This window comes from Botrytis cinerea, chromosome 5, assembly GCF_000143535.2.
Source record: "Botrytis cinerea B05.10 chromosome 5, complete sequence".
Taxonomy (NCBI): domain Eukaryota; kingdom Fungi; phylum Ascomycota; class Leotiomycetes; order Helotiales; family Sclerotiniaceae; genus Botrytis; species Botrytis cinerea.
The window spans coordinates 1,042,279-1,529,865 of record NC_037314.1 but is presented as its reverse complement, the minus strand read 5'-3'; the positions used below and the strand labels follow the sequence as shown (position 1 = coordinate 1,529,865).

The following is a 487,587-nucleotide window of genomic DNA, read 5'->3' as shown; positions in this document are numbered from 1 at the left end:
ACAACCCATCAATCTCGAGAAATAAAGTTCTAAAACGACATATGGCTGGCTAGCTGTGCGGTTCACCAACAAACGGACGACGTTGTGACATTCTATCTTATCTTTTTCTCTCTTCCATGCTCTACCGAGCCGTCCGACTCTCTCTCGTCCGAGGTCAATGTGTTCCAAGAAACTACCAGCACCTATCAAATATCAGATATCACATTTTGCATTTCTTCTTTTCCCTTCTAGCTTTCACCCTGCATTGCACACATGCAACCCCTCCCCCCCTTTTCTTCTACACAGCACAGGAAATCTTCTCTCCCGCTACAACTTCAAAGTCAACGATGTAACCCGTCTAGACTCTAGTATCCTCCTACCCCAATTATCATTCTTACATATGCGACACCTCACGACTAAATAGTATGATACGCATATCAAAGGATCTGTGCATACGTTAAGCGCAGTTTAGTTTCGAACTCTAATCGGCGACCACGGATCAACCCGCAGCTTGTACCTTTCTTACCTGGAATTGGTGCTTCATTGGTCAAGTTTTGCATTCAAATCTCATGTCTCGGGTGGCGACATAGTGGAGCCAATTAGATGAATTCATTAATTACAAAACGCTGTTTGGGATCAGAAAATACATCAATGAGTAACATTTTCTCAGGCACCAAAAAATGTTCAATTTGAAATTTGATTCTCACGGCGCTATCTCCCAAATGGCGGGATTCATATGTGGCGCTATTCCCAGTTACCTGATCACTGATTCTCCGTTGTCTTTGATGGCAATCTATTCCAGACGTGTTTATAAAAGTGAGAACGACAAGGTTCCACTGTCCGCTGTGGAAAGTGTAACTCTTGTATAGTCTGAAATCCCTTTCCAAGTTCGCGTAGCCCATCGTGGTCCCTGAACTTGCTGGCTGCCCAGGAATGTCTGTTGGATTGCTGAACTGTGCATAGGCCTGCTTGTAGCAGAGCTGGCGACGGGTGTGGTAACTGACAAGGCTTTTCCGTCTGATTCCATACCGATATTCGAAAATGAATTTTGATGCCGCTTGAGGAAAATATGTGTAATGGTGTTTGCATAATTGCCTGAAGCTGATTGAGGCTATGATGTATGTTGTATAGAGCTTTGCAAGTAACATGAGCTGTAAACAGGCGTCTTATGAGGGCCCCATCCACCACCATTCCTTCCATTTCCAAGTATTGTGTTTCCCAACCCAGAAGTTGCTCTCGATGTATAATCATAAATGGAAGATAGACTTATGCTTGTTTCTCCCCAAACAAATCATTCCAGAATTCCTTGAAACCATATAGAGGCCTCTTAGAATCATAAACTTTAACTTTATCCGATCCGAATCGTTCCATGATACCACCAGGGCGATGACCAATCTTTTCAACTAATTCCTTGGCTGGCCTAGTGGCTCTTTCTTTGATAGCGGCAGCTAATTGGGGTGCCACGTCTGCATAACATGACTTCAATTCACGTTCTAATGAAAAGTAGGGCTTCTTTGCAAGATCTGGTGCCATGAGATTGTAAGATCTCGTTTTACTATTCAGATCGGTGATGGCCAACTTGAGATATGATTGTTCGGATTCCTCCCAGGACGGTATTCGAAATGGCGGGGGAAGTGCTGTGGGTGTTTGTTCAGAATCTGGCTGTCTGTTTGTCTCAGGAGGGGTAATTTTGCCAATGCCAATTTCATCTTCTTTCGTTTCCGCTAGAATTTGAATGACTGGATCTCCAGTAGACGAAGATGGAACTTCTTGTACGATTTTCACCATGACTGGATCGTCTGTAGCATTTGTAGGAACCGATATTTGCTCCACAGCTCGCTTCTTGGGGTTATGGACAGCTTCGGATTGTGCGTATATCTCTGCAGTTCTCATTTGCTCCTGCAAGGTACCACCTTGACTTGCAATTGTTCTTGCAGCATGTCGCTTCCAGTCATTCCGCAATCTGGTCCTGAAAATATTTGCAGTTTTGACGAGTTCTTGTTGTTTCTCTATCCATGGTGGCACAATATCTTGTCGCTGTATCATCTTGTTCATGATGTATTCGGTTGTATCAATAAATGGATTGTCGGCTCTCGCATCTCTCTCTATTGCCTTTCCTCTGGGGATATTCTGTGAATAACAAATTAGTACCATGCCGTCTCGGAGTGATTGCAAAGCTTAGACTTACCTTGAACTGACCGCGAGCAATAGCATCTTCAATTCTCTCGTTGGCCAAAGCAGCCAAACCTCTGATTGAATTCGGCATGGCTCTCGCACCAGGCGAAAATCTTTCTTTAAGCTCCTTTCTGAACTCTTCCCTCTCTCGCTCGCTCATTTGGCTATCCTTAGAAATGGCATAGATTGAGGTTTTATCCCTCGCGTTTGCTAATCTTTCGCCAGGTCTCTGTTTAGGCTGTTTCTTCAACCTCAAATCCACAATTGGCGATGGGATCTTTCCCGGTCCTCGTAAAGCAGGATTCAGAGGTTTCCTAGCATCATCCAGCATTCGCAGAACCGTATCCTCAGCCGCTTCTTGCCCGGTCCATGCTTGCCCTGTGGCAATATCCCGAGACCCACGACCAATATTGGATGCAAAGCTTGCTTCCGTAAAGGCAGAGGCATTCTCCGATTTGAATTTTGAAGCCTCTAATCTTTCAAGTAACCTTGCCTTCAATTCTTCGGAGAAGCCCGCCTCTTCCACAGCTTTTCGTCCAGCTCGACCACCTTCTAACAGAGCATCTTCGGTAGCTTCTAACAGACGCCTTGACATCGCTCCTAGCTCCTTCTCTGCTTCCTTCTTTTCCGGATCATTCTTAGAGGGTTGCTTCAATATCTGAGCTTCGATTGAAGCTTGATCCTCAAGGTCTTTTGTTACTTTGCTAGTATCTTCCCCATGAAGTGGCGATTGTGAGAATTGTCGAGAGGCATTCTTATGCAAGTTTGACGCTGCATTTTGTTGCTTTGTAGCTCGCAGACAGCGGGCACATTTGAATGGAGATTGTGATACTAACCGGTGCATATAGAGAAGTATAAGAAGAAACTGTATGAAGGTAGATTCATGGTGGCATGCGATGTTTGTAATATCAACGCTATAAGCACCCTGTAAATTTTAGTCTGACGGCGATAAGATAAGAAATCCGAGCTCAAGTCGAGCTCCCGGTGACCCTTGAAATCCTCGATGAACTTTCATCCCTATGTTTTCCCCAGAACTACCCATCTTCTTTATCAATCAGATTTTCATTTCTGATTAAATCATTTCCCTAGCTCCTAAATTCTTCTCAAAAGCGCCATTCTGAGAAATTACATCCATGAAACCTTCAGTCCGTTCATTTGCCTCAACAACTAGTATCGATTGATCCCGCATCCTATATTTTTACTCATAGACAACTAGCATCTCGTATTACTAGCAGAACTAGACGTGCCGTTGACTTGTTAATATTTCTTTCCCAAAACTCTCACTCGATTTGGTAAACGTAATCAATCATCCATACAAATAACTATCTATACACGCCTCTCATCCTCCGTGCTTCATTTCCTATTCATCAAATGTCCCTATCCTAAGCTCTCTTAGTTCACGTCATCATCTGATCTCATCATCTCACCCAAATCAATTATAGCAAAAGAGAAACTCGCTGCGTAATGCCACCTCCGTAACCCGTACTGATCGTAATCTCGCATAATATCGTACAAATATCTCATCCACTCATGCATTCATCAGACATCCGCCATCCATGCACCGCAGCCGTCCATTCAATCAATCCAATTCATATGGAGTCTACTCTTTCTTACTTCCTTCCTGCATTTCGGCGTGCTGAACATGCACCAACTCTCCATCATCCACTTCCTCAGCCTTTAACCTCGTATCTTCCTTTGAACCTTTACTCGCACTTCCGCTTCCAGCTTCACTCTCGATTCCCCCTTCACCCTCTTCCTCTACCATTCCCACATGCACAACCTCATCGTCTTCAGCCCCGACCCCACCAATACCGGCCCTACCATCATATTCATCCTCATCCTCTAAACTCGTTCTCCTCTTCGCTTCCCTTGTTATACTAACCCCCACCCCATCATCATTGTCAAAGTTATCCTCAAACCCACTTCTCCCAAAGCCACCTTCATCATCATCACTGCTTCCCTCCTCATCGTCTTCGCCCTCTACCTGAAAGGGGTTTATTCCCTTCGACTCCCTTTCCTCGCCTTCAACTTTCTCCCCGTTCACCAATTTCTGCTTGCTATGCAGCGCCAATCTAGCAGCCAATTGTCTTCTAGCGCGGCTTGGTGGAATATTGAGCGGAGGTGGCGGTGGCGGTGGTGCCGAAGGAGGTGAGAGATCCGAGGTAGATGTTGTAGTCGAAGGTGTGGTAATATAGCGAGAAAACTAGACGTAATCACATTAGCAAATATTTTGGTACGATACAATCATCTGACAAATAAGACATATTCCAAAGGGGGAAAGCTAAGCGGCGGATAAAAGCAATTGGGTAAATAGCAGATAAATGGCGGGTCCAGATGAGAGTAGATAATTAGCCTACCCACTAGGGAGCAACATTAAAAAAGATTTGCGGACACTAATCAATAATTACAACACCAGATCGACATCACAGCTGTCACCACCACCAACCATATCAGAAACGGGGGTAAAGGATTATATCTCAAAAAATTGAATCTCTTTCTCTTGATTTAAGGAAAGAGTAAACTCCAACAATACTCCTCATTTCATACCAACATTAATGCCTTCTAAATTTCTGAAGCCAGAAACAACAAGCCCCAAAGATCTAAAAACGCCACTTGTAATGTTGTTTGGGAATAAAGTGCCAGAAAAGTCGTACTGTACAGGAAGAAAGGGAGGCAACATGTGTTTTTTACTGATTAAGAACTACCCTGATCAAAACCCTCGTCCTTCTCTTGAGGAAACAGAGGTGATTCACGATCGAGTTGCTCCAAATATTCATAATCAACGTCCAGGTCGTCAAATTTATCAAGATTGGGGGCTGATGGAGGAACAGAATGACCCACTTCTGCCGATGTACCACCACTATTCTTTCCTTCCTCGTCATTATCTTCATCCATTTCGTCGTCTTCTTCATCACTGGAACTTCCAAAGCCGCTCAGTAATGTACCCCCAGTGATGAAGTTGTTGCCAGTCCCATTGTTGTTAGCGAGTTCAACGCTGTCGAGACCTGTTGACCCATTAAGGCCTGCGTCGGCGAGAGCAGACGATGCGTTTCCGAAATTGTTGGCTGCGTTCACCGCATTCATGACTGCTTGTCGTGGACCAACTGCCATATCTGGTCTAACGCCCCCGAGAATTGCATTATCCCGTTCCCGAGTTTCTGCCAGAGTGACCTCCACATACGGGATCCAATCACCGTTCATGACTCTCTCCAACACAGAGTCAGATAGGAGCTCGGGAGGATGTCGCTCTGTAAATTTCACAACCTCCTCGGCGATGAGTGTAAGATGGCCCATGTAACCAAGTCGCATCTTGTTCTTTTCTTGTGCCTCGTCGCTCTTCTTTTGCCCATCAACGATTCTCATTGTGATGTCTCCAGTCTCGAAGAGGTCGATCGCAAGTGATCGATTGTATCCACGATCCATAGGTCCATTAAATACTTGTTGTACAACGTCATATACGACATTATGTAAGAAGTTATTCCAAGGAAATCGAAAGAAGAAATCCTACATTGATTAATTCATGTACTCAAATATGATGCCTGGTGAAAACTTACTAAGATAGTTGGCACAACTTTATGTTCAACAAATTGCATCTTGAGATAATCTCCAACTACAGGAGCACCTGTAGTTTCCAAAGTTTGATCTTGAGAGGGTTCCCCCGTGTTGCCCATCAGTACGGAGTTGTTGCCTTCACCAGCATCGCGCATAGTAGTATCGATGTTGTCAAGACTCATGTTACCATCGCCAGGAACGGCGGCTGATGTATCGCCAGTCTCTTCCGTTGATCCTGCTTTCTTGGAGAACAAAGGTGCAGGGGTATCTTCTGGAAGTGGAATGACTTCTGCAGCATGAGGAACTTCTTCTGTGGGTACTGAAGATTCGGTAGGTGGTTCCATCGGTACACTCTGGCTTTCGGGAGAGCCCTCTGAGGACTCAGGGGTATGTTTGTGGGAACCATCAGAAGAGTCTTCGGTATCATCGAGGACAGTAGCATCGATAGATGGAGGAGGGGAGGTCATAGTCGTATCCTCGTCAGTAAATCCTAAAGAGCCAACTTGTTGAGAAAGTTCCTTGGTTGGAGAAAGAGGAAGGACAGCCATCTCTGGTTCATGTAACGTATTCTCATCGGACAGCGGTTGTAGTCTTGGCGAGCTCAAAGGTTCATCAACAAATTCCTCGTCATCCTTGTCAAGGAAAGAAACAGGCGGTTGGGTAGAAGTAAGTAAAGTCTCTTCGTGTTCATGTTTCTCATCAAAATCGTCCTTGGCATCATCACCAAGTTCTGTTGCATGCGTAACTTCTTCAAATCCATCATCATCGGAAGCATTTTGAACCTCCAGTTTCCTAGAACCATCTGGAGAACCTAGTCGTGTTTGTGTTGAAGATTTCATTGTGAGGTCGTCTTCGGACATTAGGGCAGTTGACGATGGATTCAGTTTACCCTCGGCCTTTAATCGTTCTCTCTCTATATCCCGCGTCTTGACAAACTCTTCACTGCCGACTTCGTTCAACAAGCCCATGTTGCTGCAGTGCAAAAGTTCGGCCATGAGCTCGCAAGTCTTAAATCTGTCAAATCCAAGGGGCTCAATTTTACCACCAAAGGCAGCACTCAGCTCCTTTCTTTGTATTGTTACAGGACCATCTCCTCCTCCAACGGTATGATTGGGACTGAGGATAAGTTCCATAAAATCAGGGACGTGTTTGGCAAACATTCGCAAAAGGGTTCCGAGATATATAGGATCGCGGCTGGATGGTACTGCATTTGCCTCAGCTCCAACCTCTGGATCATAATCCGAATTGTTCTTCCGAATGACTTCAATAACAATGCCGACTCCAACAGTCAACGGATTTCCACCCTTAAGCATGTCGGAGATCAACTTTTCAATGCATGCCTGAGAAACAAGTTGGCGAGTGAGCTCATTTGGTCCTATGCACGACTGCTCGTTTTGTGACGCATTTGCTGAGATAGTGATAATTGCCTTGAGAAAATCACCCGCTGAAGTTTGTGTGGCCCAGCTGTGTTCGGAGGATAGAAAAGAGAGAAGGATTGGCATCAAGTCTTGCGAATGTAGCCACTGTTTCGAGCGTTAGCAGATAAAAAATAAAATGGGAAAGGCGAGGAACATACATCAACAATTCCTGCACCTCCTTCCGCTTTCTCCAAACTAATTATTTTTAAAAGGAGATCCATAATCATAGGAGAATCCACATGCTGAAGCATACTCTTAACTGTGCCTTCTATCGACTTTAGCAATTCAAGCATTTCCTCAGTCTTTTTATCTAACAGAGCCTCATTGACTTTCGTAAAATAACTGGCTTGTAAAGGATCCAAAGGCGCAGGAAGCTTCAAGAACTCCCAAAACTTGCGCAACAGAGGTTGGTTCTCCATCAAAGCCTCACAGATTGACCAGTTGTCCGAGGATAAGACTTCGGCCGCAACGTAAGCATAGCGAGTTCGTTTCTTCTCTTTTTCTTCGTCGGCATCTTCAAAGGACTGGCGAGAAAGTGAAAATGATCGAGTTTTGCCCTTTGAGTTTGGTGAACTTGAGTTTTCTGTCGATTCTGCCCCGGCGTCTTCTGATGCGATAGTCTCCGGTTTAGGAGCCACAACATATTCCAGGAGCCTTGCTAAGATTTTATCTTCCCGTAAGTATTCAATCAACTTGGAGTTGTGTTGTTTTAGTTCTTGTATGAGATCGCTCTCATCCAACAACTGCTCTAGGGTAACATCTTCTTTGTCGAGCAGGGTATCGATGGTAGAAATGTTGGCATATCCGCCGAATCGCCAGAACATGATGAATTATGTAAGAGGACTCGTCCGCCACCCAGGAAATGGTGGTAGAAAGAGATATGGGTATTGTTTTTATGTTCGTATCTTGAGATTAATCATGCGTATCAATCGCTGAAGAGCCGCAGGTATGATGTACTTCTCCCCACAAGGAAAAAAAGGTGGTTGTATGGGAATGGTTCCCGCCTGCAGATATGCACTTTTTATCTGTGATATCGTGTCGAATTGTGTTTCGTTCAGAATCAAAGATCGTAAATATGACTATAAATAAAGATGTGAGGTCAGTGACAATGTTTGAGAAGTGGATAATCATGTACAATCCGCAAATTGAGGAATAGAGGAGAGGATTGTGTGGCTAGTCGGTGAATGGTGCCTTAATTTGGGCGCGCGACTCTCTCAGCCCTGCGCTTCCGCAAGCCATTCATTTCATTGTAGTTGTGAATAATGTAAATAACGGTAAAACGGGATTTACCTACGGAATATATTTCCTGCGTTTCAATATCAATTGTGCTTTATGTGCACAGTGGATTCCGAATTGAGACTCTCCTCAACTACGCTCCTCCTCCCATTTGACTAAGCAAAGAGGCCAGAAGAGCAGGATCAATGTTGCTATGCGTTGCGGAAGGGATCTGTCTGTGTATGGTAAGGGAGATTGTCAAGACGTTGTGGGCTGGGCTGGATTGATATCTCCAATTTTGACTAGATGGCCGAAAGAGAGATCTAGACGGATACACGCAGCCAACCAACGGACCGGCAATTTTCCAAATAAAAAGGGTATCTCAAGAATAAGAAACAGGAAAGGTAATTGTTTTAGAAGTACAGATGGGGAATTTGCTGATCGAGTGCTCTCTGCCTCTGATTGTTAGAAAAATCGGAAAATCTTGGTCTGTCCGAGAGGGCACAGAGGCAAGGCAGGTCGATGGTGGGGTTCAAAGTTGTTTGGGTCTCTTTGTGGTCTTGTCTTTTTCTTACTTGATCAATTTTCCACATCGGGGCGCAAAAGTTCGTTGCAGTTTGGGAAGATAGGGAAGTTGAGTGGGTACAAGTTGATGTGATTGCTTTTTCTGCCTTGCTCGAGCCTTTGGAAATTAGCATCAGGGACCTTTCTGCTATGGTCACCAAGAAGTCCGACTCATTTCACGAGAGACAAGAGAGGGAGAACCAATCGTGAGAGCGCTGGGCAGGTGGTGGGTGGTGGGTGGTGTGGTAGGTCGTTGATTCACGCCCCTCATTCGTGTGCGTATGATCTATGGGTGAATATCAGACGTGTGTGGAGTGTGTGCATAGATATGTATATGAGAGTGTGTAGATGTGTGTATGGATATGAGCACGACGAACATGTGGATGGGTGTGTGTCTAGGCGTGCGTATCGACACAGCGAGCGATGGTTTCACAATTCATATGCCTCTTCGTACTTGGGATCAATGTATCAACGGCTCATCCTATCATCCTCCTTCCTTGCACTATTCACCCCAAGCAGCCAACTGACAACGTGTCTTGCATATATCTGATCATGACAGAAAGATGGAAAAGATGGAAGAGACATGAATGATGAGATTGAATCCCAGCCAGACGCCACGTGATGACCCGATAAAGATACATCAGTGACCAATTAGCCGAGAGCAAACCCCGGCAAGATTTGATGCCGTGCCCATGACGAATACCCAGCATGTTTCCAAACCATCAATCAATCATCACACTGCAGCAGCCTGGACCTTCAAGACCAAACTGCCTAATCAATCATAATTCATAATCGGGAAATCCAATTCCTGCACAACATTCATAGCAAAACACAATTTTTTCAAACTTCATCACAATCTGTTCATACATACATACACACACACATACATACAAACCATCACGATGAATAGATTATTCGGCGCCAAGTCCTCCGCCCCCAAACCAACCCTCAGTTCTGCGATTTCCAATGTAAACAATATTTACCCCCCCTCCTCCCTCCACACCCCAGCCAACTAACCCCCTCTCCTCTAGGTCGACGAACGCATATCCTCGCTCGACGTCAAGCTCGCCTCCATCAACGCCGAACTAACCTCCTACCAAACCAAGCTCTCCAAGATGCGCGACGGGCCGGGCAAAACCGCCATCAAGCAGAAAGCGCTCAAAGTTCTACAGCGACGCAAAATGTACGAAGGCCAGCGCGACCAACTGCAGCAGCAATCTTACAACATGGAAAGCGCAGCCATGATGCAAGATAATCTGCAAAACGTCATGACGACCGTGTCGACGCTCAAGTCGACGAATGCGGCGCTGAAGAAACAGTATGGGAAGATTGATATTGATAAGATTGAGAGGATGCAGGATGAGATGGCCGATTTGATGGAGGTGGGGAATGAGATTCAGGAGAGTATTAGTAGGAGTTATGATTTGCCGGAGGAGGTGGATGAGGCGGAGTTGGATGCGGAGTTGGAGGCGCTGGGCGAGGAGGCGGAGTTGGAGGGGTTGGGGGGCATGGCGGAGGGGACGCCGAGTTTTATGGTGGATGAGGTGCCGAGTTTTATTGATGAGCCGCCACAAAAGGTGGGTGAGGTCAAGGAAGCTGCTACTTGAGGATTGGTGAATATCTGATTTGAGGAAGGAGAACACATGGATATTATTTGAAGGTTGCTTTCGCAGCTTCAGTATATCATGATGATATTGTGACGATTGTAGAGAATTATTGGTGTTATCGGCAGTGGAATTCTCCATATTTATTCTAGCGGCGTTTACAAGGAAGGTTCGAGGAGTACACCATGGGTTCTTGAGCGAGTATGGGGGGTATTATTCGATATAAGACACAAACTATTCAATCAAAACTTGACTTGTCACACATGCATCCCCGCTGATATACCCAAGTACGCCCGATTAATGCAACAAAAGCCTTCCAACTGGTATCTCCAACGCCAATTTTCAAATGCATGCACGCAATCCCAAAAACTCCTCATGATGATGCACCACTAATAAAATCCACACTCATCGTCTTCCCACCCCTCCATTCTCTCCCCAGAACGACTTCTATAGGCCACGCCGTCCATTCCTCCCATCCAGGCCCCAACACATTCAAAGTAGTCTGCAACAGATTCTTCCCCTTCCCACTCATCCACGATACATGTGATACACGATGTACACACACACAGTAGTACGCCACGAGTAACAACGCTTCTTTCACTTTCCTACCCAGCATCGCTTCCACCTCATCGGATATCGAAGAAAACCAACTCATCACCGCGCTTAAAGGTGAGGGTGCATTGGGGGCTCTCAGGAGTCCATATACCCGTTTCAACATATTGAGTGCGTGATCTAAATGTTGTCGCTGTTCGAGCGGGAGATCGCATGAGGAAGTACTGGACCATGCATTTGATAGCGAAGAGACGTGGACATCGTCAGCTGGGTCGAGTGGTGGGATGTAATCTTGTTGGAAATCTATCCAAGGGTCCAATACTACTTTAAATGGACCACGAGACAGACTTTCCCAAGTATTTTTGAGTATAAAATTAGAACCTCGGTAAAGCTTGACCCATTGAGAGTGAGGGAATGCACTTCCACTTTCGGCACATTCGGGTCCAAAGAACAGATGATTGGGCAGATTGGAATCCTGAGATGTCCAGGCAAATGTAAACATCATGGTTGTGAATGCGAAATGTGCTTGAAAGTTTTCAGCCGTGAGATTGGAAACCGTATCTTGGAATAGTTGGAGAGCGGTAGTTAGGTGAGCAGTCGATGCTTCGTGATAGTAAGCAGCTTTGAGGGGTCGGGCATGTGATAGTTGCAAGGCGGCCAAAGCAAGAATCTCATGCATAAGAAAAGGAAACTGGAAAGCTAGTTCTACAACAGTTGTCCGATAGAGTTCTTGACCACTAGCAAAATCGATGAAGTCCGAAACGCCGTACACGGTGTAATAATGAAGAAGCTCCATATCAAGGGTAGAAAAGGAATAACTAGATGCAGACAGAGATGGAGTAGGCGAAACAGCTGGTCTAGGGCTCAATTCAACTTTTGAAGGTAAGATATCAGACGCTGGCGATTTTGACTTTGAGCCTTGTCGCATCATCGTACTGCACTGAATCTCGTGACTATGAAGACTCTTCATGGGATGTGTACGCAAATAGGAGCATTCTGACCCCGAACCGTAACTTTGACATTTCTGGCATGATGGTTTCTTCTCGTCACACTTTTTTTATATGTTTGTCAGCTAAATCCTATTTTATCTTATTTTAATTTGGGGAAAATTGGAGAAAAAACAATGTAATGAGTAATGTGGGTGCAACGCCGAGAACCCCATTGAGAAGATTGTGTCGACCAGAGAGCTTTTCATGACCGAGACTAGGATGTTCTATTGGTGCAGCAATCATGGACGCAGACTTGCAATATATGGAGGTGAAATGCCACCCAACGAAGGCAATAAGAGAATACGCACCTTGACCTTTCTTGACTTGCATTGAAGACATCCGGTTCTACTCTTGTGATGTGGTCTTCGTGGACGGATCACATCCATCATGCCCAACTCTTTCGGATCTGGGGACCAAACACCAAAATGCAAGAACCTGAAGAGAAATATAACGTTGGAAAGAGAAAAAAGCAATGCAGTGAGCGCAAAGCCTCTTACCAATACCAAATGTGGGATACTATTTAAAGCGTCGTATTGGTAGGGAGGCAAAGTACGAGAAAGGCCAGAGAGATAAAAATATTGGGATTTGGACTTGGGATCCAGAAATGGGCAAGTAGGTAATGAATGGATGGATGATCGAACGAACGAAGACAACACGAGCCACCCCAAACCCTTGTCAATTTGATCTGGTGCTACCGAGGTGAATAGCAAGAGATATGCGATTGGTCATTCAGCCGGGCAAAGGCAGTACGAGGCTGAATATATAATTGGATCGCTCATCTGGCTGTGGGTGGTGTATGTGTGTGCTATGTGTGTGCTATGTGTGTGCTATGTGTGTGCTATGTGCTATGTGCTATGTGGGAACGGCGAAGTGTAAGGGTATGTATGATTGTATTTTAAGAAATCGGAGATTATCGAGATTATATCATCATATTTAATCGGGTCCCCCATATTACCAAGTACCTCCCTCCCTTCGCCAACATGGGTCTCTGCTCGAGTAATGAATGTCGCATGTCGTACTGAAACCTCTCGGATCGATTCTGGATTTGGCGCTTGTCGGTTGGAATAGCGAGCGTAATGGTAATTAGACTACACCAGAGCCAGCCTTTGACTCGACGACATCTCGGCATGGCCCGGTTTTGCTAGGAGAAGAGTGTTCCTCTCCATTCTCCATTCTCCATTCTCCATTCTCGACGTCGCGACTTCTCGCCTTCTCGCCCCCTCTGCTGCTGGCCGCACGACGATAATTACGAGTATACGATATCGATATCGCGATCCCAGGGTTTCTGGTGGCTGTTTCGGGCTGTGTCATCCCTACCTACCCATTAGTACGATGTGCGATGTGCGATGTGCGTATCGCACGCCTCGTACTTCGCACCGCAGCCAGACGGAGAATACTGTTGCTGCAAAAGCCCGGTAGCTATGCAGAGGTTATATATAGGAATTAGCCTATTAGGTCGCCATAAGTTCGGTCATGAATTGCACGAATGACAACTCTGGACAGCATCAAAACGTGAACTCGGGGTTTGGATCTTGTTCTATTTGACTTTTCTTTGCTGCACCCCCATCGTACCTGTGTGGATATCAGCCTCAATTAGTGGCAAAGTGACGTGTGAAAACGAGCGCGTGACCTTACCGTGTTATTATACGATATAGGGATCGATCGCCTTCAGGAATCCGGAAACCATGCGTGTGGCGGTCTCGTGAACTTGTAACTCTGGTGGAGTCAACAAGAGTCGCGCAGCATTCTTCAAGTCTTCAATGTTTAAGCACCGCCTTTTTCTTCACACTGGTTACTGCTACCATCGACAGACAATCGTTCATTCTCTCTACGAAGTACTTCGCATAACAAATCTTCCATCGTAAAGCTTGCCCATAGTTTTGTCAGACATCCTCTCACTGACACACTCGTGATGCACACGATTCGATGTTTTTATGGTCGGACGGAGGGATCACTATGAGGACGACTTAGGCACCCTGATACTCCCGTCTACACTTTTCCCCAACAGAACACTCAATTTGTTTGGCTTTTGTCAATAGCACGTTTGATTCTTTCCTCTTCTGGCCATATGCCCTTTGTGTTCTCATCAATACATGTGTTTTTGCACCTCGCGGTTGGACAGCCGAACAACATGTCTAGCAGTTGTTTTCCAAATATTATTGTTTCACGCAAATTTCATTTTCAGTCGCAAATGTTGGACAGTAGGAGCCTCGATAGGTCCGTCATTAAGCAAGCGCTTCGGATATTCCTTGAGATTGGAAATCCAAGGTTTCAGTTCATTTCGCCCCGGCGATTTCAAATGGCTGTACTAATGGTGAATCTCGTAACCAAGCAGTAGGGCCTTCTTCAATCGTATGGAAGATGCATGTCGATATCTAAGAGCATCCACAGGATTAAATTCGACTTACTTTCGTTTATTTCTTTCCGTGCTTCCATTCTACAAAACGCACAACTCGGAGTATATTCTGGGAGCGTGCCAGGCCTGGATAATGGATCCACCTGTAAGTAATCACGCGTCGAGGTTTTACGGGTGTATACACTCTACAAGCATACGCCGATGAGAATTTCTCCAATGGTCTTTATTTGCACATAGCATCGTGGCTACATGTATGGAATTATCGAATTATGCAATCTTACATCAGTCTCAAAAATGAATACATGACTTTTCTCTCATCCTCATTTAATAGTATAACGCAGGGAAGCGGTCAATTGAGAATCAAGTGTTCGCAGGCGATTGTGATTCTTGCGTATTCATTCTACACAAATTAACCCATTTGCAGGAAAATATCATTTAATGATCGATTTTGCATTCATTTGAATGAAGGATCCCGCACGTTGTAAGTATGCGTATGTTGGCGCCAATCAAACTAAGCGCACAACAAACATTCAATCGAGGAATGAAGCGACCTGAGATACGTCCAGCGCTTAGCTGTAGGACGACTAACACTTCGACTTTCGCCACAAATTTGATGTCTTTTGTAGATCGCTTGTTCATAAGTACATATTTTGGCCATGCCTGGTCGAAGGACGATGGCTGAGACGGTCTGAAATGGCCTTTATTGTGTATGTATAGACTCAATTGGAGTTCAAGATCAAGGCTGACCTTCGCAGGGTAAGGCTTCAAACAGCTGATCTGTTGGTAGATGAAGGCATATATCTGCATCATTCCTTGACCAAACCAATCTCTTCAAAAGTAATGTTGAAGCTGGTTTCAAGGGAAAACTCGACTTTGTACTATTCTCCCCAACTTTTCTTTTCTCTGCTTTGCTCATTTGTGTTATATACTTTGAGTTACTGAGTCTAAAAGAAAATCCAAAAAACACACAACAATCCACGCATCCCTCCCATCTTATCTCAAGATGCACGCCCCAGCCAACCTCCTCCGCTACCTTCCTCTCCTCGCCCTTCTCCACCCTCCCGTCTCTGCCCTCACACCCCCATCTTCCCAAGTTCCGCTCACGTCCCCCGAAAAATGTCTCTCTTACTCCGCTACCTTCCTAACACCCTACACCTCCGGCGCCCTCGAACCGCATGCTTCAGCAAAACTCCCTGGTTTCTGCGAAGGAATCGTTGAGCCCGTCGCCCTCCACCCAAATATTGTTGATGATTGGGGATACGTTTACGATTTTAGTTCCGGGTGTGGATGTGACGGGGCAGGAGGCGACGGGAGTGAAAGATTTTGGGTATATTTCCCCGCTGAGATCAACAGTATTGAGAAAGACAAACAAAAACACACATTCGAGTCCCCTGGCCGCGCAGACGAGGAACTCAAGAAGAAGAATCGAAAGAAGAAGTGCCATGGTAAAAAGGAGAAGACGGAGGAAGAAATGGAAATCGAAATCATGGAACCGTGGATTCTGCACGCGGAGGGATGTGAGGATAATAGAGGAGATGCGGAGATTAATGGAGGACTAGGAACGTGCGAGAATGGGATTCTGAGAACATGGCAGATGGGTGTCAGTAGAGAAGATTGGAGAGAGATGAGAAGTGATGGGGGAATGGTTTGGATTGTTGAGGGGTGGGATAAGTGTGAAGAGCTGGAGGGGCGATTGGGACATGCAGAAGAGAGTGAGGAAGAGGAGGAGTTTGAGGTTGAGGTTGAGGTTGAGTTGGAAATCGAAAAGGAAATCGAGTATGAGCTTGAATTCGAAATTGAGATTGTAGAGGAGAGAGTGGATGAGGAGAACCCCGAGTATGAGCTTGAATTCGAAATTGAACTCGTGGATACAGCGACAAAAGAAGACGTTGAAGAGGAGCAACAGGAGAAAGTAGAAATACTAGATTTCGAACTTAAGAAATAAGATATTACGGAGAGGGGGGGGGCGAAGGATAATAACGATCTTATCCTGAAAGTACAAATACAATCAATGTTCAATCACAGATGCGTCGAGTACTCACTACTATTCCTATGCGTTAGTCTATAACAAACTGCAATTCCAAATCCAAAAAAAAAAAAAAAAAAAAACCAAAGTAAAGCCATCGAGTAACCCCTCGAGGCTCGAACATACCCAAGAAATTCTCCCCCATTTCTATACATACATACATACATACATACATACATACATACATGTACTCGAGTATATACAAACCACACCTAGCTCTACCTCACCCATTCCCATTCCCGTTCCTCCCATTCCCCAAACCCAAAATTACATAACAATACATGACATAATCCCCCCCTCCCCTCCCCCCAATCACCCATCCCAATCACCCAACCAACCCACCCACCCAACCATTCGGAATCGGAAATCCGTCAAATTTCCATTTTCCGCTTGGGAGACAAAGAGAAAAATAAAATGATCCAAACATCTCCACTCAGATGCATCTCGGTGTGGTGAGGCGCGATGCGTGATGTGAATTGGCTTACCAAGATCCCGATATTTCCTTCTATCTCCGACTTGGGTGTATTGATTCATAAATGCTTGCTGTGCCCATCTTTCTTGTAGTATTCTCAAATGTGATTAGTATTTTTCTTATTTATCATTCTCTTTGTTCATGCTTCTTTTCTCGCATTTGTGCGTGCTGTACGTTCATGAATGATTTCTTGAAGACAAATTATCTGGAATTATTCAACTCTGTTTCACATCGACAGTCACAAAAGATATAAAAATTTCATCAAGTAGTTGGTGGTCATATCATTAGCATTTCCCATCTTTCCCTCCATCCCATCCATTCATTCATTTCACTCCAATACTCCAAATACAGGTTTTGTCCTCATCTATCCACGTACGATATGTATGTATGCAATGTATGAACATTCTCATCTCCATACCACTCCCGCCACAATCGTCGCCTCATATCATCTATGCACAGCAAGAGAAATCAAAATTCGAGCAAAGATTTCCATCGCTCTGCCTCCCCCGAACTTTAGACACGACCGATGATTAAAAAAGAGAAAGGGGTGTTTCCACGCCATGGACCACATAACGTATGCACATCATTTAGCTATGTCATATGCAATATGTCGTAACGGAAAAACGAAACCATGAAAATATGTTGGTGCTTTATGCTTATTTCACCCTGCGCTAGGAAAGAAATAAGAAAATAAGAGAAAAGATGCTCCGCGAACGCCCAGAAACGATGATGCGATTGAAGGACCGACATCGAAGATAGTGTATGTACAAGGCGACGTATTCTAAGATTGGGTGATCAATCGAATTGGAAAGGGCAAGAGATCTGCGAGTCTCATGCTGCGAGGTATGTGTGTATAGTGGGTCGAGGATGCAGTAGCAGAGGATGTGCTGTACGCCGACATGGACGGATATCATAACTAGATATAATTAGCATCAAACATGTCATTGATTGACATCGATTGACGTCGATTCAGCAGAGACAAACATACCTTGTACACTAATCCATTGGTCAAGTCATTCCAATTAGCTGGGAATGGCAGTATTTGTGCTCTGCGAATTCTTCCAAACTCCTCCTCCAACAGCTCTCGAGATACCGACTCCAAGACCGACGGCAAGAGCAATGACGACCAAAGCAATCAAGACCTTAAGCCAGATTCTCGTCTTTCGATCGAAACCAGCCATGCAACCGCAGACACCTGCACTTAGTCTGTGTTTCTTCATGGCCTTCTTCTTCCTCTTCATTTGTTGTTGACCAGGCCATACCGTACATTCCTGCGTCGCACCCGTCTTCGCCTTCGCCAACAATGTTCCGCTCTTCGTTGTTTGTTGTGGTGTGAGACAAGCTTCGACGTCGGTATCATACATCGTAATATTCTGCTTCGACGAGGATTTCTGTGCTTCGAGCGAATATCGCGTAGGGGCTGGGTTGTAGAACGGAGAGAATGGAGATGTTTCTTGGGACAGACTGCTTTTCTCGTAGCGAGTGTGAGTTGGACTTAAAGAATGGGTAGAATCGACATCTTGGATTGTGCTAAGAGCAGATTGATTGGATTGTGTACGGGATGGGGTAGGTCGATTGATGGTAAGAACGTTTGTGTCGACCAGAGTCGATTTCTCATCGACAGGAGATGACATGATGAGTTTGACTTGGTGTCTTTCTTTTAAAATTAAGAAGGATCTTTGGCTCGAGATATATGGTTTATCGATGCTCGAACAGAGGAACGATTGTTAAAGGTGCTTTGAAGGTTACTTTGGATAGCAGGTAGGTTCGTAGAAGCTCTATAACTCGTGGTGCTAGCGCACTCTTTTCGAAACGAGGTAAGAACGACCGACTTTCTATTTTTGAAGGATCTTCGAATGGTTGTTTGGGAGAAGCTTTTATTCTCTAACACAAGGCCAATAAATGAATTGAAAGCTCTTATCGTATGGAGTCTGTGACAATTGACTCAATTAAATTCCTTTTGCAAAGGTTGGTTGTCAAACGTGATTCAGTTGGATGGATGAATGGGTGGATGATTTGAAGGAATGATTGGAGTTTTAGGCTTATGATTCCTCTCGGGTGTTGCTCAGAACCTAATCGTACAGTAGTGACTTGGGTGCATCCGAGTGCGAGAGGACGATAGCGAGTAAACAATTAAGGATCGAACGGATACTTTGTCTTTTGTGTACAACGAAAATAACTACTTTGATAATGATTGAGTTGGTTGTAATTTAAGAATATCCACGCAGAGGAGAAAGATAGAGAGGAGACGGGTCGAGCAGATATGAAAAAGGAGGGGAGACCAGGAGGGAGAGGGATTAGATATGAATGAAGAGGTATTTTTTGTGGTTCACTGGGTGGTTGCGCGATAGATACTGACAACCTAGTACCGTCTGTAGCTAGTTAGTATCTCCTCCGTATACGTATTGTCTAATCGACTAGGGACAGTTGGGGAAAAGAAAGGAAAAGATATTAAGTCCAAGTACGGGACGTACCAGTAGGTAGGTAGGCTAATGTACGGAGTAGCTAGCAAGCAAGCAAGCAAGCGAGCGAGCAAGCCAGCCAGCAGGATGTATCATGAATATGAGCAGGAATTTCTCCTCGCAACCTGGTCTGGTCTGATCTGGTCTGGTCTGGTTTGGTCTGACCTTGGCTCAACCATTAGTATCCATAACTAGTACCACAGTGCCACTCTATCTCATTCCTCCACTTCAAAAGTTCAAACAAACTTCACATTCCATCTACCCAGTCGCCCAGTCTACCCGCCTGTCTACCAGTTACAAGGAATCTAACCGTCAACTTCCAAGTTGCCACTCCTCAGACCTTCATGCCGGCATTACTCGTCGTCCACTAATAATTCAATCCAAATCTCTGTAGCTAGTATTTAGCACTCCCGTCAATACTCAGTCACCATGTCCATTCATTCGTTCGTTCTCAAGTCTATTGAAACACCAAACTTTCCTCTGCTTTTCACTATTCAAAGTAATTTCGCTCTAGAGAAGCTGATCCCTTCCTGTTCCTAGATTCTGGCTACTAGGATATGGAAAACTAATCTCTTCTCAGCAGGATAGTTGCACCAGGACCCGCCAAAAACCACCTTTTTACCCCTAATAAATCCTGGTACAGCGCGGAACACTAACCTCGTTCTAGACAAGCTTGGATAGAAATCAGATACGCTCGTTGCGTTTTGAAAATCGACATGCGAAGAGCCTTTGATTCCGATATAGTGCTTGAGATTTGATCTTCTTCAATCATTATATAAAACTATTGGGTTTACTGCGGGAGAATAGGATCACGGCCCGGGAGTATTGCTATGATGATGGCAATGGTAATGATGGCAATGCTGTCAATATCTCATATCCACTTGTCCTACTACTTGTATGTACGAGGTAAGTAGTGCGTACGACTACAACTAGTTTCCTGAACGTTTTGTTTTCTGCAGTGTAGACAAATGACAACAGGATGGTTTTCTCGTGGAGGAGGGATTTTCCCGTGTGTACCTATGCGTAGGTATGTGTTATGCACACTTCGTACCCCAAAAAGAGTCGTATGCGCTTGTTAAGGTTGTTTGGTACGCCTCAGCGTTACACACCTGGTGCGTATAATAAGCAAGCTTCCGGTATCGATATTGAATTTGGTATCACTTCCGATGCAGCACCAGAGATGAGATAGAGAATTGGACAGGATGAATGCATCAGAGCCACATGCAACATTCTCCGAGCCTTTCTATTTATTCGTTTGTTCGTTCACCACCATACACTTCATGAAATCGGTTCGCGCGAGTGTGTATTGCATAAAGGGCTTATCGCTTCACCACAAGATCTAATGGCATGTCTAATGGCATGTCTAACACCTGATTCACTTCTATCTTCTTATCTCCCTCCATCTGGGGGCTTGACGCGTGCTGTACGTATCGCATCGCATCGTATTGTACCGCGGTGGCTATACAAGATCTGTTGGTATCAAAACCATGAATACGGCAATACGATGGTCTCGTGGGTGGACTCAAGCTTCTTTGCCCACAATACTCGAATAGAAAATAATGGGTATCTATCTGCAATGCCCCAAAGCACAGACTCAAACAAAACCATATCATATTATCATCATATCCCACGCGCGAGTAGACAGAGAGATAATATGGACCCGAGTTGATAGAAAAGAGATACCTGTATGGGCGTCGACAACAGCGACGAAATATCGTACGTCCCAAATTTCCCTTCTCGAATCCTTCCAATACCACTCTCTACAAACTGCATCCCTCACACATGTCACATATCCCATCTTCCGAAAATCGACAAAGCACCGATACGCATGCTCCAACCTAACCAATTAACCTTCCACGCCTCAAGCCAACATCAACTTGATGGCAAAAGCTCAACAATAACCCAATAGCAAATACTCATCCATCAAATCTCCACCATCCTATCTCACCCGTTTAGCTCCTAGGAATGACATTGTCCAATCACATTATAAGCACCATCTACCAAGCAATCTCCTCGCTTCTTCACCCACTCTCTTTACTTTCTACAATCTAATCCGCGGGGTCATCATTTTCAGAAGAGGTGCTGTGCGTAAAAATCCATTCCATGCATGATGCATGAAAGAAAGTTATTAGCTTTTCCAATTCTTCTCATTTCCTCCCGTCCGCTACCTCTCGCACACGAGTTGACGAGCAAACCCAAGCTCACTGACGAACCGAAACGAATTCAGAAAAAAATCTCGAGCTGATGTGTGAAATTGCCGATATTAACGCGATGATTTCGTATGCGTGATGCTAGGTACCTGTTGCACTCCTCCCCATCACAACAAATGTGCTGTCCAATTCGTCAAGCTATTAGACTCGAAAAAAAAAAAAATTCATCTAATTGATCAACAAACTCTTCATCTAGACTTCATCTACCGTGAATCCCCTCATCGAAAATTTAGTGACGGCACTTGCCACGAGGTAGTGTAGCTATACTCAACTATTTCTCGATCCATACCTCGCAGCCTCCAAAAGAAAACTAAGATAGGGACGAACGGACCGTCTAGAAAAGGCCGTGAAGCCACCATTGTTCTAGACATAAGACGCTTGGCATTCCGCGTCCAAAGCTCCCCCATTAATCAAGCGTCATTAAGCCTTTTCCCCAGCAACTAAAATGTTTCTCGGAATCGAGCTTGATTTTTAGACTTGTCGATTCGGTTGGTCAGGAGATTTTCTTTGATCTTTTTCTTTCGATTTGATGTAATTTTGGTTTCTGGATGCGATCTCGAGATTTGATTTGATTTATTGTGCTGCAGTAGTGCTGTTGCTACCCTGTATGTGTGGCGGAAAATTCCCAGTGGACATCTACGGTGCGTTCTGGAAATGGGATTAGGTCATGTGCATGGACGTGAGGATCTTTTGCTTTCTCGAGGGACGGGCGAAAGGAAGTCAGGTGGATCGATCGAGTCAGAGTGCTTTTCCAGCTAGTTGCAGGAAAAGGAAGTGATCGAAAAGATGGGGGCACAGTAGCGTGGGGGAGATAAGTTGGTGGCGGTATTATGCTTTTCTCTACTTTTTATGCTTTACGTTTGTTCTCTGCTAAGGGTATCACGTTTCCTGCTGTCTGATATACACAATCTTGTAGTTCGTGAATTCTCGATTTGATGATGACGATACAGATAGCCAAAAGCTTGCCTACACTGTCAGTCTATGGACCGTAGTACTCGGATGGGTAGACATTGTTAAAGTGAAATAGAATGCTCTACTATTCTTTTCATCATTGTTTCGTGCTTTCACTGCCATCCAGCAATGGATCTGATGATGCAATGGAGGCTTACTATCTCAACTCAACAGATCAACGGCCGAGTGTGTAAAGACACAAGTATCCTGGAATTCATGACTCTTGCTACACCTCTTGCCGAACGTTTGCACATTGCAACTAATGCATCTACTCACAAATATACTCAATAGCCATTGTTTCTTGGTAGTAATTCACGAACTCAACTAGCATTCTATGCTCAAATGGCTTTTGATCCTTGACTATTCTTTTGGTCTTGACATCTCGACCATCTACAACACAACGCTCACAAATATTACAAGCTTCTCACATTCATTATCTCCTTTCGATATCTTTCTTCCGCCCATCATAGCCCCTTACGAACTCGCCAATCCCTTCTCCCCTAACCAATCCAGCCAGACTCCATATGCTCCCGTCGCATTATAATGTAGATTAATACCGTGCCCAGTATTGGGCTGTATATATGCCTCGAAATCATCCTCATCAACATTCGGGAAATTGTCTTTCACCATCGCCGCCAAAGAATCCGCAGCCCCTCCAGTAGCCAAACAATCCGATCCACAATAAGGTAAATCCGCATCCCCATCTATGACCATAACCGGCCCCGCAAAATTGTTAGACATAGACAAGGAACCCAGTGTAAGAACTTCTCCTTGTGTAACAGTTTGCTTTGTGCTTTCGGCATATGTGAGGATCGATGGATCGTAATAGTTTGGCTTGAAGAATAGGTATTTGTTTGCAGCCGCGTCAGATGAAACCATATAGCCTGCGGGCACCGCTTCGGGCGATCGCACCGAGATATCTGCAGCCCCGATGTAGGAAGTCAGGTTCAAAAATCGAGACGGTTGGTTCTCCTGCGCTTGTTGGAAGTTTCCTCCAGCGGCAAATAAGGGTACGAAGGAACTGTTCATCGTGAATCCGGTTAATACGATTCCGTCGGTGATGTTGGGATACAGATTTGCTAGAGCGTATGTCTGGGCGCTTCCGAATGAATGTCCAATGTGCACGATTCGGGTGTAAGATGTGTTCATCGCGGAAGGAAATGTACCGTTGCGAAGCATGGCTGTGATGGCGGCGGTGGCGGCTACTTCGATGTAGGATTGGATTTCATTGAGCGGTTCGCCGTGCGAGGAATTACCGGTTCCGAGACGATCGAAGGATAGGGTGTGGTAGGAGTAGTTGGTGGTGGCCATGTCGATGTACGAGTAGTTGAAGTTGTTGTAGGGGAGGTCCCAATATGTTTTGTCGAAGCCGATGCCGTGGGTTAGGACCTATATGGAGAGTTAGTTCTGGAACTCCATACGTTCAAATCTGATATACACAAAATACATCAGACGAAACCCAAGGAAAAGAAGATATACCTGTATCGTCGGATTGCTCGAATTATCCACATCGGGTTTACAATACATGGTGCTGATATTATAGGTACCAGTCGTCGTCTGGTATCCCGACAAAGCTATGTCGGTGAAGTTTCTTCCCTGCTGCGTTACATTGAGGAAGAAATCGGGAGTAGTGAGATTGGTCGTTGGAACCTCGATGTCGAACACTGCTTGGCGGGCAGATATTGTAACGGGCACGGTGGCATTGATGCATATTTTCGCCGTGGTTGTCGCCGCGAGAAGCGACAGAATCCCAATGAGAGGGGCGTGAGCTTTCATTCTGTGATATTTTTCGAACGCGAGGGTATGTGCGGTTTATGGGAGTCAACGTACGGAAGAAGGAAAGAAAGAAAGAAAGAAAGAAAAAAAGAAAAAGGAGGATAGGACGAGGTGATGTACAGAGCTGGAACATAAGGATAGATATATACTACCTAATGAGATACTCATATCATACAAACTTTTGTTATAAGCAAAGCTTCCCCTCAAGCGTCTTCTCTTCCATACATCACTATTACAAATACCATTCATTCAGTATACGGGATTCCACTTCCTGATTTTACCTTTCCCATCCCTTTTCCACGCAGTTTGTAGAAACCCCCGCCTTTGGGATCGACGATGTGATAGGTATGAATATTTCACAAAGCGCGAGCAAAATCAAATCATAGCTCTCTGTACCCCGACTCTGCGTCGTTTGCCCGACACCTCTCTCCTCGTATCAAATCACCAGTTAGATATTTATTAGACTTTCGACTTTAGATTTTACAGTTTTGAAAGCATCGAGAAAGTTAGCGTTAAACTCAACTCAGTCCCATTGACTTGCGATATCAAATCAACCCGAGAACCCGTCCTTTCTTTGTCCGGTTTCCCATCTGTTCAATACTCGAATCATGGCGCGGGTAAACAGAGATAGCCAGTGTCGAATCACTAGATGCCCATCTAACCACTTATAGAACAACCTCACTTTACTTTTTCATCGTCTACCTACCAATCTACCTATGCGTCCATCCATCCATCCATCGTCCCAATCAACCAATCGATCAATCAATCAATCAATCAATCACCAAACCCAAGTACCGATACCGCAGGTATTTGGAATCAAACCAAGATACCCGTGGATCTTCAAGATCTGCCACCCGGGGCACTATGCCATTTCCCAACCGTCGTTCATCCGAGCACTAGATCGTTCGGTACTCGAGAGTTCGCGAGCTGTGATACGTCATTGTAGTGTGGAACTTATTCATTGCGATGAGGTATTTATCATCTTTGTGAGATTGATTTTTCGTACACAATTTGTGCTTTGAAGATGAGGGGTGGATGATGGATCAACATAGTTGTGGGATCTTGAAAAGATGCACGAGATTGTTAGTTGGTTTTGATCGCGGTGTGGTGGGTTAATCTGCAGAGGGGTTGGCTGTAGATATTGGATTGTTCGAGGTGTTTGGGATGGTATAAGGAGTATCTAGATTTTATATTGAAGAGGTCGATTGGTAGGGGGTTATTGTTTTGAGTATCCTTTCTCGTACGCTTCTTGTGTTGTTTGGGATATGCTGGAAGGTCAATAACTGAGCTTAGATACATGTGCTCTTACAGCAGTTCCAACTCGATAACAATAATCATCGGAACAAGGTTCTTGGATGGAAGCCAATCTGGAATCTATGTCACATATATTCTGTAAAAGTTTGCGCTGACACCTGCTACTCCATACGATCGTTCATCGAGAAGTGAAAACAAAGATATGTCTCGCTATAGTAGAACTTCTTAAAAAATTTTTACAGCCAATCCCACACCAAAGGCAAACACTTCTAGCCTTCCTTAAATGGAAAAATATCCTATCACCGTTGCTATGCAGAAGTCTCGCAGCCGTCGAGTGACATTTAATAATATCCAGCCGTCAGATCTCCAGTTTCTCCAACTCCATGGACCCTTGTCTACCCGAGATTCTTGAAGGACTTGCTGTTGGAGTCAATGGCTCCAGATCTTCGACTTTGGTCAACAAGTAGCAGGACGCATACATATTGACACTATTGATTGAGTTAGCACGTTATCAACAAATCCAGCAACACGAATGGTGAGACACTGACCGATCAATACACGCGCCTCCAATCCTCGCACCTACTCTCTTGCCCACGAACCCCAATCTTTCAAACGTGGAAATATACCATGGCGTCAGTGCTGCACTTCTCAATAATACTCTTCCTCCCATCTTAAGTGCTCGGTTCAGCTTTTTAATCTGCTTTTCCGCAGCTTCAGCTCCCGGATCAAACCAATCCATACTATCCATAACTACCGCAATAGTGAGTGTACCCGGCGTGATTCTTTGAATAACTTCGTCAATTTCATCCGTATGGATTCTCAACCCGTCAAACGCATCATGGCGAGATAACTTTTGATGCGATTTTGGACGCAGATAGTCAGGGTGACATCTCTGAGTATACGAACCTTGAAGACAAACCAAATAATATGGATTATCCTCCCCTATCAACGAGTTCTCAATCACCGGATCTAGAGTCTGAATCATGTATTCCCACACCGCACTTCCCTTACTCTTCTTCAAATCAATCTCCGAATGTTCCAGCGGCGAAGAATTTCGCGCTACGGATTCAGAGGCGATGTAATCCGCTTCCAGCATATGGAGCTGATTCTTGGGAACCCCAAGGGCTTTCCAGAGAAAGGTTTCTTGAGATACGACGAGGTAGGAAAAAATTCGGCTCATTATTATCGGGCGGATTTTTGTTTGCCAGACTTCTCGCTGTTCGTTAAGGGTCTTGGAGGCGAGTAGATTTTTGATTTCGCTGCTGAAACCAAGGGTTTGAGATAGGAGACGGATAATGCGGATGGCATGGCGAGAGCCACCAGTTTCATAGAGGCCGCGAGAGCTGGTGGTAAAAACATGGGCATGAGTTAGCCAATATTGGAAAGCCCGGGAAGACATATGGGGCGAAAGACGTGTAAGAAGAAGTTCTCGGAAATGGGGATGTTTCCCAAGACCGAACAGTTTCCAGAAATCGGAGTAAGGGAGGGTGGCGAAGGAAGCGACTTTCAATTCGAGAAGGTGGTTTTGATTGGGGTTTAAATCAATAGCGTGGATACGACGAGGCGATTTCAGGGCGTAAGAGAGGATATTGTCACCTGCGCTTGTTATTGCTAGGATAACATCGTCGCGAGTGATGTTGAGGAGACGTTCGTCCACCCGGGTATCTTCCCAGGTGAAGGCGTAGATATATTCTTGTCCAAATTGGGTGTGTTTCTTAAGCTGATCATCGTAGTGGATTCGCCAGTGATGATTTTGGTAGAAAAAAGAAGGGAGTGGCAGATTTGCTGAGAGGTTGACAATGGCTGCTTCGAACGCTTTGGATCGAATCTCTGGCAGAGTTGATCCATCCACAGTGCGGGATAGCGTTTTCGTATGGTTGATGGGAGACAAGTATGGAGATTCCGTTACAGCGGCGTCGAGACGTTCAACCATTTCATGCGGGTAATTTGGAGCTGCGATTGTGGACGCAGGTTTCTTCTGACATCCAAGCCACATGTAGTATGGAATAAAGCCTAGTAAGCTATTTCTTGAGTCCGCGCTGAGAACGGTTCCAAATCGATACTCGAGGTAATCTCTACGACCAGCCTCTAGATTCACACGATCGACATCGAACCATGCTCGCCAGAAAAGTCTCCCTAGCCAGTTCACATGTCGATTTATCACGCCGCCAGTATAGTTTCTGCAGCTGAGATCCACGATAGATTGTACATAGAAATCTACAACACCGATTGTTCCTGAGGGAGCGAGTAGGTTGGCCAGAGAGTCGATGACAGAATAAAAGTCAGGCTATAAATTGTTAGCAACTCGAATATTCTTATCTCGACGTAAGTCTCGAACACTCACAATCATAGATAAACTGTAAGATAAAGTAATGAGATCCGCTCCACCAACAGCATCCGGATTCGAGAAATAATTCGAAGTAGGCGACCGCGACAGATTGACAGCTCCAATATCAATATCTTCATGGTCTTCTAGACGAAATGTGCGAGCGTCCTGACATACAACCTTGATATTTTTCCAGCCAAGCCGGCTGAATCTCTTTCGTGCAACTTCACATAGACTGGGAGAAAAATCAACAAGATAGACGCTGGAGAAGAACTCTGGGACTGAGACGTATTCAGACATCGCCTCGATATTCCATCCAGTGCCACCACCAATCTACTCTCGATCATTAGCAATTTGGATACTTCACCAGGGCTTAATCGTGAAAAAGGACCATCTCAGAGATGTTCTAAGCCAGGAAAAAGACTTACATCAACCCAAATGCGCTTCGTATCATGAGTACGTTCCCTACTCGCCTTATTGACCAATTGTGCCGCCACTAATGCTAGCATATCTTTTCTCCCCCTCAACAACCTCTCCCTTGTCGCATCATAGACTCCCGCCTGTGCTTTATAGAAACTTTCCAGTGCATCTTGCTGGCCATTTTCGGTACCATCTCCATTATGCGGTTTGAGAAACGACGCATAGAAAAATCGCAAGAAGGATTTGAAAGCACTAGGATTTTCTTCATCTTGCGCCGAGTTCTTAGGGTAAAGAGAAGCATTTCTTGCAAAGAAAATGAGAGCAATGAAGAAGAATAAAACCACAACTGTGGTGAAGATCTGAGTTTGAGGCTCTCTTAGAATGTCAAGGGTAAGAGAAGCCATGGTAGTCTCTCATTACTTTGGACAAAGAGATCTTGCACGTAGTGATAGTAAGGATCAGTAATGATAGCAAGAGCGTAAAAAGAAAGATGAGGGGTAAGAGTATGTAAAATATCTAGCATAATCGATTTTCCATAACTATCAGTACCCCTCATTACCCGATGAAGCAAAAATGGTGCTTCATTTAACCCAAGTTGCCCAAGAAGCCAATCAACCTATCGAGCCACCACATGGGCGACTATCAAACTGAAGCTCCTGCATAGCAATGTGCATTGAATGTTCCACCATGTTAGTACAAAGATAACCTGGGGGTCCCACATCTCATAGGCCACATCTTTCAGTGAAAGGGGTAATGATTCCGGGGATTTTCGCACTTGAACGGCTTCCACTATGATCCATGATCATCTGGTCCTTTAGTGAAAACCTTAGAGAATTGAATTGGATCCCCTACCCCTAAGCTTGAAAGATTGATTGGAGGTAGTCCGTACCAAGTAAACATGTGCATAAAAGCAAAGCATTAAAAGGGTCGTTGGAAGCTTTGGTACTTGTTCCCACATTGACCAATCATAAATCATAAAATTCGCACGCGAAAGTTGATTGGCTATCCATCTTAAGCGATGGAGATGGAAAAGTGCCCAGATATCTGAATATACAGTATTGGTTTCGAAAACCTGCACAAATCAACGTAATGATCAAGAGCTCACTTACTCATGTGGTATGAACACACTTCATAATTGCTTACGACATTCAATCACAAGTCTGCTTTGCATAGATTGGTCGCAGATAAGAAAGCGTTGGCCGTAGCCAGCTGCATTAATACGAATTCATTTTAAGACTAGGCTATAGCTTCACATCTAATGCTGGTCATACAACATACCATTCATAGAGGTATGCGATCTTTGGCCACCAAAACTCCCGAGATAGATATTCCCAACACTTTTCCGAAATAACAACAATCACAAGTACTGAGCTTTACTCTTCATCGTCAAAGCCAGCCTCAGAGTCTTCTTCTTCATCCACCTCAGAATCATCATCACTACCTCCCATTTCCTTTTCCTGCTCTCGTTCCAGCTTTCTCTTTCTATCTTCTTCCCTTCTGCCCTCTTCCAACATCTTTGCCTTTTCCTCTCTCTGCTTTCTTTGTCCAACAACAAATGCTCCCAGTGGAGTCTTTTCCCATTCGAATCCTTTCAAGAAGCCATCTACTCCAGCTCGATCATTAGGTGCGAACTCAACCTTAGCTCTCTTTCCCTCAATCCATTTCGAGTTTGCTTCCAATTTTTGAATGAGGAGTACAAACATGGAGGTAACTTTGCTGTTCTTATTTCCAGAGCTCTTGTTCGAAGCATCTTTAAGCCATCGCTTCAACATTACAACAACCGGCAATGTTAGTTCTGGAAGTGCAATGCTTGTGGACCAGAGGACAAAGAACTCGGCAAGTAATTCAGCCACCTGCTCACCAATACCATCTTGGTAAACTCGTGTACGAAGATAGGACTTTTGTGCCTTGAAATTGGATGTGAAGTCGAAGAATTTAGATGTGCTCGGCTTTGGAGGTTTCTTCATTTCTGCGGAGTTAAGGACCTCGAGTAATACAGATGCTAAAGGAATGTATGTTCCAGTGGCTCGCGAGAGTCGAAGTAACGAACGGATCAAGTGGAATCTGAGTGGGAAATAAGTGGAAGTTGGAATTAGACGCATAGCTCCAAGGGTGACTTGAACAGTTGGGTATATGAGTGGTCGAAGTTGAGATTCTTTTCCTGTTTCAGCCTCCTTCAGGGAATTGCAATGCTCAGCTAGAACAGTCGACCAGAAATCAAGAGAATGAACGTATTGCCAATTGTAGACTTGCTTGTATGATTCCTTCTGGTTGTTTGTGATACTGCTTCGCAAATGAATCGCTAGTTGACGAATAAATGTAAAACCGGTTGTATATCCAACACCTTGATCAATTCCCCACAATTCAGCGGCAGAGTTCTTCATAAGATTAATTCCTTGAATAGTATGAATGGTGGTATTTCGGCTTCCCTTGAGCAGACCTTGGTATACTGTTTTCATGACAGCTTCCCGTAATCCAGCATCACCAATTATTGCCAGACGTCGAATGACCAAGAAAGCGGTGATTCGGGTTGCTTCTGTGCTTGAGGCATCGGACCAAATGTCTACCACGGTCTTAACAACATTCTTGAGAACCTTTTTGAAAGATAAGAGGTATGGAAGAAGAGGTATGACCGAGGAAAGTGTAAGTTTGAGGGTAGAGGCATCGGACAGCGAAGCGAGGAGATGTTGAACGGAAGTAATGTGAGATCGCAAGAGAGGTGACAGAGTCTTGAACTTTTTCGAATCTGTTGATACTCGGACTTTTCCAGCAGCACTCTCCTTAACCGGAAGATGATGATTGAGAACTTCGGGAACTTGCTTCAAGGCAGCAAGCAAGAGCTCGTGATAGACTTCAGGATTCGTTATCGAGTATTTGTACTCCTTTCCATCGTCTTCATTGACATGTGCAGCTGCTCTGAAAGCTAGAACGACTTGTCGCATGGCCCGTAGAGACTTTTGCTCAGACATTGCTTTGTTCCACTTTGTGACCATTGCTTTAGTGACTTCAGAGGCATCTTCCTCTTCGGCTTCTTCTTGCTCCTCCTCCTCCTCCTCCTCTACCTCTACGACCTCCTCTTTCTTTGCCTTTTTCGACTTCTTTTGTTTCTTCTTTTTTGGTTGTTCATCTTCTTCGCCACTTAACTCGTCAACTTCGGCAAAGTCTGCATCGTCCTCGAAATCCAAAGCTTCTGGGTCGTTCTCTTTGAGATATTTATAAAATTCCGGATCCTTCTCAGCGAGCGCATCCATGGCACTCTTGCTCATACCAGTCATTCCTTCGTCATCGTTATCATCACCATCTTCACTATCGCTCATTACTGGCGCCTCTCCAATTGAATCATCGGATGATTCTTCCTCTTCTTCTTCCTCTTCCTCAGGCTCAGTTCTCTTCCTCTTTCCTAACTTTTCTGCTCCCTTCTTTGCTTTTGATTTTTTCTCAAGCTTTGCTGGAACCTCGAAACCACCTTGGAAGAAATCATCGACGCTCATCTTTCCGAATGCATCCTCTTTCGCAGATGGTTTAGGCTTTGAACCTTCCTCCCCGTCCTCTTTTCCTCCCAAGAATTCGGCATCCTTAGCATTTCGAGCCGTTCGCTTTGCTTTCATTTGTTGTCTTTGCTTGTACTTTGCGCCATCTTTGCGCTTTTCCAATGTATCCTTAAGATGGTTCTTCTCGAATTTACGAGTGGATTTTTTGGTACTTTTCGCCATGGTTGAATTGGAGTTTTTGATAACAAAATTGCAAAATAATTTCTAAGATTTTTTTGAGATGGAAATCTTTACAGCGATAAGCTAGTACCGATATAGCATATCAAAAGCGGTGAGAACCTCGCAACTTTTACCAGGAATCTCCAATAAACTAAGAAATCAATCACAACCACGGTGATTGCATCGCAGCAAAGCAGTTATCGACGGTACCTTGGACTCTTTAACACATTAGCCTCCTGATAGAATGCACCGTTGATCATAATATCTTGACGGGAGTTCACATATAAAGCTTGTCTTGTGCATTGATTCGGGGACATCACAGCTATAAAATGTCACTCGTTGCACAGCAGACGCGATTGCGACAGCCTAAGCTTCCCCCCACCAACAACCCGCGATAGACCCTCCAAGCTCATCGAAGACATATCAATCGAACCCCATAAACAATATGTATCAAAACAGACAGCCGGCGTATGCGCCCACTCCTCATAGCTATATACCGAATACAGCATTGTCTGCAACCATAAATTTGGATGAGGTAAATATCTATATCTGTTTGAGAATACCCCAGCTTATTCCAAAGTTCAGGAAGTGAAGCTCGCCGAATCTAGAGCAGAACGCGATCTCCAAGACTCACTTGCAGAAGTATTCAGTATCATAATCACTTTAGATCAACTCGAAAGAGCCTATCTTAAGGATGCGATCCCAGAATCGGACTACACCGAGACTTGCGACCGACTATTGAAACAATACAAAGCTATATTAGCAGACGAAAGTGTAGCTAGGGAGTTTGTGGATTTAGAGACCTTCAAAAATGAATGGGATGTGTGTATATTCCGGAACTTCAATTTTCAATACGTGATAACTGAGTATGACTGTTTACAGATAGATGTCCCAAGAGCCACGGAGAGACTTCGAATTGGATTGCCTAGCACGGTTACTGCCCCCTCACATAATGCCTCTACTTCAAACAGCACCAGTACCAACGGAACGTTAATTCTCGAAGCGACACAAGATTTCATAACATTTTTGGATGCACTAAAGTTGGGATTATTGGCGAAGGATCAACTACATCCGCTACTGTCAGATGTCATACAAAGTGTAAATAAGGTTACGGACAGAGATTTTGAGGGCAGGGGGAAGATTGTTCAGTGGCTCATTGCTCTGAATCAAATGAGGGCAACGGAGGAGGTCAGTGAAGATAAGGCACGAGAATTGGAACTGGACATGAATTCGGCATATCAAGGGTTCAAGGCGACCTTAGCTTAGAAGTCTGCCCGGTTGTCATTGGAGTCATCGGTGTAAATGCTAACTACGAAGCGACATCTATTTTGTGTATAGGGGCTCAACCGGTCGGGGGGCTCCGGGTTCCTCTCATGATATAATTCACACAAGTTAACTCGGTTTAATCTTAGATTTTGGAGATTGCAACATCGAGCTGTGCTCATTTCCAACCCATTCGGTGGATCGTGTTGATAATTGATAATCTTGAATTGTCGAAGTTGTTTATGAATATCATTTGGTTCCCCTTGAAATGTTATACCAGAAATGTCCAGAAACTAGGGTACACAAATTCATCTTCGAAGATGCGCCTGACTTGCTCAAGAACAAACTTTTCTACCTTACCCACATTCTTGAGTACTTGCTTGCCATTCTCCCTTTGACCAATTTCGCTCTCGACCTTGATCTCGTGCAGGAGAGCTCCCATTTTCATGCCAGCCGAAGCATCTGCATCTTTCTCATCTGCACCAATAGCAGCGTATGCATCTTCAGGCGACAGGAAACAGAAATGAGCTCTCTTGCGAATGTAAGCCAGAACAGCAACCCCGTCAAACGATAGCCCTGTGATATTCAATTTCACTGGAATGCCCACGAAGCTTGGCATAGGGTAGTCAAGTAAGATATCGACCGTGAGTGAAAGTCGTATATTTCCAGAGTATCGGACTCGAAATACTGTCTGAAGATCTTCCACCTTGGGCTCTCGAAATCTCCGTGGTGGTGAAGTTGACTCTTCGCTTTCGCCAGCGTGCTCCTCTGGTATCGTTGCTTCGGGGACGCCATCTCGAGTTGCCGGTCTGGTCGTTGAAGATGAAGCAGCGAGAGTGGATACACTGGCCTTCTCGCGTAGCGATTGCTGGTTTAGATCCGCAATTTGCGGAGGAGTCATGGACCTTTCACTCGCCGTGTGAGATAAAGGCGTATGAGATTGATTACGGAGCGCGGATAGATGTAGAGATGGGCTAGGTCGGTCCGGCCATCCTTGAGGTAGATGTGCACCGGCAACGGCGGCTAGTGGGGTTTGAGTACCAGATAATCCACTGGCTAATTGAGAATGAAAATAACTCAAATTTGATGTTCCACCTGGAATACCAGGTGTACTAACACCTAAAAAGGGACTTCCGGTGTCACCAGAAGCTTGCATTGATCGCAGTCCAGGATATCGTGTATCAATATATGCAGGAGGGGTCGATACGTGTGATGAACCATTTGCTGTTCTCTCTACTCGGTCCAGCCTCCTTCTTTCTCGCAAAGTCTTTGCGACTTCATTCTCCTCATCAGTTTGAGAATTCTCAGAGTTCTCTTCGTCTTCGTCATCCTCTACATAGTCGTCATCGATATCCTCGTAGAAATCAGGCAAGGGATCGCAAATGTCTTTCAGTTCAACCTCTGGAGCAATTGAACCAAATTCAAATGTGTGTACTTTGACACCCTTGATGAAGCGGGGCAAAGTCACGGTCTGGAACTTAGCATGTACAAAGTCTCGGATCCTTTCTGCAAGGGCAATTCCATCAGGTCCAGTAGTCAACGTCTCCCAGTTGAGGTCGATAGACATTTGGCAATGAACTTTCTTCTTCTTCCAATGTGATCAAACAAACAAACAATCAATAATCTTGATTATAGTGATGACGCAACTGAACTTGTGTTGTTGTCGGCTTCAGATGACAGACATTCCTTATGTCGATTGGACGGAGAGAAGAGGGAAAAAGAGAAGAACTATTGTCACCGTCGATTTGTTGAAGAGTTACCACTTGACATTGTTGTTCATGCCCTACAAATGTTTTGTGTTTTGTAGACGAGAATGACAATTATTAGTCGGAGCAGGCAATTGACATCACGATGGGGAAGCTGTTAAAGCAGCAGCATTTGATTGCTATAGCGGCACTCCCCTTCATGGCTCCTTGCCAATGCTTACTAAAGCAATCCTTAGCCAGATTGAACTCCGGGACTCCCGCTTTCTTCTTTCGATCTCACAATTATGCTTTGTTCCTTTTCACTTCTTCCATCCGCGGATAATTTTATTATTCGACTACTCCATAAATATCAATATACGAGCTGATGGAAAGAGACCAAGGGAATCCTGGTCTTGATCTACACCACTTGAATTTTTAATAAAAGATAGCTCCATCATTTGTTTTGTTTCCTGGTTCTTGGTTACAATAATTCACATACTATGTATGTATGCATCAATTCATGGTGGAAATTCCAAATCCTTTCGGACACAAAACCTGAAATGAGAATATCTAGTATCTGAACCACTCCGGGTCGTCTGCCGCAGCTCTTCGCACCAGCAGCTCCCAGCATCCAACTTGTAATGTTATATGGATGACGTTGTCTGAAACACAAGACAACAAACTATCACATAAGAGTTTCAGAAATGACATCTGTCTAAGGATATTTGGCTTGGTGCCAGTTTCCACCAGAACGCATGGAGTAATATACCTGCATTAGTTTGTATGCAGTTATCTTCAGCTTCTCTGTCGTGTGATTTATTTGGCGCGCCAGTCTGCGTCTAATTAGCCGGCGCCTCTTTTCCCCTTGTAAAACTCTTTGACGGCATAAGCGGGCATACCTTGAGCTCACATTTAGCAAGGATGACCTTACCCTGCACAATCCATCACATTACAACATTACATGTAAAAATTTCATCTAGTGCCCGTCGTACCCCTAGGCCTTGAAGGCCAGGCAACGAGGAGGCCCTCTGCTGATTCCGAATTGTCGACCCATCACGCTTTATCTATTGAGGAGGTCATTTCCAGATGCCACGATGTTGCATATAGGACGATGGGCACTTTCCTGAATTTGTATGTAACACCTCGTTTTCTCATCACATTGTGTTGATTAAGTTTTATTCCTCGTAAGTACGTGCCGCTTCGCTGCTCCCGAGGGTACCACAGATCCACAACTTGGCTGATAGCTGAGTTCTGGCCATCGTCTCTACCGGCCTGAGTGGTGCAGAATCTTTACTCGAAAGAATTCTCCTTTGCCAATCCACCTTATTTTAGGCGGTAGACGCGCGATGACATACTCATTTACTCTGTGAAAGGAAGGACACGATCAAGAACTGCCAATATTTCGAAGTCCGTTGATAGCGGCATCGCAGATGTGGTTGCTCTCCGCATTGTCAGCACTGAAAAGGGAAATATCCGGTCCAAAAGAAAACTAGGGTTAGGCCTCCACTGGCATTTGCCTGATTTCTGACCAGCCATATCACATGATTGAATATAGCTGCATGTAAAATGCAAGGATTTGCATCCCTGGACCTAGAATCTCAACCGCGCTTCTTCCCCTTTTTTATCGATCGGTGATAGCCCATGTCATATTCGTTGCCCGTTGCTTGCGGGACATTAGCCGCAATACGACTGATAAGACTATCAGTCGGTGGAAGACGGCGGGTGTCGCGCTCTCTCAGGGGGCCTGTGGTTACACAAGAAAGCCGCACGGCAAATTGTTCAACCTCACTCAAGTTGGACTCCACAGCGGTCCATAATCTTTTTGTGATTGGCAGAATTTCGGAAAGAAAAGAGAGTTGAACATGAGTACGTACTTTGATGAAGAGATAGCGGACCATTGAATCGTTCAAAACTGCATTCGCTGATATATATTTGGTAAAATTGGCCTCACTCGTTCGTGCGCTCTTCACATGTTGCTACATTCAATATGATTCAATGAAAGACGATTGTAATTAAGAAAAAAAAGTGTCGACTAAAAATCTACCACAGCAGAACGAAAACCCCCCAAAAGTAACAACACAATGAGATATTGTCCCATGAACTCCCAAGTATGCTTGTATGATTACAGCAGCGATTCATGACCAATCTTTGTCCCTTAGATATCTGACCCTGTTCTAAATTCGCCTCTAGCTCCAAACCCCTTCATCTGCACGGATGCCCACAAAATATCCTGCTCCACTCGACTAGTCCCGTCGGAGACGATTGGAGAATTCCGAGGTGCCGCCTTTGAATATGGTTTAAAGGTTCGAGGAGGCATATTCTCTGGTCTTAAATCAGTGGATGACTAAGCAGGAATGTTGGAGTCGCACTTACTTACGAGGGACAGCCACTTGTGCATGGTTCTCCAGCATTGGATGTCTCAATTTTTGGTCCACTTGGGCAACTTCCACTCGCTTTGCAAGCAGCACATTTGACTATCTTGGTGTCGAAGTGTCTGTTGCAGCTTTTGTAGACAACGTAATGAGTGCACATTTTGGCGGTGGTTGTTCGGGGAAGTATCGTGAGCTTGGAATTGAGATTTTGAATTGACCTATTAAGACACATCAGAATTAGCATTGGAAATCAGTGGCAAGGATAAGTGCTAGAAACTCTTCATCCTAAGGGAAAAAAAAGTGAAGCTCAAGTAAAGTCTGGTACTTACTTGGGCAATGGCGAATGTGCGTGAAGCGATGTACTTGCTGAGGAACTTTTTATATGAGGAAAGCTGGCAGATAAATATATTGTAGATAGTAGACTATTTGTGTGGTGGTGAATTCAGAAGTGATGATGGAGCTGTTGAACCTCTAAAATCATGGGCGACGGCAGCTTGCTTTATACACCGTCGTACCATTCCGAGTGAACGGTACTGCCTGTCATTCAATTTGGAAAATGTTGTTTGCTTTGCCATCCATCGCAGGATGTCAACACGAAGTCAGTCTGAGAGGGGGGGAAGATGCCTGCCGACGAGCTGGTGTGCCTTCTTGTTGGTAGTTCTTTCCGTAAGGGGTTTGATGTAGTTGGAATTGGCAGATCGAGCTGTAGCCATAGAGGTATCATACCAGGCTTTCCGTGAATACCAACAAGAAAATAGCCGTCATCCGCCGCGCAAACGGTTGGCTAGAGGATTGAGGAACACAGCGAGAGTAGTTGTAGGGCGGGCAGGTATCAATTCCATCGCTGACATGGTATCGGTAGGGCGCCATAGCTAAAAGCGCAAGCTCACATGGCCAATCCTAGATTGCAGGTACGGCGAAAGGAGGATCGATGCAGTTGCGGACAAGTCAAGCGTTCTGATTATTGAAAATTACAAAATGGATGATCCACCCGAGGCAGCAAGGACCTGCAAGGTTTGCAAAAGTTACAAGGACCAAATAATGGGACTTGCAACTAAATGACCCTTAACCATCTTCAGTAGCAAATGTAGATCTAGAGACCAGATTGATTAGAGGCTAGAAGCTAGAGTAGAGACTAGAGACCAAGGGCAAAAGGAATATAATTGCTGTACCTATTTCGAGCCAAGTACGGTACATTACAGTGATTACACAATACACAAGCTTGAGTTGAGTTAACCGGTTTTAGATCATGGCTGAACGAACCTGCGCGTGGGAACAGATAACTGGAAGATAGAATCTATCTAGTGAGCTAAATCTAATAAATCGTGCCATGATGCTTTTGCATAATATTGTTATAATCTAGTGAATAAAATGAGATAAGTTGGGGGTTTTACGAAATTGGGGGTCTGGAGTTGACAGATCAATTCATCATAGAGGTTATAGGCAATCACACCAGTCAGTGCTCGCTCTATTGTATTGGGCTTAGGTGCTGTCGTTTAACGGGGATTTAACGTTTTCCCCCTTCATTTTCGACTAAAATCCACCAGTTTTGTTTTCTCGTAGACACTTTGTTAGTTTCATTCTTAGTATGGAGGATAGCTAGCACTTAATAAAATTGACATTTATCATCCTGATTAAATTGTTTCGAGTATGGCCACACCACATAACACCAGGCCAAACTATAGACCAGGTCAATTCACAAACTACAGCCAGATGGATTATCCGCCAAAAGAGGAAAAAAGGACCAAAGCCACCGTCAGAGTGCCATCTCCTGCATGGGGTCGCAACAGTGGCCGAATCAAAGGTCGAGAATTCGAAAGTTCTCTTAGTCTTTGTGCAACTATGCTCCAATTAAACGGCTTAGATCCGATTAGAGACTGCGGCTCACAACATACACTACGATGCTAATGGCAGGCTTAGGCTTTTCACTACCTTAGTACCTCACGTAGCACCTATAGATCTCTCGGTTTTAGACGCTTTGAACCCTTAGATGATTCATATTCTACGGGGGTGCCATGTGGATGTGTCAGCGGACATTGTGAAAAGAGGCTTCTCTACCTTTGAGATCGTGTCAACCCAACTTTTGTTCCAAAATAGACATATATCACACCCTAAGAGCATTAAGTTATTGAGTTTCCATTCATTCAGAGCAAGGCACAGCAAAGCTTTCGTTCGCTACTCAAGTACGTAAGGCTTCTCGAAGCTTTTTCTCGCTTTTTTGCGACAACGGGAACCGACGAAAGGATCATCTTGCTGTAGGGCTGGGTTGACTAATTGCATCAGACGTATTCAACCAACAAAGCTAAATAGAGTGCTAGGTGACAAGTCCAACCTTTAAACCTAGAGAAAACTCAATTGCGGGAGCGCCTCGGACCTTGTTTTCTCTTACGGTCCACCTTCAACCGTCGGCCCTGTTTGCTGACGGATTTGGGGGACTCGGCAGATTCTAAAAAAAAATTCAGAATCTACAACCAATCCAACAATTCAAACAATTTTTATATATATGGTAATCTTAACCGGTACCCTATTTTTCTCTCATACATCTTTTACAATTTAACATTCTACCCAACAGCCGCAATTATGCATATTTTCTATTCCTTTTTAGCTTGCATCGCTAGGGTCAGTCCAACGTTCACCAACGTTGAGTTGCCGCGATCTTGGTTACAATTGGCCCCTCGAGGACTGATCACCAACATATTCATCAGCTCGCCGTTCGTACCCATTCAATTAGTACAACTCTGCCCTACGGCTGAATCATTTCACATCGGCAGGTGGCCGGACTTTTACATGCGTGATTGATTGAATTCTACGATTGTTGGCAGAAACGCCACTATGTCATGCACTTTCGCGGCAACGTCTTCACTCTCTCCTTTTCCATCTCTCATCTAAGATGTTATCCCTGAATAGGATCACAATACGGCACTCTTAGCTGTCGAAGGAGGGTTCTGCGACTGGATTAGGCAATCTTCTGGACGGCCTGTTCCGGGGGCACCAGGCACAGATCGCCAGTAGGACTCGGGTTTTCTTCAGTCAAAAGATGATGAATGGATGAAAAATGATGGTTTAAAGTACCAATTATTTTCTTCATTGATGTTGCAAGAAGTTCACCGCATCTGAGAAGGATCTCGGCTCCCTCAAAGGTGGCTATTGTGTAACGAATGTATGTAGGTACGGGCCATCAAATTACGGGCCAAGATTCGGTCAATGCAAGACTACCTACCTACAGGAACAGGAACAGGAACAGGAATGTATATCCAATATTCTGAAGCAGGTCATATTGCAGTCTTCAGTCGGTACCGGCCCGCACATCGGCCTCCCGACCTGCACTAAGGTATTTCTTGACTCCACAATGGGGGATGTAAAGGATTCCAACGGCTTCAAACTTAATATGCGTGGTTCATCACAGCACTTTAGCCTCCCGCAATACTCTGTCAAGTCACAAGGGGCCACAAGACCATTCGTTCTGCAGGGTTCCGACGTCATGTTATTTTGACGACGGGTACCCACAGTCGTGTCCGCTGTCAGATACGGGAGATGATTGACTAATTCTGCGAAGGGAGACATACAGGATCTTGACTCGATTGAGCCTTTCGAGTTCCAATTTTTGAAATTCCCCTTGGCTTGCTACCTCCAGGCTGCCTGGCTGAAATTACATTAGCTATAGGGTGATGGTCTGATCAACCAGTGTCGACCTTCGATAAGCAATGTGATAGACACCGGATAATTTCAAAATTCTAGGAACTCATGTGTGACGTCCGTTTGTTAGCGGCACAGCGAATTGGAGGCGATTAATAGACGCCGGTGGAATGATTATTGATGTATCGTCTGAGGAAAACAAGGCTAATGAGTGTGAAATTGAAGAAGGAGAATGACTGTTCAATATCCTTGTACTTTTCTCGTAAGCAAGACCGCGTCAAGTGATGGTAGCACAAGAAGTTGAGCAAGGGGGTTCTTTCAATATGAAGCAACTTCTTAGAAACGGGCACCGGGGGAGGCTTTCTTCCATATTGCAATGTGCCTAACTAATTACTAACTATCCTAGACGGAGACACTCGAGACATTCAGAACGGTTCCGGATCCGAAGGGAGGAGAATTTGAAATGTGAAATGCTAATACTGGTCAATTGATACTAGACACTAGACACTAGACACCAGATACTAGAAAAAACACTACTTCGTAGACACTAGAGGAGTAGACACCTTACTTCAACTAGGTTCCCTTGTCTAACGTACCCTAGACTAAATACTATTCGATTTAAAACGTCCCACTTACCTCCGAACTCCGAAAAACAACCACAGGAGAGTAGACAACGCACCTACCACTACGACTTACTACTACACATCATGAAATGAAAGTCTTGTGAATACCGGATAGGCAAAGAGAAAGACAAGAGAATGTGCAATCGCCTTTCTTGCATGGTTCGGTGACATTATCAGGAACACGCACAGGAGCATAGATCGACAAAATCTCTTTAAACACCACTTGCATTCACATTCTTCTCTGGTTTGCCCCATAGGAACCTTGATCCTTTCCGGACCTGATGAGAGTTCGGAATCGGATCGTGTATTCATTGGGAAAGAAAGTAAAAATGATTTCACTCCTGTCCAATAATCTTTCTGAAATCCACCAATGATGATGCTTTCAGAATGAGATATGCTCATAGCTACATGTCGCGTAACACGAGTGCATGCATCCGAAGACAACCGGGTCACCATAACTTTCGTTTATGCTATGCCCTGCAATAACGGAGATAACATAAACTTGAAGAAAGATATCATAGCGGAGCTTCGCCGTCTAGAACATTCATAATCAATCACAATCACATTCTGGGCGTGGTGCATAGTAAGACGGATCATAGTCATCGTCAAGAGGCCGGAGGGAATGCAGGGGAATTCTAGCTATCAAACATTACTCTACTCGCACTTTTCCGAGATTCGGTTTGCCCAAAAAAATGGACACTACGGCTCATGGACAAGACGTCGTATTGAAGCATGCATGCATGCCTTCTGACTGTATAGCAAAACCGCAATGCATTTTAGCTCTCTCAGCCGTTTCATCATTAATAGAAGGTAATCCGCTCTTGCATAAGTGAGTCTTGCAACACATCGAATCAGCACACCATCACAATTCTCGAGGCCCAAATCGAGGCCCGTCTGCCTTGGTATATGGTCAGCTTGATATCACGTGACTAAATATATTCCAATTCCATGGTTCAATGACTCTTAGTGCTCGTTCATCTTCATGGACTATGTGCCGACGTCTCGTAATTGAGGCTGAGCCCATGGTAGAGAATAGGAGGGCCCTGTTGGTTTTTGTTGGTGGTGCGGTGTTTTCGCCAGAAAAAGGAGAGAAGATCTTCTCGCATTCTGGATGAAGTCCGGCAACAAGTCGAACTGAGATATTTGGTTTAGGCAAATTTCTACTTACATCTTTCCCTTTCCTGCATTTTACGAGAGTTCCAATTTGTATTTTTCAATCGGCACACTCATTCACAGTTGGTTTTCGTGTTGGCAGTTTGGGAGTCATACCTTACTTTCCCATGAACAATTGTGCATTGTTTTTGAAGATAGGAGAATACTCGCCTCGTTCATGTCACAGCCTCAGCGTTTAGCCATCTATGGCATTGTACGAGCGGCGTGTGACATTGGCATGTTCTCGAAGACTACTGAGCGCTTCGCTCGCCATTCATACCTCTCAATTGTTCCCAAGGCTTGTGGCAAGTCTTTTGCCCCTCTTTATTTCACTCATCAACCAAGTTCATTTCTTTCTTTCACATTATGTCAATTGGTTGATATAGGGACGATGCACATACATTGTTCAGTGGCTTGACGTGCTAGAAGGAAACCAGCGGTTTATATCCTCTTCCACCCGCTCATTTTGGTTATTATCCGCCATCCCCCGAGATATCAGGAGAGAATATCCTGACAATGTACCCAATGAAGTTCATGTCCGCTTTGCACCTCAAGATGAATGTCTGAGTTTGTATTTCTTTGCATATTGAGGGTTGCGAATCTACAAGCGCAAATGGTTTAACCTCGGCATTATCTTAAGCTCGGATACCCCTGACGCTACTTCCTTACTTTGTGTGGAGTCCCCTCTTCCGATCTTTATTCTTGACGGCGGGGTCAATCCAATCAGTAGAATGTTAATAAGCCTTGAATCGCAGACTGAACGAGGGAGCTTGGAAGAACCTGTTTGTTTTCGTGACTTCACAACATACATTTCCTCATTAGGAAATTGGCTGTGTCGTCGTCGTAGCTATGCTCTCAATATATATCTTCATTATCTGCATGAATAATGACGTTTTCAATCTGCTTCAAAAAGACATAACTAGTTTGATTCGCAATCATACTTCTTACTTTGGATTACGCAATTACCACATTATTCATCGTCTGGCCAATCCTTCTTCCACGTGCGTTAATCCTGCATGATTCGGCGTTGAAATCTTTCAAGTCGTTCCAACCGCGGTTGAAGGCTCAGTAGTTTGTGGAAATCACACCATAAAAGAAAGGTGTCATTGTGTCATTCTTTTCCAGAACATTTTCTCTTCTTACTCTCAACCCGAAATCTCTTTAATTCCCCCTAAAAAGTTCATCCCATCTCATCCACACCAAACCCAGAAATCCTGTCCACCTCCTTCCTTAGACCTCTTCTGCGACCCCATCTCGCTCGTACAGCATCCTTCCCGTCACACGTTCCAAGCAACTTCTCCCGCAATCCTTCCCCCAAAATCACCTCAATAATTCTCCGGGACACAGCAAAGGAGAATAGCATACCTAGCTAAGCATTCAGGAGCATTCTCGTATTCAATTTATTTAAGCTCTTTCAATCACATTACCAAATCCGCACCCAGAAAATGACCTCCCAAATCCCAACAAATGCAGGAGCTTCCATGCATGCTTCCGAAATCCAGGCTCTCGCCACGAGCGGGCAGGAAAACTTTGTTCCCGCCGCTGAAGAGGCGAGTCAGAATTCGCATTCGTTTCTGTATCTGGCTCCGAAGACTTCGGCTGGTTATCCCGTGGCTCAGTTGGCCAAAATACCTGCTGCTTTGACGCCGCGCCAGCTGGGAGATCAGACGCGCAGTAGAGTTGGGGGTAAGGAGCTCGGTGAGAAAGGAGCTAGTGATGAGGATGGTCGTGCCAAGAATTTGGGCGATATTGAGCAGGAAGTGGGAAAGGCGTCTAGGAGTGAGAGCATGAGTAGTGAGGCAAGCAATAGCACGATTTCTACTGTGGATTTGCCAAAGGGGATGAGTTCAAGGCGATTTTTGAGGTTGGGGCCGGTTCATTTTGGCGAGGCAGGTTCGGGTGATTGGAGTGAAGAGGTGGTGGAGTAGATGGCGTTCTGTGGCTATGGATGATGTGAATGGGGTCATGATTTGCGGTTACTGCGGCAATTTTGGTCACACGCTTGATGTGGTATCATTGCGGATGTGCAGATGAGCTTAAAATATTGGGATATGGAGTATGAGATATGTTGAATTTGGTCGGCGAGTTCGGGTTTGAGAATACATGGGTTGATAATTGAGGGGGGGGGGGGTGATTAACCATGCGGCAGGCGGGATGGAAATTCGCACGCACTAAGGACTTCTTGTAAAGTATTGTTCTCGTCTCAAAGGAGTATTGGTCATGAGTCATGAATCACGAAATCTTTCTTGCATTTCACACTTTCAGTTTTCTCGCTTTCTTTCCTATTTCGCTAGCTATCTACTTAGCTTGTTTCATCATTCTTGGGAGAGAAGATCAGGATCGCAAGGTAGTAACGACCACTTGGGAATCTTCGGTATCAATTCAAAGTCCGATGCATTTGATAATCTTTGGGCCTCGACCTAAGAATCCTAAACCTAAGTTCTGCCAAGTTTGGGGAATCCCATTGCACGAAAATAGAATGTGATCAAGACGCAGATAACTTCATCACGTGAACATTACCGTTTTTGTGTTTCGTCGCGTCAGCATTCAACTATTCTTGCTTACGAGGTAGACGAGGTAGATGAGGTATCTTACCAACGTTTTGTTTTTCTGAGCTCACATCAGCGTCGCATCACTACCACAGGCCCATAGCCGGTAGATCAATCTTACCTCACGTCACACACTCCATGTGTTGGTCTCTTCGTACCTTTCCAGCCATTCACGGATCGGAATTCTTTCTTCAACAATTTCGTGTCATATACATGTCGTCGTACTTCTCCATCCATTCAGAATTGCGCCTCTGTTTTTCTACAATAGATTGTTTCTCACATAAGATGAAATTGATATATAACATCACATCAGATTATCGTGAAACTAAACTACCGATGGGGTATTTATGGGGGATTAGGGGGGGGGGGGGGGCGATACTATTATACGAGAGAGCTCAGAGGAGCAGCCCTTTATTCAATATCATTTATTTGTATATTTGTTCTTCAATTCTTTTGGCATACTATATCGGGAAGATAACGGTCAATTAAATCCAGTGGATGAGAGGATTGGCTTGGGGGCCATTAGATATCTCAATGTGATGAGATGACAAGGTTGCTAGATCGCAATGACGAGTAAGTTGCAATGATCAAGATTTATGATCTAGGTGAAACATTGTCGATATGCCATACTAGAATATCCCATCTGGAAAGACTAGATGGATGCGATGCCCATCCATTTCTTCTCACCGCATCGTCATGAGTTATGGGTATGACGAAAATTATGGTTAGGGTTGCGAGAGTGAGGTGGAATGGAATAACACGTGGAGAACATTGCATTAAGGGTGTACATTATGTCGGTTTGGTTCAATCTGGATTTAATGGAAGCTCTATGATATGGGTGCAATGACAAATGGAGCAAAAGGGGGAGAGGGGGAAAGCTGATAGATTTGGGAAGATGGCAGTTTATTAAACATGAAAAAAATAGCGACTTATCATTCCGGCATTGTCATATTGTTGTATCTGTTCATTTGCCGTTTTCAAAGTTGAAGAATGTGCTCATCGAATACCTCTTCATTCATCTCCAACATCAAGCAATCGAGTATCGTATCACCAACTCACCATCTCCAGCCCTTACTTATCAGCACATACACAAAATTCCTTGTACACACAGTAGCATATCCACATTCCCTCCTCGCTTTCCAAACTCTCCCGCAAATAAAATGTCCTTCTAATACAAACGACCCTCCACTTCCTACCTCTTTATTTTCCTTAACAAATTTTCCAACCACATATCCAGTAACACGAAGCACAGCAGTAGCCTCGCTACATATACGTACCACTGCATCCGCACCGCATTAGCTCACATATCGGATACCGATGTGCATGCATATTGCATATGCAAATGTCTCTTTCCGAGGAAAGTGGAGTGACGGACGGATGCCATGTGCGGGAGGGAAGTAGGTTGGTTTAATGATAAGGTGCATACGTAGCCTTGCTCTTTGATATTGGGTTTGCGGATGTGTAGCTGGAGACTGTGAGTGAATGGGGGAGGCGAATATGTGGGCTATTGATGATCGAAATGTAATGAGAATCAAAAATGTGATGGTAATTTGAAGGAAAGAGTAACAATGTGATCTTGTGTTACGGACCCTGGATATATTTTTGGAATACTAAGTTGATAGCTTGCGATACATTATGCCGAATTCAAAGAATTCAGGGATACAAACATACCTGACAGTTCGTGAGTTACTCAACTAGATTTGAGAATCTGCCACGTCTTTTTGTCGTCTTTCATCCGAATTGGAAGATATATGTACACCAGGTGAGTATATGCATCTTATAGAATCAAAAGCCTCAAGAACTCCATATATAATGTGCTATTGCAGTATCTCTATCACGTGCTCTATTTTTGAAGTATCTTCTTCCAGGGAGCTTCACGAGGATTCATGCCATCTGCAATTTCAACAGCTCATCTGGCCTCCAAAAATATGAAATATGCACACAAAGGAGCAAAAATCTGGATATGCTTAACAGCTTGTCAGCTAAAACGTATTGTAATAAATCTCGCATCTAGATATCAATTTTCAAGACCAAATAGTTCTAGAAAACAAAGCAGTACACAGAATTCTCTCGAACTCACCACCCCTCAACTGCTTTCAATCTACCCAGACGGTAACCGGACTACCAGTAGCTACCCAAAGATAATCAACTCATGGAGATGAGAAGGACATCAAATTTTTCATAACTATATTGTAGAAATGTACCCGGAAGAGGAAATTGCTCAGATCTCGCCCTTTCCCTAGACGGCATAGATGAAAACACATTCATTTGAAATATCTCCGAGACACAATATTCTTGCCGAAATTGAAGCATCTACGAAACAATAAAGCGCAAATATTGTGTCAAATAGCCCAGGATATACTCCGAGAAACGAGAGTTTTCGAACTCTCGAATTTGTTTAAGTGTTGAAAGTTTTTGAGACACCAAAAAATTCTTCGGCGTCTTAATTTTGAGTACAACTTCCAGTCACCATAGATGCTCTTTGCCATTGTTGTGAGTGAGGGTTGGAACTAACTTGCCGCTCACAAAAAAACTCGTTGATTCAAGAGCTCTGGTATTCAGAGAATGTTCGAATGCCAAAGGCCTAGACACTGAACCTAAAGATTATTAATATTATACTAATTTATCAACAACTCCAAGCTCGAACTCTCCAGAGCCAATCACAATGAAAATTCCATGCCATCATGTTTTTTACGTCTGTATCGCACGCCTGTTTCCGTAATCATATACATGCGGATTCAATTTTGAATATTATAGTCTTGATCCAGTTTGTCGTCTCGTCTCATCTCTAGAACTCTCGTCGTTATCCCAACCAGTTTCATCGCGATAATGCATCGACGGATCCTCTACTCTTGACGGTGGAACATCCCTATACTGGCCATCGGCTGCTAACTCCTGGTTTCTCAACATGATTGCTCGGTCTTTCTTCTTCCTCAACCCCATTCTCTGTCTCTTTGAGCCAGTTCCGTATCCCTTGCGCCGACCCATCACACTACTCATCCCAATACTGCGACGTTTACGATTGCAATACCACGTTCCACCAACGACTAGAACAATAAATGCGAGGATAGTTGGAAGGGCGATATAGAGAGAAGCGCCATGTGGAGCTTTGCTTGGTGGTTGGCGATATGGTTCAGGCGCAGGAGAAGTAGTCACCATGAGTGTTGGTCCTTGTACGGAGATGACATCCGTTTTTTGGGTGGGTGTGAAAAACAAAGTTACGTTGTTGAACTTCATGTTCTTTAACCAGCTCTTATCTATCGTCCAAGCAATGAAACCAAGATTATTACTTGTGGGTGCTGATTGAAAAGCCTGTACCCCTCCGCCTGAAGCATTCACATAGTTTGCTTGTATAAAAACCGAATTGTTCGAACCAGCAAAGTACTGGGTATCCCAAGTAACTGTCTCATGTCAAAAATCACCCAATGCAATGAGATAGAAATACTAACCATAATATGTCTCGTCCACATATACACTAGACCCATTATCTGGCTTACAAAACGGTGCAAACTTTCCTTTGAGGTTGTGGCAGATCTCAAAGGCTCCACCACCTGTCGATGTAGGTACCGCTTCACTAGATTTAGATGTCGTTAACGTTTCAAAGATAGAGGAAGTGCCGGTAGCAGTCAACCGCGCCGGAGCAGCATCACTTGTAGTCACTTTACCACTGATCGTCGTAAGGATGGGAGTAACTGTTGACGCATGTCCACTGGCATCGACGGTGACCCAAGGATTCAATTCTTCATCTGTAATCGAGGCAGGAGTTTCTAATGCTGGAGGTGTTTCGATCGTGCCAGCGGTATCCATTGTAGTTGGAGTAGGGGAGCTAGTTGAGGAGTAATCGCTGGAGTTGACTGCATCAGATTCTGTGAGAGGATAAGTCAATATGGAAATGCTTTCTAAATAGAAGCCAGCAAATTTTTGACTTACCTGATCTACGAGCTGGGGAGGCTTCTATGATTCCATATAGAAACCCCATTGCAATTGCGAGAAGTGACACTCGCATTGTGCCCTTTCCTATGTAGGTGTTATTCAATCACGACTACACCTTCACTAAATTTGATATTAAACCGGCTGAATTGATCCTAAAGGTTTCGGAATAACGAGCAGTCAAGGGATCGATGAAGGAAGAATCTCTTATGGAAACATTGTTGTTGATAATTGTCAACGAGCAGATTGAAATGGATAGCTGAGGGAAGGGATTCAAAGCACGGACGAGATCAAGCTTGTCTGTGCACATTTACGTTCCTGACTAATTGACACGGGCTTTCGTATTGAAGATATCTCATTGGTTATCTTTCGAATTTTATACTCTCGGGTGTAACCGAAGTCTGGGGATAGTGCCAATGACATCAAATGATCGCTGGCGCCATTTGTTCTCCACTCCATTAGCAACCATGCCGTCAGTCTCCCTTCTTCTTTAGGACTATATAAGTGTATAAGCGGCAATCAAGTACTGAATTTTAATATGATTGTTTCGGGGGCCAAACTCGCGGGTAATGCTCATCCAAAACCAATGTCCTCAGCTAGGTGCTCTCCAAGCATTTTAAAACAGGTTATGATGACCCATCACATTATACCTATTAGACATCAATAAATAAAAGCCTCTTCAACAATCTGTCTGTGCTCTGTGAGATTTCGATCACTTTGTTCCATAATATTTGAATCGAAAGTTACTCCTGTATTTCTATGCTCCAAAATCAAAACTTCTATACAGCTCTTTGAACCCAAACTTCGGTCCTGAGAAAGTTTCGGATAGACGCCAAAATAAGCCCACAATTAAAATGATCATGAGAGACCTCCTATACAGTTCTAGCCCCAATTTTTAATCAAATGAAATCTATTTTCAAAGTCGTTTCTTTGTTCAACACTTTTTAGTAAGGTAGATAGTCTTCGCTAGGGTAGTTCGTTTCAAGCACCCAGAATCATTGTAGCAAGCTAATACAATGCCCCCACTCAAATTTCTGGGAGAACGTAATGGTTTTTGCATATATACTCAGTGCTTATACAGCCTTTGCGGCTATTAGACGTCTCGTGAAAGAGGGATTCTCAATTTATCTTAGTACACTGTTGAGTGAACACCATTGGTAATAAAGTGATGACGATAAAATAAAGAATTCGAAATCCAACAACACATTTACACAGTGAAATTTAAATCTAGATAAGTATCTAGACTCTCTCAAAATTGGCCGAGGATCAGTTCCAGTCCCTTAAGATACCTTATCAGTACTGCGGAAATGCATTGTATCTATGCTTGAGACTAGAGGTTTTATCAAACATGATTCTTCTATTTATATACATAGATTGGTCTAATTGGTATCGTATCAGATGCCTTGTTGTCTTTTGAGTGGCTGTAATCAAGTGAACCTTCGGCTATTTCAGGGGCCATCTCGACAAGAACAACAAAGAACTTGCCTTGAACTCTTAATTTTTATCGCACAATAATACGCTCTAGTATAGAAACATGGGCCAAATAATTTGAACTCATCCCATATAGGAGTGGCTTTTGCTCTTTCTCACGAAATTGCGGAATGTATTCGTCATAGCGTTTGCGAGTCAGCTTCTTTATGAATGGAAGATAATAATAAGATTCTCTAGATAATATGTTGGGAAATGCATATAATGTAGTCTGGGGGAGACGTTTCAATTACCGATAGGACCAGTGATCTCTGCAACCTGTACTGAGGACCTGTGATGTTTTTTCAAGAAATTGTAGCTTCTTTTTCTTGACCAATCGAGCAGCAATTCACTTCCAGTTCTATTTCGTATATGCTTGATACAGTGTGTGTCGTTTTAATTACTGTTCAGCTGATGATTCAATACTCCCACCTTCTCATGAGACGCACGAAACAATCTCTTTTGGGATGCTATACAAATACATTGTTACTGTTTACATGATCCAAATTGCTATTTTCTGAGTTCCCGCCGACCTTCTTGGTCATGGTTAGGCAAAATCTGCAGGAAATTATTGATTGGAGGGGAGTGAGTCTTTTTGAATGAATTACATGTGTATGTGAATACTTCGCAGCGCTTCTTTGAGCCTCTATGATTCCATTGCTAGGGTTGATTTTTGGAATCAAGATGAAGGAAAATAATGGGGTTCAATTACACGGCAAAGATAGTTTAGAATAGCATTACACATGTGGTTTTTTAATCTTAGAGCACTAAAAATATGCACATTGTATTGCTAATAAATGTCAAAGATCATCTTATCAGTTACACCAGTTAACAGATTGCTGTATCCTTCGCCTAATCTCCTTGACTATGTAGGACCTAGCGAATTATCAAAATTTTAGGGTTCGTTCGGATCGATCTTTTATTTGATTGATAAAATCTCTAATAATAATAAAATGGTAAGGGATTTGAAATATTAATATTTGAATGAAGCTAATATATTTGAAATAATATTGGGATGTGTGAGGTTGAATTGAAAATAAAAAAGATAATGCTTTTTTTCAAATATATTAGTTCAATTAGATTTCAAAAGTTGTTGTTGGTTATTGTATGAGAAAGGTTAAGAAAATCTGTTGCATTTGTTATTTTAAGATTATTAGATTTAATATTTTATTAGATTTAATATTGTGTTCGGTAAATGCATTTATTTGAGCTAGTATATATTGGGTTTAATATTGTGTTTGGTAAATACTATATTAGATCTAATATGTCTAATATATTGGTTTAATGTCAATTTTTTTTTTGATCCGAACGGGCCCTTAGAGCATAATAAATCAAGTAATCAAAATTTGAATTCACTTTAACTTTAGTTAGCCCATCCTTAAAGCCTTCTTGTGATCTTCTTCATCTCTCTTCTTTTCTCCACAAACTTTCCACACAACCACCACGTACCACAACAATGGCTACAGAACAGCCCCGTCTCGATGCCGATTCCAATATCACCAATGATGCATTCAATTCTTCCTCTTCCAATTTTGGCGAACCTGAAATTCCTGATCGTATTAAATGCATCGTAAGTGTTTATTCTGCCTACATGATGGATTATAGACTGAGTTTTGATTGAATTGAACTGATTTTTGATTTCCAGGTTCCAATATCTGTCCGCCCTTCTCTCATCGATCCTAAGAACACAGGTCTTTTTGTTGATAAAGCTGTATCCGCTGGAGATATTTTGCTTAAAGTTGAAAAGCCATTATTCGCTATTGTAGGTGGTTCCATGTTTCTCGTCCATTCTTTTTTTGTTTATCACCGTCTATTGGCACATTTATCCTTCGATATTAGACGGATTGTTGTGACTAGTGACAAAACAAACATCTGTCATACTTACAGACTCCAAAATCCAAACTCAGACCCCTGCCTGTCGAACCCAACACTTGATTTTGAATACAGACCAGTTTCTCTGTTCATTCTTACAACATGCTGGCAATTTTGATCCAATGCCAATCTGTCAACGGTAGCATGATTAGAGTTCATTTACAATGTGATTACAGACTAGGTTGAAAGCTTCCAAACCACATGTTCTTTCAGTTTGTGTATTCCCAATTGTCTTGACTGTGGGGTTGAACAGCTTTAAAAATTGTTCCTTCTCCCCAACTGGACTTTAAGTTTATGTTACCGATCCATTGCAAAATTCTCAAAAAAAAAAAAAAAAAAAAAAAAACCATTTCCCTCTTTAGCTCTAGGTAGCCATGTGTTGACATTAAAAGGGATGCACTAGTGACTTTTAGTTTCTCTACGAAAGGAGCTCTTGCAGTTTCTAGCATTTCAAAAGATTTAATTGAGGGCTTTTTTGGTTCATTCGCTCAACAATTTATGAGTTTGAACACATTCCTGATACTTCAATTAACTCAAGGCACTTCATTCATCCTAGATGCCAACCTAGTTGCTTCAAAAATATACTAAAGTTTCGATACTTATAGGTAGAAGAAACCCCGATGCGAGAGACAACCTGCGACAACTGCTTTGCATACCAGGGCATGGAGGAACTATTAGGAACTGTCAGTACTGCAAAGAAAGATATCGAGACAGCTATCCCATTTAATAAGTGTGGAAGCTGTAGGGTATTCTACTACTGCAACAAGGTAAGATTTATACTTATCGTAGTTTTACTTTGTTGAATCTAGTTTGAAAAGCTAATACAAATTAGAAATGCCGAGAGGAAGCATGGGAGCACCATCATAAGTATGAATGTCTTATTTTGGTAAATTTTTTGGCCACAGTAAACTTAGCAAAGCACTTCATTGAGCGTACGGATTTCCGTTTTGCTCTCCGTTTCCTATGCATGGCCAGGGCAGGTCGTCTTACAAAAGAATTAATGAGGGATTTTTACCTAGCGCCAATAGGAAATTTAAGAGATTTTGTGCCTTCTATGGAGGCTTCCTATAGAAGGTTAAGTCTCAATATGAAACTCCTCGCAATGTCGCCCGTACACGAAGATGAAGTCTTACAAATTTTATGCTTTGTAGGTTAAAAATTTCGAATGTTTTGCACGGTATTAAAAGACTAATCGCTATGACAGGCAGTTCATCAATCTATTGAAATGTTTCAACCATTCATATGCCAATTCAATAGGCGGGACACAAGTTACGAGAACACAAGTAGTCTAAGGAGCATTGTTCGTGGTAGTAAGTAAACCTCATTTAACTATACTTCGTCTATTATTTCCAAAACAAATGTATAATAACAAGAATATTTCTAGAATAATTCGAGCCGTTCACCACAATCATGAGAAACGATTGCAATGCCAACACTCACGAGTATTTTGACGGAACAACATACATTCTACAAGCCAATTGTGGAATCCCTGCCAACACTGAGATTACCCGCCGCTTCAGTTACTCAAATGACTATAAAAGCCGCCGCCTTCAATTTATGGAAACAGATAAGCTTGATTGTAAGTGTAACTTATGTATTCGAGGAAATCTAGGACCGATAGGTGATCTTCGAGAGCGCATGCTTTCAGTTCACATTTACAATCACAAGCCTAGAGCCAACAAAGAGCAGCTGACCAAACAACTAACGATCGATAACAAAGTTGTTACTGATCTGAGCTATAATGGATTCGGCTACGATTGCCCTGGTCTAAGATCAGTATATATGAGTATATTCAGCGATCAATTTGATCTAGACTCCCGCACTAAAACTCTGGATTACAAAGAGTCCTTGAGACTTCTTCTCACTGTCTACTACTTCATTGATCAAGTTGCATGCCCGGCACCATCACCGGAAGAGCGCATCAAAGTTCTGTATTTCCTCATAGTTATCGCCTCAAGTACAAAAGACTCCCGATTCAAGGTTAGCAATATCGTCCTCACAATGCGCAAATTTATCTATCATTGGCGTTTGCAGCTCGCTCACTACTCCGAACAATTGGGTGGCCCCAATACCAAAATTGCTATATTTCATCGAAGTGCTTTTAAGAAAGATTTAGAGGCTGGGTATATACCTGTTTCTAAAGACAAAGATGCTCTCGTGAAGGATTTGAATGGTTGGTTCAAATTGCTTGATCTTGATGAGATAACATCCGAGCAGATTTTTCGTACCCAAAGGAGCTACAGAATATACAGGGAAATCATATCGTGACTGGCATGGTCTTGACTTGTGTTGAAATGGCAGGAATTATGAACTCTTCCAAATAGGTCTAGGGAGGGATCGCGGACGAGAAATCGTGAGCTCCACTCACAATGGATGCAAATAGTATGAGAGAACACGAGGAATTGATATCGATTTACTTTGAGCATTCAATATTGGGAGAAACAGATTGCAACATCACGTTGAAAGTGGAGGCAAAACCCACGAGAGAAATAAACACAACGTAGTTAAGTGAATCACAAAACTTTCCTCTGACCCACAAGTTCCATTGCTACGTAGCCCTCGGTATAAACCTACACAATCGGGTTCAAGTATAACTATTGGGCTTCCCAGCAGCTTGGAACTCGGACTTGACCGGTCTGAAAGCTTGGGAACTTTGAATCGGAATCTTATAATTCTGCAACCATATCATGGCTCGAGTCATTCAAATCAAAATCTCCAGCCAGTTGGTACGCTAGTAGTAGGGCTTACAGACCCCGCAGAAAGTCCACTTGTTGAGTTGTCGGTGCATTTATCGGTACCCTGAAGATGAATTCTAGCGAATCAAATTACATGTCAAGATAATTGCGGTAGAAGCTTCTTGGGCCTTGGAAACCAAAAGTCTTGTCAGATCCGTCATAACCACAGTGAAGAACTGCAGAAAGTATACACGCGGAATTACGCTCTTGGTTGGTCTTACTTATCTGCGAGATTGAAGGGTTTTACGTAGATTTCAACCACTCGTGGCAATGAATTAATTTGAAAGCTTATCCTTCAATAAAGTAGTTTACTTACCACGTTTAAAGAGTGACATATTAAGCTGGCCGAGACGGAAATCTACTGAGAGGCGCAGTACATTACTTGGGACCAAGGAGAAGCACTCGGTAGTATTCACACAGTTGCGATAAGTAGTCGTCATGATAGCAAATTGGCTGGCTATATATATCGGTCTCGCACCCTATGAGCAAAATCGTCCCCGCAGATGTCTGTTCACAGCCCAACTTCAATTTTCAAACCCGCTTGAAAACTCGAAACGAACGTTGTCAGAACAACTTGCTAAGGTACCCGACTTAACAATCGTCTTAACGATTTAAAAATGGCTACAAGCGAAACCCAGAACAAGAGCACTTATGCCGTTGATATGGTCAAACTGTTTTCCCAGCACGCTGATGGCAAAACCTGTATGCACTTCACATTTTTCCTAATCTCGTCTGTGTCTAATTCTACTCTAAACACCCCATACAGTTCTCATTACTGGACCCAGTGAAGAAGGGATTGGAGCAGAGATTGCCCTCTCCATTGCCTCATCGTCAAACCCTTCAATGATAATTCTCGCTGGGCGCCAAAAAACAAAAGTCCTCTCCGTCATGTTTCTCATTCGACGCATGAACCCCAACATCAATGTCGTCTGGATCCCATTAAACTTACTTGACAATGAATCTATCCGCACAGCAGCAGAAAATATCAAGAAATTGAAGCCAGAGAAAATACACGTTGTCATCAATAATGCTGGGGTTATGGGCGTGCAAAATTATACGACCTCCAAGCAGGGTGTTGAGGGCCAATTTGCTGCAAACTACTTGGGTCACTTTTTATTAACCAACTTGCTGATAGATCGGATTGTGGCAGCGAGAGAAGAAGGGGCAGTAATCGTTAATGTGGGGTGCTTGGAGTACGAGTTGGGTGAGGTGAACCTTGATGATATTAATTTTGAGGCATGTCGACGTATTTCTTTTCCCATTGCGAAAACCTTCGGTTAACGGACCTCGGTCATAGGAAGGAAAAGCTTACAATGCTTGGAAAGCATTGGGACAATCGAAGACCGCAATGCTTCTCTGGAACATCGCTCTAGGAAAAAGACTGGCCGATAAAGGTGTCTCGACGTTCGTCGTGCATCCGGGAAGTGAGTCGCTACTATGGGCTATACAGGAAAGCTATATTAACAACATTGAAGCTACCTTGGAAACCAAATATCTCGAAAACTCTGGTGTTGATCAAGAGAAACTTGCAGAGGCGTACAAGTTTGCCACAGAGAGAGAGGAGGGCAAGTAGCTTTACCAATATCTGTTCCAGCAACTGATGTGAGAGAATAGGTAGACCTTTCCAGCCTCAGAATATGGTAACGAGACAAGAAGCAGCTGGTGCAGTCATCCGTGCCGCACTGGATCCTGCATTCAAAGGTACATTCCACTCTTCAACCATCGACGCACTCGCTGATTAGAAGCTCTAGCATTATCTCCGGCATTCATTGTTGACGAGAAAGTGAATTCAGAGACTAGGAGCTACGCAACTAGCGAACAAGATGCTGACACACTATGGAAATTGAGCGAACAACTTGTCGGGGAAACATTCAATGTCTAGAAAACAGTACAATTGCGAAAAGAAATTGAAAGGGTCAGACGAACACAGTTCCAATTCACTAGCAACCGAGAGAAGGCAGCCAGTAAGAAGCATGCGGAGCTTTTCAATGTTTATCGATTTTTCAACAAAAGATGAGGATGGTTCTAACTGCAGCACTAAATCATTATACTTCCAACACTAATTTCACACCACTGACTCCTCCCTTCAACTCATCTAATACTTTATTTGAAGAATCCAATCCCCCATCCACTACTTTGATACTTGGGCTTGGTACAAACTCGCCCGTTTGTAGTTTCTCCTTTAGCCAGGTCCAATAGAGCCATTGTGACCATTCATCCCTTTCAACATCATCTGTTGGCGCAGAAACAAATTTGATGTTCATTCCCTCCACATCTGGGGGTTGGGGTCTCAATGGTATTGCAGATGCCAAATTGGCAATGTTATCACCCTTCGTAGCTTTCAGGATGTCCAAAATGGGTTGCAGTGCACCAGCAGCATCATATGCCAAATCAATTGTGATCTCATCTTCTTTTGCAGACTTCAAAATGTTCTCTACAACAGCGCTGTCTTTGTAATCAAACACTTTCGAGGCACCGAGTTTCTTGACATACTCATGATTATGTGGGCTAGCAGTTGCATATACCACATAGCCCATGTTCGCGGCTTGTTGTACACCCGCCCCTCCAACACTGCTGCTCCCTCCCCACACCAAAGCTCCTTTCTTATCTGAAGGTGTAAATTTAGTATCGCGCGCCAAACCAACGGAATACCAAGCAGCCATCGCAGTTTGCACAGCCATCGGAAGAATTGCTCCCTCGTTGAAGCTTATTCTGTCAGGCAATGGGCATACACTTGAAGCTGGCACAAGAACTTTCTTCTGAAATGCTCCATGATCCGGATCACCTTTTGTGAAGAATGCGGGTGCAAAAGCGGTTACTCGTGTTCCTACTTTCGGTGCAGCAGCGGGCACAGATTGACCGGCAGCAACAACAATGCCAGAAACATCTGATCCGGGAATAGCGGGATAGGAAGTAACAAATAACCCATGGTCGCGCATGTAATAGTCGATTGGGTTACACGCAATTGAGTGGACTTCTATGAGGAGTTCTTTGGGACCGGGAGTCGGGGTGGGCCTGTGAACTAATTCAAAAGGACCACCCTTTTCAGGTATAATAGCAGCAAGATGCTGTGAGGCCGTTGTTGAAGACATTATGATATAAGAGATATTCAAACGGTGTTTCTGAAATATATCTGATCGAGGATGATGAGACTGTAACTGTGTAGCGATGAGAAGGCCATACCTTCACCCTTATACCTACCTCACTTCCGAAGTTCGGAGTTATTGTATTTTGAAACCCGAAGAAACTCATAAATTCAGGGAAACGGAGATTTTACCATGCTCGACGCCAGCTAACATTCGTTGATCTTTGCGTTGTATCGTCCCGTTGACGATGTTTAAAATTCAGGCTAATCGCTTTTCGTACTCATTTACGTCTTCAAGGCTAAAGCTAACCTCATATCGTATTCCATAGAGTGGGTCATCTGTCATGGTGGGTAGGGTGATTTGATTGGGTGGAACTATACAATCCTAAATAGTCATGATTCAATCCTCTTATCTCCTAACACCGGTCAAACGACGTTGGAAGTCTAGATCTTCTGCTCACCTCCAACTGGATTTACCTAGGTAGTTTCACTATGTCACCGGGGACGAAAAATGATTGACGCAAAAAGCCTGCGCATCTGTGATTTTGGGGACATCATGGCGCTTGCATATTACTCGCAAAACTAGTCTCTGTGATTTCTGTTATAATTTTCATTTCAATTTTCCAGTACCTTCGCAATACAGCTTACATTCAATACCTGTGATATCGAAATCACTGTTTAGCTATTTTCTATAATCAAAATTCTACCTACCAGTACCAAGAGTGAGTTTTTAAGTATTGAATGGAGTATGGCGGAAAATCCAAAGCTTGCTGGCATAGATAGCTCAGAATATCCTCATCTCGAACCAGATTCACTCCGCACTGCGATTACAATAAAGTGCAAGAAGCCACCGCATTCTCTGCCCGAACATAAAACCAAAACGCCATTTGGAACTCGAGGACCCACTTTCTCATTCCACTATCAAAAAACAACCCAAAAATGATAATACTCAAAAGGGCAAAAACTTCAACACTACCAAACATCACAGACAACGGCAGGCATATTTGAGTGCTTTGAAAAACTTAGCATGATCCTTACAGGATCGCAGTTGTAGAAAGCAAAAGAGTTCACGCGCCTGGTGCACAGGCGCGCTACATCTCTGTTGACCTATTTCGTGGTTTCCCTGACTCCGAAGGGAGTCGAATGCTCCCTACAAAGATACCGCGCGCACCTCGAGTTGTCGTGTCTAACCGTTAAGCTAGATTGTCGCTTTGTCAATACCACCATTTGACGAGGGGTGATGCGAAATTTGCAGATATGTTTGTTAGGCGGATGAGGTAGATTGTGCAGCTAGTACAATTGTGACAAAGCCCATGAAACCGAAAAGTGACCATCGATTAATCAGAAATAAAATGTGAAGATATGACACCTTGTGTATGCTGTCCTATCTATTCTATATGTATTCCATCATCCTTCTAGCTGTTCTCGTTCTATAAAAACAGATATTTTGAACGTAAAAAAAGGCTGGGCAAATAGACTGGGAAAATGACGACCAAACTCTATATCTAATCAGGCGCATAACTCCGTACAAATCTCGGAAAACAGTGGTCTATCCATAACAATAGGGTTGGTACACTTGTAATGCAACAGGTTCAACTCCTCAATCGCATACCCTTCTTTCTCATCACAAACACTGAGATTATCCATAGCAACGACTTTTCGCGCCACCAAACCTAACATATCTTCGATCAAATGACCAAAGGCAAAGACTTCCATCTTTTCGATTGCCTCTGAATGTTCGTAACCCTTTTGGTATATTGTCGCGGCGCCAAAGTCTCCAAGAAGAGCATGACCGGAGTCATCGATCAAAATATTATGCGCGTACAAATCTCCATGAGTGATTCCTCTTTCATGGAGATGCTTACTCGCGGATGCGATAGAGATCAGAATCGCGCGACATTTCTCGATCGAGAAGAAAGTTTCCGGATGAAAAGCATCGCGTGTACAACTATCAAGAGTTGGCGGAAGTCCCAAGTTTGTATAGTGAGGAGGGATGAGCTCGAGTACCAATCCTCTTTTTTCAGGATGGCCATGAATCTTGCCGATTGGATCAATGAGATTCGGGTGACGACCTGCGGTAATGCATGCATTCATTTCGTCTGCTGGTACGCCATCACTGGTCACCTCGCCTTTGAATAACTTAACAGCGACATTCTTTTCGGCTGTAGACGATTTCCACACACCCTTTGAAATTATACCCGAAGCTCCTTCTCCCAAAAGGTGGTCGATCTTCAAGTCTGTCCAAGAGATATCATCTAATGTTGGATTGTCTTCATTTGACGGAGTGCAGGGGTTTCCAGAGAACGAAAGAAATGACAATTCGGGAAGACTGAACAACCAAGGGGGTAAACGAGCGATCTTGTTGGCCGACAGTCTTAGTAGGCCCAACTTCCGACAATGAGACATTTCGTCAGGGAGAGATGTCAAAACATTCCCCGCAAGCATGCATTTTTGCAGTCTATGACAGCTTCCAATACTGTGAGGGAGAGATTCAATCTTGTTATTGGTAAGGATCAACCACCGTAACTTGCGTGGAAAGACTCCTTCGGAGATCGTAGTCATTCCATTGTTTTTGAAGGCAATCATTTCTAGAGAACGACACTGAGCCAATCCTTTGGGGAATGTGGTAAAATTGCAGTCGGAAAAGAAAGCAACCTTGAGCTTATGGAGTCGGTGAATCTCTTTGGGGAGTGTTGAGAGAGGGTTATTAGATAGATCAAGAATCTCGAGCGTATCGTAGAGGTCCAGAATCTCTCGAGGGAACTCCGTGAGACCACATGATAACTTCAACCGTCTTGTCCCTTTGTATTTCCCTGCTCTAAGATCATCGAGAGATTGCATCATGGGCCTTGATGGATGCACAGTAATTGTACGTGAAAGAATATAGTGCTGTGTGCTGTGTTGAGGATGAGGGTTCGTGGAAAGACAGCAGGTTGGAAATCTTCCCGGTTATACTTTGGAATCACGGAAAATACATACTATTTTGTCTAATAATACAACAAAAGCCCAAATAACACGAAGAAAGGGGGTGAGATGAATCTGATGAAAAGCAAATGCTGACACCAAGTATTTCGGATTATGTTGTTCCAGCTCCGAGTCACATGTAAGAGGCATAGCATCACCACCAGCAATTATAACAAGAACAAGAACAAGGACGCGAAATCAGCCAGAGTCTATTGAGTTAGAATTCATTCTAACAAGCCATTAATAACGTCGTGTCAAGAGCTTAGAAACGTTCTATCTTCACTGAGGGCCTATCGCTTCTACCTTCCGTATTCCAAAGCTTTCATCGCTTAAAGTTGCCTAGTCTGAAACTGCAACTTTCACGAATTCGAGCGCATTTATTTACAAGATCGACGACGCGACAACTTCTCCGCCTGCTTGTTATTTTGGTTCCTATCATCTGAAACTCGATTGCCTTAACCTTCTGTTGTCAATATCCTCTTATCGCCATGGCATCACAAACAATGAATTCGTCAATGCAACCCACTGACGTTTATGGAGGAGGTAAATACTTTTTTGCCAGCCACCTCACAGGTCCATGAGCATGCCACTAACAAAATCAATTAGATGAAGTATCAGCCATTGTCATTGACCCGGGATACTCAAGTATACGCGCCGGATTTGCAGGAGAAGATACCCCCAAATCATTCATCAACTCACATTATGGTGTTCGTGATGGAGAATCATTTTATGGCGACAATGCGATTCACAACCCCAGCGCGAACCTCGAAATCCGCAATCCAATGAACAAGGATGGAATTGTTGAAGACTGGGATACTGCGGAACAGTTATGGAAGTATGCTATTACTTCACGACTTACGAGCTTCAAGCAGGCGGATCCTAGAACCAACGGACTAAATGATCGACCAGAGGAGATGGAGGTTGATATGGATGTGGATGCGCAAGAGAAACCTTTGGAAGAACACCCTCTGTTAATGACAGAAACCGCATGGAATACAGCTAAATCTCGAGAGAAGGCTATTGAAGTAGCTATGGAATCTTGGGGAAGCCCCGCCTTTTGGCTCGCACGAAACAGTGTCCTCGCAGCATTTGGAGGCGGCAAGGCAACAGCGTTGGTGGTCGATGTCGGAGCATCAAATGCATCAGTTATCGCCGTACACGATGGACTTGTACTCAAAAAATCAGTGCAGAGGTCCCCTCTCGCTGGCAACTGGGTATCCTCCCAAATCCGCGCCATGTTCAACACCGTAGAACCCAAAGTCGAGCTCACTCCGCATTTTATGATCTCATCCAAAACTCCCGTTGACGCAGGTGCTCCAGCACAGGCCACATACCGCAATTTCAAAATTCCGCCCACGCCTAGTTTCCGCGCTTTAGAAGAAGAGCGTGTCTTAACAGAATTCAAAGAATCGGTTGTGCAAGTCTGGAGCGGGCCAAATCGTCTGAATGCTCCTACCGGACCCGGAACTTTAACCACGAACGTGGATTATGCGAAACAACAACCGGGTCGGGTATTCGAGATGCCAGATGGTTCAAATCAGATGTGGGGTGTAGAGCGATTTAATGTTACAGAAGGCATGTGGGACGAAAAGGTTGCGATACCTGTAGACAACGAGTCTGCTCCCACAAAAGCCCAAACTCTCCCCGAGATGATCAAAGCTTCTATTGCAGCGGTTGATATGGATTTACGGTCGCATTTGTTGCAGAACATTATCGTCACAGGTGGGAGTACGCTACTTAACGGATTCACAGATCGTTTGAATAACGAATTATCGCTTCTATACCCGGGTGCTAGAATCAAGTTGCAAGCTGCAGGTCTTACACAAGAGAGAAGATTTGGTTCGTGGATTGGAGGTAGTATCTTGGGAAGTTTGGGAACCTTCCATCAAATGTGGATTTCAAGGAAGGAATACGAGGAATTTGGTGCCAGTATTGTGGAGAAAAGATGCAAATAAACATACTTTCTATTCCCACGGTTGTTGCAGAAAGCCAAAAGTTATTCTTTAAATCTATGGTGGTATGGAATGAAAGTGGAAGGTGGGAATTGGACTGGCGTTGGGGGAGTTTCAAGTGCGCGCTGAGATTAAGATATAATACCTTCGATTCTAGAATATGTGCACAATGAAGTTCATGACAAAGCTTAAATCTTTTCTTTCTAAGACTTCGCTTACCAATGTAGCTTTACCATCCTCGCCATCTTACCCAAACATCAATAATCTCATCTTCTTTTCCCTCTCGACTCTCGTCTACAATCAGATACCATCCATACCCTGCCCCAGCGATACATGCATGATTAGGCCAGACGCGTACTTTTTGGCCAATAGAGAGTTCCGAGTCGTTTTTGCCCGGGTTGCTTAGTATTCCGTGTTCTTGCGAGATTCGAGAAATTTGCCACTACGGTTATTTTAGTTGTCTGTCATTCAAATGTTCAGTGAAAAGGGGATACGTACACCAGAATAACCTTCAGGGCCCGTGTTTGGCAAAGCAAAAGAAGTGCGGTTCCATGGTGAAAGAATGCCCCAACCCGGGTATGCCTTACAAGGCTCACGACCAAGAGCGAGGGAGCCGGCCGTGATAAGGGCTTCGGGGGAATCGGACTTGCCTCTAGGGGGGTAAAGCGAAGCGACTTCTGCGAGGATTGTGATGGCTACGGAAGACCACTTTGTGTATGTCAGCTCATGATAAGGACGGTTTCGTGAGAGAAATGGCCTTACACTAAGTAATTCTTCTGGCAATGCATGGGTAGCTAATTGTTGCATGTCAAGCGTTGGATACACTCCAGCATGGATTTCAATCTCACTTCCTCGATCACGAATAGCTCTCGTGGTAGCCTTCAGAGCAGAGATCTCTTTCAGTTCCTCGGATGAAGTAGATGATAGGAGAAGATTACGAATAGCATTAGAAGTTGGAGTAGCCCCTACAGAAAGTACGAGAGGTAATTTAGTAGCAGCTACCGAATGAACCTCTTCGGATGTAACCAGGAGGGCTTCAAATTCTTGGCGAAGATAGTCAAGAGCTGCAGTTTGGGAGTTTGAGGAATAGGAGTGTCCAGCATGAGAATATAGTCCGTGAAGAATGCATACATCGCGCTTGGCGAGGGATGTGACAGAGGAGATTAGTTGAGAGCAGGTTTCTGTACCGGGAATGACACCAGCTCGGTGGGTCCCCATGTCAATTTTAATAAAAACGAGAGGCGGTATGCTTGTTTTCGTATGGATGGCAGCGACAGAGCGAAGTTGCGATGGGTGGTCGATCATGAGAGATAGGCCATTGGGTCCAAGAGCTGTAGAGACTTTCGATAATCGGTCGACTACGCCTGAAGTAAGAGGGAAGCTATATAGGACCTAGGACTTGTAAATATAATATCTGATTGTAGATAGAAGAATGAACAGCCCACATTGACAGCTCTTCCCCCACTCTTGTACTCGAGGAGTAGAGGGACGATATTCTCAGCCTCCACGACTGTTGAAACGACGATATTGGCTGGCCCAGGTCCGTCTCCGATTTGCAATCTTGTCAATTCTGTTGTCTTTCATATTAGTCAGTATGAATACTGAATATGCATCATAACAGTTCCAATTCATGCATTGCTTCGCAATCGAAACAATGGGTAGACATGTCAACCAGACAGCGCTCTCATGGCAAGCTCAGTACTACTGATACGAGATAATCCAAGGTGGACAAGAAGGTGAGGGTCTATCAGAGGAAGAACTCCCGAAAGAACGTATACCTTGTGGGTTTTGATATGGGCTCTCCACCCGCAGTCTAGAGAGTTCACAGCCTCAAGCATACCAGTACAGTTCTTCCTCAATATCGAAAGATCAAGTACAACTGCAGGACAAGATACATCATGCAGTGATTTGCCCACATATTCCTTCACAAGGTCTTCTTTTGACGCAGAGGAGGTGAGAGATGTAGAATCCATGATTGGACAGAACAGAACAGGATAGGAATGGACGCTGTGAATACAAGATATGGCGAGTCCTACGATGGCTTGTCACAATGCCTTTTAAACAGTTATGATTCAGACATTTCTTCGAATGTTACTTGGCTGGTAGTGGGGCATTCATTTGGGTGGATAGAGAGGAGGTTCGAGTTGTGATGGGATCTGATGGCTTGCATCATGCATAACGATAAAGCATGTGTTCTGTTGATTTTATGGGTAGGCAGGTATCTATTTATTGACTAATACTATTGTCCATCCTTTCTTCTGTTCATACAATTTCTCATGATGCAATGGGAATCTTCGAGCGTCGTGAAGTGTTGCACAGTATGGTATATGGTATCGATACATGTCCAACTTTCATTGCTTCATCCATAGATCTATCCCTGCCTGTCCACGCCGTGGTACCTATCTGGTGAGCCTTGTTTCCCCGCAGAGTGAATCTGATTCCGTAATTGGCTGCTTATTCAGAGCTACTGTACTATAGATAACATTACACGCCAACTGTGCAATTCTGAGATATCGTTCGAAATCCATTCCATCTCAACCACTGTAATTACTTTGGCTAGCTTCGACTACTTTTTCACGACAACCTCTCCCATAGAACCCTAACGCAATTCCACAAACTCAGGGAGTATCCTTTTCGACAACAGTTCCTTTTGCGCAAACGATACTTGTATGATCACGACCATTCCAGCACAACATCACTCTTGGGAGTGATCAGCCAAATCGCAAAGATGGCCGAATCCGAATCCGAACCCAAGGAATTTACCCAGTTTACTGAGATAGATTGGAAGCGCCAGGACGAACAAGATGCGAAGGCTTTGGAGAGTGTGTTGAGAGCGAGTGGTGAGAATGGCGAGATTAATTTTGGCGATGAACCTTTGGACCTGGGCGAGAAGGCAGATGATGCGCAGGATTTCGAGGACATTAGCGATGACGATTTACCAGAGGAGGAAGAAGCTTCTCTACCAAGCGCTGTCGACTTGCCCGCCTTGACCGACGACGCTGGCACGAACCATGATACCGACGATCTATTCGGAGAAGGAAGAGATTCTTCGCCATTCGGGTTTGATGAACATATTGAGATACAAGATGGAGAATCACAAGCTGCAGAAACTACAGTTGAGGAATTACCTGATGCGCCTGCTGAAGAAGAAGATTTATTGGAACTTAATTTTCCAGGTTACAATCAAGCTAGGTTGAACAACCAAGATCTATCGATTCCGGCTCCTGCAGAATCCGAGTCAGATTTGGCCAAGCAGTTATTTCCAAGTCTTGAACCTGGTGTTATATTGAACTTTAATGAACTTTTACCTCCAAAGCTCGCACATTTTGTCCCCAAAGTACCGCTCAAGCAACCTAAACCTTTAAATCCCACAAAAGTCAGCCTGGATCTCGCTCCCGACCAAGAAAAATCTTTCCGCAGCAATATAGGAACAGCGACGGGCGATAAGCGCAAACGCGCGGCCGAGGCCGAGGCTAAAGGGCTTGTTGCTATCATTGAAGAATCTGCTGATGAGGCAGAGAATGAGGAAACTTTCGATTTCGAGGAACCAGCGGAGGATGAGAAACTTGGCGGGGTGACTTGGGCTGATCTTCAGATGATTTGTGATGACTGGGATTCTAAAATCAATGCGATACCTATGGAGGCTGAATGTGCTCAAGATACTCAAGAAACTCAAGAAACTCAACAGACTCAAGATGAATGGATGATATTCGCATATTCAGGAAAGAAGCCACCAAAGACAAAGACAGAAGAGAAGAACTATTTTAATACTCCTCAATTTGCTGTCCCGTCTTTCGATAATTTGCAGAAGGCCGCTGCGATATCCGCCAAGCGCCCTTTCTTAGATCTTAACGATTCAAACCTCCTTATAGAAGAACTCAAATTCACCTCAGTGACTAACAAACGTCAACGCCTGGGTGGAAACTTCAGAGGAGGAAACAACATCATCTCTACGAAATTAAGGGAGCGCTTCAATATTTCAAACGACGAAGCTTACGATGCTCTCAAGGAAAATCATCAAAGTAAGGTCAGAGCAGCTATTGGAAATCTTACCGTTGAGCATAGTCTCCCTGCATTACGTCTTCAATGGCCATATTACAAGGTCAAACTATACACAAAGGAGGCTAGAGCCTTACATCGACCGACTCTCAGATTCAATAAATGGCTCAATCAGCCCGTCACTTTTGACAAACCAGGCATGCGAAAGAAGAAGGAAGCTAGAACGATGTCTATCGCAGAAGTCTTCAAAGAATCAAAGGACCTCACACTGGGTGACTTCTACTCCACTGCTACTTTGATTGAATATTCTGAGGAACAGCCTATAGTTCTTTCAAACTTCGGCATGGGTAACAAAATCATCAACTATTACCGACGTAAGGATGCGGAAGACCAGGATAGACCCTCTCCAGAGGATAAGATTGGCGACACTACTATTCTCCTGCCAGAAGATAAGTCTCCGTTTGCAAATTTCGGTTTCGTAGATCCGGGCGAAACCGTTCGAGCTCTGCACAATGAAATGTATCGCGCCCCAATATTCAAGCACCAACCTCAAAATACCGACTTTCTCTGTGTGCGCAGTACTACCGGAGTGCATGGTACGACATGGCACCTCCGCAACATAGATAATCTATTCGTTGCAGGCCAACAATTTCCGTCCATCAAAGTACCAACCCCACACTCGAGGACTGTTACAAATGCTACCAAGAATCGAGTCAAGATGATTGCATTCAGAAAAATCAGACGCAGTAACACCAAGTCCCTGAGAATAGCCGAGCTTACTGCTCACATTCCCGATACGAATGACATGCAGAACCGAGCAAAATTGAAGGAAATTCTGGTCTACGATAAGAATGAAAAAGTGTGGCGTCCTGAGGAAGGTACTATCATTCCCGACGAAGCTGCGTTGAGATCCTTAGTCAAACCAGAGGATTGCTGCATGATTGATGCGATGCACGTTGGATGTAGAAACCTCGCAGATGCTGGTCTTTCAGAATTGACTGAAAAAGAGGAAGGCGATGAAGCATTCGTCGACCGACCTATTGATTTCAAGCTTACCCCTTGGAACACAAGCAAAGCTTTCTTGGACGCAACTTCAGGAAAGGCAATGCTTGAACTTCATGGTGACGGTGATCCGTCTGGGTGTGGACTTGCAATCAGTATGATACAGACTTCCATGAAGGGAGGCTACATTGGCGCCGTTCAGGGTCCAAATGCGACATCCGCAGCTGCAATAGCTGCAGAGAGAAAGGCAAACGGCGGTCATACCTACAATGTCAAGAAGCAGGAAGAGCTTTACAACAATGCTATTCGTGATATTTGGGAGAAGCAAAAGGCGACCTTGTCAGATACTAACGAGCACATCTCAAACGAGTTGGAAGAAGTCGACGAAGACGAACGATTTCGCGCAGCACCGACTCCACACTCCATGGCCACTCCTGCAGCGGCCGATGATAATTACAGCCAAGTCAGTAGAGTTAGTAATACGGACAATCCCTCAGGAAAATTCATGCGTATTACTCGCAAGGTCAAAGTGGGAAATTATGGACAAACCGAAGAGCGGGTCGAAACAGTCAGAGATATGCGCGTTTGGAAGGAATATATCAAGCGCAAAAAGGTCTTGGAAGCTGCCAATTCAGAGTAATGCTCACTAGCCTTCCTTATTTCTTTTGCGTTTCCTCTTGAAGACGACCGCTAACAGTGTGTTTTCAGTGTTTATGCCATCACTCCTTCGGGTGATGCAGATCTTGACAGAGCTACACAAATGCAGTATGTACTCCCTTGCCCCGTTGAAAATTCCATCAGTACCAATAGGTCACAACTAACATTTTATGCACAGAGTACAAAAGGAACTCGACCGTCTCGAGCGCAACAAGGATCGTCGCCACGCCCGCGAAAAGCAGAAGACCAAACAATCCATGGCCAGCCAACAGCTTCTTAACCCTGGTTCTCCTGGCCCATCCGGAACACCAGTTTCCAGCATTGAAAAGCCAACTGGTACTACGAGGAAGTGTGCAAACTGTGGTCAGACGGGTCACATCAAGACGAACAAAAAGTACTGCCCCCAATGCGAATTAATCAGTCCCTTTCTCTTCCCAAACTAGGTTCTATCACATGCTGCAGTTAGGAAGTGCTCACACTGAGGCCGCTGTGTTTTCTTGCTCAAGGAGCCGATTAAGACGAACCATTTTCTGCTATATCAGTGGAAGTATCCAAGGAACCATTTCATCTCCTTTTTCTTTTTTGCTCAATTTTGTGACCCTTTCACCAAAACATCACCATTTGCTGACATGGATTTTTTCCTAACCCTCAGACTCTGTCCTCTTTTGAATGGTACTATGAAACCCGAAGACGGTGCACCCAATCATGGTGGATTTGGTGCTATTCAGGCACCACCGGCTTTTGGTTAACTTCTGGGATAAAACTGCATTGGTGGACAGAAGATCATGTTCTCCACGCCTCCGCTTTCTATCTACGCATCGTACGACTCTGGGCCAACCATAAACGAAAAATATTCATGGGGAGCATCGCGCAAAGCTTTCTTATTTGGCACATATGCATTTCTTCACTTTTGATTCCCTTTGGTGATTGTTTATTACCAGGGGATGGGGTTGATTCGATAAATTTGAGAAAGCTCAAGAAATTATTTCAATGAATTGAAACAAGGACATTAACGATTACAGATCAAATGAAGAATTAGCTTCTGCTTCATCATCTCATTCGAAAGCCTCAAGCGGAAAAAGTGGCGGAAGAACCGACAGAAAGACCTAGCCTTGTCGCTAAATCTGGGGTAATTCTGCGATCTGATGGCGAGGAAAGAAAATGCGATGCAAACAGTCTCTCGTTGTTGGTATTTTTGGTGCGATATTAGTCTTAAGACGGCTCGTACCATTACCGTTGCCACTGCCACTCAATTAGCAAAACTTACTCCATTGGAAAGAGACATCCAAGTTTACCTGATAGGACTATTGGAACAATCAGGCGAATCGAGGCAGGGTGACTAACTGTACAAAGCTATATGGCATGCGAGCCAAAATACGATATGTATTAGAGGCAGAGGGGTGGTTTATATCTATTTCTTTCTTTCTTTTCCCAACTGTTTTTCTCTCTGGTAACCGTAGGGGGAACATTGGTTGGGTTCTTCTAACATGTTAGTCCATGATTATTCTCGCGACTAGGTAATGATCGGCGTTTATTCAGGTTATGGTAGGGAGTATGGAGTTTTCAAAATGGTGGTTAGATGGATCGGATCTGCATAGCGTGGCACAACATGGGAGGTAACTTTTGACAAAGACTTGTTCTATACGATTAATGGGAAGGGAGGGACAAAAACTTTATGCTTTTCTCATTGCGTCTCTCAAGACTTGCCCTACGCACGTTGATTCTGCGAATGACACTGTGCCGGTGTGCTAGTCGTGGTCTACACGGCACGAGGGTATAATGGCATATTATGCAGGGAAAAGCTACACATTTTAAAACAGGCAGACAGTTATGCTACCTCTTTTTAAATAGATGCCACCAGAATTCAAAATTTTGATGACGACTTTACAATGCAATTTCCACGTGCGATTGAATGCATTCTTCAACTATGCAATGCTGTAATTTGTATAATGTCATACATGGCGTAAATTTCCGGACGGAATAGAACCGTTGTATTCACATGTAGTTAGACAAGAAAATCAGGCGGTACAATGACTTTTTTGTACATATTTTTGGGGGAAGGGGGCTTTTACTCGACGTTTGCGCTACTTACGGGAGTTTGTGATGGAGTAGAGTAGCTAGCAGGAATGCGGGAGGGGGGGGGGAAGGTTTACTATTTGGATTTGGGGATTCTGAAAACGTGGATAGATCGCAATAAACAAAGGTAGGTAGATACCTAGGTAGTGTCTCGTGGGTGATATAAGATGAGATTTTATAGTTTATTATTGTGTTTATATATTGTTTGTGTATGTAGGTGTGTATGTATATACGTTTGTTTGAATTTTGAACCTCGAGGATTTCACAACACGAGCGGAAAATCAGGAGAGATAGGAGAAGAGGGGATTTTGTATCTGTATTTGTTAGTTGTGGAGAAGACCCAGGTACAGGTACGGGTACGGGTACAGGTACAAGTACAAGTACACATGTGTATATATATACGCGTGCAATTTTCACCCGCGAGGGATGGCAAAAGTTTACGGTCGTGAGATGAGATGGGCAAATGGAAAGACGGGTAGGGTAGGGTAGGCTAGGGTAGATAGATAGATGGATGGATGGATGGATGGATCGGAATTCTACCTCCACTAATAGATCGACAATTCCTTCCTATATTCAATATTCAACATTGCATTAGGATTCTCGAGAGATAATCATTGTGCATGTCAGTCAGGAAGTCATCGACAAATAAACGGACAAATATAGGAGCGACAGGTGAGTAGATAGATAGATATCGACCGAGCACCTACCTTCCTAACATAACTATAGCTAGCTATAACCAAAAACAAAAACAAAAACAAAGATACGCTTGCCGTACTACGGGCGAAAAAAAACAGCTAGCGAGCGAATCGCTCTTCTCGTCACGAGATTGAGAATAGCTGTGTTGAGCCTTGCATTGTGTTGCAGTCAATCTGCGGAGCCGAATTAAACGTGATGTATTCAAATATTGTAGATATGTTCACAGGACGTGTTTGCAGAATTCAGAGGCCTTGAATTGTTCCTGGGCGTTTTTCTTGGGGGGGGGGGGGGTCAACTTTGCATTTGTGAGATGTTTGGAAAGTGTGGAGGAGGGAAATTCGATTGGGTGCGTAGGGGGGGGGTGTTGCTGTGCCGTGGAGAGGGGGTAGATATATGGTATATAGTGGAAGGGAAAGGAAGTGAATGGAAAGGGAAAGCTCGTTTGAGTCTTGATTGGGTAGAAGGGTAAAAATTGGGGTCGAGGGTGTGGTCGAAAGGAAGCTTGGCTGCGGGTCAGAACACATGATTGTTAGGAATATGATGTCGAAGGAACGGTTTTTGTTCCCGGATACTGTGCAAGAAAGAATTTGATGCTAAATGATAGGCTTAGAGAAGAGAAGGATTGATCTGCATAGAAAGCAAATGGAGGCAATCTGAAAACACAATAAGCCTTTAGAGAAATGATATGATGGGGACTGCAGTGAGATGAACGGGTCTGGCGGCAACAAAAGCAGATCCTGAATAAGGTTAAATGACACCCACCAAAAAGAATTTAATTTACATGTTAGTAGAATTACAGAAGCCGGGTGGCGTGGCACGCGGCGTAGAAAAGTTGATTCTGACGACGCCGTACCAACATTGCCCTGAAGCAAAACCAAGGACGAAAGAGCAAACTCAAAATCAATTTCAAGTTCCATCTCAGACGATGGAAGGTAAGAATCTATGGTCTACACTAACACGAATAAACGATCTCGAGAAAATGTCATAAAAAGTGTGGATGATGCTTTGCTTTTGGAGATAAGGGTTATCTCACTGAAAATTTGGACAATGAGGTTGCCACATCTTCTTGTATCATCTGAGGTTTAACTTAAGGCTCCAGTAGTTTGGCAGCAATGAGGCAATCCACAAATGCTACTCCAAATCTTCGCTCGGGCTGATCAGCCTCATAGTCAAGCAACTCAGGAGTAGATTGGGTCCCCAACAACAGTAACGCCCAAAGGACATGACACAAAACGAAGTAGAAGGTGATCGAATGAGAAAGCAGAGAGTTTAAAATTGCGAACAAACATGAAACGAAGGGGGGAAATAGAAATGGTCGGGCCCTTACATAATATTTTAGTTCCCGTTAGAAAGTATGGAAGGGGCCATGAGTTGGTGCCGGACGGGAGAAGGAGCAGTCTGCATGAGAAGCGTATCAAACCGACTTGAGGGGGCGATACCTACCACCTTGTAGTGGGCAACAAAGGAACAATAGTTTCAAAATCGCAACTTGGAATTCTTTTGTCCAAGATTGAAATAAAAGAATCAGAGGGACGTTTATAAAGTAGTATTATTATACTTGATATGGAGTGATTGCGGGATAAAGGTTTCGTGGTACTTGATCGTGTGAGGCTAGACACAACTAAGGGAACGGAAAATAGGAAATATAAAATAATATTCACCGCTGTTGTAGCACTCTCTCCCAATGTTGATGTGATGTAGATACCCTGTCGATGATTGTGCTTTCAGTCAAAGAGAGAGGTACATGGAGCCATTGACACACATCTTCTCAGCCCTGGGCAAGTGAAAGAATAACATGGTAGTCGAAAATAGATTTTCTTATTTGATGGCCAACTGAGCACCTTGATTATGGATGTTTGTTTACGGATGCCTTCACCGTGGCAATGAATTTTGTTGCACGCTGGGAAAAATAAATGAAAAATTCAGATGACATGTCCCCATGGGTGATCTTGATCTAACAAGATAAATGAAGCGGTGACTCGGGGGAAGGGAATGAGATGAAAATAGATCTATAGATGTATAGTGAGAACTCCAGCTATCCACCAAACGGTACTTCTTAAGGTTAGAAGCCTGTGACTTCACACGATCTTTGTAGGTGCCAAGAACGAAGCAAGATAGACGTAGCAAGTCTAATGAACTATCACGGTCTAGACTTTGCGCCGTGCGTATGTATGCACCATGCGGCCATTCGATTGTGATACTGTCGACAGAAAAGTATAAACGATGAGGCAGCTCCACAGATTCAAGGGTCGCCGGACATGTAAGTGATCCGTGTATGTTGGCGCGCGGAAGATCCAGATATGCGCGAGGTGCGGCCCGTTTAGATCTATTTTCTGACCCTCTCTGAGCATCTTGGCTTCGTCGCGTGCAGTCTTCCGGAGTAGGGTGTCGAAATAGAATAGCAGCCAGCATGTTAACTTACATTGTACCGCATGGCTGTGAGATGTCGACGTCTGGTTTGATCGTTGCACTGCCATTATATTGAATGAAAGACATGATGTACTCAGCCATTTCCACGTTGTGAGTCTTACTTTCAATGGGAAGCAAGCAGCCGTCCAGTCAGTTGATGGAATAAGCGCGCATGTTTGTGCGTGGTTGGTGTTGGGGTTGGGGTCGGGGAATCATCGATTGTTTTGTCGTTGGAAGATTTTTTGTTTGGCCTTTTGGACGTGGAGTGGACATGGATTGTGACAAATTTAGAATATCTTGCATTGGCCCTCGCTGACCGGATGGCTTGGTATGTATTTCCCCAATTTGTACAACGAGCCGTCTGCCATGCAGTAGAGTGCATTTGTTCCACTTTGACGACGAACGGGTTTTCAATCTCCCGGTCGCATCTCGCACGCAAGCAAGTGGTGAGATTCATAAAAAATGAAACAAAATAGTGAGCATACATGAAAATCGCCGTGTTAGGAATTACCTGGTATGTATGTGTGTCTGTATGCATGTATGCATGTAAGGTTGCGTTGATGTTCCATGAACTTGGAACATCATATCATGTCTATTATCGACCAGGGAGGGCAAGTTTATATCTTCAACCTCATCGATACGTGATGGATGCAGTGATATCAATGGCCAATCCTATCTTGTCCGTCCAATCCTACATGGATCGTATCTAAGGGTCGCCATTTCATAGCTCCTCCTAAGATGAGTCGCCGTCGTCATCCGGGATTCTCGGCCAAGAAAATGTGAAAATGTATCATGGAAACCTTTCTGGAGAGATTGCACGATCTATTGTATGATCCATGTCCTGATCCGTTTGCTCCATGTAATGTGACATGATGGGATTATTCAAAGTCGTGATTATGTATGTATGTGTTGTGAGGGATCGCCAGTGTATGCATGAACGAACGGGACACTTCTAAACTTTCGAAATTTCAGACTAATTCATTCTTCAATCATTTGATATCAAAATCTGTCTTTTCATTGTTCAATTGCTAATAAATCATTGTCACAATTTCTACGATACACGAATCAACATGTTGAGAGAGACATCCAAGTCTATTTTTACAGTGACCCGTTAGTTTATGCACTCACTGCTGGATCTACAGCACTATCAGATGGGTATGTACCGGCCTCGAGAAAGTTTAATATACGGATCAATGTACGATGTTCCCATAATGTATTCCTCTGTTGGATTGGGCCACTGCGTTCGCCGGCTTCTCGCGACTAGACTTTCCTGTGAAGTTACTTGTCAGGTGGGCACGATCCCATTGCATTCCACCCACCGACTAGTCTGATTGGCATGACATCGATGACAAGATATCTCCATAGTTTAACCATTTGCCAACTCTGACGAGCGCGAGAAGGACGGTATGAGATGGGGATCCTTGCAGAGACGATCTCTAACTGCTAAATGCACATAAGATTTCATCCTCCGGCAAACATCGCTTGGAAGCTCTCTATCAGGCCACTTGAAGTCGTCATTTTAGCGTTAGACAATGATGCCACTGGAGACTGGCCGTGGGGGTTCACGCAGCCCGACAGAGTTTCGATGAGCAAATCAAGGGCAGCTGAATATTTTGAAAGGGTTATAAATCTTTTCCATCAAGATCCCACATTTAAATATTTCCCATGTACGCAAGAGACGGAGAGAGACGGAGGAGGGAGCGGACAAGGGTGATGGGTACAAATCCACAATTTTAGTCGGATGACCGTGACGATTTTCAATTTACAAACAGGATCGTTGAGTGTGCCAAGTCTTGAATGAGGTTCTGATAATCCCAAGTAATCTGAAGCGATGGTGAAGTGAAGATTGAACTGACTAGCTCACGCCTTCAAGATGTCACAAACGTTGCATTCATGCATCCATGTCGGTGACATTAGAAGGATCAAATAGAATGTTATAAACGTGCAACTGACAGGGCAAGCGAGTAGCAAGTAGCAAGTAGCAAGTAGCAAGTAGCAAGTAGCAAGTAGCAAGTAGCAAGTAGCAAGTAGCAAGTAGCAAGCAGTGAGCAGTAAGCAGTGAGCAGCAAGCACCGCACGCTTAAGCTGTAGTACCTGCGTTCCCGAGACGAATACAAGAATAGAAACCGCCCGATTAGGGTTCTCCGCACGAATGTACCTCGATGCACGGGACACGCAAATGCCAGGTGGATGGTTGATATGCCGGGGAATTTCACATATTGGTTATTGTGGATGTCTTTTTCTCTTTGCATTTTGCAATGAAGGGAATAGGTCAAGTAGGAGCCAATTACCAGAAACACAACCAGATCCACAAGGCACATGAAGGCACATCAATATTACTGGGTACTGAATACTTCGTACCGAGTGGTCAATGGAATTGCACCGACCTGATGCAACACCAAGCAGACAGGTGCATGTTCAAGTGATCGACGGAGTAGCTGGCTTCCTCTTATCCTGGCTCCTGACTGGTTGCCTTTGGGTGAGAACAAAGCCAGTAACATTCCCTCAAACCAGGTAATTTGCCCAGATTGTTTATGAGAGTAAATGAGCTGCATTGGGATCTATTTATGGACATTTTTCGTCGAGGTTGTACCGTCCCTCCATCCCTTGGCACCATTTTTACATGGAAAAAGCTGATTGATCTTATGTTTCCAATGTGTCAGCATGTGAATCCTGGATACATCTTCAAGGGTCAAGACATCGTTTAGGGCTTGTTCAACCAGTCGGAATTTAAAGACGAGGCAACGCTGTGCTTGCTCGGCCACTCATGACCAGCGCGGAATTTGGGAAACATCGTATATTACACCTGCTTCTCGGGCGCTTAGGAAGGACTTGAGAGAGGAGAGGAGAGAGATGTGTGGAAGGGCGACCGAGAGCTCCCTGGTAATCTTCCTCCTGCACAGTGCACGATTCATATCGCCAGGGTGAGAGGAGGCTTGAGCTTAGCTTGAAAGGACAGACGACTGCGAGGTTGAGTACCGTGCCTACATAGGTAGGTCGGCATCCTTGCAGGTACGTCGTTGTTGGTATCATCACGGTTGCACATGAAAGCAGAGGATATCTCGGTTCGAAGTTGGAGGAGGCTTGTCGTATCTACAGTCATCAAGTGTGCAGCAGTATAGGTGGACGGATTTGTCTTTGAACATGCTGGGTAAACGGGTAGTATGAGTTGTTCAAGGATCGGATTGGGATTGAATTATACGATTATATTCGCATTCTCGGCTAGAAGATGAATGATGAATTGCCTTTTCTGTTATAGTCTGCTGCTGTCTCTGCATTGTGTGTGATATGTTATAGATGTCGGTATCGATCTGGGTATAGATGGATGGTACCTACTATCTACGGATCTTGCATGAAGGGGATGAAGGAGGGTAGAGAAGGGTAAAGGCGTTGAACGCTTATCGATCGCGAGTGGTGTGTGGTACTTGTTGATACTGATACTGCGTACTCGTGCCATCTGCACATGTAGGCAAACAGTACGTGATAGAGGAAACCGAGCCCCTCGTTGGCAAGGAAGGTATTGAGCATTGACAGCCAAATCTCGACATCCAAGTGTATCAAGGCATCTCATTCGAATCCGTCTACCGTGGGAGGTAATCTCCGCCCGCCCAAACATCGCACACTTTAACTCGTTTGAGTGATGGTTAGTTGTGCTTGAGTACCGTAGTGCATCAGATGTATGGGGATTCATTACGACTTAGGACCAATTGAGAGCGAGCGGGCCAGTGATGAATCAATTCTCACGCCTCTACGAGTAATACTTCCCTAGCGGTGCCTTGCAGAGGAAAAGGACTCGAAAATGACAACGAAGATGTCTTCTATGGACAGGCGCAGCATTATATATGTGGGTAGGTTTTACAGAATGAGATATCAATACAACGCAATCAATATTTTACCTATGTGAACATAGACACCGACATGCTAGGTCGATGTAGCCATATTCGAGGACGTTTTGGGGCTGCACATGTAGACATTAGACATTGGACATTGGACATTGGACATTGGACATTGGACATTGGACATTGGACATTGGACATTGGACATTGGACATTAGACATTAGACATTAGACATTGGACATCAGACATTAGACATCAGACTCCAGACATCAAGCTGCTACTCCGGCGATGGACCAACGCAAAGGGCAAGCAGCAAAGGGCAAGCAGGCATCATGATCAACCACAGCCTGTCAGAGTATCTACACACCACGCCTGCCTTATCTCTCCAGATCCGGATTCTACTCGAGGACACACATAGGACCTACCTATTGGGTCCAAGACGAGAACTATCAAGAACAAGAAGCAAAAGCACAACGCTGCCCAGGAAAGGAAATAATGCTCACCATGGCCTCCAACGCCAGCACCAACCCCCCTGGTCTATCTCTTGTCTACGTATCAAGAGAATACGATGTATGTGGAATAGATGGAACGGATGGATCAACAATATGAATGATGTGCAGGATGTGAATTGTGTGAATTATATTCTTCCCTTCCCTTCCCTTCCCTTTGCAGTCTAGTCAGTAAATCTCAATAATTTCAATAGAATGAAAAGAATCATCCATTCATTCATTGATCCAAAAATTAATAGAAGACAAGGTTAAACCAGAAATTTCCCTTTTCTCTCTCCTTTCACATTTTGGACTCTGGTGCCACCCTTCATATATTTTTTCCCCTTCCCCTTCCCCCTCCCCCTTCCCCCCTTCCATCGATTATATCACGATCCAAAAATATCTATATTTAGTATCCCATCGCGATATACTCTATCAGTCCTATCAGTTGTGCTGCGAACGGAATCTCGAGAAATTTTCAAGAAGAGTAGCCGCACCTCATACTCGGGGATTTGTTTGAAAAGGCTTGCTTCTCCTGTGTCTATATCATTGACCCAGCTCCTCCCCTCTTCAAGAGACATTCCTTTCGCTCGAACACATCCAGCTTGTCCAGCTTTTGCCTTTACACAGCTGTCTTTTCTTCACGGGCTGTATCACTATTTGCGTGCGGGTGTTTCGAGTTTTCGCGCTGCGTCGATTGCCTGGAGCAAAAGCAAAAAAGTTACAGTCAAATCATATCAAATCATATCAAATCACATCGCATCAACTTGTCAACGCATCTCTTTTCACATACACACGTCTTGCCAAAGGGACAAACTCGGTCGCAACCTTATTGACGGCCCCCTTCATCCGCTCGACATCTACTTTTTGGTCACTGTTTTATATAACGACATTCAACCACCGCAATCAAAGTTGCATCCAAACTACCATCCCACGTCAGACATACTGCTCCGCCGCTATTCAAACAATCGATTACTGTACTTATTTGTGCCGCTCGATTTCGCCGCTATTGTATTCAGAATTGTACATTATACTTCGGTTCCTTTGTCCCCTCAATCTTGTTCATTGATGACCACGATTCTACGCGACTTGAACAATCTGCGAGTTTTACCTCGAATAGTTCCTCTCAACTACACGTCTTAAGCTGGACCAATTCACGCAATCGAATTTTATACCACGAGAACGGCGCACCGTTGCCGCAATGGGGAGAAGAAAGATTGAGATCAAGGCTATCAAGGATGATAGGAACCGTTCAGTGTATGTTCTCTTTGTGCGAATATAATCCGCGGCGCAAAATACTAACACTACTCTCCCAGGACCTTTTTGAAGCGCAAAGGAGGCCTGTTCAAGAAGGCGCATGAGCTTTCCGTTCTCTGTAACGTCGATGTCGCGGTTATAATATTTGGTAGCAATAAGAAATTATACGAATATTCTAGTGGTGATATTGGGGAGTTCATGACAAGATATCAATACGTACGTGTTCTATCGCGTCTGGCGCATCAATCACAAACTGACATTAAATCTAGTATGGAGGAGCCAACGAACACAAAGGTCCTGCCGACTATTCGGGCAAAGGAAAGGGGATGGATGATGACGACGATGACGACGATGGATCTCCTCCTTCCCATCACGGATCAGTTGAACCAATGATGCCTCCTCAATTTCAACACCAACCGTATCAACATATCCGCCACCATACTCCATCCGCCTCTCCTCCGATTCCAAATGGTGTCTTTCCGCATCTTCAACAGCAACAACGACAACATACGCCACAACCTGGAATGGGATCTCGTCCATCGTCTAGAAACGCTCCACGAAGGCAAAGCTCCCTGGTACCGCAGCATCCTCATGGCCCTCCTACCAATGGACAATTTGTGTATGCGCCAAATCCATCACCCTACAACCCTCAAATGACACCTGGTCTGCCACCACACGCGCATGGGCTTCCGCAGCACATACAAGGCCCCCCGCAAGGAATTCCCCATCCGCACCAAAGTCCCGGACCACAATACACACACTTTGCACCACAGCAGCACCAGCAGCACCTCTCTCAACACCCTCAACAGCATATGCAACATCATCCACAACATCCCCCGCAGCATCCTCAACAGCACCCCCAGCAACATCCTCAACAGCTACACCCTCAACAGCATCCACAGCATCCACAGCAATTACCTCAACATCCTCATCCACAGCAAGTACAGCAGCTATATGTGGAGGAGCAAAGAAGAACTTCGGTACCGCCACCCTTTCCACCACAAGAACGACCTGCATCCTCCCGCGCAACTACTTCTCCTCCACAACCGCAACAACAGCAAATGCCGCAACCTCCACCGCAATCGCAGCCACCTCAACCGTCACCAGAACAGCAGCAAGCACAATCGCAATCACAAATGCCAGAGCCGGTGAAGCGGTTAGTTGTAAAATCTAGAAGTATTTTTACGCCAATTGATGAAAGCCGATCGATCCTGTCCCAGCACTGGGCAAGTTCAACTTCCAATACTGATACTGTAAAGGAGGAACCCAGTGATCGATCTCAATCCGTAGATGTTACAGTAAGTCGTATAAAGCCACCTTCGCCGCCTCAGAGATCACAAACGCATAACAAAAATCGGAACATATCCATGTCATCCTTACCAGACGGGTTCACACCACCATCTCGTACGAACAGTGCTCAACTAAGTGTTGGTGGTGGTAAACGGCCTATATTGAAAGTGCAGATTCCGGAAGAGGCATCGGATAACGGTGGATCTGCCACCGCGGAAGACCTCTCATCTCCACGATCTGCGAGTGCCGCCAATCCCCAGGCGCGTCGCAATGGTGGTGATCATGGCGGAATGGTACTACCACCACCTTCGCCTTCCGCCTCGGCTCTATTGTCAGCCGGCGCATCGGGGCCACCTAATCCTTTTGCACGACCGCATCCTGTTACACAACCTTCTCAAGGATCCAATGCAAGTGGAAATAACAATAACTCGAATAACAATATAATAGAAAACGTGACACCGGTCTCAGCTCTTCCATCGCGATTCATGAACAACGAATTCCTGCCCAGTCCTTCGTCATTCTTTGGAAACCCCAGTTGGGATTACGGTAGAGGTGGTGACTCGAACACATTACCCAGCCCTCTAAATTTTGCAACTCCTGTTGTGGGCACAGGTCCAAGTTTTCTAAGAGACGATAATGGTGAAAGGGGCGGTAAACGAAAGACCCCCGATCAAGATGAGCATCTAGAAGGTGGAGATCAAAAGAGAGCGAAACATGAAGGATAACATGGGCCCCCTTCAAAGCAAGGGTTTGGAGCATGAATTGCTATGGATATGAACTTCACGAAAATGGGCATTTGGTTGTGGGAAAGCTTAAAAAAAAGATAATGTCTTTCTTCTTGGCGGAACAGAACTCGTCTTGAATTTCTTGAAAAGGGCCTCTTGCATTATATTTTGGGAAAGGCGTTCTTTTTTTTCTGTGATACACTTTTTATGTCCTTTGTTTTATTTTACCTTTTTACTTATTCACACATGAGAAGATTCTATCATTTTCTATTCATGCGTTCTTACCACAACCATTGTTCCATTCAAGAGGCTTTCAAAAATCACTTGCGTATACAACACGAGATTTGATTTCTGACTTTGATCGTGAGATGGCACTGGATTGCAGGTTAGCATTCTGCTCCTTTGTAAATACCCTTGGAATTTGTGGAGGGGGGGGGGGGCATTCTTTGCGTGGTGGACTTTTTCTCTCTTTTTTATTCATCTGTTTTAGTTGGGGGTTGTACTTAGAGAACAAAGGATGATTTGTGAAGAAGTAGCTAAATTTGGGTTTATGTTGTTGGGTGAGAGATGGAGATGTACGAGTTTGTAGTAGAAAAGTAAGATAGTCGAGATTACGGTTTAGGTGGGAAAGATAAATGAGAAGACAATTGATCAAAAACAAAAGAGTGATGAGATGCTCTACTTCTTTCCTTTATTTGTTATTTTTACTATACCTTGATTTTGAGATTCTGGTTGATTCTGATGAGATGTAGTATTCCCACCATTAGACTACGATGGCAAGAATCTTTCATTAGTTGTGCAAAATTGACACATGTCGATATTGATATTGTTCTTCTCCGGCGTCTCAAATACCAACAACCCTCAATTTCATCAAGCGGAGCCTTTCATCCCAGCTATACATGCAAACCCCCCTTATAAACAGGCAACCGAACCCACAACCCTCATTTACAGATTTCACGCCATCAAAAAACTTCACTCATCCACTAAAACAAACGCACCGTCAACCCGGACCCCGCATCGATGATCAACGTTGCGCCCGTGATATACGTCGCCGCCGGACTGCACCGGAATTGAATGCCGTCGGATACCTCGTCGGGCTTCAGTGGCACGACGGCTTGGACCATGTGCTCGAAGTGTGGGTTGAGGACTGCTTCTTGCGTGTTCATGGGGCTGGATACCCAGGTTGGACAGATGGCGTTGATGCGGATGCCGTGGGAGGCGTAGTCGACCGCTGTTTGGGGGGGGAGGAGGGGGTTAGTTTTGTTCACTCATGCGAATTGTCGAGAATTATGAACAATACACATTATGGATGTAGGAAAATGTTACTCGCCGCCGGATTTCGTAATCCCCACAACGGCGTGTTTGGCGGTGGTATAGGATGTTTTCCCGGGGAAGGCGACGACGGAATTCGCGGAGCCGAGACTCACAATGCTGCCGCGGTCGAGGGAGCGCGTGGTGTAGCGGCCTTGGTAGGAGCATGGCGCTTGCGATGGCGCGGTTACAGAGGAGCGTGCCGCGCATGTTGGTGTGGATGATGTGGCCGAATTCGGAGAGGGGGGTGGTGCCGAGGGGAGAGGGTGTGCTAGTGCCGATCTGAAGGGGGTCAATTTAGGAGGGGGGGGGGGATGGAAATGGAAATTTACACCAGCGCTATGCACGTAATAATCTATACGACCGAATTCCTTGACGGCTGTGTCAACCATTTCCTGCACGCTCTTCCCGTCTGTCACATCGACGTGCATGGAGAGGATGCGACAGTTTGGATTGGAGATGTAGGATTTACATTCTAGTGCGGCGGTTTTGGGCTGAGGAGAGAGAGAGAGAGAGGTCTGCAAAGAGGATACCGGAAGCGCCGGATTCGGCGAAGGAGAGACCGCTGTTTTTGCCGATGCCGCCGCCGGCCTGAGGAGGGGGGGTTAACCGGAGGGCGGGGGAATGGTGGTGGAAGGGTAGCTACGCACTCCGGAGATGACGGCATAGCCGCTGGTGGTTTTGGATGTCATGATGATGATGTGGATTGTAATGAGGAGAGGGAAGAGGAATACTTGGGATTGATGGAAAGAGGAGGGAGGGAATACGGAGAATTTACAGAAAGAGGGAATGTATACGAGATTGGAGAACGACGTATTTATACCGTGAGGGGAAAGTTCGCGGTGTTTGTAAATCTACGTGTAGCAACGCGGTGGTGCGGTTGGTAACTTTAGCTTCGGTTTGGTTTGGTTTGGTTTGGTTTGGAGGAAGGTGGAGGGGAGAGGAATAACTTTGGAGATGCACAGGGGGTGGAATGGTGCGAGTTGGGATAGATGGGTGGGCGTATGCAGTTGATAGAATGGGGTGGGATGGGTGAGATGGAGTGGATTTAGAAATGAAAATGGAGTTATTCCAACATGAAGATTTAGAAGGGGGGGGGAGGTTGGAGGGAGCGTGAGTAAGGAATCGAAAGAGCCAAAGTTCTTCCTATCCAAATCTATCTCCCATGGTGATATCACCACATCACATCTCACCACATCTCACCACATCACATCTCACCACATCACATCTCACCTTCAACATCATACACTACGCTACACATCCAGACCACAATACAAATTCCCAATGCATATTCCAGGATTCTCTTCGTGGCTAATCCCGATCTCTCCAGCTTCCTTTCATCCATCCATTGACATACACAACATCCGATAACACACAGCGTAACCTAGCATATCACAAAATTCCACATGCACATAGCATATTACTCCGTATCGAAATAACAAACGATGCAAGTGGTGGCCTGAGCGAGCAGCACATGTATATTGTAGTGGATTTTCGAGTCCTGGAAAACTAGAAGACTAAAATATTACGGTGGAGATTGTGACGGTTGGTTTTGGGATCCAACATTTGTGTGTGTGTGTGTGTATGTCTGTTGGTGTGTGTTGGTGTTAGGATGGATGGGCTGGGGACAGCGCATTTATCTGGGAATTTCGAGTATGCTGACTATACTATACTATGAGGAATGATGGATTGGAGAGAAGGTTAGAGAAAAGGGTCAGATGTTTTTTTCTTCTTCTTTTTTTTTCCGGTTAATTGATTGATTGGAAGATAATAAGTGTGATTGAGATGTGTGAAATTGGGGGCCGCCCGTTTCGTGATAGTTTCCATCTATGCAGGAATAATCTTCTGGGTAATATAAACTGATAGAGTATTAGTCGTCCACGGCTGACGATGGAAATTGGTAGGTAGTGTTGAACATTACACGATTGGAAGGTACAGTTTCAGTTTCCTACCTACCTACCCAGATAGATTGTTATCATTGCTTATTTATTGGGTCGAATCAATACGCAGCACAGTTTAGTTAGCTCGTCCTCGCATCCCCATTCTCTCCAAGAGAAAAACGGCTCTGGGATCTCGACAATACTATGGTCGTAAACTGGTTACTCGGTATGAGCGGGGGACTAGTGTAAGATTGCATCTGAGATATCAATGTGTTACCGGTTAGGGGTATGTAATGCATTGGGAAGGAAACTGTGCAGTTATTCTCTCTTGGTCTGTTGGAACGAATTTGTTGGTATACCATAGACGCGTATCCGTTTGCAGAACTGAATATATACTGAGATGCGGATTCTACTGTATGTTTGATGTCAAGTGGATTTATACAGTGTGTTTATTTTACTGTCTTTGGGGTTCGGCGAATATTGTCAATTTTTCAGTCCAGTATGCTTGGTGATTCCTCACAGCAGTGTTTCTGTATGCTCTTAGCTATGTGCTTTTACAAAAGTTGGATGGCATAGGAGTACGCTTCAGCGGTGGGAGTTTTGCTTCTCACATTCTCTTCCCTCTCTTCGATGGCCTAAGTGAAGCTGCTAAATTCTCTCGACTTTCAAAGAATTTTCAAACTTTCTTGTCTATGAAAGACTTCTGTTCTGCTTCTTCTTTATCTAGGAGAGGAGGAAAAGAGGAAGGAAGATTTATACGCCTGTATTCTTTCCATGCAGGTCTCTTGACAGATGTATCAATAGTGACAATGATATATGAGACTAATGTGTGTGTGGGTGATAGGACTTAGATAGTAATATCCGAGTCCTTTTCATGCACATGGCCTCCTGATAGATATTCGGGGCCGGTCAAGGCACCGTTCTTCAGTCTGTATGATTAGAATTCGGAAATCTGATTCCAAGACAACCATTTTGTGAGCTGTTAGCTTTTTGGTAGATCAGAGACGCTTTCGCAGACATTCGTCCAACTTGGAGATGAGCAAATAGATAGATTTCATTTATTTATAGAGTATCATTCCGGTTTTATCTACACTGCATCGATTACAATGCACGATATTAAGAAGATCCCAGAATTTTAATCCCAATATCGTGGTCGGAGGTACGTTCTTGCCAGTGTGTTTCTGGGTATTGCCTAGCATTACGGTTCCCCCAAGCCTACCATTAAAGAATCGACTGCGGCGCCAGATAGACTTGCTTGGGATATTTCTTCTATCTGGTACTTGCAGTTGTGTGACGATGGTAATTACTTATTCCAGCGCTCAATATTCGTGGGAATCTGGAAGTGAAATAGCTTTATGGATCGTTGAAGGATTCCTTCTCACCGTATTCTGTGTGTCCCAAATCTACTATCTTTTCGTTATAGAGAGATAAAAGCCATACCTACCTTTGGCTCAATTCAAACCCGATGCATTCCACTTCTTACATCCTCAGCTTCTGCAAATTTGTCTATCTGTTGGTGAGACAATCGCTTGTTCCAATCATAGATGTCGCAGATATCAACGATGATAGGTACCCACATACTACATTCCATTGTAATTTTAATCTACAAGAGTAAGTAACGTGCGTATGAATTGATATTGTGGCAGATGGTTGACTCTCATTAGTGTGATTCGCTATTAGAAGCTGGAGTTAGACGACCACCTTTCACTATCCTCAGTGACAGCCAATTTTTTCAATGGGCTTCTTCTATCAATCCTTGACTATTTTGTATAGCTTGGTATCTTTTGATGTGTACTTTTGTAGAACGCCGCACTCCTCGCGACCAGTCTTACAAATACTGACAATTTGTTTGACCCAGTGGCAGAATTTTTGTGATCATTGGTTCTGCTTTCGTCTGTCAGTCCTACGAGTAGCATGAAATACAGGAGTTCATGGCTAAAAACGTCTCTGAGGTTCAGTATCGTTTACCACATCTTTGGTAGAAACTCACGAATACAATATCATGAATATTGAAGTTGGTGCACTTGCTTAGAAAATCTTTGCTGTATCACAAGCTCTTGTGTCCCACAGGAAATTTCAAATGCTGTAAAGGAGACAGACAGTTTCATCCACCAGAAAACTCCCTTCAGCTTTGACTGACTAGACATAGGACAATCCACGGCCATCGACCTATCTCTTGCAATAGATGCAAAAATTTCCGAAAACGAAGAAACCAAGAAAGTTCTAATCTTCTGTCTACTTCAAGAGAATCTATAGTTCGAGGTATGGTTACCGGCACTGATAGCGCTCACTATGAATCACTGGATTCTATAAAAAGAAAGATAGCGGCAGCTATGATGGCTGATAAAATTAATCAAGCCTGCATCGACGTTATTGCTGCCGGAGATTTGATGTTTTTTCTTTCTTTTTCCTTCCTGTAGGTCATAGTAGAGCCCAATTAAACAAATAGAGAAAAAAATTCTTGGTGAGAGAAAATGACTCGTAGATTGGCTACGAGTGAGAATAGCGTGGTCAATAGGATCGTCCATCAAAAGCAATGAAAGTCCAACCAAAGCAAGCTAATTACACTTATTAGCCATTCCAGGATCAAATCACCAAGTGCATTGTCCATGCCACGGTGTAGAGCAACAGTCTTCAGAGGCTTGACAATCACCGCTTGCAACGAGTGAAAACATTCAAATTTAAATGTGCCTAGGCATGTATTGAAGCCAGGTTCGAATGTCGTTAGCCTCCAATGTAATGTTCACGGTGTGGCTCAAGTTCAAGTGTAGCACTCTGACCTTTGATCAATGCATTGCTTGGATTTGAAACAACATGAATACATCTATACTCGATTTATCTTGAAGTATGAATTGAATTCGTCCCCACTCGCACACCAATATTTGAAAGTCCTTCTTGAAGCGTGATGAATTCCGCTGGGTGTAGAACAGAACCCAAAAATAGTGCACCAATACCAATGAAGACCTTGCAGCCCAATGTCTGGATCATGTGACCATAGGGAGGCTGGCTTCAGGAGAAACCTTATAAGGAAGTCAATTGTTCCCAACTCTGGCGTAGCACGGTGTGAACTAGTGCCAAGTCGGATCTCCCCAAATAAGCTTCTTTAGCTTCTTTAGCTGCTCTAGCTCATGTTCATCACATTTGACTAGTCGGGACGAGCCGACTTGCAAGGCTTTAGACTCAGGTACAGGCGGGCGAATTGCCGGTGCACCAAGTCCCGACATGAGTTTAACGCAAAGGCAGAGAAGTTGCAAACTCGAATGCTCAGCTCAGGGAAAAGCATATCGAACGAGAACCAATAGTCGCGATGAAACAATAATGAAATAACGTTAGTTGGTGCAAGAAAGCTCTCGAGTCTATTTGAGATGGTGGCTTGCAGCTGAATGTCCAACGAGCTCAATTGTCCCGGGAAGGCGCAGGAGCTGCACATCAATTTCTATAATCTGTGCTACAGTTCACGAGAATTCTGTACTTGGGAAAGTTTCCGGAAATTATGGATTCAGCATTTGTATCTCTTGGGTACTTAATCCTTCGTCCTCACCTCCATCTCAATTCTTCACTTCATCAACATTCATTTCATCAACACTCACTTCAATAACATCCTTCTCATTTTCAATCAACGTAAAAAACTATCAACATGCAGCTTCCAGCAGTTCTTCTCGCCCTCTCTCTCCTCCCAGGAGCCTTGTCCTGGTCTCCATTCTCTTTCCTTTACGATCCTGAAACTGCACAATACGTTTACTCGCCCATCGAGCAGATCCGTTATACACTCGCTTTCGAGACCTTTATCCTCGATTCGAAGAACTGGACTGCCTTAGAATATGTATACACCAATGATGCTATTGCAAACTTCACTGGTTTGGGAGCCGAACTTTGTATGTTGTTTTCTTGTTTTCAAGCGGAGCTTTCCAAAATTTGCTGCTCATGACTCCTTGTTCGAACATTGTTCATGGCGGACGAGAGATTTATAGAAAGAGATGGCTGTGATTCATGGGGGCCATTGGAGCATGCGAACATAGGGACAAATAACAAAAGCGCTAACAACCATTCAAGGGATCGGAAGAGACGACATTATTGCCAACGAAAAAAATGGCTTAGACCACGTTGCACATGGTGTTCATCAATTGACTAGCAGTGCTATCTTGATCAACCCGGCAAACGCCAGCGAGGCTCATGTTTCGACCTAGTACGTATTGCCCTTCTTTCTAATGTACATTACGACTGACAAAATTCAACAGCATCACATTCAACCATTTCGACACAAACACGGAAGGAACACAAACGCATGTTTTCTCCGCATGGTTCAAATTTGAAGATGATTTCGTTGATACTGAATCCTTCGATGGAACTCCAAGTTCATGGAGAGTACAGAACAGACAGATGGTGTTGGTCGGTGGGGGAGTTGGAGATGACCTTGCAGTTGAGAGACCTTAGGTGAAGCCTGGAACGAAGTTTAAAAGGAGGCAGCGATGTTTGTCTAAAGAGCGACAAAGCTGGAGTTGAAAGATAGAATAGGGGGGGGGGGGGTGAACGGAGGAAACTAAATTCATGGCGGAAAACGATATCAGCAGATTCGTAATTTTAATACAATACTTTTTATTTTTGACTGGAGCGCACCATGCTTTCTATCACGTTGTTTGGGTCCGATGATGAACTGTCAAGCTCCAAAAACCAGTCAAAAATAACAATCAGCCACTTTCACCTGATCTCGGCATGGCTCGATGGAAGCGAGTCAAGTCATATATTTTCATATGCATTCCCAGCAACAACGATACAATATCACAAAATCCTACTATGGGAACTACAGCTAACACCGGAGAAGGTGCTTTTGTTACGGTTACTGAGACCACGTAGCGGACACGAGACAGCGCTAAACGACGGCTCTTGCTCATGCTACTTATATTCCAGTATACTGCGTTCAGTATCTCCCTCCACTTCAAGATCCGGAAACCATCAAATTTTTTTTTAAAAAAAATCCAAGTATCAAGAGCGACAATCTCAGAACATCGATACAGACGTGAACAGGTCGGGAAAAGAAACACGATGAAACACAAAAGAATAGAAGCTGCTAGTTTCGAAGCGGGAGACCATGGAAGCGAATTTCCCATTTCGTCCTTTCGGTAAGATTCGCACAGAGATATTCTCAAGCTCGCGGACGAAAAGCGCGAGTTTGTCGTTAGATATCAAAATGGGTATGATGGATGGATAGCCGAGGATGGAGACCCCAGGAATGACAATGAGGTTTCCTTCTGAAATAGCGATATATTGTTGGACGAGACAGTATGGAAAGTTTTCTCGGAGGGGAGGACAAATTTCATCCTCCCACAAAGATTCTGTTAAGAGATCTTTGTTCCCGTTCTCGGTGAGTCGAAAAATGGGGCAAGACACATATGTTTATATATATATATATATCAAAAGTTCGAGAGCGTTAGGTTAGTTTAGGTACGTTTAAATTGGTTGTAATTCTATTTTGATGAGAAATCTTCTCTATATTATACTGCATTATTTCGTATCCAAGGCTCTTCTAATGTTTCCTTCAATCCTGGTCTGGTATATTGCTTCCTTCCTTTCAAACTCCGATGTACTCCTCATTCAGTCCCCACCACGTCCGCTTGACGATAAATTCGACTCAAAGTTACTAGCATTTAGCAAACGCTTGTGGGATACGTCATCGCACTGTTCTCCCAGATGTTAGCAAGAACTCATCAATCTTAATTTCGCATTCCCAATCCTGCACATTGACCAAGAGATAACTTACAGCTCTTCATTCAACGCCGCACTATCACATTAATACATCCGCTACAATCCCAAACTGCCTTGGCATAAGTTTCCTTGGTGTAGGTCCCGTAGTCGATATCCCATCCCTCTTGACTTTTCCCCCCTCATCGTGAACTACAGGTGTCACCTTCTTCGGCGTGAGTCCTATAGCCTGTACAGGTATTGGTGGTGCCTCTTCCCTTTTCACCCCTTTATCCCTATTGTGATCAAACTTTGGACCCTTGTTGTGCGTCACGTAATGTATCCGTGTATATGGAGATCGGTCTCTTCCCTTCAAGAGGTCTAGACGTACGCCGCTTATCACCCCGATAAGTGATACCAAGGAAAGAAGACAGACGAGACCAAGTAGTATTTTGGATTTGGAAGGTAAGTTTTTGATTCTTGTCAGAAGACCTCGGAAAGAGGTCCTAGTCTTGACGTGCGAAGATTGAACGGAATTCAGGAAGGAATTCTTCCAGTGTGAAGTCTTGTAGTATACAGGCTTGTGTGGGTCTTCTGAATCGGAGATGATGATTTGAGGTGGAATTTGAGGTTGATTGTGCGTAGGGAGTGTACTGCCGAGCTGGCGGGAAAAAGTGCGTGCGTGAACCATTGGAAAGGCAGGGAGAGAGAAGGTTCAGGTCAGATACGTTGTGGTTGTGTCTATGAAGTTGAGGGAAGATAGATAAGATTGAATCTGGAAAAGATTGACGGACACAAGAACGGATATACAAATAAAGTTCAGATTAAGGTTGCCCGGATTCAAAGTAAACAATGGGGTATATAACTAATGCGATTCCAGATGAATTGAAGCAAAGAAAGTATAAGAAAACAAGAGGAAAGGAGGGAGAGAAGATGATGAAGATAGGATGAACAGCACACAAACCGAACCCAACAAGCTTCAATTGAGATCAAGCAAAGAAAGGGATGGAAAGGTCTTTTTCACCTGATCTTCAGTCCTAAACATTTGAAAGTCCAGAACCAATCGAACCATTTCCTAATGATCCACTAAGATCCAATTTCATTGAAATTCATCATCATATGGAGATCCAAGCTTAAGCTTCTTCCAAATTTATATCCTTTTCAACGATTAGCTCCACAGCCTCCACTTCATCTAACCAGTCCGAGCCACTCTGATATTCGTTATCAAGGGCGAGCACGGCTATCAACTTTTTTTCAAGCCAGGAACATGAAATGATATCCACTTTGATCGATTGCCAAGATTCCCTAAAGAGCGATGGTATGGATTGGGTGTAATTTGAAGCCAGCGTTTCATCAGCTTCTTTACCGCTAAAACGGCTGAAGTACCGGTACCAAGTGATAGATTTGTTTGTGGACGTCTCAGTTTGTTTATGAAGCCCTGACGAGGTGGAATAGATACATATGAAAATGGAGCTGGCGATGTTGTGAGACGACATTGTAGTTTGCGTCGAGCATTACTGTAGATGGGCGTCTATGGTGCAAATTGAGTTGAAGAAGTCTCGGAGTGCAGCAGCAGCATATGGCGGGATAGAAAAGTTCGGTAGTCAAATGGTGTCCATGGCCTAATTTAAAGGCAATCTCCACAGGCTTACGACCCCCGTGGCAAACTCAAATTCGAACAACTGGGGATGTTGTCGTGCTAAAAATAATTAATCCCAATCTCCATCAATGCATAGAGGTACTTATTCAGACCATACTGCTCTCATGTGATTGTATGAAATGTACCAGATTGGGATAGCAAATCTTTTGAGACTGGAAGTACTGGTGGTAGTGGCCATACTACAAATTCAACTTGTTACAACGGGGATTTGAAGGAGAAATTGCGATGGAATTACGTCAAGAGATTTAATAGAGTCATGCGTGGTGAACTTACGAACTCTTCGACAGAGGTGGTTATGAGCCCATATAGTCAACGGAAGCTTCGTGACCTCTTACCATGTGTTGACTTCCAGCCATGTCGAAAGAACGAGATGCGACGGATTAGCGAGTGTCGTCATTTGTCATTGTTCACGAGAGCGAAGCAGATTGCACCAAGTGTTGTTCAAACGCAGTCATGTATGTTGGCTCTAGTGAGCATGTAACATCAACAGTAGGTAGTCTCATTTATCGCATTTAGATGGCAATCGGATTCCGGAAAAGAGTTGGCAGTTCCACGCACCAGAGGTTCCGGGCGGATAAAAAATCCAAAATCAATAGAATTACTGGGCGTGCGTGGCTTTTGTGCCCTATTCTGTTCCAGAATCTCGATATATATATTACCTATAATTTGGTTTCAAATCATCATCAATAGTCCTACCCCTTGTATGAAGTGGCAATCGAAGTAGGCCTACAAACCGACCTTGACGACTCATCGGAATGCACTCTTCAATCTTCCTTCGTCTCGCAAACTTGCAGGATCACGAGAAACGTGCGAACTCATCTCCGGTATAATCGAGACATTTTGAAGCCTGGACTGAAGCCCTTCGTTTATTAATCTCACATAGAAAATGGAACGTTGCTCCATACAATAGATTAGATGAATAGTAAGAATTGCACACTGTTATTGATAGACCAACAAGTACAGAGCCGGAAAGGATAATCCCAAGTTCTTTTGCCCTCTATATCCATCAAAGGGCCCAAACCCACTAGCTTTAAACTGAATTCTCTACTCGCACAGAATCTGATTGCGTTGCGATATAAACGGGTCAGTTATTTTTTCCCTGGACAGCTGCCCTCGTATACTGCAGACTGTCCAGTGTCTCATCATAAAAATAAATCATACAATGCAGGCCTCTAAGTGAAAAAGTAGTCCAACCTTTCCAATCGCACCATAAAGAACCTATTATGATGCGTCATACTGGGCTATCCTTACATGTCGCATTCAGAATCTAAACAAAAAAGATTGAACACGCGCATCATTTTCAGGTCGACCTGGTAACGGTAATATACACAGTAGTCGTCGGTCCACAGCCTATGCCACAGGATATAGATGAAGATGAAGAACGAAATGAAGAAAGCGAAGAAGATCTGGTGGATGTTGTAGACGTAGTCGTAGAGCCGATCAAACCAAGCCCCAGCGACGAGGATGAAGATCTAGTAGTTGATGTAGATGACGAAGGGGTAGAAGATCTCGTCGAAGTGGTTGTCAGTAAAAGGGCAGTAGAAGTTCTAGCTATTGACGTAGAGGATGAAGAAGAGAATAAAAGGGCAGAAGACCTCATTATCGCTATTGTGGGGGAAGAGCTCGTTGAAGTGGTTCTCGATGAAGGGGAAGTTGGAAGGGTAGAAACTCTAACCGTTGACGAAGAGGACGAAGAGGGGAGTGAAAGGTTAGAAGATCTAAGTATTGGCGTAGAGGATGAAGTGATAATAGATCTAGTTGTTGATGTGGTGAGAGGGGATGTTATTGAAGTAATTTTCAATGTAGGGAGTGTGGAACCTGAATAATTCGAGTTAGTGTTGGCTTTAAAACAGGAGTGCGAGGGGAACATTTGGGTTATGAACTATCTGCCACTCGGATTGAGGGCGCGTGATTAGATTAATTGCTTACTTCTCGAAGAAGATGTAGATGAAGAAGATCTGAATGAAGAAGATGGAACTAATGCCGAGGGAGTTGGATAGACCTTTTTCCCCATGTTAGCGAATTAGTTTCAGGCATTGATATCATTGAATTGTTGTGCAAATTTTGGACAGCTACTAACCGTATAAGATGATGTTCCATAAGAAAATGCGGGACTCGGACAACCTCCTGTCATTGAAGGAACTCCATCGGTACCCGAAGTGATGGGCACAATATTTGATCCGCAACTCGCAGCTTGCGCAATATGGACATTTGCGTTGTCCTGATCAAACACCACATAAGCACCTCTCATGAAGGTATCTCCTAAGATCACATCCGTCTTTTCGGCGGCATTGGCAATGGGCCCATAGCATGTAGCACCATTGAACCATATGAATTGAGCTAATTGGATCCTGATAATCTGCCCTGCGAATCCGAAATCCATCGTGCCTGCGATATTTCGGAAGCTACAAGGAATGGTATAGAGGCCACCTCCTTTACTGACCCATCCTGGAAAATAAGGGAGCATGGCGTTGACAAGTGAAGGTGGCAAATAACTCAATGTACTTCCGGAGTCAACAATGACGGGTTTCGCATAGCCAGTGGATGTCAAATTTGTCGGTAGCTGGCCTGGAAATGTGATTCCAAAGTACGTCATATTGATCCAATATCTAATTTCAAGACTGTTCAGTAAGACCATCCAATACGCAGGACAGAAGTCAAGAAAGTAATTACCTTGGATAACCATCCGGACTTTGATAAAATGGTATAATGGGATTTTTAATTAGTGAGCCATAGTACTTCTTTGTATCAAGACCGCCAAAGATAATGGAGCCTATAGAATGAGTCAACTAGTACAGTCATGTAAACCTGGAAGTCATACCTGAAGCTGTATCGACATTGCCCAAGTCTATGGCAAATGCACGAGTTTTCGTCAGACCTTGCAAAGCAAGTTGATCAATAATATTGTAATAACCAGTTCCAAGGCCAAGCCCCCAAGATACACCCATGATACCCGCAAACATTCGATTACTGCCCGATGCAACACCAAACTGAAGTTTTTTAAGAGTTGGACCTGACCCCATCCTAAACTTTGTCAATAAGTATCTGAAAAACTGGGATGATTACTAACATAAAATTGTCCGTCGCATAAGCTCCAGTTACTGCGCCGATACCATACGCTATATTCAAGGCTTGACTCAATGGTACGAAAGAGGTAGATTTCGTGGGATCGTACTGAGGATAACTGGAGCAAAATGATGTCCACCCCGAGGTAGCGCACTGTGGATTCACCCAAACATCACTGCTCCCTGTATCGATACTGAGGGTTATAGACTGCGCGGGATACCCAATCTGTACTGCTTATGATTAGCCAACATGATTGAGGGTACGCTTGAAATGACATACCGGTGATCATGTAAATATCCCCAATGTAAGGGTTGGCCAAATTTGACTTGGATTGCCTTTTTTGAACATTTGGGACTCCCGCAACTTTCGTCACTCCCAGCTGAAAAACTCCATCATCAACCATCCGGTTTGGTAAGACTTTGGTAGTTGCATTGTTTTCGAAATCATCTTCAATATCAAGGAAGGCCGCTACCGTTACGGCCAAAAGAAGCAACCATGTAACCATGGAGAACATTGTTGAATCCACGACTCAAGTGGAATCATGTCACCAAAAGTGGCGGTATCCCCGGCTATATGTATATTCTTTTAAAGTGTTCCACGATCTTGACATTCCCCGCATTGAAAAGCCTCATACCTGAGTTCGACACTGGGACCTGAAAGCTAACTTAAGACATTGATCTTCGGAATCAAGATATCGCAGTAATTCAAACAAGCCCTTCGAACCATGTGTACTAGTACATACGAAATAGACGCTGGAGAATGCACGAGACTGAACTTTCCTTTTCTAGTAGTGAGGAATGATAACTTTCAAATGTGGCGTAGAAGCAGAAAGGATTTAAGAAGCATTTGAACGCCCCAGAAGCATCTTTGCCCACTGCGCGGCTTACTCCAGTTGAGAATTTTATATATCCTTCCCGTCAGCAACTCTTCAAATCGAAAGCCGCAACTTTCTAACTAGAAGAGAAGGAACAAATACTCAACTGAAAATTCACGCATGACTTAGGTATTTTTTAAATTACGAGGTGGAATGATAATCGCCAACTCACGCTCATAGCAACTATCCCACGGAAAAGTGTCACCCCCGACGCTTATTACGACAATCATAATTACAGATGTTAAGACAGAAGAATTCTTTGAAGGGGCTACCCACTTGCTGGGACGTATAACTGCTCAACACTGGTTGAGATGAGATCTAGGCAAGCAAGGCGTGAAATAGAAATTGTACTTCATCCACTCACGAAGGACGACACCTACAGTAAAGAAATTCCTGCTCATGGCGCACTGAGATAAGATCGGAATGCAAAGAGAAAATCTTGACATGTTACGTCGCCGTCTATCCGTGGAATGAGATCTGGGTCAATTTGTTGAAATAATCGCGATATCACGTGGATGATCTTTTTACTTTCCTAAAATAGGTTTAGGCAGAAAAGCAAACTCTGCTTTTCGCTTAGTAATTAGCGCAGATCACCATTGCGGCTACAAATATTCAAATTTTGCGCAACAATTTTCTTTTCTTCTTCATCAAAAAGTATCAGAGCCAGCCACGACCTCCACCTTGACTTCAAAACAGTGGTGTGTTGCCAGCATTCTTAACTGAGTGTGAGGCTCTGTAGAGGAAGCAAATCCTTAATAGGAAGTTCGTTTTCCGTGTGTCTTCTTAATTGAGGGCGAGGGGATCCGAATGTCGAAAGAGAGGAAACAAACCAACATGAAATTTATCCTTTTTAAATGGAATGCAATTTTGACGTATGACAAGATGTTCGAACTAGATGAGATCCCTTGGCTGGCCCGCGAGTCAAATGTGTCAACATATCTCGGAGGAAATAATTACGTGCAGTGATGCATTCCACAATGTAGATACATTCCATGATTCGCGATCCAACCATTGCCATTCAGTAGTATATAATTTACTCATCATTCTTGATGGTCTTGATACCGAAGTATGCTTGTGCATGTTTGAAAGTACCTAGATACTCGCGGTAACAAATTTATTATACACACACTTGACTGTTCCTGCCCTCGCATTTTTCTTCCCATGCCAAAGACCATTTGTTGCGGAAATTTTGAGCTCCAGGCGAAATTCTCAGGGTTTGAATCCAACGAATTGAATCGGATGGACCAAGGACCACTGGTGCCTGTAAGTATACTTTAAGAATAGAGCAATACTGGCCTTCAACCTTTGACTCAGGTTCTTGAAGAATAGGTAGGGACTACAAAGAAAAGATTGACCTTTGTTGTTACACTGATCAACCATGACCAGCAATAAATGTGTTGGAAAGCCGCACATATATGTATGCCTGCAGAGCCACGGATTCAACACCACTTTTCCCCGTTTCAGCTCGAATGGTTATGTTGCGCTTTACAACACGCCGCATCGGCCCCCTCTTCAAGCACGAAGTGTGCACTTAGTTCACCTCATAGACAACTAACTCATAGACGATCCAGTGTGGGGGAACACATCTCTTGCGATTGCTGAAATACTTGAACATCGATGCAAATTGGCAGGCATTTCTCCCTGGGGAATTAGATATCCACTGTGTAGCCCCATGTAACCAACCCATATCATGATGGAACCTCAAAACCCCGTACCATTTTGCGCCATACTGCCTCCCTCCCTCTGCCCAGAACGCCCCATTCCTTATTTCCAGATAGTTATCCTTTTATATAATGAATTATTTGTCGGCAGCCGCGACGTCACCGCTGACCATCTTTCGTAGCTCAAACTCCTTGGTAAATTCGCGGCTGAAAACCTCGAGTTCGGATACCAAGTTACGGCAACAGGCGACCAGAGCCTCCTTGGGAGTTATCTCACCATCAGTTTGGATCCGGAGTTCGAATTTGGAAAAGAGGGGATGAGGAACTATGCGCCTCCAATTAGTACAAAATCTCCAAAAAGTCTGGGCATCCATTGGTATAATGGAATTTTGCTGGTAGTGTAGTAGGCGTACTCTTATAGCCAGAAAATATAACATGCGGATCTTTCAACAGATGAGCACGCAACATGTTGGCGAGAGTGTGGTCTTCTTTGTTGAAGGTAAAAACCGAAGAGTTGGGGGTGCCTGGACAACAGTTTATTAGCATAATCTGCTGCAGTGCCAGCATACGCAATTATCTACAACTTACGCGTATCGGCTTCCTCAGTACACTTCTTCTCGCCATCTCCGAGAATAAATAACTCGAATCTATTGTGTATGGTTAGCTTCTATCCTTCATTGTCGCGTGCGGCGCATATAGGTATAAAAGCTATGGAGATAAGATATACCTCTCAGGCGCGTTCGACATATTTCCTAAGGCGGCCATAATTACTTTAGCAATTGTTCTTTTGGATAATTCCCTCTTTGTGCCTGTTTTGACATTTTGGATTTTGCTGCAAACTGGGAAGAACTTACAATGTATTTCAAGGTATAATGTGCTCGTCTGAAGATTGAAGCTGGGGTTTCAATTGGAGTAAGGTATGGCACGTTATCCAAGAATAAATGGAAGGAGCTGTGGCAGGACCAGTAAATAGCAGCGTCGTTGTAATTTTGACAGTGACAGTGAAGATACAAACGATATAAACTTGTGAAGCTGGTGACAAAGACAATGCCAAGACCCGTAAAGAGCTAGTCCAAATTAGGCATAGTGGAGCATCCGTGGACGCGGCCGAGGCTCTCACCAGCCTCTCTCAGCCTCCTCTTCATTTGTGAAGCCATACATCTAGCCCATCGACCGACCGCATTGTTTTCTTTTCTTTTGCAAAATAAAGTATTTATGAGTGTTTTTTTGGATCACTTCATATTTGTTCGAAAATTGCACAACGCATCTTGAAAGATACCCTCAGCATAGTCCTCATGTTATTATCGCGTTGCACATGAAATTCAAATAGACATCTCCTGTTTTCCATCTCCAAGTCCCTCCAGCTTCTTCGTATCATCATCTCTCAAACGTCGAAAGTTGCATTGGTTCCAATTACTTCGCATCTTCCAGCTACAGGAACTCTGGATCACATCGAATAATGTCACCGTCTAACCATAAGCAAACGCTCCGTAAGGACTACCCATGGACAACTTATCCGCTTATATCGTCTGCTCCTATGCGCTTAATCTCGAAGCCTGCCTTGGCTTTAGCTGTTTCTAGAGCTGGTGGTTTAGGTTTCCTTGCTGCTGGTCACGAGTGAGCTGATCCCTATTCCTTTATATTCGCTTTTTATCGCAAATCACTGCTTTTTCCAGGGGACGTCTCACACTAAGTATATATGAGACGAGCTCGCTGAGCGGGCGGCTACCTAGATAATATACTAGGTCTATATTACTCCACTTTTATGTTGCTCATAAATATTTGATACTTTTGGTCAACTAGCGTTGGGGCAATATGCTATCTAGAGCGATTTTACAACTCATACCACACTCTTCTCAATCCCAGTTTAAGCTACGCTATGCATAATTTCATATATGACCAAACTAATACTCGAAACCATCCAGTCTCTCCACCCTTTCGGACGAAATCAGAGAGATACAAGATTCACTCTCAAATGACCCTATTCCCGGTAGCTATCGAGATACTCTTCCTATAGGGATTGGGTTTATAGTCTGGGGTTGTGATCTTGAGCATGTCTTGTCAATTCTCGCTCCCCTTCCATTCCCCCCTGCAGCGGTATGGTTGTTCGCGCCGCATACTAGCTCAGATTTGCAGGAGTGGGCAGACTCAATCCGAAAGCTCACAGGTAATCTTACCAAGATTTGGATTCAAGTCGGCACCGTCTCTTCTGCCCTGTCGGCTGCTCATTTTTGTGACCCTGATGTTCTCGTTATCCAAGGCTCTGACGCTGGTGGCCACGGTCTCGCTCATTCTTCCTCAATCGTTTCTCTGCTTCCTGAATGCGCATCTGCATTACGTTCAAGCGCGTATTCGCACATACCTCTCATTGCTGCAGGTGGAATAGTCGAGTCACGTGGAGCAGCAGCTTCGTTTATGTTGGGTGCTAGTGGGATATGCATGGGTACACGGTTTTTGGCTTCTTCTGAGGCAGTGATATCGACGGGCTACCGAAATGCAGTATTGGCAGCAGAAGATGGTGGTGTATCAACCACGAGAACAACCCTTTATGACAAATTGAGAGGAACAGCAGGCTGGCCCGAAGAATATAATGGAAGAGGAGTAGTTAACAGAAGTTACTGGGATGAAGCGAACGGTATGAGTATGGAGCAGAATAAAGAGCTTTATGAAGATGAGGCGAAAAGAGGAGATGAGGGGTATGGTAACAAGGGACGACTGTGTACATACGCTGGCAGTGGTGTTGGATTGGTTCGAGAGACTATGGATGCTCGTGACATTGTGATTGAGGTGAGGGAGGGAATGAGGAAGTTGATTAGAGAGGGATTAAGTCGTTTGTAAAGCACGCTGGATATCATGAGTTTGAAATGCTCTATGATTTTTGAGATCAGAGCTTGGGATGTGAATCAGAGATTGAGTATGCGATCTCATCTCATGCATTTTTATGAATTTCTTTTCAGTGTATAGCTTCGCGATGGGTGGCAGCTTTTATTATTCAGTTCTTACGATGCAAATATCCAATGTTTTTCTGTGGACATACTAATATTGTTATACACAAAAAAAAATGTCTACCTTCAATAAAAGAATTTTTGCCTTCTAGTTCCGTGAATCGAGAGAACGGTGCAATTACAGGTTCTAGGTGCGCAGCATCAAAGAGGATGTGATGAAGATCGAGGAAAGTGGAACTGTGCGAGAAAAGGAGTGGGACAGGAGCAAGCTGGAACTTGATATTATCACTCTTAACTGTTTTTACCCCAAGTTAATAACGCTAATTGTTCTCTTGTCCAAATTTCTCGTCGTTGAACTTTTCTCTACTGTACATTTTTATTTCTTCCTCTTCTTCCTCTTCTTCTCGTTGATTTCCCAAAGCTTCCCTATCAACCTGTTCTCCCCTAACGGCATCCAACTCAGCCCTCAACCCAATCCTATGCACCTCCAACTCCGCACTACTCAAACCTGCAGCAAAACGCTTTCTAGATGCACTAGTCCCGCCAAATAGCCCAGGACCTTGCGGAGCCGCTAAAATCGCCGCAGCTACACCAGCTAATTCCATACCCACCGGCCCCACCAACAGCGGCGCGATACGTTTTGGGCCACCGCTGTACCAGGCATGACTATCTACACATATTCCACCCAAAAAGCTCAAGCGAGTTTGAAAATATGCATGAGTTTGACAGACAGCAACGGGTCTGAAGAAGAAGACATAGATACCTCTTGAATGCACGAGACATGTGACCTGAGCATAGCACAATCATCCCTCTGCTTAGGCTTAGCACTAAAGACCCTACCTTTGATTAGTCTTCGCTACCCTTTACGAGAAAAGGGGTTCGAGAACTAGAGCATTGTGAGATCGTTTTTTTTTTTTTTTTTTTTTTTTTTTTGTGTTGAGGCCGCAAAGTCTCATATGCCATAGGGACAGTCTGGGTATTTGCTAACTAGAATGAACGTCAATCGATTGCCTATCAAATAGCATGTAAGAAAGATGTAATCCAAAAGGCAGAGGCATGTCTACGTGGGCAGGCGAGCGAAAAGAAGCAGCAGGCAAGGTTGAAAGACTTCGGAGAATTAGTGAAGCTCTCCTCGTGAACGCGATCTAAAAGTTTGCTCTCACAACCACATATTCGAAAATAAACCATAAGATTTCTACGGATAATGGTAACTTCTTACGCGAAACAAATGAGCTCACTTGTAGGTATTTTTGCTAAATAGCACATCCGCAATCTAGGAGCACAATCCATTATTAAATGTTACGAAAGCCTTGAGGCCAATTTGATGTTATAACAATCTGATCCTGACATTTATAACTGCGAAACAAAGACAAAGGAGAATGAAAAGAAAAACTAAGAGATATCAATTTCCAGTGCAATGACACGCTATGCACCCGATCCAGCCATACCACCCGAAAAAAAACTTAAAAGATCTAGTATCATAAAAAAAAACGACAAAAAAAAAAGCTCCATCCATATGTATGTATGTATTCGGTTTATACATGCGTACAAGCACAGCCCTTTGTCTTCCCGCCACTTGTGAGATCAAGCCGTCTATGCGAGTTAGAACAATGGCAATTCTCCTCCTGCCCTGTCTTTTCTATCACAATATCCAACGTTCGGAACTTTATCACCACCACTTGTCCAGCTGATCACGGTCAATGCCGTGGTATATACCATGACAATCAAGCCAAATATACAAAGCATAATATCTGCCCCTTTGCGGAAACGTGTTTTGGCTACACCTCGATAATGTAGCATTGGCTTAAAAAAAGTTAGTCTCTTAATTCTGGGGATTAAAGTATATGAATGAAGTGGAATTTGTCGATAAAAAAAATGGATAGCATACCGGATATATGAATACCAGTGGGATACAAGCAAAGCTTCCTACGATCGAAACAAATTTATCTAAATCGTTAGAGCCAACGTATGCAATGGATGCGCACAGGGCAACAACGAAGAAGCGGAAAACGTTCTTTTGCCATTTGATATAAGGATTGTATTTTCCGCTTTTGGTAAAGAGCTCATTCTCCGTGATTCTAATGGCTGGGAAGATCTGTAGAGGAGTTGACAAAAGAATGGCGCATGAATAGAGGAATTGAACACCATTGACCATCTTGTCGTTCTGTGGAAGATTAAGAAGGACAACTGTCTCTATATGGGAACCAAATGCAGCGTAAGAAAGAGCACCCATAGAGATGAATACTACGCTGATGATGATCATGACCACACCGAGAACAGGAGGAAACTTCTTTGGGTTCTTCATGGATTCTTGAATAGGAATGATCAAGCCGATGCCTTCGAATGTAAAAATGGCGGTGCCTATGAACAACGTCCAGTCTTGCTGGTTGAAATTGACGATGTCAGAAATACCACCTTGTTTCACAATTGTGAAAATGTCGTAATAGTAGAGATATACTAAGCCAACGAGAATAAAAGCATCTGCTATAAGCGCGGTAAATCCGAGCTTGCTGATATCGCGCAAAAGAGAGAATGGCAAGAAAATAGCCATCTGTAGCAAGATCAACCATGAAACCTCCCAGTGAACTCTACAATTAGTCACAGCTGCTATGAAAGCTTGCAAGTTCTCTGACGTGAACACGATGTATGCAGCCACAAATCCCATCTGACTGATGACAATCGATGAAAGAATGACTGTTCGCATCCATCTCCCGTAGAGAACACCTCCCATATCCCCGAAAGACGCCTCAACCTTTAGCCGCGTGTTTACGAGTAACACGAAGCAGTAGTAACTCAGAGCTGCGACGAGAAGAAGGATGATGTTACTGAAAAGCATTCCGCCGTTGAGATACGCCTTAGGTAGGAATAACACGCCAGTACCAACAAAAGATTTAAGCAACAGCAACGAAGCTTGAAAAGGAGTGGTTGTTCCTTGTGGTGCGCGCTCCTTGCGCTTTCTTTTTCGGCGACCAGGTGTAAGCAGGGCACTATTCTCCATAGGCTCTCTATCTTCGTCACTACCTTCACCGTATTCATCAGAGACAGCATCAGACCCAAAGTATTCGTCAGGTCCGAGAACCTCATCGTCTTCTTCCAATTCTTCACCCGCGAAATGGCCGTAGATGGTTAAAAATTCGAGGAAGTTGTTGGTAAATATTTTTGGCTGTCGTTGCGCGAGTCCTCCGCCTTCTTCTACATCTAAGCCATCAGGAGTTGGGCTGCCTGCTGCTCGACGTAGATAATTTCGTCTAAATCCACCTGGCAATTTGATTGTGCCTATATCAAGGACTTCGTTCTCTGCTTCTGGTCGCGAGATATGAAAGCTCTTACTCCTCTGAGATCTACTCGCTCTGTGAGCATCCTCGGTCCATCTGTATATGGGTCTGGTAACGTCACCACCTTGTAATCGCAGACTCGAAAACTCGTCATCATCTAGCCCAGGTGCTATAGTTTCAATTGCCTGTTTCGATGTACTAGCTGGAGAGCCCACACGGAATGATGGTGACTGTCCGCTTGGTCCAAAGATCCCATCAGCGGCACCGTCACCTCCTAGCTGCGGAGGCCCTTGTTGTACCAAATGTCTTTTTATAATTTCTGGGTCCTCGTAGGCTGTCGGACCAGCCCATCCTTGCCCTCCTTGTACAGATCGCGGAAGAGAGCCATAATTACTAAGCGCTCCTGTGCCTTGTGTTTGTTTACCGGCAGCGGCTGGTGATAATGAACGGATAGGGGGTGTTCCAAAGGTAGGAGGAGTCTGCCCGATAGAATTCGAAAGCGCAGCAGCCAACGCGCTAATACCCGGACCAGGCGCATAAGATGCTGCACCACCTGCGCCAGCCAGAGGGAGAGGAGTAATGCTCTCAGGTGAATCTGCGGCGGCGGCCTGATTCGGAGTAGGTATCTGTCGAACTTGTGGAGTGCCGTGATGGGAAGGTACTGGTGAAGCCAATCGAGCTGTTGATTTATCTCTTGAAGATGGACTTCCCGACCGCCCTCTGAATGAGCCTGGTGATGGTGAGGAACTCATTGGTACTGGCAGAGCTCGAGAAGAGGAAGGAGTCGACATGATGATTTGAGATGAGGTCGGTGGAGAAGGCAGTAGATATATTGTGAAAGAAGAGCAGCAATTCGCTGTGTCTTATCTCATGATAATGGCCGTATTGCAACAATCCTGGTAAGACAACCAACCTGTGAAGGATGGGGAAGAAGGAAATCTTCTTCCGCGATTTGCGTTAGCCTTGATATACGGGAGATGACAACAAAGCCGGTTGAATATTTCCACGACTTACCAAGAATGAAGGGCAAAATAATTTTCTGATGGAATACAATGTGATTGTGAAGATGTCACCTGCCTATCTCATTCTCATCCTCAGCTCGCACCAAGCTATCCGGCTATCGTGCAAGATACATAAAATGGCCCTTGGCTTGTCTGAGAATCTCAAACATCCAACATCAACATCTAACGAATCGGGGGAGGTGCAGCGATTGAGAAGACCCCGAAGATCGCCAACCAATTAAATTCCAAGATCCGACTGCTTTTGGTACGATATTTCGATTTGTTTCGCAGATAATGCAGTGAATAATATAAAACAGTACGAGTAATGGAATGGTACTACCTAGGTATGCACCAAGACATACACCAAGATATCTGCCTGGGCAATGATCTCGCATTCCTTTGGACTGAGTCAAAGGCAAATGGTGATAAGGTTACGATACGCGTGGGCGGATGGATTTCATATGAGCCATTTTCTATTCTACTATCACCTTACACAACAAGTACAAGTGATGAGAAGTATTTAACTCTTTCCTTTCTCTCTGCTGCTTTCTTCCCTCCTCCCTCCTTCGAATCGTCTTTGTTCGAAACTCACTTTGGACAATCGTCTCGCGCTGTTGTGACCTGTGTCCCTTGTCCTGCCACATGACGTCGAACGGCAATATCCTTGTTCTTGGCTTCACCAACTCTTAGTTCTCGTATCTGCTCATGAGTATATGTACATGGCATTATTTCTGTACTGGTATCAACATATTGATTTCGAGGTGGGTATCGATATCGCCATTGGTTTCACTATCAATCATCGAGAATGCCCAATGCGGGCCAGGAAATTGACAGCGTCCGCGGATCTAGTGCCAGCAAGCATGGAACCCAGTGTGAGGGTGAAGCTCCTGCCAGTGAATCTACCGTTGGCAATGGACATTCCTTGACCCATCAAGTGTTACGCACATTCTCTAGCAATGCAACTAACAACGACCAAACACCGGACCCCCAAGAGGAGCAGCAACAAGATCCATTCTCTGCTGGTACTATGGGAGACAATTCATTGACTGTCCAAATGCACAATGAGGCAGAGCGGAAGAAGAGTGGTACGGCGATCCCTAGGTCAGGGCTGGGACCTCGACCAATTGGTGGACAAGAGAAGTTGGGGATGTTTTCCGGTGTGTATGTACCGACATGTCTCAATGTTTTGAGCATTTTGATGTTCCTCCGATTTGGATTTATCCTAGGACAAAGTGGGATATTGGGCATGCTAGGTTAGTTTCTGAATCCACAAGACTATAACAAAGATTGACGGTACACCCAGGCATGCTTGTCGCTTCGTACGTGATCAATTTTATCACTACCTTCTCTCTTTCTGCTATTGCCTCGAATGGAACAGTGCGCGGAGGTGGTGCATATTACTTGATATCTCGTTCTTTGGGCCCAGAATTTGGAGGGTCAATTGGACTCGTCTTTTATCTGGGCTTCGTTTTCAATACTGGAATGAATGCCGTGGGTCTTATCGACTGTATCACGCTGAATTTCGGTGCCGACAATGGCAATTGGGCTCATATTCTGCCTGAAACAAAATGGTATTGCTACCTCTGGTCTACCGTAATACTAGTTTTGTGTACACTTTTATGTTTGGCTGGATCTGGGATCTTTGCGAGAGCTAGTAATGGGCTATTGGTTGTTCTTTTCATCGCCACATTGAGTATCCCGCTCTCTGCATTGATCGTTAGCCCTTTCGAAAGTCAGAATTTAGGTATCGAATATACGGGCATTAGCTTAGAAACACTATCTGGGAATCTTTTGCCTCAGCTTACTAGAGGTGCCGCTGGCAGTCAAATCAATGGACGAGAGACTTTTCAGGATCTGTTTGGCATCCTATTTCCTGCAACAGGGGGCATATTCGCCGGGGCAAGCATGAGTGGTGACTTGAAGTCTCCGAGCAAAGCCATCCCAAAAGGAACTGTGTATGGCCTTATCACAACTTTTTTCTTGTACACTCTAGTTATACTAGCCATGGCCGCGACCGTGACTCGTTCATCTTTCCTCAGAAACACGAATGTGCTTCAAGAGACAAACATGTCAGGGCTGTTAATTCTGGCAGGAGAAGTATCCACTAGCTTGTTCTCTGTGCTCATGGGAATCATCGGCAGTGCAAAGCTTCTTCAAGCAATATCAAGAGATAGCCTGCTACCTGGGTTTTCCATATTCAGCCAGGGAACTAAGAAAGCTGATGAACCCACTTTCGCCATCGTTTTTACGTTCATTGTTACCCAATTGACAATGCTGGGCGACCTCAATCAGATCGCAAGTTTTGTAACGATGACTTATCTTGTAAGTACAATTCGGTGACATTATGCGAGAATACGAAACCCCCTTCTCCATACCCAATATCCGATTGCAATTGCATGTTGCATCGATGACTGCGCTCGCCTGATGTGCGATATTGTATTCTGATGTATACATCTGTCATTTATGCTCACCATCTTCCCTTGTTTTATGTTCGTTTGTATACTTTGAGTGCAGCGGTGGTCGAAGTCTCATTTATATACTAAAGAATTCTTATGGGTAGCATTAGCTAACATTGTTAGATGACCTTTCTAGTCATGAATCTAGCCTGCTTCCTCCTTTCAATCGGTTCTGCACCTAATTGGCGTCCCAGTTTCCATTTCTTCAACTGGCAGACTGCTTTTGTAGGAGCAATATTGTCAGGAGTTGCAATGTTCTTTGTGGACGGGCTTTATGCAACAGGGTGTGTAGGCATGCTTCTTCTTCTATTCCTTCTTATACATTATTCCGTAGAGCCGAAGAGCTGGGGGGATGTGTCTCAAAGTTTGATATATCATCAAATTCGAAAATACCTTCTCAAGCTTAAACAGGAGCATGTCAAATTTTGGCGCCCTCAGGTCATTTTACTTGTTAATGACCCACGCCGACAATACAAACTTATACAATTCTGCAACTCCATGAAGAAAGGTGGTCTGTATATCCTTGGCCATATTATTGTGACGGATGATTTCAGCCAATCCGTGCCAGAAGCTGTAAGTAGAACTTCTTATTTCATACAAACAAGTCGTATCATTTAAGTTCACATGTACTGACCACTGAGAGCAGCGTCGCCAGCAAGCAGCGTGGAACAAATATATTGATTTTTCAAAAATTAAAGCGTTTGTTAATATTGCCATTTCTCCGGCTCTAGAATGGGGTGCTCGCAATATTATTCTCAACGCAGGACTGGGAGGAATGAGGCCCAATATCGCAGTAATGGGGTTCTACAATTTAGATGACCTTAGAAATGCTCAGCCATTGATCGACATTTCGGAGCCATCTAAACCATCGCCAGCCAATGTCAAGACATTCAAGTCACCACCTAGTTACAGGCGTCAGAACAGTAAGGAAAGTAAGATGCAAGGAGTGCTCCCTACTGATTTATGCCGAACCGAAGGCATGATGAGCATAACAAGCTATGTCACTATTCTAGAAGATTTACTCTTCAAGCTGCAAATCAATGTTGCAGTGGCCAAAGGTTTTCGAGATCTGGAATTGCCAGATACTGAAAACACCAAGAAGTATATTGATCTTTGGCCTATCCAAATGTCTGCCGAAATCGCGGCTGAAGGAGACGTAAAACAGAATGTTTTGACCACCAATTTTGATACTTGTAGGATACACAATTTCTAAATTTCCTTCCTCTGAGGTCTCTGAGGTAGCTAACAATAGCAATAGACACATTGATACTCCAACTTGGTGTCATTCTAAACACTGTACCTGCTTGGAAAAAAGCATACAAACTTCGCGTAGCTGTATTTGTTGAATATGAAAACGACGTGGAAGAAGAAAGAGGCAGGGTAAAATCTCTACTCGAAAATTTGCGCATTGAAGCCGAGATTCTTGTATTCTGGTTGGCATCAGGAGATATTCCATCCTATGAGATCATTATCAATGGTGCAACTCCTGCCTCAGATCAAGTTGATGAGGTTGAACAGTGTCTTAAGGGACAAGACTGGTGGGAAGACATACAAAAGCTTCGAGGAAATCGTGGAGCTACCACATCTGCTGCGGCAGATTTGGCTCAAATAAAGAACATATTTAATACTACTCCAACTTGGCCGGACGCATCATTTCAACAAGGTGCACGGTATAGACATGTAAGTGCTCGCTCAATCCACCTCTTGTTCTTTTAAATGTTCATATGTTCTCCTGTCCCTGTATATTAATTATTTTTTTGGCGATGACTGACCTGATCTTGAAACTTTTTACAGGCCGAACGATTTCTTGGACTCCGACGGCTGCTAAGGAAATCGAGGAAAAGACAGAATGTTAGTAATCTGAAAGGCTTAGGCGTTAGCATGGGTATGCGATCTCAGAGGTTGGAGCCCGATGTTATGAGCCGACATGCTAGTCAAGGAAGTGCAAGCGAAGATTCCGATAGTGATTCCGAACTTCAGACCGAGGAGCCTGAATCTGATGACGAAAGTGCGGCGAGTGAAGGAGACCTCGATGATTTCGAGTCAGATAGCGATACCCATGCTGGAGAGATCAAACCACTTGCAAGAAGAAGAAGCCATGGCGATAGCTTACGCGGTCCTCCCATTTCTAAACGTGCAGCGGGAGCAGAGGAGCCGGTTCCTCCTACGATTTCGAAATCTACAAGACAATCGATAATCGATACTTTCAATGAACCACCAGATGCATCTATGCCAACCGCTTCAGCGCCTGTATCGCCACCACGTTCACCTCAACCATCCAGTCTTCAGCCAGCACCAGGTTTAGAATTCCCCGGCTCTGTACAATCATTGAAGGACTCACAGAAGTCTCCGGTCGCTCCTGATCTACCAAGATCGGCATCTCTCCTACAACCTCATAACCATGGGAAGAGACCACCGATATCTAGACACGCATCTACGCCGAAATTCTCATCAAAACCAGTTCCCATGACCCGCGTGGCCACAGAAGACGGCCCCGGCCCTAGCATAATGTTCGCCGAAACACCGTCTCCACCAACCGCTCGCAAATCCACATCGCGTATCCCATCCGCCTACCGTTCCTCTCCCTCTTTCGACCGGATTTCCGAAGCATCCAATTCTTCCAATCCTACCCGTAATTCTCCTTCTCCAACCCGGTCTTCATACTCTCTGCAATCTATTCCGCTTAGTTTCAATGATTTACCTTGTAGAGCCCAGCATCTAATTCTGAATCAATTGATTAAGAGTCAAAGTGGGGAGACGGCAGTTATTTTTACTACTCTACCGAGTCCGGTTGAAGGAACAGGTGGAAGTAGAGAGGCAAGTGAGGGATATCTTGGGGATTTGGAGGTGTTGTGTGGGGGCCTGCCGCCGGTGCTGTTGGTGCATAGCAACAGTATGACGGTTACTGTTAGTTTGTAGGGAGTGGGAATTGGGATATTGAAGGGCAACAAAAAATGCATTTGGGGGTCGGGCAAGGTGGGCTTTATCTAGTTTTAAAGGATAAACAATAGGTATGCATACAATTAAGAATACATTCAGGTTGATAGTTATTTTAGACTCTTGCTATCTGTAATTGATATGATAGTGTCAGCCGTTATACGCAGGGGAGCATTTCAATCTCGTTGGATCATGAGTAGAATCTACAATGTGATCACTGCAATCCCAAATGACCTCAGCGCAACAATACTACTCCAAACTCCACAGATATATACCCATCAAGAGTGTCATAATCTCGTAGGAATTATTTGCACGTATAGAATAATTGAAATGACGACCTCCTTGTTTATCATTTCTTCATTATAACCATGGAATGGCATACTAATATCCCACATCCAATGTCCTATATTCTATGTCCCATAATCATGACTTCACTATCAAGCCTTTTGGGACTTGCGTGAAGTTGAACCGCGAGGATTTCTGAAAATGTATCGAGAAGATGTTTAGTATTGTTGTCCATGTCGTAAGACCAGGCTTTCTTCTCCAGATGAGTAACTTTAATCATCTTAAGATTTTATGAGTCGTCACTAATAAAGTATGATCGATAAAGAATAGGTACCTGAAAGTTGCTGTGCCATGAGGCGGTACATCGCCATAGCACATCATTTCGATCATCAAATCCCATAGCCGAGTTCTTGTTGAACTCACCCAAGATAGTTTTATCAGATATTTGGACGGGTATATGTTGGATTATAACAATACAGCTTGAAGCTTATTAGCTAGCGTTGCGTGTAATCCTCATCTCGAGAATATAATATAAAAGATGAAATCTGTCTCTCTGCACTGCACTGCAACGGAAAGGAGATTGATTCACAAGTCAATGTAATTAGTGATCACGTGGATGTAATTTACACGAGAATTCGCGAATCGCGTTCCTGCGCGTTCCCCAGCTTCGTAGTTAAGCAAAAGTTCCATTGATAGCAAGATCGAGAACAACGACATGGCGGTACCTGTAGAAGATGGCAGTTTACTGCATGGCCCCACGTAAGTGATTGTCAAACCATACCAGTAGATGTGTATTTTCAAACTAATTCTTCTTCAATACAGCACTTCTCACTCCTCACCACCGACTCGGGTGCCCTCGTCTTACAAGCCCCTCTCCACATTTGCACTCTCCAAATCAAAACAATATCAGCAGCAATATGGCGACATGTATTTTCTGAGATTGACTTCTTTGAAGAAACCAGTGGAGGAAATTGCGAGCGCTGCTTGGGATGGATTCCAAATTTCGGGGGAGGAAGTGCGGAAAGTAGAGAGAGTGTTGGATGTTAGACAAGGAAAATTATGTTGGGTGGCAGGTACAATCTATATGAACATGCCGTTGAAGCCGAATATTTTGGAAGATATAAGTAAAGATGTAGGGAATTCCTTTCCTTATTTGGGCAGTTGGGAAGGGAAGAGAAGTATGGAATCATGATTTTGGGGTACTAATTATATTCTGTGAATAGCATTGGATATCAGCACCCCCACCCCGAAGGAAATATCTCTCGGGTGACGGCGAAGACGAAATAATGCTCGAAGATGAATCTGGAAGACTGCGGCTAATTGGAGGACAACTAAGTAAAGAGCTGCTGGTGACAGGTTGTATAGTAGCAGTAATGGGGACAGAAAATGCAAACGGAGATTTCGAAGTCGTGGATATCAAAGTGCCAGATTTACCACCGCAGGAACCAAGATGGGAGATATCAGGGGAGAAAGAAGAAGAGGATACAGATATGGATACAGGAAAAGCAGGGCGCAAAAAGATTGCTCTTGTTTCTGGCCTCTCATTCTCTGGAACCAGCGCCGAAAATTCGCTCGAGAAGGCCCTCCTGACCGAATATCTCCTAGGCGAAAGTCTAGATCCCTCTTCCCAGGCCGACGTCTCTAAAATAAGTCGTCTAATAATAGCTGGCAACAGCATTGCCTCGGATCTCGATAGTATAGCACACGACACCGTGGGCAATACACGCAAAGCACAAAAGAAATACGGCTACGATGCCAGCGCCTTTAATCCCGCTCCCACCACCCATTTTGATAATTTCCTAACTGAGCTATTGCCAAGTTTACCCATTACATTATTACCTGGACCTAGCGATCCGGCAAATGCAAGTCTGCCGCAACAGCCTATTCATCCGGCTATGTTTCCTCAGGCTAGAGCATACTGTGGAAGTGCGCCGAGTGTTATTGGAGAAGAGAGAGAGGCTGGATGGTTTGACACAGTGACAAATCCATGGGAGGGGGAAATAGAGGGATGGAGAGTTTTGGGCACGGGCGGACAAAATGTTGACGATGTCTTCAAATACGTAGAGGGCGAGGATCGCTTGAGGATGATGGAGGCTATGTGTAGGTGGAGATGTTGTGCTCCCACTGCACCGGATACTCTTTGTACGTTTTGTCTTCTACACCCGCTTCCTTCCTTCTGCTTGGCAACAAATTCACGCATTCTTTAAGAAATGAAAACTAACATTCCCAAGGGTCCTACCCATTCCAAGACGCCGATCCCTTCATCATCAACACCTGTCCGCACATCTTTTTCGCCGGAAACCAACCCTCTTTCGATACCGCCAGCATTGAGGGACCCGACGGCCAAACCGTGAGACTGATATCAATACCGAGTTTCGAGGAGACAGGCGAGATTGTACTACTAGATGCTGAGACGCTGGAGGCAGAAGTGGTAAGGATTACGGTTGAGTAAGTTCGTATTTCGGTAGAACAGGAACAGGAACGGGACCAGGTGAAGGTGGAGGGAAGAGGGAGGAGATTTCACGAGTCAATGAATGAATACCTACCTACCTACCTACCTACCAACTACTCATATCATCCACCAAAGTACACACCCAGCCATTGTAAGACCACGACAAATCATGTGCTAGATTAGATAGATAGATATAATCTAGATATAATCATACCGTATTCCCACAGCTAGCTCCGCACACTCTCGAAACGCAAAATTATAGATCCCATGGTGTAACCAATCTCAAAAAGTAATCCAGCGAAATTATATTGGTAGGGGAGGTGTCTCCGTCTCGAAGCCCTATGTATATATACACAATATACATATTCATCACAACCACCATCAGAAAACGGGGGGGGGAGGGGATGGTTTCTCGCTTCCATTTAAATCAAAAGTTTCGGAGAATCCTACCACATGAATAGTATGAAAAAATCCTTACCTACCTATGTACCTATGTATGTAAATATCAATCACATCTAGATCCCTCGTTTCATCCTTAAAAACCTATTTTATTTTTTCTATCTTTCCATCTAAGAAAAAAAAGAGCCATCGAATCATAATACCTACCTACCTCTACCTCCCTACCCACTATCTTCATACCCACTACACCAACCAATGCAACAAAGAACACAGTGTGCATCATTCCGCCCACAGCATAACAGTAAGCATTTGAAGCTAACGCTATCAAAAAAAAAAAAAAAAGACAATGCTAATACACACATACCCACCCTTCCTACCTACGCAAGCATGCTCTCCCTTTTCCCATCCGCACCCACTTCTAACAATACAAAAGCCGTTGAAATCTCCTCTTCCAAAATGTCATCATCAATATTAATCTCGAAATCCATATGCCCAAACCAATTAATGCATTTCCGTTCGCCACACTCTACTCTGACGTGCTGACGCCATAATTCTTTTACTCGCTCAATCTCCAATGTATCAAGAGTCCAAGGTACACTAATCGTGTGTAAGAATTATATCATTCGTTTGAACATCCCAAAGCCCTCTGACGACAATCAAGAAACATTCTGACTCAAGCGTGATCTACCCGGTCCCTGCGCCTTTTTGATTGCTCTCAATTCTTCCTCAATTCTTCTTCTTTCCGTTTGTTCAGCCTATCATGAATTCATTAGCACAATCCCACCAAACACAATAATGCAGGAACCAAAAACCCACCCTCAAAGCCCTCAGTCCCTCCGCCCTCGAGTCCCTCATCATCTTCTTAAACTCATTCTTTAGCACCGTCGTGCTCGTGTTATTCATAGTCGGCGTCACGCTTCCATCTCCAGGACTCTTCATACCCAAGTTCCTAACCTTCTCATCACTCAACTGACTCTCAAGGTTTTCCCTCTCATCCCTCAATTTATCAATATCCCCTTCTAACTTCTCTCTCTCCTTCTCCCATTCAATCGACGCTTTAGTCATAATTTCATACTCCTCTATCGTCTCTTCAAGCTCCTTTTTAAGTTCTTTAACCTTCGCCTCCGCTTCCACGCTATTTGCCGTTGGGCCCGGAGATCTGGCTGCTTGGAGCTCCGCAATCTCGCCTTGAAGCATGAAATTCTTATTATGAAGTGCATCCATTTGTTCTTGTAATGCCTTATTCTTGTTTGTCATAGCATCGATTTCCTTCTGAATAGCTGGATTCGAGGCAACTTCCGCAGCACGCTGAGCTCGTGAACCGTATGCACCATCGAGTTCTGCTCTTGCAATAACAACTTCCGTTTGCAATTCTGCAACCTTCATACTGATGTCTTCCACCTCCTTCTCTTTCTCTGCCAGTAACCTATCCTTTTCTCTAAGAGAATTCTCATGAGCAACTCTCGTCGTGGCAGCAGCAGCTACAGCAGTTGACAACTCCGCAATTCTAGCTTCATGTCCACTTAACTTGCTCGTCACATCGGCACTATTAATACCGTTATCATCTTTGAGTTCCTGGAGTTCATTTTCCAATTCATCAATCTTTTTATTGGCAGAAGCGAGCTGATCCTCAAGATTTCGATTGGTAGTTGCCAGACCAGCAATTCGCTCCTGCGAATCACGAGCCGCAACTGCAAGTTGTTCTTGCGAATCACGATGCGCATCAGTGAGACTAGCAATTCGCTCCGAAGCTTCACGATGAGAATTGGTAAGCTCATCCTCATGTCGACGACGTGATTCGGCAAGCTGTTCTTGTAACTCTCGAAGGCTGGCGGAATCCTTAGCCTGGGCTTCGGTATCCATCTTATCTGCTTGCCTCGCTTTCATCAATTCAGTCATGACGTTACTGAGCTGTTCTTGCAGATCAGCAGCATTGCGTTCTGTCTTCTCAAGAAGATCTGTAGTCTTGTCAAGCTCTTCCTGCTTGCTTACAAGCTCGGCATCCTTCTGCGCATCGGACTTGTTATTCAGTTCTCGCTGTTGTTTGATTTGTCTCTGAAGAACCTTCTTATGCTCCTTCAACTTGGTAGCCGAAGAATACAGCCACTGCACCTTGGCAGAGAACGATTGAAGTGTAAATGGCTCATTTGGATCACCCATCTCAGAACCAGTATCAGACTCATCCTGAGGAACACGTCCATTCGCCGCACGATTTTGTCTTCGCTCCTGTTTCTGTTTTCGAATTTCTTCCTCTCCGGATTGTATGATATCCCAGAGACCCATAAGCACGGCTTCCATTTGATCACTATCTCCAGATTTACTCTTGTTGACTGGAGGATTGGCAACTATCTCAGCAGCTTTCGTAAGTTCCTCTTCCACCGAAGCAATAATATCCTGGAAATAATACAATTGCTCCCTCAAGCCAGTTTGTTGTCCGGTAATTGCTGGTGGCTCTTGTAAATCTGGGTGTGTGGGAGAAAGAAGACCCCGAACCTCGCGATTCAACTCTTCCAAGGTATCTTCCATGGAAGCATTTAATTCATCTGCTTGTCGCTTGGAAGCAGTATACTCTAGATCAAGAGTAGCGATACCCTTCTCCAAGTAATCAAGGTGACTTTGTAAAGTTTCTCCAGGCTGGGTTGGTTTTCCTTGAGCGTTGGTTCTTGCAAGTGGTACTGGGTTATGGCTTGCATCATGGTCAGGATTGGCTTTAATGATTACTTCTCTCAAAGCAGAATTAAGATCCTCCAGTTTCTGTTCAGTAGTTGTAATGAGTTGCATGTGCTCTTTCGACCTTTCTGTAGACGGGGTTTCCAATGCCTGATTCATGCCAAAAGCACCAAAAGATATATCCAAAGGATCCAATTGTCGATACAAGCTCCTTTCATCAAATTCATCCTCAATCACTTCAAGACTGTTCCTAGCATTATGATATGTATACATACTTTCCGGACTTCCAGGTGGTATACCACCTTGACGAGAATCATCTCCTCCTGGATCTCTCTTCGGACCCTTATGCGTCATCTGAAGAATACCCGCGGTGTGCTTCAGTAATCGATGCTCCGGCTCAATCAATCTCTTTTCAAGAGACCATAACTCAGCTGCCAAGTCTTCACATTTCTTTTCGCTGGCCGCACGCTCTGTATCAGCTTCCCGAACCTGGTCACTATTGCTCCTATTCCTATTCCCAAATATACCGCGCTTCTGTTTATTGGGATCATTCAAATCCACACTCTTCTTCTTATCCGGATATAATTTTGTCATAGAACGAGCCGCATCGCGATATTTCGAGTGGACCACCAAATTTTGTCGCGCAGTTTGGATTCGTTGGTTCAGGGACTGGCATTGTTTCTTCAGATCGTCGACTTCTTCCGGAGACAGAATTTCATACTCCTTCGCATCCCATAACGCTGTCTCCACTAACAAATGCACTTGTATAGGATCGTTGATATTGAATAACGTAGAACTTTGCGGATGCGCCGTATTTGCCTATGCCATGACAAAATATTAGTCTCTGATTCCCCCTCGAAAGCCATTCGCACAATAACAACATGCAACTCACCGGATTGTACCGCGCCTGTGGCTCCTCAAACCCATTCAAGATATCCGCTCTGTAGCCTTCCAAAACAATCGAAGCATCAGGAGCCTGAACATCGTATCTTCTCCCAGCCGCAGCGTTCTTCTCCTTCACGAGCCCATGATCATAACCCCTCGATCCTCTATTTTCCTTCCTATCCTTATCTCTCTTCCTCTCCTGTCCATAATCATTTCCATATCCACCTTCATAACCATCTCCCTGCTGCCCATCATACCCTCCATATCCCAAATCCTGACTCGTCCTACTCCTATGCTTCCGCGGTTCTCTCTCCCCTCTACTCGGCATCCTCCCCTCTCTTATCTTCTAGCCCTCTAACAGTTAAATCTCCCTTCCCAGAATCTCCCCCCAATCTTCGTTGTCGCGGCGTCCGTCTGCGAAGTCCTCTGAAAAGGTATATCGAGCTGTATCGTCCAAACTGCTTTATCGCATTATCACCCCTCAAGTTCCCAAATCCTCTCTCTCACGTTTGCACAACCAAGCCCTGCGAAATGCGAAGACCCCAAAAGTATTCTCTCCTCCAAAATCAACAATCGCAAGGGCATAAAGGAAAAACAAAAATCAAAAACTAATCGTGCCTTCAAAAAAAAATCGTAGCTCGTTGCATGCCTCGAAAAACAACGGCGGAAGAGCAAAGGAAAGTGTCAAGATAGGGTAAGAACCAAGAATCCAACGTCCCCTTTTCGGTTCCTGACTAGACTCAAAATGTCTTATGCACCCTGTCACTGTCCTAATACGTTCAGTGATCAGCGAAGTATCCGGTCACTACGCTCTGTAAAGCTTAATGTTATTTAGATAATGTTTCTCCCTTGCGAAGGACCCTTGTTTCTCAACTGGAGACGAGACGAAGATCCTTATTCGAGGTGAGAGATTGATATTACAAAAGTTCCCGCATAAAAAAAGTCTCGCATCCAGAATGTTGAAAAGACTTATGAGAGATTTGTTGGTACTGGTACTCACTTGATTAAGGAGTACAGAAATCGGCTCTCACCCCTCACATCTGCAATTTTTGGGCCATGGCTGTACCGAGTGGCCCGACCTTGTCTTATAACATACATCCATTGGTAGGTAGACAGGCACGAACATATTGATAAGTAGTATTCTTCCAACGTACAAAAATAGGCAATTCTCAGATCGATCGTGGCGAAGCGGTTCCATAACACGGTCTACCAACCAAACGGTTTGTGGCTTACCCATACTCGTAGCTACTGGGTAGATAGGTAGATACGCGATTTAGGGATCTTGATAGTTAACTCAATGCAGCAATTAGACTTGACTTGACCTGACGTGCATCCTATTTTCCGAGAATGTGAATCAGATTCAGATTGAAGATTACCATGCACATTTTCCGTATTCCAGACAAGTAAGTGTCTACTACGTACTCGAGGTAATGTGTAGGTAGCATTACTATATCACCCCATCGACATGCCTAGGTCCGCATCCATGAAAAGGGGGAAGGAATCGCGAAGGATTTCATCATTTCCATCCGACCATTTCCTTCCATTTCGTACATACCCACATCTTCGTCACATCCGAAGCAAGGTAACATAAGATGTGTTATCCAAGTCTGCTTGTACAAGTAAGTACTCTGGATTTCGCCACTTGTCGAGGGAGCCTGGCTGGCCAAATGAAAATGGTTTCAACCGAGTTGTTGGTATCACTGCCCCTTGTTGGTACTGCCTTCTTGTGTCTGGTTTAATATTTCAAGACTATCAATTTCTATTTGTCTTGGTTCTGCGCGTTTTCGCCATTTCCACTGTAGCTGGTATCTACATAGCATGCAAAGTTGTCGTAAAGGGTCTGATGAGCTCCCTACAAGCGGATTTAAATCACACATAATCATACACAAGTATCAGATCCGATCCAGTCACTTAACAAAACTTAGTCACCAAAAGACACCCCCGCAATATCATGGTTATTATATTTGTGATTTTTTTTGCTCCCGAAAATAACGCTATGCTATCCCACGCTATGCTACTTTTGGCCCTTTTCTGCTGTCGTACGGTATAGGTATATCCAATCCCTCCAGTTCCGTAATACTCCTGTAACGCGCGTATTCCGAAAAGCGAACCATCCGAAGCCAAACCAAAATAAAGAGTAGAGTAGAATGAACCTTCAACCATCACTCAACCACCAGCCCATCACCAAAACAAAAAACTCCCCTAAAATGACTCCCAAACGACGTCGTCCCAAGAAACTCACTCCAAAACAAGCATGGTATCCTGAACCGCCCAAAGAAATCGCATGAAACCATGAGACCAATAAGATAAGATCCAACAAGAAACCACCCTCTCTTCAGGACTTCTATCTCTTGAACATATAATGCCCGTACATGCCACCCACCTCTGCTCTAGCAACTGGCACTTTTCTCATTCCCCAATAATTAGCTCCCCACTTCCACTGTCTCCCCCCACAGTCCTTTTCACCGTCCCCAGTCTTATCGTCGCGAACCAACCAGTATCTTCGACCTGCCTCTTTTAAGCACCAGCCCGCGCGCTTCACTAGAGAACTAGTATTCATGACTTTGAAACATTCTAGGCCAATCTCCAGGACTTCGAGTGGTAGAGTATCATTTCTGAGTATTGGACAACTGGAACCGAACAGAGTGCCTAGATCGAGTTGAGACTTTGAAAGGTCCGAAACATCAATGTAATGTAGCGTATGTGGAACCCAGGAAATTTGCTCTTCAATACTGGCATCTTGATCCGGTACAAATAATCGACGGATGTCAGATAATACCAAGCCATGACCCAAACCAAGCTCCTCGAGATGCTTGGTAAGTGGCAGGAAGAGTGGAATGTGCGATTCATGCATCTCGCTACCCTTGAGACTCAAAGATCGAAGAGTTTTGGGTAGAATTGGAAGTAAAGCTGTGACCTCAGAACGTTTGAACATCTCGTGGGATTTGATATCCGAACCAAGGTTAAGGTAGACTAGTGATTGAACAGCTGGGTGTGTGCTGAGGAATTCGACTACTCGATCTCCCGAGAGGTATGAACACTTGCTGATATTCAAATGTGTAAGCTTCGCTGTCTTGGGAATAGAGAAGAGAATATCGTCTGTAATGCGAGTATGCGCGACATCAAGGTGGGTCAGGTGCGTAAGTCGTGGAATGAGTGTCTCGAAGACTGAGGATGGCAAATTTGTGCATTCATGGAAACTCAATCTAGTAATGGGCAGGACTCCAGGAATCTCACAAGTGTTGATAACCGTGGTAAAGGAGTCACGGAAAGAAGGTGATGAGCAAGCGCAGAAATCCAATGCTTGAATGTTTGGTAACTCGCATAGGAGTTTTTGAATGACCTTTGCGTCCATGTCGTCATCGATATGCTCCTGGCTCAAGAATTCTCGTAAATTTGGAGTCAGAGACAGACATTCGAGAAGTGTTGCTGGAATCAAGTTCAATGTCTCGGCGCGCTGTCTGGCAGTGAGACCGATGCCTGTTGGGTTGAAGTGAGAGAAGTCCAATCGTCGAACAATCGTGCCTAGAGCCGGGTACTCTCTGATGTGGGCCAGAAATTTGCGGAAGACTCGAGAGTGAGGAATAGTAATCTTCGTGTACAAAGAAGCTAGAGTCGCGGAATGCATCGCGTGTGATGTAAGGAGCAGAGACATCAAGTCAACATTGCGTGGTGTGATTCCGCCTGGGGGAATATCCGTAACAAGCTGATCAATGATAGCGCCTGTTGAAGTTAGCACTATACCCAAAGTCATCATAGGCATACGTTGAACCTCAAGCTCCTGGCAATCCACAGGATCATTCTGGAGTTGTAGATAAAGCTGTTCCCAGTTGTCCCCGAGGAACTAGAGTCATGTGACTACATCATCACCCGTACCTTGAGGGTCGATTCCGTGGAGTCGATTTGGGCGAGCAGGCGCGTTCGTATTGTAGATAGATGTCCAGTAATCCGGTTGGTGGAATTTATCACAAAGGGAAGTAGCTTACCAAGTAGTTCCGCGGGTAGCATCTCTATTGGAGACTTTCCAGAAATAGCGACTCCGACTTCTTCCACAACCAGCTGTGCCTCTGGCTTCAATTCCGGCTGAGGAGTAGACTTTGACTCGTAGTCACTGTCCCATCCCCAACCCATCTTCATGTTCCGCAAATCACTGTAGCTCTTGCTCGCAATCTTACCACGTACTGCGATTTGCTTCCAGCCTCGGAAGCCATCGCAAGGGCAAACAAGTCCATGGAGAGTGCTGTGAGGGTTTGTCGACCACAAGGTTTGCATGTCGGGCTCGGCGGCTTCTGGGGGAGTTCTAGAACCGCCGCTGCTTGTGTCGTCAATGGCGATTTCGTTCTCGTTCTCGTTGCCGTTCTCGTTACTGTCGACTTCGTATTTCAAGTAAGAGCTGACCTTGGAATCCGTGAAAGATTGAGGAACCCCCGAAGGATTTTCTTTTACACTTGAAAAGCTGGTCCGGTCTCCACGATCAGACATTGGAGGTGTTATTGAATGCTTGCGAGATATTAAACTGGGAGCTGATTTCATGGGCCTTGTGGGCAGTGGTACGTTTGAATTTGCCACGGCCATATTGGATGGAATTTAAGCTGCACGCGACCTGGAGGTGAGGGGGAATCTTTTACAAGAATATATGCTTTTGAATCCAGGTGGTTGGGATTAATTCAGCGAGGGAGACGACAATCGACGGTGAATAATCGACAAGCCAGCAAGCCCTCTGATTCTTTTTTCTATTTTTGTTTTTCTTTTTCTTTTTCTTTTTCTTAATAAATGCTAAAAAATGTGGTTGCACTCGCACTGTACAGAAGTTGATCAAAGGAAGAAAAAAATCTGAGATGAGGAAAATCTCTTAGTCACGGATTGTCGATTTCGTAAGAGAATTCCAAAGCACAATTTTAATAACATGCGGGGGAGAATAGAGGGGTTCTTTATGACACACGTTCAACGATCTTGGGGATGACTGGTAGATGAAAGGGATTGTGCAATCAATGACAAGAGAATGGGTGGTGGGATGGCTATTTCAAAGAAACGTAACAAAATATAATACGGCCTTGACTTTATTGAGTTGTGTTTTGTATCATGTTGTGTGGGTGGAGGGTGGTGGGTGGTGCATATGTAGGTGCAGATGCAGATGCCGAGATGCTTATTAGATGCTTCGGTGCTTAGGCCGGTGCGTGCTTAGTTGCGTTAAAGCCTTCTTTCTATCTATCAAGGGATGGGAGCAGAGTAGAATAGATGGGACTGGGGTGGAGCAGATGAGACTAGAGTCGAGCAGATGAGACTAGAGTCGAGCAGATGGGCTCGAGAGAGCGTCTCACGCTGGTGATTGAATGGCTGCACATTTATGCTTTGGTAAGGCGAACATGGAGGAGGGATGATCCGTACGGTCGCTCTCCATCTACCTGGGCAGGTGGGTGGGTGAATATCTATTATTAATTCTTTTAATTGTCGACAATATCAGACTCCCACTATCAGATATCCAGCAAAACATCCACGCCCCGGGGCACACAAACGAATGAATCGTTCCCCTGCCAAAGTGCTGTGTAGCATCCGAACCTTATGGCAGATAGAAGCATCCGCCAGTGATCTCGGTGGATAATGGTGTAGACGTGTGTAATGGCCAGCGACCAACACCGTATCGGTCCCGCAGATCAGTTGAACGGTCAAGGGAATAAAATTCTACATGCAGCTAAGTTGCCGCCCAATGCCCTTCCCAATGCTCAGGTGATTCCCCCATCCATGAATCGTGTGAGTAATGCAAACAGAAAGTATCAGAGGCGGATGTGGCATCACCACTTTATTAGGTTTGTGAGGGTCTTCGTGCCAGCTCTCGTGGCTCTGTCGGAGGATGATGGAGAGCGACAGACGTGTTGAGAATCCCTGCTTGATATTTCATTGTTATGTTCATGTTCATGCCCATGTTCATGCACACCTCGTAGTCTCTCGCAAGTGGCATGGTATATGGCATAATAATCCATGACAGATCCCAATCCGAGGCGCTCAGGAGAATATTTCTTTGTCAAGGAATACGTTACGTACCGAGCATGCAGCATATCTTCTGGCACCCCTAGCTGCGACAATCTGCTGGCTCGTTCGCCAGGGTTCCGAATCGAAAGCCAATAATGGGACATGTGATGTATTGTTTTCCCAATAGTCTGGGTATCCGAGCAGAAAGAGCTTCTCCGTTCGAAGGCGCAAAGCCATGCAAGCGGTTTGGCAGCGGAGAAGTCGAAATGATGAGGCTTGGCAAGGATGCAACTATTACGTCTTGAGAATTCGATTCTCCCATGAAGAAAGCGAGGGAGCGCTGCGGAAAGGATTCCTATAATGTAATGGAATGATGGCATTCGATGAGAGTAAACGAGATGTATCATCTACGGTGCGAAGCAGCATGTATGAAACTAGGAAGATGGTCGGAGGCGTACAGCATAACGTATTTCCTATGTCATTTTGCGTGAGAGGTGCAGACCGAATTGATTCACATTACCCATCAGAGCACATCGCCGTGCAATCAATCGTTTTCACCACAGCCAGCTCCCAATCATCTGGATCGCTTAGAAACGCCCCAATTCGGTTACATAAGGATAATCAGTCAATCAGTCAATCGGTCAATTAGTCAAACCCTCAAAACATCCAACCGTCAATCAACTCAATGCAAATCAAATAGATCAATCCCAGATCCGATGAGAACATCTGGGGGTTGGAAATTCAATAAACAGCCAGACACCACTCCGGGTCTAGATTTCATCATGAGTTCATCTGCCACCCAGGCAAGGCAGGTATTTCCCAATTGCTAATTACCTTGCCTCGGACGCCATGACTGATGAGCTAGCTACCTATCTACGCAGTATCTACCTACCTCCTACCTACGTCTACCCCGTCCGGCTAGCTGCAGCAGAGCAGTGACAAAGTCCAACACCCACCCATAGATATTGGCCCCCTAACGTCTTCCAGGCAAAGCCACCCCAGTTTCTTGGCCACGTTACTCGTACCACGTTATAATCGAAAGAAAGGGGTCCAACCTTTGGGGTTTAGACCTGGATATACTATGGATAGAAAAAGACAATCGGTGAAGATCCCATTGGCGCACGACCAAGTCTAACCTTACTCTAAAGTCGGGGTGGTACAAGCACAGGGGGGAAAGTACGGGGTAAATCAACTGGCGGCAGGCAGCTCTTACCATGTACAGAAATCCTTACCCTTTTAACCCCCCCTAATGCACTCCACAGTGACCCCAAAAAAGTCGACGGCACCCAGATAACTTTCGATCCGAACTTTCCATGCGAAGCCATGTTTCAATACTTTTCTCCGTCACGTGGGCCAATCAATATTCTTTTCGCTAAATTACCTGGTACGGTAAAGAGATCGAGTCGCCATCCGTCAGGCGGCGCTTGCACATTCATTCGCCTCGCCGATACCTCAACGTCTGGAGTCTCACAACTTAGATCGATCAATACACTTCCATCTGGTCAGATTAAACAACAGTGGTGGGCTTTCATTGCATCTATGGCAGTGTTTCCCATCATATACATTATAAACAAACGTCGTTTCTATGTAATAGCCCCCAAACCAAGGTTAACTCCCATATATCCATGCTCCAAGGAATCTGCATGCGCCGTAAAGTTACAATGAATGAGCCATCCAGGTATCAAAAACGTACTAAAAACTCCATTGTCCTGCTATAATATGGCCGGTGTTCGTTATCGTCCGTTGTTGAATCGCTTGTTCTTCATTTTCTCTTTACAATCATCACAGTACCATTTTGCTATACCATGTTAGTGACTGGTTCCTCTGGGTTACCAAGTGTGGAAGAAAGAACGTACCATTGCCTCTAGGTGCAATTTTGAGGCCCACGCATTCAAGATGGAACCACTCCTTCTGACAACTACCATTATCACAGGCTACCATCTCCCCGTAACTAACGCCATTGCAGTAACAGTAGGTAGGCTCATCTGCGTCTATTTCAATGTCTTCATCATCACCTTGGGCACTGCTTGTCGTATCATCGGGCTCCAAATTTTGTTGGGCGATGAGTTGAGCCGCTGCGCCTGCACCTTTCTTATGACTTCTTTTGGCTGTGGATATGGTGTCTGGAATGCTGCGCGATGATCTTGAACGAGGTGGTTCGACGAAAGAAGGCATTGCCGGCGTTGAAGGTTTGCTTGCTCTGCCACTCTTTGTTGTTATCGTTGTTGATTGAATTCCCTGCATAGAATCTCCATTTGATTCTACAGTCTCCTCTCGCTTCATACTTTCTCTGCTGTTCCCTACTACTATGGCACCTAGGACTTCTGGATTTTGTGGTTGAGCATCCTCAAGGACATGCTCTCCCTTACCATTTGTACCGGCCTCTTTCATTGTTGCCTTTACTTCTGGGACAGTTTTCCCTGTTACACTTGCTGCTGCTGCCAGGTCGGGCGTGCCAGGCGTATTTCCGTTTAGCTTGTGCGAAGCTGAAGATTGAGCTTGTCGTGTTGTATCCGCAAGTGATTGTACTGAATTCTGTCGAGCCCTTGCTGAAGCCGGTCTTCCACCATTCACAGGAGCAGGGGATGCTCGTCCCGGAGGCTTAATATCAGGAAATGTAGTTCGAATTGGAGAGGATGCTAACGAGGGCGACATTGCAGAAGTCGTCGTATTGTTCCTAAGTGATCATTGGTTAGCGGAATTCCTTGCTCTCTGATTAGTGGTAGCGACATACCTTTTTCTTGCTTGTCCATTTGGTGCTGCTCTAGCTCTGGCCGGTTTCTTGGTTCCATCTGGTGCTGGGGTTGCCCTAGGACTCGCTGCCTTGCCCTTTGACGCGGATCCATTGATACCAAAAACGCCATTCAGAGCACGTTCCGTTGATGAACCGGCATTCGTAGTTTTCTCAACCTTTCGCCTTTTCGGTGGATTTCCATTTGTGCCATTTCCATTCGTTATTCCAAGTCCAACATTCGCTGTGGTCTCGGCGGCAGTAGCAGTAGCAGCTTTCCGAGCCTTGCTATTTCCGTGTGGTCTTTTGTTTGAATCTGCCTTTCTTCCTTCGTGAGTATCATCGAAATCTGAGTCTGCATGCTGGGTCTTGGCTCCTTTTCTTGCAAGCAATGCTTGCTTCCTAGAATCACTCCTCGCAGCGTGTTCTTCGGCCACTTGCTGGGCCGCAGCACTAGTATTATTGACAGGAGGGGCATCCCTTCTAGAGCTACCAACAGGATTCGCCCTAGATGTTCTGTTCTCGGGATATGCCCAATGTGTAGTACTGCCGTGCCGTGCTTCTTCGCTTACTTCGTTTTCGATGTGCGGAAAACATTGATCAAGACGCGAGAGTTGTTTGTTTAGTGCTTCGCCAGCCGTTGAGATGACATGGTTTTTTTCATCGAGAGAGACCAACATATTTTGCATATAACTAGCACATGCTTGGAATTGCCTTCTTCTAGGCATGTTAGGAGCATGATAGATAGCATACGCTGGGTTGACGGGAGCGAACGATTCCCCTTGCATCTCCGTCGACGAGCCCGCATGACCGCCGTTGCCATTTGTTAATGAATTGTTTAGATTGGATAAGCTATGAAGCCCATTTGTAGATGCTGATCTTGAGTTGAAAGGATAATTGAGTGTTGTCGGTGGTGGGGTGTTGAGCGCAATGTCGACGAGTCTTGCGAGCTCTTCTTCTGGCCCAAATACTTTCGCATCGACTTCTTTCAGTAATGTAAAGTGTCGCACGAGTTCCTTTGGCAATGCAGATATAGCATCTGCGAACTGGGTTATCGCAGGGAATATTTCGACGGTCTGATCCGCATTCGATACTCCATCACCGCCGCCAATCGAACCTCTTGACCCCAAAGGTCGAGAACCAGAGATAGAGGATCTTGGTGGATTGTTTCGTGTTTGCCGTAGAGGCTGAGCTCTGCGGCTCGAAGAGGGGTCCGAAGGAGGTGCTTTTGTGGATTTCATCGTGTGTATCGACGTAATTTTCTATGGCCAAGATGAGGAAATCGAGGAGGAAGTTGTGCGACACGCGCAAATTGGATTCAAAGAGATTCCGACTGTACTTTTTAACTTTCGAAGCCCATTGGAAACTGACATTAGATTCGAGCAAGTCGTCTCAGCATTCAAGATTGTTAAGACGTATGCTAACTTTGTAGAGTAGCAGAAGATCTGGGTGGGTGATCACTCCGGTCTTGCTAGGGTAAATGTGTGGGCAGAATTATTCCACCGCCCAGATTGAGCTAATTACGGTGGCCTGCAGGCTTTCAAGCTTAAACTGCCGAGCTCAAGTGAATTTATTTTTTGATCTCATTGTAATGTGAATAATACAAGCAGACAATTGAATATCCTTATTAATCTGTAGAACCTCTAAATATATCCCACTGCGTTCGAAAGGACATGCTCGACAGCTTCCTTCATTGCCAACATTGAAAATGCTGATTGCCATAGTAAATTATCGGTATCGAAGATCATCCCAACTCCCAAATTCCTTCTATAATGCCATTTCCCGCCCCAAAATTCCTTGGATATCTAACGATTTTTGATATTTGATGCCGTTATTCCTTTACTTTGCGTCTTTTCTTCGACATGCTTCTGTTTCCATTGCCATTCTACCAAGACAGGTAGAAACTGCCACAAATCAAATTCAGGCCACAAACAATCCAAGAAAACTATCTCTGTGTCCTCGTGGCATTGCCATAACATGAAGTCGCTTAATCTATTAACTCCACTCGTTCGAATCAAGAGATCTAAAGGAGGATCCCCAGCAGTGAATAGATTTTCTTCAAGCGTGTCTATGGATATTGATTCGGGATCGGGGAACACTCCAGCTTCGGGGCTGCTTATTGGCGATGGCTCTGGATTTAGAGTTGTGGAAGATGAGACGGATTCGTCTGGTTCAGATATGTTTGACGGAGTAGGGGAGCTCGCTCTTACGGCCGACTTTGAAGTCGAATTGACATTCCTTGACTTGAGCTTTTGTGTTATTCGAGTCTGCGAGAATGGTCGCTGCTGTGTATGTGTTGGTTTCGAGTAGTCTTCTACAGTAGTCTTGATTGCGGTTGTGATTTCGTCTCGAGATGTGTATGGGAAGCAAATGTTGAGTGCGCAGCTAAATGGTGTTAGTAAATTAAATTCAACAGCGCTAACATAACTTGACTCACTCTCCGTTGCTCTTTGTCATGTCCACAGCTCTATCGATGGCTTCCAATACATCGTCTTTGACTAAGTTCCTCTGACCGAGAACTCGAACGCTGGCTCCGTATCTGTCCAGAAGATCTCCATGTTGCGCCAATTGTACCAGCTTAACTTTTGCCATTTCCATGAGAGCATCTACCTCATATTTTGAACGTTTGAAGTTCTCTATACTGAATGCGTAAACGGTCACCACCTTCACTCCAGACTTATAGCAGACTTCTAATATCTATAAATCAGATTAGCGGGAGCACACCAACAATTTTTGCTGGAAAACAAACTCTTGCTAGAGCCTCAAATCCCAGATTATGCCCCTCAACTGTCTCTATCTTGTGACTTCGCGCAAACCGTCTGTTCCCGTCCATCACAAATGCCACATGCTGAGGAATAGGACCCTGTCGCAATGCGCCAATAAGTAACTCTCTCAGCTTATCAATGCCCCATTCGATGGGCGGCGAGGCTAGCATCCATTTCCGGAGCTGCGAGACATGCCTCGAAGACATATTTGATGTATGAAGGGACGCAGCACAGCAGAAGGAACCTAAAGCTGTGTGACAAGGGATTGATGCGGGTTCGAGCTCGATATCAAGGTACGAATTAAGAGAAAAAAGGCCTTTCTCTTGATTTTTGGTAAGAAATTCTGAATTCGGTATGTTGTAGTAATTGGATATCAAAACGCTGACGTATCCTTACAGGTTGCGGGGATACTAATAAGTGGTTACTGGTACAATGATTGACAGTTCGTAATTCTACTCGAGTCGCGGCGATGTTTCTTTTCCGAGTCTCGAACGAGTCCTCTTACGCTCGGTACGGGACCCCGGTCAATTAGATAAACTTATTAATAAATATCCATAGTTGACACCTACCTAGTTATTCCATAATTTGGTCTACTTCGCATATATATGGTAAAGGTCACCGGTACTCCGATTTTATCGTCGGAAGTTGAGACGGCTAATAGGTACCTCCCTAGCTAGCCTCCTGCTTGAGATTCCACTGCATACAATGTAACGCTAGGAGGCACATCTACACATCTACAGATCATGGCAATAATAGCAAGAGCTATTTGTGGTGCTTACGAGGCCGCTCTGGTTGTGTCATTAAACTCTGGGCGAGAGACATACTGCTCTTCTTGCTAGACGTGTCTATCACTACGACGTGTATAACTTCTTGTCATATTCCAGAGCCGATTATCAAGCATATGACCGCTCTGTTTCTGGCATATCAAGCTATTGTGCTTCAGACCTGTCAGATTGCTGTTGGTAACTGTTGGTTTCTTCTCCACTTGCATTTCTTATATCTTCTTGCATTTCCCCGAGGCACCATACGAAAGCTGCATTTACTTGCTCATCATTATCCTGTTGTTACTCTCTGAGCACTTCGTGCGACTTTGTCTTCAGAATGTTTGAGACTAGTTCCCTCATTCTCACGATATTCTTGTCCATACTGTTGTATGTTGCGATAAATCGAGCCAACAAATTCAAGACATTGAACCGTCAGCATGGTTGCGAGCACCCCGTTACTTACCCCCACATCGACCCGTTCTTTGGACTTGACCTGAAGCTACAAGAAATTAGACAGTCTTTGAAATATCAAGGCATTCCTTTTATGTCAAACCTTCATACAAGATTCGGTAAAACCATCTGGTTGAACAACTTGGGTGCTTCGGACATAAGGACCATTGATTCGGAAAATCTTCAAAATGCTTGGTCTACCAACAATTCTGACTGGGGTTACCAGCCTCATAGGCTTCCCGTGATGGGGCCTTTTTGTGGACGTGGATTTATCACTACCGATAATGAGGAATGGCAAAAGGCTAGAGCTCTTCTTCGACCTACGTTCAGCAAAGCGAATATATCAGATTTAAACCCACTCATAGCGTCAACTAAGGGTTTTTTTCAAGGTATTCCACAAGATGGTAACACAACAGTCAATCTACAATCTCCCTTGGCAAGTCTCGTAGGTACAAATGATGAAAACCTGTGCGGCAATGCGAAGATTCTGACTCTGGTTTCAGTTCGTTGGCATTTCCATGAAGTTTATTTTAGGAGTTGCTCCCAGACCTGGCGCCGATGGAAGATCGGATGAGGTAGCTGCCTTTCTGAAAGCCTTCCAAAGATCTTTCATTGGTATGGGACTCTCATTTATGCTAGGTCCCCTGCAATTCCTCATTCCAAAGTCAATGAAATACGAGGCGTATAAGGAAGTTCAATCATATCTTGACTCGCTCATCGAAACGGAGATAAGCGCAGAAAATCAATCGCCCAGCTCCCATTTCAATGTATCAAATTCAAGAAGCCTTCTTCACGGTCTAATCAAAGAAACTAATGATCGCGTTGAAATTCGCGACAATGCTTTACAAGGAATGATGGCTGCCCAGGACACAACTCCCGTTCTCCTCAGCAACACACTATTTCTTCTCTCGCGTAACTCGAAGGTATACGATAGATTACGGAGTGAAGTCCAGTCATTGGATCTAGAAGAATCGCAGCATCTGTACGATAAGTTACGCAGTTTGAGCTTTCTTCGCAATATCATTAATGAATGTAAGACAACTTTACGTTTCCATGCTACCAACATACCATTACATAGCTAAACTAATCATTTATAGCCCTTCGCCTCTTTCCAATCTTCCCAGCCCTTGCTCGTATCTCATTGAAAGATACAACCCTACCAAAAGGAGGAGGTAAAGATGGCAACTCCCCGATCTACGTACCTAGAGGCACAAAGCTTTGGGCAAATTTCTATGGGTTACATCGTATTGAGTCCGTGTTTGGTCCTGATGTTGAATCGTTCGATCCAGATAGATGGTATTCTATCAAACCTAGCCCTTGGGAGTACATGCCTTTCGGAGGAGGGCCACGTGCTTGTGTGGGCCAGAACAAGGCATTGGTAGAGGCGTCATATGTGCTAGCAAAGTTTGCGCAGCTTTACAAGAGAATAGAAAGTCGAGATGCAAGAGATTGGGCGGGTCAGCAGAAGTTGACAGCAAGTAATGCGAATGGGTGTAAGGTTGTGTGTGTACCAGCATGACAGTATGTTCTCTTTAGGATTGGGTGGATTTTATGGAAGCTCATTCAGACGTTTCGTCTTAGGGTTTGGCGCGGAGTGCTTGTGATTGGAATGTAAAGCTCCCCCCAAAAACGTCAAGATATCTTGCCGCATATTTGAATGATAACGTTGCACTTTATTGACAGTTTAAAAGTGGGAATGTTTATAAAGTTCCTAGAATGGAATTTTGGCGGGTAGTCTGGGGTGATCCGACGCTGTCGAATTCACGTATATAATGAATGAAGTAGAATTTACGACTGATTCCTTTTGACAGAGTAATCCCATCTCACAGTCCAATACATACCTGATTTCATTAAACAAATCAAACACCACCTTGACAATGCTTCGGATCAATCAACCGCTTCTCTCCCTCACTACCCTCGCCATTCTCCTTATATCAACCATCCAAGCCCAAGCACAAGCTCCCTCCGGCCGCCCAATCACCAGCGCCCGTACCAACGGAACGTTGTAAGCTTCCTACCTGCTTTTTAATCCTTTTGCACCTTTCCCCCCTTCCAACTGTCTTAAACTTCTAAACTAATAATACAAATAGTCATAATAGCACCAGCACACGCAGAGCCCCAACAAGCACCAGGACAATACCAACGCTTACAGACACCGGTGGATTCGCTACGGGAACAAGTTTCATTAATGCGGGTGAGAATATGCCTCCCGTTGCGATTGGAGGACTTGTCGTGTTTCTAGGAGGACTGTTGGCGTTTTGAGAGAGGTGTCGGGAATATGACGACTCACGAGTGAGTTTATGTGTTTGAAAGTTTGAAATTTTGAAAGTTTGAGGGTATTTGGGAAGTGGGAAGTGGGAAGAAACCATAGACGATCGAGTTGGATATACTTGAGGCAGACCATTTTGAGCGGAGTCAATTACTACGTGGATGGGAAGACAGAGAGAATTTTAGTTTGGAAGATCATCGAGTTGTGAGCACCGAATTTGTGATTTATGGCAGGAAGAACGAGGAAGTTTGCCGTGGTCTTAGTAGATTGATATATGCAATAATGTTTGGACAATCATTACTTAACAACGTCCTCTGGTTTCATGCAAAGCCGAAAGGGTTTTATGTAGCGTTCAACTTTTGTTCATCTCAATGCTAGCAGCCGATTCCCATGGAAGGTCAACTAGGAAATGTAATGGTGAAAACTCAAATGTCTATTGGATGCCAATTCTATCTAATGATGCAAATAACGCCAGTAACTCCTTGCAACCCCTTTCTTCTTCTTCTTCTTTTTCTCTGGTCATCAAACTCTTCATCTGTCTCCGGCTTGTCTTAGGGGGGGGGGGAAGGGGTCACGCTCTCCCGCATCCTCGACTAACTTCCTGCTGAGGGGAGTAAGTGGAAGAGATTTATTATTTTTTAGGCTTCTTCCCATTGAGGCTGTCGAGAGCGGCATTTCGATGCTTTTCCTTGGTGCGAGGAGAATTATCGGGGCTCCCTTTTATTTGACCTGTTTGGTGTTAGTAAGTGTACAAGTAGGAATCAAATATCTGTCTTACCACTGCTTGGAGGAGTATTATTCCTCGGTTGGGTACCTCCATTTGACGAACCGCCAGAACAACTAGAATTGAATGCAGAGCTACCGGGGCGAAATTTCATATCTCCAGGGAGGTTTTGAGCTTTTCGGGACGTTGTGGGAATGCTTTCCTCTTCGCCCCCACTAGAACTGGATGAGGAAAAGGCAGAAACAGGCTTTTGGGCGGTAGATTTTTTTATTGTAGGTTTTTGGGCAGCAGGTTTTTTCCCATCTTTTTTTGCACTGTCGTTGTTAGCCATATTTGTGATTTAGTGATTCGATATTCTAGTATCCGAGTGTTCTTCGTGAACTTGGTAGGAGAAGATCAAAAAAGTGAGGATGATGATGATGATGATGATGATGATGATGATGATGATGATGAGGAAGATGATAGTAAGGTTGATAAGACTGAGACTACAAGCTATGCACTCATCAATCCATATTTATATTCATTTGATCCAGACTCGTCACTCACATTGTTGGTATATCCTGAGCCATATTTCTGAGGCGACATAGTGCAGGCAGGCCGGTCACACCTCGACCCCAATGCCATAACAGAATTTCTCGAAGCCACACAAAAAGCGGATCAGTTTGGTAATATAAATGTCAGAATGCTATTGCCTTGGGGCTCATAGATTCAGGTTGGCAGCATAAAAGCAATCGTGAAGAAAGTGAAGGGTCAATGGAAGATCGCCAACAGGCCAAGTCGGATAGTCAACATGTCGAAGGTTCACAACTAAAATCTCAAACTCCTACTGAAGATATCTCAGTATAACACCTCAGAAAGAATCGGTAAAGACATTCGAATCTACAGGTACAAGATATTCTCAACTCAGTATCAATGTACTGAGAATGGGCATTACCCAACATCTGGCATAACAGGGAAACTGCGGGTAGCACCCATAGTGAATGAACCGCGTCGACGACCATAACCTCCCCGTACACCAATAAATTACTTAGAACAGGCCAACAACGATGGTCGGCTGTTGGCTACTCGACCGGGCGCAAAGCCATAGGAGCTCGTAAACTACCGGCCTCAACCCAACTTAGGCAGGCACCCGCGAACAAGCCGGCAAAGCTCGGCTCCAGAAACGTGTTTGAATATAAGCCTGGTAGTCAATGTAAAGGGCTTTGTTGAATGTAGGCTACACTTGCAAACCCCAAAACAGTATATTGAGTATGCAAATTATGGTATCCGAATGCAACTTGCGCAAAATATCCTATTTCTATAACGTTTCACGTTTGTGGAATTCACCGCACCGTTCAATCTATTGCCGTCTTGCGATTTGAACATCCCATACGTTGCTTTACGAAGGAATCTTTCATATGTTGAGCAACCAGGTCCCCACACCCAACCGGTAGGTAGTCTGACTTAAACATACAGATCTTCAATATCTTACACTTCATGTGGGTTGAAATCCAAAGGTACAGCCGCCATGGTAGCATTAGCTCCATCATTTTGCCGCGGTACACTCATACAAATCATCATTGCCCTCATCATCCTTAGCTTTCCAAACAGCTGCCTTAATATTGCCCCGCTTTCTCATTGTTGGTTATATTTCTTGGTATTCCAACCACTAATACCATTCTTCTAATGACTCAAAGTACTTCGTCTCTTTGACTTCCTCCTCTGTAGCGTCGCCCTCCCCTTCCTCGTCCTAATTCTACTCAAAAATCCATGTCTCCTCTTCCTAACAAAGTGGCTCGGACTGAACGTGTTTCTTGGTCCACAACGTAATTGTGTTGTGCTCAAAGCGGGATGTGTTGAGATCTTAGGAAGGAGATCTAGCGGTGCTGCGTCCGAAGGTATGACTACAGACGATGAGGGTTTGAATGCGGAGGGGGATAACGTGGGTCGGAGGGGCGTGATTGAAGTAAATGTTCTGTAGAGTTGTTAGTGTAAGACACGGCTGAGTGAATTGACAAAATCTACCTTTTCGCCACGATAGCATTGGATTGTGAAAGCGCTCTTGATATAATTGGAGTGGCTCTAAGACCATGAGAGCAGCGTAGACACAACATTTTGCTACAAATTGTGAATATCTTAACCTGGACCAGAATTGGAGGTTATCCCCATGCAGTATCAAAATCAAAAAACCACGCTAGCGGACATTTTCCCGCCCCAGTCGCAAAAAATCTCGGGGCTCCATGAAACTTCTTGTTCGCATACTTCGTAAATCGATTTCTCTAGCATTTGTCGTGCATTTATTTAATCTTTACAACTACGATCAAATCTAGTTATATTTCAGACTCAATCAACATGTCTACGTCGGCCTTTCCACCCCACAAATCCATTCCTTCGATCCCCGTCAACCAAACAATTGCTCTCAAATACCTTCAAGAATATCTGTCTCTCACATCCAGCACACCATATCTTCTCCCAAACGCCAAACTCGAGCCTACGGGTCCCACTATCGGGAGTAGCCACTCCAGCGTTACGATCCATAATCTTCAACGTGTTGAAGCTGGTCTGCGCGGAGAATGGCTTGCGCCAACATTAGAAATGGAGGAGGAAAATCCAGTTGAGATTGCGCAGGGTTTGGAAGATGCAAGCGGGGGCGACAATATGGATGTAGATGGGTGGCAGGATAAGGAAGAATTTGAGAGGGAGCAGAGTATGGAGGAGGGAGATGTTGGAGCCAGGGTTACAAAAGCGAACAATGCAGAAGTTGATAGTGATCTTGAAGTTGAGCCAAGTGCAAAGGCACCTCCAGGATTCCATCAAACCAAAGAATTGAGCAGGAAGGAAAAGGAAGCACGAAAGGCCGAAAAAAAGGCAAGACACAAGGCAGAGCTGAAGGCGAAGGAAGCGAAGAAACAATCCGCAGCATAATGAGCACGACGAACTACAAGTCACGAATTTTTGATGCGTTTTAGCGAGGTTAACGGAAATCTTCTTATTCAGTCTATACCGTACATCCATTCAGAGGTTTCCTCGTAATTTAGAATGCTGTACATCTACAATTCTCTGCCACTGGCTTGTGCGGTCTTCTCATCCTTTGCAGCCGCTGGTGCAACTGGACCGCTCGATTTCCATCCCAAAGCACCTAATCTCTCCGACAATATTGGATGAGAGAAATGGTAGCTTGCATACATCCAGTCCGCATCCATGGTACTCAAGTTCTGGATCTGCAATTTTATCAACGAGCGAGCTAGCTCAGCCTGGTATCCAAGTCCTTGTGCGAAGTCATCTGCTTCAAACTCGTACTTTCTGCTGAGTATATTCATCAATAGCTTGATGACTGTGTCCATAGGGGCAAGTGCATCCGAAAACAAGATGAACCCTATTATGATTGGGAACTCGTTGTGGAACCCAAATGATTGGTACAAGGAGTGGTTGTTGATGAAGACAGAGAACAGGGAGAAGATGTAGAAGAAGTGGGCCTGTAAATAGTTAATAACAATTCCGTAATAACCAACAGAAATCTGCTTACCTGAGAAATTCCAAAGAGCTTTGTAGTGTGTCCCCGGCTCCAGTGACCAAGTTCATGTGCAAGAACAGCTACAATCTCTTGTGTGTCGCTCTTCTCGATCAGAGTATCATAAATGACGATGTGCTTCTTCCATGGCAGACCGAAGAAATAAGCATTACTGTGAGCACTGCGCTTGCTGCCGTCAATAACATGCAATTCGTGAAGAGGGAAGTTCAAACGTTTGGCCAAAGCCTCGACGCCATCTTTCAATTCTCCGGGTTCGAGGGGCGAGAGCTTGTTGAACAAGGGTAAGATCGTGATCGGGTAGATTGTAATCATGAAAACCTGGAGTCCAGCACCAAACAGCCACAAGTAGTAGAAGAATTGATGGCCAGTTTTTTGGATGATAGTGAGAAAGCCAGCGAGGATCGGTGGAGTCAATGTAAATGCCAACATTTGTCCCTTCAACATGTCCGTAACGAAGATTTTAGGCGTCTGCTTATTGAAACCAAACTTCTCCTCCAACACAAACGTCTGGTAGATTGAAGTTGGGAGTGAAATAAACTGTTGAATTACAATAAAAGTAAGGACGAAAACGATTGAGTGAGAAATCTCGCCGGTGAATCGAGCGGGTGCAAGTCGTAGAAGCCATGATCCAGTGAAGTCCCAAAGTTTAGGAAGAATGTCGAAATAGATGAATGCCGTGTTTTGAATTTGTCCATAGAGTCCTGCAACGAACCCGAATTGTGCTTTTGCGCGTCCATATGCCTTTTTGGAGGTCAGCGAGTGGTGGTGGGGAGATGGTAAGGCTGACAATCACATACCTGGCTTTTGTCGAAAACCTCTTGCGAGACTTCATTGGAGAGAACCTTGGGCGGACGTGTTTGCTTCAAGACTTGATACTGGCGCAGAGAGAGAAACCCTTCGAATAGGTATTGTGCGAGAGAGAATCCAACGATGAGCTTCTTCCATGGGAATAGTGGCCTATCGAGGAAACGCGCAAGGCGCTGGAATGACATAGTTAGCAGTTGTTGTTGTTAGGATACTTTCCACTGAGACACAATGGGGAGAGGTGTACCTGAAGAAAATCCATGTTTAAACCAATATTGAATTGAAGATGTGTTCAATATCGAAATGGATTGTAGGTTGATTCCTCGTGTTGAAAATAAAAGAGTGGTCTTGTTGTTATGTTCACAAGTTGAAATCAGAGGAAGAATTGAAAGATTACTACTCCAGGTACAGACAGGCACTGAGGCAGTCAGTCTTACCTTCAGAACGTAATCCATCCACCACACCAACGCCTGATCTGTTGTTTGTATTGATAACGTTTCACTTGAAACAACCCACGCTTATTAACATGCTACGCAGTCTTTATCGATGGCTTCACTCCAATTCACCCAATGAATTATTCCAAAGATCAGAAGTCTGATTGCTCACGGTTATGTGATGCTTGGAAATGAAATGTTCCAGAAATTCTCGCCATCGAACCGCAAACATGCTCTAGTAGCAATCAGTCTATTCATGCAAACGCCCGCACGGAGAGTTCCAATGCGATTCCAGTCCATATTTTCATTATACCGATCAAATATTCTTCAAGTCATGAGCTCATTCTTTCCCATAAATCCCCGAGGGAGAAGCATATTCATGAGCGCCTCTGGATGAAGTACGCAGCATGCCATGCAAATAACACGGCTAAGGGACCGATATATCCTCTTCTGTGTTCAACAGCCATACCTTATGTCGGAAAATAATCGACAGCTAAGCACCGTTGTCAGTTACAATCATGAACTTGTGCTTCGAGTCGACGGCAAAGGAGAAAATTTAGAGGCCGATGGATGGCAGCCACCCAAGTGTGTATTTATGAGCCACGGCCTTTCCATTGGTCAATCTTCATAGACATGCAGAAAACTATGTAATGGTACTACATTGTATGCATAATGTTGCATTGCCATATGACGGCAGTCGGGGTATTTGAAGCTTTTGACAATTCCGTGGAAAACATATGGAGAGAAACATATAAAAGGGTACTCGTCACTCAAATATGTGAATTTAGATATCATCACCATCTTTCACAAGAGCATCAAAAGCATAATACACATACTTTTCAGAAGTCAACAACGTTGTACTTCTCCTCAAAAACTACTTGAACAGTCAATCAGAGCCAATCGAATATCATCATGCCTCATGCAATTGAAACAAATACTAATGAAGAGCCACCCTACTCTGAGATGACCTTGAGAGAATCTCTCATCGCACGGCACTCAAGCCGTGCTTTCCTTTCAACTCCAGTCTCTAAATCCATCATACAATCCACTCTCGACCTTGCTCGCTTCGCCCCCTCAAATTCAAATATCCAACCCCATCTCGTTTTCCTTCTCGCTGGCGAATCGCTGGAGAATCTTAGAACCAAATTATTCACTGCTGCGTCAGAATCTACTCCCAATATTCCACCCCTCCCTGTCGGATATACCCACTACCGCTCTGAAGTTGGTCGTCAACTCTATGGCGAATGGATGGGCATTCCACGATCCGATTCTAAAGCTCGCAATGCAGCCGTCCTCCGCAACTATCGGTTCTTTGATGCACCAGTAGGGGCAATAGTATGTATCGATAAAACTCTGACCAGTGCAGATAGAGTCAGTGTGGGTATGTGGTTACAGAGTTGGCTATTGGCACTTACGGAGAGAGGAGTGGACTCTTGTGTGCAAGTTTGTCAGACAGGATACCCAGAGTTGGTGAGGAGAGAGTGCGACATCACTGACGATCTGGAGATTTTGGTAGCGGTATCGATCGGATACGAAGATCCGGATTTTAAGGCCAACGGGCTTAGGCCAGCAAGAGATGAATCCAAGAAGCACGTTACCTTTATGGAATAGGAAATCAAAGGAAATCAATACTGGGTAACTTTTACGGTTGATGGAGTTTTGATTTAGACATTGTCCAGAAAGCGTTCACTTTTTGCCCGAGCATAGATTTTAAACTAGAACACAATCATCATCATAATATTTATGACTCCCCCCAAATATCTGTACTCATCGAGTACTGAGGCGGCAATGACCATACAATCCAAATATCACGAGTCATCTTGACAAGTATTTTCCACCTTTGACAAAGCCCGGACGGTAGGAACACCATTTGAGATACCCCATTTCCTACATTTACTATCTAAACTTCGACAGAAGCTTGCCTGCTTACCTATGTAATCCTGTCACTTCTCCTTCTCAACCAAGTCTATCCCCAAACCCTCGCAAATTCATCCAAGTTTACCATTCACCTTTATATTTATATCGGCACCAATTTATAATACCCCTTGAAAGATATCCTTCTTTTCACAAAATTGCTCCGACTGTTAGCCTCTACGCTCCCAATAATCACAGCAGCCATCCTTTATATTTACAAATCTTCCCATCTGAACATCTTGGTTCACAATCACGCATGAATAGGCCTATTTACAAGAATCAACTATACTTTACAAGCAGATCGATAGCCATATAAAATGGCATCAAGCAGCAGTAACTTCACGGAAAAGGTATGTAGGCCAATCCTCCATAATCCAGAATAATTTCGTCATTTACTAACCCGCCATCAATAGCGTTCAGAATCATCTTCCAAGCAAAATCGCTCCAAAGATCCAATACAACTCTCCCCCTTCGACGCTATCTCTAATCGTATAACTCCAAGCGCACTCCTCGCCATGCCATTCATCTCCATTCTCATCGGTGTCTCCTCCCGGCACCCCACAAAACCCATCTACGCTATCTACTCCCCCAACAATGCCTCTCTCCAATATGTCCACGGGGACGGTACCCTCATCGAACCCCTCTACATCTGTCCGCTCCTCACCTTCAACACCGGCGAGAAACTCTGCTCTCGTCAACGTCTCAACATAATCGAATGCATGAATCGTTCTGCACGATATTACCAAATGATGCACTCTCCCTCCTGGAACGAAGACGGGCCCCTCGAGAAAGCCTTCCGCGGTCCTTTCACCACCGAGAAAAGCGTCAAAGAAGCTCTGACATATATCTCCGATCTTCGTTTTGGACCCGACAATATTGCAGCTCTTAGAACACTTCCTCTCGATCGTCATCTCGTCTCGAATCTTCCAGATCCGAGCTCTCCCTGCGTTTCTCTTACCGCTCCTCCCGTGTGGGACTTTAGTGTTCATCATCCCGATTTTGCTGATCCTTAACTCGATCCAGTGCACGAGAGTAAGCTATTAGAGTATTTCCAGGCATTTATCCAACGCTTTCGAAGTCACGTTTCCTATCCGATTTTCAAAACGGCAGCGTATGTTCTCGCGGGTATGGAACAAGTCGGTGCAATCTACTGGCAAAGCGGACGTGAAGCAGTCAAAACACAGGGAGGGTGGACCGTGGATGATTTTCTGGCCCGGTTTGCGAAGTATGAACAATTTACCAAGGAGTGGAAGTTTTTGTACGCGCCGAATCCGGTTACGTGGTTGGAAGCGGAGCTGGCGGATGAAGCGAGGAGAGAGAGAATGGGCGGGAGGAGAAGGAAAGCTCCGTGGATGGGATTGGTAGAGGGAGTTGAGATGGTGGAAGTTGTGAGTTGGGAAGCGCTGGGTAAGTTTTATTGGGATGATGGAGAGGAGGGTAGGGGATATCCGAGAGTGTTTCCTCGTGAGGAGGATGGGTTTGAGGATGGTGGCGATCCTGAAATTGTGATAAAGAACGAGAATTTAAAACCCGAGGCGCGAAGTGGTAGTTCGTACGAGCCGAAGTATTTTGGTGAGTCGACAAAGAAAGGGCATGGGAAGAATGGAAAGAGAAATCGGGAGGAATACGACGAGAGTCCAGCGATGAAAAGAGCCAAGTCGGCTGCGCTGAATATCATTTCAGGCTCTTGATAATTCTTTAGATTTTTTGCAGAACAGTTGATCGCTGATTTAGTGCATTTCAAATCACTGGTCATGAAGGAAGTAGACGTAGCTTCGACGATATTTTCTACTCCACCATCGAGGTATCAAGTCATTCAATGATTTAGTTTCTAGGAACGGTAATGACTCCTTATTAATTATCATACTGTGCTAGAGGTCTATGGATTTTCTCTTCAAGGTAGCCTACTTCTACCTCCTCTAATAAGCAATTTATCAACCGGTACTCAGGCATTTAAGATTGATATCATCTACTATAATCACAATTTATACAATCCTGATGTGTGAATGCTCCAGATACAATTACTCGTTATTACACAGCATCTCTATAAAATCCTCCAAGCAGTAATTTAAACGTTCTTATACTATTACAATCTCATCTAATGTCTTCAGTATACAAATGTCTCCCTTCAAATTGTGACTGTAGGATTCAGTCCCTGAAATGTAATGAATCCAACAACAATGACCCCTTCCATGCCAGTTCACTCAGCCCGTAGCTGTTCTTGCTGTACTGATACACTAATAAGTACTCAATAAATGTGCAATGGACGACTAGATGGCCCGCGAATACTACCTATACATGACTAAGGAAATACCATTTTAATCAAAGTAGTGAATGGTCAACGATGTATGAGAACACGATCGAAGGGAAGATAGGTACAAGTAGCGAGTAGTTGTGATTTGATGACAAAAGAGATACGAGGATACACCGGCAACAGCGACTCCTGTAACTGTTGGAATAAAGAGAAACGAAGAGAAATGAAAGCAATGAAAGAATTCCTGATTGCAGGAGAGGGGGTTATAGTCCTGCTACTGAGCGTTCCTTGCCTTACGAGAGAGAACAAATTCTTATGCGCCTCGACCCTCTACGCTCTGCTCCTTTTATTTTCTCGTGTCATTTCATCGTCAACAAGAAATCAAAGAAGCGCAGCGGTTTCCCAAAAGAAAATCCACATCAGACACATGAGATGCCCCGGACCGAGCAATTGAAAATAATAATAATAATAATAATAATAACAATAGCATTTTCCACTCGGAACGCAAATTTCTTCCGCGCTGTAAAAAGCAAAAATTCTTGTGGATTGGTGGGGATATAATTTTCCAATCAATATAGAGACACGGAATGAAATGCCCAGAAACAAATCTGGAGAATAGGAGAAGAGAGGAGAGGAGAGGGGAGGAGAGGGGAGGAGAGGAAAAGACAATAAACATCACTCATGAGATCCACTTGAATGCCCGTATGCTCACTGCGACCTAGCTCTCGAGTTTTCCACAACCACTTTTTGATGCTCTCGGTGGTTATTGCACACAATTCTCCTCAAGTTTCCACTGCCCGAATATGAATCTCGACTCAGAGGGATGTTTCGTCGCGATTCCAAACTCCAAATTTCCAATTCCAACAATTGGTGATGTTCGATGTGCTCTCTCTGGGATTACCATCACACCCCTAACCCCAGTCCCCTATCTGACGGGCTCCACAGATACAGTCCATAAATCCATAACGTTGCTTTTGGAAGAAGAAAAATGTATCACTAAGAGAGTGGAAAAGCAGTCAGCATTTAGAGGGAGGGACGCTCGCAAGATTATCTACTTGAGGAAGGCATCCGTCTTTGTGAATAATGCTCTGTGTGCCTGCAGATGCAGATGCAGATGCAAATGCAGACGCAGATGGAGATGGAGATACAGATACAGATGTAGATGTGAGAATTGATAGCGATCCAACAGCCCAGTTCTCATCCACGACGCCCCCACGAATTGATGGCGGATTGGGTGTCAGAGTTGGTCCAGACGGTCGGAAGATTCTCAACCCCCCAGTGGTTCGTCGTGATTGCTTTTGCCGTAAGCCTGACAACACGCGGGGTTGATGCCCAGACTTTTTCATGGCGATGTGGGATTACTATCAATCACATGGATGGATCCAAACCCTGCACAGAACCATGATCTCGCGGGTTCCATTCCCATGTCACCGCCGTTAAATATAAATTTCAGCTGTGGTGGGCGATGCACTTTTTTTTGTTCTTACGGTTACGACTTCACACATTGGTCGGGACGTTGCTCCATAATTTAATTTTTCGATTACGCATCATTCGTGAGAGATCAGGATTGATTATCGATCAGCTACGCATGGCTACGCATTAGAACCATGCTCTACTTGGCCTTGGAGGTTTGAAATCCATTTATCGTAGTCTTGTTCCTTTGACATGTCGTAAATTACCGCATCCATGTCGCCATAACAGCCAATTGAAAATGCAGCAACCCTCCCATCTCAGCCCATCTGTTCGCGATACAGCAATGTTTGACGACGGAGAAGCCGTGGCGACGGTGGCTTTTCTCGGCTCGCAAGGTAGCATTCATGTTTGCAGGGGTTTCGGAGACACACGACGATGTTTTACCTTTTCAAACGGACTGCACCGGCTACACGGGATGCGACAGCTTGGAATGAGTACCGATACTACCGACATCATAGGCATGTACCGTAACACCAAGACAACCTTGGCCGTGGTACCGGAGCCATGGGCGTTTCCTTTTCAAGTCACATTTGGGCCTTTTTTAATTGTGGTGATCCAATGAGCAATTCCATGTTGGATTACTGTGTGAGACGCTCCTGCCGAAGAGTGAAAGTGGTGAATTCGAAGAGACTCACCATAGAGCCTTGCGAGACATCTCGACATCTTGGATGTCACAACAATCCAGCAATTTGGGGTGTGGTCATGTGGGATATGAAGTAAGGGACAAACAGCGCCTTGGTATAGCACTGACTATACTCCTATCATCTTCGTAAAGAAACACCCAAATGTACCAAGAAAATACAGATCAAGGTAGCAAAGACAGCAAAATGAGTAGGAAGTAGTCCAGCCACAGGAAACTAGCATCAAGCCTTCGGAAAAAATTCGGAAAGTTTTTGCTGATAGTCTCCATAGCTCGTCGCTTGATGAGCTGGTGATGGTGGCCCCTGAGCCATGTGGGAAAATCTCGTTCATCATTAACAGTGTACATGCTTGAAATAGATTCCAAATATTATAATAGACTCATACTCGGATTTTCGGTCTTTGCAATTGTCCAAAGGGCTCGCGGAGTTGTTTTGACTAGCTTCCTTTCGCCGATACGCAGATACTTAGCCGGCAAGAGGTGTATGGGTTTTAGGAGAGGAAGTTCTTAACGAAAGATGACGGTTTAAAAGAGTATGTGGATTGCAAACTCTGAAGGCAAAAGCTCCGCACATACCGTAGAGACAATGACAAGAATTGAAAATAGCCATCGATATGAAATTACCATCAACATATCCGTCTCCCCCACAAAAAACATGTCCGTGAAAAGGCAACTCGAGCACTCACTCAAGTGACCTCGTGGCCCATACAGTCTGTGTGTCTAAGGGTCCACTGTGGAAATCTCTGCCAAAAATTGCAAATAGGCCGAGAGCAAACTTGGCTACGCATTTCTTAAATAGTTTCCGCGACGCAGCGACAGCTATAGGTGGAGTAGACCCGACCCTTTAATTTGATATCCGTACAGACCTTGAATTCAAGACTTGAATTAAGGTATTCTCGTCACGATCCAGCTTGTACCTCGGGCTTCGCGGCGTGCACAGAGGAAAATGGATACCCCCAGTGGCAAAAGAATGATGTGAGCAAAGAATGACAAAACTTGCAGTGCATACATCCGTATGGAAGATAATGCCCGTACTGGGGTAGGTATTGAAACAAGTATCAGGCACCTTTCTCCTCACCTCCTCACTTCACACAATGCCTCGGGAATACATGGCACCCAGTGGCTGGCTGTCGCACAAGATAGCTGACTCCCTGCACGAAGTCACTGATTCAATGGCAGACTGGTTATCTCCCAATCGGAAAGATAGAAAGAAGTGCGCCGTCTCGTTCCGCCATTGTAAACTCGTATGATCATGGACTAGTATGTTCGATGGGCTTGCTTCAGTGTATCGAATGACAGAAAATGGAAGTTTCGTCAACAGAAGAGAGTTTCGATGATGACGATAAACATCTACGACTCTTACCTGTTTGTCCACACAATGATGTCGTTTTGGCCAGTGTAGATTGAGTTTCAGGCTTTCGTCAATAGTGCATGATTTTAACAGTTACTTCCTGTAGCTACTGTACGTACTGTACGGAGTGCATGCATGTTTGTAGCTTGGAAAGCTATATGCCAGTGGGATATAATGCCCATCACTTAGAGCCTGCATATTTCGGGATCGCTCTAACCCAGTGATTAGAATACGGCACGAATCGTGAGATTAACAGCAAAGTTACTTCTGGTAGTAAATAATCCGAGATCTTCCAGACAGTGCGCATGTGGACTAAAGGAGAGAGTTTAGCCATTTCCATTTTGGTTGAGAGAGAAAAACACACCTAGCAAGGAATGAGGATGGTGTGGATAGAAGATCAGAGATACTGGTAAGGTATAGACGAGCCTAGAAAGATCATGGTTTCTTAGGGATTAGGTATTGATCAGCGACAGGGATTGATGGGGTGATCTTCTAGGGTTTACCGGGTAATGCCACACTAATGGAAACCTAGTTCCAGCGGTGGATCGTGGTAGCGGGGGGGGGGGGGGACACAGAGATGAATGAATAGCTAAACACGATTGTGAAAAAAACTTTGGCAGTCATCACCATCGTCATTGGCAGTGAGTAGCGAGAAGCTTGGAATGTTACATTCGAGTTAGATAGGAGTAAGATGAGGATTGGCGGGCTTCATGATACCGAGAAGAGATTTGGAACGGGAACCAGGAACGACCTCGCGTAGCGTTAAATTGAATGTGGCAATCGTTCTATCGAGTTGACACCAGCGCCAGATTTGTGATAGCTTGCAGTTTAGAAGGTGCTATAGAAAGAAGGCTGAAGGCATCGAGGGATTTTCGTTCGGGAGAGCCTCGGGCCACAAGGAAGATTGGCAATCAATGATCTAATGTCAGGTGTGAATACTAAGTATGTCTGTGTATGAATTGCGGAGTTCCCAATCGTAGAATTTAAGGAAAGTTTAATTTCTTTTTGCGGTTATTGTAACCTTACCTGGAGGATTTCCCCTTGGCATTTCGGAATATTTTACTTTATGCAGTATCGTTGTAAACCGGGAAGAGTGGTAGGGGGGATCGGATTCGTATACACGACACTTTACACAGATCAATGGGGCTAATGACTCAATAATTTACGTGGAAAAGATATGATAAAACAAAGGGTGTTGGTGAGTGTGCTGTGGCTGTCACTAATACACAAGAGTAACTTGGGTAAGAAGGTGGAGGGGAAATTAGGCCTTGATGTTCGAGTCATTGACAGGCCGGAACAAAGTATTGTTCAGCCTGCCTTAAATCCGATGCATGTCTAGTGAGGCGCAATAGTAACTTCAGGATATCTTTCCGACCCCTCCCGAGAAAAGCTTACCAGCATAGACGGGAAGCTTAAGAGCCAATGCTGTGTTCATAAGTTGACAGTGGTGGCGGAGTACAAGAAACGTAGCGAGTTAGCTTGTAAACAACTGGGCAACTGTCACAATCAAACCAATCAAACTCTGCCAATCGAACCTGGAAGCGAAGAAACTTTTCAAAGACTTTCAGAGCCGAAGATTGAACATGGATAGCTGGTAGAAGAGAGCATCGCATTAAGTGCCCTTCCAGGTATCATGGTGGCGGAAGTTGGCCCTGGCTGGATCGCGGGGTGAGGATCATTGTTCAGGATTGATATTAACCTTCCCACCAACTCTTCCAGGTATTCGGGACAGGCCATGTAGCTTCTGTGGGGTTCACATCTAAATAAGTAAATAAGCAGGATGTATTCTAGGAAGACCTTGAATGCTATTGGGAATTGACGATTCCTAGGGAATGTTAACTCCATGGTTCGGAGTATATTTCGCTGTCCAACAATCTAACGATGTTAAGCCGCTGACGTTGGGATGCCTCCATGACCCCCATGCTTTTCGGGACTTCGGAGTATATCTATGTATGATCAACGCAATGTAATATGTAAGGCAATGCAGGGCAGTTGTTACAGGGTCTTCAGACTGCTATTGATAGAACATGCTTGTTGCAGTTCACGCCGTGAAGGGGAAGAATAAAACGTGCGTACAGGTTCATCACAAATAGAGCGTTGAGTAGACACCAGGGGCTTGAAAATCGAGAAGCGCCTAGATTCTGAAGTGGCTGTTGATCATATTTCGCAGTTGAAGCCGATGATTATGCAGATATCTGGTATGGTAGGCGTGGTCAAAGACCCAGCTTGGTGAGAGTATGGCTATTTTAGGCTTGTTATGTGTGAAAAGATACATCTAGCGGAAATTAAAGGGACATGAAGGACGGTTCAACTCATCGTATGTCAGTGCAGTAGCACTAACATTGAGTCACCTACACTCTTCAGGACCTGTTTAAACTGTACGCTCGTATGTACAATCTACACGATCTTAAACGTCTGTGTGTTTAATGTAAGTCGCAGCCTATTTCCAGTTAGACGATTGTGACAAAATGAGTACTCAAGTATGGTAGTCAGTACTAGTCCCAAATCAAGGCAAACGAAGCGATGTCATGTCTAGAAGTTTGATAATATTGGCACAGGTTTATGAATAGTTTGAAAAGCCAGAACATTTTCCCAGTTGTGACCCATGATTGACATCAAAGATGGTTAGAGATAGTAAAGATATCGCAAGTGGATTCACAACGCCCCGTATCAAAAGCTGATCATGCGAAGTGACAAACGGAAGCTTTGAATTAAATTCCCTGTGACGTCTTAGGTGCAAGAATAGAACTGTGTAAGACATTGAAAGACAATAACGGAGGACAATTGTAACCTGTCTACACGTGTGTGAAGACTCAAAGCGACGTACAAGAGTTGGAGAAATGCAAGGTACGGTTCAAAGAGTTGACAAGTAAAGGCGATCATGTACGCTTGGACTTGCTTGTTGAAAGAACATGGCGATAACAGAAAGTGGATATTTTGAGACATTTGTGATATTGAAAAGATACTTCTTGTAGATGATCATGTGATGAACAGAATCACGTTGCGAGCGTCCAAGCACTTGCTTGCCTTGGTAGAAGGGGCTGACCAGACAGCCAGTTACCTAGGTACTGGTTGGTCTTGATATGCAATTCAAGTCACGAGATTGCGCCTCCAATAACAGGAAATAAGAGATATCAATAACCGATCTGATAATATGGATTTTTTCCGTAGCTCACCCTTTTTGCATGCAGGGTGATTTTCAGTTGTATCAGCTCAATATGTGACAGGATGTCTCACTATCAGGTCTTTCGCAACGAGACAAGTAGATAAAAGGAGAAGCGCATTAAGCGGAAAATGATTTATTGATCCGTGCCGGGCCGTGTTGCACAAGATTCGCTACCGAGGGTTGGTTCTCAGGTACGGGAAGGATGCAGGTGCTCCAACCCGTGTAATTGCGGCGTCAATGCTCGAGGATGTATACAGCATTGGGCTTTTCGCCTGAAGAGACCTTGGGCGACCAACTATGGAAGCTACAATCAGGCATCGTTGGACAATGCTTGATAGGAAATTAAGTAGTAGTAGTGACAGGCATAATTCAGCGGTGTAAGATGCGACATTGAAATGCAGTAATTGGAGACACTGTGCTGTAACTCAAAGATGTTCCAAAAGTACTGCAGATTTGTGAAGGATGATGAAAGATGCAGAGATAAAACAGGGTTAGAGGATGGGATTGAATATTGGTCGGCTAAATGCTTAGTCTGGGGGAAGGCTTTGAAAGGGTTGGAAACCTGAAAGTGGACATGAAAACTACAGTGTTGCAGCTGGAGATTTTACAGATTAGCTATTACTGTATATTGTAGATACATACAAACAGTATGTACAGTAATGATGATTACGCCCCCCGCCAGTTTGTGTGGTTTCCACAATGGATGTATTTAATTGGAGAAAGAACAAACGCATCTGGAGCATTACGAAGCTGCACATGATATCAATACGCGGGTTGATGTATTGACGAGGGGAAGGCGAAGAACCACAACTGCTACAGCTGTTTGATAACGAAGCAAAAGAAAACATTATTTGATACTGCTTTTGTTCGGAAGGATCCCGCTTTTTACCCTTATCTTGAAGAAAAAGCAATGATAATGATACGTTGAATGACGAGGTGGTACCCCGCGGGTACTAATTCGGCAAGTGGCCGTTCACTCACTCTTGGTCACACACAATAAGCCTTCCCCGGATGTGTCTCCTCGACTCCCGGTTTGACAATATTGAACTGTGAGCATAAAACTTACACATATCATTGACTCGAGATTATTCGAGGCTTCATAGTGTGTCACAAGATGTGATGAGTGATTCGAGGAAATTTGATTGCCCCACCAGTCATTAAGTGTATTGAGATAATGATTGTTTATTACTTCCAACTCTAATCTCGTGGCGGGAAGGATTTGAAGGACTAGTTCGGGTCGTATTGTCCGGCATTCGATCTAATTCACGGCACTTGGTGACTGTTTCGCAATGCTAATCATATTAAGCATAAGCGAGAGAGTCACCTCAGGATTGATTGACTCGAATCGCCCATGTAGGGATAGTCGAGGCCTAATTTACAAGTATTCTTGAGACATTACACGGTACTATGATATTAAGATTCATGGAGATACATGCCCCGCCATGCTCTCAATTGCTAATCTCATTATTAGTCTCCCACTCCCTCTGGGCTTTGTTGACTGGACTCATGCTACGCACGTTCTTGATCGACACACGGTAGCTATCATGTGCTTCTCCACTGTACTAACAGTGCCAGCATGTGAATATACTTTGTAGTTGCACTACGGCAGTGATACTTTGCGTAGCATTTCTCTGATTTTAATGGCATATGGATTTTTCACGGGGTGATATAATAAGCACAAATTTTGGAGAAGCTTATGCGAACGTTGAGCTTCCTTTTACCGTGAAAGAACTGGGTTCTTGTGCATATGCATAACGGGGATACTTGACGATGATGCACTCTGTCTCTATGTATGCATGGAATGAAGAAGAATAGCTCAACTAAGCCGAAAATGTTAACAGTTGCATTAGAGAGTGACCGTGAAGCTAACAGAAACGAACCGAAATATTGAGGCTAAAACGAATATCTACTAGGCAGATAGGGTATTGGTACTATGCTATTGAAGATCCCCAAATCTCGTATGACCTTACCGAAGTATTGTTTTGTAAATCCTTGACGTGATTAAGTGCATCGTTGTGTTATTCTGCAACTGGAAATGGAGGTGCAAATTTCTCCATCGAAAAAAACAAAAAAGAAAGCAGATCCGGCAGTGCAATTACCGAATGGAGCTGACAGGTTCATGGTCAATTATTTGTGGCGTGATTAACAGTAGCTTATTATACCTTTCACCATCCGACGTGCCTGTTGGGCTGCAATGAATTGATGATGGCTGCGTTTTTCCAAGGCATTTAGAGCTTCGATGAATTGAGTCAGGGTGGGATGGTAGTGTTAACTCCCGCGGTACAAACCCTTCACGTTATGTACGTGTGATAGGACTGTAGCGTGATAGATCGAATCTAGGTTGAACAAGTGTAGCTACCACAGCTAGTCGTTCATGTAATTGTTGTCTTCTAAGTAATTGATGATGCTAATGTGACCGGCGTTTGACCTGTGTTTGAAGCTTTCTCCGTATCAACCAGAAAGCCACCTTTGATTTCATGAACACTTGGCCTGTGGTTTTGCAGACTTGCAACGACGGTGCGGGCAGTCTTAAAGCTAGAACATTCAGATGACCGTTGCTCATCAACTGTCTAGACAAACATCCAGAAGATTTCGGCAAAGAAGACGTTGTATCGCTCGTTTCGAATCTGGATACTAAGATTTATCTTGATCAAAGGCATAAAATCAATTTGCAAATTTGGCTAAATTATTGAAGTCAGGATAAATTCGTAAGACATTCACCAAGGGGCCACAAGTTTAGAAACATGAAAGTATGCCTTCTATCAAGCCTACATTGAATACCACCGAGGAAACGCAAGCCGTCCCCCAGGGAATGAAGCATTTCGCGTCGCCTCATGGCGGAGCAGGAACATTCGTCGTCCCCTGTGAATCTCATCGTCTCAGGTACTATCTAGAAGCATTATTACAACGAGGCTCCTTTTCATGACATTTCCAAGATAATTGGGGGCGCAGAGACTCAATTTGGAATACAAATTAGTACAGCGATGCCGCATTAGGAGACATGCCGATGTGTAAGATAGTCTGAGGGTTTCGAAGGTCGTTTCATGTATGCCCTGCAGAATCCTTGCAGTCGAGCCCCTTATCCATATTCAGTACCAGAACCGTTGTTTATAGATAGGATATAGAAATGGTATGCTGGTGAAAATCTCATTTCAACCGGCTGGTTTATTAGCAAAGGACATAAATCTACGTAGTGCGTGCCCCACGTTCGCCTTGGAAAAATTGAACACGCGCATTTACGATATATATAGTTTATATATATATAATGTATGTTTCAGAACTTTGTACCTGGCATGACTAGGCAGTAGATACCATGAATTCCATTGATAATCTGCCGGTGAGGTATAATGAAGTAAGTTATGAGTCGAAATTCACATCCCTTCGTTTGCACTCTGAAGAAATAACAATCTCATCAGAGGTGGTCAAGTACATCACAGAATCAGCTTTATTTGAACCACAGACCAAAAGACCCAAGAGATGACCTTTGAGATCATCAAGAAATGATGAGCAGTTGAGTACCTGGCAGGTGATTCATGCTGGTGGTTAGATTTCCAAAAGGTTTGTTTCATTGTGGATAATGCAGTTGTTCCTGCAGCGTCGCAAAGAATTGAGCGAATAGGAGAATTTTCCAATATTATTCATACGCATGATGAATTCACTTGGTTTTAATAAAGAGGTTGACATTGATGTATAAATCTCAGCAATTGGAGAATTGTCTCCTTGAATACCTAGGTAAGTACAGCAACTTAGAAATTCATCTTGCCTATCTTACAATAAACTAAACGATACTTCATTCGCCTAATTGTATAACTATGTCCACAGACTTTTATCTTCTAACTTTGTATTACTACTTACTAACTACATCTCAGGAGTTCCAAAGCTATCTTCTCTATACTTCTTTCTTGTACCTCTTATAATATCAGGCTCAAACGTATTGTTTATTAAGTAATCGTATAGTTTTTTTTTTATTTTTTTTAAAAAAAAAACAATCGAAAAAAAAAACAAACAATAACACCAACACTAAACGACAAATAAACTGTTTTTCTTAAGCTTTTGTTCCTAACTCTACTCGTAATCCGTACTCCGGACACTATTTTTACTACCTCTCACCTCATTCCCTGCAATCGCGAGGGAACAAGGTTTTATGAGGTCGTGTGTGTGTGGACGGCACGCATCCGTGAGACAAGGGAGATTGAACGATGCCGAATGGTTCAAAATGTACCTCCAAAATCCCAATCAAGAATGAGTTCAGCCAGGATATCTGCCAGCGTAAATTCCCACAAACTCAAATCAGTCATGATTTCATTAACGAATGGATTTCTTCTCTCTAACCTTAGAGCAACAACACAATCTTATCAACAATAGACTTTAGATGCCACTAATTGTAGTGTGTGTGTACGATATGTATCTAGATTCTGGAGGTTAAAGAAAGAGTCAGTTCGTTGGAACGTTTCTACTCTACTACATCGTTGCTCGTGAGTTAGGTCATCAATCGCGATTCGAATTCGCTTCAAGGAAGGCATGGCAAAAAGACAACACTGCTAGTAAAGCATCTTGTTGAGATTACTACGAAGTAGATAGCGTCTTGGTTCTAGCTCTTGTTGGCCATCAACAGTATTTGGTCCTAGTACCTTTTTGTAAAATTAATTGATCTTTCTGTCTGAATTTGGATATATAACAATCCTCCTATACCTCTCTAACGGCCGAAAGGGGAACATAATTTCATCATTATTATTGGAGATAGATAGTATGACAAAATTGCTCCGAAAAAGCTGGCATGGGAATTATTTGGGGAATTATGATTCTGTGACTCTAGTCCTGTGACTTTTACCTCCGACGTCTCATGATTTTGAAGTAATGTGAATATTAGAGACTCGAGTCAATAGAGTGAAGTTAATGCCCTCTAATGTCTAAGATAAAGAGGCGTCACAAAACGACAAGTACTAAATTGGTCGGTCAATCACGGTACTCCAGTATTTGCAATCTTTTCAAGGATTCAACATTAAAACAAGAGTCATTTCAACATCATCAGTGGAACGACATCTAGCCCTGAAATTACCTTGGGGCTTAGCAGCCAGGAAATATCGAGGCGCACTGGAACATCTCTTACAGGGTAGTCTGGGCTGTTGCGAGATCCGGTATGATGGAGAATCATGGTTTCCCCTTGAGAAATTTTGTTTTCACTGTAACGTGACGACTCCACCACACTTTATGCTAGTCAAACCCATGCATGCGGTTGAGGACCTATCTTGGGCGAAATATCCTTGCATGGGAGAGGCTATGGGTGACTACAACCGACAAGGCCTCTTGCCTCGCCCTTCGGAGCTTCTTCCATTAACTACTTTCAAAAGATGCAGCACGAAATACCTATTTTCGTTTATCAGAGACAGCTGTGGCCAGAACTATCTGTATGGACAAGCTGACAAGCAAGCCTTTATATCGATTACTGCTACTTCTAGTTGACATGCACAGCAAACTCTTGCTTCCTTATCGACTACAGCTATATCGAGATACATATGATACTCAGAAATCCATTAATAATTCCCGAATTTTCTATTATATAACCTAAATCTTCTTATTATACATCCGGGTTTCGATTGAGTTATGTCATATTTATGGAGTATCCAATAATGCCTACCCAGGTAGTGTATGCGTAGTACATGTAGAAAGATTGAAATTCGCTCTTGTATAGACAAGTAGGTGTATATGAATCGTAAAGCGTTACTCACTATTCAGGTCTCTCCTTTCTCCCACCATTCTCGAAAGTTTCTCCGACACTAAAAGCTTGATATAATACTACTAGACGTCCAGTTATCGTCGAGTAAACTTCCTTTTAGCATATCAGGTATGTGATAGGTACATATATAGTAAACTACTATATATACATCTCTAACCGTTTAGGTACATCGGAAGCGATGAATCGAAATATAAATTATACAATGCGACAGACAGCTTTAGAGTCTAGTTATTACAGAGTAGTATAAAAGACTAGTATAGCTTTGTGGAGTACTAGCTACTTGGACGCTTGTACTACTCGGGTACTAGTTGGCGCAGAAGAAAGTGCGGCAGAAAGCGAAAAGCGGAAAAGGGACCTGAAAATCCCACTATTTATCCTTGTCTAACGACCAACCTTGTTGTTTTCCCTATATCTCCAACTTCAAAAAGAAGCCTCCTGGTCCCAGCCAGTCCTTCATCAGTCCAATGATATGATACTATCCAAGAGCCCCATGTACGAATTCTGATGCAGACTTGCTGCAGACTGCAGGACGGAATGGTTTACTAGTGTACGGCTAATATCCAAATCTTCGCCTCAAAGGAGAATAGCCTGCCTTTCATACCTTTACAATTCGCTGTATCAGTAAGTCCAAAACAAGCAGCATGAGTAGAATACGTAGGTACTTACGGAATGCAATGTTTTGGTTACTTCCACTTTTCTCTCTGCTACCCAGGCAGAGGGAATGATCTGTATCGAACGCAGCGGAAAAACGAAGGAAAAGAAGATGTTTACATACAACGAGCAATAAGAAACGGGAAGAAAAAGGAAGCAGCAAGAAAAGAAGCAAAAAGAAGACAAAACCGTTCATTCTAGGATTTATGATCATATACACGAGGAGGCGAAAACGATGATTGGACTCCACTTCCATCAACTCATTATTATAACTTAAATTCTTCAATTCCACATTAATCAACAACTTATTCGACTACCGATCGGATTATCATTAGACAAAAGAGGGAAGAGGGTCAACTATCATCTCAAGAGCCAAGGATAATTCAGTCGGATGTGAAAATCTCACTCGTCTCTCGAGATCGATATTGCATCCACAGCTTTCCTTGCACTGTCCCCATATTGCCATCCTCCTTGAATTGCTTCATTCACAATTGGAAATCGAGGGAGGCCCTGACTGCCCTGCCCTACTACCTCGTTGTTGGTTGATGTTGATTGACTGCCTACCTGGTCTACGATATCATCCTCGCATATCCTGCTGGGGTCCCTCGTTACCTTGCACTTTCTTCTTCGTGGGGAAAAACGTATTTACTCACGAGAATTCCAGTTCGTTCACTGCCCACTGTATTGCAGATACAAGCCGCACGAGTCAGAACAAAAGTCTAATATCTTGAACGGAATCTTGCCTTCGAGCTATAAAGCATCTCATATCTTATCAAGGCGCCATGCCATCTCTAGATTCCCTACCTTAAAAAGCTTTAAACCATCAAGCATCTTCCCGCTACAAAAAAGCTGGACATCCATATCTTGCATCTTTCTTCGGAATCCACATTCAAAAAATCACTCTTACAACCATCATCCTTCTCGACTCCCCCAGAAAACTAAAGTCGTCGATCTCAGCCGCCTTTGATTTCCCGACGATTCTACTTCAAGAATGGTCCTTGTTTCGCAACTTTAACATATCCACACTCCCACACCACTTCAGAGACACTTTGACGTCGAAACAACCAGACCATATTTTCACCAGTTAGTCGAGTCTACCTGCCGAGAACCCTTATTTTTCACACCTTGTCCAGCCACTCGCATGACCCGACACAGCACAAGCTAGAGCTAGATCCAGGAACCTCAACTTTAGCCTCCTTACCACGTTCACAGTTTCCCTCTATTGCTCGTGCGCCCCACCATTCCGTGTTTGGGTGGATGATTAACAAGCTCCAGTCCATATCCCGCATCCAAAAAAAGTATGTATATGAACTCTTCCTGCTCACATTGCTACTTCATCAAACTCATCCTGTCTTCAATTCTCTGACTTCCTCAGATCTCTTTGAAAGTTTCGTGCTATTCTTGTACACAGTCTACGAGAACTATCGTAACTTTCCTCTTATAATACCTTCTTGCCAGGGCCTTCTCCAAGTCAGATCGCCAATCATCACTCTCGCTCAACGCTATTTGCGCTGGACGCTTTGTATCTTACAAGATTCTCCCATTGGGTCTCTAATCGACATCACTTGCATACCAGGCAACCGACTCACATCACCTGCTTTTCTTATATATCAAATTCTCAGTCCATTGCTCGACCAGGCTCTTACAACATCGGCCGCAACCGACCAACTCTCTCTTGAGACTTAATACTTCAACCTCGATAGATACAATTTAGGAATACATAATGGACGTCATGGAGCTAGTCGAGAACGAGCAAAACGCACGCCCCTTTCAATGCGACTGGAAAACATGCACCAAGGTACGACCTACCAATGCAATGAATACAACGTCAGCTGACAGTGAATGTAGAGCTTCAACAGAAAATCTGACCTTCAGCGTCACTATCGCATACATACAAATGAGAGGCCTTACTCATGCGTAACTCCAGGATGCGGGAAAAGTTTCATCCAAAGAAGTGCCTTGACAGTGCACATTCGTACACATACTGGCGAGAAGCCTCATCAATGCCAACACATTGGCTGTGGCAAACGATTTTCTGACGTAAGAAATGCAAAGAGAAGTCGATGAGACTTTTGCTAATGTTACCGCATAGTCATCTAGTCTTGCCCGTCATAGACGTATTCACACAGGCAAGAGACCTTACAAATGCGCACACGATGGCTGCTTGAAGAGGTTTGTGCTACAGAGAAATTGTAGTTTGATCAGTACTAACATGAAACAGCTTCTGTAGAAAGACTACAATGGTCAAGCATCAACGACGTTCGCATCAGCGCGGCATCCATTCATCAGAGCTTGATGACGGCGAGACATCTGATTCTGACAGCGGGGAATCGCCAACCACTCCTCAACATCACTCTAGTCAAATTCAGTGGCCTCAGCACTTGACAGTTCCAGGTGTTCCACATGGACATCAGATGCATAGAGCACACTCATTCGCGGATTTTGGACAACATCAACATATTGATGGATACCCCATGCCACAAGCGTATGCCCACAGACACAGTCTTTCGGGAGGCCCTCAGGCATACGGTCCTATTCCAGATCAGCACCATCACGTTATGCAAAGACAGCCTAGTCTTCAGCACGCTTCTTACTATGTTCCCGAACAGAACAACCCCGGAGTCGCAACTTTGAACACTAATCCAGCTCCAATTCAAACGTACCACATTCCTCGACATTCCATGGAGAGACACCCTCAGGAAATACTACAAAGCAGCCCCGGTAGTTACTCTTCTCACTCCCGCGCCAGTCCAGTCTCCCAGGAACCTTACTATACACACGCGCAACACTCGGTTCACGTTCCTACATACGCTATTCACGGCCAGTCACCAACTGAATCACAGCCAATGATTCATTACCAGCAGCACGTGCCAACACCTCAATCGATTCCATCACCAGTCGCACAAGTGCAGCATCAATTGCAACACCAATATCCACAACCTCCCGAGCATGGCCAGTGGTATGAGAGTACTCCTTACCAACAACCTGAAGTGATCAGCAATGTGCCAATGTATCCTCAGGTTACCGTCTTCAGCGACCCATGGCATAAGCTTGAGACATTTGATGATCCATCACTACAAATGCCCAGTGCTCGCATTGAGAATTTGTAACAACACTGAATAGTCAACCACACGCTCGTTTCGAAACTCTCTTTAGCGATTGTATCATTAATAAGACGTCGTATACCCAAGGACTGAGGCACACAGGACTACAGTTTGTTCCGTTTCATCAGCAAAAGTTTTCACTTCTCCGAGTCTATCCGCGATATACCTAGTACATTAACGGCATTCACGAATGCATCTCATCCGCCAGCCAGACATTCCAGCCCTTCTTTTCGGAATAATCAGCCTGTCGCGGCATTTTAACAAACTTTTTTTTTGTTTCATTACTTTTCTTGTTTTATAGTAGTATCTGTTCAGTTTTGCGTACAGTTGAAGCTGGATCTAATATTGGATGGGAGGAGAGGGAGGTGGAGGAAGGGTACATAATGAGGAGGGGATATTATGGCGCCATGAGTTCAACGAGGTCATTCCCTTTATGTTATATACTCGCGCATCTGGAAGCGTACCCTGCTATTTGTGCCTAGAGGTTGGTGATCAAGGCCGGGCTTGTCATCTGTATCAACACTTATTTAAATGTTTATTAGTTTTGGAAATGGGATTCGGAATTGGATACGGTATTCAATTTGGAAAGGAAAGTCTGGTGTGTATTTATATAGTAGTAGCAGTATATAGCTAAATGAATAGTATAATATCATCTACGTCTGAACTTCGTGACTTGGTTTATTTTTCTCTTGCCGGTGATTGAAGATAGAGGCTTGAGTCGTGTGCATCCAGGTTAAGAAAGTCAATTGGCAAGTCTCCAGGTCTTTATTCGGCCGATGTAGGTCGATGTAGGTCAATGTTCGGTAGGTTGTATGAGTCCTTGACTTCTTGGACTCTTACTTTCTCTCCTTGGGGATTGCCCCTGACACATCTCCTGAAGCGATGTCTCAATCGTAAACAATAGGTATCCACAACATATATATCCTAGATCTCCCCTTGGTAAATTGTTACAGAGCTTAGAAGGTACTGTTCGCTCAATCACGTGATAACAGTCGAACCAGATCTAGATTGGTGGGCGGCATGTTGCACTAATCCAAAATAGGCTTAGTGGATCAAGACGCGGCGGTATCAGCCTTCTTCCATGATGCACTACTGGAAGTGATTTAAGTTTGCCTTCGGTGTTCCAGTTTGGCATCAATAATCAAGACGTCCTCGACATCGAGGCTCAACAAATTTTCATTTTTTAGACTTTGCCGACGAAATAGTGATACTGCCAACCAATTTTGCAAGGAGAAATATTCAAAAGCATTCTCTTGGTGGTGGTTGATAGGAGGTGTTCAAAATCTAATTCTATTTGGTTCTGCCAGTCATGGCAACACCAGTTCATGGGTTGTCCACGATGGCTACATCTTTGAGGATTCTCGTTCGGAAGGCACCGGAAACCCAATTTGCGAAGATGATATTTCCATCGGCGCGAATGGTTCGTAGACACAAACACCATATCTCTTTTAAATTGGCCCAACTAATGCCGTCGCAGCTCTCGACTAGATCAATTCCTGTGCCACCTTCCAGCGCACGAATGGACTCGATGTCATCAGGCCTTCGACATGCATCCACCTCGGCTCCAAAACGTATCTCTACTGCGAATTCAATCATTCCATCGTCGTCTATTCTGACCATGGCTCGTTGTCGACAAATATCCACGTCTTCATCTGTACGACCACAGCAGTCCATGCCGTTTACCAATCATTTCAAATCTCAGCAAAGATCTCTCTTCGGTGGTAGCACATCACACAATTTACTCTCTCACTTGGAAGAAACTGCAAACAAGAATCCTACTAGTGCCACGGCTCAGAATGCTCTTTACCAAGCGCTATTGAAGGCAAATATGCCAGCCATCATTGCCGACAGGTATCAAACTGGTCATTTCGCATCAAATTCTGCTTGTGAAGGTGCATATCATAGGGCTCTAGGGATGTTAGGACAAATGAATGGCGGCATGGCAAATCCTTCCGGACAAGCAGGAAATATGGGCAACGCACAATTACAGGCTATTGGCCAAGCAGTCGCTGCTACTTCTCGGGGAGGTAACATTGCTACCTCTCGCGTTCAAACATCTGGTTCTGGCGACAAAAACTCTCCTATGCATGTTGTTGTCGATGAGACCATGGGCAACACTATCTTCAAATGGGTCAAATTCGCTCTCTACTTCGCGCTTTTCACGTATATTAGTTTGGTTGTTGTTGCTATGATGATTGAAGGCTTCAACTCGATCGTTGCCAGAAGACCGGGAGGGGCCAAAGCCGATAACGAGGCCAAGGCCGAACACCAAAATGTCAGGTTTACGGATGTTCATGGTTGTGACGAAGCAAAGGATGAACTTCAAGAACTCGTAGATTTCTTGAAGAACCCGGAGAAGTTCTCCACGCTCGGTGGAAAACTTCCAAAGGGTGTTTTGCTCGTTGGCCCTCCTGGAACAGGTAAAACTTTATTGGCCCGTGCTGTTGCTGGTGAAGCCGGCGTTCCTTTTTTCTTCATGTCTGGTAGTGAATTCGACGAGATATATGTTGGCGTTGGTGCAAAGCGAGTTCGAGAACTTTTCACTGCTGCGAAAGGCAAATCACCAGCCATCATATTCATCGATGAACTGGATGCTATAGGGGGCAAACGAAATGCTCGGGATGCCGCATATTCCAAGCAAACTCTCAATCAGCTGCTTACTGAACTAGATGGATTTGCGCAAAACAATGGCGTTATCATTTTGGCTGCTACTAATTTTCCAGAACTGCTAGATAAGGCTCTTACACGACCAGGTAGATTTGATCGAAATGTCGTCGTCGGGCTACCAGATGTACGTGGTCGATTGGCGATCTTGAAGCATCACATGCAAAAGATTATTGCTTCTCCTGATGTCAACATCGAAACACTTGCTTCTGGTACACCAGGCTTTTCTGGCGCGGAACTTGAGAATGTCATTAACCAAGCTGCTGTGCACGCCAGCAGAGCGAAAGCAAAAGCGGTATCTATGTTGGATTTTGAATGGGCAAAGGACAAAATAATGATGGGCGCGGAAAAGAGGAGCATGGTTATTTCCCAGAAGGAAAAGGAGATGACAGCCTATCATGAAGCAGGACATGCCCTCGTTCTCATGTTTACCCCAGGAACAGATCCATTGCACAAGGTTACGATTATGCCTCGAGGCAGTGCTCTTGGTATAACTTTCCATTTGCCAGCAATGGATAAGTACTCGATGACTTTGGATGAGTATGAGAGCAGACTTGATGTCTGCATGGGAGGTAAAGTAGCAGAAGAAATCAAATATGGCCCTACAAAGGTCACTAGTGGAGTTTCTAGTGTAGGTCTTCCCATCTTATTACTAATATCAAAGATTCCGAAGAAGTGGGAGAATACTAACTTTGTGAACAGGATCTCCAAACTGCCACAAGCCTTGCATACAATATGGTCACTAGATTTGGAATGTCACCTGAGCTTGGTAATGTAGACTTGATGACAAACTACGAGCATCTCTCCGCAGGAACCAAGCTGCTTGTCGAGTCTGAAGTTCGACGCGTTATTGAGGAGGCTCGCCTTCGTGCTGTGAAGCTCATCGAATCTAAGCGTAAGGAACTGGATCTCTTGGCTAAGGCTTTAGTGGACTACGAGACCTTAGATAGAGAAGAAGCCTTCAAAGTCGTTAAAGGAGAGAAATTGGTGGGCAGGGCAATTTCCCCTTCGGGAAGCATAAAAGTACCTGAAAGTATGGGTACTTCACTTGCACCGATCCCTGGAAGCCAAGGTCCCGAGGATAAGGGACCAAAGGGGCCACCAGGTGGTGGTGCTCTTGCACAGTAAAGGAATGATTCACTCAACTCATCGGGACGGCGTTTCGGTGGTGGTGGATACACATATACATGTGTTGTAACGATTATTTGCACGATTAAGCATGGGAGGTGGTCTCATGGTTGGGAAGATCACAGCATTATTGCCTTGTTATTGGCAGAGGGAACGAGAATTATGTCTCTGCCTTAAGATAGTGATAATTAGCGCTAGAATTTCACTTTTTTTTTAATATTTTGAGATGACCTGTATAACTCTGCGGGCTTGGTAGCTCAACGGGTCGACTGATGCTCCGAACATCATTTCTGAAGTATGTTCTCGGTCTGTAGTTTAGCATCCCCACGTATCTTCACACTACAATGCACGCAAACAGAATACAATAGCACAGTAGCTGAATTGCACTTGTGTTATTCGCTGGTCATTCGGCCTACAGTTCTCGCTCGTCATTGGTTTACATACATCACTCATGATATAGATACGAGTATCCTTATTGTTAGGTGGTTCCTCTCGCCAAACTTGCTATTACGCTTTGCTTAGTTGTAGTTTAGCATGTTAAACGCATGCAACAAAGATTTGGAGTTAGCTAGATTACATTAGATTACATTAGATTAGATTAGATCAGATGACTATACGAAAGTGCTGATAAAAATACTTCTGAACGGTTATAGTAGACAATGTAATCCATGATATAATTGCGAAAGAGTCACTTTAGTTCAGCATACACGTCTAAGTTTGTTGTACCCGAAAAATTGATGTGAATTTTATACTAGAGAAGAAATGATATATATGAAAAAGAACCCCCACACAATCATGGAAATCTCCCAGATTTCCTCAGCTCTGCGGCTATTCTGAGAATCCAGCTTTCCGGTGAGACGCTGGCAGAACTTTGCAAATTCTCGTTTACTAAGATCCTTTGCGTGGAAGTGGATGAATAAATGGATATGGATCTGAGAAATAAAAGATGGGTAAAACTGACGAGCAAAGACTATCTGCTGAGAAATAAAATGCGGTAAATGCAGAAATATGAGATCAGGTAAATGAACGGACAATGATAACCTGTTGGGGATGGAACGAAAAAATCTCCATGAAAGAGTTACTGATTTTGTGCTATATGATCCACGGGATTTCCTGCATGCGATTGATAGGAATATGATGAGATTCAACGATGAATAAGAAATGAAATTGGGAAGAAAATAGCGCCAACTCGCACCGAGAACTTTGGGGGGGAAGAAACAATCAACCTTCCTTCCAAAATAATTGAGCACTGTCAATCTGGAGCTTCTAGAAATGAAGATCCCTCCAAAGATGCAGGATGAACAACCAGGGTGCTCTTCACAACGGAGAAAACTTAGAGCCAGATCGAGGTTGAGGTCGCTCATTACTCATTGCTCCTTTGAATGGCCGACGCTGATTGTTGACTAATCTCTCACCTGAGGTTATTACCCTGCACCATCCCATCCTAATAGCATTCTCCTCGTCATGAAAGATCTGCTCAAACTTTTCTTTCACTGCAGCCAGTTCTTTTCTCACACTGGTTTGCAAAGAAAGCTTTGATAGCTGGTATACTTTATCTTCCTTGAGCCAATCCTCCTGATCACTCGTTGTCGCAAGCATTCCCCCGTGAGTATCTACTTCGAGAACAAGTCGCCTACCATCACCTTTCTTCACAACAATCCTTAATCTCTTGCAGCTCAATTTCATAATGGCATTCATTACCTCTCCATCTTCGCATAGAAAATCCGCAAAAGTTATAGGAGTATGCTCAAATCCCAAAGCTGTCGAAGTGAAGCCAACCTGCTGCGGTGTCAACACGATGGTGAAAGTTTTCAGTGCTGGCTTCGCCACTACCAAGGTTTCGATGCTTTTTGCTGCCTTGTAATACCAGTTAAGATTCCAGTTGTCTTTTGGGCATTCGAGAACCACATTTTTTACCAAATTTAAATAGTTAGTTGTGATCCGTGGGATGCTCCAGGCAGGTAGCGGTGACATGTTCTCTCGAAGCAGTGCATGGAAGGTATTGTTTCTATAAAGGAATGAGAGAGCCTCTGCACTGATCTGCTTGCAAATAAGTAATATCTTTTTGACAATAAAATCGGGGCAGCGTTCGACAGCTTCCCAATCATAGTTAACGAGGATTGAGTATGGAGAACGAAGAAAATAAGCATAGATTTGCTCACGCACTTCCAAAGGACAGCGCAGGAATGGAGAGCGAGTTGGACTATTCATTTCTGCTGGTTCGGGTGTAGTTTCAAGACTGCACAGTTCTGGGTAGCGGTTGAAGAGACCTGCACTGCGTGCTGCATGATTACGGCTGAGTCCTGGTCGTTGCTTGGAAGTGGTGGATCTACGCTTGCGCTTCGGGGCTACAATCATCGCCGAAGAGGGAATGCCCCAAGTATTATGCGAATGAGAATTAGCGTCGAAACTGGGTGTAAACTGGCTCAGATCATCATTCTCATCGTCAATTTGGAGTGATGCCATGGTGATTCGGGGACCACGACGTTTGCGCGATGCTCTAGAAGTCATACTACCGATAATTTTACCATTCTCATCACGATCTTTGGGGGCTGGCCTTTTGCGTGAATTCGAGACCTTTCCCTTGGGTCCCCCAGCTGAGGGGTTTGGCATGTTTGACAGTGAAATTCTGATAGCCGCTCAGTTGGTAAAGCTTGCTGATTGTAGCGAAAGACCAGATTTGTTGAAAGACGAGAAAAACTCAACTCGCGGGGCTTGAGAATCGTAGAAGACAGATGATCCTCTGGCCCGAAGTACGAATGAAAGGAAATTGGGGAATGTCATGGGATTCGACGCGCGGGTCTTGGTTCCGAACTGTGTTGGGGTTGTAGTGGCTGCAGAGTCGTGTGTGGTGTTGTGCAATAGAAAGCAAGACGAGGGGGGAGGACCACAACCTGTTGAAGACGATCATGTGATTGGCTATTGATGGCAGCACCTACCTACCTAGGTAGTGATTATGATCTTATAAGGAAGTCGCGAAAGGGCGCTTCTCACATCATATGAGGAAATAAATCGCACCCTTGCCAGTTGCTCAACGGAAACTACTCGACACAGATAAGTCGAAGATGGTCCATAATCCACTTTGTCAAAGTATATCTGATGGAGACGGATGCCGTAGACCGCCAGTTACCATCCATCCCCGGAGTCTATCCGACGCATTCCCTACCAACTTGGGTGAGCACGTAGATAACGCTCCGCGTGGCCACTGCCGTGGAGGCTTCTTCGCGTTGCTCTAGAACGGTCGAAGGGGTTCTGGAAAGGAGAGAGCGTCGTCGATTGCGAGCACAGCAGGTTGGAGCGTGGTGGATGCCAGGAGAGAGAGAGAGAGAGACGTTGATGAGTAATTGGCCAAATACTATGGGCCCAGGGAACAAACGACTGCCAATCCAATTCCAGCGTTTCAGGGGAAGTCATCTTACAACGGTAAACGGTAAGATCCTATTGGTGATAGTGCAGTTCCTAGACCCTCGAGTCCGTAGGTACTTCCTAATTGAGTAAACCCGTGTCTCCGCGTCCCCCCCAGATCGGTTTCTCTCTTTTCTAGAATAAACCGTCTCCCTGGCCGGGCAGAGCAACCTTACTTACTTATTGGCCATGGCTTTCAGTCCAGAAGTACGTCCTGTTCTATAATGGATCTTCATTATCTGCTGCTCCTTCGTAACCTGCTGTATTAGGTGTATTACATTACAGGTAAGTCTCACAGTTGATTCGTCGATTCCCTCTATTATAGCCGCACAAGTGAATCATTGTCGTGCCGCATTGAATCTAGATCTGCTTCTTGATCTTGAATCCACTCGAAGAGAACATCACTACCTAGGTAGTTACTACATATTTCCTACGGGAGCTGATTGTGTGTGTGTGTGTGTGTGCGGGACCTGATTTGGTGCAGTGACAGACACAACTACAAAGAGGTCCTTCGCAGAACCCCTCAAAACAAAGCAACATTCGCGATCAAGCTCAAGCTCAAGCTCAAGCACAACTACAAAACCACTTCTTATAATTACACCCTCAAGTTCCGAAAGCACTCATAGTCCCTCGACCTCGCCCACCTCGCATATGCCTGTGCGTGACAGCACCTACACCGAGAACGATCGAGTTGCTATAATCCGCGAGAATATGGAGAAAGCGACTATCAATGGCTTGAGCAATGGTTCGAGCAATGGAGAACGGAAGGCTCCTTTGACTAGGAAAGAATCTTCTCCTATGATGCCACCGTTTATGGTATCAGCTCCAGGAAAGGTCATTGTGTTTGGAGAGCACGCGGTCGTGCATGGAAAGGTGGGTGCCATTGCTCTAGATATGCGGTTTTAGATCTAACATTAGAGATAGCCTGCGATTGCTGCCGCGATTTCACTTCGATCATATCTCCTCGTTACGTCTCTTTCGAAATCGAAGCGCACAATTTCTCTTCGTTTCCCCGACATCAATCTCTCACATACATGGAATATCGATGATCTGCCATGGAGCACCTTTTCACATCCGTCGAAGAAGAAGCACTACTATGATGAGGTCACGTCTTTGGATCCAGAATTGGTGGCAGCCATGAAACCACATCTTGAGAACATTTCTCCCGATGAATCACCCGCCATACGAAAGATACATCAGAGCTCGGCCTCGTCATTTTTATACATATTTTTATCACTCGGTTCACAATCGTTCCCGGGTTGTTTATATACACTTCGTTCAACAATTCCAATTGGTGCAGGTCTTGGTAGTAGTGCCTCGATATCTGTCTGTCTTTCGTCCGCACTTTTGTTGCAGATTCGCACATTATCTGGACCACATCCGGATCAACCTTCCAATGAGGCAAGCTTACAACTTGAGAGAATCAATCGTTGGGCATTTGTGGGAGAAATGTGCATACACGGAAACCCATCTGGGGTTGATAATACAGTTTCAACACAAGGAAAGGCCGTGATTTATCAAAAATCCCCTGACGGACCTACTGTGAAGCCATTGAGGAACTTCCCAGAACTCCCTCTACTGCTTGTAGACACACAGCAAGCAAAATCCACAGCTCACGAGGTTGCTAAAGTGGATTTGTTGAAGCAGAAGCACCCAGCTATTGTAGATTCGATATTGAATGCTATTGATATGGTTGGTCAATCAGCCGCGGTCATGATTTCAGATCCAGAGTATGATAGCGAAGATCTTAAGTGCGTCGAGGACCTGGGAAAACTGATGACAGTCAACCATGGACTTCTAGTTTCTTTAGGAGTATCTCACCCTCGCCTAGAACGCATTCGGGAACTTGTCGACCATGAAGGAATTGGCTGGACGAAGCTTACAGGTGCCGGAGGAGGAGGGTGCTCTATTACACTATTGAAGCCCGGTACTACACATGATAGAATGACACGATTGGAGGAAACATTAGAGACTGAAGGGTATAAAAAATTCGAGACTACACTAGGCTGTGATGGAGTGGGTGTTTTATGGCCCGCAGTGATCAAGAATGGGGAAGATGATGATTTTGGGGGAGATGAAATCGACCAAGAAAAATTTCTCAACGCTGACGGTATAGAAGGGGTCGAGGAATTGGTCGGAGTTCATGGGCAAAGTGGTGATAGGGAAGCATGGAAGTTTTGGAGGGTTGAAGATGATTAGAATACTGGCGACAGTACAATTACTTCTTTTCGATGTAAATTATGTTAACATGTTATTCTATAATGCGACGGACTGAGGGACAATAATGAAAAGGAAATTTATGTATAATGATCAAAAGAATCAAAACATTGTTCTTCACATTGTTAAACAATTCTTTCTTCAGCCTGACAGCTTTCCCCCACAAGGCTGACGCTAGCCGAGCTCGTCCTTTTGAAGCCTTGCAGATGGGCCATCAAGTCTTCGTTTTCGACTTTATAACAAAGAGCACGTTGTGACATTAAGGCTTCCTTGACCTGAATCTAGCTTCTAGCAGTTTAAGCCCCTGATTTCCGGGTCCGCAGAGCTGTTTAGCTCACATTGACTTTCCAGACGTCCCTTAGTTTGGCCTCCCAATCCGCACCTTTCACAGTGACCTCTCGAAAGCAGAGCTCGTGGAGACTCATACGATACTCGTAGATTGATTTTCGGAGACATTCGAATTGCAATCGGTCAATAATTCTGCAAATATAAATATTGCCAAGTTTGCGCAAGTGGTATTCAAAGCTGGAAGCTCATTTGCATAGGTGCTTGCGGAAGAGAGATATTTTATTCGGAGGATCATCAAACCTCGACGGAATAACGACGTACACGCAAGGGGATTGGTAATCGGTCTGCGATATTCAAGGGGCGAAATGGGAATATATGAGAAGAATCCTATCTGGGATGATGTGGTACCAATAGCACAAGATGACGGTGAGGGCGCTTTAGCACAAATTGCATACACAGATGAATACGCAGAGGGTAAGATTGCCATCCTTCATTCTCTCCACAAAGCTCATGATATGTCTAGCAATGGGATACCTTCGGGCCGTAATGGCGAGCAAAGAATACTCACCCCGCGTTCTCGAACTTACTGAACACATCATTACCCTCAACGCAGCTCATTATACAGTCTGGCTTTATCGCGCCACCACTCTCTTTGCGCTGTCTTCCTCTGTAGCCGACGAACTCGCATTTGTAAATCAAATTGCGCTGGAAAATCAAAAAAATTATCAGATTTGGCACCATCGACAACTTCTTATCGATCATCTCTACCCCTCGATTTCATCCTCTCCTTCGTCACTCAATGTGCTCGCAGATTCGGAACGAGATTTTTTAACACAGATGTTTGACGAAGATGCAAAAAATTATCATGTTTGGAGTTATAGGCAATATTTGGTATTGAAATTGGATATGTTCAACGAGGCGGAACTAAAGAGTGTAGAGGATTTGATAAGGAGAGATGTACGAAATAATAGTGCTTGGTCGTATCGATTTTTCCTAGTTTTCTCGGACCCAAAATATTCGACTAAGGGATTGAAGGCAAATGAATTTGATGAGAAGATCCCAAAGGAGATAGTGGATAGGGAAATTGAATATGCGAAATCGGCGACATATGAGGCACCGCAAAATCAGAGTTCTTGGAATTATCTGAGGGGGGTTCTAAGGAAGGGGGGTGTGAAGATAGAGAGTGTAGAGGAGTTTGCGAGTGACTTTGTCAAGCTTGGAGATGCAGATGGAAAAGGGGAGGATATCAGGAGCAGTCATGCATTGGACTTTCTAGCGGATGTCTGGGGAAAGAAGGGAGAATGGGAGAAGGCTGACAAAGCGCTTGAGTTACTTGGTGATAAGTATGATAAAATTCGAAAGAATTATTGGGATTGGAGGAGGGGTTCATTCAAGGAGATGAAGGGATAGAGTGATCGGTACGGAACGAGACAAATGATTGGTTATGGAATGGCGTTGGGGTGAGAAGCGTGAGCGTATGTCTGCTTCGTTTTCGCTTGCGTTGTTGCTTGGGATGAGCAAATCCCACGTTGCTCCCTTCTGTTGAATGAAGATCGCATAAGTGTACAATTGTCTCGTGGTAAACACATCAATTTCTGGTGATCATGTCAACATTCCATCACACGACGTGATCGATCCATTCTCCATGCCACACGCCAATAGTGATGTTTCTATGACCCCTCCAAATAAAATCATCGTATTCCTTTCCACTTTCCTGACTCGTCTCTAACATCACCACAGGAGACAAGAAGATAAACTCAAATTTTGAAACCCATGGATATTCGATTCCACTATCTAGAAGACATCACTCCTAGTCACCCAAAGAAGTCAAGATCCCTCGCTCGTCACATACATCGTCAATATCGAATATCAGAACCCTGACCCAAATGGACAATAGCTCGAAAATAGCTCCCCCCGCATTTGCGACACCTGCGCTGTGCATCAAACCATTACCCTATAAGTATCTCCACATTACCCTATAACTTTAAATCGCATGCAGTCCCGAGCTTCCCTTATCATTCTAATTACCCTATAACTTCTCGCGCGTATCATGATTACCCTATAGCTTCTCTTGGATTACCCTATAAGTATCCACGTGTATCTTTCTGAGAAATGCTCATTACCCTATAACTTGTTTTAGCGAGATAGCGCATCCCCGCTTATCGTCGGATTCCCCTTTAGTAGGCTGGCTAGTCTGAAGTGCCGAACCAAAGGGATGCGCGAGGAGCCATACGGATCCTGGTTGTTTCAGTACAGAGCTGTTATCAAGTGCTTGCTTGGGTCGGGGTTCGGGTCCGTACCATGCATGCACGCCTTAAACTCTACATGTTGGTGATGGCGAGCGATAGTTCCCGATATTGATACGAAACTTCCTACATAGGAAATATGTTCCATGTTTCCACTTCCCGTGCTTCTGCGCATGCTTCGAGATGCCTTTCGTAGGTTGTGTGGAATGGAATGGACTGGACTGGATGCGAGAGGATTGAGCTAGCGGGCAGAGGATCTTACGATGCAAAGTACTTAAGGCTGGGGACGCACGCTTCCTTCCAGCAAACAAACAAACATTTGGTGGCAACATTTGAGATTTGAGGTGATAAGATAGTTCTTCTACCAACATATTCGTTCCAAAAGAGATTCCAGATACAAGTCGAACACCAAATAAATATCATACCATACAGAATGGGCTCCACAACTCCAATCACAAATGGAATGGGAGAGGGTCATATATCGAAACCTTGGATTAAAACTCCGCTGGTTAGATCGGCTGCTTTGTCGAGACATGCTGGATGGTGAGTTGCTAGAATGCTTTCGGGTTTTGTTGGGAGTATAAACTAATATGGAGATAGTAACGTGTGGCTTAAACTTGAGAATTTACGTATGTACTCATGGATTCCATTTCGATTATCGCATGTTGCGCAGTTCATCTTTCGTCTTTGCGACACGTCCTGATCATCTTGTGTCCTCTTTATTACCATGTTTCCCCTTTTGCACCTCACCTTCTCTGATCTATTCCATCTCCATCTCCATCTCCATCTCACCCATCAAAATAACTAACGCACTTCAGAACCATCCGGCTCCTTCAAGTCCCGCGGCATAGGCAATCTTCTCATCCGTTCCCTCCCCCCGAATCCCCACACTCCCGTCCACTTCTACTGTTCCTCAGGCGGCAACGCCGGACTCGCCTGCGCCCACGCAGCATTCTCTCTCAAGCGTCCCTGTACCATCGTCGTTCCCATGACCACATCCTCACACATGATCTCCAAGATAAAACTACTCAAAGCCGAAGTGGTGCAGACCGGAAACCACTGGAGCGAAGCCGATAGATATCTGCGCGAAGAACTATTAGCCAACGATGCTAACGGTGTATACGTGCCGCCATTTGACCACCCCGAGATCTGGGAGGGAAACAGTGGAGTGATCACGGAGATTGAAGAGGAGGTTCGTGGACTAGGCATCCACAGTTTGGATGCGGTGATCTGCAGCATTGGGGGAGGAGGATTGTTTAATGGTATCATGAAAGGATTAGAGGAAAGTGGAAGACTGGGAGCGCACAGTGGAACGAAGGTTATCGGTGTGGAGACGACGGGAACAGCGAGTTTCCATGCGGCGATGAAGAGGGAGGAATTGGTCAGGTTAGATGGTATCGATAGTATTGCTACGTCGCTGGGCGCGACACAAGTAGCGGCGAAGTCTCTGGAGTGGGGATTGAAGTATAGGAAGAACGTGAGGAGTGTAGTGTTGGGGGATGCGGAGAGTGTGGATGGTATGGTGTGGATGGCTGATGAGGAAAGAATTGTAAGTCTCATTAATTTATGGATGTCTTAGTTCCGTTTACTAATTAGACGCAGTTGGTTGAGAGTGCGTGCGGTGTCAGTGTAGCAGTGGCTACCAATGGCATGTTGAAAAAGATATTGGAGGAGGATGGGGAAACCGTGGAAGGAAAGAATGTTGTGATTGTGGTTTGTGGAGGAAGTAATATTTCACTGAAGACTTTGGCAGAATACAGAGAGAGATTTGGTGTCTGAGAGCTTGGGGCAAATTTTCATTCTAGATCAAGAAGCGGGATAATAATGCGGCGTTGGGTTTGGAGGAGTCTTTTTCAATCTCAGTTGAGGTTTACTTTATCGTGGGCAACGAAGTGATTTGCATTTTCAGTATTGTTTGACACTTTGGCAATAAGGAGTTTCTTAACTTCTCATGTTATATTGGAGAGGAAAGTAAAACATTGCTTGTGGTATAGAGCAAGTAATATTACTGGCAACAGAACATACTTAGAGTTATTGAACTGCCTGATATTGTTCAATCTTTCAAACTCCTTTGACCCTTCATATCAACATAATAAGCAAATATTGAAGATTCTCCAGTAATAGCAACTAAATGATCGAGAAAACTATCTAAAGCTAAGTTTCTGTAATAATTCTTGTGGCTAATGCATAAATGTGTGCTGTGTCTCAAAGCATGTCCCAAAAGCTGGTCTTAAACAATGAACTCCGACTCATGTCAAGAATAATCCACCACAGTTTATACCGCATCATAATAATACTTTTTCTGACTGTCTACGCATCATTCGCTATCGACTCATTTATCGTACTAGCCCCACTGGATTTTTCTATTTCCACCAAAAAATCACTAGAACCACCATCAATGAGATTTACTGTTGTACGCTTCGTTCTCCCACCAAACAAGCAGGTCCAAAGATCATTTTCCGAAACGGCTTCACCATCATGCCCTTTTAAAAGAAGATTTCTGGGTACTGATTGCTGCATCTCTAGGCTATCGGCCTCTTCTAGAGCCTGTGTTACTAATTCCTCATCAGAAACCGCTCTCTCTTTGCCCTTTTTTGACATAGTTGTATGGCCTAGGTGATCCAATCGTCTCTTAAAAGACAACTCATAGATTGACTGATCAACAGTATTGCCCATGACCATCACCCAAATGTTGGTCTCAAACTTTTGTCCTATTCTATGTACCCTAGACTCTCCTTGGAGTGCGATTGCAGTGTTTAATAACGGTTCGCAGAAGAATATATTACTGGCGTTAACTAAAGTCAATCCAGCACTATGTGCTCGAGAATGTAAGAGGAAAACTTCTATGCCAGGATCGTTCTTGAACTTCTCAACCCCATTAGGTCTATCAATGGATGAATGACCAATGCGAAATGCATCAAATGCGCTAGCCAAAACCGGTAGGAACTCGGTAAACTGAGAAAATACGATGGACTTCGAGCCAGGATCTGACTCTCTAAGGTAAAGAATGTGACGGGCTTTTTGAAAATCGTTAGTGGCATTTTGTTCAGTGAGATCAAAGTTTACATACCGAGTGTATCAATTTTGGTGCCAAATGATTTGTTGTCTTGTAACTCAATGTTTTTAATAGCTGAGAGAGTAGCTTTGCTGACGTCTGAATAGATCGCAGATTTTTGAGGGGAGTTCGAGTTTAGTGATCGTTCCTTCAACGGTTCTCGAGTGCCCTCAGCTTCGGTGGTCAGTGTTGGCTCATGTGGCTTGTAGCTGATATTGTGAAGCTCTTCATAAATTAGCATCTCTTTACAGATGGGGCATCTGTGAGATACTTCAATGTGTCAGTAATATATATGCAGCACTTGAGGATGATTGCGTTCTTACATTTCCACCATTCTTTGGCGCAATCGGAACAGTATTGATGACCGCAGACGGTCAAAACTCCAAGGTCGAATCCCTCTCTGCAAACGACACACGTTCGCTTATCTTTAGGATTTTCGACCTCCTCTTTTAAATGAACTAGATATCTTCTCTTGGCTCTCAGCGAAGCTATGTTTTGATTGAGTGCATGCTCTTTTCGCAGAAAAGACTGATTGACACCATCATTATTGGGGCCTGTATATGGGGCCACCTGATTTGAAATTGCTTGTAATTGTTTGTAGTACTCCACTCGAAGATTCATACACTTTGTAAACAGCCCAATTTCCTTCTCTAGATTTGTGGCCGCTTTTGTTTGATCTGTAAGATAGTTGTGGGCCAACTTTAGTTGAGCTTCGACGATCGATAGTTCATTTTGGGAATGATTTGTCTTGAGCTTGGATATAAGCGTCCGGAGTTCTGATAAAGTCCCCCTCACACTAATAATCTTGTGCAGAAATAGGGCTCTTATATTGAAGAGCGCAATTAGCTTTTCTGGGAAAGGACCTTTGCCATGTTTTGCCTCCCGGAAAGCGGTTTTAGCTTCTTCATCGATTAGATAATTTTGCACGCCAGACAACGATGACTGTCTATCGGCAATCATTGTCCGCAATGCTTGCACGTATACCACGACTTCTTCCTGTACTTTTATAGAATTCTCGTACTCATCCCCACTGATGGCAATATCTTCATCATCGTTGTCGACTAATGGGCTCAACAAAATCTGGATGAGGTGGTTTCGCCATTCATTAATTTGATGTGCTTGTCTATCCAAATTAATTCCAAGCTTTTCGAATCTAGCCAACGAAAGTCAGTACGTAGGTTCAACTTGTAAAGATCTATGGAACTGTATCTCAAGAATTAAACTAAATAGGGATATAAATATTTATGGCTTACTCTTCCATGATACGGCGGCTTTCAGAGCCCCCTTTAAGAGTACTAGGTATGAACTGAGGTAGCTGGACAGCTGAACTAGATTCTGTATCTCTTCTAATTGCGCTCATCATGGTATCTGTTCTCTTGAAGGCCTATAATGTGTTAGCTCAGATACATTCATATTGTGGGGCAGCCAGCATCTGATCTGAATTTTGTAATCCATCGTTCGCAATAAATCCAAGGAATCAAATGCGTTGAATGGCTACAGCTATATTTCAAAGCATTTTTAAATGTGTACTAGTGCAACAAATAACATACATCTTGTAGTATCTCGCGCCGTAACTCCTTAGCCTCTTCGTAACCCTGCCTCTCGAGCATATCGAGGTTTTCAAACTCGGCGGAATTAACTGCTGTCATTTCCTCGTTTGATTTTATCTGGAAGTAAGCATTTGATAGGAAGAACAAACCCATGTGATGAAGCTCCAAGGAGGCTCTCAGCCGTGCTCGACTCATCACTACGCGTGAGTCAGGATCCGATCTGAATGAGGATGTGTTAGAGTTTTAAAAGGGCGATGGAAGAGTTTCTTACCCGTCTTGTGCTTCAAGATCTTTCTCTCCATTGCCTTCAATGCTCTGGCTTTTGCTTGGAACAATCGTTCCTTGAGTTTCTGCTATCATCGAATTTGAACTACTCTCTGAATGAAATGCCAGTCTCGCCTTCTCCGACAGTATCTCAGTGGATAATTCATCCCGAGCTTGATCCACAAACGTGGAGGAGACTGTGACGCATTCTTTCCAGATATCCAGAGCCTCTTGAACGCGGGGGGAGTCTTCGAATAATTGGCCCCTCTTTAATTGAGAAAGAAGGAGTGATCGAGAATTTGCTCTAATAGCAACATCCGTTTGCGAAAACATAAGTTCAAGGGCCTTACCTGATCATGCTATTAGTCTTTGCCATGAAGCATCCCGTAGTTGGAGATTCGACTTACTCGCAGTTTGAACCATCGGTTCATCTCCGATTCTTTTTCGCCTAGTGGATCGCTTAGGGGGAAGTGCATTAGTTGCCTGCCTCAATCGTACAAGCCATCGTCTCATAACCTCAGCATAGACTTTTGGATCCCAGCCATCCATGAGAGGCTCACCCTCAGTGTCCAGTCCAGATTCTTCACACATCTTGCCAAACATTTCCTGGTAAAACTGCTCTTCAATTGGGTTGAAAGAAAGAGTAATTACAAAGCGGTGTTGTTTAGGTAAGATTAGCTCTCCGCGAACTTTTTGCTTTGAGTGACGCAGACTAATTGCGCCGAACAGCTTGTGGAAATCTTGCTTGGAGTATACAAGAGATCGCCACACCGAGACTAAGAGCTCATATTTTAAGAAAATGAGTAATCCTAGTAAGTCATTGATATTTTTCCTGACCTAAACTGTAGTCAATATATTTCAGTTTCTTTAATGAATAAAAAAAAAGTGCGTCAGATCCCACTACAACTCTTTGTTATTTCTTCATAATTTAACAGCTCTTTCATATGCTAAATCGATTCGACACATTGAATCCGCTGCAAATGTAATACCCATACAAGTAGCAAGAAAGTCCCACATTTCTTCCCAAACAATATGCAATTGATACCTCAGAAGGCTTGAAACTCCAAAAGTACTTTGGTTGATTCAATTTGAACAATCATCCAGATAATTCCCACATTGCCATAGATGAAAAGATATGAAAGATTGAGAATACATACTGGAGTGCCTGTGATCGCCCAGGCATTGATTCGAGGTATCATCTTTGCGACGGTTGCGGCTTTACCAACACCACTTTCAACCATTTGCGCTTCGTCGAGGCATACACGCCACCACGAAAACTTCATTAAAGGCGATTTGAGCCTCTGATATTTCGACTTGCTGCGCAGCGTCGTCCTCTCCGGATTGAGACTGGTGAAGTGAATCTCTGATGTGAGTATAGAGTACGTGGTAATGACTATGTCAGAGGTGACAAAATCGTTCATTGTGGTTTCGTATTGAAGTTTCCGGCTCTTGATACCTTCATAATACGTAACCTTAAGTTTTGGCGCATGGGTCTTTATTTCATCGATCCATTGTTCTGGATATAGTCAATAAATAATATGATCAGCACAAGATATTGATTCAGAACTTACTTGAAATCGAAGGCGGTGATATTATTAGAGTGGCATGTGTTGTCTGCAAGGTCTCTCCAGAAAACGGATCGAAAATCGATGGGTCTTGATCATGACGGGTGTGAAGCGTCATCAGGGCAATCATTTCTACAGTCTTACCCAGGCCCATTTCCTCTGCAAGAATGCCACCTTTGATCTCTTGGTCCACCCAAAAGAATGGAGCAAGATCGAAGGTGACTATTGCAAATAAATGACTAACATAACAAGAACGCCCTTGTAGGTCTTTTACGGCGAAGAACGAAGGTGGTGTTCGACCTATTGCCTTGGACTGAGCTCTTTCAATACATCCAGTCGCACGAGACCACTCAAAACCTTCTCTACGAAGCATCCATTGAACAGCCCGCTTTTGGAACGGATAGAGGGTTGATTCCAATCCCGGTGTTTCGATGGAGGCAGCAATTTCATCATCCGGATCTGGAGAATGTGCAGATTGATAAAAGTCTTGCGCAGAGAGCGGTTTCAAGCTTGTGATATTTGGATTGGGAAAGTAAGTGTTCAATACCTTCAATAAAGCATCCGTCTTTTTAGGCTGGATCGATGTTGGATTAGTTGTAATTTCCCATTTAATAGTAAAATCAATCCGTATATAATCTGATTCATCCGTCTTGTACACACTTATTCCAGCCTCTGTCCACAACTTACTTAATTGTTGGGTACGCCTTTTAGAGTCTCGATCAACCATCAGACAAATGAGCACGTCATCGAAGGAGTCTTGAATGCTCATGGACGCATGTTCAAGTGATAATGGTATGGTGAGCAAGGAGTTATTATTGTCATCACGGAGGATGATGTTAGATGGCTTGGTGCTTCCACCCTGGCGACCCCAGTGGCTAGTAAAATGAATCTTCTGTCTGTTCAGGGTGGTGCAGTCTAACGGCAACTTTGATCGAAGACATCTGACTTCCAGGGCAGTTTGTTTGACTGTAATGTAATCTTGAGAAACATGACCACTTGATGATTCTAATCTCGATCCTGTTGTCAGTTTCTGACGCTTTGTTAGGGGTTCTTCTGATGCGTTCTATAGTATCGAGTTAGTACTTCTGGAAACCACGAGAAGCTTCAAACGTCTGCTGCCCAGAAGTTCGGACGCAATCCATGAAATAGAAAGAGTAAATCATAACAGTTACCTGATCTGCGGTAAGATAGTTGATCAATGCATCTGTAACATCGGCAACAAAAACAGACGGAGCCTTTTCAAGAGGAACGTTGTCTTTTGCATTATCCGTTCTTTGTGCCTCTAACTCCGGTGCAAAGATGGAGCCTTCGGGGATGATTGCGAAATCTTGTTCCCACTCAGGCTTAACTGGGGCCATTATATCAAACTTCTGAACCAGACTTCTCCTACACTAGAAGACGTGTATACTTCTAGGCCGCACATAGGCTTCCACGTACACATGAGAAGTTTACTTTTACCGCATTCAACAGATAGAAAGATAGGAATGTGTGGTAGATTGGCAATGATAAATGCTTTGTTATTCCAATAGAGTGTGATGGTAGTGATTGACGGACTGGTGACTGCGGCCTTGCGTGAGAGAGGCTGTCTGTCTGGTTACTGTACGAAGACGAGAGGTGTGCACCGACTGTAGCGAGTATGCACTGTGATAACAGATAAGAAAGCTTAGCACGTGCCGAGTATGCTCGAGCCATGTAGACAACCATACCCTTGGGCCTCCATGCTACTTTCGGGAATACTATATTCCGAATATATCACATGATCTAGGATTTTCCGAATAAACGCTAAGGTTAAAATCGAATTGTGAGGTAGTAGTTTGGAGGATTCCCAGAAATAGATAGGTACAGCCTTCTCACGGTTGACACAAGTTGACTTACATTGACGCCATAAGTTGACATAAAATCTATGCTCCTTTCGGTATCTATATTTTGACCTGCGGGAATCCTTTTTGATATTGGTATATCATTCCTGCCGTATGTTTAATGAATCCTCAGTTCCACTTTCTGGACGATTAGTCCTGCTGTGCGGAACGTAGCCATGTTGACTTTCTCTACAGAATCTGCCCATCATGATCCTTAAGCCTTACCAGCTACGACCCATTCCTTCATTTCTTCTCCCATTTACGGATGCAACCACTTGCAATCAAGTACGAAGCCTGCATTATCGCATGAAGGCACCGCCTGTACCCCGTCCCACACCATTTGTACCGAATGCTCAAACGTTTCTCACACTCATTGGACGAAATTTGAGCCAGCATGCATCGAAAATTCCTTCATGGAAAGCATTGTTCACATTGACCTCTGATCAACTACGAGAGCTGGGCGTTGAGCCTCCACGGAGTCGACGCTACCTTCTACGTTGGCGCGAGAAATTCAGAAAAGGGCAATACGGCATTGGTGGAGATCTGCAACACATTGAAAATGGAATTGCAGAGTTGCGTGTAGTTGAAGTGCCGTCATCAGACCCGAGACATAGTACAGCTACCGCAACATCCTCCCCGGGACAACAAAAAATAGTGGTCAATGTACCCATAGGAGGCAGTGTAGAGGATAGTCTCGCTGGGCAGATGGTTCCAGTTCAAGGTTTACGTATCAAAGGAGCACACACTATTATTGGACCTCATGTACAACCCTCCAAAGGAGGGCAAGCGGCGAAAATTGTCGTTAAGGAAGGATTGTGGGAAGACCGTAGAGGTCACAAGATTGATGGAGGCGAAAGGAGACAAGCCGAAGTTCGAGCAAAGAGGAGAGGAGAAGAGAAACGTGCAGCCAGATAAGAATTGAGTAGATTGTCAGTCTTGTCGTTCATGTAAGATTATATTAGAGGCTGTGCATGGATGCGTGAGGAGGAGGTGGCTCTGCTGTGATAATTCTGGGATCTTCATCCACAGGTTATAGCCTTCTAGAAGATATATCTCTCAAGGCTGCAGATCAACACAAACATGTTGAAGCTATATTTTAACTCGAAATCCTGAATTCCGGTTGGTAGTTTACACGGGTGAGGTCGGCACTAGGGCCACGTGAGATTACAGTTCCGCGGCGTAAACGTCAACTTGACGCGATTCCCGTCCGCCTTTGGCCGAAATACCTCAATTGTTACAGATTTCCCTCAATGCTTTTTCGTATACTAGCCTTGATCAAGATTTCTCGAAAATCTAGCGATTCCTGTCCGGGATCGGAATACATGGTGTCTTATTTCACGATTCCCCGGACGCAGCCCTCGTAAGCTCGCTCGTGGTCCCTTCCTCGTACTCCTCCCATTGTAGCAATTGCGCTAAATGTGCCCGATACCACATACTCAGTGACTTTTGCCCGCTGCTTCAAGTATCCAGAATTCTTTCTCTTTTACATGCGATGAATGAAGGTGTATTGGTTGATATTATAGTTGTGGATGACGCCAGGGCCTGGCTGTGCTGGGACATTTCCTGCAAGGCCGGAGGATCTTTGCACCAGATTACTATTCTGTATCTCGCTAGATGTCTTACCTGCACAACCCATGTCGATAGTTCATCCCATAAATCATGTATGCAAAACCCACTTGCAATCGTTAGCAAGAACACATCGTAGGTAGGTCAGCAATTAACTAGACTCCAGCTTGCACTGACCCGTCAGCCGGGACTCGCATTGGAGATCTCGGGAATACCTCAAAACAATCAGAAGCAATGTTACTAAGCCAATACCAATCCCACACTCATCTACGACGTAGCAAAAGGTTGTTCATTCTGTGCAGGAGCGAAGGCAAATGTGTACCAATCTGTGCCCCTTTGGCACCGCAAGGCTCTTTGGTGTGTTATCATCTGATGTTTTTCTCGTTCTCCATACTCATTGAGCGGATAGTGGCTCCTCAAGCTTGGTTTGACTTAGCAAGCATTTTCACAACGACGTCGTTTAGCCATTGACGGGTCCCGAGTCACATAATCGACATGGCAATGGGTGTGTGCGTCATCTCATCTCAGAACAAGTGATCAGAATTGTAAGTGACCGTACGGCGCAATGCATGAAAGAACTTCTGGGAGTGTCGCTGAGGTCTGCATACGACGATGTCCATGCCCGTCTAAAGAAGAAAAAGCTGACGAGTCCGGTGAACTGATTCGTGATGTATCGCCGACATGCTCATAGTACCAATTTCAGAAAGGGATACCCAGATGGTACATTTGCAGAACAAGTGTACTTGATGTACTGACCGTACCTAGATGAGTCTTTCCATTGATCGTGAAGTTTTTTTTACATGGGACTTGTCTGCCTGATCTCCCATCGAATTGACCCCTTGTCCAGCCTAGCCAAGTCTAAACGAGTCCATGCAGGAACCGAACCTCTGCCTGAACATCTTCGAAAAAACAATGCATACTCGCTACCATTTCCACAAGTGGCTTTCTGATTATCCTCTTGTTCTCGGCATTCAGGGCGAGAACAAAAACCGCAAGTTTTGGTCTATCCAAGCTTAATCATAGAATTTTTCGATGGAAAACGGTCGAAAACGGAAATGCCGCAATGAAGGATTCCTCTTAATTCCTCCCATCTTCCTCTCAGAATGGATGGCCCCCACCACACCACAAGGCTATTATCTCATCGGTTTGAGGCTCCACTATCACCATGATCCTAGATTCATCATCCTCCCTATCTCGTTTCGTATTTCCCATCTCGTCGTCCCATATTTGGAGGAGTTTCTCTATACAAGGTCACATGCACACTTAGTCCAATCACTGGACCAGGTTGGATCAGGTTGTAGTCCAATTTAGGTGAGGCTGCCTTAGAGGAACGGGGACCTTCTCGATAGCTCGTTCAGTCATATCCTACTTTATCCACCTATAGTCAGTCACGTTTTCGTGGCGGTCACATCTATGATCCGTCTGGAGGCAGTGCTCCTATTTGACATTCCATCCACTCTTGGTCTGCTTTTTTTCTGACAGTATGCTTATGGAGATCTTTATATATCTGTTGATATCCAAAAGGGATCATTAAATCTGCCCTCCGCGCCGCTGTATGGTTTCTATAAAGTAGGAAGTTTCCTTTGACCAAATAACCATCAGCTCATCATCACCATCAATCATCTTTTTATGATATCAAGAAAGCTGCAACATTCTTCTCTACTTCTTCACTCGTTGCTCTACATTTTCCGCGTCTCAAGCACCGCATACATTTATCAAGCCAATTTATACAGCGCGGTGATCATCTTCATCACATTATCATTGAAGTCTAGTTGTAGGAGATCTCAGCGAAAGTACAAAGTTCTGCTGTTGATGCCAGTACGCTATTTTCTGTTCACTCAATCAGTTTCTGAACATTACAAGAGCCGACACATATAAGTCAGAGCATATCGAAACTTCTGTCAAACAAAAAGAAGTATCTGAAGTTCCTTGCATCACAAGCGAAGATCCTGACCGCAATCAAATCTACAACTTAGAGTTAAATCTGGAATCGATATCTAAGACGGAACCCAAAATGTCTTCTTCCCATCGATCTTCATCTAGCAAGGGAAAAAGCTCTTCTTCTGGGAAGTCAAAGCCAAAGCAAGACGATTGGTCTGGTATCACAGATCCAGAAGAGCGAAGAAGGGTGCAGAATAGGTTAGCACAGAGAAAGTTCCGTAAGTTATCATCGTATCGCTCAAGTTTCAGCAAGTGACTAATAGATTGTAGGTGATAAGACTAAGGCCGACAAAGAGCGTCAGGACCGAGATGATGAGAACCGTGCCCACGCAGGCCATTCTTATCACACAGCTGACTCGAATGATGTATACTATGACACTGCCGACGCCGGTGGCTCTCCATGGGGCTCTGTCTCTATGAAGCATGTTGTTTCGAAAGGCAGAGCTCAAGAGGATGCATCTAGACACGGGTCTCGGCCAGACGACGAGGCAAGCTATTATGGAAACCCCGACGCAGCCTATGAAGCGGAAGGTTATTACAGAGAAGAAGCGGCTTCCTATGAGGATGATCGAGCCTATTACGATTATGGGAGTGCAGCTGGCAGTGGTAGCGGAACTTCAGGTTATTGATCAAACCAATATGACTCAACTGGTCACTGGGTAAAAGTCACGACGGTGTGCGACCCGGAACGACCTAATTATATTTCATGACCTCGAAGGATTTTCAGGCTGCTTTTGTAGCCTGAGTCACTCGCTGTATGAAATTCTTAGACCTTTTCTATTTATTCTCCACCTTCATTGAAGAGCTCATCTTTATCGATACACCCGGCGGACAAGCAACGAAAAGGAGGATAGATTTAACGACACCATTCCTCGATCTCATGACATTTACGCAATTTGTTACTACCTTTCTTTCATTTCAGTTTCAGCTTTTTCCTTTCCGGCAGAAATTAATTGATGCCTGTTTTCATGTAATACCAGATTTCTTATGTTTTATGGTGCTTACTTTCGCGTGGCTCCAGTATCCAGAGTTGAATTTGTATATTCAGCTCACTTTGTATCTTTACACTTCTATAGATTTCCTCCAATATAAAAACCTTGACATAAGCCTTTGAAAAAACATGGAATTTGTGAGATTGTAGGCGCCTGGTAACACTGCACTCGCTAACCCCTGATGAAGCCACCGTATGGTTGTCTCATGGATGCTAGTCATGAATGTTAATGTAATCATTGGCAAGCTAGTACTTAACGATATGACTACCACCCTGCGGAAGATGCGAAATTCACGGAATGACAAGGAAGTTCGCAATGAATACGTCGGTTAGAAAGGAAAGTATGATTGTTGGAATCTGTCAAGTCATTTATCACCAGGATTGGTGGGGGGGGGGGGGGGGGGGGGGGGGAATAAACGTCCGAGGCTGTGCTTTGGTGAAGTTGATATGTCGTGCGACCAGATATGACTGATTCTGTTGCGCATCTCACTCAGCCGAAAATTTAAAGTAGATAAGCATTCCAGATAGGAAAACAAACGAGATGAGAGCTTAACGGCAGTTCTCGTATCGTTCGTGTGGAGAACGGATATGCCTTGGATCGGATCCTCAGGAAGTGGACTGCTGCATTTTTGGATGTCTTGCACAGGGCATAGATGGTGGAAGGAAGATTCACCGTGGCGAAATAGGAACTCTTCACACTTTTGGGGATTAGCGGTTCTTGTTTTCTAGGATATTGGCGAACGAGAGGATTCATTAACCTTATGTCTAGATTTGGGAAGCGCTTGATTGTTGATGATGAGGATGGATGGTAAGGCGTGGAACGGGCACTCTAACGCCAGATTGTGGTAGGTGCAGTGCATAGGATGCCGGGTAGCTACTTACTAGGTCGTTCGATCAAATGCATGCCCGATCGTCTGCAGAGTCTAGACAGCAGCCGTGACGAAGTTTCAGCTGATGCTCCCATCGTAAAGGATCGCTAGGGATGTAAGGTGGTGGTGTAGGCAATGTGTACTAGGCGGGGCCGGGCCTGCCATACTCCTTTCAGTTGGTAGCGAGGGGGGACTGCGTGCGTAAGGTGAGTAATAGTGAAAGCCAAGAAGAGACTGGGACAGATCAGTGCAGATACGCAGATTTCTAGATTGGAATGAGATAGCATGGAATAGAACGGAACAGGTATTCACACATGCTACCTCGCCTAGGCAATCTTTCACGAATCCTTTGATACACTCCGCTAATCGTACTGGAGCTCATACGTTGACCCACAAAGACCACAGATGCATGGTTTCTCTACTCTCCTCTACTCTGCTATGGTACTGCCAATTCACAGCTAATGACCTAATACTACAACAAAGCTACCTAACTCCCATCTGAACAAGTCAAAATGTAGCATCCAGAGTATAGAAGTTCGAAGCTTCAATTTCCATCAACCAACATCTGTCAATCAATTTCAATTTTAACTATCTTTTATCCCGGATCTTGGGTCTTGGATCAATTTGCCACTGGAATCTTTTTCCATCAATATTCCATTTTAATTCAGCCTATTTCGATTCGAATATTAATTTCAATAATAATTAAATCTGGAAGATTTCGATTCCAACATCTATTGTTTTGTCGATACCATTGCCTTTGCCTCTGCCTTTGCTGCTACTTTTGCTTGGATCACTCTTCCCATACTATTCGGTTCTATGCAGTAGCGACGGAAAATGGCAGATTTACAAGATCCAGTCGTCACTGTCGCTTCCGACAAGGAGGATGTATCACCAACTCGTTCAAACTCAAAAGCCTCGCCCTCAAAGAATGTTACTACTAATACCAACTCCCCCCAAAACACTCCATCAGCAACGACGAAACCAACAAACGATCTAGCGACGGAAGACGAGGAACGCAGAACACCCATCCCCGATAACACTTCAGCCACGCCTGCTGGCAATACGTCGTCGCGCTCACGTAATAAATCGGCGAAAGATCAACCCTCTACTATGCAAGGAAATCTTGGACCGCAGAATAATAAGGTCCGTCACCTGAAGAAGGATGACGGAGAGCCTCTATGGAGAAAGGACATCCAATACGATTTTCTGAAACTCATCTTTGAGGACGACAACGCCGTGTTCACTAACGGTTACGATGATACCCTGCCGAAACAGACCTTCGCAGACCTCTATATCGATACGATGGCGAGGAGTAGTAAGACGAGTAAAATCTTGAGGGATAAATTGCTGAGCGAACATGAGCCCGCAAAGAACATGGCAATGGTGTGCCTTTTGGTTAACCTCGGTCGCATGAATACCACTTTGAATTGTGAGTAATCATCTTCTTCGTATCTTCGCATATTAATAAAGTTTTAGTCTTTCCAGAGATGCGAGCACAACTTCGCACCTATCACGCCATTCCATCTCTGCAAGCCCGACAGGATCCAAACTCTTACAAACAGCTTCAAGATGCACCTCGACTCAAATCCATACTGAAGGGCGCATCCGAGGATCGTCCTGAACCTGGCACATTGGAAAAGATCAAATCAACACCAATACCCCGAACAAACCCAGTCAATCTTATCTTTGTTCTTACGAACCATGCCACGAAGGTTACGGAATTGCATTTCCCTACCACCCGTGAATTTTATGATCTCATCATGAACACTCAAATTACCAGCAAATCAAGGGCTAAGGCGTTCTTGTGGTTGATGTGGTTCTATCTCGAGTCTGATTTCACGGAAGAAGGGGCAGATGAGAATCCATTTGGGTCTGGCGTAGATTATGATACCGATGTCAGAAATCAAGGTGTTCCACGACTACAAGATATGACGGAAGAAGAAGAAGCATTGGAGAACGTGGATACAGAAGAAGAGCTAGAGTATGGTCATACTAAGATGCGCGAGCGCAAACGTATCATTGAAGCAGATCAAATCGCTTTCCAAGCAGAAAATGGTCCTCCAAAGCGCGGTCCTAAGCCGAAGCTCAACCTGCCTCTCGATGAGGCTTCCAATTCATCTACTATTATGAGTCGTGTTCGGCCTCGTTATGATGATGTAGTTGGAACTCCTGCTAGTTTGATTAGTAAGATTCGCCCCAGACACGACTCCGATCTTGACAGCACACGCTCAACCCCGCCCCCTCGAGCCTTTAGTTCCAGCAACATGCGTATTAACAGTGTTCTTAATGCAGGTTCTAGGTACCGAGGCGGAAAGAATGGTGAAGGTTCATCTCCAGCGCCAGAGGTGCCAGCTACTCTTTCCAGGCGACATCGACCGCTCACTGCACATCAAATCGCAGTAGAACGGAACCGGAACCAGCGAGTCGATTATATTCTAAGTCGTGGTATCAGAAAGGCACATCACTCAGCGAGAAAGTTGCGTAAGCAGCAAGGCGTTTTTGCTCGCGCATACCAGAGGGTGAACGCAATGTCAGATCCATTCAGCGACAGTGAGGACGACACCTATCACAGAAATCCTTACCCATTTAAAGAACGAGGATTTGGTGGTCTAGTTCAGCTCGAAGCTGAAGAGGATGATTTTGGAGAAGAAGTGTCGGCGTATGCAGCTGCTTTTCGACGTGCTGGGAGAAGACTCGATCGTTGGGATGGTCAGAAGGGCTTGAATCTTGGAGTTATTGGCACCAACCGCATCTTGACAAGCAATGGCATCAATGGCCATCGCGCACGAGATAGCGATGAAACCGAAGACGAGCCAGAAGAGACAGTTATTCTTAACCCGAAACGCCAGGCAAATGGGCATGTAACTGTACAGGAAGGGGGGGATGATGATCTTGATGATATGGATAAGGAGCTTTTGGGTTTGGTTTCTGATGATGACGAGGATGGCCTTGATCCGATGGAGAAATCTCTATTAGGAATTGGTGGAGACGAAACCGAGATAGAAGCTAGCGATACGGGAATGGATGTGGATTAGCTAAACTTGTATTGATATGATAGGGCAGGGCAGGGCAGGGTATTAAAGGGTATGCAGATAGTTCGATAGGCTTGTCGAAACAGGCGTTTTGGGAGATAAAGTATAGCCGGGCGTCACTATCCAGGCATGAAGAGAAAATGACTTGACAACCTGTCGAGACTTAATCGGTAGAGGAAGGGCTTGAGAAAGATGGGATAGCTATTTATGTATAACACATTATTCTTATTTTTATTCTTAGCAGCGAAAAAGATCTATAGTGGTATGGTTTTACGAAAGAATTTGAGGCGTTTACAGTGTTGATATATATGTTGAAGCTGAAGTGCTGGAGACACTAATAAGTGATTAGAGTTAGCCACCAAATATGCATGTTGATAAGTGTGGTACGTACTGGTGTACCTATCTAACAAGCACGGCTGCACTTGGTACGAGGCCGCTTCTTCAATGGCGACATCGGTAACATATGTAGGTAATGTTCCTTACAGAGTATCCATTATTGCGTGGTGCAAGTATAAGGTTAGAGTGCATTGTAGGTGCAAATTACACGCATAGAGCGTATTTTCAAGGTTGGCATCAGAGATAGATGGGGCCTGCTTCTTTATGAGTAAGTGAGTACCAGGAGATGAGATGGAGCTATAGATAGATAGATATTTAGATATTTAGATAGGTAATAGGTAATAGATGCTCGGCACATCTTTTTCTTTCGTAAGCTCATTTTATCTCGAGCAAGCACGTCAAATGTACATATCGTTTATATATATATCGTTTATATAACTATCGTTTATACATCGTTTATATATCGTTTATATATCTATTTTTTATGCATTTTTCTTCTTTTTCTTCTCTTCCATCTTTTTCTTCATCTCGCGATGCACCTACCAGTCTACCGTCGCATCTGATCGATTTGACTCTGCATCCATCCTGTGTGAGATTGCACGGCAGGCCTCTGAAACCTAAATCCAGGGTTAACGAAATAGGCTTCCCCAAAACCGAATTTGGGAGAGAAGACGTCACAAAAGCCTACAATTTATAATTTGCAAACCACTTCCTAAATCTTCACCAGCCGAAACCTTGCCCCTTCATTCACTTCGATCCAATCCGATCTAATCCAATCGAATCTTTCCCATCCTGTAGTACTTGCTTTGCGCAGTATATCCATAAGTATATAATCGATTTTATCCAACAAACTCTATCTTCTGCGACCAGCCAGCAACTCACCTATGCGATCAACAACGATGAACGTGAAAAGCTTAAATAATTGAACCTAAAGGTATTGTCGAGAATCCGCTGAAAAAGAACTCGCCGACCTTGCTTATTCTTGCATGAGCTCCCACGACAAGATGTTCTCTTATTTACGACCTCACCGGCGCATTGCATCGACTCCTTCATCCCCGATTCCAGAAGTGCCTAGTTTTGAACCGCCAGCGCGTCCAGACCATGGCCATCCTCCACGACCTCATGATGCTAGATTCGACGACGAATCGTCGCCAATCTCCTCTCCTCCCTTCTTACCTCCAGTCGCGCGAGTTTCGAGCGCGGGGTACGGAAATACATTTGAGAATTTGAGTTTTACTGGGAAGACTACTTCGCATGGCCATGATCCAAGAGGGCAGAGCTGGGGAGATGCGAAACTTAATAATGGACAGAAAGGAGGCTCGGAGTTAGGAAGCAGCCAGAAATCGCCATTATCTGCGAGCAATCAAAGGCCTGAATCTGCGGAAAATGCAGGACCGGTGCCAACCAGAAATGCTGGATCTGATCATTCTAGATCACAATCCAACGCCGTTTACGATTCGAATACAAAAAAGTTTTTTGGGCCGATGACTCCAGATCTAGATATCAAATCAACTGGGAGACGACCTACGGGTGCTCGAATCCCTTCTCCAACCCTCGAAGCGCCTCCCACACAATCATCTAAAGGAAGGCTAAAGATGTTAAACCCCATGGCTCTCCTGGCCCGACGAAGAACTTCCCAGGCGATAACTCAACTAACACCGGAGTCACTGACGACAAACTTTAATTCGAATGATAGCTTCGATCCTCGAATTAAAGGTACGGTTGTTCACGACTTTAGTGTTCCGAGGGGACCACGACGGAACGTCTCTCATAATGATGTCAGTACAGCAGATGGGACCAGGCCGTTTCAAAGGAGTCCTTATGCGGATTCAGCAACAAGCGAGAAAGCAGGAAATCACACACCAGTATTCACGGAGAATTTTGAAGAGGAGCAATATCCCGCCGCTGGTCCTCATGTACGGAAGGCTAATGACTTATCTGATCTCACTGCACCCAAGCCTATGTATGCGCGAGAAACGCAAAGACCAGTTGATCAAAGTGCGGCGTCTAAAGGAAATGATGAGTTGCAAGCTGGGGATCTAAAGAGGTTGAGCGCACAAAGGTTTTCCTCGGATGCTGGACCTCCAGTATTACCCAAAGCCGAAACTCCTGCCCCAGTTGAACCGAAACGTATATCAATTGACCCGGCATCAACTCCACCTAAACCACGTCCGTCGTCGAAAAATGGTGGTCGAGCACGAAATGTATCTGACGTTTCGGCAAAGGACATTCCAAAACATATGAAGAGTACATCTTCGAGGTTCAGTTTCGATATGATAGGAGCTGCCGAACAGGAACGCCTCCTGGAAGATAGACATCGCCAGAAGGCATTGGAGAAGAAGAATACGTTGGACAGTAACGACGATCAACAGATTTATGATGAGGATGACGACTTTAATTATGATGATATGATGGATGATGATGGGCTGGAGGAGAGAATACCGGGTGTCAACGCTGATTATGACGAAGAGGATGCTTTTGCAGGATTCGATGGTGGATATGAGGAAGAAATACCAGGTATCAACACTACTAGCTTGGAAGAGATAGAAGAAATGGAAGAGCAGCAAGAAATGGAAAAAACCGCGCCCGTTAAAAATGAAGCCCAGCCAGGTCTACTGGATGGAAGTGTTGCAGGCTTTACTTTTCAGCCACACGTACCTAGTCCTATGAGTCCGTACACTCCTGGAGCTGCGACGACACCTCGAGATTCTAGTGGGCAAGTTATTGGTTTCGCTATGACGAAATACTCGCCTTGTCTTACATCGGATCCTCCTAATTCTGTCTTCACGCCAGTTTCCCCAGATGGCAACTTGGTCCTCCCAGACAAGCAGCTGCCTGAAGGGAAATCAATCTCAGGATCAAATTCTCAGGGCCTTGGTATAGTCACTGAGGTTCCAAATGAATCACAGGAGGAAGTCACCCACCAACAAAGCTCTAAGTCAACGTCATTCCCTTACGTTGCAGGACTTGATGACGATGACCTATACTTTGATGATGGCATGATTGGTCTGGAGGGAGAAGGTGATGAGAACAGAGATGCTGTTGTTTTTGACGAGTCTTTATTTGACAACAACGATACGGATGAATATGGACGCCCAATAAAAGATCAATTTATGGCTGCACAAAGGTCTAATGTCGGCCCGACCAATGTTGCAGGCACAGTAGAGGAAGCTAAAGAGGACACACTATCACCACTGTCTCCAGCGACCAATCGCCCAGTTGGAGGTTTAGCACCACAACCATCTTTTTCTGAAAATAGAACTTCAGATGCCGCTCCAATTCAACTAATGACTCAGTCCTTAACGCAAGATAAGCTTGCTGAATATCAGGCGTCCCTCGCAGCGGCTGCTTTCAGTGCAGCTGCTAGTGGCAAGTTCCGACGCGACAGCACACAAAGTCTATTTCACATCGATTCGGATCGCGAAGAAAATCAACCTGGTTTGGTTACCGATTCTGGCCATACTTCTTCCCAGTATGAACATCTATCCCCGTCTTACGATGATGATTTTGATTATGACGATGCATTAGAGGATGATGAATTCATCGCTGCTGCTAATGCAGAAGCGCTTGCAAACGACCAGGATGGGTTTTATGGTCAAGAATTTGGGTTTTACTCACACCCTGCGGCTAGCTCTGCAGAGTACGTAAATGGTGGATATTTTGGTCCAAGGGGAATGGATGGGATAATAAGAAGTCAAAGCGGCAGAATTGCGTCTCGAGAACCCAATCTCACACCTATCACTGAGCGCTCGGAATATTCAAATCGTAATTCTTTCATGTCGATTTCACATCTCCATGCGCCGTCAGGCAGCTCTCCCATAGTTAGTCCGGGCTTGGCACAGTTGATGATTGCGGAAAGTTATGAGAAGGGCTCGGACATGAGCATGGAAGCATTGTTGAAGTTGAGAAGTCGTGCATGGGGAGGGAGTCAAGCTAGTGTGAAAAGTTCGGGTAGTAATGGAAATGGAAATGGAAATGCTAGTCCGAAGAGTGTTGACGGGAGCGGTAGTCCAGTGGCTACAGGACCGCTTGTACAATCGCTTTGGAGTCGCAGGAAGAGTAGCGCATTTGGTCTTGTAAATGAGGCGATAGAGAGTGGGATTGGCGATGCGGGGAATTTGAATACTAATCAATCGTCACCTGAATTGGAACAAGGGAAACCCGCAGTGAGAGATGTATCATCAGAGAATGAACATGAAGGGGATGCTGAAAAGGTTCGGAGACCATCATTTACCAAGCAACATAAATCTACAACAAGCGCGGAGTCGATTAGCTATATGAAAGAGGACGATCCTATCAAAGGTGAAAGATGGGTTCTGGAAAGGAGGAGAACAGCGGATAGTGGAGAGGTGGAAGTATTAGGTAGGGAGGTTCTGAGTGGTGGTGCGATTTAAGCTACTTGGCAATGTCAGTATCGGCTTTGCTCTGCTCTGCTCTTGCATATATTTGGCGGCTAGCGTTCATATTTTTTCTATTTTTTTGGTGGGAGCCAGGGAGGCTGGAAAGTTTAGAGAGGCACTTTATTGGAACTGGAATATATAAGGATAGATTGGTAGAGGAAGGGGCGGGGGCGGGGGAGGGGTCTTGAAGGAGATGGGTTGTGCAGGGCATAATACTATTTATAATTAATTGCTATGATATCCAAAGTTTTTAGTCTTAATTCAAGCTGTTCGATAGAGAATCAAGATGGATGGTTTTGTATTTTTTGGAGTCTGGTCTGGTTCGGTCTGGTCTGGTGTGTTTGTTGTGCAGAAGATTGGGAGTTTTTTGATACTTTGTAGTGGTATCTGATGTCATTAGTCTTCTTTGTTTTGGATCGGAAAAATTAAGTGATGAGGGGAATCATTATCATTCTATGTCAAATTTCGCCGGATTCATAATTTTTTTGGATTGAATACATATCTGCATAGTAATTTTATGTAAGTGTCTGCGATGCATGTTCGCTGTGTGTCGAAATGTAATCTGTTTCGGCTCTTGAAATAAGAAATTGTTCCTATCATGCTGGAAACTTTCGTTCATTGTAACTAGAACGATGCATATTAATAAGAGAAAAGCATCACTAAGGATATTTGATGTAAGAAACAGGTGCCATGAATCTATCAAATGAGAAAGGAAGGATAAAAAGATCATGCTGTGAGTTACCGTAACTATCGCCCATCTATGTGACGTTCTCATAATTGCCCTCTTTTTTCCCTTTTACAATAAATGAGCCTTATGTGAAATAGCGAGTCAAGAGAAACAAAAGTCACCAACTGGTCCTCTATTTCTGAAATTGAAGACGACTTGCTAACCGCCCATGCGCTTCTAACTGACAGGTGTTGTCCAGGCGACACAGCACTTCTGAATTCTCACCGCCCTGGTGCCACTACCTCGAACACTACAGCACACTCGCGTCTTACTAATCTAGATGACCAAGAACTCTGTACGGCGTTCTCGATGTTTTGAACCGAACCGTACCTGGGGATTTCACGGCGGGGAGTTTTGCGTGATTGCGCGAACACAAAATCCATGTGGCTGCCTTGTTGCTTATGTTTGATAGTAGTTCAATCATTGAAGATGGATTATACGGTTGTCTGTGAATTTTATTTTGGTATACGGTTAGAAATGCTCGGTTTGGGGAATTTGCTTGGAAAGTGAATGTGAAGTTTGGCGGAAAAGGAAAGTGAGTAGGTGTGTCTATGAGTGATGTGAATAAAGTGAATTGGTCAATTTGAATGTTGAAACGATGGGCTATTGATTGGAGGTATTGAAATCAAACTAAACCACGGATTGTGATGGGAGCACATTCAAAGTTTACGTCTATAAAAGACACTCTCATTTTGACACCTTCAATGCCAAGGTTTACCCCTTCGCTTCTCGAGGAAGTTGGTCACGTGTTGTTGGTAACGTCAACAGCCTTAGCGATGAGCTTGTCGGGAAAATATGGGACAGGAGTAGAAAGCGTATTTTGACAAAACTCTTTGGTGAAATAACGTCACAAGGATGAAGCTTCACATTTGAAGCTGAAGATAGTGTGAGGCGGTGTGTTACATTATAGCCCAGGCCAGAGCAATCTTCAGGTCGCAACAGAAGAGAGAAAGTATAGAGATCGTATGCTAAGTCCATATATACTCGTATTCTGTGTGATTCAAATTAAGCTTTATGATGCTTCTATCGAGATCTTCGAATTTGAAGGGGGGCCTGGGAAGAGATGAAGATAAGATGTCTGGCGAATATCGTAAAGTCCTTCACCATTGGTTAAACGAAGGACTTCAGTCTGTTTCACCTTCGAACACCAGCGACGACATATCATCTATGTTAATTTCTACCAGCCTCCTTACATCGATGTTACGCAAATCCAAGACGACGGATGAAATTCATCTTTGTCAGCTTAATTTCTTCGCACAATCAACAAACATCTGAAGATCCTGAATATTTCCCCTTTTTTCTTCTTCCTACAAACGCGAACGACGAGTGGATAGAAAGATCGACGTCAATTGAGCGTAATTGTTTCTTCATCTCACGATCTGGTCAAAACAACGCTTCGATCTTTCAATTTCCCCCAAACTCCCATTACTTGTGTATCATCAGACACTTTGTTGAAGCCGCTTGTGCCAGTTGCAGTCTACGGTCTTTTGAGACTTTATGTGTCTATACACTCTAATGCTCCCCGAATCGCCGTATTCCACCTCCTGCTTACAAACATACCTCTCGCCGTACTTGTTGTCGCAGAGAGCGAATATAAGGGGAATTGACTTCTACCGTATTAAAGTTTACGGTGCCAACCATACCAACCGTACCTATTTACATACGGCTAACTCTTTTGACGCTAAGAATTCTGAGGAATTTCGAAATCCCTTATAAGCCTTCATCTGCCCCAACTCGAAATTTTTTCTAATCTCTATCTTATTTGATAGTTACTCAAGAACTTCAACAACACCAGTGTTAAGAATCTTCAGTACTTAAACTCACAACCTCCCCACTTCTACAATCTCAAGTAACAACTCAACTCGAACGAAAACTTACCAATCCTATTTTCAACCTCGATTCTTGTTACCATCACACCAAATACCTGGAAGAACTACTTCTACAACCTTTATCGCAAAGTGTATCAATCGCGACGACTTTGTTTAAGAACTTCTTCGATACGATCAACATACCAACGCTTTTTATGAATCTCCTCATATTCTTGCTGTTATCTATCAACCTACTCCGCAGCTACTTCAAGATGTCTGCAACACAAGCAAAAAACAGCGCCCCCACTTCTGCCCAGAAGAAATCTGCCGATACCAAGTGCGTCCAGACCACCAAAGGATGGGTCTGCGCTCTTTGCTTCCCTCTCGGACATGCTAGTCGTGCTCTTGAGCGTGTTATGAACCTTGCTGAGCTCAGAGCTCATGCTAATGGAAATCATTATGCTTCTCTCGGACAACATGAATGGGACAATTATGGTACTTCAAATCATTCGCTACGATTACAACTCTTGCTAATCAGCGCCATAGTCAAAAACTCTGTTTACTTTGAGGCACAGTTTCGAAATCACAGCAGTCTTGGCTTGAACAATGGTGTCATTCATGGTCCAACTACCATCGTTTCCCAAAAATCACCTGCCAATCAAGTCGGTCTTCTCAAGCGCCCATACGTTAAGAAGGCTACGCCTGCTACCACCGAATCTGCTTTTGATCTCATGGAAACCATGATCAATTTCAATCAAACCGCCAATGATAATGATGATGCCACCAACTATGCATTTCCAACTACTGCACTATCTAAGGCCGGTCCTTTTAGTGATACATACGCACATCTTCAATTCGACATGGCTTCACAGAATGAGTCTGAAATTATCTCATCACCAAACACGCCCTCTCGAAAGAAGAATTTCACACCCAAGAATCCTCTTCGCCAACGATTGAGTGAAAACCCTTCGTTCGAATCCGCAGTCTCTGTTCATGGCCTCGCTAAAGTCCAAGCTGCCGGTAACATCGGCCTTCAACGATATCTCGATCGACAAGCTCGCGGTCTTCCTCGCACATCCAACATTCCACTTCAACTGGGCTCTACTCCTCGCAATGGTACCATGGACCTTTCTCTTACTGCTGCAAACTATGCTGCCGCTGGTATGCCAAATATCCATACTGATAAGGCTACTAGACGTACCAAAAAGATTTATCATCGTCATCAAGGATCTACTTCTCTCGGTGCCACTCAGGTTGCTAGAAACAACACCTCTCCTTTGACTAATACTGCTACGACCAACGCCTCACTCAATATTTTTGGTGTTCCAGCTGCTATCTATGGTCAAGCTCCCGGAGCGGCTTATGAATCTCATACATACAAGTCTATCTATGCAGACGCACCTTCGCAAGAACAGCTTCCACTTCCTGATCTTTCTCTTCCCGGCCTCTCATTTGCCGATCAACCACTCAACAACACTGGTCTCAATGACATTTACGGATCTTTTGATTTTGACGCATACATGGCTGATTCCAACTGCGCCTTTGACAGCGATTCGGCTGTTGAAAATACAACCCCACAACAGAACACCAACAGCGTCAATGACTTCTTCACCTGGGCTGGCATTCCAAACCAGAACGTCGCCCCCTTGAACAATACTGAGAAGATTGGTGCCGATTTCTTCACCACCGCCAATACTGCCAACACACAAAGCTCTGAAATCGATGCTATGCTGCATTATGGCAACTTCTCTTCTCCTCAGGATAATAACCATAATTTCACAATCTTCAAAGCTGATTCTCTTGAATATGGACCTGCGGGTGTTCAAGTCTTGAAGGATGCTGAAGCAATTATTTCTGCTCGTTCATCTTCATCTGGAGCTCGTTCGACTGCTTCTTCCGCTACCAACACTTCCGCGCCGGACACCAAGACTCTTCCTAGTACTGTTGCTCCAGATACGCCTGCCACCCCGCTTTCTTTGCAAGAGCTTGAAGCTGCCAACAAAGCATTAACAGAAGAGCTTGCATTCCAAAAGGGCTTACACCAGGCCGATGTTAGACGTCGCAAGCTTGAGGCAAAGAAAGCCATCCAACGCCGTGAGGATGAAGCCCGACTCAAGAAGAAGACCGATGCGCGATACAAGAGATTGATAGATCAGAGAAAGGCCAATCAAGTTTTGACCAAGCAATTGGCGGACGAGAAGGAAAGCAATGATGATTTGAGAATGCTGCTGGCGCAAGAAAAGACCTCGCGCCAGGAAGATAAGCAGCGCCACAATGCTGAATTCAAGGCCCAGACGGAGCTTGTTGTTAAAGCCAATGCCGCCATTTCGCGACAAACATCTGTGGAAAATAAGCAGAAGAAACAAATCGCTCAGAAGAAGACACAGGTAGCTGCTGCTGCTACTACCAATAAAGAGGTTGAAGCCATGCTAGCCCCTGCCATTCAGAAAAAGGCACAGGTAGTAGCTGATACTACTAATAAAAAGGCTGAAGCTATGCGAGCCCCTGTCATTCAAAAGAAAACACAGGTAGTAGCTGATACTACTAATCAAAAGGCTGAAGCTGTGCGAGCACCTGCCATTCAGAAAAAGGCACAGGTAGTAGCTGATACTACTACTACTACAGAGGTTGAAACCATGAGAGCTCCCCCCATTCAGAAGTTCACTAACGATAGAAAAAAGTTCCTCGCTACTACTGCTGCTAGAGAGGCTCAAGTCATGCGAGGCCCCTTCATTCAGAAGGCCGCTATCGATAGAAGAAAGATTCTCACAGCCAAGAAACCCGTCGCTTCCATCCAGACTCCCGAAAAGCTTGCAGCCAAGAAACCCGTTGCTTCCATCCAGGCTCCCGAAAAGCTTGTCTCGGCCTATGATAAAGGCAGAAAGACAACCCACCCCTCCAATGTCTCTACCGCAGCTAATCCACCTCGGCCTACAACTTCGAGAAAGCGACCTGCTTCTGATATCCCAGCTATTCCTGCTCTCACGAGAGAACATGTCATCAAGAAAGCACGAACTACAGTTGCAGGCGATGCACCGAGAAAGTCTGTTCCAGATGGTAATGGAAAATTTCATTGGGATAGGAAGTTTGATTGTTCAGGCAAGCTTACAGGTGAAGCTAGGAAGGAAGCAGAGGTGAAGGAAAATGCAGAGCGGTTGAGAATCATGAATGAATATACCGAAAACAAAGTTTCTGGCGAAGCACCGGTCATTCAAGGTCATCTTATTGATCCTAAGCGTTTCAATGATAAAGGACGTTTCTAAGGAGATTGAGAGGGTTGTATGATTAGGAGATGGAGAGATTGGGATGTTGAGAGATTGGAAAATTGATTGGGAGTAATTAGTTTTACCTGCATGTATTTGGAAGGAATACGGGATATAGGATTTTCAGATTTTGTATGAGCATTCGGTTGATGATTAGATAGTTATATGCTCCTCTATACCCGCATAGTTTGGACTCTAGCGCGGTTTGAGTAGAGAGAATTCATAGTATAATGTCTACTACTATCAAATGAATTCGGTAGTATTTTGAGTTTGATTGTGGATGGGAAAGGATAGAGATATCTCCTATAGATGAATACTAAATAAGATATACATAAGAATTGTTCATTGATTGTGATTTTGATTTCGTTCCATTAACCGTGAATGCAACCTAGGAGTGACAGAGTATAAAATACATGCTTCTCAATTGCAGGGACTGTGATAGTGTGATGGTATTGGAATTATACTCATAAGATTGTAAACGTTGATGTGGTCTCATCGGACTAGAGACTAGACAAGGTAATCTCACTGCCTAAAAGCAGTACCATGTTATATTTGCCAAAACCAGAAATAAATTTGCATCTCGGTAATGTTATGATTGTTTGCTTTGCGCTTGTTATATTCTTGTCGATACCAGAGAATATGTCAATGTATTCTATTCCATTCATGGAGTTTCGTTGAAAGGAATGAAATTGTTTAGGAGTAGTGTCCCATTTTACTTGACTATCAAATTTCTCTCTTAAGGCAAAACTCTGCCATAGCTTGAAGATATATCAGAATGCTCTATAATCACCTGAATGAACAACTGTTCTGTACCAAAAATGAGGATACATCAAGATATTTATCATCATCTCTGGTTGCGTAAATCTATGTTAGATTAACCGCGATCGGATATCATCAAGGAATGACCCACTATATTTAACAGTTCTAAGCTTCTATCCTTGGAGATATAGTACGAGTATGTAGAAATGTAACATGTTTCTTCGTGAAACAAATGTACTGGTGTGCGGAACTTTGAGTCTCACTCCAAATCACAAAAGAAGTCCCCTTCTGAATCTCACGAGAATATATAAAATAAAACTCTATTCTCTTACAACAACTTAGAAACTTGGAATATCCAGAGCCGGCTATTGGTTGGTGTTGACTAGACGATGATAGATGTTTTTCACAAGTCATAATTCGTGTATCTTGATGGTAGTCTAGATCTGGGATGGAAATGCCAACCTAGGCATGGCTAGTTTGCAATGACATAATGCTTCGTCATAGATATATGCAATACATTTCTTCAAGTCGCAGGCTAACCATTACTAGATGATTCCAAGTAAACCCACTCATGGAAAGTAGAAAACCCGCAAAGAAATTCTCCAAAGTCTCGTCTCTCATATAGAAAAACCGTTGTACATTTGCTCTTCGGTGTGCTTTATGAATTCCCTATCTAAACTATGCAAGTAGATCTCATATCCGAAGCCAGACTATAATTCAGGTAGTTCTTGTCTTGTGCCTGTTGTAAGTTTGACACTTCCTCCAGTATTTCTCTCTCTAAGTACTTTGGGAAGAACAAACCTGTTCACATCAAAACCAGCATGTAAAGAGAATTGAAGCATAGCGTTGGAGCTCATTCGTCAGCTCTCCGGGTAGCATGTCTGACTGGAGACCGTAGATGCAAGGTATACCAAGCTATGTGTTTATTTGACGGCATGCATCACTATGATGGCCACTTGATGGTGTCTGGATTTTGAAATGGCAGGAAACCATTTAATACCACCCAATTGCAACGGAGTCGCCCCGCCAGAGAGGACAACAATCTGTATTATTCTAGCGTTCTTCAATTGTGCAAAGATACCTAGCAATACGATTTGGCCCTAGATCTCTGCGATGGAGTAAATTTTTATTAATAATTCAATACTCAGCACACACAATTCTGGAGTCAAAGATAGAAATAATATATGCATACACACGTGATACGTCATATGACCTATAGTTATTGGTCAATCTCATAGTATGTAGCTACATGTCTGCATTCTTCATCAAAATGATTTATGATGTTGATGTTGATATCTATCTATACATCTGTAGCTAATCTGCCTACTAGTTATCGTGTCTATGGATATATACAATATCCATCTGCTCATGACAAAAGTCTTGCCACAAACAATCAGCATAGAAACAACAACGTACATACGAGGAATCGATGGCTTGTTGTTCATCTTCATGAATGTGTATACATCTGCTCCCAAAATTGGGTTTGTGAAGTTCACTTGCACCAATCCTCCGGATCTCATAATGTAATCCCGATTTTACAAAGAGAATTTATATAGCCATGGAACCAGTTTTCCAAGCAACAGATCAGTGTCTCGATACTCTTATCAGAAACCACCAAAGGGGCAAGCAAGAAACAACTTCATTGCGTTTTACACGTATGTCTGGAAATAAAAGACAAGTTTTGGTCTTCAGTAGACTCTGCATGACTATTTTCTGGCTGTTGCACTTATGGCCTTATTGTATCTGGCGTCATTTCTCACATTAAAAAAATTACTTATTCAAGCAACGATTCTTCTGATATTCCTCTACTTCTGACCACACTCCCGACCATCTGACTTTGCTATAACTACAAAATGAGGGAGTCTTGAGACACAATAATGCGATTCCCATGAAACCCTTCCTCCAACCATCCATCAGAACTCTCCATCCCATCGGAGATTCTTACTGCTTGTAACATGGGGTACGATCAAGAGCTGTGAAAGCACTCGCGCACTTGTATTTTCCTCCAGCTGCGCATGCAGTTCCACCACCAGCTGCACCATCTGCGCGATGAGCATTAGCGCAATAGGTTGGGCAATCGAGGTTGCCAATTTCAGCATCCTATTTAAAATGTTAGAACACAGGATGATTTCAACTTCGTGGATATAGACTTAAAGCCTTCTAGGACTTACCGAATAGACACAGCAGTGATCACCGTTTGAGAATTCGCACTGGCAATAGGTGCATGCTTGCACTGATAAAGCGCTGGCAAGGAAGAACATGACGATGGAGGAGATGCGGACCATTTTGACGGTAGTGAAAAGGACTTTGGATAAAATTGGTGAAGTGTAGATAATGTTTTGGATGTTGTTGGAGAGATAGCTGGTGTAGAGAATATCCTTCAGCCGGGAACTCGTCTTCTTATAGACATTTCTTCCAGTTGACTACCTATTCGGGTTTCTCGCATGATCTCAATATCGTGATGAGCCGGTGTGAAGCCGCGACAGATACTTGCATCGACAACACCATACCCCAACCGCAAACGACCCATCCTGGCGTCAGTGTTCCTGTACGTCACCCGTTGTTGTACCGTACAACCTGCCTCCCCACCTTGAACTTAATAATACCTTGACGGCGTCCCGACTTGTCGACGTCTGATTCTCTCCAACCATTCATCATGGACCGATGAATCCCCGGGGCCAAATCCCATGAAACTTCGGATTCGGGTTTTCGGGTTAAAGGGCAGGCAAGCGTGGGACAGAGGATTCAAACATTCAGCTTCACTATTTCTGTCTCTTTCCGCATAAGACCCAACAAACTTAAGACTGAAGCCAGGGTGCTGAAGCCAGGGACCGAAACCTACAGCACATGTAATTTCTCGAGATTGGCCCACCTACCAACGGTGTGGACTTGTGGATGTACCACGGAGGATCTGGCTGGATGAAAGTACCGGCAATCTGGTATAGATCGTCGCATAACCATTCATCCACACCGGAGAATGTGGGGAGATGCGACGACCTTATACGAACGTTGTGTTATCGTCAGCTAGCCCAACAATAAGCTTTGATGGCTCAATATCCGAAGCTTATGCGAAAGTGGACAGCCAATGAAGTTTCTCATTTCCTGCACGGCTCTCGGATTGATAGCACGACCTGGCATGACTTTCTTTGGAGCACGATATTAAAGATATTAAATGCACACAAGACAAAATTAAAGTTTGAATGCCAATGCTTCACCGTTTAATTGACAATGCTCGCACATGCACGTGAAGAGCCTCAATCATTCCGAATACCCTGGTCTTGTCATCAAGCTTTCAAGCTTTATCAAGCCTCCATTGAAAACCTTATTGACCTACCCCCTAGTCCCCCGTCAATAAACACTTCAAGCTTTCTTGGCTGATGAGCATCTCAAATCAATGAAATCAATGAAATTAATGAAATCAATGGAATCAATCAAACCAGAAGGATATTTACAAAAATAACAGAATTCCCCTTCATCGTGTGCTACTGTTTGACGATATAGTATACACTTGCCCAAAATGCTTCCACTGAACATCATGACTTGAATTACTTCAACCGCACAAATCATGCTCATGCATATATATACATATACATAAAATTGTTTCTGGACATGAATGCAACCATAATTCAAAGAATCGCCATCCCTTCGGAGTCTACTCGAGTAGTTCTTTTCATTAAATATTATTCTTCACAGGCTAAATAGTAAGTAGAAATTTTCTTTCTAATTACGGTAAAAACCCCGAATGTCATCATTCCATGTATTGATACCTCAAATGTCAGATTTATGACTAAAGTGACCTCAACTAGCATTTTGTAACACTTATCAATCTTTCAATCTAATATAAAACCTTTCGGGAATTGATGAGAATTCAAGAAATTCAACAAAATAATTTGTATTGGATTATCTCGATAACAGAAAATAAAATTCAATTTAAGAGTTTTCCAATTGATTTTGTTGTGGTAATCAAGCTTTAGCGCTAATCCCCTTATCATTGAAATACTATTAAATTGAATTTTAATTTCAGTTTCTGGAATAATCTAATAAAATTTATTTTATTGAATTTCTTGAATTCTTATTAATAATTGTATCCCTTCTTTTTTTATTTCATTAATTCCTAAAAGATTGTATACTAGATTCGAAACTTGCTAGTCTATAAGTTTAGCAATGATATGACTCACTCACTAATAAACCACGTTAACGAAATAATGATATTTCGTTCTGTCACGTGCTATTTGAGGTATCAATATATGGAATGATGACATTCGGGGTTTTTACCGTTCTAATTATTCTATTTCCTTACTTAATCTTAGAGGTTAGTGAAAATATCTGCTTTTTTTGAGATTAATCAATCAGATAGATCTTTCGAACCGGTCTGTTATTCTTTCAGTTTATGGATAAAGTCTCCATGCATATAATGGTTTTATTAGAATAGCTAGAATATCATGATCAAATTCGAGTCTAAACATTACTAATTTTGTTCGAAGTTATTCAAATGATGTAGGTATTAAGCTTCGTAGCTAAGCTCTTCTATACAAACTATACTGTGTATGCAAATCACCTACTCGATTATAGGAAAGATAGAAACATGGATATTATATCCTACGCTTGACCCTCTGGCAAAATAATACTGCTTACTAGAATCATCTTAGCTGTAGCAATTTTATACAACTAAACTCGTATATTTAGATGTATAAAAGTTCAAACAAAACAGTTGGATTCCGCTGGATATACAAGAAAAATCGCGAATTGTACATTTTCATTCATATTTCTTTCACCAATGAGGATTGTGCAATATGAGACCGAAGTTGCATGTTGGTAAATTGTTCGCATTTTGTCATTCTCGAGTTTGAGCAAAGGGGCTCTTAAGCGAAGTAATCAAACAGTACATTGAACCCCGCATCTCTTCAACTCAGACCTATTTCAATTGTATGTTCATCAGTCTCCTGAGATATACGAGTTTCAGTAATATTGAGATTGGATTGATAATTCTTTTCGAATCCTTGAAATCTGGAAGTGGATTTGGTTGAGAAGACCATGCACGATTGTATGATGATTCCAGAGGGCTTCGTCACTTGGTCATACAATTTTGCGAATCTTGTGGCTGATTACTCAGAACCTTTGCCAGTTATTTTAAGGATATCGAGATGGAAACGCGTATGCTGTTGGCAGTCGGAAAATATCTATTCAGATATGTAAAAAAGAAAATAAAGGTTCATCCGAATGCGGATCATTTGTAAATGTCAGGCTTTCATTGAGATGAAAATTCGTTGTTCTCGCACGGGATAATATTTGCCTAGGGATTTGAAGGTAATAAAGAATAAACTGAATGCGGTTCATTTATAATACAAGACTTTGTCTGCTAACTTTAAAATTGATGTTGGGATGAAAACTAAATGTTTTCGGATAGAGTAATATCTCCCCCGGAATTCGAAGGACAAAAAGAATAATATGAATGCGGTGCATTTATGATATAAGGATTTCGTTCCCTCTCTAATGTTGTAAAACAAAGAAGAGCAAGTTAGGATCTTTGTTATCAACACTATATATTAAGTCTTTATTCTCTTCTACACTCAGATATCGTTTTGTAGAGTACAATCTACTCTTCTCCTTGAAAGTTAGATACAATTGTTACATGCCAATTCATCTAGAGCAACAATCTTCCATCTATATCCTCAATGGCGGAGGAAAATGTCAAAAAACTACCCCCGAGGGTTATTCAGCACATGACAGAATTTGATACCACTTGTAAGCGAACTATCAACACATACAATAGTTTAGTATTAATAGCTTATAATATAGATCATCCCGGAATAGACCCCAAAGATCTTATTCACTCATGTCATGACACCGTACTTGGTGAACTCGATGCCGAGAATTATGAATACCGCCGACAAAATAAAGGCGAGATACTCTGTTACAACTGTGGATTGGATGATCATAACGCCGGATCGGGGTACTCCTCACGCGTAAAGATCGTATATACCAACAAAAATACTGCTATGTGGGAACTTGGCGGACCAGATGGGCCGTGGCTCCTGAGAGATGAGATGAACTTACCCAAAGAGTCCAAGTCGGTAGACTATTCAGTACAGAAATTTCTTCGGGATGCAAATATAGGTGTACCTCTTGTGGAAATGTACAGATTTGGGGGCGGCGATGAAAAGTTCAATTTTACAATGATGTCTCGAGCTAAAGGAAAATTGTTGTCGGAGTTGGCCGATACTATTTGCGATGAACAGTACCATGATATTGAAATGGATCTCATAAAACACATCAAAAGCATTCGCCAGTTTACTAGTCCTCACATGCAGAGAGTAGATGGGGGAGAACTTCATGATAACTACATTGGAAATTGCTATGGACCTCCATGTGTGAAGACAGGGCGCAATGAAGAAGAATGGCTGGAAATTTTAACTCCTGCGATGCGCAAATCACTTTTATGGGATAGTTGGAGGGAAGATAAATGTGGAATTGAGATGCCATTCAGACGAAACGAGTGGATCAAAACGGCAGACGCACACATACTTAAAATCAAGGCGGACTTCCCAAAGGGCGGACCATATGTTTTAACCCACGGCGACTTAAATGATACGAATCTCTATGCCTCGAATGATAACGCGGATCAAAAATGGAGAATAACCGCAATCCTTGATTGGGAAACGGCTGGCTACTTTCCTTGGTGGGTAGAACTTCTTCGCAACTCTCGACTACTATACGGTCCGCCAGAAGAGCAGCTTTCGGGGTTTTGCCCCCCAACATTCAACAAGGAAGATTGGGATCCGATGATGAAGGCCATAAATGCTGTTCGTAAGCTATGGCAAAACGGAGGGCATGTCGGTAGAAGCAGTCATGGAAAAGGTTGCTATAATCGTTGGTATAGCGAGGAATTTTGTGGATGCCATAAAATAAGAAGGCATTATCTAGAGTGGGATATGGGGTGGCCCCAAGATCACCATGATATATTTGACCCTGAGCTTTCGGATCCAGATGATGATCCGAAAGAAACAGATCGCATGTACAAGTACGACTTTGACAAAGATGAGAGAGATTTTTTGCGGTGGTTCAAGTCAATTAGTACATAGTTTGTTGAGCCAGCTGATGCTTATCCCAATCTTTGAGAACTTCGCATTTCTACCATAAATAGTACTGTAGGTACGCCTTCTATTAGTATATTAGTTTGAAATAGTTGAAATACACATTTATGGTACCGATGTACAAGGACAGAAGTGAACAAGTTTGTATACAAAAGCACGAAACCCCACCAGCAAAACTACCAAGCAATTGAAAAATAGCCTGAAGAAGAGCGATGATAACTTGTGAGTTGAAAACTATGACTGGCTGTATAGGCTGATAGCTACCATGCATTTTAAGGTTATGTATACCCTACACATATTGATTTGACATGTGGTCTAGTCACTAACGCCCTCTTATCCCTCTCCAGTACATCAACCACTCCCATTAAAGCTCCCAAGGTCTGCCCCTAGTTTGTGGACGAACATTTGGCGTCGGAAAAGTGGATGGTACTATTTACCAAGTCAGCTCTTGAGCCTAGTAGATTGCAACTCATGAGAACACTTACATGAAGTCACTCCTAGAACTTCCTCAAACACTGTCCAATCAGCAAGTTTGATATTCTCCCACTTCCTGAAACTGACCGAGATCTCGCCTGGACCAGCTTTTGTAAACGAGAGCCACTTCTCTCCTCCAGGTCTGTGTAAGAAGATCGCTGTCCTTTTCTCGTTCTTCCCGTGTAGACTATCATGAGATGCAGAGCAAAGAACTGCAGTATACTGATCATCTTTGATAGCGATTTCCACACTTCCAAGTATTTCGTTCTTGACTTGACTCGATTCCGTATTTGCGATTAGAAATATCTTCCAGTTGATGAGCCTCTTTGGTTCCCCGGGTCTCTCTCGAGTGAATTTTGGAAGAGTAAGTCCATTACAGAAGGAGCAAAATTCTCGAGATGGCAGATGTTTCTCGCCACAATTCCAACAAGTTAATGGAGTATAAAAAAGCTTTGATAGACTATGTGTCTTGCCACAGCTGTCTAAAGTTCGTGAGATCTGGGAATTTCGGGAGGTCATCGTACGTGATTGATTGTTAAGCTTCAACGGAATGGGCACAAAGCTGATTCTTAGATTATTTAAAAGTATCTTAGGCATCAAAGCAATATCAGACCGTGAAAAATATATGAAATCAATGAATGAAATGAAAAAATTTGTTCTCAGGTTATGCAGAAAGACAGAGATTAGGCCAAAACGTTCATTTATCAACCAAACAGTTCTACTAGGGACTTGATTTCTCGAGACAAAGTGTCTTACTTTCGGTAGTTTGGAGTTATGCATTGTTTTTACGCATGTCTAAGTAAACAATTTTCAGAGAAATGCAGCTGATCAAGATCGAATTAGATGAGTTTCAAGATACTGAAGTGACGGAAGTCAAAGGGGGACAAGATTGTGAAAGTCTCTTCTCTGACAACGAAAGATTCTTGTCTTCAAACATTCAGATCAAAGGATTCTTTGCACGAGCAATAAGTGGAATTAATTTATGAGAACAGTATGGTTTTTTATTTGGTCACTGTGTAGATTCATTTCTAGTTCAAGATAGCAACCGTAGAATTGCTACTTGTAAGAATTATGTACATAGTTCTGGCTAGTTTGATTAGGCTACCGTGTTATACAACTCTTTCAAATCCGCTCGATGAAGGAATATGCAAGAAACAACGTTTTGTGTGAGTGTGTCAGTATATGTATTGGTATCCATCAAATTTTAAGATTATTCTCGTGTCTACTAAGGTTTCATAAAACAGCGACGAAGTGGATTGAACATGTCTGTTCAGAATAACTACCTGAATTGTTGACATCATGGATCACATAGAGCCTTTGGAAAAGAGAATACTTCCTCTTGATCCTACATCTTTAATGTGCTGTTCATGTCCCTAGCATTTGAAAGAAGAAGAAGGTTAATGCATTCAAAATCCACGAGTACGTGGTCACATGCAGCAAGGAGGATCTCGGCTAGAATGTAAATTAAGCTGGCGTGCTTGGCTGTGATATTCGATCTCCTCGTAGATTTTGTGTATTTATTTTGAATTTGAGCTTGACTTTGAACGGTTTAACATTGCCGGGCCTGCTGAAGCCCCTTTCTGTTCTCGTGGCCCGATATCAACCAAACTGCGCACCTCACATCATAAAAATTCCAGCTTTTCAGGCGCGTTTGCTACCGTATTATACAGAAGCTCAGGATTTCCTACATTCTCATTTTGCATATTGTCAATCTAAGCACATATCTAACTAAATTCATAAACAACGGCAATACATCTGGTTGCGCTTTAGCCACCAGAACAGGCCCAATCCTGTAGAATCGTGCCAACAGAGCGAATGCCCCAAATGGAAATATCGTTGCTCCACAGAAAGCTTGTAGCCCCTTCTGTTCGCTATTAGCATCCAACATTGCTCCCGCAATTGGTTCTCCAATGAGCATACCGAATCCGGAGATACTGAGTGCCATCCCAAGTTGAATGCCGATAGTCTTCAGATTTGGAGATATCGTTATAACAATAATTCCGGGTGATGAAACAAATGCGCCGCAGAAAATCTATACAGAAGACGGAAAGCTAATATTAACCTGCTCTTCGGCATACAGACGGACATAAAAGAAAGTTACGTAGATACCCATGAACCCGAAGAAATTGCTAAGACAGAAAACCAAGTATGGTTTCGCCTTGAAAGCTGTCAAGTCTAGATAATCATGTCCTGTAGTACTTGACTCGCCGCGCAGCTTCATGCCAATTACTGGGATCACCAGAGTACCGAGCATTATAGACGCAACAATTCGAGTTCGAGTGGCCCATCGAAAGCCAACACGAGGCTGCAGTGTCCGAAATATCACTGTATAAAATACGTCGCCTGCGCTCCACATGTTAGCAACAGTTCATCATGGAGGTAGATTCAATTTGTAAACCCACCAAGACTAGTGCCACTGGCAGCGATTACGAAAGCAAAGGCCCTTTTGGTCGAGAAGTCCTGTGATACAGCAGCAACATTTGGCAATAATAGCATGCCGAAGCCTATTCCCGTTGTCAAACCCTGTGCCATAAATGCTTGCCAATGCTTTGTGCACAAGCTCGTCATCATCATGCCGAAGACTGAAAAAAGGCGCCAAGGGAAAGAAGTGTACGCAGATATCACATATCAAAAAACGGGACTGTTACAGCGCTTCTGAGAAATAACAAAAACCCTTGGAAGTAACCAATCCAAGCAATGTTTGAGGATGATTCTGATGCCAAAATATCTAGTTGATAGTATCTCTGATATACGCCGAAAAGTGTTGACTATGCCCCCACAATTAAATAGTGAGAATCGTGCATGAAAATCACTGACACCACAGGCTTACTTGCCAAGTATTAAAGAAAAGGAAAAAAGCGCTAGTGACCTGCGTCTAAGCAACTAAGCCACCGTTAGGTAGAGGTGAACCTTCATAGTGATGGCCATCACCTTTCGACCTCTCAGTGGTTGAGATGGCATTACTATTGACGGGAAGAATTTGTCCTTGTTCTGCAAGTGGCTGTTGCTCGGAATCATTATCGAAAGCCATTTTGCACACTCACTCGACTGGGGATGGTCGCTACGGAAGTGAGGAAGGTAGATGAAGGACTTTCTAGATGTAAACTGGCAAAATAGAGGGACACAGACAGAAAAACAGGTTCTGCTCAAGACAAATGGGTAGAAAATTATAGGGGGAAATGAAAACGCGCAACGTGGAGTCTGTATCAATAGATACCTAGGCACTTGGGAATAGCGGTGTTACAATCAATTTTGAGACGCCGAATACTACCTACCCTAAAACTTTGGCATCTGCAGAAAACTAGATGCTCTATGTCGAAAGTGGTGATGACTTCCTTGCGAAATAGTACGTTGAGGATCGTCCGAATAAAATTGCATACGTGTGTTATTGAGCGCCACCAGCATTACTTGCAGCCTCCTTAATTAAGTGTATACCAGCTTCAGTAGCACCGTGTCCAAATTAGCTTCAATTCTAAGGACCGCAAAATGTGTGTTTCTTACTGTGCCGCATTCAAGCTCGATATTCATGAACTGTGATGCATAGTTTTTAGCCATGGCAGATAGTGCTACTCCTGCAAATCGAGCATCGTATCTTGGCTGCATAGATCTACCATAGGCATCATCATCCCTATAGATTGTTGACTTCCACAAGCAATGAAATTGACAGAAAGTATTGGTTGAGGAGGGAGTGTCAAATAATTATTGATTGGGATGACACCGCCGGCATTTATGACCATATCGCCATTATCATAGATAAACTGGACACCAAATTGACCTACATGTATTTTCAGAATGAATAGTATGATCTGTTCATACCGCACTGCCAATTCTATCCATCAGCGTGCAGATGAAATACTAAAGAAATCTTTTGGAGAATATTTTGGAAAAAAACTTGATTCCAGCTGATCCTTTTGATGCCAGTGAGGATTTTTCTTACTTAGCGTTGGGGTGTGATGCTCCTTATGTTTTCTGTAACTTTGGTTGTGTCGACGAGGATATTTGGGAAGAAGCAAGCACTAAAGGAAACATGGAGAACATTCCCCATAATCGTTCTGCACTCTTTGCGCCAAAGACCCAGCCAACAATGACTACTGCTGTAGATGCCTTCGCACTTGCGGCTTTGGCATTCTTCGATAGAGGCGGAGTCAAATGATTAGATAGTCAGGACATGTCTGTGAATGATGGGTGTAGAGAATGCGATGAGAAATTTTGCTCCCTTAGATTCCCCGACGAAGGATGAAAATGCAAATATAAATTTAGATATTGCACTCTGTGAAGCACTTCACAGCACAAACATAGTTTTTTTTTATTAAATTAGTGACTATTCATTTGACTTCTCCGCCACCAAGGATATCTTTTATATTGATTTCCCCACTACCTCGGGGTAATGGTTGTGCCTGGTTAGGTCCTTCCTTCCAGCCAATCATGTATATCATCCTAAATGTTGCGGGTATTGTACCATCCTCGTTTCCATGTAACTCTCGATATATTCCCTCGTTTGCAAGAAGTACATCCTTCTTGATTGCACCTGCCTCCCTTCCTAATATGGCGTTGCTTTCGCCCATCTGTTGTAAATCTTGCATCAGGGCAAATGTATCTGGAAAATCAATAATGATGTCGTCGATATCGACCGTTAACATCTTGAATCCCGCTTTCTGCAACAAACCGCCAATATCTCTCACATCCGCCAGCGGAGAAACGTGTGGAGAAACTCCACCTCTTCGTTCCATATCTGCGAGCTGCAACGATGTTCGTAATTCAAATAATGTATCGCCACCGAACATTGCCGCCATAAATGGTGCATCAGGCTTCAATACGTGATTGATTTGCGCAAGGAGTGATGGAAGGTCGTTGATCCAATGCATACTCAAAGAGCTCAACACTGCATCAAATGTCCCAGATTCATAAGGTAGTCTTTCCTCATCGTCGAGCACTTCGCGTGTGAGGTTTATTTCCTTATTGAATGGCAAATTTTCGTCGCGGTATAACATATTCCGAGATGAATCTGCAGCTGTAAGACGGGCGATACGAGAGGAAAGTGGAGGAGATGTAGTCTTCGAAAGGTCAATATCGGGATCTGGCAAAGTAAGAGCCCTTGCTATGTTACATGAATTTGCGCCAAGATCTAGGACGTGATCAAAATGTCTGTTGATATCCTACAAGATTGTAAGCTACTTGATCTCAATTGAACGGGACAATCTCACCAATAACCTTTCTGAAAGTCGCATGGCTACTTCATCCTTCAGATAATCCACCTGTCTGCTCTTCTCCTTGTCTAAAGCTGCACGCTCTTTCTGCAAATATTTAGTATGTCTATCGAAGACCTGTAAAGTAGGCGATCCCGGGGATTGAACTGCATAGTGTCGAGATATACATAGTCTTCGAGTTATCGAAGGCGTTGGAAGAAACGGTCGTAAAGCCAAAGACTTCATGGTTGAGAAAGAGATGTGTTGTAGACGATTATACAGATAACAAGAACATCATTGACAATCCTCAAGTCAATAGGATCAGATATTAAAGTTTTACAAATGGTGACGTTCATGAATGATGTCCATTTGCAAGCAAGGCTAAGCTTGAGACTAAAGAGCCTTGCCCTTGCCTTACCTAAGAAATTAATCCCTGTTGTTCCCTAGCAACGATGTCCCTTATGTCGCGCGTACGGAGTGGAAATTCAGTACAGTTGAACATTCTCTAGATTCCAATCTCGCCCGGAATTCATCAACCCCCAATATCTCTGTGTTTGATATCTTGAAGAAAAGGGGCGAATACGCCATAATATTTTGCGGATGGCGGATCACGAACAAGGCTAAGTTTCCGCAGCCAACAGCGCATTTCGAAAAGCACCAGTGAACTGCCAACGCAACCCCGGAGTCCGTGGAAAGAACGATAAGTAGAAACCGACGAAGAACTCCGACAATTGGTTGTAGGCGCGCGCTGGATCATCGTCTTAATTTGTTCTCCGACCGCAAGAGCACACAACTCGATTCAGAAGGCCGATTGAAAGATAGCAACGATGGCGTCTTCGGCAGGAAGCTTTCTGGGCCGTGGGAGCTCCAGCAATAATTCAAACATGCGGGGTCTCGTGCAGTTCATTGCAGATCTTAGAAATGCGAGAGCCAGAGAGCTTGAAGAAAAGAGAATCAATAAAGAACTGGCGAACATAAGGTTGGTTATTACTCCTCTGCAGGTCCAAGGCTTCTCATGCAAGGCTGACTTTTGTTCCTCATTCAAGACAGAAATTCAAAGGTCCGAAATCTTGCCTAGCATAAAGGGGTATAGCTAATTGTGACGGAACAGATGGAAATCTCAGTGGGTATCATAAGAAAAAATATGTCTGCAAGGTAACTCGTTCGACCGCCTCTCACGGGTTCGCCTCTAATAAACATCATTCTAGCTCTTATACATATACATCCTGGGGTGGAATGTCGATTTCGGCCATCTCGAAGCGGTCAACCTTATATCCGCCAATAAATACTCGGAAAAGCAAATTGGATACTTGGCGATGACCTTGTTCCTTCACGAAGGGCACGAATTGATACATTTAGTCGTGAACAGCATCAGGAAAGATTTGACGGATCACAATGAATTATATAACTGCTTGGCATTGCATGCCATTGCCAATGTGGGTGGAAGGGAAATGGGAGAGGCACTGAGTGGGGAGGTTCACAGGCTGCTGATTTCACCGTGAGAAAGCTCGTTTCATCTTCGTTCTGTATTGTCTCTAATACCATAGCAGGGCATCCAAATCGTTCGTCAAAAAGAAGGCAGCTTTGACTCTCCTCAGACTCTACCGAAAACATCCCGACATAGTGCAACCGCAATGGGCGGAACGGATAATATCTCTAATGGACGATGTTGATATTGGTGTTGCTCTCTCGGTCACCTCCCTTGTGATGGCTCTTGCTCAAGACAATCTTGATCAATACAAAGGATGCTATGTTAAAGCTGCAGCAAGAGTCAAAAGGATAGTCGTGGATCAAGAGTTTACCCAGGACTATCTTTATTATAAGGTACCCTGCCCGTGGCTCCAAATGAAACTTTTGAGATTGTTACAATATTATCCCGCATCAGGTATGTTCCACTACCCGCATCCACATATATACTAACAACTTTTAGAGGATACACATGTCAGAAACCTGATTCGGCAGTCAATACAAAAAATTCTAGACGATGCGTCTGATATGCCTAAGAACGTTCAGCAGAACAATGCGCAGAATGCTGTTTTGTTCGAGGCCATAAACCTTGTCATTCATCTTGATACCGAAGTAGATCTGATGAAACAAATCTCAACAAGACTCGGAAAATTCATCCAGTCACGGGAGACCAACGTTCGCTATCTCGGCTTGGAAGCCATGACACATTTGGCTGCAAGAGCTGATATATTGGATCCTATTAAGCAACATCAAGCAATTATTATTGGGTCCTTGAAGGATAGAGATATCAGTGTACGGAGGAAAGGTTTGGATTTGCTATACAGCATGTGTGATCAAACTAACGCACAACCGATTGTTGGCGAGCTCTTGCAATATCTTCAGAATGCGGATTTCGCAATCCGAGAGGAAATGGTCCTAAAGATTGCCATTTTAACCGAGAAATACGCTACTGACATTCAGTGGTATGTTGACATTTCATTGCGACTCATTGCAATGGCAGGAGACCATGTCAGTGATGAGGTTTGGCACCGAGTCATTCAGATCGTTACCAACAACGAAGAGCTTCAGGTATATGCAGCACAGAACATTTTACAGTATGTGAAAGCGGACCACTGTCACGAGACACTTGTGAAGATCGGCGGATACATACTTGGCGAATTTGGGCACTTAATTGCAGAGGACAAAGGTTGTAGTCCAATTGAGCAGTACCTTGCGTTACAGGGAAAACTACAAGGCTGCTCATCCAGTACAAGAGCCATTATATTATCATCTTTTATCAAATTTGTCAATCTTTTCCCAGAGATTAAACCTCGACTTATGTATGTATTCCAAGCATACAGTCACACTTTGGACTCTGAGCTTCAACAAAGAGCTTGCGAATATTTGGCATTGGCAAGCTTACCAACCGACGATCTTCTCCGAACGGTCTGCGACGAAATGCCACCCTTTCCAGAACGTCAGTCAGCACTACTTTCACGGCTGCATCAAAAGCATGCTGGAACTAGTGATAAGCGAACTTGGATTGTTGGAGGGAAGGACGCCAATGCTAATGAGAAAGATTTTGTGGTTGCCAAGAACCCAGGCCTCAAGCGCACTTTTAGTACTAATGGAGCAAAGTCTACTACCACCGGAGCCAACGGGGGGATCAGTGGCGCTAACGGACACAACAACGGCTCCAGCAACGACCTTGCTGGCTTGGATCTTATGGATCAAGGTCCATCGGAACCAAAAACCCTTAAAGCGCCAAACTTAGCAAGCGCAGCCCATCTTTCACCGGATTGGGAGATTGGATATAACAAACTTCTTCTCAAAGCGGAGGGAGTTCTTTATGAAGATGGGCAAATCCAAATTGGAGTACGATCTGAATATCGTGGCCAAATGGCATGCGTCATCCTATACTTCTCCAACAAAGCCCCTTCTCCTGTCAGTTCGTTTACCACAACACTTGATCTCGAACCAAGCGAGAAGGAGAACCTGTCATGGGAAGTAAAAGGTCTGCCGGAAAGCACAATTCATCAAGGGGCACAAAGTCAACAAATGATAATGTTTGAATCTAAGAAGGTGTTTGAAAAGAGTCCAACTATTAGAATTAGTTACCTGGCTGGAGCTCTCCAAGCTTTGACACTGAAGCTTCCAATTACTATACACAAATTTATGGATCCGGCAGAATTATCAGCGGATGATTTCTTCAAACGATGGAAGCAAATCGGAGGAGCGCCGCGTGAAGCTCAACGCATCTTTGGTGTCAAGGGTGGTAAGGGCGGAAGTCGTGAATTTACTGATGGATTCGTTCGTAGGACCATAGATGGATTTAGATGGGGTATCTTGGATGGCGTGGATCCTAATAAGAAGAACTTTGTCGGTGCCAGTGTGTTGCATACTGGTGAGGGAGGCAAATTTGGTTGTTTATTAAGACTGGAGCCGAATTATGGGACCCAGGTTTGTATTCCCCATCCCATGGAACTTCTAGTGCTAATTATGACATACAGATGGTTCGCCTCACCATCAGAGCAACAGATGAAAGTGTTCCACCAGTTTTGATTAAGCTTATGGAAGAAAGACTGGCTGTTGGTATTTCGACGCAGCCTGAAATGCAATTGCCACCTTCACGGAGAGAAATATCTGATGCGTTTGGTAATATTCTTGTCGAATAAGAAAACACAAACTTTTACAATTAGGGAATGGAATTAAACATGGGATGTAAGATGCGTGAGGGAGATATAAAATAATGTGGAAAGGATTTCAAAAGATGAGATTTTGGGATCATAGTGGTAGTGATAGTGATAGTAAGCCATGTCAAGGCAATATTTTGAGCATAAGCTTCTTTTCTCTCCTGATTGTGGAGTTTCTATGGGTGGATTTTAGTAAATAAACACTGCGTGGTAAGTTGGTAACTGCGAACTCAGTGAGCAACGCATGCATCCTATAGGTAGTTATAGTCATATTTCAGTATTCTGACCCCTTGATAATTGGTTTTTTTATATGTGCTTCCATCGCTTTGGCTTCCGGCCCGACATGCCTGCTCAGGTGATCTATAAATAAGCCTCGGTCATTTCCTCCTTTTCTTTGCTACTCCACATTCAGATAAAAGTTCCGGTGATGATGAGAACTTTGCGTAGTTCGCTTGAGTTATGCAACATAAATATTGACTATGTCTTGGGAGGGTCTGAACTACGCGAAGTAACTTTGTGTAGGATGGAATTTGGTGGAATTATACAAGGTAATGGTTTAAATGACTAGGTGCTACTACTTGAACTAGTTCGATTGAAAGCTGGCAAGCATTATATGAAACCATTGATACACTCTTCGAATTTTCGAACAGGCAGTACCAAATAGATTTTTGGCAGCTATTGCATAAGTTGAGCTTACTGGCCTGATAGGAAAGCCAGCTATTCAAAGGCGACAGAATACTGATCAATTAGCACATCTACACATCTCAAAGAATACTTTTTGCTTGTTAATCCATGAATTACAGAGAATATAGAAGCGAAGGTGGGTTACCTCACTGCGTGGCTGCTGCGAGGTGCTAACTATCTAGGTACGTATATAGGCTACAGATCAGTTCCTGCTTCTGCCATAGAGTCTGAGTTATCATGAACATTCTTTTGGCCAGATTCTCGCAACTTGGCTTCATCGATTTTGATTCCACCTGATTTCTTGTCGAGTCTCTCTGAATTTGCATCTGTGTCGAAGTTTCACGTTACACAGTCAAGTACCTCGCTAGTATTCTCAAAAAACACTATCCCTTGCCAAGCCTCATAGGCTGCATAGCGAACCAATGATGCGAGTCCATTCAACGATTGGTCTCAATCCGCTTGCCATAAAATATATTTCCGGCGCAAGGAAGTAAAGGAAACAGTCTCATTTCCATGATTTGGGGTGTCATGAGTAATGTTTTCTTTGTAGCTGGTATTCGCAAGGTATGATTTTCTCCCGTTTTAAAAAACTCCTATTTGTGATTTTCAAGGGGAAAATGAGGTCATGTTACAACTTCTGCCTTTTCGAGCCGAAAACCCATACTCTTGTGATCAGTAGGATAAGTCTTCTTTCTAATTTTCAATAGTCCCACAAAATTTGCTGATATTGGATCTTCAAGAATCAATGAGAGAATAAGTCAGCTAGTGAAGTCTGCGGGACTTGCGAGACATATGGAATTGGTTGTAATGTTGATAGTTATTTTTGAGTATGGAGTTAGGAGAATCAATTCCTGCATACTCTATCTTCAGAGGCTATGAATGCATTATCTTTGTGTTAAGGCAGTACGGTTCTAAACTCAAATGACGATCTTGATTTCCGCGGTAATCTTCACCAAGCTCAGGATGAGACAAGACAGTTTGAGTTCGCGAGAATGGCATCATGGTATTTCCGGTGGGTTTATAAACCAGTAAATGAGTTGGAAATGAGTGAAGAATCACTGAGAGTTTTCTTCACTCCCTGCAGAGGTGAATAGTAGGTTATTTATTGCTACCCGAAAACTTTACTAGCCTGATTTAGATCGTCTAGTCTCCGACCCAGCCCCTATTGATATAGCACCAATCCCGCGGTCTCGGCGACATCTTGGATGTATAATACTGCAGAAAGTAAAAGACTATTTCGTCTTCCTTGAAATTGCGTCGTAACACAAGAAGAAGAGGAAGGGAATCTCAAAGCTCTTAGGACCTGGTTTTATTTGCTTAAATCTCTAAGTTTGTGTGGATTTCTGGTTTTGGATAATATGAGATTGTTCACAAGAGCAGACGGTATCGTCATGGAACCGAGTGCCAAGTTCAACGCATAGAAGTACTTACACGCATGTATTGATGAAGCTCTGCGAATGGGAATCACTTGACTTTCGGAGTTATCGAGAGCAGTACTGCCGGGCGGTTTACATATTGATGGGAATATCATACCAGCTAGCAATAATGTAAGGGTGGCAGGATGATGGATGAAACAAGAAATCTTCGGAGGTCGATGGGGATTTCGTCATGAAAGATCGATGGAAGGTAGGTTTAGTTGGGTAATAGTTGTGTCACCGGAAGATGTGGCGTGTGCGAAGGCGGGTTTCAATCTCTTTGTAATTGGGACAGGAACTTTTGCAGGCGTGAAAAGTCGCGATTTAGGAATTGCTGATCGGGGTGGCCAGAACGCTTGGGAGGGATAGATGTTAAATCTTTAGAAGGTGATGAGACGGGCGGACAAAGAAGAGTTGAGAGTTGCGTGTTAGATAATCCTTTCGTGGCATATATAGATAAACAACCTGCATCTTAAGCGAAAACTCGCGCTTCCACTTCCATTTCTTTGTACCCTGATAATTGATCATGTTTCTCTGGAAAACATACAGCACATTGAAAGTCCAGAAACATTTAGCAACTTTCGAATACATTACATCATCTATAACCACACTCCTGATACCCCTCCACCCCAAACCTTTCCATCAACCCTTTCACTCTTTCCTCCCCACACCACCCCTCAAAAACCAATTCAACCTCCCCAAAATAATTTTCTCCCTCCCCAACCTTCACAAACCCCAGGCTTTCAAAAAGTCCAATACTCGTCACATTCTTCCCACCAATCTTAACCCTCAACTGCAACAACTTCATTTTCCCCTCTTCCTTCTTCCCCTGGATACCCTTCCTATACTCCTCCAAAACCTTCTCCAGATTCCTCCTCAAGTATTCAAGAAAAGCCACAACGGCCGATCTTCCCAATCCCTTCCCTCTCGCGCTGAGTTCCGCAATCATAATTTCAATTTCTCCTATACATCCCTCTTCATCCTCGTCCGCTTCCGATATGAATAAATTCACATCCCCTATCATCCTCGCAGGCGCATCCGATACTCCTTTCCTAATTACCTGCGATGCATCCCTCTCTTCAGGCAAGCAGATGATAAAAGTCAATTTATCATGATCTGTTCTCCAACTCCTCTGCATGTCATATTCTTCCTCGAGACTCAGGGGCTCCGAGGCGGTTGCCTGTTGGATTTCCTAGAAATATGTAAGTCCCACTCTGAGTTCTCGAAGAAAATCCACGTATTGCGTATAAACACGCAACAGAAATGCACAAATACCTACCTCATCTTTCATCCACTCATGATATGTAATCACGTGTGATTTTTCATATGGTACCAAAAGTATTTTGTTCGTGGAAACGGCTGACGCATGTTATTTCTCGACGAGAAGATGCAGGACGGACAAGATAAATTACCTGTATGTTCGTTGATCAACATCGTGATCTATGTAAACCTACCTACATTGATGTATTTTCTTGAGCTGCACAAAATGTGGAGACACGACAGAAAATTCGGAAGCAGGATACATTGCACGTGATTTCTAGACTGTACGCTTATTTTAGGAGTGGTAAAGTTTCTCGATCCCAATCGAACAAAAGCGAGGAACTAATAATACCAAAATTGTACTTTGCTTGTGCTTGATTTTTCACGAGATATAATGAGTTATATAGGGGTTTGAGAGCGGAGTTCCGATTTACTACATATGGTGAGAATTCATGGGATCCTCTTTCTGATTATATTTCCTATTGATCATTTTGAGATCACGTGGCCCTCGGGCTCACTTCGATTCTCCCCCTTGGATTTGGACATTTGGTGTCTCTTGTTTATTCACTAGATCCGAAGTTATCTTGGATATTGATTCGACGTTAAAGGAGGATTTAAAGACATGTATAACACATGTCAGTAATTGTTGTGATTCAACGCTCATGAGGAAGAGAAGTCCCCGTTGTGGTATTAACAACCACACTCAATATACATAAAGTTATATGATCGAGAGCGGCTGGCATTTGAACGCCCTCTATCATCCTATCATCCAGCCCAATCAACTCGTTCTGCTCTAAAATCAAAGATCATTTCCATCATTTCTCATTCAAGAACTCCCAAATCACAACCCCTCAATCAACCTTAAGTGCCTAACCTCAAACCCCTCCACCCAATCCACGATTCCTTTCCACTCTTTAAAGCTATCCTTCTTACTAAAAGCCATATGTTTCTCCACACTCTCCCACCCACAAAACATGACCCATTCCTCCTTATCCTCTGCCTCCTTTTCTATCCTCCACCCTCCCTCGATCTCATACTCTTCCGTTTCGTTTTCTAACGTATGTTTTAACTCGTCAAACTTCTCACTAAACCCTTCCCTATTATGGGATGTTATGTAATGTCTGTTACATGATATGATGGGCGCACTGAAGGGAGATTTTTTCTTGGCGTCTTCTTCTCCAATTCCTTCATCTATTCCTGTCCGGAAGGAACTGAGTGCATCGCCTTCCACTGTAGTGTTATAAAATTAGCAATGATACCTAGCTTTAAATCCACCCAAAAACATCATTTTTAGACCTAACCCCAACCCTAATCCCAATCCTAAAATCATCAAGGAACAAAAACTCAAAAACTCAAAAACTCATAATAGCAAAACAACAAAAGAAAACCTTACACTCACAATGCCACATCCTAATGCCCCTCCCCTCGACCGTCTCTCCAATCCCCACCCCCAGCACCACCTCCCCCCTCAACAAATCAAAAAGTCCCAAATTCTCCACACTGGGCAAGAATCTCTCATGATGCCCCGGACTCTCCCAGGTCCCGACAATATACATATACGAAGAATTTTCCACCTGTTGATAGAAGTGACAAGGGTAACCCGACGCTGTCTCGAGCACCTGTTTGCAAGTGCGGAGTTTGGGGAGGAGACGCGGAGAAAGCGGGGATGTGAGGGGGAGAAGCGCGAGTTCTGTGCAGGGCATGGTGTCGAGGAGTGGGAGGGCGTGGAAGGTGCGAGGCTTGGAGGAGGTGCGCAAGATGGTTGAGGAGGGGAAATTGGAAATAAATGTAGTAGGAGGGGCGATTAAATCGTGATGTTATGGGGATAGTGGATACCCGAGATTAGCGAGAGAGCTTGTGAGTTTGAGAAGTGGAGATCGATGAAGAATTTCGACAGCGGGCCGGATAATGGGGAGAGATCAGAGGAACGAGTATGAAGAGGATGAAGAATCCAGAGCGTATAAACCCCAAACTTTATGTATGGAAACCAACACAAGAAAAGAAGCAAAAATCCCCAAAAATGTAAACAAAAATATGTCAAAAGGGAACGCCTCGGCCTCATAAACCATTCCCATCGAAACATCCCGTATCAACCCACCAATAATAATTGTCTATGATTAGGTCGCATCTGATTTTCAATACCCATTCGCACTCGTCTCGTTTAAACCCCTGCACAGCGACATATCCGGAAGTTCCATAACTATCCGAACCGCCCGAACCAGGTTTTGTGAAGGATTAATGCTATAAATCCCAGCCATTTTTGATACTCCACTTCCTTCCAGACTCGGGCTGATTACCGCCTTTGAGATTTCGCAATCTAGATATGCTTGGTACGAAGTTCCATTATTGCAACATTGAACGGGGAAAACACTCGGTTGTGATAAAGGGAAACACTTGGATAAATGAAAAATCTCGAGATTGAAATTATCTGGGAGAGTGACATGGTTTGAACGATGGATCACAATTAAATACATGTACATGATGTTCCTGTTCTTAAACACCCTTTGCTTTCTGATTAGATTTATGTGTTGTATCGCTCTCAACATTTTGCTATTAAATCCCGCCTGACAATGGTATTCTGGCAATAGCATTCAAGCAAATTATCGGCCTGAAACTTCATATGCTCGCTCATCTTATCTTTCTCCCAAACGCCCAAAAATGCCCATGAAATGCATGTATACCATATAATTAACATATACCATCTTTCGTCATCATGCATACAATGTCCACTAATTCGTCAATATATTAATCCCCTACTCGTCTTTCGTCATCGCGGTCGGAACTGCTGCCCTTGCAAAATCCTCTTTTCGAATACCACTTCTATCACACATGGCCCTAAAGATACCTCCTTGCTCCCATAGCTTAACTGGTGCATCTAATTCTGCAATTGTGCCCTTGTCCATCACGCAAATACGATCATATCCGATAATGGTCTTAAGTCTATGAGCAATACACAAAAGTGTCTTGCCCCTGAACCCCTCTTGAATAGTTCTTTGAATCTTCTCGTCCGTTTCCATATCAACAGAACTTGTAGCTTCGTCACAAACAATGATTTGCGAACCACGAACAAGAGCGCGTGCAAGTGCCATTAATTGTCTTTGACCTAGCGAATAGTTCAATCCTTCATCTTCGACTACAGAATCGAGATGTATACGCCCTGTCACTTCGTCTTCGAGATTCGAGTCTGAGGCTACAAGATCAGACTGTCGTAATGCGGACCAAAGTTCCAAATCACTGTGTTGGTTGAAAGGATCTAGGTTACTTCTGATGGTTCCTTTGAACAGCGTAGGATCCTGTGGAATAATAGCAAGACGAGATCGAAGGTCGTGAAGCCCAATCTTGCTAATATCCACACCATCAATAACGATCGAACCTCCGGAAATCTCAACAAGTCGGAAGAGAGTTGACATGATACTTGATTTTCCAGCACCCGTGCGACCAACCACCCCAATTCGTTCGCCACCCTTTACGTGCATTGACAGGCCGGACAAAACTAACGGAAGGTTTTCTCTATATCGCATATCAACATTGTTGAAGACAATCTCACCACTCTCGGGCCATGTAGGGCGAACATCTATTGTATGTAGTGGCGCCTCTTCCTCCAACGAGGTACCGTAGTAATGAATACGTTCCGTGGCATTCATTCCATTCTCGACTTCCGCAAGTTGGCGAACGGTAAACTGGATCATCTGAACAATAGAAAGGATATAAGACAATACCAACCCTGCAGTAGATGGTCCGACGGAAAATCTAGAAGTGATGACGAGGATACCCGTTACAAATACAAGCAAATTCCCAATAATGTCTAGGCGAGTAGATAACCATCGCTGGTTCGAGAACGTAAGGAAATAGGCAGAATCCATCTCGTCAATGGCCTTTCTCAAATCAGAAATGAATCGATCTTGTAGTCCATATGCTCGAATAGTAGCTGTTCCTGAAAGTCCTTCACTGAATTTGGCAAACACACTTGATCGAAAGACTGATTCGAATCGCTTCATTTCTCGGGCCGATGCGCGATAATACCCCGCTGCAAATATGAAGAGAAGTGCAAGAGGTGCCAAAGCAATAGCGAAATAATGGAAGTAGGCAATGATTAAAGCGAAGACTGAGATAATCATAGCCATAGTTAAGAAGAACATGCGTATAGCATCAGTGAGATTGTTGTCCATAACGTCAACATCTCTTGAGAAGCGGTTGGTGATACGACCCAGAGGAGTGGTGTCAAAGAAGGACATGGGCGCTCGGAGTGCCTTTGTAATGGCTTTGCTGAGCATGACCTTACTCGCAATTGTTCCAAGGATGGTAAGGGATCTGATTTGGAGTGGTTAGCGGGATTGATACCTTGTTTCACAAGACAGGAAACTAATGAAAAAAAAACTTACAAAGCAAAGAAGAACAACAGCAGAGCCTGACTAGCACCAAGGGCAGCATACACTCCAATATACACAGCAGTGGAGTATCCGAATTTATCGCTTGTCCACCACGATAACCACAAGCTAGTGGCAATATTTGCACCTTGTGAAAGGAGGAGTAGCAAGAAAATAATCGGCGCGTTCAAAAGACTACCAGAAGCTCGGACATAATCGGCGTATACTGTCCATGATACACTCTTCACAGATCTCTCCTCGGCTTGCATCAAACCAGGCGCTTTATGCTTCTTTTTCTCGACCTTCTTCTCCACTACGATAGCTTCTTCATCGCCCTCTGGCTCTTGTGATTCCTCAACTGCAGTTGTCTCCATGAGCTGTTGGAAACCAACATGATTGTTCATGAGATTGCTGAACGTGTCAATCGCTTGAATTTTGCCCTCTTCCATCCATATAATTCTATCGCAACGACTCAGTACCCATAGTTGATGAGTGGCTAAAATTCTAGCTTTGTCCTTCAATAATCCCATAATTGCATTGTCAAAAATATGACGACCAACATGTGCATCAACAGCACTCAGTGGATCATCCATTAAAATCAAGTCAGCATCAAAATAAATGGCTCGCGCAATGTTCATTCGTTGTTTCTGACCTCCTGATACAGTGATACCTCTCTCGCCGATTTCGGTCTGATCACCATTCGGGAGCATGTCCAAATCGGGTCTCAAGGCACAAGAATCGATGACTTTGTTGTACCATGATTTCTTCATATCCTTTCCGAACAAAATATTGTCTCTGACGGTCGCATTCTGTATCCATGCATATTGTGGGCAAAAAGCTCGATCAGCTCCCATGGTCATTTCTCCTCTTGTTTTTCGCATGTCGCCTGCGAGAGCAGCAAGCAGAGAACTTTTGCCACTTCCAACTCCACCTATTACAGCCACCAGCTCATTCCTGCCAATTGTGAAATTCATGTTCTGTAAACTAAATGGTTCTTCATCTCCATTAACAGTGCTCGCATCATCGAGAGGAGTGTCGTCGTTTTTTGAAGTACCCTCGTTATTTGGTGAAGAATCTGATCGAGATTTAGTAGCGGCTTTTTCATCTTTGGATGCTTGTTTCTTGGCATCTTTTTCAAATTTAACCTCAGCCTTCGTCTGCTTCTTCCCAGGAGGCCCGGCCTTTCCGGAATCTTGAGTAGCTGTTCGTTCCCAAGTAAAATCGGCGCCTGTCAAGACAATTGCTCCATCTAATTCGTGGTCCGGCTTAGCATCATCCTCTTGCTCTTCACTGAGCAAAAATTCTTGGATACGGTAGATTGAAGACCAGGCATCAATGACCTGCCCGATGACCATAGGCAGTAGATTTAGCGGCAATCGCAATGAGTTGAATAGAGCAAGCGACGAGAATACACGCGCTGGGCTTAATCCGTGATCTGTTAAACTGTAGGTAATAAAAGCTATCATCGACGCAAAGATGGGCATAGTCATGGAGACTGCGTTTATTGCGTTTCTGATCGCCAGTAAGACCTGAATGGAGCGAATCTCCTTGTTCCTGATTGCAGCAAGCCTGTCAAGGAATGCTGTCTCCCAGCCGAAGTATTTTACAAATCGCACTGCCTGAAGAATTTCTTGTGTGAGACTTACTCTTTGATCAGTGATCTTGTTGATGGCCTTTCTTCTAGCAAACAGCCTCTTAACAGCCTTGGTTAGTAAGGGAAGTCCAACGACTAACAGCCCGAACCCTGCAAGGGCGCTGTAGGTCAAATTGATGAGGAGTAGTATGAGGGTGATTATGCAAGATATAGGTGCTGTCCAGATCAAGTGAAACATGCCGCTGGCTTGGTCTACACGGTACGTGTCTGTACTCATGAGATTTACGATTTTACTGAAATTTCAAATATGTAAGTATAAAGGTAAAAGGTGAACAGAACACGAAATAGGAGTATTCGTGTTATGCTCAATAGGTCGAGTAAAGACTTAAACTTACCCATTTGCCCATCCAGTGCCATCACCTGCTACACCACGTCCAGCATCAGGTACTCCAGCTTTGGGACCAACTGGTTTAGCGTTTTTCTTGCCTCTCTTGCCCTTAGCTTGTTCAACTAGTTCTTGAGCCTTTTGGGCATCCTTCTCGTCTTCTTGGCTTTTGATTGAACGACCGCCAGCCTTGGCTCGTCCGGAGATCTTCATAGCCTTTTCGAAAATGGCTGAAATAAGGACAGCTCTCGATTGCCCTCCAACCATCATTCCGCGATATATAAAATGATTGGTGCCCAGGGATTGCAACATTTGCATTATAGTGATACCAAACACAAGTCCTAGTCCTTTCCCAATATTAGGAGCTGGGAGTCCTTGCTGTGCTGCTGTGTATGCGTCCGAAGCGAAAGTAATCAAGTATCGTAACGTGAATGGTGATATAACTTGGAGGATGTTGGATACAAATTGGCAAGCTCCTCCTACCCAAAACTCAAACTTAAACGTTTCGTGCATTGCCCACAGCAGAGGATGTTTGTCTCCATTTGCCACTCTTCTCTTGAAAGATTCTTGTAACTTGTCCGATAAAAGGTTTACATTTCGATTGGGGTTCACCGTCCATATATCATTATGCTCGAGTTGCCGTCGATATCCAGCCTATAAGTCATCAGCATCACAGGCGCCTAGAGTCGGTGTGAATGAAAACCTACATCCATTATAGGTGCCATCCATTGAAAGTATAGTAAAGAGAAGAACGAAGCTGTGTGTTCTTTGGACGGTGTCCGACTTTCTGGAACGGGAGGAGGGGCACCCCACCTCAAGGGATTGACATTTTGGTACCAGGCCTTCTTGACAATAGTATCGTCTACATGCGATTCCGCCCTCGTTATAGCACTGTTGGATGTGGCGTAGCTCTGAACCTGTTTCATCTCTGGTCGTTTTTCGTGGTCAATCTCTCCTTCGGATGAGTGGCTATCCACATTGTCTGGACTCGAGATTGCCATGTATTCCTTCTCATGCTTTCTGGCATCGAGTGAGTTTTGACGAGTTGATAGCTCCCCATGCCTTTCCAAATATTCTCTATCAGACCCATCCTCATCTCGTGGCTCGTCATGATTTATATCTTCCAGTGCAGCTGCAGGGTCCGAAGGGGCGAATTCTTTCTCGTGACCAGGCGGATCTGCCATGTTGGAGCTTCTTGGTAAAGGATGCTTCGAGAGGATATGCTATGTGAGAGAACATAAATCGCAAGACAAAACGTTCTTGGGGGACACGGTGCATCTTATCAATTATTCGGTCGTCGCCTCCGAATGCGATCAGAGGATAGCATCTTTCCCGTTGGATCTAGACAAGGATATGATAGGCAATCGGTGTAAATCTACAAGGGCAGAAGACGTATGGGTGTATGGGAGCACCAGTCGCATGTTTTTTTCTTCCAAAGTGTTAGCGTAATAGATCCGTTCATTCATCCATCCATGCGTGCGTGGATTACCAATACACACCCAAGCACACGCACAGCATTTCACAGAAGGGACCGATAAAAGCTACTCCGGGACCGTAGATAGCATAAGCTGGAAGGCAAACCATGTACGAGTGGAGAGGAGTGAGCCAATCGGTCTTTGTGAAGCCCGAGTCAATACCCGAGTGTATAGCATCATTGGACAATTCTTCCAATGTTGGGTGCAAGCGAAGTAAGCAATTAGTCATGTACATGATATAACCACATTATTGATTTGCTTTTAATCTTGTTGGAAAGAGCCGGACGGTCGGGAAGCCAAAACAGAAGCTTTCTTTTCCGTAGATCAGTCAATGGAGGATCGTTCGCTATTGCTATTGTATTCCATTTGTCTATCTGTCTGTCTTGCCCAAAAGCCCACGAAATAGGGTGATCGGAGGGGAGCTCCCACAAGATCCACCCGCCGTTCAACCTCCAAAAAAGCTAATACGATGTCGTTCCCCTGTTACCTATGGAATTCATCTAATTGAGTTTACTTCGTGGAACTTTTACTGAACCTCCCACTCCCTTCACAGTCCAAACTCACTCGATCTTGATCAGTCATCAAATACGAAGTACGTGCAACGAGTGAACGGGAGCAAACACGCTGTTCCAGATCTCACCTATGCCACAGCGGTGATCGACAATACAAGCGTTTCTCTAGCAACTCCTCAGTGATAACTCTGACCCAAAGTGGCAGCACGCACCCGCTCTGTTTGAGTTACTCGTTTGCTTATTCGACGCCTCTGTAAACCGGACAACTGACGGGACCGCTCTTTCCCCAGATTATCAATATCGGGCATCGGGACCTCCAATGTACCATCTCCATCTCCATCTCCAGTGTCTAGATCAGCAAGCACATTCAATTCAATGCATTGCAGTTCAATCCAACAACCAGTTGTTCCAAGTACTTGACTCATCGACTTCCTTCATCATGCTGTATGACCCATTGACTTCCTTCATCTGAAAATGCAAGATACACAATCACAATCTCGCCGGATCCGTGTGAAACACCAGAAGAAAAGATGACAAGCACAATAATGCTCAGTATCACGTGATTCGAACGGCCCGGAGCTTCATTGCTCTCCTTCATTACCTTCCTAACTCGGCGATCAAACGCTCAACCATTCCAAATTGGAGTAATTAATAAGCCTCTTCCATACAAGAAGCGGTGAATGACATCGATTCGGATGGACTTAAGATATCTCCTTGGAACACCCCGCTTGTACATCTCTCTTTGCTACCCAATCAACCAAGGATCTGCTTACTTTTCATACCAGATTCTACGTGTCAGATGTTAGATACATCGGGAAAGTAGTTTGTGGTCTCAAGTATTCTTTCGTGACAGGTGTTGACGCCACGCCGTTGAGAATGAGCACTGCAGGACTACTGTTTGTCATATCTGGTGGTTGGGTGCCGTATTCGTCCCGAAAAGAGTAACTATTAGGTCCCTTACAAGTGGAGTCCAGCCATGCTTTCGAGTAGGATTGCCCCGGTATCCAATTTCAACATTGCGTGAAATAAGCTTCGCGGGATTCATCTTATCTAGTGTGTTTTCATGTTTTTGCTGGGTATTTATCAATTTAGCCAGGGACCTAGTATCTACAATTCTAATAAGCTGACAAATTATAAGACCATTCAAAGCACCATCTACTGCGAAACGATCTAGTGAAAATTCACGTTACAATCTAATCATCATTTAACCCTAAAGCCTCCCTTCTAGACTTTGCTCCCTCTTCATAGTAAGGCTTTTCTGCCAAACTAGTAACTCTCGTCCCGTGTCTCTCTTCAGTTCCCTCATAATCCCAGCTCGCGTTATGAATCGTACTTCTGTTATCCTATTCAACATTGTCAGCATCTAACCACTCGCTTATTATTCTCCCTTCATTTCCAACATCGATTTCGGTTGGAATAAGACCATAAGGTCCTATGAGAAAACTTACCCAAATAGCACTCGCCCCAGCGGTCCATCTGAATCTGACTTGGATATCCACATTCTTTTCAAAAACATCGTACAAATACCCCAAAATCAAATCACTCTCCGCCTTGTCCAATCCGACGATCGATTTCGTCATTGCCCTATTCACCCACAATGTTTTCCACCCTGTCACTGGATGCACACGCACAATAGGATGGACGCGTTCAATATGTTTGGGTCCAGCAGTCGGGTCATCTCGATCGAGGTATGTATGCGCCGAAACATATATGGCCTCTTTTCCATCAATGAATTTGCGGAAGTCGGGAGAAAGTTTGCTATAAGCTGCATATCCCGATGCCCAAAGTGTGTCGCCTCCGACCTTTGGTACGGTATCATTGTGTAGGTGGGTTAATCCGGCGGGGTGCAGCTCGTGCACCAAATCTCTGTATTATTCTCATGTCAGTGATGTGTCTTCGCAACAGCCTCGAGGGATTCAAGAGAAGAATAAAAAAGACTTACGAATGCCATCGACTCGCACCTCCTGGGTTTCTGAAATCAGTTTTTCTCGAAGTTTCACTGGCTTGCAAGGCAGGCCACATCACCGTTACACCAGGAAGTCCTGGCACATGGGGAACTTGTGGCTATACATCAAATCATCAGCACACAATCCATTTCTGATCTCATCTTCATGATATGGAGCACAAAACAAACGTACATGAACCTCAACTTCACCCCACCAAGCCCCCAAATCTCTTTGCACTTTGGGACTCAACCCTTCTTGGCCCCTCAGAAATACCACACTCCTCTCTGCAACTAATAATGCCAATTCATCTTTCTGCTCATCCGTCAACTCATCGAGACGAATACCGCTTATTTCCGTTCCGATATTTTTGGTTAAATCAATTATCTCCCCGTTGTTCTTGTGGATAGTATCAAACAGATTTTTCTTTGATTTATCGGCGCGGGATCCGGCATCGTGGTGCTCTCGTGGTTTGTTGCGAATGGCGATGACATCTTGGACTATTGCGGAAGAAAAGATTAGTTTGGCTCATTATTCTACATTGTCGATGAAGACAGAGCATGAGAACATACGGTATAAAGGACGACCTGGACGCGTAGGATATCCGTCTGAGACATCAATCCCGGCCTTTTCTAACCTTGATCGTGCGTTTGAGGGAAGAGGTAAGGTGGCTTTGGAAGGAGTAGCAAGGTCTTTGATGGCGGCCGAGGGATGAATGGCAAGATCTTGGGTTGCTGATGGAGCCATGGCTTGTATTTTCGAGTACTTTATTGCAATATGCTGAGTTTTTGAAAGGAGAAGATATATCAATTTATATACTGATCACAAGAAAATCTTCTGCACATGGGGGAGGTCCGTATTATATATTTACAACGGATTCCAGAATCGTCAACCCATTTGGATACAAATCCACCTAACATCATCCATACCTAGAAATTGTATCATCAACTCTTATCATTGCTTCTGCCGTTTCAAAACGTTTGTCAAAATCACATCATCGATCCCAGGGCCCTCTCACCAATCTCCATCGCATATTGTCTACCCCTCCTGCAGCACGCGATTTACCCCGCATGTTTGTCTATACGCATCGTGTTTCAAACACTTTTTATAGGTTGTTGGGTTTGTTTATCGTGCGTGTGGCGGAGTATGTTGCTTGTATGATTGGAAATGCTTTGTGTGAGTGAGGGGTGTAGTGGAGTTGTGATTATTAGAAATCAGATTGGAGGATGGAGATGGATGGATGAGATGGGATGAGATGGGTTTACTTCGGGAATGGTTTTGGTGCGTATTGCTTCGTCACTCTCTCTTCAGCACACAACTTGAAAGATTCTCAGTTCTTGTACCTGAGTAGATATATTTGTTGATGTTGATTTGGGTGTGGGCTGTAAATGATATTTTGCAAAGTTGTTGTATCCATCGGTACTCAATGATATTGGAGTTCAAAAATGTCGGATTCTATGTTGGTTGGATGGCCAGGACAGCAAAGCCGTTCAAGCACATTCGAAAGTCTTTCATTTTTACACATTTCTGAAAGTTGCTCTGTTATTCCGAGTGGATCTTCTGTATATTCTGGTATTCCATCTATCACGCAAGGGGTCCGGTAGCCCACACGCCAGAACCAAACATGCCTAGCTCTGAGTGAGTGCTACTATCCAGTGAATTAATTCAATCCTTGTTGTTTAAAAGATCTCCTTGTGTCTATTGGAACCAGTAAACTTCAGACAGACAACTTTGAATCTCCGAGATATACTTGATGTTCTTTGGCTAGAAGTACCATAACAAGTTTAATGTGTTTACTTGGATTCGATCAACATTCTTTCAAGCATGTGCACTAGTGTGCGCATCATTTTCTCGTTGCTCATCGAAGCATTCACTGTCAGAGAGAGTGCGATGGCTACCTATAATCTCATAAGATTTGAAATAGGGAAAGTGTGAAATTTGAAGCAGAATGGCAACTATGATACATAAATCTTCAGCTTGGAAGGTGCAGACAGACACTTACACTTCTCACCACTTCTGTATTTCTAAAATTCACACCTCTCTCTCCCCGGAAGACTCACTTTTCACAATATTTTTGGTCATACTCTTATTCAAAAATATGTTACATTCTTTAAACTAGCTTGAGAGAGTCAGAAACAGCATTCTTACCTTCATAACATCTGGGAACATCTTACTCTGAAAGACCTTTCCAAATATCGATATGGCTAGCAACATTCAATCTTCCGTACAAGAAACACTGCCTCTCGCTCCAATTCTTATGTCTCAAACGCGTCGTCAAACGGTGCCAGATACAGCGACTCGCATTCCCATGGTTGTAGAACAGTTGATACAATGGAAAACAGATTATGCAGACGAAGGAGAGATTTGTCCCATTTGTTTCGAGAGCCGTGCGGATTTCCATCTTTACATACAATCAATCATACTGACGAGTTTCTGCAGTCCAAGAAGTCAAAGAAGTTAGTGCTGATGCAGATGGAGATGGCACTTGTTCTGATCCCTTGGAATTCAGTGGCGGACATGGCATAGTCGTCACGCCTTGCAATCATAAATTTGGGGGTTTGTGTTTGGGAAGTTGGCTTCTTCAGCAGGATTCTTGTCCCATGTGTCGTAATGTTATCCTACCCATCGAGCCGACACAATCGGTTCATCGTGTTCAAGTAAGACAGCGCTCTCGCTCCAACCAGTCGCAGGGGACCACAGCAGATACCCAGCCTATGGCACCTTCTCACCCTCTAACTCGATCAACATCTCTTAACGATTTAACAGTCACCACTCCATTCGAACTACAGCGATGGAACGCTAGATTCGGTTATTTGAGTCATGACGTAAATGAAGCAGGAAACCAAGGCGCTGGGGAAATTACTCCGAGCAATGTTCGTTTACCTCGTAGACCTGGTACTACGACACATGGTCACCCAGATATACCTACGTCTACTACCGTTGAGCCGGAATTTACACGCCGCACATATAATACCAATATCACAACGTACGACTTGCCACATCGACCCAGCAATCACCGACCTCCTTACCCAACTCGACCATCTATTAATTCTACTTGGCGAAACTGGGATTACACTAGTCGTTATAATTCGAACGCGGACAGGAGACAGAGAAGAATTATTAACTCTGTAGCTACAGCGGTGGGAGTATCCGCAGGATTGGGATCTGTGATTGGAATGCCAAGAGCAGAGAGAATAGTGTCAACGGGTGGAGATGATACTAGTGCGAGTGGGAATCGATCGGACAATGATCATTCGATTGTTAGAGCAATAGGTCATGCTATGGGCTTGGGAACGGTAATTGGAATGCCAAGAGCAGAGTGGAGGAGTACGACGAGACCACTTTTGGCAAGAAGCGAGTCGGAAGATGGTAGTAGTACCGAGACTCTAACTGCTACAAGAAGCAGAGAATCGACGAGTGTTGAGGAAGATTTGCGAGGATTGCCGGGGCTAGCTAGTAGCATGTGGGCTCGTACTTGGGGTTGAGTTCGGAATGTCTTGTGTTATTTCAACGCAAGAAGCGGGCTTGGAACGATTGATGTGGAGAACACTTTGTTTGCAGCATGTAGTAGAGGGATCATCGGAATCTTTAGCGAGCGTTACTCGAGGTTGTGTCCATAGATCAGAGTTCTAAATTGGACTCGATATTATAGCGTTTATATATATATATATACGAAGAATAGATTTTTTTTTTTTTTTTTTTTTTTTTTTTTTTTTTTGATGACAACCAATGAATGCCCCAGGCATTATGGTGTTGAGCTTCCAGTATCAGAATTAATCTCATATCTAAGCCTTGAGACTGTTTATATATCGTACATCCACTTCACCCACCTCTTCATCCACACGCTTAAACATAAGCCACAACAACGCTATCCTCAGTAACAGACGAACTCGTCAAGATCTCATTGGAAGTCGTCTCAATATCCATGATATTCGCACCAGTAGGGCCCACCTGTTTTCCCTCCTTGGTCGTAGCATACGCATTACTAAACGTCACATTTCCATAATTAGCCAAGCCAATGGTTGAGCCATCGATGCTCAAATCCTCCATAATCCACTCCGCAGCCTGTCCACACAACTGATCCGTCGACGTCACGGTCTTGGTCTCGGATTTCCCCGTCGATTTGTTTTCCATCGTGACGCTGCCCTCGGTAAATGAGGAATACGTGAGGTTCACCGCGATGGTATCACCGGCTGTTACGCTGAGAGAAAACCCGAGCGTGTTGGCGGGGTACCATTCGTACCAGGCGTCGTAGGAGAGGGTTCCGGAACTGTCGATCGAGGCGTCGACGCCGGCTTGCCAGAGCCCTGCACAGGCGGAGCTGGTTTCGTACCCGTCGATGCCGACCCATGAGGATACGGTCCATACTTCTGCGGAGGTTTCGCCCGCGGTGGGTTTCTTGGGGGTCGGGACGACGAATTCCGTGTACACGCCTGTATAGATTGTGGAGCCGCCGTCGTCGAGAACGGCGCCCGCCCACGAGACGTTGTATTCTTCGTCGGCGTGCTCGGTGGCTGTGGTGCTGGATTTGGATTTCGATGTGGATGCGGCTTTGTGGGTGGATGTGGCAGATGAGGCAATGGAAACAGGTGTTGCGACAACTGAAGGAGCTACAGCGTCAGGGTTACCGCTGGCAATTGGAGTTGGAGCAGCAATTGCGGCAGAGCCTTTTCCGGCTGCAGAAGATGGTCTAGAGCCAGAACTGCCATAGCTACCGGTGGGTCTGGCTCGACCTCCTTGTGGGCCTCCGAATCCTCCAAAGTTTCCGGGGTAGCCGGCGCTTGGCTGCGCAAATCCTCCTGCTGCTTGGCTTTTTTGGAGGGTGTGGCCTCGATGACCACGTGCTTGGTTGGGGCGGGAGGGAGCGGCAAGGGAGGAGGCGATGAGGCCGCTTAGGGCAATTGTGTTTGAGAATCTCATTTTGTTTGGAAAGTAAATAGAAGTGAAGTTCTGATAGATAAATGTGTGAAAGAGAGATTGTGTGTGGGTGAATGTGAAAGGAGCGAAAATGAATGAATGAATGAACGAATGAATGTATGTAGAGATAAACAGTACTCCAAAAGAATGAATGCAAACCCGTGCAAATGTTTCCAAAACTATTCAGACTCAAAGATGGGAAGAACTACTCCCATATATAGATACATCCGCATACGACTCATCCACCACATCGTATTACAACATGAACACATTGAGTGGATGATTTCCACAGCCAGTCAGCCAGCCAGCCAGCCCTGTCTGCTCCAAATAAACGACGATCTCATTCCCGACCTTCCTTCATCTTCCCAGCAACAACCCCACCGAAGATTCGCAGAGATATATTAACGCCGAGGAAATGCTCGTGTAAGCTTTTTCCTGGGGGAATGCTTATTTCACATATATTGTTTGCGTGTTTCAGGATTGTGAAGGGAATTTGTACTGTGGGTCTGGTGTACGTTATGGGTTTGTACGGTTTCTCCACTCTTGGTATGGATGGGAAAAGACTTGTTTTGTTTTTATATGGTGTACCTAGCTATAGTGTGCTGATAGGTAGGTATGTAGGGGTGGACGATCATGATAGTGCCGAGGAAGTGGGAGATTCGCGATGAGCGTATGGTGTGAATGATTGATGAAGGAATCTGATCTGCCGAATATGGATCGTCTTCGTCTATATCTTTGTTGTATGGATGCTTGGACCTGTGTTCTGTTATGGGTAATGTATTTGCTAAGTCATGTATCTCTTATGAGTAATGTAGTTATCTGATCTTGAGATTTCTATCAGAAAGAATACGCGTCATTCTCTGCTTGTAGAATAGGAGCAATAGCATTAGCATTATGGCAGTTCCAATATGAGAGGTATGAAATCAATCGAGTCAGACACATCACCTGATCTACATCATCTGAATGAACATCGCCATTATGGAAACGCCGAATTCTATAACTAAAAGTAATAAGGTTATCATCCACCTAGTGATGGATTGAAGAGTGTGGGTTCTAGATCACATCATGCCCATCAATAAATACGCGAGCGACACGCGTAGAAACGATTTAAGTCTTCTGATTTGATTAATGATTTGATTAATGATTTGAACACGAGCGTTTCGAATTAGCTTATGAGAACGAGCTTCACTACAGAGTATATTGACATTGTACTTCGTAGATGAGATTAACAAGTACCGACCAATTTATATACCATGCATGTACGGACGTTTCGGACATTTTTTCAAGGGTCTCATCCGAATATTGCATATCGAAATTTCTATTCTGGCTTGATGTACAAAGTACTTGCAAAATCAAACAAATGATCTGCCCATCAAGCATATTGGATACTGTGAGATGCATTTTGCAATTTTGTATTCTGGAGCACAATCTTCTGGACCGGATTTCGAAGTCTAGAATTTTGTTTGGTCCCTTGCGCATGCGTCGGAACATTCTTTAACGTTCAATCATCTGCAGCCCGGACGAGATGAAATCATAAACATAGTTCCTGCATTTTAATTAGTAGCATTAAGTTAAGTGTACACTCACCCCCTTTAACATCATATATAAGTCTCATCCAAAAGTCTGCACCTCTCTATCCGCATGCACCTATGCCTTCAGTTCTTTTGCGAGAGCTGTTCGTTCATCCTCCGTGAAACCAATCGTCGTCAAATAATCCGCAACACCACCATAAGTGTTCTGCAGATACTCATAGATCTTCTCGATAAAATCCACAGGACATCCGGCAAAATCATCACTCAGACCAATCTCATGGATTTCCTTCAACCGGCTCTCTCTTTCAGGAAGTAATTTCTCTTCACTCATGAGATAATCATGTGATATGGCTTCTATGGGTATCTCGAGGATGAATAGGATCAAGGCGATGGTAAGCCCAGTACGATCTTTTCCTTGGGTGCAATGGGCAAGAATTGGATAATTTTCCGGGGAGCAGTAAGTCCTGAGAACCTGAGATATGTTAGATATGTTGTTTCATGAAAGGCTGATAATGATCTACCGAGACAAGTTCCGGGCCACAATGATGGATCGTATCAAATCCCAGCCCTATAAGTCCTCGGGGTTGCAAGACTTGTCGCCCTAAAATTCCGATAGCCTCCAAACGGTAGCCCAAACCCATGAGACCGATCAATTTTCTATATGTCTTGGTCAGCCGTCAATATTGGGCATAATACATCAAAACTTACACAATGCTATAAGGTGATAATTGCCATACTAAACTTCTCTCAAACCCTTTTCCATTCACATTGATCTCGCGATAATTGATTCCTGGTATCTTCATCGATTCACGTAGTGCACTGTTTGATGCTGTGAGGACAGGGTCTCTCATGTCTGTCGCCCGCTTCTTTGCCTGCTTATCATGTTCTGTTCTGTGATGCTTATGGTTAGGTTTGGGAGATAGTTGGTAGCTAGATAGATCTCTTACACTGTTCGCAGGTCCAATATCGTTCTGATGCCATAATGCTCCTTAACCCGCTGCCTGTCTGCCATCGTAGCATCATCTACCAGGTAAATCCGTTAACATAATTCGTCTTCGCCAGAGTTCACTGCTCTGGATTGGCCAATGTTTTGGGTGTGGCGTGCATAACCCTACAGCCTGGTGAATAGGTACACACCTGGCCTTGCAGAGCGATAGATTCGACCTTCTCTGATAAGTCTTGCAGGCAAAAGTCAGTCCCAATCTGCCGATGGTCTTTATAGGGGAGGTGCATACTTTCGCCCCAAGAAATCATTGACAGTTTTTCCAACATCGCGAAAGTTCAGGATATTGTTAAACTGTCCGTCGTACATATTTTTGGGTTGTGGGCCCATTGTAAATTTCGATGGATTGCTAGAGTGTTGACACCACGTGTGATGCGATAATGTTATGGTCGATGGCGAGGTCTGAACGATGGTTTAGAGGACGATGGAAGATGGAAGATGCCGTATTTGCTACTATGATCTGATATTGAACGGATCGTTGCTTCCAATCGTTGACCTTTGGATAGAGACCGAGAAAAGGTTTCAATTGCGGAATAGAATTCATGCAAATGCTTGATTTCGCTGCAGAAGATTCTTCCATTGAGAGTCGAGAGGTTCTTCAATCATAATGTAGCGGTGGAGTCTTATAGTCGTAGTCTTATGCACAATCACGATGGCATGGATGAGGTTATTACTCCAAGCGACAACGATATTACAAAACAAGGAAATGATGTGAAGGATTATGTGCGTCGGCGTGGTTTGGGACCTGCAATTTAAATCCCTGCTGGAGATCATGAGAGAGATCCTGCCCAAAAACAGGAAACACAATCATTCTGCATCATCTCTGGGGAAATACGATGTACAAAGAGCCATCACCCCAGCTGTGCATCAATTTAACACACGCACATCACATATGTCTACCTGCTCTACCTGCTGTCCTTGAGTGATCGATTTCTTTCTCTGCCGGCCACGATGCTTTATCCAACGCCTTTTCGCATCAGAGCAGCGACGGCAACCCCAACCTTATCCTCCGCTAAGATTGCGATGAACATCAATCCGGGCATTCGACCTGATGGTGCCGACCTATCGGCATTCACGCAACTTAAATCCTGGTGTGGCTGAACGCAAAGCTACGTCATGTCGTGTTCGTGCCATCATTCCCTTTCTTGGGATTTGAGAAGAGCTTGATGCTTGCTTGCTTGCTTGCTTGCTTGCTTCATCGATCGCCGACTAGAGAATTCAGCTACGCCCTACTGATGTCGAAATCCTGCAAATGATGAAAACCCTAGACGATACACAGTTAGGTGCGATATTATAGTCCACGGAATAAAGCGACCACAGCAGTCCCGGGATTCTGCCAAAAATACTACCTCCCGACAGACTGTACTAAGTGTCCAAGTTTATCGCATGTGTCACCAGCAAGCTCGTCCTAGCTATCGTCGTCCAACTTCACGTCAAGGAACGACTGCAATCCATCAGATCGCGGAAAGTGATAGGAAGACTCGTAATAACCGATACCAAAGAGATTATTCTGTCCACATCAATTGATTGGCTTCGATTCATTTCACAACGGGAGGCCAGAATCGCTTTTGTCAGCGTGCATTCCTAGAAACTTATCACCCTGCCTGCGTGGAGAACAAAGAAGGAGGGAGGAAGATCGTGTAATCATGTCGATTATTAACAACCATGGTGCGTGTAAGCCATCGTTGATTCCTTATCTGCAGGTGTGCTAAATCCGTGCTACAGCTACAGGCATTGAAGCCAATGGAATGTCAATTGAAAGCAAATCTCACCCAACTCGAACAAGCTCCAACAAACTAGAAGATCAAGCTGCCACCGCGGCGCTATACGTCACAAACCAGAATAATCAAGCGCCCAAGTCGGGCTATGAATTTTTGGACAGCGACAATAAGTTGTCGTCTGCTGGTAATTATTTGACTCCACTTTGTACAATACGATGGCATCGCTAACAGTTCTTTCACATAGGTGCAGCAGCATCTCTCAAATACGCGAAGCCACGAGATTTACCCAGTTACCCCTCCGTCGGATTGAGCAAGAGTCAGTCCGCAGCTGGAGCAGCAGCATCTTTGGGGTGGCAGAACCAAAAGACTTTCGAACATTGGAAACCAGATCCGTCCGCTGCGGCATCTGCTGCTGCGATGTTGGCCAAGGATTATAAAATGAAGCCCATGTGGCAGCCAGAATCAAGTGCGCATGGCGCAAAAGCAGCTTTGTTAGCTCATAAAGCCAACAAAGGTGTCGACTTGTGGCAACCGGAGCCTACAGCATGGGGAAATACTGCCGCCACTCATGCTATGAAAAAGGGAAACACACTATCACCACAGTTGGATTATGGACACACTGCTGTTGGAAGACAGGGTTCCCTTTTGGCTGCGACTGGTGCTATGGCGAGCAGCAGGAAACGTGCAAACTCGACACCAGTGAAGATTCAAAAACTTGAAACCTATCCTGATGAAGCCAATGCTGCCACTAATGCTTTGAAAGCTGCAAAGTCTGTTCACAAATCTCAGAAGACCAATACTGGGAAATCCACCTATTCTGCCGAAACCTATCCGGATGAAGCAAATGCTGCAAGCAATGCTTTGAAAGCTGCAAAGTCTGTTCACAAATCTCAGACCAACACTGGAAAAGCTACCCATCCTGGTCAAACAAATGCGCCCAGTAATGCCATGAAAGCTGCAGTCGCTGTTCATAGATCAAACACTGTTCGAAAGCCTAACACTTTCGAAAAGAGTGTTGGATCAGTACCATTCACAACAATGCCGCGAGAAATGTATACTTCCCAGCCACCTGTTGACCAGTTTGAACCTGAGCTGCCCATAGACCAAAATCGTGAAGATGTCCTTAGAGCCTCGGCAATTGCTATGGCCAAAAAAATGTACAATCAACAGCAGAAGCAAGACACTGCTACTTCCAATGCGCAATCTGGTGCAGCTGCAGCACACGGTCAGCGAAGACTTTCCATAGATAGCGATGATGAACCTACACCGATGCGTTTTGACAATCTCCAAGCAAGAGCACAGCAGCTCACCAATGAGTCGGTGGCGAGAATGACAACCGAGGATATCCGAAATCGTGAATATCGAGATTATTATGGAGCTACTCCAAGTATATCTTCAAAGCTGTCTAAGCGAGGTCGAACAAGACGTCGGGCTTCCAGTTATGATGAGGATCGCCATCAGTCTGACAAGATTCGAGCTCAGATGAACTTATTCTCAAGCAACATCTCTAAAGTAGACGAAGAAAAGCGACAACGAGATCGCGATGCTTTACATGCGGCAGCTAAGCGCAACGTCAACAAAGACATTCACGAGATGGATAAACAAGTATTTAAAAATACTGGTAAAGTTGCTCCATCTCTACTTACCGAATGGGAGTTGAAAGCACACGAAGCTGCTCAAGCCCAGAGCAAAGCTAGAATGGAAAATTTCGGTAAAGTCGATATTGGTGGTGGTAAATTTGTCGACCAAAGTGTGATTGATGCTGCCGCCGCTAAAATCATCCAGCCACAATTGGAGGAAATCAATACCAAAGCGGAGGCTAAAAGGTTCCGAGAAGCCGAGTTGAAACTTGAGGAAGATACTCGAAAGAGAAAATCACAAGAGATTAAGATGAGAGAGAAAGAGGAGAAAGAAATCACCAAGAAATTGAAGCGTAAGTTGCCATTAATTCACACAATCGATGTATTCATATGAGCTAACACATAATGCAGAACAAGAAAAGGACGAAGAGAAGGAGCGCAAAGCCGATGAAAAGGCCGCTCTGAAGGAACGTCGTAAATCGACCACCAAATCTGAACCAGGTGCTCCAGTATCAAAAACCTCACCCACCACCATCCCTGGCGAAGCTGAACGTCCCACTACGGCCCCAACCCCAGTACCCATTCGTACTTCTATAGATGGAAATAGTGTTCATATATCTGGAGCTACAGATGAAGCACACACAAGTCCACAAATTTCATCCAATACCCCATCACCAACCTCTGAGAGTGGTTCCAAGGTGAAGAACTGGCTCAAGTCTAAAATGGGAAGAATATCCGGTCGTCATTCGAAATCCCTATCAGAGTCTAACGCTACTAAAGATGAGAAGGGATTTGTAGGTGGTCATACCTACACAGGTGCAAGTGTTAATAATAGTACGACGTCTCTTAGTCGACAAAGTATAAGGGACGTTGCGAATGCCACCGCTCCTGTCCCTGAAACCAATTCCACTATCGCTCCTGCACAACAACCTGAGGAAACTGAAAGAGTGGGCAGAAGTAAAACACGACCAGGAGATGATGTGAGTAGTCTTAGCGAATTAAGCGACAAAGTAAAGGGTAAAGAAGACGTGTTAAGCGGCGATGATGATGATGATTTTCAAGAGGCAAGGGACAACTTTAATGACGATTTGGCTCCGCCTAGACCATTCTCATCTCAGGGAACCGCCAGTACTAGTCCGGGTAGAGCTCCCAGATTTCATGAGGAGATCTAAATAGATAGTTGTATCTCTATATATATAAATATAATTTCGGGTGGGCTCTGGGCAATCGGTTCAGAGCTTTTGATGATGGAGGGTAGGGATATGGGATTAGGCAGCAAGGATCTTCCTTTCTTTCTTTCTTTTGTCTTTTTGTTTTTTTTTTCTATCTCGATACGGTATTTGAAAACTGGGATGATCTTATGATATTTCATCTTCCTAAGCGAGGATAATGGTGGAAAGGAGGATAGGCACAGGCAGGCAAAGCAATATGGCTTATTTAATAACTGCACTTGGCTTTGATTCTGATTTTGGGTTCAAAGTTAATTGGGTTTGCATAGTATATATGCGGACTAAATATGGAAACTGGGAGCAGTGATGTAATGAACATGGAGATTGGGGGGAGGGGGATATTGATCAGAAAGAGGAGGCGGAGGAAAATCTGTAGTAAAGTAGTGAGATTTTTATTATTAAGGAAGTTTGTTAATGCGAAGATTTTCTCATGTAGTGGAACTTGATGTATTGGGAAAGTCGGCATGATGTATACATATCCGTTGCGAAAACCACGTTTTGGTATGTAGAGAGCAGGGTAAAATAAGATCAATCTGCGAGTTGTCGCTATTTTATGTGAGAAGTATGATGGGAATTAGGAATTAGGAATTTTTGTTGGATTGGAAATGGTTTACTCTTTTCTTTTGTTATGGAGGTGCTTGGAGATGATGATTGGTGATTGATGATTGAGGTAGTTTTGAATTTCAAAGCTCTAGTGAGCTAGTTAGTGGTGGTGGTAGTGGTGGTTAAAGATTGATTGTTATGCATATGATTTTTTTTCGATCCCGATTTCGATTTTTGGGGGGTTGGTTTCTTGTTTGTTTGTTTTTGGGGAGGGGGGGAAGGTGGGGACTGTTTGGTAGTTGTTAGGAGGGTGAGGGTGAGGGTGAATGTAGATATTTTGAAGAGAAGTCTTGATCGAGTAAAGGATGAAGGATGTTGGGTATTTGATTTGGGGAATTTTATGCATTGCCATCACGGTCACTTCGCAGTCCTGTATGATGAGGAAAGTCTGGGGCAAATTTCATTCTTTTCAGGTATCATTATATCTATTTTAATCTAGTTCTACCCCTCATCCCAATGAATCAATCACAATCCCGAATCGATTTGATCAACGAGATTGGTCCCGCTAAAATTGGCCCAGTCTCGGCATGTTTGGGCCATCACATATGGAACCCGTCTTTTCTTTACCAAATCAGGTCGTTCCAAAGTATTAATGAGCATCCCCGCGCTGAGATGTATGCCAATATGGCAATGCAAAGGCCACACCCCGGGGTTATCAGCCATGTACTCGATAACGAGATAGGAGGGAACATCTGGACTGCCAGGAGGCATGAGAATAGTATCTCTTCGTTGAGGATTATCGGGATTGACAACTCGACCATCCCATTCTCCTGTGCCGATGGCGAGAATCCAGAAATCATGGCCGTGCAAGTGCATGGGGTGGTAGATGGGAAAGATATTCTGGATAATAATGCGGATGGACGTGTGGTTCCCGAAATTGTAGACGTTCCAACTGGGGTCTTCGGGATAGGATGTGTTGCCGGAAGATTCGAGGAGCAGGATTGGTGCACTGGTAGATTTGTCAGTATCGCGGCTGGTATGGAGAGATGATAGATGGATTTGTAGCTTACTTGTAGTCTCCCCTGAAAGTGGAATTGTTCATGTAAAATAGAAGAACGCCAGATGCGTTAGGGCCGGCATTGATTTGAAGGTTTTGGGTGAGCGAAGGAGTTCTGGGTGGGGATAAGGCATAATATGGAACGGTTGTGTTTAATGGATCCTATCAAGCTCATCAGTATGTGTTTTGAAGAATCCACTTTGTAGATTTCGAGGAAGTATCTTACGTTAAGACAGTTGTTACTGTCCCATGAGTATGCAGTAGTATTCGGCTCAGATGATGTTTGCGCTTGTGGATAGTAGACCGAAGCAAGTGCATGCGAATTTATAGTCTCCAATTGCATACACGCAACGTCCAGATCGGATCTCATCCAATATGACCCGCTAGCGCTACCGGTAGCTTTAATTAGCACATCGGTACGTTGTCCTAGTCCTAGTGTGACGACATTTGTTGTGTATGGTTTGATCGGAACATAGTCTTGCGCGATTACAGTCATCGAATGGCCATCGATAGAAAACTTCTGAGTGCCTGAGCTTCCGGTATTCATCAGTCGTAAACGGTGGGTTTTTCCTGTTTGAAAGGCGAATTTTGCGAGAGGCGCTCCCGGAGTGCAGTTTGTCCCATTTGCAATTGAGCTGCAATTCGTGGTTCCTTTTCCGTTGATGAGATTGTTGCCCACGGTTGGGAAGACGAGGGGCACGCCGAGCCCTTGCTCAAGTACCTGAAAGTAGGAGGTGTAGATATGGTCGCTCTGATTAGAGGTTAGTTGTGCGATTCATTAAGAAGATTTTTGAATACTGACTAGGACTATAGGGCCAAGATCTATGTCGTATGGTAATTGAGATGGGCTTTTATATGATTAGTTTCTACATTTAATGTTTTCAAGGCGTATTTTGATCTTGGAAAGTGACTTACCCATAAACTACCATAGGGCCAAAGAGTCCGTCAGCGTATTGCCCACTTACATGAGAATGATACCATCCACTTCCGAAACTTTCAGCTCTGAAGCGGTAAGTAAAAGTTGTGTTGGGAGCGATTGGACATTGAGTTACTGCCGGTACACCATCATACCACGGATTTTCCTTTTGGGGTTGACCATGCCAGTGAATTGTGATGCCTTCTGCAGCGCTTTCAACAGCATTGGTGACTTCTACTTCAATCATATCACCCCAATTGGCCTCAACTAGAGGTCCTGGGAATTGATCATTGATGAGAATGGAGTTCTTTTCAACACCATCGGGTGCTTTGATGGACCGAGATACTGTCCATTTGTAGCGTCTCACAACACCTGTGTGAGGAGGGGCTCCTCCAGGCTCTGTGTTTCCCCAGGGAACGCCACATGGGAGAGGCTACTCAATGATCAGTCATTTGCATTCATACTGTAGGGAGGAATTTGAAATGTTCGCATACATTGTCTTTCAGAAACGGTGGAAGAGTAGTCGAATTCAGCAAGCCAATTGTTGATAGCCCTGGTTTTGTGGTCAGATAGGATTGCAAGGCGCGGGGCTGTTTTATGAGGACATTTCTGCTCACCATTACTCTGATACTGTGAAAAGGATGATACTACGGGGAAATTGACCAGCAGTGCCACGCAGAACTGTGCCCGTGACCACGAGACTGTGCTAGGATTCCAAAGCATCGTCGCTGTTGACTGGATACAAGAAAGAATTACAGGAAATCCAGGTAGAAATTCAGTTCCCCAAACCCGTCTCGTGAAAGTATACCTATCCTTCAAGTCTCTATGTCCTCGGCAACATCATTTCGTTCAAGTCATGCTATATGAACCTCGGACACAACGTATAATCTCACCTTGTTTCAATGTTACTCTGCGAATGCGAAAATGAGAAGCTCATGCGAAAATCAGATTCTAGACCAGTTCCCAGACTGAGATACAGACGAACTTTCTCGAAAGCTTCATCGACGCCACGTGGAGAGCTTTGATTCGGGAAACTTTCCCAAAAAGGGGAGACGCAGTACATACTGGTAAGGATTCCGGGCACGCCGTATTACTTTGACGACTGAGTTTTGTGCGCGCGCGTGCGCGAACCATGGAATCGGTTTCAACGCTGGTTCTGTGCTAGACAGAGGATATTTTTCGAAGGATTTCACGAGGCGGAATGTAGTCTTTTCCCGTGGGAGTAAGATGGATAAGCACTTGTGTAGTTATACAGTGATGACTATGTAAGGTCCCTTCATACAAACCAGAACTGGTTATTAACAATACGAGCATCTATCAAGTCGGCTTGTAGAAAGTCTGGACAAGAGATGTAGTACTTGGCTCGCCCCAAGCAAAGTAGCATTCGTCAAATCAATCAATCGGTATCCTTGAACAACATGATATGATCTAGATATGATGACCCAACAGTGGTGTGGTTTCTGTTCGCATCACATATCGATGTAACTCGAATCTCGTATAGTTTCGTATTTGCTATCCGAATAGCTAAAGTCTATGCACGCTGTTGCGTATGCAGTGTAACATCGCTATGAGTAAGAAATCCTGCGAGAATTCTTTTTGGTATGCGAGCTCGGAACCGAGCATGATTTTCCATCAACCTGGTTAGCGGTGATGTTGCAATAGTTGTGGGCTCCCCGCATTATAGTTTAATTGGGTAAGCTGGGATTCTTCACTTTGAATTGGTTTACTTATCTCAATTTAACCAGTGTTGTTGTTTATCTGACATCTTACTGTCAGATTGTGTACCTGCCTATTTGTATCAATTGGAATGAGCTTAGCAACTTTACTTGAGGACTAAGCAGGCATCACTAGACTAGTGTCAACATGATTTAGCAGAATCATTCGTGTAACCCCGGATGGATAAATCTTCGACATCTAGATCGTAAGCTACTGTGGGCTCATGGCACGGAGCGGCGCAGGAGTGCTGCGCCGCTAATGTACCCATGTTCGAATAGAGAATGCTGACGGATAGCGGATCGAAATAATGCTTTGATTGGCCTGCTAGTGAGCGATGTATTGACATGCAGATCACAATCTGCATGGAATCAGGAGATATTAACAGCTAATCGCCTCTTAAAATTTATGCTAAGCTTCTGGTAACACAAGAAAGCACTTCATACTAGGTGAAGAAGAGTAAGTGCTGAATGAGGATATGGGATTCTGGGTCTGAATTGATAGTCATATTCAACATCTATTTACAGACCTAATAACAGTTCAAGAAGTTGAATGATACTCATTCTTCACAAATATCAATCGATGAGCAAGTTGATATATTTGAAGGAGATAGATCATGTGAAGTCAGAGTGACAATAAAGCGTTGATTAAACATCAATACTATAGGGTAACAGGTATGAATTGGTGCTCAATAGCTGGAGAAAAAGTTTGATGATAAAGACTATGATTGTTGGCGAGTGTTCATGGGATATTAATACAAAGGCGTTTCTAATCCTGTTTTAAGACAGCCTCAAACAAAAATCCACTTCCAGGTCTGGCCACCTCAGGCTTCCAAACCTTTACCAAATTGAAACCTTCACTCTCCAATAAAACTCTGAACTGCTTGATTGTACGATCGGTCGCAGCAAACAAGCTCATCATAACGAAGTCGAGTTTGACTTGGTACAAACCAGCGTTGGTATCAGGAACAGCATTCTCACTCAAAAGGAGAATTGAATCTTTGTTCATGGCATTTCGAATGTGCGACAAAATTGTCCTGCATTCTGCATCTGGCCAATCGTGGAGAACAGTGCCGAGGAAGTAAAATTTAGCACCCTTAGCAATCTCCGGCTGTGGGTCGAGGAAACTATGAACGACGCGTTCGATGGCGGGATCCAGCTCTTGGATACTGGAGATGACTTCGGGAAGATCCTCAAGCACGAGACGACCGGGAAGTTCTGGGAACTTGGCATGGAAATCGTTGAGGTTGATTCCGATATTTCCACCAACGTCAACAATAAGTGGAGCTTTCTCATCGATAGGCGTCTCGATTTTGGATGCGACAGGGTAATACTCATACCATGGTTCACCGCGATCCATACGTTGCAACATCATGGTAGTATTGAAAGCAACAGCTTGCTCGGGTTCTGTCTTCAACCAGTCGTAATACTGAAGTTTGGTATTCATGGCATATTGGAATGGCCCATCATTGGTGTTCTCTGGATTTTGGTATTTGGTTTTCTTCAGATATTCTGGAATCTTTATGAGAACTTCATTGGCTGTGACACTATTCACCATTGAGTGAGCTTTTGCTTGGGAATATACTCGTACACATGATCACTTACATGTGAAGTACTGCTTTTGGCAGCGGTGAGGCATCAGAGAAAGCAGGGGCAAATGGACCATTTGCATATTTGTCTTCTGCAACTTCTATGAAGAGACCCATAGCAGCTAAAAGCTTCATGACTCTGCTTACCAGCAGTGGCGCGGCTCCTGTCCTTTGCGCAACCTCAGAGGTTGTTAACTCGCCTGGACCAATAGCTGCCATGGTGTTGAAGATGCCACTTTCGATACCAATCCGAAGACCGACTTGTTCATGTGCCTAGAATGATGAGCGGGATTTCATAATTAGATTGTATGAAGCTTACACCAAAGATAACCCGAGTTGTGAAGTCAATCGGTGCCTCAACTACATTTCTGAGCTTTTCAAGACTGGCCAAAAGAGTCACTCGCTCTTCTTCACTGACAGCGTCAGGAGCAGGTGGGTTTTCAACCACTTGATTGATCTGTTTGATAAGATCGGAAACGGCCATTTTGTTAATTGAGAACTGGGCTGGGTTCAATAATGATGAGTCTTGGAAGTGTTTGGATGGAAGAAAAAAAGTACAGGACGGGGTGCAATAGATTGTGATATAGGAGACTTTCAGCTGTAGACTGGGTTCGACAAAGTTACCAAATCTTATCAAAATCTTCTTGTTGTGTTCAGAAATTGATCTGATTACAGCAACAAAGCTGCAGAAAGTAAGAGAATAGGGGATTCTCTATAATTTCGTAAGCTGCAGCGAGCCAACTGTGTCTCATGCCTGCCCATGTTCCTACGATCCCAAATGAACCAGACTGTGCCTCATGTCAGCCATTACTACTAACGAATGCGACTGCGCCCTACATGTCAACTTGAGAATATCTGCAGTCAGAATAGGACTGTAACATTGACTGTGTAGTTTGTCGCTATAGCTTTCGAGGTTTCAAAGTGATGCAGGCGTGGCCCCCTGAATATAGACTAAAGTAACCCTGGTTATCGAAGCAAAGTATACTGCTAATTACCCAGAGCCACACGAGATGGTATAAGCAAGGAGCTGGCATGCACTCTCATTCACAATCACATACTTCGCCTCATCCTAACGTCTGTAGCATAAGCCTTGGAATCACTAACATGAATCCCACCTCAAGGCGGCTCGCGCACATGGTTGAGTCTAGAACACATGGAACTAGATTCCTTGTTATTCTACCAGCGGCTCGAACAATAAAGAAATTCTCAAGATGGTTTCACGAATCTTAGATATGGAAGCTCGGAGAAATATTTCATACCGTCCAGATTATGTCCCTATACAGGAAAAGATGGGGGAAATCTTTCAGAACATGAGGGCATTCAGACTATCATCGAATGACTAGCTTGGAAAGAATCCACGGAATCATAGCTTTGCTGATCGGGACTAGTTTTCCTTTATCCTCTCGCTATGTCAACTCAAACTCCACCGGGTATGTTATTTTAGCTTCATCGTAACTGACCGGATAATGGACTGTCTTCATATCCGACGCCACTAGTTGTTGAACAAGCGATACAGTTGGACCTTGGCCATGTAAATCGTGGGGTATTCTGGAAATCCAGCAGCTAAGAACAAGCCTTCACTCGACCTATGCTCGGAAAAACGGGAACGAAAGTGATCCACTTTGTTGATTCCACCATTATATGTTTAGCGTCGCATCACACGGACAAAATGGGTAGAGGCTTACTTTCAATCAATCAAGCTTATTCGGTATACTTATGATACCAAATCGAAGATTGGCTTGATTTACGACGTAAGCTTTCAACGCGTGCTAAGATCTGCAAGGTTAGAGTTCATGGACAGGCTTCCCCAGCGAAAGTGGGGTGTATTGACACATGCTTAGCTAGACGTCGATTTACCACCTCATTTGTTCCTACAAGCTTTGGTCAATCGTGCAATGATGGTACTTTTACAAACAGTAATTCGTTGTAGGGATTATCATCGACTACCTGGGATGTTCTCCGAGTATGCAGACAAATACCATCACAGATTTCTAAAGTGGAATGTTTACAAATCTCAAGCACACAATTAGATTCACTACACCAGCTCTTATCTCCAAACGAGAACACAGAAATTATAATATTACTACACGAAATGATCCTGCAAGTGAGATGCAGGCGACAGGAACCTCCTCCAATGGTATGCAGACAGAAAGTTTACATCGTGCCCAGCTCAGCTCTCCCTTCAACAAGTAATTAAGCTACAGTGCAAAGTTCGCATATACCCACTATCAAAGTTCAATCTTCACCTATGATTCTGAACGTGCACTTTGTGAGTCGATCTCCACGGACCGTTCCACATTAATCTTGTCCTCGGACCGATCCGTGAGATTTATCCAACGGCTATCAGAGGTGATAGTGGTCGAAGCTTTTGAATTCTTCCAGAAAGATCCTTTGTTGGTAGCAGATGCTTGAGTCGATGATCCATGGGTGGGCTTAGAGCTTGATTTTGACGGTGAAATAGCACGTTTGTTTATGATGCGCTCATATATTGGCCGTAGTGTTGGAAGGCAGCCACAAATAATGACAAGATGAATTTCAACCCTAGTTCAGCAATCAGAAACAAGTTGGAGCATTAACTAAGACTGCTACTTACGTTGTCCATACGAAGATATCAAAGGTTGCCCCTAGAACTAGTTAGTACAGAAAAGCAATCTCCGTGTGAGCACTTACACGTTGGATCTGTTTGGTTGCCGAATTCCTTCAACTGGTTTGTTTTGATAGCCGCTGCAATCCCTGCGCTTTTTCACAGTCAGGAACTAAATCTAAAAGATATACAGGGACGCTGGATACTTACAGGATACCCATGCTGAGCAATATAGAGAGTGCCAGCTTCTGCTTAGGAGTGACTGCTAGCTGCTTGACTAACGTGATAGGTAACAGTGCAAACGAGAAGTCTATAAATGTACCGAATGCTTTTGACAGTTAGTGAGATCTTATGCAGAAAACGAGTTATGGAAATCTTACCGCCATGTGAGACTGCAATATCTGGGAAAACTCGATTGCCCCAACATTTCATGTCTGGGGTGGGATTCCATAAGGCGGAAGTGGGCGTACATTGAGTGTACGTGAAAATGACAGTAAGTGCAGTCCAAAGCCCGTATACAGCCATCACGATGTGAATAAACCACTTTCGATAAACTGTGTGCGGACCGAGAATTCTCTGCATCAAGAAGCCGACGCTTAGTTTTCCAAGTGTTGGAGACGTGATACCGAAAGCTTGAGCCACAAAGTTCAACTTCACAGTTTCGATGATTTGAGATGGAGTGAGATAGAAGATATGACGGCAGCCTCCCTTGACAGCATAAATCGTAGTCACCACTATAGCTCCGATAAAAACAAGCTTTAGTTCCAAGTAGTCAGTCTCAAAATCTATCATTGCATTCAGATAAATTGATACATACCATACAAGCAACCATCAAATAGTCGTCGACTCCGAGACTCTTCATCTTAGTCCTGATCCAGATACGTAGGGCAAGAAATGGTATAGTGCATATCAGTGGCGTGTAAATGATTGCATACAAAGTGGATGCTCGGTCATCATTGCTAGGTAGGTTAACAGGATCCATAATTCTTGCGTGTTAAAACCAAGATTGAGGTGGAGACAAGCATGTAGCTACCAGTATATGAAGAGGGAGTAGAAGAGTAGATATTAGCGAGGGTTACACGTGGATATTTAACAAACTTCCAGAAGCTTGTGAAGTTACTCAAGTCAGCTTGACATTGATCCTCTAATAAAGATTTGATAAAGAAAATCCTATTCTCCCGCGCATAAGCATAAGTTGCCTGTAAATTTGTGTAATGTAACCTCCACCACCAGCGAAATCCAATCCAATATCAGATTTTACTAATTTCTTACACCATTGTTGCAAATCCATCCAGCCAGAGATATTTCCTCCGGTCGTGAGGATGGACAAATCAAAATAACGGATGGGCAGATTGACGGATTGCTCGCCTGGATAAGATCAGAGTATGGCAGATTTGCACTTGGTACTACTTATATGGTGATTTTCTTCAGCATGTTCCAAAGTGGGATCGCGCTAAAGATAGAACCTGCGATTTTCGGTGTGATCAGATAGAACATTTACTCCCCTGAATCATTTGATTGTGATGAGACTAGATGTAGTGCTTCCCCTCGGCTGGCTAAACCTCCATGAAAATTTTGTTCTATTGTTAACGTTGATTTCGCCCTCTTTCATTTATCGATCCTTCACAGCATCTTTTGCAACATACCAAACCATGGCATCAACACAGATCTTCGGCCCCAAAAGTGGCTTGCTACCTTATGCGCAGCTCATACGGATTGATAAGCCTATTGGGGTTGTGATCATACATTTCCCCTACATAGTCGGTTCGCTCTATGCAACATGCATACCCGAGACTACAGCATCATTGCAAGATATCGCGAAAATCAATCTTCTTTTATTGTGCGGCACCTTCTTACTTCGCTCTTGGGCATGCGCATGGAACGATATCGCCGACCGAGACCTCGACAAACTCGTCGAAAGATGCAAACAAAGACCCATGGCCAGCGGCAGGCTCTCAGTCAGGAGTGCCTGTTTGTTCACGGGATTCCTGTGGTTTGCCTGGGTCGTCTTAATGCAAAGTTTCATTCCATCTTTCGCCGTTCATGGTATAGCCCTAACCATTCTCTCAGGAGTATACCCATTTACCAAGAGGTTCATGGCATATACTCCCGTTTTCCTCGGCGTAACATTCGGATGGGGAGTATTTGTGGGATTTGCGGCGACGGGTATCGACCCACTACTACCACAACTTCCTTTCTTCAATCAAGCATATGACGTGATTGTTTTTGGCGCTCTATTGCTCTTCTTATATTATACAATATGGACGGTTATCTTCGAGACCGTTTATGCTTTTCAAGATCTCCCAGATGACACGAAAGCCGGAATAAATTCTATGGCAGTCCGGCATCAATTCCACATCCGCGAATTGTTAGGTGCACTTGGTGTGATCCAAGTAATAACGCTACTTTTTGTTGGAAAGATAGTAGGCGCGGGTACCTTATATTATTTTGGGCCTCCATTGTTCAATGTCTTCATGCTGCTTAGAATGGTAACGAGCATTGATTTCGGAAGTTCTGAGCAATGTCGATGGTGGTTTGCTCATGGCCCACTAATGGCTGGGACTGTTATGGTTGTGAGCGTTATTATTGAATACTTGGGGCGCATTGGTAAGTTAACTTAAAATTCTTGATAAACAACCCGTACTAACTTAAGTATAGATCAAGATTTGTTGGCTTAGACAACTAGTTTTTAGAATGATGAATGATTCAGTGTGCTACTCTTGCACCTAATCACTTCTGTTCTCCTTCTTCTGTTTCATATGTTCAAACCACGCTTCTTCAGTAGCTTCTACAGCATTATATCCATACAGCCAGTTGCGCAGAACTGGGTCTTCAAGAAAATTGGGAGACCCATCATAAGATGGGTCGTGCAACAACATTCTGTCTCGCTCTTCTTGCTCTGGCCCATTCTCTAGCGCATATACGTCACGGAGAGCTTTGCTACGATTTCTGCACATCAACGCTCTTGGTCGTCGGAGCCTGTCATAGATTTTAAGCAGTTCGGGTATATCATCCTTGTTTTTGAATTTGGAGAATAAGACACCAAGCACTGCGGCGTCTTCAAATGCCATTGCTGCACCTTGTGCTCTATAGGCAATGGCCAATAGTTAGTTATATTTCAATTTAAATGGGTTTGGATCATCTCACAAATAAGGCGGAGATCCGTGTGCAGAATCCCCCAGGATAGCGAAATAGCCTAACGGATGTAACCAAGAATTACATTCCCGAGAGTACATCATCGTTCGTTTCATCCACTAGAATTATGAGAGATTAGACCGGGAAAAATGGTGTAGAATATTCCGAACACCTACTGCCGTTGGCACATCTAGCAGTTTGTGAAATTGGGGACTCCAGTCTTTGAATGCTTGATGCACATTGTCCGTCCCAATAGATTCAGGACCCATCGACAACGGAGAATCAGATTCATGCTGATGGGTTAACACGATGTTGAGAAGGTTTCCTTTCCTGATTGGATAAGTCACCGTATGACCTTCGGGGCCAATCCACATGTTGATACTATGAACCTCCACTAGTTCGGCAAGATCAGGGAGCTCAGCCACATCATCGATCTTTACAGTTGCTCGATAAATATCAAAACCACTGTCATCAAGAGGATCCTCTCTACCAAGTAGTGCTTCTCGACAGAAAGACTTTTCTCCGTCAGCCCCAAATATGACATCAAAGTTTTGTGTAGTTCCATCTGCAAACTCGAGCGCTGATTCCTCGAAATTTATCTTCTTTACCATTGCACTAAATACAGTTACAGCTCCGAGCTTGGTTGCCTTGTTAAATAACAGATTTTGCAACTCGGCCCTATGAGTGATAAGATAGGGAGTCTTGTACAAGTCTTTGAAGTCGGGACTTATTATTGTACTGGAAAGAAGCTGTGACTTGTGCGAGAACATCCTGGCAATTTCTGGCTCAATGGAAACCTCTTCTAGCTGGGAGAGAATTCCCCATTCTTTGAACAAAATGGTCGCATTGGTTGCGACATTGATTCCTGGACAAAAAGATGATTAACATTCAGGACGCTAATAAAACTCGTGTGGAACCTACCAGCCCCAATCTATCGATGACATTAGCCTTGAAAACCAAATAGCTCAATATGGGAACATACTTCTTTCAGCCCAGACGATATTTCAAAGACTGTGACTTGATGGCCCACTCTCTGAAGACTGACGGCCGTTGCAAGACCAGCCAGACCAGCTCCTATGACAGCTACTTTGCAAGAGGGCCTGATTGTGCGCGCTATATAGTTTACATTAGCATCACCCATCTTCAAATGTAATAAATGGATAACTTCAATAAATGTATAATACTACGAAGAAGTATCTGCAGAATGTTCCAAAGGAGCTACCTTCTCGGCTATATATAACTCCTTCGGACAAGGATAAAAACTGTACATAATTTCGTAGACATTCAATACATCAGAATCACATGAACCAATTTTGCTGAAGGCCAGATAGCAGAGAGGCTTCGTGGGGAATGTGGCCAAGCCGCAAGAAGATATACATGGGCAACGTCAGCCCGATAAATGGGAACCATAGAGTGGACTAATATCTCACTTGCTCCACTACATGGGTCAGATTTCCCGAGGTAAGAATAGGAAGGATCAAGAGTTCGATCGAGATTCCTGGAAAACACATCATTAACAAAAAGCTGCAATCGGAAATCATTCGTGTTTCCATTTACCTAGTCATCTAGTCCTTAGCCTGAAGACAGGATAATAAGTCATACCATCTTATACAGGCCTCCCTGAGAAGTCAATCCCGTGTTTCCATCCGGATACGTGCTGAGAATTGACGATAGAGGTTGCGCTTGGAGGACTGTGAAGTTCGATACTGGATGACTTGCGCGGGAAACTGGGCCGTGGAACTATTAACTTGGTATTTCTACAATTGAGACATTGTGATTGTAGTTGATCCCAGACCCAATCTATCCAATCACTGACTGTCATTTAGAGACCCCAGCCCAAGCCGGTCCACATGCCCCATGCGGCTCCTTGCCAGCACCAAAGCACAGCAGAATTATCAGAATAATAAAACTCAACAAGAAGAATCGTTTGAGTATTTCTCTTTTAGCCAGCACTCCTTTTTGTTTCTTGTCATCTCTGCAACGGATACTCTCTGTACTCTAATCATAGAAAATAATCAGAACTCGGTTTGTCTCCGATAATCAGTCCTATCACTCCTGGCTGCTCTTTATGGTTTGTTTTTATAACTGCATTTAAGTTCATTGTACGGAGACTTCCTTTTGCAGCAACTTTCTTCACTAGACATGTCCATTTGAAGAGGGACTCCCATGATAGATTTCTCACTCACGTCTCACTTGAAGATTTCTGGGATTCGGTGATGCCTGAAAGGAATTGAATTTTGTTGCGAATATTGCAGCTGTGACTTATATTTTCTCTCGAGATCGAGATTTGGTACGCCCCTCGTGTATGCCTGCTGCTTTACTTTCAGCTTGTACCAATCTGTCCTAATAATGTTTCATAACTTCTCAATACATTTGGGCCAGACACTTCTACTGCAAAATATCTTCAAGCAACTGCTACCTTCAAAAGCTCATAGGTGTTAGGCCAGAAATAAAGATTTGCAGTGACAAAGAAAGCTGACTGATACAAGGTTTAGTGAACAGAAGATCCCTTTTTTCTTCTGATGAATGAACCTTTCTGGCAAGCTAAAGATATGTGGCAGAGAAGTGCGAAGAAGTTGGGTAGAGAGAACTAGACATTTTCTGATGATGCAGTACATGAGGATTTCCAGGAAAAGTAGTTTTTCGGTCCTTGCGGGGGCCATTTTAAGGACAGGAAAAAGAAAGATCCAAGAAATTCTAGGTCTAGCTCGTTTGTTGAGCGACTCTTCTTTGTAGTGGTCGGCATATATAAAGCAAGTCACTTCCTTAAGTACCTAAATAATGACTTAGCCTCTGAATAGACGATCCTATGCGGTGTTTTGTTTTGTTTTCAGCTACTGTACACAATATTTTGCAACATACCTTATCCAAAACCCAAATCAAAGCTTTCCTTTAATCTTCTTGCTCTTTCTCTCTCATCCATTGTCTTCCTTTTTTCATCGTGAAAGAGGGAGGCCGCGCCCCTCCCCCCAGAATCGCCTTCTCTAATGTTTGAAATTCTGAAACAAACCATACATTTATGTGTATGCCTATATATAGCCTGTATTGCACCTAAAAGTAAGAGCATCTCAAAATCATCGCCTCCAATTAGTCGCTCTTGTCAATGAAATACCAAACATGAGAAAGAGTAGCGGTAATAATAATTGCAACATTTTCTCTTACAACAAGCGCCTAGAAAGGCCCCGGTCACTTCATGTCCAAATCCAGTTCATATTATAGCCCATACGACTTCCACATCCTGTGGTCTATTGAATTGCAAAGTCAATTTGGTCGAATTATCTAAAACAAGAGCAGCAAATCGATCTTTTTGCATCCTGTTTCAGTCTCGCCCTTCTACCTCACAATTTCTACTTTCCATTGGCTGAAAATTGAGAATATCGCACTAACGAACTCTGCTTCAGCCACTTTAATGCCGGGAAAGATGCGGAGACCTGCAGACCAGGGAATGGATGTGCCGCGAGCAGGTTCACGGAGAGTCTCACGACCAGGAGGTTCGGTAGAGAGCTCGAGCCAGTGAGATGGTTTGAACTAGAGGAAGTCGGAGCCCCATATCAAGGATGTAATGTGGATTGCAGAATCGCTAAAGTAGATTATTGTTCCTGGTGCGACGAGAAGATATTTGATCTTTTGTCGTTGCGGAATTGTCCTCACTACGTGAACAGTGGATGTATAGAGAAGTAGGGTCTGAAACTAAGGTGTTTTGCTGCATGGGTACAGCTTGTCACGACGTAAGACAGAAATAGGTATCATCGATACCAGACAGTGAGGGGGAATCGGGAATTGCGTCGAATAATCTCCCGACGGGTGCGCATCGATGACTTGGACAATATTGACGATTACCCAGACTTGCCATTCATCCGGAATGGCGACGCACATTATTGCATGTGCAAGCGTGTTGGCTGTGGTGTCAACGCCTGCAATAGTGGAATTCAACGAGTTCCCGATGATTTTTCCTTCCGTCAATTGTGTTCAGGTTTTCAGCGATCTTGCAGCCGGGCTTCTGTCTTGATCAGTTAATTTGACCAGTTGCTTTATGACTGTATAAGGGCATGTCGTTCTTCCCCCATACCTTGTCTGAAGCGAAGAGTAAACTTGAACTTTTGTAGGCTCTAGAACAATAGGAAGACCAGATTTCTGTTCTAAACAGAGTGAGAGATGAACACAAACGGAAAGGCGAAACGCACAGTATCTAAGCTGCTGATATTGATGGCATCTTGTTTAAATTATGGTGATATAAATCTGGGCATGAATAGTGCCGCTGTTTGTCAAGTTTCTCTAGTTACCTAAATATCTGAGAACTGCGTATCTGTTGTTGGTTCTGTTAACTGTAATCGGCTGTGCCTTTTGCTTCTTTTGTACAGCAAAATGCCGCTTAGTAGGAAAACGACTGTTTGTTTTAGAGCCTGCAAGGAAATAGTTGTGCCGAGATCTTTCATTAGATTTGTGCATACTTTAAAGAATTATATGCTTTCTGAGAATCATGTACAACTTCTAGACTTCTGGCAATTCTCCGGGTTGAGGGATTGGAGCAGGAGTAAAGTTGAGAGCTTCCCAAAAAGGGGTCATCCACTAAACTGATACCCCTCATCTGCTATCAAAGACATTCCCTTCTTAACCATTCTAATAAGTATATCCATGCTACTACAGCACCACTGGAATATGAAACAGATATACTTGACACATCTTCTCAGGTGAATCAAAAAAGGATAGAAACGAGAGTGTATGATCAGAGAATCCCGTGTGCATCTTATATGTGATGTCTCCTAGGGATCCTCACGGGGAAGAAACTATTCGTGAAATAGTGCAGTTCATCGACCGATTGCCCATGTAGGTAAGCTGGTAAGCATGAGATGAATGTATAAACATTAATAGTTTCTGTGTAATCAGAACAGAGCGTAGAGCGATGGATGAATTTATATACACTTTGGTGGTGGGGGAAGTCTAGCCAAGCCACAACAGTCTAGCGACATCTCCAGATTACAATGTGTCGACCAGCTTTCAGCCACAACCTTGAGCAGCAACGGTGAAGACGACAAGATACCACCATAATTGGAAAATGCGAATACGTTCACTGATGCCATTAATTCCGTGAACCACTATCCCATACTCGCGATACCACGCGAACTTACTTCACAATGTCGAATTTCCGGCGCGCCCCAGTTGGGGGTAACAATCGAAACAGCATCCTAAGTTCTTTGAGAGCTACCGAAATGGTCGGCAGCAATAGCAGCAAGCCTGTTCTACCTGCTGAGATAATATCTACGATTCTCGACTACCTACCGATTCCTGATCTCATGAGCTTTGCGCGCACGTCGAAACGAATGCAAGAAATGGTATATGAGGATTCGCGATGGGTATCGAGACTAAAATCCATGGGTGTATGGAACGAAGGAGAAGCTAGGAAAAGATTTGAAGAAATACTGAGGAAAAAGCGAGAGATGGTGCGAGTAAGGGCAGAAGAGGATTCTAAAAGGATTGGGATTGGTGTTGGTGTTGGCGGTGCTGGAGGAGGAAATGGGAATGTTGCTGGAATGAGGAAAACTAGCACGACGTTATTTGATGCGGGGGAGGAAGAGTTACGGCAGCAGCGAAGGTCGGCGGAATTTGCTTTGAAGAATATCAGAGGTCTATCGGAAGGATTTGAGACGCTGTCGATATCAGCGCAAGGTCATATGAGTCTACCGCCCCCACCACGAACTCGAACGCCTATGCAAGATCCAGAAGCTTTGTTGAATGTATTTGCGGAAGTCAGATCGATACGTGGGTCTGCGAGGCATGAATACGGGAAAATATATGCAGCACTAGGGCCTTTCTACTACGACTTGGCTAGATCTAGGAGTCATGTTGATCCGGTATTGTTTCGAGTTTACAGAACACCCGAACAACAGGCACAAATGCTAGCTCATCTACAAGTGTTCTCGCGGAGTGACTGGGCTCAAGGATGGAGACAACGAGAGGAAAGGTTAATCACTATGACGGGCATATTCGAGACCGCAGTGCTACGAGAATTTGAGCAGGGTTATGAGGTGTGGGATATTGACGGTAGAATGCGGCGCTATGCTCATGTGTTGGGTGTACTAAATGGGGGGTATGCTGGTATAGAACTGTTCGTTCAAAAACATCCAGTATTCTCCGATCGAGATATTCTCGGTAACTCAATGGACTGTATCAACCAAGCAGCTTCTGAAGGTATAGCGCTTGAGCCATCACGGGCATTTCTGGAAAAGCTGTCCAAGAAAGTGAATGAACAAGCAGATGTAATCGACAGGGTCTTCCCTCCAGGGGAGGATGTTTTGCAGATCTTTTTGGATAAAATAGCAGAGGATATTCTTATGGAATACGTTACTCCTTTGTTCGATGAATCCCACGAACGAAGCATTCCATCTTATCTGCAAGCAGTTTCTGGTATCTTTGAACAAAGTATGCAATTTGCATCTACACTCAGATCTACCAGAAATTCAGGAAAAGAATTTTTCAATAAAGTTAAAGCTGTTATAGCGCGAGTGTTTGAACCTCACGTAGATCTCTACCTATCAGAAGAGCTTGATCATTTTAAAAGACATGCCGAATCAGAAGTCAGGGAATGGGAGACGAAACTCTCAGCTCAAGACGCTTCAAAGGAATCATTCTTTATGGCCAATGTCAATCGCGTTGCGGATAAGAAGGATTTCATGAGTTCTTTCAAAAAGGTTGTCATGATGCCTGTAAATGTTCTACCTACAATGTCTCCGTTTGGTGCGACCAAGCCCGTGATAGCACCCCAGGCAGGGAATCGGTCAAGCTTGCAGGTACTTAGTGCGAGTCAGTCACCAGTACCTTCTCGATCACCCACCCCATCATTACCACCAGGTGCAATATCGGTTCCACTACCGACCGAAGCACCAACAGATGAACTTGCAGCCAAAGCGGCTTTGATGGCATCTAGGTTAGAAGGAATTCGATCACTCTTCAGTATTGAAGTGGCTCTAGACCTTACGCATTCTGCAAAAGCGAGTATTGAACGTGCAGCTCTTTTCGTCCGACTAGGAGGTCAAACAGGAGAAGAAGCTCGAGAACAGTGCGAGGCAATATTTGTAGTATTATTGCAAATCCTTGGAACTAGACACGTCAAAACAGGGTTTGATAAAGCTGTGGATCATCTTTCCAAATACAACCCTCGTGAGATTAGCGAGCACCAACAGGGCGTAGTGGTACCTCTAATGACATTTCTGGAGCTTGTCAATGTTGGAGACTTGATCTCCCAGATGATCGATGTCTTCTACGAACAGCAACTTGCAACAACTAAACTTGCGGACCGGAATGATTTCCTTGATCCCGCCGTTAAAGCCAAGAAAAAATTCGAACAGATGCTTGATGAGAGAGTCGCAGCCGGTTTGAATAAAGGTATTGATGTCCTGATGGACGAAGTCGAATATATTTGTGGCACCACTCAACTTCCCACCGATTACAATCCACCCGAATTCGATGCCACTGGTACAAACCCAGATATTGATATCGGGCCAACTACTACCGCCGTGCAAGTCGTCGCTCTCGTAGAATCCCACACCAAAATGCTCACCGGAAGCACCGATAAAACAATGCTCGACGTCTTCAATCAAGAAGTAGGACTCCGTCTCTTCACCGCCGTCTGCAAACATCTTAAGCGTCAGCGTATCTCTACCTCTGGAGCCATCAAACTCATCTCCGATATGAATATCTACTTTGTCTATATTAAAACCCTAAGGAATGCAGACTTACTGCAGTATTTCAAGGCATTAAGGGAATTGAGTCAGATTTATTTGATCAGTCCAAATCACGCCAAGGAAATGGCGACGGTGATTGCGGATGGTGATAGATTCGGGGGTATCTTCAGGGCGGAGGAGGTTTATGAGTTTGCGGAGAGGAGGGCCGATTGGTATACGGTTAAGAAAGATGTTGAAAGGGCTATGTATGGAATTGGATGTGGAGTTATGTGAGTTATAGGGTGGGGGGAAAGAAAATTCTAGCACGGGGTACATAGAAACCTTATGAGATATGAATAAATGTCTCTTCGAGACCAATGAACATAATGGAATAATTTTCATTGTTATTATAAATGACTATATAATTTCAACCTTTGTGCGTTTCCAGTAGATTCAGTACACTCTGCAGCTGGTTCTAGGAGAAGAGCAAATGCTGCATCAAATACAACTTCTTTGTGCTCAACCCCAGTAGCACCAGCGAGAGCGAAAGATGCACGTCTGTTCTTCAGTGAGGTCTAGTCTTTCTATGGCAGCTTCACGAGCAGCTTCTCCCGCATCTTTATCTGCAATTTTCCCTTATGAATCATCCTTGACGCCTCATCCTTGACGCCAGATGACAATATACGCCGCACAATGTCCGTGGCCCAAAATCTTTACCTCATAGAAGAGAAATCTAACTTCCTCGCTACCTTACTTGTCCGATCGTCATCTACTAGTCCCGGTCTCCTCTTCAAATCCTCTCCCATCTTTTCCTCGCCACCTCTCTTCTTTGGGAGATCTTGATTCTTTGTAGGTTTAGGATCCGATGCCCACCAAGGATGTTCTAAGACCTGCCTTGCCGTGATCCTTTTGCTGGGATCCAGTATCAACATGTTCATCAACAGATCTACTCCCTCCGGCCCAGCTGTTCCAAACATGCCCAAATAGTTTTCCCGTGGGACTACTGGGTTTGGTGGATCGGGTACTGTGTATTCTGGTAATTTGGTAACCCCCGGCCAATTATCTTCAGTTGGTGTGCCGATAGCTTGACAAATTAGAGAAACTTGATGAACCTCAGTTTCACCACCTAGAAATGGAATTCTTAAAAGCATTTCAGCAAATACAAGTCCAACTGACCAGATATCTACGGCGCCAGAATAATGTCTGGCGCCGAACAACAGCTCAGGTGGTCGATACCAACGTGTGATAACATTCGATGTCATAGTTCGCTGGGGGTCTGCGAAATTTCTCGCCAAACCAAAATCTGCAAGTTTGACCTCTCCGTCTGCAGCAATCAACAAATTGTTTGGTTTGATATCGCGGTGTAGAACGAAGTTTTCGTGGCAAAACCAGATGGCTCGACTAAGCATTCCCATCCAAGCTTTTATGTCGGCTGCACCGTAGCGTACGCCATCAACGTCTTTGATTAACATTTCGAGATCACCGAGAGGTAGGAATTCGAGGACGAGGTTCAGGTTTTGATCTTTGGAAGAGAATACTGAGAGGAGAGATATTACATTAGGGTGGGAAATTTCCTGGAGGTGCTTCAATTCGCGAATGGCATCGGGTGCCATTCCTTCTGTGTATTCTTTTTGTATTTTGATCTTCTTGATAGCGACGAGAACCTTAGGATCGGTCCGTAAGTGGCCCAGATAAACGTTGGCATAAGTTCCCTCTCCGAGTTTCTTGCCTGAGACATTAAATGGTTAGCTATATTACGGCTTAACAATGTAATACCATGGAATAAGTACCTTTGACATATTTAGATCTCTCATTCTCGTTCATCTGCTCTGCTAAATCATAAGTTGTGCCGGCACTTGCAGCTGGGCCATCGGAAGGAGTCCCATTACCACTGGGGACGGCGCTTGAGAGCTTCGATCTGCTTGCACTTCTCTCGCCAGAGCCCGCAGATGGGACAATGAGAGGTGAAACTGCCATATTGAATCGGGGCGGCAGTTCACGATCCTAGCGCACCATACTCCGAGTCTTTGAATTGTTTGATTTACGATTTGTCGGGTATTTGACTTAGCTTGGAGCACAAGGCTTTGATGCACAGTTCGGGGTTGACAAGGCTGAGATATTGAAGTCCTAGCGCCAATTGATTAATCATCAGCTTTTCTCGCAAAGGTGGCTTCGGGCATTCAGTGATCTCTTTGTCATTTTGACGCGAGCTGTACATCTACCAATTGTAGACACTTAGTTGTACATTGCCATAGAAGTTTATGTGCGTTGTGTAATCAAGAGTTCTGTATTTTCGCTCGCCAGTCTATTGGCCCATGAAGGCAAGAGCGAATAAGCTACAATTTCGAGCTTTCTAATGTTGTCTTCCAAGTGGAATTGATTGCTCTTTCTACATTGAACGTTCATTCTCTTCTTCATGAACTACAAGTACAGTATCTTCTTCTTGTTGAGAAGGGAGTTTTCACGGTCTGTCATCGATAATCAACCCACATGCACTCACTTTAAGGTGTTGGGACTATGTGAAGTCGATTGGCTTGGTTTCTCTCTTGATTCATTAATATCTTCTTGCGCTTCTGCTTAGAATATCGATAATCCTAAATATTGCACCTCTCTCGCCCATCATGTGGCAGGTATTTTCATATTGGGTTTGATTTTTTACCAGAACTTGCTCTTCACTTGATATCTGACAACAGCTAGATGATCCCCACGGCCTCGGCTATCATCTGGTTTACTACACTCAATGCGCTGCTCGGAGCCTTTATTGTCTTTCCCCCTCACGATCACCTTAACCCCGCTGTATTAGCCCGACCACCTTATCCATCAATGGCTTCCAAATTTCAATCAGTGCCATACGTATCAGATATCGGAGCTACCAAAGAAATGCAGCCAATATTTGTAATAGGTTGTATCCTGACCACTTTCTTGCTCGCAGGATGTTTTGTTGCAGAACGCACACTTCGTCATAAAGGCCGTCTCGCAAGGAACACAGACAATACAGAGAGAGCAGTGGCTTATCTGAGCATTGTGTCGGCTGTGATTGGATCCACGGGCTTGATCTTTCTGAGCATATTCGATGTTTGGAGATATAGGACCATACACAACACAATGGTGGGGTTATTCATTTCTGGATATGCTATTAGTGCCTTTTTTCAATTTTGGGAACATTATCGTATGGGATCTAGTATGTCTCCTTCCTTGTTCCCATCATACATAATCTGACACAAATCAGAGTATCGAGACACGCATGCGAACCTGATGGTTTCAGCTTACACGAAACTCGTTTTTATTGCTCTGGAAGGCGTTCTCGGTCTCGCATATTGGTATGTCTTCATAGCAAAGAATTGGGATGCGGGTGCTGCTATCGAATGGGCCGTGTCCTATGTTTTCTGTTTTTACATCCTTTCATATCTTTTTGATTTCCTCCCGGCATTGAATACGAAAGAGAAAGACTGTAGATTTGGAGTTTATACCGAAGAATGCATGGTCCAGGTTAATGGTCGCAGGAAGCAAGCTGTTGTACAGGAGGTCAGGGGAGTTGCACCAGGATGAGAAAAGGTTGGAGACTTTAGCTATACATATCATTCCCGCAATTAGAATCGGCCATGACCTTGTTAAAGCAAGAGACAAAAATTCTAGATTATTCTAAGTAGGCCGTTACTAAATGCAAACATTCATCGCAAATATCCATTAATATCCGGTACTGGCCCACTTTCTCTCTGCCAAAAAAGCAACCCTCAAGCAATAGCATTGTCATCTTTCCAACCCACATATGTAAAAATTATCTCCCTTTCTGACTTTCCTTCGTCGTCGCATTATAGCTCGCTGGTTTGTTCTTCCTAACAGTCATTTTCGCCGCCTGAAATCTGACAAAGCAGCCTGCTACCACTTGCTCTTTAGTTTTATCTGCATCCACCAAACCCGTTTCGATCAACTCCTTCACAAACATCTCAACATCCTCGAATTCATTCCAATCATTCAGGAACCTATCCGGCATTCCTGTATTATTGAACAGAGCTATCAAACCCGCGTTGATTGTGTTAGCGGCCGCTAATATAGTGATCGCAAGTCCATATTTTGCGGCAGAGGAAGATCCGAGAGCAGTCAACACAGCTCCAAAGAGAAGCTGAAGGATTAATGCAAGACTATAAAAGGTACTAGAGAGATAGTACACCAGTTGGCTTTTCTGACGTGTTTGGACAATATCTTTATAAAGGCCATTAGGCAAGTGCCGATACGAGAAGAGAGGGGAAGCAGAAGCTATTTCAACTGGTTGCGATGGATTGTCTGGGCGCGTAGCACCAATGGAACGTAAGACGCCTATGTATTCGGCTTCGGAGAGTGTACGAAGGGGTGGGAGCACGTATTGTGTTTCTATTTGGCCGAGGGCATCTACATCTTGCGGTGTAGGAGTTGGACTTCGCGAAGGCGTTGAGTCGAGATTAAGTTCGTCCGCTGCGATAGTTGAAGTTGCGGCTGGAGCCATAGTGATAGAGTATATATTTTTTGCTTTTTTTAGTGGATTGGTACAAGAATCTATCGAAAGACTATCAAGAGATGATACTGATTGTAATTGGCCAAGCTAGGTACAAGATCAGCGAAAAGAAGTAGAAATTAGAGCCTAACTATGTCGTACAAGAATTGATTCAGAGCAAGACAAGGAATGAATCCTTTTGGGGGTCTTTCTACCTTTTATACTTCCCGCTGGCAGCTCTCTTCTCTGACTTCCACAAAACTTTCCATGTGCCATTCCTTCAATACGTGGGTGCAATTCAACTCAGTCTTTTTTCATTACCGACATTGCCACAATTCAACACACCTTGTCAGCGGATCCAAAGTCGAGTCAGGCTGGGTGTAGGTTTTAGGTGGGTGAGGCTCCTTTCTCTCACCCATTATTTTAATCGATGGGTTAAGGATGGTATGACAAAAACGTAAAAGAGATGCGTGAACTTGACAAGCCACCTTTGTGCACCGAATGTAGCCTCATATACATTAAAGATGATCTCACCCACAAGGAAAGACATTTTGACATGATTTTTATTCTGGTGACATGTCCTCGAAATTAGAAATAGTACTTCTTTCAGACTTTCAGGAGATTGTTCGAGTACTGAAGAATATAGATTGACTTGAGTCAAGGTTTACTAGTGAAGTAAATTAGGATGAGATGAGATCATCTAGTATACATGCATGCATGTATATAATTCGAGTCAGATATGTAGGTCCGTTCATCTCACCCTGACTGGCAACTCTAGTCATCAAACAAGCATCCGCAAACTATGACCTCCACGAGTTCATGAATAAGCTTCCCCAAGAACACTTTCCACACTCAGCCTATAATAACCGGCGTACGAATTACCAGTCGTGCCTTTGAAAATGAAAACACGGGCGGCTGTGTCTTACTGCGCTTTGTAGCACCAATCGGTGAGAGGATCGAAATATTACTTGCATCTGAAACAAAAGGGGAAGGCAGCCCTATCTCTTATTTCTTCCAAGGGGGTAGGGGAAACGATCTCATTGGTTATGCTACGTACTGGTGGCTTATTGTCAGGAATCTTACTCTATCAATCCCTGATGAGCCCCCAAAATCGTGTAGTTTATCTACGCCGGGTTTCATACAAAATATGACTAAGAGGTAAGAGAAAGTTGGGCTTACGGCAATTGGTCGTCTGGAAAGCTTGAATGAAAGGAAAGTCGCGATGGGCCTTGGATATTGTTCCTATTTGTACTTCGTACTTTGGATCAAGACACAGGTGATACAAGACATAGGGACGACACTTTTTTGGACTTTTTAGTTCAGCCTTGGTAACGGTTGCGGCGGAGTGCGAGATGTTGCATATGGGATGACGAAATGGGTATGAGGTATGGTTGACAAGAGATCTTCTTTTTTCCTTTTACTTGATGGGTTAACACTTTTTGGATTCATGCCGGTCATAGGTAGCAATCGGAAAGTGTGTTTTTTGGGATATACGTGGGAATAATACCCTTGCAGCGCTTGCTTATATTTGCAGCCATGCAGGTGACTCAACTCAACACCTAGATTTAAGGTACTCTGTATTGAATTCCAACCATTTGGAGTTTCAAGCTCATTTCAATCATTTCTCATGCTTGGTTATGAGATGCCAACTTTGAGATGATAACTCAAAATAGGTGCGTAAAATGCGAATACTGCCATCGATGATGTTTTACGTCAATATTCGCGCCATTGTATTGATATTCGAATAGACACTGCCTATCTTTCTCTGTATCACTTTTATGAATTGAGTGTGAGCTTTACAGAAACATCGCATAGAATCACAAACTTCCCCATTCCGGCTTTCACCGTCGCTCACAAGAGTGCGTGGAAGTCGGAGACGGGAAATTCTTTGAATTTCCATATCCAATATATCTTGAGAGAGTTTTCATTTCGGATAAGAAGCGTAATGGCTCTCTGTCAAATGAAGGTTGATGGGCAGTACTGTAGCTAACAACAACTCCAAGATCAGAAGCTTCTTACAGCCCTTATTCAGAACCCATTTTTCTTGAGAAAATCTACAATAACCTGGTAGCCACCCGTTGCATTGTACTGTTATTATGCAAGCGTCAGTTAATACTAATCGACGTCTAGATAATGAGAACTTCCACAGCCACTGAATTCAACTACAGAATCAGGTTACATGAAAAGGGGGAACTTACAGCCAAATTCAAACTGTGGGCTGCGCCTGGCTGAACATGAGTCTGCAATCTTTTGGAGTTAGGGAATGCTTCTTTAGCTGATGGTCCCAGAATGCCTTGACAGTTGCCACCGCAGTTTATGTAATCGTATTCGCCGCTTTGGATTGAAGAGTCAGCCTGTAATCTCGAAGTATAATGAAATTTCTTTACGCATCGAAATGAATACTTATGAAACCCTCTTTGACATCTCTAGAGCACTTCAATGTAGTTTTTCAATGAGATTATAATAAACAAAGATTATCGGGGAGCCGAGAAGTCGGTATAATACATACTTCATGACCAACACCGGGCTTTTGAAAGCTTTCGCATTCGGATTGACTAGAGGCGCCGTCGCGCTTCCCATTATAGCTTGTGGAAATCGATGTTCTGTGCTATATGAATCTGTAAGATTCGTATCATAGTACCCTTTTCTATAGAACCTATATCGAATTACCGTAAGCATTTTCTCGATCTTAGCCCCCCACAATTTTTCATGAAAGTCGTCTCTCTTACAATTTCCAGATGGCAAACTTATCGTCTTGATCCAGATACCCCGAATCATATCCCGAATCCTCCCATTTCTTATCCACCGTACTTGCAATCTTTCCATTCCAGCTCGAAAAGAGAGAGCCGATGGAGCTGGCAACGCTGGCTTTGTAGCCGACTCCGGTCAGGATTACTGCATCTGCCAGAGAAGCATTCTTGGCTATGACTGCATTTGTAATGCGGGAACCTACATTAAACCCTATGGGAACAATTTTCTTGGGCACAGTATGATCGACTGATTTTGGAAAAAGCGAATTTTCGCGGATGCGGGTGAGGATTTTCTCGAGGACAGCAACGTGCATGGGGAGTTGGAGAGTGTAACCGCTAACTCTATAATGATGTTAATAATATATAAAATCATTTGTATTTGGATTGTCTGAATCTTCCTCGTGGAGGGGAACATCACTTGAGCGAGGGGAAAAACGTTTACACGTACACTTGAGAACGACCTGCCCCTAGAAGATCATAGGAAAGAAACGAATATCCTTTCCCTACTACGTAATTTGCGAAGTTGTATTTTTCAGGTTGGTATTGTATATCCCAATACCTAATCAAGTCAACAAATACTCGCTTTTTCCACAGCTAATGAAGCAAACCTACGTTCTATCAGAAATTAATCCATGCGTGGCAACTAATAAAGTAGTCGCATTTACCGGCTCGCAATATGTTCCCGAGAAACGGAAAGTTCCATTTCCAGGAAGACTGCCTGAGATCGGATGGAAAGTCTTGTCGGCGTCGCGACGGTTGATGTCTTGGATATATGTAGCTACATCGTAGTTGTCATTGAAAGGGGGGTAGCCGAATTGGTACTGGGTGTAATCAATGAACAGCAGAAATCTGAAATCAATGCACGTAGTTTCGGCGCGAGAGATTTGGGTATGGATGATGAGGAGTACGAGGGAGAGAAAGAGGGAACGCATAATGAGCCAAGATGAGCGGTTTTGAAGGTGTTGTATAATGAGAAAGGGATTCTTCTCGTGCCTTCTACGGGAGTAGAAAGTTCTTTGAGATTTCGCAGTTCAGGAAGACGTTAAGTGTAGAATCTACCAGAGAAAGAAGAAATGACTTTTCATGAGGAGAATACAGCCCCAGGAAAGTTCAATTTATACATTTTCATGAGTTTGAGCTTCGTCCAAAAAGTTATCTGGTTTTTTCCGTACATGAAGATATAATTTGTGGCTCAGATGATCAATCAGCCCATGAGTAGGAATGGATGAACTTTCAGCACTTGCCGTCTCGGGACCAGTAAGCCGCTATCATGAATGTCACTTATGGAGGGGAAAGTTTCTAGAAGCGGGTAAGGTTCATGATTTTTCTCGTATGGAAATAGTCGATGTCACTGGAGAAAGTGATGCCTGGCCTTGGACACTATTATCCAGTATTGATTTTTTCCTTGGCATGCAACGGGACACTCTTGCAGAATAGCCACGTCGAAAATCGAGCTGAAAGTAATTGAAAAAGATACCTTTGACAAATCAATAACAGAAAGACGATGTGTGTATAATGCAAGTATGAAAAATAGCTTTATAATTAATTTTCATTAACGACTCGAATAATCCATTTTACGTGTCCCATTTCAGACTTCCATCTTCTCATTTTTCATCAACATTAATTACCATAACATAACGGGTATATCAGAAAGGGTGCGACCGTGCAAACCCCCATTTTTTTCATCAAGTAAAGTCATCGTCTCTCACCGCCAGAAAAGAAGAACTCCCTTTTCTCTAAGCAACAGTTCCCTTAACTTGCTTGATCTCATCGACCTTGTAATCTCTCCACATGCCTACAAACACGAAGCAAGGTATCAAGAATATCACTCCGGCAACAGCTAACCATTTCATACTCTCTCCATATGCATACCAGACTGCATCCCTCTCCACACTGCCAACGGGATACTCCAATTGGACAAGGAGATTTCCGTATAATTGAGCTGCCAATTCTGGGTCGCTGATCTTCTGTGCTAATGCTGCGGGGAATGTGTTGGTATAGATTGCTCCTGAAATAGCTACACCAATCGCGCCTCCAACAGAACTGAAAAGTCCAATGAGTGCTAACATAGACGCAACGCCTTTGTGTGGTGCAGCGGCCATGACAGCCATCTGTTCACAGATAGAGATGGTTCCGCCGGAAAATGCGATGAAGATTTGACACATGATGACGTATCCGATAGGTTGATCTGGCTGGCGGAAATGAATCATAAGACCCACACCCAAAGTTTGGAGTGGCACTGCGAAGTAAAGCGCGAGCCATCTGAAACGTCCGGTGACACGGATGGCATAGGAGATGACTACAGCCCAGAAGCAAGAACCAATGGAATATATGTTGGTGACGTAGCCAGTGTGGGTGACGCTGAGATTGTGGACTGCTTGGAGGTAGCTGTAAAAGTAAGAGTCCCAGCAGTAAAAGGAGATAAAGAAGAAGGCAGCGCAGAGGCAGGCACCTACGACGGTGCGGTCGGTGAGAAGCTCGAAAGGAATGAAGGATTTGCGGCCTGCGTAGCGTTCGAAGAAACCGAAAGCGATAAGACACAATACTCCAATGACGAGCATGGCGATGATCATAGCGGAGTGCCAACCTTCCTTTTGGTAGGAGGCAAGGGAGAAAGGGAGAAGCAAGAGGACAAAACCAGCGGAGACGAGGAGGAGACCAATTACTGCATAATTTTTAGACGAGAATCAACATGCGTGAGATTGAAATAGGCTTACCATCGAATTCCCAGAAATAGTATTTGATGCTCTCAGTCCATGTGCGGCCACTATCGATCTTCTTGATTAAGCCTGCTTTTTTTGCCTTACCTTGATTAACCCATAAAAGTGAAAGAATTGGGATGCAGATCACGGGAGTGATGATTGCGAAAGTACCGAAGGCCCATGGCCATCCACTTGTCTTGAGGAATGACGATGCAGCAGGAGGTCCAACCCATGTTGTTACAATATATGGAGTAGTCGAGAAAGCGAAAACCAAGGCTCGATTCTTCAGACTTGATGTATCGGCCATGAAGACATCGAGGACATACATCATACCATCGAATCCCAACCAATAAAATACCTAAGTCTGTTAGTGATTACGAGTCGAGAGAGGACTAGACTCAATACTCACTTGTGCAGCTGCGTAAGTTTCTACGTTCTTGCACGCAGCCATCATGATCAGACCTGTACATGATTAGATACATCGAAGGCAGCCAAGAATTACTGTGACACGGGAAGGTGGTGGAATAATACCTATTGTAGCGAAACCGGTCATGACCGCGAATCCTTCGGCACGACCAATCAAATCAATAAATTTAGCAGTTGGAAGTCTGAAGACACCACCAACAATGCTTGATACGATACTAGTGGTACCAGTCAAAGGCAAGAGGATGAAAGAAGAGGTAACATAGACCGAAAGGTTGTTCTGGATTTGTTGTTGCATAGAAATCACGAAGAAAACGAGGAAAATGCTATTTCATATTAGAGCCTTGTTCCCATAGTGAAGAATTCATTAAGATAATTAACAACTCACAATGCGTATGCCAAATATAATTGGTTTTTGGTCCAGACCAAAGTAACAGCTTCTACTGCTTGAACACCATGCTGAGCATCCTCCACGGGTCTATCATCGACCGAACTTGCTGGATCGTTGACGGCTGTGTTGAGGCCATCATTCTTGTGATCGAGACCATCAGGATACGCTGTCATCTCAGGACCGACGGCAACCTCAGAGACTAAGCCGTCAGTCTTTGTTCTCCATGGCCTGAAACCCATGTTGTGTTGAATATTGGTGTCGATATCTCTGTCCCGTCACCGTGGGCTGGTTTGAAGAGATACGCGAAGTTTATTGCTTGGATGAAAATTTGACGATTGAATATCAATCGAGATATGAAGAGAAAGATGAAGATGAAGATCTTTGAGCTACAAGTACAACATATATCATATGTACTAGTACTGTATGGCGAAAAAAGAAAGCTAGTTTACGGTGTGCATACCTACTTATTGCTTCTAGCGTAACTTGGTCTCCGTGCCATCCCTTCGAGTTCGGAAATCAGCAGTTGCAGTATTATTGTTATACATACCCGTGTGACTATCGTATGGCAGTAAAATCGGAGCTTCCGTAATCCCATAACTAAATTATGGAGAGGGGTCCAGCCCGTGAGCCATACAGATAGCATTCTGTTTGGTGGGATCATGGTAGATGGCTCCATTCCGCTACACAAGAAGGCAAAGATCCGCTATCAATATTAAATTTGTGATATCCAATCAAATGATAGAGCGAGGAGAAGATTTTTCTACAGATATTCAGGGCTGGAGTTATGATTGGTTGGTTAGATTCACGTTACTTGCTATCTTGACAAAACCTTGTTCTCCGAGCATTAAGTATAGTCCGGCCGGCTAAGGTTTTATTCATTGTCGGATCTGATAACTTTAAAATCTTCTCATGCCCCATCTGATTAGATTGATTAAGGAAGTGGCGAACGAAGCTATTGATTCATTCATTCACTCTAGCCACTCGGTATGTGTTTATGGCATTCGTCTTCTCACGTTAGTGCTGCACTTCCATTCTCTTCTTTTTCTCGGTAAAGTATCTCGACGATTACCGGCTAACGGCGAAAGGTCCTTTAGAAGTTAGAAGCCAGGAAGGCTCGAATGTTGGTCAACAGAACTTTACTCAGTTGCAACTTGGAGGTAGTGCCAATGTCACTATGTTTATGGTTACGTACATCGATGTAATGAAGCCTTTCCTCTTTCTGCTTTATACCTGGAGGGTAGGTAACGTAACGTTATCAGGAGATTCCCGAAAAAAAAGTGAGTTGGGCTGCAAACGATGTTATATTATATAGTAAATGTCAAGGGGTAGTTTTATCAGTATCTGGCAGCATTCAACCACATTCGACATGACTCAATCTGCCATTTTGGGTGTATTTTATTAGTATCACGCCCATCGAAGTATAACTTCACATTGAAGCATGGCGGACATGCTTTTATTCACTGTCGGACAAGGTTTCCTTGTAGGGATCACGAAAATGGAGAAAGTCGGAGAACGCTTGACAGGGGTAAGATCTGATAAAACTTTTAGTGGGGGCAGTTGAGACGGTTGTGGCTCCTCGCCCCAGAAACTTCTGTACTTGCAATCATTGGAAAATGTCTCTCAGCTCTGAGAGGAGTTCATGGATATCAATGAGATCGAGAATCATGATAGCAAGGCACATCGCAGTCAATCGAAAAAGGTTTTCCTTAGAGAAGTAGACCTTGAGTCATCAAGGATGTCGTCAAGTGAACATGCCAGATGCTGCACAGAATACTTGCTGTTCATTAATTTTAACTTTTTGTTCGGATTGTTTAATGGACCATTATGGAGCACACTAATTAAGTGAGCCATCTAAACGAGAAGTGAGCCAAATCCCTGGAACAACCAAGCCTTGTGAAAGTTGGGTGGAAAGGGTGTTTTCAGTTATAACCGATATCTAATCAATAAATCTAATCAATCAGTCAAGCGTTGGACAAGTATTTCATCGTCAGATCTAATCAGATCATTTCATCTCATCTACACAAACAACTCCAGGCAGCAGAGCTGGTCTCTCCGTTCTTCTCGCACAACAGCAATGTGGTCTTTGGCAGTTCAAAGACCCAGTAAACGTCAGAAATCTGCGTGAAGTGGCATTCCCGTTACGTTTTCTCAATCTTAAAAGCTCAAGAAGCTGAGGATCGTCGCGAACTTCAAAGGATGCATCGGTCCCGATATCACATGTTGGTGCAGCTAAACGAGATTCACAAATATCAGAAACTCGGAGTTGTGGATTTTAAATGGGACGCAGGAAAAGTGATCCATCTATCCAACTGACGACCAACTAGCTCTAGTCTATATGGGGAAACGATTTGGCCTATGCAGACCAATCATAACAAGAGAGCCAAGTCAAAAGTGTCACAAATCCCACTATGCCCTTACAGTGTGATCTGGGAGTGCCGGCATTTTGACACTAATCACATTTTAGACCTGTCAAGGCGTGATGAGTGATTTTTTTCGGTCAAATAACTCTTTTTTATCTCTTGTGGTGAGTTGGACGCTCTAGCCTTGCCTTCTTCTCCATGCGATTCTGCTCTCTGTCAAGTTCAAATCCATCTGATTACGCTATTTTTCTAAGATTGGATTCAGCCTAATTCGGAACAAAAGTCCAGATTATCTAGAGTCAGACTGTGGGAAACAGATCAAACTGTTACGGCTTGAAATTTGCCACTCTACAAATCGTATATGGGTCCAAATGTATTCTTGGCGAGTTCTTTTCGTTCGTATAAACGAAGTTTTGCGAAGCATAGCGGCATCACCAATGACCGATTGTTTGAGACTTAATAGTTATCAGCTTGGAAGTAAAATGGAGAGAAGTCTTCATGCTCATCTATGGCACCGAATGTCATATCGCTGATTTCATAGCGATGTTTGGTTGGCATGCCGGATTTGAAAAAAATCACGAATGTCCTCGGTGGTGTAGTAGGTACTTCCACAGCCTGTACTCTAGTTGGATAATTTGTGTTTCATGTTAACGAGAAAGATGAACCTGTATGTTGTATAATCGTGATTTCGTCGAAACATAGAAAAGCAGTGCTATGATATCTTTTAAGGCTAGCTCGATATGACCTCAAGCAACTATTGTAAGCCCAAATCCATCCACAAAGCATTATTTGAGTGTCTTTGATTGAGTAATGGCTAACACACCTTCAAGTTGGAGTTTCAGGACCTTTTCTGGCACAACAAATGGGTCCCAGCAAGTTATCAATGTTTCTGTCAACGTGTAAAGGGGAATCGAGGCTATTCAAATTATGATTTACCAACTATGATGCGTGATGGCTATTTTTCTGTGGCCCAAAGTTCGGCAAAATTAGAGATTAGTTGATGTGTTTCAACATTCTCTCCAAGACAATATCAATCAATGGGTTAGATATCCACGAAATTGGTGAATGTCAAGGATTGTGCTTAGCCCAAATTGCAATACTCATCGAAAAGAATACTCTGATTGTGTTATGAAAGTCGAGCTTTTACTGTGAGTATGTCATTATGAGGAAGTGCTGGTATCTATAATTTATTTGAGAGAAATTATATGCAGTGCTTGCAAATTAGTAATGAAGACGGAATTGTAACATTTTGCGGAATGTTCATCCATTTTTATAACTTCCAAGCTCTAATATACTCGTATGTTGTTCCAGTCAGCATCAATCAATGCCATCGAATGCTTCTCTTCTCATGGATCTTCTTTCGTCGGTTTATCATGCGACGATGTGAATGATCAAATTTTGGGAGACTGATGTTCTTCCAAGTCTTGCACATCCCAGAGACAGAATCCAAGTTTAACAGTTGGAGATACATAGCTATATTGGATTCTGCGATGTGAGCAAGAGTGATGATTAACTTGTTTTCGAACTTCCAATTTTCAGTCCTTGTATGAAACGCACATCCGTAGATCCGTGAACCATCAATGATTCCGGTGAATACGCGAGAAAACTCCATCACTACACATAATTGGACAGTATCTCTAAATACGATGTTAATGGCATTATTTCATCAATCAATTGTTAGAATTTGGTTCTGAACTGGGCTCCGGCATTGTAATAGGTAAGTAGTAATGCTGTATCTTGTCGTCGCGACGATCCAATAACAGCTGGCCCTTGGAGTATCTAATTTACTTAGGCATTTCTAGTCCAATCGGTAGCCACTCTCGCAGAAACTGAAATAAATGCTTATTAGTAGGTATCTGTCTTTCTTTTTCCTTTACACCAATCTCGTTGGATACACATTAGTGCCTTTGATCGATTATTCAAAATAGCAATTCCCGGTGGGTATGCCCCCGAGATGCATCACTTCGTTTCTACACGAGGCGCTGTTTGTTTGCTTGTCAGAAACTTACTCCTAAAGTCAACTTCAGTCTTAGTTTTTCCCACTCAACTCAAAAAAATTTGTGTCATTAGCATTTATCACAGATTAAACGACCACATAGCAAGTCCGCTTTCCCTACCTGCCGACATCATAAACGAATATTCTTCACTCAAAAAGCTATTTTCATTATACTCTTTTCCTGAAACGCTGCATATCGCACAATTATCATGACCGCAAACAGATATACTTAAGATTCTGGGTATGAGCCTAATGCAAGAATTCTGAAGCAAGCCAATCATTACATAACGTGTTTCCACGGCTATACAAATATTAATGTGGCGTTCCCTGATCAAGAAGTTACGAGCCTACAGATGTAGCCCCTATGGTTAAAGTCTGTTGATATTTAAGTAAACACAAGTCCTGATAGCCTTCTCTCTATTCTCGCTATGGCTATTGCACACCAATTGATGCTAGATACATCCTCCAGGACTTTATCAACTTGTCAAGGACCAACTGATAATGTAAGACAGGAAAGGGACTGTTGGTGTTGGCTTGGTTGATAAGTGTCAAAGTACTCAAGTCTATTGTGGTTGTATTCGTTCTTGGTCATTATTATCCATGAGAAGCTATGTAATTACATAGAGAAGTGCTAGCGCCGAGCTAGCTAGTACAATACCCTCTGTATAGTCACATGATCGATATCCCGATCGGGACTTTATGGATAGAGGGAAAGCAAATTTGCACAAAGAATACTTCTTACCTCGTCCTGCAATCGTTGAATTTAGCATTCATCCATCAAATTCAAACTTGCGATCTGGAATTCTACAAAGTGTTTTCTTTCTATGCTTTCCGAATTCTTGAAGAGACCAATAGCCCTTCCATCATGCTACGCAAGAATAATCTCCAGGAACACAATCGGACCGATGATCGGAAGTGAAGCCAAGACTGTCTGAAATGGTAGCAAGCACATTAGTTTGTTTTTCCACATGAGAACAATCCGCTTTACTCCTTCTGCACTGCTATTGCTGCTGCTCTCAAACTGTCTTCCTGGGGCTTAGACATACTGTAAACTTGGCCACCTTTCGCAAATCAAGTGATAGCGATGCAGTGCAAGCAGGATACCCCTTCACATACCAGGTGTCTGAGTACATGAACACAGCACAACAAATTCCCAAAAAGTATTGAGATATTGAACTTTAGCGAGTCACTGCTCTGCATCTCTTGTGGCCAGAAACTCGCATGTTTGGAACGCTACTATTACACCAGTATTCCATTCACCACCCATATGCAATTACGTCCCCAATGGTTTGAAAGCCTTTTACTCAACGACCGACCGATCTATGATCTTCTAGATTTCGAGATATGTATTTCATCGTCATTTGCTAAGTATTATAGGCTCGGTACATCAGACAGACAATTGCACATGTTTCGAAAACATTTCAACGCCATATTTTGACCCCTCATTGTCAAGAGTATTGGCTTCTTCTTCACCAAGTCACCGAATATAGGTGCGCCTCTCTAGACCAAAATATAGCTCTGAACAAGGTACCCCAGGCAGTGTGCATCCATGGCCAAAACCATGCAACGCAGAAAGCCAGGTGGAAAGTATCACTTTCTTGGTATCCTGATATCTGAAATTTTACGTTCGTGGGTCACGGTGTCACAGGATAGAAGAGGCTATGCCATGATATGTCATTGATATAAGGTTATCAATGCCAATAGTCGAATAAATGAAAAGAAGATGAATGAAGGGGCAATGTACACCGCTAATACACATTTCTTAAACCGTCATCCACTTCGACGTTTGAATGAGGAGCTCGTAAAGTTTCTATAGTGAATGCGATCCTCCATTAAAATCGGGGTTGTCCCGAATCCATGTGTGTATGTATGTTATGGATCTGCCCCCTTAATCTCATCATGCGAACATCCGGAGTAGAATTCCACGAAAACTTTACTCAGCTGGTCATTCTCGAATATATAACTAGTGTAGATACCACAAACAGAAAGTGAAAAGGGTTATAAATTCTGAAATGTGATGTTTATTTCTTGATGTATGTACGGTAGTATAGATTCTATTGTCTATACATTCTCTTTACTATCCAGGTAAAGTAATCACTTATCCAAGCTCCTAACTATCTAGTACACGTTCCCATAGACAATCAAATCTATAAAAACATAACTTTCATTCCCATTCCTTTATCCGATACCGTTCAATACAATCAATCCGCTAAAACTCCTAGGTATCTATCTAAATTTCAAAAGTCCTCCAAGTTCCTGAATCCCAATGGTATCTGTCCTCCCAAATTCTTTCCAAAAGATGCCAGCTGGCCTGCTATGACTGCTATAAAGCTTTTATACCAATCCATACCTCCCAAACCAAGACGATAGTCTAAGTGAACAAACACTATAATCAAAACCCAAAAATAAAAAATAAAAATACCACGTCTTCTACTCTGTTTCTTTCCAATGTGACCACTCCTCTTCCCCTTGGTCCTTCTCTCAATTCTTTTATCGCCAAGCTAACCTTGTAGGTTGGCATCTGTTTATTCGATGAAAAGCATGCAAAATCCACGGCTTGTAATAGTTTCATAATGGGATTGAAAGAGACAGACTGGTACTGTCGACCCTGAGACACTAATTCCTGGCATTGGCATAAAAAAAGGGTCCTTGTGGCTGGCTCCTAATTCTGGGGTACGTATGCATGACTGGTTCCATGACTTTCCATTCTGTCGAATATTATAAATGTCCTGGGATTTCCTGACAGGATTGTCTGAGCGGGCTGGATCCGCTTCGTTATAATGGTTGCGGGAAAACATCCTTGTGGAGATAAGTCGGTGCAAGTAGCTAACGAAAGCATGTTAGTTAAAATGCCCCATGGAACTGGATAGAAATATGGGGTCTACTTACAATAATTTCAAATGTGCTAAAGCGAATAATTCACTCAACCCATAGATCCATGGCTGAAGGTACGGCTCATGGCTGGAGATGCCTGGTTGATCTTCTGAAGAGTCTGCGCCATCATCTTGATGCAGTCACTGGCATTTCTCAAGTTGGTCATTCCATTTGCACTCTTGGGATCATGCAATTGTTTCACAGCTTCCTGGAGTCGCTGTTCACTTTGGTGGTAAATTTCAATCAAGGACGGTTGCTGGTTAACAACTGGGGGAGACTTGACTCTCTTGACTGGTTCCTTATCCGAGGTAGTTGGTTCCGTAATGGTATCCTGCTTACGCTTCTTGGATCCAGTTGCTGGCTTCTCAGTAGGTGGTGGGGAACCACCGGCACTTCTGGATGTGCATGGATCATTGTGTACGCGCTTCATGTGGTCATAAAGATTCCAGCGACGCGGGAAACCATTGCCAGTGACGCCGCGCTCGCACCCGTCATACTTGCAAAGGAAGGGCTTATCTCCATGTCCGTGCATGGCGTGGGCTTCTCGCTCGTGGCGCAGTAAGCATGCTGTGGAGGAGAATTTGTTGTCTGCGCATGCGGCGATCTTGCAACGGTATGGCTTCAAGTGAGAGTCGACAAATTTGCTGTAGCGTAAAATGATTAGCTTGTTGTGCGGGTTTAAAAGGGGTAAATAAATCCTACTCGTAGTTACACTTAAGCTTTTCTGGCTTGTGTTGGCATGATGCATTTCCTTCCCATGGGCAGTGGTATAATCCATCGGATTGAGTCGTCACATTATGGTACAGATGATGATCACGTGCCGAATTGTCAGCATCGAGACTGGAACGTCCCATCAACTTGAAGGACTCCTCTGTCTCAGTTCCAAGAACACGTCTGGAATTCGTGTCACTAGCTACTTTGGAAGCTCTGGGTCCCATAGGCTTCCTTATAGTCCTGTCGCCGATCTTGTAAGGAGGTGAATCCACGAAATCTGGAAGGCCTTGAACATACCTTGGTGATCGGCCTTCGGTTGGGGAGTAGTCCAATGGGCTGTTTGTTGAAGACATCATTTGTGGTGGCAGAGCCCACGAATCCTCGGCAATGGGTGTGTGTGGTTTAGAAGATTCAAGTAAAGCAGTCTCCCACATATCTGGAGATCCTAAGACAGGGCTTTCGAAAAAAACTGAATCTTGTGCGCTGTGAACATAGCTGGAAATAGAGCTTGAAGCTGCTGTCATACTTGTAGGTAATCCATGGGTACTGGAAAACATATCAAATCCTCCGGTTGTCAATGACAAAGTTGGTGGCTGCTGGAATCCACTGGTAACTGGTACATGGTAATCATTTCCGGCTGATTCATCTCCTCCTGGGTACTGGAAATTGTCGAATGCAGATTGAAAATCAAATTGTGCTGTTGGGGTGTACAGAAGAGTGTTTGCTGGACTACCTGATCTACCTGTAACGTCTGATCTTGCAGATGTCATTTGATATTGTGCCTGAGAGCCATTGGGCAAGTATCCCATTGGCATAGACTCAGTTGTTGATGTTGACTGAGTTGTCCTTGATGAATCCTTGGATGGAAAGCGGGTCATTTCCTCTGACTCAAGACCTGAAGTCAAATCGGCGGGCCACCGTTGACTTGTCATCTGAGCAACCGGGATATAAAGAGAAGAATCAGAAAATCCATTGGGTCCTTGGGAAGTAGGTTCACGGGGTGAGTACTGTAAACCCTCACTCTTTCCGTTCCAGGGTAATCCACTGTATTGTCCCTTGGTAGGTTCTGTATGACGTAAAGAAAATCCAGTTGTTCCTTGGAATGGGGTTCTTGAATGGAAGCCGCTACACAAGATCTGGGTTAGTATGATGTACATATACTGATGGAACAGTTACAATTGCAGCAAAACAGAAATGCAAAAAGAAAGAAAAAACATGAAGCAAAACAACATCCAGAGAAGAACCTGCAGCAAGACGTTAGTTGCGAAAATCTCATGTGTGTAAAGGGGGAGGATTTACAGACCAGGTGGGATTCGGCGCGAGAAGTGTAATCGAGGCGGTAGTATTGACGGTATTAAATATCCAGGGCAATAATCATATACAAATGAGAAGGGGTGATTTGTCCTCGGAGTCCTTGGCATCCATGAGTTGGCCTTCCTTGGTACGCAGTTGTGTCCATGTGGTATTCTGATGAATGAAAATCCTTCTGCTCAACAAAAACAACAGTATGGTTAGTGGATGCTCGTTGGGTTATGAGGGGGTTATTGTCAGACTTGAAGTCAACATTGAGTAGGTTACGTACTCAATGGCATAATTAATGCCTGATGCTTGATAAAGCACAGTAACCAGCTGGAATAGCCAGTCACTTCCATTGCGGTTCCTCGGACTGTCGTTTCAGGAATTGGTTCCATGTGCGGTAGTTAAAAAAGGAAAATAAATCCACGGTGTCCATAGTGGTAAACAATGTTAAAGCCGGTATGCCATATAGTTGTTGTGGGAGTCCCATGCATGGAAGCTGCATATAGAAACTACTCGCATGATATGGTTGTTTGTCGTCATGTTATCCTATAGCACATAGTTGGCCCTGGAAGTTGAGTACGAGTTCTTCATAAACTGAGGTGTTACGATGCGCTCGCAGGATATGCGAGCCCACATCTCGGGACTTCGACGGATGGGTCTCTGGCTTCGGATATATAACCGGCTGACAGGCTACCATGAAAGAAATCAGGTGGTCTTGGATCCATTGGAAATTCGGCTCCTTCCGGTATATATAAAGAGAAATTGCAGTCTGAAGTCCATTTGTAGTCGATTTACTCACCAAAGACCGGAGGTCTTCTGATTAACAGTTCATATTTTTGATTCTCAGAGTGCTTTTGAAACCTCCGAAGAGGTAGAAAAGCATGCTCTCGTCGTGTGGGTACACGGTAAGACCTTCGAAAATCCTGTGGGTTCCTGGGAAGCTCGGAAAAGCTGGAAATGTGCCTGGAAAAGTCCTTGGAAAGTCCGGTATCATTGGATGTTGTGTTGCGAAATAAAAAGTACATGATTTTTCTGGAACATAGAGATATCCGGGATTCTAGCAGTAAAAGCAAACGCAAACTCAACGCAAAGCAAAGCAAAAACACGCAAAATAGAAAAAAACAATATACCTGGCGGATGCCTTCCTGGAATGTGATTGTGTATCGAAGCCTGCCATGGTTTCCGGGAGAAGGGTTAAGGTCTCCGTGCAAGTCATTTGGGATCCTTTTTGAAGCAACGGCAGTGTGCTTTGTCGAATATGTTGCGAAGCTATGTGTTGGAGATACTACTCTTATGGCCACGGCCTTGTGGTATGAGCAGGAAAAGATAACTGATGTTGGTGATAAGAACAATCCGGCTGGATGATCTCTGTTGGGTATGTTTGCAATAAAGGAGAAAGGAGAAACAGGTTGGGCAGCTTTTCGGGGGAAGATCCGCAATATACAAGAACTGGAGTAGGGGTGGTGAACGTATGGACCTGAGTGACAGAGAAATTGGCTGACTGAGATGTGAGCAAGGTAAAGGATGAATGAGAATGGGAAAGAAAGAAGAGTTCGTCCAAGGTGGGGAGGTTGGGCACTTATGCTTTTCAATGGTGACCAAAATGAGGAGACAAGGTCAAAAACGCACGAAGCGCACAAAAACCAAGGATATTTGACATTAATGAAATGTGTGAAAGAACCAGGGTGATTGATTTGTCGACGAGGATGCTCCTGCCATGTGAGACATTGATGCGTTGTCTCTTTTCAAAAGTTGCTTGCCTCGTTTGAATTAGCCACCACTTGATATCACTGGTTGGGTGACGGCAATGGGTCACCCTTTCACGACTCATCAGAGAATCCTGGCACTTGTTCTATTCATCTCGAAATAAATATGGACCACTTGTATGATTGACTAAATGACCCCTCTCTCGACCGGGTTTCCTATGGATGGACAGAACGGACACTGCAGCAGATTTGCTATACGATACGCATTTAGCCTAAGAACGATATGAAGTCACGACCAAAGTTCAAAGTTACTCTGCGTGCTTGCTCAAGGATCCCTAGGGGATGGGATGACGACGTCTACCTACCTACCGTTCAAGGAACATTGGGATGTGATGGATTCCAGGCGACGTGCATTGCATAATTACTTTAGGACCAAGAACTGTGGTATTGCAGTCGAATTTTAACTTTCTGCAAATGAAGTATAAGAAAACCAAGCCACGTTCAGCAAAAATGAAGCCGTTAGCAGGATTGCAATCCTTATCACGGAAAGGAAAGGAACCCACTTCCCGTTCAATTTCTCCCAAACTCTCCAGCTTCCCGAAGAGATTATGCAGACTCAGGGTTATTGACTGCTTAACCCTCACTCATTCGACAAGAAGCCAAGAGGAGAAAAAGGTGTGTATCATAATAATCAAACGGCACGGAGTCCGTCTCCAATAATAGGTCCATGTCCCCTCCCCAGCCTTATCAAATGTTGGAACTGATTATCAAGCATTAGAAATAAGAAGGGAGCATTATTGCCAACAATTTCGGCATTCTTGCTCTGAGAGGCAGAGAAAAAAGGAGAAGTCGAGCAGATTCGCAGCAAGCCATGGGGACAAACTCAATTGTTGGTATTTTGGTAGCATTCTGCCCTGAAACACATGGAAGTCAATCGAATGCGGAACACATACGCGCCCTTCACTGGTCTATCAATGTCTGAACGCCATGTGCTGAAGGGTTTTCATTTGATTAGATGCGAAGATCTTTTACTCCAAAGAAGCGCTTCAACGCGAGATGGTTCAGGGGTCCGAAACTCTAAATCCCAAGAGAATGAAAATCATGAATTCATCATGCATTCCGCAATTTCCATTATTCCTTTCTTCTTCGCACGGAGCCCGAGAGCAGGACATCGCTTCGCATTCAGAAGAGGCATGAATTCAGTACATCATACAGGATGATAAGCATGAAGATGCGCAAAGTGTCAAGGTAGGTTTCTCACATGAGTCACATCAATCAAATGTAGCATCCACCCGAATGAGAAATGGGGCAGCGTTCTCAGCACGCGTCGTTCTTGATGCGCTGGTTTCTGTGTGGTTGACGCAAAAAGTGATTGGTATATAATTCATCAATTCCCCAGCTTCCTCCTGCAAGCTGTCGCCCCGTAGCATCAATAGTTTCCTTTACCTAGCCAATCGAAAGCTCCCTCCCAGCTGCATAAGTGTAAGCCTGCAAGCAATTCATTGCCGCACATATCAGCATGGGTCGAACATGAAGCTATCACGGTCACATCAATTTCTGATAGACGTATCCGCTGTTGGTCTGTAGCATTCCGATTTCATCACACCATAGATAGTCCGTACAAGAATGGTTTGCAACGCCTTCATCAACCACAGATCCAGCGCAAGGGGTCTCCATTGGCGAGCACACGATGAGTCTTTCTCGTGCGGGCCTCTTTCGCGGTACCTACTTTGTATGACATGATAACATCAGATTTGTGGTGGAGGCGGTTGAGGCTAAAAGATAGAGACCTTTTTCAATTGAACAAGGGCAGGTGCAAATTTTTGATTTTCTTTGCGCGATTTTTAGGTCTGTCGCTTGGAATAATCCACTTTCATGCTGGCCTACTGTACGATTGACAATTTCTTCGAAAACTTTATAAATCCGACAGCAATGTGTGATATGTATGGAGCTACAAAATTAAACCGCCAGATTCCGGAACTTTTGGTTAATGTCCTCCTATGTTCCACTGCTTTGTACGTCTCTAGCACAACGATTCAAAATCACGGTAACACAAGCAAGGCTCGGCATAGACAATTTCAAGGATGTTGCTAACGACGGTCCGAGGTTTGTTGCCGTGAACATCTCGCGCCGATCCAGGCTATTTTCCCCCAAGAGGCGTCCTGGTCTTCGCTGAGGAAGAACATATCCCGTCTTCCATTGAGTATTTCTAGGAAGATCTGACTGTCTGATTCACGTGGACCGCATCGAGCAACATTACATTCATCGTGAAGGATTTGATACTCCCAAACGGCTGAAGCAACTACAATTCCTATAGCAAGCTTAGTTTTCAAGAAACTCCGCATTCCAACATGAGTGTCACCAAGGTAGCTGGAAGGACTCAAGAGCCTTTGGAGAAGCCTTGAAGCCACGCACCAGTGCCAAATCTTACCTCAACCCCATTGCATGCTGTGTGGACTGACCGAGTAGCAGGTGTTCTAGACTCCACTCTCTCACATTCCATATCTCGCATGCGAGTAGATTGATTAGATCCAACGAATCTGCAGAATTCGGACACGGAATATCACGCAATGAATGTACAAGCCCAGCTGCTACTCCCTCATTGGTATGATTCCGAATGCAGTGAGTTGGTGACTGTGTAAAATTCAAGAAAATTTTCAACAAACCAGACCTCCAGAAAAGCGCACGACGATAATACACAAACAGTGAACTCTCACTAGAGCCGCCAACCTATAGTTTCATTGGAAAATGCCTTCGTGTTGGAACACGGCCGAGTGACCTGTGTTCCGTGTCAGCTATCATCAGTCGGTGATTCTTGCCAAATCAAAACACAACTATTAGTCCTCAGCTGCTACAGTTTTAATCACGTTGTACCGCCTCAAGCGAATTCCCGAACATGTGAGAACGGGGCGGTGAACTGACACAAGTAGACGCCAATATTGAGACACTACGGGAACTAACTCAAATCAATAGTAGACGTAGACTAAGAAGCAACGGGAATGGCCAAGCCCAAGAACTTCATGTAAAGAATTCTGGTTGAAGAGTGGGAAGTAGTGATAATCGCCTCGTTTCTTCGCGCGTTACACGGAGCGATTCCAGCAGACTATGAACAATTGAGAAGGAGCGAAAAGGAGCGGATGAGGTTAAGATAGTTGGATACGTTTTGTGATATCTTCGAGTACATCTATCCTGCAGAATGACTTTGACTTCAGGATGCATAACATTTCGAGAAACTAAGTCTGTTGATAGCAAGTCGAGCTGGAACTTGAGTCTCATGGCAAGCGTCATGCTTTCCAACGACGACCCCGCACTGAGTATTGTCCATGGAGGGCCAGGGGCTCGGAGGGGCAGTCTTATCGCCACGTGATTGTCTCTTATCTGGTCTAGTCCACGGTGATACGGTACCGGTACTGAGAATATTTTTCCATTCGCACAAACCTAGCATTCCATCGTCATACATCATCCACCATGCCAGTGAGTAGGCCCTCTCAACGGTTTTCCGACAATGCTAATACTATGTCCTCGATGTAGCTCATAATACTAACCGGCTATCCTACCTCCGGTAAAACCTACCGGGCTACCCAACTTCGCGAATACTTTCACGCAAAAATATCTTCGCTTCCTCCCAGCAGCCCCTCTGCCTCCCTCCGTGTCCACCTCATCTCTGACCACACCCTTGCCATTTCACGCGAAGTGTATAATCTTGAATCCAAATCCGCTAATGAGCGATCGAACAATGCCAGCGAGAAAGATGCACGAGCTACAATATATGGTGCGGTGAAGAGAGTGTTAAGTAATAAAGATGTAGTAATATTGGATGGAGGGAATTATATCAAAGGGTGGAGATACCAACTATTCTGCGAAGCGAAAGCTATGAGGACTGGGTGTTGTGTTTTGCATGTTGGAGTCCCTGCTGATAAAGCCAAAGAGGTTAATGAGGTACGGTTGGAACGAAGGGATCTGACATCTTCGGAACAGTCTGTGGGGGAAGTGCAGATCAAGGAAGAGGATAAAGCATATGAAAAGGATAATTGGGACAATTTGGTATTCAGATACGAGGAACCAAATGCGATGGTACGCTGGGACTCTCCGCTATTCACAGTCGTATGGGAAGATGAAAACGTACCAGGAGATGCCATTTGGGATGCCATAATTGGAGATGATTCCGAGGGAAAGAGGAAGATTGTCAGGCCAAATGCAGCGACTGTAGCAAAGGTTCATAGTAGTGAGGGCTTCCTATATGAATTAGATAAGACAACCCAAACGGTTCTCAATCGGGTACTGGAATGGAGTAAAGACCACCCAGGCGAAGGAGGAGGAGAAATCAGTGTTGGCGAAAATTCGAAAGGGGACGAACTTGTGGTGGAGTTACCTGGAGATCCAGTGGGACTGCCGACTTTGCAGCGGCTGAGAAGACAGTTTATAAGTTTGCAGAGGACGAATCCGGTGACAGTGGAGAGGATTAAGGAGACCTTTGTGAGATATCTGAATGATAGTTTTGAAGCTTAGACATTGGGCATTGCTTTGGCGTTTGGCAGGCTGGAAACGGATACCCTAGAGATCACTTAATTCGCAAAAGTTGTCATGTATGCGAACATATCTTCGAACAATTGTCAAATCAATTTTCAGCTAATACTTTTCAAAGAGTTTGCACATATGATGTTGGGGAGTTGAAGAGTAGTGCAGGATAAAATAGATGGATGTATCTATTGTTAAAACTCTAAGCATTTCCTTTAATCCATGTCGCCACCTGCTCACCCCATTCCTCTCCTTCTCCAGTGCTTAAAGCCATCGGTGGACTAATATGATTATGACCTTGAATCTTAATGACCTCAATCTTCTCCGCCCATATCTCTTCTCCTAGCTTCACAAAAGCATCATTGGGGTTTAAAATCTCATCCACAGGATCATACTCCGAATTCATAACCAACAAATTCGGAATTCCCAATTCCTCCCTTGATTTCTTACTTTCTCCTACCGCTTTTAGCAACCCAGAAGGACATTTCGCAAGAACACTCTCATCACTTCCATAATATTTCTCTAGCATGTCTTTACGACCAGCCAATGCTTCCTCGAAACTAAATGGTACTCCTACCTCTACTGCCCCTTTCAGTAATACATTGGCTTCCTCCCCCTGCCACGATTTTCTCTCCTCGAGAAAGCGGGACTCGAGGAGATATGTAGCAATGTGGAGTCCGCCTGCGGAGTTTCCCATTAGATATACGTCTTTTTTATTTCCTTTGCCGTCTAATAGATCGGTCTTGGAAAGCCAACGGAGAACGGCCGATACATCTTCGCCTCCACTGGGATAGACAGCCCCTTCACCACCTGTCTCGCTGTCCACGCGTCGATAATCGGGAAGGATAGTTGTGATTCCCTGTTTTGAGAAAAAAGCGCCCAAGTTGTGATAAACGAGTTTATCAAGAATTGGGACATCGAGAATCTTATCACCGCGAGTGAGACCACCGCCGTAGAAGAAGATGAGGATGGGAGAGGTACTGGAGGCGGTGGTCGAGGGATAGAGATCGAGTGTTTGGCGGGTGTGAGAACCGTATGTGTGAGTGCTGCGGGGAACCGAGAGGATGGAGTCGCGGTTCTTTTGAAGGTAGGGGGCTAAAATTTTGGCGGTGGGAAAGATGGTTTCCTTAATGGAGGTGCCGGTTGTGAGGGAGAGGTTCTTGAGTGCTTCCATGGTTGCGGCTGTGATGCGATGGGCGTAGAACTAATCAAGAAATCACTGGCGCTGTTAAATGAACTTTTTGTCTTTGAAGATAGCAGATAACTTTCAAGCTTTGCAAATAATGAAAGAGACGCGTATGTGTAAATAGATGGCTTTACGTATTCTCTATAAACCACTTATATCTTCGCGAGCAGAATTCCACTTCATCATCGCTCGGTAGACGAGGACGAGCTTTGTCGCCCACATCCACAGCTGACCCAATAATACGTATGCATTTACGACTCCATCCCACGTCCACTATCCGCAGATGGGAATCTCATGGAGTACCACTCGGTACTGCTCAGATTCCAGTAGCGAAAGTGGAATCGGACATTCTCGGACAATTGGAACATCCACTGAGAGGCTTGAACCCTTTAAAATCGGGGAAGAATCCCCACGGATCTGAGATTGTGGGGGAGGAGCGTCCTCATCCGGCGTCCACATGGAAATAGTGGACGGTGCGGACGCATATGGCAGTTTTGCAAATGCAGCTTGTGGACGAGACAATATATTTACTCGCCATTTTCCATATTTTCTGTTCCAAATCATATCAGATCTTCTCAGAAACATTCTGCTTTCTTCAGCTCTCCTCAGATTCCCACCGTCTTAATAAATACATATCCTTGAAAAATGGCGCCAGTCCCCCATCTCACCACTCCTCCTGGAGAAGCGACACCGTACGTCCTTCCTTGTTTCACCGGAGAACTGTGGACAATCCCATGCTCCAACTCCACGATGCGATTGCTCGTCACTGGAAATGAAACGAATAATGCTTTTGCGGTGGTGGGAACCGGCGGAACAAAGGATAACCCGATTGGATTCCACTACCACAAAGAGGCTCATGATGTGTTTTTGTGCTTGAAGGGTACGCTGAATGTGTGGGCAAATGATGAGGCGAGGAGTATGGGTCCTGGAGATTTTGCGAGTGTTCCACCGGTAAGTAGCTGTGGTTAATGGAGTTCGAGTTTACCGTCTCTGTGGTGGGGCTTCAGAATGTAGTGAGCTTGTAGAGATATAGCTTTGTTGTATTTTTCTTCAGAATCTCAACTTTTTCTTGACACTCAAGCAAGTGCGAGAGTTCAGACTGAGATGAGATTTCACTGAGATGGGATATGGTATTTGTATGTTACAAAAGCTGACCTTCTCTCCTCTTGTCCAGGGAACTATCCATCAATATCAAGTCGCTTCTTCTCACACCGAGTTCTTGGGCCTAATCATTCCAGGTGGTTGGGAAGAATTCTTTCGCTTCATAGGCGAACCATATTCTGGTCCCCTGTTTCCTACAAACGACAACCGCAACCCTTTTGAAGTTTTGATTCCAAAACTCATGGCTGCTACCGAGAAGTTTGATATGATTCCAGTGCGTGAGAAGAAGAGTTTTGATCCACAGCCATGGAATGGGACGGAAAATAAATTACCTGGAAAATGCGAGAATGGAGGATACTTTCTCAAGGAGGGAGAGGGAGAAAAGATGGTTACCGGTGGCACAGTAGTAAGAGCTATGTGCAGGAGAGAGGAAACAAACAACAGATTCTCAATCTATGACATCTTAGGAAGCTCTATACATGCATCCAAGGCATTTAGCAAAGAAGTTCAATTTGCAGACACACACCATGCTATATACACAGTAGATGGCGCGCTCAAGTTGACAATTGGAGGAGAGGAAGTCATAGCACCAGCAGGAGAAACCACATTTGTACCTGCGGGAACAAAGTTCAAGGTTGGCTTTGAAACTGTGTATGCGAGAGCATATGTTTTTGCTAATGGGGGTGGTATTGGAGAGTTATTAAACGGGCTAGGAAGCGTATATGAGAGTGTGGCAGTACCAAATGAGGTGGAAGGAAGTTGGGATGAAGGAAAGCTAAAAGAATTGGAAGCAAAAATAGGAGATTTGAGCTTTTAATTTTTGTTATATAATGTTATAGAGAGAAAGCGATAATGGAGAAAGGGCGTATCTTGTAATGTAAACAAAAGAGCCAAATTATAGATATGGATCGCTGATATGTATTTGCGATGAGGTGGAAAGTGATCTGAAGAAGGTAAAGATACCAACAGCTGGTCCATGAAGTCGGGTGGTAGTCTTTATTATCCAAGAAGCATCACAAAGAGCTTGAATTACTGTACAGAATCAAAATTCTGTTTCATTCGATAAGACTACCATTGTAAATGCCATTTCCCCTTTGGTAGCATCGTATGACAAAACTAGTCCAGATGAAGACTGGCGGCATGTTTGCATTGTGCATGTTATCTAGAGCATTTCATTGCTGAGATTTTATCGAAACTTCTTCACAAACGAGGCCATTGTATCTGCTTATGAACAACCAGGGAACCTCCCGAAAATTCAGTATCGACAGTAATTGAGGCAAAATCATGTCTGACACAAAACGTCCCTTGCTCAAAGGCCCACCACGACCCCCCCGATCAAACCCATCGGCGTTATCCTATACCGAACCTCCCAGACTCAGAGACGAGATAATACGCACAAAAAGTGATGGCGTTAGAGGTACTTTCTAACTCTCTACTGTGATCTTATGCTCCTGACTTACTTACGTTTCACAGTTGTTGAATTCAACGGATCCGCAATTCCTCAGCCATTTCTCGATCCATCTATCATGCAGAAAAACGCGCAGTTGGAACGAGAATGGAAGTTAGAGCAAGAGAGAAACAGGCGACAGTAGCTCGAGAGAAACCAGACGTCGACCCAGGACTCTTCTAGGTCCTAATTCAAGGAGATGCGTTCAATGGCGTGCATTTGATATCACGTGAAATTTATCTTGATATGTGTTTGTTTTGGGAGAATTTCTTGAGTGTTACAATCCTCGATGACGGATTGATATCCGATGCTCAACCACATGACGTGTTCACAGCTGTACTTCACAACAGTACGCGATGTTCTACATGCGTAGGCCGTCATGTGAATAGCAACCATAGGCATGAGTTACAGTGCCTTTTCCGAGGTCCGAAGTCGGTCGAAATATCGGATGATGAGGTCCGCGATTTTTGAAGATATTCGGATACTTACATGTTTCGATAGATCTTATCTCTTGTCCCTTATGACCTGAAGATGTGTCAATGGGCCTGCTCTACTTGGTCAATTTCTTGATTTTATGTAAGAGGTGTAATACTATTCGGCGACGTCAGGGCTCTTGTCACGGTTAATGACATACTTTGGATCTGGTGTGCATGAAGATGGATCATCAGAGCCGCCTCTTACTGCACCCCGCTATTCTGATATCTCATGAAATGGTTGACCCTGAAAGCTTGATTCTGCATCGTTGTGGCTGGCTGCCACAATTCAAGAGGATTTATCCACGAATTCTGAAGCATGGCACATTACAAGTCTTGGCAAGAAGTTTCTGGAACTCGATATTGATGTTTTGGTTGGGCATCTTCAAAATCAGGCGTAGTCGGCATTGGCTGCTTATAAGCACTAATTAATTCGTCTCGGTGGGCAGACCAATGGGTGTACGATGCGCGAGCCGATAAGTATCACCAGCTTATTCTCCGACGTGATCACATCTTTGAGAAATTATCAAAATGGATCAAATAGGCCCGAGCCATTCAGGTAAGAACTTCACACAAAAGTGTTCGAAGTTGTCCTCGTGGAACTACTTGCCTCTACTGCTTGTCTCTCGATTATGATACCTTTTATCTCGATTGGCATACCACAACCTATTAACAAGAGCTAACAAGACATATATTACACGTGAGTAAAGACAGCTGAAATCATAACTATTGTATGGAACAACACAGGGGAATCATTTCTCATCTCTATTGACAACCAGGAAATGCAAAGGTTCCGAAGATTCTCAATCTTCGTTCGACAGATATATTAGCTGCAGCATGCTGTGTCGACACAGGTGATGTACCGACATCATTCGGGACAAATCTCCGAGGCCGCTTTTAGGATTTCTTGCTTGTGCATCTGGACTAGCATCGAAGAAGTACTCTTCCCATCGGCGTTATACAGCTATTCCAAAGCTTCGGGCGTCATGACTAAATCGAAATCATCTACTATTGAATGTTGGGTTCGAGGCATCATTTTGATGCCTTTCGGTGGAATTCTAGAAGTCAAAAACTAGTCAAAAACTAATTTTAAAAGTGTCGAAATCGGTCTCTAAATGTGGCAGTTTCTTTGAACTATTCAAGGACTAAAAGCGGCAGTGTCATGAATTCACCCCCTGCTTTATACCTTGCATCAATACGTCTGGATTTCACTTCCACTACAACTTTTACAGACAAAGTCAACGTTGAAATTACATATACATACCTTTCTCTACTGGTTGTGGGACCCGAAAGTACTACCTAGCTTGGACCTATCAAGCATACATTTTCCGAAAAGCTGGCTTTGTGCAATCACCCGATACATGTCATGCAGCTTGGCTCATAAGATTTATATCGATTGCCATGTTTACATACACATTTCCCGGTAGGTTGTTCATGGAGACGGACGTGTCTGTTTACAGCCACAATTCTTGTCCTTCATTTCCATTTTATCCAAGGTTTCAGATGGTGCAGTTGCACTAGCTATGTTGTTTGCTCCTTCTTAGGTGGAAAATAAGTATTCGGAAGCACCTCCCAATATTGGATGGATGAATGCTTCTTTTAAAACACTGAAGTGTCTTTGTGCATTTTCCTTTACAAGTTTTCTTTCACTGTCTCCTGGACTACATATACATTGACGTCCCCACTACATCAGGATACGTTCTAGAAATCTTCTAGAAAACGTCTAGAAGCTCAGCTAAAATGGTATCATCTTTCAGAACTCTAATCATTGCAGCATGTCTGCTAATGACTGAAGCTACACCCTTGTGAGTGCTATCTCACATTAATCCTAATATCGGTGTTCACTAACACTTATATAGACTCAAGAAGAAGGGATTGAGCTTCGACTACAATGGTAGTAAGGTTCGCGGCGTCAATCTAGGAGGATGGTTTGTGCTGGAGCCATGGATTACTCCGTCGTTGTTCTATGGATCTTGGGTAGATGAGTGCGCTTCTCACAACAATGATCACTAGTATAGATTGACTGACACCGTACCTATCCTAGGTACACTCTGACCCAAACACTTGGGAAATCTGCTTCACAAAATTTATTGAACGCACATTGGGCAACTTGGATTACGCAGAATGATTTCAATGAGATTGCAAGTGTAGGATTGAATCATGTCCGTATACCAATTGGATATTGGGCCTTAAATCCGTTGCCGGGGGATCCTTATGTCCAGGGACAATTAACTTACTTGGACAAAGCTATTGGTTGGGCAAGACAGGCAGGATTAAAAGTTATTCTAGATGTTCATGGAGGTGAGACAAATTGCATGTTTTAATGAAGATCTATGCTAACTTTTGCGTAGCACCAGGAAGTCAAAATGGGTTCGTTGATTGATATAACAGAAATATTGGTGGTATCAAAAAGCTAATGAGATTCACAGGTTTGATAACTCTGGACGAAAAGGACCTGTCACTTGGACCCAAGGAGATACTACCAAGCAAACGTTGGCTGCCATCCAAACGTTGGCCTACCGTTATGCTCCAGCGACAGACGTTGTGACTGGGATCGAGCTTCTCAATGAACCAGCGAACTGGGCTCTTGACATGGGAGCAGTTAAGCAATTTTACTATGACGGTTGGGGAAATGTGAGAAACGCAAACCCTGATACCGCAGTTGTCATTCATGACGCTTTTCTTTCTCCACCTTCGTGGAATGGTTTCATGAATTACCAATCTGGAGTCAATGATATCATTCTTGATACCCATATCTATCAAATCTTTTCCTTCGCAGAGGTCGCTATGAAGCCTTGTCAACACGTTCAGGTTGCTTGCAGTCAAGTCGGAAACTTGGCCAATACAGACAAATGGACGATTGTTGGAGAATTCAGTGGAGCACAAACAGACTGTGCAAAATGGTTGAATGGCTTTGGTGTCGGTTCACGATACGATGGATCATATCCTGGGAGCCCTGCATGGTATGGATCTTGCCAGACAAAAGATGTTGGGACGGTTGACGGACTACTTGAAGTCGACAAAGTGAATCTAGCATATTTCATGGAAGCACAACTTGATGCATATGAAGCTCACTCAGGCTGGGTTTTTTGGACGTGGAAGACGGAATCTGCTCCCGAATGGCACTTCCAAAATCTGACAAGAGCGGGATTGATCCCGCAGCCTTTGACGAGTAGAAAATATGGGAAGCAATGCGCAACTTCAGCCTGCTTAATTCCAGGCAATTGAAGATTTCCCACTCACCTTCACGAGAAACCATGAAATTTCTTTTTGGCGGCAATACAAGAGAGGATATGGGGCTCAATGACGGTCATACATGCAATTATTTGGAAGATGATATTTTGGCGAATTTACGATGCAATAACGATACCCCTTCATTCGCTCGGGGAGTTAATTGAAAGGTAGATAGATTATAGTTATCGGGGAGAAGCGAAGATTTAGAGTGCAAGGGATGCCAAGAGAGGGATAATTTGTTGGTGCAACAATTAATGAATGCCCCGAGCGTCCTTTCCATGGTCCCTTGTGGATAGCACGTGAGGTACAAGACAATGAGAAGTAACGAATAGAAAAACAATGAGATGGATTGCTTCATATGGTGCGGATGCTTTTTTACCAACAGTGTCAGTTCGATATGCATAGGTGAATCGTTGTGGAAGTCAGTAAAGTACTGGAAAAGTTTCCGGAAAGTGGATGGATAAGTTTACTGGAGGAGCCGGCAAGGTCATGCCCTTGTTTTTGTCACGGATTATACCTACCTACCTAGACACGCAAGAGACAAGGTGTTTGCTTCGATACTTCTAGTCTCTCATTGGTTTCGACATTTCTTACCAACATTGCCGTGAGCATTTCCCGGCTATCTACAAGCCACTTCTCCATTCCGTGGGTGGACTAAAGTTGCGGCTCCCTCCTTGACTCCGTACTTTTGAGCGGGGTTGATTACAATATTTGGAAGATCCGACCGTTAGATTGTAACTCAGCAATCAATCTGCCCCCACTTCTCCACTATTGTTCAATTGTTCCGCTGTCCCTTCCTTGCCTAGCTGCCTACTGTGTAGAATCACAGAATCGACAGTTTGGAAGCAGGACTGGTGGGCCCCACAATCTACAGACTTGATCCCAGAGCTACCAAGTAGGTAGTGTTTCTTAACTCAGCTTAAGTAATACAAGATTTCATCTATTAAATCTTCTACTAAAGACTACAAAAACACAATTTATTTCTTTGGTTTGCTTTTTGTTTGAGTTATATCATACCATACTCTCCTCACGACATATAAGTTTAATTTATATACCCAAAAACGTCAATCGTCACCAATGTCTCCTTCCGCCACTGAGGCCATTGGCACCACAGCCAAGACATCATCTAAAATTAATGATGAAGTTTCATCATCAACTTCAACTCACACAATACCCCTCATTATCAACAATGAACCTCACCAATCCAGCAGAACTTTCCCCGTCTATTCACCAGCAGATAATTCCCACCTTCACAATTGTGTATCTGCATCTGCATCTGATATTGACCTCGCTTTGGACACAGCTCAAAAGGCCTACCCAGCATGGAGCAGATTACCGCCACCCCAAAAACGCGATATCTTTCTCCGAGCAGCCGAAATAATGCTTGAGCAAAAGTCTATCCTCGAAGAAACCATGATTAAAGAAACCGGCGCAGACCCTATTTGGGCCGGATTTAATACTCATCTTGCTCGGGAGGGTCTTCTTGACGTTGCCGGCCGTATAACTTCCATTGCCGGAAGCATCCCCATGACGTCAGAGGAAGGTCGAAGTGCACTCGTCTACAAAGAACCTTATGGAGTTATTCTCGGTGCTGCACCTTGGAACGCTCCCTATATTCTCGGTTTCCGAAGCATTACCTATGCACTCGCAGCTGGAAATTGTGCAATTCTCAAAGCACCAGAGTTTTCACCAATGTGCAGTTGGCATATCTGTGACATCTTGCACAAAGCTGGGTTACCTAAAGGTGTATTAACATACATAGCAATTTCAAGTGAAGATGCTCCCGCGAGAACGGCACAAATGATTGAGAGCCCAATCATTAAGAAGATTAACTTTACGGGTAGTACTAGGGTAGGAAGGGTTTATGGAGAATTGGCGGGAAAGAATCTCAAACCTGTAATATTGGAGTTGGGTGGTAAAGCTAGCGTTATTGTGTGGGAAGACGCCGACTTGAAATTAGCAGCTGTGGAGTGTGCAAAGGGGGCTTTCTTACACTCTGGCCAAATCTGTATGAGTACAGAAAGAATTCTTGTTCACAAGAATGTTGCAGCAGAATTGTAAGTTTTCCTTGTTCATTTTCTTTCTCATTTACCTAGTGGTTCTTGTTCTGCTCAGCAAAAAAGAAGACAATGAAGGCAAGAAACTTATCTGACAAACTGTGTAGCGAGAAAGAATTAGCAGCCGCTACTGCAAAAATGTTCCCTTCACCAACAGCCCTTATCAACTCTCAAGGCGTTTCTAAAAATGCATCTTTAATTTCCGATTCCCTCTCCAAAGGTGGCTCCATTCTCCACGGCACACCGCCTACTGATTCCTCCCCTACCACCAAGATGTCCCCCGTAATCCTCAAATCAGTCAACCCCTCCATGTCCATCTACCGCGAAGAATCTTTCGGGCCGACCGTCTCGGTGATCGAAATCTCCACCGAAGAAGAAGCGATCCGCATCTCTAACGACACCGACTACGGACTTGCAGCAGGCATCTATACCCGGGATTTACAGCGGGGATTGCGCATTGCGAGGGCGGTCGAAAGTGGCGCTGTGCATATCAATGGACATAATGGAAGTGTACATGACGAGGCGGGACTTCCGCATGGAGGCATGAAGGACAGTGGGTTTGGAAGATTTGGATCGCTGGGCTTGGAGGAGTGGGTCAGGACGAAGACGGTGACGTTTATGGATTAGGGATTGAGGATGAAAGATACAGCAATGAATGTAGAATTTGAATCAAATGACACACGCATGTTATATTAGCTAAAATGAATAACGTTAACTATATCAATCCTGTTGAACACTCAAGACAGCCACTGGATTTGATATACTTTCTAGATTAAAATCGAAGTATATATATATACTCTTGTATAGTTACTATTTTTATTTAAGTTGGAATAAGCAAGCATCAGGATACCAGTCATAAACCCATTGCTTCATCCATCTTCACCACAACGTTGTCACCTAAGCCCCCTTCTCCAACAACCCTCAATCCCTTCCAGAACCCACAGTTCCCTCTGCTCCTCCAACTCCATCCCTCCACCCTCTTCGAATCACTTCTTCTTCCAACCTCTTTCCAAAAATTATCATACTTCAGTGTTAACGCTGCTCTCATATCGCGCATCGCTAGACCGTTAATCTTCGCTCGTGGAAGATTTCATCTGGACTATGCGATAGTTAGCTCAAACCCAGCCCAGTAACGGGAATGGGCGTGATCGACATGATCGGCCAAGCGGGGAAATGAGAGGAGATTCTGCGTCGGCTGTTTGGCAGTTGTGGAGAGGGTTTAGCTCCTTTTCTAGCGTGTATGAATAGCATTTTTTTTTTTTTTTTTTGAATCGGTGAGCCTCCTGATTTTCCTCTCGTTCATCTAATCTAAGTTGTAGACCTTTGCCATATAGAGAATTTTTGGAATTTCATTTACCAAAATAGAACCTCTTGTGGTTCTATGGGAACTCCTCGCAGTTTATGAGTGGAGAGAGCACAACCTTAGTGGAGTTGTGAGTCCGGTGTATCGTGTATACACTGCCACCATTCTTACACTGGGAATCCCTACATAGCGTACTAGGCACAGTGTTTGATAAATGCCTAGATCTGTGCACGGACCCGGGCCCTCAATTAACTCTATGTCTTGTAGGAAGTGTGTGAGAAAACTTACACAATATAAGCGAATTACGTTATGTATACTATACATCAGTTACATGCAACTCCACTATGGAAGCTTTTGACTGGTATCACAGAACTTCAATTTAACAATAGGCGTAATAAGAGTACCGAATGAACCACTTGACATCAGCCCCGCTGACTGGGCTCTGACCCACCCAATCCTTCTCGATTCAGCCAATCAGAGGCAATGTTTCCTTATGCTTATGGTTCCCGACTTTTGCATGCAGAAGAATGAGCTTATGAACAATTGCTTACACCAAAACTGGCTGTGCCAACTGCATGAGCACCTAATTTCTTCGTGTACTCTCAAATATCAAAATAAGTTCTTTTCTCTGCACCTAGAGCTATCTGATCTATAGAGAGACACTTCATACGTATGCTTCTGTATTCCAACCAGCGATTATGGCGCCAGAGCCGGAGCTGGCTCCGTTTGGCTACTTTTCCCCTCCTCCTTATACTATCAATCGACTTTTTCCTGACGATTTCTCTCAGTCCACCACTGAGACGAGTTTCTCTATCCTCGGCCCCGTCTGACGCTGTCACTTCGAAAGATCGCATATTCATTGCGAGCATGCATTGGAACAATGAGCTAATCTTACGCTCTCACTGGAGCGCTGCCTTATTAGACCTCGTGAGACATCTCGGCGTAGACAATGTCTATATCTCCATTGTAGAAAGTGGCAGTTGGGACAACACCAAGGGTGCTCTGAGGGATTTAGATGTGGAATTGGAGAAGCTGGGAGTAGAGAGAAGTATTGAATTGTTGAATATTACACACAAAGACGAAGTGGAACGAGTGCCAGATCCAGACGAGGAGGGGTGGATACAGACAAACAGGACCAGAAAAGAACTACGTCGCATTCCCTATCTCGCAAAATTGCGAAATAGAGTTATGGACAAGCTGAAAAAGCTCTCAGACAAAAGGGATGGTCAAGGAAAACGATCTTTCGACAAGATACTGTGGTTAAATGACGTAATTTTCACGGTATCTCTCAGCCATTTGCTTCTTTCCAACCCGCTGTACAGTTCTTCAATAAACTAATTCTCCTAACTTGGTTTATAGACCGAAGACGTCGTAAATCTGCTTGCAACAAGAGACGGCAACTACGCAGCGGCCTGTGCAATAGACTTTGCCAAACCGCCACTCTTTTATGACACCTTTGCTCTCCGCGACATCAAAGGCGAAGAACCCATTACGCAAACCTGGCCCTTTTTCCTGGCTACCGAATCGCGGAATGCGATGAAGACAAGTGCGCCAATACCGGTTAGATCCTGTTGGAATGGAATAGTGGTCTTCCAAGCAGAACCATTTTATGAAAATCCATCTTTGCGCTTTCGGGGGGTTCGAGATAGTCTTGCGCAGTATCATTTAGAAGGATCGGAATGCTGTCTTATTCACGCAGACAATGCTTTGAGTTTGACGAAAGGCGTTTGGCTTAACCCAAAGGTGAGAGTCTCGTACAATGCTAAAGCTGATAGTGTTGTAAATCCAAAAGGGGGGAAGTGGCCGAGCAAAATAGAGATTCTGGAGGGGACATGGAGTAACAGGTGGGCTCGTTGGACGGGATTTCTGCACAGGTATATCGAAAGTATTTTAGTACAAAAAAGGGTCCAACGCTGGCACAGCGAGGTATCCGTTGTAGGACAAACGGAAGTTCATGAGAAGGGGGCTTACTGTCTCGTAAATGAGATGCAGGTCCTTCGTGAAAATGGTTGGGCTCACATATAATTATTGCTATTTTGAATATACAAATTTACTGTTCTTGATTTTGAAGCAGAGGACATAAAAAATAAAAAAAATATAATTCATTGATTTCACTTCAACATTCATTTTCCTCTATTTGATGATTCAAACGGCCTATTATTCAATATCACTGCTGAAGTCTCTGTTGAAAAACTTCCATCTCACTCTTCACTTTCGACCATTTCTCTCTCATCTCCTTCGGTCCCGTACGATCCCATTTCTCATGCAAGCTCTTCACACCTGCCTCCCAATCCTTCAAGTTCGGCCACGTAGCACTCCACTCACACCCCAATTCGAACCACGGCATTGGTCCCTCCCTTCGAAACGCATAATTCAACAAACTCTGCTCCATTGTATGCGGATTGAATCTCCTCCAATGTCCCATCACACTCATTAAGTAGTCAAACATCTCCTTACTAGGTGCTGTAATCCAGAATCCAGCTGAGAAGCTGTCCGTCGGGGGTGGAGGAAAAGGGTGGTTTCTTTCTCCAGAGAAGGCATTGTCGCTGCGGGCGGCGAAGGTATAGTTGCTGGGTATTGGTTTTTCGTCGTGCTTTACCTCTTTGGTCCTATGTAGCAGTGAAGTCATGGGATTTCGTATCATCACTTCGTCGAAAATCCCATCCAGTGGCTCCACAATCAATGTGTCAGCGTCGATGAACAAAATCCGCTCGTAATCTACCATCTCGAATATCCTCAGTTTGGTGAACTGATCTTTCCATCGTGTGACTCCTGTCGATATCCAGAAGGAAACGGGCACATCGGGTACAACTTTCACTGTTGCGCCGTCAAGTTCTAAACGTCTGATTTTTGAAGTGGCAACGCTTTGGGTGCAGAGGACAAGAAAGGGGACATCAGTTCTCTTTGACCGTGTTTGAGGATCGTGCAAGAGCTGATACGTCAGTGTTCTGACGGCTTGAAAATAAAAGTCGTCTTCTGGGGGCGAGGATGGATCTTCGCCACCGGATAGGAATGTAACGATTGCGACTTTTGACGTGTGGTTGGTTTTTCTGAGGGGCGCATAGTTGGGAATTTGGATATAGTGAGGCTTTGAGAAGTTGTAAAGATAAATTAATGTAAGAGTGATGAATGAAAATATGAAGAAAATGCGGCGTCCAAGAGGGCTTATCCTACGTACGGCCATGACTGCTATATGGAATTAAAGATGATACAAGCTCATTTGTATGGAAGGTCTCGAGACTTTGTTAATACATACTCCAGAACATTGCACTTTGGTCATAAACAATGCCCAGAGTTCTTACTTGTTGTTTCTGGGAAGGATAGTTTCTAACCATGCAACTATTATCTGAATAAAGAGCTCTAAAACTATGGAGTAGGATAGGTTTACTTTTAAAACATGTAAGATAAATCATCTTTTACATTACAAGATCAAAGAACTCCAGGGTACAAAACTCGATATTCCAGTCGCTTACTCGCCATTAGTGCTTAAAATATAAGGAGTTATAGCAAGTTGAAATTCTGAGGCTAACGATATCGGAAGTCGCAACATTCAGCCAACAGCTGCCCCAAAACTCTACCGAGCGTCATATATCAGTTGTAACAGTTATAGGATTATCAATGGAAAGACTACAAGATGATCATAAATATATATTCCAACGAGCGATCTTTACATGATGCTTGAAGTTCTAGGCATTTTACTCGCTCTTCCTATGAATAGAGGCTACAAAGCAATCTGTCAGAATTCGTTCAGAAAAGCATGAAAATCTTAGGTTAAGTTATACACACTAGTTTGGAATCAGGGGGCATTAATCATGTATGTCAGGGTTGTACGTCGTCTATAATGCAGGAGAATGAGTAATCATACACCCTAGTCAACCCCTAGTCCTTATAATCCCCACGCCCTCTAATGATCTCATAGGCTATTCCGTGATTTCTCTTTCTATTATTAAACTTCTTCTTTCACAGTACCATGATAGACTATATAGCTTATTTTAAGCTAATAAGCTTGTAGATCCTTAGTTTCATTACTAATTTCTCCGTTCGTTAATCGTACAGCCCCGAGTAACTAATCTATATTTGTGGGGACAATATAATATCCTTATGTATATATTATCGACTAGACCTGTTAAATCTTTGTTTACTATGCATAGTATTTAATAAGGGCTTATATTTATACATAAATCTATATAGGAGTATTAACCTCTATCAAATAATTGTCTTAGATTTGAATTAGTATGTTGATATATCAAAAATTCGAGAAATTGAATTATATGGAACTTATATTTTTAAAAAGATGAAGCTAGTTTCAGTCTGACGATTACCTATAAGTTTATGTACTTTTATTTACGTGATTCGCACAGATGTATAGACTCGGGCCCCCAATTTATACTGCGCCTCTCGTATAAGAAGGGAGATCACTAATGTAGCAGTGACATCTTCCCTACAGAAAGGAGATATAGGATTCTAAATACGAGCTTTCAATGACCTTCAGAAATCAAGCTAAGAGCATCAGGCGTGTTAGGTAGGTTAATCAGAGCCATTGATATTGTCAACTCCATTATACATAGTTTTTGGGATGATACGCACTACACTTGATTGAAAAATCTTGCATCATTGTGAACGTGTTTTCTCCTTCGAATGCAGGTGATGGGAAATTAAATTCTCTAATCTATACAAGGCATAGTTTTAATTGAGGGCCGGATCAGTATATCTATACGAAACTGTTGAAATCACTTGGAGGAGAGGGGATATATGCTAAAAATTATCACGTGGTATTCTGGCGACGAACCGTCATAAACTGTGAGGGGGGTAGACTGCAAGGAAGCCCTCAAAAACATCGAATAATACTAATGGTGAGCTCGGAGCTGAAGAGTTTCCAGATGCCTTCACATATAGCGTTGGAGATGGTGCGTTGATCAGCATGAGCAGAGCGTAGATCACGTGAACAATCCGAATCATCAATTGGATGGGCCTGAAATGGACATCTAAAATGGCAAGTTCCTCGTGTATTCTTTTCATGTTTCAAGATGTGTAAGAAAACACCCGTGGCAAGAGGTAGAAAGCATTCTTAACTTTTCTCCTACATCATGGAAATACTTCAGGAAATACCTTCAATCTGACCATGTGTTTCTGCGAAATTTTGCTCACTAGGTTTCGTTTGCCTTTTCTTTTTAATATGCCAAAAAATACATACAAGTACGCTATGGGTTTAGCGTCTACTGCAAAGTCCTTTTTTATGGTTCCGAGCCCTTTTTCCAAGTCTTCCCTTTCACTCTCGAATGAAGTTGTGGCTCTTTTGAAGATATCATATTGTCCTTTGAGTTGCTCCAACTCCCTTACTTGGGTTTTGATCACTATCTACTGTTGTTCGGCTACAGTCAAAAGTCGCCCGTGCTCAGCCTTTAGGGCCGTCGCTTTAACAAAACTTGGAACTCTTGTTTCCTCGATTCACAAACACCACATCGACCCATGTCGTCGACGACCTGGTAAATCAGTATACCACTTAGTCCTTGATCACTGAGCGCTATACTGGAATCATGGTACCGCCAACCTTCAACAGCGAAGAGATAGTTTCTCTACTCGGCGAAATGTACACCCTGATTTTGCGCTTTCAAAGCCTGCCCGAAGAATCCAATATCAGCTACGGACCTCACACTCTCCCATCATTTGACACCGATGCCTGGATTGAGGCTGGTATGGATCCTGAGACCGTCAATGTGCTGTCGAAACTACCCCTTTTCAATTCCGACAAGGAGAAAATTGGTCCTGATATGTCTCCCATGCTCTATTTGAGGGACGCACAGACTGTGGTGTCCGATGACGAGAAAACGAGCGATAATGAAGACGAAAAGAAAGACGAAGAAGAGAACGAGCGAAGAATGCATCTCGAATCATGGACCGACCCGTTCTTCCTGAAGCCTGAGGAGAAGTACATCGAGTCATGGTGTATACCCCTCACTTCCGCCAATCATGGTGGATATGTTCTAATCTTAGATTGCAAAACTAGTAAGCTATTATTTATCTGTCAGTCACGATTACTCGTGTTGACGTACCCTAGACGAGATATTTGAGGTCGATTATTTCAGCGCTCGATATGACTTCCCCGAAGCTCCTCCCGACACTCATGAAGGTTACTATCGCCATTTTCCGTCCGGGCCCGCTCCCAATGTTCTCAAGAAGTGGGTTGCGTATTATAGAGATCTGGTCATAGTACCTGATTATAGGCATGGAAATTGGTGGTTTGGAGATGAAGGAGAAATGGGCGGAGAAGAAGAAGTGAAGTACTCCTGTCTCGCTGGCTGAGAGTTGATTATCGTATTGACACATCAATTTTCAATTCTCTGGATTTGGTTGTGGGACCAGAGCGATTGGGCTGCATAGAGATTGCTGGCACTGGTTTTGCAGGGCAAAGAAGTAAGACAGATGCTTTTGAACTATGGATGGCCAGACAACTTTCACGAAGAGGAATTCAAGGCTGCGTTGGTCCCATGGAAAGAGATGAAAGACGAAGCAGAAGGTGCGGATATGGAAGCCGAGGATGCTAGAATCAAGGAAGCTGCGAAGGACTGGGTGCGAAGAACGTATGGCGAGTGAGCGCACGCAAGGCCCATTAAAATCAGAGAGTAGGTGAGTATTACAGTATTGTCGGCATATCGATCATATGACTATACGGGGAATACTATGTTAACTATCAAGGCACTAGTGCTTCCCTATATAAGTCCACAGTTTCTTATAAATAAGAATAATCAAAAATAAACACAATTATAATAGATCAAAGTACTTTAACACTTATCAACCGAATTGATATTGATATTCTTACGATCCTCATTGTGTGTGTCAAGTTCCTTCGAATCATTCTAAACAGAGATATCTCGCGCAGTCGATCGGTATAGGGCAGACAACAGGGGTAAATCGCAAGCAGACATTCGGTCCACAAAACAGGGATCATACTAGCGCCGCATGTGCACAAGAAGGTAATAGTTCGCCTCGTGACTCCACGATACGAGATATAATGCAACTCCTTATCATGTACTGTCTGTCATTGGTACAAGATATACTAGCGAGGAAATCCCTCATGTGATGGATGCCAAGCTTATCAGACGATTCCTATTGGCCTGGAAGAAATAGGGTAGAGATCAAATGAACTAGGGGAATTTCTTGTGAATTGACATGTTGATTGCTTTTATACCCGAGAAGTGTGGAATACTATGTTGAACAGCATTCCCATAGTATGTGGGGGATTTACGTGTCAGTCCGACGAGCCTTAAGAGACGACTATTTTTCTCTACCGATTTTGGCTGTGCAAGCAAGTGTCTATCGCAGTTATGCAGGATATGGAAATGGACGACGTGAAAGTCACAGATGGGGCAGTGACCATTACTACTGCTTCTACTGCTTCTTCAGGAACAGAGAAGATAAAATAAACAGCTTGCAACAGTTGAAAATATAGACAGTGGTTGTTCCAGAGCTACTTCAACAGGCGGTTCATACGTTAATTAGCAGAACTTGAATGTTAAGCTGTAAAAATCTCGTACAATTATAATTCGTTATCCCTTAATGATAGAATGAGACTTTCATGCATCAGAGAGCATTTAGTCAGTCAGGTGTCAAAACACTATTCTCGTCTCGTCGCTTCCAATGTTCATATATCTATAGAATAACATTTCCGGTCCATGTGTAATCATCAAGAGTAAATCTCGATGTTGAAAAGTACATTAAATTTGTTCGAGTATCCCTCTTTATTATTGATCTGCTATGCTATTAATATTGTGTAACCATTCACGCATTGCGGAGTAAAACGTATGCATGCGTATATATATGCTAGCCACCCTTGGGTATACCTATTGACCGAACGCCTCCGATATACTATGCCATGCCATTCAATGCAGATATCCAATATCACTCGTGAGATCAAGCCCATACAGCAGATTCTATATTCACCATCATGATGAGAAACCTAACTTCCTTATCTCGCTATCATTGTGATGTGTTCTCCTCGCCAGGCGCCAAGACTTTAACGCTTCTTCTCCTTTCAACTACAGGACCACTACCGCCGCCTCCTCCACCAAAGCCTAATGCAACTCTCACGCCCTCGACAGCCCTACTCTGACCCACCTCCCTGACATCCCTCCTAACGCTCTTTCCTCTGTCCCATCTACCCATACCTCCAAGGCCTGCCCCGCTAGTCCGTTCCTTGACCTCTCTCTCCAACTCCCTAGCCCTCTTTTCCTTTCTTTCCTCTACCAATTCTTCCCTCCATTTTCCCTCTAAGCAAGGATGCATACAGCCCTCCAACGGGCACATCCCCCCACTATGTCTGTCACCCTGATCATTATGCCATTCTCCCATACAAGCTGTATGACCACCGTGTCCACAACCACCACAATACCACCAAGTTTGCGGTCCCTGACTACCCGGTACGTCATCCCCATGCTGACAAATTGGACATGTCATGATTGGATTTCGACAACGTGGACAGGACCATTCCGAGCCAGGAACAAGTGGATCATTTTCAAGAGGTTTGTTGCACTCTGTGCAGTAGAAGCCGACACTGACTTGTTCCTGTGTAGACGCAAAAATAGAAGAGTAAAGCGGAACGCACAGGTTTCGGAGAAGAGTTGCTTCGTAGCAGAGTTGCATACTCATAAGTCGATGGTAGTATTGGCGAAGGATGGCTTCAGCATGAATTGGATCAATGACATCAGGATGAAGGAGACGTCGAAGTAGAAGGATCATTGCAGCTGCGTTCAAAGCGCCAGTTTGAGTCTCGAATTCGATAGCTCGCTGAACAAGAGTGGTAGGGTTCAGTGGAGAGATGACAAGCTCGGTGTCATTATCGCTGGGCCAAGGAAGAAAATCCGTTTCGATGAGGTTTGGATCAGACGAATTGTTTTCAAAAGCGGATTCAGTTGTCTTCGGTACTGGAGGAACTTTGCGATGTGTTTGGACTGGCGAATTAATTTTCGGGGCTGGAACCACTATTTTAGGTAGTGCTTCGGATGTCTTCTCTATAGATTCTTCAGATGGGCGAGAATTGAGACTTGATGTAGTCTTAGAATATCCAGCGACATTGCCTTCCCAACTGGAAACTCTCTCTCGCAAAGATTCATCTCTCCTCACACTATGAGCATCGCTATCCGAACCACCACCAAGATATTTGGACTGGGAATCGTTTGATGTTGAAAACATTTGAAAACTCTCCCCAGAATCATGACGAATGAGACCCATTCTTTGAGCGTAACTATTTTGCTCCGAGTAGTCTAAACGGAGAGGCTGTTTCTTAGGCGGAACAAAATCGACAGCTGGCTTAAAAGCATCCATACCATAAAAGTCATAACCTTCTACACTTGATGTTGTCTGATCGGAGGTAAAACTGCCAGCCACTGGTACTGGTATCGGCTCACGAACTGTCGAGGTGACGGATGGTGGAAGTACCAACGTGTCATTTTCTACCATTGGTGTATTTATCGCCTCTGACATTTCTGCAATAGAATCCATGACAGGGCGTACAAGTGGCGTTGTCACGTTTGAAGTGCTTTCAATTTCATCTGCAATGATTGATCTCACGGCCGGATGAAGGGCCACTTCATTTGAGGCGGCAGGGCGTTGACTTTTGCGGGGGGTCTTTTCATTTGACTCATCAAGTTCATCAGACTTCGTAGAGCTGTCGATACGTTTTGGTTCCGAATCCTTGCGCGAGAGATTCTGCAGTCTGTGCTGGCGGTGAAACTCTGCACGCCTAACTAGTAAAAGATCCATTGTAAATCCAAGCAGTCTCCACGTTTGAGCTAGCCGGTAGTATCTGGCATACTCAGCACCTTTAGCAAAGTGTTCTATAGTTGCTGAAATGGTGGCATTCAAAGGAATGCTATCAGCCGCCTCAATGTTGTTCTTAGTCATATATTCCAAATAACATCTAGACATATACTGGTACTTCGCACGCTTTGGTGTCGAAGGAGCATGGCCAATAGCCATGACTTGTTGGGGTTTATAAACGCCAGTAATCTGTACAGCGTCTTCTAGTCTCATAACTCTACTGTCGGCCATTCCTGTTGGATTGGGTGGGGTAGTGCTCAGGTTCTGTGTTAGCCGTCCACTATGCTGTCCCCGATGATGCTTTCGTCTTCTTGGGCCTAGAAAACTACCTACAACATCCTCCTCGGAGTCACTATGGCTTATGGCAAAAGACGGGGCATTTGAGGGCTGCTGAGAGCTCGAAGATAATTCTGGAGAATTGATAGAAGGCCGAACGCGCTTGGGAGCTTGTCGCTCCTCCATCAACATCAATACATCACCTGTAGGAGAGAAAGAAAATGTTGATAAACTTCTACGGTCGATAACCTTGGGTGAAAATGCGACATCTGTTTGTACAAAGTGACCGTCTTTATCGACGCTCCACAAAAGATCTCGAGTGCTCCAAAGTATGCCCGTGGGCGCGCTATTTGACACCTCAATTTCTTTGAATGGTACGGCAGACCTCGCGATATCCCATAAATGTACCGTCGAAAACTGGGCTCTATTGACGCTGGTGTCATCATAAGAAACAGCAACTTGGGCAACTCTCTTCCCCTGACCTGTGGCTGTCCAACAAGCAGGTCTCCAACAGACGTTAGATATGGGCGCGGGTGTGGTAAATGAATATCGGGGCCTTTGACCCCTCTCCGACTTTGACATATCCCACACATGGCATTGCTGGTCTTTGCCTCCACTTATAATATGATCTCCATCCGGATGCCATGAAATTGAGAAGACAGCACTATTGTGAGCGGTTATCTTCATAATAGGAGCATTCGACTTCCTGAAGTCCCATTTCTGTAAGATTCCAGCATCCGTGGAGCAAGCAAACTCCATGCCATCCGTTGGTGACCATTTCACATCTCTAACAGCATCTGCGTTACATCTATAGGTAGCCACGCTTCGACGCGTGTCACGCAAATCGAAACACTTGACAGATCCATCTTGACTGGCTGATAAAAACCAATTCCCCTTGAATGAATTGATCGCGAGCTTATGAACCTGTCGAGGGTGTTCCTGAATCCGCGCAAGCTCGAATCCTTCTCCTCCTGCGCGATTGAGGTCATAGACTGTTATCCTTCCGTTTCCGCCTGCTGTAACTATCGTAGAGCTGAATTGTGTATGAGACCATCGAACGGCCCTAATATTAAGCTGGTCCGAAGTAGCTGCCGCACCATCGTGCCCTGTGGGATATGAAGATGTCGAGGTGCGAAGATCAATATCCTCTGTAATTTTCGACCCTTCTGTTTTGACGATCTTGAAGACTTTCGGCCCAGCTACAACGGCGCGCGAACCATCCGGCGCGCGACCAAGACATGAAAGTGGTGCGCCTGCTGAATAGACGGTACCTTGTGAAGCAGTCGGTCGGAGATGCGGCGAGTCATTATTGGTGTCGGAAACTTCGACCGTAGTAGCAGTTTGTCCCAGTAATTTCCTCATTATCTTTCCTTTGTTCATTTTTGCAGGTTATAAATGTATGTCCTCAAGGAGGCATCCTGAATCCAATACCGAGCAGCATTTGTGTAGTGAATAAAACGACGATGTGACCTAGGTAGGTATCCAGAATATTAGGTTCCTCTAATCAACCTTTTAGACCTTGAAATGGTGCTGAAACTGCCGACCCAAAAAGTTACCAGGCTCACCGCCCGAGGAATGTTACCAGTTAACACAAACACAGCCAGACACAACCAGACACAACACCAAGACCATGCATCATCTTGAGCATCTTCCCGCATGTCAATTATTCCGCATATGCCCGTTTTGTATCATGGTATCATGGTATCATGGTATCTTTGAAAACTTGTCATTTTCTGGACACTACAGCAATAATTGTGTTACAACCGTATGGTCTTTTATCTGTGCCATTGCTTCCTGTCTCCAATGAACATATACCCTTCGGCGACACCTCATGAAGCATCTCACAAAAAGTGGCCATTGCAGTCTCCCTGATCAGCGGCTGGCTATAAGAATACGATGTGCCCATGTGCATTTTGCAATTCGACAGATACTATCTTCGGCTTCCTTTTTTCTCCTCTTTATGTGACAAGACCTTACCCATACATCACTTACAGTACACTACCTACCACACCAGTGGAGAATATGGTGGAGTCAAGATCAACTCGACATCGTTTTGCGTATTCACTACCTCGGAGTATTCTTGAATTCTCTCCAATTCTTGTCTCCAGTTTCCGACAATGAATTGAGCATCTAGATAGTCTTTCGGGGCTCCTCGTGCTGCCACAACATCCAGTTTGCCTCGCAACAAGTACAGAACATCTAAAGCCTTGAAAGCTATCTGATGTCCTGACGGACTGGGTACCACGAGAGTTTGTTGATGATTTTGTATATCTCGCGGAGTACCATTTGATCCTAGTTGGTTTGTTAATACGCATTTCAAGATGAAATCTCATGAGATATTTACCTGGTGCAATCAACTCTACCTCGATGAGTCTTGTTTCTAAACATCCATCGTAGTTTGGACCGGTCTTGACAAATATTTTCATCACATCTGCAACAAGCCGAGATTGAGGAATTACCAATCTATCAATGTCAGAACAAGTTTGGGAGTCAAATGCTCATGGCGAATTACCTGCTCTCTGGCTCAATAATTTGCCATATTTTCTTCATTGAAGTGTCTACCACTATATCAACATTATGTGTATCACGAGCGCTTCCACAGCACTTAAGAGCAAATGCTCCCATTAAAGCATAATTGATGTCTCCCCTTTCTAACAGTCGAACGACGAATTCAGCTGCTGAGATGAGATTGTCAACGTGCGGACTGAGTTCCAGCTCATCGTCCGAGTCGTAGTCGACTATGTTATATCTCGAAGCCATTTGTGAGTTTTATGTCGAAGGATTCGAAGGATTTCAAAGAGAAAAAAAGGCTATAACCCAATGATTGAGATGACTCTTCAAGCGTTAAATCTTGATTGGAGAGGGTAGCTGGTAAATGTGTCAAACATTCGCCATTTCATGCATTCGATTTGATGAAGGCCAGAGAGAGATCCTTATTATCATATAATTCAACAACGTCTCAATCTGAGTCAATTGCAAGCATAAAGCAGGGCAGATGGCCTTTTATCTTCGGCTTGAAGGAGGTCAAACTTCGGCAAAGGTTCCTCGCTTTGCCAACAGGCAGGCAGGCCAGAATGTTCTCTAATTGCCTAGTAAAGCCGTCTCTTCTGGATAAAAGCCTCGATAATATCTTGCCTCTATAGATTTCGCGCAGTCTACAGCCTATATTCCATGCGTTTATTACTGCTTTATTTTGTTTTGCAAAACGTGCAATCGTTTTTCACTTCTTGGTCAAATGTGTAACCATTATCAAATTATCAGCGCAGTTGATACTGTTCTCGATGAATGTAACATATTTTGACATCATTGTAAGCCACTTTTTGCTCAACCGAAAATTGTAGGATCAACTCATCGTTGGGGTGGTCCTAACTACCAACAGCCACACCAAGCGGTCTACCAAGATTACGCGCGCTCCTACTACATATCCAACCACAGCCACAACATTGCCAAACTTGCCATATTCTGTTGGTTTCGAACCGATCAAAGCCTTTTACTGTGTAAAATTGTGTTGCTGAGTGGGTTTAAATGAGTGTCGCGTGCGTTTCAGTGTTCAAAAACGCCATCTTGTGCTGGCCCGCCAATCTTGTGCCTCAATTCAAGAAGGCAATTCTTGCAGGTCTGGATTCTAGACCGTATGCATGCTTTCAGTATGGTCATTACAAAACTCTACAGTAAATATAAACCCATATAATGGTTATGACCAAGGCCGGAGTCCTGTGTTTTCACCAAAGAGATAATGCAAACATTCCCCCAACTCCTCTTCCTGTATCTTTCATGCTTCCCTGTTCCAACTTTGATCGTAAATCGATGATGCTTACTACGATTTGATTAATTCTTGTTTCATCGATGAGCGAAATATACATTCCATACCACCTTTCTTTATGTTTTCATGCCAAAGTCGACCCCCGGATACAGATTGTAAAGATAGGTAAATGTGGGCAGTGGCTCGGCCTGTTGCCGTAGCGTTGTTGAGGCACCAGAAGAAGAAGCGTGGAAGGAAGAACAATTCAAATCATTCTGCTTCGAAGAAGAAATCTAAAAGCAGTCGAAATCGCTGGTGGTCAAGCAAGGGGCAAGATAGCCCTCGGGATAAAAGATGGTGGTCAGAGGCAGGGGCAAAGATAACTTCCGAGGATAATGTTATGGAGATGAGAAATTTAGCAAGCAAAGCATCGAGATTGAGGAAAAAAGACGCGGAATTTGCCAAAGAAAAGGACCGATTTGATAAGGAAGCCTACATCGCTGAAAATGACCAGATAGAAGCTGCAGAAGTGTTAAGAGAGAAGCACAGGGATGTAAAAAGAGATGAATCTGAGTTGAGGAGGCGTGAATCTGCATTGAGAAGGGAAAAATCTCAATTGAGAGCAAAATATGCGGCAGTTCGAGTTAAAGAGGAGAAAGTCGCAGATGAAAAGGCGTCGATTCGAGAAGAGAAGAGGAACCTTCGACTTGCAAGAGAAAGATTGATGGAGTATAGCGAAAGAGTGAGAGAAACAATCGATAGAGCAGTGGATTATGTAGGCGGATACCATGAAGAAGACGAGAAGTTGCCGAGGAAGCAGTTATGGATTCGCCGAATCTTGTTCATGTTCACTGGATTTCCTATCATTGGATTATATTGTAAGTCCAAACCACTCTATTGATTGGAATGCAAGATGGATTGCTCACAAAGGTGCAGTCGTCGTTTTGACTGGGTGTATGGCCAATAACGTGATATCCCGAGCCTTCTTCACCATCAACGTATTCAGCGGCGCATCTGACGAGTTCATCGTTCCGAATTTTCGAGTTGGTTATTTTGGTACGTACATTCTCTACACACCACGTTATATACACACACACAGAAATACATATACATCCCAATCCTTACTAACCTAACCCCAGGAGTCTGCGCCATCATCCCTAGTACAGGTAAAGATATCTGCACACCCAATTTTCCCTACGGTCGAACAGCCAGCAGCGCCGCGGCCATTGTGCAAGCCGCGCTCTTCAAAGGAAGCACCGACACGTCTACAGCCGAAAACATCGAACTCGCCGTCGGCATTCAACAAAAACTTCTTCCTCTAATCCTTATACCTTTCTTTGCTTTCAGCATCGGAGTCCTCTGGACAATCTGGACTCTCCCTACGCCTAAAATGGCATCGGCGACATTGCAGTGGAGCGCGGGTAACATGATGAGTGCAGCGGGAAGTATCAGTACTGCAGGAGGAGCAATTCAGTTTGTCACGAGTAGGAGCACGGGACAGCAGATTAGTAGGGGGGTTCCATTGCAGATTGGCCAGTATGTTATTGCGTTGGGGTGTTTGGGATTCGCGGGTATGGTTGGGTATATTGATAAGAGAGGGAGGAGGAGGGCGCACGAGGGATTTAAGATGCAGTTCCAAGTGGAGGGATTCAAAGCGTGATAAAGGGGGTGCCTGTATAGTGTGGGGATATGAGAAGTCGTTGTAATATGGCTGGGTTCTTGTAAGTTAATTGTTGGATCATGTTTTTCGATATCGCATTGTGTTTCTTTTTTTTTTTCTTTCGTTGGAGGAGATATTGGATTTGGATTTGGATTTGTATTTTAGTCTAGTTTGATTGAGTTCTTTCGAATTTACTTGTGTGTGTGTGTTTGCATATCTGATCCGTACCGAAGTTCAGAATCATCTCAAGTAGATTCCTCCCTTACAGATTCCCTTTCCTTTGCACTGATTTCACACACATTCCATGGTTACGTATTCGCAAACCCCAAGTCTTTGCATCACGCTCGTCTCTCATTCTCGATCTCGTAAGTAAAGTAAGTAAAGTAAGTAAGCAAGCAAGCGAGAATTTCCTAATAACACTATCATCGCTTTCTATTACCAAACACCCAATATACATATTTCTACTAGTCTGTATTCTCCCATCCGAAAAGATCTTTATTTGTCATGGATATATATATATGCACATTCATTTCTAAAGCTCAGTAAGACTCCACACGAAACACTGAATTGATAAACATCGAGATGTGCCATATAGTGGATATCTCCCCTGAATCAGAATGCACTCACTATGTATAGAGAAAACCGGGGAAAGAGCCACGATATGATGTGCAATATACGCAGATAGATATTTCTTTACCAGTATCGGGATTGTATGTGATGGATGGGTGAATAGATGGAGAGATTGAAAGCTTGTATGATAGATATAATAATGTGAATGTGAATGCATGCAGAGAGATGCGATATGCACCGCCGTATTCAGATCTTCGGAAAATGTGTATGTGTGGAACAGAGATGACATATGTAAATCAGAAGTAAAAGATGATGATAGATATGTGACATATTTGGTAGGAAAATCTCTCGATACTTGAAGGATACATGCATACCGACTGACTGACTCACTGATAATTAGATGAATCGTAAGATACCTACGTAATACAAAAACATGGTGAGGTAGGAAAGGGAGATCAGGTATGCCTCTGTAGGTAGAAAGACCTGTTGGATTGGTACATAGATACTTAGATACTTAGATACTTAATACCTCGGTAGGTAGGTAGGTAGGTAGGTAGGTAGGTAGTTATGCACAGTGTAACCAGGGTGAATACAATATTGAGATATGCAACAGAGAACCTCACGATGGTATCTGAGAAAGGAGCGATGAGCTGGTGAATCATGAGATGTGCAACATTTTGAGGATGTAGAGAAAGGGGGTGAATGGGTTATATGACATGGATGCCTGTATATTGCGGCGAGAAAGAAAGATACATATATATGTGTAAAGCGAGCAAGGACGGAAAGCACAGGTCTGATATGAGGTAACTTCCTTTCTTCTCATCGAGATCTCGGATATGTGCGATCTTGCGATGCATACGATGGATGATATGTACCTGCGTATAAGACTTCAAGTAGCAAAGTAGACGCGAAGAGGGAGGAGATGATGATGATGATGATGATGATGATGATGATGATGATGATTCCACTTACCTCGACCTTGGGCGTGGTGTACATGTATCACACAATACATCACCACAACCGACAAGCAAACCAATCAATCCACCCACCCATGACAATCGATCTCAATCAATCAATACGATCCTTCTTTCCCCTTTGAAAACAATCCATCACGATTCACGATTCACGATGGCCCGATGTCCAAAATGCACCCAACTCCATAAAAGCAAACACACACACACAAACCCCGTGACCCATTCTATCCCTCCATTACCCGCGATCCACCCAGCCAGCAAGCGAACCAAAGCATCGAGCCAGACCATCGAATCGATCTCTCGTTCTTCCTTCCCATCATTGCCCCTTCCCACGCCTCGCAAATCTCGATGTTCGTGCTCCTCCGAGGTCGCTCGCTCGTTCGTCCGGTCGTCACCGCGGTCACACACACATGAATAAAATTATCAATCGATCCAACTCCAAGGCCGCCAGGAGGAATGAATCAGAGACCAGAAATCAGTCCCACCTCGTTCGTCCTCATCTTCCCAGATCTTCCCAGATCTTCCCCAACCACCAGCCTCCTCATCGGCATCACCCATCCATCCATCCATCCATCCATCATCGTCATCACCCATCCATCCATCCAGCCTCCATCACATCAAATCGTACGATGAAATCTCCCAATCGCCCACCCTCATAATGCCAACCATCACATGACATCACATCACGATCGATTCCAGCAAGAAAGCAAGAAAGCAAGCAAGCAAGCTCGCTCGCTACCTTACCACCTCGCCCCCTCCAGAAAATAAATTCATCGACGATGGCAGACATGCAACAAAACCTAATTTTCGCTCTCCCCATCCCCCTATTTTCATCCCATGCCAAACCAAACCCTCTCCCCTCCCTCCAAATCCAAGAAAACATCACCCTCCACCCCCGTCAATTTTTCTCACAAACAAAAATTCTGACTAAGCACCCCCTCTCCTCACCCAATAGCCACGCTTCGATCCTCGCTTCCCGCGCCATCTCGGCATGCGCAGGAGAGACGATCTGAAAGAGGCCCTCTGCATCGAGAAATTGATGCATTCATCCATTCATTCATTCACTCACTCACTCCGCCTTTGTCATTTTCCTCTTGCCCTCTTACCTCTCTCGACCGGTACTTCGTATGGAAGTAAGCACGTGCTAAAAGTCGGTATACATGACATGACATGACGTGACATGACATGACAACCCATGGAAAAAAAAAACACGATCCATCTATCTATCCATCCCTCCCTCCATCGCAATCTCAAGATCGCGATGCACAATTTCCAGACATGCAACAAAGAGAGCAAACAAGCAAGCAAGCAAGCAGCACGCGCCGGAAGACAATCAAAAAAAAAAAAAAAAAAGAAGCCAAAGGAGTGTGGAAATTCTTTTTGTTGCACGTCTATACGTTTATCATCGAGATTGGAGATTTTTCTTTGATGACTTATTATTCACTTGGCTTATTATTTACTTACTTATTTACTTACTTACTTACTTACTTACTGAAGACTTCCTTTTCCTCACGACCCCCATAAATCATTAGGAATCAGCAATCAGCAATCAGCAACCATCACCTATGAACAAAGCATACGAATGCGCATGCATGTAAGCATTTGTAGACATCGCGACTAATAAAGGTCGGTCATACATACATAGGGTTAGTACGTCATGGATGAATTAGTCGAGACACACGTTGGGATTAGGTACCTAGGTGAACATGTTCGAGGCACTAGGTACGTATATCCATCAGAACAAAAGGCTTGTCTCAGCCTTATGAGTGTACTGCATCTATGATACAGTACATACATATATGTGATAAGAATCATCCAATTACTGGATTGCACAGAGTCACAGACAAGTGGGAATGATATCCAGATTCACATTCACACATAATATTTACATACATTACGATGATGGCAACGAGGTGGATCCAGATTGAGAATACATAAAAAAATCCCAAGGTAAATCCATCTCTTCACAGTTCATAATCATAATCAGGATCAGGATCTAGAATGTGTTGACGATCACAGAAAGACGGTTTGGATCCCGCTTGATGTAACTCGAGAGAGAAAAGGGGTTGGGCTAATTTAATTGATAAGGCGAACTAATAATACGCTTACACATACCGCCATCCATCTTTATACCCGCCTAGCCAGGTCTATCTATAAAACGTCTTTGTATCTCTATTAACATTATTGACATAGAATATCTGGAAATTCCCGTCTAATACATATCAAAGTTAAATCGCTTACCTTTATTCCAAGTAGCTACTTGACAGGTAGCTCTGCTCACCTATTGCTCAATGCGACATCTATTGCATCTACATCATTGCTCATTCTACGAGCACAAGAGATGTCAAATTGTAGATCTAAAGTAAGTGTGGACTAATCTCCAATATCGTACCCTGCTTATACTGAAGAATGTAGAACGACGTCAAAATATAGCAAATGGTGTTTACACAAACAAACATTGCTTCTCAAGAGACCGGTCTGTGCTTGAGATAAGCAACAAAACAACATCTCGAAGGGTTTTCAACATGTGACTTATATGTGTAGATGTTCCGCCAAAGTAGGCCAATCCAACAAGTGCATCGGAAAGGTGTTGGAAACATGGCGAGAACATGAGTCTATGAAGGAGACACAACACGACAAACCTTTCCCCTTCCACACAAACAGCTCTCCAACAATGCGGTCTGTGCTCTAGACATGCAACAAAACCACATGGCAACAATATGGGTAGTATGTGATCCGTGCTTGACATATGCAACCATCATCTTGAGTCTTACTCAGCTGTTGGAAGGGGAAGCGTTATTGAATAAATTTGGAGTTTCTGGAAAGAGCCTCGAGCTAACCCTTGGTGGATGAAGAGGCGCATCACAGGTAGCGCATCATGGAAGGTAAATGACTTCAAGTAGGAGACGTTGTCAATCAAAATGTGAATAGTGCTCAAATGAATGTTGTAGAGGCGCAATAAAAATCAAAGAAAGTGCTTTCAGTATGTGAGGGGGCGACGAGTGCAATGAAACTTCAAACTGAGAGACTTATCGTCTAGCTAGCGAGGTTGATGAGATGCTGTAGATAATCCAGGAGTAGATAATGCAGGAGTAGATAATGCAGGAATAGATAATGTGCGCAAAAGCCAATAACAAGAAGCAAGGTCTGTAACGAAAATGCAGAATTGTTCAGATGGGGCAAATGAACATACTTGTATGTTTACATATTTCTACTGCCCACAAGTTCTCCCCTCAAAATTTCCTTTTCTTTTTGGCTGGCGCCTTACTTTTTGCTTCCAATTCCTTTTTCAAAATTGCTCTCTTCTTATCAGCCCGTTCCTCAGAAGTCTCCCTTGGTGGTGGGGTTTTTTCTTTCGATTGCTCTGCTTCTTCTGTCGTCAGTGCTCTTCCCCTTCCTCTGTTTATTTCGCCAGAGGCATCTTCTATCTGGCTAGCGTCCCCGGTAGCAGCCTTCTTCCCACCGATCGTACCCAGCTTCTTCTTTGGTGATACCGAATTCTGAGAGTCGATTTCAGGTATTGATGCTGTCTCTTTTTTCTTTCCGCCGATTTTACCGAGCATGCCTCTTTTAGGCCGCACCTTGATAGCCTCCGATTCAACACTCGGCACCGGCACCGGCACCGACTCCGACTCCGAATCCGGCTCTGGAGAAGGCGAAGGAGCTTTCTTTCCGCCTATCTTCCCGAGCTTGCCTTTCTGCTTAGCTGGCGAAGTTTTCGGGGTCTGTTGCCGTTTTGATGGTGGTGAAAATGGGGCATCATCATCCGTGGTATCATTATCATTATCATTATCATCAATTGCATTCGTAGAATGTAAACTCGCTTGTATAGGTTCGTCATCTTCAGTGGAATCATCTGCGTTTTGACTTGTGGGGGTTGGCGTGGGAACTTTGCGTTTTGTGCCCAATTTGACAAGGGGGTTTACTTTTGGTGGACTTGGGCTTAGAGTTCGATCGGGACTTGATGCGCGAGCTTGCGAAATAGATAAATTATTTGGAACTCTCGAATGCTGGGATGGAGCGTCGAGATCATCATCATCATCATCATCATCTGTGGAATCGTCCATTGAAACATCAGGCTTCGCCTTAGGTCTTGAGAGGTGAGGTGGTGTTGATTGTACCTGAAAATCATCCTCCGTCTGGGTATGTTCTTGTTGAGTACTTCTCCGTGATGAATCGGTTGCACTTGTCGCAAGCTTGCTCCCTGATGTACCTACCCTCTTGCCCTGCATATGTTCCCACCAATTATGTTTTCGATCCTCTTTGTCGAAACTATTCGCCTTAGAAAGATTTGGAATTATATCATTGCCACCAAACACATTGTTCAACAACTCCCATCTATCTTCCGGCTTATCAGATCTCGACTTCTGCTTCCAAGCTTCTGCGTCGAAAATCTTCAATCCTTGGATCTTCTCACTCGCCTTCTTCCTGTCGATTTTCTTTCCTGATCTTCCTGCAGCCTGGTGAAATATTGTACCTAGGTCGGTCCCTTGACTTTCCAATGTATCCACTAATTTCTGAATAACCGCATCTTTCTCCTCCAGCAGCTCTATTAGCTCCTCGACCTCTTCTTTCTTTTCTTGTAGCGTAATTAAACTTGGAAGAAGCAACTTCTCGACTGTTTCTTTCGGCGTTTGCAAGGCCAGTTCGTAACGCCATTCTAAGTCCTTCAATCCACCAGGTAGTCGAATCGTAACATGAAGAAGTAGACTTGGTGAGAGATTATCTCCAGTCTCCGGCCCGACTTGGAAAGAAAGGCTTGTATCCTTTTTCCCCGCAAGGCCGAGTCTGATCTTTTCGAGAAATATCGATAGCTGGTCGTCGTCCTCACTTGGATCGATACTTGTATTCTCTTCTCTGCTTCGTTCGATTATCGCATCGCGATCTACACTTTCGACCCACGTGTGCGTCAAGTCGGTCAGCCGAACTAGGTATGAATCATTGTTGAATTCGGATGAGATGAGAAAGGGGGGTGGTTGTGCACCAGCAGACTCAGAAAGTTTGAGAGGTCTCCAGGCGGCCATTGTCGCGATTGTGTATTTAGATTGTCGTAAAGCTACCAGCAGCTCTTCAAATGACGCGACACGGTCGCATTTGAAATAGGGACATCGATGCTACAGCAAGGAAATAATTTATAAATGTGAAATACTTTTAACACGGTATTATGACATGCAACTTCTCAAAGAGCGTGTGAGGTGATGCTGTCTTGAGAGTTGAAATCCAAGGTCTTATTAGTCACCAACCAGGTGATATTTAAGTTTCGACACCAATGATTTCCACCGGATATAACTCTCAGAAATTGTTCTTATTCCCAGTCGATGGAACCTTTTTTCAATTTGGCGCTAAATTCATGGAGATGGTTGTAAATTGAATTGTCTTTTTTCAGATATGCAACAAATCGATCTGGTGTTATTTATCACGTGTTTATTTACCGCTTTTGGGCAGAAAGTTGGTCGTTGCATTGATTGCATCGAATCCAATCTTCAGCCTTTAAGGTCGCTTCTACATCTCGAGTACATATACAAGAAAGGCTGACCTTGACGTTTTTGGAAGCTTTATTCGCAGAGCACTACGATAACTAATCTTGGTTTCGTTTTCAATGCAGCACATACATGGTCCAGATCTCACGGCAAAACAGTCACAAAACCCACAACAAATTTCACAAAAAAACGTTATCAAATCGTGAATTCATTCCCCGCCTCCCTTCCATTCCATTCCGTTCTCTCTGTTTACCTAGATAGGTATCTACAAAACCACAAACCTGAAAGTTCCTCTCTCATCCCGTCTTCATAAACGATTGAACCTAAAAGTCCATCTTAGATGTAACAAATCATCCATTCTTCTTTCATCCATCCATCCATTCATACTATTCCGATAACTTCTCTCCCATTCCCTTCCCATAAAATCCATCCTAGCAATGATCCAAGTAATACAACATGAAAAGAATGCCGAGAGAAAGAAAACAATAAAAGATACAATGAGTAAAATAGTAAATAATCTTCGGCCAAAAAGAGGGGTATTGTAATATTTGTTTTTTTCTGGCGCGCTCGCATGCACGCTCGCTTCAACGTTCGTCCATAAGTCTTCGTGTCGTCGTAATCCTCCTCAATCATTAACCTTCTACCTCCGTTCCTTCCCCACTCTCGCCTCAATATCACCCCTGTCACCATCTTCTACGCACTATCCTCTGCCATACCAAGTCTCTTTCCATTATCCACCCTTTGTCCTTTACTCGCCCTCTTCTTCTTCAACCACAAAATCAAATCATATTCTCTCTTCCTCTTTGCGGCCTCATCACCCAAATCATCTTCATACCAAAGCGCGGGAACCAAAAGTCTATACGGCATAGTGATGCCAGCTGGATCCTTCTGATTGACTTCCACATTCAAACAAATATCCAATCCACCCTCCAAATTGATGTTTTGGTAATTACCCTTTCGAATTTGTTTTTCTGATAACCCAGTTGGCGTACGCTGAAACTTGTTCCTTGGAAAGACCGGTTCTTGTGGTTGGCTTCCCGCAACAGAAGTTGCGGCTTGTTTTTCAGAGTATGCGGTGGCACGAGGAGTTTCACTTTCAAACGCATAATATTCGTCGCCTGCTCCACCACGCATAGTTGCTGGGCCATCAAGATTCGGGTTGTAGGATAGATCGTCTTCGCTTTCCGAGCCGTATCCATTGATACCACCCGAGTCTCGACGTTTACTGTTTCGACGGAAAAGTCCTGTGAAATCCTTTCGTGTTAAAGACAGTGTTCTTTTCAGGCTACCAGGTCTTGCGGATTCAGTGGAATTCCGGCGGGACAAAGATAACGACGGGCGTGAGAACGATGGGCGCCTGTTAAAGAATGAAGCATTGGACAATGGCGGTGCGTCGGGACGATATGAAGGGCCTTTGGTAGTGAATCGACGAAATAGGCCGCGTCTAGGTACCGGCGAGATACTGCCATCATATGAAGTAGTAGCGTCTGGTGAACTAGGACGACTTAAGGCTGGATTGTACTCCCGTATCGAGCACCAATTTCGACGGTTGAGGAGCCGTTTGTTGTTTCTAGGCTTACCATCCACATCATGAGTGAAGATTGGAATCATGTCCTCGTCTGTATCCGCATCAAAATGATGCACTTTGTTACGTTTGTTTAGAATATCAGCCAGCATATCTGGTGGTGGCGCATTGACAATTGCCGAAGATATAATGTTTGTCATGTAACGATAATCGTGATCCTTAGGAATTTTCAATTTAGGATTTGAATAAAATTGGCCAATAGCACCGAGATGGACATCGCCACTTCTCATGTCAGCATTCTCTCTGAGCATTATGGAAAGTTATACACACCCTAAAATAGTGATTCGAACTGACTTCTCGGCTGCCAAATCTTGTAATTCTTGAACCAACCAATTTCGCTCTTCCTTATGATGAGCTGCAGTCCAATGGTCATCGAGATCATCGAGAATTTCCACCCCACCATCAAAATGATTCATGAGACTTTTTCCAAGTAAGCCAGCACGGCCCATGGCCTTTAAAGGCGTCATTACTTTGGAAGTGAGGCTATAAATCTGTCAGAAATGAAAATAGACCACTAGAATTTACTCACAGAGTTTCAAGCCAGACCATTCTTGGATAAGCAATTGGTACCCCCAGTAAAACAATGAGATGCTTTGTCTGACCCTTGATGATATCCTTCTCAAGTCGATCAAAAATCTTCGTGTACGTTTCAGCCGTAACAATTTCATCATTCATTCGTTCGGTGCGACAATCTATGCCGAGAAATGCAATCCCACGGCCTAGACCTGTGAAGATACTTCGACTTAATTCGGGAATATATGGACCTGGCTGTGCTCCCAGAATCCAGCTAGGCTCGGTATCTTCGCCTTCATCGATACTACTTTGTTGTTGGAAGAGCATATAGTACTTGAATGCCACGCTTCCCAAACCAGACATAACCGGGCATTTCATGTAACTATCAGGATACGAACCAAATCCATCGATAATGTCGTGATCATCAAAAATGTTGATCATAGGAATTTGTGAGTTAGCCACTCCAAAAAGACCTTGAGAGAACCACATGCAATAGCTATCCAGATAGAAATGCTCCATTTCGTCCTGCATCTCTGGTGTGAAAGGTAAGGCCTCTTTACGAAGAGGATTTTTGATATTGAGCCATTCCTTGAAGAGGGTCGTTCGTTGCATCATATGATCGTTGTACAGCTGATCACCACCTCCAAGCATGACATGAAATGGTTGTGTCTGATGAGTATTCAGAACATCTCTCCACAAAGGATCGGGTCCACTAAAGTCATTTGGATGAACATCCATGGTGAAGCCGTTGCAGCTATAGAACATTATGTTCATCGCCTGCCCACGAGCTGGAACCCAAAAACCGGTAGCTGGGCCACGATTAATTCGATAAGCAATTCTTTGTTGCTTGCTGCGCAATTCTACTTCAATGTTGAATCTCCAGAAAGTGAAACCTTTGTCTGCATGCAAACGAAAACCTCGCACTTCTTTGAACTTGCCAGCCTTTTCTCCATCGTATTGCTGTGTCTTACGTGCCCGTTTCGTGTCTGCGCCTCCATCAAGATTACTTCGATGTGACTCAAATAATCCTTTATCTGTTTCGACCTTTGAGAGATCTTGCCCTTCTGGAAGATGTTCAACAGGACGAGTGTAGAGCGTCCTGCCATCTCGTCCAACTTTAGTTAGTCCTGCAATAGGGTCAATATACTCTGGATCAAGGTCTTGACCATCTACTTGTGCTGGCGGTGGTGGTAGCAAATCCACAGGTTGCAAAAAAAGTCTTAATGTTGGAGCAAGTTCGTAAGATGAACTTGAGTCCTGAGTCACAATCATGACACTTCCTCTCCAGACTTCACGTTCTGGTAAAGGGCCACGAGCCACTGAACGACTGGATGTCTTTTCGGTACGTATGCCATGGTAACGTAGAAGTGGGCCGCACTTTAGAAAGAGAGGTGGTTTAAATCTAGTAGGAGCTATATCAGGACGAACGCGGATGACCCGCATTGCACATGTCAGCGAATGATCTGGAGTAGGGGGAGTGGAAGGGGATTTCTGCTTGTCAGATGATTGGTTCGCAGCAATCACTTTGCTCGCATAACCAGATTTGTGTTTCGGTCGCAACTTAACAAATCCAGTAGAACTGCGAGTTTTAGATGATAAATGCTGCTCAGCAATACAACCGGCACAGTCTTCCATAGAACCAAAAGCTAAAGGCACTGTACCATTACTGTCATCATATTCCCCGTCATAGGCTTCAGCCTTCTTCTGTTTGACAGAGCGTTTCCTGCTGGGACCAGCTTCCCACCACGCTCCCTTCGGGCCGACGTCACTTTCACTTGCCTCGTCTTCAAGGTCTAACAAAGCACCTGCCAGTAAAGCTTTCTCGCCCTTCTTCCACTCAGTAAGTCGTTGCGAGGGAGCATATAATCCATTCCCTGGCTCGTAATTGTGGTGATGATGAAAGATTTCACCAAGATTGTGATGATCATGATGCTCCTCTTGATCAACAGGACCATCGCCAGCTATAGGTGGAAATGTACGATCTTTTGAAGAAATAGAACTTGTTTTCCTATTGTATTTGGCAGATGACGAATGTTTTAAAGGTTGATCCTGTCCAGTCAATTGCTCCGTCTTTCGTTTCGATCCTCGCCTAAAAGAAATACCCCTCATCTCTTCTTCAGAGTCGTACGGAGACTCGTCACGAAACTCTGGTTCACGAACCGGCAGGTTTCTGGATGAAATGGGTTCTGTTACTCTCCGAGGAAGTGGCAGAGCTTGCTGGCCCGCTGCAAGACTAGGTAGCAAGTCGTCCTCAGGTTGCCTGTCACTTTCGCTCTGGCGTCGACTCCAATGATCTGGTGGTGGGTCTTTTCTCAATTTATTGCTTTTGCTTCGATAAAGAGGACCGCCAGAGGTTTCAACAGCAGCTACGGCTCCAACCGCTTTGGGTATACCAGACTTTTGTTTTTTACTGGATGTGCGTTGTGGAATTGAACTACTCTCGAAATCGCGACCAGGAATAGGACCCCTTTCTTGAATAACACCAATTGGAGGTGATTTGTGTGTAATTGGTATTCTTTCCAGGACAGATCCACTGCGCGTGAAGCTTTCTTGTGATTTAATACTTGAAGTCCGCGGAAGACTTTCTGCGATGACCGGTCGCCTCTCTGATTGCAAACCACCTTCAGGAGCTTTGGCAACTGGACGATTTCTGAAGCGGACTGTGTTTTGTGTGGGCTGCTCAATAGTGCCTGTAGGCTTTCCTTCTTTTTCTTTGATTACTCGCTCAGCTTCTTCTACGCGTGCTCGCTTCTCCTCTTTTGTGATGCTGTCAAGGGTCAATTCCAATCTTTGTAAAGGAGACCTGTCTGGTGCCCACTCCTTCCGTCGTTGGACCTCTGCTGCTTCAGAATATGAACCTTTTCTAGCATGTGAATCAGAAGTCTGACTACGTCTAGGCCGTTCTCCACTTGATGTATGACCTCCTCTGCGTGAGTAGCCCTTACCGTCGCCTCTACCAGTTGTACCAGATCTCTGAAGGGCGTCTCTTTCACTGATAGGAGAAGATGTGCCAAGTACTTCCCAATTCGTTTCCTGAGATTTTATAGTATCGGCACCATCCGACTTGCGAGCTGGCCTCGATCTCGCTGGAGTTTGATCTGTGAACAATGGTCCACTAGCCGCAGGCTCGTTATAGCTGCCTGATGGAGGTGCTCTATATTTATTCGCAGCAGTTGGCGGAGAGATAGCCTGGTTGAACTCGCGTAGGTTGTCTTTGTTCCGACTTTCTCCACGCTTTCTCCTCTTCTCTAAGTAATCGTTATCGTAGGATGTATTGGGAGTATCGTATGGAAATGGTAGAGGTCGAGGAGCTAAGCCATCTCCCCTAAATGTTGAAGCAACTGGAGAAGCAAATAGACTTTGTGTAGATATCGTAGGAGCTTCTGTTTGTGTCGATTCTCGATTGCGTCTTGGATCTTGAGAGGCAGGCCGGTCCTTTTGTGTATCAACAGATAGACTGTTCTTTCTTGAATTTTGACCTGCAGCAGAGCCAATTGAGCCTTGCCTTGAGACTTTTGGAGGAGGCAGTTGCCCCCAATATGGTGCTGCCATATTTTGAGCTTGGGACGATTGCTCTTCCCTTCCACTTCTCGACTAGTCGGTGTAAAAATGAACCTTAAAAGTTTTCTAGAGATCAAAGGATAACAATGCTCTGAGAATCAATATTCAATCCTATGTTTACAAAGTGGGACCCCACGGCGATATCTTTGTTGGTTGTGTATTGAAGTTTGTGAGCTGATAATTTGTCTTCACTGTCGTCATCAAATTATCCTTACTCGAGGTTTGCGCCGGGTATATCAGTGAAGGCACGATTTTGGAACTCACTCGGATTGGGATAACATGATTAGCGCGAGATGCGGATGGATAGCAAGAGCAAGAGAATATGCAAACCGCAGGATCTGATAAAATAAGGATTGACTCGATGGCGAGAAATCGCGGAGGCTGGGTATCACAACATTCACTCACCTTGGGCCTCTTGTTCTCTCAAATACCTCGTTCTTTTTTTTTCCTTTTCATGGCAGAGTTCACCAAAACCCTTGGAAATCCCGGCATTAGCGGTAAAAGGGCTTGCATACAATTTGGACTGCTGCTTTGGAGGTTGACTGGGTTGGCACAGATCAATTGGATAACACGAAGACACGAAGACACGAAAGACACGAAGTCGAGGGAGCTCATCCAGGGTTTCGAGGGTTGGGTTGAGGGTTGGCCAGCGATAGTGTGAAGGGGTTCGTTGAAAAGCGGCATGAACAAGACGCATGTATGTGATTGTGGATGCCAGGAAACGAAGCTACTGTATGAAACATGACTCTGGCATGTAGGTACCGGCGGAAGATGGTGAAATAGAAGATGCCGTATATAAGAGAGAACTGATGTCAGTCGTAAGATCTTGTCATGTATGTGAAGCATTGAAGATTTACGATGAGGGGCTGAACTGTTGACACTCGAGTGCCTCACGCAGCTAAGGTTAAACTCAAATTTGCTGGAGCACACTCATCCCCCACACTACGAGACGACCGGCGATCACGACAATGTATGGAAGTGATGTGGAACAAGACATATGCTAGATAAGATGTGAATGGTGTGATGTGCAGCTTTGAAGATGGCGATGAGATGAGAGGGGAAGCTGTTCAGCAGACAGGTTTTATGGCTGCTGTCTGAGCTTGATGCCAGAACTGTAGGTACACATGTAGATACTTCGGATGTCTCAAAGTGACGGCTACAGACGCTCCCTATGTAGAGATATGTGTGTAGATAGGGATGAGTGACTAATACAATATCTATTGCCATCACAATACTATTCGTGAAACATCGTATGAGATAGCTTCGTCCTCAGATGTCCTTCTCTCGCGTTCGATTGCGAATGGAAATCCGTGCCAAACGTACGCCGAGACCGTCTGTACTCACGCCCGTCCTAGCTAGGGAATCCATCGAAAATCCACAACATCGCAGACTCCATTCAACACATCCTCATCCTCGTCCTCGTCCTCATCCTCGTCCTCGTCTTCCTCGGTGCTGTCCTAGCTAGTTCTGTCCTCAAGGGCCCACGGGTAAGGGGACTGACTAGAGAGCCACCGCCCCTTCTACCAACCCACTACGCCACGCCCACTTGCCCTGGACTGAAAGCTACCACCACCGCCTGCTTGAGAACACCAACCTAGATCAACTGCGAAACATCAAAGAAGTCAAAACGTCCAGGATCGCCATCAGATCAAACCTAAAGGCACTTGACCACTGGCGTATTTATTTAACACCGTCCCATGCCTCCTCCCTAACCATCCACACAAGTATTCTTACACGCGTTCTCCGAGAGTCTTTTGTTGTCTGGACGTTACTTGCGGTGCAGTGCATCCTTTGTGGCGAAGATAAATCACGGCTTGTTGCTTACTCTGCATCCATCGGTGCTCCGTCCGCAGTAAGTAAGGTTACGCTACGCTACCGCTATCCTACGCACCGCAACGCTTGATACCACCTAATCAACAACCCACTGGACTTCCGAGTCCTTTGTTCTTTCAATTGAACACTTTATTGTTATTGTTACACGTCCAATAATTACTTGACATTCTTAAATCGGGGTCGGAAAGAAGAAGATTGCTGTCCATGCGATCCTGTTAAGAGATCCCGTTTGATTAAAAGCACTCTCGGAGTGTGAAGGAACCAGGTCATCGATCCAGCGTCGAAACTCGCGACGCAATATAACACGACATGAAATTACACACGCTCATCGGCCTGTTTGGCCTGGGGGTTTGGGCAAATGCTGTAAATCTGCGCCCACGAAATTATGATGCTCACGATTACTATGTCCTACATCTCGATTCTACCGCGGATCCAGTACAAGTCGCAGGGAGGCTAGGGTTAAGTCACGACGGCCAACTGGGAGAGTTGGAGGACCACCACGTTTTCTCAACACACAAGCAAGATGAAGATGTTGTGCATACAGCTTTGAAGATGCGGAAGAGACGGAAGCGGGAGCTGAGCGACTTTGATATTCTGGATACCGTGAGGTATGCCCAAAAACAAAAGCTCAAGGCTAGAATGGAGAAGAGAGGTTTAATGCGGCCCGCGCCTGAAGGATACGAAATCGACGAACGACAAGATACCACCCCGCCAGTCGATGCCGCGGTTGCGAAACAGCAAGCCGTTCAAAAGGCATTGGGGATTCAAGATCCAATATTCAAAGATCAATGGCATCTGTACAATCCAGTCCAAGTCGGGCACGACGTAAATGTCACCGATGTATGGATGCAGAATATAACTGGTACTGGTTCGATTGTCGCCATCGTGGATGATGGGTTGGACATGTACAGCAATGATTTGAAGGCCAATTACTACGCTGAAGGGTCATACGATTTCAACGAGAATACCCTAGAGCCAAAACCTCGATTATCGGATGACAAGCATGGTACACGATGTGCTGGTGAAGTTTCTGCTGTCAAGAACGATGTTTGTGGTGTCGGAGTAGCCTATGATTCGAAGATTGCTGGAATTCGTATTTTATCCAAGATGATCACAGATGCTGATGAAGCCGTCGCCATGAATTACGCATACCAGCACAACCAGATTTATTCTTGCTCCTGGGGACCTCCTGATGATGGAAGATCGATGGACGCTCCAGGTATACTCATTAAAAGGGCTATGGTAAATGCAGTTCAAAAAGGACGTGGTGGACTGGGTTCAATCTATGTGTTCGCATCCGGAAATGGCGCCGCGAACGAAGACAACTGTAATTTCGATGGCTATACCAACAGTATTTATAGTATCACTGTTGGAGCGATCGACAGAAAGGGTCTACACCCATATTATTCCGAGAAGTGTTCTGCTCAGCTTGTAGTTACATACAGTAGTGGAAGTGGAGATTCCATTGTAGGTTTTACTCCCAATTTATGCGGAACAAAGACTAACTATATTATAGCACACAACTGATGTCGGTACCAATACTTGTTCTGATGCACATGGTGGTACTTCCGCTGCTGCACCTCTCGCAGCAGGAATCTTTGCTTTGGTTTTGCAAATCCGACCAGATCTCAGCTGGAGAGATATGCAATACCTCGTCATGTCAACTGCTTTGCCGGTTGATCTTGAAACTGGTGAATGGCAAACAACAACTATTGGAAAGAAATTCAGTCACACTTTTGGATATGGAAAAATTGATACCTGGGCCACAATCGAAGCCGCAAAAGATTTCAAGAATGTTAAACCCCAAGCTTGGTTCTATTCTCCTTGGATTCACGTCAACCAAGCCATTCCTCAAGGAGATGATGGTCTCTCAGTTTCCTTTGAAGTTACCAAAGAAATGTTACAGGAAGCAAATCTAGAGAGATTGGAGCATGTCCAGGTTACAATGAACATTGCACACACTAAGCGAGGAGATTTGAGCGTCGACTTGGTCAGTCCAGATAAGCTAGTTAGCCATCTTTCCGCATCACGACGTTATGATTCTGAACCCGAGGGATATGACGACTGGACTTTCATGTCTGTTGTTCATTGGTAAATATTCTCCAACCCCAATCTTTAGCATCTTACTAACAAGTATATAGGGGTGAATCTGGTATTGGAACTTGGACCATCACTGTCAGGGATACTTTCGTGAACGAACATAACGGAACTTTCACAGATTGGCATCTCAAATTATGGGGAGAGTCTATCGATGCTGAAAAGGCAATCGTACTTCCAATGCCTACTGAACATGACGATGATAATCACGCCGAAATTGCCACGACTACCATTGCCGGTGTCACGTCAGCCGCAACAGCAGCTCCAACCAACCCCGCAGCCCCAACTGGCGAACTTCCAAGTGTTCCATCTGACCATCCCGATCGACCTATCAACGCCAAACCTTCGGGTACAGAAGATGAGCTTACCTCTCCTACCTCCACCGCACCCGCAGAATCAGAGACTACCGCTCCATCAACATGGATTCCTTCTTTCCTCCCCACTTTCGGTGTCTCTTCCAAAACCCAAATCTGGATCTACGGTGCTTTGGGTCTCATCGCCGCTTTCTGTGCAGGTCTAGGTGTATACCTCTACATGGCGCGCCGCAAGCGTCTCCGCAACAACCCAAGAGACGAATGGGAATTTGATCTCCTCGAGGATGATGAAGCGGAAGCTTTAGCCGGTAATACAGAAATGAGTATGAAGAAGGGGGGAAAGAGGAGAGCAGGCGAGCTTTATGATGCGTTTGCTGCGGGCAGTGATGATGAAGACGATGAGTATAGAGATGGGGGTGATGAGAGAGAAAAGAAATTGTATGAGGATGATGGAGAGAGCGAGGGGACGGGTAGCGGAAGTGGACATCATGTTGTTGGAGACGACGATGACGAGGATAGTGATGATGAGAGCGCGGTCAATGTGAAGGATGAGAAAAAACCGTTGAATAAGTGATGGGGTTATTATATAGGTTATGGGTAGCAGCATTGTTGTAGGAAATTCAGCACGGAGATAGAGGAAGGAAATGGGATGGAAGGCGCACTTTTTGAAAATCGTAAAAAGAATGACAAAACTAAACTAAACAATTGGTGATTGAGAATCAAGTTGAGAAAATTTGGGTGATGAATCGATGGTAGTCATGGTATGCGTGCATGTATGGATGGTCACAATTGGCGTTTTTATCTTTGCGGGTTTGATTGATGGCTAGATGGCTCGCTGGATATGGATCTTCTTGTAAGATGTAGCATAGGATATGATATGACATGATTAGATAGGAGAGGAGAGGATGCAAATTACCAAATCAATCAATTTCCAAAGTGAGCAAAAGAAAGGGTTACTTACAATTCAGTTTTCAAGACCTACGACCCACCCGGGTCAGCCAGCAATGTCTCCTCTCCATAATGCAACCATCCCACCCAACCTCGGCTAACAACAAATCTTCGTCCAGCGTTCCAGATTCCCAAATACATCTATCGGACTAGGAATATAAAGACACGTATAAGTGGTATGTATATATCATTATTCTCGTCTACCTAAACGCATAACGTAAACGACCCATTCATAATCATATCCCTAACCATCATCCCATCCCCACCATCTCCATTCTTTCTCCACGATGAGAATCGCATGCTCCAAAACCATAAAACGCCTAGGTTGGTACTTTATTGCAATCAATCAATAAATCAATCAATCAATCAATCCGAAAATTTATTCCCATCAGATAAGACGAGACAAGACAAGACAAACAGCCACTGATCCATCTACTTTCTTCCTGTTGCATTACCTCATTGCGTTACTTCCTTATTTCCACCCTTCACGTCTCTTCCCTCATTTTAACATCTCTTTACTCCCACCCTAAGCCTCCACTTCCCCAACCACCAGATCACTCCCCATTTCCTTAACATAGCCCTCCCAAATCCTCGCAACTCCGTCATAGAAATCCCTATGTACATCCGCCAAAGCACCTAGTTGACTCCTAAACTCAACTCTCTTGATTCTCTCAAAATCCGCCACTTCTCTCACAACCTCCTCATCGAAAGCTTCCGTCGTTTTCTTCGCATCTTCTACTTCCTTTGTCAATTCTTCTATCCTCAGTTCCAATCTCCGTAATCTTTCTCGGCGAGATTGTTCATGATCAACTCCTCTCACATCTTCAATCTTCGAACGAATGAACCCGCCCGCTCCAGTCAGGGCTCCAGAACCATGAGATGAGGCTAGTTGATCCCGATCATTGGTGGATTTTGCAAGATACTCCGTTAACTGCTCAAAATCGAGTTGTTTCTGTTCACGAGTTTTTAACAAGTTCTTGACCGCCGTACTATAAGCCTGCATATCCCTCAAACTTCCGAGATAATTTTGATCTGTATGCTCCTTCAATGTTTTGATTCCCGCACTGGTGTCTTCCACACTAGCGCTGAATCCGTGAATACTGGTTTCAATTTCGGGCTCAAGGTTGATTAAACGCTGAAATTGTTCGGCTAGATCTCTATAATCTGTTTCCAAATCGCCTTCACGGCGAGCTACTCGAGCAACAATCTTTTCAATGTGTCCAAGATCTTCATCCAATTTGTCGGATTTTCCCTTGACTTCTATGAACCGTTGATCGGGTTTATGGACTTTGGTAAAGGCATTTATAAATGTATCCGTGAAATTGTCAAAGACTCCTGCAGCTTGTTCATCTCGAGAAGCCCCTCGAGAAGGGCGCGACCTCATTGTCGCATTCCAGTCCGAACTTTCCAGGAAGATTATCAAAAGGGCGCTACGACGGAGGACAGGGTGAAGAGTGAGCCGGGTAAGGAAACGCGCGAGAGAGTTGGCTCGTCTTTGCATGAAATCGACCCCGAATCGATCGCCTCGGACATATTCCATCTTATGCTTATCTGGTAGAGGAGGAACAGCACATGCTGGATATTCCCTAAAAAGAGTATTGTATAAAAACACAAAATCCGTAAATCGTCTTCGAACCGTCGTCGTAGGCTTTTGAAAAGAAGGAAACGTAGTCTGCATATCAAATCAGTAAATCACCCTGCGCCCCTCGATATTTCCATAAAGACGAACATGCGTAGTAACAAGATATGAAACAAATGCATCTTTAGTCCCATCATTCTCCTTGATAGGTGATCCAACTGTACACTCTAGAACCCCTTCCCCGATGCCCGCTAGATCAAGAGGATCTGCATTTGGGCCAGCTTGTATTTCACCACTTTTCCTGTTCGTATCTGGTCCTTCTCCTTCGTCATCACTTTGCGAATGCCCTCTTTGACTGTTCTGCCATTCAATATTGGCGAAATCGTCGTGGTCCATCTTCGCAGTTGAGGTGCGCGGGGCAATCGGAGCTTGTTTTCGTGGGTAGGGAAGCTTGGTTTCGTATGGGCCTTGTTGCTATACAAATGATTGCGATGAACAATGCTCACTTGAACTTCGGTGTATTATTGATTGATAGTATAATGGGTTGTAATACGATTTCTGCCTTAATTTGTACTCAAAAAGTGGTGAGAATAATTGTAGTGAATTATTTTTGGGGTTTTCCTATGCAATAATCATGGAAGCTTCCCTTCCTTCGTCGACATCTAGAGGCGCGGACCGATGACATCCATTAATGGGAACCAACCCTCTTTGAGCTTAGCGCTTTCACAATGGTCAAGAACTCACCACTCTTACGAACTCGAGTGTAGCTTTTTATTCAAAGTATATTATCTACCTGGGTAGACAGTTCACTCACAAGCAGATTGGATTGGATCCGTTACAAAAAAAATATACAAAAAACTTTCGTATTGATTGGTATTTTAATACTGTGCTGTGCTGCTGTGTAATCTGATGCACAAGCATGGCAATCAGTGTCTATAACTGTAAAATTCTATCGCATTCCCATCCAATCCATTTTATCCATGCGTAAACCAGATCCAGTAATGCTATAGCTTTTAAAACAACAAGTGAGAAGAATGTTCAAATATACAAATCAGAGAAAGCTTATGGCTTTTCTTCTCTCGCCTTGCTATCTTCCTGCTTCAATAGCTCTCCATCTTTCTCGGAAGCAATTGCCTCACTTACTTGATCCTTATCTGCTCCGTCTTTCGCCTCCATACGCCTCTCTTCTTTTTCATCAATGTCCTCGTTATCTTGGGGAGTGGCTCTGCCTTCCTCAGTGTTCTCCTCGTTTTGCTCATTTTCTTCCTCGATGAGCTCTTGTTGCTCCTTCAAGACCTCAAGACGTTGTTTGTTGGTAGCAGCACCCTCTGCATTATGAACTTCAAGCTCAATCTCATGGAATAACTCCTCTGGAATGGATGATAGAACACCGGTAAGTGCATCGATTTGGGTTGAGAATTCAGCCTCCTTGCCCTGAGCATACATAAAAGCATTGCTCAATACCAGTAATGTAGAGGGAACTCCATGCTTGAGTCTCAATTCTAACCAAGCTTGAAGATCGTCGCGAAGACGACCGGGAGACATTCCATGAGTCCTGATACCACGGTTGAGACAAGCAACCTGAAGTTCTGGGACAGACAAACTTTCTACACCCTCAAAGCTGATAGCACGATCGTCTCTCTTGATTTGTCTCATACGGTGACGAACCTGATAACGAAGCATGGTATCGGTACCAAAAGTGTTAAGGTTCATGTACCTACACATACCAACGAGCTGGGGGCGAGACAAGTTGTCCAAAGTCAAATCGTCCTTGAATATCTGACAGACCTTGATGACTTCCGAAGCACTAGGGGTTTCACCCGTAGCTCTAACTTTGCGGAAAAATTGAGCAAATTCCTCAATGTGAGCATTTGCTGTACCCAATGGCAATCCAGTCTCTTTCAAGGTACTTCGCAAGAAATTGCTAACATCCTTTCTAGTTGCACGAAGTGAAGATACTTTAGCATCCTTTGATTTTTGTGCCTCGTATGTGCTTGGTAGCATATTGGGAAATAGCTTGAGAGCAATGGGAAGGAGAAGTTCTGCGAATGGCACAAGAACAAATACGGAAAATGGCACTAATCGAGCCATATCCTGCACTGTTCTTCGTAGTTGCCTGTGCTCTCTGCGACTGAGCTCATATCCTGCAGCCATCTTCAATGCTAAACGTGAACTAATCTTAATTTCCGTTCCCAGCAATTTTGTACCATCCCAATAATGTGCAGCCTCTTTCTTAATCTTTTGTCCGAGGGTCAACTTTTTCTCTGCTTTCTCACCATCTGGTTTTTCCACCGACTTTCCTGTTGAACCAGCCAGTTCCGAAAGCGTCAGGCCCTCAGAGGCATCGGTTTTCGCTACTCCAGTGGCTTCATTGCTTGGGATGGAGTCTATTTCATGTTTGCCTGCTTGCTTCGCAGCAGCTTTTGATGTCGCATTGGAGCTAATTGGAGTTTCTTTGATTGGTTTTCTGGCTTGTTCGGCATTGAAACCTGGTGGTGGTGCACCGTTTGCCCCTCCTGATGTATGAGTATCGGTCGTTACACCCCTTCGTGGAATTAGAATAGCCAGTGCTGGCATTTGTGATGGAAGAGTTCGAGCATTACGACGTAAATATGCTGCTGTGGGACTGAGAGAAGATCGTTGAAGGGCACGAGCTAGAAGTAGCGGTTAGTACTTCATTGATTCCCCATTGACAGGCTCGAATGGATGTGAACGAACCTCCTATGAATGATGTTTGCGCCGCACTACGGACGATTCTCGATGAAGCGCTCATTCTTATGGCGAATTCCCTTAGGAATGATGTGACAAAAAAAGGTATGAACAGAGTATCGGAATCGTAATATTGCACAAACGTTTAGTAGAGAGAATGAATGAGCTTATTCGGAATGAGATATCCTGGATAGAAGTTGTTTTTGAGAAGAATGAATTGTTGTAAAACGTTATGCATTCAGTTCTAAAATGCTCTCAACGACAGATACGGATCGAGCAATGATTCTTCTGGAATTCGCCGTGGAAGATCACGTGCTGATAGATTCCCAGAGCTTATGCACTAGTGCGAACTGATAGGGCCGCGGGACGGAGCGGACTTAAGCATGGTGAAATGTTCTAGAAGAACGTGGCACGAATCCAGTAGATATCTTCATAGCTAGGTTCATGTAGGACTTTGCGTTGTACAAGAGTACAGATAGTCGTCGAGCTAGCTACCGTGCGAACCATATCAAGGATGCCATGAATAGTTTGTATGCACAGTTTGAACACCGAGTGGTTGTTCATGGAAAATAAAACGGTATCAGACTAGGTTTCTTGGTCAGATCAACGGTGGTGGATCGACTCTTCCCTGTAGATATTTGAGAACAGCTGCATGTGCCACCGCGCAAGCAAACCCGCAATGTATCAGATACTGTACGAGCAGTTATTGATTTCACCTAGCACTTCTCAGACAGTTCAAGAAGCTGCTGCTGTTGTTAACCTTACTTTCTCTTCTCACTTCCTAGCCTTTAGAGTTTTGTGATTGGTGTCGTATCGAAAGCGACGAAGCAAACTTTGTTTCCTAGATACTTTGCGATGCAATAGCAAAAGGATATGTTGAGATTTCTGGTGCAATTTAAATTAAGATTGAATTCGGGGTTTGATTCGTTTGCTATCTGTTACCCAGCAGATCCATTCAACCGTGGCTAAACTTCTACATAAACCATCGATGAGCAAGAGCAATATCCAGCCGAATGATCAAACCTTACGAACCTCGACGGCAGTGCACACGACCCACAGCAATACCTCCAAGATCTACTTTCTTCCCCATGCTATCAAGCGTCTTTTTCTCAATACGCCCCTCTGAAATTTGGTCCATAGATACGTGTCATCGACTTGGGATATCCAGTCTCCGGGCGCAAACTCTTTTCCGAGTTTTCTCGATGTTGACTCATCACGAATGCGAGGTTTCTCGAAAAAGACATAAGCAGCATAATAAGCAGGACTCTGCTTGCCATGTGGATTTTTCTGCTTCACGAAATTATGAAGAGTTTTTGTAAGAACTCCTCTGCCATCCGGAAATGTTTTTGTAAATTCACCACAGAACACAGATTCGTTGGATGATACGTTTCGGAAGAACGCCCTGATTATATGTATTCTCCTTCGAGCTTGACACTCGAGACATCATATGGTCGTCTCTTCTTCTTCGCAGGAGGTGAGTGCATGGCAGTTGGTGGTGATGATCGCGAGGTGGGATTTGATGGCGATGGAAGGGAATGTGGTAGTAAAGAGTGTGATGGTAAGACTGGCGGCATGAAATCTTGCAGGCTAATACTATCAGTTTGACTTCAACCCAACGAGCAAGATAGTATTGTGCCTTGCTCTCTTTTCTTGAAAAATGCGACTTCATTATAGTAAACATTACTTCCACTTCCTTCGTCATGACCGCTCTTGTTCATAAACTTACGATAACTTTTACCACTGACACCGATAGGTCGCTTAAAGCTCGAGGCATTCATCTCACTCGAGCTGTTAAAATTCTGAATCTCTTGACGAAGTTGGTTGCGGTCTAAGTCGACTACCAGAAGGTATTCACCGTCATCGTCAATCTCAATGAGAGTTCGGAGGCCATCAATCTCTTTCGCTTTACGTTTACTCGTCATTATTTTATCCTCGCTTAGTTAACAGATAAACCAAAGATCTGGAATCGATGTACTCTGGTGGATTATATAGTATTATGTCATTTATGTTGTAACTTGCACAGGTGAGAATCGAAGAGCAAGCTCCGTCAGATCGGGAGATGTCCTTATCATTAGTAGGAGACAAGAAAGTACAATGATGACTCACAAGTGCTGTACGCAGGCTTCAACTCATGCTTTCATTTTTTTACTGTTTTCCCCATGGAACCACAAAAAGAAACTTTACAGATACATCAGATGCAAGCTTTCGCGTCATCCTGGTTTGACTTGAACAAAACTTCCAAGCTGCGACAACAATGCTCAAGTAACTCCAAGTACATTAGGCACTCTTCTTCAGGTAGTAGTTTTTCAAAGATACAGTAGAATATTCTATTAGCCTATCGAAATTAAAGACCTAAATTGTGTGTATGACTACAAGGATCAACACTCTTCCAACGTTGAATAAATACACAAAGAATCTCGAATCACGCGGCGTCATCGATCAACCAGGTATGGCGTGTCGGTAATTGTTTGTGCTGAATATCATACTGAGAATATGATGGCATTGTAGAGTCTCGGGTTGTCGAATGTGATTAATTACGCCCGCATTCCCACACTTTCCAAATCTTGATCTCGTTCTACCGTCTTCTTTCCAGGCTGTTCGTTCCATTCTTCCCATCAATTTTCTTTTGTTGTTCACGGCTTCGAGACGAAATGCGGCTGATAGACGAGGTCAGTAGCTTGACTTTGCGTCATATATCATAAAAGGCAAGCGGATCTACTCGTCGGTTCAAATTCCCAAAAATCAAAGTTTCCAAAAGCCTAGACTAGCGGGCTAGATTCAACTTTCGATCTTCAAAAGCAGGTCAATACTCGAAATGGCTTTGATATCTCAAAGCACTCGATTATTGCCATTGAAACCAAAGGTCTAGAAAATCCAATTATCAAACTGTAGTTCGAACTATGTGAGATTCTGGTATTGTGAATCTACATGATCATTAGGAAGTGATTCGTGTGTTAATTGAAGTCCTGCGGATAATTAATCAATTAATCAGGACATATTCTAATTCACTGATGAAGAAGGAAAAGGCATGGCAACTCGTTAGTGGAATCTAGAGAAAAGAGTTGATACCCGTCACTATATTCAAAGTTGAGAATACTTATTGGTCGATATTCAGCTTCTCCTTGAGGAACAGAAAGATTTCAGAAAGCGTTTGTTCAGGATACCAATGTTCAGCCCCTTATATTCAACCATCTCGACATCCGCTACAAGTAAATGTAGATATCTCTAGGTCTCGTTTCCTAGCTCAATGGATACTATTGCATCTTCTGTTCCATGTCATAAAGAAAGGGGAACCTGTTGGAGAGTCGTCTCTTTATTATGGTTCATGCCAACCTCTTCTCTGAAGAACTCAAGAGCATTCGCTTGTAACGTCGACTCATTATCAGTGATAGCAGATTGATGTTCTCCACATAGACCTTTGCCAATCACCTATAACAGAACCTCTCTCCCTGACAGTATAATTTGTACAAAGATAAGCGAGTATTATTGGTTGAAGTAAGAGGAGACTAAAGTCGCATGAGGAAGCTGATTTTGAGGCACCAAGGACATGGAATCTATATCTATAATGATTCAGTGTGTATTTCTCAAGATAATAGCAGAAAAAACTAATTTTACTTTGATTTTATTGCAAATAAGATTGGTATTTCAGGTCAAAATTATATAACACGAAAACACGAAAGAACCCATCGACCTACCTACCACGAAAGATTGATTCGTAGATAGAAAACATATTACCAGTCACCAAAATCTGACATTGAGCGCCGAGTGATATCGTTCTAATTCTAAATTGATTGAAAGAGAATCAAACAATCATGTTGTGCAATCGAATATCTAGTAAAAGAAATTAAATCTGCAAGTATTCGGATTGACATACCTACTTAAGGAATGAAGCAGTGTGGTAAGTTTCACCACTTGGTTTGCAACAAGACTCAAGTATTCATCCATTGCTGAGAATGGCATGCAATATGACTGGCGGACTAGGACTATTCAGAAGCATGAAGTTGCTTGAGCCTAGCTTTGAGTTGAAGAGTAATCCAAGGCACTCTAATTGGTCTACACTTTTCAGACCGGGCCAAACAAATATACTTCAGCATGACATGAATTCCCATGATGAAGGCTCGCCAGAAATTGAAATTGTATCTTACAAAGAAAGAACTTGACATGGGGGCTGGAGTAAAAAATACATGGGGATATATCTCTTACCTTTCTCAATCAGTTCAGGTTTCTTCCTCAAGACAAAGAACCCATGTTGGTATAGCAAAGGGCCATAATTGGGTTCGATTTTATGTCTGAGGATATCTAGATGCAACCTTTTCAAGTTATAGCGAAACACTTGTTTCTATGAACCCGAGTTTCGATCTCGTACTGGGTTGTTGCAGTCAGTCTGGTAAGATGTAAGTTATCTTGGGAACCGCCAGCTACACTATGTTAATGCTTTCCGTAATCTCCGGCGCTGAGGAGCCTCTAAGATCACATCATCCAAAATCTTACTGCCTTTGGTACGGTCAGAGACGATGTAGTCTTCACGTGCACATGAAGATTAATAAGAGCATTTAGCAGGAAATATAGAAAAGACCTTTCTTCGATTTGTCCGGAGGCCAGTGCAAGTGAAGTTTTCTCCATTGTGACAACTGTCCGAATGAACCAAGCGCATACGGTGGCAGTTGTATTCTTGCAGTCAAAAATAGAAAATTGTTCAAAGGAATCACGTATGACTCTTTTTTTTTAGCGATTCATCCAGCAGTCAAGGTTGCAACCACTGCTTTTCACACCGCAGTATTAGGATCCATAGGCACGACAGCATATGGGTGGCTGGACCTTCAAAAGTAAACAAGCACAGGTAGAAGAGGAAATAGATAGACCGAACAATCCCCTGCTAGAAAGAAGACTAAACAGACTATGAGCTGGGAAGGATTGAGCTGAAAACTTCCTAGGTTAGAGTGGTGAAGATGGTATGATATTGAGTACAAAGTGAGACAGACACGAGTGTTAGAGCGATTGACTATTTCGTCCTCGCCCTCTGAATTTTGATTCGATATGTGTTTGATATCATTGAGATTCATCAGATAGAAGGGAAGGGGGAGAGAAGAGAAGAAAGGGCTATACATCATTACATAATCAATCACTTCAGATTAGACCAATCGGACAGTCGGGACGATCCCGAATATTAGTAAGATTGGGTGGTTAGCTCATTCCTCAACAAATCCGGGGAGGCGCTATGACCATTTCACACCAGAAATTCTTGATAAGCTTCACTCAAATTGAGGTTACATTTCCCCCCGCTCGCCGTTTACCTTTTGCTTGTGACAATTCCGGCGTCTCATACAACAAAGTACTTCGGCCTTGAATTTTACTTCTACCCCATTGCCTACTTCAATCACCTCATCATCCCTTACTCCCGCTGTTTTTCTCTCTCTGGAAAAGAATCAGTCATATTTTAGATTCACAGTCATTCATCAGAGTTGTATCTTTTCTTTCTTTCTAGTTCTTTAATACAACCGTCGTACGACAATTCCCCTGCAGAAAGAGAGGGTTGCCGACGTGGTTTACGGACATCCGGCTTTGAGCGTTTTGATATAAACTGTCTCCATCCACGATTTCCTCCGACTTAGATTAGTGCATGCGACAGAATGCGCCTCAAGAAAGCAGCAAGAATAATATTGGTTGGGGCTCCAGGAGTTGGAAAGGGCACACAGGCTGAACGACTTCTGCAACGATTCCCGCAACTCTCTGCCATTAGTTCCGGGGATTTATTGAGAGACAATGTTAAAAATCGGACCCCGTTAGGTATGCATACTTCCACATTTTTGTAGATTGCGACTTACACAAACCTGCAGGAATCAAGGCGGAAAGTACCATACAGTCTGGCTCTCTTGTTCCTGATGCCATGATACTTCGACTTATACTTCACGAATTGAAAACTCGTGGTTGGTTATTTCCCTCGTCGACGCCATCGATGATGCTCGCATCTAGCGCTATGTCTGCTACCTCCTCAGATTTCGACACAGATTCATATGTTGAGCAACCATCACTGGCGGAAGCTTCTTCGCCACCTCAAACATCCAACGACCCCTCAGCTTCTTTCATACTTGACGGCTTTCCTCGCACGGCCGAGCAAGCCTTTCAACTCGATTCACTCATTCCAATAAATCTCGTCGTCTCTCTCAAAACTCCAGCGTCTGTCATACTGGAGCGCATCGCGGGCAGATGGGTTCATGCACCATCTGGTCGAGTTTACAATACTACATTCCATGCGCCCAAGGTTGCTGGGCTGGACGATATTACTGGAGAAAAACTCACAAAGCGCCCAGATGATTGCGAAGAAACTTGGAAGACACGACTTAAGAAGTTTGAGGAGACAAGTGAGCCTTTACTTGAACACTACGCGCGCAAAAACGTATTGTGGGAAGTTGAAGGAAATAGCAGCGATGAGATTAGTCCTAAATTATACCAGGAGTTTGAGAGACGGTTTGCAGATATATAAATAATCCTACCAATTATTTAAATAATTTTGAGTAGGATAGAAGGATGTATCATGTCTGTAGAGTTTTGGCGCACGGCGGGACTATTGGAGAAGAGTGGGCTTCGCCCTTCAGCGAGATCAATTTACTCTTCGTTATTTTTCGCTTATTCCCCTTTTTAATTGATCGTGGCTCAGTGAGATGATGTTCTGAGTGGGGCAATATTTTTGGATGAACGGAAAGTGATGCTCGCTCGCTATGTCAAGTGCAAATGTCACCCCTGCAGGTATATGAAATGCCGCATGGTTACTCTGGGTTCGTTCATCATTGTCGACGTCACCGAGCATATGAATGATTGGTAGTCAAATAATTGATGAGTGTTATTGGAGGCTTCAAACTTTCTTTGACAAAGAGAACGGTTCTTGTCGATTTGGTTTCTTTGGGTATTCCAAAGACTTCTTTAAATCAATGTCAGGTAATGTATGCGTTTTCGGAATTAATCCGCTCTTCTTCGGGACTTCTTCTCCGTATCTAGATGTCATGAAATGTAATGTCGGCTAAATGAATGACATTGGCCTCATGTTCAAGCTCTTTGTTCTCTCAGCGTCATCCTCGGCAATTCCACGTTGATGGGAAATTGATGACTTTCCGTACTCGATGTTGGTCGCCGTTGCCCACACAAAATATTGCAATAACGATATTTGAACCGGCACATGGCTCTTCAAGAAGTGATATGTTTTTGTGAAAATTACGTTGAGTCCTACACTAGACGGGAAAGACAACTATGGGGTATATCTGCAATAAACTCGTTGACATCTTTGTTAATTGTATTTCTCCAATTGTTCGCCATCAGACTTGTGTCCGCGTGTATAGCTCAGTGTCTATGTTCACCAAGTAATGAGGACCAGTGACGTTCCTCTTTTCCAACCACGCGCACCTCTTATGACATTATCAAAACATGTTTTTTGACGAAAAAATCCCCTTTGTTTGATGAGCTTGCATGAACTGTATAAGGGTTATCCCAGGTCACCATCTCTAGGTACCCCGTTTTATTTAGGATATGTCGAAGTTTCGATAAAACCAACAACACGATGTTTACGAAAACCAAACGAGTGAAGTTCAGTCTCAAGGGGATCGGAATTAAAAAGCCGGAGGGAGTAGCAGGCTCATCTGCCTTTGCTATTCTCGTGGGCCTGTTTGTGGCATTCGGTGGAGTGCTTTTCGGGTTCGTATCTTATTGGAGTTAATAGTCACGAAATCCATACTCAAGCTAACCACCCGACTTAATAGATACGACACCGGAACAATCGGTGGCATCATAACCATGCGCTATTGGCTGGATACCTTCTCTACAGGATACATTGATCCCAAAACTGGTCAACTCGGCATTACTTCTAGTGAATCATCCTTGATAGTATCAATCCTATCTGCGGGAACACTCTTTGGTGCTCTATTTGCTGCACCAGTTGCTGATTGGACGGGAAGGCGCATTGCACTTTGGATTGTTCTATGTGTTTTTGCCTTTGGTGTCATAATGCAGACAGCTTCAGTTGATATTGCGTTGTTTGTGGCAGGAAGGTTTTTTGCTGGGTTTGGGGTTGGTATGGTTTCGATGCTAGGTATGCTAGACTCATTCATGACTTATTTGATATATTCTGACATGAAACAGTGCCTCTCTATCAATCTGGTAAGTTGTATTGGTTGTAATCAAGGTTGTATGTTTGGTTTGGTCTGACTCTAGCTAGAAACGGCACCGAAGTGGATTAGAGGAGCTATAGGTAGGAAAGCATCACCAAAAATACGATTGTTATTATTCATTGCTGAAAGGGATTAGTGGGTGCCTATCAACTTGCCATCACAATTGGATTGTTACTTGCGGCGGTTGTTGACAATGCTACCAAAGATCTCGACAATACCGGATCATACAGAATCCCAATTGCAGTTCGTAAGTTACCACCTCACACTCAATTGTCAATCAGAATAGGGTTCAACAACTGACGAAAGTCGCGCAGAGTTTGCCTGGGTTCTTATATTAGGGACGGGACTTATCTTCCTCCCCGAAACACCTCGTTATCTGATTAAACGTGGCAGACACGATAAAGCGGCAAAGTCGCTTGGTAGACTTCGAAGACTGGATATCAATGATCCCCACTTGGTTGGCGAGCTTCAAGAAATCGAGTCCAACTATGTTCACGAGCAAAGTTTGGCTAAGGGATCATCATATCTACAATTCCTAAAGTGGAATACTTTGGGCAAAAGGTACTATTCACATTCACATCAGCGAAGTTTTTGATTATATACTGACATACTCAGACTTCTAACAGGTTGCTGCCTTCAAGCTCTTCAACAGCTAACTGGAATAAACTTCATTTTCTACTATGGCACTTCATTCTTTGCCGCCTCCGGAATTAAAGAACCTTTCGTCACGAGTATGATCACATCATCCGTCAACGTCTTCTCCACACTTCCTGGCCTCTATCTCGTCGAAGCATGGGGCCGACGTCGTCTCCTCATTTTCGGCGCTCTCGGAATGTTCGCCTGCCAAATGATAGTCGGTAGCGTCGGCACCGCCTTCCCCAACGGAGACAACATCGCGGCGCAAAAAGCGCTCGTGGCATTCGTATGCATCTACATATTTTTCTTCGCCAGCAGCTGGGGACCCGTAGGCTGGATTATCCCGGGAGAGATCTTCCCACTCCCTGTGCGCGCGAAAGGGATTTCCATGACGACTGCTTCGAATTGGCTTTTGAACTGGGCAATTGCGTATTCGACGCCTTATTTGGTGAATCCTGGACCGGGGAATGCGAATCTGCAGGCGAAGATTTTCTTTGTGTGGGGCGGTTGCTGTTTGTTGTGTGCGGTGTTTGTGTATTTTTTGATTTATGAGACGAAGGGGTTGAGTTTGGAGGAGGTGGATGAGTTGTATGAGAGTGTGGGGAAGGCGTGGAAGAGTACGCATTGGGTGCCGGTGGAGGGGTATGGGAGGGAGTGGAGAGGAGGGGAGAATGGGAATGGGGCTGGGAATGGGGCTGGGAATGGGACTGGGATGGGGAATGATAATGGTGTTATGGCGCGGGGAGGGGCGACGTCTGCTGAGCATAAGGAGGAAGTTGCTTGAGCAAGAAGAATTACTGGAATTTACTTGAATGATGCACGATGCTGGAGGTTCTAATGACGCTTTGGAAATGTTGTATTGTATGTATTTTTGATTGTCATGTTGAATGATTTAGGTCACTCGTTCTTTCTTCCCTTGATGGATATATGTATTTTACACATTACATTTCTGCTTACAATGAGGCAACAATCCCATTCGTGTCGTTTGATATTTTTGATACTATCTATTCAAGCAAGATCCGATCTGTCCGTATTCGTTCGGCTCAATCAAAAGTTCAGCTAAGAAACCTTCTCTTTCTCCCGCGTCTTGACTTGCGTAACTATTTAACCAGTCAACCAATGACGTGTAAATACCTTGGTTCCAAGACAGAAACTCAAAGTCCGGCGTATGTTTTTTGTTTTTTACATTCTCTCGAATACGAAAAGCCAATTCGGCTGGTGTTCAATGACTAAGCTAGCTACAAAGAGCCACCAGGTGAGCCAAGCCAGGATTCACGTGAAGTTAAGCACCTACCTACTTTTAGTGCAGGTGTGGATGGTGATGGTGTGGTGTTTATTAGTTACCTCAACCTTCCTACCCCGCAATCAACATTCTGCATTTACATTTTATGCAACCACGACGTTTACAACGCAACGCAGCCGTGAATCGTACCGGGAGGGAGGTAGATGGGTGGCGCCTATCAATTCCAGACAAGTATACATATCATACCTAGACATACAACAGTTATAATCAGACCATACACGAGATCCAAGGTTCTACATCGTTCCAGTAGATGCCCGTCTGATGGAAGGAAAGTAGGCTGATTGAATAGGTGGTGCGTCATTGTCAGCTCATTTTCTTTTTTGCTCTCGGGACATACAGGAACCCCGCTGACAGGCCGACAAGCAGTCACCGCAGTGTGTTCGTGCACTCGGAATATTGTTTTGCTCGGATGCACAAAAGTTGATGTATCTTTGTTTGTGCTGTGACTACTAACTAGCACGCATGGATATCACAGGAAAGGTAACCGGGAAATGGAGTTTGGCCATCGGTATTCGGCGAATATATTTTGGCTATTGCTATACACAGTACAAGTAAGGAGCGAAGGCAGGGAGAGTAGGGAGATCTCAACGCATGTGATGATCCATCACGCTGCAAGCCACGAGAAGACGGGTTTTATCGTCCCATATGATATTATGCAGTTCCACTCACCTAGGTATTGATTTATTATACGTTATGCTTTTAGCGCTTTCATAAGATCGAGATCTATGCGAACTAGCTGGCCACTAACGAGAGTCTATGACAATAAGGGTGAATAGACGTGAGAAAGATTTTGGCAAGATTTATCAGACCACTTTTTGCCAGCCCGTGTTTGCACTCTGCAGTGCTTCCATACGACTGGCTCCTGGAATGAATGTCTCTTTGAGTTTTCTATACGTACAGTGAATAAAAGGAAGCCCAATTCCACATTGCTTTTTCCGTTCCTTCTTTCTTTCTTCTTCATTGCAAGAACAACGACATCTCAATATCACTTTGCAACTTCCAAATTTGTTGCAGGTGAACTCCAACAACAATCCATAACTACTATTCGATACGATACTCACTACCCGCTCCTTTACTCTAGGATTCTATCAAGGTAAGGGTCCAAATAACTCAACATGGCTCCACCTTCTGGCGAAGTCAAAGTTGAGAGCATTTCTCCATATGGAGTTGCTCGCACCACCATCGACGAAAAACCACTTTCCGATGAAGAAGTTAAGAAATTCGACGCTTACTTCCGTGCTTGTATGTATCTGTGCCTGGGCATGCTGTACCTTCGAGAAAATGCTTTACTCAAGGAACCACTCAAGAAAGAACACCTCAAAGCTCGACTTTTGGGACACTGGGGTTCCGATGCTGGCCAAGCTTTCACATATCTTCATATGAACCGACTTATCAAGAAGTATGACTTGAATACATTATTTGTCTCTGGTCCAGGCCATGGAGCTCCTGCTGTACTCTCAAACGCTTATCTGGAGGGTACTTACTCTGAAGTCTACCCTGATAAGGCAGAAGATGAGGAGGGTATGCGAAAGTTCTTCAAGCAGTTCTCTTTCCCCGGTGGAATTGGTAGTCATGCTACTCCAGAAACACCAGGTAGTATTCATGAGGGAGGAGAGCTTGGATACTCCATTTCACATGCCTTCGGTACCGTCTTTGATAACCCTGACTTGATCACCTTGACTATGGTTGGTGATGGTGAGGCAGAGACTGGTCCATTGGCCACAGCATGGCATTCAACCAAATTTCTCAACCCAATTACAGATGGAGCTGTTCTACCAGTCTTGCACCTTAATGGTTACAAGATCAACAATCCTACGATTCTTGCACGAATTAGTCATAAGGAGTTGGAGGCTCTATTCGTTGGTTATGGATGGACACCATACTTTGTCGAAGGAAGTGATCTCGAGAGTATGCATCAAGCTATGGCAGGAACCCTCGAACGTTGTGTGGTCGAAATCCGCAAGTACCAAAAGGAAGCACGTGAATCTGGCAAAGCAGTCCGACCACGCTGGCCCATGATTGTTCTTCGCAGTCCTAAAGGTTGGACTGGCCCAAGAAAGGTTGACGATAAGTTACTTGAAGGCTTTTGGCGTGCACATCAAATCCCACTTCCCAATGTTGCAAGTAACCCGGAACACTTGCAACTTTTGGAGTCTTGGATGCGCAGTTATAAACCCGAAGAGTTTTTCGATAAAGAGGGTAAATTACTTTCCGAATTGAAGGAATTGGCTCCTGTTGGCAATGCTCGTATGAGTGCCAACCCTGTCGGTAATGGTGGTATCCTTAGAAGACCGCTTGATATGCCCGACTTCCGCAAATACGCATTCGAAAATGTCGAAGCAGGCGTCAGCAAACTTCCCAGTATGGCCAACATGGCAAAGCTTCTACGTGATGTAGTTGCCAACAATATGCATACCTTCCGTCTCTTTGGACCTGATGAAACTGAATCGAATAAACTTGGTGAGGTTTACAAGGCTGGCAAAAAGGTTTGGATGGGCGAAAACTTCGAAGAAGATGCTGATGGTGGAAACCTTGCTACTGAAGGCCGTGTCATGGAGATGCTTAGTGAGCATACTGTTGAGGGTTGGCTAGAGGGATATATTTTGTCTGGTCGCCATGGTTTACTCAACAGCTACGAACCGTTCATTCATGTTATCGACTCCATGGTCAATCAACATTGCAAATGGATTGAGAAGTGCAACGAAGTCGAATGGCGTGTAAAGATGTCATCTCTCAATATCCTCTTGACGGCCACTGTTTGGAGACAGGTAAGCAATTGTTTTTTTTTTTTTTAATCTTTCGACTCTAAATCACATTCCTCATCTGGATCCTTGCTTCTCTCATGTATAATTTTCTGTCTTTTTCTGGTTCAGCAGTCTTTCAACACTCTTCTGCAATAGAAAGTTATTAACTCTTCGATATTATAGGACCACAATGGTTTCACCCATCAAGATCCCGGATTCCTCGACGTTGTCGCCAACAAGAGCCCTGAAGTTGTACGAATTTACCTCCCACCTGATGGAAATTGTCTTCTCTCCTGTATGGACCACTGCCTCCGCAGCACCAACTACGTCAATGTCGTCGTCGCCGACAAACAAGACCATCTTCAATACCTCAACATGGAAGATGCTCTCACTCATTGCGAGAAGGGTCTCGGAATATGGGACTGGGCTTCTAATGACCAAGGCTTCGAACCTGATGTTGTCATGGCCACTTGCGGAGATGTACCCACCCATGAATCTCTAGCTGCTACTGCACTTCTTCGAGAACTCATTCCAGATTTGAAGATCCGTTTTGTTAATGTGGTCGATCTTTTCAAATTGATCCATCATGGTGATCATCCTCACGGTATCACGGATAAAGAATGGGTATCGATTTTCACAGACAATAAGCCCATTATCTTCAATTTCCATTCCTATCCTTGGCTCGTTCACAGACTTACCTACAAGCGTCCTGGTCAAAGCAATCTCCATGTTCATGGATACAACGAAAAGGGTAATATTGATACGCCATTAGAATTGGCTATTAGGAATAAAACCGATCGATATAGTTTGGCGTTGCATGCGGTAGACAGGATTGAGAGATTGGGAAACACAGGATCGCATATTAGGGAAAAGCTTCTAAATATGCAGATTGAGGCTAGGAGAGAGGCGTTTGAGAATGGAATTGATCCAATTCATATTCGGGAGTGGAAGTGGCCCTTTCAGAACGGTGGTAAGGATGAGAAGATGTTGAAGTAAATGAGGAGACTGGCGGGGTGGAGGCTTTGGAGTAAACTGGGAGGAGGGGCGGGGGTTCTTTCAAGAATAAACAGATCTTGTGCGAAAATTCGGATAGGGGAGGGATCTTAGAAAGGTCTAAGGCGTTGGTTGAGTAGGGGGGGAAGGATTACAAAGATACTCATAATTAATTGTGGCAATCGTGCTTTGATAGTCGTGATGATGCCTTGAGGACACTATACTCTTCAAATTTTAAATAGAGGTGCATAGTAGGTAGGTAGATCGGAAGTTTCGTCTTCGTAACATCACCTCACAAGAATTTCTCAAAATACATGTTCAATTTCAATTTGATTCTGAACCGTACACTCACTCACTGTACATCCTCAAAACGAACCCCACATAATATCATACCCACCATCACCCGAATCCCTGCACAAAAACTCTCATCCCAGCTCAACTTAATATATGTGATTAAAAACCATCACGAAAGCCAACAAACACAACAAAATGTGACCATTTCGAGCTCCAACTCGATTATAACTCTCGGTCGTCTAGTTGGTTTATGACGTCAGACTGTAATTGTAACATTGTCTATCTGGATGTCGCGTGTTCGACTCACGCCTGAGAGAATTTGTTTTTTGGATTTTTTCTTTGGTTTTGGGGGAGAATGCAAGAGAGAGTGTATGGTTTTTTTGGGGGGGGGGACGGATGATGATGGATGGAGTGGGGTGGGGTGGAGTAGAGAGAAAGAAGCTTTTGTGGGTTGTGAAAATTATATCTATGCCGGTATACATACATACATCGAATGAGATTTTTGGTAATATATTATTTCTATCTATTTATCTCTAGTTCTTTTTGGAGATCACATGCTTTGATGGTGAAATAGGTCAGTAAGTAAGTGTAAGTAAAGTAGATGTTCTATCTATCCTGAGGTGAGCCTGGTGAGCGTCTATAAAGAATGTACTCAGATAAGTAAGAGTAATTTCTTCTCGATTTCCTCCTAATTTATATATTGGTATTAGCGGAGGCCGTAATGAATTATAAAGATTCTTGTTAATACTATTTCCCTTTCTGAAATTTCGATGTTTTTATATGGTGTACATGATAACTGATGTCGTCAAGAGGATACTAGGTATTGCATTTGTGTAATATTTTGAACGAGGAGTTGTGTGGGAAATCTCATTGGCATTAGAATCCACAACTCATGCGCATGTCAACTACCTAGATATGATAGGAAGCGAGGACTGACTGACCATGGTTGTGAAGATTATTTCTGTATCCTCGTATGTATGCATGAGCGTGATTATAATACAAGATTCTGGATTGGCAGATATTGTGGGAGAAGCAAAGGATCAAAATTGGCAGGAGCACAGCTGAGGAAATGAAGACAAGATGGTAGACTTTTTGACCAATGTACCCCTTGATACGTTCGTGCTGGAGAGTTCGAATCCGTTAGGTTCCACTTGACGAAATAATCTGCTCGGATCTGATCTGATTCTTGGGTTTCGATCATAAGTGCCTGCAAGCTTGCTATTCAAGTGTGGACGAAAACCATGCATTAATTTCTTCTAAAGCACTATGAAATACAATACATGTGGCAGAGGCCTGAACTACACCATCCCCGGATTCAGCACACCGAGATTTCATCGCGTTGATTTCTTAAAACTCGCCGGCTTAGCATTCTCGGAATAGAATCTTCCATACATATCCTTCACAACTCTCAGTTCCCAAGGCGTGATATTCGAGTCTACAAAATCCACACTGCCAGCCTTTCCCTTATATTTTACATATCTCTTCACACTGCGTCTGCATTCTAAACACGGCTGGCCATCAGGACGCGGATGATTATTGCAGCTCCCGCATTCTCTTTCGTTATCGTGAGGATTGGCAACATTGGCAAGACCAAAACGAACAGCGACATTCACTCCTTGGTATCCGATATCCAATGGCTCGTGTGTTCCGCGCTTACAGCATGATTGAATAATACCATTAGATTCCGCGCGGACAATGATGCTTCCCAGCAGGGCTTTGTGTAGCATTGTCGCTACCGGGTACACATAAGAATATCCGTTCGCGAAACCACCCACATGAACACGCTGTGTTTCGATGGCGAGTCTTTTGATTATATCGATATCCTGATTATTGAGTCGTCGGTGCATGAGTTCCTGGATATGGAAGGGTGCATGATCTCCGGAGATTCCCTGGAGATTCCTCGCCACCGAACAGCCGCTGAAAAATAAAGCCTGACGCTTCAGATAATCGTTTTTCAGTACGACCTCTCCATTCTGCGCCTCCTGATCTAGCGCTTGAACTAAATACTTTGCGCGTGTGCCGGGAATCTTATACGGAGGGCATTTTGTGGTGGCCAGTCCCCTTTCGAGACACTCCTCGCAAAATAGACGGTTGAGTTCAATGATTTTCACCGTGATAGGACATCTTTCGAGTCTTCCGAGTTCGCAGCGACGATGCACGAAGAGATTGTGTCGCTCTTTGCGCTCATTTGTGCAACCGTAATCGACTTGATATGTGAAACACATTATGGGTGTTGTTGAGGATGGTTGGGTCGCTTTTTGAGGATTTAAACAGCTTTGTGGGTTTGAACACAATTTTGCGAGGAAATAAGTTAACAGATAGTCATCAAGCAAGAACCAATGCGAGAGAAAGGAGTCATACTGTACATGAAATATAGTGTTGCATCTGCGCAGAGTCAGAACAAGTGAAGATGTAGTGTTGAAATGTGGTATGAATCATGGATCATCAGTGTTATACTTCCCTCTTAGTGATTCTTTAATCTGCCAATCTTTTCCGAGCAATTGCTGATGAATATTTCTCTTAGATATGAACAATAATTACGTACTAATGTCCTTTCGGCTAAATAATAACTCATTGAAGATCTGTTGGTATTTCGAAGTATTTCGAACAATACTATCTGAAGTATCTTATTAATGTTCCGAACTCAGATTGGCCCGTCAATGTCTCTACCTATTTTGAACATCATACCATCGAAGTCCTAGCGCATTTCGTATTATGAACTGTCAATGATCAAGTCAATCAGAGCGATTTCAAGGGCCAGATGCCTTTGTAGACACCGAGAATCAGCATTCACTTTGTAACCTGCACATACCTGTTGTGACCACTCTCTTTGGTGCTTTGGAGGTGCCAGACTGTCACTTGCACTTATAGTAATAAAATATGAGTTGTTTGTTGCACTAGATTTGAGATATGGTCATCTTTTAATAATAAATGTGCAACTCTGCTTGTGTATGAAAAGATGACCGCCGTGGAGGATGAATCATTCAAAATCGAAGAGAATTTCTCAAAAGCCACGAGCATAAAGCAAATTAAATTATATTGTTCTAGCTGACTAGCAGAAATAGAAAAACATAACGTGAAAACACCCACCCAAGCAGAAATATTTACACATCTCATAAACGCCACATCATGCTTCTGTGCCCCCCTTCTAATATGCGGTCTCATATTACGCCAGTAATGTCGAGGTTTCGATCTAAATAATCGTTGGTGCATCAACTTGCTAGTTATAATCATCTCTCGATCTCTCGTAACTTAACGATCGCTCCTCAGAATACTCATCGGGGTACGCATCGTTCATTCTTCTTCCACGAGATCTAGCTCGAGGAGCAATATTAAATCCATACATGGTGTCTCTAGTGACCATATAGATACCGAATGCGAAGAGAACAGCAAAGGCAAATGCAGCCCATTCGAGTCCTTCGAGCGTTTTCCCTTGTTCAATTTGTACGTTTGCAGAACATCCTACAGCTGTATCTCCAAGTACCGTATTGATTGCATTGACGGAGACAGTGAGCGTATATGCTGCACCGAGACTGGTAGCAACAGCCGCCCACAGAAATGGCATGGCTGCCATACCGACTTTGCCAACAGGTTTTCCCAGACCTGCAAGGAGCCATGCACCAGTATCAATGAGGAATCCTAAGAGAAATAAGGATAATGAGACCATAGGCATGAAAATAGATATGTCGTTTTGTAACTTCTGCCCCAACTGTACGATATTTGCATCGACATGAAGTGTTGCAGCAATTTCGTCTGGTGACTGATCATACTGCTTGCCTATGCATTGGAAACCGTTCGTGTTCTTGAACGTATCTCCGTTGCTTCCTTCCACCCCCACATAAGCACAAAGACCTAATAGCTTGTTAGCGAAAATTCGCAAAACCAGGAGAGATTTCTTCACGAACCCATGTAACCAAATCTCAATCCACCGATTTTAGATCCATCAGTGCCTACCTTGGCGATTTGCCCGATGAAGACGTTCTGCATCCCTGGCGTCGTTGTCGCAGATCCGGCAATCGACATAGCTAAACATCAGCACATTAGCTCAGGTATACGTATTGATACATCGGGCAGGAAGCAAGCAGGGTGTTTGGGCTTACCTGAGAACGTAAAAAATGGAATGGCTCCAATAATCCATACTGAAGCTCGAACAGTAATGTTCTTCGGGTCTGTGAGAGCTAAAGTCAATCTCCGTTTTACAAGGACATGTGAAAAACTTACTCATAGGTCTCCATGCTCCACGGCCGGACATCTTGAAGGTGTGAGATTAGATTAAAGCCACTAAGTAGTGGCGACGGTGCAAATGAGTGACTCTTTTTTTAAAAACACAAAAATGAATGACGAAAGGAAAATTTGTCAAATGAGAAATTCTGCACTGTTAGATTTCAACTTCAGCAGATAGATGACCTGGATTATGGCTTGAGGACTAGAAGACCATGCTCACTATATACGGCTGTTGGTAAACCATGGTATCCATTGCTCCACCTTTGGTCGGACTGGAATGTCCATGCTGTGCAATTGCTGTGCCTTCAATTGTTGACCATATTGACCGATAGATCACTGGATCTCTGTATACCTAAGAAACTTTTATGAATTCAAACAAGTACTGCAAGCCGCCAACTAACCCACCGGGCCAATTCTTCAGTGAAAAGAATTGTTAGTAGCGGACAACACATAATAACCGCGGCCTACAAACGGCAAGCGCTCAAGTGAACGCGGTCGTGATGTTAACGTTGTCGGTCGTTCATCAGACTGACATTAACCGATAACGTAATCAATCCAGTTCTCGAGTACTCGAGCAGCTGCTAACAGTGCGCAAAGTCATTATCGCACGCGCCCTTGCAATTTTGGATTTTTGGGTTATGTTCAAGGTCGATATGAGGCTCTTGTAAGTATCCAAACAAACTTCCCCTCCCTCTATCTTGGGTCCTCATCTTATCGTAAGGTCTACAGGTAGAAATGATTCTGTCCTCCATACAAATCTCTCGTCTTCTGGTCCGAAGTATGGACAGAATCTTGAAGATTCATTTTGGTAGCTTATTGGGTCTTTTCAGCCTTCTGCAACGAATTTTGTTTGTGGAAAAGCTCCCTCTGAGTTGAGATTCACTTCAAAGTTTTATTAGCATTGACATGCACCTATCTTCGTAGGAAACTGCGTTTGCATTTGCTTAGTTACCTGGTGTACGTTTGCTTGTTTACATTTGTTGGTTATGCTGTACAAGTGTGGCTACCAAATAGTGGCGTTCGACTCTGGTCTAACCCAAAGAGGCCAAGCGCACTTTCAAGGCTAAATGCTCAACATAATAAGGCTGAAGTGTCGGTCTTATTGTGAGTTAATGGGTCGGCGATAAGGTTATCGTAGGCAAGCTTCTAGCCTCTATGGCTCTAACTATTTGATCGTTGGTGTTTCAAACAATAAGAAAATTGAGATGGAAGGATTTGGAGCACAACGACCAATCTTGCACCCCAATTCTGACCATCCCAAGGATCAAGATTGTTGAGACTGAGCAGACTAAGCAGTAAGTCAGCTCGGTTTTCAGAATGAAGGGGGCCTAGAATTCTACACGAAAAGTGTGAAAATTTCGTTATGCATAGCCAGGTCGATTGCCTAGCGGCCGACTATAGTTCTTCAAAGGTCTTCTCTATCCATTGCTACGTATATTTGAAAGCTGGAATCTGCCAACTTTTTCCTCAAATCATCAAGCTCGAACGTCACATCTCTCTTAGAGCCAACGTCGAAGAAATGAGTATTCCAGTGTGAGCTCATATCTACCATGATGAACATGTGACAATCGAAATCACGCGGGAATACACCATGTGTATCGATCCCGCCTCTTTCGGCGACAGTGAACCATGCATGAATAGTTTTTTATTCTTTTAACATATCTCAATATCTTAAGATATTCAATTCATTAATCATCTATCCCCAACGATCAATACGACCCCGAATTTCAACAATTAAGTTACAGCTGCACCAGCGTAAGACCTAAGAACAGTTTACAATGCTATCGCTATCGATAATCTCATGCAAGCGGTGCAAATAGCATCAAAGTCATCGGTATGTTCTAACATATATGTAGCCGAGCAGTGGTTTGCAAAAAGAAATCCACTAACAGCTTGTGATAGGATAGTGTTTCTTTGCAACACTTTGCAACTCAATACCCACACCATACTTTCAACACGCTCGTTGGGCTTTCTTGTTTTCAAGTTTTCTGCAACATTGCTTGCAGGTCATCGAATTAAATCCATACAACCTATCGTTTACACACACATAAATTGCACTCGTTTCATCTCATTTCCTTTGTCAGTTTCTTTCTCAAATGCTTATCCCCACTGTGGTATAAGCTTTTTGGAGCCATGTACCAATCGATTTTCTACTTTAAAGCATGTTAATATCGCACGCAAGATCTCTCGCTCCCACATCTCGATGACATCCTACCCAAGGTCCTATTTTGTCTCCAAAAATTCACTCCTCCACGTTCGGGAGCCATGTATACTGAGACGAGTCATATCGCCTCTGTGGTCTTCTGAACTGGCAGCTAGTAGGTTGAGATGAAATAGGGCTTGGATTGTTTTCGTTATTCTTGGGTTGGTGTTGCAGAATTAGTTACGAGCTTTAGTAGAATGCTTTAAAGACAGACCTGGAGCATCTCGAACAGAGGCGATGATGGAACAGATGAAAATAGGGGTAGCATTATCCCCTTCACATTATTAGGCTGGATGGGGCGTTTAGAAATAAAAAGGTTGGGTCTTTACATGGAAGTTTTTTTTTTGGCGAGGGAAAAGGACATGAGCTCGGAGTACGGTTAATTTTGATGGCTAGACCGGAGACAAAAATGGACAGTTCTGGTTCTTGATGAATAGTTAAACTACAGGTGTTTCCATTTCATTTTTGTGAATTACCTTGCTGCAAATCTCTAATCCCAATCAAGTGATGATTCTAGGCATCAAAGTGCTACAGCCAAGTGGCTGCTTCATGAGCACTGAAAACTCTTCACTTTCACGACCTCCTAAGGCCCGATATCCCAGGAACATGATCCCGATATCTTACTTGTACGTACCCCTAAGATATCTCTCACTTGATTTATGATTTGCTCCATTGGCATTAATACCCAATTTCCTATGCGTATACATGTTCGGCTATCGTCCATCGGAAACAGATGCAATGAAGATGCATGTCAGTGTTCAGATTGATGCCCAAGGTATGCTCAAATCTTGCCTTGCAATCAGTACAAATCAATACCATGGGATATTTAGGGCGATGATTTGAAGCTAGAGAAGGAATTCGAGTTATCAAGGGCATACGTGAATACAATCAGAGATTATCCATATTCTGTGGTAGCTATATTGTGCATTGATAGTTCTTGAGCTGGTGAATTCTGAACTGAAAGCTCCCTCACAGGTCTAGAAACTCGAGTGTAATTCATCATCAATGATTCCATGAGCAATTTTTTCTGATGGCCATCTCAATCCTATCGTTTTGCTGATCTTTTTCTCATAATAACTAAATATCGCTCTACGACTAACATAGGTCGTTGCGTAATGGCGAACTTGTGCCCGAGACGATTACAAAAACCTCGCCACCACTACCTAAAAGAGAAACAGGGAAAGAAAGAGAGGAAAAATTCTTCTTTTCAGGTCAAATTTCTGGTCGCAGCTTCAAACTGAAGACTTCATATAGGCGTTAAATCCCAGCTAGACCATAAAGCACAAACCCGATTCTCCATAGCGGACCCCTAGGATTTCTTGATGCGAAAGAATACAGCAAAATATGGATCACCCCTTTTCTTTACCAAGCGACCGCAATTTTTACCATAACAATGCACCATTGGGCCTTGACAACCCCCTCATTTCGGATGAAGACTTTCAGTTGTGGGGAGACTTGGGTTGTTTGGACTTAGCGAATCCCTCCAACTCATTTGTAGGCTCTTCGTCGCCTGCTTGGGCTCCGCAATGGATGGCTGGAAATGAAAGATATCAAGAACTCTCTGCCCCATTGTCTTACAATTCTCATCCACCATTTTCGAGGGATCTCAACCAGGAAATGGGGCTTCCAAGTCTCTCACGATCGTTTCCACCCCCGCCTTCATCAAAACCAGTCGCTGAGGACGGAAACCATGGCTCTTTGGCGTGGATAAACACAGTACAAGACAACGGAACCCCGGTATCTACTGCGAGTAACTTGATCGAGATGTGCCCGGCATCAATTTCAGGAGGGTGGCCTAATCGCTACAATGCATCGGCTTATCAAAGGACTGCGGAGAATGCAATACAAAATAACAATACAGCGTCTTGGCAATCTCAAATACTGAACAGCACGGAATCTTCGCCATATCAACGAGAAGCTCCAAACTCAGCATCACGAAGCGATATTATCAGCACGCAATGGCAACCTCAAAGTCACAATTACGAAGCCCCCTCGTTTATAACATACACGCCCAAGCTGCCTTTAAATCCAACCTCACATACCTCTTCGCAGAAACCTACGACTTCAGCACACCTAACTCAGCCTCAAACTCCCAGTGTCTCAGACTCAACATACCAAGCCGAATCATACTGGAAGCCCCCAAATCATCCTCTCGAAACCATCACTCCATTCATAAACCCGACTCCCTTTGCCGCCACACTAACAACCACCTTTCACTTTTTCCATTCTCACTCCCTCTTATACAAATCGGGCGTCAAGCCTCAAGAATTACAAATGCATCTTGCCGCCGGCTCCTGCGGCGTGACTATACACGGGACTGTTTCCATTCCCGAAAATACCAGCTGTTACCAAAACGGCACACTCGGTCTCATAATTGCGCAAGAAATGCCTCTAACTCCTCGATTATATCTACCCATCCAGCGAAAAAAGATTTCCGAGTCCATGCGTCAGGTTGTGTCGGAGTTGCATAGAAAGGGAATTGTGCATGGCGATATCTATCTTTCGAATTTTCTGCTCTGCGCTTCTGGGAATTCGAAAGATCAAGCCAGTGTTAAACTTAGCAATTTCCACGATTCTCTATTTATCTCAGACTCTTCTTCTCAAACTTCAGTTGATCGTGAAAAAGAAGAACAATGGACACCAATCCTCAACGGCAGGATAGTTTCCCCAAATCGGGCAAATGAGTGGATGAAAGGAAGGGATAGGAAAGCGACCAAAGAAGACGATTTGTATGCGTTGGGGATTTGTATGTGGGAACTGTGGAGTGGGAAGAGGTATGACGAAACGTGTGGAATTTGGGAAGATGTGAGGAGGGGTGACCTAAAAGGAAGAGGGGTGGATATGAAGGGGGTTGGGGATAAGGAGGTTAGAGCATGGGTTAGGGCGTGGTTGAGAGGCGGGGGAGCAATTGTTTGATGACTTGAATGTGATTTAAGATTATAGTAGAAAACATACACAGGGCATCTTGTTGGAGCTGATTGCATTGTCTACCGTTTGAGGTCCTCTCCTTGATAACCTTGAAACAAAGTGAGGTGCAATATATATTTGCAAATTTATATTCACCATTCTTAGAAGATGCTGGAAGGATTCATTTCCAATTCGGAACCCAAGTTTGACGCATCGAACGACACATTTTTTTTTGTCACAAAGCTCTCTCATAAATCATGCGTTATCATCATCAAAATATTTATAGTTGAAGCAATTGTGTTTTTTGACTATCCCATCAACTGTCAGGAAAGAATTCTGAGAATTTCTAGCTATTATTGTTAAATTTTGAAGAGATTGACTAGTAGGATCGAGACGCACAACAAGTTCCACCTTGATAAAAGTTTTCATCCTTAGCTTAAATTGCAAACATATCGATTTGCTCGAAGATAATGACACATTCACTGGTCAGATTGTTCACCATGTGTCTCGAAACTCAACCGGTCGAATCTTGAGTGGAACCATCTCTTTGTCCTGAGATCTTCCTCCGCTATTAATTTAATCATTGGGTCCAAAAAATATTCTCAGGTAAAAATAGAGAATAAAATGGTAAAAATTCAATCTCTCCTAGGTAGCGCGTTCGGAGACTGGAACCAAACCAGACGAACTGAGTTATCAAACAAACAAGTCTTCGGACATTAAGCAGAGGTCCCGTTTGAGGGGATGTGAAAAACCCAGTGCGCTACCACTAAGCCATCTGATTATGTTTGTTGTTGGAGAAGAGAGTTTGTTTTGAATTATAATTAAATGATTTGCGCTGCTGTGTTTGATTATAGTAATATTTTGCGGTGGGAGCGAAAAGATGAGATAAGAACAACGTATGAGCTTCTCCGATTTCGAAGTCTCCCAAAAGCGGTCTGGGTGAGTGAATGAAGTTTCAGTTGATCATTCGAGTTTCAAAGATAAGTAGCAACCCTTTTCACTGAAATATTAGATTGTGAGTAAGAGAAGGTGCATTGTTGATAGATTCCAGGCAGATGCGTAAATAAATTTGAATACATGGTATGATATGGTAAGGGCCGAAGTCAAAAGAAAGAGAGAATAATATTCACACCACTGAAGGGAATGAATGGAATAGATTGGATCGCGGTTGAAAGTAGGGTTCTGATGTTACACAACCCATACGATATCGGCTATTGATAGGTATGCCGATCTATCCAGATTGAAGTAGTCCATCAATTGTGTGACTGAAAGGTCATCCATCTCATCACGGTGATTCTATTCCTTGCCACTGCCATGGCTTTGTGCCATTCACACTTGCAGTGCATGTAAATATAAAGCTATTGCCTGTGCCTCACAGCATTTACGGGGTAGACTTATGACTGCGCTTGCTAGTAGATTTGAAGTTTTCGTCAAGTAGCTGCTGTTTTGAATTGCACGCATCCTCTCATGGAGGAAGCATGAAACAAATGAAGAGGGGTAAGAAAACAGCTGAGGGGACACGTCCAATCGATGTATCAATCGCAAGGCCCTCGAAGGTTCACAATTTGATCTCGTGGTAGAAGCACGTCAATAGGCGTACGCAATTCAGGGAAGCAGAAAACGGCATTATCAAATATTGTCAAAAAGAATGCAATGTAACCCAAAGATTCACGAGAGCCGCCTCGGAAGAAAGAATCAACAAGGAGCAATACGCGGAAATTATTGAAGCGAAATAGAAGCGAACACCTCGGCATGTACATGTACGATTGGAAATAAATCACACATTCAGATCAATAGATACCCACGCTGCAACGGCCTTGGAAAGTTCCACTTGTCACTTTGGTAAAACATCAGCCGATGATATCCTATGAATATTCAACATCAGATGTATCATTCATTGAAGATTGAAAGGAGCCTTGCTTCCGGTTAATATGGCGGAGGAATTTAAGTGCTTATCAACAGGACGGGCCGCAGATAGTCTCTTGGTACTGTGCATGGTCTAGGGCACAGTATGGCATCAAAAATCAAGTTTCCCTAACTCGTCGATGTCTGCCTATAGTGTCGTAGCATTTGAATGAAACGGAAAGGATGTGATCGTGAATGTCGGGACGAGGTACGAGAGGGTGTGGTGAAATATGGTGAAGCGTGAAGCGTGGTGAAGCGTGCGTGGGGAAGTGTGGGACTGCTGTGGGTGGTTCGTGCCAAGCGAACGGGAGTCACCATCAATTTAACATGCATGTGATCAGCATCTCCTTCCAACAACATCAACAACAACAACAAGGATTTAGATTGTCTGAACTCCCTTATTGGTGATTCTATCGATATCGGCTTATCGAGGGGCTGGACATTTTCCACCTTCCTAACTGCCACCTCTGCGTCTTTGCCTTTTACCATACTTGTTCGTTTTGTCGTGATATTCTCATTCCACTTACACCTACTTAGCAAAGCATGACTGATATCCTCTACCCAGGCTTTGCATATTTTGTATCTGCCAGGGCATCATCATTATCGAGTGCTTCTTCTTGCATATCGTTTTGTTGTGCCATGGGATACATAATCATTGTTCAGATGAGTTTGGAGAGAGTTGCTACAACGGCGATCGCCTAGATCTTTTCCCCCAAAATGTTCTTTGATACGATTGGCAGATCTGCTTTACTTGCTCATGTTCTTCCGTATCCCGCGTCCAATTAAATTGTTCATCTAGGCGCAGTAAACTGCCGGTCAAGTGAAAACGGCTCTTCGAGCCCTACTCATTGCCTCCTTCTAGGCCATCCTGATAGGCTTTTTATCTTTTCATGCATTCAGTATACTGGGGCCGTCCACACCCAATAATTCTTTAGTGAAGTAGTGCGCGCTTATGGCTATTTTATCCGCGTCCAATGAGAGGCTCATAAACTTTGGGAACGACCCGACAGTTTGGTTGAGTCCACTGATTAGGCTGTATGTCGTGGTGTCATCCCGCTGATCCTCGTAACAATACCTGCGACTTTTTTTGTTTTTTCGCATCAAAAGCCCCCAACGCTCAGGTATACCTAGATCAATACATACATGGTTTAATTGAAAATCTTCCGCATCTTCTTTCCAATGGATCTGATATATCATATATAGGTTGGCATGGTAGCACAGACCCAGTTCTATATTCTACGTCTTTCTTTAGTATCTCGATAAATCCGATATGTGAAATCGCAATCGGCAGGCACAAGAGTGAAATGCTGTGTTGGCTCATCTTCATTAATCTGGTGCTGATAGTCTCATCGATGTCGTCTCCCGGAGAATTCGTCAATCCGAGTGCAGAGGCGACTCAAAATCCGGTCTGGGTGACTGGAACTCAGCAAATCTTATCGTGGGAAACGAATCTTAGAAACTACACAATCGCACTATGGAATCAAAACTCGGATAGAAGCGGATACTCTAAGGGTCCAGCCCTCTTGGGTAAGATGATTGTTTCCATGTTGCTGTAATCATTGTCACTTACTAATGCTAATATCACAGAATCCTATGATGGAAATACGTCACTAAACTGGACAGTTCAGACATACGCCTTTTCATTATCTGTATCTCCTGTATTTTATCTACTACTTGTAAGCATGCCAAATTAATCTACTTACTTCCAAGACATTAGATCGCTGTCGTTATCATTTGTGCATTGTATCACGGGCATATTTGTGAAGGCGGGCCATGAAAAGCTTCATGCGAACATGTTGGACGGGTATAAAGAAAAATCTTGTTTTTGTACACGTTCATGTTTCTACCATTTCGTCATTACCACACATCTCTTCACTCGTTTCAGTATGTTAAGTGAAAAAATGCGCGAAAGCATGAAGTAACATCATTTACTCCATGAGGTTTTCGGATTTAACATTCCTGGTCGAATAAACTCACGTTGGGCATACTGACAAATTGGCAGGAACCCGGGACTCTCAACGATAACGGAAACACCACTATACCAACCAGCCAATCTATCGTCTCGCATACTTTCAACATAACCTCCACGATACCGAGTGCAGAAGGAGACAAGAAAGATCACAAGCTGGGACTTATCCTCGCCTTATCCCTGACCATCCCATTCGTTCTTATATGCACCGCATTAGCCATCTACCTCATTCGCTCGAGACGACGACGCCGGCGTGCCCTTGAAAATCCACCGCACTATCAATACCCCTATCATGTTGGATTTCGACACCGGCCGAATCGATTCTTTGCCACAAGCAGCTCCCCTACTGCATTTACCTTTCCAGATCAAGAAGACTCTCAGGATCGGAGGCGGAAAGGTCGCAAAAGCAGTAATAACAGCAATAACGGCATTTACTTTCCGCCTCCTCCGACCACTCCAAAGTCGCCTCTGTCATTCGCATCTAGTCTCAAAAGCCTGCGTGGCCTCAAGGGGAATACGATGAGTCCAGGTCAAAACACAATTAATAGTTATCGCTTTAGCCCAACATATCCCCCAAGTCATCCTCGAGGCCCTGGCGAATACCATCAAACTAATCCACACATCTCACCTACATATTACCCTCTGCAAAGGATTCCGTCACTTACCTCTACAGAAGCTGGGAATCCACACATTCAACAATTACAAGAAGCGCAAGAAGAGCTTGCTATCGAGCGTCAAAAACAAGGGCCACGAATGGGTTACCAGTCTCCAGAGATAAGTCCATACGACGAACCTCGAGTCGGACAAGACCACGCTGATCAGAAATGGGTTATTAAACCCTATGTGCCACCGGAAATGCCAGCGTCTGTCAAGAAGAGATATATTGAAGAGCAGGCCGAAGATAGAATTGCGAGAAGAAAATACGATTATGATCAGCCGGATGAACTGTGGTAGGGAATAATGAATGGTGTTTGGACTCAAAGGCGATGTGAGCTGTGGCACAATTTCGCTTAAAGTTTGTCATCCCGTCTTCATGGCAATTTTCACTTCTTTTGTATATAATTTAATTCGCGACGGAGAATTTTTTGGACATTGGAATACCTGTAGAGACTATATGGAGGGCGTCTTTAGGGACGCCTAATCAGAGGAGATACCCAAACATGCAACGGCTAATCACGAAGCCATTATTTCATAACCTATCATATAATTCAAGAAGAAACAAGTTCAATTCATCTTTTTTCCAGCAAGCTCAGCCAACGAGAAACTAATTCTTGCAAAAGTTATCGAATGTCCGATCAATACTACTCCAAAATCACGTCGCGTCCAAACCCCCTGTATCTTTTGGAGCCATTTTGCATTCCCTGCGAGCCTGCATACGTGGATTGAGGCACAGCAATGTGATAGATAATACGACCCCACCAACCATCCATACCCCTCACTATTGAACTACTGCGACACAAAAGCAATTTAGCCGGATGTTATCATCGTACGATATTGATTCTTTAGACTCAGAAAACCGGGCACGCACTGGTTTCCATACATGGGGTTTGAATACTGATTTAATTCGGCAATTGGTTGAAATAACAACGGCGTTAGAAGTACCAATCGATTTGGGATCTGAAAGTTACCCAAACAATACTCAATTTATGTACTCGTAATGCTTCGAATCTTACTGCTGGACTTGTGAAGAAATTGTTTCGGCTTCTGAGTTCGCTTATCGGGTCTATCCAAACCTAAACTCTTGGCTTAGAACACCCTAAATAATAACTTGGCGTATGTCAAGTCTTCTGAGCAAACAAAATCAATTCTTATATCATGGCTCATTCACTCATAACAGTAGAGACAGTAATTGATTCAAATCGTACTACTATTCCGCCACGGGAATACATGAGATGAATTGCAGCTATTACGCCTTAGGAAGGGGCAGTGGTTGTGATATGGGTCCAGCACCTGATCTCTTCGCAATAATATACTGCTGCATTTCTGGATCGCACCTTGGGTTGTCTGGTTGGAATAAATCAATTGTTTCGCTCACGATCTCCAGGCCCATAGATCGGAAAAAGTTCCTTTGGCCCTCTGCGCTCATCAAAAATGTTGGCAACGGTTCTCCCATAAAGGGGACATTGTAGTCCTCAACGTAGGTCCTAGTCACATCATACGCGGACTCTTCTTTGACATGGTGATCAGCTGGTGATTGTCCAAAAACGATAATCCCCCCAGGCTGAAGCGCTCTGGCATATTTATATACTGCGGCATGAACGGCAGCGTACGACATCTGGAGATGGGCAAAGATCATGAAGATCCCCGAAAAATTTCCCTCCTCAACTTCGTACTCAGCCATGTTGGCTACAGAGAAGCTTCCCTTAACTCTACTTTGAGCAAGCTGCACCATTTTAGGAGATATGTCGAAGCCGACAACATCTAGACCGGCTTGAGATAACATTTGTGAAACTGGAATTCCGGTTCCACAACCGACATCAAGAACCCTGGATCCAGAAGGGAGCATAGAGTTAGCCTTCGTAACACAAGCGATTTTGAATTTGTTGTTTTGATAGGCCTTTTCGTAATCGATATTGATGCCCTCGAAAGTTTCGAGTCCCGCCATAGAGCCTGCATCTATAGTCGCCATAGCTGGGATGGAGTAGAAGACAGTACTCTGAGTCTTATGGGTAAATTGATGGATGAGAAATCTAACTGCTTTTCGTCTATCGAGTGGATATTCCGGTTGTGGTGTATCTAACTGTCGATGTCATTATTGAGTCTGGGGTATATATATATTAAATCTTATCAGGGAATTGAGATAGGGACATGGATCACCCTACAGTTTTGCTTATGCTCAAGGTAATTTTGCTGCAGCAGGAAAAATTCCAAATGTGTGTATTAGCGTCCTGTCACACAAATCTACATGTGATAATCGCTTACCGAGCAAGCAAGCCAGTGAGGCGATCATCAAGGGAGTTTAGACAGAGGCATTCAGAGGATTGAAACCCCACACATATGCAGAGCATCAATGAATTCTTCAAGCAGGTAAGCCGCATCTTGATGTAATGTATTTCAAATGATTGGTTGAAGAACAGACAACAAACACTGCATTTCCAAATTCACAAGATAGGAAGTTAGTTCTACCGTGATATCTCGGTTCCGAATCTAGCAAATAATTGGCCCTGTACTCTTCGTCGAGTTGAATTTTAGGATGATGTGTAAGAATGCAATGACAGTCCAGAATGGAAATGATCACCTCAAATATTGCAGATTGCTTTAGTTCGAGATTGCTGTGACAGATCCAACACTCTTTATCTCTATTTCTAGCGGCTGTTGCGCCTGCAGAGCCTCATATTGCACCAGGCTCTTATCGCAATGATTTTTGAATCGCATATTAAGTATGTGTGCTTTTCATTTTCGGATTATCTTATCTTGCTCCCCAATAGCTACATAAAAGTACAATAACGCCCGTTGCACTTGATTTCACCGTTGGGTCCTCGATAGTTGAGAATGACCATGACCTACACGATGAGCAAAGAAAATGGCACTAGCTTCGCAACCCGCGAGCTCATTACCTTAGAATCTCCCATCACGAAATCTAACGGCCAAGACTTGGAGAAATATAGAACTGATGATATCCCTGGACAGGTTGCGGAGAAATGGCGAGGTACTCAATCAGACAAGCATGATATGGATGTCCTAGGGAAGAAGCAGGAACTGCGCGTAATATATCATTTATTAAATGGCGCTCAAATACATTGTTAACTTTTGCCATAGCGAAACTTCAAATTCATCAACATGTTGGGGTTATCAAGTACCGCTATAGCAAGTTGGGAAATACTACTTCCGTAAGAAACCGGATAACTCCATCTCATACATGAATGAGAATAGTGATTTCTAATTATAGTCTAGACTATTCGCTTACTCTCTGGAAGATGGAGGAACTGCCGATATGTTCTGGGGCTTCATTGTTGGGACATTTGGTATGAGTCTGGTATACGCCAGTATCGCCGAGATGGCTTCCATGTGAGTAGGATATCCCGCACGCTTTTAAGGCTCATGTATTGATGGTTAGATCGCCTACTGCCGGAGGCCAATATCACTGGGTATCAGAATTTGCGCCACCCAAGATTCAAAAGTTTCTCAGCTATCTCGTCGGTAAGACATTTTTAGTTGTCAAAATAGGCATATCAAAAACTAAACATATCTAGGCTGGCTTTCCGCTGTTGGATGGCAACTTTACTTGGCCGGGGTTTGCTTCATGGTCGCCCTCATTATCGTAAGCACAATCGGTCTCTGCACACTAATCGTTCTTAAATTTCTGCATCGCAATTCATCTTTTGTTTTCTCACTTACATAAAGATTTACTATTTATGTCTACGCGGGAGCTCTTCGTAATGAGCAATTGCTGACTACCTGGTATTGTAGCAAGGTCTCATCGCTTTGAATGTCGAGGATTATGTAGGGCAAAGTTACCATGGCACTTTGCTCACTATTGCTGTGCTTGCATTTTCCGTCATCTTCAACACTTCGGCATCTTCGCATTTGCCTATGATTGAAAGTGTGATGTTAGCCCTGCACGTATTCGGCATGTTAGCTATTACCATTCCTCTTTGGGTTTTAACCCCTAATCTCAGTCACGCCTCGGATGTTTTACTCACTTTCACAAATGAAGGCGGTTGGCCAAGTAAAGGATTATCAGCTATGATTGGCTTGACGGTACCTTTCGGGGCTTTGGTTGGTTTTGATTGCTCTATTCACATGTGTAAGAAACCCAGGTCCCTCTGTTACACTGATCACTGGCCAGTTAGCACTTAGCAATGGTCGCAGCCACCGATCAATATGCTGACATGTGAGTCTTGTAGCTGAAGAAATCCAAGATGCATCTATCGCAATTCCTAGAGCTATTATGTGGTCCATCGCACCAAATGCTGCCATGACATTTTTCATGATCCTCACCTTGATCTTTTGTATCGGGGACGTAGAAGGTATTCTTAACAGTAAAACTGGAGAGCCCTTCATCCAGTTATTCTATAACTCCACTCAAAGTTACACTGCGACCAATATTATGGTTACACTTTTGATCATCTTGCTTTTATCTTGCTGCGTCAGCGAGGTAGCTACCACATCCAGACAAATTTGGTCTTTTTCTAGAGATCAGGGCCTTCCTGCTTCCGGCTGGTTATCTAAGGTAATACTTCTCTCGTCATTTTTGTGCGTATTTCGTTCTAAACTATGAGATAGATTTCACCCGGTTTGAATATTCCTCTTCGAGCAGTATGCGTATCGATCTTTGTGAGCTGTTTGTTATCACTCATCAACCTAGGTTCGGCATTTGCACTCAATGCTATCAATTCTCTTGGTGTTGTTTCCATTCTCTCATCTTACTATATCACCATCAGCTGTCTAATTTGGAGGCGCACTCAAGGACCTTTACCTAACCGGAGATGGTCTCTTGGAAAATATGGGATGGCTATTAACATCGGAGCGCTGATGTTCCTAACACCATTTTGGTTCTTTGCTTTCTGGCCACTGACTCTTCCAGTGACGCTCGAGAACATGAATTGGTCTTCAGTTATGTTTGTTGGTGCTTTTAGCGTCTCTCTTATTTACTATTACTTTAAAGCACGACATGTATACAAGGGCCCTATGATACTCGTCAAGAGGAATGAGTAAATAGTTTAGTATTTCCAAAGATGATATGAGTAGTGTAGGCTAGTATGGAGTGTTCAATAGTCTGGATTGTAATTCAACACTGAAGATTATCAAGTCTCCAAACCAATTAGAACATTCGAATCATTGAGATATTGAATTTGATTGAAACATTGAAACATTTTTAGATTTTTAATTGCTTTTGGATATTCAAAACCTTATATCGTTGGACTACAGTCTGGACTATTGAATACCTTAGGCTAGTAGTATAATAATTGACATTAAAGACTTAACTTATATCTTTCTAGTAATATCCAATATTCAATTCAAAACTAAAGAATTTTAATAATATGAATTTCAATAAAATACATTGGAATATGTGATGTAGTATATATATATATATCGCCATAATGGGGCGCATACAGAATACGTTATATACTATTCTAATGTCTGTGTCTGTTACAACAATCCGATAATTCCGACAAGTGCTTGGGCAAGAATTGGATATATAAGTCCCACGGTTTCAGCAGTTCCTTATTGGTCCTCGTCCATAGTGACGCTTGTTTACAACAGCACTCAGCGGCTCTGCAAACCAAAGCAACACTGCAATAAGGAAAGGCACTTGGGTCCTATTGCTCTGGGTTTCGGCAGTTGCCTTTCAGTCCCTCGATTGCAATGGGGCTTGATTATAAGAACCCTCCTCAACGGCCGAAAACTCCATAATTGTTCCGAAAGGCATGACGGGTACTTTAACAGAAATCAAACGCTTAACCAGTATGACTCCAGCGTGCTTGTGCTTCAAATAATACAAGTGCGGTGCTTATTTGCTTTTAAAGCCCTACTGATTATAGCGTTTTAGTAATATGTTACTTGGGGACTTCTTGGGGCTGCCATCGTTGAAGAACAAAGATTGAAGCGCCATGAACCGGTACCATGATTGATCTGTGTAAATTGAATGTCAGAGTTCCACTTCTGATTCCCATGGTTCACTTCTTCTGGGTTATCATTGTGGGATCATTGGAATTTTCGTCAGACTTATGCATAATAAATGCTGGCAAAATAAATTCTTTGAAGCCTACACTAGAGAGAATCATTCATGGGAGCTACACAAGTATGGAAAATATAATCTCTCACTTTTTGGCACTTTCGTCACAGTTGGCAGGTGTTTAAGAATGGATGCTGTTTGTAAATGAACCTATCGCCGTGTGGCCTCAAAAATTTGATCCCAAATGATCTGGTACGAGAGCCTAAATACGCCGCATGCCCTTAACGGCGACTGTGTGAACGGAGTGAATAACTTCAATTCAATTGCAACTGTAATATAGCAACTTTAATAAAGCCCTAGGCGAATGCGAAAGAGACTAGCTCTTTCTGTAAGCCTTTATAAGGCTTACTACTTTCAATACGTAGCTAGCTCTTTAGACAGAATACAATTAGACATACAGGACCTACGATATTCGTGGGTGCTACGTTTTCCGTGTCCTTCTCGTACCAACAGCGACCTTGCTGTCAAAGTTGAAGAAAATTGTGGACTCAATGTTCTTCGTCGATCCAGCCAGTCCTTTCAATTCTGGAAATCTCTCGCTATGCTTTCTCAATCGGCGGCAAGCTTCATTGATAACTTGGTGAAGTTCCGCTGGCTCCACGGCGCATGTCATTTGCTTTTCTTTTATCAATTTTTCAAATTGCTCGATAATGGACCATTTTCGTTGAATTTGGTAGAATCTGCCGACAATGACAAATGGGACGGTCAAGAATAGAATATTATTGTGGAGGCAGCTGGGAAAAACTTTGAAGATCGAGATGGCCATGGTGATAATTTGATGCGTGGGTTGACGGAGGTCTGAGTTTTCGAGGATGTTGACTGAGGGTGCAATGAGAGTCCGAATCTCGAGAATGTTGGCCGAGACAGTGATGAATGGATAATAACTACGGATTTTTAAGTTGTTCATATTTTAGAGGATTAAACTTTTGAAGTAAGGAAGACTTGTGCGAAGTTAATTAACACTTAGAGTTGGTGCTACCAGACAATCTTTCACACTACAGGTGCCATCACGTGTCTCGCTGTTACATAAACTAGACGGAACTTCACAGTTTTAGACTTACTAATTAGAATAAATGGAACGAAAAGATCATCACCATGCTCATACATTACCATACATCTCTTTTGGTTGTATGTACCCTTCTTTTGGTCCCACTATTGGCAGGATAGCACCAGCAGAATGAAATGAAGAGGAGTATTACGCAACAGGAGGGATTTATATATCGATTGAAGAACCAGCGGGAGAAGGTTGGATATAATGCTGTTCTAGTAGCAGTGGAATTGGAGTTGGAACAAGGACGACATCCTTTCGGAATGGATTCGAAGTACTACAGGGTGAAGAAACCCTTCGGGAGGGATACGACATTATAACTGGCACAGACTTTTTGATATTTTGGGGGGATTTGGATAGAGAGGGGAAGAGACTGTAGTAATAGGAGGGATATATATAAGTATTCAATAGTCCGGAATATAGTCCAACAAGATGGCTGTGAATTTCCAAAAGCAATTTAAAATCTGAAAATATTTCAATATTCTAATCAAATTCAATATCTTAAATTAGAGAGAGTGGGAAACTATTTTCAAAGCTACCAGCGAAATCTAGTGAGTACTTTAATCTCAATAATTAAATGAAACCACAAATCGACTGCAAATGAAATTATGAAGTTCGAAAAGACGAAACAGAGATTTAGCTTTTATTCAACTTGGTCTTGGAACAGAACAGATTCTGTTAAATTTTAAGAAGAATTAATTGACTTGTAAAGACTTTTCGAATGTGTTCAAATCCATATCTATTTCGCTTACGTAGAGGATCATGTATAGCAACAGACAACAAGCACCAAAAACAGTAAGCATTAAGAATCAATTACCCCAAAAAGTTCTATCTACTATTACTCAATAGTAAACATTTAATATAAATCGCTTCTAAGCGACCATTTTATTACAATATTTTCAAAGTACATGAAACAATTACGAGCAGTCAAAAGTGTTGGCCATTTTTTTCCAACTTGGCAATCCTAACCTTACCGAAGTATTGGATCTGCTTACGAGAGAAATATAAGAAATGTAAGAGATGCAAGTGCATTTTTATAGCATAATTTTGATTTGCAAAACTTCACATGACGACTGAGTCGTGGGCCATGGCAGCTTGCAGGCCTCAAGAATTGAAATGACGATGCTTCTTCGATGCTGTCACTGGGAGCAATTTGTTACTCCAGACGCATGAGAGCATACAGACACTTGAGCCATTTGACAAAAGGAATGCTGGATGGCTTCGACGGTGTTGATACTCCAGTGCAAACAAATCATCATACACCAGATGAGGCACAAAAATCAAAATTCAATGCAATTAATCGATGTCGTAACACTGTTGAGAATCAATCAACATTTATGAGAGCTCGTGCAAAGATCCATTGACAACAAGGCTGACACTCAGCCTTGTTTAGATTGGTCAAGGCTTGGTCTCGACAACCATCTTCCGTCAATGCGAATAGATGGCATCAACCAGCTCCATGACACCAAATCATCAACACCATGAGTTCCGAGGCTTCGCGGCCATTGATCCTACCTCAAAATCGGAAACTGCGACACTTACAAGGTATATACGTCCGGAATCTGACTCTTTCTCGTCCTCGGGGGAAAACAATCGACGATGCAGGTCTAAACAAATCACCACAGAAGCTCGAGGCTTTACGCCGCGAGTCACAATTGCATCATGCGCAATCATCCGGAGATCTACGACCTTCTGCGAGAACTAGGAGATCGAGTTCCAATTGGGTAGGGGCAAGTCCGTCTATAAGACAGAAGAAATTGGAGGATGTAAGGGATAGTCGAATGGCAGACAGCTTCGTCACATTGCATTGCGAGGGACAGGATGATCCGATATATATCAGCGAAGTTGTAGAGAAAGCAATGAATCCTACTTTTCGATCCTTTGATTTATCTTCATTCGGACCTGCGACGACGCGACTCGATACTGTTACGGTAAAAATATGGGTTAAACGACAAGATTTCGTTCCACTGATCGAAGAGGAAGTTAACCTTCAGTCATTGCAATTCTTAGGACGACTGGAAAATCACCCTTTCCCACCTAATTCGATTATTTTCCAGCTCGTAGATGGCATATATACTATTGATCTTACTTCCAAACCACCTCGACCAAGGCCTAGCATTGCGCTCCCTACATCCTCCTACAATGCATTGATGCGCCTCTCAAATCTCGATGAATCCATTCAAGATGCTCTAGCTACGCGCGAACAACTAACTTCTCAAATAAACAACATACTTACTAACAATATTTCTCCATCAACATATATCCCCGTTGCCAAAGAGTCTCTCGCCCTTGCCAAACGCTATGTTACCACATCCCGCAAACTCCTCCACCAATCCCAAATTCGTCAGCGCGACCTTGAAACATCTATATCCTCACGGCGCGCCGCCATTTCCTCCGGCTACGCTGTCCAATCTGCCGCCGAGACCGATGTTCAAAATGCTCAGGAGCATCTCAATAATTCCAAAACTCTCCTCACAAACACAAAGTCCCTTATCCGTGACCATCGTCGTCGCCTTTGTGAGGAACTTATCGAAATCTACCCCATCGAACCCACCTCTCACCCTCTTCTCTTCACAATTTGCGGTCTCCCTCTCCCAAATACCACTGATGACGATAATATCCCTTCTGCCGATGAGGACGTCGTAGCCGCCGCTCTAGGCTATGTCGCGCAATTAGTCAATCATCTCCAATACTATCTTGGAGTTCCACTCCCATACCCCATTACACCGCATGCTTCGCGATCTCTCATTCAGGACCCTATATCCCTCGTACAGGACCGCCAAAGAATTTTCCCCCTCTACCCCCAATCTGTCATTCGTTTTCGATTCGACTGGGGCGTATTCCTCCTCAATAAAAACATAGAGGCACTAGCCGAATCTCAAGGCCTTCGTGTCCTAGATATCAGGCAAACGGTTCCAAATCTAAAATACTTATTATACGTCTGTAGCGCCGGCTCCGAAGAGTTACCAGAGAGGAAAAGAGGCGGGATAAAGGGGTTGCTGATTGGAGGTGCCGGAACCATCAGAGGGGGAAGTAGAAGGGGAAGCGAAGATAGCGCGATGGCGACGGGGGTGGGTGACGCGGTGAGAAAGGCATTGGAACATGGGAATGGAGGGATAGGACTTGGATCGGGCTTGCAAAATGGTGCAGGAAATGGAAATGCACAGGCGGTGCATGATGTTCAAAATCAAAAGGAGCCATTGGTCTTGACAGGACACAGTTTGAGGACGAGTGGGTTGAGAGAAAACGTTCATTAGATGAAGCGAGGTAATGTCTGGGTTGAGAGGGCTTGGATGCCCTTTAGTATATATTTAATAATGTGCTTGCTGAATATAATAGCCGGCGGGAAAAGGAAGAACGGAAGCAACAGCGAGAGCAATAGCGAACCTAATTGAATTAATGTTTTGACTACATGTATGCATGCATGTCATCTCAACCTTTCCATGAAAAGAAGTGATGGGAAGGTCAAAAGAGTTGACACAAATTTCGACTACGATCAGATTCAAGTTAAAAGACAATGTCACAGTACTAACAAATCGCAAATCAAGCTGGTGACTATGAAGTCTCATTTGAATCTAAAATGTCTAACAACTCTTCTATATCTGAGTCCATTCAACAAAGTTCAATATGAGAAAAAAGAAGTGTTCCATGAGCGAAAAAGAGATACCCGCATCATAATCCTCCGCTAGATATCATTGAAAATAATAGTCCCATTGCTATGAACATACCCTAACGCCATTTTTTCATGCAATCGCTCTCCTCTATACATTAAATACACTCTCCTATTTCTTTCCCCCTGCAGCTCTAAGAACAGCAGCTGGAGACAAGGCTGCTATACCAGCTCTATCTCGCATAGCTGTCATTGCTGCAGTCACTGGTGTTTGTGAACCACTTGCTGGGCCTGGGGTATTGGGTCTTGTTGCTGGGGCACTTCTGTTATGTGCCATGTGACTCTGTACGAGATGACCAGCCGCCAAAGCACTGCACAAAGAAAGCTCGCCGGCCAGAACAGCTGCGGCGATTACGCGTGCAAGTTTCCGGGCGTTGTCACCAGGGTTCGTTGGGTGAGAGCCTCTAACGCCAAGAAGATCTAGCATAGCACTTTGAGGTTCAAGAATAGTACCACCGCCCAAAGTACCAACTTCGATAGAAGGCATGGAAACACTGATTTGCAAGTTACCGCGAAGACTATAGATTATTGTTAGTGAACATGTCCCTAAACCTTGATACAAGCAACTTACTTCTTCATGAGTGTGATACAACTACTGCTCTCGACCACTTGTGCGGGGTCTTGACCGGTAGCCAAAAAGATTGCAGCGACGATATTGGCAGCGTGGGCATTGAAACCACCCATTGCACCAGCCATTGCACTTCCAACAAGATTCTTGGCGATGCTCAGTTCGACCAATGTATCTACATCAGTCTTGAGAACCTTGCGAACGACATCACCGGGGATAATCGCTTCAGCAACAACACTTTTGCCACGTCCATCGATCCAGTTAACAGCAGCAGCCTTCTTGTCAGTACAAAAGTTACCTGAAACAGAAATAATATCCATGTCATCAAAGCCGCATTCTGTAGACATGACTTTCAAGGCGTGCTCAACACCCTTTGAGATCATATTCATTCCCATTGCATCGCCGGTAGTGGTTTTGAAACGAGGATAGAGATAAGTACCTGCCAAGGCCGTCTTAATGGATTGAAGTCTTGCGAATCTACTGGTAGAGTTGAAAGCTTCGGTCATGGTCTGCTGACCAGCTTCGGAATCAAGCCAAACCTTAGCGGCTCCTGCGCGTTCAAGAGTCTCGAAAGCAATACATGGGCCACGAGTCATACCATCACCAGTCAAAACCGTAACAGCACCGCCACCAGAGTTGATGGCCTTGCAGCCACGACTGGTACTTGCAACAAGAACACCCTCAGTTGTAGCCATGGGCAAGAAGAAACTTTGTCCATCGATGACAATTGGACCGGCGACACCGAGAGGCAATGGAAGATAGCCGATAACGTTTTCGCAGCAGGCGCCCAAAACACGATCATAGTTGTAGTGCTTGTATGGTAACAATGAAGTTTCGAGAAGATGAGTGGTTTCCGAGGTAGCAGGGGTCCGTGAGATGATGGCACGTCTGATTTTTACAGCACGAGTAGTGTCTTTCAGGGTCTTCTCTAACGAGTAGCCAGGGATCTTGCCTTGCATGGATAACTCGATGAGTTCTGCATCATTCAACTCTGGTGCACGTTTTGCTTCGAGCATTTTTTCAAGCTCTTGCTGACTTCGGCGCAATTGGGATTGAGTAGTACTCTTATCAGGCATAGTTAATCCCTCGTCCTCGTCGTCAGTGGTAGACGGTGTTATAGCTGGCGTTAACGCGGGTGTCAATGGTACATTATCGGAAGCATTAGGGTCGATGTTTGCCAACTTCAACACAGGGGTAGAAGCAGAGTTGTTGAATCTCTCAGCCTGATCGAGCTCCTTGGGATCAACAGTATGGTGTGGGGGCATTCGAAGAGGTTCCTTGTCAATACTCCATTTAGCGGCATTGAAAAGATACCCATTGAGCACAACACTTAATGTGAGAGCGACGACGATCCATTTAGAAAGAACGGGGTCCTCAAAACTCTTCAAAAGATTGTCCACGACTCGGCCACCCATTCCGTACTCAGCAAATTCAGCATCAAAGTCATCAGCAGCATGTTTACGATGCTTGGTTGCCGGTCCCGCGTAATGAATTGAAGGATACTCGAGCTCATATTTGATTGGCGTAAGTACGGTCACGATTGTTGACTTGTCATGGGCTTTTGCAATCTCAGCGACCATATCCAGGCCGTTAGATGCAACCTTGAAGGGATCCATTGGCGGTGGTGTCAAGACACTCGAGAAACTAGACCCTGAAAGCATGTTTGCACCTGGAAATTGAATACTGCTGTTGCCGCCTCGGAATGGGATAGTGCAGAGGTTGAGAATGTTGATGACGATAAATCCAGAAACCATCAAACCCTTGAACTTTGGGATGCTGCTACCCTTGACCTTACCGCCAAAAATGTTTGCGGCGCTAGATTTGGAACCGTCGGCCTTGGGCCAGTCGTCACTTTGGGCAACGTTCTCAGCTACCCGTGGGCTAACTCCATCGTCCTCCAATGCCTGGCGTAGAGCAACATGTCGTTTAATTCGGTTAATTTCAAGCTTAATACTCAAAATTGCAGTATAGAACGTGAACAAGAGAATACAGTCGAAGAATAGAATCCAGGCAGCCAAGAAGCAGAACTGTTGAAGACCTCCTTGAACGCCCGAAGCAGCTCCCGCAACCAATATGCAAATTTCAATAGCATAATCCCTGACAATCTCGAATCCCTTCTCACTTATTGCAACTTGGACTGCATATTGAATGGAAGTAGGAGATACTCCATGCTTCTTCTCTGCCACTTCAGCATTAGGTCTTTGAGTATTGAGTGACGCCGACAAAACGGCCTTTGTCAAAACAATAGCCTTCTCAAATCCAATGGTGACAACGAGAAAAGGAAGACCTTCCGACAACAATACCATGTTCATGGGCACACCCATTTTTGTAGTGACGATCAACCCAAAGAGGAAGGCAAAAACCGATGAGAAGATCGTGGTAGCAAAAAGCCAAAAGTTTGAGCCCATACGCCTCATGGAGACAAACAATGAGACGAATGTAAGATGCATCGATATGTAACCGAGTACCATGATGATGATGTCAAGTGTCTCGGCATTCTTGAGAAGGTCAACAAATTCAGTCCAGGCGTTTGATGCCCATTTTTTCAATCCTCCTTTGGTTTCATCTCCCTTTGCAGCTTTCATGATCCACATCTTCTTCTCCTTGATAAGCTCTGCCTCCTGTCCTTGGCGAGCGTCAGGATCAGTGGGAATTGTCGCACCGGAATTGGGCAATTCTTGAGACTTGGCGAGAAATTCAGGGGCTTGATTGTAGGGAACAGCAAAAGCTAAAGTACTATCTTGTGACAAGGAAGCCAAAGGGTTCGAAGTTGTTGGGAGGGGAGTGATAGAAATATTTTGTGATAATAGCACAGAATCTGCCAATGGGGCTGCTTGCAAAGAATTGGCGGCAGCAGAGTCTGGGAAAACGAAAGTCAAAAGTGCCAAGTGATCCACGTTAGAGGGCACAGTTTCCACATCCGAGGCCTGCCATTTCCAGGCGGTCTCAGAACCAATCTGCAATTGACGGTTACCTGCAACAAGAGAGCTCCATGTTGCTTTGTCGGCACCACTGGCCTTGACCGAATCAAACAGACTACTCTCCAAAAGTCCCATGTACGTTGTGCTCGCCAATACCGCAACTATAACGATAGTATGGATTGGATGGAGACATGCTCGTCGGGAGAGGAGTTGGAGAAGTGGGGTGGCCTTTTTGTTAAGCCATAACGGGGAGGCATTGGTTTCGGCGGTAGACGAGGCTCCCCTGAACCGCGAGGGCAGGAGCGTATTTCCAATCATGGTAAAAGAAGTACGAGTAGGCTTAGTTGTATTCTAAATCAAAGCCATCGACAAGAGGAGTATGTAGTTCCGTAAAGGCTGGATCTGAAGAAACCGTCAGTAGATGAGCCAAACGCGTGTGTCGAGCAAATGAGCAAAATTAGGGGTGGACCCAGAACGAAAGAGACACCCGCTCCTATGTGCTAAGGTGACGGGAAGGAAAGCTCAAACGCTAGAGAATGCTGGAGTAAATGCATGGCTTGTAAGAAAATAAAACCTACCAATGTGCTTCTGGACGTTATCTGTCTCTACAGCTCCAAGAACGGCGACAAGACACCCTTTGAAGAGGAAAAAAGGAGGGATGTGCTGGTGTTGAGACCGAGCAAAAAGAGATGAGATATAGCCAAAGGTAGAAGTGGCGAAGTGTCTCCTGGAGGTGGGATGTCTTGATTTATGTGACCAAGAGAAAGATATCAAAGGACGCAATGGAAATTGGTTGTCATGTAATGTTCAAGTAATAGTTATCACATCGAGATCCACAGCAAGAGGTTAAGCTTTAAGAAGAAGGGACTCTATGGTGGAAAGCAGCTGCGATACATTTGTTGACTTTTTGCTTGCGAGTCCCGTCCAGGGATCAAATTAATCATTAGCTAGGCGGTGACACTATCGGCGAGTTAATCCTGAAGGAGGTTAGCGTCTGTAGCAAGCATGGTTTGTGATAAAGGAAATGAGAAAAGTCAATCTTGGAGAAATCCTTTCCCCTTCCATTCTTCCCCTCGGAACACATTCGATTTCTTTCTCTGCGTCCTTCATATTGTTCTCCCACACAGTCGCCGTCGTCTTCATATTGTGTGCGTGTCTGGCATAGACCAATCCATTCTTGTATATTCCTTTCCGTCCCTCCCACGCAAAGCCGTCAATCCCACGCACCGAATGCCCCGAAGTATGCCGAGCACCTTCAGATGTCGAGCGCTGTCACTGGCTCAGATATAAAACAAAAAGGATTCGCTCTGCCTGTACAGCTGTTCCGACTGTTGTCCACCTGGCGGTTCTGGCCGAGACATCTCTTCTGCAGGAACAAGTCTCTTTCTTTTCATTGACCAATTCATCAAGCAGATATCAGAAGTTTGGCTATTGTCCGGGTCCCGACGGCAAATCAGCATTAGCCATCGGCACCCGAAATAAACTTTCCTCTTTCTCTCTTCCTTCTTCTCTCTTCTCTCTTCTTGGAGTTCATACATACAGATGCAACATCGAGACGGACCGCAAGTTGGTTCATACTTTGTTAGATAAGAATAAGCTTTTGGGGTTTAATCTATTTTACTATCGATAGTTACTTCACCAACAATCTATCCCTGGGAGACACATCACACCAATCCACCCAACTAACTTTATCATGTCACCTCCTGTCACTTCCATTATCAAGCCTGCTCTAATCGTTGTAGATCTTCAAGAAGATTTTTTACCTCCAGTAAGTTGTCATGCCCATCACCTCTTTCCATCCATCTGTTTCATCATCCATTCGTCTATACTAACAACTCTTAGAATGGTTCTCTAGCTGTGAGCAATGGTAGAGATACAATTCCTATCATCAATAACCTCCTCACTCTTCCATTTCACCTCAAGATCGCCACCAAAGACTGGCATCCTTCGAATCATATATCGTTCGCTTCAAACCATGCAGGTAAACAACCATTTGCAGATTTTACCACCATCATCAACCCATCCAATCCTTCTGAGACTTATCAAGTACGTCTCTGGCCACCTCATTGCATTCAGGATACGCTCGGCTCTGAGTTTCCCTTTGAACTGGATACAAATAAGTTTACCAAAACTATCCTCAAGGGACAAAATCCTGATGTAGAAATGTACTCAGCATTTTATGATCCCTTAAAGAATCCTCGATGTAGTGACAGTGGATTAGCAACTCACTTAAAAAACGAAGGCATTACACATGTCTATGTAGTAGGTCTAGCTGCCGATTATTGTGTCAAGTGCACTGCCGAGGATTCCGCCACGGAAGGGTTCAACACTTTCATTATAGAGGAGGGAACTCGAGCCGTCGATCCTACATCGTGGGAAACCATGAATTTAGGTTTGAAAGGGGTCAAAGTCGTGAGTGTGACTGGAGAGGAAGTAAACCAAGTAAGAAAGTTGGGCAATTGAGGGAAGGTCTAGCACGGATGTCAAATTACAATTCGGTCTTTTTTCAATGACTGTTGGTTGTGCCGAAGATGTGCTGAAAGCAAATTCATGCAAGTGTCTCAGGTGGTGACACCGAGTACAATGCCCGTACTTCAATAACCTTCTTTACGAAGGGGAAGTCATTGTATTGCAAACATACCATTTCAATTAAATTATAATAGTAGAAACATCAATCAGATATAACTACATTATCTCCAACTTTTCAAATTGAACCTTGAATCGCGTGATATCTCAATGTCCATATCGTCTCTTCCATTCCACGCAGGTCTTTAAATGATCGAGTGAAAATGATAATTATCAATGTTCTAAGGGTTGGGCATAAAATCACATTGATCAAGAATCAAGATACAAAAATACACCCGTATTCATTTGAAAAATTCGCGCAACGCTAGCAAGGATTCATTGTTTGAGTTTCTCGTGGGTTAGGGTTGCAGTAATCGCCGGTGTTGTTTGATTCGCTACTTGAATGGATTATTCATCAAATGCCTTGTACACCAGGTATTTACTTCTATTTTGAGGTGTTTTACTTCTATGTAAAAGCGAGCCAATTGGCTCTAAAGTAACCTTAAAGCAATGGTCCTTATTATTGATGTTATGCGAATTTTTGAAATGAATATAATAATAAATAGAAGGCATGTAAATAAATCTATTATTATACATCCACCTCATTAATTTACCACAACGTTAAAACCCCAGACCTTAGGTAGTAATAGATAGGTTTATGCAATCCTATATTAACGAAGATATACACATGCGTATATAATATTGGAGGTGTATATATTATTACATCTGACTCTTCTTCATCTCTTTCTCTATCTCTCTACTTTTTTTCTATCTCCATTATCCTCTCTCCTCCCCAAGACAGGTAACTAACTACAGCTACAATCCAAAGCCCTCAATTAGAACTCAGATTCCATCCATTCATCGATCCATAGGTACCTCCAACTATCTATTTCGCAACTCTACGCTGTCCGAATCTTCTACTCCCGTGTATGCATCACTTGTAGATTTTAACAAGCTGAACACATAAGATCTAAAAAGGGTAGACTATATAGTACCCTAGGAAAATGGAGAACATGAAGAAATTGGAGAGATGTTCATCTATTCATTCACCTGTTCGTCTATCTACCTGGCGGATAATAAAAAGAGCTATTAATCATACTATAAAATACAAATAAATTTATATATACGTACATATATGCATATATCAATACTCCTACTCCCGTCCTCCATCTCCAAGATCCCAACCCATTCCATCTTATCCATAAACAATCAATCAATCAAAAAATCAATCAAAAAGTCTTTCTTTCCTTCTCCCTCTACATCTGCCTATCTCTTATTTATATTTTCCTTACCCCCATTAACGAATCGCTACTAACTAGCCAACTAACTAAATATACATACATACATACATACATACATACATACATACATACATACATACATACATACATACATACATACATACATACATACAAACTACAAGCTACCCACTCGAACTCGCATTCACATTCACATTCACATTCGCATTCGCATTCGCATTCGCATCACTACACATTGAAAACAAAAGGAGATAGAAAATAATAGATAGATAAATAAATAGATAGATATTCAAAGTACTAGATTTAACCCCCCTTTCCTTTCGCTCGCCCCTCCCCAAGCAAAATATATGGATACAATAATATTAGGATATACCAAAGGTTATATACACCATACACATACACATATACAATACAATACAATACAATACAATACAATACAATACAATACAATACAATACAATACAATACAATACAATACAATACAATACAATACAATACACAAAGACATAAAAATACGTAAAGCATGAACACATAAAAACGTTACAGCATAATTCTTCCTATCAAAAAATGCATCATTAAACCCCATCCATCCATCGGTTCGTTCGTTCATCCATCATCAAATATCATGCTAACCCACCAGCCCCTATGATTTCCCTTCCCTTCCTTTCCCAATTCATCCTACTCCTACCATAGCATCACATACAGAGATAAGACATATGAGAAAGTCCATTTTCCTTTGCACTCCCTTTCCTAGATAGTGTAGATAATTTTATCCCATCTCCCAATTGATTCAATTCAATTATATAATAACGTATCATATATGGCACACACATCCCATCCATTCACCTGGTATCACTATCATATCCGAAGAATTCCGCCAAAAATTCATATTCCGTCTCGTCTACTAATTCATAACACTCGTGACCAATGTATGTATGGGTGGGTTATCGAGCCGGAGTTTCGTGTGTTTCGTTTGTTGTATCATTATTAGAAGAATGGAGGAGTTTTTCGGGATCTTGACCGGGGATTGACGGCGAGAGCTTTACTTCCGAATCTATATGAGTGGATTCAATAGGTGCTGTATTACTACTCGATTGCTCTTCAAGCTGCCCATTTTTAGCTTCTTGACTACTAGGTCTTTCTATGAGACCCTCATGGGAGCTAGGTATAGTTGGCGTGTTGGCTTGACTGCCACCTCGTTGCCCATGATAATGTATAACTTGAGGTGGAGCTTGGCCCGCCTGTGTTCCCAGAAGATGTTGAGGATATAGGTGTAAATCTTGAGAGGATGTCGAGAAGGTAGATACTACAGGTTGTTGATATCCATTGCTCCCACTACTTGAACTTGGATTGTGCCCGAATGCTTGATTGTGTTCTGCTTGAGTGGGTGTACCTGAGTCACCTCCTACAGGACTAGCAAGCTCAACTTGTCCTGTTAAACTGTTTAAGCCTCCTTGGATATCTCTCAGTAGTCTAACATATTCTTCAGGAACCAAACCGCTTTCCTGTGTCTTGGGATCTTCTGCGACAAGCCAGCCTTGGCCATGTCGATATGAGACCCAAATCACTTGTCCCTCTACCAAAGGCAATTCATTTTCATTCTCTCGTTCAAAGTCAAATAATGCGACGGCTTTACCATGCATCTCTTCGTCTGGCGAGGCAATTGTGAACTGATAATCGCGAGAATATCTCGATTCATCATGTCTAGTCATGCCAGGCGATGATGCAGTACTCGAAGCATCAGACTCCGAGCGGTAATCTTGGCCACTCTCGTCTGTATATGAGCGACTAGGTAAAAGGGCAGCGAAGTGAGAATCTCGTTGACCTGGAACATTATATGGCGCTAGCATTGAGCGTCTTGCCAACTCCGAGGGGTATGCCACATATTCTCCACCAGGTCCATTTGCCTCATCTCCTTGATTGACATAATATCTTTCGCTATTCTCACCACTGTTACCGGCGAAATATCCTCCGTCGTCCTCAAAGTTCTCTTGACTTAGCATGCTTGTTCTGCGCTCTCCATCCCTGGGCGCTCTCCCTCTCCCACGCGAATGTGCCCCATATTCTCCTACTGACGATTTGTGCTTCCTGTGGCGTGAACTAACCACCACCGGACTTTGTAGATCCTCATCTTCACTCCATGGAGGTCCATCACCAAAGTGTATAGGCGCCAATTGTTCCCCCTTCATAAATCCATCACCACCCCATGGGCCAGGTCCCCAAGATCCGCGACTATCCCATGAGGTTGGAGGATCTGACAATCGTTTATGCGATTCGCTAGCTGGTGTCGAAAGACCGGATGGTGGTTGAGACGGCTCTGGAGGCGGTCCATAGTGCATAGGATGCAGAGAAGGGTATGCGAAATCGCGAACTGTCGTGTATGAAAGACTAGAATGAAAGACCGGAAAGATATGTGAGGGAGGTCGCGAACGAGACGGCGCAGAATAATTCGAGTATTGTGATAACCTATTCTTTGAGGCATGAGATGTAGGACGTTGCAAATTTGGTCGCTTTGCGGTTGGTGAAGTGTTTAAAGGTGGGAGGGAAGGATGGTTAGGGTTCGATGAGGGAGAACTAACTGGTGGTGGGGACGTAGCTGGAGACGTTGGAGAAATTACGGCTGCCATATTGAAGTAAGTGTGTTTGCGATCAGCTTGGAGGCTGCGCTTGGAGGACAAAATTGTATGCTTTGATTCAGACAAATGGGTCCAATATGAACAATTACTTGCCCAGCAAGCTTGCCGTTATATCTCGCAGTCAGAAGGCTGGCAGAAAGACAGTCACTTATCGTTCTTCAAGATCTGAGATTGAAAGGAGGATATAACGGTCCTAGCGCTTAAAGCAAGCCCGAGGTCGATTTCAATTATGTCGAGTATGAGACGGAAAAACGTATCGTCGACGATGTATATTAGGAATGTTAGATAGTCGTTCAAACGAGTTGTGCTAGCGCGGCAGGCGCGCAGTTGCAAAAGGATAAATACTGAGGGAACGGATGTCAAACTCTTGATAGCGCTTGTCAATGATTGAGGTGGGCTGTGAACTTGTGTGAGCGTATAGGTCGATTGGAGTTCGAATTCAATGTTGAAAAAGATCAGAGGAAGCTCGTGCGTATTGTAAGACCTTTTCCCTCGACTTTCAAGGTATTCAATTACGAAGCAACAGGGCTCCAACGAAACAATGAAGCAAAGAGAAGAGAAATGAGTCTTCGGAATTGCAGATGTAGGATACTATTGACTTTGAGAGTTCGCAAATCAACGGAGTAGTCTTTGCGCCGAAGTGATGCTTTGCTTTGAATTAACGCTCTGGAGTTCAAAATGACTAAGGCAAAGTTCCTTTGAAGCTGCGTGAGTTGTCTACGAAGCGCCGAGGGTTCAAGGCTCGAGGTCCTTTTTCAAAATTCTCTTGGGTGGATTTCGACCAGGGACCCCGCACACTTCGAGTATTTGACATGGAAATTAGGCAATGAATGGATGTAATAAGGAGCAGTCTGGGATGTGTGAATGGTTTGCAAGATGGAGAATACCGGTCGTATTGTCAACGTAGATAGGGAGGGAGGGAGGGAGGGAGGGAGGCCGATGTGCGGATCAAAAGAGTTATACGATGTACAGATAGATTTACCCCAGAGCATAGAAGCCAGTAGACGGAAAGGGTGGAAAAAGAAAAGAAACGCAGAGGAGACGCGTGAAGGTTGAAGTCTGTACCAAGGTGATAATTACAAGTCATACACAGTCGTTCTACCTCTCTCCAGCCGGAACGGGGCACGATAGCGAGGAGAAGACGGGGCGGTTGATCATGGTAGAGAGAAGCAGGCAAGGGCAAAGTAAATATTATAGAAGTTTCAAGACATGTGTGTTCACTCTGCACTCACCCTCATCACTCTCACCACTCCGCACTCTTTCCGGTCTTTCCATTTCGCTGTCGAGTCGAGTGGCGTACAAGTGACCTCTGGTGAAAATACATGCGCTCTCCGTTTCTCGTGGATGCGATTGATCAATCTGCGTAGGGGTGGGCTTTTCAGTTGACGACTTTACAGAACAGTTTCCGTTTCCATCTCCATTTCTATTTTGGTAATGCGCCATCACAATTCCCACAACACCACCATAGAGCAATGATCGTTTTTTTCCCAAGTTCCGTTTCGACGTTTCAGATTTGCAGGAGAGCCAATCATATGCCAAGGACGAAGCCCAAATTGATGTGAACATGCACCAGGCTGCAAGTGCTTGATCAGCATGTGCTTTTCCTTTGGCTGATCTCTTTGGATGCTACGACACATACCTTGTATGTGTTACTCTCCGTGGGAGCTAAGGATGGTCAGTTATGTACATATGAGCTATTCAACATGATTCACTGCCATTGGCTCATCTTTCTCTCTGTTAACCGAAAATTTTCTTAGCTTCATTATTAATAAGCTCTCAAGCTCTTCAATGTTGGACGCTGCACATGCACAACATTACAATCAATCATACAACAACACCATCATTGTCAACATCGCTCTTGATTTGGCTCGGGTCAATGTCTCTTGCGATTCTCACTCTACTTGAAACTCTACAGTAGAACCTGAAATGTTTGGTATGTGCAAGATCTTGGAAGGAACCAATACATTCGTTGGCCTTCTTTCCTTCTTTCCTTCTTCCGTCCCTCTTCACCCCGCTGTCGCAATCTGATGATTACTATTATTGGAGCTGTCTTATTAAAAACTGATGACACAATTTTTATTTACGCAACTTAACAATATCTGAATGCTCTTCAAATAGACCTGTTCATAAATGCACACATTGTATGGTGTTGACACGTAGCTGACTTTGAACATAGCTTCTGCAGTAATATCCACAACTTGAATTCGGTACCGTTGGAAGTTTAAACCCCGTGTCGAGACGAAAGGTGGCCAAACTTCTTCTGCCCCCGCAAATATCTAGACTGCAATAACTTTACAATAACTACAACTCTTCATCCATCATGTCTCAAGCTCCAGTATCGACTGCCAATAGCGGTAGCACACCTCAGTTCGCGTCAAACGGTGAACGAGTAGATTCGGGAGGCTTCAAACTCAAATTCTGCACTGTTTGTGCCAGTAACAATAATAGGTATGCTTAACAGATCTCATGCTTCGCTTGCTTTGTGTCTAATAAGATTCTTCGACAGATCCATGGAATCACACCTACGTCTCGCTGCTGCTCACTACCCTGTAATATCTTTTGGAACAGGTTCTTTAGTTAGATTACCAGGACCTTCCATAACACAACCTAATGTCTACCAATTCAACAAGACTTCATATGATAGCATGTATAAAGAACTCGAATCCAAAGATCCGCGTCTCTATCGCGCAAATGGTATCTTGAATATGCTTGGGCGGAATAGATCAGTAAAATGGGGGCCGGAGAGATGGCAAGATTGGCAAGTCGGTGTTCCAAGACTACAACATAGTACAGATCAAGGTGCCGACGGAGTAGAAGGAGGTGTCGTTGACATTGTTATTACCTGTGAAGAAAGATGCTGGGATGCAGTCGTGGATGACCTCCTCAATCGTGGCTCCCCATTAAATCGTCCAGTGCATGTCATCAATGTTGATATCAAAGATAATCATGAAGAGGCTCTAGTCGGCGGCAGGGGAATTCTTGACCTTGCCGATTCCCTCAATAAAGCTGCTGCCGAGGAAAGAGAACTCAATCCTGCCGGGTTTGACAGTGGTAGTGCTCATAGCAGGGCAGGCTTCGATGAAAGAGTGCCGGAAATAATCGGAGAGTGGCAGGAAAGATGGCCAAATCTACCAGCAGTATGGACATTGGCATGGTTTTGAACACTTGCATCACGATTTTCTTATAGTGGCGTTGAGATTACGAGGGTATACCCATTTCTTGTGGCGTTCAGGGCGGGGAATTGACGTGGGTGAGCGTCTTCTTAGAAAGAAAGATGGAGGAATAAAATACTTGATATTACTCGCAATCCAATAATGCATTGTTCAGATCCGTAGCTAGCATGACCTACTCACGTACTAATGACCGGTGACCCAGAACCCGTTGAGATTAATAACTAGAACACGGCTGTGCTTGAATTCGTTCTTGAAGGGAAATAAAGAGACAGGCCAAGGAAATTGATATGCTGGGATTAGACTGATGAGTATGGGGGCCAGTGATTGAAAACGTCAAAAGGCTAACGAAGTTCTCAACGTTCTACTCCATAGTCTAGAACTTATGGAAGAAGGCACAAATCTAGAAGCAGGAAAGGGCTCTATTCGATAAGATTGGAACCCGGATTAGTGCTCGGATGAGTACTCGGATTAGTTGAATCCCCGGTAGGTATGTGTGTAGCAACATTTTCGTAGAGATCCTTCTTGGAATGATCGAAACGTCTTCTCTCCATCCTCACCTCTCCACGGGGAAATGCCAGAGTTGTGCTTGTGATTGAGTATGACGGGGTTGAGGTTTGTTGTTTTAACGGAGGGAGTGGAATACTGGGGTCAGTGAGTGATATTGTTATACACTTATTACTTATTAGATATCTGTAGACGGAATGCCGAGTAATATAAACGAATGCTTGCAGTCATGATCATTTCAACTTTAAGGAATACGTGCCTAGCTGCTAAAAGCTGTGCATCCGCATATGCACAAATTGAGTGAATCCGAACAAGGTACTGCGTGGATTGACCAAGTAGAAGCCGCGTATGGCGGGTTCCCCTTGCTCTTGATCGCTCGAGCTGGCGAAGGAAATGAGGAACGATGAAAATGGAAGACAGATTTTCCTTTGAAGATGCGACAGATCTTCGGACTTTGGTTGGTGTTCTGATTTTCCTGGTCTAGGGATTTCGTAGGTGAGAATGTATGGAGCTTAGCTATAGTTAGGTACGGGTGTGCATCATGGCATTTGATGAATCGCGATTATCTACCCTGCCGCAAGATACGAGTACGCGTACGAAATAATCTCATGGACACGGCGAGGATTTGAGATGATTTTCGGGGGATGAATATGTGTCCATCTCGTATACTCGAGTACTGGCATAGCTATATCTAGCTACCGAGTGAGCACTCTGAGACAGCACGGTGGTGGCCTGAACAATCGAGGTGAGATGAGCTGAGGTGCGATGTGCGATGTGCGATGGACGATGTGCAGAGCGGCATGTTGGGGATGTTCCTTTTGCCCCGAATTTCTGTTTCGCCTTGAATTGTCTTGTATCACCGTTTCCATGACATAATTCGTGCATTTCCGCCGCCGTTCATGTATAGCACAGAACCCTTGCCGAAGACGGGAAGCACTGTGGTATCAGACGTAGAATATCACATGTGTCGAGCACGTTAGCATTCATTCTTCTACGCCCTCGCACGCTGTGCACACGTCGAGCCAGCGTGATCAGTATCGAGATCAAATTTCCCCTGACTTCAAGCCATTTCCCCATCGATCGACTGCATAGGCACAGCTGGCACAGCTGGCACAGGTACACACAGGTGTAGAATCTTGGTCGGCCTCCCTTCCACATCAATACCCGCCCATCGACCCAATCTAATCGATCCCCTGGACGCTGGGCGACGGGCGTTCCTGGAAATCAAACCACCAACCAACCACATCCACTTCCGTAAAAGGCAGCTACCACTAGTCTAAACGCGAACGTGAACCTGGTGAACCTGGTGAACCCGGTGAACCCAAGATTCAGGAGAGAAAAGTATCTTGTGAGACTTTGGGACCTCTTTTGATTGACTGGCGGGACAACTGGAGAAAAAGAGTAATCCCCAGGATACATTCTAAATTGCTGAGAATTTACCTAGCTCTCTATCACCTGCATCAAGACAAGCAGCCATCCGCCCGTCCATCCAGCCAGCCAGCCATCTATCCCTCCACCACTTTGCCTTCTGCATTGGAATTGGAACGGTACTTGCTTTCTTACGCACAAACAAAATTCTCTGTTCTTCTCAAAAATCGAACGGTGAATTGCGGTTTCTAGAATAAATTGTACAAACGTCATCTCGCGGTTTATTTGTCTTCCTCGTCTACTCTACCTGCCTGCCTCCCTACCTGCCCACGGCAAATTCATTGTCGCTGTACAACAATTCAGTTACACAGTCATTACCACACCAAGACGAGTTCGTTCCTGCAAATACGACCATTCTAATCGCCCCGAGTTTCCAATCCTTCAGCTTCGCTATCTCGCTTTGACCGAACGACCTTGTCAATTCACTTCGTTTCAAGGAGACTATTGAGTTGTTCCAGCCTGAAATTATCTGCATCTGCGTGTGTTGATCACATCACAAGATATATCATACTCTCGCACCTTGACCATCAGCTATTAAGCTTTCGACGTGTCTCGCTCCTGTTTTTCAATAATCGAAGGGTTGCGCTGATCTATTCTCCGAGTCCAAAGGGTTGCTCATTCCATTCATAACCGCGACTTTACGATGAACAATCGCAATGGACCTTTGTCACCAGTTTCAATAGGAAGCAACAACGAATGGTCAGGAATTGAAAAATATCAAGACGATAACGATTCGCCCTACCAGATGAATCGCGGACAACTTGCTTCACCGCCGATATCGAGCGGATCAAACGGTACAATGAATGGGGGGGATTTCCCGCCTAGAGGTACTTCTGGTGGCAGCCCTGGCAATCCATCTCCTCCGAGCTCCATTGGCCGTTCAAGTATCGGCACAGGTTTATATGCAGGGAGCGAAAGTGGGCAGGACAAGAAAGATGAACAATTCGAAGCCTTACTATCAGAGCACTACGTTTCGTTAAAGCGATACCTGGCAGCGTCGCTGAGAGATGAGAAGGGGAATCCTAGACCCAACAGAGCGCGAGATAAGTTGCTACGATTGTCTCCTGTTCAATTCCAGGAACTTAGTACCGATGTCTTTGATGAACTTCTACGGAGGCAGCAGGCAGGGAGAAGGACTCCCAATGGACAGAGAAATGATCAAGGACCTCCGCCGTACTTGTTGCCGAAAAACACGTTCCACCCGAAACGAAATCAGGCCCGCCAAAAGTTGTCTACGCTACCACCGCCCAGGTTCAGAGATTTAGCTACAGATGTATTTTATGAATTGGAGCGAAGGTTTCCGCAATTCACGGCTGGTGATAGAAGTCGTATGGGTAGTCCTGTATCTACGAGAGGACCTCCAAGTAGGAATGGGAATGGCACACCTGTAGATTTGCCACCAAGAGGTCCAAGCCGTATGCGCCGACCTTCAGACGCCAGCTCTATTGGCCCCTATTCAATAAGAAGCGAGAGGAGAAGTGAGAGAAGCGAATCGCGCAATGGGTCAAGGATGGCGCCGTCAAATGGTCCAAATGGTAGTTTGGGTATTCCACCTTCACCTGGTGTACCACCTAATGATTACGGCCGACCGACACCAAAAACTTTTCAAAGCAACACAATTGTACCTAACAAAAGTACTATGGTTGAAGATGACGAGAGCGGGCCTGAAGATAATGATGATGATGACGGGGATGCTTTTGGATTAGAGGGAGCAGCAAGAGATCGAGAGAGTAAGAAAAGCATTGGGGGCTCAGAGGTAAGATCAATGCATATTCTTCTCTCTAATTGTATTCTAACTTCGCAGAACGATCAGAAACTTATCGACGATTACCAATCTCAAATAGCAGAGCTTCGAGAACGACTTGATTCCATGGAAGACGACTTGAAACGGAAGGATGATGAACTCAATATTGTTATGGACCAGCAAAGGGGAAGGGATGCATCAGCAGATGCGGACAGAAAGGAATGGGAAGACCTTAGAATAGATCTCGAAAATAGGCTTGCAGATGCACAAAATCTCAACGACACTCTACAATCAGAAATTGACCAAGCACGGGACTCACAAGCCAATTCGGATAGAGAGTTAAAGTCTCAAATTGAAGAGCTTCAAATTGCTCTTGTGGACGCTGGTAAAAGCGTGGGATCCAGCGACGCAGATCTGAAAAGGGAAAACGAAGAGCTCAGAGCTGAGCTCAGAGAGCAACAAGAAATCACCGAGGACGTTCGAAGTGAAGCCCAGGAGTTCCTTCGCGAAATGAGGGTGTTGTCTGAACGAAGTACTGCATCTTATGAACGGGAGGAGCAACTTGAGACCATGGTCAACAAGCTAGAGGATGAAGTTAAGGATTGGAGAAATCGATATGCGAAAACAAAGACTCAGCTACGTACCTTGAGAGTATCTTCAGTTGGCCTACCGATACAAGATGCAGCTAAGTATGCAAAGGACACTGGGTTTACCGCAGAGAATGGCGTTATCAAGGATGTTCATATTACTAAGTTTCAAGTTTCGGTTGATGAGCTTTTACAGACGGCGCGCTCCAGCGATCCTGAAAAGGTGATTGAATACATGAAGAATGTAGTTATCAATGTACGACAAATCTCCCAAGATATCGATAAAGCACCACAAAGCAGTGCAGAGTTGGCCCAGAAGCAGGCCAAGCTTAAGTCTAGACTCTCGGCGACGGCGAACAATCTGATCACCGCATCCAAGAATTTTGCTGGGGCCAAAGGGCTTTCGCCCGTTTCATTGCTTGACGCAGCCGCTTCCCATCTTACCACGGCGGTAATCGAGCTTGTCCGGACAGTAAAGATCAGGCCTACGCCTGCAGGAGAGCTAGAAGACAATGGTGACGATACTGTAGTCTCAAACGAAGTAGTAGTACCTGCGCCTGTATCAACTCAACCCTCTACCATCGGAGGACTTTTCTCATCCAAGTCTGCTACAACAACTGAACCCAAACCCGCAGCAACCAAACCTTCTACTGGAGGCATCTTTGGATTCTTTGCATCACGTGAAGTCAAGCAAGAGAATGTTCCACCTCAGCAAGAAGCCGTTCAACCACAAATAGAGAATGTTCAATCCCAAAATGATGATAGCAAACAAAGCATGGATTCACCACGTCAAAGCCTAGACAATTATGACAGGCAAAGCGAGGACTTACCGAGGGAAAGCTTCGACGATTACGTGCCTGGCCCATTCCTTGGTCTAGGGAATAATCGTGCTAGCACCAATTCATCTATGTACAGTCCAATCAACTCCCCTCGCGAATCAATCGTCATTCCCACGAGTTCTGTGAAGGACACTCTAAAGGCAGCCGAACCTAGTCCTAGAGAAAATCCTCTAAGCCCAATGACTAATGGCGTCGAGCCTGTTAATGGAAGCGCAAAGCCACTTCCACTGGCATTACAAGTGCCCCGTGGTCCCCCAAGTGCTCCTCCAAGTGCTCCTCCAAGTCCCCTACCAGCTCCAATGGGAGTGGGGTTCGGCCTCAGATCGCAAGATACTGATATTGAAGATCTCAAGGTATAAAATTAAATGCCCCCCCCACCCAGGGACTTACTTATGCTAATAATACTCTTCGCAGATATATCTTGAAGATCAAACGGCGCTCTTAGTCCAGAACATCCAGTCTCTAGTCTCTTCTATCCGTTCAGAAGGCGGCATAAATGCCATCTCAACCCAGATTGACGCAATTGCCAATGTTGTTGGTGAAGTTGTTGCTTCCACTGAGGAAGCCATGGTTAACAATCCAGAAATCCGCTCACAATGTCAACCAGTCTTGACAAAACTTTCTGGGTGCAGAGAGCAAATCATGGCTGCAGGGGAAGAGGGCAGAGAAATTGCAATCGAGGGAAGGGAAGATGACAAAGGTGATGCAGAATGGCGAGCTTGGAACCAAAGTCTACCTCCTATCGCGTTCGAAATTGCCCGAGAAACCAAAGAATTGGTCTTGAGAGTTGATGTGCTTGATGGAGAAGGTGGTGGAGATGACGATTTCTCATAATAATTCGACCAATGATTAACGGGTTTCCGGGCATCTTTTCATGCAAGGACCACCCACATATCATCTTTCATCTGGTTTTTTTGCTGCTTGCTTCATTTTTTGCATAGCCATGGATGGTTCATTTCTTTTAACGCACTATTCCCAATTTCTGGTTTGCATTGGAATTTTACCCCTTTTGCATTCAACAGTTTTGTGTTTTCTACTATTTTCTTGTTATACGACAAAGCATCGTCAGACGAGCGCACCAATTGACGATTTGAATTGATTGAATGGGCACATGTTTTTGGAGGCGGTGGCGCACCTCCCACGCACGCATGCATTATTGATGGATACCTTTTTATGTTATTTTTGGAGGGTTTCTTTATTTTTGCCGGCCTAAATGCTAGCTGGCATTTCTGCTTTTGACTCGGGGTTTAAATCGCACACAGCATAATACATATCTACCGAATCATTAATGAGAAGATAATTGCTAGTTTTATTTTGGGGATGGAATGGGGATGAGGTGGGGTGGACGTTTATCAGTTCAGTCTCAGGGGTCACTGGATCAAGGAGAGGAGATTATTCAAACTCGTGTATATATTTGTGGGATATGAAATGGGGAGATGGGACGGGAAATACAAAGTCCTCATAAACTAGACACTTGCTCATTTTCGAGAAGTGCAGTTGGCAAAATGGAATGGAACATTAGGGGGAGATGAGATTAGGCTGGCGATAAAGGAAAGAAGGCGGCAATGATAATAAGATTAAGAATGAACGTTGATACTTGCATGTTCGTAATATGTTAGCCATGTGTTTGTTGTTTTGAGAGAAACAGTGGTAAAGTATATTCTAAAAAAGATCTGAATCCTGGGTGTCAAACATTTGAGGATTTTAAGTTAAGGTTCAGAACTTCGGTTCAGAAAGACAGACAGAAGTCTATGTACGATTGATTGATTTGCATCTATCCAATTTAACCCTACATCAAATGCCATGCTTGAATTCTACGTTAGGCTAGGGGTCTGGAGATTGCAATAGTCCCTGTTTTAGAGATGTAAAGTATAAAAGTAGACTTTGAAGTGGAAAGTTAACTTTGTATAGTCTATATGCACAGTTATAAGATAGACTCAGACAGATCATTTAGATATTAGACATTAGACATTAGACATTAGACATTAGACATTAGACATTAGACATTAGACATTAGACATTAGACATTAGACATTAGACATTAGACATTAGACATTAGACATTAGACATCTAGACCCCTAGGAGTAGTCAAAGATGTTGGATAGATGTTGGATAGATAGCCTTGCTCAAGCCTTGCTCAAGCCTTGTTTTCCCCACCATCCAAAAATAATTACTCATGTGATTTGAACAAGAAGCTCGGACCATTCGAGGCGGGCATCGAAAGCTCTGGAAACAAGTGGAGGGAAAATAAAGAGATGCTTGTCCAACCCCCAACTCAACTTTATAATCTGGGCATTCGAGTTTGAGTATCACTGTCGTCCTTGATTTATCATACTTTCTGATTTTCTACTTTCATAACTCTCTCACACATCATGGCGGACGCATTAAAAGCTGCTGGCAACAAAGCCATTGCAGAGAAGAACTTCGACGAGGCTGTGTAAGTTTTCCCTTTGTTTGGGTTTTCTAAGGCTGTACAACTCCGAAGAGGTATCTATGATATCGTTGTACGGGGCTTTTGTTAGGCTGGGATTCATGTGAAGAGAGGTTACTAATGACTCCACAGTGCAAAATTCACCGAAGCCATTGCTATCGAACCAGAAAACCACATTCTATACTCTAATAGATCGGCTGCATATGCTTCAAAACGAGACTTTGAAAACTCCTTAAAGGATGCTGAACAGTGCACGAGTATCAAGCCTGACTGGGCCAAGGGATGGGGCAGAGTCGGTACTGCTAAGCAAAGTTTGGGAGATCTCTTGGGAGCGCACGATGCTTACGAAGAGGCTTTGAAGCTTGATGCAAATTATGCGGTTGCTACCAAGGGTTTGGCACAAGTCAAGAAGTCTATCGATGCAGAGGCTAAAGCAGGTGAGTTCTGGAAAGTCTAAAGTTACATAGATGGTTGGCTAATAAAGCATTTAAGATGGTGTAAAGGGTGATCCAACAGAAGGATTGGGAAATATGTTTAGTGATCCACAACTCATCACTAAACTGGCAGCAAACCCCAAGACAGCCAAGTTCCTCTCAGACCCAACCTTCATGTCAAAACTTCAGCAAATCAAGTCTAACCCAGGCAATACTCAAGAACTTTTCTCGGATCCACGTATGATTCAAGTCTTGGGTGTTCTGATGGGTGTCGACATGTCTTTCGCCGATTCGGGTGCTTTCGGTGGCGCCCCAGGTGCTGATGGTGCTTCCGCGCCCAAGGAGGCTGAAGAGGATATCCAAATGCCAGATGTGCGTCCAAGCTCGCAAGAACCACAAGCCAAGAAGGCCAAGACTGAGCCGGAACCGGAGCCAGAGGATGAGGAGGCTGCTGAAAAGAAGAAGGCAAAGGCTGAGGCCGACGAGGAAAAGAGACTTGGTACCGAACAGTACAAGAAGAAGAACTTTGATGAGGCTATTGCGCATTACAGCAAGGCTTGGGAAATTTACAAGGATATCACGTATCTTAACAATCTCGGCGCTGCATATTTCGAGAAGGGAGAGTATGAAGAGGCCATCAAGGCATGTGAGAAGGCTGTTGAAGAGGGACGAGAGATCTATGCCGATTTCAAGATGATTGCTAAATCATACGCCCGTATCGGAACTTCTTATGAGAAGATGGGAGATTTACCAAAAGCCATTGAGAACTACAACAAGTCGCTCACTGAACACCGTACCCCTGATGTCGTCAACAAACTCCGTGCCGCGGAGAAGAACAAGATTGATAGTGCCAGAAAGGCTTACATTGACCCAGCAAAGGCTGAAGAGGCCCGTGAACTCGGAAACCAAAAGTTCAAGGAGTCAGATTGGCCTGGAGCCGTCGAAGCTTACAGTGAGATGATTAAGCGTGCTCCAGAGGATCCAAGAGGTTACAGCAACCGTGCAGCTTCTTTCATCAAGCTTCTTGAATTCCCTTCTGCTTTGGAAGATTGCGACAAAGCAATCTCCAAGGATTCTAAGTTTGTCAGAGCATACATCCGAAAAGCACAAGCATACTTCGGCATGAGAGATTACTCCAAATCTCTTGATGCTTGTAACGAAGCTAGCGAGGCTGATGTTACAAAGGCTAATGCTAGAGAAATTGAGCAGCAACAGCAGAAAGCTGTTACTGCCATGTACAGTGCCAGAGAGAATGAGACTGAGGAACAAACTAAGGAGAGACTTTCAAGAGACCCCGAGGTAAGTTAAAAAGTAGATCCTCTCGAGAGTGTGTTGCTAACAGCCATTACAGATTCAAAGAATCATGGGTGATCCAGTCATGCAAAGCATTCTCCAACAAGCTCAAAACGACCCTGCGGCTCTTCAAGAGCATATGAAGAATCCACAAATCAGATCCAAGATCCAGCAACTTATCGCTGCCGGTGTCATTCGTGTAGGAAGATGATTGGATTGAAAATATGCCGATTTGATGGAATGGAAGGTTACTTGAAGAGGAGTTATAGGTCTAATAATTAATCTTTCCCGAGGCTTGTTTGGAAATGATTTGATATGATATGATACGATACAACACGATCCATGAGATAAAAAATGAAGTACGGGGGAGGAAAATACCATGAGAATGCATGCAACAGGGGATGTATGTTAAACGATATCGGGCGCGCGTGTCAGTTTCATTTTTATGAAATGCATATCAGGGTACTTAGGTAGTCAAGCACTTAACTTAATATTCACAATTTACTCAATCCAAATTTCTCTTATTTTTTCTGTATCTGGGAGCACCTCCGTCTACTTGTTTGACTTTTAGCTTAAATTCTGACCCGAGCCACGTTTCGTTATCTGCAATTTAGAGCGGCATTCAATCTAGATGTTTTCAAAAACAGCGATGTGCAAGTGTGAATATTTCTCTCCTTGGTATGAGCTACTGTATGTAATGGATCAACCGCACTACTATGTCCGCCAGCCCCGTATTTGCAACCGTCGACTCCGATCCCAACACGCCCCCAAGTCCTGCCTCCCAACCATCCACCCGTATACCTCCCATGCAATCGGATAAAAGTAAAATAACACGGTCTATGTGTCCCACCTGCCCCCTCATTCATTCATTTATTCATCAGTCACCTCCATGAACACCCCGGAATCGACCTCTCCAAATTTCCTTTGAAACCGGTTCCCGCCCATCCTGTCCTTCCCATCCATCCATCCCACCATCCTATTCATGTGGCACCGAACCATGTATACCAGCCGGAATCCGGAATCAAAAGCCGAGACCAATCGAAAATGTGTCGATAAAGAAAAATAAAAGTAAAATAAAATAAGATAAACGTTCGCTAAAGGAGCACAACATCATGAGAGGGTTGTGACGGACTAGAAAATTGTGAAAACTAGCTTGAATACTGAGATGTATCTGACGTCTTGGTGCCTGGGGGATATGTACAATGCCTGGGATATGACGGTTCGAAATTAGGTATTGAGACGACTGAAAAGGGTGTGTAATGTGGTCGCTTGCTGGATTGGGACATGGGCAGATTCGAATTGGTGGATTGATGGAAAAGGTCAATAAATGGGAGGTGACTTGCAAATATTTGTTGAGACATGGTTGCAAGATATTAGGTACAGATATAATCGTGATTAGACGATCACAGGAAATTCTCACTGTGATGATGCCAATAATATTACTGGGTTGTTCTCGACAATCCCCCACGTACTAAATCAACGAGTCAATTGGCCGAGTCGAGTTGAAGCTCAGTTATCCTCAAGCAGAACGATGACCTGCTTCTAGCTGAGAAGGTGTTGGCTCGGCATTGGCTGTTTGTCCCGAAGCATTTCCCGTGACTCTATTGCTACCAGGCATGCGGATTCCGGTGAAAGCCGCAGGTATTCTTGGCCTCCATCTGCTCGCTGCTGGAGCAGAAGTGGTTTCCGGTGTTGCCCCATCAGCTGCTACACTCGTCGGTCCAGCTTGAGCTTGGCGTGCCCGCCTAGCTTGCCGTTCATCACGATTTCGGGTATCCACATTCGATCTAGCGGATGCTCCGAATATTCCTGGCATACCTCGAAGTCCCGTCCAAGTTGATTGTGGCTGTTGGGGCATGTTCGCCCGCGATGCGTGCGCTCTACGTGAATGTCGCTCAGGCTCAGGCTCACCTTCAGGTCGGGGCTTTGGTGTAAAGTAGTCCGCCTTGCAAAGCGGGCAGCAAGCACGACGACTAGTCAGCCATGGATCCAAGCACGAGGCATGGAAAGCATGGCCACAAGTCAAACCACGAACGTCATCATCCTCTTCTAGAGAATCAATGCAGATAGCACATGAATCCCCTGGGTTGTTGAGCAGCTCTGGGGGTACGGCGGTATGGATATGATCATCCTCGTCATCATCCTCCTCGGCGTCTTCGACTGTTGCGATATTCTTGTTATCGATTGTGCTGGCTCTCGTTGGAACTTCTTCCAAATGATGCAATTCTTCCTTACGCTCCTCGGTCGTTGCAGGTGTCTTTTCCGCAATTACTGCATCCATACTCTTTCTGTCGCCATACCCACCCCTAAGAGTATGGGCTGGCGATGATGGCGTTGCTTCATCTCTGTTCGAAGTGGCTGTGGCTGGCCTGGTGTTGATAGAATGCTTTGTTCCCACAGGCGAAGATGGCTCTACACCCTCTACTTCTGCCACGCTTGCAGCTCGGCTTGGCGGCGCTGTCACACCCCCACTAGTTGGTAGTCCTTCGCTAGCTCGATTTGCTACCCAGGTTTTATATTTCGTCAAAGGAAATCGTTCGTTCACTTCGTCCATGGTCATGAGCTTCTTTTCCCGGCGCCTTCGGTGTGGTCGGGCGGGCATGTTGTCGAGATTGATGGGGTTCTCGCCCATTTCCCGCGCAGCCCGATTCCTAGCATTGTAACGAAAACAGTATTTGACACCAACAATAATCCTTCGGAAAGATTAGTGACAAGCAGACAATTGAACCCCCTCGAGATACTTACCATAAATTTGTAAACACGACGCCAAATCCTAGCGCAACAAAGAACAACAGTGGCGAACTAGTCGGGCTACTGCTGTTGTTGGATGATGCTGTAGATGGAGTGGCAGATGCTGAAGTGGACGAGATTGGGGTCGACGTTGCAGCTGTTGACGACGGTGCGATTGTCGTCTGCCTCGCGACGATCTTGATGACCTCTACCATTCCATTAACTAGCGCCATCTTTAGTTGAGTTATGTGTGTTGTTGCAATTGTGCAGCGCGATGTAAGCCTCTAAGGTTCCCCAAGGGCGGTCGTACGGGTGGGTCAATACAATACAGGACGAGATTATTGATTGCCACCGTGGTCGTGAATGAATCAAAGAAATCCTTTTACCGAGATCATTTGAAACTATTGATTACTGTTCAATTCATGTGAAGCAATCGTTTCCGGGACCCAATGATCGGCAATCTTGAAAGGAGTAAATGTTATCAAGAGTCGACGTGCGAGGGCGAGAGAGAGTACAGTGAAGTGAAGCAATTCACGAGTCCTTTTCCTGGGTGCGACAATGTGCATTAATGGGGGATGGGGGGATGGGGAGGGGGGGTGGATGGATGGATGGATGGATGGATAGATAGATGGATAGATAGATGTGTGAATGGACGGATGAAATCGAGAGGCTGTCTTGGTGGAGAAGGTAACCAAAACTGGGCGAAGAGGGCGGAAGGCTGGAGAAAAAAAAGATGGGGTCAGCAAGTTTATTAATGGATGATGAATGGATTTTCGTTACAGGAATCGAGATTGATCCTTATCTGTCAGTTGGAAACATACCTCGACAATGAATTGAGTTGGAGTTGGTTCGACGCGATTGAGAAAAGTTCAAAGTTCTTTTGGGTTTGATTCAAAAAGACGGCGAAAGAGGGAGGAAGTCCAAGCAAGCGGCAATGGTGTGCACGTCAAGCTGAAAATCGATAAATGTAATCAAAGAGTGCTCGAGGGCTTGATGGAGTCTTTGTCTAGAGATCTGGCGTGAGATGTATGACGGTTCTTGATTGATTGATTGATTGATTGATTGATTCATGGGATGATAAAAACGATGCTCACACACATATGATCTTAATTACCTACATACGAGCATCCCTCGCGACTAGTGCGGGACTTGGGGCAGGAGGCAGGAGGCACACAAAGAAGAATGCTACATGGTTATATTTTATTTAACAATCATCGACTGTGCGAAGATCAGTTCCTTGCGGTAATTTATCATCATGGCCATCATGTAAATCGCTCATAATGCCGCCTTGACTCTGGATGTGTGGAATAGACAGCACACTTCTCTTCCCTCTCTTCCCTCGCTTCCCTCGCTTCCCTCTCTTCCCTCTCTTCCCTCTCTTCCCCTCTCACTACACCCCGTAGGTATTCCAAATACATGAACAGTCGGGTCCTGCCTCCATCACATCCTTTGGTGCCGGTTGGCGGCAAACGGCATGTTCTCACTTGCAAAAGAAAGATTTTCATCAAGTGCGAGGTCGAGATGGACCGGAAGCGATCACAAATTACCGAAAACGTCTAATGTGAGACAATGGTGCCTCCCTCTTTTCGATGCAAAAAACTGTCAGAGAGGGGATTACAGTACATTCAGTAGATGCACACAACGTACAACGCCCGTCTCAACAGATCTCATTGGATGATATCAACCCCGGAGATTTCGGAGCACGTTGGGTTTGAGAGGTCCTTGATCCATCATGCGAGAACATACACAGTAGAAAAGAAACCTGGAAAATCGCAGCGTGAGGTGTCATCCCATGATGCTGCCCGTACATCATCGGTTTGAAGATATGCATGCAGCTCACTCGTACTCCGTATTGCTCTTTCCGATACCAAATCTCTTTGATTGGCATATGTACATGTCAGAAATCCTGCCTCATGAAAGTTCGCGGCCAAGCAATGCCACATAAATATAGGAACATTAAACTTTTGCCCGAGAGAGAGTCCTGAGCATTAGATCGTCAGTAGGTAATGATTCCTGATGATCCTACCTCCTCTCCTCTCTCCAGTCATTCGACTCAAAAGCCGTGCCGTATTTTCCAGCCGTGGAGTTATTCGTGCTTTCATCATGGTCTACGATGAAAAATCAAGCTTTTCTGGTTTCTCCCCTCGCAAAACCCTTGCACCTTTGGCCATTAGTTCTGCACGTATATGACGCTAAACTTTCCAAAGCGACGATCCATCTTGTCTGCCGAGAGACCTTTTTCAAATGGAATGACCCGTGTTTTTCAAATACCGCACAAAGATCAAACACCTGACATTGAACTGGCCTTGCGTTGAACTGGCCTTGCATCATCCCACTCATCCTCGACACTTTTGATTCGACAGGCAATTCTTTGTCTCCTCATGAATCATACGGCTGCTAGCTGTCCACCGCGCCTCTAGATCGATCGTTGAACCCTGTCCACGATTACAATTCCCGATTTTCCCCTCCAATATTGAATACCGTACGCTTTGGACCTTTCAACACGCGTGCAGGAGGACAATCGGAGTTAACCAGAAAGATTTCCTCTTTCGGACATATCTCAACCCTCCAAACACCACACTACGACATGCCACCAACTCAATTGCCCGCATCGGGGAACCCTCTGTGCGTATACCTAGCTTATGCAACCTTCAGCAGCGGAAAGAAGGTCACCATTGACTGACAAATATGTGAATAGAGTCTTCTTTGATATCACAATTGGAGGTTAGTCATTTTGCACGGCATGATCCATCCAGAAACTATGCCACGCCACACTACTTTGCGTGCATTCTTTAAACATGGAAAACGGCGGGGTCGAATGTTAGCATTAAACTCCGCATTCCGAAGTTTCGGGACGTTCCCCAACAAGTCGTGTGATCGCTGATCTCTTTGTCTTTTGCTTATTTTTTCCACGTGCTTCACTCCCCTTGATTTTTTGGGGGTGTTCCGATATCTCAAGCTCGTAGCTCGAGAAGGAGTTTTTCCGTTCATCGAAGTTCGTCACGTGTTTGCTTCTGGACGTCTCCATTTTGGAAGATGTTACATTCATCACTAACATGAATTTACCCAGGTGAGCCACTCGGTCGAATCCAATTTGAGCTCTTCGCCGATGTAGTTCCCAAGACGGCTGAAAATTTCCGGCAATTTTGTACCGGCGAAACCAAGAATCATCTTGGTAGACCGCAAGGATACAAAGGCAGCAAATTCCATCGCATTGTATGGCCCCTTCCCTCTATCGCCAATTCAGATCTAACATGTGGTGTAGATCAAGGATTTCATGTGTCAGGGTGGTGATTTCTTGAATGGTGATGGCACGGGCTCGACTTGTATTTATGGATTGAGCAAATTCGATGACGAGAATTTTACTCATAAGCATACGGAACCGGGACTTTTGTCGATGGCGGTATGTTTAGCCCCATTATCATGGTAGTATTTAAGCTGGATGTGAAACTAATTTGGATATAGAATGCTGGTCCAAATACCAATGGCTCTCAATGTACGTTTTCTCATCTTCTCACATCTCATTTGCATATCCTCTCCTCCCTCTACTCCATCCCTCACCCCCAAATCAAACCATTAATATCCCTCTAGTCTTCATAACCACAGTCCCAACCCCCTTCCTCGACAACAAACATGTCGTCTTTGGCAAAGTCATCGAAGGAATGGACGTCGTCCGCAAGATGGAAAATACTCGCACAAATCCAAAGGATGCACCGCAATTACCCGTCGTCATTTCTTTATGCGGAGAAATGTAAATGGAGAGGTGGATTTCAGATAATTTGTAAACGCGATGGGACTTTTTCACATAGATAGGGTTTCTCCATGATACAGCGAGCTGAGAAATTCTTTTCGAGGAAGCACGACAGATGTCAGATCTCAACGTGTTATATCATATGGATACGGAGATATAGTATGGAGATAGTGGAGGATCAGATAGACAATCCCTTCTTGTTTGTTTGTTAATCCATATTCTCTCCTCTGGCATACAAAACACATCGTTCGTCTTGATATGATCATTACGTTTTTCCTCGAAACTCCCAATTGTTAAACTGCAAACACACACCCCTCCAATCTTTCTTTTCTCCTTTAAAACTTCAAATCGATCACGATGCTCGTTTTGTTCAATTCATCTATCTATCTATCATTCATTCACTTACAAATTCTTACCAACAAATCATCAATCAACCCCCCCCCCCCTCTCTCTCTCTCTCTCTCTCTCTCTCTCAAAAATCAAGATTTCACATCTATTTTATTGATAATATATATATCATACATCACACACAAAACACCTCATTTTCCAATCACTCTTTATATATCTCCCCTTTACTCTCTATAGTTGTATATTATTATTCCTTCCCATCCTGTCCCATCGCATTCCCAACATCAAAACACCACAACACAACACAACGATTGTGAAATCTTGACTTGTGAAGATGTGTATTTCTGCGCTGGCTGGCTGGGAGTTTCGGGTTTCGGGCAGTGTGTAGTGTGTAGTGTGTATCTAATAGGTGATAGGTGATAAGGTGATTGGTGATGAAAGAAGTGAGAAGTGAGAAGTGGTGTGTGAGATAAGAGAGGTTGTGGGTTTGTTTGTTTGTTTGATGGAGGTGGATGGATGGATGGATAGATGGGAGGGGAAGAGGAAGGAGAAAAGGAAAAGAAACCCAGATTTAAAATGAGAATGAGCAGATGAGAAGATAATAATACAAGAATACAAGAACATAAAAACAAAGATAAAATAGCGAGGTGGACAGTCTTCTATAGATGAGAATGAGGATGAGCGAGATGTGGAAAAGGGTATGTGTAGGAGTTGGAGTGAAATGATGTAATATAATATATTATAATATAGTATATCGAGAGATAGATACATAGATACATAGATACATAGATACATAGATACATAGATACATAGATACATAGATACATAGATACATAGATACATAGATACATAGATACATAGATACATAGATACATAGATACATAGATAAATCACACATGAAGAAAAGAAATCAACACAACAACACAATCCTCGAGAAATCTTTAATCAAATTCCGATTGAGTATTTATTCGTACATATATATATATACATATACATATATATAAATAATAACTTATTATATCACAAGATGATATCAAGATAATACAATACGTATAACTAATACGAACACCACATCACATCACATCACATCACAACACAGCATGATTATCTCCTCGATCGAGCTTACGAGAGTGAATAATAACTTGAGTGCTGAACTTCTATTTTCAATCGAAAGGATACATACCAGTGATTTGAAGTTTCAAGAGCTTGATTTTTCTTCTTCTTCTTCTTCTTCTTCTTCTAGTGATGTATATCTCGATACTGATCCTAATATATACGAAAGTATTTACCAATCTCCTTTTTCTCATTATTTCATTCTATAGATCCATTAACAATCACTTCTTCCTCATCACGTCACACGCATCTCACACATCTAAACATCATTATTCATTATTCATAATCCATAATCCATAGTTTATAACATCTTTTCCATTTCTAACCATTCATAACCAGCTACGAAAGATGTCGAATCTAAAACCCTAACCTCCTAAACTCCTAAAGACCTCAACACCCTGTCCACCTGTAAAAGGAATAAGAAAAAGAAAACGAGTGTGGTAAAAAGTCAGGCAAGCCCAATGAGGTATCATCCATCTCAATATTCATATGCTTTTTCTATTTATTCCAAGCGCCAAAGCAAATGCCTTCCGTGTCCATATGCTCCAAATCCATATCCATCATCGCCAGCAAAAATTCATCATCATCATCATCATCGTCGTCGTCATCGTCGTCGTCATCATAAAAAAGGAAATTGTAAATGGGTAAAAGTAAAACATAAAGTTAACAAAAGAAAAAACAATCTGTGTTATGTTGTGTAAACCAGCCAGCCAGTCTCAAAGAATCGTAAAGTGAAGTAGAAGAAAGAAAGATAAAACAAAGGGAAAAAAACCTGCAAACTCCGTAGTAATGTAAAAAAACAAAAACGAACTCCGAGGGTATCAATCCTATCTATCTATCTATCTATCAGTTTAGACTGTACTGTGCTGTGCTATGCATATAGTTGAGTTGCCTCAAACGAAAAGGGGGTATCTATCTAATCTATCTATTTATCCATCTATTCCTCCACTCCGTCCGTTGACTTTCCCGTCCTTGTTCGAACTCAATTCACATTGCGACCTCGAATCTGGAGAGAGTGCTTCATGAAAGGTTGGACGGCAGGGTAAGGAGCGTAAGAACCGCTTGCAGAAGCCACACCTGAAGGGGCAGAGGTACTAGCTGATGCGAATCCAGAAGGAGAAACAGAAGGAGCTCCAACACTTTCTTGTGCAGTGGTGGCGACACCTGTTGGACTTGTTATGCCAGAGGTCTGGGTGACGTAGATAGTAACGGTGGTGAAGCCTTGATGTGTGGCAACAGAAGTAGCGGTTGCTACTTGTTGGGTGGTGGATGCTTGTTGCTGAGAGGTGAATGATTGTTGCTGAGAGATGGAGGCTGCAGTGGTAGGTTGAATATGAGCTGTTGTTCCAGCTGCAGCGACGGCAGTTGGCTTAGCAAAGAGATCGGTAGTTGAGCGCATAGACCATGGCTTTTGGGCGGCGGTAGGATCGACGACAAAAGGATTGACCATCTGACTCCATTGCGCAGCGCTGTTAAGATCTTGCGGTGCGATATAGGAGACTTCTTCCTTGTTGGCAGTACCAGTGATGGCGATGTCGGCACAAGAAGTGTAAATTTCGCTGACGGTTGTCTTTCCAGTCTTTTTATCCATGGTGGGCCAATCCCAAACCCAGTAGATGCTGTAGTCCTTGTTTGCTTGTGCTTCTGCTGGGATTTGAAAGTCGGTCTGGCACCAGAGGTTGACGCCCATTTCACTTGTCGGTGCGAATTTATAAGCTTCTGCTCTTGCCATAGCGATAGTAACTGTGTTTGCTGGTGCATCAACGAAGAGGTTGCCATTAGTATTGCCTGCAAGGAAGCATGCCATGTCGTCGAAGTATTGAGTGGCAAGAAGCTTTCCTCGCTTGTCTCCGCCTGTTCCATCTTTGTTCCATACTTTGTGAATGGAGTTGAAGGTGTCGGTTGCTTTGCTATCAGCTGTGCCGTAAACGTACACGATGCCGCTGCCAAAGCCCTTGCCTTGTTCTGGAGTGTCTGCTTGTGTTGGCTCAGTAACATGCCCATTCTCTTGGTATCTGACAGCAACGAAATCTCCTGGAGCAGCGCTCAAAACTTGTTGAGACGAGAGTAGAGGTTTTGCTCCTGGTACTTGTTTTGGGTTACAAATTGTGGTAGAATCGGGAACAGTGTTCAAGAGTTTCCAGAGGTTGTCGTCGGGGTTGTATCCTCCAGCCCGGGGAGTATAAGCACGTGGGTAGCCTTTTGGAGTTGTAAAGGTTCCGTTTCGTGAGATGACTCTAAGTTCATCTGCCCAAGTATGAGCTGCAGTTATTTGGAAAAGCAATACGAGAGCCGCAATGCTGATTGAAATTGTAGACTTCATGTTGAAGTTTTTCGAGTTTCGAGCTGTGTGTGTGTGTGTTTGAATATTTGAATCGGTGGATTTTTTCTCGCCTGCAAAGACGTGAATTTAAATTAAACTTGGAGGTTCGAGTTCTGCTTCTTCTGGTCGAGTTTTTTGTGAGTGTTTATTGGATTCGGAGAGTTGTCAGATTGAAAGAAGTAATGGTTCGATTTATGAAGAAGAAGACATTGAAAGGTTATTGTGTAGAACTTTATAGATGATTCCCGGCCAGCGTGAACATTATTTAGTATGACTGAACAATAAAGACACTCGAATAATAACAATGATTGTAAACTAAACAAAGACAATTGTATGAAGCGAAGGTTCTTTATTGTGACAGAGAACAATAGGGTGACTTCGCAAGCGAACTCGAGTGAATGCACTCGAGGAAACAAAACAAACAATAGAACAATGCAAAGCAAGATAGACGTCAAGAAGGAAAGTTGAAAGGTGAAGGTCCTTGGCATATGCTTTCGCTTTGTACTTCCAGAGACAAAGAAAATTTCAAGGAAATGTATCACACACAACAGACCGGCTGGTAGAATGGAAAGGGTGGGCAATAACTGGGGAACACTGTGTTAAAACTGTTTCTTGTAAACAAAGAAACGAGTAATGAATGAAAGGAAGAGAAATGTGCAAAGCAGACAATTGGTTGGCAAGAAAGCTTAACAATCTTGACAGTATCTAACTAGTGGTCGATGCCCCTCCAAGTACTTCTCAAGTGTCTCCCAAGTGTCTCCCAAGTGTCTCCCAAGTGTCTCCCAGGTGGAGTGTCTGGGTAGAGTTTGTAAGAAGAGAACGGCTTAGGTCCTATCGTCGGTCCCAGGTATGAACATTCTGATATTGGAAACATTTTCTGATAATTAGTTTGCATAACTGAGGAGCCAGGACGTGTTTTTGCGGGGTTGTGCAAGGGGTAACTCGGGAGAGCGCATTGCAAGAAACGAATTGTCGCGAAAATGCTTGGTTGATGGTCAAAGTGTTTTTTCGGACCTTGTCATAAATTAAGTGTACCTGGTGCACCCAATTAAAACAGTCCCATAAGGTCAAGATGGGAATCTTGACTTTGGCTTTAATTACCAACCAACTGATATCTCGGAATCCATCTGTGGCACATTTCTGGTCCACTGGCGATCTGGGTGTCGGAGGTTGAGCCATTTAGCCAGGAAGTGTAAAAAGAGTTCACCGACTCATCATTTCGAATGGTGTGTATTGTTTTCGTTTTTCATTCTCATGTGAAATAAACGCCGACTTCTTGTCACGCCATATGATCTTCACTCCAGACTGCAGTCCACGGTACCTAGCAGATGGCACTTGGCACTTGGGACTTGGGACTCTGATGCTCCGTCCATCGTGAATCCTCTGATGTTTTCGGATTTTATGCGGTTTGAACTTTGCAGGTCATCTCATCTCATCCGAGGTTTGAGGCTTGAGAGAGATGTGACGAGGCGGCGAGGTGTGTACGGGTTGAGATGGAATTGCAAATGTTTCTCCAGCAAACATCTGAAGTTTGAACCAGTTCGGCCTAGATTTTTCTATGGGCGTGTATTTTATACCGCGTTTCAGATATCTTTGTGTAGGGCGGTCCTGTCGTGGGAGGTAAAGGCGATCTGTAACGAAGCATGATCGAGTATCGCGGCCCTTGTTTCAAATTTGAGAGAGAAACAAAATGTGACACGTTCCCGCGGTGTAGATTGGATCTAGATGTTCAGCAAAGAAGTTTGTACAGAGATTGCCGCCGCCACTGATGGAGTAGTTGTTCCTTTGAAGCATCGCCATTTTTGAGCCACGCGTTGGAGAAGATACGCCTTTTGCCTGTTATGGACAACAGAATGTCATGTGAGGGATTATTGGAATGTTCCGGTTGCCTCTTTGGTTGGATATGGTAGTATTTATCTTTTATCGATATCTAGCGTATATCTACTAAATCCACGTTGTATTTACCAATAAGTTATTGATCATCATTGGACGAATCAAGAAATATATAAGAGAGCTACACGATATATGGATAAAAATCTGGGGACGACAGAAAAAAGTATCTACGGGTCGTACTTGCACAGAAACAGCATTTCGCACCAAAGATCGGATTCTCCACTCTTCACCCTCCTCACCTTCACTTCAATCAGCCTTTTGACGCACAGACAGGCAGATTGACATGGCTGCTTACCAAGAAACATGCATAATACTGCTAACGGACTCTACAACAAACAGACGACAAGCGACTTTACATCAATCGGCCTATAACCTGCCTGTTATTGTCTTATTGGTGATAGTATGCCTTCCCTAGTGATCATTCGAAACGTGTTTGGTAGGTATTTGAAACTGATTACCACACCTAGCTAGGCATATGCATTTCACGACATGTCTTTTCAACCTTGCTCCCAATCCATCATCACATCTGCTGACTTAACGCCTCTGCCGACGATATCACATCTTTCTGCCCCCGCCGATATGTAGCAGCGAGAGGAGATAGGCAGGCAGGTGCAAGTAGCCTTATCAAACAACAAGTGGGTTACATGGATGATGTCATAGACACAACCCACAGGAGGAGCCATCTCTCCTTCCTCAACCGAGTTTATAGCAGACAACCTCCTGCTATCCTCGTTACTGGAAATCGTACAGTGATGGCTGACTTGCGCCTGTATTCAACAAGCTTTGTGAGCAGGAGGTTAAATCCTTCTACCTTTGTCTTATCAGAGGATGATTCGTATGGAGAGCAACCATATATCTACGTCAAATTGGGTTTCAACTCCGTGATCATAACAGATACGGGATGCAATTCGCCTCGAGACAAGACGATCAAACTTACATCACTACGCCAGTTTATCGAAGAATACCCTATTCCATCCTATAACAATCAAAGTCTGAATCCGAACGGCGAGAAACCATATATCATAATCTGCACTCATTGTCATTATGATCATATTCTTGGCCTGCCAGAGTTTCTATCGTCAAACCCTACCATTGTAGCCTCGGAGAATGGTAAATCTTTCATTCTCGAAGATTTGCCGACAAGTTCTCTGTGTAAATACATGAACGTATCGACACCGGATTACAAAGTGTCGCACTGGGCTCGTCAGCTGGAGTACTTCTCGATGCACAACACTCACTTCCGCATCCAGTTCATACAAATCCCAGGCGTAAGCTCGATTGACCATTTCATGTCATCCTCTGCTATGTTCAGTTCTACTTGAATGTTTCATCTACTGCTTCCTCTTTTCTTCCGAAAGTCTTCCTTGATGTGCAATTACTAATTCTCGCTCTTAGCATACACCCGACTCACTTGCCTGGTATGATATTGAAGAACAATATTTGTTTGTTGGGGATACTCTCTACACAAGACACAGATATCCTGTCATATCCGAGCTTCCAGATGAGGCAGATCAAAACCCTAGTTTGCCTTCTACCCAAGCCGCGATAATTTTTCCGGAAGAGGGAGGGAATTGGATTCAATACATGACATCACTAAACCTACTCTCATCTTTTGCAAAGCATCGGAATTCCGAACTTAGTCGGCAACATGAATCGAACGAGACAGCGGCACCGAGAGTACGACTTGCTTGTGGCCACTTGACATATGCAGTGGATGCGGAGGAGATGATTCTCGAGGTACAGGCGTTGTTCTGGAGGATCATTTCGGGAAAAGTTGCAGTGAAAAGGACTGAAGTAAAAAGAGGGGTCATACATGACTATTGGTTGGAGAGTGATGAGTCTAAATACGGAGTTATGGCACCTCGTCATCTCGCCGAGGAGGCGAGAATACACTTTCAACCCAAGCAATGAGCAGCCACCAGCGAACTATCTGAAGTATTGGTTTTCAGCCTCAATGTCTTGGTCTTGATGTGATCTCGATCTCAGCTATTACAAGGGCAGTTCTCTAGCTGCAGAATTCGCTACATCGATTCGCGATCCATGCAAGCCATCAAAGGCTTGGACAGGGGAACCTTGAAATATCATTCTTGACCGCTACAATGCATGCAATTCCAAGGAACAATTGACGTCCAAAATGAAATGCATTTGACATTGACATGTCCGCACCACAGAAACACGTGCTTTATATCCTTTGGTACTCTTCTGATACGCAAGGCATGAAACACATCCGAAACAAACGTTGATTGAAACGTTGCATTGCCTTTATATATCCGGGCTACGTTCCCGTAGGTCATATGGTACTAAGAGCATTGCATACATCTAATTCATTTACGCATTTTCCAAAAGCTCCTTCATCCCATGTGTCCAAAAATCGGCTATCTACCCAATTCCACAAGATCTGAACATAATAGACAATAAATACATCAGATGAGACATGCATTTATATGCTACGAACCCGCATGCCCAAGATCGGAAAGGCGCAGTACCCCTCCACCAAAATGAAAGGCTTGGAAGGCACGTGAGATACTCGTGCAATGGTCTGGTGGATGTGCTGTCACGGAAAGGTGCAGATTCCAAGGGTACGAAAACCGCTCGGATAGGTACAGAGGTACTGAAGTTGTGAGAGACGGGATGGCTATAGAGATGAGAGTCGGAGAATTGTATCTCTAATAGCGATGCTGTGAGGTTATATTTTGATCTTCGTGCGCCAAATAGAGAGAATGTCTGGATGTATAGGTAAGGCGAGGGAAATATAGGGGCATAAAACTAGCTGAAATATACAGGGTTCGACCAATCAGTTGTACCTTGGCGCCACTTCCCTAGCTGTCAGAAGGAAGAAGAAAGTACACATCGGACCGTTGCACAAGAAGAACAAACGCCGAACTGCTAACTCATTTGGTCCATCCGGACAGTTCCGATCGGTTATGCTTTCCGCTCGCACACTAGAAGGTGTCAATTAATCTATCATATGAAGCGATTAGCTAGCGCATGTGAATAGGGGTTATTTGGGGGAAGATAAGCATTTGAGTGAGTATCTGATCTTGTCACAAGCATTGGTGAAGCTTTCGGTACTTCATCAAGATGGCTCATGCCATTAACCCTTCTGTGTCATCTTCTACGACCATTGCTCCTCATTATTCCCCATTCCATCTGAACACCAGCTCATTTCCTATACACATCTTCATCATCATGGCGAAACAAACCCAAACCTAGCCTCCACGCCTTGGTGGCTTTCACAAAGCTTATTGAATTATCAATGAACGTTGTACAAACCATCAAATCACATCCTAACTACATCGGCCCAGAAACCCATTTCAATATTCTCCCCTACAAAAATGCCACCGACAAAGCTGTCGTATAACCCGATATGCACACCACAATGCAGAATCCATGAAGTGGTTTCTACTATTGTTCTCACCGTGGTACTGCATATACTTTGCAGTAATCAGTACTTTTATCATTTTGAGTTGCTGTTATATGCGTATGTGACTTGGGATTGCGTCCCTAGAGTAGCTTGTATAAAGTTTATCTCCAATTGTTTGTGTTAAAGACCTGCTAGTCAGATTATTGTTTTCTTCTAGGTATGCTATTTTAGAAACAACTTCGCTACCTTTTTCGTTTTCTGTTAAGAATTCTCTTTTCTGCAATATCATTTCGGCATCGCCTACTTTCCCGCGGCAGGTCAATTTGTTTGCTACAGAAGACCTGTCATCCTACAACATCTAGCAATCACTCATACTGAAATCCTATCTGAAACTTCCTGGTAGAGAACCAGCGGCATCTAGTATCCGTTGGTCGATCTCAGTGGCACATTTATACTCCACACTTTCCACTCCACTCGGTTAGAAAGAGCTATTAAAGCTAACATTTTGTGAATCAAACAATCTTGTCTCAAGCTCCCAGACGATGATCGATGAAAGGAGAGAGATACTGTGATTCGTTCATCCACTGGCTCTTGGAAATTTTGAATCGAATAAATCACAGTGGAGTTAATTGAAAGTTAAATGGTAATTCACTTACACTGAATCATCTGTACGGAAACCAAGCCCCATACCGACCCAGTATCTAAGATCAGCCTGTATTAGCATAGCCCAGGCTATGAGACTGAGTCTTTGAAGTTTTTGGGCTGCAAAAGTCTTTCTACGGCCCCGGACAGATATAAAAGAAACAATATTTCCTTCAACTTCCTCCCCATATCCCGCAACCCAACAAATAACAACGCTCTCTCAAATATGCCCTTCACAAAAGAAAGGGTCTACGACCCCGAAATCGCCCAAGCCCACACCACCACCTCCTCAGACCAAGACCTCCCCCTCAACTCCAAAGAGACCGCCATCCACAGCTCATCCCTCCAAGAAGGGAGTACCTGGTACGCCAAAGCCCATCACTATGCCAGTCGTTTCGGCGTCGAATCCCGCGGTATCGAACGCGTTCCCAGCGATGAACGCAGTACTGCCGGTATGAGCCAGATTGGCACATTATGGTTATCGGCCAACTTGGTCGTGTCCTCTTTTGCGATCGGAGCATTGAGCTATCCGGTTTTTCATCTGGGGTTTGTGGATACGGTGCTGATTATTTTGTTTGTGAATTTGCTGGGGGTGATACCAGTTGCCTTTTTTTCAATGTTTGGACCGAGGTTTGGGTTGAGACAGATGGTCTTGAGTAGGTTTTATTTTGGATGGTATGGGGTTAAGATTAGTGAGTTGTCTCCACTTTCTCTCAACGCATCGTATTGTGAGTTTCGGTCATTGGATCATACTAATATCTCTAGTTGCAATCTTCAACTGTCTTGCATGTATTGGCTGGTCTGCCGTGAACGTCATAGTCGGCGCGCAACTCTTCAACGCGGTTAACCCTCGCATGCCAGGCTGGGCGGGAATAATTGTCATCGCAGCAGCTACTTTCATCATAACCCTTTTTGGCTACAAAATCGTACACACTTATGAACGCTACTCCTGGATCCCCTGTCTTATAATCTTCCTCATAGTACTTGGTGAATTTGCCCACAGTGGTAACTTCATCAACACTCCCATGGGCATAGGCAAATCCGAAACAGGAGCCTGTCTCTCCTTCGCGGCGAGCATCTTTGGTTTTTCAACGGGCTGGACAAGCTATGCCGCAGATTACACCGTATATCAACCTATCAACCGCAGTCGGAAATCCATCTTTCTCTGGACATTTACCGGGTTGATATTTCCGCTCCTATTTACTGAAATTTTGGGCGCCGCTGTGGCTACGGCAATGGCTAGTAACGGAGGAGACAACGTCTTCATGAGCAACTACATCAATTCAGGGATCGGAGGACTTCTTTCCTCAGTCCTCGTCCCCCCACTTGGAAGATTCGGACAATTTTGCATCGTTATCCTCGCTCTCTCTATCATCGCAAACAACTGTCCGAACATCTATTCCGTGTCTCTCTCCCTGCAAGTTCTTTCCTCGGCCACTGCACGCGTACCGCGTTTCTTTTGGACCTTCATCGGAACAATCATCTATTGCGCAATTGCCATTCCCGGGTACGGAAATTTTGCATCGATCCTGGAGAATTTCATGCTCGTGATAGCTTACTGGCTAGCGATATATGAGGGAATCGCACTCTCGGAGCATATTTTCTTCAAGAAGGGATTCCAAGGATATCGACCCGAGAATCACATGGATGCCAGTCGGTTACCGCCGGGGATGGCCGCGATGACGGCTTTTCTTTTTGGGGTTATGGGCGCAGTGCTGGGTATGGCGCAGGTGTGGTTCACGGGGCCGATTGGGAAGTTTTGTGGTGTGGAGTATGGAGGGGATGTAGGATTTGAGTTGGCTTTTGCGTTTTCGTCAATTTCGTATTGTGGGTTGAGGTGGTTGGAGATTAAGAGGTTTGGGAGATAGGTGAGATGGCAGATCTAGGGCTAGATATGTCTGGCTGGGTTGGATGTATAGTGTATGACATGACATGACGTGATTTAGGACATGTTGGCGGATGCTTTGTTTATGGGAACTATTATGGCGACAGGCTTATTCTAAAAGATATCAGGTTAAGGGTTGGCGGGCGGCGAGATTTATGAAAGCATGTATTCATACGTATAAAAGGAAAGCAAAGGAAAGCAAGCAATAGAAAGCGAGTATTAAATGTTTATGCGACTGACCTTTACTGGTCCTAACAGCCAAATTTGGGTATCTATCTTTGTGTGCGTAGAAATTATGCGAGCAATCTCTATCATGCACTGCAATCTCGTGAATCCTACATCACCGCTCCGGCTTCAATGAACTTCCTGGTTCAACCACGCCGTATCACAGATAACTACCCTTCTGAAATCGACTGCCAAAATCTGCCGCCTTATTCAACAATTCTTTCTTCTTTGCATGTCCCAATCGTCCTCCCAATGCCATATCCTTTTCTCTATCAAAACCTCTCTTACTTGGGTCATCCTCTTCCTCCTTCTTTCCCTTTCCTCCTACCACGCTCCCTTCCGCATGTGCTTCGTATAGAGATTTCCCTCTATTCTTAGCGTTGTACTCCCTAACTCTCCTATCTGTCTCTTCAGCCGCCCTACTCTCAGCTTTTGTACGCGCAGATCCATTGCTAGTAGAAGCAGTTGATTCTTGACGTCCCAAGACCGCATCTTCGAGCCGTTGACGCTTTTCTTCGGGAGTTTCGGTCCAGATAGCAGATACACCGGTCTTCTCAGCCGGTGCTTTGGAACCCTTGCCTCCCGCAAATTTGCGCGCTTTCAGTTTGGTAGGATCAATCTTGGTGGTCCAGTCGGAGGAAGTGGGAGGGGCAAGCATCCATTCTGGACGTTGGGGTTTTGCGGGCTCGTTTGATTTAGCGGCCGCGGCCTGTGCTTCACGCGCCTGCTGAGATTCGAGAGCGATGGCCGCAGCGCTACCTGCTGTAGGAGGGAGGGAAGGACCATAGTCTGAGTCGCTGTCAGAATCTGAATTTGCTGGATATGAAGGTCGTTCTGAGAGGGAAGCGGGTGGAGGGGCGGGCCCTAAAACACGTTTTGGTGGTGGGGAAGGCTTTCGTTGATTAGGAATTGAAGGTCCATAAGAGTCGTCATCATCTGAACTTGCGATTTCGAGTTCATCTGGGTTTTTGGAAGGTAGAGAAGGACCTGCAATGCGTGAGGTGGGTTTCGGTGGTGCGGAAGGTCCTATGACTCTTCGTGGTGGAGATTGAGATTTCTTAAAGTTGGATGTTTGAATTGGTGGGCCGAAGTCATCGTCGTCGCTGCTTTCCAGATTGACTTCATCTGGATTTGTTGAAGGTGGCAGAGAGGGACCAAGAACTCGTGGTGGAGCTGCAGCTTGTATTTTGCGCGGTGGTGAATTAGGTAGCTCAGAATCGTCAATCGAGCGCTTTCGCTTTTGAAGATGGGGAGGTAGCTCGGGGCCTACGGAAGGCATGATGGCATTCAGTATTTCTTGAATTATGAAATGTCGAGTATGATTAAAAGTGTATGTTGTGGAAAGATGATGTGAGGATGGTTAACTTCAATATTTATGTAACCACGATCCAATTGGATAATTATTTCCGAGCCGTGCCACACAGTCTGAGAAGCTTGCGTGCCTGAGCGATTATCTTCACGAATCAATCAGGACTTAATTCATCACTTGCAGTTGGTTCGGCTTGTCCTGTGAATGCTTGACTTTGCTTTGTATTAGAGATTAACCGTCGCGAGTGCAGTAATATAATTGTCGCCGGTTGTAAGCGACTTGTCCTATCACAAGCTTGAAGCCATTACATAGGTAGTCTCAAACACCACCTTAGAGCTTGCCAGTTCATTCAACACAATTACGATAACATTTCGCAAAGGATCAAATCACGACGCTTCTAGAATAGTTTTTCACTAAATGTTGGTCTGAGAAGCTAGGTCTGCGAGAGTCCACGGACTGCGGCGCAAACAACTTAAGCTGTGGAATGATGCGCCAGAGCAGGTAGTCTTGATGACCCCTCCTTCGGAAAACAGTAGTGGTGCGGAGGAAGATACGGTTGATGGGCAGGATGTCCTCGAAAATGGATTCGCGGATACACCACAGGACGTCGACGCAGATGATGTGGAGCATTTGGTTGGAGGTCGAATAGCTGAGCTGCTACAAGAAGAGAGAGATGAGGGCATCTTGACGCCGCAGAAGTTGGGGAATGGTACAAAGTACAAGCAGCCTCAAGATATTGAGAACGCATCCGAGGATGGATCTGTGGGAGCACCTCCTCGGAGGATCAGTAGTCCCATAGACTCAGTCCTATCTATTCCAGACGATTCTCCCTCTGTCCAGGTAGGATAAGTCATGAACGCAACAGAAGATGGCTAATATTTGATAGGGTTCAATTTTGTCTTCTCCTGCTGGAAGTGGTATATTACCATCAGTCGCATCAAGGCCGGGCCTCGATAGTCCTACTCCATCATTTCGACCATTCGACCGCCGGTTCTCTTCGCGTCTTTCCATATCATCCTTAAATGTTCCTCGCTCCAGTTCGCCTGGTTTCATGAGACCACATTCGCGGCAGGTTTCAATTAATAGCCAGATGCTACAAGATGCAGGAGATACAGATACGCCGTCTCCACCTTGGGAGGTTGTGCGGTGGACAAAATTGAAGAAACTTAGCGGGCAAGCATTTTCTGAAGTTGGCAAGCGTAATTTTGGCACAACAACATGTATAGCAGTATCTGCATCTATAGTGCTAGGCACATCGAAAGGAGTAATCTTAATTTTTGACTACCATCAAAATCTCAAATCTATAATTGGACCGGGTACTAAGGGTAAGCATTCAAGATTCAATATTTGTGTTCTAGCTCTATGACTGACCACCCTAGCTGTTGAATCCGGCGCCGTAACTTCTATTGCCATATCTGCTGATCACCTTGTGGTTGCTGGTGGTCATGCCAATGGTAGCATTTTCACGTGGGAAACTGCAAGACCAGCCCGCCCATTTCTTCATATTCCATCACTCGAACCCTTCCAATTAGCGAACCGCAGTGCCGATGGGCATGCTCCTAACATTGCGATTCGACATCTGGGATTCTTGGGCACTAGACATACCGCACTTGTGTCAGCAGATGATCGCGGAATGGCCTTTTCTCATCTGGCAACAAGAGGTATGGGTGCTGTTGGACGGACAGTCCGGACCACCAGGATACTCGGTCGATATCCTAACGATATCGGCACTTCTGGGAAGCCTCGGAAACCAAGCACGGTCTTGGCGTTCTCGCCTCTCCCGCTTGGAAATGTAGAAAAAGGAACTGATACCCTAGGTTTGACTGCTATGTTGACTCCTTATCTCCTCGTAATTGTATCCACAACTCCAATCGCTCAAACTCAGCACAAAGCAGCTCGACCAAAAGAGGTTGCTGCCCACAGCGCTATGAGCGGTTGCCTCGCATGGTTTCCTGCAGTAAAACTGAAGGTTCCAGATCCTGAGGATGGTAGCCAGAGTTCTAAAGTCAAGCTGGTATATTGTTGGTCCAATATTTTGACTGTGCTGGATGTGGAAGAAACACCATCTGACAACAAAGATAAACCACCAACTCTATCCTTCAAACCTCGTAGTCGCTGGAGGGCGGAAGAAGCTATTGTTGCCGTGCAGTGGCTTAGTCGGTCCGTTCTCACAGTATTAACGATTACACAACGCCTGATAATTTTGGAAGACGTAAGTATGCGAATGACTGAAGCATTTGACTTAGTGCACAAACATATCTTCCACCAGGATTTGTTTTCTGAACAACTGCATACCTTAGTGGAGCAATTGGACGAAGAGGATCCATCTATGCATGGTGTTGTTGCAGATGCATTTTACATGAGCTTTAAAGCTTACAAGAGTCGAATGTTTCTCCTTGGCTTCAATGATGTATCAATAGGAACACTGTCAAACTGGGCGGACCGACTTATCTCATTGATGGAAGATGGTGATTACATTGGTGCCATTCAATTGGCGACATCTTATTATACTGGCGATGCAGATAAGTTGACTATTGGGCTACCGGAGGATACTACATTACGACATTCTATGGTACAAGACAAATTGGTCGAGATCATGACTGCTTCTCTCAAATTTGCTTTCGGTCAGCGACAAAGATACCCGGCTGCTACAGATGACCATTTGAAGCAATTGGCTGAAGCTTGCTTCGAAGCATCTCTCAGCATCAACGATATTGATTTCCTCTTCGGTGAGGCTTTTGAATGGTACGAGGATGGAGGCTCGGAGGGTATTTTTCTCGAGGTTCTAGAACAGTACATATTGGAACAACGCATTACCACAGTACCACCTACTGTGGTTAAATCTATGGTTTCCTACTTCGTTAGCAAAGGCTTTGAAAGTCGCCTAGAAGAGATGATTTGCCAAATGGAGACCGCAACATTAGATATCGACGAGGTCACTACCCTTTGCAAGCAACACAATCTTTACGATGCCCTTATATACGTTTGGAACCAAGCATTGCACGATTACATAACTCCTCTCATTGATCTTCTCACATTATTGGTGCCCTTAGTTCAAAATGGCGAATCGTTCCACGATGGGAAAGTGATGGAAGATCCCATCTTTGGTGTTAATGCATTGAAGATGTTTCCATACATGTCATATACGTTTACAGGTCGAATTTACCCTACGGGCGGTCAACTTGAGGATCAAGAAGCTATGAACGCTAAAGCTGAGCTCTACTGGTTTCTCTTCTCAGGAAAAACAATTTCTTGGCCAAGAGGGAATACTAAACCATTTTTAACAAAACCAAATGAGGGAATCGAGCCTTCTTTCCCTTACTTGAGAATGGTTCTCAAATTTGATGCACCAAGCTTTCTCAGTGCTTTGAACGAGGCATTTGAGGACTCTTTTCTGAATGATACGCCAGATCGTGCTGTCAATGGTGGCTCAAATCGTGATATGTCGGAGGAGCATGTATTTGGGCTTTCCGTCAACAGACAATATATCGTCACAATACTCCTAGAGGTGATGAACGCCAACGAATTTGCATCGGAAGATACTATCTATTTGGATATGTTCATCGCTCGGAATTTACCGAAGTTTCCTCAGTATTTATTGCTCTCTGGGACATCTCTGCATAAAGTCTTGACAGGTTTATGTAATTATCCTGGTGAGGACCTTGCAGATGATGCTCAACTCAGTGCAGAATACCTACTCTCAGTATACCATCCAACTGATCTAGCCTCCTTAATGCCTTTATTTCAAAAGGCAGGTTTTTATCGAGTTCTAAAGAGCATATACAAGTCAGACAAACAATATAGCCAACTCGTTCAGGCATACTTTGATGATCCTGAGGACCGAGAAAAGATATTTGATTGTATAGCTGACTGCCTGAGACCTCGTTCTGGATTAACCAAGCGACAGGTTCGAGAGGTACATAAAGTTATTGAGAAGCATGCAAGTGATCTGGTCGGGCTCAATGCTAAAAAGGCTGCCTTGACGATCCAGAACTATGCTCCTACTCTCCACGAAAAGATGTTGGCCTCCCTTCCCGAGCTTTCAGAGGTACAGTACATCTATCTGCATAGTATTATGGAAACAGCAACTGGACAAGAAGAGGGCCCCAAACGTTCATTCCCTAGCGAATTTACCGAGCAATATGTTCAGCTTATGTGCAAATATGACGCTCAACATGTGGTGGATTACGTTGAATTGGTGCAATCATCTGATCTCCGACTTGAGAAAGTCTTACCTTACATGGAAGAGAGTGGCGTTGTCGATGCTGCTGTGGTTTTGATGGCTCGCGAAGGTCAAATTAGAGCTGGTATGGATCGACTAATAGAACATCTAAGGATATTAGAGGCTACTCTGACAGGTATTCTATCCGGATCGGCTGGCGCTAACGGATCCATGAATGCAAGCGAGGCTGTGGAAAATGCACTCACTGCGCTTCAGAAATATATTAGTGTGGGAATTTGGTTATGTCAACGCCAAACGTCGACGCAATCAAACCATGTAAATGGAACTCCTAATAAACGAAAGTCTTCTGTAAAATCTGAACTTCTTCCCGAAGAGGTGCTTTGGTTAGATCTTATAGATATTGCAGTACAAATTACCCGCACACTGTCTCCAGGCCTGGAGGATGCAAAAGCATTCACAGCAGATCAAGCGGATTGTGAGAAGCTCACCACTCAACTCCGTACTCTTGTCCAGCGAACTTTCACAGCTCTTCTAACCTCAACATCAACGCCAACATCCTTCGGCGAAAACTTATCTTTCTTGCGTATTTTACGAGCATTCTTGACGAAGGCATCAATTTCATCTCCAAACCTTAGTGATCTGCGCGCCGTGCTTGCTTCAGTATTTTCAGCGTATGCTTATGAGGAGAGTATTCTGAGCTTAGCGAATCGATTACTCGACAAAGATCTCTTCGTCAATGTGCAATCGGTTACCAATCTTCGTCAAAGAGGATGGAGGCCACGAGGCTCCACTTGTGAGGGCTGTGGTCGAAGGGTATGGGGGCCTGGTGTTTCGGGTGGTGTGTTTTCTCAGTGGGAAGAACGGCAAGAGTTGGAAGAACAGGAGCGACAGAACAGGCGAATGCTTTTGAGCGGAGGCGCTCCTGAACGAGGAAAGGGGATAGCTCCAGCTAGAAGTGACGGTTTACCAAAGTTTGATGAGGATAGTAGTGGAAATAGGAATGGCAAAGGCAAAGGAAAGAACATAGATGAAGAATCAGCAAAAGGGCCTGGAGATGGATTGAATGGTCAACAGGGTGGCAATGATTATAATGATGACAAGGGTCAGCAGGAGTTAGGACCACTAGTGGTGTTCGCTTGTAGACATATTTATCACCGGGCTTGTTTGGAGGCAATACAAACTGATGATAATGCGTCAAGGCATGGAATTCATGATGGAAGGGAATTCGGGTGTCCTATAGATGGGTAGTAATAGGAATATATTAATGGTATTTGTTGTGTAATATCTTAAATGATTCGCAAATCCTTCCCAAATCTTGGCTTTGCCCGTGAAATCCACAATTTCATCACAATAAAGTCCTTCCATACAGACGCCGTATCATAAGTCCGTAGAGCCACAAGTATTCATGAAGCAAACCGTTATTGATGCGAGGCTCTTTGACTTCACTCAACTTAAAAATATTCAAGCACTTTGCTTCGTATTCTCCACCGCGGTACGGAAACGTCAAAATTTTCCGGACCAGCCACACCTTTATTTCTAGCCACGCTGCAACTACTAGTACACTGGTACCTGAAGCTAATTTAGATGACTAAGCGGGAAGAAACGAATCATGTCCTTGGTTGATATTGATAGAAAGGATGATCACTGAGGTATTTTTGTATGGAAATTAGCAGGTGAGACCATAAACCGGAGGATCTTGGTCGTATTCCAAGCCACCAAATATATGTGCTGATGTTAGTATAAGGTTCTGGTTCGGACATCGTGCTTTCGACGTATCCTACTCTTCTTGTCTCACATTTCCTACTTGCTCTGAAGTTGTGATTTCAAAGCTACTCGCGAGTCACAATCAATATTCATCAAATAAACACCCTAGGACTCAAACGAAGTCTTGGTGTTGGATACGTCTCTGTAACACCGCATGAAACTCGAAAGCCGGGTGTTGAAATTACCGTGTAAAAGAGACCCAAGCACCGCCTCGTTGGATTTGGGTACTTCTGGAGTACTTCTCTAGAGCAGGAAGTCCTGAGTCTTGGTTTTGATCCTTTCTTAAATTAATTCATACAACCAAACGATAGCGGACAGACGGGAGATATTATAGAGCGATACCATATCATACATTGTGATTTCAAGGACGAGATAATTGGGATATTAATCGAAAAATGGACGGCGACTGGTCAATAATTATGGAGCGGGCGGCCAACGAGACTACACTTGAGTGTGATAGATTTGGCAATTGTTTTGAGAGTGATGATGTTCCTTTTTGGCTCACTAAGGTTTGTTTCTTGGTTGAAAAAGAAAGTTGTGCTATATACTAATGATGTTCAATAGAAGGGACAAATAATCAGATGGTCAGTCTTCTGGGGACTGTTCTTCATTTTCATGATATGGATTATTGGTGGATATTGGCATGCGAAGAGAAGATTAAGAAAGGGCTTGAAACCATTGGCATATCATAGGGTATGGAGCCTTCATCAGACTGTACGAAAGGGCAATGCTAACAATGAGTAGTGGATGTTAAACAGACGACAACGAGCACAATATGACCCAGCCTACCAGACTCCCAACGTATACTACAACCAATTTCCACCGGCAGGGGGACAATATGGCATGCATCCTATGCCACCGCCAATGTACGATCCGAATGCACCATTGCCACCCACATATCAACCACCTGCTGGAGCGACTAAAGTTGATCCGTCACAATGGAGATCAGAACCAACAAGACGTCCAGCCGATGATGGTGGAGAGTCTGCTCCCGATTATGAGGCGCCTTCTGGCCCTCCTCCAAATCTCCAAACAAACAATACTGGCGCGAGCAATAATCCATTTCGAGGTTAGTCGCAAAGGGATGTTTAATGAATGTTAGTGTTTTGGTATGCTTAATACGGCCGGTGAAGGGATTAGAATTGAAGAGGGATCAGCTTTCATGAGAAATTATTGTGAATAAATGTACTATCCGGAATAGAACAATAGAAGACGCTGAAATTCAAACATATTATTACTCATTACATAGTCTTACACACCACTAAGTGAAGCATTGGACACTATCCGAGGTCCATAGCATCAGAATCATCTTGTATAGCCTCCACACTCATGTCTTCTATGTCAGCATCCTCTCCAATAATACTATTTGTATAGGCACGATCTTGTACAACTTCACCCACCGTTCCATCTGCCCCTCTCTCCTCCAGCCTTGCCTTTTCGTCCCACTTAGCTCTAGCCTTCTCCCTCGCCTCCAGGAATGCCTTCCGCACCAAATCTTGTTCCTCGGGCACACTGTGATTTCTCGGAACAGCTGTATCGTATAAGATGAGTTGATTGTTCATACCGGCTAACTGTCCATCTTTGTTGGCGAGAATTTGAGGTGGAATTCGTGTCTCTCGCAGATGTTTGGATATGTCGGGGAGAAATATTAGCCGTCCATCATCGGAGGCGTCACTGTCTGATAGCTCGTCGTCAAGATTGTAGATATAGACTTTGTGTTTGGAGTCGTCCAGTTGCATCACATCATCTGCATCTTGCTGTTGTGTCCTTTTTGGTTTTACGGGTTTATGATTGCTGGCAGTAAATGTAGAGCTGGTGGTCGGTAGATCTGAGCTTAAGGTGGGTTGCTCAACTGGAACGTAGAGTTTCTGGCCATTGCGCTCTAGAATATTGTTAGCTTGTGAACCTCATGCATTTGAATAGAGATAGTATAAATAATGTAGGGTATTTACCAAGATTAAGCAAGCTCAGCCGTTTGGAGAGTCGTTCATTGTCTTGTGTTTCTGCCTTTCTCTTCCTAATACCTGTCGCTTGATCCATCTTAACGGCCCATCCCTCCCCTAATCACAAAGCTTCTTTTCTGTTACTTAACGTGTGCACGATAAAATAAATCTCAGTCTGTATGAACAGAAGAATAATTGTCAATTGAAAATCTTTCTTTTCTAAGGGAATTTATATTCTTATAGAATTGAGCGAATGAATGCGTTGCGTGGAAGATCGAATCTGAACGTCGCAAGAGTTCCAGGTCCACTGAGTCACTGCTCGAGAATATTCTACGAGCCGGAGACGACGCGACTTTCTTTGTTCAACTCGCGCACCACCTCGATAAGTTCTTACAACACAACCTTGTATCGCAAATTTTCCGGGACGTCGAGAATTATGGCGAGCTCTCAAGATACCACTAAATGGACGGCCCCGGTGGTCAGGAAACAATTCTTGAGCTTTTTTGAGAAGAATGCTCATTCTGTTGGTAAGTGGCGGGGTAATTCTTTTTGGTGAAGGGGGGTTCTCTGGGGAATTCCAACCACGATTTTTTCCCTGAACGGGCCTGTACTTCTTCTGCAGCCATGGCGCTCGTCTGCGATTGTTCGAAACGTCTATTCAAGCCATTTTTCTAACAAAATGCAGTACCATCGTCTTCTGTGGTCCCTCACAATGATCCCACTCTCCTCTTTACGAATGCTGGTATGAACCAGTTCAAGCCGATTTTCCTCGGCACGGTGGGCAAGACCGATGATATGGCACAGTTGAAGAGAGCGGTGGATACACAGAAGGTAGATGATTGTGTTGCTGCCGTTATCGTAGGGTTGCGCTAACGGGTTGTAGTGTATTCGTGCTGGAGGAAAACATAACGTAGGGCTATATGACTCCGGGCTGGAAAGTATATGATCTGATGGTTTATAGGATCTCGATGATGTTGGAAAAGACAGTTATCATCATGTAAGTTGACACTTTGATATGCTACATTTGAGCAGCTCTAACATGTGAGTCATAGACCTTCTTCGAGATGTTGGGAAATTGGTCGTTTGGCGATTACTTCAAGGCAGATGCTATTGGAATGGCATGGGAGTTGCTCACAAAGGTCTACGGGTTAGATTCAGATCGCTTATACGTCACATATTTCGAAGGAGATGCAGAGAATAATGTACCAGCAGATACTGAGGCCAAAAACTTATGGTTGAAGGCTGGAGTCAAGGAGGATCACATCTTGACAGGAAACATGAAAGATAATTTCTGGGAAATGGGAGAGACAGGACCATGTGGACCTTGTAGTGAAATCCATTACGACAGAATCGGGGGAGGGCGCAATGCTGCTCACCTTGTTAATCAAGATGACCCCAACGTATTGGAGATCTGGAACATCGTATTTATCCAATTCGATCGCCAGAAGGATAGATCTTTGAAGACTCTGCCAGCTAAGCATATTGATACTGGTATGGGTTACGAACGTTTAGTTTCGGTGTTGCAAGACAAATCATCGAATTACGACACAGATGTGTTCTCGCCATTATTCGCCAAGATTCAAGAGGTTACAAATGCCAGACCTTATACCGACAAATATGGAAAGGATGATACTGATGGGATTGATACTGCTTATCGTGTTGTTGCTGACCATATTCGCTTACTTACTTTCGCTATTTCAGATGGAGGTGTTCCCAACAACGAGGGACGTGGTTATGTTGTTCGTCGGGTCTTGAGAAGAGGATCTCGTTATGCTCGAAAATACTTTAATGCTGAAATTGGCAGCTTTTTCTCCAAGATTTTGCCAGCTCTTGTTGAACAAATGGGCGAGCAATTTCCCGAAATTGTGAAAAAGCAACAAGATGTGAAGGAAATCTTAGATGAAGAGGAAGAGGCTTTCGCTAGAACATTAGATCGTGGTGAGAAGATGTTCGAGAAATATGCCGCTCAAGCCATCAAGACGAACACCAAGAAGCTTTCTGGTGCAGATGTATGGAGATTATACGACACCTTTGGTTTTCCAGAAGATTTGACCAAGATCATGGCGGAAGAACGTGGTCTTGAGACAGATGAAGGAGAAATCGAAATTGCAAAGGAGAAGGCAAGGGAGGCCAGTAAATCCGTTAAGGAAGCTGCCCACACTTTCGCCAAATTGGACGTTCATCAAATTGCCGAGCTCGACAACATGGGTATTCCTCGACCCAATGATGATGCTAAGTTTTCAAAGGGCGATTCAACTGGCAAGATCCAACTCATTTATGATGGCAAGAACTTCCTTAAGAGCACCGCGGATTTGCCTAATGATAAGCCATTTGGTATTCTGTTAGATAAGACAAACTTCTACGCTGAACAAGGTGGGCAAGTTTTCGATACCGGAAAAATCATAATTGATGGTGTTGCGGAATTTAAAGTCCTTGATACTCAAGCATATGGTGGATACATTGTTCACAATGGTTACATGGACTATGGAGACTTCAAGGCTGGTGATGAAGTTATTTGCGAATACGACGAATTAAGGAGACAACCTATCCGCAATAACCATACCGGTACCCACATCCTCAATCATGCATTGAGGGAGCACTTAGGTGAAGATATCAACCAAAAGGGATCACTTGTTGACCAAGAGAAATTACGATTTGATTTCTCGCATAAAGCTCAAGTCACACTACCTGAACTCAAGAAGGTTGAAGATTCTGCAAATTCTTACATTAAGCAAAATTGCAAAATTTACTCGAAAGACGTTGATCTTGATATCGCAAAGGGCATTGAAGGTGTACGTGCTGTCTTCGGCGAAACATACCCAAACCCCGTCCGAGTGGTCTCTGTTGGTGTCGAAGTTGACGTTCTGCTTGCCGAACCTAAGAATCCAGAATGGCGAAAGGTCAGTGTTGAATTCTGCGGTGGAACTCATGTCGACCAAACCGGCATTATCAAGGACCTCGTTATTGTCGAGGAGAGCGGTATTGCTAAAGGAATCCGAAGAATCATTGCTTATACTGGTGATGCCGCGCATGAGGTACAAAGAATTGCCATGGAATTTGGCAAACGTATCGCAGCTTTGGATGCTATGCCTCACGGCGTCGAGAAGGAACAAGAGGTCAAATCAACACAGAATGACTTGAACCACCTCACTATTTCCGTACTTGCTAAGGAGGACCTAAAGAAGAAATTCACTAAGGTTCAAAAGGATGTTCTTGATGAGCAAAAGAAGAAGCAAAAGGCCGAATCCAAGACTGCTTTGGATACTGTTACTGCTTATTTTGCTGATTCAAAGAACAAAGACAGCACCGCGTATATCGCACAATTGCCAATCTCTGCAAATTCCAAGGCTATTGCTGATGTCATGAACCATTTCAAGTCCAAGGCAAAGGATAAGACGGTTTATCTTTTTGGGGGAAGTGCTAGTGAAGGTGCTGTTGTGCACGGAGTATATGTCGGTACAGTAAGTGTAAAACGTCTTTTCTATCTCCAGAAAGTCACTAACACTGCATAGGATGCTGCTTCTAAGGGCGTGAGTGCGGAGCAATGGGCCGCAGCAGTCTCTGAGGTTGTAGGAGGTCGATCCGGTGGCAAGGAGCCAACTCGCACTGGTCAAGGTACTAACCCTGATAAAATTGAGGATGCAGTGGCTGTTGCCGAGAAATGGTTTGCCGAGAAGTTGAAGCTTTGAGAATTATACCCCGGCCCAACAGGATTATCTTAGAGCAGAAGCTACTTTTTTTTTAACATTTAGACGTCAGTCTGGTTTTTAGGAGCAAAGTACTACTTGCAGTGGCTCGTCTCAAGTAAATATTGTATTTTGAGCATCGATCTCGATTAGTTGACCAATGACGAAGTATGGGTGAGCCAATGAGTTTGACTCTAATCCACCAGTTCTTCGTTACACTGCTTAGGCTATGTGATTTCCGTGATTTCTCTTTCACAAGGAGGAGCTATAAGTTGGTTCTCGTGTGCTTTATCGTTCAGCTTCGTTGCGTTCTGATTCACAAGAGCGTTTGGTTTCTTTTTTTCGATGTTCATATCGAGAATTTCCCGGGTATGATCAACGATATGGATAGGGCAGCCATTTAACTCTCAGCCTCATAATCAAGAAGAGGAGGGGCAACTACCAAGCAGGTGTCCAGATACGCCTTCCATTTTTGAATTCAGAGAATTTCCTTTGAAACAGCTACCCCCCCCCCCCCCCCCCCAAATCTTTCACAGCTAGTCCAGTCAATATGAACACTTCTGGTTGTTCGAGACATTTTCACTGCTCATTAATCCATGTACACTTAACTACTTGTTTGCTTATCGCTTTGCAGTATTTGCAGCTCGCGATAATGGACGATCATAATGGTATCTCTTACGACGAGTATGACAATACTCAAAACAATTACACATACTTTCCACCAGGCTACATACCGCCAAATAATCCACCTTCTCAAGATAGCTACTCGGATCCCCAATCACAACAACCCTCACAACCTCGATTTCTAGAATTTCCTCAACAGCAACCTCTTGAAGAAGGGCAGGAAAGTCCTGGTCAACGCAATTGTCTTACAAGTGAAATGCGACATCAGCCGCAAGCATTTATCCAACAACAATTACCATTACCGTCTCAATACCTAATGACACAACCACCGTCAAGGCCCCAATCATATTCATCGCCTCCGATCCAGTCTTCTCAACTCCAATAAATACCCCAATGGCAGCTATTGCCTCTATTAGAAGATCCCATTGGTCTTAATTTCATGGATCCCTTCAGTGCTCAATCTCAATTCTCACTGCGAAGCCATTCACAACTGCCCACGGATTTCTCCTCGGGTTCAAGGCAAAATTCTGAGATGTCGGCCTTGTCCCAAGTCGAAGAATCTGAACAAGTCATTGTGGCAAACGCATTTAGAGCCCAGGTGTCCCCGCAGAATGATACGACGGGTCAAGAGACACGTCGGTTGTCCGAATCGCACTTAGGCAGCACCGAAACTATAGAAAATGACACAAACAGAAATATGGTATCTACTTTTCGAGATCGTCTTCTTTCACGCAACTACTTTTTAATTCGTTGGGACAGAGACCTGGAACAAGTTGTCGCGGGACTCACTCATACAGCTCTTAATGACGTATATGTTGCCATCAGCCAACTGTGGCCCGCACTTTCAAAGTCTGACATTGACCATGCATATTCGATGTTAGTTTCTATGCAAAATCAAGACCCTTCGATGGCCTCGAGATCATTTGGGTATCTTCTTGAGAATCGACTCACCCGGCTTCTGCAACACCTTGGCTGCGACTTATATCGGGTTTGCAGTGTTTGCGAAGATCTGATGTCAATATATAACAAAAGAATGTCTAAAATTGCGGATCGCTTTGAGCTCCATGCTCTAGTGAGCCGCATCTGCTCTGCCGGAAAGAAAGTAGTATTTATGTCCAGGGGTGGAGGCAGGAACAGTAATAGGATTCACAAAAGCTATTTTTATTGCCCGGTGGAAACAAAGGAACAGAATCAAGTCTATGCTCCTCTAAAAATTCCGATTTATATACATAACATCTCACAATCTTTTGGTGTGGCAAATCACGGGGAACGTTTGGAAATTGTAGGACACGCTTCCAACGATCCAGACGATCAACTATTGCAAGTGGTGATGGAAGACTTGTCGTGCAAGGCAAATGACATGGTTTTTATGAGATACAATGCATATCAAAATGCAAATACGACCATGGACGGTATCTTGGTGGTGGATATCAACACAGGGGTGGCGATATTTCCAACGTTATATTCCGCAGATGGAACAAGGTACACAGTCAATTCACACACGAACCTGACACATATTTTGGCAGGCGAGTTTGTAGAAGATGCTTCTTAGAGAAGTCATCGAGAAAGACAATCGTACGTCAGTGTCGTTGGCTTTGAATCTGGAGTGTGGTAGTATAGTCTCAAGGTTGGTAGATTCATAGAAATACCTGGAGTCAATCGTTAAATGAATCTCTCGCTGATTTATGTCAAGTACCGAAATGGAGGTGGATTCTCCATCAGTGTGTATGTGATGTGATTGCCATGAAGTGCCATAAACACCCGGCAGATATAATTTTCAAAGCACAGTCACAATACAACGCCTAAATGATTAGACGTACGAGTTGTGCAGAGTGAGTTCTCAATTTGAATTTTTTGAAATACATGATGAAGTCTACTTCATCGACACTCAAAGGACGACAGAGGAAGGTAAATAGCTCTTCGAATGGGGAGTGCATTTTTGATCTAATCCGTAAGATTCCTTCTCAACCTTATTTTCGAAGATTCGATCTCGGTGTTGAGTTCGCGTGCGAAGATCCAAACGTATATTGGATGTCAAGAAACGCTAGAAACATACATGAAACCCAAATAAACTATTGGTTGGTAGATCCTTTCCAAGACTGTCCTCTTGGTATCCCTCTAACCATACATACATCAAAGTTCCATCCTCCTCTTCTTTTCCCTGGAACAACTCGTCTTGTCCCTTGAGCTACTCGAATTCGTCCTCGTCCTACATCTTCCCCTCTCCACATCCTCGTCTCCTATAATGCACTGCTCACAACGACTGTCGCTATAACTTCCAAACCCAGGACCGGACTCTTCACCGCCCTGTCTTTGTTGCATTCCTCCACTTCCACAGTGGCATTTTCTACCATTGCTTATGATGTCCGATCTTTCCGAACCCGTTGAGTCAGCACGATCCCGAGATTCGGGACGCCAATCTGATGGTGCGGATGTGGGTGTGAAGTTTCGTGATTGGTGTAGCGATGACGAGGAGGATGTTTCATTTCCATTCATGATGAGTTGGTTGAGAGAAAAGGGATTGAAGTTTGGACTCGAGGATTCAGAGTTTGAGAGAGACATTGCGGTGGGTGAGTTGAAAGGGGTGTCTGGGACGTTGTCTGGAGAGTGAGATACGTCTAGACGGGTATAATCGCGGTGTTGTTTATTGGTAGGATCGAGGTAGGGGTTGTGCTTTCGAGGGAAATTCATGATTTTTATGATGTTTGAAAGAGTGCTTTTGGAGAGATTAGGTAATGTAGGAAAAGAAAGATCCAAAAAATTGTTTCGAGTTTCGAGGAGCAGTAGTTGGTATTAGATATATGATGTGATTTCTTGTTTTGCTCTTATATTAGAACCGTTTGACGATGTGCATGAGATGGGATGGAAACTATGAGCAAGTGGTGCGACAAGATTGAGAAGAAACGGGGATCTAGACATGGCATTGATCTTCTTGTTTATTGCTGATCGAATTTGGTGTTTCGATATGATTGGGATTTCGAAAATCAGGGCATCATTCACAGGGATATCATTGTCTGGGGTGCTGGGGTGAGCATAATGTATAGGGCTGTGTAAGCTCGGCTTTGATTCCTGTCTCCACGCTGTCTCCACAATTAACACGCGTAAATGGACCATGTGGGGAGATTGAGAAGATTTATAGAGATCGCATGGAAGATCGAGGGGAAGTGAATGAGTTGGAATATATGGACTGTTGAATTCTAGAAGGGCTAGAATTGGGTATTGTCATTGAAAGTTACTCCTTTGAATTAGGTATGGCAGCAGAGAATACGAGGTTAAGAATAAACAACTTTCCTCTTCCCTCTTTCCTATGTCAAGAAACTCTGCTGACCGGCTTTCCCGGAAAAGACACGAGAATTGAGTTTCATCTAACTATGCATTTCATAAAATGTCGATACTTTTTCAAGTAAAACAAAAGTAATGAGTATCAGATCAGAGTACATCTTACTATATGCAGACAGCACGTGCTATTAAAAGAGTACGGCTGAGATGCCCCTTTTCCCTCTCGGTACTTGTAATTTCAGCCAGAATAGACAAGATTCCGCTACCTTCAATAGATATCACTAGCACGAGTTTAAAGTGAGCAACTAGTAACGCCCTTGTGTCGTTTTATTCTCTTTCGCTGGTCGTGTTCCATTTGTTTAAACCCTCGCGCATGTTTATAAAAAAGAGATCGACTTACCAGCCCCGCGCCCATGCACCTCTGGCCATCTCTCATTCAACAAACAAAAGGGCAGCAAAAAGACTGGTGAACAGAGGGGGATTCGAACCCCCGCGGGCTAAGCCCATGAGAATGCTAATTGATTGAATCAACTAAGCCGTTGAGCTTGAGTCACACGCCATAACCACTCGGCCATCTGTCCTATTTTCATGCAGATGTGGGGTGCATTTAAATATATCAACTGTCCAAAATGGGAGATCTACATAGGTCATCTTCTCAAGCCATAGAACTCCATCATGCAATGATATGCCGCAGACAGCGTATGGAATCGTGCTCGAAATTCCTTCCCTTCCATGGCGGCCAGACACCTATAAACTACGGAATATAGAAGTAGATGAATGTATGGCATATCCGTTATTGCTGGAGTATCGTCCGACACGGCCTGCCAGCCCGTGAACTCTTTGTCATCTTCACTTATGATTCGAGACCTCTCAGTATGAATTGTCGTCTATCCTTCCTAAGAGAACGGCATGCATACATTCTCATCCAATAGATGTTATAAATCATGCATTATTAAGTTCGAGTAAGGGGTTCTGACACTTGTCCCTAATGGCTCAAAGTCAAAAATTACCCGTAGATAAACCTTCAATGTTGGTCAGCAATGTTTTGTCAGACTACACACACATCTCCAAACTACTTCGGACAAGATGATGTACAATAATAAGTATGGCGTCTAGAGACCTAATGCTGTGGGTTGGCACTCGCGATAGATAGCAATCGTAATAGTAGCAAATAATTCAATCTGTCATTGGGCCAAGGGAATGAATTGGAGTCAAGAAGATGCCCAGATTCCACTGATACTCGTTCAGTAATGATTTTTGCAAAATAAACGGTCAAGCCTGACAGCATCAAAGCGAACACCCCTAGATAATGACATCTGCAGAGTCGGCCGCACAGTCTTCGTACATCAACATACTTTCGATTGTCAATATTTCCATATAATTTTATCCGCCCTTTCAATCTCTGCGGACAACACAGTTACTAAATTCTGTAGCCTGGATCTACCAGATGAAAGTACTCTAGTGATCGCCACCAGCAGCGTCATGTTCGCAGACTATCAAAACCAGCAGGCAATAGCTATCCCACCAAATTCAACCTACCCCTCAGCGTCATCGATTTCCCCTACTGTCCCACCTAGCAACCCCGATGATGTTCGGAGGCCATCAACATCGGCTCCTACTGCAGTTCCTACTGGACTGAATGCGCGATCATGTGTTACATGCCGCAGACGAAAGGTTAAATGCGACAAAAAGGTGCCTTGCTCGAATTGTACCAAGGCGCAATCACCATGCGTATTTCCAGCACCGGGCAGAGCACCTAGGCGTCCCAGGGCCGGGGGGAAGCCTATTAGTGATCGAGAAGCGGAACTTCTAAAAAGACTAAGAAGATTGGAAGGGGTAGTGGAAGAACTCAGCGGACAAGTGGAGGCGGAAAATCTGAAGGCTTCCCCATCAAGCGGTCATTCCTCCCCGCACAACAATGTTGAATCGAGTAGCGAGTCTCCTGGCGGAGTTACGAAATCTATAACAAATGGGATGAATGGAAGGGACGAAGAAAAGGGCACAAAAGGACAAACGGCCACGAGATTTTGCAAAATGGGACTTGCAGCTTCGAAATCTGCGTTTACGATGGAAGAAGGAATAGGACGCCTGGTATTGGGTTCCGGAAAGAGTCAATATGTATCAAATCCGTTCTGGGCAGAATTGTCGCAAGAGATAGCAGAGCTTCGGGCCATGTTCGATGAGGATGAAGAGGATACTGATGGAGATTCTCCGATTCCACCTCCATCTTCCGCCACTCAACCAGATCATCAGGGTTTTGTGATGGGTTATAGCTCTGCCGACGTCAATATGAAGGCTTTACATCCTTTACCTTCCCAAATACCTTTTTATTGGTCAACATTTCTGGAGAATGTGATGCCACTGGTTAAGCTTCTCCATGTGCCTACGACAGCGAAGATTATCAAAGAGGTTCAACATAATCTAGACACTATAAGCAAGAGCACAGAAGCCTTGATGTTTTCTATATATTTCGCAACTATCACTTCTATGTCAGATGAAGAGGTTTGTATTTCTAATCCGATTCTATATGTTTTACGTCGACGCAAGCTATGACTGACATTTATAAGGTTGCTACCAACTTTGGAGTTGAAAAAGATGCCTTACTAAGAAAGTACCGATTTGGTACCGAGCAGGCTCTTGCCAGGGCAGGCTTCCTCAACACAAACGAAATTATGACTGTTCAAGCATTCGTCCTGTTCTTGACTTGCGTTCGTAGACATGACGATACTCGATTTGTATGGTCTCTAACTGGACTTGTTATGAGAATTGGCCACTCGCTTGGTGAGTTTATCTGTAGGTGATTCTCAGACTAAATATCTAACAAGCTTAGGATTGCATCGTGACGGCGAGAAGTTTGGGCTATCCCCCTACAATACGGAAATGAGGAGACGGCTTTGGTGGCAAATCTGTGTTCTGGACGTGAGGGCGTCTGAGGACCATGGATCTGACCCTTCCATATTTGATCATACATTTGATACCAAATTCCCACTTTCGATAAACGATGAAGATCTAGATCCAGACGCAAAGGAACCACCACAACCCCGAGAAGGAGTTTCAGATATGACATTTGTTCTTGTAAGGTTCGAGATATGTGCTCTATCAAAGCGCCTCCAATACAATGCACCAGGTCGTGGTCCTTTTTCCTCGGGGAATCCAACAAAACTTACGCTTGAAGAGAAGGAAGAATTGATCAAAGAGACTGAGAGTCGACTGGAAGAAAATTATCTCAAATACTGTGAGAATGCAGGCCCTCTCTGTGTAAGCAAAATCTTTTATTCGTGCTTTATCTTGTTTATTCAGAGCTACAAAGAAAATGCAATATCATACACCTCGCGTATACCTGTATATTCTCATTGCACTGCTTATTTACTGATCTTTGAAACGGTAGTGGGTAGCGGGGACAGTGGCACGTCTCATATTCGCAAAGATGTCGTTGATAATTTACCACCCATTAATCCAACCGGGTAGGCCTCAATGTTTATCTCCACATACCAAGAACCGTCTTCTCAAGTCATCTATCGAAATCATCGAGTATTCAAGAATGTTGGAGACGGAGGCATCCACAAAAAAATGGGGCTGGCTATTTCGCACTTATGTATGTATATATTGAGTTTCGTGGTATTTAACACTGCTGACCAACCTGACTACAGGTGCAATGGCACGCCATTGCTTTTATTCTTGGCGAACTCTCTGTCCGCAAGAATTCTCCACTCGTGGAGCGAGCTTGGCTAGCTATTGACACCGCATTTGATGATTGGAGTGATGCCGTGGGCAGCAGCAAACGCGGTATGTTTTGGCAACCCATGCGAAAACTCATGGCAAGAGCTCGGAGAAAGAGAGAAGAAAATATGCACTCGATGGAAGAAGAAGGAGACGAGGAAGAACATTGGGAAGGAGCCCCTCCCGATTGTCCTACCGCCATACGCAGAGCTCAAAGGTTAATGGACGATGCTACCAATCCATCGACATTGGAAGCAGAACAAACCTCAATCTACAGGGAGCAGCAACAGAACCTCAATAATGATTTTGGCATGGAAGTCCCTTCGCAGGTAGTGGGGATGGGTATGCTAGCGCCCGAGCAGATACAACATCAACTCCAAATGCAGCAACAACAACAACAATTACAAGGTCAGAATCAAATACCTTGGTTGATGGATGACAATGCCTTATTAGATCTTGATATGAATGCCCTCGATGGTGATCCTGGTTGGGCTGGCTGGGATGATTTGGCTAGGGATTTCCAAAATCAAACAGGCCAACAAGGACCGGATGCAAATACCTTGGGGGGCGTTGGGAATTGGTGGTAACCCCTTTTTGCTTGCATTGTTCGTCACAGGTTATGATTTTCTGGTTGAGTTTTGAATAATGAATGGTTACATGAGAGCGATGATTTACATGTAGTTTGGGCTCAGAGGCAATGGCGTTTTGTGCATCTGCATGCATTGGGTAATCGATTCATATTCACATATATATAGGACTGGATCGATTGGGTAACATAGGTTTTGGATATACGGTACTGATGGGGAGTCATTTCATGGTCTTTGAAGAAGTTAAATTTCAAACTCATAAGTATGGGCAATCTACCAAAATTCGTCTTCATGTAATCTTACATCCACATATCAGGATGATATCTTTAGATAACTATTTTTAGAGGATCGATTTTTTGTGATATAGGTTGGAGACGAGGGAATAGTATTTACTGCATTGGATAAATCTCCTCTCCATGAGAATAGTTTTCAGTGAATTTGAATCAAAATCATGAAAACTCAGTCTTGCTTCTAAATGTTTATAATAGATGAATCTTGGTCAATATCTCCTCGTAGGTAAACTTGATCATTTCCTCGCTTTTTTCCCTTGGCCTTGCTGTCGTCAACTTCCTTACATCAAAATAATCTTAAACCTCGTTTTTTGGCTTTCTCAGGAATGACAACTTTACAGTTTCTCACCAGAATAAGAAATTCCCCTCTTATTGAACCTGCCAAGAAAGCTCTGAGAGAGCGAGAATTCAGTAAAAGTGCCCATCTCTGTGATAAGTAAATATGAAAATCCCATCTATCGTTTGGAAATTTGTTAGAAGTCCAACATGGGCAAGCGACCCTCTCTATTTATATGTATAGACAGATCAGCCTAGAAAACAATTGACGTGTTTTCCTGAGTAAACATGGCTTTCCTTGTCTTACTTACAGAAAAAGTGTTTTTTTTTTCCCCCTACCTGCTTGTGATCTGGCCCGTGAAACCAGTTTTCTGGCATTTTCTATGCTCTGGCCCTCTATCTCAGGTCAACTTGTCATATCACAAGGCTATATCCACGGTTAGCCGGAAGAGAAAGAAAAAAACAGAATTTGCGAACCGGGTTCGCTGAGGGTAGGCCTTTTTTGGATACTGGGTTTTGACTGGACTGGACGCAGTAGTATCTTTCATACAGATGTTAGATTGCGCGTATTGTGAGTCAATCAACGAGCAGATCAAAGTTTATGTTTTTGCTGTCGTTCGACTTCATCAGCACTGAGTTGAGAAAGAAAAATGGGAGAAGCATGGCGTGGATGGCGTGGCGATTTAATACCATTAGATGAATATATCATTCATAGATCCAAGTGTGAGGATGAGTACATAAGACGTGCTCATTCTCTCTCTAGCAGCTCTTTCCCTCAGAGACGTAGAAATGTTTCTAATCTGAGTTAACGAAAGGACATTTACACACACACATATATACATATACTCTTGATTACCTAGAACTCCAGGAAAATTGATAACAAAACATCGATAGAATTAGACTACAATTTTGAAGGATCAACATGAGTAGTCAAATCAGAGGTGAATTCAACTATCTCGGAGAATATGCAGTATTCTGGGAAATAAATCTCAGGTAAGAGGGCTCAGGAACTCGCTCCCTCTAATATCAATATAACAGGAATTAGCCAAACACTGGAGCAAGTAAAGGCATAAACTCGGACAAGATTCTCCTAGTAAACCTGAAAAAATCATCAAAATAGTCAACGAATAGATGAGATAATGAACATGTTCTGAATTACATCAATGGATTAAGGTATTTTAACCTGAAAAGATACCAGATTTTTGAACTCTCGGATTTTCATTAGGAGGAAGCAGAGGAATGAGAAGCTAAGAGAGAGAGATACGTAGTGATGAATTCCGATTCCAGCCATCACGTTATGAAAACCCCAGGTAAAAGAAAACAATTGCAGTGTGGTCCCTTTAAAATACGATTTCACTTATGTTTCTCTTCTTTCTATGAGGATAAAACATCAATATTAAAAAACCGCATCGTAAACATTGAATTGGCCCCACACCTCCCGCTAAGGAGCTAACGTTCACGTGGTCTTCGCTAAAATCTCTGCAGGTTTCCTTTGATCAACGAACGTGGAGTACATAAACTAAAACAAGCTCCAGCACTTCATCAAATCTAGCAGATAATCCGGCATGGTGTAGTGGCTAGCATTTCCGCCTCTCATTGATAGCTACTGAGCTTCAAAATAGGTCGCGGGAGACCGGGGTTCAATTCCCCGTACCGGAATCAAGCTAAACTTTTGTTTCACCATCTCCTTTTGTCAAATATTTTGTTCGCAGCGCTGATCAGGGACCAAAACTTCGCTGAGACGACGATTCATTGTAACACACCCGATGATTGCTCCGCCGGCCATGACTTGCCCGGGACACAAACAGTAGATCCCGTCCGTTAGGCCGGGATCAATCCATTACAGTTTTTGTTTTTGCTAATTCACCAGGAACCAGTTTAACTAACACGCGGGATAGGAAACTCAGTAGCTACTAGGTCCGAAGTCAGTATCAGCTTTGACTGAACGAGTCAAATAGGAGGCAGTGAAGTCCTTGTTTTGATAATCTCATCTCAGGAGTTCCTTATGCAATAATATCAAATATTGCTGTGGCAAAAACATTGATCCAATTGAAAAACTTTAAAATGCGCGATCAATTATGAGGTCAAGATTCGCTGTTCATACCCAAGTGCCAGGGATATCCAATGCACACAGAGTCTCAGGCGAAGGTTTGACTGGTCGGATAGATGCATCCTACTCAGCATTGTGAAACCACCACATTGATGATTCCCTGGTAACAACAATGATTCGAGATCTCACAGACTTGTTTGCGTGGACCGGAAGTTCTTCGGGAAGTGGCCGTAACGCTCTTCTCGATTTTTGAGAAAGAAAAATTGATTGGTGTACTGCATCCTATTAGCGGATCTACGAACACCTGCCGTGTGGCGTGATATGTACGCCGAGTATTGCATGCATCCTCGTCCTGTGCCGTATATATGCAAAAGCATGAGTGAGTGTTATCGAGGAGTTGGAGTCCACGAAACATGTTGAAATCTGATGGATATTCATGGCGCCGAAGTCTTCGTCGCTGTCATCAGTCGTTGTGATTCAAAATCCTCACAGGCACAAATCACAACTTGCAATGCGTAAAATCGTAGTGAGCTGTGTGCCGTACAGTATCATTAGTCAGATGTGTAGAAAATTTCTATAAAATTGAGGTCATCAACATGGCCATTCATTTAAATCGTGACCACTTTTAACCTTTTGTGGATAACCATTCAAAAACTCAAAAAGCTTGTTCGTGAGAGTGTCATGAGAAAACTGTATCTTTGAAGGATGGCTGGATGGTTTCCCCCCACTTAAAAATTTCATTTGCCGAAAAGCATGCATACAAACCGTCTTGCATCCTTGGCACCCTTCGTCTTCAAAGCTCAAACATACGATTCAAAGTCGAAATCTTAAACACTTTGGGATGAGAACGAGGATGATGCTACACAACAACTGTCTTCTTGGTCACTCCCTGGATACTACTTGCTGTTACGGCCAACTCAGTAGAGTCGAACGTTGAGCTGACTTACTTCTTTCAGTGCGACAATGCTACATACTGACCGCTGACAACCCCAAACAGACTTCCCGCGACAGCCCTCCCTCAATTTTAGATGGCCTGCAATAACCTGAGTCATTCCATATGTTTATCCGCATCTGCTGTCATACGCATTTGGCTGGTGCACCTGGTGATCATTGGCTAGCAGAAAAATTAAGCTCTAAATCATACTCCGGCATTTGCTAGGCTATGCCATTCATGCAATGAAATGAAAGAATGATCGAGGCAGTGGTCATCAATATGCCATAAAACGCTCGGGACATTCGGGAGTGGATACTCAATCAAAAATTCTCAGGCATATAAAGGCAAGGGCCAGCCATGCTGAACCGTCTTGTTTTGCTTTTTGTGCTTGACGCAATAAATCTTCCCAATTCAAACATTGGAGTATGCTTTTGGCTTTCCCAAAAACCAATACTGTATCTCGCAACACAATCCCAACGCGCCTGAACATCCGCACAATCACGATCACGTGGCTTCGATATTGTCCAATCATGTCTTCGACACAATCTTCACGAGAAGGAAGCTTCGAAAGAGAAGTCCATAGCACACCTTCGACTCCTGGAAGAGACAGTCAAAGCTCTCCACCACTCGCCCAAAATTCTACTGGACTTCCGGAAATTTTGAGGTCACGGGTTTTGGCCAGTCCAAAAGAGTCCGATGCAGAATGCTGGGAAAGGATGTTGGCATTGCAGAAAGAGTACCATTGCTATCAATCTGCAAGGCTGGAGGCTGCTGTAGAGGCTTTGGAAAACGGTTGGCTACTTGAGGAAGTTCCTAGACGTTAGTACAATCTTCAACTATAATGAATCTTCAATACACATGCTCACACAAGCACAGCTTCTCGACTTTGCTTAGATCTTATTAACGATGGTTTGAAGGCTCAGATTCAAACATTTGACACCTTTCAAGGAGACCTGGTACAATAAGAGTAGGCTCAGGTTGCACCGCAGTATCTATGCCTGTTGAACGATGACGAGATCATAATGTAATGGGTGGAGTGAAACACTGGAGCACGGGTTATATTCATTGGCGGAAGCCGGCGAATATTGGTATTCTAGCACTGGCGTTATGGAATGGGGTAATTTGGACACAATAATATTGGAAGGCAATCGATACCCACGGTCTGTATTTTTGCGTTCTTGAAGGCTCATTCGTATATTTGGAGAAGAATGACTCCAGATTGGTACGGCGTTCGGCTGGAATATATTTTGAAACATAGTTTAGAATTGTCAACCATAGAAGGGCAATATACGAGAATCACCCAAAATTGAGCAGTGACTCTCATGCACTTGTTGAACATAGCAGGTAAGTAAATGGGTTGGATGAAATGGGAAGGCGTGTCGTGCCGTGTCACGTGTCGACTGTGTTAGGCAAGAGTGAGTGAAGCCCAGTGTTGATTTTCCAAACGAGTTGCAAAAGTGCATTCAACTTTTTGTATCAAGACATTCTTCTCACCCATCACACAATGATCTTCTGCGGATGGATTGGAAATGATGCAGCAATAGAGTATCAAAAATCGAATGACATTCCATGCTTTTCCTTCTCCGGCCACTCATGCAGATTGCGAGTGTGGTGCACACCAATATCGCTACGGAGGGTTACAAACTATCATTCGATCCTTACGGAAAGCTAGTCTCAGGTCCTCGCTATGGTTCGGCTTCTCTAAATTACAATTTAGCTACGGCTGATCACATATCTTATACCAGCCTCCCGTGGTACACATCCGACCGTTCTTTCACTGCCGTAGAACTGCAACCCGGTCTGATTCCGAGTGGAGACTGTGTTTTCGGGTCGGTCACCTTGATGCTTTAGTACCTGACTGACGATACTCTAGTATCGACATGGTGAGCCGCCTTGTAAAGCTGGTCTCAATTGATGTGGCTTTGATTACCATGATGATGCCGGTTTCTGCTTGGCCGATTATTCCATACCTGCCAGGAAGCTCAATCAACGTGTCCTTCGCGGGGTGGCACATAGATACCCGGAGATAGGGCCTCGGTTCGGTACGTGGAACAGTACCACAAATGGATACTTTAGCCTGTCTTGATCAGTCTTTGTGCCGACAGAGAATCTATTGTAAAGAGGAGCTTGATACTCCACGCTCTGGCATCAGAATCCGCCCATCCCTCTATCTATGGCAGCAACGATTTTGAAGAAAAGGATCTACAACTCAGCCTTGCAAGATGACTCGTTGCTGCCAGCTCCCTGCGAAATTCATGATCGACCATCCACGTGTTCTGTGACCCCCACGTATCCAAGTACATTTACTCTGTAGGTACTGTCAAAGCTTATCGTGACCTCGGGACCGTTTACACAAATTTGAAGCAGAGGTCTTTCAAAGTTGCTTGAATGAATCAAACACGAGACACCCACCCGAAAGCACACCAAACCAGAGATCCTTCCAGACTTCCTCGAAAGATCTTTCAATAGTTTGAAAAGGAAACGGTACACGAAGGCCCATTTTGCGAAATAAAACGGAGGATTGTTTGGATACTGCCAATCATATGCTCCGCATGCAATGAGACATTCAGCAGCATGGCATTGATATTGTTCTGTAGATAACCGCGGAAACGCCTCGTGGCAAAATTGATCTCATAGCGAGTTCTTCTCATCAGTGAGCCTTTTGCATCTTGTTATTATTCAACCCCGCCAACGAGATGGTACAGTTCATTTTCAAGTCATACACAAACATGATCTGTCATATCAACGCAGATATGTGGAAATCGTTCTCATCGTTTAGATGATTCATGCTTCGCAACGCTCATCTATTGCATCGCTATATAAAACATTATTTCTGTCTAGACAAGCTGCAAATCCCGGGTCTATTTACGACCTGAGTAACCAAAAACAATTCAACCACAGCGATACTGCACAGTGCAGACACATACCAAGACCTTAGGTCACCTTGGTAACACTATACACAAATAAGGCTTGTCTCACTCAATATTTGCTGTCAAAGAAACTTTGATAAGGAGCCTCGTCACCGCGCTATGCCTTAGCACCCGGACAAGATTGCAAGGATAGCGATAAACCTATTGCTGACTCGTTTCGACAAATTCAATCCCTTGCACTATCAAGCAGTTCATGCAATTCAAGATTGCATCCAATGCACCCAAACCCACTAAATCTTCTCCAGGACTTTCTGTCTCACCCACGCGATCAATCAAAAGTGGAATATATGCTTTTTAACTGGGATTCCCTCATGTTTCCGCCCCTCACCATCTGATCCTCGTTCCCGCTTTCGCACTGCTGCCAATAGATTACATCCAGCTTGTTATCACTAGCTTGTTATCTGCCAATCGCAACAATTCTACCTTCGTCCTTGATCTACAACAGCTTGTTAAAATTTCTGAGAATTCCAGCCATGGAGTACAGAAGAAGTTCCATGGTTATGAATCGAAAGCAACAAGCTAGTACAAACCCTCAGATATATGCTAGCTTCGCCGGTGCTGGTGTCCCCCGGACTTCGAATGGAATCTTAGACGACATGCCTACAATGTGGTGGGATGAGGAAAGAATCCAAAGCACTGTTACACGACAATTTGTATCATCAAAACTACGTCCAGACGAGCAAGAGCGTCTAGACGAGCCGTTAGGTTTTGGCGACGGCTTGACCGATGACACGTATATGGAGTGGATTGAAGAGAAAGCCCAAAAAATATTTTTGATCTTGGTGGAACTGGGTGTGCCAGATCAAATATTTGGAGTCATCGACGATTCTTGGGGTGATGATGATTTACCAATACCCATGGACCAAGTTGGGAGGCTACAATTGACCTACGACAGGAACGAAAAGTTGGAAAAGAAGTTTTTCCAGCGCCAGTTCAACTACCTGCTTAGATACATTGCTAAAGGCGAACATATTTACTACGATGATGTAGAAGTGGTACCGCTAGAGCCAGTAGAGAAAAGACCCGCTAGATCAGTAACCAGTCTTCTGCCGAACAGTGTTGACAAAGTCCATTTACCTGGTAGGCCAGACACTGTCTTTCTACGCCGACGTGTACTCTTGGGCACTTCGCCAGAACGAATGCTACATGAGGAATTTCTCTCTGGTATTCAAGCAATGAAAGGGGTTGAACATACACATTTCACTTCCTTATGGGCGTCTTATATACACCAGGATAAAGGCTACCTACTCTTGACCCCGGCAAACGTCAACTCACTCAAATCCTTTCTCACAATAATACCTCAATCTTTCAAGATTTTAGCCAAGCAGGATCGCCGTATTCTCATTCTAAACTGGCTTCATTGCCTAGCCGGTGCTCTGTCTTTTCTCCATAAAACTGGCCTTTCACATCGTAACATAAAACCCTCAAATGTGATGCTCGACCTTGACAATCATATATTTCTAGGCGATTCTGGAGTTTTCCCTACACAGCTCTCAGCCGGGGAGAAAGGAGGATTTGATAAAGAGACCTACGATTACTCTGCTCCAGAACAGCATCATTATACAGCAGCTTCTACATCCAGCCTCCCCAATACCCGGCTAGAGTCATCGCGACCACCGGCCTCTAGTCGGTCAGCTCGTATCCCGAGTGAGTCTTTGTTTCAAACCGCTTCAATTTCCTTGGGAAATGATTCTTCGTCAATCTATACCACTTCAACTAGCTCACAGTCAGAAGGCTCAGGTCCGACGCAGACCAAGATACAGAGCAGAGTTGGCAGACATGACCCCCAAAAAGCCGACATATTTGCTTTAGGAGCCATTTTTATCGAAATTACAACGTTTCTTATGAAGCGAGCCACAAGGAATTTTGCCTCTCACCGATCATCTAAGAACAAAACTCCGGGTCGCGGTGGTGGAATGCCAGATTCCAGCTTTCATAAAAACTTGGCGCAAGTCGACAGCTGGATGAATACGCTTCTCAAAGACGCAACAAAAAAAGAGGACAGAATCTTTCGAGGCGTTTCTCAATTGATTGCGATTTCTCAAAGAATGCTCTCGCCCGAGCCAGATGAAAGACCATCAGCAACTGAAGTCCAAGAGAGAATATACGCCATTTTGACAGAAAATTGTGGCTTGAGAGTTAATTCTGAAGAAAGCAATACAGAGAGAGGAGAAATACACTGCGAAACTCGAATTACTGAAGATCAGTGGAACTTTGGATTCGATCAATTGCGCCTAGCAAGTCAGAGAGCCGCGGCAGAAGCGTGCGCTTCGGTGGCGGGTGATACGATGGCAAATCTACCGCTTGGAAATGGAGGTGTTATATATGGCGTGGAAAGAGTAGCAACGGTAGTGAATAATGGAGTTCCTTTGTCGTCAATGGGAGGACGAGAGGGAGATCGCGTTAGTATCAATACGAAAACTAGTAGTGGAAAAAGTAGCGAGGGAAAAGGTAAAGGTGCTGGAGAGGGAAAAGCAAGACCTAAAGCTAAGGCTTGGCAAGCTCCTGTCTATGCTGGTATGTCTATGCGATAACATCTTGATCCATACTAATCTAGTGTGCTTGTACTAACAATTGTTGTGCAGAGCTTAGCTTCGGCTAACAACCCCCTTTTATTGCTGAATCACCAGCGATGCTCGATTGTGAATTGTGACTGTTGGAACACTCCGGACGAGAAGAATGATGCAACGAATGAACAATGAGATTCAATAGTGGAAACGGATGTGCTGGAGAGGTAAGTTTAATACAAATGGTGTGGAAATACTTAATACATGTGAACACTGCTGGCAATGGATAGGCTAGTGCGATAAACTTTATTTTCGGGAGTTTTCTTTGGTTCTTTGGAAGTGTTCTGGCAGCATTAATGAACCAAAAGGGAATTGAATGCGATATGAGATGATATGATATAATGACATGCGACACGACACAGTTATTCAGATGGGGACTATTATTTCATACAATGTCTTTCTTTGTAGTATATAGCAGCCAGCTTCTACGTAACTATTCAAACTATATAATAGGATTCGGATGGAGACAATTGTACTATAATATACACTGAGAAGGATCAAAATAACATGTCTTGAGATCTCAATCGAGGGCCAAGTGATTCGGCAAGAAACACACACCAGTGTCTCTTCTTTCCCACCCTTTCTTTTCTCCAGCTCTCCAACCTAAAGCTTTTCAAACGTTTTCCAATTTGAAATTACCAAATTATTTGGTTTCTATTGAAAGTAAACCAACTTTATCAACCTCGTTTAAGTAAGTGAACCAGCCTTGTCCAGGTAAGTTTGATGATGCTTTTTCTTTTCCATTTGATATTTCCCCTTGATCTTTTCTCCTTTTCACTTTCCCATCGATGATCGTAGATGCATCATCAACAAGCGAATACTACTTACCGGTGGCACATCTTCAGATTTAAACGCAGTCAATACACTTTTCAAAAAGCACGAAAAAGTAAGAAAAAGTACAAGCAGAGCCAAGAAGGGAATAAAAGCATAAAGGAGATTCGATTCAAATCACCCGGCGTTTTGAGATTCAAACGCTCTTTTAGTATATATTTATTCACGTTTGAGGAAAAGGGCGCGCGATCAAATACTTGTATATTATGATTTGGAGACCGTCCTCTGGACGACTTAGTGAACTGTATTATGAGGATGATTAGTTCTAGAGAGTAGGGAAGGCGACAGGGGAAATGATATTTGGGTGGGCGTACAGATAATCTGGTCGATGCATGGACACGGAGATGAGAGCGAGGGTCAAAATGAGTGGTAGTGGTATTGGTGCTTAAATCCAATCATTTCCTCGTTTTCATCTTATTAGGTCCAAGATGTACGTGAATTGTAACCGTCTCGTCTTTTTCATTCGTTCATTCGTTCATTCGATATGTAGGATTACCGTGAACTTTTACGCTTATCATGTATGCCTTCTCGTCCGATATCCAAAACCCCAAAGTTATGATTATCTTTCCTATCCCTGTCATTTTTTTCTTTTCACAATTTAGACTTAGTAGACGCTCCCCCGGATACTTTTGTCCAATATTTCAGCTTGTTGAATCTCAAGTAATTTGGGACTCGGCTCACCACCCTCATCACTCTGTCCTCCAGCATCGTCATCCCCATCATCACTTTGATCTCCCAAAGCATCAGCCTTGACTCCCTTTCCCATCCCATCGGATTCTTCTCTCGTTAATTTCTGCGATAACACTGAGATTCCCAACCCGTTATTCCGGTTTCGCCCTTTTGCTAATCTCTTTCTAACATCTTCTTCTGCGCTAAATTCGGCATCGCTATTAGCACCACTAGCGCTCCCACCTCCATCTCTTCCCGCATGGCGTATGCCAAGTAGATCATTAGGACTTCGAATGCGACTACCTAGTCGATCTTCTATGCTAATGAAGCTTGGTGTTCCATCGGGACTGCTAACGGTTTCTTCGAGACTCTTTTGAACATCTAATTCAGGTGGCCCCGATTTCCCTCTTGGATCGTCCTCGTCTTCGTCGGAGGAAGATTGCCAGCGACGGGCTGCGGGTCGACGGGCTGCGATTGTCTCTATGTGCGTGGATGAAGCGGATGCCAATGCGATTGGACGACCGTTTAGTTGCATGGCATGCATGGAGTTTTCCTTTTTGTAGTAATGCTTCCCATGGTCGCAGCCATTTGGGCAGCCACCCCATCTTTTATGTGTTGGTATTGGGCTAGAAGAACCCGCAGGTGAGCGACCGGCTCCTAGTAGTCTACTCTCCTTCTCTTTGTCCTTTCCAGAAGTTTGCCCATTTTCGGGTGTTGAAGAAAGTGTTTTAGTTGCGGCGGCAATCGCTAGACGCTCTTGCTTCAGTTGAGACCATGTGCGTAGTTGATTTTCTAATATGTACTTCCCGGAATCATTCGATTTGCGCATAATAAGGAACTCGCAGTGATTGACATTTCGAAGATCTTCAAAGTACTCAACGGAAAAATGATACCATTTCATCAGAAAAACACGAGACATGAGTCCGTGAGTCACTGCCACCCATCACGTTAGGGATATTATAATATACGTGAATGCTAGAACATACCTAGAACACAAACGCTTGCGAAATCGTCATCCCCAAATTGTCTCCATAGACTCTCATTAAAACCACTCACCCTATCATATGCATCCGCCGCACTCTCTCCATTTGGGATCCGATAGAAAAAGTGCCCATAATCTGCTCTCTCTTGCCACATTCTCTCCATTTCCGCACTACAAGGCTGAAAGTTACCAAAGTCCTGCTCACGAAGGCGGGGCTCTTCATATACTTTTATAGAGTGCCTTGGAAACGGAGAAGGGCTCGGCGAATCGGAAGTCAGGGTAGACAAAATGCCCTCTGTAGTTTCGCGGGTCCTTCGATAGGGGGAAGTGAAGAAGTGCAGGGTGTCATCTGGACGTAAGAGGTTTCGCAGTTGCAAACCAGCTTCATGAGCTTGTGTCCAGCCTTCGGGGGTGAGCTTTACTCTGTGATCGGGTATAGTTTGATGAATATCACGGTTTTCTGGATAGGTTAGCTAGATATCCATAACAAGGCTGGCAGCCTCGTGCATGAAGGAATCGTGGGAACATACTGTTTCCCTCTGATTGAGCATGTCTAATCAAGATGATCATACGAGGTTTTCCCATGTTGGCAAATCAAAAACCATAGTCTTCCGTTCCAGAATTCTTATGCTTTCGTAGTAAGAAATGTCTGAGGAACAACGGAACGGAAGCTAAGGAAGTACTATCTGGTATTTGTAAGATCAATAGAAAGGAGGCTTAATTAGATTCTGTAACAATGCCCAGGGGGAATACCGTGTGAGTTGTTTCAAGTTGCCACCCCTCTCCTAACGATCGTTCGTTATCGTCTTATCGCAACGCAATTTTGATGTGACGAAACATATAAATGGCATTTCAAAAGTTGGCGGGCCTGGCCCAGGCTGTAGATTAGTCAGGGGTTGGCGACAAGGCTGCAGAATCTAAACTCCCAAATTAAACAAAACCTTATTCTTCAAACCTCAAAACAGCTACCATATAGTAAACATTGCAGCCGTTGTCCGCAATTCAATACAATACCAGCAGCAAAAACGCAATAAAGACATCAGACCGGAAAGTCTTGCTTAAAAACAGACGGTCACATAGTCATTGATCAAAGCATTTTCAACAATGTCTGAAAACATCCCCGAATCCATTCCCACATCCGCCGACCCTCGTTCCAAGCGTCCTCTGAAACGCCGTGCGATATCTCCTCGCTCGGAAACTGCCTCTCATATCGACAAGCTGATGTCCACCGGCTTGCCCGAGGACGGAAAATTCACAGACAAAAATGCTTCAGGCACGAGGATAACAGGAGCTGTTCCTGAAATTGTGCAGAATGTGCAAGGAAGTTCCGCAGGAGCTGGGTCGGGGGAGTTTCACGTATACAAAGCGAGTCGTAGAAGGGAATATGAGAGATTGAAAGGGATGGACGAGGAGGTTAGAAAGGAAGAGGAAGCGGAGCAATGGGAAAGGGAGAAAAAGGAGAGGGAAGAGAAAGATGCCGAAAAGACTAGAAAGGCTAGGGAGAAGAGGGAAAAGAAGAGACAGAAGAAAAGTGGTAAGGGCGACCATTCTAGCGTTGTTGCCGGTGCGCAAGCAGGAAAATTCATGCCTAGGATTGATGCAAATGTTAGAGGAGATGATGTCAATGAGGTATCTGGGTCAAATACTGTTGGAGAGGCACAGGAACAAGTCGGCGTTATCATCCACGATGATGATTGATGACTGATGGATAATTCGAGTTCGGAAAAGCTCAACTTCACCAGTGATTTCAGATTCCTGCACAGTCAGAATTTTCATAGGTATTGGAAAGAGTGGCCAAAGATGGTGTATTGGCTTGATATCTATTCATTGTCATAAACAGGAACATGCAATCATTAACCGTGAGCTCCATGCTATGGCTAAAAGGGTATGATCAACCATATTATCATCACTTTTTTATACACTGACATTGGAAGGTTTATTCCTCCCCACCGCCAGGTGCACCAGGTGCTCTTGCGGCTTTTGCGCTGCAAATATCATCGACCCTCAGGAGGAGGCAGGCGGACTGTAAATTAGATTAGCTAAAGGCTTACCAATAATTAAGCATATATCCACTTACCTCAACTGCAGTTTTAATACTTTGTAATTTGACTGCCTCTGGCTCCCAGACACCGTACTCATTCATATCAACTAAGGTACCCTTGTCGCCGTCAATACCCCATGAACTTCCACCCTCAGCATGCTTTGCTCTCAATGCTGTGAGGACTCTGACTGGACTCTGACCGGCATTTTGAATCAAAGTTCTTGGGATGACTTCCATGGCTTCAGCTACAGCCTTGTACGGCCATTGTTGCACACCCTCAATACTCTTTGCGAGTTGACCTAGTCTGACTGCAACAGCCATTTCAGTAGCACCTCCTCCGGGTGATAATCTGGGGTGGAACATGACATTTCGTGCAACGGCCATAGCATCAGCCAAGTTTCTGTCAATCTCATTTAAGATATCTTTGGATGGACCTCTCAGTAAGATAGTGCATGCCTTTGGTGATTCGCATTTGGTCAAAAACGTGAAGTATTCGTCGCCGATCTTCTCAATCTCAAAAAGGCCACACTGGGTTCCAACATCGGATTCCTGGAGATCGTCCACTCTGTTGACGACAGTGGCGCCAGTTGCACGAGCTATTCTGTTGTTATCTGTTTTTCGGACACGTCGAAGTGCAGTAACGTTGCCTTTCATCAGGTAATGTTGTGCGAGATCTAGAACGGTTTAGCAAAACAAACTATAACAAGAGGAGTCAACATACCAGAGACACCCTTCTCAGTGATGACCAAATCTGGCTTAAGAGCGAGGATAGAATCGCACATAAGCTTGACCTGCTCTTCCTCAATCTGCAAAATCTTGTTCCAGTCATCCTCTTTGCTGATCTCAATGTTCGTCTGTGATTCTCCCTTCTTGTATTCCAATGTGCAATCTAATAGGATAATTCTGGGGTTCTCGATTCTCCGTCTCATCTTTGGGTGGGTAATATCTTTATTGAGCATAACACCATCCAAAACTCTGCTGTCTTCGATTTCTCCACCTGGGATCTTTTCAACTCTTGCATAACGCTTAATGTCAACCTCTTTCTTGCCACCTCCGATCTCGTGAGTTACCGTTCGTACAGCCTTGAGTGCTAAGCTGCACATGAGTTCAGACCATCTAGAAACAAATTTTGTGCCGATTGAGGATGAGATGAGTTGATACATGGCTTTATCATCGTTGATATCGACTGGAAGGGAAATTTCCTCAATGATCTCGAGAGCATCTTTCAGTGCGGCCTTGAAAGCGGAAATAATAACGACAGGGTGAATGTTTCTTTCTAGTTGTGGAAGAGATTGTGCCAACATTTCACCAGCTAGAAATTGTCAGCCCCGTTTCTTGCAAATTCCTAAAAGCTTTTCATACCAAGAATAATAACACTAGTAGTCCCATCTCCAACTTCCTCATCTTGTGTTCTGCTCAACTCAATCATACTCTTAGCGGCAGGATGTGACACTTCAATCTCTCTGAGAATGGCATGTCCGTCATTCGTCAAAACGATACCGCCCATAGGATCCAACAACATCTTTAGCATGGCTTTTGGGCCTAAACACGATCGAATAATATCTGCGACACTATTTATGTGTCAGTTCTGGTTTTCTGAAATGGCGGGGTGCTTGGTAAGTGCCGTGTAGAGCTCCTACGTTTTGGCTGCGGTGATATTCGACATCTGAGCTTTTCGACCAGTTTGTCTATCACCACTCTGGGTGTCTAGAAGCTATAGTCAGCGTTCTGGTCAATTCTTGAGGGTGAGGGGTAGTGGGCAGAAGAGCTTCAAAGCCTTCGAAACTTACTCATTACTACTACAGGCGCCTGCATATTGGAAACTTTCTTGTATATCTGCTGTGGAGGGTACAAGGGCGAAGGGCCGGAATGAAATTAACACAACGTTTTCCTGTATAGTGGAATGTTGTAGTGCCGTTTGAATAAGTTTCCACTACTCTGCGCGCTGATATCGCGTCTCGACAAATTTATTGAGCACAGACCAATTTTAGATTTTCGAATATTGTCGTCGCCTGAAAACATACAACTAACCAATACTCCACCAGCATTCACATCACTCACGTAACTTGATTGATCTTCACAAGTGTAGTTGGCCCAACAATTGGGATTCGACTGTTCATCGCCCAAATCGATTCCAGGACATAATTTAAATAGTGGCTAGTGTTATCTATTTGAATATCAATATAACGAGATAGCTCTCCCAATCCTTTCAATACTCATGCACATTCTACTTAAACGTAAGGCCATGTAGCTAGAATCAGGATGCACGTCTCTGGACTAAAAGCACTTCATCATTCTGCCTCCAGAAGCAGGCGAAGTCAGTATTCGACATGTCACTGGATCTCGCCTCGAAAAAATTGCTTCAAAAGATCGCATCATTACTTTTCATGTCTAACTCAAGTATCCTATCTGAACCCCAACAACTTTCCTCCCCCATGCTTTCAATTCTCTTTGCGATCTTTCCACGAATTCCGAAAAAGTTACAGTGCCTAATCTGGAGTTTTGGCCGCATGGTTGAGGATACAGAATCCTCAATTTTCAAAGGTTGACAGAAAGTCAACTGTCTCATTCGCATATGTCACATACATCGGGAATGTGAACACCCTGTGGATGTTCTCTCAATACTGCACATGAATTTTTCCTACATTATAACTTTCAAGCGTTTGATCTTACTTTCAAATAAACATGCCAAAAGTGACTATCTTATCAGTTGGAAAATGGGTCGGACTTGAACAGGTGTGTTCGATAATCCGAGTTTATAGATTGAACATAGGTTCTTTGTATTTAAAGCAACGGACTATGCAGAAGTCAATTCAGCGATCCAGATTTATCAGCCAATTGAATTTACTTGGGGATTTGAAGCTTTTAACTGCCAAGTTGTTGCAGTCCGAACTATTGGACAATGATAGTGCTTGGCGCTATCCAAGAACAACATGAAAGCTCATCTTCCAGAGACCTCGCTTTGTTTTGGAGACCGTCACATTCGGTAGGTAGGTAATCACAGGCAGATAGAGGAAATCCATGGTGTTGCTGTATCAAAGCCAGTCTCGTTCTTTGCAAATGGAGAATGCAATCAGCCGTATGCGAATCTACTGGCTACTTCACTTTTTCGGGCTAGTTGATCTTTGTATTATTGCATACGATAGTACTGCCTGTATTATTATTATTATTCGAAAGCCCGATCAAATGAGCAAACTTCCTGTAATACACCTTTGTTGGGTATATAAAGTAGCAGGATAGGAGAACTTTCTACACATTCAAGTTTTATCTACAAGCTTCAGCCAATACGCTTCAATGCCACGAGCCAACTCACGGTACAGTGCCTTTTCCAGCCACAGCCAAGATCCAAATAATTTTTGCAATTATCTAAAATGTTACAGGTCATAGTTCTGAAGTACCAATTGGTTGACTGTGAGCCACGGATTGCCATTATCAGACCTACAAATATGTGCGACGCGCTTCCTGGCTTCCTCATCAGGACTCCATTACGATATAACGCCAAAGCATGCTGTGATGTTCCGCCTCTCCTAGAAGTCTGTCTTCTTTCTAGGGAGGGGGCTCTTGGGGATTATATTCTCGCATTTCGGTCGCATCTTGTTGGTCCTATCTATGTTGACCCTAGCAGGGATTTTCTTACAGCAAAGGACAGAAGAATAGAAATGTTTTATTTATCACGGTAAAATGATAGAAGAGGCCTTGGCTAATAGTTTGCACTCCAAGATGGGAGCAGAAACAACCAATTTCAGATGAAAGGGTCTCATGATTCCTATGACTTGGCAAGGAAATGCTTGAGGGGTTTAGATTAGTAGATGTAAACTCATGATCACATCATTTGAAAATAGAAGGTGTATCTCACCACAATTAATTAGCCGAACAAAAAACTTCATATACTATGTCCTAACGTAGTTTGCCATGTAAGTGCTGCTCCGATGCATTTGCATTGATTTATGTCTTTTTTATTATTTTTATAAGTTGGCTAGACCATGGGATTTTTGTCACTATTTCATGCTGTTGCGAACGAATTAATCAAGAAAGGTGTTCAAATGTTTCTGTTTCCCTCAACTGACCTTGAATAAGAACCCCTGTCAAGAACTTACGCGAAATTTCCAGATGTTCACATCATGCCTTCTGTCTCAACCCATTCGATCCATACAGAGCATTGTAGGATAGAGATAACTCATAAAGATGCAAGTGAAAGACGTTCACCAAGATATCATTCATCCTTATTGTCTCAAAATTCCATGACAATGAATGGTTCTAGAAAACTCGCGTAAGCATGTGATAGTAATTGGTGAAATTAAACTGATGGATGGCCGTTCTCAGACACACGTCTTAATTGAGCTTCCAGTGGTATATCGACACCTTGAGCACTGACATCATCATGATTTTGGAACCACTATTTTGAAAATCGTCTTTGTCTCCCTCCTAGTTCCCACCTTCGCTTGTTGACGGCGGTATATGGAAGCTTTCAATGTGATGACTACCATATTAACACGAAAATCTCAGGAAACTCTCTTATATACCTGATTTAGTCTCTGGATAGGAATACTAATCCTAACGGTGATATTTCTAACATATTTCAACGAAAATCATCTTTCAAGAACTTGAAGTTCTCGGATTCGAATTATTTTATTTTTGTTTACCTCATAAATCTTTGTAGACGGTTGTATTGATGAAAAACAATATTGAAAATGATTCAAGATCTTAATTGCGGAGGCAAAGATTCGACATGATCGGGATTACGTTCATGTGGTGTTGAGCTTATGCCAAGCCTTATCACAATCATTCTGCAACCCCCTCTCTGAGATACAAAAGGCTCTACGAGAGAGGAAACCTTACTAGCAAGATTGATGAAACCATGGGAAGACGTATCTCTTAATTACCAATGGTAGCTAGTGTATATGCAAGATAGTGAATTCTTTCAGGATCAGTTATTCTCTGATTTACCTTTCTGTAGTCGATGGAATTGGCTTTCATGACATAGGGGATTGAGCAACAAGAACGAATTCTTAATGTATTTAACAAAGAGAGTTGGAAATTATTGACATACTTTCTCATCATCTCTATTACAGAAACGGATTTGGAATTAACTAGAGCTGGAATGTGTTAATATAGTCTCTCATCCTCTCTATCAAAGAAATGGGGTTAGAATTAAAGAGAGCTGGAATGTGTTAATATAGTCTCTCATCCTCTCTATCAAAGAAACGGGGTTAGAATTAAAGAGAGCTGAATTATGTTGATCTCATTCTTTGTGTTATCCAGCACAAAAGCAGTTTTGTGCCTTTAAATTTCATTTCTTTGTTTTAATTGCTCTATATATGTGTGGTATACTTCCCCCGCAGCACAACAAACCCACCGAGAAATCTCAAGTCCAACCAGCTACTCTCAAGGGCGCAATTCAAGTTAAATTGTATCACTGTTTACAAAGATAATGACTTTATATAAACCTTTTGAGGGAACGACACAAGAAGAGTTGAAGCTCCACCGCCCAAAAAGTCCAGACTTCTTGCTTTGTCACGTCTGTGGATTAAACTCCAGCTTACAGGAACATGAAGCGTACTTCAGTCATGTCAAGGTCTCAATGAACTCCTCTAGGGGTATGTGGTCTTTAGGCGAAAAGTACTTTTTGAAAGAAAGGCAAATACACGAAGGTGGATATCCTCCGACACCTAATTCGGACTATGCAATAAGTAAATTCTTGAGCGAGAATTCAAATGTTCCTGTAGCAAAAGATATGCGTTTCTGGGAAGATAGCACCAGCTATTGGCAATTAATGGAGAGAGTTCCTGGCATAACACTCAGGAAGGCTCAGCACGATCTCACTCTAGAGGAGCATCGAACAATCGGTACGGAACTGGCAGAGTATCTGGCGGAAGCACGCAAATTTACCTCAACAAAACCAGAAGCTCCAGGTGGCGGGCCCCTTAGAGATACAAATTTTGGAGCTCGTGATTGGAAAGTGGATATCTTGACCACCGATCGAGAAGAATGGTGGGCGCGCATAAAGCCCCGTCTTGGTCAGGTCTTAAGCACCTCGCAGGAAAAGAGGACGAAGTTCAAGGAGAGCTATCCCATCAAGGAAGGAGCAAAATATGTACTCTCTCATGGTGATCTCGACGGAAGTAACATTATGGTAAAAGATGGACATGTTACCGCTATCATAGATTGGGAGCATGGAGGGTATCGCCCAGACTGGTGGGAGTGGCATAAGTGGCGTGGGACTCAGAAACCCACTTTGAAGTGGATGCTAGAAAATCCAGACGAAGTTACATGGTCAGATGTTCTTACAGAGCAGATGAGACAGCTCGGCATCGATGTGGATATGCCCAGCGATGCTTCAACCTGTCAATCATTTTATACCCACGGTGTTGTGGAGCCCTCACGTAAAGCGGCAAGTAGCTACGAGTGGGAAGAATTCGATAGGTACCTGTATTGGAAGTGCACCAATTACAAACGTTATCTTAACGATAAGGGTTGCTCGGCAGGGTATCTTGCTAAAGCACGCGAAAAGAAGGCAAAGGATGAAGCCAAAGAAGCAGCTATCATGCTAGCCTTCGGCCAGTTAAGCATAGACGAGCAGGATATCTTCTTGACCGGAAAGATACAACGGGGGTCTGGCAATGAATCTCCAAAGCCTGGAAACTTGGATGATGATTCCAATCTTAAAGGGATAGAAAGGTAGCTGAATGATGCTATCCTTGACGCTTGGTGATATCTTATAGTTATTTCCTATATGTATAGCGGATGAAACATTCTCTATTATTGCTATTTTCTATCAACCAGGTTCTAATTGAACTCCCATTTTTTTAACTTTAAAGTCTTCAAATTGTATACACAAAAATTGGAATTTTCTCGCTATTGGTACCTTCCAACAAAAGACATCATCCTTAAAACACATGTAAATAACTAGCACTGCGAAATGGCAAACAAACATTGACTATAAACCCAATCTGCCATTATATTATCCATTTAACAAGCCAAGACGTATCTAAAAGGTGATTTCTGTACTACATGATAAATTTCCCATTACATTTCCCCTCAAAAAGCTCAACTTATTCCATCAAATCCCCACTTCAACTTGTTCTCAATTTAACATTATATTATCCATCTGACAAACCAAAGCGCCTCCACTAGAATTTCTGTGCTGAATTACAGATTTTCCACCACGCCTTCCCCCTAAAAATGCTACACTCGTCCTATCAAACTTTTGCAACCTCGACATCTTGAATTCTGGGAAAGACGGCAATCTCAGGGGCCATGTAGCGTTCATCTTTAGGATTTTTCTGTGCAACAGAAATCTTAACCCCGCCATGTTCACAACTAGGGGTCATCCGACAAGTTTTCTTTCCACAGTTCTCCATGAACACCACCAATGCTCTAAAGCCAGACAATTGAATCCGAATAACCATATCTTTCATCTTTCCCTCAGGAACACTTGTGACTTCTTCTCCTTTAGAAGTTACAATGTAATGCTCAATTGGTGCCATCTCTGTTGTATCCTTCTCTTTGCTTGTGACAGTGTAGTACTCGACGTACTCTTTAGTGGAGAGGAGAGCATTGCAAGTATCCGTTTCGCAATGTTCAAGCCCTGTCATATTGTTTCTTTCACAGACAGGACAGTACGCAGTACGTGTAAAGAGATTGGCGATATACCAAGCGGAAGCTGGCAGTAGACTGTATGGGAAACAAATAGATGATCTCGAGGTTATAGGGATTCCTAAATTTTGAGCTAGCTCGATGATTAGCTACAAGATGAAAATGAATTTGGAGGGTCATAATGGCAAGTGATGAATACATACAACCGGAGGAACTTCAGACGCGTAGGAAGATTTGTTCGATCAGTCGAGTATCGGAGTGGACAATTGCGTTTGCTATTTGTCTATTTTGAGAACTGGGCTCAAGCAATATATATAGAATATCATTGAAGTTTTAGGGAGGTTATGACAAAGCCAATCAACTGTGACTACTTACCATACTAAGTTTTTCAATTGAAATCAATCTTGTACGTCATCTGAACCTGTTTCTACTTCAAACGATAGGATTCAGTGTTGTTGCCATGATGGTTAAAGAATCGAAGACACTGAATGAACCCTAAGTCTCGCAGCCTATATCAGACTAGGGTAGAGACGCAAAATTGGAATGCTCAAGCCGGAGAGTGCGCAAGACTTCGTGCCATGAGCTCTTCACCTTAGCAAGATATCCGGTCCCAGAGCTCAGATCTTCACATGGAGCCTTCTCGAACTTAAAAGTTCCATCACTAAACATTAAGTGGAACGCCACACATAGAAACTAGCCGCCAGCAATCGAAACGTGAGAAAGTACGAGATACACATAAATAGATGAAACTTTATCAAGGAAATATTCTATGGAGGTACCACCACGTTGGAATTTCTTTGTCGTTGAGGAGTTGAGTAGAACTGTGGCGTTGTGCCACAGTCAATACCAAGGAATTTTCCTTTCTGTCGGATGAATCATTTGTTTAGGAATATACATTTGGAGGAATGAAACGTCTTATGCCAATAAGACCCTGAGGTTCTTGAGCACAGGCAAAGCCGACACACCTGGAACAGAAGAAAATTACCAAATAGCCTGGCGAGTTCATGGCTTTTCATTTAAGTCTCCAATTCGCTGTATTGAGAATCAATGTCCAGGATTGTATGCTGGGAGTAGCAATAGCTGTGGGAATGACAGTGTGTGATCCAGCTAGAATCATTTCGACTGTCCGTACTGAAGGATCATAGACATTGAAAGCTCGTAGTTTCAAATGAAGAGACTAGTCTAAAAGTGATTTGAAGGGAATCTGCGGAGTGCCACCAAAATCTCGACTTCTAGAACGAGCATCCGATTCAAACGTCCAACATGATTTCGACGAAGTAGCACATTTGCCATCCTAACAGTTGTCATTGGCTTTAGCAACCGTGATGCCTGCACGAACAGAAGAGCTCTTTTGAATATCGACTTCTGTGCTTTCCTGGGAATCGCTGTCTTCCCTTTACTTATGAGGAAATCCGTACTCAGTGTCAAAGAACCGCAGCTGAGCGTTGGGCGTTACGTAGACAATCGCTTTACGAATGGTTAATTTTTTGGCCAACTATCAAAATTTAGTTAATTCTATAACTTGTAATTTGAAAGAAGTATGACACCGAAGGGTTTTTTCGGAGTAGAGTTCCGGGAGGATTAAAATACCACCCTAGACAGCTTAAGTCAATTCCATACCACCCAATAAAGTAATAGGAATACAATACTTGTATGAAGCTCAAAATAAGTGATGAAGAGCTCAATATCATCTTTTCACAAACTTTTGTCAAAACTAATAGAATTCAAGTAAGGCAGTGTTATCTTGCTTTATCTGACTATTAATTTCAGGTTATGGTAACATCAGAAAAAACATTGTGAGCACTTGCGCTATTAACATTTTGTTCACTCAAGCAGTATAATTGACAGAAGTGTAGGGCACTTGAACCAGCGATAGAAATTCATTACCACATCTCCATTTTCTGCCTCCAAGTCAATCAATGTAATGTGTGGTATTCCAAACCAGCCATAGTCTCTAAACGCCTCGCGAATGCCACCAGTTACCTTGACTCCGCACCCATAGATAGTTTGCCCCAGACAATCATACATAATATTACTTTTCGTTTGCCAAAACCATTTTCTCTCTTTCTGCTCGTCTCTTCGAGAATTGCTTCTTGGTATGTTTGCGTTCATTCTCTTGTCTGCGCTTGATCGCCTTGAGTTCCTCGGATTTGATCTCTCCAGCTTTCTTAATAACTTTAGGAACATGTCTGTGACGTTTGATTCGTCTAATTTCGGGCATATGAGCATATCGCTCCGACAATGCCTCGTTGTATTCCAGAGCAGTCCGCTGTTTGGCCGATTTAATACCTTCTCGCTTGGAGGCATTGGCTCTCCATAATCGAATATTGCCATCATCCGAACCAGAAAGAATGAACTTCGAATCTGGTGTCCATCTTGCCGAAAAGACTCTTTGCATACGCTTGGTGTGGTAAATATCTCTCGAGTGCCCCTTGGTCCGGCTCCATAGCCTAACTGTTCTGTCGTATGATGCTGTAACGAGCTCCTCACCAGTTGGGCTGAATTCTACATCCATGCAAGCAGCAACATGACCCTTCAACACATTCAAGGCTCTCTCCATCTTCCTCATATCAAAAATGTAGACATTGTGATCTTCATTGGCTACCGCGAAATTGAATGCTTCCATAGGATTCCATGATATAGCATTTGAGGCAAAATTGAGAAGCGTTTTGTGAATGGGAAGTCCAGTCCGAAGATCATATAATACAACCGACCTATCAGTAGCGGTGGAAGCAAGTATAGAGGTTTCAACCTGATTAAATGCTACGTTGGTAATAGTATCGGTCGAGTTTGGCCATTTCAAAACATCGGGTGGCGCATTTTGTTTTTCGAGATCGTATATTGAGATGACTCCAGATGCCGCTGCGAATGCATTGTTCGAACGGTGATGTGATAAACTCGTAAATGCATTGGTCCCCAGCCATGTTGCCACGGGCGCAGATCCAGTAGTTGTATTGTAGGGGTCGAAAAGTTTGATCGATCGATCACTTGCGCATGTTAAAAGTTTCTGATCCCTCGTCCAACTCATGCCTTTGATAATATTCTCATGCGCACTAGTTTGCCACACCTCATCCCGAGAGGTCAAATCCCATACCTTCACAACACCATCACCACTGCCACTTGCAAAACGCTCGAGAGCATTAGGGTCCTTTGCCATCGTGTAAACTCCATCGACATGTCCTTTTCCTAATTGCGCGATGAAGGGAGCGGCGAACATCCTTTCCATTTTGGTGGCATTGAGGGCACGGGTGTATTCCCGGGCTCTTTCGAATGGATGTAGTGCTGGATCTACAGGAAGAATCAATATCTGCCTCCCAGTGTCCTTCATACAGTCAATTATACATACCAAGGTTGCGGGGCTGTTTGGCTTCAGACCCTGGGGCCTGAATGGACGCCCGACTGAGTGCTTTAATCTTCTATGGAGTAGCTGCATTAGCACAGTATACAGACCGATGATTGACCCAAACATCAACTTACCATATTGAAATCAGTACGCTGTTGTCATCATCGAAAAAAACGAAAGTTATAGTTGAAGTTACTGCAGAAATATTGAGGTGATAATAAAAATCCGGCCAAATAAATTTTTGCAGGGGTCTTGCTTTTTAGCGCAGTACCCACAAGCTCCAGGTTCCTAGTGGCATCGTAATGGCGAGTTTACCTACAGATGCGATTCCCTTCAAAACATCAAACACAACTTCACAACTCTGACCAAATTTAATTCTCTACAATTATCAAACATGGCACCAGCAGAATCATTAAGGATACAAGAAGCCCAAAAGCTGGCAAAGACAGACCCAAGAAAGGCAGAGGCACAATACAAGGACATCATCTCCAAACCACCTTCAGTAACATCAGAAGCTTCTGTTCGAGAATACGAAACTGCGTTGGTGAGCTTAGGAGAATTGTATCGAGATGAAAAGTGAGCGGCATAAATCCCAGAGCTTAAACAATCTTGGGCTAGTCACTGACTTCTGTATAGGAAAGCAAATGAGTTGGTAGATCTGATCACAACAAGCCGGACAGTATTATCATCATTCGCAAAAGCAAAAACAGCCAAGTTAGGTAAGAAGATTGGGAGCTTCCATGTCTGGCCAGATAGTGTTCTATATAATGATATTGCCGGAACTCTGCTAACAAGCTTTGACTCCAGTGCGACAACTTCTAGATCTATTCAATGCCATCCCCAACACAACAGATACCCAAATTACCGTCACAAAATCATGCATCGAGTGGGCCACATCCGAACGCCGTGGCTTCCTAAGACAGAACCTGGAAACTCGTCTCGTCAGCCTTTACATGATCAAGCAAGACTACTACGACGCTCTTACCCTCATCAACAGTCTCCTCCGCGAGCTCAAGCGTCTCGATGATAAGCTTGTCCTCGTTGAAGTTCAACTTCTGGAATCCCGCGTTTATCATGCTTTAGGAAACACGGCCAAAGGACGCGCTGCACTTACCGCTGCCAGAACAAGCGCCGCATCCGTGTATACCCCCCCTCTTCTCCAAGCTGGCCTCGATATGCAATCAGGAAAACTTCACGCCGAGGACAAAGATTTCAATACCGCCTTTTCCTATTTCATCGAAGCATTAGATGGATACCACACACAAGACGAGCCGGAAAAAGCTACTGCTGCGCTTCAGTATATGCTCCTTTGCAAAATCATGCTCAACCTTGCCGATGATGTCAACCAACTTATGACCTCCAAACAAGCCATTAAATATGCAGGCAAGAATCTCGAAGCCATGAAAGCCGTCGCTCGTGCCCACTCCAACCGTTCTCTAGAAGAATACGAAAAAGCACTTGGCGATTACCGTCATGAACTCGGCTCCGATGCCTTCATCCGCAACCATCTCCGTCGTCTCTACGATGCCATGTTGGAACAGAATCTAATCAAAGTAATCGAGCCCTTTTCCCGCGTCGAAATTGCCCACATCGCCAAGATGGTCGGTCTTGATACACAACAAGTAGAGAGGAAGTTATCACAGATGATTCTCGACAAGGTGATCATTGGAGTATTGGATCAAGGGGCTGGATGTTTGATAATCTACGATGAGACGGAGAGAGATGTAGGATATGATGCTGCATTGGCAACGATCGAGAAATTGAGCAGTGTGGTCGATGTGCTTTATACCAACCAAGCGAGTATGCTCGAATAGGCTGGAAGCTGTAAGGCAAGATAAGAAGATAATGCATACTTGTATCATAGAGGCGTAAAGAGTGGATGAGGGCAAATGATATGATATGATATGATGCGAAATGGCTTTTAATTCTCAGTTCAAACGTTCGAACGCACTTTTATTTGTGAATAGCGAAGTGAGAAAAAACACAATTAATGTCACCAAACATGCACCGGTGTCCAATTTCTTCAATTCCCTTTCATGATATCATAATATAGCTTCTCACAATAATACACGTGATACTCCTGGGCTAAAACTCCGTACCCAAAACATCCAAAGGAAGTGCCAGCAAACTCACTTGCTTTTTCACAGTCCACACGTTTCGCTCCCAAAATCATACATGCATGCTACACTTATGCTACCCAGGTAACCCTCCATCCAGATATTCCTTTACGCCAAAGTGCTCCAAATAATGAGCTCGCTCGCTCGCTTTAGAAAGCTCCAAATACAAGGTATACAAGGACCATGATATGGCCCAGAAACCCAAAAAAGCACACATACATATTTACAGAGTCGAAAAAAAGAAAGTAGAGGTGGGTGATGTGATTTATCCAACTATGCACCCATCTCCTAGAACCTCACGCCCATTGTCCACTGTCCAAAGCTCAACCATAAGCCTGATAAAATCCACGCTTTGACATTCATTCGTGCCCAAATTATCAGCGATCATTAAGAACTAACTCCCTTCCGCCTCCTCTCCTCTCCCACTAGCAGTGCAAAAACCCTCTTTGCCACAACCGCCTCATCCCACCCTGGAACCTCCCCCCTGAACTCATCCACCGCTTCTAGATGCCACTGTTCCAATCTCATCTTCTCATTCCCAATTTCTTTACCCTCTTTGTTCCCATTTTCAAAGATCCTGACCCCTCCCTCGCCGACGCCCACTCCTTTGTCTTTGAGGTTTACTATCTTTCCTAATAAGCCACTGATAACTCTTGTTGAATTTCTTCTCCCGTACTTAGAGTTGGAAGATGCAGTTGGATTAGCCTCGAAATCGGCGGCCTCTTGGTTCTGATTCTCGGGCTTCCAAGTTTGTAGAATGGAGTCAAGAAGAAGCCAGTGATCGCGTGTCCAGTGTGTAGGAGAAAGTTGGGGGTTTAGAGGAGAACTGGCTTGTGGAGAGGAGGACGCAAAGACGACGTTTTTGCTAGGGGAAGGTTGAGACAGTGGGGCAGTAGAGCGTTGAGGTGAGCGGAGTATAGATTTTGTAGGGGAAGGAGGAATGGGAGCTTCGAGACGGTGTTCAGTCCATTTTGGCTTAGGATTTTGAAGCTGTGGTTTTTCTGTTGTTTTGATGGGCGCGGCTGCATTAGATACTGAGAGTTGAGAAGAAGAACTCTGGGTAGAGTCAGGTTGGATGATAGGAGTTTTGAGCTTGTTGCTCCTGCTTGGTGATGTATTTGTAAGAGCACCGACTAAAGACGATGACGATGTCTCTGGGGTTGGAAGACTGGTCCTTGTAGTTCCCAGTTTCCCAAAGATGCCTCTTATTGGTTGAGAGATGGGTGCAGTTGGCCCTTCACCATTCTTACGAACTCGAGGCTGGAATCCCACTTTTTGGGGAATGGGAGCAAATGAGCTCGTGTTTTCTTCGGTCTCGCCAGATGAACTGTCTTGAGGAGGGTCAGAATTTGATGCCCGCGGAGATGGTATCCCTTTCGATGATTGTCCTTCAGTGCTCGGCTCTTCTCTATTAGAAAGAGTTGGTAGCCCGCCGAATGGCGATGATCGCAGAAGTGCAGACATATCAGGCTTCGTATTGCCTAGGCTACGAATCTTTGGCTGAAAATTCTGCTTTTGTGGTATCTGCCATCCAGACAAGTCAAGAGTCGAGTCACTATCGTGTTGGGGATTATTTTTAGAGCTTTTGGATGCATCAACCTGCTTTGAAACGCTTTTTGGCGATGGTTCTTCAATCGTGGGAGCTTCTGCGTCATGGTCAGGAGATAGGCTAGCAAGCTCGTCGCTATAGACTAAACGTTTGCTATTCGTTCTCCATGGGCTAGGAATTTTACTTCGTTTAGGTCGTTCCGCGTAATCGGATTTGTCAGAGTGAAGCTGGTCTTCCTGGTTGGAAGCGTCTAAGGTCTCCAGTAAGAGTCCAAAGCTTTCATCGTCCTCATAGTCTTCTTCATTTTTATCGACATTATCATGGACATTATCATCACCTTCAAGATTAGTAAGCATCTTTCCAGGTAAGTTTTCCTGCTCTTCGCCTGCAACCAGATCATTATCATCGTAATCTTCACCTTCGGCTTTATTATTATTATCATCATCATCATCATCATCATCATCATTACCGCCGTCGTCCTCATCATCATTATCATCGGAACTTAGAACCATAACTTCATTGGTGCTGATTCTAGAGATTTGTTTGCTTATCGCAGCTCGTTCTGCAGCCCATTTCTCTTGTAGGCTACTCAAAGTTCTTTTAGTCTCCAAGGGCTTTTTCTCTAATGACGATGACGACGGCACTGGTTTTTCAACAGCTCCGTTGCTGCCCGTCTCTTCAAGCTGTGAATTCATAGAATTAATAGTTCTTGACGACTCGTGCTGAGGAATGACCGCTGCATTTAAAGAAACGGACATGCGGCGGCTACTAGGTAGCTCAAGATTGAAGTTTTTAGATTTATCCGTAGATGGATGTCTTTGTGCCACCCCATTTCCAACAAATGGGTCCTCATCGAGAACAGGCCTACTCCAGCTTCTTCTCCGCGGATTTTTCGAACCCAAGTCTCCATTGCGATCTAGTTTTGGCAGCGAAGTTTGAGGTTGCTCAGCGGGCATAGAACGACTGATATTGGTATCTGGATATGCGCTTGAGCTAGATCTTCTCCCTGTTGCTGGACTCTTAAATGGACTAGCTAGACTCTCGGATCTACTTCTAGGCAATGATGATGGTATAACGATATCTTGCAAAATACGGCCAGCCTTTTCAGCAGGTGAAGATGCATTTGTGTTCGAAGACTCTGGCCTCTCGGATGGTTGCCTTGGTGGCTGGATAGGTGGTGGCAAAGTGGGGGATGAGAAGACAATCGCTGGAGTCTGTGTCAGCTTGGGGTTTGTTTGCCTTTGCTGCTGACCATGTGCTGCTGTATATGTGAATCTGCGTGATGCAATTGCAGGCGGCGAGGAATGGATTTGCGAGTTGACGAAGGATTCTTCAGCAGGGGTTTCGGCATCTTGATTTCCTGGAAATTTGCCATCGTTGTTTTTTATTGAAGCTGGCTGCTTAGATTCTCTGATTGGTGGTGAGGGTGATTTGGATGGCTTTGATAATGTTGCAGGATGAGATAAATTCGGGCGATCTTGTGGTGGCTTGGAGTTTGTCTTAGATTTAGCTTCCGATTTCTTTATTGAACTTGGCCGAAGCGGTGCCTGGCGCATTAAACGTGGGGTGGCAGCGTCAAGTGGAGCTCCATGCTTGGTGGACGATAAATCCTTGCCTAATCCTCCAGCTTTTCTGGGAGGCTTGATACGAGTATCCGACAGGCTGCTATCAGCATAGCCGGCTACATTTTTTTCAACTACCGTTGAACCTTCTGGATGTAACGTCTCAACACCCCATTTTCGCACAGGGGCTGGGGTTGCGGCCTCGAGAATTTCGGGTGGTATGCTCGAAAATGAATCATCAATTCGAGCTTCCTGGACGCGGAAAAGGTGAGAATTTTTAAGTTTCTTGCCTGGTGTTGCAGCTTCCAGGATCTCTGGTGCTACGCTTGGAAATGAATTGTGCTGTACTGTATTTTGGACTGGAAGAATGTTTTTATTCTGTGGACGTGCAGCCGAGTTTTGCCCCTCATCTTGGAGTAATCCGTTCAAGGGTTTCCTCAACGACGGTACAGAATCAAGTGATATCAAACTAAACCCTTCACTCTCCATAACAGTGTCAAATTCAGGTCTATGATCCATATCATCGTCCATTTCATCTTCGAAATCCTCCTCTTGCATTTCTTCAGTAGCATTGTTCGTTCTCCCGTCGGAAAATTGTCCCATATCACGCGTTTCATCAAAATCTTCATCCGTCTCATCATCATCAAAACCATTGCCTCCATAATCGCGGTTGTCATCATCTTCAATGGGACCATTTGCTTCCGGAGACAGAGCGCCATTTTTCAAACTTTCACTCAGAGGACTTGTTTCTTCCTGTGCCCTGTTTGATGAACTTGGCATTTGAGATGTCTCTAAAACGCTTGACCAACCTGTTGTTCGAGGCGTTTCATCTCCAGGGTGAAATCTTGCAATGACAACATCTTCCTCAAGATCGTCACTACTTGGGAAAGTCGATGTGGATTGGTAGGCTGGGTACTGCGAAATTGGACTTTGCGAATTGGCATCGATGGTTGCCAAAAGATCAATCTCTTCCGGCATCAATTCCTCATGAATTTCAGCCTCTCCCACCTCAGGCTCAGCATTGGGAGTTTGTACTTGCTCTACCACATCACTTCCGTCTGATAGTCGTATTTCTTCTCGTAGCTTAGATCTTGGCCTACCGCGACCTCTCTTTACCACACTCGATGGGACCAAATCCGAACTAGCTTTTCTCTTACGTGGTGTCGCCTTTTTAATAGCTTTTGTTGATTTCGATCGTGATCTAGAATTTCCCGCCGAGACTTCTTCGTCGTTGACATCTTGGCCTTGACTGTCCACCTCCTCCCCAATACTTTTCCGTCCACGTTTTCCAACTCGATTTAAAGTGCCCTGTTTTTGGACCGGAGTGTTTGATTTTCTCGGCCGACCTCTCGGCCTCTTCGGTGTGACCTCATATCTAATGCTGTTATCATTTTCAGAGTCGGAAAGTCCTCGTAAGGGCACTGTTGTCGTCGTCGTTCGCTCTATTCGACGGGGTACTGGCGCAGGTGTAGGTGAGCTGAAATTATGAGGTCTGAGATTGGCATGGTCATCCTCGCTGTCCGAATCTTCTGCTTCTACTGTAACTCTGATTTTCTGTGGTGATAACGTATTTCCCACATCCAATTCAAAGATTTGTTTTTTCGGAGAACTGGCTGGTAATGGCAGTGATAAACGCGACGAGGGAGTCTTTCGTCGTTTCGAACTCGGCGGTACCTGATATGTCAAGGAGTCGGCGAGGGGGTCTGGGGACGATAACGAGGCGTCATCCATGCCGTATTGGACCATCGTAACAATGAATGCGCAAGAGCGCGATAAATAAATGAAAACCCTCTGCTCCTATGTTCTAATGGGGATAGATGTATGAAGATCATTCACTATCAAATACATGCAATAATTTCATGTTATGCGGAGGCGTGTATAATTCGTTGTGAATATTGTCGCAAATTGGTGTCTCTATGATCTTTTGAATATTTGAGTTGCGACGATGCGGTTTGTTTACATTGAAGTAAACTGAATTTACAGACAATTTGAGAAGACGGGTTGATTGGCTGATGATGAGTCTCGCTTAGTAATCGGCCATCCCTGAAACACAACGTTGGAACACGATGGATGTGATGGTTGGAACGATTCTTCTCCACTTCGTACCATCTACTGTGTACACCACCGAGGGTCAGCATCTACTCTCCTGACGATGGGAGCTGTCCTGAATGCCCCGATCACGGTTCGTCTCTACAAGATCCAGTGAACTCAGGCCAAAATGCCCACGTCAAGAAGTTTCCGAGCTTATTAGCAACCAACGGCCTGCCGTGCTACCTAAGGTTCCAACACCCTCGAGCTCCCCAAGTGCCTGTCTAGTAGGCAATGATTGAATCTGGGGTAAGTTACGAAAGGGCTGAGATTGCGTACGAGCGAGCAATCCAAACTTTGATTGGTCCAAATTCTATTTGTCAACAAAACCTCAACTACTCCAACTCCGTACGCTTACCTAACAACCCAACAACTAAGCACTCGGTTCCTGCAAGCCGAATTGTTACATCATTCACCATGCCACTCACTCCAATGGAGATGTGGAGATATCACGGCATTCCGAAATCACTTCGCCACATGGCGTGCTACTCACGGCGTCCTATTGTTTGAGTGGCCATCTAGCCCTCGGCTTTTGGGAAGGGAGTGGTACACTTTTCAACGGTGATAAGACATCGTCTAGTAATCGTACCCCTCGATTTCTAAGATCCCAATGACGTGCTGGCATGGCTCTGTTTTCGTTGCTTACAATATCACAATTTGTGCTTACATACTCTTTGTACTCAATACACACGCATATATATAAACATCTATCTCCATTGCTGACAATTTACCTTCCTTACTTATATCAATATAGCACAGCTATTCATACGCATTTATATATTTATATACATATACACTCTCACATCAATTCATTAGATTGTGATTCCTCAACAGTCAGATTACACTTGACCACATTTTTAAAAGTACCTACGCATCGACAACTCAACATCGACAATTCAGCATCAACGTCAACATCATGACAACCGCTGCACCCATCCACAATACACCCGCCCACAACCTTTCTCAATCTTCACGAATTGAAGCTGCCGGTCAAATCAGTATTAAAGACAGTAGTTTTGTTCCTCGCGGTGATACAATTGTCACCCTCAATTATTTCAGACCACCAGAAGACGGCTCCGTGCCTTTCAATTACGTCGAAGAACCACCCCACGGACAACCTCAACGCAACTTTGGAGATTTTGACATCCAAGTTCCGATCAGCGATATCCGCGGTAAAGAATCGCAATACAATCTGAATAAAGATGCATTCGAAGTAATCCTCGGAGTTCCGGAGTCTGCAGAAAGGGAATTCAGTGACGACGATTCAATTAAGAGGAACTATTATCCCGAAGTCGAGAAATTAGTCTTGGATAATGTACCCGGCTCGAATAAGGTGTTTATTTTTGACCATACGGTTCGTCGCTCAGATCCGAATGCTCATCGGGGTCCGGTCGCAAGAGTTCATATCGATCAGACTTTGAAATCAGCCAAACAACGTGTACATCGTCATTTGCCAGAAGAAGCAGAGAAACTTCTTCAAGGTCGATTCAGAATTATAAACGTATGGCGTCCAATCAATGGAGTTGTTCAGGGAAATCCATTAGCCTTCGCTAGCTCTGCAACTACTCGCGACGAAGATGTTATCCCAATAGAACATCGATATCCAGATACAACTGGTGAAACAGCTGGTATCAGATACAACGAGGGACAAAAATGGCATTATTTGTCTGGAATGAAGAATGACGAGAGATTGTTCCTAGAGTGTTTCGACAGTGAGTCACTGAAGCCTGGTACTAAGGTTCAGGGCGGTAGAGTACCACACACTGCATTTGTAGATGCTAGAACACCTGAAGGTGCAAAAGGTAGAGAGAGTATTGAGGTTAGATGTTTGGTTTTCGGTCCTTGAGGTTCAAATTTTGTTGTATGGGCGATAGAGGATATTTACATGGAGTTTTGACTTAGCATTGGGGGTTTATTGTATATGATCTGAATTTACGAATTATTCACAAATCGTTTTATCTTTGTTCGAGTGAAGCATTGTTGGTCGCATGCGAATATGCATAAAATTTCAGGATTTACTTCTCTTTCTTTTCTAATACAATTAGCATTGTTCAAGTTGGTTGTATGGAAATATCATTCCATGCATGCCCCTCACCACAAAGAGGAATAACAAAAGAATGTAAGCGTGCATATCATGAATATCGTAAAATCATCATCAATAACAGCTCAGTAGTGCAATATTCCTTGCTTACTCTACGTACATAGGTAGGTATGAACAATCTTCTTGACTAAGACAACACCAATACACTCGATATAAACTAAAACTACCAATACTCACTCAATCCTTCAGCGGAAGAAAAATAATTAGGAAAATGAGGGGTTTCATCTCTTTCTTTTTGAGCCACTCTCTCTCGATTTGATACAAGGGAAAACGCAGCCTACATCTAAATGCTTTGGGAGTTGGGAGAAGAATGGCTTGGTTCGAGATGGGTTTTTGTTTTCGATTGAGCGTGGTTATGGAGACGGAGGAATGTCAAGTAAGATCTTGAGTTTCCTTATAGGTACTTGGATTTTGATCGTATTTTTGATTAGGGGGAAGGGGGGTTTGGGTTTCTCTTGGGGTTTGTTGAAGTGATTGGTGAGGTTGAGGTGGAGTTTGATGATGATGATGATGTAGTTTGAGTGTGATGATGATTCATTCTACTCTATTTTGCTGCTACTCTATCATTACTCATATTACAACTTTTATATTTTACCAATAATTATTAGTATCTATCATTTTATATAGAATCTATAATATAGGTAGGTCGTGTGAATGCAGTGCATAACTTCAATTCAATCGCTACTATATTAAAGCCCTAGGCGAATGCGATAGATACTAGCTCTTTCTAGTAGATCTTATATATATAAGGTCTACTATCCCTTATACATAGGTAATAACTCTTTGGATAAAATACAATTAGACATAAAGAATTTATACAATCGTGAATGCTACGTCTTTTGTATCCTACTCATATAAACATTTCTAATATCAAGTTCAAGTTGTATTCAATATCTGGAGCTAGCTAGCTATATACAGAAGAAGTAATCCTAAAACAATTAGCTTCTTTATACTATAGATAAAGAATCAAATAGAGTTGTTCTTTTATTCTTATTTAGATCATGTTTGTTTGTTTGATTATTATCTCTATGTATATTTTTCTCTAGAATATAATATAGGAGTGAGTAAAAAGGAGGATAGAAGATCGAATGAATATACGCAAAATAATCTCGGATAAAATCTACTATTATATTCTATTACATCTTTAAAAGAAAACAGAGCGATTACTCTATAATACCCTTTATTGAATACCTATAAGTATGTAAATATGAATATTTTCATCTTTATATACATGAATAACGAATAACGAATAACAAAAGTATATAATTATCATCTACATCTACATCTACATCTACATCTACATCTACATCTACATCTACATCTACATCTACATCAAAATCCAGATCTCAAATCTATAACTTAGAATACAAAAACGAGTAACTTTATTCATTCATTCATTCATCCACGAGTCAGAATATTCCTCTTCTCTCCCCTTTCCTCCTTTTTCCTTTTACATTCTCTACATTCCATCTCATACCTCATACCTCATACCTCACATCTCATCATCTTATCATTTCATAAATTCGACCCCGAGATTGAAAAAAAAAAAAAAAAAAAAAAAGATATACCTATTCAATATTCAACATCCAACATGCAGTAGAAAATTGACTTTGAGTATCTAAAAATAAAGTTCAAATTGTGTTAAATTAGAGAAATATATATATACATATACATATATACACATACACATATTATTAAAACCTCATTCATTCATCTATCAAATCCCAAATCCCAAATCCCAAATCCCAAATCCCAAATCTAGAAAAGAGATAGCAAAAAACCGGACGGAACAGAACAGAACAGATGCAAAAGCTTCCTCGTCAAGAACTTGGCAATAATATATTAACTGACATTCGATACGATATGACATAATAAAATCTCAATCTCAATCTCAATCACAATTACAATTACAATCACACCCCTCTTCCATCTTCCACTCATCTTCCACTCATTTTCCAACCCCAAAATAATCCATCTCGCTTTCCCTCCTCCTAATTTCCCTTCCAATTCCCCCCCCAAAATCGATAATTATAATTGTAATTCCAACTCCAATCCCAACTACAAATCACACTCATAATCATAATCTACGCCCCCTCATCCATCAACCCCCTCATCTATCCACCCACTCACTCACTCACCCACTCACCCACTCACTCACCCACTCACCCACTCACTCACTCACTCACTCACTCACCCACTCACTCACTCACTCACTCACTCACTCCCCCCGAAAAAGTATTTATCCCCTAGATATTGTATTTCCCAAACCCATAAACCCATCCATCCATCCATCCATCCATCCATCCATCCATCCATCCATCCATCCATCCATCCATCCACTCACCCACTAACACAACCCAACCCAACCCAACCCAAACCAACCCATACACCCACCTTCCACGCACATATAATATATAATATCTTCCACTCCAGCCTCGGCTTCCGATCTAGCTTTAGCTTTAGCTTCCGATTTAGCTCTAGCTTCCGATTTAGAATTAGAATTAGATCACTACAGCAATTCTCCATTTGCCGCAATAAATAATACATACATACACGCATTCATTCCACTATAGCTAGCTAGCTAGCCTAGCTATCCTACGTATGTATACTCACTCACTCCCTTTATTCATGGTGAACGCATCTACATCTATATCTATACATATTACAATAAACATCTATCCACCTGCCTACCTACCCACCTAAACTCTCAACTCTCAACTCTCAACCCTATTAAAAAAAAAAAAAAAAAAAACTAAGGGGTTCGCTTCGCTTCATACTATATAACGTTGTGATTATACATATATACAAATATCAAATAAAGTATCCAAGATAAGATAAATCTACTCATTGATTCATTCATATAGTATAAACACACATACACATCATTCAATTCATTAATCACATTACAAAATCACAAAAAAAGTAACCATTAGATAAACAAATATTGTATGACTCAGGAAGGTTTTCATTGTTTAATCTCCCCATTCCACACATCACTTCTCTCAATCGCTTAAAACTAACATTCAAGTCTTGATGAAAATTCATCTTTTCATATTCTCATCTCATTCCATCTCTCACCCTCTCTCTTTCCATCAAATCCCACTCATCAACACTCTATATCAACCACCCAAACAATGAACCTCTCAATTCCTTCCTAAGCCACAAAAAATCTCTCATGCCAGCTGAAAACTCGCAGCTAAAAGATCAAAATCAAGATCCAGCTTGTTGAGGCGATCTTTAATAACAGCCACATCCCCACCCACAAGCAAATCTTTCTTATGTGTATACAACAAAAAGCTCTCCCTTTCCCCCACACTGCAAAATCCCAGAACCAGGCCGTCATATAATTATCCCATCCATCCATTGAATGCAAAAGGATTCCTTACAAAAGAAATGTTCCAAAACTCCAGGATATGAAACGCCAAAGTAACGACCCCATCATAAAGCTCCAGGTGAAAGAAACAAAAACAACGCATAGAACCAGTCCAGCAAATTCGTATATGCTTCCACGATGCTCAATTCCGTGCAATCCAGTTCCATCCCATCCAATCCCATACCATCCCAAAAGCTCGACCCGCGAAATATTTGATGCGAGGGAAATTCCATGAAGAGAAATTGGGGAAGAAAAAAAAAACAAGCAAGATATAGTATGCCCACCAACTGCCATGTTACCAAAGTGAAAAGTGAAAATGAAAAACAAAGGAAAATTTCTAGAATTAAATGAGTGGAGTTGTTTTTTTTTGGTGAAAAATGACATAAATCATTCACACCAAACTGTGTGGAGTATGCAGATGCCTGTCCCCTTAAAATGCAATCGCTAGCAAAAACGCGCAGCGCGAGCCACTTTTAATATCCCAGCCCTATGTATGTGAGTGCCGCCCGCGCCCCTGCAGAATAAAATCATAATCCTTATGCTGTGATATTGTAAATCGCAGAATGCTCAAGTTGGTATCCCTTGTGTTGATCTCCCGAAAAAAAAAAAGTTGCGCCTCGCTGAAAAGAAAAAACGCGTGAAAAAGAAAAAAAAAAAGTCGATTGTGGATCGATTAAACTCTCGAGGCGACTGGATGCGCCATATGAAATCGGAATTGCTGAACCAAAGAATCGATGCCGATTTCTGTCCAAAGAAATTGAAATGTAATATGGTATCTCGCCTTTTTGATACAAACGCCCCACATGATATATATTACAATTGATATAGTATGTACAGATAAATCGAATATTGTTTAAAGTATGAAGTAAGTTGGGATCATTGATGATTGCTGTCGACGGAAGGTTTTGGTGAAAGAGGGGTTCGGTTGAAGACGGTACGACCGAGACTCTTAAGTACTCCAACGCTTTCATTTGATTCAGCATTGACATAAATGCTCGTAGCTGGATCAATCTTGACACGACAGAAGAGTGTCGAGAAGAGGAATTGATCACCGTTTGTGTCGTAAAGAGGTAAAGTGCGGTAACCTTGTTTGAGACTGCTGAGTTTGGCAGTGTATGTAGCCAGTGGTAACGTTTTATCGTTGTAACTGTGGCCATCCGATGAGCATCGAACAGTCCAGCGAACGAAAACGAGTTCTGGAAACTTGGTTGTCAAAGCGAAATTGAATTTCTTATTGAAGACGGGATTGAAGCCATTTTCCTGGACGATGTGTGTGCGACGTTTATGAGGGGCTCCTAAACCAGAAGAGCCATCCTTAGCAGAAGCGTCAAGACCACCTTCGCCAATGACACCTTTAGTCTCCTTGCTCTTATCATCCGCATGATAAACTTCGACTTCAATATATGGATCGACAGAACGATTAGAAGGAAGACCCTTTGGGCGCATGAGTTGTTGAGCAGAGATAATGTCAATGGAGAAGTTCACATTTTTGCGTTCTCTCTTGACGTGATCCGCTCCCGCTTCCTCTGGAACACTAGGAAGCATTTTGATCTCTCGAAGCTCGCTTGGCTTGAGAACATAACCGGATTGATCGGTTCCTCCTGCAAACATAGCATCATTCATTTGCATACCTAGATCATGAGTCTGCCAGTTGAGAGCCACCATTTGAACACTTCGTCGCCAATATTTGAGGGGGTCGAAATTCGTAGATGCAACACGCCACCCATTAGGATATACTCGCATGAGATATCTCATGTTGTGTCTAGTCATCGCTCGGCGATCAATTTGCGTCTTGCTATTTCGGTCAAAGGTAGACTCCATGAATGAGAAGATGTGGTTGTAAGCTTTGCTTTCGGGATCATCAAAGCCACGGAATTTAACACCAGCACTGTAAATGCCAAGCTCCCCAAGAACTTTGACAATCTTGCTCGTCTTGGGCTTATCCTTAGGCCTGTCTTCGTTTCCTTCACTGTCGCTACTGCTGCTACTCGTAGTCTCATCAGTTCCAGTCCTTCGAATGTTTTGCTTGATATGGCTTCCACTCGGGTTTGCAGTGGGTGGAGGTAGGAGAGAGCCACTGGAAATGGTTGAGTTATCGAGTCCTGCGGGATAGACGCGAGGTGAGCTGAGACTGTTGCCACGAGACCGGCCATTGACCTTGGGAGAGGATTCATCGGAGATTCTGGGTTTCTTGACTTTGATCAAGATTCGATCCATCAATTGAGAGGGCGAAGGAAGCACCTGGGAAGATGGATCAAGAGGCTCTGTGACGAGTAAATCGCCACAAGCTTCTTTGATAATCTGAGCCATGGCTGCCTGCTGAGCATCGTTGCAGTGAACCTCGAGAGAAATCCACAATGGAAAGTGTGATTTGACAAATGCATATTTCGCAATAGTGTACATCACGTCAGAGAACATGATGGGTCTGGTCATGGTGTGACCATGATTGACAATCGGTCGCCCATCCTTGCCATCCCAACAATCAATTTCGACACACCGGCAACCTTTGATCAAAGCAGATATGTAGGCCTCAACACTCGATTCCCCAGCGACTTGTCGCCCCATGAGATAGGTATTGTGAGAGCTGGAGATGAAGTATTCGTGCATGGGACGATCGAGAGTGAAGGTCTCGGGAACAGTCTCGAGGGGAACATTATGGACGGATGTGAAAAATGTGGCTAGAGCTTCTTCACTCATTCGTGCAGCCTCACCTTCTTGCAATGGCTGATCTCGTGATCTTGATCGACGGGCAAATTTGGCAAAAATAGATTCCCATTTCGCTCGATCCTTCTCCACATTTTCCCCTTGCACGACGTTGACGAAGTCAATAAACTCTTCAAGTGTAATTCCTTTAACATTGTCAGAAGCGAGCTCTCTGTAGATCTCGGAAACATCCCCTCTTCGCTTCATGAGCTTCACGAATTCTTGAAACTCGGAGAAGATCAACTTCTTTGACTTGGTAGCATCTGCTTGTTGAAATCTCTCGCGTAAGAATCTGGACGAAGTGTTGATGTGGAGATTTTTGCAAAGCTGCTCGACTCCTTCGAAATCGAGAGCCTCTTCGTCTTCGGCATGAGGAGTGTCGGAAAACTGCTTGGTCATTTCGCCGCGCCAGTAGTTTCGGACAGCCTTCTCGTTAAATGCAACCAGGCTGGACATGTTTTCATATCTATGTTTAGATATAGCTTCAAGGGTCGTCGTCCAAAGGTCGAATGTTTGTTCATCTGGGGCAATCAAATGCATGATTTTCGTCGAGCGCCCGGTCGACTTATTGTCAGGTACCACGTAGAGGATGGAGAAGAAACGAGGTTCGTCCTGAGAGTCAACCTTGAATTCCTCGCGATAGTTAAGGGCGTCCGATCCGAGACGAATTTCCTTGATGTTGTCGATGAGGAAGCTTTTCGCGGGTCTTGTCTTGTCCCACGATACTTTGCAAGCTTCATCTTCGAGAACAAATGTAAGAACCTTTCTCTTCTTCTTTGTGATCTTGATCATCGTGGTGCCTTGGAGCAGAACCGTAGGGATAACCGGACCGAATGCGAGGCCTGCGTTGCCGCCAGTCATGGTCGACGAGCAAGCGAACGAGGCATTGGAACTGGGATAGTCCCCGACAAGACCTTCGATACCCAATGGCGAATCCACCCATTCAATGGTATCCTCGTGAACGTCCTCGTCGGAATCAGAGTTGAGTAGGTAGTGTCTGGAATCTGGGGCTGTACTGGTGCTGTCGCTTCGACGTCGCAACATGACTGGGCCAGCACTTTGTTCCCGACTTGTATTTGTAGACTGACGTCTTGAGATCTTGTTCGATAACCTCCTCATCAAGCCTTGCGACCGATTGCCCGTGAATGTCTCGGCCATGGCAGTTTGACTGTGCTTCCGTGAGACGACTGAATCGGGCAGAGGTTCGAAAGGGGGGAGGCGATGCTCAGGTTCACGGCCTCGTGGGCCTTCGGGCGATACTTGTAATGAGGAGTTGTTGGTCATGACCTGACTAGTTTCGGGTGACATGACTGGCGATGCTTGCACAGAGCTCGAGGTGGTGACCGAGGAAGCCGACATTGGAACGGTGGGAGCGGAAGTAATAGTGGGAAGGAATTCGGTTCGCACACGCGATATACCACGTCTTCGATTTAAGGAGGACGACCTCTGTGGATACGGGGGCATGTGAGGAGACTGTTGTTGTTGTTGTTGTTGTGTGGGAGCTCTCGAGGTGGTGGGAGTCAGGTTGGGACTCGACGTAAGAGAAGACATCTTGGAAGGAGATTCACCGTCATTCATATTGAGATTGCAATTGCAATGAATTGTCCAGCGGCGCCAGTTCGTACGATCAACTAATAGCTGAACTCGGGGTTGAGAACACTATACCATGTAAATGTAATTGAGCGCATATCTTTTGAGAAATTGGAGAAAGTGGTGGGTGATGGGTGATGGATGCGTTCGTTTATTTTGCAGCAGAGATGGATTTTAGGATTTCGATAGGGGAATGGATTGGATGCGCCAAAACATGCAACTTTGATTTCCTCTCGCGCAATTTTCAATCATACGCAATGTTTTCTCTTCTTCTGCTCTTTTTCTTTTATTTCCTGTTCAACGAGACGTCGGATCTGGATGATCTTGCATTTGATCGTGGTGAATCGTAGACGTAGACGACCAGATTGGGAATGATTTCACGAGCTTGCTGTTGTGTAGGAGTGAAATTGTGCGTGTTCGACCAGGATTGATAAAGGGCTGTAGGGTTGGTGGGTTGGTGGGTTGCGGTATGTAAGTATGTGTGTGAGGGTGAGGGTGCGAGTGCGCGGGTGTGTGTGTTTATGGTGGTGGTGGTGGTGGTAGTGGTGGTAGTGGTGGTGGTAGTGGTGGTGGTGGGGGGGGTTTTAAGTTTCGGTTTATTTTTTTGGGCGGTGGTGGAGGGTGAGTGGAGGATGGTTGTGTGCAGGTATGTATGTACGCTGTATGTACGCTGTATGTACTATGCAAGTGGGTTTGGCGGTGGGTGGAGGTGTACAGTGAGCGGAGCGTGTGGCAGGTGGTGCAAATGGCAACAAGGGAGCAGGGTGGTAGCGTCGCAGGGGAGGCAAGGAAGGTAGGGTAGAGAGGGAACAAGGGAACAAGGCTAGCTTATGAGTGCAGATGCTAAAAAAAGGTGCATGAGTGGGCGGGTGGATGTCAGAGTGAATAATACGCTGTCCCTGGTATGTAGGTAGGTAGGCAGGTAGTGTTTTTGAGGGAATGTCGTGGGAGGCGTGAGGGTGCAATGGCTTGCTGGCGTGCTGGCGTGCTGGTCTGCCCAAGAAAAGAATCCCCGAATCCCAGGCCTGCAGGAAACAAAGGATAATACCACGACGAATCTTACTATCAGCAGAAGCTGGGGAGGGGACGGTCGACGGTATTGTGCAGCAGGGAGCGAACGATTATGCTCGAGAGCTAATGTGGAAGGAAGGTAACGAAAGGTACAGAGAGGTCAAGGCCAAACATAAAAGTGTGGATAGGATAGGATAGGATAGGATAGGATAGGAATGGAATTTTCGGACTGCAATCGTAAATTGGCCTTCTCTTCCCTGGTCTTTTTTCTGGCGCTCGATTATCCCCCTTTGGACGTGGAAGCCGGTTCGTGAATTCGTGACTGTATGGTATATGGTATATGGGATATGGTATATGGTATGCCGCTTTCGTGTGTGGATGGATATTGATCCGCAACAAAGGAAGGAGTGAGCTCACAAATGACGGGTATCTTTTCGGTCTGTTTTCTGTCTGTTCTGAGGGACGGAAGGAAGGAATGAATGCAACAGCGATCAATAAATAAAGAAGGGGGGCGCTGATTGGAATTGACAATGATGATGACGATGATGTGATGATGTGATGATGATGGGTTCTCTCTTCTGTCCCCTCTCTTTCTTCTTAGTACGCTCAATCCAGAGGCTGATTCACCCTAATACCGTTTGTACTTTTTCTTTTCTTTTTCTTTTTTTCTTTCTTTGCGAGGTAGCGCGTAGAGGAGTTATTAGTCAGTAGTGAGTGATTGGTGTGTGCGAATCAATGACTGATCAACCCAAGACGCAAGTTTTCCCTTCGCTCGGTGCCCAAGGTAAGGCTATCTATCTATCTATCTATCTATCGGTGTGTGATATTTGAGCCACACGAACCAAGTTGCTTCGGTGGCGATGGCGAGCCCAAGAAATCGTTCGTTCAGTGTTGGGAAGCGTTTGTGGGGTTGTGGTTGTGGTTGTGGTTGTGGATGTGGATTGGACTGGAGGGTTGGTGGGCTGGTGGGCTGGTGGGTTGGTGGGTTGGTGATCTGGTGAGCAACAGTCAAACTTTACAGTGTAGTATAATGTGTGTAGTATGTGTAGTGTGTAGTGTGTAGTGTGTAGTGTGTAGTGTGTAGTGTGTAGTGTGTAGTGTGTAGTGTGTAGTGTGTAGTGTGTATGTAGTGTGTATAGTATAGTATAGTATAGTATAGTATAGTATAGTATAGGATAGTACAGTACAGTACAGTACAGTACAGTACAGTACACTAAGTATAGTACTGTAAATTATAGTACTGTAATTATAGTACGGTACAGTGTAATAATAGTGCTACAGCGTATGGCGTAATAAATCCGTATCGCTATGCCGACCCCCTCAAGCGACGACCGACAAACCGTGTGGGCTAACCAAGCAACGCCAGCCAATGAATCCGAATGGAACGGTCAGGCTGATTTAAGGCTGCTTCGCGTCGATGCTCTGAACCCTAACGTGAGTACCCAGGTAATAACGGAGCCGACCCGACAGACCTGGATACTTTTAAACTTTCACCCTCGATTGATAGTCAGGGATTGGATTGACAGTACTTGCTGGCCGGGAGAAAACAATTTGCTAATAAATACATACGTATGCTAATGTGAGCGCCGTCCTGTGTGCTACTTCTTCGTCGGTCTACAGTGCGTCGCGGCCGAAATAAGCAATATCAAAAGTGTGGGGTTCAATATGTCGCAGTCAGCCATTCAATAAGCAGGAGAGAGAGAGATTAACGTGTGAATCGGCAAATCCGTGATATCCCATCAATTGCCGTCAAGGTCGTAAGTAGATGGGGAGATTGGAACGTTCGCACGTCGCACCGTACCGTTCCGCCAGCCAGCCAGCCAGCCAGTCAGTCAGTCAGTCAGTCAGTCAGTCAGTCAGTCAGTCAGTCAGTCAGCAGCCCATGCGCCAAAATGGTCTCGCTTTTCTATGGATATCAAATGATTGCAAGTGGAGAGCGATTTCCACAAATGTTTTACTTGACTGGAGGATTTTCACAATCGTTGGCTGGTTCGTCGTGACCGGAAAGTATGTTTGGTTTTGCTTTGGGAGGGGGGCTTCTGTTCGTTCGTTCTTTCTTTCTTTCCCGTCTTCTCGAATTCTTCTATCGCTAGGTCTCCCCTTCCTTCTTATCGATGCTTCGACGTCCCTTTTCTAGACGACGCGAGACGAGACGAGATGCTGGCTTTCAACTCCTGACTGCTGGAGATGCCTGTTGACTACGCCTTGTGCATGTGATATAAGTGGAGTGCTGTAAATCGCTATATAACGTGTCTTTGTTTTCCAGATGTGCTTCGTAAGGGGAAGGGGTAGGGCGATAGGGCGACGTACGACAATCAAAGGTTAATAAGCCTGGAGGTTTGGTTTGACTTTGAGCTTCCTCCCGTCTGGTCCGTTGGAGCCTATGGTGTGTCGATCGCAGCTGGAGGGTTCGAGGGACAGGGAACAAGGCTCGCGACGAATGGTTCGGAATAGATGCAAATCGTAAATTGGAGGGTCGAGAGACGGTATGGGACAAGCTCCGATAGCTGGGTACAGGTAGTGAGATTATCTTGACTTCACGGGGGATGGCTGGGGCTGGAGAAGGGGGTTGCAAATCTAAGGCACGAGGGCACGAGGAGAGCAACGTGTATTTGACTGTACTCGAAGTAGATGTGATGTACTCTCGTGAGTAATCTCAACACGCATGTCAATGTCAAAGCAGGTTAGAATCCCAAGATCAATTGCTTCAACTGGAAATAGCAACGTCAATAAGCATTAGCATTCGGGGGCTACACAATCAATAATATCCCATCCTTTTTCTGGAGCACCCGTGTGTCGTGGGCAAATTGAACAGAAGCAAAACCCAAACTCTCACAGCCAACTATACTATTGCGTGCATGTATCGCGATGGGGATCTGACGCCGAATGAATCCTCCCCCTCTCCCCCCCCCCCCTCAAGTTCCCAAGAAGAAGGGGACCAGGAGGAAGATCAACAGGCGGTCTCATCGTCTCATCATTTACACCGTCAATTGCGCAGTGCAATGCGCACAGGAAACGCTGCAATGATGTTACTCGCTGCAGACCACAATTTCTGCTCCCCCTGTCGTTCTTTCACTGCCACAGCATTTTCCACTCCAGTAATCCCATCAATCCCATCTTATCCCATCTTATCCCATCCCATCAACAACCAACCGAACCCCCCCCCGAACGTGTTCCAGTATCGCGCCGCAAGAAACATAGACGCTGCTCACCTGTGATAAAGCAGGTCTCGTGGTCACATTCATCAGCAGGGGGACAGTGACGCACAGGTGAGGTAGGGAAAGAAAAAAAAGTAGGAACATGGCATCGAACGTTGGCATTGGGAATCAATCATGAAATCCAAGCCGACGAAGCATTTTGCTTCGTTGGCACACACGGTGCTATCAACGGGGTCCAATTATGTCCCATTACCCCTCGCGCACCTCTCGAGCAAGCAACATATTCTCCCCCATCACATCACGCCGAATCATCCCATCCATATGTTTCTCACCCCCATCCTTCACCGCTTCGAATATCCATCGTGCAACCGCTGCACACAGGATATCGACTGACTTGCGCTGCAGAAGAGTCACTCACGAGACCACAGGTAATTAGAACAGACCCATCTGCCAGCCCTTCTCGGGTCTTTGCGAGTACCAAATCGGCACAGTGCTCTCTCGTTTCGTCGTCCTCACGCTTGGCGTCGAAAGGATGCGATCCGCACTGTGTCGCTCGGGGGGAGGAGGTCATGGTCTGCGACGCGGTTTGATTACAGTCGGAACATCACCGTGGACACAGATAGATAGATAGATAGATAGATAGATAGATCGATCGATAGATAGATCCATCCCGTACGCTACGAAAATATCACACGTATTTTTTTTTTTTTTTTCCCGTGCTTGTCTACTAGCTATGCGACTTCCTCTCAGTAGTCTCCGTAACCCAGCGTCGAAGCTGGCAAGCTTGCAAGCAAGCAAGGTTGTGACTGACAGGCTACCTACCTGGACATAACATGACGCGCTTGGAAAAGATGGATAAGGTTAGAGATGTATCCAAGGGCACTAGAGAGTAAGGACGTCCATGCATGAAGTTTACGGAGCAGCAGCAGCAGCAGCAGCAAGATTCTATGGAGATAAGACGAGCGATAATGGACCATGAAAAGAAAAAAAAAAAAAAAAAAAAAAACCTTCTCGTGTCCAAGTGCCATTTTTCCCATCGCTGTCGGACTTCGGAGGTGGAGCTCACAGGTAAATATCTGCATTTGCGCGCATTCACCATGGATCACCTCGAGGTCACTTGGGATCTAAAGTATATTTCGACGCTTGCTTGAATCCATCGTGTGTGTACGGTACGGACGGAGCTTCTACCCTCTCTCTCACTTCGCATCCTGTACAAGAGTGGAGCGACGGTGCAGCATCGATAACCTCGATAGAGTAATCTATACAGCGTTTCCCCTCTTGCCCCTCAATCTCAATGCGACCTGAACACGGCCATGTTCACTCGGGACTGGCGAGGTTTGACTCCTCTTCGGTGTTGTCTCTACACACTATCTATCTAGCAAGCGTACATACATGCCTCCTAAACACATCATGTCTAAATCGCATTTGCGCCTCGTGATTTCTTGCACGACCCATTCAATTCACGTATGAGCCTGTCTGAGCCTGCCTCCCATTCCACCCAAGCGCAAGGGAGCAAGCAGCCTTCCCTATCCCATTTCAGCCAAAAACACGCCGGCGTATCGATCAGCATAACGGTTCAAGGAAGTCAGGAACCTTCCGTCATAAGGCTCAAACCTCCTTCGTCCCTCAGCCAATAGACGTCGCAGATGCCGCCCATCAAAAGAAAGCTGATGCTTGCCCCATGTGCTATGTTCCCTGCATCGTATGTAATTTTCATGGCATGTAAGCCAAAAACGCAGCATTGATGTTTCGCCTTGTCTGCTCATCCCAGGTTGCTGATTAGTCGATGCCTTGGATTGCTTCAACAGATTACGAGGTGAGACCTCCCTATTGAATGTATAACCCATGTGCATCATGGGGCGCCCTTGTAATCAGGGGAGAAGGATCGAAGCATTAAATTCGGTTATTTTTCATCGGATTCTGGGTTTGGCAGAAATCGTCTTTTGCTGATTAGCCCTTGGAGATTAATCTCAGGGCGTGGATGATCCTACCCGACAAGAAGGTAAATTGGATATTACTAAGGAAAGGTTATTTTTAAATAATCTAATAGTTCCGCTGATGCCGTGTCCCATCCGGAGCATGATTTCCCTCTATTGCTCGAGTCGAGAGATTCTAGTGATTTCAGTAGTTTCTAGGAGAATGAAACATTTTCAAGACCTAACCACCCGAGATGACATATAACATTGGTACATTGAATAATAGTGTCAAGTGAGTTAGCGGCAACTCATCAACCAGTCAATATGCACGCAGTCTAAAAACAACGGATGAAGATGGATCGGTAGCTTTGACGTACCTCGGTACAATTCGCGCTCTGTGCAGTGCAGCCAAGTCAGGCTGCGTGGCAGGATCTGGCGGGCGCTGTTTTGGCATTTGGATACCATGATACGATGCGTGGAAGCCCCGATAGAAAATTCTTCCTCAGCTCACAGCTCTTGGCAAGGGCAACGAACAAGATTGTTTCATCATCACGAGAGTCGCACGCCCCACGATGGTCCTTTTTATTGTTTCCTTCCATCTTATTAGCTTGTGAGTGAGTTGGTAAAATAGCTTCTACACTGCTGGAGGCAGGATGCTCGGGATTCGGATCAAACGCACCAGGCTAAGGCTGAATTTGTAAGAAAGCTACACGTCCAAGAGGGTTGGCATGTTAGGTTGAAGCCTTGGAAGGTTGAGCAAACCAGGTACGACGTCCGAATGCGAAGAGTAGACCAATGCAAGTGGATCGGATGGTGGGGGTTGCGAGCATGAGATAATCTCTTTGAAAGACTCAAAATGTGCTGGCCTGAATCTGTCCTGAATGGAAATGCCAATGTTTGGGCAAGAGGAAGGGAAATCTTTGCAAAACATCTTGGGTAAATCTCGTTGAGAAGGAGAGTCTTGAAAGCTTATTGGCCAAGGCATAGATTGATGTATAGGAAAACATGTTGTCTCAATCTCGTATCCGGGGTACTACCTATACTACCTATACTACTGATATTATCTAACCACCTATAGACCTATACACCTATACACCTATACACCTATACACCTATACTATCAATACTATCAATACTATCAATACTACATAACAGAAAAAAGATGCCAAAATTGAACACTCAACAAATGCTATAATAAATCAGCCACAAATGAAATTATGAGAGTCAATGGTACCAAACAAATCCTGCAAACAATCTTCAGTTATTACGCTATTTAGAATTTTGATTCTTTTTCTTGTTTAAATTGAAATGGAACAATTGGATTGTCAAAGGGCTTCGCTAATAGTCAATTCCGGCCTGTTTTTTCTCTCCTGCAAATAGACCGACTACCTACACTATTAATAAGAATGATATCGAATTTTAGAAGCACAATGCCCCCCCTTCCTTCCTTCTCTCCAACTTTTCTTTTTTCCTTCTATTGGATTCTCGGGGGAAAATCGATATGCAAGGCCCTTCCCACACCGGTTTTGGTCCCATTTCGGTACAGCGTAAGCCCTGTTTTAGTCCACACGCAACGTTTATAATTCCTTCTTCCTTCTTCCTTCTCCCTTCCCCCTTCCCCCTTCTCTCCGTGCACTGTTGCGAAAGGGGTGACAATAGAACAGAACCGAAAATAAAATACGGGACCAATCTGTTCGAGTCTCTCCGGCTGTGGAGACGAGAATGAGCTCGTGACTGTTGTAAATGAAGATTCATACGATATGTACATTCGTACCTTCCTGTACTTGGAGAAAGATTGCCCGAGAGTTACATTACCAAGGAACACACAGGGCCTGCTGGATCTTTTTGTCATGCAATGTCGACATCATACATAATCTCGCCGAGGCGCAATCAAAAAAAAAACACGTCCAAACGGCAAGTCCTACTACCATCTGTATTGACTGTATCTAGGGGTGACATTATTGCTTACTGATGATGGACTGTTGTTTTCCTTGAATGGATGTGAAATTGTTCCAACCCATGGCGTTCGGCGTATCTGATACGACTCAATATACACTCGGCGACATGTACTCTGTCTTATTTGAGGGATATACCTGCCATCTCAGTGGCTTCTTGAAGCTCCAAACGGCGAGATATGCGGCCAAGAGAACGGCATTCAGCAATGTAACGCCAAAAGCACCCCCTCCTGCTTCTACATATGTAATACCAGTACTTACGACACTGTAACTGCATGCTACGTACTTGGCATCATTCGATGCAGTTACGGGATAGAACGAGCACACTGTCTGTGTACAGTACATTCAGCCAACCGATCCGAGGCAAATCCTGTCTGCATGTACAAGCTTTCTTTCTCCTTGCGAGCGGGAACTCTAAAGTTTCCGTTGCGCCCAGGAAGATCCTTCGAGATGCTGGGCAGGACAACGTTCACTTCAGTACGAGTACGGTCTCAAGAGGTATCCAGCCCCTGGGAAGAAAGCTGAGTCGTATCTCATACAGCATTGCGTCAACACACATCGTAAGACGCTTTCGAACTGTTCAACTGCGCATCCGCTTTCCAACATCTTACGTTTTCCCCTCCAGCGACAAGGCACCAGGAAGCATGGCATGATCCTTCCACGGTGTTAGCAAGCTGTTTGAATGCTGATGCCAACAGACAGTCAGGCATGCCGGCTTTGGCTTCTATAAGGTTGCCTCTAGTAGAATTCCCTGATCCATGATCATGATTTAATTTCTCGTCAACAATGATCCATCCTGTCTAATTAATTAATCTGTATGTTACGAACCAACTCTCTGGATATTACGGAGTACTTACTTGAGGGACTTGGTATATTGTTTCTATTGCGCGGCCAGTTCTATAGAATGGGCCAATCATGCCACTCAATCAACTCTGGAACATTGAAGTTTCCAAGCCGTTTTTTGTTACGAGACCAACGGCAACCGCTTCTCGAATCTTTCTGGAAGCTTTTTCGATGAAAACCCTTGGATATTGAAACCCTGCGCCCACATGTTTTGTTTGATCTACAGTGGTACTCTACCGTTTGATGCCGCCGTGCGCTAGATAACCCCTCGTCCGTACGCAAGCAAGCAAGCATCATCATCTCATTTTCGTTTCATCGGACAAATTGGATACCAATCCCCTCCCCCCCCCACCGACAATCCTAGAACATTGTAGGAACCTTGAAATGTACGGAGAAATATCTGGGGAGAACATTTCGTTTCTTTACCCACAACTATAATTTAATTTGTGAGTGTGCGATGCGCCCTGGAACCATATCACGATCCACGGCTCGCACAATTTTATGTTGTTCAATTTGCAGAAGCATCTAGCGGGGCAGTACATCCTCGAGAGGGTACTGGCCGGCCAGAAGACCAGGCTGAGGGCTCACAATCCCAGAAAAGTTCATATTTTGGCCCCCAATGTTGGAGTAGCAGGGGCGCATGTGGTCCAGTTACATCAGGGGGGTTACAGCATATCTGCCAGTGCTGGAAAGCAGCAAGGGTGAAGACAAGGAGAAGGAGAAGCAAGGTACCTGCACATCCTCGTGTTGAAGTATACGACCAAAATCACATGATGGATGTATAACTTCACGCAACATACTGCGTGTTATCATACAACGGGTACGCGCATTCCATTTCATCTATATTTCAACGCAAGTGTGTTTATACGCAGAACAAATGGAAGGCTAAAACCCCTACAAACAGTCATTATAGCCGTGGCATCCGGCGTATTTACATCACTTTCATGTCAAATACAGCATCATGACCGTCGTCTTGCAACGTATTTCTGCACACCGTGAAGGCGGATACATATACATGTATATTGAAATTAAACCAGCACCGAAATTAGATTGCTTAGTTGCATCTCTTAGCCAATCCTTGTTGATGATTGTGCCTCTACAGAGATCCTTCTCTAGGTCATATTTACTGGCTAATGGGTGAAGAGAGGAGGATCAAAATAAATGATAGATTTCTGCTTACTTGCTCGATTCTCGCACGAAAGCATCAATATTGGCAGTCCAATTAGGATAACTGGCGGATGTCGCGGATAACTATTTCCTCATAATTCTCCATGCAGAGAATGACATGGTTATGTTCCCGAAATGGTTTCTACCGCATGAGCATGCAGCAAGACGTAGCTTCCCGAGCCGATTTTGTTTTCATCTCCACCGAGTTTGACGTTTATTTTTAATCCAAGAAAATTCTCCAGCAGACTGCAGATGATGATTTATTATGGGAATGTGCTTAATGCATGACAGGCTATTAATGTCCCCTTCTACGAGAGTTAAGGGTTACCCCTCATCATCACAAAAGAAAGATTCCTCCAATGATGCTTTCGCGAGTTTGTTCTGCACATGCAAATGTGGGTGCTCTTTTTCATTTCGCTGCGTGATGCATCTGATAGATCGCATTTTCTAGATATATTCCAATTTCGCAATGTGACCACCCGAATCACCTTGCTCGACTAGCTGCAAGTCTCCTACGCCCCATAATAGATTATCTCAAGAGAAGTACGATGGCCAAGTCACGCATTAGACGAGGTTCGCTACTGCGCCTACCAATCTGATGAAGAAGAAACGTGTATCGTGGTGAAGCTAGTCACTGAAGGAGTGCTCAAGGAGGAATATAGTTTGCCGATCTTGCCATGGCTTTCCAAATAGACGACTCACGCATATCTTCAGGCTGACATATGTTTCTAAAGCAAATCAGAAATTTACGCCTTGAAATGTGGCTATCTCTGATTGACCGGTAGATTCGTTGTCTCACACTCGTTGATATCAAGGAAGTCTTCTCCCAGGCGCTGTGCGTATGGTTTCACTCAGCCGCACGTACAAGGAAATTTCGGCGCACAAAACATCTCGTCGGTCTTGCGGGATCTAAATCAGACGTCCATGAAGATATTTTTGATGAAACCTTCGAAGAGAGTCTGCATTGGGCTTACCAGGTCCTTTCGACCGAACTTGATAGATTTGGATCGAGATTCAGGCCGGCTACAATAATTGTCGTTGTGCCTCCGAAAGAAGCACTGCAAGTCCTGTTGTATCACTGCCTCGTTTGCCCATTGAAATATCGGTACTTCTAGGCAGCAGTTTCACATCCTGATGAGATGGGGAAAAGTAGATTTCCATACCATTTCCATGTCTTAGTGGTACCGAAGGATAGAAAAGCCCTATATTAGATGATGGCATGGTATGATATGATATGATGGTATGATACGTTTCCCCACCAACAGAGGTCGTGCACGC

General features: G+C 44.0%; 142 protein-coding genes across 151 annotated transcripts; 72 read left to right on the top strand and 70 right to left on the bottom strand.

Moving 5' to 3' along the window:
- Nucleotides 1-558: 558 nt before the first annotated feature.
- On the bottom strand, nt 559-3,064 carry BCIN_05g04250 (hypothetical protein). Its single transcript, XM_001559748.2, has 2 exons — nt 2,168-3,064; nt 559-2,109 (listed from the first exon to the last, which is right to left on the bottom strand). Exons 1-2 carry the CDS (start codon nt 2,996-2,998, stop codon nt 1,246-1,248), a joined length of 1,695 nt encoding a protein of 564 aa, XP_001559798.1. The 5' UTR covers nt 2,999-3,064; the 3' UTR covers nt 559-1,245.
- Nucleotides 3,065-3,332: 268 nt separating this feature from the next.
- Nucleotides 3,333-9,443, bottom strand: BCIN_05g04240 (hypothetical protein). The gene is made up of 6 exons (XM_024693001.1): nt 9,281-9,443; nt 8,419-9,189; nt 7,283-8,203; nt 5,709-7,229; nt 4,996-5,658; nt 3,333-4,357 (listed from the first exon to the last, which is right to left on the bottom strand). The coding sequence occupies exons 3-6, from the start codon at nt 7,946-7,948 to the stop codon at nt 3,755-3,757; spliced, it is 3,453 nt and encodes a 1,150-aa protein (XP_024548786.1). The 5' UTR covers nt 7,949-8,203; nt 8,419-9,189; nt 9,281-9,443; the 3' UTR covers nt 3,333-3,754.
- A 254-nt stretch (nt 9,444-9,697) lies between these two features.
- Nucleotides 9,698-10,769, top strand: Bcvps60. The gene is made up of 2 exons (XM_001559751.2): nt 9,698-9,871; nt 9,935-10,769. The coding sequence occupies exons 1-2, from the start codon at nt 9,806-9,808 to the stop codon at nt 10,508-10,510; spliced, it is 642 nt and encodes a 213-aa protein (XP_001559801.1). The 5' UTR covers nt 9,698-9,805; the 3' UTR covers nt 10,511-10,769.
- A 13-nt stretch (nt 10,770-10,782) lies between these two features.
- BCIN_05g04220 (hypothetical protein) lies at nt 10,783-12,648 on the bottom strand. The gene is made up of 2 exons (XM_024693000.1): nt 12,357-12,648; nt 10,783-12,110 (listed from the first exon to the last, which is right to left on the bottom strand). Exons 1-2 carry the CDS (start codon nt 12,432-12,434, stop codon nt 10,881-10,883), a joined length of 1,308 nt encoding a protein of 435 aa, XP_024548785.1. The 5' UTR covers nt 12,435-12,648; the 3' UTR covers nt 10,783-10,880.
- Nucleotides 12,649-15,056: 2,408 nt separating this feature from the next.
- Nucleotides 15,057-16,405, top strand: BCIN_05g04210 (hypothetical protein). Its single transcript, XM_024692999.1, has 2 exons — nt 15,057-15,111; nt 15,160-16,405. Exon 2 carries the CDS (start codon nt 15,408-15,410, stop codon nt 16,347-16,349), a length of 942 nt encoding a protein of 313 aa, XP_024548784.1. The 5' UTR covers nt 15,057-15,111; nt 15,160-15,407; the 3' UTR covers nt 16,350-16,405.
- Nucleotides 16,406-17,004: 599 nt separating this feature from the next.
- BCIN_05g04200 (hypothetical protein) lies at nt 17,005-19,361 on the bottom strand. The gene is made up of 2 exons (XM_024692998.1): nt 17,891-19,361; nt 17,005-17,818 (listed from the first exon to the last, which is right to left on the bottom strand). The coding sequence occupies exon 1, from the start codon at nt 18,534-18,536 to the stop codon at nt 17,925-17,927; it is 612 nt and encodes a 203-aa protein (XP_024548783.1). The 5' UTR covers nt 18,537-19,361; the 3' UTR covers nt 17,005-17,818; nt 17,891-17,924.
- A 3,459-nt stretch (nt 19,362-22,820) lies between these two features.
- BCIN_05g04190 (hypothetical protein) lies at nt 22,821-24,454 on the bottom strand. The gene is made up of 2 exons (XM_024692997.1): nt 24,005-24,454; nt 22,821-23,914 (listed from the first exon to the last, which is right to left on the bottom strand). The coding sequence occupies exons 1-2, from the start codon at nt 24,299-24,301 to the stop codon at nt 23,000-23,002; spliced, it is 1,212 nt and encodes a 403-aa protein (XP_024548782.1). The 5' UTR covers nt 24,302-24,454; the 3' UTR covers nt 22,821-22,999.
- Nucleotides 24,455-25,839: 1,385 nt separating this feature from the next.
- BCIN_05g04180 (hypothetical protein) lies at nt 25,840-28,737 on the bottom strand. The gene is made up of 4 exons (XM_001559759.2): nt 28,310-28,737; nt 27,900-28,214; nt 26,104-27,842; nt 25,840-26,043 (listed from the first exon to the last, which is right to left on the bottom strand). Exons 1-4 carry the CDS (start codon nt 28,703-28,705, stop codon nt 25,914-25,916), a joined length of 2,580 nt encoding a protein of 859 aa, XP_001559809.2. The 5' UTR covers nt 28,706-28,737; the 3' UTR covers nt 25,840-25,913.
- Nucleotides 28,738-29,511: 774 nt separating this feature from the next.
- Bcnoc2 lies at nt 29,512-32,057 on the bottom strand. Its single transcript, XM_001559760.2, has one exon. It carries the CDS (start codon nt 32,012-32,014, stop codon nt 29,675-29,677), a length of 2,340 nt encoding a protein of 779 aa, XP_001559810.1. The 5' UTR covers nt 32,015-32,057; the 3' UTR covers nt 29,512-29,674.
- A 127-nt stretch (nt 32,058-32,184) lies between these two features.
- Bcvps28 lies at nt 32,185-33,333 on the top strand. The gene is made up of 3 exons (XM_001559761.2): nt 32,185-32,546; nt 32,597-32,833; nt 32,894-33,333. Exons 1-3 carry the CDS (start codon nt 32,457-32,459, stop codon nt 33,275-33,277), a joined length of 711 nt encoding a protein of 236 aa, XP_001559811.1. The 5' UTR covers nt 32,185-32,456; the 3' UTR covers nt 33,278-33,333.
- Nucleotides 33,334-33,449: 116 nt separating this feature from the next.
- Nucleotides 33,450-34,918, bottom strand: Bcmdm12. Its single transcript, XM_001559762.2, has one exon. The coding sequence runs from the start codon at nt 34,839-34,841 to the stop codon at nt 33,546-33,548; it is 1,296 nt and encodes a 431-aa protein (XP_001559812.1). The 5' UTR covers nt 34,842-34,918; the 3' UTR covers nt 33,450-33,545.
- A 2,067-nt stretch (nt 34,919-36,985) lies between these two features.
- On the bottom strand, nt 36,986-38,128 carry BCIN_05g04140 (hypothetical protein). The gene is made up of 3 exons (XM_024692996.1): nt 37,661-38,128; nt 37,333-37,549; nt 36,986-37,281 (listed from the first exon to the last, which is right to left on the bottom strand). The coding sequence occupies exons 2-3, from the start codon at nt 37,355-37,357 to the stop codon at nt 37,115-37,117; spliced, it is 192 nt and encodes a 63-aa protein (XP_024548781.1). The 5' UTR covers nt 37,358-37,549; nt 37,661-38,128; the 3' UTR covers nt 36,986-37,114.
- A 5,953-nt stretch (nt 38,129-44,081) lies between these two features.
- On the top strand, nt 44,082-44,883 carry BCIN_05g04130 (hypothetical protein). The gene has a single exon (XM_001559765.2). It carries the CDS (start codon nt 44,188-44,190, stop codon nt 44,668-44,670), a length of 483 nt encoding a protein of 160 aa, XP_001559815.1. The 5' UTR covers nt 44,082-44,187; the 3' UTR covers nt 44,671-44,883.
- A 3,074-nt stretch (nt 44,884-47,957) lies between these two features.
- Nucleotides 47,958-49,403, bottom strand: BCIN_05g04120 (hypothetical protein). Its single transcript, XM_001559766.2, has 3 exons — nt 49,222-49,403; nt 48,741-49,157; nt 47,958-48,692 (listed from the first exon to the last, which is right to left on the bottom strand). The coding sequence occupies exons 1-3, from the start codon at nt 49,295-49,297 to the stop codon at nt 48,043-48,045; spliced, it is 1,143 nt and encodes a 380-aa protein (XP_001559816.1). The 5' UTR covers nt 49,298-49,403; the 3' UTR covers nt 47,958-48,042.
- A 2,678-nt stretch (nt 49,404-52,081) lies between these two features.
- On the top strand, nt 52,082-54,929 carry BCIN_05g04110 (hypothetical protein). The gene is made up of 6 exons (XM_024692995.1): nt 52,082-52,258; nt 52,334-52,450; nt 53,166-53,327; nt 53,393-53,707; nt 53,765-53,870; nt 53,945-54,929. The coding sequence occupies exons 1-6, from the start codon at nt 52,145-52,147 to the stop codon at nt 53,947-53,949; spliced, it is 819 nt and encodes a 272-aa protein (XP_024548779.1). The 5' UTR covers nt 52,082-52,144; the 3' UTR covers nt 53,950-54,929.
- Nucleotides 53,971-54,828, top strand: BCIN_05g04100 (hypothetical protein; the record flags this gene model as incomplete). The annotated part of the gene is made up of 1 exon (XM_024698296.1): nt 53,971-54,828. One exon carries the CDS (start codon nt 53,971-53,973, stop codon nt 54,826-54,828), a length of 858 nt encoding a protein of 285 aa, XP_024548780.1.
- Nucleotides 54,930-55,838: 909 nt separating the features above from the next.
- On the top strand, nt 55,839-57,177 carry BCIN_05g04090 (hypothetical protein). The gene is made up of 5 exons (XM_024692994.1): nt 55,839-55,997; nt 56,062-56,531; nt 56,593-56,719; nt 56,771-56,996; nt 57,047-57,177. The coding sequence occupies exons 1-4, from the start codon at nt 55,913-55,915 to the stop codon at nt 56,866-56,868; spliced, it is 780 nt and encodes a 259-aa protein (XP_024548778.1). The 5' UTR covers nt 55,839-55,912; the 3' UTR covers nt 56,869-56,996; nt 57,047-57,177.
- Nucleotides 57,178-57,269: 92 nt separating this feature from the next.
- On the bottom strand, nt 57,270-58,434 carry BCIN_05g04080 (hypothetical protein). The gene has a single exon (XM_001559770.2). It carries the CDS (start codon nt 58,385-58,387, stop codon nt 57,341-57,343), a length of 1,047 nt encoding a protein of 348 aa, XP_001559820.1. The 5' UTR covers nt 58,388-58,434; the 3' UTR covers nt 57,270-57,340.
- Nucleotides 58,435-59,813: 1,379 nt separating this feature from the next.
- BCIN_05g04070 (hypothetical protein) lies at nt 59,814-61,474 on the bottom strand. Its single transcript, XM_001559771.2, has one exon. It carries the CDS (start codon nt 61,222-61,224, stop codon nt 59,890-59,892), a length of 1,335 nt encoding a protein of 444 aa, XP_001559821.2. The 5' UTR covers nt 61,225-61,474; the 3' UTR covers nt 59,814-59,889.
- A 269-nt stretch (nt 61,475-61,743) lies between these two features.
- BCIN_05g04060 (hypothetical protein) lies at nt 61,744-63,413 on the top strand. Its single transcript, XM_001559772.2, has 2 exons — nt 61,744-61,887; nt 61,951-63,413. The coding sequence occupies exons 1-2, from the start codon at nt 61,833-61,835 to the stop codon at nt 63,297-63,299; spliced, it is 1,404 nt and encodes a 467-aa protein (XP_001559822.1). The 5' UTR covers nt 61,744-61,832; the 3' UTR covers nt 63,300-63,413.
- Nucleotides 63,414-63,466: 53 nt separating this feature from the next.
- On the bottom strand, nt 63,467-65,370 carry Bcdsd1. The gene is made up of 5 exons (XM_024692993.1): nt 65,075-65,370; nt 64,742-64,873; nt 64,059-64,688; nt 63,795-64,004; nt 63,467-63,738 (listed from the first exon to the last, which is right to left on the bottom strand). The coding sequence occupies exons 1-5, from the start codon at nt 65,267-65,269 to the stop codon at nt 63,526-63,528; spliced, it is 1,380 nt and encodes a 459-aa protein (XP_024548777.1). The 5' UTR covers nt 65,270-65,370; the 3' UTR covers nt 63,467-63,525.
- Nucleotides 65,371-65,850: 480 nt separating this feature from the next.
- Bctaf1 lies at nt 65,851-70,053 on the top strand. Its single transcript, XM_024692992.1, has 4 exons — nt 65,851-68,933; nt 69,006-69,062; nt 69,133-69,348; nt 69,607-70,053. Exons 1-4 carry the CDS (start codon nt 66,025-66,027, stop codon nt 69,701-69,703), a joined length of 3,279 nt encoding a protein of 1,092 aa, XP_024548776.1. The 5' UTR covers nt 65,851-66,024; the 3' UTR covers nt 69,704-70,053.
- Nucleotides 70,054-78,770: 8,717 nt separating this feature from the next.
- On the top strand, nt 78,771-82,386 carry BCIN_05g04030 (hypothetical protein). Its single transcript, XM_024692991.1, has 3 exons — nt 78,771-79,717; nt 79,777-79,933; nt 79,987-82,386. The coding sequence occupies exons 1-3, from the start codon at nt 79,662-79,664 to the stop codon at nt 81,730-81,732; spliced, it is 1,959 nt and encodes a 652-aa protein (XP_024548775.1). The 5' UTR covers nt 78,771-79,661; the 3' UTR covers nt 81,733-82,386.
- Nucleotides 82,387-82,916: 530 nt separating this feature from the next.
- Nucleotides 82,917-83,921, bottom strand: BCIN_05g04020 (hypothetical protein). Its single transcript, XM_024692990.1, has 2 exons — nt 83,376-83,921; nt 82,917-83,325 (listed from the first exon to the last, which is right to left on the bottom strand). Exons 1-2 carry the CDS (start codon nt 83,472-83,474, stop codon nt 83,020-83,022), a joined length of 405 nt encoding a protein of 134 aa, XP_024548774.1. The 5' UTR covers nt 83,475-83,921; the 3' UTR covers nt 82,917-83,019.
- Nucleotides 83,922-88,441: 4,520 nt separating this feature from the next.
- Nucleotides 88,442-89,472, top strand: BCIN_05g04010 (hypothetical protein). The gene is made up of 3 exons (XM_001559784.2): nt 88,442-88,798; nt 88,977-89,109; nt 89,162-89,472. Exons 1-3 carry the CDS (start codon nt 88,561-88,563, stop codon nt 89,355-89,357), a joined length of 567 nt encoding a protein of 188 aa, XP_001559834.2. The 5' UTR covers nt 88,442-88,560; the 3' UTR covers nt 89,358-89,472.
- Nucleotides 89,473-93,192: 3,720 nt separating this feature from the next.
- On the bottom strand, nt 93,193-96,245 carry Bcap12. The gene is made up of 7 exons (XM_024692989.1): nt 95,608-96,245; nt 95,333-95,558; nt 95,084-95,286; nt 94,936-95,035; nt 94,343-94,871; nt 94,192-94,264; nt 93,193-94,080 (listed from the first exon to the last, which is right to left on the bottom strand). Exons 1-7 carry the CDS (start codon nt 95,840-95,842, stop codon nt 93,563-93,565), a joined length of 1,884 nt encoding a protein of 627 aa, XP_024548773.1. The 5' UTR covers nt 95,843-96,245; the 3' UTR covers nt 93,193-93,562.
- BCIN_05g04000 (hypothetical protein) lies at nt 93,615-94,088 on the top strand (the record flags this gene model as incomplete). Its single annotated transcript, XM_001559787.1, has 1 exon — nt 93,615-94,088. The coding sequence occupies one exon, from the start codon at nt 93,615-93,617 to the stop codon at nt 94,086-94,088; it is 474 nt and encodes a 157-aa protein (XP_001559837.1).
- A 1,528-nt stretch (nt 96,246-97,773) lies between the features above and the next one.
- On the bottom strand, nt 97,774-98,843 carry Bcrpb11. Its single transcript, XM_024692988.1, has 5 exons — nt 98,718-98,843; nt 98,591-98,615; nt 98,452-98,510; nt 98,277-98,387; nt 97,774-98,188 (listed from the first exon to the last, which is right to left on the bottom strand). The coding sequence occupies exons 2-5, from the start codon at nt 98,608-98,610 to the stop codon at nt 98,001-98,003; spliced, it is 378 nt and encodes a 125-aa protein (XP_024548772.1). The 5' UTR covers nt 98,611-98,615; nt 98,718-98,843; the 3' UTR covers nt 97,774-98,000.
- A 198-nt stretch (nt 98,844-99,041) lies between these two features.
- On the top strand, nt 99,042-100,897 carry BCIN_05g03970 (hypothetical protein). Its single transcript, XM_001559791.2, has 2 exons — nt 99,042-99,480; nt 99,789-100,897. The coding sequence occupies exons 1-2, from the start codon at nt 99,323-99,325 to the stop codon at nt 100,699-100,701; spliced, it is 1,071 nt and encodes a 356-aa protein (XP_001559841.1). The 5' UTR covers nt 99,042-99,322; the 3' UTR covers nt 100,702-100,897.
- Nucleotides 100,898-102,059: 1,162 nt separating this feature from the next.
- BCIN_05g03960 (hypothetical protein) lies at nt 102,060-105,177 on the bottom strand. The gene is made up of 2 exons (XM_001559794.2): nt 102,697-105,177; nt 102,060-102,611 (listed from the first exon to the last, which is right to left on the bottom strand). Exons 1-2 carry the CDS (start codon nt 104,872-104,874, stop codon nt 102,411-102,413), a joined length of 2,379 nt encoding a protein of 792 aa, XP_001559844.1. The 5' UTR covers nt 104,875-105,177; the 3' UTR covers nt 102,060-102,410.
- A 490-nt stretch (nt 105,178-105,667) lies between these two features.
- Nucleotides 105,668-110,562, top strand: Bcvhc1. Its single transcript, XM_024692987.1, has 6 exons — nt 105,668-106,337; nt 106,388-107,406; nt 107,664-108,113; nt 108,187-108,733; nt 108,799-109,220; nt 109,335-110,562. Exons 1-6 carry the CDS (start codon nt 105,890-105,892, stop codon nt 110,457-110,459), a joined length of 4,011 nt encoding a protein of 1,336 aa, XP_024548771.1. The 5' UTR covers nt 105,668-105,889; the 3' UTR covers nt 110,460-110,562.
- Nucleotides 110,563-111,393: 831 nt separating this feature from the next.
- On the top strand, nt 111,394-113,425 carry Bcpol31. Its single transcript, XM_024692986.1, has 4 exons — nt 111,394-111,521; nt 111,585-111,894; nt 111,986-112,904; nt 112,994-113,425. Exons 1-4 carry the CDS (start codon nt 111,478-111,480, stop codon nt 113,212-113,214), a joined length of 1,494 nt encoding a protein of 497 aa, XP_024548770.1. The 5' UTR covers nt 111,394-111,477; the 3' UTR covers nt 113,215-113,425.
- A 282-nt stretch (nt 113,426-113,707) lies between these two features.
- BCIN_05g03930 (hypothetical protein) lies at nt 113,708-117,818 on the bottom strand. Its single transcript, XM_001559797.2, has 3 exons — nt 117,176-117,818; nt 114,430-117,102; nt 113,708-114,368 (listed from the first exon to the last, which is right to left on the bottom strand). The coding sequence occupies exons 1-3, from the start codon at nt 117,494-117,496 to the stop codon at nt 114,270-114,272; spliced, it is 3,093 nt and encodes a 1,030-aa protein (XP_001559847.1). The 5' UTR covers nt 117,497-117,818; the 3' UTR covers nt 113,708-114,269.
- Nucleotides 117,819-119,453: 1,635 nt separating this feature from the next.
- BCIN_05g03920 (hypothetical protein) lies at nt 119,454-121,928 on the bottom strand. Its single transcript, XM_001559798.2, has 2 exons — nt 121,155-121,928; nt 119,454-120,891 (listed from the first exon to the last, which is right to left on the bottom strand). The coding sequence occupies exons 1-2, from the start codon at nt 121,741-121,743 to the stop codon at nt 119,513-119,515; spliced, it is 1,968 nt and encodes a 655-aa protein (XP_001559848.2). The 5' UTR covers nt 121,744-121,928; the 3' UTR covers nt 119,454-119,512.
- Nucleotides 121,929-122,588: 660 nt separating this feature from the next.
- BCIN_05g03910 (hypothetical protein) lies at nt 122,589-123,531 on the bottom strand. The gene is made up of 2 exons (XM_024692985.1): nt 123,211-123,531; nt 122,589-123,051 (listed from the first exon to the last, which is right to left on the bottom strand). The coding sequence occupies exons 1-2, from the start codon at nt 123,516-123,518 to the stop codon at nt 122,961-122,963; spliced, it is 399 nt and encodes a 132-aa protein (XP_024548769.1). The 5' UTR covers nt 123,519-123,531; the 3' UTR covers nt 122,589-122,960.
- Nucleotides 123,532-124,637: 1,106 nt separating this feature from the next.
- Bcpho23 lies at nt 124,638-127,189 on the bottom strand. The gene is made up of 3 exons (XM_001559802.2): nt 125,873-127,189; nt 124,995-125,815; nt 124,638-124,936 (listed from the first exon to the last, which is right to left on the bottom strand). The coding sequence occupies exons 1-3, from the start codon at nt 127,108-127,110 to the stop codon at nt 124,872-124,874; spliced, it is 2,124 nt and encodes a 707-aa protein (XP_001559852.1). The 5' UTR covers nt 127,111-127,189; the 3' UTR covers nt 124,638-124,871.
- Nucleotides 127,190-127,585: 396 nt separating this feature from the next.
- On the bottom strand, nt 127,586-128,912 carry Bcrer2. The gene is made up of 3 exons (XM_001559803.2): nt 128,619-128,912; nt 128,307-128,566; nt 127,586-128,254 (listed from the first exon to the last, which is right to left on the bottom strand). Exons 1-3 carry the CDS (start codon nt 128,838-128,840, stop codon nt 127,675-127,677), a joined length of 1,062 nt encoding a protein of 353 aa, XP_001559853.1. The 5' UTR covers nt 128,841-128,912; the 3' UTR covers nt 127,586-127,674.
- A 531-nt stretch (nt 128,913-129,443) lies between these two features.
- Nucleotides 129,444-131,528, top strand: BCIN_05g03880 (hypothetical protein). Its single transcript, XM_024692984.1, has 3 exons — nt 129,444-130,293; nt 130,352-130,880; nt 130,946-131,528. The coding sequence occupies exons 1-3, from the start codon at nt 129,736-129,738 to the stop codon at nt 131,365-131,367; spliced, it is 1,509 nt and encodes a 502-aa protein (XP_024548768.1). The 5' UTR covers nt 129,444-129,735; the 3' UTR covers nt 131,368-131,528.
- A 126-nt stretch (nt 131,529-131,654) lies between these two features.
- On the top strand, nt 131,655-132,216 carry BCIN_05g03870 (hypothetical protein). Its single transcript, XM_024692983.1, has 2 exons — nt 131,655-131,853; nt 131,939-132,216. The coding sequence occupies exons 1-2, from the start codon at nt 131,726-131,728 to the stop codon at nt 132,108-132,110; spliced, it is 300 nt and encodes a 99-aa protein (XP_024548767.1). The 5' UTR covers nt 131,655-131,725; the 3' UTR covers nt 132,111-132,216.
- A 437-nt stretch (nt 132,217-132,653) lies between these two features.
- On the bottom strand, nt 132,654-133,239 carry BCIN_05g03860 (hypothetical protein). Its single transcript, XM_024692982.1, has 2 exons — nt 132,896-133,239; nt 132,654-132,846 (listed from the first exon to the last, which is right to left on the bottom strand). Exons 1-2 carry the CDS (start codon nt 133,170-133,172, stop codon nt 132,749-132,751), a joined length of 375 nt encoding a protein of 124 aa, XP_024548766.1. The 5' UTR covers nt 133,173-133,239; the 3' UTR covers nt 132,654-132,748.
- A 1,193-nt stretch (nt 133,240-134,432) lies between these two features.
- BCIN_05g03850 (hypothetical protein) lies at nt 134,433-134,962 on the bottom strand. The gene is made up of 2 exons (XM_024692981.1): nt 134,846-134,962; nt 134,433-134,795 (listed from the first exon to the last, which is right to left on the bottom strand). Exons 1-2 carry the CDS (start codon nt 134,932-134,934, stop codon nt 134,504-134,506), a joined length of 381 nt encoding a protein of 126 aa, XP_024548765.1. The 5' UTR covers nt 134,935-134,962; the 3' UTR covers nt 134,433-134,503.
- Nucleotides 134,963-135,092: 130 nt separating this feature from the next.
- Nucleotides 135,093-135,779, top strand: BCIN_05g03840 (hypothetical protein). The gene has a single exon (XM_001559808.2). The coding sequence runs from the start codon at nt 135,173-135,175 to the stop codon at nt 135,743-135,745; it is 573 nt and encodes a 190-aa protein (XP_001559858.1). The 5' UTR covers nt 135,093-135,172; the 3' UTR covers nt 135,746-135,779.
- Nucleotides 135,780-135,795: 16 nt separating this feature from the next.
- On the bottom strand, nt 135,796-137,504 carry Bcmep. The gene is made up of 4 exons (XM_001559809.2): nt 137,404-137,504; nt 137,150-137,332; nt 136,347-137,093; nt 135,796-136,296 (listed from the first exon to the last, which is right to left on the bottom strand). The coding sequence occupies exons 1-4, from the start codon at nt 137,416-137,418 to the stop codon at nt 135,871-135,873; spliced, it is 1,371 nt and encodes a 456-aa protein (XP_001559859.1). The 5' UTR covers nt 137,419-137,504; the 3' UTR covers nt 135,796-135,870.
- A 928-nt stretch (nt 137,505-138,432) lies between these two features.
- Nucleotides 138,433-139,294, top strand: BCIN_05g03820 (hypothetical protein). Its single transcript, XM_001559810.2, has one exon. It carries the CDS (start codon nt 138,503-138,505, stop codon nt 139,199-139,201), a length of 699 nt encoding a protein of 232 aa, XP_001559860.1. The 5' UTR covers nt 138,433-138,502; the 3' UTR covers nt 139,202-139,294.
- A 442-nt stretch (nt 139,295-139,736) lies between these two features.
- BCIN_05g03810 (hypothetical protein) lies at nt 139,737-141,401 on the top strand. Its single transcript, XM_024692980.1, has 3 exons — nt 139,737-139,854; nt 139,918-140,485; nt 140,528-141,401. The coding sequence occupies exons 1-3, from the start codon at nt 139,822-139,824 to the stop codon at nt 141,193-141,195; spliced, it is 1,269 nt and encodes a 422-aa protein (XP_024548764.1). The 5' UTR covers nt 139,737-139,821; the 3' UTR covers nt 141,196-141,401.
- A 15,027-nt stretch (nt 141,402-156,428) lies between these two features.
- BCIN_05g03800 (hypothetical protein) lies at nt 156,429-157,989 on the top strand. Its single transcript, XM_024692979.1, has 4 exons — nt 156,429-156,574; nt 156,625-156,816; nt 156,869-156,948; nt 156,998-157,989. The coding sequence occupies exons 1-4, from the start codon at nt 156,500-156,502 to the stop codon at nt 157,884-157,886; spliced, it is 1,236 nt and encodes a 411-aa protein (XP_024548763.1). The 5' UTR covers nt 156,429-156,499; the 3' UTR covers nt 157,887-157,989.
- Nucleotides 157,990-159,149: 1,160 nt separating this feature from the next.
- Nucleotides 159,150-161,726, top strand: Bcyme1. The gene is made up of 3 exons (XM_024692978.1): nt 159,150-159,300; nt 159,358-161,175; nt 161,247-161,726. Exons 1-3 carry the CDS (start codon nt 159,190-159,192, stop codon nt 161,670-161,672), a joined length of 2,355 nt encoding a protein of 784 aa, XP_024548762.1. The 5' UTR covers nt 159,150-159,189; the 3' UTR covers nt 161,673-161,726.
- A 1,189-nt stretch (nt 161,727-162,915) lies between these two features.
- Nucleotides 162,916-164,375, bottom strand: BCIN_05g03780 (hypothetical protein). Its single transcript, XM_001559819.2, has one exon. The coding sequence runs from the start codon at nt 164,283-164,285 to the stop codon at nt 162,990-162,992; it is 1,296 nt and encodes a 431-aa protein (XP_001559869.1). The 5' UTR covers nt 164,286-164,375; the 3' UTR covers nt 162,916-162,989.
- An 894-nt stretch (nt 164,376-165,269) lies between these two features.
- Nucleotides 165,270-167,358, top strand: Bcerg12. 2 transcript variants are annotated; one of them, XM_024692977.1, is made up of 3 exons: nt 165,270-165,362; nt 165,562-165,950; nt 166,002-167,358. In XM_024692977.1, the coding sequence occupies exons 2-3, from the start codon at nt 165,729-165,731 to the stop codon at nt 167,274-167,276; spliced, it is 1,497 nt and encodes a 498-aa protein (XP_024548761.1). In that variant the 5' UTR covers nt 165,270-165,362; nt 165,562-165,728; the 3' UTR covers nt 167,277-167,358. The 2 variants fall into 2 exon arrangements, with proteins under 2 accessions (XP_024548761.1, XP_024548760.1); XM_024692976.1 differs by lacking the exons at nt 165,270-165,362; nt 165,562-165,950.
- A 530-nt stretch (nt 167,359-167,888) lies between these two features.
- On the top strand, nt 167,889-169,150 carry BCIN_05g03760 (hypothetical protein). Its single transcript, XM_024692975.1, has 2 exons — nt 167,889-168,056; nt 168,106-169,150. Exons 1-2 carry the CDS (start codon nt 167,948-167,950, stop codon nt 168,990-168,992), a joined length of 996 nt encoding a protein of 331 aa, XP_024548759.1. The 5' UTR covers nt 167,889-167,947; the 3' UTR covers nt 168,993-169,150.
- A 1,002-nt stretch (nt 169,151-170,152) lies between these two features.
- Nucleotides 170,153-171,684, top strand: Bccha1. Its single transcript, XM_001559822.2, has 4 exons — nt 170,153-170,371; nt 170,429-170,457; nt 170,647-171,377; nt 171,431-171,684. Exons 1-4 carry the CDS (start codon nt 170,262-170,264, stop codon nt 171,605-171,607), a joined length of 1,047 nt encoding a protein of 348 aa, XP_001559872.1. The 5' UTR covers nt 170,153-170,261; the 3' UTR covers nt 171,608-171,684.
- Nucleotides 171,685-171,960: 276 nt separating this feature from the next.
- Bcirc20 lies at nt 171,961-177,721 on the bottom strand. The gene is made up of 10 exons (XM_024692974.1): nt 177,435-177,721; nt 176,269-177,325; nt 175,855-176,213; nt 175,105-175,534; nt 174,705-175,047; nt 174,434-174,653; nt 174,137-174,267; nt 173,207-174,036; nt 172,899-173,153; nt 171,961-172,845 (listed from the first exon to the last, which is right to left on the bottom strand). The coding sequence occupies exons 1-10, from the start codon at nt 177,618-177,620 to the stop codon at nt 172,139-172,141; spliced, it is 4,518 nt and encodes a 1,505-aa protein (XP_024548758.1). The 5' UTR covers nt 177,621-177,721; the 3' UTR covers nt 171,961-172,138.
- A 565-nt stretch (nt 177,722-178,286) lies between these two features.
- Nucleotides 178,287-179,143, top strand: BCIN_05g03730 (hypothetical protein). The gene has a single exon (XM_001559825.2). It carries the CDS (start codon nt 178,329-178,331, stop codon nt 179,034-179,036), a length of 708 nt encoding a protein of 235 aa, XP_001559875.1. The 5' UTR covers nt 178,287-178,328; the 3' UTR covers nt 179,037-179,143.
- Nucleotides 179,144-181,599: 2,456 nt separating this feature from the next.
- On the top strand, nt 181,600-182,607 carry BCIN_05g03720 (hypothetical protein). The gene is made up of 2 exons (XM_001559828.2): nt 181,600-181,846; nt 181,899-182,607. The coding sequence occupies exons 1-2, from the start codon at nt 181,702-181,704 to the stop codon at nt 182,255-182,257; spliced, it is 504 nt and encodes a 167-aa protein (XP_001559878.1). The 5' UTR covers nt 181,600-181,701; the 3' UTR covers nt 182,258-182,607.
- A 1,601-nt stretch (nt 182,608-184,208) lies between these two features.
- Nucleotides 184,209-186,579, top strand: Bcies1. 2 transcript variants are annotated; one of them, XM_024692973.1, is made up of 3 exons: nt 184,209-184,917; nt 184,965-185,672; nt 185,781-186,579. In XM_024692973.1, exons 1-3 carry the CDS (start codon nt 184,323-184,325, stop codon nt 186,521-186,523), a joined length of 2,046 nt encoding a protein of 681 aa, XP_024548757.1. In that variant the 5' UTR covers nt 184,209-184,322; the 3' UTR covers nt 186,524-186,579. The 2 variants fall into 2 exon arrangements, with proteins under 2 accessions (XP_024548757.1, XP_001559880.1); XM_001559830.2 differs by having other exon boundaries at nt 184,965-186,579.
- Nucleotides 186,580-187,720: 1,141 nt separating this feature from the next.
- Nucleotides 187,721-191,374, top strand: BCIN_05g03700 (hypothetical protein). Its single transcript, XM_001559832.2, has one exon. The coding sequence runs from the start codon at nt 187,861-187,863 to the stop codon at nt 191,248-191,250; it is 3,390 nt and encodes a 1,129-aa protein (XP_001559882.1). The 5' UTR covers nt 187,721-187,860; the 3' UTR covers nt 191,251-191,374.
- A 2,634-nt stretch (nt 191,375-194,008) lies between these two features.
- Nucleotides 194,009-197,238, top strand: BCIN_05g03690 (hypothetical protein). Of its 2 annotated transcripts, XM_024692972.1 has the most exons (3): nt 194,009-194,286; nt 194,338-196,418; nt 196,473-197,238. In XM_024692972.1, the coding sequence occupies exons 1-3, from the start codon at nt 194,064-194,066 to the stop codon at nt 197,052-197,054; spliced, it is 2,886 nt and encodes a 961-aa protein (XP_024548756.1). In that variant the 5' UTR covers nt 194,009-194,063; the 3' UTR covers nt 197,055-197,238. The 2 variants fall into 2 exon arrangements, with proteins under 2 accessions (XP_024548756.1, XP_001559883.1); XM_001559833.2 differs by having other exon boundaries at nt 194,338-197,238.
- Nucleotides 197,239-199,608: 2,370 nt separating this feature from the next.
- Nucleotides 199,609-200,195, bottom strand: BCIN_05g03680 (hypothetical protein). Its single transcript, XM_001559835.2, has 2 exons — nt 199,985-200,195; nt 199,609-199,913 (listed from the first exon to the last, which is right to left on the bottom strand). The coding sequence occupies exons 1-2, from the start codon at nt 200,096-200,098 to the stop codon at nt 199,755-199,757; spliced, it is 273 nt and encodes a 90-aa protein (XP_001559885.1). The 5' UTR covers nt 200,099-200,195; the 3' UTR covers nt 199,609-199,754.
- Nucleotides 200,196-203,423: 3,228 nt separating this feature from the next.
- Nucleotides 203,424-204,983, top strand: BCIN_05g03670 (hypothetical protein). The gene is made up of 2 exons (XM_001559837.2): nt 203,424-203,558; nt 203,613-204,983. The coding sequence occupies exons 1-2, from the start codon at nt 203,489-203,491 to the stop codon at nt 204,893-204,895; spliced, it is 1,353 nt and encodes a 450-aa protein (XP_001559887.1). The 5' UTR covers nt 203,424-203,488; the 3' UTR covers nt 204,896-204,983.
- Nucleotides 204,984-207,065: 2,082 nt separating this feature from the next.
- On the bottom strand, nt 207,066-208,011 carry BCIN_05g03660 (hypothetical protein). Its single transcript, XM_024692971.1, has 2 exons — nt 207,784-208,011; nt 207,066-207,724 (listed from the first exon to the last, which is right to left on the bottom strand). Exons 1-2 carry the CDS (start codon nt 207,953-207,955, stop codon nt 207,414-207,416), a joined length of 483 nt encoding a protein of 160 aa, XP_024548755.1. The 5' UTR covers nt 207,956-208,011; the 3' UTR covers nt 207,066-207,413.
- Nucleotides 208,012-209,645: 1,634 nt separating this feature from the next.
- BCIN_05g03650 (hypothetical protein) lies at nt 209,646-210,881 on the bottom strand. Its single transcript, XM_001559841.2, has 2 exons — nt 210,586-210,881; nt 209,646-210,537 (listed from the first exon to the last, which is right to left on the bottom strand). The coding sequence occupies exons 1-2, from the start codon at nt 210,811-210,813 to the stop codon at nt 209,707-209,709; spliced, it is 1,059 nt and encodes a 352-aa protein (XP_001559891.2). The 5' UTR covers nt 210,814-210,881; the 3' UTR covers nt 209,646-209,706.
- Nucleotides 210,882-211,334: 453 nt separating this feature from the next.
- Nucleotides 211,335-214,909, top strand: Bcapl3. Its single transcript, XM_024692970.1, has 7 exons — nt 211,335-211,546; nt 211,614-211,627; nt 211,679-211,722; nt 211,776-212,065; nt 212,118-212,452; nt 212,498-214,473; nt 214,524-214,909. The coding sequence occupies exons 1-7, from the start codon at nt 211,395-211,397 to the stop codon at nt 214,686-214,688; spliced, it is 2,976 nt and encodes a 991-aa protein (XP_024548754.1). The 5' UTR covers nt 211,335-211,394; the 3' UTR covers nt 214,689-214,909.
- Nucleotides 214,910-217,271: 2,362 nt separating this feature from the next.
- Nucleotides 217,272-218,277, bottom strand: BCIN_05g03630 (hypothetical protein). The gene is made up of 3 exons (XM_024692969.1): nt 218,218-218,277; nt 218,085-218,164; nt 217,272-217,997 (listed from the first exon to the last, which is right to left on the bottom strand). Exons 1-3 carry the CDS (start codon nt 218,237-218,239, stop codon nt 217,401-217,403), a joined length of 699 nt encoding a protein of 232 aa, XP_024548753.1. The 5' UTR covers nt 218,240-218,277; the 3' UTR covers nt 217,272-217,400.
- A 511-nt stretch (nt 218,278-218,788) lies between these two features.
- BCIN_05g03620 (hypothetical protein) lies at nt 218,789-219,876 on the bottom strand. Its single transcript, XM_001559844.2, has 2 exons — nt 219,465-219,876; nt 218,789-219,295 (listed from the first exon to the last, which is right to left on the bottom strand). Exons 1-2 carry the CDS (start codon nt 219,766-219,768, stop codon nt 218,907-218,909), a joined length of 693 nt encoding a protein of 230 aa, XP_001559894.1. The 5' UTR covers nt 219,769-219,876; the 3' UTR covers nt 218,789-218,906.
- A 798-nt stretch (nt 219,877-220,674) lies between these two features.
- BCIN_05g03610 (hypothetical protein) lies at nt 220,675-225,671 on the bottom strand. Its single transcript, XM_024692968.1, has 4 exons — nt 225,119-225,671; nt 224,422-225,065; nt 222,448-224,319; nt 220,675-222,376 (listed from the first exon to the last, which is right to left on the bottom strand). Exons 1-4 carry the CDS (start codon nt 225,593-225,595, stop codon nt 220,819-220,821), a joined length of 4,551 nt encoding a protein of 1,516 aa, XP_024548752.1. The 5' UTR covers nt 225,596-225,671; the 3' UTR covers nt 220,675-220,818.
- A 1,851-nt stretch (nt 225,672-227,522) lies between these two features.
- Nucleotides 227,523-229,179, bottom strand: BCIN_05g03600 (hypothetical protein). Its single transcript, XM_024692967.1, has 5 exons — nt 228,914-229,179; nt 228,537-228,841; nt 228,341-228,462; nt 227,847-228,264; nt 227,523-227,741 (listed from the first exon to the last, which is right to left on the bottom strand). Exons 1-5 carry the CDS (start codon nt 229,086-229,088, stop codon nt 227,592-227,594), a joined length of 1,170 nt encoding a protein of 389 aa, XP_024548751.1. The 5' UTR covers nt 229,089-229,179; the 3' UTR covers nt 227,523-227,591.
- A 1,215-nt stretch (nt 229,180-230,394) lies between these two features.
- BCIN_05g03590 (hypothetical protein) lies at nt 230,395-231,936 on the top strand. Its single transcript, XM_001559848.2, has 2 exons — nt 230,395-230,728; nt 230,781-231,936. The coding sequence occupies exons 1-2, from the start codon at nt 230,542-230,544 to the stop codon at nt 231,824-231,826; spliced, it is 1,233 nt and encodes a 410-aa protein (XP_001559898.1). The 5' UTR covers nt 230,395-230,541; the 3' UTR covers nt 231,827-231,936.
- A 122-nt stretch (nt 231,937-232,058) lies between these two features.
- Nucleotides 232,059-233,449, bottom strand: BCIN_05g03580 (hypothetical protein). The gene has a single exon (XM_001559849.2). It carries the CDS (start codon nt 233,259-233,261, stop codon nt 232,188-232,190), a length of 1,074 nt encoding a protein of 357 aa, XP_001559899.1. The 5' UTR covers nt 233,262-233,449; the 3' UTR covers nt 232,059-232,187.
- A 1,335-nt stretch (nt 233,450-234,784) lies between these two features.
- On the bottom strand, nt 234,785-236,338 carry BCIN_05g03570 (hypothetical protein). 2 transcript variants are annotated; one of them, XM_024692965.1, is made up of 6 exons: nt 236,026-236,338; nt 235,928-235,968; nt 235,738-235,813; nt 235,499-235,681; nt 235,312-235,447; nt 234,785-235,262 (listed from the first exon to the last, which is right to left on the bottom strand). In XM_024692965.1, exons 1-6 carry the CDS (start codon nt 236,121-236,123, stop codon nt 234,906-234,908), a joined length of 891 nt encoding a protein of 296 aa, XP_024548749.1. In that variant the 5' UTR covers nt 236,124-236,338; the 3' UTR covers nt 234,785-234,905. The 2 variants fall into 2 exon arrangements, with proteins under 2 accessions (XP_024548749.1, XP_024548750.1); XM_024692966.1 differs by having other exon boundaries at nt 235,738-235,968.
- A 655-nt stretch (nt 236,339-236,993) lies between these two features.
- BCIN_05g03560 (hypothetical protein) lies at nt 236,994-240,320 on the top strand. The gene is made up of 4 exons (XM_024692964.1): nt 236,994-237,461; nt 237,519-237,698; nt 237,759-239,447; nt 239,506-240,320. Exons 1-4 carry the CDS (start codon nt 237,440-237,442, stop codon nt 240,264-240,266), a joined length of 2,652 nt encoding a protein of 883 aa, XP_024548748.1. The 5' UTR covers nt 236,994-237,439; the 3' UTR covers nt 240,267-240,320.
- An 869-nt stretch (nt 240,321-241,189) lies between these two features.
- Nucleotides 241,190-243,566, bottom strand: Bclcc4. The gene is made up of 6 exons (XM_024692963.1): nt 243,334-243,566; nt 242,839-243,272; nt 242,726-242,771; nt 242,150-242,674; nt 241,937-242,085; nt 241,190-241,875 (listed from the first exon to the last, which is right to left on the bottom strand). Exons 1-6 carry the CDS (start codon nt 243,457-243,459, stop codon nt 241,392-241,394), a joined length of 1,764 nt encoding a protein of 587 aa, XP_024548747.1. The 5' UTR covers nt 243,460-243,566; the 3' UTR covers nt 241,190-241,391.
- A 1,710-nt stretch (nt 243,567-245,276) lies between these two features.
- Nucleotides 245,277-246,806, bottom strand: BCIN_05g03540 (hypothetical protein). The gene is made up of 3 exons (XM_001559854.2): nt 246,460-246,806; nt 246,157-246,413; nt 245,277-246,098 (listed from the first exon to the last, which is right to left on the bottom strand). Exons 1-3 carry the CDS (start codon nt 246,622-246,624, stop codon nt 245,321-245,323), a joined length of 1,200 nt encoding a protein of 399 aa, XP_001559904.1. The 5' UTR covers nt 246,625-246,806; the 3' UTR covers nt 245,277-245,320.
- Nucleotides 246,807-248,192: 1,386 nt separating this feature from the next.
- On the bottom strand, nt 248,193-249,758 carry BCIN_05g03530 (hypothetical protein). The gene is made up of 6 exons (XM_001559855.2): nt 249,542-249,758; nt 249,105-249,480; nt 248,935-249,052; nt 248,811-248,878; nt 248,734-248,764; nt 248,193-248,681 (listed from the first exon to the last, which is right to left on the bottom strand). The coding sequence occupies exons 1-6, from the start codon at nt 249,704-249,706 to the stop codon at nt 248,387-248,389; spliced, it is 1,053 nt and encodes a 350-aa protein (XP_001559905.2). The 5' UTR covers nt 249,707-249,758; the 3' UTR covers nt 248,193-248,386.
- Nucleotides 249,759-250,341: 583 nt separating this feature from the next.
- On the top strand, nt 250,342-251,433 carry BCIN_05g03520 (hypothetical protein). The gene is made up of 2 exons (XM_001559856.2): nt 250,342-251,331; nt 251,383-251,433. The coding sequence occupies exons 1-2, from the start codon at nt 250,377-250,379 to the stop codon at nt 251,400-251,402; spliced, it is 975 nt and encodes a 324-aa protein (XP_001559906.2). The 5' UTR covers nt 250,342-250,376; the 3' UTR covers nt 251,403-251,433.
- Nucleotides 251,423-253,069, bottom strand: BCIN_05g03510 (hypothetical protein). Its single transcript, XM_024692962.1, has 5 exons — nt 252,842-253,069; nt 252,781-252,790; nt 252,036-252,724; nt 251,872-251,978; nt 251,423-251,811 (listed from the first exon to the last, which is right to left on the bottom strand). The coding sequence occupies exons 1-5, from the start codon at nt 252,998-253,000 to the stop codon at nt 251,451-251,453; spliced, it is 1,326 nt and encodes a 441-aa protein (XP_024548746.1). The 5' UTR covers nt 253,001-253,069; the 3' UTR covers nt 251,423-251,450.
- A 3,815-nt stretch (nt 253,070-256,884) lies between these two features.
- Nucleotides 256,885-259,897, top strand: Bcrcy1. The gene has a single exon (XM_001559860.2). The coding sequence runs from the start codon at nt 256,995-256,997 to the stop codon at nt 259,812-259,814; it is 2,820 nt and encodes a 939-aa protein (XP_001559910.1). The 5' UTR covers nt 256,885-256,994; the 3' UTR covers nt 259,815-259,897.
- Nucleotides 259,898-259,955: 58 nt separating this feature from the next.
- Nucleotides 259,956-261,739, bottom strand: Bckin28. Its single transcript, XM_001559861.2, has 2 exons — nt 261,311-261,739; nt 259,956-261,249 (listed from the first exon to the last, which is right to left on the bottom strand). The coding sequence occupies exons 1-2, from the start codon at nt 261,495-261,497 to the stop codon at nt 260,234-260,236; spliced, it is 1,203 nt and encodes a 400-aa protein (XP_001559911.1). The 5' UTR covers nt 261,498-261,739; the 3' UTR covers nt 259,956-260,233.
- A 229-nt stretch (nt 261,740-261,968) lies between these two features.
- On the top strand, nt 261,969-263,228 carry BCIN_05g03480 (hypothetical protein). The gene is made up of 3 exons (XM_024692961.1): nt 261,969-262,165; nt 262,218-262,701; nt 262,750-263,228. The coding sequence occupies exons 1-3, from the start codon at nt 262,142-262,144 to the stop codon at nt 263,067-263,069; spliced, it is 828 nt and encodes a 275-aa protein (XP_024548745.1). The 5' UTR covers nt 261,969-262,141; the 3' UTR covers nt 263,070-263,228.
- A 9-nt stretch (nt 263,229-263,237) lies between these two features.
- On the bottom strand, nt 263,238-264,113 carry BCIN_05g03470 (hypothetical protein). The gene has a single exon (XM_001559862.2). The coding sequence runs from the start codon at nt 264,001-264,003 to the stop codon at nt 263,299-263,301; it is 705 nt and encodes a 234-aa protein (XP_001559912.1). The 5' UTR covers nt 264,004-264,113; the 3' UTR covers nt 263,238-263,298.
- A 1,570-nt stretch (nt 264,114-265,683) lies between these two features.
- On the bottom strand, nt 265,684-267,801 carry BCIN_05g03460 (hypothetical protein). Its single transcript, XM_024692960.1, has 6 exons — nt 267,354-267,801; nt 267,190-267,300; nt 266,721-267,083; nt 266,501-266,647; nt 266,190-266,325; nt 265,684-266,079 (listed from the first exon to the last, which is right to left on the bottom strand). The coding sequence occupies exons 1-6, from the start codon at nt 267,671-267,673 to the stop codon at nt 266,020-266,022; spliced, it is 1,137 nt and encodes a 378-aa protein (XP_024548744.1). The 5' UTR covers nt 267,674-267,801; the 3' UTR covers nt 265,684-266,019.
- Nucleotides 267,802-268,265: 464 nt separating this feature from the next.
- BCIN_05g03450 (hypothetical protein) lies at nt 268,266-270,605 on the bottom strand. The gene is made up of 5 exons (XM_024692959.1): nt 270,255-270,605; nt 269,975-270,192; nt 269,853-269,905; nt 269,459-269,801; nt 268,266-269,406 (listed from the first exon to the last, which is right to left on the bottom strand). Exons 1-5 carry the CDS (start codon nt 270,494-270,496, stop codon nt 268,478-268,480), a joined length of 1,785 nt encoding a protein of 594 aa, XP_024548743.1. The 5' UTR covers nt 270,497-270,605; the 3' UTR covers nt 268,266-268,477.
- A 6,016-nt stretch (nt 270,606-276,621) lies between these two features.
- Nucleotides 276,622-281,014, bottom strand: BCIN_05g03440 (hypothetical protein). 2 transcript variants are annotated; one of them, XM_024692958.1, is made up of 5 exons: nt 280,631-281,012; nt 278,499-279,326; nt 278,190-278,441; nt 277,503-278,131; nt 276,622-277,439 (listed from the first exon to the last, which is right to left on the bottom strand). In XM_024692958.1, the coding sequence occupies exons 1-4, from the start codon at nt 280,714-280,716 to the stop codon at nt 277,537-277,539; spliced, it is 1,761 nt and encodes a 586-aa protein (XP_024548742.1). In that variant the 5' UTR covers nt 280,717-281,012; the 3' UTR covers nt 276,622-277,439; nt 277,503-277,536. The 2 variants fall into 2 exon arrangements, with proteins under 2 accessions (XP_024548742.1, XP_024548741.1); XM_024692957.1 differs by having other exon boundaries at nt 278,190-279,326; nt 280,631-281,014.
- Nucleotides 281,015-284,418: 3,404 nt separating this feature from the next.
- Nucleotides 284,419-285,861, top strand: Bckti12. The gene is made up of 2 exons (XM_024692956.1): nt 284,419-284,680; nt 284,738-285,861. Exons 1-2 carry the CDS (start codon nt 284,675-284,677, stop codon nt 285,713-285,715), a joined length of 984 nt encoding a protein of 327 aa, XP_024548740.1. The 5' UTR covers nt 284,419-284,674; the 3' UTR covers nt 285,716-285,861.
- A 26-nt stretch (nt 285,862-285,887) lies between these two features.
- On the bottom strand, nt 285,888-286,993 carry BCIN_05g03420 (hypothetical protein). Its single transcript, XM_001559871.2, has one exon. It carries the CDS (start codon nt 286,896-286,898, stop codon nt 285,927-285,929), a length of 972 nt encoding a protein of 323 aa, XP_001559921.1. The 5' UTR covers nt 286,899-286,993; the 3' UTR covers nt 285,888-285,926.
- A 377-nt stretch (nt 286,994-287,370) lies between these two features.
- Nucleotides 287,371-288,904, top strand: BCIN_05g03410 (hypothetical protein). Its single transcript, XM_001559872.2, has 2 exons — nt 287,371-287,861; nt 288,085-288,904. The coding sequence occupies exons 1-2, from the start codon at nt 287,556-287,558 to the stop codon at nt 288,826-288,828; spliced, it is 1,050 nt and encodes a 349-aa protein (XP_001559922.1). The 5' UTR covers nt 287,371-287,555; the 3' UTR covers nt 288,829-288,904.
- Nucleotides 288,905-289,219: 315 nt separating this feature from the next.
- Nucleotides 289,220-289,666, top strand: BCIN_05g03400 (hypothetical protein). Its single transcript, XM_024692955.1, has 2 exons — nt 289,220-289,428; nt 289,485-289,666. Exons 1-2 carry the CDS (start codon nt 289,296-289,298, stop codon nt 289,601-289,603), a joined length of 252 nt encoding a protein of 83 aa, XP_024548739.1. The 5' UTR covers nt 289,220-289,295; the 3' UTR covers nt 289,604-289,666.
- A 1,874-nt stretch (nt 289,667-291,540) lies between these two features.
- On the top strand, nt 291,541-293,479 carry BCIN_05g03390 (hypothetical protein). The gene is made up of 5 exons (XM_001559874.2): nt 291,541-291,736; nt 291,791-291,916; nt 291,976-292,232; nt 292,283-292,301; nt 292,361-293,479. The coding sequence occupies exons 1-5, from the start codon at nt 291,672-291,674 to the stop codon at nt 293,157-293,159; spliced, it is 1,266 nt and encodes a 421-aa protein (XP_001559924.2). The 5' UTR covers nt 291,541-291,671; the 3' UTR covers nt 293,160-293,479.
- Nucleotides 293,480-294,125: 646 nt separating this feature from the next.
- Nucleotides 294,126-295,945, top strand: BCIN_05g03380 (hypothetical protein). The gene is made up of 2 exons (XM_001559876.2): nt 294,126-295,222; nt 295,330-295,945. The coding sequence occupies exons 1-2, from the start codon at nt 294,243-294,245 to the stop codon at nt 295,847-295,849; spliced, it is 1,500 nt and encodes a 499-aa protein (XP_001559926.2). The 5' UTR covers nt 294,126-294,242; the 3' UTR covers nt 295,850-295,945.
- Nucleotides 295,946-297,162: 1,217 nt separating this feature from the next.
- BCIN_05g03370 (hypothetical protein) lies at nt 297,163-298,639 on the top strand. Its single transcript, XM_024692954.1, has 2 exons — nt 297,163-297,806; nt 297,885-298,639. Exons 1-2 carry the CDS (start codon nt 297,198-297,200, stop codon nt 298,548-298,550), a joined length of 1,275 nt encoding a protein of 424 aa, XP_024548738.1. The 5' UTR covers nt 297,163-297,197; the 3' UTR covers nt 298,551-298,639.
- Nucleotides 298,640-298,666: 27 nt separating this feature from the next.
- BCIN_05g03360 (hypothetical protein) lies at nt 298,667-299,872 on the bottom strand. Its single transcript, XM_024692953.1, has one exon. The coding sequence runs from the start codon at nt 299,707-299,709 to the stop codon at nt 298,693-298,695; it is 1,017 nt and encodes a 338-aa protein (XP_024548737.1). The 5' UTR covers nt 299,710-299,872; the 3' UTR covers nt 298,667-298,692.
- Nucleotides 299,873-302,062: 2,190 nt separating this feature from the next.
- On the top strand, nt 302,063-303,119 carry BCIN_05g03350 (hypothetical protein; the record flags this gene model as incomplete). 2 transcript variants are annotated; one of them, XM_024698295.1, is made up of 3 exons in its annotated part: nt 302,063-302,531; nt 302,584-302,801; nt 302,931-303,119. In XM_024698295.1, the coding sequence occupies 3 exons, from the start codon at nt 302,063-302,065 to the stop codon at nt 303,117-303,119; spliced, it is 876 nt and encodes a 291-aa protein (XP_024548735.1). The 2 variants fall into 2 exon arrangements, with proteins under 2 accessions (XP_024548735.1, XP_024548736.1); XM_024698294.1 differs by having other exon boundaries at nt 302,584-303,119.
- A 1,128-nt stretch (nt 303,120-304,247) lies between these two features.
- Bcrtc1 lies at nt 304,248-308,100 on the bottom strand. Its single transcript, XM_001559881.2, has one exon. The coding sequence runs from the start codon at nt 307,995-307,997 to the stop codon at nt 304,503-304,505; it is 3,495 nt and encodes a 1,164-aa protein (XP_001559931.2). The 5' UTR covers nt 307,998-308,100; the 3' UTR covers nt 304,248-304,502.
- Nucleotides 308,101-308,258: 158 nt separating this feature from the next.
- On the bottom strand, nt 308,259-309,523 carry BCIN_05g03330 (hypothetical protein). The gene is made up of 3 exons (XM_024692952.1): nt 309,130-309,523; nt 308,962-309,080; nt 308,259-308,909 (listed from the first exon to the last, which is right to left on the bottom strand). The coding sequence occupies exons 1-3, from the start codon at nt 309,375-309,377 to the stop codon at nt 308,620-308,622; spliced, it is 657 nt and encodes a 218-aa protein (XP_024548734.1). The 5' UTR covers nt 309,378-309,523; the 3' UTR covers nt 308,259-308,619.
- Nucleotides 309,524-310,412: 889 nt separating this feature from the next.
- On the top strand, nt 310,413-312,117 carry BCIN_05g03320 (hypothetical protein). The gene is made up of 3 exons (XM_001559884.2): nt 310,413-311,237; nt 311,296-311,415; nt 311,499-312,117. The coding sequence occupies exons 1-3, from the start codon at nt 310,550-310,552 to the stop codon at nt 312,017-312,019; spliced, it is 1,329 nt and encodes a 442-aa protein (XP_001559934.1). The 5' UTR covers nt 310,413-310,549; the 3' UTR covers nt 312,020-312,117.
- A 4,594-nt stretch (nt 312,118-316,711) lies between these two features.
- Nucleotides 316,712-318,744, bottom strand: BCIN_05g03310 (hypothetical protein). The gene has a single exon (XM_001559887.2). It carries the CDS (start codon nt 318,585-318,587, stop codon nt 316,797-316,799), a length of 1,791 nt encoding a protein of 596 aa, XP_001559937.1. The 5' UTR covers nt 318,588-318,744; the 3' UTR covers nt 316,712-316,796.
- Nucleotides 318,745-319,246: 502 nt separating this feature from the next.
- On the bottom strand, nt 319,247-324,968 carry BCIN_05g03300 (hypothetical protein). 2 transcript variants are annotated; one of them, XM_024692950.1, is made up of 4 exons: nt 322,803-324,968; nt 321,158-322,553; nt 320,899-321,111; nt 319,247-320,850 (listed from the first exon to the last, which is right to left on the bottom strand). In XM_024692950.1, the coding sequence occupies exons 1-4, from the start codon at nt 324,691-324,693 to the stop codon at nt 319,737-319,739; spliced, it is 4,614 nt and encodes a 1,537-aa protein (XP_024548733.1). In that variant the 5' UTR covers nt 324,694-324,968; the 3' UTR covers nt 319,247-319,736. The 2 variants fall into 2 exon arrangements, with proteins under 2 accessions (XP_024548733.1, XP_024548732.1); XM_024692951.1 differs by having other exon boundaries at nt 319,251-320,850; nt 321,158-324,968.
- Nucleotides 324,969-326,660: 1,692 nt separating this feature from the next.
- On the top strand, nt 326,661-329,873 carry Bckex2. Its single transcript, XM_001559890.2, has 3 exons — nt 326,661-328,002; nt 328,052-328,626; nt 328,677-329,873. Exons 1-3 carry the CDS (start codon nt 326,845-326,847, stop codon nt 329,518-329,520), a joined length of 2,577 nt encoding a protein of 858 aa, XP_001559940.1. The 5' UTR covers nt 326,661-326,844; the 3' UTR covers nt 329,521-329,873.
- A 195-nt stretch (nt 329,874-330,068) lies between these two features.
- BCIN_05g03280 (hypothetical protein) lies at nt 330,069-332,094 on the bottom strand. Its single transcript, XM_001559891.2, has 2 exons — nt 331,624-332,094; nt 330,069-331,566 (listed from the first exon to the last, which is right to left on the bottom strand). Exons 1-2 carry the CDS (start codon nt 331,867-331,869, stop codon nt 330,421-330,423), a joined length of 1,392 nt encoding a protein of 463 aa, XP_001559941.1. The 5' UTR covers nt 331,870-332,094; the 3' UTR covers nt 330,069-330,420.
- Nucleotides 332,095-332,340: 246 nt separating this feature from the next.
- BCIN_05g03270 (hypothetical protein) lies at nt 332,341-334,369 on the bottom strand. Its single transcript, XM_001559892.2, has 2 exons — nt 334,192-334,369; nt 332,341-334,127 (listed from the first exon to the last, which is right to left on the bottom strand). Exons 1-2 carry the CDS (start codon nt 334,244-334,246, stop codon nt 332,536-332,538), a joined length of 1,647 nt encoding a protein of 548 aa, XP_001559942.1. The 5' UTR covers nt 334,247-334,369; the 3' UTR covers nt 332,341-332,535.
- Nucleotides 334,370-335,458: 1,089 nt separating this feature from the next.
- Nucleotides 335,459-336,214, bottom strand: BCIN_05g03260 (hypothetical protein). The gene is made up of 2 exons (XM_001559893.2): nt 335,909-336,214; nt 335,459-335,761 (listed from the first exon to the last, which is right to left on the bottom strand). Exons 1-2 carry the CDS (start codon nt 336,102-336,104, stop codon nt 335,589-335,591), a joined length of 369 nt encoding a protein of 122 aa, XP_001559943.1. The 5' UTR covers nt 336,105-336,214; the 3' UTR covers nt 335,459-335,588.
- Nucleotides 336,215-339,487: 3,273 nt separating this feature from the next.
- On the top strand, nt 339,488-341,038 carry BCIN_05g03250 (hypothetical protein). The gene is made up of 2 exons (XM_001559895.2): nt 339,488-339,969; nt 340,020-341,038. The coding sequence occupies exons 1-2, from the start codon at nt 339,813-339,815 to the stop codon at nt 340,664-340,666; spliced, it is 804 nt and encodes a 267-aa protein (XP_001559945.1). The 5' UTR covers nt 339,488-339,812; the 3' UTR covers nt 340,667-341,038.
- A 549-nt stretch (nt 341,039-341,587) lies between these two features.
- BCIN_05g03240 (hypothetical protein) lies at nt 341,588-344,134 on the top strand. The gene is made up of 7 exons (XM_024692949.1): nt 341,588-341,868; nt 341,934-342,262; nt 342,313-342,330; nt 342,389-342,421; nt 342,478-342,588; nt 342,656-342,902; nt 342,957-344,134. The coding sequence occupies exons 1-7, from the start codon at nt 341,735-341,737 to the stop codon at nt 343,759-343,761; spliced, it is 1,677 nt and encodes a 558-aa protein (XP_024548731.1). The 5' UTR covers nt 341,588-341,734; the 3' UTR covers nt 343,762-344,134.
- A 1,112-nt stretch (nt 344,135-345,246) lies between these two features.
- Nucleotides 345,247-348,344, top strand: BCIN_05g03230 (hypothetical protein). The gene is made up of 2 exons (XM_001559899.2): nt 345,247-347,048; nt 347,208-348,344. The coding sequence occupies exons 1-2, from the start codon at nt 345,396-345,398 to the stop codon at nt 348,018-348,020; spliced, it is 2,466 nt and encodes an 821-aa protein (XP_001559949.1). The 5' UTR covers nt 345,247-345,395; the 3' UTR covers nt 348,021-348,344.
- A 1,194-nt stretch (nt 348,345-349,538) lies between these two features.
- Nucleotides 349,539-350,649, bottom strand: BCIN_05g03220 (hypothetical protein). The gene has a single exon (XM_001559900.2). It carries the CDS (start codon nt 350,534-350,536, stop codon nt 349,643-349,645), a length of 894 nt encoding a protein of 297 aa, XP_001559950.1. The 5' UTR covers nt 350,537-350,649; the 3' UTR covers nt 349,539-349,642.
- A 739-nt stretch (nt 350,650-351,388) lies between these two features.
- Nucleotides 351,389-352,937, bottom strand: BCIN_05g03210 (hypothetical protein). The gene is made up of 4 exons (XM_001559901.2): nt 352,533-352,937; nt 352,412-352,480; nt 352,217-352,336; nt 351,389-352,163 (listed from the first exon to the last, which is right to left on the bottom strand). Exons 1-4 carry the CDS (start codon nt 352,561-352,563, stop codon nt 351,532-351,534), a joined length of 852 nt encoding a protein of 283 aa, XP_001559951.1. The 5' UTR covers nt 352,564-352,937; the 3' UTR covers nt 351,389-351,531.
- Nucleotides 352,938-355,948: 3,011 nt separating this feature from the next.
- BCIN_05g03200 (hypothetical protein) lies at nt 355,949-357,701 on the top strand. Its single transcript, XM_001559902.2, has one exon. It carries the CDS (start codon nt 356,083-356,085, stop codon nt 357,652-357,654), a length of 1,572 nt encoding a protein of 523 aa, XP_001559952.1. The 5' UTR covers nt 355,949-356,082; the 3' UTR covers nt 357,655-357,701.
- Nucleotides 357,702-360,670: 2,969 nt separating this feature from the next.
- Nucleotides 360,671-362,762, top strand: BCIN_05g03190 (hypothetical protein). The gene is made up of 3 exons (XM_024692948.1): nt 360,671-361,077; nt 361,138-361,226; nt 361,553-362,762. Exons 1-3 carry the CDS (start codon nt 360,855-360,857, stop codon nt 362,471-362,473), a joined length of 1,233 nt encoding a protein of 410 aa, XP_024548730.1. The 5' UTR covers nt 360,671-360,854; the 3' UTR covers nt 362,474-362,762.
- Nucleotides 362,763-363,335: 573 nt separating this feature from the next.
- BCIN_05g03180 (hypothetical protein) lies at nt 363,336-364,308 on the bottom strand. Its single transcript, XM_024692947.1, has one exon. The coding sequence runs from the start codon at nt 364,146-364,148 to the stop codon at nt 363,426-363,428; it is 723 nt and encodes a 240-aa protein (XP_024548729.1). The 5' UTR covers nt 364,149-364,308; the 3' UTR covers nt 363,336-363,425.
- Nucleotides 364,309-364,920: 612 nt separating this feature from the next.
- BCIN_05g03170 (hypothetical protein) lies at nt 364,921-367,253 on the top strand. The gene is made up of 8 exons (XM_024692946.1): nt 364,921-365,224; nt 365,279-365,349; nt 365,414-365,527; nt 365,577-365,659; nt 365,713-365,780; nt 365,930-366,266; nt 366,367-366,692; nt 366,746-367,253. Exons 1-8 carry the CDS (start codon nt 365,012-365,014, stop codon nt 367,175-367,177), a joined length of 1,644 nt encoding a protein of 547 aa, XP_024548728.1. The 5' UTR covers nt 364,921-365,011; the 3' UTR covers nt 367,178-367,253.
- A 3,433-nt stretch (nt 367,254-370,686) lies between these two features.
- Nucleotides 370,687-372,659, top strand: BCIN_05g03160 (hypothetical protein). Its single transcript, XM_001559908.2, has one exon. It carries the CDS (start codon nt 370,728-370,730, stop codon nt 372,501-372,503), a length of 1,776 nt encoding a protein of 591 aa, XP_001559958.1. The 5' UTR covers nt 370,687-370,727; the 3' UTR covers nt 372,504-372,659.
- A 136-nt stretch (nt 372,660-372,795) lies between these two features.
- Nucleotides 372,796-377,239, bottom strand: BCIN_05g03150 (hypothetical protein). Its single transcript, XM_001559909.2, has 2 exons — nt 373,488-377,239; nt 372,796-373,434 (listed from the first exon to the last, which is right to left on the bottom strand). The coding sequence occupies exons 1-2, from the start codon at nt 376,721-376,723 to the stop codon at nt 373,029-373,031; spliced, it is 3,642 nt and encodes a 1,213-aa protein (XP_001559959.2). The 5' UTR covers nt 376,724-377,239; the 3' UTR covers nt 372,796-373,028.
- Nucleotides 377,240-377,930: 691 nt separating this feature from the next.
- On the top strand, nt 377,931-379,095 carry Bcpnc1. Its single transcript, XM_001559910.2, has 2 exons — nt 377,931-378,173; nt 378,248-379,095. Exons 1-2 carry the CDS (start codon nt 378,099-378,101, stop codon nt 378,866-378,868), a joined length of 696 nt encoding a protein of 231 aa, XP_001559960.1. The 5' UTR covers nt 377,931-378,098; the 3' UTR covers nt 378,869-379,095.
- A 1,658-nt stretch (nt 379,096-380,753) lies between these two features.
- Nucleotides 380,754-383,396, bottom strand: Bcnbp2. The gene has a single exon (XM_001559911.2). It carries the CDS (start codon nt 382,854-382,856, stop codon nt 381,174-381,176), a length of 1,683 nt encoding a protein of 560 aa, XP_001559961.2. The 5' UTR covers nt 382,857-383,396; the 3' UTR covers nt 380,754-381,173.
- A 1,262-nt stretch (nt 383,397-384,658) lies between these two features.
- Nucleotides 384,659-386,172, top strand: Bcssu72. Its single transcript, XM_024692945.1, has 3 exons — nt 384,659-384,798; nt 385,042-385,313; nt 385,372-386,172. Exons 2-3 carry the CDS (start codon nt 385,186-385,188, stop codon nt 386,024-386,026), a joined length of 783 nt encoding a protein of 260 aa, XP_024548727.1. The 5' UTR covers nt 384,659-384,798; nt 385,042-385,185; the 3' UTR covers nt 386,027-386,172.
- A 2,069-nt stretch (nt 386,173-388,241) lies between these two features.
- On the top strand, nt 388,242-392,705 carry Bcspa2. The gene is made up of 3 exons (XM_001559913.2): nt 388,242-389,726; nt 389,775-391,493; nt 391,555-392,705. The coding sequence occupies exons 1-3, from the start codon at nt 388,614-388,616 to the stop codon at nt 391,972-391,974; spliced, it is 3,252 nt and encodes a 1,083-aa protein (XP_001559963.2). The 5' UTR covers nt 388,242-388,613; the 3' UTR covers nt 391,975-392,705.
- A 726-nt stretch (nt 392,706-393,431) lies between these two features.
- Bcsti1 lies at nt 393,432-395,811 on the top strand. Its single transcript, XM_001559914.2, has 4 exons — nt 393,432-393,577; nt 393,704-394,008; nt 394,064-395,304; nt 395,357-395,811. The coding sequence occupies exons 1-4, from the start codon at nt 393,513-393,515 to the stop codon at nt 395,507-395,509; spliced, it is 1,764 nt and encodes a 587-aa protein (XP_001559964.1). The 5' UTR covers nt 393,432-393,512; the 3' UTR covers nt 395,510-395,811.
- Nucleotides 395,812-396,720: 909 nt separating this feature from the next.
- Nucleotides 396,721-398,518, bottom strand: BCIN_05g03090 (hypothetical protein). Its single transcript, XM_024692944.1, has 2 exons — nt 398,044-398,518; nt 396,721-397,991 (listed from the first exon to the last, which is right to left on the bottom strand). Exons 1-2 carry the CDS (start codon nt 398,259-398,261, stop codon nt 396,818-396,820), a joined length of 1,392 nt encoding a protein of 463 aa, XP_024548726.1. The 5' UTR covers nt 398,262-398,518; the 3' UTR covers nt 396,721-396,817.
- A 1,757-nt stretch (nt 398,519-400,275) lies between these two features.
- On the top strand, nt 400,276-402,090 carry BCIN_05g03080 (hypothetical protein). Its single transcript, XM_001559919.2, has 6 exons — nt 400,276-400,653; nt 400,727-400,752; nt 401,099-401,244; nt 401,294-401,431; nt 401,494-401,524; nt 401,620-402,090. Exons 1-6 carry the CDS (start codon nt 400,616-400,618, stop codon nt 401,781-401,783), a joined length of 543 nt encoding a protein of 180 aa, XP_001559969.1. The 5' UTR covers nt 400,276-400,615; the 3' UTR covers nt 401,784-402,090.
- Nucleotides 402,091-404,098: 2,008 nt separating this feature from the next.
- On the bottom strand, nt 404,099-406,016 carry BCIN_05g03070 (hypothetical protein). The gene has a single exon (XM_001559920.2). It carries the CDS (start codon nt 405,561-405,563, stop codon nt 404,223-404,225), a length of 1,341 nt encoding a protein of 446 aa, XP_001559970.1. The 5' UTR covers nt 405,564-406,016; the 3' UTR covers nt 404,099-404,222.
- A 2,140-nt stretch (nt 406,017-408,156) lies between these two features.
- Nucleotides 408,157-409,560, top strand: BCIN_05g03060 (hypothetical protein). Its single transcript, XM_001559922.2, has 2 exons — nt 408,157-408,724; nt 408,852-409,560. The coding sequence occupies exons 1-2, from the start codon at nt 408,209-408,211 to the stop codon at nt 409,365-409,367; spliced, it is 1,032 nt and encodes a 343-aa protein (XP_001559972.1). The 5' UTR covers nt 408,157-408,208; the 3' UTR covers nt 409,368-409,560.
- A 1,741-nt stretch (nt 409,561-411,301) lies between these two features.
- Nucleotides 411,302-413,552, top strand: BCIN_05g03050 (hypothetical protein). Its single transcript, XM_001559924.2, has 2 exons — nt 411,302-412,154; nt 412,228-413,552. Exons 1-2 carry the CDS (start codon nt 411,689-411,691, stop codon nt 413,328-413,330), a joined length of 1,569 nt encoding a protein of 522 aa, XP_001559974.1. The 5' UTR covers nt 411,302-411,688; the 3' UTR covers nt 413,331-413,552.
- Nucleotides 413,553-413,628: 76 nt separating this feature from the next.
- BCIN_05g03040 (hypothetical protein) lies at nt 413,629-415,015 on the bottom strand. Its single transcript, XM_001559925.2, has one exon. It carries the CDS (start codon nt 414,849-414,851, stop codon nt 413,733-413,735), a length of 1,119 nt encoding a protein of 372 aa, XP_001559975.1. The 5' UTR covers nt 414,852-415,015; the 3' UTR covers nt 413,629-413,732.
- A 17-nt stretch (nt 415,016-415,032) lies between these two features.
- Bcvps8 lies at nt 415,033-420,585 on the top strand. The gene is made up of 3 exons (XM_024692943.1): nt 415,033-415,721; nt 415,768-416,206; nt 416,261-420,585. The coding sequence occupies exons 1-3, from the start codon at nt 415,392-415,394 to the stop codon at nt 420,310-420,312; spliced, it is 4,821 nt and encodes a 1,606-aa protein (XP_024548725.1). The 5' UTR covers nt 415,033-415,391; the 3' UTR covers nt 420,313-420,585.
- A 151-nt stretch (nt 420,586-420,736) lies between these two features.
- BCIN_05g03020 (hypothetical protein) lies at nt 420,737-422,047 on the top strand. Its single transcript, XM_001559927.2, has 3 exons — nt 420,737-421,337; nt 421,393-421,521; nt 421,573-422,047. The coding sequence occupies exons 1-3, from the start codon at nt 421,224-421,226 to the stop codon at nt 421,900-421,902; spliced, it is 573 nt and encodes a 190-aa protein (XP_001559977.1). The 5' UTR covers nt 420,737-421,223; the 3' UTR covers nt 421,903-422,047.
- A 3-nt stretch (nt 422,048-422,050) lies between these two features.
- On the bottom strand, nt 422,051-423,071 carry BCIN_05g03010 (hypothetical protein). Its single transcript, XM_024692942.1, has 2 exons — nt 422,781-423,071; nt 422,051-422,710 (listed from the first exon to the last, which is right to left on the bottom strand). The coding sequence occupies exons 1-2, from the start codon at nt 422,866-422,868 to the stop codon at nt 422,109-422,111; spliced, it is 690 nt and encodes a 229-aa protein (XP_024548724.1). The 5' UTR covers nt 422,869-423,071; the 3' UTR covers nt 422,051-422,108.
- Nucleotides 423,072-423,092: 21 nt separating this feature from the next.
- On the top strand, nt 423,093-426,957 carry Bcala1. The gene is made up of 6 exons (XM_024692941.1): nt 423,093-423,298; nt 423,457-423,602; nt 423,655-423,681; nt 423,733-423,768; nt 423,824-426,232; nt 426,284-426,957. The coding sequence occupies exons 1-6, from the start codon at nt 423,208-423,210 to the stop codon at nt 426,458-426,460; spliced, it is 2,886 nt and encodes a 961-aa protein (XP_024548723.1). The 5' UTR covers nt 423,093-423,207; the 3' UTR covers nt 426,461-426,957.
- A 35-nt stretch (nt 426,958-426,992) lies between these two features.
- BCIN_05g02990 (hypothetical protein) lies at nt 426,993-427,553 on the top strand. Its single transcript, XM_024692940.1, has one exon. It carries the CDS (start codon nt 427,110-427,112, stop codon nt 427,464-427,466), a length of 357 nt encoding a protein of 118 aa, XP_024548722.1. The 5' UTR covers nt 426,993-427,109; the 3' UTR covers nt 427,467-427,553.
- Nucleotides 427,554-427,579: 26 nt separating this feature from the next.
- Nucleotides 427,580-428,868, top strand: BCIN_05g02980 (hypothetical protein). 2 transcript variants are annotated; one of them, XM_024692939.1, is made up of 2 exons: nt 427,580-428,708; nt 428,775-428,868. In XM_024692939.1, exon 1 carries the CDS (start codon nt 427,614-427,616, stop codon nt 428,631-428,633), a length of 1,020 nt encoding a protein of 339 aa, XP_024548721.1. In that variant the 5' UTR covers nt 427,580-427,613; the 3' UTR covers nt 428,634-428,708; nt 428,775-428,868. The 2 variants fall into 2 exon arrangements, with proteins under 2 accessions (XP_024548721.1, XP_024548720.1); XM_024692938.1 differs by having other exon boundaries at nt 427,580-428,868.
- Nucleotides 428,869-428,884: 16 nt separating this feature from the next.
- Nucleotides 428,885-430,419, bottom strand: BCIN_05g02970 (hypothetical protein). The gene has a single exon (XM_001559931.2). The coding sequence runs from the start codon at nt 429,770-429,772 to the stop codon at nt 429,215-429,217; it is 558 nt and encodes a 185-aa protein (XP_001559981.1). The 5' UTR covers nt 429,773-430,419; the 3' UTR covers nt 428,885-429,214.
- Nucleotides 430,420-431,678: 1,259 nt separating this feature from the next.
- On the top strand, nt 431,679-435,186 carry BCIN_05g02960 (hypothetical protein). Its single transcript, XM_001559933.2, has 5 exons — nt 431,679-432,862; nt 432,928-433,141; nt 433,191-433,618; nt 433,749-433,955; nt 434,011-435,186. Exons 1-5 carry the CDS (start codon nt 431,843-431,845, stop codon nt 434,665-434,667), a joined length of 2,526 nt encoding a protein of 841 aa, XP_001559983.2. The 5' UTR covers nt 431,679-431,842; the 3' UTR covers nt 434,668-435,186.
- Nucleotides 435,187-438,441: 3,255 nt separating this feature from the next.
- On the top strand, nt 438,442-439,530 carry BCIN_05g02950 (hypothetical protein). Its single transcript, XM_001559935.2, has 2 exons — nt 438,442-439,036; nt 439,094-439,530. Exons 1-2 carry the CDS (start codon nt 438,643-438,645, stop codon nt 439,180-439,182), a joined length of 483 nt encoding a protein of 160 aa, XP_001559985.2. The 5' UTR covers nt 438,442-438,642; the 3' UTR covers nt 439,183-439,530.
- Nucleotides 439,531-441,514: 1,984 nt separating this feature from the next.
- Nucleotides 441,515-444,237, top strand: BCIN_05g02940 (hypothetical protein). The gene is made up of 2 exons (XM_024692937.1): nt 441,515-443,664; nt 443,733-444,237. Exons 1-2 carry the CDS (start codon nt 441,621-441,623, stop codon nt 443,747-443,749), a joined length of 2,061 nt encoding a protein of 686 aa, XP_024548719.1. The 5' UTR covers nt 441,515-441,620; the 3' UTR covers nt 443,750-444,237.
- Nucleotides 444,238-444,694: 457 nt separating this feature from the next.
- Bcdet1 lies at nt 444,695-447,034 on the bottom strand. Of its 2 annotated transcripts, XM_024692936.1 has the most exons (5): nt 446,727-447,034; nt 446,201-446,656; nt 445,227-446,147; nt 444,860-445,171; nt 444,695-444,787 (listed from the first exon to the last, which is right to left on the bottom strand). In XM_024692936.1, the coding sequence occupies exons 1-4, from the start codon at nt 446,779-446,781 to the stop codon at nt 445,137-445,139; spliced, it is 1,467 nt and encodes a 488-aa protein (XP_024548717.1). In that variant the 5' UTR covers nt 446,782-447,034; the 3' UTR covers nt 444,695-444,787; nt 444,860-445,136. The 2 variants fall into 2 exon arrangements, with proteins under 2 accessions (XP_024548717.1, XP_024548718.1); XM_024692935.1 differs by having other exon boundaries at nt 444,695-445,171.
- A 23-nt stretch (nt 447,035-447,057) lies between these two features.
- On the top strand, nt 447,058-447,977 carry BCIN_05g02920 (hypothetical protein). Its single transcript, XM_001559938.2, has one exon. The coding sequence runs from the start codon at nt 447,301-447,303 to the stop codon at nt 447,892-447,894; it is 594 nt and encodes a 197-aa protein (XP_001559988.1). The 5' UTR covers nt 447,058-447,300; the 3' UTR covers nt 447,895-447,977.
- Nucleotides 447,978-447,987: 10 nt separating this feature from the next.
- Nucleotides 447,988-450,234, bottom strand: Bccct3. The gene is made up of 6 exons (XM_024692934.1): nt 450,028-450,234; nt 449,878-449,944; nt 449,600-449,808; nt 448,959-449,549; nt 448,274-448,911; nt 447,988-448,219 (listed from the first exon to the last, which is right to left on the bottom strand). The coding sequence occupies exons 1-6, from the start codon at nt 450,050-450,052 to the stop codon at nt 448,133-448,135; spliced, it is 1,617 nt and encodes a 538-aa protein (XP_024548716.1). The 5' UTR covers nt 450,053-450,234; the 3' UTR covers nt 447,988-448,132.
- A 3,360-nt stretch (nt 450,235-453,594) lies between these two features.
- Nucleotides 453,595-455,166, top strand: BCIN_05g02900 (hypothetical protein). The gene has a single exon (XM_001559942.2). The coding sequence runs from the start codon at nt 453,669-453,671 to the stop codon at nt 454,917-454,919; it is 1,251 nt and encodes a 416-aa protein (XP_001559992.2). The 5' UTR covers nt 453,595-453,668; the 3' UTR covers nt 454,920-455,166.
- Nucleotides 455,167-455,171: 5 nt separating this feature from the next.
- On the bottom strand, nt 455,172-457,041 carry BCIN_05g02890 (hypothetical protein). The gene is made up of 2 exons (XM_024692933.1): nt 456,037-457,041; nt 455,172-455,966 (listed from the first exon to the last, which is right to left on the bottom strand). The coding sequence occupies exon 2, from the start codon at nt 455,830-455,832 to the stop codon at nt 455,437-455,439; it is 396 nt and encodes a 131-aa protein (XP_024548715.1). The 5' UTR covers nt 455,833-455,966; nt 456,037-457,041; the 3' UTR covers nt 455,172-455,436.
- A 498-nt stretch (nt 457,042-457,539) lies between these two features.
- Bcsof1 lies at nt 457,540-459,403 on the bottom strand. Its single transcript, XM_001559944.2, has 3 exons — nt 459,311-459,403; nt 459,180-459,249; nt 457,540-459,121 (listed from the first exon to the last, which is right to left on the bottom strand). The coding sequence occupies exons 1-3, from the start codon at nt 459,311-459,313 to the stop codon at nt 457,866-457,868; spliced, it is 1,329 nt and encodes a 442-aa protein (XP_001559994.1). The 5' UTR covers nt 459,314-459,403; the 3' UTR covers nt 457,540-457,865.
- Nucleotides 459,404-459,459: 56 nt separating this feature from the next.
- Bcrpn6 lies at nt 459,460-461,175 on the top strand. The gene is made up of 3 exons (XM_001559945.2): nt 459,460-459,752; nt 459,813-459,895; nt 459,984-461,175. Exons 1-3 carry the CDS (start codon nt 459,571-459,573, stop codon nt 460,988-460,990), a joined length of 1,272 nt encoding a protein of 423 aa, XP_001559995.1. The 5' UTR covers nt 459,460-459,570; the 3' UTR covers nt 460,991-461,175.
- Nucleotides 461,176-461,187: 12 nt separating this feature from the next.
- On the bottom strand, nt 461,188-466,345 carry BCIN_05g02860 (hypothetical protein). Its single transcript, XM_024692932.1, has one exon. The coding sequence runs from the start codon at nt 466,148-466,150 to the stop codon at nt 461,681-461,683; it is 4,470 nt and encodes a 1,489-aa protein (XP_024548714.1). The 5' UTR covers nt 466,151-466,345; the 3' UTR covers nt 461,188-461,680.
- Nucleotides 466,346-466,518: 173 nt separating this feature from the next.
- BCIN_05g02850 (hypothetical protein) lies at nt 466,519-468,731 on the top strand. Its single transcript, XM_024692931.1, has 2 exons — nt 466,519-468,611; nt 468,666-468,731. Exon 1 carries the CDS (start codon nt 467,409-467,411, stop codon nt 468,336-468,338), a length of 930 nt encoding a protein of 309 aa, XP_024548713.1. The 5' UTR covers nt 466,519-467,408; the 3' UTR covers nt 468,339-468,611; nt 468,666-468,731.
- Nucleotides 468,732-471,488: 2,757 nt separating this feature from the next.
- Nucleotides 471,489-476,766, bottom strand: Bcplc1. The gene has a single exon (XM_024692930.1). The coding sequence runs from the start codon at nt 476,245-476,247 to the stop codon at nt 472,843-472,845; it is 3,405 nt and encodes a 1,134-aa protein (XP_024548712.1). The 5' UTR covers nt 476,248-476,766; the 3' UTR covers nt 471,489-472,842.
- Nucleotides 476,767-487,587: the final 10,821 nt, after the last annotated feature.

Coding starts and splice junctions, on each gene's coding strand:
- BCIN_05g04250 (XM_001559748.2), bottom strand. CDS start 2,998: ATGCACCGGTTAGTATCACAATCTCCATTCAAATGTGCCCGCTGTCTG. Junction 2,110..2,167: donor TTGCTCGCGGTCAGTTCAAG/GTAAGTCTAAGC, acceptor TGTTATTCACAG/AATATCCCCAGAGGAAAGGC.
- BCIN_05g04240 (XM_024693001.1), bottom strand. CDS start 7,948: ATGTTCTGGCGATTCGGCGGATATGCCAACATTTCTACCATCGATACC. Junction 5,659..5,708: donor AAGTTGTGCCAACTATCTTA/GTAAGTTTTCAC, acceptor TAATCAATGTAG/GATTTCTTCTTTCGATTTCC. Junction 4,358..4,995: donor GTGGTGGTACATCGGCAGAA/GTGGGTCATTCT, acceptor GATTACGTCTAG/TTTTCTCGCTATATTACCAC.
- Bcvps60 (XM_001559751.2), top strand. CDS start 9,806: ATGAATAGATTATTCGGCGCCAAGTCCTCCGCCCCCAAACCAACCCTC. Junction 9,872..9,934: donor TCAGTTCTGCGATTTCCAAT/GTAAACAATATT, acceptor CCTCTCCTCTAG/GTCGACGAACGCATATCCTC.
- BCIN_05g04220 (XM_024693000.1), bottom strand. CDS start 12,434: ATGGATGTGATCCGTCCACGAAGACCACATCACAAGAGTAGAACCGGA. Junction 12,111..12,356: donor GCAAGTCAAGAAAGGTCAAG/GTGCGTATTCTC, acceptor ATATAAAAAAAG/TGTGACGAGAAGAAACCATC.
- BCIN_05g04210 (XM_024692999.1), top strand. CDS start 15,408: ATGCACGCCCCAGCCAACCTCCTCCGCTACCTTCCTCTCCTCGCCCTT.
- BCIN_05g04200 (XM_024692998.1), bottom strand. CDS start 18,536: ATGTCATCTCCTGTCGATGAGAAATCGACTCTGGTCGACACAAACGTT.
- BCIN_05g04190 (XM_024692997.1), bottom strand. CDS start 24,301: ATGAAAGCTCACGCCCCTCTCATTGGGATTCTGTCGCTTCTCGCGGCG. Junction 23,915..24,004: donor CGAGCAATCCGACGATACAG/GTATATCTTCTT, acceptor CTCTCCATATAG/GTCCTAACCCACGGCATCGG.
- BCIN_05g04180 (XM_001559759.2), bottom strand. CDS start 28,705: ATGGCTTCTCTTACCCTTGACATTCTAAGAGAGCCTCAAACTCAGATC. Junction 28,215..28,309: donor CGAAGCGCATTTGGGTTGAT/GTAAGTCTTTTT, acceptor GATCGAGAGTAG/ATTGGTGGTGGCACTGGATG. Junction 26,044..26,103: donor GGAGGCGCGTGTATTGATCG/GTCAGTGTCTCA, acceptor CTCAATCAATAG/TGTCAATATGTATGCGTCCT.
- Bcnoc2 (XM_001559760.2), bottom strand. CDS start 32,014: ATGGCGAAAAGTACCAAAAAATCCACTCGTAAATTCGAGAAGAACCAT.
- Bcvps28 (XM_001559761.2), top strand. CDS start 32,457: ATGTATCAAAACAGACAGCCGGCGTATGCGCCCACTCCTCATAGCTAT. Junction 32,547..32,596: donor CAACCATAAATTTGGATGAG/GTAAATATCTAT, acceptor TCCAAAGTTCAG/GAAGTGAAGCTCGCCGAATC. Junction 32,834..32,893: donor CCTTCAAAAATGAATGGGAT/GTGTGTATATTC, acceptor GACTGTTTACAG/ATAGATGTCCCAAGAGCCAC.
- Bcmdm12 (XM_001559762.2), bottom strand. CDS start 34,841: ATGTCTATCGACCTCAACTGGGAGACGTTGACTACTGGACCTGATGGA.
- BCIN_05g04140 (XM_024692996.1), bottom strand. CDS start 37,357: ATGCACAAGTGGCTGTCCCTCGTAA. Junction 37,282..37,332: donor CAAGTGGCTGTCCCTCGTAA/GTAAGTGCGACT, acceptor ATTTAAGACCAG/AGAATATGCCTCCTCGAACC.
- BCIN_05g04130 (XM_001559765.2), top strand. CDS start 44,188: ATGACCTCCCAAATCCCAACAAATGCAGGAGCTTCCATGCATGCTTCC.
- BCIN_05g04120 (XM_001559766.2), bottom strand. CDS start 49,297: ATGCGAGTGTCACTTCTCGCAATTGCAATGGGGTTTCTATATGGAATC. Junction 49,158..49,221: donor CTCCCCAGCTCGTAGATCAG/GTAAGTCAAAAA, acceptor ATCCTCTCACAG/AATCTGATGCAGTCAACTCC. Junction 48,693..48,740: donor TGTGGACGAGACATATTATG/GTTAGTATTTCT, acceptor GACATGAGACAG/TTACTTGGGATACCCAGTAC.
- BCIN_05g04110 (XM_024692995.1), top strand. CDS start 52,145: ATGGCTACAGAACAGCCCCGTCTCGATGCCGATTCCAATATCACCAAT. Junction 52,451..53,165: donor AAAAGCCATTATTCGCTATT/GTAGGTGGTTCC, acceptor CGATACTTATAG/GTAGAAGAAACCCCGATGCG. Junction 53,708..53,764: donor TCTTACAAATTTTATGCTTT/GTAGGTTAAAAA, acceptor TCGCTATGACAG/GCAGTTCATCAATCTATTGA.
- BCIN_05g04090 (XM_024692994.1), top strand. CDS start 55,913: ATGGCTACAAGCGAAACCCAGAACAAGAGCACTTATGCCGTTGATATG. Junction 56,532..56,592: donor TTGATGATATTAATTTTGAG/GCATGTCGACGT, acceptor CCTCGGTCATAG/GAAGGAAAAGCTTACAATGC. Junction 56,720..56,770: donor GTTCGTCGTGCATCCGGGAA/GTGAGTCGCTAC, acceptor ACAACATTGAAG/CTACCTTGGAAACCAAATAT.
- BCIN_05g04080 (XM_001559770.2), bottom strand. CDS start 58,387: ATGTCTTCAACAACGGCCTCACAGCATCTTGCTGCTATTATACCTGAA.
- BCIN_05g04070 (XM_001559771.2), bottom strand. CDS start 61,224: ATGATGCAATCTCTCGATGATCTTAGAGCAGGGAAATACAAAGGGACA.
- BCIN_05g04060 (XM_001559772.2), top strand. CDS start 61,833: ATGGCATCACAAACAATGAATTCGTCAATGCAACCCACTGACGTTTAT. Junction 61,888..61,950: donor CACTGACGTTTATGGAGGAG/GTAAATACTTTT, acceptor AAAATCAATTAG/ATGAAGTATCAGCCATTGTC.
- Bcdsd1 (XM_024692993.1), bottom strand. CDS start 65,269: ATGGATTCTACATCTCTCACCTCCTCTGCGTCAAAAGAAGACCTTGTG. Junction 64,874..65,074: donor CCCATATCAAAACCCACAAG/GTATACGTTCTT, acceptor CTAATATGAAAG/ACAACAGAATTGACAAGATT. Junction 63,739..63,794: donor GCCCTGAAGGTTATTCTGGT/GTACGTATCCCC, acceptor AAATAACCGTAG/TGGCAAATTTCTCGAATCTC.
- Bctaf1 (XM_024692992.1), top strand. CDS start 66,025: ATGGCCGAATCCGAATCCGAACCCAAGGAATTTACCCAGTTTACTGAG. Junction 68,934..69,005: donor TTGGAAGCTGCCAATTCAGA/GTAATGCTCACT, acceptor GTGTGTTTTCAG/TGTTTATGCCATCACTCCTT. Junction 69,349..69,606: donor CACATCAAGACGAACAAAAA/GTACTGCCCCCA, acceptor CCTAACCCTCAG/ACTCTGTCCTCTTTTGAATG.
- BCIN_05g04030 (XM_024692991.1), top strand. CDS start 79,662: ATGGGGAGAAGAAAGATTGAGATCAAGGCTATCAAGGATGATAGGAAC. Junction 79,718..79,776: donor GATGATAGGAACCGTTCAGT/GTATGTTCTCTT, acceptor CTACTCTCCCAG/GACCTTTTTGAAGCGCAAAG. Junction 79,934..79,986: donor TCATGACAAGATATCAATAC/GTACGTGTTCTA, acceptor CATTAAATCTAG/TATGGAGGAGCCAACGAACA.
- BCIN_05g04020 (XM_024692990.1), bottom strand. CDS start 83,474: ATGCACGTCGATGTGACAGACGGGAAGAGCGTGCAGGAAATGGTTGAC. Junction 83,326..83,375: donor ATTACGTGCATAGCGCTGGT/GTAAATTTCCAT, acceptor GACCCCCTTCAG/ATCGGCACTAGCACACCCTC.
- BCIN_05g04010 (XM_001559784.2), top strand. CDS start 88,561: ATGCAGCTTCCAGCAGTTCTTCTCGCCCTCTCTCTCCTCCCAGGAGCC. Junction 88,799..88,976: donor TGGTTTGGGAGCCGAACTTT/GTATGTTGTTTT, acceptor CAACCATTCAAG/GGATCGGAAGAGACGACATT. Junction 89,110..89,161: donor GAGGCTCATGTTTCGACCTA/GTACGTATTGCC, acceptor AAAATTCAACAG/CATCACATTCAACCATTTCG.
- Bcap12 (XM_024692989.1), bottom strand. CDS start 95,842: ATGTTCTCCATGGTTACATGGTTGCTTCTTTTGGCCGTAACGGTAGCG. Junction 95,287..95,332: donor TATGCGACGGACAATTTTAT/GTTAGTAATCAT, acceptor GACAAAGTTTAG/GATGGGGTCAGGTCCAACTC. Junction 95,036..95,083: donor CAATGTCGATACAGCTTCAG/GTATGACTTCCA, acceptor CTCATTCTATAG/GCTCCATTATCTTTGGCGGT.
- Bcrpb11 (XM_024692988.1), bottom strand. CDS start 98,610: ATGTCGAACGCGCCTGAGAG. Junction 98,388..98,451: donor TACTGAGGAAGCCGATACGC/GTAAGTTGTAGA, acceptor ACTGTTGTCCAG/GCACCCCCAACTCTTCGGTT. Junction 98,189..98,276: donor TATATTTTCTGGCTATAAGA/GTACGCCTACTA, acceptor GGAGGCGCATAG/TTCCTCATCCCCTCTTTTCC.
- BCIN_05g03970 (XM_001559791.2), top strand. CDS start 99,323: ATGTCACCGTCTAACCATAAGCAAACGCTCCGTAAGGACTACCCATGG. Junction 99,481..99,788: donor TTCCTTGCTGCTGGTCACGA/GTGAGCTGATCC, acceptor GAAACCATCCAG/TCTCTCCACCCTTTCGGACG.
- BCIN_05g03960 (XM_001559794.2), bottom strand. CDS start 104,874: ATGTCGACTCCTTCCTCTTCTCGAGCTCTGCCAGTACCAATGAGTTCC. Junction 102,612..102,696: donor CACTGGTATTCATATATCCG/GTATGCTATCCA, acceptor ACTTTTTTTAAG/CCAATGCTACATTATCGAGG.
- Bcvhc1 (XM_024692987.1), top strand. CDS start 105,890: ATGCCCAATGCGGGCCAGGAAATTGACAGCGTCCGCGGATCTAGTGCC. Junction 108,734..108,798: donor GACCACCAATTTTGATACTT/GTAGGATACACA, acceptor CAATAGCAATAG/ACACATTGATACTCCAACTT. Junction 109,221..109,334: donor AAGGTGCACGGTATAGACAT/GTAAGTGCTCGC, acceptor AACTTTTTACAG/GCCGAACGATTTCTTGGACT.
- Bcpol31 (XM_024692986.1), top strand. CDS start 111,478: ATGGCGGTACCTGTAGAAGATGGCAGTTTACTGCATGGCCCCAC. Junction 111,895..111,985: donor TGGAAGATATAAGTAAAGAT/GTAGGGAATTCC, acceptor TTCTGTGAATAG/CATTGGATATCAGCACCCCC. Junction 112,905..112,993: donor CACTGCACCGGATACTCTTT/GTACGTTTTGTC, acceptor AACATTCCCAAG/GGTCCTACCCATTCCAAGAC.
- BCIN_05g03930 (XM_001559797.2), bottom strand. CDS start 117,496: ATGCCGAGTAGAGGGGAGAGAGAACCGCGGAAGCATAGGAGTAGGACG. Junction 117,103..117,175: donor CACAGGCGCGGTACAATCCG/GTGAGTTGCATG, acceptor GTCATGGCATAG/GCAAATACGGCGCATCCGCA. Junction 114,369..114,429: donor AGGGACTGAGGGCTTTGAGG/GTGGGTTTTTGG, acceptor AATTCATGATAG/GCTGAACAAACGGAAAGAAG.
- BCIN_05g03920 (XM_001559798.2), bottom strand. CDS start 121,743: ATGGCCGTGGCAAATTCAAACGTACCACTGCCCACAAGGCCCATGAAA. Junction 120,892..121,154: donor GCTACCCGCGGAACTACTTG/GTAAGCTACTTC, acceptor TAACTTCAACAG/GCGCTATCATTGATCAGCTT.
- BCIN_05g03910 (XM_024692985.1), bottom strand. CDS start 123,518: ATGCCATCATTCCATTACATTATAGGAATCCTTTCCGCAGCGCTCCCT. Junction 123,052..123,210: donor GAAGATATGCTGCATGCTCG/GTACGTAACGTA, acceptor AATATCAAGCAG/GGATTCTCAACACGTCTGTC.
- Bcpho23 (XM_001559802.2), bottom strand. CDS start 127,110: ATGAAATCCACAAAAGCACCTCCTTCGGACCCCTCTTCGAGCCGCAGA. Junction 125,816..125,872: donor AATGGACAAGCAAGAAAAAG/GTATGTCGCTAC, acceptor ATGATCACTTAG/GAACAATACGACGACTTCTG. Junction 124,937..124,994: donor AATTGCACCTAGAGGCAATG/GTACGTTCTTTC, acceptor AACATGGTATAG/CAAAATGGTACTGTGATGAT.
- Bcrer2 (XM_001559803.2), bottom strand. CDS start 128,840: ATGTCTTCGAGGCATGTCTCGCAGCTCCGGAAATGGATGCTAGCCTCG. Junction 128,567..128,618: donor GATTTGAGGCTCTAGCAAGA/GTTTGTTTTCCA, acceptor TCTGATTTATAG/ATATTAGAAGTCTGCTATAA. Junction 128,255..128,306: donor ATGACAAAGAGCAACGGAGA/GTGAGTCAAGTT, acceptor AACACCATTTAG/CTGCGCACTCAACATTTGCT.
- BCIN_05g03880 (XM_024692984.1), top strand. CDS start 129,736: ATGTTTGAGACTAGTTCCCTCATTCTCACGATATTCTTGTCCATACTG. Junction 130,294..130,351: donor AATCTCCCTTGGCAAGTCTC/GTAGGTACAAAT, acceptor CTCTGGTTTCAG/TTCGTTGGCATTTCCATGAA. Junction 130,881..130,945: donor TCGCAATATCATTAATGAAT/GTAAGACAACTT, acceptor AATCATTTATAG/CCCTTCGCCTCTTTCCAATC.
- BCIN_05g03870 (XM_024692983.1), top strand. CDS start 131,726: ATGCTTCGGATCAATCAACCGCTTCTCTCCCTCACTACCCTCGCCATT. Junction 131,854..131,938: donor GCCCGTACCAACGGAACGTT/GTAAGCTTCCTA, acceptor TAATACAAATAG/TCATAATAGCACCAGCACAC.
- BCIN_05g03860 (XM_024692982.1), bottom strand. CDS start 133,172: ATGGCTAACAACGACAGTGCAAAAAAAGATGGGAAAAAACCTGCTGCC. Junction 132,847..132,895: donor TAATACTCCTCCAAGCAGTG/GTAAGACAGATA, acceptor AACACCAAACAG/GTCAAATAAAAGGGAGCCCC.
- BCIN_05g03850 (XM_024692981.1), bottom strand. CDS start 134,934: ATGTTGTGTCTACGCTGCTCTCATGGTCTTAGAGCCACTCCAATTATA. Junction 134,796..134,845: donor AATGCTATCGTGGCGAAAAG/GTAGATTTTGTC, acceptor ACAACTCTACAG/AACATTTACTTCAATCACGC.
- BCIN_05g03840 (XM_001559808.2), top strand. CDS start 135,173: ATGTCTACGTCGGCCTTTCCACCCCACAAATCCATTCCTTCGATCCCC.
- Bcmep (XM_001559809.2), bottom strand. Junction 137,094..137,149: donor AGGTTTTCGACAAAAGCCAG/GTATGTGATTGT, acceptor ACCTCCAAAAAG/GCATATGGACGCGCAAAAGC. Junction 136,297..136,346: donor AGCTCTTTGGAATTTCTCAG/GTAAGCAGATTT, acceptor AACTATTTACAG/GCCCACTTCTTCTACATCTT.
- BCIN_05g03820 (XM_001559810.2), top strand. CDS start 138,503: ATGCCTCATGCAATTGAAACAAATACTAATGAAGAGCCACCCTACTCT.
- BCIN_05g03810 (XM_024692980.1), top strand. CDS start 139,822: ATGGCATCAAGCAGCAGTAACTTCACGGAAAAG. Junction 139,855..139,917: donor GCAGTAACTTCACGGAAAAG/GTATGTAGGCCA, acceptor CGCCATCAATAG/CGTTCAGAATCATCTTCCAA. Junction 140,486..140,527: donor TCCTCCCGTGTGGGACTTTA/GTGTTCATCATC, acceptor AACTCGATCCAG/TGCACGAGAGTAAGCTATTA.
- BCIN_05g03800 (XM_024692979.1), top strand. CDS start 156,500: ATGGACGTCATGGAGCTAGTCGAGAACGAGCAAAACGCACGCCCCTTT. Junction 156,817..156,868: donor GTGGCAAACGATTTTCTGAC/GTAAGAAATGCA, acceptor GTTACCGCATAG/TCATCTAGTCTTGCCCGTCA. Junction 156,949..156,997: donor CACGATGGCTGCTTGAAGAG/GTTTGTGCTACA, acceptor AACATGAAACAG/CTTCTGTAGAAAGACTACAA.
- Bcyme1 (XM_024692978.1), top strand. CDS start 159,190: ATGGCAACACCAGTTCATGGGTTGTCCACGATGGCTACATCTTTGAGG. Junction 159,301..159,357: donor TATTTCCATCGGCGCGAATG/GTTCGTAGACAC, acceptor ATGCCGTCGCAG/CTCTCGACTAGATCAATTCC. Junction 161,176..161,246: donor TCACTAGTGGAGTTTCTAGT/GTAGGTCTTCCC, acceptor CTTTGTGAACAG/GATCTCCAAACTGCCACAAG.
- BCIN_05g03780 (XM_001559819.2), bottom strand. CDS start 164,285: ATGCCAAACCCCTCAGCTGGGGGACCCAAGGGAAAGGTCTCGAATTCA.
- Bcerg12 (XM_024692977.1), top strand. CDS start 165,729: ATGCCTGTGCGTGACAGCACCTACACCGAGAACGATCGAGTTGCTATA. Junction 165,951..166,001: donor ACGCGGTCGTGCATGGAAAG/GTGGGTGCCATT, acceptor CATTAGAGATAG/CCTGCGATTGCTGCCGCGAT.
- BCIN_05g03760 (XM_024692975.1), top strand. CDS start 167,948: ATGGGAATATATGAGAAGAATCCTATCTGGGATGATGTGGTACCAATA. Junction 168,057..168,105: donor CACAGATGAATACGCAGAGG/GTAAGATTGCCA, acceptor TGATATGTCTAG/CAATGGGATACCTTCGGGCC.
- Bccha1 (XM_001559822.2), top strand. CDS start 170,262: ATGGGCTCCACAACTCCAATCACAAATGGAATGGGAGAGGGTCATATA. Junction 170,372..170,428: donor TTGTCGAGACATGCTGGATG/GTGAGTTGCTAG, acceptor ATATGGAGATAG/TAACGTGTGGCTTAAACTTG. Junction 170,458..170,646: donor GCTTAAACTTGAGAATTTAC/GTATGTACTCAT, acceptor AACGCACTTCAG/AACCATCCGGCTCCTTCAAG.
- Bcirc20 (XM_024692974.1), bottom strand. CDS start 177,620: ATGGCCCCAGTTAAGCCTGAGTGGGAACAAGATTTCGCAATCATCCCC. Junction 177,326..177,434: donor ACTATCTTACCGCAGATCAG/GTAACTGTTATG, acceptor TCGATACTATAG/AACGCATCAGAAGAACCCCT. Junction 175,048..175,104: donor ACCGATGGTTCAAACTGCGA/GTAAGTCGAATC, acceptor TAGCATGATCAG/GTAAGGCCCTTGAACTTATG.
- BCIN_05g03730 (XM_001559825.2), top strand. CDS start 178,329: ATGATCCTTAAGCCTTACCAGCTACGACCCATTCCTTCATTTCTTCTC.
- BCIN_05g03720 (XM_001559828.2), top strand. CDS start 181,702: ATGTCTTCTTCCCATCGATCTTCATCTAGCAAGGGAAAAAGCTCTTCT. Junction 181,847..181,898: donor GTTAGCACAGAGAAAGTTCC/GTAAGTTATCAT, acceptor AATAGATTGTAG/GTGATAAGACTAAGGCCGAC.
- Bcies1 (XM_001559830.2), top strand. CDS start 184,323: ATGGCAGATTTACAAGATCCAGTCGTCACTGTCGCTTCCGACAAGGAG. Junction 184,918..184,964: donor CATGAATACCACTTTGAATT/GTGAGTAATCAT, acceptor ATAAAGTTTTAG/TCTTTCCAGAGATGCGAGCA.
- BCIN_05g03700 (XM_001559832.2), top strand. CDS start 187,861: ATGTTCTCTTATTTACGACCTCACCGGCGCATTGCATCGACTCCTTCA.
- BCIN_05g03690 (XM_001559833.2), top strand. CDS start 194,064: ATGTCTGCAACACAAGCAAAAAACAGCGCCCCCACTTCTGCCCAGAAG. Junction 194,287..194,337: donor ACATGAATGGGACAATTATG/GTACTTCAAATC, acceptor TCAGCGCCATAG/TCAAAAACTCTGTTTACTTT.
- BCIN_05g03680 (XM_001559835.2), bottom strand. CDS start 200,098: ATGGTCCGCATCTCCTCCATCGTCATGTTCTTCCTTGCCAGCGCTTTA. Junction 199,914..199,984: donor ATCACTGCTGTGTCTATTCG/GTAAGTCCTAGA, acceptor CATTTTAAATAG/GATGCTGAAATTGGCAACCT.
- BCIN_05g03670 (XM_001559837.2), top strand. CDS start 203,489: ATGGCGGAGGAAAATGTCAAAAAACTACCCCCGAGGGTTATTCAGCAC. Junction 203,559..203,612: donor GACAGAATTTGATACCACTT/GTAAGCGAACTA, acceptor CTTATAATATAG/ATCATCCCGGAATAGACCCC.
- BCIN_05g03660 (XM_024692971.1), bottom strand. CDS start 207,955: ATGATGATGACGAGCTTGTGCACAAAGCATTGGCAAGCATTTATGGCA. Junction 207,725..207,783: donor TGCCAGTGGCACTAGTCTTG/GTGGGTTTACAA, acceptor TGTGGAGCGCAG/GCGACGTATTTTATACAGTG.
- BCIN_05g03650 (XM_001559841.2), bottom strand. CDS start 210,813: ATGAAGTCTTTGGCTTTACGACCGTTTCTTCCAACGCCTTCGATAACT. Junction 210,538..210,585: donor GACTTTCAGAAAGGTTATTG/GTGAGATTGTCC, acceptor ACAATCTTGTAG/GATATCAACAGACATTTTGA.
- Bcapl3 (XM_024692970.1), top strand. CDS start 211,395: ATGGCGTCTTCGGCAGGAAGCTTTCTGGGCCGTGGGAGCTCCAGCAAT. Junction 211,723..211,775: donor AGAAAAAATATGTCTGCAAG/GTAACTCGTTCG, acceptor ACATCATTCTAG/CTCTTATACATATACATCCT. Junction 212,066..212,117: donor CACAGGCTGCTGATTTCACC/GTGAGAAAGCTC, acceptor ATACCATAGCAG/GGCATCCAAATCGTTCGTCA.
- BCIN_05g03630 (XM_024692969.1), bottom strand. CDS start 218,239: ATGTTGATCAACGAACATACAG. Junction 218,165..218,217: donor GTTGATCAACGAACATACAG/GTAATTTATCTT, acceptor AACATGCGTCAG/CCGTTTCCACGAACAAAATA. Junction 217,998..218,084: donor ATGAGTGGATGAAAGATGAG/GTAGGTATTTGT, acceptor ACATATTTCTAG/GAAATCCAACAGGCAACCGC.
- BCIN_05g03620 (XM_001559844.2), bottom strand. CDS start 219,768: ATGCCCTGCACAGAACTCGCGCTTCTCCCCCTCACATCCCCGCTTTCT. Junction 219,296..219,464: donor GGGCATTAGGATGTGGCATT/GTGAGTGTAAGG, acceptor ATAACACTACAG/TGGAAGGCGATGCACTCAGT.
- BCIN_05g03610 (XM_024692968.1), bottom strand. CDS start 225,595: ATGGCAGATCCGCCTGGTCACGAGAAAGAATTCGCCCCTTCGGACCCT. Junction 224,320..224,421: donor GGCACTGGATGGGCAAATGG/GTAAGTTTAAGT, acceptor TTGAAATTTCAG/TAAAATCGTAAATCTCATGA. Junction 222,377..222,447: donor CTGTTGTTCTTCTTTGCTTT/GTAAGTTTTTTT, acceptor ACTCCAAATCAG/ATCCCTTACCATCCTTGGAA.
- BCIN_05g03600 (XM_024692967.1), bottom strand. CDS start 229,088: ATGGCTCCATCAGCAACCCAAGATCTTGCCATTCATCCCTCGGCCGCC. Junction 228,842..228,913: donor TCCAGGTCGTCCTTTATACC/GTATGTTCTCAT, acceptor CTTCCGCAATAG/TCCAAGATGTCATCGCCATT. Junction 228,463..228,536: donor GGGGTGAAGTTGAGGTTCAT/GTACGTTTGTTT, acceptor TTTGATGTATAG/CCACAAGTTCCCCATGTGCC.
- BCIN_05g03590 (XM_001559848.2), top strand. CDS start 230,542: ATGGCTAGCAACATTCAATCTTCCGTACAAGAAACACTGCCTCTCGCT. Junction 230,729..230,780: donor TCCCATTTGTTTCGAGAGCC/GTGCGGATTTCC, acceptor GAGTTTCTGCAG/TCCAAGAAGTCAAAGAAGTT.
- BCIN_05g03580 (XM_001559849.2), bottom strand. CDS start 233,261: ATGAGATTCTCAAACACAATTGCCCTAAGCGGCCTCATCGCCTCCTCC.
- BCIN_05g03570 (XM_024692965.1), bottom strand. CDS start 236,123: ATGGGCCCACAACCCAAAAATATGTACGACGGACAGTTTAACAATATC. Junction 235,969..236,025: donor AATGATTTCTTGGGGCGAAA/GTATGCACCTCC, acceptor TTTGCCTGCAAG/ACTTATCAGAGAAGGTCGAA. Junction 235,814..235,927: donor CTATCGCTCTGCAAGGCCAG/GTGTGTACCTAT, acceptor TTTACCTGGTAG/ATGATGCTACGATGGCAGAC.
- BCIN_05g03560 (XM_024692964.1), top strand. CDS start 237,440: ATGTCGATTATTAACAACCATG. Junction 237,462..237,518: donor GTCGATTATTAACAACCATG/GTGCGTGTAAGC, acceptor TCCGTGCTACAG/CTACAGGCATTGAAGCCAAT. Junction 237,699..237,758: donor CAATAAGTTGTCGTCTGCTG/GTAATTATTTGA, acceptor TCTTTCACATAG/GTGCAGCAGCATCTCTCAAA.
- Bclcc4 (XM_024692963.1), bottom strand. CDS start 243,459: ATGGTGAGCAGAAATGTCCTCATAAAACAGCCCCGCGCCTTGCAATCC. Junction 243,273..243,333: donor CACCGTTTCTGAAAGACAAT/GTATGCGAACAT, acceptor ATCATTGAGTAG/CCTCTCCCATGTGGCGTTCC. Junction 242,675..242,725: donor ATCTTGGCCCTATAGTCCTA/GTCAGTATTCAA, acceptor ACCTCTAATCAG/AGCGACCATATCTACACCTC.
- BCIN_05g03540 (XM_001559854.2), bottom strand. CDS start 246,624: ATGGCCGTTTCCGATCTTATCAAACAGATCAATCAAGTGGTTGAAAAC. Junction 246,414..246,459: donor CAACTCGGGTTATCTTTGGT/GTAAGCTTCATA, acceptor TCATCATTCTAG/GCACATGAACAAGTCGGTCT. Junction 246,099..246,156: donor CCAAAAGCAGTACTTCACAT/GTAAGTGATCAT, acceptor AATGGTGAATAG/TGTCACAGCCAATGAAGTTC.
- BCIN_05g03530 (XM_001559855.2), bottom strand. CDS start 249,706: ATGGATCCTGTTAACCTACCTAGCAATGATGACCGAGCATCCACTTTG. Junction 248,765..248,810: donor CAACCAAACAGATCCAACGT/GTAAGTGCTCAC, acceptor AACTAGTTCTAG/GGGCAACCTTTGATATCTTC. Junction 248,682..248,733: donor GATATCTTCGTATGGACAAC/GTAAGTAGCAGT, acceptor TTGCTGAACTAG/GGTTGAAATTCATCTTGTCA.
- BCIN_05g03520 (XM_001559856.2), top strand. CDS start 250,377: ATGGCATCAACACAGATCTTCGGCCCCAAAAGTGGCTTGCTACCTTAT. Junction 251,332..251,382: donor TGAATACTTGGGGCGCATTG/GTAAGTTAACTT, acceptor ACTTAAGTATAG/ATCAAGATTTGTTGGCTTAG.
- BCIN_05g03510 (XM_024692962.1), bottom strand. CDS start 253,000: ATGGGTGATGCTAATGTAAACTATATAGCGCGCACAATCAGGCCCTCT. Junction 251,979..252,035: donor TGCTAGATGTGCCAACGGCA/GTAGGTGTTCGG, acceptor TCATAATTCTAG/TGGATGAAACGAACGATGAT. Junction 251,812..251,871: donor CACGGATCTCCGCCTTATTT/GTGAGATGATCC, acceptor CATTGCCTATAG/AGCACAAGGTGCAGCAATGG.
- Bcrcy1 (XM_001559860.2), top strand. CDS start 256,995: ATGTCGAATTTCCGGCGCGCCCCAGTTGGGGGTAACAATCGAAACAGC.
- Bckin28 (XM_001559861.2), bottom strand. CDS start 261,497: ATGGCAGTTTCACCTCTCATTGTCCCATCTGCGGGCTCTGGCGAGAGA. Junction 261,250..261,310: donor GAGATCTAAATATGTCAAAG/GTACTTATTCCA, acceptor TTAATGTCTCAG/GCAAGAAACTCGGAGAGGGA.
- BCIN_05g03480 (XM_024692961.1), top strand. CDS start 262,142: ATGTGGCAGGTATTTTCATATTGG. Junction 262,166..262,217: donor GGCAGGTATTTTCATATTGG/GTTTGATTTTTT, acceptor GACAACAGCTAG/ATGATCCCCACGGCCTCGGC. Junction 262,702..262,749: donor ACATTATCGTATGGGATCTA/GTATGTCTCCTT, acceptor GACACAAATCAG/AGTATCGAGACACGCATGCG.
- BCIN_05g03470 (XM_001559862.2), bottom strand. CDS start 264,003: ATGGCTCCAGCCGCAACTTCAACTATCGCAGCGGACGAACTTAATCTC.
- BCIN_05g03460 (XM_024692960.1), bottom strand. CDS start 267,673: ATGCGTTCCCTCTTTCTCTCCCTCGTACTCCTCATCATCCATACCCAA. Junction 267,301..267,353: donor GGATTAATTTCTGATAGAAC/GTAGGTTTGCTT, acceptor TGACTTGATTAG/GTATTGGGATATACAATACC. Junction 266,080..266,189: donor CCCACAGTTTGAATTTGGCT/GTAAGTTCCCCC, acceptor GCATAATAACAG/TACAATGCAACGGGTGGCTA.
- BCIN_05g03450 (XM_024692959.1), bottom strand. CDS start 270,496: ATGGGTTTCAGGCCATGGAGAACAAAGACTGACGGCTTAGTCTCTGAG. Junction 269,802..269,852: donor AAACTTACGCAGCTGCACAA/GTGAGTATTGAG, acceptor TAACAGACTTAG/GTATTTTATTGGTTGGGATT. Junction 269,407..269,458: donor CTATTTCTGGGAATTCGATG/GTAAGCCTATTT, acceptor AAAATTATGCAG/TAATTGGTCTCCTCCTCGTC.
- BCIN_05g03440 (XM_024692957.1), bottom strand. CDS start 280,716: ATGACTTGCACGGAGACCTTAACCCTTCTCCCGGAAACCATGGCAGGC. Junction 279,327..280,630: donor TCCAGGAAGGCATCCGCCAG/GTATATTGTTTT, acceptor GATCTTGTGTAG/CGGCTTCCATTCAAGAACCC. Junction 278,132..278,189: donor AAGCTTAAGTGTAACTACGA/GTAGGATTTATT, acceptor TTTACGCTACAG/CAAATTTGTCGACTCTCACT.
- BCIN_05g03420 (XM_001559871.2), bottom strand. CDS start 286,898: ATGGAAGCACTCAAGAACCTCTCCCTCACAACCGGCACCTCCATTAAG.
- BCIN_05g03410 (XM_001559872.2), top strand. CDS start 287,556: ATGGCGCCAGTCCCCCATCTCACCACTCCTCCTGGAGAAGCGACACCG. Junction 287,862..288,084: donor ATTTTGCGAGTGTTCCACCG/GTAAGTAGCTGT, acceptor CCTCTTGTCCAG/GGAACTATCCATCAATATCA.
- BCIN_05g03400 (XM_024692955.1), top strand. CDS start 289,296: ATGTCTGACACAAAACGTCCCTTGCTCAAAGGCCCACCACGACCCCCC. Junction 289,429..289,484: donor AAAAAGTGATGGCGTTAGAG/GTACTTTCTAAC, acceptor TACGTTTCACAG/TTGTTGAATTCAACGGATCC.
- BCIN_05g03390 (XM_001559874.2), top strand. CDS start 291,672: ATGGTATCATCTTTCAGAACTCTAATCATTGCAGCATGTCTGCTAATG. Junction 291,737..291,790: donor ATGACTGAAGCTACACCCTT/GTGAGTGCTATC, acceptor ACACTTATATAG/ACTCAAGAAGAAGGGATTGA. Junction 291,917..291,975: donor TATGGATCTTGGGTAGATGA/GTGCGCTTCTCA, acceptor TACCTATCCTAG/GTACACTCTGACCCAAACAC.
- BCIN_05g03380 (XM_001559876.2), top strand. CDS start 294,243: ATGTCTCCTTCCGCCACTGAGGCCATTGGCACCACAGCCAAGACATCA. Junction 295,223..295,329: donor AAGAATGTTGCAGCAGAATT/GTAAGTTTTCCT, acceptor CAAACTGTGTAG/CGAGAAAGAATTAGCAGCCG.
- BCIN_05g03370 (XM_024692954.1), top strand. CDS start 297,198: ATGCTTCTGTATTCCAACCAGCGATTATGGCGCCAGAGCCGGAGCTGG. Junction 297,807..297,884: donor TAAATGACGTAATTTTCACG/GTATCTCTCAGC, acceptor CTTGGTTTATAG/ACCGAAGACGTCGTAAATCT.
- BCIN_05g03360 (XM_024692953.1), bottom strand. CDS start 299,709: ATGGCCGTACGTAGGATAAGCCCTCTTGGACGCCGCATTTTCTTCATA.
- Bcrtc1 (XM_001559881.2), bottom strand. CDS start 307,997: ATGAACAAAGGAAAGATAATGAGGAAATTACTGGGACAAACTGCTACT.
- BCIN_05g03330 (XM_024692952.1), bottom strand. CDS start 309,377: ATGGCTTCGAGATATAACATAGTCGACTACGACTCGGACGATGAGCTG. Junction 309,081..309,129: donor ATTATTGAGCCAGAGAGCAG/GTAATTCGCCAT, acceptor TGACATTGATAG/ATTGGTAATTCCTCAATCTC. Junction 308,910..308,961: donor GGTAGAGTTGATTGCACCAG/GTAAATATCTCA, acceptor CAAACCAACTAG/GATCAAATGGTACTCCGCGA.
- BCIN_05g03320 (XM_001559884.2), top strand. CDS start 310,550: ATGTGGGCAGTGGCTCGGCCTGTTGCCGTAGCGTTGTTGAGGCACCAG. Junction 311,238..311,295: donor TCCTATCATTGGATTATATT/GTAAGTCCAAAC, acceptor ACAAAGGTGCAG/TCGTCGTTTTGACTGGGTGT. Junction 311,416..311,498: donor TTTTCGAGTTGGTTATTTTG/GTACGTACATTC, acceptor ACCTAACCCCAG/GAGTCTGCGCCATCATCCCT.
- BCIN_05g03310 (XM_001559887.2), bottom strand. CDS start 318,587: ATGGCCGCCTGGAGACCTCTCAAACTTTCTGAGTCTGCTGGTGCACAA.
- BCIN_05g03300 (XM_024692951.1), bottom strand. CDS start 324,693: ATGGCAGCACCATATTGGGGGCAACTGCCTCCTCCAAAAGTCTCAAGG. Junction 321,112..321,157: donor ATGGTCTGGCTTGAAACTCT/GTGAGTAAATTC, acceptor ACAGATTTATAG/CCTCACTTCCAAAGTAATGA. Junction 320,851..320,898: donor GTTCGAATCACTATTTTAGG/GTGTGTATAACT, acceptor TGACATGAGAAG/TGGCGATGTCCATCTCGGTG.
- Bckex2 (XM_001559890.2), top strand. CDS start 326,845: ATGAAATTACACACGCTCATCGGCCTGTTTGGCCTGGGGGTTTGGGCA. Junction 328,003..328,051: donor GTGGAAGTGGAGATTCCATT/GTAGGTTTTACT, acceptor ACTATATTATAG/CACACAACTGATGTCGGTAC. Junction 328,627..328,676: donor TTCATGTCTGTTGTTCATTG/GTAAATATTCTC, acceptor ACAAGTATATAG/GGGTGAATCTGGTATTGGAA.
- BCIN_05g03280 (XM_001559891.2), bottom strand. CDS start 331,869: ATGGACCACGACGATTTCGCCAATATTGAATGGCAGAACAGTCAAAGA. Junction 331,567..331,623: donor CATATCTTGTTACTACGCAT/GTTCGTCTTTAT, acceptor TTTGATATGCAG/ACTACGTTTCCTTCTTTTCA.
- BCIN_05g03270 (XM_001559892.2), bottom strand. CDS start 334,246: ATGAGCGCTTCATCGAGAATCGTCCGTAGTGCGGCGCAAACATCATTC. Junction 334,128..334,191: donor GCAAACATCATTCATAGGAG/GTTCGTTCACAT, acceptor CGCTACTTCTAG/CTCGTGCCCTTCAACGATCT.
- BCIN_05g03260 (XM_001559893.2), bottom strand. CDS start 336,104: ATGACGAGTAAACGTAAAGCGAAAGAGATTGATGGCCTCCGAACTCTC. Junction 335,762..335,908: donor TGTCAGTGGTAAAAGTTATC/GTAAGTTTATGA, acceptor TTAGCCTGCAAG/ATTTCATGCCGCCAGTCTTA.
- BCIN_05g03250 (XM_001559895.2), top strand. CDS start 339,813: ATGCGCCTCAAGAAAGCAGCAAGAATAATATTGGTTGGGGCTCCAGGA. Junction 339,970..340,019: donor TAAAAATCGGACCCCGTTAG/GTATGCATACTT, acceptor ACAAACCTGCAG/GAATCAAGGCGGAAAGTACC.
- BCIN_05g03240 (XM_024692949.1), top strand. CDS start 341,735: ATGTTTACGAAAACCAAACGAGTGAAGTTCAGTCTCAAGGGGATCGGA. Junction 342,422..342,477: donor GTGGATTAGAGGAGCTATAG/GTAGGAAAGCAT, acceptor GAAAGGGATTAG/TGGGTGCCTATCAACTTGCC. Junction 342,903..342,956: donor TGGAATACTTTGGGCAAAAG/GTACTATTCACA, acceptor TGACATACTCAG/ACTTCTAACAGGTTGCTGCC.
- BCIN_05g03230 (XM_001559899.2), top strand. CDS start 345,396: ATGGCTCCACCTTCTGGCGAAGTCAAAGTTGAGAGCATTTCTCCATAT. Junction 347,049..347,207: donor CGGCCACTGTTTGGAGACAG/GTAAGCAATTGT, acceptor TCGATATTATAG/GACCACAATGGTTTCACCCA.
- BCIN_05g03220 (XM_001559900.2), bottom strand. CDS start 350,536: ATGTGTTTCACATATCAAGTCGATTACGGTTGCACAAATGAGCGCAAA.
- BCIN_05g03210 (XM_001559901.2), bottom strand. CDS start 352,563: ATGTCCGGCCGTGGAGCATGGAGACCTATGA. Junction 352,481..352,532: donor TGGAGCATGGAGACCTATGA/GTAAGTTTTTCA, acceptor TAGCTCTCACAG/ACCCGAAGAACATTACTGTT. Junction 352,164..352,216: donor ATTGAGATTTGGTTACATGG/GTTCGTGAAGAA, acceptor ACAAGCTATTAG/GTCTTTGTGCTTATGTGGGG.
- BCIN_05g03200 (XM_001559902.2), top strand. CDS start 356,083: ATGGATCACCCCTTTTCTTTACCAAGCGACCGCAATTTTTACCATAAC.
- BCIN_05g03190 (XM_024692948.1), top strand. CDS start 360,855: ATGCTGTGTTGGCTCATCTTCATTAATCTGGTGCTGATAGTCTCATCG. Junction 361,078..361,137: donor TAAGGGTCCAGCCCTCTTGG/GTAAGATGATTG, acceptor CTAATATCACAG/AATCCTATGATGGAAATACG. Junction 361,227..361,552: donor CTGTATTTTATCTACTACTT/GTAAGCATGCCA, acceptor ACAAATTGGCAG/GAACCCGGGACTCTCAACGA.
- BCIN_05g03180 (XM_024692947.1), bottom strand. CDS start 364,148: ATGGCGACTATAGATGCAGGCTCTATGGCGGGACTCGAAACTTTCGAG.
- BCIN_05g03170 (XM_024692946.1), top strand. CDS start 365,012: ATGACCATGACCTACACGATGAGCAAAGAAAATGGCACTAGCTTCGCA. Junction 365,528..365,576: donor ATCGCCGAGATGGCTTCCAT/GTGAGTAGGATA, acceptor ATTGATGGTTAG/ATCGCCTACTGCCGGAGGCC. Junction 366,693..366,745: donor CTTCCGGCTGGTTATCTAAG/GTAATACTTCTC, acceptor ACTATGAGATAG/ATTTCACCCGGTTTGAATAT.
- BCIN_05g03160 (XM_001559908.2), top strand. CDS start 370,728: ATGAGTTCCGAGGCTTCGCGGCCATTGATCCTACCTCAAAATCGGAAA.
- BCIN_05g03150 (XM_001559909.2), bottom strand. CDS start 376,723: ATGATTGGAAATACGCTCCTGCCCTCGCGGTTCAGGGGAGCCTCGTCT. Junction 373,435..373,487: donor TGTATCACACTCATGAAGAA/GTAAGTTGCTTG, acceptor AATAATCTATAG/TCTTCGCGGTAACTTGCAAA.
- Bcpnc1 (XM_001559910.2), top strand. CDS start 378,099: ATGTCACCTCCTGTCACTTCCATTATCAAGCCTGCTCTAATCGTTGTA. Junction 378,174..378,247: donor AAGAAGATTTTTTACCTCCA/GTAAGTTGTCAT, acceptor AACAACTCTTAG/AATGGTTCTCTAGCTGTGAG.
- Bcnbp2 (XM_001559911.2), bottom strand. CDS start 382,856: ATGGCAGCCGTAATTTCTCCAACGTCTCCAGCTACGTCCCCACCACCA.
- Bcssu72 (XM_024692945.1), top strand. CDS start 385,186: ATGTCTCAAGCTCCAGTATCGACTGCCAATAGCGGTAGCACACCTCAG. Junction 385,314..385,371: donor TGTGCCAGTAACAATAATAG/GTATGCTTAACA, acceptor ATTCTTCGACAG/ATCCATGGAATCACACCTAC.
- Bcspa2 (XM_001559913.2), top strand. CDS start 388,614: ATGAACAATCGCAATGGACCTTTGTCACCAGTTTCAATAGGAAGCAAC. Junction 389,727..389,774: donor AAAGCATTGGGGGCTCAGAG/GTAAGATCAATG, acceptor CTAACTTCGCAG/AACGATCAGAAACTTATCGA. Junction 391,494..391,554: donor CTGATATTGAAGATCTCAAG/GTATAAAATTAA, acceptor TACTCTTCGCAG/ATATATCTTGAAGATCAAAC.
- Bcsti1 (XM_001559914.2), top strand. CDS start 393,513: ATGGCGGACGCATTAAAAGCTGCTGGCAACAAAGCCATTGCAGAGAAG. Junction 394,009..394,063: donor CGATGCAGAGGCTAAAGCAG/GTGAGTTCTGGA, acceptor AAAGCATTTAAG/ATGGTGTAAAGGGTGATCCA. Junction 395,305..395,356: donor GACTTTCAAGAGACCCCGAG/GTAAGTTAAAAA, acceptor CAGCCATTACAG/ATTCAAAGAATCATGGGTGA.
- BCIN_05g03090 (XM_024692944.1), bottom strand. CDS start 398,261: ATGGCGCTAGTTAATGGAATGGTAGAGGTCATCAAGATCGTCGCGAGG. Junction 397,992..398,043: donor GTCGTGTTTACAAATTTATG/GTAAGTATCTCG, acceptor ATCTTTCCGAAG/GATTATTGTTGGTGTCAAAT.
- BCIN_05g03080 (XM_001559919.2), top strand. CDS start 400,616: ATGCCACCAACTCAATTGCCCGCATCGGGGAACCCTCT. Junction 400,753..401,098: donor CTTTGATATCACAATTGGAG/GTTAGTCATTTT, acceptor GAATTTACCCAG/GTGAGCCACTCGGTCGAATC. Junction 401,432..401,493: donor CGGGACTTTTGTCGATGGCG/GTATGTTTAGCC, acceptor ATTTGGATATAG/AATGCTGGTCCAAATACCAA.
- BCIN_05g03070 (XM_001559920.2), bottom strand. CDS start 405,563: ATGAAGTCTACAATTTCAATCAGCATTGCGGCTCTCGTATTGCTTTTC.
- BCIN_05g03060 (XM_001559922.2), top strand. CDS start 408,209: ATGGCTGACTTGCGCCTGTATTCAACAAGCTTTGTGAGCAGGAGGTTA. Junction 408,725..408,851: donor AGTTCATACAAATCCCAGGC/GTAAGCTCGATT, acceptor TCTCGCTCTTAG/CATACACCCGACTCACTTGC.
- BCIN_05g03050 (XM_001559924.2), top strand. CDS start 411,689: ATGCCCTTCACAAAAGAAAGGGTCTACGACCCCGAAATCGCCCAAGCC. Junction 412,155..412,227: donor ATGGTATGGGGTTAAGATTA/GTGAGTTGTCTC, acceptor TAATATCTCTAG/TTGCAATCTTCAACTGTCTT.
- BCIN_05g03040 (XM_001559925.2), bottom strand. CDS start 414,851: ATGCCTTCCGTAGGCCCCGAGCTACCTCCCCATCTTCAAAAGCGAAAG.
- Bcvps8 (XM_024692943.1), top strand. CDS start 415,392: ATGACCCCTCCTTCGGAAAACAGTAGTGGTGCGGAGGAAGATACGGTT. Junction 415,722..415,767: donor ACGATTCTCCCTCTGTCCAG/GTAGGATAAGTC, acceptor AATATTTGATAG/GGTTCAATTTTGTCTTCTCC. Junction 416,207..416,260: donor AATTGGACCGGGTACTAAGG/GTAAGCATTCAA, acceptor TGACCACCCTAG/CTGTTGAATCCGGCGCCGTA.
- BCIN_05g03020 (XM_001559927.2), top strand. CDS start 421,224: ATGGACGGCGACTGGTCAATAATTATGGAGCGGGCGGCCAACGAGACT. Junction 421,338..421,392: donor TTCCTTTTTGGCTCACTAAG/GTTTGTTTCTTG, acceptor GATGTTCAATAG/AAGGGACAAATAATCAGATG. Junction 421,522..421,572: donor AACCATTGGCATATCATAGG/GTATGGAGCCTT, acceptor AACAATGAGTAG/TGGATGTTAAACAGACGACA.
- BCIN_05g03010 (XM_024692942.1), bottom strand. CDS start 422,868: ATGGATCAAGCGACAGGTATTAGGAAGAGAAAGGCAGAAACACAAGAC. Junction 422,711..422,780: donor GCTGAGCTTGCTTAATCTTG/GTAAATACCCTA, acceptor ACAATATTCTAG/AGCGCAATGGCCAGAAACTC.
- Bcala1 (XM_024692941.1), top strand. CDS start 423,208: ATGGCGAGCTCTCAAGATACCACTAAATGGACGGCCCCGGTGGTCAGG. Junction 423,769..423,823: donor GAAAAGACAGTTATCATCAT/GTAAGTTGACAC, acceptor TGTGAGTCATAG/ACCTTCTTCGAGATGTTGGG. Junction 426,233..426,283: donor ACGGAGTATATGTCGGTACA/GTAAGTGTAAAA, acceptor AACACTGCATAG/GATGCTGCTTCTAAGGGCGT.
- BCIN_05g02990 (XM_024692940.1), top strand. CDS start 427,110: ATGGACGATCATAATGGTATCTCTTACGACGAGTATGACAATACTCAA.
- BCIN_05g02980 (XM_024692939.1), top strand. CDS start 427,614: ATGTCGGCCTTGTCCCAAGTCGAAGAATCTGAACAAGTCATTGTGGCA.
- BCIN_05g02970 (XM_001559931.2), bottom strand. CDS start 429,772: ATGAATTTCCCTCGAAAGCACAACCCCTACCTCGATCCTACCAATAAA.
- BCIN_05g02960 (XM_001559933.2), top strand. CDS start 431,843: ATGTTCGCAGACTATCAAAACCAGCAGGCAATAGCTATCCCACCAAAT. Junction 433,619..433,748: donor AGAATGCAGGCCCTCTCTGT/GTAAGCAAAATC, acceptor TTGAAACGGTAG/TGGGTAGCGGGGACAGTGGC. Junction 433,956..434,010: donor GCTGGCTATTTCGCACTTAT/GTATGTATATAT, acceptor ACCTGACTACAG/GTGCAATGGCACGCCATTGC.
- BCIN_05g02950 (XM_001559935.2), top strand. CDS start 438,643: ATGCTTTTGGCTTTCCCAAAAACCAATACTGTATCTCGCAACACAATC. Junction 439,037..439,093: donor ACTTGAGGAAGTTCCTAGAC/GTTAGTACAATC, acceptor ACACAAGCACAG/CTTCTCGACTTTGCTTAGAT.
- BCIN_05g02940 (XM_024692937.1), top strand. CDS start 441,621: ATGGAGTACAGAAGAAGTTCCATGGTTATGAATCGAAAGCAACAAGCT.
- Bcdet1 (XM_024692935.1), bottom strand. CDS start 446,781: ATGGGAAAACCTCGTATGATCATCTTGATTAGACATGCTCAATCAGAG. Junction 446,148..446,200: donor CGCAAGCGTTTGTGTTCTAG/GTATGTTCTAGC, acceptor GATGGGTGGCAG/TGACTCACGGACTCATGTCT. Junction 445,172..445,226: donor AGGACAGAGTGATGAGGGTG/GTGAGCCGAGTC, acceptor ATTGGACAAAAG/TATCCGGGGGAGCGTCTACT.
- BCIN_05g02920 (XM_001559938.2), top strand. CDS start 447,301: ATGTCTGAAAACATCCCCGAATCCATTCCCACATCCGCCGACCCTCGT.
- Bccct3 (XM_024692934.1), bottom strand. CDS start 450,052: ATGCAGGCGCCTGTAGTAGTAATGA. Junction 449,550..449,599: donor TACTAGTGTTATTATTCTTG/GTATGAAAAGCT, acceptor GACAATTTCTAG/CTGGTGAAATGTTGGCACAA. Junction 448,912..448,958: donor CACTGAGAAGGGTGTCTCTG/GTATGTTGACTC, acceptor AAACCGTTCTAG/ATCTCGCACAACATTACCTG.
- BCIN_05g02900 (XM_001559942.2), top strand. CDS start 453,669: ATGACTTTATATAAACCTTTTGAGGGAACGACACAAGAAGAGTTGAAG.
- BCIN_05g02890 (XM_024692933.1), bottom strand. CDS start 455,832: ATGACAGGGCTTGAACATTGCGAAACGGATACTTGCAATGCTCTCCTC.
- Bcsof1 (XM_001559944.2), bottom strand. Junction 459,122..459,179: donor CAAACAGCCCCGCAACCTTG/GTATGTATAATT, acceptor TTCTTCCTGTAG/ATCCAGCACTACATCCATTC.
- Bcrpn6 (XM_001559945.2), top strand. CDS start 459,571: ATGGCACCAGCAGAATCATTAAGGATACAAGAAGCCCAAAAGCTGGCA. Junction 459,753..459,812: donor GAATTGTATCGAGATGAAAA/GTGAGCGGCATA, acceptor ACTTCTGTATAG/GAAAGCAAATGAGTTGGTAG. Junction 459,896..459,983: donor AGCAAAAACAGCCAAGTTAG/GTAAGAAGATTG, acceptor CTTTGACTCCAG/TGCGACAACTTCTAGATCTA.
- BCIN_05g02860 (XM_024692932.1), bottom strand. CDS start 466,150: ATGGTCCAATACGGCATGGATGACGCCTCGTTATCGTCCCCAGACCCC.
- BCIN_05g02850 (XM_024692931.1), top strand. CDS start 467,409: ATGACAACCGCTGCACCCATCCACAATACACCCGCCCACAACCTTTCT.
- Bcplc1 (XM_024692930.1), bottom strand. CDS start 476,247: ATGAATGACGGTGAATCTCCTTCCAAGATGTCTTCTCTTACGTCGAGT.